Genomic DNA, 463,061 nt, shown 5'->3' on the forward strand with positions numbered 1-463,061 from the left:
TACATGGGTTGCTAAAAGGGGGCACATAACCGATTAAATTAGAATATTGAAATTGCTTGAGCCGCAAAGCGGCATAACATACCAACACGTACAACAACAACAGTTGTGTCTTGCTTATATCTAAGTTGGTAGAACTGTTAATTGCTCTCACCGAGCATCTCCAAAATAACAGTCACTGAATTGTTACTTCTTCTTTACTTCATTCTCCCTTCTCATTTAATAAACAAAAATGACATTCTTCGACATCAACACAACCGGCGACGATGTGCTCAAGCACTTCTACGTGTATGCCGAGGGCAAAACATGTTTGTTATTCTCCTGTAATCATTGTATTTGCCCACAAATATAGCTAATGTCCATAATTAGTTGTCATCACCGGTCCAAGTGAAATGGCATCGGAGCCGAGTCTGCAATCACACTCGCATCTGCAAACCCCAAGAAAATTATTCTCGTTGGCCGAACTGAAAGTAAAGTCATTACAGTGATTGAAGCTATCAAAAAAGTCAACCCAGACATTGAAATTTATTTGTTGAAATCGATCTTCTCAACAACAAGAGCGTTCGACAAGCAGCAGAAAAGATAAAGACGTTGACAGACAAGATCAACATTTTTATCAGTAATGCTGGTGTTATGGCTGTAAAACACTATGCTACATCTGTAGAAGGAGTCGAAAGCCAATTTGCAGCTAACTATCTTGGTCATTTTCTTCTTACCAATCTCTTGGCCAAGGAGATAGTCGCTGCGGCTAGCGAAGGAGCAAGAATAGTGCAGGTTGGTAGTCTGGGATATCAGCTAGGAGAAACTCATATTGAAGACATCAATTTTAAGGTGAGTTGACAACTACAATTTCGTTCTTGTAGAAATGCGTGCTTGATGTGCAAACTAACTTCATTTTCCCAGGATGGAGAGACATACAATCCTTGGATTGCTTACGGACAAGCAAAAACCGCTATGCTACTATTCAATCTCGCTCTTGACAAGCGATTGAAGCAGAAGGGAATTACAGCATTGATCTGTCATCCTGGTGGTACGTCAAGTTCTACGCCGTGTTTGTTCTTTACTAACGAGTTACCAAAGTCACCCTAGAGAGCAAGTTGTTGGTCAACTCAAGTGTAGACAACGACTCATTTGTAGATGCCTACGTTTTGGCAATTAAACGCAACGACGGCAAGTTTTCTCGCTCGCACCTGCTCATTTACGCATACAGCAGACAGCACGGCTAACTGTATATCAGGAAACCCGCTTCCCCCACAAGTCATGGTGACTTTGAAGCAAGCAGCAGGAGTCGTGCTTTTCACGGCTCTGAATCCATCTCTAACAGGTCTGAAACTCCCAATCCCGAAAGTGCGCACCCGCTAACCCTAAATTCCACAGAGGCTGCACCAGCATTCATCGTGGAAAACGAAATTTACACAGAGACCAAGGAGTATGCCCTCAATGAGGAGACAGCCGAGGGGTTGTGGAAGCTTAGTGAGAAGCTTGTGGGAGAGACATTTGTGTACTGAACTAGAGTACGGGATAATGATGCCTAGAGATTGAATCTGCTTGATGGCCTAAAAAGATGGTTTCTTGGATAAATGTATCAGATTTATCATTGAAATGAATCAAATGACAAATTACTATAACTTGACAATACTTCACCTCTTTTGTTTGCCGATTTCTTTTTGGTAGAGTGTACAAACGGGGGCTGCATTGCCTTGGCTTGTCTCTGCTACAATTGCTGCCCTTTCAAGAAGATTGGAATAATCTCAAAACATCTTATATACCTACTTCTATAGCGATATCGAAATCAAGTAGATGAATTTCAATTGCACCAAACTGAACTAGACTGAACCACGAATTCGACCCAATTCCATCAAATCCGACCCACAAAATTCGGAGACTCCCAAAGCACCCAAAGTCCAATAAATATCTGAACCCCATTCGAACATTGATGAACAAGTACAACCTTTATATGGGAACAATACCAATAACAATGATGAGAATAAATGATTTGAATTCCAAGAAAGATGAATCGATTATCGATTGAATTCTAGGTAAATTTCATACCCATCACCCATAATGGACAATTCAAAGAGAAAATGAATATACAAACCCTCAGCGTGGAAAATTTCGTCAAATTGATATCTCTACTCAATCATACACGTACGTATCTAACCCTAATATACCAGTCCCCCCAATTCATTTCGATTCACCCTTCATTCAATTACCCTCACAATCTCTTCATTTATTTACAAATTTATTTCTTGCCTTCAATCACTTCCACCAACTCCGCCTTGATTTTTCTCTTGCCGGTACTCTCCTCCTTGACATCACTAATCCTCACCATCACCTTTCCAAACAATTCAATTCTAACCTCTCTACTTCCCTTCGTTTGTAAAACATAATTCTCTGCATCAAAATCACCCTCTGGTTCTGGTTCCGCCAAATCTCTCAAACGAATAAGTGATTCGATACCAAATCTGGGTACAAAGACTACAAAGCCATTGCTAAAAACCTTCATGACAAAACCTTCTTCTTCGACGATACGACCTTTGAGTGCTTGACCAACATAGTATTCGATGGAGGCACGACCAGCTTGTTGAGCATTGCGATGACGAACATTGATGTTCTTGCAAACACCTTCTAGTTTTCCCTTACTGCGGACACTCGCAGCAAGAGGCTCATAATCGATTGCCGCAGCCAGTTGACGATGCGCGACAAGATCTGCATAACGACGAATGGGAGATGTAAAGTGAGTATAGATCTCAGATGCAAGACCGTAATGGCGGAACTCGGGGTATGCTTGTGTACCAGAACAGAAATATTCTGCAGACATCATGCAACGAGTTGCCATAATACGAACAAGGGTATTGAAGAAAGGTTCGGCGGGGTCAACGCATCCATCAAGGGTGTCGGCAAGTTCTCTCGATGAGCCAACCTTAAGTTCAAGACCACGCTTGACCTTGAGTTGATTGGCAAGTTCTTCGAAGTTTGTCTTGGGAGGAGCGGCGTGACGACGAAGCATGGCTGTTTGAGGGAACGCTGAATAAATCTTTGCTGCTACACTAGTGTTTGCGAGAAGCATAAATTCTTCAACCAATGACATAGTGTCAAGGTGCTTTTTCTGTTTGATATCTATTGGGTCAGAAGTCTCAGATTCCATCTCCACTTTAACTTCTGGTGACGAGAGACTCAAAGCTCCAGCATCCATACGCTTTTGCTTGAATTTCTTAGACAACATCAGGAGAGTACGAATGTTGGTAGTAAGTTCATCTTGAGCCGACGCATCATCAACACGCTTTTGAGCGTCTTCGTAACTAAATGCTTCTCGCGATTTAATGACAGATTTGGTGTACTCTGAATTAACAATCTCGGCATCCGGTGTGATTTCCCATAAACAAGAAAATGCATATCTCTCGACATATGGCTTAAGAGAACACAAATCCGTCCCAAGTAACATCGGTAACATGTCAATTCGCTTATCTACTAGATAAACGGTCGTGCCTCGTATACTCGCTTCTGCATCCATTGCATTATTTGGCTTGACGAAATGTGAGACATCTGCAATATGCACACCCACTTCGTAATTGCCATTGGGCAAAGGTCTCGCATGCAATGCGTCATCAATATCTTGACAGCCTATTGGATCAATACTGCAAATGTTAAGACCTCGAAGGTCGCGTCTGTTTTTCCATCCAGGATCATCCACACTTGGAGGTACAATCCAATCATGCCCTTCTGCAGGTAAGCAGTCTAAGACTGTTTTCGGGAATGGTCTGTATTGTACGTCGTATTCCAAAAGTAAAGCCTCTGTCTCGGCACCTTTTGTTTCTAGTTCGCCGAGCGAACGAACAAAATGACCAACCGGATATCTAGAATCTCTATCCCACGAGTCGATGGTGACTAAAACCCGCTTTCCTAATATCTCACCCGCTTGTCGCGTTCTTACACGAATTTTTGGTATCCTCTTGTCCATGGGAATGAGAAAAACGGTTTGTTGCTTGCGACCCTGCTTCACCGACTGACTAACAGATGATTCGTCCACATGACCGACATATTGTCTCCAATTACGCTTTACGACACCAACTACTCTAGCAGTTGGCTGAGGACGATTCTCCGTACCCTTGCTGTGGGTCTTCTTTACTTCTTCTTGCAGCGCACGTCTTTCCTTCTCGGTAACGACAGCTTCTCCCTCATCAGCATCGGCATTTTCATCCTTGTTCAAGGTTTCTTCCTCGATGATTTTTGTGGAAGGCTCTTTCCATTGGTCTTTCGGTAATACTTCGATAACAACAACGTCACCCTGAACAGATCTATTTATATTCTCTCTGCCAAGAACAAGTAATGATTTGTCGAAAGCGGGGACATTTACAGACCCCTCCAAATAGTTGTATGGTGAAACATTAAAAATACCCTGATGTAACGTGCCGTTCTTGACACCAGTCATCATTTTCGACACTGAATAATATTCCTGGTATAGGTTTCCCGAAGTTCTAGCATCTCGGGCTTCTTTGTCTTCTTGTGCTGCACTGATCATATCCAGTAGTCGATCTGCATCCTCCAACCCACTAACATATTCCCGGAGGGAGCATGCTTGAATGCCATCACGCTTTGCTTTTCTGAGATTCTCCTTATCATCACTAAGCATTACAACGGCGGGTATCTTTTTCGAACGTCCTCCCGAAGCTTTTACTGCTTGTGTAATATGTTCATCGTACCACTTGACCGCGCGTCGAACCGCTCTATCATTTCTATCATTTATGCTTTCTCCAGTCTCCCGAACCACATAAGTCTCCAGACGAAAATCATTGAAGAAAACATGAAATCGTTTGTCCTCGCTCTTCGTAAGCCCGATCAACCGATTGTATAGCGGCAATGATCTATTTCGTAGTTCCTCAAGCACAGTCTGTAAGATGATGACATCGTAGAAGGCCGATGCCTGTTCGAAAAGATCGAGGGCGTTCAATAACGCATTGGTATCGGGTACCAGGTAATGTCCTTGAGGGTATGCTGCTGTTCCCGCAGGGGTGTCCGAAAGAACGAAGGGTGGTACTGCATTCAAGTGAGTCTTCTATCATGCAAAGGTATCATATACATTATCGAGATTAAACTTACCAACACCACTCGCATCTGGTGGCGCAGTCTTGAGGCAGCTGTCGCAAAGTTTGGATGAGCAGGGAATATCTTGTCGAAGATATAATTCACGGACAATCTTCTGAACTTTGCCACTTTTGGTGGATCGTACATAGACTTTGCTCGATATATTGGAGGAGTAGGGATCCGATCCCATAGATCGTTTGAGACTCGTCATATTGGCTGAAATGATAAGATTGTTTTGGAAGGGTTGTTCAACAGCTTGCGACAGCTTGTGTGCAAATTGAGGAAATTTAGACGCGATAGACGCTTGCAGCGGCTACGATAGATCTTATCAGACACCAGGCAGGAGCGATAAGAGCTTATCGTCCACCTGGTGAAACTTGACATATCACATTTCAAACCAGCCGAACCACCTCACAATTTGGAATTCTTTACACGAGAGCAATGTCATATTGTATCCAACGTGTTTCTTTCTCTTGCCCTCAGCGTACATCGAATCGAACGGACATAGCCAAAAACGCACTTTGAGAGATCATAACCTCAAAATCTAACATCACAGGTACATTCACATCCAAGCAAATCCTTTTCAAGGGTTCAAGTGATTTAAATCTAATGTTCATACCCCTCCCTTCGAAATGTCGTGCACACATTCCATTTTCGAAGCTTAAGCGTCACCCCGAAAGAGATACAAAACAAGATATACAAAGAAATGCCTCCCGATAATGCATAATGACCGTTTCATCTGCACTCTCGTACACGTGATGTATATCTGTATAGCATACCTCCCCACCGAGGAATGTATGAATTGCCGGGCAAACGAGCAGCAAAACTATATGTGTCACTTGACTTCCGATATCCTGGAAGCAGGTATCTCGTGGCAAAGGAACGTTCCGATTTGTAACGAGTCACTTTGATGAACCTAGAATTTGAGACTTTGTCTTACTTCTGAGTTTGTCTGCTGTTTAGAGTTGCTTCTAGCCCATCTTCATGCGAAATAGATCCGAAGTGGGAAGGAAACCCAGCTTAGAAAGCTTTAGAGATGGCGAAGAATGCAGCAAATATGCAGTATGATAAGGATATGTCTCAGAAGCTTTGAGTTTGCGCTGAAGCATGAAATGGAAGAAGGTTTGAATTGTTAATCTATTCCATGGGGCATTGGGCTTAGAACTAAGGAATTTAAAAAGGGTCCATCCAAACTCAATATCATAACTATTAGCCTAGCGAGTCGATGTCATGAATGTGGTTGGCTGCTAAAAATCTTGTGCAGGTGGTCCTCTACTCCCGTCACCATATACTCCGTAAAAACTGAACCCCCCAAGACCACCCGCAGTCGAATTGCGGGAGGAAGCTCAGACACACCTCTTTGCTTACAGTAGTGGGCTCGACGGGTAATCCAGGATGAAAAATCGGGAGGGATGCGCCCGTAAGCCTCCACGCACAGCCTGATGTTGTGCATGCTAAGACCAACCAAAGAGAATCATGCTCATGCACTGAGCATACAATGACTGGTTGGCTCTTGATATCTCGTTGCTTGCCGAATAATCAGACCCCTTCGAAATGTGATGTTGACCGGGGAAGAAGACTTGCTAGTGGCTTAGAATTAGGGCGAGGAGCACAGAAAGGTCCGCTAAAAAATGTCTTAGCTTGAATGGACCAGGTTAAAATGATCCTATGACCATTCCTCGCACACATTCAGAATATAGAGAATATGCAAGCGCGGCTCTGCCCGTGTTAATCATGAATCGTAAATAAATCATTGGCAAAGGATAAAAAAGGGAAACTGGGTAGATCTGCCGCGTTCTAGCAAAAAGTGGATTCACAGCTACTTGAGTCATCTGTAACCGCAACTTTTGGCTATAAACTTACACTTTGACCAATCGTATCTCAGAAATATTTTTGTGTAATGTGCTCCGTAGAGTGCGAAGCGATGCTATAATTTTGCGAGTGTCTAGCGCGGTAGATGCAACAAAGAGTCATCTCCACTACCGATTTGATATCAGCGATGTCGATACAGAAACAGGATCAGGCTTGGGGGATATTCTTCGAGAAATGATAGGCGCTATTCACACAAAGGCAGTAATATTTTTCAGCCACGACGGGATACGGAAGGTCGTATTCTCTCGTAGACCTTGTTCAGATGCTAATCACGTCCTGAACCTCCGGTTAGTCATATTTTCTGATGATCTCCACGGCGCAGTATGAAAAGCATGTGAATTGATCATTGAAAGCCAGGCAGTGATAAGGATAGAACAAGGATGAAAATAACTTGGACCTGAGCCGGTCTCAATAGGGCAGACACGGCTCCGAGATCTCCGTTGTATAAAGATGCCGAAACCTCCCCTGACAAAAAGATATGGGGAATTTAGTTTCCGAAGACGTCGCGCCGTAACGTATCTTTTATGTCTTGAGAAAGGCAGGGGCTCCACACTGGCTTTTGCGATGGTGATTCAATGGAGTTACGAATCCATCAATATTAGCCCACATTCAGACCTTGGCCAATTGGGGGCTTTGGAGATATTGGCGACATCATGACTGCAATCCTCCTGACCAATACGACGTGAATATCATTAATGTTCTTCACGAGCTAGAATTCACCTGAAGTTTTGGTATTGAAATATCCTAATACTTTGGACGAATATCAAGTATCCTAATAAAACTAAGTGTGATTCTTGGACATCTGTTGTTGAGGTTTCTCTGAAATGCATTACATCTATGTTAATGTCTTAATGGCTGAGCAGCCTAGCAACCTTGCTGTGATGGTATGAAATTGTTCGGTACATTGGCACTCCGTGCAAAACTGCATTATAATGATTGTAGTGAAATTAATGGAATCTTGTTTCGATTCGTCTGCATTGTCAGCGCTAGAAATAGTTTTAAGGGGCCACTCATATGTACCTCCGTACATTCTGCGTCGGACATGAATCTGCTACATGCTTGCTTCAAAGTTGTGATGTTCAAGCTCGGGTACATCGTGACAACGTGTCAAATTAGCCAGAAAGTGTGCAAAGAGATTGCTCGACACTCTCTTGAGTGCTCAATCCTTGAAAGAAAAGAAAGATTGGGCTAACTTGCTTACACTACGGTCGTTTCCTCCAAATTGGGCGAGAGGCACGTTCAAACCATTGGAGCTGCATATAATACCCCATCAGGCAATTACCAACTTTTGGAGATCCACTAACATCGTGATAATTGTACGGGGGTACTGCAGGCTGATTTCATTGATATGTAATCATATCCTTGAAGAAAAAGCGGGAATCCCTGACATCTTCGGTTTTGCAAGCCTGGCTACTGCAATTCATTCTGTGCAAAAATGGAGGCAGTTATCAAGAAAATCGAATAAGGACAGTAACAATATAACATCGTCATTGATTGTGAGATTTGAGACATCCTATCGCTTCTCCATAAATATATGTGCCAGTGACCATAACTTTCAAGCCCCGCGGCCGGAATACGATTGGAAGCTCGAGACGCGCATCATCTGGAGCTTTGAAGGTTAAGGTCGTGTTTGAAGATCAAAGGAAACTTCCTACATGGCATGCACTGTATGTACTGCGTGTGTGTAACTTATACTCCCACACGTGTGTACGAGGTGGACGGCGTATTCAGCAGTATTCACGCCACATAAATCGTTTGGTGTTCTAGATTGGGATATTGAAGAAGAATGAAATGGTCGTATCATTTTATAACATTGTATGTAACTCTACTGAATTTGATACGCGATTCTGTTTAGCATATCGCGTGACAAGAAATCGAGAACATTGCTAGTAACCAGTTCTAGCTCTTAGCAAGATAGAGAATCGGAACCTACAGGTCATTCATCTCCGATTCTCATCTGCAAACACAACCGAGAAGGTGTGAACGGCTGACTTCTTCCGCAGTAATATTTGGTAAATGGATATGAAAACTTCCAAGGTTGACCCGACCAAAAAGTGGCATAAAAACTAAGGCGAAGCGGCGCTTAGTACTTTCAATACTACATAACTTTGAATTCTCTGACCTCTTACAAGTCTTGTAATCTTATGACCTCTCTTATTCCTTCCAAAAGAGTTTTTGGTCTTAAAAACCCACAGCGTGGCTCGGTCGTCAGCTTGCTTGAAAAAAAAAGTCTTGCTTCATATACTTCCATTCCACAACTTCGTAAGCGATCTTTTCCATTCCTCAACTCCTCAGAGCATATCACTGCAGATTCTTCAACAATCCATATGCAAGCAATCAAGCTCGTGGGGAGCTGTCCGTCATACCCGTTCGCTTGAAGGGAGGATCCTATCAAACTTGCATCCTCTCAATACCCTGGCTGATTTGTTCACAGTCAAGCGAGCAGATCCAACGAATTTATGCCAAAAGATAAACGCATGAACATGAAAGTAGACATATACGCAGTGCAGTAAAGTACAGTAAAGCACAGTATCTTGAGAAGATCGGATTCTTTGATAATAAATTAGCTCGTGTCCAATGAAATAGCAAAAGACAGTTAGAACCACCAAATATCAATCGGATAAAAAGTCTACTTGGATCTTTAGTGTCTGTATCTCGGAGGTTGTCACGAGAAGCACGAGAAGTACCAAAAGTTACCAAAGACGCAGCCAGGATCAAGATACCGTACATGGAGAATACGACCTTGGGACCCCTTCAACCTTGAAGTTTCATTATTAAGACCCATTGCGCTTTTGCCTTGCCAATCGCAAATACCTCCCGATATCAATCAAATCAAGGACACTTAGAAAAGCAACAAACGGTTCAATTAGAAGAAAACGACTTGAATCACAATAGAGAACAACATACAGATATGTCAAGCTTTAGAATCAAGCACCCTTAAATCAGATAGAACCCTCTCCTGCGTTTACCTAGATGATTTCAAACAATCCTGTAATGTAAATTATCTACTTCTCATTTCGGACAATTGAAAGGAACTTTACTCTTCGATTTAATTGGCGGTCTTGAAATCATCTCGCCCCTCGTCAGCTGGATCTTCCAATCACAAAAGTCGAGTCGGAAAAATACCTTGGAACGCCCAGCTTCAAAAGATGCATTTTACCCGTACTGTACCTCTTCCTTGCGTCTGGCGCAGCAAGTCTTGAGTAGCATTTGTCGCAATGGCTACCAGGGTTATAGTGTCCGCAGTCAGGCCCATGTCTGATAACGACATAGCGGAAGACAAGAAAAAAGGGAGAAGCTTTTTTGTCTAGCTTTCTGGATTTCTGGTTAAGTTCCTCCTAGAGTGTCTAGATACTTATGCGGGACTAACTCGGCTTTGATTCTTAGTGTTGACCCCTCTTCCACCTATCATATTGAGTCTTTGATAGATTTGAATACCTACTATGTACCTACTGATAGCCTCTGTCCATTACTTCTAACTATATCTTCCTATTGCATTGAAGAAGAAGAAGAAGAAGAGAGAGACTAAAGCAAAGGCGAAAAGAAAGGCTCGCTTCGAAATTGACTGAACCCCTTCATCTATGCCCACCTAGGTAGTAGTTGACTTGCCTCTACTATCGTATTCAGGGAGAGGGTTTCTGTCTCTTGTTTACTAACATTAGTAACATTGGTATTATTGTTATTGATACAGAGAATATTCAAGCTTTAGTCCCCCCCTCACAGTGCCTCTCATTGAACCTTACCACATCATACATACCTACTACGTACACATTGGCCATCATCTTTTTATATCTCCCACCCACCACTACTACACACACGGCATCTTTCCCACGAGTTCGTTGCGAATCAAAGGCCATCTGTTGATCAATGACATGCTTACCTGATCTCATCTCTCATCGACAAGACCCCAAGACAACAAATCCAAAAAGACCCTCGCACGAAAAGCGACACATACGATTACCATATAACTACCGAGACCGAGACGACTAAGAAAAAGCCATAGGAACATAATAAGACGTACCTGGGAATTAGGAGAGCCATCACACAATCCATCGTATGTCCTCTTGGTCTCCATGGGAAAGCATTTCGATTTAATGTGTATATTTGACTACTGCCTGTTCAGGTATATTATACTGATATGCTTCAATAAGGAGTACTAAGGAATATCGCTGTCTCCTCCTCCCCAAACGCATGCCTGAATATATGCATACTTATTAAAGCGCCGTTCTCCATTCTCTTCGTCTTCTTCTTGTTCTTCTTCTTCTTCTTTCTCCCCCTCTTCCTCTTCCTTTCCCTCTTCACGAACCACGAACCACCAACCACCAACCACCAACCACCAGCCACCAGCCACCATTCAACAAAGGAAACATCGACTTACATATACGCTTCATATTCCCTAGGACTTTGATACATACACTCTTCTGCAGCATCGTATCTCCCCGCAAGAGAAAAAGGACAGAAAGACCCCAAGTTATATATATATATATATATATATACATATATATATGTGTTGATATATCCATCCGTATTGTACAATTTGGGAATTGGTTTCATTGTGCCTCTCATCCTTCACATCCACATCCACATCCACATACCCACACACTTATCATATTACATACACATACACACATACACACATACACACATACACACACACGCGCGCACACATATACCAGACACCTACATGCAACTCCATAGACAAATCCACGCATATCCTTACAGATCCTCCCATATCCCTCCCTCGCGCATTTTCCGGGGATCCAATTAATCGCCATCTCTTTCTTGGCCTTTCGTCCAAGGGTCCTCTTTTCCCTTATCCGCCCGGCCAGGTATCAGCAGCCCTTCACCCTACATATATCTATCCACATTATCCACACAATACACTATTCACTATCCACACCACCTTCCACGACACTGCTATTACGACACTGCTACATAATTAAAATCCCTTGAACAACCAGAACCACCAGCTGCAGGATTCTTCAGTCGCCCGCATGCATGGTGCAGAACAAATCGCTTCGTTAATGCAGCTGAACGGCTTCTGCGCCGCAGTCATCAATCAAATCTTGGAGCTTGCATTCAAACCTCCTACACTTTTTTTTTTCTTTGCGACGATAGCGCAAACGCGCGCCGAACGTGCAAAGTGTGAGGAGTTGGGGTCAGACTCAACATCATATATCTCATCGCCCAGCACACGCTTGGAAAAGTATTTGGGATTTCTTTAGTCCTTTGTACTTCCTCTTTTCTCCGTCCGCTCGTTGCGTTGCGTTCCGTTCCGTTGCGCATTTCGTCATGTACTCGGCCGTGACAAATGGACTTGGAGGGGGTGGGCACGAAGCTCCGTTCCAACCCACAACTATTAATCCTCAAGCTCTGAATCAAGGTAGCTATAATCTCTATTGAAAATCGCTGATGGAACTGGAAACGTCTCATGGAACCTCAGTGTCCTTTCCCACATGGATATGTCTACCTAGTGTGGTTCTTATCGTAAGCAGGAGCTATGAACGTTTGACTGACTGAATCTTGCGATGCGATAGGAGCTCTCAACCCCGCCCAAGCAATTTCACCAAATGTTATTCCTCGGGGCATTAAAAGAAGTCGCTCTCCGGATACATATAATGAAATGCCACAGGTGGATAATCACATAGATGATGGTATGTTATCAGTCCTCACATGTTCGGGTTCCGCTTTGTTCACAATTACCGTAACGATATGTTACATGCGCACTTACTTTACCCCTTCAAGAAATATTGCTAACACTTATGTCTTGTTCTAGGTGACTCAAAACCACGAAAGAGAGGAAGGCCGATGAAGGTGAAGTCGGCCACCAATACCTTGGAAAATTCCAAACAAAGCCAAATGCCACATTCAACTTCAACCTCAAGCCAAAGTGGCCAGCCGCAGACTCCTCATTCGCAGCATGCGGCCTTACCTCATAACCGCACACCAGTCTCAAATTTGACTCAGGCTCCCGTCCCTAAACCAACTCCTAAGCCAGTTAAAGCTTTACCAACCGTGAGAGATCACACTACCGACCAGTTGGGTGCAGAAGGAGATGAGTATATCCCACGAGAATATGATGAGCAGGGTGAGAAAAAGGTCTCAGCTATGGGCCATTTGACGGACGGACGTGAATACAGGTGTCGAACATTCTACGTACCAAACCGAGGAGATAAACTATTCATGTTAGCAACAGAGTGTGCTAGAGTACTAGGATATCGCGACTCATATCTATTGTTCAACAAGAATAGATCTCTCTACAAAATCATCGCCACCCAAGCAGAGAAGGAAGACTTGATCCATCAAGAAATCTTACCCTTCTCTTACCGCTCCCGCCAAATAGCGATTGTTACTGCAAAATCCATGTTCCGGCAATTTGGTAGCAGGGTAATTGTTAATGGGCGACGCGTCAGAGATGATTATTGGGAAACGAAAGCACGCAAGCAAGGATTTACTGAGGATGATCTTGCTGGGGAAAAAAGACCGGGCGCAGCGAAAGCCCGAGATGCCGCCGCCGCCGCCGAAGCTTCTGCTGCTCTCGCTGCAAGTCACCACCACGGAGATATTTATACCGGTGGCCCGGGACATTATGGGTACCCTCAGCCAACAGTCCCATCTGGCATGATGGGTATTCCTAGTGCCACTAACCAACTGCCCATGATAACTACTCTTGCGCCAGAACAAACTGATATGCGTTTGAGAGACTACAGCAGCATTCAACGTCCAAGACAAGAACTCGCCGGGACTGCGTACCAAGATAGGACTCAACCTAGTTCACATGCGGATTTATCAAATCATGTAAATCAAGCAGCTGAATATAGCAAGCAGATCAATCAACAACGGAGTCGTAGTCATGACTATCTAGAACGAAGATGGAGACAACCTCATGAAGTTCCTGGAGGTGGCATTGTGCAAGCTACGGGTAATCATGACGGTCTTCCATCTGCGCAAATTTTGCGTTCGCCACGAGCATCGCAAAGTATTGCACAGCAGCCAATCTTAGCACATCAGAACCAGCAGAACATCTCATACTCGCAGGCTTCTCATCAACCTGGCATTGTTTCACAGCCTCCGATCAGAAGTGCTCCATCAAGACAGGAGCAGGCAGCAGGACGGTCTCCTAGCATACCAATTGCGTCTGCGAGCAATATGAATCAAGGGACAAATTCTTATCAATTTGGGTCTCAGAATCAGATGTGGCCATCAAGTCAACCGCAGCAGTCCCCGCAACAACATGCTTTTAACCCAAGCTACCCATCCCATCCTAGTCAGCAATCGCCACACATACAACAATCCCCTCATCAACCTCCACCTCCGCCACTTCGACAACCAGGAAACAATCCTCAAATGCAACCAGCATTACAATATTCTGGTATGCAAAGCATGGGCCAAAATTACTCAGCACCAAATCGAAATATTTATCAGCCCGATTCAAACAATCAGCAATTTATGCAACCTACGACCTCCGGTTCTCAGCCTAGCTCTCAGGGCTGGGCTCCACAACAACCTACCGGAACTAGCGCTGCCTGGGGATGGACAGGTCAACCACAATAGACACGGGCAGAGACGAATATTGCATAGTCCACAAAGATAATGGAATCACCATGCAGAATCAATACCAGACAACGAGAATGAGATGGAAAACTTGATACATCTCTCGAAGCCACTATGGCCACCTATGCTACTTCTCGATTTAGATGGGTCTATCCTACGGCGTATCTTACATTGAATGTTTGCAGCAATGGTAAAATAGGATGACATCATACAACCTGTTCTATCCCTGTGCTAAATAAAGCATTATCAAATGTCAAGCATACAAATGGCCTCCATTTTTGTATAGCTATGACATGTTTTCTCCTTTAAAGCTCTTGTCATTTTCTTATTCGTTCAACAACTTACACAGTTCTTTGCCTTTACTTTTCTTTTACTTCTCTTTCCCGATGTATTTTTCCTCTTCTTTTTTCAAACATCACAACACTTAATTTCTTCCCGGGTGCCTTTTATTTGAAGATGAAAGGTGCCCTGCCAACTTCGTTCTCATTGTTGCGTTTACTACCTTTGTTTGTTCCTTGTTCCCCTTTACCTCACAACCTTTAAAGTGTGAGGATTCTTTGGTGGAAACGAAATGCATATGAGCTAAGGGTTAGCCTCATTGAGAAGTTTTTTTTTCTTCTACCTAGGCAAGGGTGTGCATTGATGGATTTGTTTGTTTACTTCTTGCTGATTTCGAGAGCATGGGGTATTATGGCTGGCTAGGATATACACTTTTGCATTGCGTGCAAGGCTTTGGCATATGATGGATAGGGATTGATTCAACTGGGTTATACCCGTTATGGAAGCACATACTGGACGTAAGGGTCGAATGAATGATTGTGTGGGTGGGATCGGGGGATGGAGTTTGGATGGGAATACCTTTGCTTTTCCGTTTTTCCATGTGTTTTGAGAATTTGTAAAGTTTTTTATTGTTCATTAGGGGCATATTTATTGAGTCCTGGCTATCTGTCGTCTGTTCTGTGTTGTGTCGTTTATATTGAGTTGAGAATTCCAATTGTTTGTGTGGTGTCGTTGCATTATGGATGGATGGGTGGGTGGGTGAATGGTGGTGTGGTTTCTGTGCTACGTGATGATGATGATGGTCGAAGGGGATACTGAGCTGAATATGAATGTACATTCGGAGGAGTGGATGGATGAGGGTGTGAATGCGAATCTGTGTGGTAGGATTGGGTGAAATAATACATGAGGGGGATATGTGAGAAGTGGGATTAAGAGATAATACATGGGGAGATGAGATGGGATGGGGTGAATGGGATAAGATGGGTATATATATGCATGGATATGGATGAAAATGGACGGAAATGGATATGGAGATTTGGAGATATGGAGGTAACACGCATACTCCGGGGAAAGTGAAATATTCAAATATTAGTAATAATTCTGTTCATGTGTTTTTGTTTCGTGGATTTTTGTGTGTGTGTGTGTTTGTGATGGAATTCTGTTATTGGTGGTGGTGTATGTAGAGGTGATTGTGCTTGGATGGTGGTATGGGGGAATTGGTAGTATTAATCATAATCATAATCATAATATCTAGATCAATTTGGTTTATGAATAAGTATTAATTGGGATTTGGTACTTTTTTCTTGTTCGATTGGGGAGAGCAATCGGATTCGGGGGGAGGGTGGGAAATTTGTCTAAATAGAATTTTGGATTTGGAAAGGGTAGATTGAGAGGGGAAATTGGAGTCGGGGTTGAGTTGTGATGGCTTTTGGGGTTGGGGTTGGGGTTGTATTTTTGGGGGTATCTCTAGGGGTATCTCTAGGGGGGAAGGGTTGGAATGAGGGTGAATGGGATGGGATATAGAGGGTTGGATATGGGATTGGAGATGTGTGATGTTGAATACTAATCTCAATGGCTTGTTGATTTTGAATGGAGATGGAGACGGAGATGGCAATGGGGATGGGTGAAGGGTTGTATGGAAGAGATAATGAGGGGTTGTGAGTGAAAGGTTAGGAGGGGGTTGTTGGAATAGAAGCGAGAGAGATTCGTGGGTTTGAATAGAAAAGGCTTGATGAAGTGTTTTCTTTTGAGTCCCGCAAATTTATGCTTGTATTCTATATATTCTCTACTACTGGAATTCCAATGATTGAGTAACTGTCTATCTATCTATCTGTATATATGCACGCTGAATATCCATCCTTTTCCTGTCTCCACAGATTTAGATCAAAGCATTTGAAATTTCTAACTCAACACCCTCGTCTGTTTTTCCTACAACCTTCACACTTTCCAAATCTTTCACAACCCAGTCGGCGCCGGCTTCGACGACTTGTTCGATGGTGTGTGTGGTTACTACGGCTACTACTTTACACCCGGCTGCTTTGCCAGCGCGGATACCGGCGGGACTGTCTTCGAGGACGAGGAGGGAGCCTTCCGGAGCGGAGGAGAGGTTTAGTTTGGATTTGCCCATGTTGTAGCAGGCTGGAGGGAGGAGTGTTAGTGTGTTTTTGGGGACTGGGGGTTGGGTTTTTCAAAGGATGGGTAGGGAAGAAGGTACGAACCGGGATCAGGCTTTCCGTTTGGAACGTCTTCTGCGACGACGAGATGTTCTGGGATGGGGAGTTGGAGGACGTTGAGCCAGCCGGTTACGAGGGGGGAGGTGCCGGATGTTACGATGGCCCAGGGGTGGGAGGCGGCGGTTAGAGAGGAGAGGAGAGAGCGTGCGCCGGGGATTTCGACGGCGTCGTCGCCGTAGTTTTTGGGGAGGAGTCCTTCCATGTGTTTTATGTCTGCATGGGGTGTTAGGTGGTGGAGAAGAGTTCTGATAGCATGGTAACATGATGGTGTGTGAAACTGAGGGGGTAGAACTATAGCGAGATGCACTTGCGGGCTTGATAGATATATTTTGTATGAGGAGAGCCGAAATTGATTGGCCGCCTAATACGTTTGAATATGGTCGGTAATCTAGCTAGAGTATAGATTCCACTCGGATTGAGAATTGACTAATTCTCCTTTAACCCCGTTACGTCTTCAAAAACAAAAAGACTCAAGAACTAAACTTGATTTTCGATGTATTTTCTTAATACCTCGCTAGTAGGTACCATGAAAATAAGCCAAGCAAAAGACTTCTCGCCGATTCAAGGGAAAATGTAAAAGATGGGAGCAGTAGATGAATAATTGGAAGTTCTGGACTAGGAGTAGACAATAATGGAGCTTACAATCCCAATTTGCTTTCTCTGGAGCAATAATCTTCAAGACATCAATACTTCTCCTTCCATGGCTTGTCTGTAAAATCACATTAGGATCTACTCCTATTTCGTTGCCTAGCCTGGTAGGTTTGTTATTCAAAATCTCTTCTTATCATTTTTGGAAAGAATAATCTCACTGATGCCAATGCTTAACGATAGCATCGGTACTATCAATAATAGTACCATCCATATCGAAAAGTAGCCCCTTGAAGACCACCTTTTGAGGTGGAGCAGAAAACTCTCTTGGAATAGAACCCATGATTTCTTCTTTTACAAAAATAATTAAATCGAATATAATAAGAAGATCGCGGTGATCAAAACACAAGTAACCGTAAGGAAATTGGTGGGGTGGATGTTGAGATGTGTGAATTTGGCGAGAGAGACCCTTTGACCTGTCTAAATCCGACTAAAACTTTGCAATTCTCCTCCTCGACTCAGATATGCAACAAAACTTTTTATGTTGATAGATTCAGACCTCGTGATCGTTAAATCGATGAGTGAATTTTTGGTGAAGTTTCTTGGGGAGTGGCAAGATTAAATAGAGAACGAGGAATGAAGGAAAGTAATAATGTTTGATTCTGACTCAATATGAAGGAAGTTGACGTGGGCGGGGAGCACAAGCAATAAGTAGAAGCGTCTAATAAGGGAGTGTGCTCATCTCCATTGAAGCGGGCGGAATCATGTGACCTTCTTGTCGGAGATGCGCGATTGGGATTAGTGCGAGGAAGCTAGAGGGAAAGTGGCTTAGCGTTGATGGATTAGAAAATAATTTTAGTGCGATAAGGATTTGGAAAATGGAAAAATTCCACTATCGAAAATACTCTGGTTGAGATCAACAACAGCATCTATTTGAGAATTGCACAACAGTACTCAAGATGCCTAAAGTCGGAAGTAAGTGAATGATACTTGTTGTCATTATCCAAAGGATTTAATAACTAATTGATATGCAATTCAGAGCCAAAGAGTAAACGTGTTCCAGTGCGTCTTCGTCACAAGATCGAGAAAGCATCAGTCGCAAAACAGAAGAAAGCTCGTAAAGAGGGGAAGAAAAACCCAGAATGGCGATCGCGACTAAAGAAGGATCCTGGGATTCCAAATCTGTTTCCATACAAAGATAAGATCTTGCAAGAGATCGAGGAAGGAAGAAGGAGGAAGACTGAAGAGGCTGCGAAACGACGAGCTGATGCGAAGGCTACCAAGACTGGAGAACAAGTCGAGAGAGAGGTAGAGGCTAGAATGGAGGGTGTTGACGAGGAAGATATTGAACTTATGGATGAGGACGAAGATATGGACGATGATGATGACGATTCTAATCCTATGGCAGCTTTACTTGCTAGTGCCAAAGCGGCTGCTGCGCAATACGAAGACGACCTTGTTAGTGGAGACGAGATGGACGAAGATGATGACTCCGAATCTGAAGAAGATGATGCATTCGATGGTGTTAAGCTCTCCGGATTACCTACACGAAAAGACGGATCAAGAAAAGCTTTCGACAAGGTTTTCAAGCAGGTTGTTGATCAAGCAGATGTTGTTCTATACGTCCTCGATGCTCGCGACCCTGAAGGTACCCGATCGAAAGAAGTCGAACGTATGGTTATGGCTGCTGCAAGTGGCGGAAAGAGATTGATTCTCATCCTCAACAAAATCGATCTTATTCCTCCTCCAGTCCTCAAAGCATGGCTCATTCACCTCCGAAGATATTTCCCAACCTTACCATTACGAGCTTCTGGACCAGCAGCAAACGCACATACTTTCAATCACAGCCAATTGACTGTGAAGAGTACTTCGCAAACACTTTTCAAAGCTTTGAAATCATTTGCCGCAGCAAAACAACTTAAACGTTCTGTTTCGGTTGGTGTTATTGGATATCCTAACGTTGGAAAATCTTCTGTCATCAATGCCCTCACATCCCGTCTTGGTGGTGCCGGTGCAGCATGCCCAGTCGGTGCCGAAGCCGGTGTTACTACATCCCTCCGATCAGTCAAGATCGATAGCAAATTGACCTTACTTGATTCTCCCGGTATCGTTTTCCCAACCGCCGGTGATAACTCTAAGGCTTCAAAAATTGAAGAGCAAGCCAGACTTGTTCTCCTTAACGCTATTCCCCCCAAGCAAATTGAGGACCCTGTGCCCGCAGTTGCCTTGTTATTGAAGAGATTGAGCGCTTCCCAAGATATGCTCAACAAACTTATGGATGTCTATGGATTACCACCATTGGTTTCCGTTAATGGCGATTCGACTTCCGATTTCCTGATCCAAGTTGCGAGAAAGAGAGGAAGACTTGGAAAGGGTGGTGTACCAAATATCAGCAGTGCTGCTACAACAGTCATTACAGATTGGAGAGATGGAAGAATCCAAGGATGGATGGATGCACCTGTCTTGGCCATCGCACCAGAGAAGATTGCTGGTGCTGCTGTGGGAGAGGATGTCAAGGGTGACCAAAAGGAAATTGTTAAAGAGTGGGCTGAAGAATTCAAGTTGGAGGGATTATGGGGAGATAGCTCTTCAAAGGATGAGGCTATGGAGGAGTAGATTTTGCTGGATGGAAACAGTAAGGAATATCTTGTGCATGATCATCAGTATGTGATTATCAGTATGGTGTTTGGCGTAATGGCTGGGTTCAAAAGTTGGCCAGGTCAGTCGGTTGTAAATATAAATTACAACAAAATAATCAACTACATGATGAGCAATTTCGATTGAGCAACTTTTGTGTTTTGTTTGGCGATACATAGTTATTCAAGTGAAGTGATCTGCTTTGATTTGTGCAGATCGAAGCCTATAACTTGGACTTGCAATGTGACATACACAATGGAGCTAATCGTCTGAAACTGTTTGGGTTGATAGAAAATCAGAAATCGTGTTTTCCAAGGTTGTTCACATGATTAAGCTCCATATGCGCAAGTGTTCGACGTAATCGAGTCCCTATGTTAAAAGGTGCTTGACACTACGGAAAGAAAAATTTCTCAACAGTATGATGCAAACGATATATTGCAAAGCTCTTCTCACATTGAAGATGGTCTCGTTGAATTCTTACGTTGCATTGGGGCTGATACCCACGTGATGCTGACAAGGTGTCATGCGCGAAACATCTCGAGCACCTCAACATGATGACAACTGCGACGAGTGTTTTTGAATGTCCAACTCTAGGATAGTCTACGAGTTCTATGAATGTCCCATATTATTTGAGAAGTTCAACAAGTAGAGTCGCGATAATGGCGTCCGTTCAAGAATCATCAACAGCCTTCATGGCTTTGGCGAATCAGAATGACATTTTATGGAAAGAAGCATACGAAAAACTTAAGCACGAAGATTCAGATTTATGGGAAAGACTACAGTCAATCATAAACAAGGATTCCAATGTCAAAAACAATGTGGGGCAAGAACAGCAGCTTGGAGACTTACTTTTCAGAAAGCGTCGTATAATGGAGGACAAGCAATGGGTATTATATTGGCGCAAGAAAGCAATAAAAATTGGACCGCAGTTTGACAAAATTGTCAAAATTTTCAAATTAATCAAGCCAGTTGGGGACACAGCCGCTGGACTTGACCCCGTTCATGCAGGAATTCCATGGGCCTGCGTATCAATTTTACTGCCGGTAGGTGTGATACTACTCTCTCTCAACCGGAGCTGATTTTCATAGCTCATTTTGAGCCATTCCGAAGAACAGGAGGCGGCATTAAATGGGCTACAAAAAGTTGTAGAGATTGTCCAACAATTTACGTCCTTCAGGTGGGACTATCTCAATCTCTCACAAGGCAAACCGGAGAAGCAACTGAAGGAATCGATTTTGACTCTTTACTGGAAGATACTTCGGTATGAGGCGACTGCCATCAACAATTTCAGCAGACACACAATTGCAAGATACGCTGCATCGATTGTCGGGAAAGATGAGTGGAAAAAGTTGCTCGGCGAGGTCGAAGATTACAAGAATAATTTCATGAGCAATTTACAACTAAATGACTCACAAAACCAAAAACGTTTTGAGAACGAACTACGAGAGCTGATTCTACAACTAGACAGAACTGATGACAAAAATCTTGAAGTCATTCAATGGGTATCTGATAAGCCATACATTTCGCAGCATTACACTGCCCGACAATTACTTTCGCAATACCCACATGCCGGAGAATGGATTATCGAGAAATACAATAAATGGTTGCACCAAAATGAAGCGCCTGCATTTTGGCTGCGAGGGACTATTGGAACTGGAAAAACGTCAATCATGTCTACCATCATTGAATCGTTTTATTCTGATGTAGCTAGACAAGATGATCAGCGAATGATTTATTTCTATTGCATCTCACCAACAACATCAGATGATGTTATCAGAAGTCTAGTATCCCAGCTAGCATGGACTTTAGATGGTAACGCAATAGAAACTAGCATTCTTGCCATGTTTAATGATGCAAAACCACCAAATGCTACTATACCGATAACCGAGGATTGGTCGGCCGCGCTTCTAAAATTGTGTCAACGAGTTAGTAAGGTTATCATCGTTATAGATGCCCTTGACGAATGCTTTGATTTCAGCAAGCTTCTAGCAACATTGAGAAGGCTCCAAATCAAGCAGCTTGATGGTGTCAAGTTTGTTTTCTCGAGTCGATTGAATGTCGATGTGGAAAAAGTCTTCACTGGATCGGAGGGTGTTACTTTAGCCACCGAAGATACTTCAAAGGATATGTCCATCTACATTGAGAATGAAGTGAGATCCAAAGAAGAAGATATTGAATGCTGGGACGAAGCGACTAAGAGACAGTTTATGAATCGGATAGTACTAGTTCTAGCAAATTTCGCCGGTGGAATGTAGGTCGCATGCCTATGCAACGCGCCCAAAGGAACTGACGGAGTCTTAGGTTCAAATGGGTCACCTTGCAACTTGCAATAATGTTTCCGATCGAAACTCAAACATTTCTACCCGAAAATATTGAGATTCAACTATTGAATATCATAAATCGGAACACTTCCTTAGAGCAATCCTTGAACGGTGCATATGAAACGGTATATTCGATGAATACCAAGCCAGGGGCTTACAACACTAGCGTCTTCAAATCAATTTGCAAGTGGCTATTGTGCTGCAAAGCCGCACTGCCCCCAGAAGAGGTCCTTAAAGTGATTGAGCTGTCGCTTGATCATGATCCTAAACTTCAGAGAATAACTCGAAGCCCTTTGAGCACTAAAGTTGTGCTGCATGTAAGATTAGTCTTGGATTCTGGTGTAGCACTATAATAAATACTGATCTGGTGTCAACTAGTGCTGTAGCAACTTCGTTATTCAAAGTTCGGAAGGCAATTTTCGATTCGCTCACTTATCGGTCGAGGAGTATCTTACTGATCATTGCTCTGTGAAACTTGAATTCCAATATGAAGAATGTCACCTTTTCGTGATGAAGATCTGCCTAGCTTTCATGGAGCAAAAAAGAATCGATTCAGTTGCAAAACTATGGCACAAGAAAGCTTTAAAGGCTGCTGTGAGAAGTCGGGTCAGGAGCTTGAAGCTGGAGGTTTTTACTTCCCAAGAATATTCTATCTCTTATTGGGCATATCATGCCGAAAAATCTATCCCGGAAAGAAGATGCAGAGAACCTCTTTATAAAAGTTTTGCCCTTGGCACCAAGCTGAGTCCTTCATTACAGTGGTGGTTCTGTCAAATCGACGCTCATAACTACTCAGGAAGCGTGATGAACCAGATCATGGAGATTGCGGACGAATTGTTGGGCAGCCTTCCGCGATCAGATCAATATCCGTCCAAGAGTCGTCTTAGAATTCTGGGAGCAGCCTTCAATCTTCCTGAGATTCTGGAGAACGGGCTCAAAAACTATAAGGAAGAAATCGATGCGCCGTTACGTACTGGACTCACCCCGCTTCTTGTGGCAATTAGGCATGGCAGCCCTGATTCAGTGAAGTATCTTCTGGATCGCGAAGCTAATCCTACCCTAACATCCGTCGCTCATAGACACCACATAAGATATGGCAATATGGGCAGGCCGATCGCTGATGAAGATATGGTGTACTGGGTGACTGGAAAGGGTGGCAATTCTCAAGAAGAACTTGAAGGGCGTTTGCAGGTAGAAAATGTTCTTTTAAATCACGAGAAGAGTAGAGATCATTTTCTCAATCAACTCGAGAAGCATTTGAGGATCGACGCCCATCCTAATCCATCACGAGCCTTGAAGATTCTTTATAGAGCTTCCAACGAGGTACCAATATCCGCGAGGATTTTCAAGTACAGAATCAAAGCTAGAGGTCTGGGTGAGATGGCTCAATTTCTGGACCTTATGGATGAAGAGACTTTTGATGAAGAAATGGTAGCGGATATTGTTCGTCATGATTCTTGGGAAACCACTAAGAATTTCTTTGAATTTAAACACGTTGACTCGATCACGGAGAAAATAGTTAGGAGTGCCCTGAGAAGCTCCAAGACCCTCGCATACCTTATGAACCAATTCGATCATAGTGTCCTAACACGAGAAATAGTCATTGACGAAAAGCCCCAATGGGCAGGATTGTGGAAAGTGATTCTCGATGTGAAGGGAAATCAATTTGTCAACCAGGAAGTTTTTGACTCATTATTTCAAGAGTCGGCAAGCACCAGAAATCTCACGTTCATCCTGGACTCTTGCGGCACTGAAATGATCAGGAGTTCTCATGTAGAGGTTATAGCCGGTTCACCGTTATATACTCTTGAGGCTTTGAATGCTATTCTTCGCATAAGAGGATCTTTGGATGGCTTGATCACAGAGCAAGCGGTTGTTACCGCTTTGCAAAATGACAACTATGATGTAGCGGTATTTTTGATGGAGAAATCAGAGAACGTTCAGTCGTTGTTGACCAAACGGGTCGAAGAAGCTGCGAGGCATGGCGGGGAAGCTGGGATACTGTTTCTTGAAAAATTTGCCAAGAATACTTATGATTAATGATTCGGTTGGAAGTTCTGCAAATTGTACAAATTGGAGCTGTTCAAAAAAAAACAGGACCACTTTGCTAGTAATTTTATTTATGGAAGGGAGTTGGATGAATTTGAAATTACACACGCTTACAGTTAATATCTCAGCCCTCAAGCAGGAGGTCCGAACAGTTCAAATCTTTGAAAGTTTGGAATTATTTGAAATTCTGAAATTATTACAAATATCGAGATGATTTTGATTGCTCCGGGTTCAAATTGGTTCATGTATGGAATTGACAATAGCACTTCCAGAATCTCAAGGTTACATTCTCAAATTGAACTACAGTCCAGACTATCGGAAACACTTTTCACAAGTTTCTGTGCGTCAATAACTTAGCCCGTTTACATGACACGAGCGTTACTTCCTTTATAATTGAGCATTAGATTGTACGCTACGCCTCTAATTCTGTATTAACACTCTATTAATAAACTTCAAATTATCCAGCACTAGCTTTAGAGAAATCTCTTGAGAAGAATCGTCTGACCCTGTCTTTGTACGGATCAGCTCTTGTAATTAGCACTCTAATCGACGCTGCGCTGTCTGTAACTACAGACAACCTGGCCTGGTCTGTGGTGACCAAGGCGCGCAGAGCCTTGGATACCGTTGTGAGACACGATCGACTCCTAGTTCCAAGCGACGGACCTAGCTTGCCGTATCTTATAGCATCATCGAGGAGATATCCCGTTGGTGATCTGTCAGTTCAGAGGGAGTTCCTCACTTAAGCTAGGAGGAGATCATTACCAATAGATCGATCCTTTTACCTAATGCATGCACCATCTCTCGACAAGAAGCTTTATTTGGCCCGAACCCCAACGATTTCATCACGGATCGCTGGCTCGAGGAGATCGGCAAGACAATCAAAGGCCTCCCCTTGCATGCACTTACGGCTTGATCATGCGGGATCTTCTTTCAAAGCTCTGTTTCACCCATGTGGTTTTTGTTTGCCCAAAGTTTTCGAAAAAAATATGGTGATACCGACAATAAGAATTGTACATCTATTCTCTACCAAATTGAGGCAGAGTATGCAAAGCTCGAGTCGATCATGCTTTCTTTTCTTTCTTTCGTACTAATATATCAATATCGAGCTATTCAGAAAGGTGTAGAATTTGATTTAACAGCAATATGGCCTCGTAAAGGTGTGAATATAGCCAATTTAATAATTTTTGATGACGTTAATAACAAGACCCTTGCTCCCGTCTACAACATTCACAATGCGGCTGAGGTTGAAACAGCTGCACATCGCAATTGATCTAAATGTCAAAATGCATCGTTCGGAGACATCTATCGAGTCTGCCAAAGCCAAATCCGGATCAAATACATCAATACAGTGGGTTGCATTTGAAGGTCTCAGCCTGTTGTTTTCAGTTGGCCCTTTCACAATCCGCGAGTATAGATTACGAACCCCAATCCCATTATATTATGATTGCAATCTACCGCACAAAAATCTGCGGAAAGTATTCACAATGAACATCTCATCCAGTGATCTCGGTATGTTTTCCAAAAACGCCTGGAGGTTGTGCAATGATATGTTGGCATCTTATGGCATTTACTGGGCTCTCGGGATTACTTTTGTCTTCATTTTTCTACGATCAGCGACACCAAAGTATTTCAAGCCTTATGTATGAACCTTTTAAAAATAACCTTTCCTGAAAATTTCCATACTTACATCTTGTAGAGTCCTTCTATCTCTCCTCCCTGCGAGAAAATAATCGAGCAGGCAGAGCGAACAAATCGTTACTATGGACATGAAAACTCCGGCTTCCTGTCTAAAGAGGCAGGGTTCTCTCCCTTGCAGAGAATCAAGGCATTTCCGCTTTCCCATGCAGTGTGGGATCAGCTTGCGACCGAACTTCCCCGGCTGGTCAAAACGCAGACTGTTCGGGAAACTGTCACCAAGATGCCACTTCTTGACGCATCTGCCAAATCTTTGCCAGACATATATCTCCAACGGGCTGCTACGATCCTCGGAATGACAGCCCATGCATTTGTTCGCTTGGAGGGAAGCGAGCCTATTACATTGAAATATGATAGCCACAACGATATACTACCGCCTTCGCTTGTTACTCCGTGGACTATCGTGTGTGAACGCCTTGGGCGATCAATTCCAAATCTTACCATAATTGACATTGTGGTAGCCAATTTCACATCAACTAGCTTGTCATACGGAGACGTGACGCTCAAAAATCTGGATTTACTCATTCTAACAACTGGGACCATGGAAGAGCGCATATTTTTGGGTACGATGATTGAAATGAACACCAAAACAATACCGATTCTTCATCGAGTCATCGAGGCTCAAAGATCTGTCTTGGCTCGAAACTCTTCTTCGTTCAAAGACGCAATACGAAATCTCCATGAACTGATCAAACAGATCACCAAGACCCTAGAAAAGATCCATGCGAATCGATCTCACAAGGATCATATCGATCCTCTTATCTGGACGCTCACTGTAGCGAATTTGGGAATTCCATGGCTGAGAGGTTTGGTCGGGACTGCAGGCACAGCACATCCCTTCTTCCACATAATGGACGAATTTACTGGTCGATCTGAATACAACACGAGTATTGGCAAAGAAACGACGGCGGTTCGGGCTATGTATCCCATCCATTGGCGCCAGTTTCTTGAGGCCGTCAGGGAGGTTTCGGTCGCTGAATACGTTACTGCCTCGAAAGATAGAGAGTTAGTGGATATCTGGAAAGCCTTTATGTCATCATACCAGGGCGACGATGGTCTGCTGGGAATCCACCGGCGAAAAGCTCTCGGGTTCCTTGCTGTTTCGTCCAGAATCGGTCGGAATATAACCAACAATGGCCTAGGCCGTAAGCGCAGAACTGAACCTTGGTTGGAAGCTAATCAGGAATTAGAAAAGACACGTCTAGAACGCAAATCACTTGACACAGACGAGCACTTTTCAAGCGGCGACAGCAGACCTAGTTCAAAAAAAATCTTCGTATCCCAGCTCATAAGAAATAACTCAGAGGAAACTGGTTATTGGTTCTCGGCCCAAGGCAATGTTTACAACGCAAGCAAATTTATGCAGAAGCATCCAGGAGGTGATACCGTGATCGCGTGTAGTAGCGGCCAAGACATCACCGACAGCCTGAACGCAGTCGCCCACTTGACAAACCCTATGATCCGCAATAAACTAGAATCCTATCGCATCGGAACCCTGCAAAAACCCAAGTTCGCTACTTCGAAAGCTGAAGATATCTACCTTGCCGCCGTGGATCTCGGTCAAAAGGCGGCTGAAATGGAAAACGTGCACCGGAGAAACTTCCAATTGTTGGATGGGAAACTGACAGCGCTGGATGAACCTAGTATTCTAACACCTAAGAAGGCACGTCACTTACTTGATGCCAGGAACAGACTTCGGGACGAGCATGTACCGGTACTGGCAATGCTTTTGGATGCCCTACTAAATGCTATCGCGAACTTGACCATGGAAGTTGACCTGAGCGTCATTCGAGCTCAGACCGCTGGTCTTGTTTCACCCAAAAGAAAGATTGGCACTGCAGTCCGGTTCTCATCCTATGAGATGGCGGTAGATTTGTTACTGAAAGAATCAGATCGTTTGACAGATATCAAGAACCTAGTTGCCATAGTTCTTGCGACTTTCGAAGACGTGGACTTTGTATATTCTGAGCAGAGTCAATTTGGATCTGTTATGAGTAATTTAAGTAGTGTATCGAGTCAATTGATATTGCTAGCGGGGGAGTGATAGTCGTCAGCAAAAGTCAGATAGCCAAGCTGGTTAACGTCGCTAGAGAATGACGTCAGACGGCACGCAAAATGCAATATTAATCTAAGTTTTGCTGGTACAGGGACATCTATTAGTCTGATTTACAATCTGATCTGGAGGGTGTTAATATATCCTGAATTTCTAGAACCTCTATGGAATGAGATTGGCCTGTCTCTTTGGCAAAATGAAGGATGGCGCGACAAGAAGATGCTTAATCCTCTTGAAAATTTGGACAGTTTCATTTGGGGAAAGTCTCAGAAACAATCCTGCAGCCTGTTTTTCGGAGCATTGCACGGCAATGGAAACACTTACGTTTCCGGGTGGCTTTACCTTAAAGCCATGTTAGTCGGACAGTATTTCCAACCGTCTTCACTAACATGGATCTCGATGACTATAAAAATGCGTCTATCTTCAATGCCTTTAGATTTACCGGGCTGGAGTTCTCAACAAGGAAAAGAGAAAAAAGTTCATGCATCTGCAGTAAATTAAAACCTTTTTTCGTAAGTTTGTCACTTCCTTCAAAATCCGATGCATGTATGAATTATTATCTGACTCTTGGTTTATAGGCGAGGATATGGAAAACAATCACGCCCAGGAAGTTCCTTCGCAGTTCATCTTGTAAAGCTCGTTTTTGGTCGGCTGATCTTCGAGTATGATATTGGTTGGGCGTCAGAAATTAGACAGCCACCCAAAGGAATGACAATTGAAGGTACGTTTTTGGAAAACATGGATGCAAACGTTGGAGTGCGAAGTCGTCGTGCGAAGTCATTATGATCCTGGAAGCCGAGAAGTATAGAATAATATGATCAATAGCCGGCTCAAATCGTGGTCTAAGATATCATGGCCAAGTCGGGACTCCTGTCAAGAAAATTGGGAGCATAATTTGGTGATTGGAGAGATGAAGCTAAACGGAGTTCGAGCAAAAATAATGTACCAGTGGTCTAAAAAATTATTATGATGACACACAGTATATGTCCTGATTCCCTATAAGCTTCAGCTTGGCAATATTTCTGCTTCCCGCTTGAAGCTCAAGCTATCTCAACACAATTCTCAAACTCCTTGACACCCCATCTAAATCCTTGTTCCCATTCCCATAAGAACTCTCCTCGCTCTCCAGACTCTATCATCCGCTTTTTGATCCAAATTTCCAGAGATCCGAGTTTATCTGCACCGCCTTGTTCTCCCCTCGAACCAAAAAATGCCTTTGCGTCCTCCCATCCAATGTCCCACCCCTTTTCATACAAGTCATGTCGGAACTCTTTTCCAGGATCTTCATGCGTCCAGTAATCTATATGGTCCTTCACCATCTTCTGCATAAGTTCATTCTTCTGCTCCGATGCCTTTCTCGATTTCTCCCTAATCTCTTTAGCGGACCAGCCCATATAAGCTGGAGCAACGATATTCCCCTTCTTAACCTGTTCCACAAACCCCCATCCACCTCCATCCATCCACTCCATTTTCCATGTCCAGAAATAACTTCCCGCACTACACCCCTCAGTCCATTTGTTGCATTGATGTCGTCCGAAGTCTCGAGTCAATTCTTCTTTCATACTAGGTGGAGATTTTGCCCAGCTTTTCTCGTCAAGAACGCAGCTGTATTCGCCAATCACAATTTGCGTTTCTCCACCAGACGAGATATGTGTAGCACTCGGGCTACAATTGGGGAGTTCACCTAGCTCATTGGGGATTTGACGGACCAGCTCTTGGGCGCTTTGTGAGCGATGCTTCTCTGCAAACGTATAGTATTTGTGTGTGTCGATGACGACAGGGTTGCTGGGAACCTTTCCAGATCTCCAGTCTCGTTCTTTGGTCCACTTCAAGGCGGAAGAGAGATCCCATGCATCGCTTATATAGATGGGCACTTCAGAGTCGACTTCGGAGATAGATTGAATGACAGAGGTGTAGAAATCATACATCCCTTTTTTCCCGGCATCCCAGCATGCTTCGTTACAGAGCTGAATACCGATTACCCCATCCAATCCCTTACATTCTTTTGCAATGAACAAAAGCGCCTTTTTCGCGAGCTCGAGATTTTTCTTGGAACTCCAAAGTTCTGCTTTCCCGGTACTAGATCCCGAATGCATGTCTGTGTTTGCACCTCCAGGTAGAGCGTGGAGGTCCACCAGGACTCCCACTCCAAGTGCGCGAGCCCGAGTGATGAATTCTTTGACTATCGTCCAGGAATTTTGATAGACGTCTTTGGCACTCTCAAAAGGTGTACCGACACAGAATTCTGGCCCGAGTGTAAAATACCCGACTGGTAATCGGATACTAGTTCCTTTTGCCGATTTGGCCAACCATCCGAAAGCTTGATCGGTAACCGCATTTTTCCAATGTCCCTCCCATTTTTGACGGGTAGCTTCCACGCCATTATTTTTAACAGAGGAAGTTACAGCATCGAGCTCCGAAGATGCTCCTCCTACAAATTTAGGGAAGAGCCAAGGTTCGAGAACAAAAATGGAACCAAGATTGACACCAAAGTGGTAACGGTAGCGTAGAATTTCACGGAGAGTGGGCTGAGAGATGGTGGAAGGACGAGATTGATGAATATTATGAACGGGGCGAGAAGAATCCAAGGGGGAAGTCTGAGAAGAGGAGGAGCCAGAGCGTATGTGGTCTTTGGCTTTTTGAACGAGTTTCTTCATCTTCAATCGAATCTTTCTTGCGCGAGTGCTAAGTTCGGTCATTTTCGCAAGCCTGAAGAGACATCATCTTTTATCGTCAAGAGAATATATACCTACATCATCAAAAAAGCAAGTTTTGTTGAGATCTACGAGACGATCGACATTGCTTTTATTAGGTATGCAAATTTGAGTCTTTTGCGGCAGTTGTGTCTGTTGGTAGAGTGGAAGCCAATCATTTCGATGATCTGAGACAGGGAGGCTCTACGTGGCCGAAAGAAACAGGCGGTATCTGTTCCTGAATCATAGATTCATTTCAGATAAGATGTCAAATCCCGAAACAAGCAGACAAAGATCCAAAAATTCGCTCTTTCGAAAACAATTTTTGATTATCTTCATCATACAGCGAACCCACAAAATATAAATATAAATTCCGTCTAGAGGCTGGCTGGTCAATTCCCGCCTATCATTTCGGCTAGGTAAGCACGGTAAACACGGTAAACACGGTAAAGTGATCGGAAGTGGGGGTCCGAGCCGGGTGAGTGTCCATCTCGTCTATCCTAGTCTCACAAAGTCACATGCAGTTTTCCTTTCTCAAACCTCGAGATATTTCAATGCACGAATACAACTCAAGCGATGCTGTTGAGAAGAATTCCAGCATCAAGGAGGCTGTTGTCCTCCACATCAACAACAATGACCAAATCCAGGTTTATAAAAGCTAGCGCTTGCCCAATACATACGTCACGTGCGAGGCACCAAACACAACGAAGCTGTTGTCGAAGAAAGATCCAAAAAGTCACTATCTTCCAAGCTAGCTTTTATAGGCCTTTCTGCTACTATGTTTGCTTTCCAGATGGATGCAACGTCTCTTGGAATTGCCCTTCCAGCAAGTCCTTCCAGACCGGGGAGTTCCACTCCCGGTGAGCTTGAGGCTACTCCACACGTGTTCCACGCACAAACCAGCGACCGGTACCGAGCACGTGCCGTTTTACCTAAATCTTAACCTGAGCCCTTTGCTCATCCCACGTTCCGTCAACACGCAATTTCAGTGGTCCGTATAATCTGAGCAACATCAATAAAAGCCTCATAACCAATCGAATGAAGCACGCGACATTTATATCGTCCATGAGGGGCGTGAAATTCGCGATTGATCTTCGATAAAGTTGCGCAAAGATATGAGATGGTTTCCGATATCAGTTCTAGCTGCCGGAAGTGCAAGTCTTTGGACTTATTCAAAAATATAATGTAGGTTATGTTACAACGAGATCAAATACCTTCAGTCTTCCTCTCTTTCCTTCATTATTTTCTCAATCTCTTGATTTCTCCAAAGTTGCGCGAGGCTATTTTGTGTTTCCTGACATTTGACTCCCATCAAGGTCCTCACAAAGCCCCTCCTTCCCAAGAGCTCACATTTTGCCATATTTCAGTCATTTCTCATACTTTTCTTGAAATTATTTACCTCAATTTGAGTCAACAAGGTCAATTTTGTCGTAATACGCGGTAGGACCTTCTCTATTGAGCACAAGACCAAGTCAAGTTACCTAAATACCTCACTTTATAATGCCTCGCCCAACTCATCCTCCCACCCCGGCTTCGTCAACAGAAATCAAGGGGAAAGATGGTTCAAATTACTCTTCATTACAGATGTCATTTGAACTTCCTCCTCCTGCTGTAGCAGGAGTGGAATCTCGCCCAACCAGTTCCTCTACCCAATCATCATCTGCCTCCTCATATCAACCCGCTTCCCCAATCTCCCCGGCCATTCCTGCTAGTGAAGCTGTTAAGCTTCGTCGAAGACCGGCTACACAAACCACTAAAAAAGACTCCTTCGCACTACCGCCTCCGCCTACTCGATCCCGAAAGATTATACAAATGAAACCTCGAGGGCAAAGTGATGAGATAATGAGCATGCCAGCAGAGAATACGAAGTCGGGTGGGAAACCTACCTCAAATACGCCCAAGAAGAAGCAACCCTCCTCAACAAGTGTGGCTGGCCGGAAGATTGCAAGGAAAACTGCACACAGCTTGATTGAGCGTCGTAGGAGATCAAAGATGAATGAGGAATTTGGTGTATTGAAAGACATGATACCAGCTTGCACGGGAGAGATGCATAAGTTAGCAATTTTGCAAGTGAGTAATAGATCAAATATCCATCCCATCGATTTTCATATGCTAACATCTGATAGGCATCTATCGATTACGTGAGATATCTCGAAGATTGTGTTTCCAAGCTGAAGGCCGAGAATTCTCGAGGTAACTTCTCTACAAGCACCGGAGAATTTACATTACCGCCCTCAGCACATCGCGGGAGCTACGATCCATCACGACATGGATATTGCACACGTGAATCAGAAGAAGATATAGAAATGGGTGGCTCAGAAAATTCCTCTACCAATTATCCCACACCTACACCCCCATCTCAGCAAACATCGCCAGCCATGCTCCCGCAAGATTCCCGTCACAGACAGGATTCATATTCCTCGTACTCAGCAGATTCTCGTCACTACAGCATCAGTACCTCGTCGACCACATCTCCAGCTCTAGACGCCTCAGTCTACGATTATGCTCGGAGTATTGCTTCGGTGAGCTCGGCACTCACAAGTCCTGCTCTCATACCGCAAAGAGATCAAAGGGACATCGATGAGGAAGCGAGCGCGGCGTTATTAATGCTCAACTCGGATCGTAGAGGGACGAGTTTTAGTGGAGTTCGAGGAATGAGTGTTAAGGATCTACTAAGTTCTTGAGCGACACGGGATCGGGATGGATTATCACTTCTATTTCTTTTTGTCAAAGGGGAGTTCTGGAGATGGATGACAATAGATTATTGAATCTACAAGGCGGCTGGTTGGGTGTTTGAAAATTCTAATTTTTGGTTGGAGCTTGTGTTGGAATAAAATCAGGCATTATGTATGTTGCTCTGAAATTAGGGTTTCTGTCGGTTTTCAATAGCAACGAAGAAATGGCATAATGAAGCTTTGAAATTGACTGGCAACGGTGTGATGGCAAGATGCCTGTGAAAAGATATGATTTGCTTACTCATCGCTGTTCCACTCGAGGATAAAGAATTTTTCGGAATAATACAAGTGTTGAATCTCTGATTATAATGAAGATATTCAGCTATCCTCGGCTGAAGTATTGAAAGTAATTCTATGAGAGGTTTGTTCCAACAAAATCTCTCTCATAGCTCTTAAAGACTAATATAATGACATGAGTAAAGAATACATTTCCTATGCAAGTGTTTTAAGACCAACTACTTACTTATCTTGGGTCACAATGAAGGCATACATAAGTTGCAACGTTAATCTGAGCACCAGGAGTTGGAGATGGAGATGCAGTTGAAGATGAGTGAAATGTGATACTTCAATCATGCTGTGATGAATAATGAGTGTTATGAGGAGGAAATGAAATGTGTATGGCGATGGAAAGTGGGTGTGTAAACCAATGGGACACTTCTCAACTTGGGAAATTTTCAACAATTTCGATCTTTAATTGTTTGATATCAAAATCTATCTTTTCATTATTTAATCTTTAATCAATTATTGTAAGAATCCAAAAAAATGCACGAATCGATATCTCAAGGGATTTTTCCAGGCCCATTCTTATAGTGTCCCGTCAGTCCGTACAGCCACTGGTGGAACTCACCAAGAAGAATCCAAAACAGATAATCATCAAGCTTGTGAATTAGATATTAAGCAAGGACATATATAAATATCCTTTGTATCTCCATCTAGTATGCTCTTAGAAGATGATATAAAATAGAGTTGTACAACAACGGCAAAGGGTATCTCGTGCTAACTCTGGAATATGAAGCAAAAATCGCCCCCAGAAAAAAAAATGGTATCGTAACTTCGCGCATAAATTCGTCTCGTCATCCTCGATTATCGTCTCCACTCGTCGTTCTTACTCGTCGTCTAGTATACTACTAGCTACTCTTCCAAAAACTGGGACTTCGCATCGGTCTAGAGTATCCGCTGTTTTGGGAAGATTAGAGGTGTAAAGTTGGAAAGGAAGCATGTTTACCGATATAGATAAGACAAAGAGAGAGAGAGAGAGAGAGCTGAGGAGTTAGAGAGGAACATGGAAAAACTTACCATCTAGATATGCTCTCCTGGTTAGCCATACTATCAAACTGATGTCTCCTAGGAGCAATAACCATGACATAGACGGGCCTAAGTCTAACATCAATACCAACGCTCAAACCATAGGGTTTTGATTTATCTATCGAGAAATTCTTGCGTGTCTCAGAACAGACGAGGGAGGACTTACTCCAGGAGAACATCAAATGTACGACAAACATGGCCGTAAACAGTAAAGCAGATTGCCAAGCGTGAAACCTATCACCATTGTTCAGCAGTGTCTCATGCAATCCACCACATTGTCTGTCCATAGGAGATTCGTATCTTATAACTAACCTCACATAATCACTCTTCCTCTCCAGAACCAAGAGCAACACACCCCCAGCAGGCGGCAAAAGCAGATAAGCCAAACAAGCCTCATAATCCAACCTCAATGGAAGACTAGTTTCAAACTCATGTAAACCGTCTCTACTCCCCCCACCATACCCCGCACCTCCACTTACACTTCCCCCAACATTGTATCCCCCTCCAACCCTCCCGCTCTCCACATCCTGATACCCATTTCCAGTATTCACCGTCGGGAAGTATCCATCTCTCTCTCGTTCTCTCTGCGCCCATGGATTCGGAGTGGTACTTGGAGCAAAATTTCCATTTTTCGCCGCTGCATTACTAGTACTCTGCAAGAATGCCGGACTGCGAACTCCGGGGCTAAAGGATCTACGAATAGGTGAGATACTCTGACGAGGGGAAGAGGTCGAGGTACGCGGTGGAGGAGAGAGAGCGCGAGTTTCTTCTGGAGAAGCTTGGTAAGGTGCAAAATCCATCTTGGAACGAAGAATAGGTATGAGGATATGAGTGGGTTGTAGGTAGGGTTTGAGTGTTAGACGGCAGATGTATCTTCGAACGGACTTTATAATCAACAGAACAACAAATCATAAAATCATGAGGAATTCGATTGTTGAAACGAAAAAGTCTCGGTTTTCTTTTTCATAAGGGTTTGTTGAAGAATCCCCATGACATGAGATGTTTGTTTTATCGCGATAAACGCTCTCGACGCTTTACGACATTATTATTATTCGATAGCGGATCATTGACTGTTATCAGTGGAGGCCTGAGGCATATGTGCATATCTAGCGCTGCTCGTAGGAAGAAAAGTAGGCCAGAGTTGACTACTAGTAGATATCCATCACAGTGGCTTCCGTGGCGGAGTCAAAATATCACGCCAGCGGGTCCACCTATTCAGTAATAAGAGCGGAGAATTTTGGAGCCCCGCCCGGAATTATTATTGGAAATTGGAATGGTCTAATTGAGCAGCATCGTCAATTACTCTATTAAGAATTTCCAAACTCATATTACACGACCAACGAAGGCCTAATCTGTGTGCTAAAACTGAAGCTCGACAGTCTATTCGATCATGCACCCATTTTGGACCAGGCCATTTAAATGCATCATCATAAGTTTGAAAGGACAATACCAAGGATCAATGTACACGTTTAGTCCAACAATTGGCTTGACAGATCATATGATAGGTAGATTTCAGATGTTCAAGACTACCAAGCCCAACAGTTGGCCCCGACTGATCATCACCATTTTGATAATCAGTCGAGTCTGACATTTGGCATTGGCATTGGCATTGGCATTGACATTGCAGAATAACCTCTTCAAATTATCATGCTAGTATGCGATGTTTTCCACATGTCGCTTACGATATCGGTATATATCATAATCCAATGCTGCCCGTGACAATGGTAAATCGAGCCTTCAAAATATCCTTCCACTTATATGCACGCACCCTTATATCCAAAATCATATCCTCAATCCCTAACACCATGCTCCGGATACCTGCTCTCTTTTCGTCGTAGGAAATAAACTCTTCTTGATATGTTCAATTGCGCTCGGAGATTCATGAAATGTTGGCTAAATAGTCGGGGTTTCGTGATTCATCTAAACTCCACTGCCTGGAAGCACCCCCTATCCTCGACATGTTTCAACTCTAGTTGTTGAAATCTATCTATCGTATCAGCATCGTGTCCCAGTTCAAAGTTGACAATTTACAACGGCCTTCAAGACTTACTTCTCGCTCTTTGCGTGAAAATATATTCCGCTAACACTCCCCTCAACTTGATTAAAGCAAATATAATAGAATCCTTCAAAACTTGCACCGCTAATTGTCCTAACACGATGATCAGGAACTAGAAAGTGTTCCTTCCATCTCATAAAAATATTCTCTCGTTGTGCTAGATTTGGTATATGGCAGTTTCCTTTCTTCGCAGATTTCTGAAAAGGACGGAAGGATTGAAACTTTGCCCAGTGTGTTAAGTCGACTTTATCTGTAGATCCCCAATCTTCGTGTTGGGTAAAGAATGAATACTTTGATCCAATGATTTCACCCTCGAAATAGGTCGTAAGGGTAGGATGGTCTTCGGTCAGGCCTGTTGATGGAGTATTCGGTTAGTATGAAGATTCTAGTACCATATTGAACACCCGCATACCTTGAATGCGTAAATATCCACATAAAAATGATTCTCTCATGTCGACATGTTTAATTTCGACCTGTACGTCATAGACCTGCCGTTCTGATTGTTGTGTGCCATGAAATTTGCTACCCGGTCGTAATTTGGAAGATGGTGAAGATGGTAACAACTGCATTTTGTCAGTATGTTTGAAGGAATCAGCACGAGGTTAATTGTTCCTACTCTAACGTTCGAAAAGTCGTAACCTAAGGATGGCGACGCAATTCGTGGATTAGTGGCGGTATGCATTTCAGCCTCATCCTGTTTATCTCCTTCCGCACTGACAGGGGATAACATATCGGGTCCATTTGTTTCTTCATCGATATCCATGCTCTTGGTGTTTCGCAGGTGAGTTTGAGAAGTCGGTGTCATGTCAACTCTCCGTAAATCATGCGGTGGAGGTGTAGGTTGTTGTGTAGCTCTTGAATCTAGAATCGGAGAATCGAGTGTATCTTCCATCTCTGGTATGCTCCAAGTAGACCTGTCATCTTCAGGGGGGCACGATGTGTGCGATATCGTAGCTCCAACTCTGGACTCGTTATTTGAAGAAGGGGTGGGCATTGAATCGCGCCGGCAGCAGCCAAGCTTGTCAAAGAGAAATTAATGATACAGTTGAAGTATTAAAACTATAATGCGGTGACGATAAGATTAAATGAATAGAACCGATGTGATTAAATGGAAAAAATGTCTTGAAATTGTTGAGAAGATGAGATGATGAAGAGATGAGAAGACGAAAAGATGTTCACATATGATAAAGGCAATCCAACTCTAGCACGGTCATTGGCGCACAAGGCTAATAAAGGCTCAAATGTGACTTGAGTACTATAGACTATGCCCCATGAGGCTTAGCTTCAGATTTCCGCTTTTCCCCGCAAGTAAATCCCAAAAAAGAACAAAATTGATTAATTACGAGCAATGATGGACTTTACATGTCATTCCCTTGCCATTTTTATCCTGCTGGCGATCCTCTACTTGGTCTTCTGGAGCAGCTGGAGCAACTGGAGCACTTCCATCGACCATCTTATGATTCGGACTTTGGGGCTCGTTACCCAAGGACTTCTTCTATCGCGTTGTCATTGTAGACCTGCCAGTGTCACTCCGGAAAGAAGGAACCTGTCTGATTGAACTCTGCAGAATGCCCACATAGCATTAGCATGTACCGTGGATGAAGTGGTCTCTCATGAATCGGTGATAACTCGGTACCTTCCAATGAAGATGTAGTTCACATGTGTTCGCAAGTATGCACAGCCCAAAGGAGCGAAAAAAGAAGTCAACGGTACCATTAGTGATTCGACAGCACATCTGAAAGTACTAGTTTGGATGATGAATACCGGATTACTTGTACCGGGATTCGACCCAATCCTCAATTCACCCTCCAATACAGGATTCGGGTGCGTGACGAATTGCAGGCGCATGCATCTGATGGGGGTGGGTTTATCTTGCGGGGCTTGCTTCCTAGGTCGCGAGAGAAGTGTTGCTTTGGAGATTGGATGAAGTTGCTTGTCAGGCAAAGACTTCGGCAAAGATGTTCATGCATGCAGTGATGCCAGGAATAGTCAAACTTAATGTATGATACGTCTTGTAATAATTCCGATGCAAGTTAACTTGGCAAATCTGATAAGTAGCATGCAATGTACGGGATGAACAGCATAGTAAACGATATAATTTTGAGTACTATATTGGATCAATTTCAAAGACGCAAACCGACCCTCGGGAGTTCGATCATCTCCCTGGTTTATACCACTCTTCCGCTTCTCGTCCTAGACCTGATAGATGAACAGTCTCCCTGATTTAGAAATTAAAAATGGTGTTCTGGTATGTGATCTGTCGCAGGAGTCGTACATGGCTACCTCATCCAAGTTTAACTTGATGAAGCAGAAGGAATCGTGTGTCGATATCCAACTTGGTCAGTTTTGACTAATCAGGCACAACAGCACTGTCATATCATGATATTTGAGAGTTTGACCAAGACTGAGTCGATTTTTGTATCATTAGCAGTGTAGACAAATAAGTGGCTTTTCCTCTATTGGTATCCATTTGTCTTGCAAATAACTCAACGCCTAACTCCTTCATCCCCTGGATTTTTTCCAGAATCAAATCTTTAAATAGGCTTGATCTTGAAGTGCAATGCTATCAATGAGAATACCAGTGCTTTGAGATCCTGTACAAGATAGTAGAATACCCGAAGGCCTTCAGGGTCTTGAGATTCTGTGACATCAACGAGAGATCCGATTTTGGCAGTCTAGTTTTGATTAGTGACATAATTTCGCGCCCGAGAAACCCATGCATACCTCAAAGGAGATAACCTCGCTGCCTATCTTGATTTCCAATTCTTGACGCCCATCTTTGTTCTTCTGAGGCCATTTGCTATCATCCTCCCTATTTCGATATAAGCTACGCGTGCCACGATATCTGAACTTGAGAAGCTTACTTCATGATCTCACTAGTTTTGATAATCCTCTTGATTTCCTCAACCAGCAAGGAGCTAATGTTCACTATGAACAATAAAGTCAGTTCAAGAGACATCCCTAGAGTATTATGTACCACATACTTTCTTTGCGAATCAAGGAATCGTTTCGATAATTGGAATTGTTGGCATAACGTGCGGATGCGCTTCTCCCGTCTCCTAGGACTCGAAAGTCGAATTCTGGGTCCATTGTTAATACTTGCGCAAATTGTGAGCAACTTCTCAACACTCACCGAGAAATTCGTGTCCATGCCGACCTTGGTGACCAGAACTATTGAGATAAATTAGCAAATTCATGCTGAAGGATTGATAGAAGCTCACTAGTAGCGAATATAAAAGGGTTCGTTGAGGGTAGACATAATGACGGAGACTTTTACTTCTGTCTGTTGTTGATTTGATGGAGAAGGCTGAAGCTTTTGATAGCTTTCTGAGACTCGGTCATGAATTTAGCTTAAGGCTAGAATTTGGCGGGGATATCATTTTGTGCCTGACAATCTAAGGCTGAAACAGGCCACGCTAAGTCTTTCGAACACAGCACCCAGAAAGCTGGACACAGTCGTGATAATATTCCCAAGAACACGCATGTTCGATGCGTAACTCCCAACCCATTATCTTAAATTCCTATTAATTCTACTACCAATTCCTCCTTTCTGAGATTTCTCCAACTCTCAATCTGCCACAAAGCATCGAAAACCCTCGAATCCAGAAATCCACCCTTAATACACAGTCAAGCACGAAATAAACACCTTCCAGCTCTGCAGTTACAAATATAGCCAATATGGCGACCTTCTTAGAACAGTCGTACAGCTTGGTACATCAGGACAATGCAGCAGATGTACCTTCAATGTCAGATTTGAGGACGCAGTTGGAGAAAGGGACAGATGAGAGTAAAGTCGAAACTATGAAGCGCATTCTCACAGTTATGCTGAATGGAGATCCGATGCCTCAATTACTCATGCATATCATTCGATTTGTTATGCCTTCGAAGTATAAGCCATTGAAGAAGCTTCTTTACTTTTACTACGAAATATGCCCAAAGTTGGATGCCAGTGGGAAACTCAAGCAGGAAATGATCTTGGTTTGGTAAGACTAGTTTGAGCTGCGAAGCTTATGATACCTGTATTGACATGTGCCGCAGCAATGGTATAAGAAATGATCTCCAACATCCCAACGAATATATCAGAGGAAACACATTGCGATTCTTGTGTAAGCTCCGCGAATCAGAACTTATCGAACCTTGTCTCGCCCCAACTAAAGCATGCCTTGAGCACCGTCATGCATACGTCCGTAAGAACGCAGTTTTTGCTGTGGCTTCTATCTTCCAACACTCTGAGAGTTTGATCCCAGATGCCCCTGAATTGATAGCCGCATTTCTGGAGACAGAGAGTGATCATACCTGCAAGCGCAATGCTTTCGCTGCATTGGTTAGCATCAGCCACGACAAAGCTTTGGCATATCTCAGTAGTGTCTTTGATGGCATTCCAAATGCAGACGAGCTGCTACAACTTGTGGAGCTGGAGTTCATAAGAAAGGATGCGGTTCAGAATTCACAGAACAAGGTATTTTCCACGACTATGGAACCAAACATTGCTAACATTTATAGGCACGATATTTACGACTCATCTTCGACCTTTTGGAAGCCGGCGCTTCTACCGTCGTTTATGAAGCTGCTTCATCTCTCACAGCATTGACTAATAACCCGGTAGCGGTGAAGGCGGCAGCCTCGAAGTTTATTGAACTTAGTATCAAGGAGGCCGACAACAATGTTAAATTAATTGTGCTCGATAAGGTGGACTTGTTAAGACAGAAGAATGAGGGAGTTCTGGACGATTTAACCATGGAGATTCTGCGCGTTTTATCAAGCACCGACATCGATGTACGAAAGAAGGCTTTGGATCTAGCTTTGGAGATGGTTTCTAGCAAGAATGTCGAGGATGTTGTCCTACTCTTGAAGAAGGAGTTGTCGAAGACTGTCGACCAGGAATACGAGAAGAATGCCGAATACCGACAGCTTCTGATTCACTCCATACATCAATGCGCAATTAAATTCTCAGAAGTCGCTGAAAGCGTTGTTGATCTCCTCATGGACTTCATCGCCGATTTCAATAACACATCAGCCGTTGATGTTATTTCCTTTGTTAAGGAGGTGGTCGAGAAATTCCCCAAACTTCGACCATCCATAGTTGAGCGTTTAGTGTCAACTTTAAGCGAGGTTCGGGCCGGAAAAGTTTACAGGGGAGCTCTCTGGATCGTTGGAGAATACTCTCTAGAGGCCAATGATATTAGAGATGCTTGGAGGCGTATAAGAGCTAGCTTGGGCGAAATTCCTATCTTAGCTTCTGAACAACGTCTCCTCGATGAAGCAACGGATGGGCAAGAGCCAAAAGAGCCAGAACAGACCAACGGACATTCCAAAGCAGCCCCAACAGGCTCAAGGAGAGTCCTTGCAGATGGTACCTATGCCACTGAAAGCGCTCTCACAAGTCAATCTGCTGTTACAGCCAAATTGGAGGCTGTCAAAGCTGCTCAAAAACCACCTCTTCGTCAACTTATCCTCGACGGAGATTATTATCTAGCTTCTGTTCTTTCTTCTACCCTTACAAAACTTGTCATGCGCCACTCTGAAATCTCATCTGATACTGCCAGGACTAATGCCTTACGCGCTGAGGCCATGTTGATCATGATTTCAATCATTCGTGTAGGACAATCGCAATTTGTCAAAGCACCAATTGACGAGGACTCAGTGGACAGAATTATGTCTTGTGTTAGATCACTTGCCGAGGTAGCCCAGAATAAGCAACTCGAAAGCGCGTTCTTACAGGACACCAGAAAAGCATTCCGAGACATGGTTCAAGTAGAGGAGAAGAAGCGAGCAGCTAAGGAAGCAGTAGAGAAAGCTAAATCCGCTGTTCAAGTTGATGATGTAGTCTCCATCAGACAGCTTGCAAAGAAGAACACGATAGATGGTGCAGATGAGATTGAACTAGACCTTGAAAAGGCGACTGGAGGAGATTCCTCAGTGGAAGATCTTTCATCAAAACTTAGCCGAGTCGTGCAACTAACTGGTTTCTCTGATCCGGTCTATGCTGAGGCATACGTTACAGTACATCAATTTGATATCGTTCTAGATGTTCTTCTAGTAAACCAAACAACAGAGACTCTTCAGAATTTGTCTGTCGAATTTGCAACACTTGGAGATCTCAAGGTTGTAGAGAAGCCAACTACTCAAAATCTTGGCCCACACGATTTCCAAAACGTACAAGCTACCATCAAGGTTTCCTCGACAGACACTGGAGTAATCTTTGGAAATGTCATTTATGATGGCGCAAGCTCAACCGAGAATAATGTGGTCATCTTGAACGATGTGCATGTCGATATCATGGATTACATCCAACCTGCTGTATGCACAGAAACTCAATTCCGCACAATGTGGACAGAATTTGAGTGGGAGAACAAGGTCAACATCAATTCGAAGGCCAAGACATTACGTGATTTCTTAGATCAACTCATGGCTTGCACAAATATGAATTGCTTGACTCCTGAGGCTTCATTGAAGGGCGATTGTCAATTTTTGAGTGCCAATCTTTACGCACGAAGTGTTTTCGGTAAGTTCCAAATTTTTTGCCACCAAGTGTGAGCACTTACTAACAACATTCTAGGGGAGGACGCTCTTGCTAATCTCAGCATTGAGAAAGAAGGTGAGGATGGACCAGTCACTGGATTTGTTCGTATCAGAAGCAGGTCTCAAGGTTTAGCACTCAGCTTGGGGTCATTAAAGGGGTTAAATAAGGTTGTAGAGGTCGCATAAGGAGGTGAAAAATGATGACGAAATCTGTATCATCAGTCTATTGCGTCCGGATTAATGGACGTCGGGGAACAATTACAACTGCTAATAAGATGAAGATGAAGATGAAGAGGAAAATAGGAAGGCACTGGAAGGCTGAAGCAGGCTCAACTAAAGGCGTCAATCTAGTTCAAGTCGTGTTGTGTTACATGAAAGCCTGCCTTTTATTTTGGTCGTTGAAATGATGATGATTGGGGAATTTTGCGCAAAAAAAGCACAAACAGGAGTTTTATCTAGAACCAGAGAGGCATTACTCGATTAGCATAAAATATTTTGAATTCTCCCATTATTGAAGCTCCATTACTCGCTTGTACATAATACCTAGCTACTGCCCACCTCTAACATGTGAGACCCGCCTCTATGCTAAGCATCCTCAGCTCCTGTTGGCACGCGAGACGAGAGGCAAACTTAAGACTTTTGGGTTCTGCACCTTGTCAGAACTCAATTTTAGTCTTCGAGGGATTTTTGTACCAATTGAATGGACACACACACAAGAATGCAATTGCAACGATAGCCATTCACGTAACGGGTAGCACCCACATACTCTGTCTGACCAGGTAGATAGAAGCAATATAAAAACCGACCTTATAACGTACCACCCCTCATCCTCATGGTATAACAGAAATTCGAACACTCCGTGCATTGCGAGTACTGAAAAAGGGAACCCATGACTGGGCTGAATGATCGGAACTTTGGAAGTTTGTGTTCCGTGCATCTATCTTGTTTTGAAGCTCGGCATCTCTGGAACTTGTGACGGGCCCCTTGCCTTTGTACTGTGTACCATGTGGAAGAGTACTAACGGTAACCCTAACAAATCTTGGAAACCATCCTCCATTGAACAAAGCAAAGGAAAAAAGTTCGGGAAACTTACTAAACTTAAATTTATCTCTTTTTCTGTCCAAGACACCTTTTGATAGCCACCATCTTTAGTCACTCGTTACAATAACCACCATATTATGATTGGATAGACAGAGACGAGAGGTGTTATACTAAGAGAGAGAGAGTGAGTGAGAGAATGCTTGGGATATCGACGCAGTTTAGGTGACCATGGCTTCTTCTATGGATTCAAATCATCCGTTTATCGATACGATGGGAATTACTAGTGACGAATATGTGCGGGAACAGGCGTTTGTGACTGATGGGACGTTGACGGTAGGAAGGAATGCTTCCTTGACCTTGGGAACGGACTCTTTGATCGTGCTTGGTGAGTTTGGAGGGTCGCCGTTTGAGAGAGTTGAAGTAATTGTACTGATATGATGGCATGAAGATGAGGCTTTTGAAAAGGAGAGCGCAACTTGTTGTGGATTTTGGACTTTTGCTTCAAGTGAGTCGGGCTAAATGTTTCCTGTCCATCTACGTCATGCTCATCTCCTGTGCAGGTTCCGCGAATACTAGACCGATCCCTTTTTACAACGTCCTCTGGGCTGAGATATCAGACACGAAAGAGCTTGCGATTCGATATGCTGCACCTACATCAAAAACGAGGGTACAGGCCACGGAGTTGAAATATGCGATTGAATCAAATTCTACGGAAGAAGTCGAGAAATGGATAGCAAAATTACTAGATCGATCGTACGGCGAATCGCAACAAACAAAACGAGCAAAGGTCCTGGTGAACCCTCATAGTGGCAAAGGAAAGGCGCAGAAATACTATGATCGGGATGTGGAACCCCTTCTGAAGGCAGCGAATTGTAGTATCGACATGGTAAAGACGAAATTTCAGGGAGATGCGGTTACGATTGTCGAGGATATGGATGTCGAAGCTTATGACATGGTGGTTTGCTGTTCCGGAGATGGATTAGCGCATGAGGTGTTTAACGGCCTGGGAAAGAGACATGATGCGAAAAAAGCCCTATCGAAGATTGCAGTGACGCATGTACCATGCGGGAGTGGAAATGCTATGAGTATGAATTTGAACGGAACTGCCAGTGCGAGTTTGGCTACTTTGGCTATCATCAAGGGGATTCCCACGCCGCTGGATCTTATGTCGATCACACAAGGAGAAACACGAACAATTAGTTTCCTATCTCAGTCTGTAGGGATTGTGGCCGAGGCTGATTTAGCTACCGAACATTTGAGATGGATGGGAAGTGCACGATTTACGTATGGATTTCTAGAGAGACTTATTGGACAAGCAATTTATCCTTGTGATATTGCTGTCAAGGTTGCGATAGAAGATAAACCAAGTATAAAAGATTATTATAGAAAGGAGATGAGCAATCGCGAACCGGCAAGCGAGAGGAGAGGATACAAACACCTATTAGACGATGATGCTTCGGCCAGTAGTGGGACGGATGATGGATTGCCTCCGCTGAGATATGGTACTGTAAGCGACAAATTACCGGAGGGCTGGGAAATGGTTCCCTACGATAAATTGGGCAATTTCTACTGTGGAAATGTGAGTTTATCCCCTTGGCTGGAGCAATTCACTACATTCTGTTTGAACATTGAAGAGTTTGTATATCCTGAGGGTTCCTTGGCCTTTGAATACTCTTATCTGCATTTCAGAATCACGCAAATGCTAACGCAAGATCCAGATGGCATACATGGCCTCAGATGCCAATTTCTTCTCCGCCGCCCTTCCAAGTGACGGTTACATGGACCTCGTTTGCATCAACGGCGATATAAGTCGTCTTTCAGCTATCAAGATGATGTTGTCCGTAGAGAGTGGGAAACTGTTTGACATTCCTGATGTATGGTATCGTAAGATCCTAGGATATAGAATCATTCCAAAACAGAAAGGGGATGGATACATTAGCATTGATGGGGAGAGGGTTCCTTTTCAACCATTTCAAGCCGAGGTACATAAGGGATTGGGTACGGTACTCTCGAAAACAGGACATATGTATGAGTGGCATGGTCCTATTTAAGTCTTTTTTTGAACTCGGAGATGAATTCGTTCTCATATTTTCATATTTTTTGTGTGCATTGGGAGGGGAAAGGGGCTTTCGGTAAGATGGGATCTGGGCGAGGCGTTCAATGTTCAAATTCCCTTCAGACATTGTGGCACTTTTATCGTTCAATTTCTTTTCAGACATTGTGGCACTTATAGTCGACCTCAAATGATACCCAAAGATAAGATGGTTTGGTTCGCATCAGCGACTTTATTGATATATATTTTGTCAAAAATTAGAGATCTTTTCTATTCTACCATGAGAAATTCTGAATGTGATGTGACTTTTTACATTGGACATTGATTGTCCTCAAAATAACACCTATACGCCGTGGAAATTCTTCCATAGATCCTCTTTTAACACCGAAAAAAATGTTTTTCCATGTGAATTCAGCTCTTCACCATTTTCAACATTCGACATTCGCCCTTCAATTCTTAACCCTTAATCCTCGATCCCACCCCATCCATCCTCCTCTCCCTCGCTCGCATCACTCATTTCCACATCATCCCCCTCTGCACTCTCCTTCTTCTCATTCCCCGGCAAGCGCTCATCCCCCAGCGCCTCCTTACACTTATTCCTGACCGTCTTATTAATGCTCTCCTTTCCCAATTTCCTCAACGGCTCCAGTAATTTCTCTAATTTCTCAGCGCCCTCTTCACTCTCCTTCGCTGCGTCGATCACACCCAGTTTCTCAAGCTCGTCGATCCAGATATCGATTACGTGGAAGCGCATTCCATTCGGTGTGCGTTGCGCATCGGGGCCCGAACCACAGGGAATGGAAGATAGGACTTCTAATACCTGCTCTCCGGATTCCGAAATCACTTTCTTCGAAGCTTTCGTCTTGTTTTTCTTTCCCGCAGGTGCGGAAGAGCTGGATACCACAACCTCAAAACCAGCTGCCAAATAGCGTCTCACTAGCAGCAGGAATTTCTCCATGCGCAGCACATCAATGCGTTCCCATTCTTTGGACATGATTTCCCAGAATCCGGTGTAGAAAGGTGCTTGGGTGGAGGGGGAGAGGGAGGGCAGGAGAGAGGCGAGAGAGTTGGCGAGAGACTGTTGGGGGAGTGGTCGGTCGCACATCCACATGCTGTAGAAGAGCCCGGAGTGGATTTTCAGATAGTCGAGGGGGGTGAGGGAGCGCGAGGCGGAGAGATAGGTGCGCAGGGAGAGGAGGGCGGCATCGCGGGTTTTTTTGTCTGGGGTGTGTTAGGATGGTTGTGGAATTTGAAGTGGAGGGAGGCAGGGAGGGAGATGCAACATACCATTTGCAGCTAATTCCTTAATTAACTTCGTATCCCTGATATCCGTCGACATTTTGACGTTAGAATTGAATTTGGAGTTGTGGGAATAGGAATGGGAAAATAGATGTATTTGGAATTCCCCGCGCAAAGATATCTTGAGACGATTTGATAGCAGAGTCGAAAATAAAAATATATTCTGCCGCGAGTAAAGATGCTGACCGCTTTTTATGGGGATATTTGATCGGGTAATGAGTGTCGTGTGTTTATAAGGAAGTGGCTACCCGCACCCCTTGCTGAAGAGCAAACGGTACTGAGTGAATTATTATTTGGTTGGGTTGGCAAACAATAATGATTTGGTGATTTGGAAAGATTTTTGAGGAATTGTTTTGAATCTCTATCGGTAGCCGGGTTTCTATGTTGCAGATTATCTATTCAAGTATCTCAAACTCTAGATGAACACAATTTCAAAATGCAACATCAACGGTGTGCTCTTATAAAACCACATCAACTACGTCTATTCTCCGCCAGACAGACAGACTAAGCGAACCAGTCACAATGTAGGAATTGAACGAGCCGAATAAGTCGAGTTTCCATAGTGATTTGAAGAAGTTGAAAGAGGGGAAGAAGTTAAAGGAGGCAGCGCGTATGTTGAATGCTTATTCGATGAGTATCATGGCGCCAACGTATAGAGATCACTATTTTGGTCATGAGATTGTGAGTTGTCTTTTTGCTTTGTGTTTTTCCTGTGGTGCGGTCTGGCTTGAAGGAGTTTGAGTGAGCTTTGAGTGGAGGGTGAAGAGCTCAGTTTTTTTTAAAACAAAAGGGTTGATAGGCAGAAGGAAATGGGAAATCGAGTTTTGATATTATGTTAACGAGGGGGGGGGAGGAGGTACTTATAATATGTGTACTTGTTTCTTTTTATGGGTATAGGTTTATTGTGTGTGAGGTTGGGAGACATGAGTAGACGATATTGTGTTGTTGGAGATTTGAATAATCTTAAGTAAGATATTCTACTTTACAACTCATAATATAGGATGGAGCAAGAGGATATATTAACAAGAACTCTCGAGAATTATCCGAGGCTGAGATGATATTCAGATATTTTTGAGAATTTTGGAGATTATCCCAAACGTCCAATAGATTCAAGGTCTCAATTGTCTGGACTTTAGAACCCTATGATAATTTTCATTTTTTTTTTGAATGTTTTATTTGTTATTTAGTCTCTGAACTTACAATCAAGCAACCACTAACTCATCCCTCTCAGCCATCCCTCAAAGATTGTCATTGGTGTCAAATCCGCAGCTTCTCCAATGCAAACGAATACCCAATCTCCATTGTCTGCAAAGACGAAAGTCTAACTCTCCCTTCCGATTTTACCTTCATCGAAAAGTCTATTCTCAGAGAAGGGGTTTCCCGAGCCGATCCTGAGTTTCGAGTCGGATGTGAATGCAGTCACAGTTGTCATGGAATGACTTGCCACTGCCTCCAAGATTCTGAGGTTGATCTACCAGATCACAATGTATATGCCTATCAAGCAGGGGGTAATAGCGAAGGATGTTTGAAAGAACAGCTTTTGGATAGCAAAGCGCCTATCTATGAGTGTCACGAAGCCTGTGCTTGTGATGAAACTTGTGATAATCGAATTGTTGCAAGAGGACGACGCGTGCCATTACAAGTTTTCCGCACTGAAAATCGTGGTTGGGGTATGTAATCTCTATTGTTGTTCAACGTTAGAATCAACAATCTAACTAATCATAGGTGTTCGAAGCAAAGTTCCCATCAAAGCCGGTGCATTTATCGACTGCTACATTGGCGAGATAATCACCGCTCAGGAAGCCGAAAGACGCCGCGACAATGCAATCATAAGTAGAAGAAAAGATCTTTATCTATTCAGCATTGATAAGTTCACCGATCCAGATAGTCTCAATGAGACTTTACGTGGTGATCCATATGTTATTGACGGAGAATTTTACGCGGGACCTAGTCGTTTCTTTAACCATTCCTGTGAAGCCAATATGAGGATCTTTGCGCGTGTTGGAGATTACTCTGAGAAAAACCTTCATGACTTGGCATTTTTTGCGATTGAGGATATTCGACCAATGACGGAACTTACTTTCGACTATGTGGATGGAAAGGATGATGGAGAGCAAGGAAGTGAGAAATGCTTGTGTGGGGCTAAATCGTGTAGAGGATGGCTTTGGTAATTATGGGCATAAACGATTAATGCATATGAATAGTAGCAGACGCACGATAGGATAATCTGCGAAAATTAATGATACCCTCAGGTCTGATCAAATCTGAATGGATGGAATTTCGTTGGTGTTAGTGGAAGTACCTCGACATATCAATGTATGGAGGTGGTCTAAAGCGAATTGACTTTTTTCCCCTTCTAATATCTTGATGATATGATATGTTTGAGTAATGGAAGACTCTCATATAAACTTATCTCCTTCTGCGAGCAGATTTGGCAAGTATACAACTCGGTATGCTATATTGATGACAAGCTCATCTAGCCAGTTCAATCTCTAAGACACAGAGTCTGGGTAGCGTAGGAGCTACATAATCAGATCCTATTATTTATTTATCTGATAGTTCCAGTACCTGGATGGTTTGAGATAAATTCCACCTATGTTTGGTAGCAGCTGAAGTGAAATTCGACTGTCACTTCTCCTAGAATAAACTCGCTACGTCTATCGAAGCACCTGCAGAGATTCGGGACGTTGACTTAATCGTCTCCCATGCTACTTGAATCAACACCAGGTTTAGAGTACGACGACCAGCGACGAGTTACATTCAATATTCTCTCCGTTTTCAAACAGAACGAATGATATGTTCACAAATTTTTGTTGTAATCAACTGTTAGATGTCGAGCGTTCTGTGAGCCCGCACGTGATGGGAATTGGCCGGAATACTTGATTGGGTTTAGCGCAGTTGACAAACGAGATTTCATACCCAACCCCAAAGTCGCATAGCATAGAGCATCAAGAATATTCCCAGCCAAATGTTGTGTACACCGGTCTTTATTATCAAAGAGATCCAAATTCGATAGCCAGACAAACATATCCTTTACAGTTCAAGCCTTTAAAGAAACATAACTCTTATTCAAATTTGGCAATTAGATAGTCAGCTGCTCGGGCTATGATTAGGTAAGATTACGTTGTCTCTTGGATCACGTTTTACTTTCTTCTGCCCACTTGCTATATTACATGTCATAATGTTATTCACTCATCAACATTGATATAACTAATTTCTATTTGATTAACTCAGAACTTCTCGATTGATATATTGAACAACACTTCGAGATTATTGCAAGTACGAAATATATCTAGTCTTTCGAAGTAAAGAGTTCATTCCAGCTGATCCGAGCTGAACCACCACCACTTTTGGGAAACAGCCATCTTTTCGACAATATCATCATTGTCTAAATCTATCTCAAGGCATCGATATCAGCAACATGGATACTGTAATTAATACGGGTAATGAAATGGCTAGTTTTACTGGTATGCAAAAGTCTACTTCGTTTTCAGAAGCTGTAACCCTTTGAATGTGATGTTCAATGCTCCAAGGACACCAGATACTTAGGGTATCTGACAGTTTCTCAATAACCATTGCACTTTGAAGCTTCCGGGGTATTTTGAATTTCTCTAATCTTTTGAGCGCGCCAGGTACAAGCAATACACCTACACCACATGAGGACGTTTCCTTCCCGTTGTTTTCCACATTTCCATTGGAGATTCGACGTCAAATTTGGAAGCATGCTTTGATAGGTCCTCACATTCATATTATTTCTAGCCACATGGCAACTCGTAGCAGAATTACGGAAATTATGCAAGCATGCAAGGAGGCATATGATGAAGGCATCCAGCTACAGTTTTCACATTTCACATTTTGCAATTACGGTTCGTGGGGGGACGACAATTGCCATGCACAACTTCCAAAACACTACATGAACCCAGACGCCGATATCATGTGGCTTGTTCACAATTCTGAGCCTAAATTCCCTTTCGCTGTGGCATTATATGACGGGCGTCCCTCGTATCGTATGGTAAAAGTCTTTGCCATAAATCATCAGCTATGGCGCGATCCATGTCCGCGATGGGAACGTAACGTAATAAGCTGGACATTCGGAACATTCGCAGATCTACCTTACCAATTTTGTGAGGAAATATACGTCGTTCTAAATAATGTAGCCTTTGACCTAGACCGTGGCGTGACTTTCGTCGAGCCAGTAGACGGTCGTGATGAGCCTCTCTCCTCTCGAAAACTTACTTCACAAGGCCATGAGAAGCCTAACCATGTTTTATTCAAAGAAGCAGAAAGAAGAAAGAAAAACTTTGAAGACTTTAGAGAACAAATCTGCAAAACCGAAGAGGGTAATTGAGTTCTTCCGTTAGAGGCATTTTCCGGAACGAACAGAACTAATCAAATTGTGTTAGGTTATCTAGAACATCTCAATACATATACGTGTCTCGAGTATCTACCTATCATACGCTACGTTATAGCAAAACCAAGCGGGATTCCTTCTTCATTCACGTGTATCAAGGATCAAAAGCAGAAGGTTCTTGGCCACAAATCTCTCACTCCAATCAACACAAATTTATTGCCCGACCATCTCAAATTCTTGATCTCTAACAATGATGATGACAGCTGCTTTCCGGCAGAAAATGATACGGACGTTTATAATAGCGATAACACAGATGAAGAAGTTTATGAAGACAGTTTAGAGTACGATAGCCATGCCGATGATAGGGATGTAGAAGGCGATGAGGAGGAGGAGGACGACAATGAAGAGGACGACAAGGAAGATAATAAGGATGAGAATGCAGCGGAAAGCGAAGATCTGGGTTCTAGCACAAGTTCGAATACGGATTCTGACAATAGAAATTTCCAAACTTTACCTCTCAACCGAGCTGTTGAGGCTCTTGGCTCTCAATATTACGCCGAATTTTCAAATGATGGGGATGGAATGGGACATAATCAAATGCCATTTCCAGACGAAGATGATGAAGATTTATGATGGATATTAATTTTCCCATTTCTGTATAATCATTCGAGGGGTTTAGACATCAACAGGCTTGTGGATATCTAGGTCTTGAAAGTTGATGATTCTTGAAAAATCAAACAGTGTAGACAAGGTTCATATAATAATGAGAATTTTAACCAAGGTAATATTCTGAGAACTGGAGACGTTTCAAGGATTAAATAGTTCGAAATATTAAATCTGCTTTCAATACTCAAAATCCTTGATTTCCGACTTTTGCATTTCAGAGCTCAAATATTTAAGGGCGTGTCGGGGCTTCGTCCTCATGGGTCGTTTTCCAAATTTGTACTCCTTTATCACTCATAATCAATGGCCTCTTCCGCTTCTATTCACTGTTTTCATACGATATACAAGACCTCCATGAAGAGTGCAAGCTTAAATTGACCTTTACTGCGAAACTGTATTAACTTTGTTATGCAAATTCACTTCCAGATCAACATCTCAAGTTCCATAATCGAGCCGTCTGTATATAAACGTACACAAAATTTTCAGAGAAAAGATCTATTACCCTCCCTCACAGGCACTACATAGGATACGATGACATTTCCATCTGCTTTCCCAAGTTCGAACTCCTCTTTTCATCCCTACTCTTCTCGTGTTCTCAAGATGTTTGAGTTTAATTCAAAGGTCATTCCAGCCGATAATAGTGAGAAGTCCAAGATCCTCCGCAAACTGGGTGATAGGTTAGTACACTCACCATTTTACCCTGAAGAAGAAAGCTTGCTAAAAATTACAGGGAAGCTCACCAATTAGCTCTTCATACACTAGGTGGCCATCGCAACAAATCTATCACCTGCCGCTACACAACTCCTCAAAGCTACCTATCTCATCCTAACCGTCTCATACGTATAGTCGAAACCGCTATCATCGAAGCACTTCTTCTGCATCCAATTTTACAAGCTGGGATAATCGAGGCCAACTCTAGAAGTCCAGCGTGGAAACAACTACTTTACCTAAATCTAGATGAGCATCTCACATGGCGCTTCTTACAAATACCTGAGAACTTCGATGATGTTTCCAGAGAGCTCACTCTTTCCGAAATCGATAGCAGTTTTCCTAGAATTGAAGAAAAGCCAGGGTGGAGAATTGTTGTCTTATATCAAGAAAGAGTGAATTTACTAGAAGTACATTTTACTTGGAATCAAGCCTATTGTGATGGAGTCAGCGGGCGAATCTTCCAGGAAGATCTATGTCGACGTCTTAAAACGGCGGCTCAGCAAGGGAAGATAGAAGATAACACCCCGACATGTTCCCTGATTCCACTTTCTTCAACTCCAAACCTGTCTCCTTCAATCGAAGAACTCTGTAGGTCCCCTCATAGTATATCTTTCCTCGCCAAAAGTCTCTGGAAAACATTTACTCCCGCAGCTATATTACGGACAAAGTTAAGTTTAGCTTATTGGGCACCCATTCATCTCATCCCATACTCCACCCAATATCGCTCATTCTCTATCTCAAGAACAACACTCCACGATATCCACCTCGCATGCCACAAGAAGAAAAGTACACTTGTGAGTCTTCTGCACGCACTCATGGCTCCCTCACTAGCGTCGCAATTAGACGAGAAGATAGCGTCTGTATTTCAAAGTTGTACAACACTGAATATGCGACGATTCATACCGTTTATTTTCTCAAGATCTTTATACTCAAAGTCTAATGTAGAGAGAATGATGGGGAATTACGAAACGTCAATTTCGCATAAATTTGATAAGGGACTGGTAGCTCAGCTACGCGAAAAACTTCCAGGAGACGGTAATCAGGATTTACTTCTATCACCTGGACAACTGAGACATATTTGGAAGATCAGCGCATGTATCCATGGAGAAATTGAAGGTAAGATAGCGACAGGTTTCAAAAACGATTCTGCAGGAGCGATGCAACACATAGGAAATTGGCGACAGCGTATAAAAAACGGGTCTAAGAGACCCAAGCGACTCTCATGGTTAATTATAGATGCTGGGATTTTGGATGAGAAATTGAAAATTAACAGTGAGGTATCGTCTGCGAAGGTTAAGCTAGAAGAAGAAAATGCGTGGATACTTCATAGAGCAGGATTTGCATCGAGTGCCGAGACTATGGGCGCGGCTTTTGTGATCTCGCTTATGAGTGTTAAGGGAGAGGGATTACATGTGGGCGTTAGTTGGCAGAATTGTGTCTGTGGCGTTGGGATTGGAGAGCGAGTCGCAGCTGATTTGAAGAAGTGGCTTGAGCAGATTGCAGAAGAAGCGTATCCGTGATTGTTATTTCTTGATTATGTATGTAGCAAGAGCTACTGATTAGTATAGCCGAAATCATACGTCCGATTATTTTATCCCCCCCATTTAACAAATCGGCTTTACAGATTCTGTTGAAGCATCTAATTAAATTGTTCTTGGGCGATAAACTTTCATTGTCATCTTGTATATTGTTACGGTGACATACTAGAGCATATCAAAAGAGGTCAAATTGATTAGGATAAGAAAGCTTAAAAAGAAAAAATTCCTCATGAGATCTTTATTTTTATATGATAAAGTATTACTTAGTTAGCTAGTTTTAAATTAACATCTATGTAATGAGATATTGCTTAAGTATGTGATATTTGTTATATGTATCCTCTTGCTTATCGTTCATGAAAACTGAGTAAGTTTATAGAATGTTAAAATAATATATTAATACAACTATTTAATACTATTATTTTTGAATTAGACTTTTAGAGGTGCAAATTTTAAGAAATCTCAAATTCTAAGCCCCATGCCCCCCCCCCCCCCCCCCTTTTTTTTTATTGACATGATTTAATAAATATTAGATGTGAATAACACCAGAATATAATATGTATTGAATACATTAAAGTATTTCAGGACGTGGAATCATTTGCGGAACACAAAACTCTTGTCATCTTATTACATCCCGAATGATCGCAACGCTAATAATGTTGTGCATTCATATGATAAGCAGGACATCTTATAAAGACATCTTTATAGGGGTCGAGATAGGTCACATCTCTCCCTGCATAATAGTTAAAATCATGATCTTTGTCCGCTTCAGGATAGTCTAGCGGCAATACACCTTGAGTATGACACTTCGCTTCACAGAATCTGAACATAATGACAGGATGAAAACGAGGCATTCCATCAACTATAGCTTGTACCCACGGATGCGATTTGTTGAAGTCGTGCTTGGGAAGCCATATGTTTTCCGGATGGAGACCCGTAACTAATCTTCCTAAACAGTCAAAATCTGGCCCAGTCCACACACTTCGAGGCGAATCAATCTCATCCAGCGTGCCTTCTTTATATTTGGCGATCCATTTATGCCAGAGCCATAAACGTTCAACTTCCTCTTGCCACCTACAGATACGAGCTTCAAAGTCATCGGGAGTCAGAATCATTTCTTCGAATAGCTCTTCGGGCTCGGAATCCTTCAGCTTGACATCGTGGAAAAAAGTCGTAAACCACAGTTCATACATACGACGAATGGTCTCTCTATCCGAGGTTTCGACCAATTGCACCGGTGTCGCCAAACTCCCAAAAAGGCGAGCGTTAACAGCTTGCTTGGCGGTGGCATGAATAGTAATGACCGAGAGACAAACTTTGAAATCATTCAAATTTTCGATGAGTGAGAGATTTTTCCCGAGGTTTTTTGACCAAGGATGGCCGCCAAAATATGTGTATTCCTTCTCAAAAGGCTGCACAAGACCTGCCATGAACGAGCCTCCTCGAGCCACCTTAGCATAGGCAATGAGAATTGGAATCGGGTTATCACAATCGGTTATTTGGCAGAAGTCCGCATGGTCCTCATCCCAATTGAGATGAACGGTATCTTCCTTAGGGCAAAACCATGGATTCTCGAGGACGAATGGGTCATACCAAGTTGGCTCCTGCTCGAATCCTTTTGCTTCCCACAACTTGTATAAGTTCGATAGGTAGCCACCTTCCCAAAGTGCGGCCTCTCGCGCCTCGCGACACGCTAAACTGAATGCTGGTTGCAGTGCGTTTGCATGGGATGACCATCCCATGACACACTGCATGTCGAGAATGCGTCGATTTGGGCAGTCAAGCTCCATCACACGACCTTGCGTGGCACAAAAACCCCAGATCTTGCGCCGTAGCTCTAATGGCAAATCTGGAAATTTAGTAAATTCGGTCGCCATTTCGATTTAGTCTTAGAATTATAATAAAATAATATAGTGAGTGTGTGTTGATTTCGACAAAGGAATTGGAAACTGGACTTGCGGTTTAGAGAATAGAAGTCTTAAGCAGGTGGAATGCAAAAGTTTTAGCATCAGTGCGTAGTCTTTCTTATATAGTAAAATACTTGAGTTGAATGGGATCACACAGGCAGTTCATACGGTGAAATCTGTATTTGAATTACTAATTGTTTACGGTAGGTCTGATAGGTATGTATCTACTTGTTTACGCATAACTTATCATTATTTACATCTAACTACAGCATATTTTGATGGATAAAAAGACCGTACAGCTTCCTGGTGTTGAAATAAGTATTCAATGCAACTCTATCTACTATTCTAGTTTTACTTTGAGCTACATAACTTAACAAGGGGCGTTAAGGTCGCTTTTCTATTGGTCTAGCCTGCTGATAATAGCTGCGTGGTTTCTATTGACCTTTTCTTTAGACAGGGCCCCAATCTCAGCTAAAACTCTATCCACAGCAGTTTTGGCGTCAAATACAGAATTGGTTGAGCCACTTATTGTCATGGCTGTGTCAATATCCAAATAAGTTGTCAAGTCCAATGCCACAACTGTCTTGAAAACTGGTTTGATCCCTTCCTTTGCCAGATTTTCAAACAGTTCACCTAAAATATGCAGGTTTGTGTCCGCCCGACGTGCATCTGAAATTCCGTGAATGGCAGTCTTTAGGTTCGTAAAGTTGGGCTCGGTGTCAAAGAAATTTTGGTCGAGGCCCATCTCATTGGTCATAGAGATGCGAGCCGCGGCTACATGGTTGTTAAGTTTCTGTATCTGATCTGCAAAAGATGGTAAATTCCCAGATCTCATGTTGTCGAACTGCCCCGGAAGTAATTTTTCATGGTCGAAGAGCTGACTCGAATCGTACGCTGAATTCTCAATTCTTTGGACTGTGGTAAGAGGATCTGGTGTCAGGCTATTGCCTATCAGCCCCTTCGGGAACGGGATGTTGTTCTTGTTGGGCTTCCGCGTTAATTCTGCAAACTCGTCAAGAGTGCAACTCCCGTCCACAATGCTTCCCCGAATTTTTGAAGCGATTGGATTTTTTTCAACGCCAAACGCATCGATGCTTATTCGGTAAGCGTAGAAAAAGGCGACAATTTGCCATGCGCCGGCGGCTTTTGATTTCGAGACTGGTGCAATAACCTTCCGAGCAGGAGATATCATGCGAGACCCCGTTATTTCAGTCGAGTTTTCTAGGAGAAACAATGATTTTCAGTAACACTTAAAAAATACAAAAGAAAGTTTGAGAGCTTAAGTTCCACAGTAAGGTATCTGACGTCAATGATAGAATATGATGTGATACGGAGCTACTTTAAGTATCTGAAACTCATGCCAGTTGCTTGTACCATCATGACCGATTTGTCTCATGACTGACTGCTCTGCTTTTCCCTCTGACAAGAAGAACATCGGTCCTCGAGTATGGTCTCTTGATTTGATGACCTTTGTTTGAGTCCAGGTTCAATTGGCATGTACCGGGGCAAATGCATGTATGGTTATTTGAGGGTTCGAAATGACCGTTGCATCAAGTCGCACTGTCACATTATTTCACACCAAATCAATACTCCTGTGCCACATGCTATATTAAGGTCATATGATCTAAGGTGTGTCGTAGTTTGATAGTATCACAACGCATACAAACATTGGATTCAGATGGTTTGAGGGTATCATATGGTCTACATGAAGGCAGGGTGCTTCATATTTGTACGTCATATGATATCACACAGTGTCGAATGATCTGCATATCAAACTTAGAACCCTAAGTTAAATGTATGAAACAAAATAATTGAGAAGTAACTTGTGCACCTGATCCTTAGATGTTTTGTTGAGCCATGTGCAACGAATGTTCACACCTCTACCTTAACACTTCACAAGACACTTGAGGACAAGGAGGTGGTGCAATTCATAGAATATCATGGTCCAAGAGAGGTAAATGGTTGTAATGTTTGAAGCTACAATATATTGATATTCCTCTGTTTGAAGTCTAACACACTGAGATTATTCGCTAAGTCAACCACCCTACTTTCTGGCCACTCCTGTTTTGGGCCACCCTTTTACACCAAAAATCGCTTTTTTTGACTTATTAATATCTCTATCAAAACACAATATAATTTAATAAGGTTTTATATTTTGAGTATGAATCTTTACAGGGTACAACGGGAAGTATAGGATAGAATACTAGCCGTTGGGGAAAAAGAATTTTTCAGACTGTGGATTCATAGTAGCTTTTTTTCTTATTTTTGAGATATATAAAATTTTAATTTTAATTTAATCTTTATGGGGGCCAGCCCCCAAACCCCCGATCCTCGCTACGCTCGAGATTTATTTATCAACTTCGTTAACCTCTCGCTTCTAGCTCATATAAAGGCGCCGGAGACGCAATTAAGCTTTAAAACCTCAAAACCTCAAAACCTTATAAATCTCATAAATCTCTTCTCTAATTCTCTTTCTAATTCTCCTTTCTAATTCTCTTCCTAACTCTCTTCCTAATTCTCTTTCTAATTCTCGCTTACATAACCTAGCAGCTTACTAATCAAGAATACTAAGATTTGACCTCATAGCTTCATCGGCCGGAACAACCCTGCCCTAGTATCAGCATATCACTTATAACCAATCAAAAGGGGTTTTATAAATCTGTAAATATGAAAATGGCCTGCTACGAGGTCATGTTTTTATTGAATGCCGGGCTCGTGCACCTGCCTAAAATACCTCAATAATGAGATCTCGTTTCTATCCTTTAATTCTTAATAATTTAATAATAAATCAATCATTTAATATAAATTATTAAAAAATACTTTATAAGTATAAAAGAAATCGAGGAGTATATATGCGAATATTGAAAACTAATCGAAAAGAGATTCCTAATAGTATTAGATAAATAATTGTGTATATGGATAGGAGAATTATTATTCGAGAGGAGGCAGTGTATTGAGGCAATTAATATTCTGAAAGATTAATAAAAGCGATATAATAGTATATATAAGAACGAGTTAAATTGAATGATATATATGATAGATCTAAAAGAGTATTATTAACTGATATATTGAATGTAGAGAATTCGTTGAATCGAAATTGAAAATTTAAATTCTTTAATATTGAAAAACAAATACTGGTTATTATAGTTAAAGTATTTTGAAGTAGTAAAATATTATTTGTATATCAATATATTTCGAATTGAAATGTTAATTTGAAAAATATAATATCTATATCAACTTTTTGAATAGTTATTGTCGGGATAGGGATCATGTGACCGTGCTAGCGCTTGCGCTAGCGCCTTTCGGCACTACAGCAATACGTTTCGTAGTCCTAGCTTTTAGAACCCTAAGCAATATTACAACAGTGTGAACCATAGTACTATATTGACTTCACCATCCCCATGGTGATACCAACACTGATCAGTGATATCACAGATCAGGAGCCTGGCACCTTAATTTCAAGCGCAACGTGTGTTTGTGACTAAGGTTGGTATTTCTTTGAAGAGACACAAGCTCTTGTATCAATCCATCGTGGTTTGATACCTGCCCTTGTGTGAATAAGAACCGACGGCAACGTGGCGGCAGTTCTTACGCAAGTATTAATCCAACGTGGTTTGATACCTGCACCATCGAGAGAAGTCGGCAACGTGGCGACGACTCTCACACTAACTTTAGTCTACATTCGACTCTTCTTTGCAACGTGTATTGAAGAAGTAGAAACCAGTAGCACCAGCTCGAGCTCAGCAACATCATACACAATATAACTTCGCAAACTTTTCGCGAAGTTGTATCCCAACTACACTCATACCATCGACCTACCTCATCATCACCCGCCTGCTATCCACAAAATGGCAGGAGTTTTCCCAGAATCCCCCCAGACGGAAAGATATGTCCCTGAAAATCCTGCTTCAAGTGCTGGATCGAAAATGGCATCAGTCATTGCAACTGAAGAATATGAGGAGTTGTCACGGAGATGGACAGACCACCCCATTGACATACAAAGTGCAAATGCGAAAGAGATCAGAGATTTTGTCAAATACAAGGCTTATGAATACCAACGTCAGAAATACTACGATCAAGAGATGTGGGCGGACTACAATCTTGCATTCGATGGATTTACACCAGCGCACTTTTCACAAGTTAGCATGCGCATCCTGTATAAGCTCAGGCACGAATTACGCTCGTGCGGAGTGTACGTTGATAAACCAGAAGAATGTACAACCCGACCAGTATATGAAGCTTTGGTTGATACACATCGATCACCTTATAGAGCGTGGACACCCAAGGAGATTATTGAAGCGATTTCCGAAAAGGAATTTGTGTTTCGATCGAGAAGCATACAACAGAGAATCGTGATTGAAAAACTACGTGCACCACTCGGAGACCCCGAGATGTCTCGAGTGAAGGACCTGCACGCCGGTCCTTCAGGGTTCAATACATACGTTCTACCACAATTACCTTCCATATCACAGCGATTGGAAAGAGCTGATAAAGGTAAAGGTGTTGATATTGAACACAAGGTATCGATAGAACCACAGCCAAAGACACCTCCACAACCAAAGACACCCCCCCAACTCCCAAGCTTTGCACCAGGAAGCGGATCAATTGCACGTGAATACTACAGTCCTAGGAAACCACCACCACTTCCGACATTTCAAGGATTCACCGGCCCACCACCAGGACCACCCCGAATCAACCTTGAACAACCCTCGGGAGCATCACCTTTTTACCACAATAATCAACCATCACAACAGTCACCTCAACAATGGGAACAGCACCATGATCAACATGACCCGAATCAGCAGTATATGCATCAGCGTATGCATCGAAGCGGACATCCGGGCGGAGAACCGAGCGGCAGCAATGGCGGTTCCAGTGATGGCGGCAGAGGTAACGGTGGCGGAGGGAACGGAGGAGGATACGACGGAGATAACCCCGAATATAGTGACGGCATTCAGAACGATTTACCCAGAATGCCACAAAGAGTCATCAACGTTGGACAATTATTGGGAAATCTCGCGAAGCTTTACGAGAAAGCCGACAAGTACAGTGGGCAGGACGACAATTTCACTCACAAGTACTCGATATTCATCAATAACTGCCAACGAATCGACTTGCCTGAATACCTACTGCCGAAAGCATTCCCTACGATGCTCGTCGAAGTCGCACTCGACTTCTACCATACGAATTTAGGTAATATACCTGATACGATAGAAGAGATCTGCCGAATGATGGAGACTACATTCGAAGGCCCAGAGCACAAACGCAATCTTATGCGGCGATGGGAGGGCATTACACTCAAGAGCGTTATGGCAGAACCAGATAATGCTGGCAAGTCGATGAGTCACTGTCTACAGTCGATGGTGATGAAGCTTCGTCATCTGCACAAGGGACTCAGCCCGACGATGAGAACTGATGAGTTATTGCACCAGAAGATCGTCAACGCGTGTGCACCAGTATCAGCATGTTCCATTGCTTGCTTTCGCCCTGCGAAAAATATACCAAGTCTTCTTGAAGAGCTACGATCAGCTATAATGACATGGGAGCAATCTCATGCAAACGAAACTACGACATTCTACACCGATCGTAAATATCAACGCGGTCGAGGCGGATACAATCAGAGAGGTTTCGGGCACAACGATCGTCGCCCATTCAAACCACGAACGAAGAAGAAGTGTTTCGTCTGCAGAAAGGAGGACTGTTGGTCGACTCGGCACAGCAAGGAGGAGCGCGACGAATCAAGAAGCAAGTACAAGGAGCAGTTCAAGGATAGAAACAACTTTGACAAGAGCTTTGAGCAATTCCTTGTCGAATACGAAGGACCTAACCAAGACGACGACGAAGACACCGATCCGGATACCGACAGCGAAGTAGCAGCCTACTTTGCGCAATTCGAACTACAAGAATCACCTGCACAAGAACCACACTCAAGTTTCATCACCCATACTGGACCTATAAATGGCAGAGAGACTATGATGAACCTAAACAACAAGATCTTTGAGCATGCTTTGACACGTCGAGTTCGTAAAGAGAGAACGACCTACATCAGCAGGTACGACGCAAGGGAATTCCAAGGCATCATTGTCGACACAGCCGCTGCAGAATGGTCTACGGTTGGCTATGAGCAATACATGGCATATAAGACGACCGTTGAAAATGTATCACTGGACGAAAGCAGAGCGGGAGTCGCCAATGTGGTGTTCGGAATCGGCAGAGCTGAATCAATAGGCTCATTCCATCTCGATTTACCACCGGGAACTGTCGAATTCCATGTAATGAATGCGGAGACACCATTCTTATTATCACTCAAAGATATGGACAAACTCGGCATATACTACAACAATATCATCGATGCAGTAGTGGTGAACAAGACAGGGAGGAGCTTCCCATGCGTTCGCCGAAACAAGCATGCAGTGCTTCTGTGGCGCATAAATGTGCAACAATTCGTGCAACAAACCATTGATGATAATGAGTGCTATCTTACTGATATAGAATTACGTCGTCTGCACCGTCGCTTTGGTCATCCATCAGCCCACAGACTCTTACGAGTGCTGCAACGAGCCGGCCATAGCGATGTCTCGCAACAAGAGATCGACAAACTTACCAAGTTCTGCCAATACTGCCAGAAACACGGTAAATCACCCGGTCGATTCAAGTTCAGTCTAAAGGATGATGTCGATTTCAACCATTCCATCATAGTGGATGTGATGTACATCGACACTAGTCCGATTCTACACGTTATCGACGAAGGTACACGATTTCAAGCAGCACAGTGGTTAACGAACATCAGTGCGAAGCACACATTTGATACACTTAGGAAGTGCTGGATGGACACCTACACCGGTCCACCGGATTACATTATACATGATGCTGGAAAGAATTTCGTCAGCAAGGAGTTTATCCAGTATGCGGCGACCATGTCGACGAAGACAAAAAGTGTCCCAATCGAAGCCCATTGGTCAATCGGTGCAGTCGAACGATACCATGCAGTCATCAAGCGCGCGTACGCCATCATCGCTAGCGAGCTGGAGAGTTCAACAACGAAGGAGATGATGCTACAAATGGCTGTGAAGGCAGTAAACGACACTGCAGGACCAGATGGATTGGTTCCAACACTCCTAGTTTTTGGAGCATATCCTCGAATGGCCGATCTTGACCCACCAGCACCTACAGTTCTGCAACGACAATCTGCGATCAGAAAGGCGATGAACGAGATCAATAAACTACGGGCTACACGACAAGTTTCAGATGCTCTAAGCCAACGCAATGGACCATCCACAATGGCTCTGTACGACCTACCTATCAACTCGAAGGTCTGGGTATGGAGAGAACATAAGGGTTGGACGGGACCACACCATTTACTAGGCATTAGGGATCAGATATGTACTGTGAAGCTGTCAAGTGGACCAACAGAGTTTCGTACCACTCAGGTTAAGCCTCATGTCGAAGAAGAGCAGGATCGACCCCAGGGAGAACCTGAACATATCGAACCTGTGCAACAAGAGGATGGAGGGACTATTTTACAAGAAAACCCTGATGATGTAACTTCGCAAGAAGTTCGCGAAGTTATGCAGCCTCCTCCTAGCACTGAAGAACCCCCTTCAAATGAAACTAATGGCCCACAGGGTCGCAGTCTTTTACAGGTCAGAATTCCACCAATACGATTACTACGAGCCCATGCGAATGCACAAACATTCTTCTCTAGTGAGAGCGAAGAACACGAAACACCACCGAGTTTAGCACTCTACCTTCCGGACGAAGATGAAATTGATGACATCGAATACACTGAATGCTATGCAGCATCTGCCGTACCCCCAACATCTACAATTTTCGTTGAATCAAGACGAAAGGAGGTCAATGGACTAATGGAGAACGGCGTATTTCGACTCGTCAAACTCGTGGACGTACCCGAGAACACAAGAATATTCAACTCACGATTCGTTGATGAGATTAAGAATGAAGGAACCGACAAGGCATTCCCAAAGTCTCGACTAGTCATACAAGCATGGAAGGATCAAGGGAAGAGCGCTGTTTTGACGCAATCACCTACCATACAACGCGTTAGCCAACGTATCATGCTATCCGTGATGGCAATGCTACCCAAGAACGAGGTAACCATGAGCATTCGCGACATCACCCAAGCATATACACAATCGGCATCTAATTTAGTTCGAAAATTTTATGCACGACCACCAGCAGAGATGGACGTCCCTGAGGGCTTTATCCTGCAAGTTGTACGACCATTATATGGCGTCCCGGAAGCGGGCAATCATTGGTTCAGCACCTACCACAAGCACCATACTGACGCTCTCAAAATGGTACAATCGACATATGACCCATGCCTTTTGCACACAACCAAGGACGATACAGCATTTGGCATTGTAGGACTCCAAACGGACGATACTCTCATTGTTGCCAATAAGGAGTTCGCAGATCGCGAGCAAACTGAGCTTAAGAATGCGAAGTTTATGGCAAAAGAACGTGAAACACTGACATCAAGTACACCACTCAAGTTCAACGGAGGTCTAATCACTCAGCACGAGAATGGATCAATCTACCTTAATCAACAGAAGCAATGCGAGAACTTACGACTTGTCAAAACAGAACCTTCTGATATGCATGGAACCCGTGGAAAACTGAGAAAGTCAGCAACGGCAAAGGATCAGTATGTCGCACAACGTGCCCGTGGAGCATATGTCGCAACCATGTGTCAACCAGAAGCAGCTTTCGATCTTTCCTTTGCTGCACAAACAGTTAACCCAAAGGAAGAGGATGCTAACACCCTTAATAAGCGCATTCAATGGCAGATCGACAATTCAGAAAGAGGATTGCAATTCGTACCACTCCATATGGATTCTCTCAAACTGGTTGCATTCACTGATGCTTCTTTTGCTAACAACAAAGATCTGTCCTCCCAGATAGGATACATCATTGTATTAATGGACAAGTACGACAAAGCTAACATCATCCATTGGTCATCAATCAAGTGCAAGAGAGTTACCAGAAGCGTATTGGCTTCAGAACTCTACGGAATGGTCTTAGGATTTGATATCAGTGCAGCAATCAAAGGCACAGTCGACAAGATCTTCCCAGCACGCAAGATACCATTAGTCATATGCATCGATTCTAAGTCACTCTATGACTGTCTCACGAAGCTTGGTACCACTAATGAAAAGAGACTAATGATTGACGTTATGGCGATTCGAGAAGCATATGAGAAACGAGAGATTGTGGAGATCAAGTGGATTGATGGAGAATCTAACCCTGCAGACGCGATGACTAAGTCAAAGCCGTGTCAAGCACTCAAGGACCTGGTCGACAACAACACCATCACGATCAAGGTCACAGAGTGGGTTGACAGAGACTAGAAGGCGTGGCAGGGGGAGTGTAAGACTAGGAAGGAAGGTGGTTACACAAAGGAATTTAAGGAATTAGCTAGAAGGACACGTTACCAGCGACTTTAGAGAGTTGCCAGTGTCGGGATAGGGATCATGTGACCGTGCTAGCGCTTGCGCTAGCGCCTTTCGGCACTACAGCAATACGTTTCGTAGTCCTAGCTTTTAGAACCCTAAGCAATATTACAACAGTGTGAACCATAGTACTATATTGACTTCACCATCCCCATGGTGATACCAACAGTTATATATAAGAATTGGTTTTTTTATATTATATTTATAAAAAAGCTTCAATTGAATATAGAATATTGAGAGAAAAGAATTAAAGGAGTTATAAAACTATTTAATATATTGAAAAAGAATCTTAAAAGAGTAAACTTTATTAATATAATTATAATATACAACTTCAAAAAAGATATCTATAGAATATAATATATATCAAAAAAATACAAATAACATAGTTTATCAGTATATAAGCCATATCAATATATGAGCCATTTGAAAATACACCAAAATTAAAACTTTTTCAATATTCTTATTTTAATAACTAATTATTATTTTCAAAAGAAAAAAGAATACTAAATAATAATAAAAATTCAGCTTTTAAAAAATCTAATTTTTATATAAATATTTCTATTATATTATAAAAAAAAGAAAATTATTACAATTTTCATTATAAAAAAGTTATTTCTTTAATAACTACTTTAATAACTCAAATATCTAATAAAAAATTAGATTTTTATAATAATTATATAATTAAATTTTATAATTTCAGATTTTATAAAATTATATTATTAAATAAAAAAAGTACACAATTACACACAAACAAATTTTATATATAAAATAAGATAGCCCATATACTAATATAACCCATATACTAATAAACTACATTATAAAGATATAAAATAAACTTCTATTTCGAATCTATAATACAATTGTAATTAGTTCTTTAAAAGTATATATCTAAAAAAGCATTCTGGATTATATATTATATATATAATTGAAATAAAGGAGGAGAAAAAGAAGGTTAAAAAGGAATTAAAATAATTAAATCAAAAATACAATTTATTATATATACTAGTATTTATAGATAATCAATAATAAAAGAAAAGAGAATACAATCTACAAGGAAAAAAAAAGTATAAGCCTATTACTAATAATACAATATATAAAAAGAATATTGTATATAAAAGAGGGAATTATAATAAAGGGGGGATTGATTAGTATTGCTTTTATAAAGGATTTTTAAAATCTAAACTTGAACCATGATTACAAAAGCTTAAAGAGAGTAATGATATAAATACTATATTGATATTGGATAATATACTAGCATATAGAGCTTCTTATATTAAGAAGTTCTTAAAAAAGTCGAATATCATAAGCTTCGATTAGCTACCTCAATCTTCTAATATGAATGTTATAGAGTATATGTAGAAGTATATATGTAACGTGATTTATCAGTGTGCGGGTCATATCAGTGTGCGGGTCATTTGAAAATACATCAAAATTAGGCCTTTTTCAATATTCTTATTTTAATAACTAATCATTATTTTAAAAAAAGAAAACAATTTTCAATACCAATAAGAAATTAGCTTCTTATAAATTTTGTTTTTTTATAAATATTTTTATTGTATTTTAAAAAAAGTAGAAATTGTCACGATTTTCGTTACAAAAAAGTTATTTTTATAATAACTATTATAATAATTTGATTTTTTAATAAATAACTAGATTTTTATAATATTTATATAATTAAATTTCAATATTCTCAGATGTTTTTAAATTATATTATTAAATAAAGAAAGTGCACGGTTACGCACAGACAAATTTTGTATATAAAATGAGGTGACCCGCACACTGATATGACCCGCACACTGATAAATCACGTTATACAGATTCGAAAACAACAAAATAAAAGTACTTATCCCTTAAATATTGAAGATATATATAAAACTTGGAAAGAAAAATAATTTAATATATTTCAAGAAATTATTGATAATGCTATTCTATATATTATAAAAGTATATAAATTTATTATTAAAAATTATAATAATAACAACTTTTATAATTAAATAAGATTCTAAGAATAACCTTATTTTAATTTAGATTATGAGATTTATATAATAGAATTTCTTTAATAAATAATATAATACTATATAGATTTATATATAAGGTTGTTATTTTTCGAAGATTGGTATTCTCGCTTATGGAAAACAGCATTCTTCAAAAACACGCCCTCGTATAGGGATATGTGATTACATAATACATACATGGAGTACTTTTCCACTTCATTTGCTTCTACGAATCCATGAATAAATAAACAAATGAATAAACATCAATTTTTAATCCTCGCGATTTGTTTGTTTGTTTATTGGTACTTATATATATTATTCATTACATTTCATCTTTTGTTTAGTTAGTGATTTACTATATGTTTTTACACTTCACACTTCACATAATATTCTATCTCACATCACATCACATCACATCACATCATCTCTATTTCCCTTTCTCTTCTCTCTTTTCGTATTCTCTCTCTTCATCTTCTCATCTTCTTCTCTTCTTTTTTTCTCTTCTCCTCTCAATCTCTAATATTATTCTTATTCTTAGTCTTATTCAAGTGTCTAATTTCAAAAATTCCCCCTATCCTACGTATACACAAGAACAAACTACAATCAACTACACCCAGTGACCTCACTTAATCTTTCCTCTATTTTCTCTATCTCTTCTATTTCATCCCTCTCCCTTTCCATTGTTCCACCACAACCATCCCTGTATCTCTTCAACACCGTCTCTTTCCCTATCTACAACCCTCAAATCATCACCCACTCTATCCACTTCCTCAAATTTCCCAATTAATGAGAACAACCCAAAAAAACGCCATTAGCCAACCAGCCAACCATCCCAACCCATTTCATTCATGCATAAATGCATGCCAATGCTAATTCGAACCATTCGAGACTCATTCCGATCGCTAATCTCCATATAAAGCCGAGAGAAAAAAAATACACCTCCCAATATCTACCATTTCATTTCACTTGTATATCCTGTTATACAGCTTTCTCATCTTCTCATCATCTCATCGTCTCTTCTCCTTGCCCTAACTTCCCACACCTCTATTCACTCCATTCCCATGTTTAATTCCTCGTCCTTCTAGAACGGAAATAATCATAATTCATCGGATCATGATCCACACTACTCCTTCCATCCAAATCCTCCTGTGGTAAATTACCATATCCTCCCGGTCCACCACCCAAGAAACCCGGTGCTCGTTCCTGCACACCCGGTACGGCACTCGCGGGCATATCCTGTGCACCCTGAACCAATCCGATCGTCTCTCCTGAGCTATCCTTCCTCTCTCCATAATACCTCATCCCAGATCCCCCACTCATACCAATATCCCCTTTAATACTATCCGGTGTTCCTGGCCTGAAACTTGGTAATGTTGGTGTTCCCAAACCACCCGAGTGAACAGGTGTACCTGGTCTCGAATCTGGTCCCCAGCGTGAACTACCTGGTGTATCTGACCTAATGATATCTTCAGCTCTTCCATAGATTCCACCCGAACCACCATGTTCTTCGGCGAATTCCGCTCTTCCCTTATAATACGAGAAATCCAGACGATTTTCTGGTACCATTTCAAAACCAGGTACACCTCCCTTTGCAGAACGGCCTGGTTGTCCAGCACGCATAGGATCCATGGAAAACATATCCGAATATCCCGAAACTGACATGTTGTCCCCCGAACCTTGATTATTGGAATCTGTAAGACGACCACCATAAACGGAAGCTAGAATATTTTGAGCTCGGGCGTGGACCATAGGTGTGATGAGCGGTTTGTACAATGCTGGATGACCGAAGCGAGAAGCGAGACGATCGCCTTTGCTACCAAAGGGCTTGGAACGTGAAGCTTCTGGATCTTTGAGCATATTACGGACGCTATAGTAGTGAATCTTATCGTCGAAGGTACGTGCGCAATACCATTTGAAACCAATCACCAAGAATGGAAGAGGAATGACAGCATAAGCTTCCATGTGTGTAGCCTCTCCATGAACCCAAGTGGAAAGAAAAACGACAAGGTTGGCGAGAATTGCTGCGAAAAGTACTCGGTTAAACAACATACGCCAGAACATACCACCAGATTCTGTCTTGGTAATGAAAATATACAGCAAGAGGTATTTCTTCAAGAAAACATCCAGAGAGAAATACATAGCGGCTGCTGGAATAACCAGAGGTTGAATGCATCCAAAGCACAAAGTAACAGTGGTATAGAACAAGAAATAATTATAATAACTTGCATAGTCAAACGCGGGTGGTGCAGTCAATTCGATCATCTCACGGGGCGTGGGACTCGAGAATTTCCGGGCGCAAAAACTCCAAACTAAAGTCCACAATTGAGCCAAGTCGACAGCTGCTCCCAAATTTCGTTGAAGTAACCAAGTAACCCAGAAAGGCGAGATATCGCACAATGAAATAAAGACCAATAATCCCAAATCTGTTTCGTAAATAGCTTCCCAAGTTGTGGTACCATCATTGGTTTTGTTGACGACGGTAGAAACGAAAGTCCAGACAGTGCTGAAAATCGAAAATACAAGCAAATAGTTGAAGACGAAAAAGGTGTATAACTTTCCAGTAACATGTCTTTCTCTGGCAGTTTTCGTACGATCTCCAGCTTTAACCAACATTCGACGGAAAATGATTGGAAGTACTAGATAGACCAAGGATGTAACAGCTGGAGAAGCAACACCTTGAACAATTGACCACCAAACAGTGTGTTGCGCCAACGAAGTTTGAAATGCAGGCCAAACACTACCCAAATTCGGTAAACTGACCAAGAAGATAGAAATCAAAGCGTTCGGTGCCATCCATACAATCGTAAGTAAAGTAACCCAAATGTTGTTCATAATTCTCTTTCTTTTTCGGGTCTGCCTACTCAGAGGCATGTTTTGCCAGATAATATCGTTCGGTCGAGGAGCAAGTACAATCGTAGTTCCTTTAGGATGCTTTTTTCGTGCTGCGAAAGCAATACCGTGTGCTTCATCAATAGCTTCATAACTAGCAAATCCATACGGCAAAGGATTTCGATTGTCCACCGATAGCCGAACTTCCTTAATCTCCATTTCCAATTCCTTTATACGCGCAGTCAGATATTCGATAGCATCGAGCTTTTGCCCTCGGATATATGATCCAAAATTAGGATCATCTTTCGACGGAGTACACTCTGGTCTCTTGGGGGGTAGATTCGCAGGATCCTTAAGGTACCTGGCCAAATAGCCTTCCAAATCGCGGACTGTTTGATCATGCTGTTCAATGAGTTCCGGAAGTTCCTTCACGTTTCTCGCCACGACTGTTCTCGAGAATGAAGATTGCGGCGCCACAACATCAATCACTCTCCCGATTCCCTCGTCCGTGCGTAGCGTCTTCGGAATATCGTTAATCATCAACGTCCGCGCATGTAAACTGGCCTGGTAATCCGCGCTTTCAAAGTACGTTCTCCTCAGATTGAGTACCGCTCTATAATTCAACCACAAGAAGACCATGATAATGAGATCGAATAACCAGGCGCAGATGGTCATACCCCAATTACTCGAACCCCAAACATTGACCGGCGTCACTCGAGATACGAAATCCGTTTTCGAATCAAATTGCCCCTTGGTCATATTGATCGGGATCAAGATTCCACAACCCACCACCGTGATGCATAAAAACATGTTTCGAAACATTCTCAGCACTCTCAAAAATATCGTCGCGTCCAAGCCTATCAGATTAACCAACTCAGTTTCCTTCGTCTTGAGCACCGGTCCCAGCCAAGCCAAAGGACCCTTTCCCATGGGCGGCGGTGCGTGTTTATCATCTGCGATCTTGAGTTTGGGTGCGTACACGACGGAGTTGTACGGACGAAGAAGAGAGAAACCGATGGCGAGTAACAGGGTAAATCCTATCGATGTGCCGAAACTTGCATAGATGGAATTTTGTGACAACTGATGCCCACAATTAGATGTGAGTGTTCTCATGGTTAAACATTGTTGGGGATGAACAAACCTGGGCTCGAAAAGGATTTGCTAACAAATCCAACAATTTCTGTGCTTCCGACACTCTCTTGGTGAGTACCCCCATCGTACTTCCTCCCTCCATCTTGAATTTCTCTGTGCAAGTGTTGTATAAAGCGAGTGGCAGTGACAGGCCCAAGGCCAAACGAAGAAGAAGAGTTGGGATTCGTATGCGCGACGAGCGTGTGATACTACGCAGGGAAAGTAATGGCGATGAGACGTTTGAAATTCTCTTCTCTCCTCTTCGAAAAGAGTGGTGATGGATGATCCCCCGTACGAGCGAGTGAGTGAGGATGGAATGGATGACGATCGAGGGATGTAGCGTGCGTGTATGTATGTATGTATGTATGTATGTATTCGTAGATATGTATTTCAGTATTGGTATGCCGTTCCTTGAATAACCCTTGATAGCGATACGGGGTCTGATTCCACCCCTACAGATTCTTTTTCACCACACCGACCCCTGTTGACCCAGCTGGTGAGCCTATACCGAATGCAATGTTGGACTAGAAACGACTGGGATATTTATGAAAATGACGCTCTTGCAAGGGTTTTCTGTTGCTGAACGTCCCTGGTGGTATTTTCTTGGGGCAAATGAGGAAATGGAGGGATTTTTCGGGAAAATGCTAAAACGAGAGCCACAATCAGAAGTACCGATGGACAGGACAGGAAATTCTACGCAGTATTCGTTTGAAACAGGATGAGCTGAGTACCCATATCAATCAAGTGGACTCGATATAAGATATAATATAAATCTTGAGAATGAGGATAAAACAAACGAATCAACGTAAAAGTCACTCATTTATTTATTGATTCATTCATTCATTCATCCATTCAATATTTACGAAATACTAACAATAAACAAATCCCTATCTATTTCGTTTCCCTAGCCCTTATTTCTAAAGATATCATGAGCCAAGCCACGCCAACAAAGAAACTCAGTATTGAGTTTTGAGTTTTCAGTCTTTGGTCTTTGGTCTTTGGTCTTTGGTCTTCGGTTCTCTTTACACGATCCATCCAGTCAATCTAGTCAATCCAGTCCATCCAATCCAGTCAATCTGGTCAATCTAGTCAATCCAGTACACCCAATCTAATCCATCTAGTCCATCCAGTACACCCAGTCAATCCAGTCCATCCAATCTAATCCATCTATTCCATCTATTCCAACCATCCCAACCATTCCAACCCTCAAATCTAGATTCCCGCCGCCCCAACACAATACACCCATACCGCAAACTAACCATTCTCCTTCTCCTCCCTTTCCATCTCCCTTCTTCTCAAATACTCAAGACAGGTACCCTACTCCATGTGCATCCATGCATCCCCAAACCAACCAACCAACCACAAGCCACAAGCCACCCGCCCATCCACCTAATCCCCTAACTACCCTAACCACCTCTATCGTCATCACACCAACCCCATCCGTCCAAGATCTACCCAATCCAAATCCAAATCCATCTCCCACTTCCCTACCGGAGCTCCCCTCTCATACAGACCTACCATCATACATACCTCTCTCCCTCGTAACCTCCCTCGTAACCTCACCCCGAGAATTTCACTCCTCTCAAACAAACTAATCCCAAATCAACCCACAGTCCCAAGCATTTTTTCCCCCTCCTTCCCTCATCCATTGGCTCGCACCAAGCGGTATCCCGAGCATGATATACCTCATTCGTAACCCGTTCTTGGCATTGGCATTTGCATTTGCATGATGTGGTGTTTGTGGTTGGTGGTGGGATTTATTTATAGATTGGTTGAACAGGTAGGTAGGCATGGTGTTTAAAAGGTGTACATATTATATATGTATCTATAAATCTACAAATCTAATTTGTGTATATCAATCTGTCTCTCAGAATACACAGGATGATTATCTCCTTTAGATTTCTAGGACCTACCGAGTATCTAATTACATCAAAATGGTGGCAGTGTTCCAACATTTTCCATCCAACATCATCATCCTACATGTCATGTCTATCTCAATGCAATCCAATCCAATCCAATCCAATCCAATCCAATCCAATCCAATCCAATCCAACCCACCAAGCTAACCTCCAACATCCCATCAGTCCAGTGCAGTCCAGCAGTCCCATCCAGAGTCCAGACCCTTCTCTTTCCTCTCTCCCGTCCCTTCTCCACCTATTTCACACTGCTCCCTCGTAGTTACTCGTAGGTACACACACACACATATTGGTATAGTAAATACATAAATACATACCTATGATTCCATAATCTATCCCATATATATATTCCCCTACTACCTACCTACTCCTTATGAATATCCATCCCACTTATTACTTTCTTCACAAAACCTACTCCTACTCCACACACCCAAACACACACACACACACACACCGGGGAATATCCATATAGCAACCCTGCATTGTTACCATACTCTATAACTAGATTAGATTATATTATATTACATTAATAAGTGACATTGAAACTTTTTGATTTTCATCATCATCATCATCATCACCAGCCGAATCATCTTTATATCTCAACCATTATTCATCCCCTTACTACAAAGTACACACACACTCTATCGCGTACACTCCATTATATATATATATATATTATATATACTATACACTATTATACCTATATCATTCCCTCTCCCTCCCATTCCATTCTCTCCTATACCATGATTCCCTCCCTCCTCACCCTCCTCACCCATCCGCATAACACCATTAATTCCCCATCCATTCATCCATTCATTAACCTCCTCATCCAAACCCATCAACCCATCAACCCCCCATAAAAACAATCGATCAAACAATCCACCAAACAATAACCATTTATTACTTATTATTAGTATATATAGTACAAAAATGCCTCTCACCTATCCCTCTCACACATACCATATAAAAATATACCACACACCACACACCACACAGGACATAAATCCACAAAAATACCTAATAACACATACAAAAAAAGTTACCTATCCCATATAAAGATAGATACTAATAACCATCCATCCACCCACCCAGCCACCCACTCACTCACTCACTCACTCACCAAATAACCTCCAATAATAAACCTCCAATAATAAACCTCAAACTCAAACCCAAACCCAAACCCAAACCCATCTAATAATTCAACCATTTAATATTCTTATTCTTATTCTTATTATTATTCTTATTACCCATCTACCCATCTAACAACAAACTTATATCACAAACCCATCAATCCACAGACCCGTCAATCCACACGCCAATCTACCCATCATACAAAACCATACCATACACACAATGCAATGTTTCAAACCCAATCAACCAACGTGATTCAAGATTCGATTCAAAGCGAGAGTGTGATGTGATCATTACCCCATCCAACCTCACTTATCACTCATTGTGTCTCACCTCACTCAAAAGTATCACATCACATTACAAACCATATCATGTCACCAACCCCAAATCACAAAGTCCTCGTCTGGTACTCAGCAACTTACAACAAAGATGCCACGGAAAAAAAAATTGCATTTCATATCTGCTAATCATTTCACTCTGCATATTCGTTGGGTTTCCTATTGATAGCTGGCTCCACTTTTGCATTGCATCGCATTTCCTTTCCATCAATTCGTCATTTCCCATCTCCCGTCTCTCATCCCCCGCTCAATCCATATCAAATAATTTCAGTCCAGAGAATGAATAAATCTCTGTAGCTTTCCCTTCCCATGATAATATACAAAGCGCAAAAATGTAAAAACAACAACTAAAACCCACCGCCATAAAGTCTCCGTATAACCTAAAGGATTCGATCTGGTGGATGATTATCCGAAAACGCATCCAAATGTTATATCAGAAATTTCCAATTGAAAGAAATAATGTTCGTCATTCGCTCCACAATAGATTCTCATGGTTTGAAATGTCTTCAATAATTGAGAATTCCATCATCCCCCTAGACAGAGAGAATGTAATTCTTTGAACGACCTAAACAGATTCTTTGCGGGCTTGACTTCTTGTTTTTCGTTGAGCTTGACCAACAGCTGGAATCTTCTTTTCTCTCTTAGCAGGTGTACCATTGGATGCACCCTTTGGTCTACCGGGCTTCTTCTTTGAGTCAGTACCATCAGCATTGCCATTGGAAGTAGCGTTGGTCTTTTGTTTCTTGGTACTGTTCTCTTCTGGGCTCTCTGCTTCGTCATCCAATTCATCCGCTTTGCGCTTGTTGCCGGCTTTTGGTTTGGCTTCGGGTGTATCTTCTTTGTCATTTGAATCTTTCTTCTCGTCCGCCTTGACAGACTTTTCTTCAGACTTTTCTTCAGGCTTCTCCTCGGTGGTCTTTTCTTCGACCTTGTCTTCACCATCCTTCATCTCAACATCCTCTTCTTTCTTATTTTCTTCCTCGGATTCAACCTTTTCGTCTGGAACATTGGTTTCATTCGTCATCTCTTCATCCTTGGATTCACCATTGGTCTCGGCCTTCTCCTCTGCGACCTTTGCTTCGCCGTTGGTCTCGTCCTTTGAATCACCATTGACTTCATCCTTTGAATCGCCATTGGTCTCATCCTTTTTATCTTCATCCTTGGCTTCACCATTGGTTTCATCCATCTTCTCTCCATCCTCAACTTCGCCATTGGTGTCTTCCTTGGTGTCCTCCTTGGTCTCCTTTGATTCATTGGCGTTGTCTTCCTCCTTAGTTTCCTCTTCCTCCTTGGGTTTCTCTCCCTCCTTATTCTCCTCTCCCTCCTTACTCTCCTCTCCTTCCTTACTCTCTTCACCCTTATCTTCCACCTTCAACTCACTAGCCAACTTCACCACATCATTCCCACTTCTCTCAATATGCACTGCTGGATTCTCCTCGTCTCCCGTCTTCTTGATTTCATTTCCGCGATGACTTGTAACTGAGACTTCACCAGCCTTTACTTCTGCAGCGGTTCCATCTGGATTTGCGCCGCCCCAACTCCAGGAAACTGTACGAAGATTTGTTAGTCGTGTGAAATTGAGCCGAGGGAAGTTGAAGAGCGCCATTGTAAAGATAGTGCGAATTGAGAATAATGCGCAAGCTAAGTAATGGGGGAGGAGTGATGTGAAGTGAAGTGGAGTGAGGTTGAGAAAGTAGAAGGAATCTCGGAGCGCAAAGCTTGTGAGAATGGAAATGGTGTTTGTGAGGGGAATGTTTTTGTGTGAATCGAGAAGCGTTCAGATATTGAAATCCAGAGTTCTTCTCTCTATTCGATGGAAAATAAGAGATAGATCTCAACATACCTTTATCACCTTCTTCGATCTTATTATCAGCCATCTTTTCCAAACTTCTCGTGTTTCCGTGCTTTTCGAGAATCTTCAGATTTTCCAATGTAACTCAGTTACCCGAGATGAAAATATCAAACCAAATTCGGCGTTCTCTTCAATCGATTCTCGCGATTCAAATGGAACAATCAAGTAGAAAATATGGTATCAATTGGAGTGTTGCGACAAGAGAAACGGAAAAAATAAGTGAGAGTTGACGTTGAAAAGCAAAGCAAAGTAAATATGTGCAATATGACGCTCCGAGCTTGCAAGCTCTCTCGGGTACTGGTACTACCTACAAGCTTTTGCACGGATTTTCAAGGTTCGTTCCGGGTTACCGTAGAGGCAGAGGTTACCGGAAAGGGCTTAGATGTGCTCTCAACCTTTTGGGAATTACCTAAACTTGCAAATACGTCAAAAGATGCGGATTGGGAGGGACGATCAACGAATCAGACGTCCCGGAATGTGATTACGGCATCGTTTTACCAAGAGGAATTTAATACCCAATCGAGTCACGAGTGTCTGCTGCCTTTTTTTTTTCTTTCTTTTTCTTCTTCTTTTTTCTGCCCTTTCCTCTGTCTCTCGATGTGATTTGATCGGACATGGTCGGCTACGGCTTTTTTCTGGTGTTTTCTGCAGAATCTTCTAGGTGCGTGAGGCGCAATCAATGCAGCCAAAACCCGATCTGAATTGCGGGGAAATGGCAGGGCTTGGATGCATTCCCACATATCTATGTCGCTGCAGAAGGGATTGCAGAAAAGAGAAATGCTGAGGTGCCACTTTGACGATATACAAGACATGCAGAAACAAATGTTGAACCGGTGACGATACATGCATGCACTTCAATTGCCCGATCCTGATACGCAATGCATTTCATGAGGGTTATTATTAATGATGTTTATCATGAAGAGTTGTGTTTGTACCTGATCCCAAGACCTGCAAGGGGAGAGCGTCACGCTAATGCATGGATGGTCCCGCTTATTCACGTGATGCTGGCCAGGAATGAAGAGGGCTATAACGTCATTACGTGTCTTGGATCACCAGATTTCTCCTCCGGTACTGCAGTACATCATACACCGTGCATCCAGCTTTGTCTATCAAATTGCCATGGAGAAGTGGCATGCAGATGAAGGGCAATATGCGATGGACTGTTTGATACACCACACGAGTACACTAATAACAGTTAGCAATGGCATTCTACTATGCTCCGGCTCAAGAGGTCGTTCGCACTGTAATTGAGAGCGATATGAGTTGGAAGAACCATAATAGTAGCCAGAATGCTCCACAAGTCATCAGAGAGAGCTGCTTATATCTACTATGTAGACTTTAAATTTTGGTCTCAGGCTATATCCATTGACGTATCGTTATCGAAATGCATTCCCTATCCCTCCAACCATCAATTGGTCAATGATTCATTAACCAGCCATTAACGCCAATTACATACAAATACACCAGAATGCTCATCATGCAAACTAAAAACCAAGCTACGATTCAAGCTAGACTGAAGGACTCGAGTATTTGAATACTTGATGCCTCATCAACTTCTCCTTTCCGTTCCTGATTGTCTGCTTCGATTCCTAATAATTTAGGATAGTTTGTGCGCAGATACTCCATTACCCAAGTTGCATCATTGACCCGATTCTGCTCAAGTAAGATTTTGGCTGCCATCAGAGATATTGAGACCATCTTCTTCGCCTCATTTTTTTCAAATGGTCGCACAAGATCCTCGCTTTCTGAATCCTTCGAAGAATGTTGTTGTCGAAGGAATTCTAAGAAATAATCTGCGGATCGATGGTATGGGGAATACAAATCTAAAGTGTGCAGATCAACATCGTGGATGCTGAAATTTGGCAGAATTTGTTGGAATATCTTGAAAGCTTCTAATGAAGTGGCTGCTCGCACTTGTCGAGAGGACTCGACGATTAAGTGAAATACATGCTGTCCAGGTTCTGTGAGAAGACTGTGAACCTTTTCGAAGCGCAAGTCTTTGGCCATATTTGTGATTCGAAGCAGAATAGCGATTGAATCATTAAACGATGCTTCGAGCCTGGCCGTAAGTGTAACAATTTTAGATAGGAGTTGAGCCACACCACGAAATTCAAATTCTGCAGCGTTGGTACTATGGATGGCTTTGCTTATCCACTCCCAAAATACTTCTTCATAGCCTTCTGCACGCATGAATTCAAAGAGTAGAATTGCAAATTTTTGATCCTGCAACAAGAACTCAATGTTCTGGTTTATACCACTTGACGTCAACCACTTCAAGATTTTGAGACCGGCGCCTGACTTCTTCATACTTTCTTCCAACGTTTCGTGCGAGGATTGAAGCTGTTTCTTTTTGGCTATCAAAATTGCTTTTGCATAGTTTAGAGTCATCATTCCGCGCCCAACAGCCCTGTCGAATGTATCCATTGGATCCTGTGTAGATCCAGGCTCACCTCTTTGTTGCGTTCGTTGGTTGAAAAGGGGGTTTGTGAGAATGGATTTGATATGTCGATCGGTGTGCTTATGGCCAGCATCTGAGAGACGCCGGGGCCTGCCATTTTGATATTGTTTATTGGATTGGGTTGGTTCGACATTGCTACTCGTGTGCGAAGGGCCATGCTCCGAGTCAAGTTGTTGTCGGAATGATGTTGTGAGAAGTTCGAGTAATTGTGTAGATTCACGTTGAGTCAAAGGCAGGGGTTGATGAAGCTTGAATTTGAGAAGGGCGGGCAGTTGACGAAAGAGACTCGGTGGAGTAGTTCGAAACATTGTGAAGAGGTCCAGCCTGCGAGCAACAATTGATTCAGATGCAGTCCCGAGAGCAGTGTATGCAGCGTATTGTATGGCAATTCGTGGTAAAGGTAGAATGATCGACGTAGTATCGCAAACCCTCTTCTGATTACTTAATTCGCAGTATAACACTCAAAGTATGGGATAGTTGAAAGTGGGTGGAACGGTGAAGGTGGAGTGGGTGAACTCCAGCTCCTTCGGTTTCTGCAGCAGGAACCTTTGCACTGTCAGTATGTGTGTACACCTCATTTACCACATCTGTAACGGGTGGGGAAGAGCAAGGTCGATAGTGTAATTAGAGGATATACCTAAGTCAAATGATAGGATTTGAGGTATGCCAGCAGCAGTGACTAGGTATCTTTGCGATAATGATAATCCGCAGATTTCAAGATGTAGTACCAGCAATCAGCGCATGTTCATAATCATCGCCTCCACCCCACCCGTGCCACCCACCCACCAGTCCTCAGCCTCAGCCACATTCTGCACGCAGGACCTCACTTCTCTTTCGAATTATTGTGCCAATTCAGTCAATCATTATTTCGATGTATGGTCTGGATAGACAAGATCCACGCTTGACGTTCTGTCAGATCGGAAGCTTTACACTGCACTCAACTTATAGAATCGAGTGCTACAGAGTATCATCAATACACACATCAGTGCATTCGAATGTAAGACCGGCCTTAAGTTACTTCCAGCGTACAATTCTTGAGCCACTCTCCCTCCCACTTCCACGCCCACGTCTCCAGGTTACCGTGCTTCTTTCGTGCCGAGCACTTTTCGTCTGCCGTGATCTTGTGGTCTTTCGTGGTTTGCTGTTTTTGCCGCCGCCTGACGCCCTGGCAGGCAGATTCAGCCAATCACAGACGCTGACCCATGGAAATGAGGGCATGGAACCAAGCTATTATCTAATTTCACGTGACTCTTGCGCTAAACCTCGCAGCCAAGGAAACTTTTGAACATTCAATTGTAGTAAAGGAATCGGAATTTCTCACAATTTGAACGTAAAGAAACCAACCATGTCTTACTCTCTGGCGGCCATTTGAATAACTTCAAATAATTATCTCTTCCTTTTTATTGCAGTTTTTTTCATCGTGTAACAAACTCTTTTGTTTTCGCATATTCAAAATCAATTTTGTTCTTTTACTGCAAAAGTAAACCTCGTGGGAAATCCTACAGACCTGACGCGACAAGCCGATTTTATTAAAAGGAGAGCTTAAATCTGTGCCCTGTGCCTTTTTTAACCTACCTCACCTAAAATCCCAAACCTAAAGCGTCATTCCTCCTCTCTCACAATACAACGAAAAACCCTCCACCATCCAACAATCTTCTACATTTCTCTCAACTCTTTTTCTCCTATTACGTTTTCTCTTGCTTACACAAATACACATAACCTCATAAAATGTCAGAGGTACAATCCAGACCAGCGCCTCGTGGTGGCAGAAGTTCAGCTCGTGGTGGTCGTGGAGGTTTTACATCAAGAGCTGGTGGTCGCGGCGGAGCAAGAGGTCATGCAACCAGCGAGAACACATCTACTACTGCATCAATTGAGCAAAATAATAGCGAAGTTGTTCAATTAAAGAAGAAACATGGCAGTAAAGTGAGCACTATCCAAGAATTGTTTCCAGGCTGGACAGACGAGGATGTCGTTATGGCCCTCGAAGAAACCGATGGAGATCTAGAAAGTACCGTAGAGCGCATTTCGGAAGGTAAGAATTTCATTCAACTTTTAACAGCCTTTATCAAGCTTGTTGTATTTTTCAAGTACGTTTGCTAACCTCTCACCATCAAAGGCACCATTTCACAATGGGGAGAAGTTTCAAATAAGAAAGACCGATCTAAGTCCAAAGCTCACGATTCAACTTCATCTGCCCCTCTTAATGAGTCAACCAACACTGGAAGAGTGTCCCGAGGTGGTCGAGGTGGATTCGACGGTACTAGAGGACGCGGTCGCGGTAACGATAGAGGCAGAGGTGGCAGAACTCGTGGAGCTCCAGTTGCGCATACAAATGGTACACGTAACGAAACTGCAGAAGTATCTGTTCCTACAACTGAATCCAACGCTTGGGATACGGCTGCCACTACTGAAAACACCACTAAAGATACCCCTGCCGATGCGGAATCTTCCAAACCTGCTGAGGCTGATAACACTTGGGGTGCTACAGCAACCAACGCTGCTTCTACAACTGCTGCCGCCGCTACAACTGCCGCTTCAACTATTATTCCTGATGGTGTCAAAAAGAGTTGGGCAAGTATGTTTGCACCAGCACCTAAGCCGAAGAAGGCTCCAGAACCTGTGGAAAAGCCTGTAGAGCTCCCCAAGCCAGAGGAACCTGTGGAAGCTCCAGCCGTTTCAGAGCCAGAACCTCCTGTTCCCGAACCAGAAACCGTCGAAATCCCAGAACCTATTGCACCTGTCGAGTCACCTGCTGAGCCCGAAGTTAATGTTAATCTTACCCCATCGAAGGACGAATTGACGGAAACGAATCTCGAACAAGTTCCAGATGAGTCGGTTCCACCCCCAAGTGCGACAGCCGCAAGCACTGCTGCAAGCTCCTGGGACCCAAGAAATGCTCCTGGAAATGCTACTGGAAACTCTACACCTTATTCAGCATTGCCATCTCAAACTACAGCTGCTTCCCGTGCTCCAACTAGTGGTTTCCAAGCTTCTGCATTAAAGGCTACCGGATCATCAGGCCGTACACCAAGCTTTCAACGCCGCGTGCTCGACCAGGAAGAAGCTGTTCGCATGCCAGGAAATCGTGAGGTGGACAGAGCTGCTGTACAGTTCGGCGCATTCAACCTTACAGGCGAAGATGATGTTGATGGTGATCGTGAAGAGCCAGAGACTAGAGCCCAGCCACCTCAGCATTCCCCAGTAGCACCAAGAGCTACTTTGCCTCCCGCCCCTCAACAAGCTGCCCCAGTTTCTGAAACCTTGCCAACCCCAAAGCAAGCTCCAGGACTGCCTGCTGCTACTCATCCCACAGCCGCCCCTGGCCTCCCTTCCCCACAAACTCATCCTTCTTCTCAAAGTAAGTTTCGCGCTCTACATATTCACCTAGCAGCTATTAATTTTTCTACTTCACAGGTGCTCCTCAACAGGGATCTCAAGCTGGCTCTCAATTGGGTCAATATGGCCGATATGGACAACCAGGATCTCAAGAGCAGTCTTCATTGCCACAGAAGCCATACGATGCATTCAGTCAACAAGCACCAAGCTCGCAAAGCCCATTTGAAGGTTACCCAAGTCAATCTCAATCCCAGGCACAGCAACAATCCGGTGCATTCTCTTCTGCACCCAACGATTACTCTTCTTACTACACCTCTGATCCACAAAGACAAAACTATAACAGTTACTATCAGCAACAATACAACTTGCAACAAGGTGGCCAAGGTCAACAAGATGCTTCATCATCTCAAAGATCTTATGGTGGATACAATGGACCCCAAACTGAAACTTCTGGTCAACAATCCCAATCCCGCTATGCAACTGCAGGAGCAGGAGAAGGTCAGAACAGTGGTCACACTACTCCTAACCCGGTAGCTCAAAGCCAACAACAAACTGGTGCTGCTGCTCAAACAACTCAACCTCAACCTAGCCATTCACAACAACCCCAGGGAGCCTATCCATATGGTCATCCTTACTATCAAACCCCATACTACAATGCTTATATGAGTCAGTTCCAACAAGCCGGAGGATACGGTGGTTACGGTGGTTCTCCATATGGCGGTGGAAAGGGAGGCATTCATGGCCAACCATACCAAGGTTACATGTCCCCTGGTGCACCATATGACCACACTTCTACTCCTGCTGCTGGAGGATTTGCTGGATCTTCTCTCCATGGTCGCGATTCCGCAGTCGGAGGAGGTTTGGGCGAGTATGGTCGAGCTGGATCATCTCAATCGTCCCAGACCCCTCAAGCATTAGGTGGAAGTGGTGGATTTGGTGCCGGTTCCCATGATGCATTTAGCCGTGGTGCTTATCCTTCAGGACAACACTACAATGCAACTCAAGGTAGCCAACCAGGAGCTAGTGATGACTTGAAACCATTTGGTGAATCGAAGACAACCAATGGTCCAAGCCCATCTTTGTCCCAAGCTGGACGTCCTGGTTCTGCCACTAATGCCACCCCTGGATCAGTCTTGCCACCACCTCAATCTCAACAAGGTGGATATGGCGGATACCCAAGTCATCTTCAAGGACATGGACTCCATGGTAGCCAAGCTGGTAGCCAATATGGTGGTCTTGGAGGTGTTGGAAGTCACCAGGCTGCTGGCCAAGGCCACCAGAGTAGTGGATATGGAGGCTACCAAGGTTATGGGGGTTACCAGGGTTTCGGTAACAACCAACAACGTGGTGGATGGGGTGGCAACTATGGACATTAATTTATTTGGCCAAAAATAGCTTGCACATCCTTTGGTACCTGTTGTTGATCTTTCTTGCGGGGAAGCATTCGATCTTCATACTAAAAATTAACTGTGTTACTATGACCAAAAATTCATTTTCCTGCTTTTACTATTTTCTTTATTTTCACTGTCTAACGACTTGATGCACAAGCAACAAATCTGGATTGCACATTCAACAAATCTGGATTTATATCAACATTATGGCTGGCTGGCTGGATTTGTTTTCACTCTTCTAAAAGGCACACAAATTCATTGTTTTCAAATAGTTATCTTCACGACTCAAATGATGGTTGGGGGTGGGATGGAATGGAATGGGTTGATAAGGATGCATTGCATGATTGTATGAGACTGGAGGGATGCATGAATTGATTTTGAGAGACATGAGAGTGGATACTGAATCCATCGGAGAGAGTAGTCAAATAACTAGATGATGGATAGTCATGAACATATCAATTCGATAGTTATTTTGACTATTTAGTTTTCTGCTTAATATGTGGAAATATTCCTTCTGCATTGTTTCATGTTATGTTTGTGAAATTCAAGTGTGATTTTTATTTGGTATTGGTAATTGTATTATTGTATGGTGTGTATATTGATGGGAGTGAGTTTTCTAGTCTCCTTCCACATCTTTGTATATTTATATTCTCTCAAGTCTGTCTTTATCGGTTCTTGTCATAAATATGGGACATGACGTATACTCGGTTATTTATCTACTTTGCCAGTAGCAAAGTAGGTAGATGTATAGTTTCAAGTTTTTGAGATACAGAATTCTTTCTTTAAATTAAGAGAACTATAAAAATGGGGAGATTTGTTTATACGTATGTTATTTTATCCATGTTTTTACTTCGTCGTATCCTTTCTCTTTGTCTTCTCGTTCTTTTCTTGCTTTCTTACTTTCTCTGCTGTCTTCAGTGGCACCTAGGGTTGCGAATTGAGAATTGAGAATTGAGAATTGAGCGTCGAGTCAAGTTGTACTATTATATCAATTCATATCTATCGATCCATTCGATTCTCTTATGTTAGTCATCCGTTCGGGTTGTTGGACGAGGGAATGTATATATATTGCTGTTTCTATATAAGAGCACATATCGATGAATAAATAAATCAAGATTTTTGTTCATACTTGTTTGTATTAGGTAATTTGACTATAACTGTGCTTTATTGATAGAATCTTGTAAGCATGTGATTATATGATTTAAGGGTGAGGGTTAGGGTTAGGGTTAGGTTGTCGTTTGGTCTGATTTGGTTATTTTTATTTTTTATTTTTGTTTTTGTTTTTGCTATATAGAATGGGGGATGGGGGGTTAAGATGTGTATATTTAGGGCTAGGGTAGTCTTTGTACTTTTGAGGTGCTCTGGGTTTCTGGATTTCCAGTAGTGGCTTGGAAAGAATTCTGGGGTTGTTTACTTATTTATATACTTATTTTTCTGCGATTGATTGATTATGAATAAACATTCTGTTTTAGACTTGTCATTTGACTCTGTTCTTGGATCGTGGGGGTAGGGTGTCTTTGTTGGTTGGTAAGTTTAGGGTGTTAGATTTATTTCTGTTTGCGTTGCGCTGTTTGGGGAGGGCTGGGTGTGTTGGTCTTAGTTTGATTGTGATTTTTCAAGTGTTGGGGATCTGTATGGTGGAGACTGAGGTGGGGATTTGAGGTCAAGTTTGTTTAATTTTCTTTGGAGTTGAATGAAGGGGAGGGGAGGTGAATGTACTATATGGTTTTGACTTGGCGTGAGATTGCTTGGGGATGGTGGAGGAGATAAATCAAAGTTTTCTGGGGTGGGAGTGCGGACTAGACTCTGGAGGGATGTTGTGGTTGTGTAAGAGGAGGGAAATATAGGTGATGAGAGAGATGGAACAGAAGAGGAGAATGGGTAAAGGGCTTGTGGTCAGGAGAATTGTTGTGTTTGTGTGGATTTGGATTGTATTTGAGTCTTTTGAGAGGTTGAGAGAGTTTGGTACGCTTTGTGTCGATTAACATCGTAGCTTGTGAGGAGATAAGTAGCGAAGAACCAGCTGTGAGAATGCTAAGGTTTTGGGTTATGGTCTTAATCGTTACATCGTCTGGAAAAATGATCACTCAGGTATAGCAGAAATGGGATATCTATTGCTCGTAGTCGAGGATTTTGTGTTTACATCTGGTATTGTAGTACTTGTTTAATTTATGCTTGTTCCTTGCGCCCATAAGACCTCTGGATCGATGCTTCGGCGATGTTGCCTTGTCTGTAGAATATACTGATGTATACAAAAGAGTTGGTGGCGATTTCGGTGGTATTGAGCAGTTTATTTTATCGGCGTTGAGGCGTCAATTCTAAGAATTAAAATTTGTTATCCTGCTGAGCTATATCGTGTTCAATTTCGCTGATATAGAAAAACATATAGGCATTGTAGTGATTGTGGTGGTTGGTGTATTGAATTGTCTTGAGCATTGGTATACATAACTCGGTTGATATCGAACTAAAATCGAGACAACGATAAATAAAAAATCGAGTTTTAAACCTGCTTTTGATTTGAAAATATGTAGCATGAACTTTAGAGAGCCTAATGTATTGAAACTCCTGCAGTGCCCAAATAAGGAGAGGAGGGAGCCAGGCTGTTCGTAATGCATCTTTCGAACTCATTTTGGAATTCTGAGGGGCTAATCTTAAGTTGTGCCAATTGGAAGAGGAAGAGGAAGAGGCGCCCGATTTGGAAGTTTCTGGCCTCCGATTGGCTAATGACAGAAGTCAGTTCTCGGGTTGTTGGCAGTTATATCAGTCGCATTACAGTCACATTACGGGATTATGCTATTCACAACATGACGGTTACTATTATTATGAAACAGAGAAATACATCATACATGAAAATGTCCCATGAAAACAGCTCTAAGAGCCCTCTGGTGTATCTAGTGTATATATAATATAATGCGGGTTCAAATGAATCAAATCAATAACGGTTTATATATTTGGAGAAACTGTGTAGAACAACTCGAGCTAACGCCATATAAAATTAAGCATAAACTTTACAGAAAAGTGATTTTCATGTTAGCGGTCTTATATAGCTTAGCACTGGGAGGAGATGTCAATTTGTTCAAACAATCAATCAAAAACATCCAAATTGACAATCAGGGTGGAGACGTGTGGTGGAGCTTGCTGTCAAGCTACGGTAACTGGGCTAATAGTCAGCAGATCATACGTAGCCCCTCCCCCTGTGACTTTGACTCTCATTTGGACTGTTATCATTGGAAAACTGCGTGGAATCAATCGGCAAGGTTGATCATTGGCCAAGGAGTCTTTCAGCCCCCTCCGGATAATCAAAGGGTTATTTTGGCCACCAAACCAAGCCCCACAGAAACAACAACATGGAAAATAACCAAAAAAGTTCTATCATACTTTCCATATAACTTACGAATATATACATACTGCATACTTGTCTATAGAGAGATGGCTAGCCCATCTTCAACCCCCGCGATGCGGCAGCGCACAGTGGCCGAACATCGATGGCACAAAGCGTGGGAATCACTCAAGAAGGAAGATGCAAATGAGATCAAATTAGACCCCACTCGAACGGATTATTTGGACATTCTTCAAGACATTCACAATCTTGCTACCAAGAAAAAAGAAGTATGCATACAAAAAGCATGTAAATACAAAAAGAATAATGGCACAACGATGATTATCCGAGATCTCTTCGAAAAGATACTTATTTGGGTGAATAAAGTAAAGGATATCGGAGATATAATCGTTAGTTACGATCCTGGCCATGCAGCTCTCCCTTGGGCAGCGGTGCGATTGCTTCTTACGATTGCAGTTGAAGATAGTCATTCGTTTGGGGTTTTAATTGAAGGACTGGAACAAATCTCAAAGCTGATCGCTCAGTGTAAGGTGCTCGAAGATCTGTACTCACAATCTGCTGGTGACGATACAGGCTTTGATGAAGCCTTGCTGGAACTTTATGTGGCAATTTTGACGTTTGAATCGCATGCGATTCAAATATATCGAAAAAGCACGCCAAGTCGATTAATATCAGCAATTAAATTGCCTTCAAATAAATTACAAGATGGTTTGGAAATAGTATGGGTCAAATATCAACGAGTTACAGATTGTACCAAATTGATTGACGCTCAACATATCCGTCAATTCGAGAATATCATTCGAAAATTTGAACAGCCAATCGTGCGAAGCGCAACAATTTTGCAGGACTACCAAGATTCTCTACAGCTCCAAGAGCGCGAGACTTTATTGAGATGGCTCTCAACAATACCGTACCGAAAGCATCACAAATTGAAGCGAAGTGAGCGCCTTGAAGGCTCCTGCGAATGGCTTCTAAACTCGACAGACTATATTCAGTGGAAGCATTCAAGTGCATCGTCTTTGCTGTGGCTCAATGGAATGGCCGGTTGTGGGAAAAGCGTCTTGACGTAGGTAACACCAATTGATATATCAACACAATCAGAGTTTTGACAGCATTTGCAGGTCCGCTGTGATCGAAAGTCTTTGTCAGGAGGCTTCTAGCATGGGAACTGCGGCTCCGGTTGCATATTTCTATTGTTCTCGTAACACTGCAGAGCCTGAAAGAGCCAACCCCGAAGAAGTTCTACGGAGTATTTTAGAGCAAGTGTCATCAAATACCGCTAACCTTCCAATCAGAAAGCCTGTTGTTGAGGTCTACAAGAATTTGAAAAAAGATAACCGAGGACTCCCTCCTCAGGAGCGCTTGAGCTTAGATGAGACTACCGAAGTGCTTCTTGAAATACTTCAAGTAGATCCTTTCTATGTGGTGATCGATGCACTGGATGAATGCAATCCTAATGAGAGATTCAACCTTATTGAATCCTTGAAAACTATCATTGATGAATCTGCCAATGTTGTAAAAGTTTTCATTTCGAGCAGGAGAGACTATGACATAGTCAGTCAACTTGAAGAGTCACCATGCATCTCGATTCAACCTAGCCATATTTCCAAAGATATCGAGGATTACGTCAAGAAGGAAGTTTCCGAAGCAATTGAGAAGAAAAAAATCGTCAAAGGAAAACTCATGCCTAAAGAAAAGAAGGAAATAGAGCAAAAAATAACTCAAGTTCTTATTGAAGGATCTCAGGGAATGTAGGTTTCTCCGCCTTTATTGAAAAATATCTTGTTTACTGATATGATATAACTTTAAAAAGGTTTCGATGGGTAAGCTTGCAAATACAGCAATTGTGTAGGCAGGTTAAGGTCAAAAGAGACATTGATAGTGTTCTCAGAAAGCTCCCAAAATCACTTGAGGAATCTTATCATCTTGTCTATCAAGATATTATGAATTCGGAAGAGCCAAGTCAGAAAGTCGCCATCAGGACATTACAGGTGTTGTTAAGCACGAGGCGAAAACTCAGTCAGGAAGAGATGATCGCTGCAGTCATTGTTGACATCGACACAAACGAAATCCTGGCCTCTACAGTTGAAGAGTTACTAGATGTTTGCTGCAACCTTATAATCTTTGATGAAGGAGAAGGGATTCTACGCTTTGCACATCTTTCGGTTCGAGAATTTCTGGAAAAATGTGCCCCAAGAGATTGTTTCAGCATTCAATCCACAGAATTATTCATGATGAATCGATGTCTCTACGTCTTCTTATACGGATCTCGCCATACCATCATTTTCGGAGAGCAAGCAGACAAGATTACTCGACAGAACATGGAATTTACATCATATGCATATGTCAACTGGCCAGAGCATTGCCAATTAGCGCAGCGCGATGAGGTGACTAGCGAATTTTTGAAGGAGTTTATTGGGAACGATTTGGATGAAGGCTATAGTGCATCATATATGCAGTGGCTCAAAGCCACTGAAGAGCATAGAATGAGAGAGAGATATTTTCAGATCAAATGGTACAATTTTGATAAGAAAACCCCTCCATCTATCCTGAGCATATCCTGTATATACGGATTGATGCCAATTATCATGACTTTGTTGCCATACAAACGTGTCGTTTGGAATGAGCCTATTTCACAAGTTGGTTTTCCTTTTGACTACAGTTCCACCACAACTTACCCATTGGTATGTGCAGCTGAGAGGGGATTCGACATGATTGTCAGGCAATTCCTTAGTAGAGACAATGGTCACTATGCAGAAGGCAGCTCCAGACACGAGATATTAATGAAGAGTATTGAGAGAGCTATCTTTGCCTCCCGTACCAATGTCGTAAAGACTCTGCTTGACTGTGGTATGATAAATGTCAACGATCCCACAACGCTGGAATCTCGAAAAGAATTGCGTTGTGCCTGTCTCCTTCGTATAGCTGTTCGGTACGATCTCGAAGAAATGGTCAAGCTTTTACTGAATTACGGAGCTTCTCGGAAGCGCGAGAAATGGACACCGCATCCCTCCTATAGAAACAGAGGAGAGTTTGATATCCTTGGAGGCGCACGCATCCTAGATGATCAGAATTATTCACTTTTAGAAATTGCTGTATCAAGATGCAATATCACCATTGTAGATGCTCTATGTTCCTATGGCTCAGATATTATGGCGAGAACTCCTTCGGGGGTTACCCTTATACATCGTCTTGTTATGGGCCACCCCGAAAACCGAAACACTGGGGTTCCGCGGCCCTCTACAGAAAAATTTAACAGTACTCTTGAACATCTAATCGGAAAGGGCCTGGATGTAGCGGCGACCGACAATTATCGCTGGACAGCGTTGCATTTTATTACGGTGTATCAGTATGATGCGGCCGATCTGCTATTATTATTCATCAATGCTGGTACGCCTATTAATGCACAGAATATGAAAGGAGATACTGCCTTGAGTCTTGCAGCTGAGTTTGCGTTCGAAATGGATGCGAACGAGTGTGTAAAAATTCTTTTATCACAAGGTGCAGATCCTTCCATTGTGAATAAAAATGGCCTTACTGCATTAGATCAAGCTTGGAAAGCGCACGAAAAACAAGAATTGGAGCATTTGATATTCAATATCGAACTTCTGAATATGGCATTACAAGATCAAATCATGGAAGATATTTGGAGGTTATTTGCCGATGCTTAGATACCCATTAAGCGGTGAGTTATTCACCCATGGTTTCAGATTGAAATGGTCCAAGCCGGCATCGAATACCGAAGGGACTCCCACTATCCAAGAAATAATCATATGCTGAATTCTTTTTAAGTTTTAGGAAGGAATCAAATTTCAAGGTTTCCATACCCCTACCCCATGTGCAAGATGATCAAACTTCACTTTCTTAAAGAATTGAATGAATTCACCCTTTGCAAATGGTGTTTTTTATAAAAGAGACTTGGAGCCATATCATCACTCGATGTTCGGAAATCATAACTATCAATCATTATGTATTGCCGGTTATGCTCATACTTCTGCATTGAATCAAAGAGAAAAATTGACCAGAGATAAAAGATTAATAGCTATCCAAGACCATGAAAGAACTGATGTGTTCGGAATTCATGAAAGAACTCGCATGTGTCATTTCGAAATTTTACATACCAAGAAATTAGAGATTTCCACATGAACTTGCGAAAATTCCAGTTATAGGAGGAATTTTCAATGGTTTATTCTTGAGATGAAGATTTGGCAAGTCAAAGAAAAGGTGTGTATGGCCGATGTCCACATTACTTGGAGCATCGACTTTGTGTTGCACTAACGACCAAGATTTTCCTTAAGATGTGCATTCATAATCACCAGATTCACTTGCGTATAAAGCTATAAGTACTTCCACCCAGATGATATGTTGTGGGAAGTTCACTGAAGTCTTAATTTATCTACCGGAACGTTGAGATAACACCAGTAATTCATTCCAAAGACATAATCATCCATAAATTATGTCTCAAGGCTCCCCAACCTTATGAATTAACTTCTCTCCACTTACCTTGCCCTCTTTCATCTCTCTCATTCATTCTAATATCCCCTTTAAGCCGCCATGTATTATATTTACCGGGTGATTTCTAACAAGCCCATTCTCTAACAATCTTTCCAATAGTATAAAAGCTCTTCTCTCGAGTTCAAAAATTCCAGGTGCAGCTGGCCATATTGCTCCTTCAATCCTATTCTCTTCGCCAGTAACCAAGTATCCAAGAAAGAGAATATTCCTAAAATCATCTCCAGGCATTTCAATCCCCATGAGATTTAGGTACAGATTGTTGCCGAATCTGGAACATGCATTGGCACATATTTGAGGGGTGGATTGGGTGGCTATTATATCGAAGACGTGGTGAAGTTTGTTTTGAGTAAGTGAGATAATTTCGGCTCCGTAGTTGGAATCATGCTGGATGATATTAGAATGCTATCTTGGGTTTCAAAATTTTCAGATATCAATTCAGTCTTCGAACAAAGCTGGGACTTGTTCAAAGAAGTCCACAAATCAAAACCTATCTCCTCTTACATAATCTAAAGCATGATCCGCGTCTAAGCTTTTTAACCGCGCAACGTTTTTCGACACGACGTAGTGATTACTTGCAGCCCAGATCTCTCATAGTATCCGTCAGGTATCAATGAATAGCAATTAGGAATACAGAACTCACAACTTGGCAAATTGAACAGCTAAGGTTCCAGTTGCTGGGCTTCCTCCATAAATCAAGATGGGCAACTTGCGCTCAGAACTTGGCATGGGCAGCGGAAAAGTCAAGAGAGGTAAAGACAAATATTTGTAGAAGCCCAACACAATAGTGGTGATTTTAACACCAAACGATTGAGCTTCTTCGAAACTGAAATTCTCTAGAATGTGAAATGCAATATTGCCTTTGACTAAAATATATTTTGCGAATGTTCCATCTTCAAGCTCGATGTCATTACCTGTGTTGATGTCAGTACTTTCTACAAGTGTTTTTTATCGTTAGAAGAAAAGCAAACCTCCATGGATCATCCCCTCAATTCTATCCCCCTTCTTGCATTCTTTCTTCACATCCTTCCCAATCTCAACCACGATCCCCACAAAATCACATCCCAAGAGCGTAGGCCCCTTAGTTGTTGGACTAGATTGTTCATCTACCGTTTGCCAATCTGTGGGACTTATTGCGGCGGCAATTGTTTTAACAAGAATGTAATCATCCCGAAGTTGTGGGGTTGGAATTGGCTGCAGTCTTGTTTCCCCGACAGCTGTTTTGACAATGCCGTAGTTATCTGGGACGGGCTTCATTCTAAGGCTCAATAACAAGCTGAGAATGAAGATCATAAATTCTAAGATGGATTTTGAGGAACATGACAGCTAGGTCCGTCCTTACAAACCACGACATCACGAACAAGACCTTTGTTGCTGATAACTGAATTTCTCAAAATGTGGGTGGTTCCTATCAACGAAGCGGAATCCAGATAAGGAGTTAATCATTTTCTAGTTGAATGGATAGGACGACAGCAGAGTTGGTGTTCAGAATCAAAATGGTTCATAAGCATGATCTGTCAGTATTTGAACTCCCAATCCAGGTGATTGAGAGCAATATGGCAATGGTGGTCTGTGCTTGGGTCGACTATGAAGGGTTGTGTTTGGTGATCGGCTGTGTTATGCGGATGTGAATCATGGATAATTGCATCAAGACTATGTACAGCAATCTCTTGTACAATACTATTGCTTAAAAGCTCAGAACAGTAACCCTATCCCGATATCCGACTTTCTCTCACATGTATTTGTACTATTATCATTCGATTTCCTAAAATAGCATGTACTAGTCGCTAATGGTATGCATTAAAAAAATCCCTTTACACTTTGACTCGTAGAATCAGAGAAATTTAATATGATGTGTCATTAATTCGAGAGGCTAAACCTAGTTGATGCGGCCTGCACCTACCACATCGCTAAAGCACCCCACATACCACTAAAAACTTAAAATCAAGGTTAGCGAGGATTTGATTCTAGATGGAACTTCATTGACTCGCGACTTCGTCTTCTCATCGCTGCACTCTTCAGAGAGCCATTATAAACAGGCTTGAGCATCTACACTTTACTGTATCGATTAGAGTTAGGTGACTGACTGTGTATTACTGGGCACATCCCTTCACTTGAAGAGTGTCTAGTCTATTGACTAGTGTACATCATTCGCGAAAGCGATTAGCGTGGCTAGTACATGAGCCTATATTCTACGCTTGTACAATAAGGTTATTTAGTTCGATAACCACGCTCAACCACTGCTTCAATCAAACGTTGCCAAAACTCCCGTCATCTTCATCAGGGTTTAATAGCATTCATTAAGCTGCGGCGGATGGAAAAAAAATACTTTTGGCGCTTCCAATTTAAACACAGAATGTTTAATTATTATCTATTGTTCGTTTCAAGTATAATGCCATTACCAACTAGACTTCCGAGCTTCCGAGGAGTCCGCGAAGTGAAGAGAAGGAAAGATGATATAGATTCAGCAACAATACACTTAAGATTGATTTAACAGCTTCAATCGAGCTTAGAACGAGATTTTGAAGATATCAATTGCACATGTTCTACAGAAATCGTTTTCATGAAAACCAGAATCTACTCGAATTGTTCTACTAAAATTCACACAACAGCACAAACCCGAAGGCATAATTTCACGTCGATTTGATTTGTCGTATTACAAATCGGTTGCAGTCTAAATCGACCTTGAATATAGAGTGTGGATGTGCTCGATAACATTCAAGCATGTTTCTAAATATGGAGTAAGAATTGAGAAGGAGACGTTGAGTCGCATGTTGTGATTTCCCTATGAGCATATGCAAAATAAAAGGTCAATTTGAATCTATGTTGACTTTTTTGTTTGTTCAGGGACAATATTTCATTACGATAAGTTACGGAAATGGGATACCAAGCTTGGGCTGATGGTAGGTACACAGGGGCGGCGAGATATGGCATGATTGCACTTTCCTCAATTTTGTGGGAGTGATCACTCAGATTCATCTATCTCTTTGAGAGAGACCACAAATACATAGAAAATTGTCTGTAATTTTCTAGAATACGATAAAATTCTCAAATAAAACTCACTTGTGAAGAAATTTGCTGTTGATTAGCACCTGCATAAAGTCTTGAATCTAGTTCAACTCGTCAAGCAATTGAAGAATTTCAGACTAAGACATTGAGTAAGCCAAGCCATGCATTTTCAACATGCCACACACTTTTCAAAACTTCAAGATTCGAACTAACTTTCCAGACACGACTATTCGAAACACCGCGGGTATTGACACACGATTTTAATTTTTTCGCTGTCTCAAAGATGAAGATCGAAGTGTGTGACAATCAACCCAAGGATTTAAGAACAAAAGAATCTGACTGAATATCATAGAAATACGGAATAGCCTCTGCTACAATTTTGCAGAACCTGACCCACGGTAAGTTATGGGTTCAGGATGTATACCTACTTCATATGTCGCATAATACGAAACTGGCCCAAGACCCCATCCAACAAGACAAAATGGAGAGCACATATCAGACGGAGATATGGTAGCATAATGCAGAAGTAAACAATCATTAGGCAGTAACGACGTGCAAAGTGCTTGGATGCTTCGGTTGAAGGGCCGCTTCAAATAAATCCAGAAGTCGAGAAGAAGATTCAAAATTCTACGACAAAGCATCACTATTACATGTGATGGGCGAAGGGCAAGAAATCTTGAAAGATGAAACTATCATTATTCTATTATGTTTTAGATTCGTTCGGTAAGAAAGGGAGCGAATCCAGAATCATTGAACGAGAAATTTAAATCATAACCTTGCTAAAGCTATGATGAATTCCCATTTACCAGATGGCAAAGCACGATTCATAACAATAAGCACTTGGTAGAATCTCGAGAAATATGTAAAGGAAGATAATAAAAACGCTGTGGAATATGGTGGTGGTCTGAAATTGAGAAGCACTGCAATCTCCGAGGAAAACTTCGTCAAACCGCAGTGACGAATAAAATTCCAAACGAGCGGAAAGTAGTATATGAGAAAAATGACGGGAGACAAGCGATAAAATGGAATTACTTAGAGAGAAAAAGACACAATAACTCGATGATACTACTATTTCATCAAACCCGAATGTTTTGTCAAAAATTTCTAGCATCTACCTCCAAAAGATGCACATATACATCCTTCCTTTTGGTTACTTCGTTTCGCAAACTCAATTTACCCTCGAACTCGGTTACTTTATCTGGATTAAATGAAGAAAATCTTTGATACAAGGCCTCGAATTGTTTTCGCAGATTTTTGTCGTAAAGCGTCTGTGAAAGCGAAAGATTTGTGGGATTTCGATGGGAACTAATAAGGGCCTAACCTGATCGGACTAAACTGAGCGGCAAAACGGAAATACGTTATTCACCTTGAGAAATTCAAGATGATCAAAAGTCTGTGTATGCGAAATATTAGAAATTGTAATTGCACAATCACTTGCCACGTTGTTTGATATCAAACAGTCAGGTATGTGCTGTCGAAGAAAAAGATCTACTCTTCTGGAAAAATCATGGTGAAAAAGCTTGCCCTCCGCTGTGTGCACGCAATTGCTTGCTTGCGTACCTTGAACGAAAAAGGCCATATTTTGGAGAAGGAGCAAGCGGATACACTCGTTAAACCGAAAAAGAAACCGACATAGTGATGTGTTGATTCAAATTGAAAATTACTATGCAAATCGCCGAGAAAGTTATATAGTTGTAGCTTTTAAAATCTTACGTCATATTATAATAGTATGAATTATAGTAGTGTATTATCTTCAATATTCTTATGATGATATCATCAACGTGATAAATATATATTAGAGAATGTAGATGATCAAGTAGAAAATAATAAGATAGATTGCTATTCTAAATTGTATAAAGAAGACCTATGAATACTAATCATTACGTACTCTCGCGCATAATATCTATTTAGTGAGATATTATTCCCAATGTAATGAAATATAATACTCTAAATTTCTTCATCTGCTATATTATAGTAATTCTATCACAATTATTTGGATCAAATTGTAATGCATGACTGCAAACCTTGTTGATATGCTCTGTAGCAGCTACATATGTCTGCGGATCGTATCGATCATCTCAATCTTTACGAATATTGAATTGTTCTTCCTCACTTATGTTAGATCTTCACTTTACCAAGACACAGAAGCCTACCCGTCGATACTGCTGTCCTTCCAAATGTTTTATCATCAAACAGCCTCTTTCTGAACAATTTGTCCTCAATGCTTCCAGGATAGGTGCACAATAGATCTCGTCTCCTAAGGTTATATTGTCATCCTTCAATTCACAATCCAGACAGCATATTTGCGGTTCAATCTCTTCCCTCGTGGTTTTGACACTCCAAGGGTAGTCCCAATTGCGTACCCCTCGGCTATGAACAATCTTGGCAATTTCAAGGCTCACTCCTAACTCAATGTAGCCATTTCGCACCCTCCCAGTTGGGTCGGATGTTTCTAGCTCACACGTAGCATTGTATATTGTACAAGCAGTTTGCTGAGTACAATGAGGGAATATTGGATGATATTCACGTTCTCCTAATGGCCAATGGCCACAGGAGGTTTCTGGAGATGTCTCGATAGATGCCCAAGACCAAGATGGAGCACGATATTGCGTGGATCTATGACCTCTATAAGGTCCGTAGAACCTATCAATTCTTAGATTAAAGTTATGGCAATTATACCAGCATAGATCATGGAGAATTAAATTCCTTCAAAGACCTGTGAGGTAGCTATCGCCCGTTTTTCTGTGATAGATCTGTGCTAGTCCAGAAAGAGCAGGTAGCTTGTAATTTTCGTTGGTTAAGTCTCTAGGCATATAGTAATAGACTATCCTACTCCACCACGCGAGAAAGTTCTCTAGATTTTGGGATGTGACTCTTGTTCTTCGAGAAAAAGCTTCTCTAGAGTGTTTGATATTGTCTAAAATGACATTAGTATGATTAGAATACCCACACTCACAAGAGTTGAGTTGCTGACACCTCCACGTAATATCGGATTCACCATAGTACAGAACTCTATGTGGAAGGGAAGACTCTTGAAAATTCCAGCCTCGTTCTTCGAGGGTTGTTGGTTTGCGGCCATGTTCCAAGTCAGTACTTTGGCCGTAAAGAGTAACATTGTTACTGTTATCGTCGACAACCTGAATCGCGTGATATTTATTCGAAGAAAAGGAAAATATTCCACTATTCATACTGGTGGAAATATCAGCAGATATAGTGAGATAGCTATTCTGATAAATGTTTGCCATTGCTGTGTTCTCTCTTGCAAAATCTTTCTTGGTCTCTGTAACTTGAGCTGCTGTTAAGCCGGGGCACTCTTGTAAAATGCACAATGCATCAATCCATAAGTAGTAGATTTTCAGACGGCGACATATGATAACAGCATTCTGAAACGTTTTGGGAAGCTCGTCCCATAATATGGCTTTCAGATGGGTATGAAGGGTTTTGCTTGTGCTAAGTAGACGCTTTTCTTTATAGCCACCCCAACGGTAAATCAGACAAACATATGGGCTTTCAACCCCTTTAGTTTCAATGACTCGAACTTGGTCACCATGCAGATCAAGTAGCCTTGTCGGCAACTGATAAAAGCTTGTGGTTCCGCATTCGTGGTGTGTGACACATTGATGAAGCCACTGTTCAATATTTTTAAACCCGAGCTTGGCACTTGTTTATGACCCGAAAGCAATAGCTGCAGGGAACCCACAACCCTCTATTGTAAAATTAGAGTTCTCTGCTGAGTCTCTGAGCAATTTCATATCAAAATTTTCGGGAAAAACACGAGCTGGTTCTAGTTCAACGGAGAGGTGCCATGATGGATTCGTCCCATAATTCTCGCCGATTAAGACGATCAAATTTTCGAGTGTCTCAGTACGTTCAGGTTTAGGAATTGGTGTTTGACAAAGTTTTACATCGACGACCATTGCTAGAATAAGTTGCTCGAAAACTCCACACATACGGCACGATTTTGCTGATTTTTGTATTTGGGCAAATGTTCAACGAAGATCTAACAGTCCCGCTTTCGTTTTACAGATGCAAGGAACAAACTTGCTATCTTGCGTCTTTCAGAAATTAGAATCAGTGAACTTGTGCATAGTCTCAGGTAGACTGACCAAGAAGCCTCTCTTGATTGAGAGCCGGGTAGTCATGTCGTTCTTTGTTTTATGGAAGATTAATTACGCAACTCTCTTTTTCATTTCCAAATTCTTTCTAGAATTAATAAGGCACGAATCTTGACTTGATGAATTCGTAGAAATAAATATAAGTAAGTGTTTAAACTCCATTATACAATCTTGAATAAATCTATTTTTAGTGTATTGTCCAAATGATCGTTATCGGCATAGCCGCAGAAACATACGCGTATGCGTCTATCTTGATTTAGCGATAAGAATTCACACACGTGAAGTTCGAGTTACTTAGCTCATCAATTCTATATTTTACACACGATGTAGATTCTGAGCCATATAGAAGGTTCATTATGACCGACAAACATCCCGTGCCCAGATTTGAATATCAACCTCTAGATCTCGACCAACCAACCGCAATTCGAATTCTTATCTTAAGTGGGGGTTCTGGCAATTCTCCCATTGAAAGTTCGATCCTCCACACAGACCTGAAAGATCCCTCGAGTACAATAAAATATGAAGCACTGTCATATGAGTGGAAAGAAGCTAGTAACGACGACCCTATAATTCTGGTGAATAATTGCGAGTTTCGGATTCGAAAGAACCTGTACGATGCCCTCATTCAACTAAGATTTGTGGATAAAGATCGGTTCTTGTGGATCGATGCTCTATGCATTAATCAGTCCAATCATCTGGAGAGAAATCGCCAGGTACGCATCATGCAAACCATTTATAAGAGAGCAAAAAGAGTCATTCTCTGGCTAGGCCCTGCGAAAGATGATAGTGATCTTGCACTAGAGATTTTGGAGATAATAGAAACTACCCGTGGGGGAGAAAGACAAATTCCAGAATCTCAGGACCGAACTCGTAAGTCTTGGCGCGCAGCACTCCTTGCCTTGTGTCAAAGATCATACTGGCACCGAGTCTGGATGATGCAAGAGATATGCCTCGGTCGAGAATACTTAGTATGCTGTGGTAGTAAGAAAATTTCTGGTGATACCTTCGATGAAGCTTTCAAGAATCTGGGGAGATCTAGGGACCATGGAGATGACTGGAACGATACAGTTAAGGAAACTTTGGCGATCCGACATATCACTACGCTCAGATACTGGGCACAAAGAGGGTGGCGCTTTCGGCTAGGCCAATGTATGGATATCTGTCTGGATAGTTTGATTGCTACAGAGCCTCGAGATTTCGTATATGGAATGCGTGGTCTTGTTAGTGACTGTGGGAGGGATGAGCTAGTTCCTGACTATCAAAAGTCTTTGAAAGATGTGTTCTTTGACGCAGTTCCGATTTTAAAACGATCCTCGAATTCATCGGCGCAAGTGATCAGTAAGCTAGCGAAGAAGCTTAACTTGACTGAGGATGAAGATGTGCAACTTTGCTTGTTAGAGATGAAGGATCACAATAATGAGCCCGACAAAGTTCATAGAACAACTCAAATTGAGTATCCTGGGGGAATGAGGAAAAGGCTTCAAATGAGGAACAGAAGAAGTACCGGGAATGGGAAGGGTGGCAAGGGAGACTATGATTGGCAGCTTGACATGGAAGAACCTCAATCCTCAGATTTATGACACAACTAATGGGTTTAAGTGATCTCGAAAGTGAGACTTTAACATCGTGGATTTGAAATTAGTTCAAAATGAAACGGTGATACTTCTGCTCTTCTATCCATGAATTTTTGTTTAGCTACGTTGAAGGATATGTTTCAAGAATTTCTCCAAGACCCACAGACTGTTTGTCAGCCCATTTAGAATATTGTCTTTGAATTGAGTAACTTTCTAATGATTGTTCAAACAAATCGAACATTCTATAAAAGTTCCTTGGAGCTTCCACACATGATCGTCAGAGTGGCAATTCGATCAGCCGATTGTGATCATTTACTACCTCCTTCATGCCTTTATTCATGATAAGCTATCATTGAAACTGGAAGATACATTTTTTCCTCTAATCGTTACAACCATTTGTAACAAAGATCTTGAAATAACGGATCTCACGGGCCGACTATTATTGCCAAAGATGGACAAAGACGAAAAGTGAGTCGACGTGATACAAAAAAACTTACTTACTTCCTGAAAAACATTGAGACGCATCTATACTGAGGGAAAAATCTTGGAGCTGAGGTCAAAAAGCAGGTCAGATACGAGATCCGATAAGAACACCAGTTCTTGCAAGATCATTAGGCTCTTCAACACCCCAGGATTTTCCTTCGTCGTGGAAATAGAGTTATGGAACAAGTTTGGCAATCAATGTGCCATGCTCAATATGTTTGACCGATGATTTGCGTCTCAACTATGATCTGGTTATGCGGTAGGACCATTGACTACCTTTGAAGGGCGGCGTTTCCTGAATGCGTTAGGAGTGGTGAGGCTTCACGGTTCGTGGATCGGTCGCGAAAAGATGGAGACCTAGAGGAACTCGAAGAAGGCTGGGACATGGGGCAGAATGAAGCTTTTCTTTAGGATCTATGCCTTGGCATGCGTGAGGCTGAGGTGAATGTTTATCGAAAACTGGAACACTTGCAGGGCAGGAAAAGGTGGAATCAGGATAAGGCTTGCAAATGCAAGCTAAAAATGATCTCTATAATTCACATGAATCACAAGGCATAATGCGTTACAGTCGAAAATTTTTCTTCCCATGGATACAGCGCCAAAAGACCTAGATCATATCACACAAGCAAGTGAAATCTAGTTCAAGGTAGGAAAAAATGCATGATGCGTTCCGGAGTACCAAAGACTTCTCTAAGAGCCTTAGCAGGATAGTTTCTCCAGAGATCTAAGACATAAGATTCTCTCCATACACATCTGATTTCATAAGATCTAGTACCCCATTGCGCAAACATTGCGAAGGAAGGGTCAGTACAATAGTGATGTAGCATCCAGAACCGAATTTGATCGCACAAAAACTCATCATATTGTTTGACAGGCATCCAAATGAGAGACTAATGCTTACTGGAGAGCTCAATATGACTCATTTAATCAAATTGAGTCAAGTACCGCGGTGATGCCGAATCAAAATCGTCTCATTGTCATAAGATACTAGAATACCATGTGTTGAAGAGCTCCACCACAATAATGGCGTGATTGCCATGCTTAGCAAAATAATGAAATTTAGTGTGACACCGGCATAAACAAACGGGCGCTAATGTTCACTTGAGAGGTCCATTTATTACTAGGTTTAGGGATACCAGTATTCGGACCGTCACACGGATACATGTGACTCCCAAGACGGCGTGGCTGCTGATGCCTAGCTCACGGGAGTCATATTCACTCGATTACGTGGTGCCGGCATGTAGCATATAGGAATAATATCCAATCGGACGAATCAAGGGGAATATAGATCATAATTTGCTGTTTCACAAGCTTTCAAAATGATAAATTCACCCCGCTTATTGTCAAAGGACTGGATTGACGGGATTGCAAACTTAACTACACAATGTAAGAGCACGGGGAGACGCGTGAGAGACTTTCGAGTTTGTTTTGCCGAATAAGTCGAGCCACTTCATGAAGATGGTTTTTGTATGGTTAGAATTAAATTAACAGCCTTGGAAATCGTGACACGTCATCGGATGAGAGAAATGATATCGGGTATTTGCAGTCATCATCCCGCCACGTAGAAATTCGGGCCCAGTTTACGTTACACCCTTTCGTTTGTCTAAACTCAAGGCGATAGTAAAGCCTTACTTTGTCACACCACACCTGTCATCTCGATAAATCTTTGAGCAAGTTTGGAATCAGGATTCTTGATTCATCAACCATAACATCAGGCATATGTACTCAGTTCCCAAAGTTGTCATTTCCTCGCGTTTCACAACAAATTCTCAGTATATCCATGGTCTTTTTAGCTTCATGTGGTTATGCGAGATGGGTAATTACGTGTTGTGCAACGTTACACCAACCAAAGGGTTGAAGTGCATCCTTCCTGTGTAAGGAGGAAAGTGCTGTGGCTACAAACGGCACTTGAAGGCTTAGTGAGAAGTACCCAAGACTTAGATTTATATAATCCCTTTCATCACCTAACTCACAGTCTTTTGTCTTCTGTAATCATTATCGCATTCCATGCAAGAGATGGCATACCAATCTTCAATGATTCCCGGGCAATATTTTTCCACAGAAAGTAACATTTTACTTCAGTCTTTACCCTTGACAACAATAATACTCTTGTATTTTCATTGAGAGCCTGATTTACGTTTCAAAATTCTGCCAACTTCCTTTATCTCGAAGTGGCGATTGATGTAATATTATCTCCTACTGCGAGAGATCCACAGTTTAACGGGACTTATCATATTGAACACATGAGGTTTGTTGTGCCTCGTGTTGTACATTTGGGATTCAAGACTAATTATATTAACAGGTACTACCAGCAGGTCTATTTTCGGTCAAAGGCTGGCTCAATCAGTCGCATGTGAGGTATTGGTCATCTACAACCCCATGCAATTCTATTCAAGGGATATTCACTGCAAGTTTTGGGCTGGAACGTCCTGCCCGGATTTCTGTCAATCGTAACTGGGGCCATCTCTCAGAGCCACATCAATTCCTTCTTGGTTAAAGCATCGGAATATACCATTATTGTGTCAATCTAAACGAAATTTCCAAAGCAGTTCAAAATCTTCGCACTTCAGGATATCGTTGGTCAACGCCTGATCTGGAGATATTTCGTTGTCGAACACGATTCTCATCATTTTGACAGGCTGGCAGAAGCGTCTTCCGGAACTACGACGCTCTATAAGGTCTACTCGGGTCAATATCATGGAGCTTCAACCTCATGGTGGCAGGTCCAGTGTGAATTAATATTCTGGAAGTACGTGTGAACTTATTTGAATGACTTGCAACTCTCATGCATGAGTACTAACCATTCGATAATTACCCATGAACTGAATTTTTAAGCCACCACATCTTGTTGAAATTTCTTGTGATTATATCCACTATGAGTTAGGAGTCTCATGGAGAGTCACATTTTTCAAAATTCGGTCGAGGTGAAGCGGTTCAGACCAGTGTTCTATGACCTCATCATAATCATCTCAATGGACACTAGTCTTCAGGGTTTTACAATCGATACTCCTTATAGTTTCACTGTTCTCCAACCCCAGTGGAACCTCAAACAATAAGTTGGCATCTCTTAAAATTCGACTAAGCATCCTACGGCATCTACTACTACGATATAGCATAGCCATTCAAGAAAGTGGAGCACACTTCTTTTGTCCACCAGCTCATATATCCTGCAACAATATTCCTCGGCGAACAGGAACATCTTCGCATATAGATGTCGTCACAAGTATACTGCAAGGTCATTCTTCAATCAAAGGCCATGGCTATATCACTGAATATTACTCTCTATCCAGCCTCGTCAATAGACTTGAGAGAAAGTCAATGAGGTATATCGACCATATACAGACAGAATGACTTATCACATAGTCTAATCCTCGCGCCCACAGTTCTATCAAACGATGGTAAAGAATCTAACCTTCGATAAATCAAAACACTATATCGAAATCCATAGGTACATCAAATTCAAAGCGTTTTCATCTCGTACATCGTATTCGGCTATATCGGGCACGGTGCCTGACTTCGAAATCATGATGATATATGTCTCGCACTTTACCGAGAGATAAGCGATCGCTTCAAAATTTGTCTTACATATTCTTATCCTGATATATAGAGCCCTTCAATTGTATAATACAGCAATTACAGTGGAGCAGCCGAATCAAAACCCAGTTCTTTGCACTGGCGGGCAACAACTCGCATCTTATTGTCATAATGCTTCGCAAATTCCGGTTTTGGCTATGTTGAGGGAGCCCTATTGAGTTTGTGTGAGAGTTGGGGAGATATGGACTCCACATATAAACGTGTTGTTGATACAGAGTCATAGAATTCTTATCGAAGATTCCTGTGGGGAGTCGCTGTAGTGGGTTGACACATTTTCCGGATTGACGTTCTGTCAAGGGTCACTTTGGGGTAATTTGTTATGATATCGGCAGGATTCTATCAGAAGACATAGTATGATTGGATGAAGGAATGTCCACAACTATGGGACTATCCCAGTCTCGGTTCAGAGAGGGTGTGATCAGCACACTGCTTTAAGGCCGAGGTCATTTGAAAAGAGCATCTGGAAGACGAATTTTCAATGCTTAATGCGCGATGAAGTCCATCTCAAGTATTCAGATAATACCTTCGAATATACAACAGAAATCTGATTGCGATTAGTCGTCATGCGTCAACTCCTGAGTTTACGTCAAACTTGCACTCCGGGAAAAAGAAAACAAAATATTAAAGCTCTTGCTGCACTTGCATTTCTGTTAGCATTGGAAACCAAAGTGGTAGATGCAGAGTAAGCGAGAGAGGAACTACATTATTCGAAGTCTTTCTCGCCTACTGTCAGCTAGCTGAATGCTCGGGACCGAAATTGAGATACAATGATCACCGATACCAAACAGCTCGAAGAGATCGCCAAACTCATTTTCGACAGCACATATTGCAGCGTGTCCTACCCTATCGGCTGTTTGTCAAAGGAATGAAAATTCGAAAGGGAATCTCGCATTTCAGTTACTCTTTCACAGGCCCAGATAGAAAGATCTTACAATACGAAGGTCGCATCCTCCATGGTGAAAGGGATCCAGATGCGCTATCCCATTATAAGCTATCGCCTCTTACTTTTCAGCAAATTCGTGACCACCCAAATTATGGGATCTGGCTTGCCACTCATCTATTTGCCAATCGAAGTTCAAATGCAATCACTTATTGCAATCGCTTGGGTTTGAATAGTAAGATTGCTTACAAGCAATTTATTAATAACCCTACGTTTCCAAAAGCGATAGGGTCTGATTTTCAAACTCAAGGTGATAGTAATCGAATTTACAATGAATTTGGATTACTGAAAGTAGAGTTTAAGCTGAAGGTGGGCAAGCGGCGAAAGCGAATAGGGGTAAAGAAAATGGGGCGCAAGCGACGAAAATGCGGAGGCGAGAGTGAAGGGGGGGACGAGAAGGAAGGGGGAAGCGAGAGGAGTAGAGCAAGTGGGGGTGGAGTTGTGTGATCGGAATTTGGGGGGAAGTCATTGAGTAATCGAATAGATTTCTTAGGGAGTAATGGTGAGGAAGGTGAAGAAAGTGATGGGGGTAAAAATTGCGATGGGGGTGAGGGCGGCAGTCAGGATGATTTGTGGAGTGAGAGCTCGGAAAATGATTCGGATGCGGAAGGTGAAGGAAGGGTAAGGAAGCCACGGGATAAATCGTGGAAAGGGACAAGAAAGGCATTAGGGGGCAAGGGACTAATGAAGTCGCCGATTACATTGGAAGTAGGGCAAGAAAGTGTTGGCTAAGGAGATAGTTTCCGATTACGTTATAGGAATTTTCTTCTTGGCAGAAAGCATTGGGATTATTAAAAAATGGGAGGGCTCCCTATTGCAATGGCCCTTTACCAAAAATATGAAATTACGCAAGGTGCTTCCTCACGTTGGGGAGCCGTTCAATGGCCCAGACGGAAAACCAATATATCATGCAGGGCGCTTACTCTGCGGGCAATCTGGTTTTCGAATTGAGGAAGCGACTTTAAATCAATGGGCCCGATCAGAATTCAATTTGAAATCTATGAAAAAATCGGATGCCTATCAATCAATCATGGTTAAAGCATCACTTGTATGCTGAGAGGGAAAAGGATGATTTGCAATATCGTCGCACCAATACCAATAACTCGAAAAAAAGTTGCGATACGCCCAGGTGCGCGTAAGAGCATTCGATGTCACGAATCAACTTGATGGCGATGGCGCAATATATCCTAAGGCTATCAATGTGAAGGATGGAAAAAAAATTGATGGGGGTAGCGATAAATTGAAGGGCTTTGAGGGCGCTAACGATGTTAAGGAGGGAGGGGGGCTTATAGGGGGATGGATGATATATTAGGGGGCGATTGGCTGGTTGATGAGGGATATGAAGGGAATGCGTATCAAGGGAATCTGTTTCAAGAGGGGGAAAATTCTAGGCAGAGAGGGAAAGGGAGTGGCTCCCTCGCGATATCAGAAAGCCAGAATTTGGGCAATGGAGGCTTAAGAATTGTTGATTTATCAGGGAGAGATTTTCGGGGCCTCACACCTGACTTTAATTTATCGCCAGTCTGGAATCAGCTGTCCAATGCCGAGCTTTCGGAAATATCAATGAGCTCAGCCTCCGATTTAAATCAACAGCAACCTCTCTATCAATTGCAGCCTCCCACAAGCAACTCGATTTCAAATCTCACTAAATTTGGGCTTTCCAATAACTTTACACTAAACCCAAGCTCTTCAAACCCATTTTTGGGCTTTGATAATACAACGCTATTATATAACAATACGCTCCCATCCATAAATTGATTTAATAAATTAATCGATCAAAACAAAACTGAATCGATATTGCAATATATTGAAGATAGAATTTTAATTTTGACTTCTCTGAAAGCAAAGGGGCGATTGATGAAGCGCATGGAGAAGGGAATCTTGGCAGCAGTGAAGAAAGGGCTGCTAATATTCTAAGCGAATCGAGGAGTGAGTTACAAAATGTGTGTAAGTACACTGAAGAAACTTTGGAGTCGGAAAATCGCTTCTTAGTACTTAAAGAGAAGCACGTCGCAAAACAGATTGGCCGAATGGCGACGATGGGACTTGCGCCTATCATGTTCGAAGGAATCCGCAGCTATTACCTCTATCAACTCGCCAATGTACTGGGCCTCAAGGTTGCAAAAGAGGCTTTCTCGCTGAATGAAGAGAGTGGGACTTTGATCCGGAGAGGAACGAGGAGGTGAAGGAGGAGGATTTCGCCGGCCGCTGGCAGGACTAGCACGAGGACGATCAAACCGTACGCATCGAATTCCATGATCTCTCTGTTTGCATTTCCCAGAACTGTCACCAAAATGCCCCTCCACGCGACAATAATCAGGAAAAGGGGTCAATCCCCGACGACGACATTCCCCGCATGATCCCTCGACCAAAATCCCCCGACTTTGTGTCAAAAGACCATTTATGTACGAAGCCGCATCGATCTAATCTGAGCAGGTGTAATCCGATTTCATACGAAAGGCACAGGATTTCCTAGTATAGCTAAGATAGCAAGTTGAAAAGCATTGTAACAATAGAATACAAGCTCTCTTCCACCAATATTGGAAGAACAGGATTTTGATTGACCCAAATCAATGTATTTGCCGCATCGTAAAGTTGAAGAGCTTTATTTCATTTAAAAAATTAGCATGTTACATACAATACCAGTTTGCAGCAAGTGTGAAGTAAATTTCAATACGATCAACTGCTCCCTTTGCAGAGACAGGACATACATTTTCGGGTGTTTGGCAATTTCGATTTTCCACCATGTCAAAGCCGTTGATACAATTCCGAAGTAAGATAGATATATTAGCCGAATCGATCAAACGAAATAGCTATTTCGTCACTGACGAAAATATATATCATAATCGTAATGTATGTAATAAAATTTGCATGGGGATTTATATGGAATTTCTTTTCGTCGAAAATATCAATAACTTTGCCACCACAGGACACTTCGTAGAAAAGAGAAAGTTAAGCCGATGTTACAACACATGACTACCGAAAAACATAATCATATCACGTGTTTTCCCACACACACTCGAAGTGGGATGTAGTCACCTATATAGAAAAGGAACCCCTCTTTATATAAAGAGGGAAGATAGAATAATACTACCTTTATATCCTATATGATTTTTGTATATACGCCTCCTTACGAAGTCTGTCCAACAATTATTCAAATCTTACAAATTATAACTTATAGATTATATCACTAGATCAATCATGCTAATCAATCGACCAGCAATTCATTTATATATTCACTCCTCTATCTCATCCATTATTTATCATTCCTTCCCCCTTCACTTTCTCATTCCTTCCACCCTCCCTATCTCGTTCATTCACCCCCCTAACCCATTTATCATTCCCTTCCCTTCCCACTCAAAACTAAGAAGAACTTGTTATAAAACCCTATTATAGCATCCAAATCACTCACTACATCTTCCCCTCCCATCCCTCATTCCAATCCCTTACACCCCACTGCACCTCAAAACCAATATCCCATATCCCATATCCCATCCCTTCTCATCCCTTCCCTTCCCTCCTTCCCCCCTTCAACAACATCAATCTCCCTCTCCCTCTCCCTCTCCCTCTCCCTCTCCCTCTCCCTCTCCCTCTCCCTCTCCCTCTCCCTCTCCCTCTCCCTCTCCCTCTCCCTCTCCCTCTCCCTCTCCCTCTCCCTCTCCCTCTCCTCTCCCTCTCCCTCTCCCTCTCCCTCTCCCTCTCCCTCTCCCTCTCCCTCTCCCTCTCCCTCTCCCTCTCCCTCTCCCTCTCCCTCTCCCTCTCTTCTTTATACCCACTACCACTATTATTAGCATTACCACTATCATTCATCACTCTTTCCATCACTCTTTCCATCACTTATCCCAATCTCAACATTAATCAATCCTTACAGCTCCTTCAATTTTATCCCCTTGTATCATTTTGCCAAAGATAGATTTCCTCCATTTTTATATTCCTTCCATTCCAAAAAACCATTTCAACTCCTCATTCACATCACCCTATTCCGAATTCTTACAACAGTCAAACATCATTCCATTTACACTCTCCAACTCACCTATCATCCTAAATCCCAAATCCCAAATCCCCTCTAACATTCCATACCTCCCTCATCTTTCACTTTTTCAAAAACAAAGCAAAAAAACAAACAAACAACAACAGTCTCCATTGTTAACCTTCATAATGAACAACATTATATTGATATCGTATTTGCTTGCTTGCAACGCTAAAACTATTTTTCATAACTGACCCTTTTATTTTCAACCCCACATTGCCTTCAGACTAATCTAAGTCTTAACATCTGGTTCGGTTCTACCGATATACTCCTTAAACTTCAACAACTCCACAGCGAAATCTACATTATCCTTCAGGAATACTTGAGCATCTTGACCATAGGTACTCTTATCATCTGTATGTTTCTCAATATACAATCTAATAGTAGCACCCGAAGAACCAGTACCACTGAGACGAACGACGATTCGGGATCCATCAGAGAATTTAACGTAAAGACCTTGGTTGGGTGAAACGCTGCCATCAAGATCAGTGTAGGAGAAATCTCCTGCATCAGAAACTGTACGGTCTGTAAGGTAATATGTAAGCGATTTTGTCATGATACATCAAAACACTGAAAGAGAAAACTTACCACCAATCTTGCTGCCAATGAATGAAGAATCCTCAATCTTGGCATTCAAATCCTTAACAACCTTTGCAGCACCCTCACTGCTAACATCTTCATAATCGTATCTAGTGAAGAAAGTACGTCCATAGATGGTCCAGAAATCATGTTGAATCTTGGCAATACTTGGAGTAACACTTGGATCCTTTTCACCAATAGCGGCGATAATGTTCAACCAAGCAACAACAGCCCAGAGGCCATCCTTTTCACGGATATGGTTTGATCCAGTACCGAAAGATTCCTCACCACAGATGGAAAGCTTATCAGCATCGAACAAAGCACAGAAGAATTTCCATCCGGTAGGAACTTCATAGCAGTTGAGACCTTGAGCTTTAGCAACAAGATCAACAGCTCCAGATGTTGGCATACTGCGGGCAAGACCGTAGACACCTTGCTTCTTGAAGTATGGAATAGATTGGGCGTAGTGAGCAATAATTGCAAGACTGTCACCAGGGGAGACGAACGCATTAGCTCCGTAAATCATGTTACGGTCTCCATCTCCATCACTTGCAGCACCGAAATGAATCTGTCCCTTATCAACAGCCTCAACAAGTGAGTGAGCGTAGGTCAAGTTAGGATCTGGGTGACCTCCATTGAAATCTGGCGAAGGAATACAGTTTTGTGTGCTAGAGCTTGGAAGACCCAATTCAGTCTCAAAGATAGCCTTTCCGTAAGGACCAGTGACACCAGAGAGGGCATCAAACAGAACCTTAAAGTCGGTGTGTGTTTCGAAGAATTTCTTGATGAGAGGGAAATCAAAGATATCCTTCAACATCTCAACATAATCGGCACATGAATCAATAATCTCAACTTCCAATGAACCATATGTTTTTGTGCCAATTGTAGCAATGTCGACTTCTGGGATATCGGCAATCTTGTACTCGGTGAGAGTTTTTGAGGCTTCGAAAATCTTGTTTGTAACCGATTCTGGAGCTGGTCCACCATTGGCGAGGTTGTATTTGATACCAAAATCATTCTTTGGGCCTATTCGTCAATAAAAAATTAGCTATGATCTCTGTTCTCCCATTGCATCATCACTCAGGCAGGTCCATTCGACCTCATCGCCCCATCCCCCCAAATGAAGCAGAATACTCAAACATACCTCCAGCATTGTGACTAGCAGTCAACAAGATACCACCAGTCGCCTTTCTCTTTCTGATAACATGCGACGCCGCGGGGGTACTCAAGATACCATTTTGACCAATCAACAACTTCTTGACACCGTACGCGGCACCGATCTTTGCAATCAATTGCACCACCTCTGGGTTCCAGTATCGTCCATCGCCACCAATAACGAGGAAACTGTCCTTGACACCCTCGGGGATGGAGAGGAGAATGGAGGTAACGAAGGACTCGCTGTAGTGTTCTTGTTGGAAAACAACCACCTTCTTACGGAGACCAGAACTGCATGTTGAGGAGATTAGCAAACTGGACTGGAATGAAATGAAATAAATTTTGATATGCGGTTTCTGGATAAGGATGAAGCAACACTCAATATCCCCATCAAAACCCAACCAGCAGATACCGATAGAACATTTGATCAAGGAGAGGAGAGGAGAGGAGAGGTGAGGTGAGGTGAAGTGGGGTTCCAGCTCCAAACACAAACAAGTACTTACGTTCCTGGCTTCTGATCCGTAAAAGGCTTCAAAGAAACAGTCTTGACACTCATGATTTCTGCTTTGATACGATTCTTCCAACGAAGGATGAAAAAAAGACACGAAGGGATGATGAGAGAAAACAGAGAGGTGAAAAGGGGGCCGAGAGAGGTTTTGATGCCAACAAGACAAGCTCAACCAGCGGTGTTGATATTTGGCTCGTGGGTGGAGAAGGTTCGTTTGGTGGGGCATTCGTTGAGAGGAACACATAGGTACATACTTCGCACATACCTGGAAGGATGCTGGGCTGGATGCATATGAATGGATGTGCGGACCCCACTCTTCGTGATGGGATGAGGGGTGAAGATCCTGGATGATGGATGGATGGATTGATGGATGGATTACCTCATACATACCATACATGCCATGATACCATACATACCATACACACCACACACACCACACATCCCATACATCCCACACACATTAGACATCAGCCTATTCTATTCCCAATTCCTCACGTCGTCCAAGTCTTGGTTAGACACAGTTGTATCATGATCCTCAAGACCACCCACACCCACGTAGATATACATCACAATGGCATGATCCCTCCGATACGATAGTTGCCATGACCCGTAAATATACTTTGGCGCACAAATCCCAGTATCAATATCTGGTGGATGAAATGCGAAAGAGCTCTCAGCCTCATATTATAAACTATCGGACGGCCCCTTGAGCTTAGTCTTCATAGCTCGGAACTTTTTCTCGTTCGGGTTTAGATTGTATACTGAGGAAGTGTGGGAATACGGTCTTCTCATTCAAATTCAATAATTATATAATCATATAATCATATAATTTCGACGTCTCGCAAGCTTCGATGCAAAATCTAGACACATGTAGATCATGATATGCCATACAGTCCCAATCCAGGATTATCGACTGCCTTTCTTTACAACTTTCTGGTGGCAGGGAATATTCAATCATTTCCCTTCCACACCGCATGGATGATTCCTAGCGTAACGCCATCATACGACGAGACGGAAGCTATGATCTACTAGGTAAACTCGTATTATTCATATTAACCATCAAGTACCTAACTACAACAATTCCACTCGCTCTTCTCACAGCGTAGCAATGCAGCCCTCCATTCTCTTCGTTGGGGGTATCACTCTGCAACCAACATCATCACCACAAAGTATCACCATCATCATCCCACTCATCAATGCCACGAAAGAACCTGTTCATGCCCAACAATCTCAGAAATGCAGCATGTGAAGACTCATCCTACCAAACCCTCACTTCGCAACAGGTACTGGTTGAAAAACCCTCTCCTTCCAATATCGTGCCTCATCAATACTCTCCAAGATATCTTCTCTCCCTCGATGTTTCCCCTGTTTCTTTGGTTGATCCACCAAGACTCGTAGATCGCACCAACGCTTGGCAGCTTCTTTAATACTGCTCACGTCCAAGATTCGATAATGCAGATGCTCGATTACTTGTTTGTAGGGTCCTTTGCTCAAGAATGCTTTGTCCGCATGAACACTATTTCCAGCGAGTAATGCGCGACGGGGTTCGGGAACCCATGATTTGATGTACTGGAGGAGAGATTCGGCAGCTTCCGTGGGAGTGGTGGTCGAGGAGAGAACTTCGGAGGTCAAGCCAGTGGAGGCGTGGGTTGTGGTACACCATTCGTCCTGTAGGTTGAGATTGTAAGTATAATGTGAGACCTTCAATGAATGAAAATGAAGATATTATAAGAGAAAAAGAGATGTGCAAGCTTGCAAATCCGAGTTAGAAGAAATGAAGAGGGTACAGACCATTTTATCCATCGTCTCTTGATCCTGATGAATCACAGCATTCCAGCCTTTCTCATCCATCACCTCCAAATTTCCATTTGTAATCACACATGAGATTTCAATAATGACATCGTTTTCAACATCCAGTCCTGTCATCTATATGATGTGCCATTGTTAGCCCGCAAGCTTGAACATATCATATCGCTCAACTTTTGATCCAATGCGGACATTGGAATTGAGATATCAATAGAGGAATGGATGGATAATGGAGGGGTAATAATGAAGAAATAAAATACCTCACAATCAATCCAAACCAATGGATGACTGGTGCTTACTTCCTCCATCTTTATGGACGATACGCAGCTTGAGTGCTTATATCAGAATCCGACACCAAACTCAACAATTGAGAATCACAAGTATCAAGTGCCCGAATTGAATGGAGACAATGTCGATGAATGAACGAACGAATGGAAGAAATCAAAAGAAAACACATCCAACAATCTAATCTCACAAAACCAACCCCAAAATTCTCACATCGTACCTGCTCATCTAATCTCATCCCATGGTGAAAATCCTCGCAAACAACCCCGCTATCAGGCGTCTAACAGTATTGATTGATTCGAGTGATACATACCCTCCAGGTTCTCAGCTTCAGACATGCAACACAAGTTTCCAGATCACGTGAGCTTACTCATCTTGGTGGAATCAGGGTGTCGGTGTGAGCCGATGTTCATCCGAGCGTCGCGATGTTTCTGATGTGCAATATTGTTTGCCGATGGGTATGAACACGTGGATGGGATGATTTGATTGATTTGATTTGTTGAGAAGGAGATTGGATTGGATTGGCTATTCTTGACTCTACTTGACTCGAATCAAAATCTTGATATCAAGATTGATGAAGTATTCAGACATACAACAACGAACAGCTCCATCCAGTCAAACCATATGCCAAGATGTAGGTCTGCTCCATGACACATTCAGTATAAGCATACCATCATCCACTCATCCACATTGGCCTAGATCATCAAGCATGGCACCGTCGCAACATTGATTCATACTGGGTACTTACTCCGAAGAATCACCAGTTCTCGGATTCCTTGCATTCAAAGTTCAGAAAAGGCAATTGTCCCATGTACCAAACAGTTCACCAGGTTCTGCCTATTTCTTAATCTATAATATGTGCATTACATAAGAAACACGGGACCAACAGTTGGACTGGTGGATTGACTAGTTGGACAATATCCTCATGTACTTAGTAGGTACTTGTAAAGGAGCTGTTGGGTATTTCTACGGATATGGCAAGATGATTAAGGGTGAGCGATAGCGCTAGTACTGGCTTCCATCTCCTTATAATGATCTTTTGAAACTTTCTCTTCGGAAACCCTTTTCTGTTATTCACATTATTTTCTGTTCACCCTAGCTCAAAAGCTCAAGATGTCTCTCAAAGGCAAGGAGGTTGAGTTGTCGCGCGAAGTACACTTAATTCTACGCAGAAATCTTCGGATGTCGCCCCAGGATAGAGCATTATACGAGCGTGTTGCAACGTTGAAAGATCCCACATCAATCGCTCGCGCAGAGAAGAATCAGTTAGATGGGCTTCCACCTCCAGATGAAGAAGATAGACTTTGTGTGGAAAAGGTTGGCTTAGCTATGGCGGAGCTGAAGGACAAAGTGGCAGTCAGCCACGTTACCCTTACTCAGGAAGAGGCTGATATCATCTTATTTGGCGCTACGTGGGAACTAGATAATCCAGCCAGTGGCAAAAGATATCTTCTGTGGTCTATGGACCTTGTGGAGGCAGAACGGCAGCTTGTCGAAAAAGTACAGACGTCCTTGGGTAATCCTTATGACAACGCGATCAAGCGCCTTGCCGGAAAACGATGGGATGAACTAAGACAACTCGATCAGCCAGCCAGGGAGCAACGGCGTGAGCAGAAAGCACAGGAAATGCGTGCCGCGTTTGCCGCGCAAAGGGAAGCTGGTCGGCCGAGATGGGTGCAGGAAATGCTTGCCGCGAAGCTAGCTCATTGGGGGTTTGTTATCTTTCGGACAGATTATCGTGAAGGTAAAGATAAGAAATGGCATGTCTTCAAAGGCGTTTACAGAATGACCGCAGCTATTGTGCTACGTGACTGTTGGAACAAAGCAAACACCCTGGTTACGACACAGAAATCTTTTCTTGTTTCTGATCCAAAACTGGACGGGGCGAGCCTGGACACATTACGAGAAAGATTCAAGAGAATGAGGGAAAATGACGAGATTCCTAGTGGGAGAGCAACGGATTGCTTTCTAGTGGTAGATGAGGCGGTTCTTGACCACAATGTGATATCAACGAAGACTCTTTACAAACCTAAAAGTCCCGGGGAAGCGGATCCCTGGGATACTACACTGTCTTTAAGAGCTGTAGATCCGGATTATAACAACACAGATACATTGAATTTCGAAGGATACATTACGATTCCTCTTCCTAAGGTCTTTGACTGGTTGTACTACTGTTTCATGCCCAAAAGTAAGTATTGGAAAACGCGATATCTGATCACTAAGGGAGGTCCTGCGGAGGTGATGGTCTGTACTCCTTTCACATCCCGCACTCTTTGCATTATTAGAAATTATTATACTGTTGTGGTTCATTATGTGCTAACAGCGATATTTAGGACCCTGACGCGCCATATCCAGCCTATCGTTCAGGTATGGAATCACTTTTACCATAAATGAATGGTATGATCGAACGATATCTGTCCATAATTGCAGTCTAGAATTGTAAAGACACATTATAAGAAATTGGTTCTTGCTCATGTTTTTCTTATTTACAATCATGCAAGATAATTCGATTTCTTGCGGCGATTTGTTCATGATGGTCCATATGACCGTGAGTCGTTCCTGAAATTAAACCAGAAGGTATTCAAGTCATTATTCAATTCATAATTTGGATTCATTTCAATTAAAATGCCATTGTAAAGAGCCATTATTAGTACGGTGTACAAGCTGGTGCGATGCCCAGCGGACTAGGAAATAAGAAAATTATATCGGCGAATATAACCGCACATATCATTTTCGAGGGGACAACTATTATAAGTACCCCACAATACTTTACACTCACCGCAAGGTGATATTCCAATACACCCGGCTTAAGGGATCACTTACAAATTCTTTAAGAAGCACACTCGCCGAACGCCGTTTGACAACCCGATCCAACGTCACAATATGTACCGCAAAAGTCGGAAGTGTTACCGCAATATCCACTTTCACTACAGCATTTTGGAGACTCGCAGGTATATCCTGTACCGGTATAGATTAGTAACAGCTTACAGTAATGGTCATGGGTGTGTGAAACACCTAAAATATTCTAGAGAAGGAAAAAGTCTTTTTTAGTTCGCTTACCACTATCACCACCGCATGAGCCATCAGGTGAGAGAGTGACGGTTGGCAATGCCGCAATAGTCGTCGTAGCCGTATCGGACGCAGATGAAAACGTTGCAGACGCACTGTGCAGCTGTCAAATAGTGAATGACACCCCACGCCACAGAAGTCAGTCGTCGAACCACAGTTTCCATATTCCGAGCAGCAATCTCCAAGTGAGCTACCTTCACATGTGTAGTTTGTATTATTGGCACCGCACAAACAATTGGGTAAGATGCCGGAAGTTGCATCCCTATACTAAAGTGCTGTCGCAATGTCCAGTTCCCACTACAGCTCGGAGCCTCAAAGATGTGTCGTGGATTGGCGCAGATCACGTACCGCAGTCCCTATTACATGAACCGTTGAGTGAGAATTTCAGGATTGGCTAACTACAATCTACAATTACAAGCTACATAAATCCTCTAACATGTTTATCTAATCGCCGGCAGTGCCATTCAACTGAGCTGTGCCTTCTCTAATACAATAGCGATAGCCTGGAGCAAACGAACACGAACTGACATTCTTCGGATCCCATGTGAGTGAAGGATTCCACGCGATTAAATCATCTATATTAACTATTTACACCAGAAAATCACGTTAGTAAGACATACATATATGTTGCAATTTCGACGGGGTAGAAATTTACCACCAAGGTGACAATATGAACCGATTCCATCGTGGCTACCACAGGAAAGAAAACAAAACTTACTACCATAAAAATAACATATAAATCCACATTTGTTTATAGTATTCGACTTGCTCTCGAAATGCCGCGCGTATTTTCCACAGGACTCAGAAGTACCAGGGGCGAGTGGAAGATTTTTCACTGATGTATATTTGGGCTTGTACGCGCGAGTTTTTGTAGCAGTGCCGACAGCTGGCCATGTGAATGGCGTAGTGGTTGAATATGTAGTCACGAAACAGCTGGCTGGAGCGAAGAGTTCGGAACAGGGATGTCTTGTTTTGGAGGTTGGGGATGCGGATATAGTGATGGAGTTGGGGTTGGAGAGATATGTGGCTGTGGTTGTGGTTGTGGTTGTGATTGTGGTTGTGATGGTGGTTGTGATGGTAGAACCTATTGGGGGGTTTTGAGGTGGAGATGCGAACATGGAAAGGAGATCTGGGAGGAAAACATAATACTGAGAAGTTTTTTAGTTAACTTAAATCCACTGGATTTCTTAATGTGTAACGATTTTGTATGAGTTCTTATGAAAAACGATAGAAGCTTGAACTCACCCAAATACACAGAAAGCTAATCATGATGAACAAAACAAAGATATCAATGTTTTGTTTGAATGGACTTAAAATAAATAAAAAAAAGCCCGTTCTTTAATAACAAACTTACAAAATCCCAGGAACTTGGGTCGTCCTATTTTGTTTTGAGACTTGTCCGCACAAAACACGCTGTAGCCTTCGGTGACGGCTCAAATCGTGCTTAGACTCGGAGTATGCGATTGCTATTAGCTTAGTGCTCGCTTAGAGCTCTCTGTGCCGCATCTTTACTTCGAAGCTCAGGGGTTTGAGCAATCGCCGACTTTTGCTGAGGTCATAGTGGTAGGATGGGTAGATTTGGTTTGGGATATGTGATGGTGTGATTTTGGTTGGTTGTGGAATGGGGGAGGTGGAGATAATTGGTGAAGTGGGTTTATGAAGGAGTTTATATCCAGGGAACTATTTCTCAAGTAATATTTTGGTGATGAAAGGAATCCCAAGAAGTTTTCGTTGGAGGTTTTTTCTCGCATTCTAAGACTCAATCAAGATACCCAATTCTGGTCCAAATCACATTAGAATATCTACTGAGCGATCTTGCTTAGCTTTTTTGTTATCCATCTTCTTCTTCACCCTCCACTCACTCTTACGAGCTTTTTACTCCTTTTTGTAGAAGTTGACAGTTTCGTCATTACTTTCTGCGCTGCCTGTAGTCAATATTCTGATTTTTTCACTCTTTATGGCGATTTTTTCGCTACAAGAGCTATCATCCTCCCTCTTATTACTCTCCATCATCCCATACCGCTTCTTTGAGCCACTTTATTCCTCTTATTTCACTTCATGTACCTTGCAGTCTAGCTCCCGGAAAAAATCAACATAAATCCAACACACATATACCTCTTACCATCGTATCACATCAAAGAGTTCACCCATGTGGTATCTTTAAAACAAGCAAGAATACATACTACACTCATTCCCCGAAACCCTTTGCTTCTATAGAGCCACGCAACCATGTCAAATAAATAGTACTACCACACAAAGTTTCTGAATCAACGCAGTCATCAAATTAGCTGCATGATTTTCCCTTCACGGTTTTTCAACTTGACGATTCGATTGTGGGTTTGATACTTTAGATCGCGTTGACGTGGTAGCTCAAATAAACTCGTGGGTCTAGCATTCACAATCTTGGGCAGCAATACCTGTGATTGTATTTTCTCTGGGGCTGGAGAGTCGCTCTTCTCTCTATTCTCATCTGGAACTGGAGGCACTCCACACAACCAGAATACTCTGATGCTGAGATCGGACTGAAAATTTTATCGCTAGCTTGTTCAGCGAACCCTGCCTGATCTTGGGATCTTTCTCCCTATCGGTCTCTTGGTATCAATAAGCCTTCTGCGTGGACTCGAGTCCATGTTCATGAATGAGGTAGCAAATTCTAGTTGCTTGTTTGAGAATCAGAGACAGGAAATCCAATGTGTTGTGGAATGCCATTATAACACCTATATAATCGATGAGGTAAAACGAGGCTTGTGACTAGGCAACTTGAGGTCGATACAGAGGACCTTTTATTTCACTCAAGTCCCAGGACTGTGGCTTGTTTAGTGGAAAAATTTGACTTTCTAGTACTCGATCTATCTGGTTTCGATTTATAAATATCAGACCGGATTTTTGACGATTTTTAAGGACTAGATCATGATACCCGAAATAACAACACGACTTAAATATACTTGTAAAGCACAATTAATCGAGGTACAATAACAAGTCAAAGTTATTAGAAGCGCAAAATGCCATTCATTATCAATACTCCTAATTACCGACTATGCCACCCATATACCCATCCATTAAACTACTCCAATATGCATCCTTTACTAATTGCAGTTCCAATCCCGTTCAATTCCCAACTCCACAATGTATTCATAAACCGACCTGCGGTTTTCTATTTTATTTTATTCCCTTTATTTTCCCTCAATATCTCACACCTCTCTTTCCCAATTCCTTCCTCCCCACACCCTCTTCAGGCCAAACCCACCCACGACCCCTCTTAGCCTCTCTCTTCTCCGCCAACTGTGGTTCCGGAATCCAATCATCCTTTGGCAAAATCTTCCTCCTAGTCCCCTCAGCCGGTGCACCAATCTCCGTCTTCCAGGTCACCTGTCCAGGCAACATCTCATCTCTCGCCAACATATGCAAATACCAAAGCGCCATCAACGCCGTCATGTTCTCCAATTTATCATCCTCGACGGAATTCTCCACATCGGAATGAGCAGCAAGCTGAATAGTTTGAACCTCGAGATATCCAAAATGCGGAACAGATTCGGATCCGTTGCGTACCACGACAAGTTCGATTTCCGTCATGATGAATCCATAACGACATCCGTGTTCGCGCATACATTTGTGTAGATGCGCAAGACCGCGGAGATATTCCACTTTGCGATGGTTGCCCTCGACGCGCATGCCGGTATTCCAGCGATCGAAAGATTTGACTAATCCGACGACGCGACCGAGACCTCGCCCGTAAATTAGTTGGGAGTTGTCGTCGGTGTAGTTGGAGATGAAAGATGGATCGCCGGATTTCTGTCCCATGGCTGTTGATGCACGCATCATGAGATGACGGGTCCCTTGGGAAATGGAAAGTGCGTTATTGAGTTTTTTAGCGTAAAATTGGGTGTAGATATTTTGCAATTCGTGTTCATTCTCAGGATTGTTGCAAGCGCGGGATGGCTGTTGGAAAATATCAGATGGGAGACCAAGGTTAAGTAGATCGTGAAATCCGGGAATGGAGGAGATGGTGGTGGTATTGAAGGAGGTCCAGGGTCGGATTTGTCGAATGTCCCACCAGAAATGCTTGGCGTTTGTGTCGCGGACATGGATGTTGAGTTGACGGACTAGTGCTGGAGCGGGATTGGGAGAGGTCAAGTAGGTGGCGAGATTGGAGGTGGAGGAGAAGTGAATCGGGGCAATGTCGTCTATGCTGCTCATTTGAGCAAGGGGAGATGGCTCACGTGCAGGAGTTGGGTATCGCTCATGTGGTTGTGGTGAGTATGATTCCATGACTGACATGTTTGGAGACTGTTGGATGTAGTTTGGCATTTGACGATAAGTTGGGAATCCGTATTTGCCAAGTGTTTGGCCGTCAAGACTGGAGCTTGAGGAACGTCTGTGTTGCTGACTTTCAACTGATTGAACAGCGTGCATTGGCGAGCAAAGAGTAGACATTGGACGAGTATTCGAGGGAAATATATCAGAGCTAAACACGATTGTCTCGGGATTCGTGTAGCTCCTATTATGAGTTGGTTTGAATGCACGACTAGCGGCATTCTTTTTTGATGTTTTGGTTACTCTCATCCCAGCTGAGGGTGAAGCATTGATTTCCTGATCCTGTGGACGGATCTTAGGTAGGAGAAGTGGGCCATGCTGTCTAATTGGTGATCTAGCCGGAGTAGTCATCTGGGTACTTGAAATGCTGATAGAATCGGATGGAGATGAATCGCGAGAATAGATTGACACTTGTGAACCGGCGCGAGAATGTCCCAGTCTAAAAGGAGCACTAATTAAAGGCTCCTCAAATGTAAATTGTGGTGGGGTGGTTGGCTCAAATGAGAACGAAGAATAATCAAATGACATTTCTGCTACCGGACTGTATACATAAAAATGTTAGCTAGTGCTATGGTAATACGATTGTATTGACAATGTCAGGTGCTTGACTTACGCAGAGCTATGAGTAAAGAGGTGGTGAGCGGTAGATGGTCTGTGTCTATTATGACAACACTATATTAAAGTTCTGATGAAGGAGCCGGCTCCAGATATTTTTGATTGCTTCAAGATCAACTGAAGAATATTAAAAAGTGTGATATGATGATATGATGATGAGCACAGCTCTTCTAATTTTTTTGATGACAGAAGAAATGTCTAATGCGAATGAATGAAGAATGAAAGAAAGAGTATGAGATGAGACTGGATAACTAAAAAAGAGATATGAGGTGATAATCAACAGTACTTATCCTTATTGAAATCGAGTAGAAGGGTAGTATCCAATACCTAGATCACGACTTGACATCTGGGCAGGGGTATCCAGAAAAAGATCTAAATAACCCGAAACGCGGAGAAATGTAGTTAGACGAGACTGAAAAAATGCAAAGTGGATATGATACCGTTTCTTGGTCAAGAAGATGAGGCCATGTGGTTCGTTCTTCAGCAGCCGCCGGATAAATATAATCTCAATTGGGTTAAGTCTATGATGCACTACTGCAATGCAATGCAATGTTAAAATGACTCATTTTTAGACTATTTAACCTTGCCCATGAACGCCAATATCTTTGGATGGTGGATCCGGGGAGATCGTATTTTACATGGGAATTTGATAATTCTTACTGGGAAATTAAGAAATAAACCAATCAACATAGATTATCACAAATCGAATCAAAATAGAGGCGCTGGTTGTGAAGTAAGCAAAAAGACGCGTTCGGATAATTACATTTTAGAATATGTACACCATGAACACCAAAAACCACGGAATCGCGTGCAGCTTCGCGAAATTTCTCCAAGCGCTCGTGTTACCGATATCAACAAGACAACATTGCACAACATTAAGTATAGGGCAGGGTATAGGTACTCGTACAGAATAACGGCAACGGCATTGAACGATGATTTCATAGGTATCGATACTTGAAGACGTACCTAAGAATAATTTGTCGCCTTATTGGTCAACCAGCGCGTGCTTAATGAAACTTTTTTTGGCTTTTGCGACATACGACTGGCCAAATTGTCGACCCATCAAAGTTCGGTGAATCGGAATAGATTTTTTCAATAAGCAATAGTTCAACTCAACTGTGGAGTACTAATTGAAACTATGCCCAATTTCGATCATACTATCCAAGTACCGCGGCCGGCAGACGCTTTTACTAACAAGTTTACACAGCCGACCCCCAAGCGCCCAGGTAACATTATGCTTTATTCAAGTGAGACTTCTCAAAGCGAAGAAATGTCACGTTAATCCAAGATCGGGTTTGAAGAAATGGAGACTGGCGGTTACGTGTCAGGGTCGTGTTGACGACATAACCTCTTCTTGAAGATCATTGGTAGAGAAGCACACGCCAATAAGCGAATGATCTACCTAATATCCCAGTTTTCTTCTCGACGCGCCGCATACCTACCTGGGTATGAATAGCATAGTTGTGCATGGGTTGTAGACGAATCAATTGGATCTTGATAGATTGGCTTGAATTATTGGATATCGTTCGATTTTTATATCTTGGAACTTTGATGGGAGCGATGCGATGTATGATTCCGAGAATTAATCAAGATGTTTATCTTGTTTCATGATCTACGTTTCACAGTTTCAAGAAGGAAAACTCTGACTCATTATTATCTGTACAGTCCAGAGAAGCAGGATACATGGATGAGAGATCAGATGGAAGAATCCATAGTCCATATCTGATAAGCACTGGTATGATATCGTCATATCATTTATCAGATGAAACTTTCCCAAAGTGTAGAGGAATCTAGAGGTTCACTAGAATATGACAATGACAAGCCATAAAGCCGGGGGCAAATGACAGTTGTCAAATTGACATTCATGCCTTTAAGCTTCGGCCTCGAAAAGAGGTCTTCCTGAGATTAGCCTTCTTCATACTCCAAATTGAGACGTCTCGCATTTCTCAAGGCAAGAGGTCGAGACAGTACGTACTGCCCGAAATGCCATTATGGGATTTAATATTTCCCATAACTAATTTTGTACGATCAGGTAGTATTTTCTTCTCGGATAGCTCGCCTGAGCTGTCTAAAAATGGACTTCTGGAGTTCGGAAAGTCCCAAAGCGCTTAGACTTTACTGAGGTCCAAGATAGATAGAGCGGGTTCACGATAACGGTCGTAGGATTGGTTATCGTCCTTTCTCGTACCCTTGAAGGGCTGAACGAGGGAACGAGAACGATAGATGTTTCGTGGAGTTTTCTTTTGCTTGACTTTGGAATGATTGATTGGTTAGCTGTTTCGTTTGACTTCGGGACTTTCATCCGACGATTAGAATTTCATTGGAAAGAGTGGATCACGTGCGTAATCTACAATCGCTTGGAGAGACTCCACTTGATTTTCCTCCGGGCGGCTACGAAAATTAAAATATATTGGAAAACTCACGAGCGGAGAATAATGTGGACACTGTCTATGCGGATGGTTGAAGAACTTTAAATTTTCTATCTTGGGATTATTGATCAAGGATTAAATATTGAACTATCTTTGGCTTCAGAGCCCCAGAGTTACATTTCAACAAACGTGTCGTCCACGTGATGAGATTCCGACACAAGTTCGTTTGGTTTTGCGCGTACATGTATCGTGTTCAATGCTTCATTCTCTGCATCTCAATCCACAATTCGCCCGTGTGCTTGAAATCCTTCCGATTCTTTATCCCGATCGTCACTATTACGTTCTTGGCAGACCGACGGCGAATCTCAGCTGCTCGACGACCGCTGCGGATTCGAAAGGCCTCAAACTGGCTTATGCGTTCGGGTGATCTGTCGTGAGATGTCCGCGAAAATGAGCAGTGTTCGAAACTTGGTCCCTACCGCCCTTCAGAATTGCGGCGGTTATGTTTATTGCGCTCAGACTTTGATGGAGTCCGGTAGATGAGGAGGGGAAGACATCGAAGGATTTGATTCGGACTTTTGTCCTTATTCTATGCTTTCACTTTTTCATGTATTATGTGTTGATGTTCAGCACTGAGATGAATTTTCTGACTCTCATAACAAGTTTCAGCTGAAATCACGATTTACTGAAACCCGTCATTGCAAATTGCTTCAGCCGCATGTCACTAATTTCTCAAAGAGAAAAACATCTTTTTGTTGCATATATTCGCCATTTATTACTCCTTTCAATGTTGAATGCAGTTTTGTTGCATATCTCGTCCGCTACTTATTACTCTTCTCAGTGTTGGATGCAGATTCATTCGCGTTTTCGCTTTTTATTTCCAAGAGTTGACTAGTATTGTTGGCCGTGCTGGAGCTTCTTTGTCTGTTTCCGGTATCGTGAATAATCCACAACCTTCTTTCTTAACAAAACATCTCGTGTTTTTTGTCTAGAACTTAATTTTCTATACAAGTTCTCTTGGCAAGTGTAATTTTCAATTTCACAGACCTACAATCAAATCATCCACAATCTTCGGATCAATAGATTCGTGGAATGAACGAATAACATTACATTACTCCAAGGCCATGTGAAAAAGTCCAAGGTTGCAGATTTCACATTGCGGTATGCACTGAGTGTGGAATGTATGCTGGTGGGTTGAAGTATGCCCGTTGATTCTTAGGAAAATACTATCTTTCAGTAGGTCTTAGTCTATCCGACTTATACTATCAGGGGCATGACCAATCGATATGTAAATTGACATTGATAGGTAAAGCCATTCTCTACAACAATTTGCCAACGCTGGTTTTCTAGGGATATGTCGTCAAATATTCGGTGATTGCCTCATTTCACCGCCTTGCACTTCCTCAACTTATGACTACCATTTGGTCTTATATCACATTACTTATGTTCCTCAATTGAGAGGCTTATTTTCAAACATATAGCAATGAGTCAGGAAACAATATTTGGGGAAGCCAATTTAAAGCGCGCCGAATGCAAATCACAGTGTGATCATTGTGAAGTTTCTTCTCGATTGAGTTGATAGGAGTCAACATATGCATTATACCCGAGGTCGGAAAAATTAGTTTTACTTAATGTCAAACTGATGCCGCAAAATCAGTAATATTAGTTTGCACAATTCAGAATGTTGCGCAAGTCAAGGATTGCTAGCGCACCCTACTACTCCAGAGGATTGCTCAATCACGGTACTTAAGTATGGGTATCGAGGGTTAGGTCTCTTGGTTGCCAAAGCGCAAAAGGATGCACGGTTGACGTCAAAGTCAGAGCTCTAGGGCTCGTTTACTGTGACAAATATTGAAGGCGTTTTGTTCTGGACAACTAGTCGCGAATTCAAGAATTCCCAGCAGGAGACGCGTGTATCTTAGGATTCAAACAAATTTGGACACTTATTGATGGAGTAAACCTATGGGACTAGTCTGAGTCTTTTCAAATCGTGTCTTACATCCTTCCAAAGATAAGAAGCTCTTTCGAGAAAACAACTCAACGGTTTGTCTGTGTCTAACAAATAATTCCAGGAAGAAGAATGACAATAGATGGTCCAGTCCAAAGCAAACTATCGGCAAATGATCCTATACCCATTTTTATTCTCGTTGTTGCTCATATGAGAGAGACTAGAAAGATTCAAAGTATGTTATACTCAGTAAATAAATCACAAACTTCTCTGCTGTGAGTTCAAAAGCACGAAACTAACCATGATGACTCCATTTTCAATCATCTCAACCTTTTCATATCTCAATTTATGTTTCTACCTACAGGCCTGTAGACTCACATTGATTAAGCCTCTCCGCGAATGAACACAACTACATGAACCATATCGATTGGGAAACAGCAAGAAGACAGATCCAATGAAGAATATATAACTTGAGGTTATTACCTTCTTTTTTGGCGGATATCCTCAACAGAGACAAAATCAAAGAACCATACCATTCGTTCCTAAGAAATTGATTCCAGAATGTCTACTTCCCAGAAGGCCAATCCCTTGAAAAGGGAATTAAAATACGACAAATATACAGATACTTTGAACATTGACTTTGAACTCCACGGGAGCTGGAGAACTGATGCCAAAGATGCTATCTTCCAAGGTATTCAGAAATACCTAAATACTAAGAGAATCGTTTTCGAGATCCACTTTGAGGATCACAGTACCTTCACTACAAACGAGCAGACTACCATCAGAAATCGCATCGAAGGGATCTCTCGAAACATCAATCTTCTGGAGGTGGGTGCGCGCCAACGAAAGGGATTAAAGGATCAAATTGAACAGGTCGAAGCAATATTCCATATGCCTAACTTCAGCACTCGGCAGCTCAAATGTAGTTCTGGCTTTGGAGGTTTGATACCAGAATTGGTTCTCAAGTACACGTACAAGACTGATAATTATGGGACTTGTTACGGATGTGAGGCGGATAGTGAATGGGTGGACATCGAACGGTATATCAACGACTTCGCAGCTGAGAAGAAACTGCCCAATGATGGATGAAAGGAGTTGGTTGTTACGACGATTATCAACCTGATGGTTGCATAGAACTTCGGTCACATGGTTTTGGAGTGGTATTGAGATAGAAGTGAATAGGGTTAATTTGGGGGGGGGGAGGGTGAATGTCAGTCAACGATGTGTTTTACGCTCTGAATTTGTATCTTCAAGAATAATGATAGAATTACTGGATAATCTATACCACTTCAAGATTCTTTCGCATATCGTAAATCATAGATTATAGAAGTGAACTGCTAGTATTCTGTCACAAAAGAAGAGACTGTAGATCTCTCTGGAAATTTTTGAAGCTTCAATAGCATGAATACATCGTCTCCTTGCACCCTCGTCTTTCATTTCGATTAATTATTTATATTCATCCCCCAGTCTTACCCAAGAATATTCTCTACACATACAATTGAACACAAATGGAAGGACGTTAATTCCTTAGTGAATCTGATTGATTTTATTGGTTTGCGTAAAAAATGTTAAATTGAGAAACAAATCCTCGGTATATTATCTTCAATTTCGAAATAAGCCACAAACTCTCATCTCGGGCCTGTGAAAAATATTATGGTGACTCAAATTCACTTTTGATATTTATATTGCATCTGGAGCATTTTAATTCACTTGCGGTTATAGAATTATGATGGGCAATCTAATTTCCCCAAATTCTATGTTAATACTAGTAATCTATTCAACATGCCGAAAAGCAATGATCTTGTCGGAAAATCGGCCGTGTGATCATAAGAGGGTGTTTTATCAACTAGCGAAGAGCTAGCGCTTTTTTGTAAAGCACTAGCTTCCCGTAGTTTCAATGACCAGGAAAGATTCCAACCACAATAGATCGACAAAAGTACCTCACACTTATTGAGCAAGTGGATATCAACAGTTCTAGATCATTCACGAATATACAACGAGAGCTTAATTCGTGGCAACTCGTCATCCGCATATCCTCACCAAATATAAAATCAAAAGGTCCCATTTTTTGACTGATCTATCCCGCCGACAATGTCTAATCAACAGGCAAACACACAGTCTGCGGCCATAGACTTCTGTCCCGAAGCAAAATATGTTGAAGAGACCAAAACCGTCACCGTCATCTTCAACACGGATCGCGACTGGATACATGGCCCTCAAGATCCCATCATCAAGCAGATATCCCAACATTCCATGAAAATCAAGAAAATGATCCTCATCATTGAGTTTCCCGCCACCACCACCGACCCATTGAGATTGTCGCACATTAAAGAGCGCATCGAGTCGATCGTTGCAGCTATAAATCTGGCTGACCTTCAAACCCCAACAAATGCTGTCGAAGTAACGCAAGCTTTGGTTCACTCGCGTGATTACAAGGTTGAGCAGCTCAACTGCCTGGTTCCTTTGGAGGATTTGTGTATGGATTATACTTTGAAGATTAGCGTGAATGGGGGGGAGTATTTGGATAAGTTCAATACTAAACTGGGTGTGAGATTGGCTAAGCAGTTCAAGAAGTATATTGGGAAGTTTGCAGATGTTTCTCGTGCTGGATAGGAGAAACTGTGGATGATAGGGATCGAAGGATTTTAGTGCCTCACAACCGATCTCATCTCGAGGGTGAGAATGGTCAACGTAGATCAAATTTAGTTGGAGATATAAATATTGATTTATAGGTGTAATTTTTATGCCTTTGCAACTGTGGGAAAAAATGTTAGACAATTCAGAAATGATTCTATAATCTCTTGGCTATTAGATCTCAAAGTGAAATTACCTATGTTGGTTCAACTTCCTCTCGCCCAACCTTGATGTTGTTGCATTAGCTGATTTTGAAACTATCATAATGATACATAAAATTCGACAGAAGATTGCGATACGCAATCAAAATTGATACTTATGTTATAAATTTTTCGGGAAGGACACCATTTTGTGAATCTAAAACTGTTTCCACCCTTGTTCATAGATGTCTTGAATGGATTGAAAGCACTCCTGTGATGGTTTGGATTTCTCATTGGCAAACAGATTGCCTCTATAAATTTGACACTTGATGTTTTTCTTTACGATATGGAAGGCCATCATTGTTTTTTTATTTACTTTACAAATACCTACAACTCCAACAGTCATGATCCATACAGAAAACTATAGCAAGCAATCCATTCACGAATATATCATGACAAATCAGTCCCCCCTCTTTCAACTTTTAATCTGCATCTTTCGCATACACATAACGCAAGTTCTCTCCATATGATCCCTCGTGTTGTTATATAATGGCTAAAACTCAGCCGGCAGAGTTTTCAATAGCATCTAGTCCAACCTCCGCTCCGGAAGCGCGTTTTGATTGCAAAGGCAGCATCATAAGAATCAATTTCAGACCATCTGGCCCCTGGAAAAACAGGGAAGATGATGACAGCGTTACCAAAATTCAGCAACTTGCTTCCATCTCTAAAAAAAGTCATTTTAGAGATTGACTCCTCCCAGCCTGGCACTTCCATTTAGGAGACAAGAAGGCTATTCAGAATCGTATCACAAAGATGCGTGATGCGATCAATTCGGGTCTTGATGGTGGATCAAATAAATATAATCAAATCATGGACGTTCAATTTACGGCTCACATGTCTAAATGGAGTACCAGGACGATGAAATGTTTTTTACTTTTTGAAACTTGGGTCCAAGATGAGATCTCAATTTCATTGAAGGTGGTGGAGCTTCTCGGTTTTGTATAGCAGTAAATTAAAAAAAAAAATGAATAGATTTAGAAAAAGGAATTCAGGACGTTGGTCTGATAAAGAATCAGGGGATCAATTCATAACCATCTATGAACAGTACAGAATGATATTTATGATTGCGATGCTTCGGGTTTTCAATTCGCTAATAATCTCGGTCACATACAATTCTTCGGGGGCGGAAAGAGGATGAAGATGGGTTGGGCTTAACCCAAGGATAGAATGTCGTTGATGTGTGTGCTTTCTGTGTCTTGATACTTTGTAGCTACGATGCTTGTTTGAGATAATTTAAGGATCGTCTAACATCCTCATGCATTGGATTTTGAAACAAAAGTATGCTGCTGCTTTATCTCCTAACCTTATAATGTAACATTTGAATGTGAGCCCATGATATTGCAGGAGTAGCTGATTTGCATTGAGGTGTGAAGGTAGACTGCTACTAATTTCGCGATTAGTTGTTGCATAGTAATTTTTAAATTTGATAGGTAATAGACTGAACGAATTTGAATGCACATGTGAGGAGAGTGCAGAAGAGAGAGCCGCATTTGGAGGCTGAAGAAACGAAACTGACATCCCTTGGCACTAAGCTCGAGTGAATAGAAATAAAGTTTGGGAGAGATACGTGAGTGTTATCGTCGAAAATTAGATTCGCGCAGTGACGAGCTGATGTGGCAAGTCGAACAAGTAGAAGGACATTGAAGTAATTGTACGAGAAATTTGTAGATTTCATATGTTTTTGCAGCAGAAGAATGTCGTGTAGTCGAGCTTCAAGTCGTCGACGTTGCTTGAAGTGGATATTGTAGATATTTTAAACAAACTTCAATATTCACGTTTTAAACACCTTCATTGTGTGATTTAAACAATCTTCAATTGTGTTTTACACATCTTCAAAATATATTTAAAACACTATCTGAGCTATGTTTTAAACGTATTTGAATTTGTGTTTTAAGCGATTTTTAAAAGCGTATAAAACCGCTTCGATAAGCGTTTTAAACAGTTCTTATAGTCGATTTAAGCGTCTTTGCGGTCAAAAGAGATATATACGAGGGGACGTAGTGTATATTAAGAATTGCGCTTTCTCGCCTTATTGTTGCATAGCATACGAAGTATTATTGAACAAATTTTATTAATGTTATTTTTTTGACTATTGCATTTGCGTAGTCCTACCATAATATACCCACAACCTTGATAGATGCCATACATCGTGAGGTATTCATCTAGTCCTAGCCTTAAGATCTCTCAAAGCTTGCGAAGAGAAAGACAATCGCGAACTACATCCTTCAAGATTGAATATTATTTCATCATTTCCGGAAGCTTGGATCTAGCACCACACACTCTCACATCACTATTTGGGTCTTGCGCCTTATAATTCCTTCGACATTATTACTTTCCCAGAAACCATTAAGTATACACGTGATATTATCCGTGAACTGCACACTCTTTTCTCCCTTCCAGTTGTGGATAGGATGCATCTGTACACAGCACGTACCCCTTACTTTCCGCTCTCTTCTCTAATTGTTGTTCTAACAATTGTTTTTCAATTCTCCTTTTTGCAACTAAATCCTCAAGATAGCGACAGGGCAAAGCTGCATCCATGCAATCTTAGGCAAAGACAAAAATTGGAGTTCACCGTCTACCTTCTCTCCCTACTTCATTGTTGTTTGATCAAGTTTTCGTGTGATTGCAGCTTTACGGCTCTCTATTATGCGTTCCGTTGTAGAAAACACCACTCTTCTTGATCCGCTCCCCACACATATTGTCGCAATATAGATGTGTCTTTAGTTCTGGGCTGTGTTCACACCAAGACGTTTTAATCGTCTGATTGATTCTGATGTATTCCAATTCCTTGTTCATATCCTCGATTATATTGCCCGATGTATATGCATTCATTTAGCTCAATAGACGTAAAGATGGATATAATTCCTATCTGCGTTCGTTTTCTTTCAAAGACAACAACTATTTTTGAGAATGTTCAATTTCATCAACTGCGAGTTCAATGAAGTGCTTTCTTGACAAATATTCTTGCGATAAACTTCTCTTGTGTGATGGCCTGGCTTCTCGCTCGTTCTCGTTCATTACAACTTCTTCGAATTTAATAAAAGTCAAATATTCTTTCGATTGTTCGGGTGTCTCTAAATCCGGATTTGTTGCTTTTCCTGTTTCACTGATACTGTTGCATCGATAAACAAAGCTAATGCTCTCCGCTCTTTCATAAGTGCTCTTCTTCCCCTCTTTAATTTCATGGATTGATATAGCCTCAAATTCAATTCTAAAACATGACTGCCCTTGTTTGTCTTACATGAAACCTCGAGTTCTTGTGTATATCTCAAAAAATACTTGAGGTAGATTGTTGAGATTGAGGTTGAACTTGCTGTTCTGGTTCTGCTAACGAAGAACGAGGAAAATGAATATGCAAGAGAACGGTTCCTCTTCATATAGTCAAAATACAGATTTATTTATACCCATTATTACTTGAGCTAGACTCATCAGTGCTGTAAAAATTGTAAGACTTGGCGGGGTACGTAACCGAGGGTCTACTAGTACACGGAGTTGCAACTTTCCTACCTCTTAATTCAACATTACGATCTCTTTATCTCGTTGAACGCTTGAGCGGGATTCATCAATTGATGTATGCTAATGGAATCCCAAACTGTAGTACTCAACCATCTGATCCGCACATTTTCCGCCTCCAAATCATACTGCATGAAAGTAATTTGAGCATGGCTAGTCTCAATGCTTTGATGGCGCGGCAGCCGGTCTTTTTCAAAAGCAGAAAGTACCATGAGACGAAACTCTCCGATATATCCCAAGAATACTGTCGGTAATCTGAGCCTCCATCAGATAAGCTCTCAACATAGCTTTTGCCTCTGCGAACTGGCATATTTTTCGTCCTTCAAGAGCTCTCCTGGTGCAGTAGATGCAAAATTCCAAAAAGAACCGAGATTTATCTCATTGCCATAGCCACAAAATGTCTAGAGAACCATGCCTAGATATAATGACAAGCCTCAAATTGCTAGCAGTCTCTTTGTAATCTCAATCTCGTGAGCTAGAAATCCGACATTAATGTTGTCATGCCGATGTTATTTATCCCGCTGAAGTATATGTCTACTGAAAATCTTCCGTTAGACAACTTATACCACTCTGATCGATCTTTGAGCCTTTTCAAGACTTCAAGGACTACTGTGAACAGATCCACCAGCAGACCAAAGATTGAGCACCCCAGTTCATTTGCCAAACAGTGTAAAAGAAGTGGCGACATGCGAGTAGAATGATGCGTGTATATCTCGTTTCCCCGACCTTCAGTTTCGCAGAATTTCTTGTCGACAACTGGACTTTGGCAGTATCACAAACTGAATTAGACTAACAGGTTTTCCCGTCGCATTTCCTACCTATCGAGCATGATGCGCTATCAAGCTATCGATATATCCGTCTCGCTACCAAAACTTTGCAAATGCTTGACGGTCATCAAGTCACCAAGACAAAGAGCCGTAGCCAAGATCCCGATGAAGGTGACGAGGAAGAATGGCGATAAGAAAGTACTGATGTCGCGATGGTAAATGTTCCAACGCACACCAAACCTCACTTCCCTTCCACAAACAATAACAGATAGTAACCAGTAATCCACCAAGTCAGTCCAAGATACACCACAGCAAGACTTCAAGAATTGCAGATCCAATGCATACATCCAAGCCCAAGAAGGCAAAGAGACGAACAAAAAGAGAAGGAGAGTAACAACCCAAACCCTGATACAGAATTAAACACTCTTGAGTTTTATGTGACAAAGTTAGTTTATACCCATAAGTAGATTTGTTGCAGATTCAACAACAAATATTCATCAATTTTGATGATCTAGGTAGGTAGGTCGATGGGTAAAACAAAAACGATCTCTCACCTCAGACAATGAACAAAGATGATCTGACGCAAGAAACCCAGTAGCAAACTACCGAAGCAAAGCTATGATATATAGAAATGAGACAGAGGAGAGAGCACTTACATAACAATTCCAGACTGAAAATAAACCAAGAAGTTCAAAAGTTATAAGAGTAAAAGATTTCCATCAATAACCTCAAGAAACAAAGAATAAACATCTCCATCTCCATCTCCATCTCTCCCACAGAAGAACACCCAGTAAATCCACCCATCCATAAAATCCAGAAATTTCTACCACCCTCTCCCTCTTCCCTCCCAGCCATGAATGAACCTCGTAACCCTCAACATCCTCCCAAGTCCCAACAAAAACACCAAAAACCACAATCCAAATCCAAACCACAACCAATTTATTATCCATCCAAGGCCATAAAACAACACAAACAGATTTCCAAACAAGTACCAACTTCTAACCAGGCATCTCCCATCCCAATACCTTAACTCAAACCTCCTTGAAAGCGAAACAACAAAGACATCCAAAAAATTCAGGCAGACAATTCGAGCTAAGCGATAAAAAAAGGGTCCGGAATCTTCTCCTCTATTATCTACTTCTTGAACTTTTTCTTCTTCGCTTTTTCTTCTTCACTTCTTCTGTTTTCTTTTTTCTTTTCTTCTACAACTTTTTCCACTACATCATCCACAACCCTTTCAACAATATGGGCTCTTCCGGTATGTAAATATCCTACTCCATTTATTTTTCTCTTTCTATTCTACTAGTTCAAAAGGTTCTTTATCATCATGCGATTGTTCAGATCCAAAACAACAATTGCTTTGATAGATGCCCCAACTTTAACCTATCTGATAGCCGCACTTGCCTTCCATCCTCGAGCCATTGTTCCTACACATAGATAGGTTGTTGGTTGGGCGAACTTCATCAAGTGAAGAGGTTCTTGATCATCGATTCATCTATCCTCGGGATTTGAACAATTGATCGACGACCAAGATCTTTTGAGGCTTACCTGCCTGCTCTTCCATGCTTATTCCCAGCAAAAAAGTATCATATGCTGGAATCGAGCATCCTGAGACTGATGTTTCAGTGTCTGCATTCAAGCCCGATATTGAAATGCCCAGATTTCCGGGATGGTACCTTTCACCTCAAAGCCATATACTAATTCTCCATTCTATAAACAGACGAGGAGAGCGCCACCAGCAAATCAAGCAGCAACGAAAGCTACGCCTCCGGTAAGAAGTCTCACCTGAATCATAACCTCACTACCGCTACATGTTCTAACTCCAGACAATCAGCCAAATCTTGCTTTAATGGATCCATGCGCTCTGTCGACTCGATCAACAACGATGGCAAGTGCATCTCTATTCATCATCATCGTCACCGTCATCATAATGGTCATCTTGCTGACACTGTTCTTTCTACAGACCAGCCCTTTTATCCAGCTTGCTCATCATGTACGTGTCCTACCTCTCGTTGAGCTTTTGATTGTTTGTACTGACAAGAACAATAGTTGCTCCGCCAACTCCTACAGTAATCGAAACTGGTGGTAAGAAATTTTAAACTTCACTATCGTCGCAACTTCACTTTTGACACGGCTCAACGCACACCACTTGGCAGAATAAACATTCACTTTCTCCCATGACAACAAAACACGCTAGTGCGTGCATGTTTACCTATAATCATCCTCTGCTTCGCAGCCTCTTCTTTTAAACAACCTCTTTCCCTGATCTGATTGAAATTTTCTCTACCCACATTTTTTGATTGTTTAAAAGCGATCTTGCTTTCCATCAGCTAATATGAATAATTACGAAGAAGAGGAAACTCCTCCATTTCTGAACCAAATGCTCCGACAAACCGCCAGTGACGGTTTTGGTCCTTCGGCCGAAGTTCCAATTTCTCAAGACAATACAGACAATGGCGCAGACCTTAATCCCTACCGCGCACCCTCAGAGGCCTCTCAGCAATCTCAGCAATCGAGGCAGACTAAGCACGCCATGTCCACCACCGTTCCGCTCACCTACGAAGAAGCATGCCGAGAATTGAAGGCATATTGTGAAGAAAATATTCGAGATGGATGTGGGCTTTCAGAGCGCGAGATTAACGTGATCGCATATGATGAAATCAGCGGCGAAACAAGTCACCACACGATCTTGTTAACTCTCAATCTAGATCTGAAGGATTTAATCTATGGATTGCAGAAGCTTATCGACCACCGCGAGCTTGACCCTAATTCTATCCACAGAGGCAAGGGCAAGTATTTGATTAGGCGTATCGACGTTCGTTGTGGTAAGCGTGATATGGACGGGTTTCTACCAGCTATTGAAGGCGTTGTGACCGATGCAACCTCTCACACTTCGCTCAATATGCCAAATCCATCTGCACAATGGGTAACCTGGAATTGCACCAGTGGTGGTCCAATGAACGACTATTGGGACCTGTATCGCACCGCTATACAGCTTGGCGTTGCAGGAAACATTCCTGTTTTGAGACTTCATACTGTCAAGTGCGGAGACACCTACGATATTAAAGACATCGGCCATATCTTTGATGCTGACGGCTCCAGACACCAAAGAGTCAGACGTTTCTCAGGTGGTAAGCCACCAGGCGGCGGTATCTTCGAAAAGGCAACATCTACAAATGGGGTATCGAGTGGATTGAACCCTATCGCATCTGCGTTCAAGTTTGGTGCAACTTTTGATGAAATTGTCGACGCTTCGAATACTCTATTACCTACAACAGATTACAAGGGCAAGGGCAAGGCAGTCGAGATACAAAGTTCTAACAACAGCGGCCTATTGCATGAAAGCGAATACATAGATGCGAGTAGGAAGGTCACCGTTGATACCACTGCAACAGAGTGGAAGAAAGCTCCTATTCCTGACTGGGATAGCTTGACTCCCGCTATCAATCACAATCCCGGTGGATACCAAGCGAAGCCAACTTCTTGGACATACTGGCAACGAATTGGCGGTGATCCGGAAACACACAAACAGTTCCCTCTAGGCCATATCCCCTACCCCGTGTCATCAGATATTGACCACTGCGATTTTCTTCCAGGAGAGCCAATTGACATGAAATCTTCAATTTCTTCTGCGATGAAAGCAATTGCGAAAAATGAGAAGCCAGTTATGCCAAAACTGAGTGCTCAAGAACAGGCAATTCTCGATGATATCGCAAACCAGACAAGAAAGGAGTTTAATAAAGCCAGAGGTTTTGATCAGGAAGATGATGATCTTTTTATTCCAACTGCCAATCCAAACTGGAATCCCAATGGCTCCAAGGATCAGCTTACGAGGGACAGAGAAGTTGCATCGGGTATGACCAGCATGGCCAGCATTCCCACAAGATATCAAACCCAAGCAGCCATTTCTGAGACTAGGCAAGGACCACCATCTTATGTCGCCGCATACTACAATCGCCCAACACAGCAAAATACAATGGCTGGTAATATGGCTGGTACTTCTCCAAGTACAATGTCTGGTACAGATTCTTCTGCTATATTTGCATCACCACATGCCACCCAGAGCAAATCTACATTCCCATCCGGTGGTCGGGCAAGACCTTTCACACCCAGTCAGATGACGTCGTTTCAAGCATTGAACGCTGGAAGTAGACCTAGCACACCTACCCTTCGGTATGGTGGTAGTACTAGCTCGTTTGCAATGCCAAGCACAAGTATTGGTTTTAATGCCCCTCCTAACACCATCTCTCGCAGCCGACCATCCTCGCCTGCAAATTTGAGTCAGATCACAGACCAGCTGTTCAACTTGAATATGACCAACCCCCAGGGACAATTGCGCAGTCACAACAATCAATTGATTGTTCCCAATTCTCGATCATATGCCGCAGAACTCGGAGCCAATCAAAATACCTCGTCTGCTCAGGGTCTTGGTAATCTTTCACAGAATTCTGAATGGAACTTCACCCAGGAAGGGACCAAGTATCCCTTTGGATACAATTTTGAGTTTGGTGGCAATGGAGGCAATGGAAGCACCGGAGGAATCTGATTAATGGAACAGCGTGGTAAATTTGTAGACTGGATATGTACCGGTCAACTTAGATGAATGGTTGGGATGTTCATATTGATTTCTGGTAATAGTATGGCTCGAAGAGACTTCATTCGGATTTTTCTAGCAGAAAGCGATTTCGGGATCTATCATCGGGCAAGATACTATAGTTTAGTCTTCGGAAACACCAATCGACCAATGGCTGAGATGTAACCGTTGATCCACCATTCAATTCAGCGTTTTTTTTTTTTTTAATTAAATGCTTGCAAATATTCATGTGATCAAGTGCAATTTATGAACAAAGATGCAGATACTGCTGGGATAAAACGCCATATTCCCCGCAGATACCTAACTGCTTTGTATTGACGCGAAGGCAATTATTGGGGAAAGTCTGCTCGAGAACAATCTGTTAATTGCCGAGGACTGGGCCAATCGTATAAACTGCCGGATGAGGTGTGGGATATCTATTTTGTACCGCAAATCATTGATATTTGGTGCAGATCTTAGATCGTTTCGATGACATGCAGCGACGAAATATATTACATATGTCAGGATACCGTGCAATCAGCTGAGGTTATATGGCAATATCTGTAGGATATCAATTTGCCTGGCCACAGATTATGATCTGAATACAAGAAATCAAATTGGCAACAAGCGGGTCGTATCCACGAAGCCGGCCTTGGTGGCTATCCCAATGGCCTGGATTTTAATCTGCTGGCTGGGTCAATAAGCTGGCCCTTGTAAGAAATACACCATTCACCGAAGACGAAAATGTACGAAATTGTAAGTATTGTCACTTCGCATATTGCAAGACCGAATCGAGTCCATCTCGTGTACTGCCGAGGATGCGTACCACTAATATAGCAACATAATTTAACCCATATTGGACTTTGAGTTGTGCCAGAATTGATCGAGGCGGCGGGAGGGCTTGCTGGAGTACGTCAAGATAAGAGACCTGCAAAGGCAGAGGATATGGCATTATTCATGAGAGGAGCAGCATGTGCAACCACAACACTAACGAGTCGTTCGATTGTGTGCCTCCGCAGGTTGTATGCAAGGTTGTATATTTTAGTACCGATCATTGGGAGATATTACTCGTCCCTAATGAATTCTAGTGTGATCCAAATGTTCGACGGCAGCAGCTGCCTGCGTGAAGTGGTGTGAAGACTCTAGGCATTTATGACGACGTTGGACCTTTCGCCCCTCTTTCCTTATTCTTGGGTTCTTTTGTGCATAATGACCATCGCATGGTCGTCATCGGAGAGTCGAAAGTGTTCGTACACTGCAAATGTATACTCAACGGGTTGAGTGGTGATTCGCATGCTCCAATCGATTGATCATAGCTATCTATCGAATGTGCGTCTGCGAAAGGGATCAATTGATTGGATTGGTATGGGATATTAGTCCGGTCCCTTGTTGGACGAAAGCCACGAATGCAAGTTGGAGTGGTGGATGAATTGAAGCTTGACGCTCGCCGCTCGTGTGGAGAGAAATGAAGTGATTGATGATGTGATGAATAAAAGACGGTGGTTGAACGCAACGGTAAACGTGTCGGCTATTGGTTAATTGTGGGCACGCCGCTGAAATGCAAGGATAGATAAGGTTACATACATGCTGTATGTATGGAAGTACCGTCCACTAACTCCAAACCCTTGGAAATTTGGAAATCATCTCAAGACAATTGTAGATGAGAGTGGAAAATGGAAGCGGAAGTGGAGATGGGAACGAGAAAGGAGTCAATATACGATTGTGCACTCGGTTATATCAGCACGCTCAAAGCGTTGAGTACCGTCGATGGTCGAATACAGACCTTTCTCCTGGAATCCAAACCTCAATGATAACTACCCATCCCCCTACATGCTCTCGAAGGACTGCTTCGCCAATCCGAGTAGATGAGCATCTTACCCAGTATGCATCCCCCATACCTATATCCACCCATCACATAACCTTCATGCATGCCCCATCCGAGCCATCGCCGTCCATATTCGTGACTTGAGACTGGCTTTGAGCAAATCATTGTATTGGCACCTCCGATCCATCCTATCAACAGGCACAATGGCCAACGGTATGAGAATTGACGCACAATCCACGGCGGGGGCTTGTATAAGTTGTATTGTATAGTGTCCGATATGCACGTTCGATTTGCTCAGATGCTTTACTCATGTTCAGCGCTAGGCACAACAAGGAAAGAGAAGTGTCCATTCATCATGTACGAAGCACATCTTGTCGGCGAGCAGGCGGCGAATGGAGGGAGCATAATTTCCAGCACAATCATATTCCGTTACCGCTGTTGCCGCTTCCATAAGACCCCGTGAAATGCCACATCCGGAGTACATAGGCGTGGCGTGGAGAACATCCTTCCAAGGGAACGGTCTAGGATCCGACCAGTTCAATATCCCAGACCCGAAGTAGATTGGTTTCGCCCTTATCGTTGAGTGGAAATCTTTCTTCGAACGTGCGTTTCCTCGTGAATCAATACTTAACACGCACCGCAACCTCGCATCTGGTCTGCATTCTTTCTCCAATTGCATTCTACACCGTGGGTGGCGACCAAGACGCAGCTGCCAAATACACACATAGTACGTACTGCGAATCAATTGCACCCCCATACAGCTCGCCGCATCGCGTGGGATGGCTTGGTGGCCGAGTATCAACAGATAACCCCCTACGGATCATACACGAGCCCCAACGAAGCCATGCAATTTGCACTCCCGAGCGATCGCCTCTTGATCTAATCCGGCTGACAGGAACCATTGGAGTGTTAGCTGTAACTACCCACGACGGAGCAGGGCACCAATTGACGCTTACTAATACCGGTGAGTAAGAAATGTTTATATTTGTCCATTCGCCTCCTTTCCCAACACTTGACTCGAAACTTCCTCTGCGATTGGCATTTCAAATCCCAAGCCTCCATGGATGAGTGGATTACAAGCAGCAAGTGAGTAAGAAGTCTTTTACTCACACTCCGTACCAAACGTTATGGTGCCGAGTCACCATCTGGAGTCGTAAGACAATTATTTATACACACACGGCGATGACAGGGGATTTGGTCAACGGATGTCGAGGTTAACTATATTGAAAAAAAATGGTGGTCAACTACCTACCTACATACATCATACATCATACAATAACATAAGACACCACAAGACACTCCCATCTCCCACAGCGTTCAATGAAATTACTTAATGTTTGATAATCGACGCATCTTTGCTTCTTCCAATATTTACGTTTACAATGATTCAAGCATGGTTGTGGGATCGAGGAAAGGTTAATTCCTTCCTGGGTTGGTTCTTGAAAATGTTCATAAAGAAAGCCTCGCGCGCGCTCCATTTCATCGTATATATCTAGGAGAACCACATCGTTCCTCCCACAAACAGATTCCATTCAACGCTTTTAAATATGCCCCGTTCCTCCTGAATCTTTCATTGCATAAAGTCGCAACTGGTACATTTTCTGCTCACACAGCATGCGAAACCACACATGCAGCAACTGATTTGTCATTGTCTCGATAGATTTCGGTTCGCACTTCACGTTACTTGGTGCATCTGGATCCATCAAGCATCATGGAGACATCGTCCACTCCTGTGGCTTCACCAAATGTAAGTCCGATAGTCGATGACATTCCGCGACATTGAAGAAAGCTGGTTACTTCCAAATGTTCAACCGTTCTTGGAGTAATGAGGCTCTTCAGAACCAGCGGCAGATATACCTCGAACAACACAATGATACTCTGCTAATCGTTCAATAGCTCTGGTTTGCTCTGAAGATCCTACGATATACGTACCCGACTCTCGTCTTTTTCTATTTCTTCATCGCCCTTGGTATCACTGTGTGTTACATGCAAGCAGAGAAATCTCAAGTCCAGGATCAGTATGTTCGTCGTGGGCTGATATTGTGCTTCATTGGAGGTCTTACCGGAACATATGTACGTCATTTACACCCCAGTGCGTAATTTTGTTCCTCTAATATATCTTTGATGATAGGCTGTCGAAATAATTGTCGCCATTATCAAGTCGTCGGTGGAAAACTGGAATCCAGGACAAGACCGAGTTGTAAGTGGAATTTTTCTCGCTCCAGGGAGGATTAAGCCACGACGCGATGGTCCAAATGATTTGCGCTGTTCAGATTGACATATTGAGGAAGAAGTTATTGATTGTCAGGAATGAACTTTTGTGAAAATCTCAGTCTGAATGATAATTTAATTGTTAATTCGCACTGGAGATAAAAAGGTGCTCTAGAGTATATAGGCATTTGGGAGACATTTGGCTTCAGCGTGCGACTCACTTCAGGCATCGTGTGGTTGGACTTTCTTCTGATTTTCTATGTTATCGTCTCGATTATGTCTTTTTTACTTTGACTAACCTTCTAGGTTTACCTCATCTCATCAACTCTGGTCTTTCTGGTTGAGATAATTGCCCTCGGAGACACGAAATTTCCTACATGGTATCCATACTATGGAACTTGGGTCATAGGTCTTTGCGTGGAAATCTGCTTAATCACTTTACCAAATGTGTTTTCTCCGCCGCCCAACTCGGCTTTCGATTACATACTCATTACTATACAAGCTATGAGAATCTTCAATCTCATCGCCTTACCTGTTATCTACTTATATATTCGCAACACAGACATAGTACCCGAAACTATCGATGCAGAACGACAATCACTATTAAAGAAGCCCTCGGATCCATCCAGCTCCGAAAGCTCCACCCTAAACGGGAATGGATATGGCACAACGGGTGAGTCTACTACCCAAGATCATGAAGATGTAGGAGACGAGTCGGATACGGCCAGTATAGCTTCGGAAGACTCTTATCTGAAAGATCAGCGCAAATCAAAAGAGGCTATTGCGAAAAGACTTAAGGAAGACGGAAACTGGTGGACTTACCTCAAGGGATTTTCTGTGAGTGCTCGAAATTCAAATCATGATTCCGAACATTTAGACTAATCACCAATTTCAAGATGTTTATTCCTTTTGTTTGGCCAGTGAATCACAAAATGCTCCAGCTCAGGGCTGTTCTTGTTGCAATCACTTTATTGGCAAGCAATGCTTTAAATCTTCTTGTTCCAATACAGTTTGGTATAATGGTGCAAAGCCTAATCAACTATACTGGGGGTGGTAAGTAACGCTTCAGTGGCTATCAAAGGAGCTTCCAATAGTCCAGACTAGCAGGCTAGATTTTATCTTCCATCATTTGAAGGACCTCAATACATTCAAAAATTTGAATATTGCAATTGTCTTAAAATCAACAACCTGCCATTATCGACCTGCAGTCTGGACTATTGGGAACTGAGTTCGTAGGACCTTCTCTAACCTACCTATATAGATCATAGCCATAACATTTGGACGCCTGTCCTTCTATACTCGCTTCTTAGGTACATAAACGGCGGTTCGTGTCTCACAGTAATAAGAACATGGCTCTGGAATCCCTTGGAACAGTACGCATACAAAACACTCAGTTTAGCCGCCCATAGCCATATCATGAACTTGTCTTCCGATTTTCATGACAGCAAATCATCCTCGGACCTGTTTCAGGTAGTACATGGAGGTCGATCGGTCGCAGATTTGATGGAGATGATCTGTTTTCAGGTAGTCCCGATGATTATCGATTTGGTCATCGCGTTCATCTACTTTGGTGCCTTTGGACCTTATATGTTTCTTGTCTTGGTTGTCACATTTGTATCTTATATGTATGCTACGGTAAAACTGATCTCCATGAGAACAAATCAACGCCGGGATTACATAACATTTGCCAGAAAGGAATGGACAACAGGGCAAGAGTCACTGGATGGCTGGACGACTGCCAACGTCAGTATTTATGTCGCAATCTTTTACACAAATGCTAATGAAATACTAGCTTTTCAACATGGTACCCTACGAGAATGAACGCTACTCCGGAGGTAAAATTACCCCCTGACACAGCCTTCAGGATTGATTAATTGACTAACTTGTTGTAGTCATCAAAGAACATATTGACTCTAAATGGGCCTATGAATGGTTCTGGTACATTGCTTCCATGGCAAAAAGCTTGATTATGTGCTTTGGGCTGACAGGCGTACTCTGTCTTGGTGCCTATTCGGTAGTGTATGAAGGTCAGACTGTTGGAAAGTTCACTACCTTGCTTATGTTTTGGGGTCAAATACAAGGTATGACTTTGTTGAGGTCCTCATTATGTGCATGGATACTAAACCTAGCCCAGAACCACTATCATTCCTTGCTTCGGCATATAGAACTATCTCTAGTTCCTTGATAGATGCCGAACGCCTTCTTGAACTACTGAAAACAGAGCCCTCAATCAAAGAAGCTCCTGATGCCAAAGACCTAGAGATTACCAAATGCGAAATTGAGTTCAACGATGTCTGTTTTTCCTATGATGAGCGAAAGCCTATCTTGAAGAATGTTAGTTTCTTTGCTCCAGGTGGAAAGACGATTGCATTTGTCGGTGAGACTGGCGGAGGTAAATCAACAATGTTAAAATTGATGGATCGTTTCTATGACGTCAAATCAGGAAGTATCAAGATTGATGGTCAAGACATTCGAGACATCAAAATGCACAGGTAAGACGAAGATTCAGATACTCAGTACTCTCATTGACATGGAATTATAGTCTGCGCAGCCATGTTGGTGTTGTTCCACAGGACCCTACTCTTTTCAATGATACCGTCATGAATAATATTCGATATGCTCGTTTGGATGCAACCGACGAGGAAGTATACGAAGCCTGTAAAGCTGCCGCCGTTCATGACAAGATTATGAAATTTGCAGATGGTTACAATTCTAAAGTTGGTGATCGTGGCGTAAAACTTTCGGGCGGAGAGAAACAACGTGTTGCGATTGCTCGTGCTATACTAAAGCAGCCAAAAATCATTCTGCTCGATGAAGCTACCAGCGCTGTTGACACAGAGACGGAACAAAAAATTCAGGAAGGATTCAATGCATTGTGCAAAGGTCGAACAACGTTTATTGTTGCGTGAGTTTTGTTCGATACATAAAGCATATTTTCTTCGTACTAACTGTTATTAGTCATCGATTGTCAACTGTGATGAATGCTGATCATATTGTTGTTGTCATGGATGGCCAGATAGTCGAACAAGGATCTCACGATAAGTTGTTTCACTCCAAGGGGCGATACGCAGACCTATGGGCGAAACAAATCTTCGTCAAACCTTCTGACAGGAAATCAAGGTCCAAATCCAGATCAAAGAGCCCTGCAAAAAAGGATGCAGCTCTCCTTAACGATCTCGCTACCGAGGACAAGACGGTCAATCTTGCGACAGCAGCAAAAGATCATGACCACTCACAGGACGATGGAATGGGGGATGATAACGACAAAAGCTCCAGCGTCAAATCAAAAGATGTAAGTGATGGATCAAGCTAAACCTCAAAAGTTTTGAATATATAAACTCGCATACGGGAGGTTATGGGAAAATAGCAAGTTTGCTTTGGTGGCGTTTGAATCTGCACTAAAACATTTATTTAATATATATCCAATTATACTACATATCACTGTGATGAGCCTTGAAACCAACCGCAGTGTGGTGGTATGGAAATCAAATCCTTGTGAAATCTATACATATCTAACAATAACATTTATGTAATGCATAACGAATAGGCAATATCTAGGAGTGGCTTTATCTAACATACTCAGGAATCAAAACGCAAAGCAGGCGAACTTAATCATGCGAGCCTACTCTCAAAGGCAGATTCTTCGAAACTCAAGATTACTAATCTCAGTAAACCCAAGTTCCCCGCAGGTGGCATGGAGGTTCAAACTAAAAAACAGCCTCTTGGGGGAATTCCTCGTCCAACTCCTGCTCATCGGCCTGCTACTACCCCTCAGCCAGCAACTGCCACTGCTCGTCCTACTACTACCAGTTCTCACCCAAGAACCTCTCGTCCTTCCAGTCCTCAACGCAAATTTTTTACGACCCAATCAATTGAACAGACATGTAAGGCACATTCAGCTGAGAGTCCACCTCGTCCACCAATCTTGAGCCAACCAAGATCTCTCTTTTGTACTGGTAATTTGCCCGTTCCGATTCACGCCAAAAATGTTCTTGATCACCCGAATCCGTGGGGAGAGGAACAACCTTGTAGAACTCCTTCTTCTACTCATTCGGCGCTTTCCTCCAAATCAGTTCGAATTAGTGCTGATTTAAAGAATGAGAAGATAGATACCGTATTTAAGGCAGACAACAGTAAGTTGGATAATGGTAAAATCGATGGAAATGTGCAAGATAAGGTAGAGAAATTGGACAAAGGATTGCCTAAAGGACTGCCCAAAGGATTACCCAGAGGTGCAATGTCTATTCAACTACCACAGCATATGACCAACGGACCAGTTGAAGAAAGGCAACGTAAAATCTCCGCTGTGGAAAACCATACAAATTTCACTGCAGTCTCTGAGCTCACTCCATTGCTCGCTTCAAAAGACTCGCCCATCCGGATCGGTCCTAATTTCTCCACTCCCAAAGACATTCTCAAAGCACAGAAGAAACAACTAGCAAAAGAAAGAAGGAAATCAGGTTCTTCTTCACGAACTGTCAGTGAGCCAGTGAATACCGTATCACCAGCTCCCCTTATCGAAGCCTCTCTCGTCCAGTCAGCAACACTGGTTGAAGTACAAACTAAAGAGGCAATTAAGGAACACAGAAAGAGAAATAAGGAAGAACGCAAAGCAGAGTCTTCAAGAAAGAAAGAAGATAGTATCAGAAAAAAGGCGGAAAAGAAATTGAAAAAACATGGTTTTGGCAGTGTTATTGCTGCTGGCAGTGAAGGTGGTATGTTCTTCTTTTTATATTTCTACCTCTGTTCTTCTGCAATCTTCGTGCCTTGAGCTCCAGCTAATTGAATGGTGTGTGGAGTAGAGATTGGTGGTTATAGTACTGCTGCTACAAAAGACTTTGCTACAAGTGAGATGAATACTGATAATAAGGATATTACCTTGGAGGAAACAACTGGATTTTTTGGTTTTACGGACGGAACTGTAGAATCTGAGATAGATATCCCAAATTCTGTTCAGAGTGAGACGACAGATGATATAATGATTCCCACCGCAGCACAATTAGCAGCAGATGCTCATTATCCCCAGAAAGACCGAAGAATACAATCGAAAAGCGAACCAAGAGGCAATAGTGCTAGTCGTGAATCAGATGGTGTGGGTACTGGCTCGCAGGATACAATTGTGATTATGAGGGAAGGAGATGTAGAAAGTAAAAGTGGTACCAATTCTTTAACTAGATATCCGTCGGTAAGCGGAGATGGAGTCGCAATTGAAACCCCCAGGGCAGGAGAGAGAAAAGGTATCTTGAAGAATTTCGCGCAAGAAAAAAGAAGAGCTAGTGCGCCGGCGAGAGAGGGGTTTGGTTATGAGGAGAGGGGAGGGAGAGAGCGCTTGAAGAGGAGGGAAAGAATACCGACACCGATGGCGATGGTGGGGGGGTTGATAGGAACGGGATTAGGGGGTTTAGGGTTTGGTGTACCAGTTATGCCGGAGAGGGAGAGGGAGAGGGGACCGCCGGTTTCGTTGGGGAGGAATATGCATTTGAATGTGGGTATGCAAGGACAGGGACAAGGACAGGCAGAGAATTTCGTGAGTGGAGGCAGAAGAATGTATATAGGAGGGGGATTGATGAGGGGAAAGAAGAGACAGTGGAGGATTAGGAGTCGAGCTATGGAGTCTTCTTGGAAGGGAGAAGGAAGTGTACATGAGGGGATGGACGGAAGTGGAACTGTAATGGAAACTGGTATGGGAAGTGCGGGTGCAAATTTGAGGATAGGAATGGATGGAATGGGGAGTATTGAGGGCGGTGGAAGGGTTAGGGAGGGAAGTGTGAAATTGAGTGAGAAAGAAAGGGGTGGAGTGCAGAGGGTAAGTGAGAACGGAGATGGAGATGGAAATGGAGATGCAAGTGGAGACGGACGGGGAAAGGAGAAGGAAAAGGGAAAGGGAAAGGGAGGTGTAAGGTTTGCTGATGATGTTTAGGACTAGGTTTTTATGTGGGATGAGGATAACGAGGTCATTGTTGATGGTGTTGAGTTTTGCAATCGCTTGTTTTACTTATATCGATTACCTTAATGGTACTGGTATTCGAGCATGTTTTAAAGTAGCTTTACTTTATATGTTGTTAGTTATACCTATAGCAATGTATATAATAGATGAACTAGTATCACATATCGACTTGACGAGGAGAAAAGCACGACGAATAGTGTATGATAAATACATACGCATCTCTAGTTTTTGATCTGCCATGCATTCATTCCAATATACATTCGATTCGATCGTTAATTGTACAATATATGAACAAATTTCTTCCCTTCCTCCTCTCAGTGCGCGGAAGATTTTTTCTTCTAGAATATTCTCCTACCAATCTCCCTTCATCCCTCTTCCTTCGTTTCTTTCTCTCCCTTCCCTTCACTTTCCAATGAAAATCGTAAGAGTGGCGTAAAAGGCTTCGTTGAAGCTTAGTTCAGACGAGGCGAACAAAATAGGTAAGTTTTTTTTTTGAAATCATTAATACACAAGTTTTGACAAGAAAAAAAAAACTTGTCTATTGGTGAAATGTGAGTCCCTCGCTTCCTGGAACTCCTTTTTGATCTGCGGGTGGGTTGGGGGTTTGTGTTGTGATGTAATGTAATGTAATGTAGCGGGAGATGATGTACAAGAGGAGTTGTGGATTTATATGATCGATGGGTTGAATTAAGGACCCGGGTAGAGATATGAAGTGATGACTTGCTTTTATGGAGGAAGACTGGGAGCGCTATGCTACAATATGTTGATGAAATAGACGAGGGAGGATATAAGCTTCTATGAGCCTGACGCCGAGACAATAAGTGGAGAGATAAAGAGGAGATTCTCATATGTAATCCCTTCCACTCTTCTGCAACTCAATGAGTCTCCAACCTCTCGTCTCTGGATTATTAACATCTTCCGCCACTCTTGTAACTCCAATGGCATAGGTGACCAGTTGTACCTTATCTTCCATACCAGCAGCTAATTGGTTCGTCTTTGCGTTTCTATATACGTGAACTTCTTGGGTTCTGCATGTAATGATGAAAACTGGGATATCATTATCTAACATTCTCGCTGAGAGGACTTCAACATGTCGGATATCGAGAATGCGGCCATCAGATTTGAGACCAGCAGTTGTGTATTGTTTTGAGAGAGCATCATAGACGGAAAATTGGGCTGCGGAAAGCCAGAGCTTGAGGGTTTCGGTATCGCCTTTTACGTAGGCATCGAGGACTTCTGGGAGAATGTACTCGCGCATTTCGCGGAGGAAAGGTTCCATTTGGAATGAGGGGTCCATTTCGCGGAATTTCTTAATTACTTGGGCGGTTTCATTTTCGGCGAAGAACCCAGCAACTCGATCAGATATGCTGCGGGCAGTTGAGATCAAGGGATTCTCGGATTCGTTGTAGACGGTTTTCATGGAGAATAAAGATTGCATGACACGATTCGAGTCCCGGAAATCTCTCCAAGCCTCTTTGTATGCTGAGTCTTTGTGCAGGGTAACATTTGTTCCGGCGCTGGTATTGTTAGTCGTGAACGGTAATGTGGTGGAATATGACTTACTTTGGATCTTCTATTGGGACCTCCTTGGTTTTGCCGGTGGTACCCTCTTGCAATTCTCGCAATTCTCTTGCTTTACGTCTCTCCTCCTTCTCAACCCATCCTCCATACCTCGAACTACTTCCATCATCAATCACATTCTTAACATTCTTGTATGCCTCCGTTTGTCGGATTGGTTGTGTCGCCTTGTCAAGCACATTTGCTGTGGCATTGACAGTAGTTCTTACTCCCTTCACTACTGGAGTTTCCCAAGTCCAAGCAGCTCCCTTACCAACTGCGCCTGCAGTAGTCTTTAAAACTTTGCCTGTCGTCGAAGATACTGCTCCAGTAGTAGTTTCGAAAGCTTGTCTAGCACGCTTGACGTTTTCGTTCTCTGTAAATTGATGGGCACCTTCTGCTAATTGCTTTGTGGATTCATTCCATTCTTTTGATGCCTTGAATTCGGTTTGCAGGGTTTCGGTGAAGACTTGCCATGGAGTTTTGTCTCCGTGGGGTGGTGGGGGTGGAGGTGCCTCTTTGGATTCTTCTTTTTTGCCTTCACTGCCCTCTCCTTCTTCCTTAGTCTTACCCTCTCCAGAAGTAGATTCTGAGTCTTTAGCAGAATCCTTTTTGCTAGGCTCTTCTTCTGTAGCTTCTTCCTTTGCAGCTGCGTCCGCTGGATCTACTGGTTTTGCCTTCTTTTCTTTGCCCAATCTCCAGCTTTCATGAAAATGCCGCGAGGATGCTGGGCATGCTACAGATCTAATTTCTTCTGGAAGGAATCGTGATCGCAAAGGCGCAGGATATGAAAGAGTCGCAGGCCTCGAATGTCCCGCTGTAGAAAATTGTAAATTCCGATTTTGTTGAACTGTCTGGCGACGAAGGGTGGAGCCATTGGATGAAGGTCTCGCGATTGAAGACAGAGAAATCTGTTTACTTGTGGGCGTCCTTGTCGCCGCTGTTCGTAGCCCGTTCATATTGACTGAGAACGAGGGTTTAAATTATTAAAAAGCTACTTCAAAAGATATGATGAGAGTTGAAATAAATTTGGTTTCGCAAGGTTATCATTGAAAGGCGGCGATTTTTGAACATTTTCTCCGATCGACAAAATTTCAAGGCTGCAAGGGTTAGTGGAGGAAGCGGAATAACCCAGTCCGAATTCAACTTTCGACTAGATTTTGATATCAAAGCCACCAATACTGCAATATTGAATCCCCGGATCTCGACATCCTTTCAATCATGAGTCGAACTCTTTCACGGCGAGTTCTGGCTCAATCGCCCTTCGCCTCCGTTTCCGAATCTGCGAGTATCACTCGAACATTACCCCTCCAATGTTTGCGACCATTTTCAAGCACGCCAAATCAGAAAGCCGAGGGCGACAAGAATCCTCTTCCCGAATATGTACCTCACAATCACTCAACCTTGAAGACCGGTGGAAGCGCTGGTCTTATAGCTAGAGCTAAGACTGCCAGATCCTCTTCGCTGAATCCAAAGGCTACCAGATCGGCAGCAGCAGGAGGAAATTTAGGCATAACGAGTGTCTTCAAAGACATGATGATGCTAAACAAACAAGAAAGAAAACGACCAGGCTTACTGGATACGACAGTACCTTCGGATGGAAACTTGATTGGGGAACGAATTGTTGAGGAAGAACCACATCACTTTCACGTTTATGCTACAAGACATAATACCCATATCACACTCACAAGACCAAATCGGGAACCGATCATCTCATTATCTTGTGGAAATATTGGATTTAGACATTCGGGAAGGAAACACTATGATTCCGCTTTCCAATTGGCTTCATTGGTGATGACGCAGATACATGAAAGAGCTATTGGTCGTGATATTCACAAGTTGGAGTTGGTTCTGAGAGGATTTGGCGCGGGAAGAGAGGCTGTTACCAAGGCTCTTTTGGGTACGGAAGGTAGATGGTTGAGAGGAAAGGTCGTCAAAGTCACGGATGCTACAAGATTGAAGTTTGGTGGCACGAGAAGTAAGAAACCCAGAAGATTGGGTTAAATGGAATTATGGTGGAAAAAAGACCGCTGTGCATAATTGCAATATGATATGTAAATCTGTACAATAGAAGAATCATAGCATCATAAAATGGTATCATAAAATGAACGCTTAGCGCCGGCCCTTCCTATCCTTCCTTGTCCTTTGCCGAAAACGCCTGTACCCATATATCCTTCCACTCCAAGTGCAATTTATCTCCTGGCCGTAGGTGCCCTCTCTGAAAGGGGGACCACTCTGCCTGACGTGTCTCTGACATCTTTTCCCTTCCCTTTTATGGCCTGAAAGTCCTCGTCACAACTCCATTCTGTCTCATCGCCCAAATCTGGTCGCCCATCATCCATACTGTGTCTTGCGCTGCCCAGCAGAGCCTGCTCATCATGGTATTCATCAACAAGATCCCCATCTGCAGTTTCGTAGTCTGGTGGTGTAATCCATTGTTTGGGAACCATGCAAGGTAATGCGACTCCAATACTGGCAGCTCTATTCAACCATGATGGCCCAGACTGACCAGTAAGTCTCTCGCACATGTATGCTGTAAAGTGATTGCAATTTCTTGTGAGGAGATTATACGATGTTCCTTGGAAGATTAATGAAGCCTCCTTGATAACAGCATCGATTTCAGCTTGAGGGGAAAAGGTGAATCCTTGGACAATCTCGCATCTGAAGGTTCCTCCAGGTGGTTCTAGTCTTGGAGTTTGCCAATACACGCCTGTGTTTCCCTTTTTATCGTGTCCCCCAAATGCGTATTCTCTGCCATTTATAACGATCCCACTGTGAAGTAAGGACGTGCCAAAACTCCAAAGGATTGAAGAAAGTTTGCCTGCCTAATCGCGAAATCCGTGTCAGCAACTATCAAACCGAGAACTCATCGCACGACAACTTACAGGAAGAAGATCGTAAACATTGATGACGATTTCAGTCTTGTGAAGAGAAAGCGTCGATCTGTGGCTTGAAGAGGAAATTCTAGAGCTCTTCTTGCTAGAAGCAGAAGACATAGTTGTTCAGGTTGAAGAAGACGAATGGAATCAAGAAACTTGATGGTTGGAGAAGTCAAGACTCAAGAGATGGTATATGCAGAAGATAAATTGAATTGGCTTTGTGCGACAAGGAATGTAAGTACTTATTCCGTATCCCCTATTTGCTTCCTTGTCTCGAAAATGAATCAGATTTGGATTCAGATTCAGATCAAAATTATGGCATTCATTATCGAGATTAAGTCAAGTTAAAGGTTTACCTGACTGTCGGGGTGACACTTGTATCTACTAGGTATATCATCATAGGTCTAGCCATCCGTTCGCGTAACGATTGGAGAGGCTCCACTATCTGAGTCAAGAGCCAATCAAAAGATCATCTCCGCTGGCTTGCTCCACTTTTGAACGGCGAAATCTGATCCCGATCAATCCACCCAGTCACATGATCACATTCATCCTCACCCCTCATTTATTGGGCAATCTTCCAGAGCGCGCACACACAAGAAACTTCAAACGAAATAATTTTCGAGTAATTCGATTCGTCCCTTCTCCTCCATACAAATTTCCCTTTTCGCGGTCCGCACAAGGCTGGCTGCATTCATCCCACCATCACGACGTCTCTCTTACCTCTTCAACGTATCTCTCTTTCTTATCAACCCACTTTGTTCACCACAGCAGCAAGTCCTGCTTCCACAAACAAGTACAACAAGAGCCTACTTTACTGTACGGTTCTATTCATAAATCAAAAGAGATCTTACGCAAAAAAGAAGAGCAGAATGCCTCCAAAGAAAGTCGTCGAAGAGAAGAAGGCGTTACTAGGTCGACCTGGTAACAACTTGAAGAGTGGAATTGTATTTCTCTCTTCGTTTGAGTTGTCTGAGACATGAACTGATTTTAAAAATAGGTCGGTCTTGCCAATGTCGGCAAGTCAACACTCTTTCAAGCTATTACCAAGTGCTCCCTTGGTAACCCCGCAGTAAGTTTCAGAGCCCCGAGTTGATCATATGTATCAACGCTCACAAAATCAAGAACTTCCCATTCGCAACCATCGATCCTGAAGAATCTCGAGTTATTGTTCCTGATGACAGATACGACTGGCTTTGCGAAAAGTACAACCCTAAGTCCAGAGTGCCAGCACATCTTACAATTTACGATATCGCCGGATTGACTCGAGGTGCATCAAAGGGTGAAGGTCTTGGAAATGCTTTCTTGTCGCATATCCGTGCCGTCGATGCTATCTTTCAAGTTGTTCGTTGTTTCGATGATGCCGAGATTATTCACATTGAGGGAGATGTTGATCCTGTCCGCGATTTGACTATTATCAGTGATGAACTCCGTATCAAGGATATCGAGTTTGTTGAGAAGGCACTCGAGGCTCAGAAGAAATTGACCAGAAGGGGTGGTCAATCACTTGAGATGAAGAAGCTCAGAGAAGAGGAGGCCACTATCGAAAAGGTTTTGGCTATGCTCAATGATGGAAAGGATGTCCGAAAGGGTAACTGGTCACCGAAAGAGGTATGTGCTCAAATTTCTTCTATATTTCCATAAATCCTTAAATGATGACAAAGGGCCATGAGGCCTGAATAATCCCAGCTCGTCGAGTACCTCGCATTAAATGCAGAGTGTGTTCTGAGATAAGAAACCCGTTCTGATCCTTCGATACTCCACCACTATAATGAATGATACATAAAAGTATATACTCACTTCAATTCTTACAGATCGAGTGCATCAACCCTCTCTTTCTTTTGACTGCCAAACCAGTCGTTTACCTCATTAACTTGAGCGAGAAGGACTATATCAGAAAGAAGAACAAGCATTTGGCAAAAGTTATGGAATGGATCAAGGAGCACGCAGCTGGTGATCCAATCATGCCAATCTCCATCTGCCTCGAAGAGAGATTGACTCAATTTGCGACTGAAGAAGAAGCTAAGGAGGAACTCAAGACTTTGGGTGTTGAATCCGCTTTACCTAAGATTATTACCGCCATGAGAAAAGTTTTAGACCTCGGAAGTTTCTTTACTACAGGTACTGATGAAGTCCGTCAGTGGACTATCAGAAATGGTACCAAAGCTCCACAAGCTGCAGGTGTCATTCACGGTGACTTCGAAAAGACTTTCATTCAAGCTATCGTATATAACTTTAACGTCCTTAAGGAATTTAATGGAGATGAAGCTGAGATTAAGGCCAAGGGAAAGGTCATGACTAAAGGCAAAGATTATGTTGTCGAAGATGGAGGTAAGGATACTGGATCCAATTCTGATTTTGAATCATTGCTGACCTTGTGCAGATATCTTATTGATCAAGGCCGGTGCTGCAAAGGGCTAGATATACCATATCAAAATATCAATCCAATGAAGTTATGCCATTTTTTCATTCTAGCCTCCCTTGTTGCAAGCATGTGAAACCATATTGCCTTTCCTCGGCTTCAAAATAGGATAGCTGTGATACTTTACTTGCCACCAGACAATAGCCTGATAATATCACTCAAAACCATGGATCCAAATTGCTATTCGGCCGCGCCATTATTGACAGACTACCTCGCAGAACTTTACGGCACTAGCTTACTACTATTCGTTTCAAAGGTTCATCATGTCGCAAGTAGCGGTATGTTTGCAAAATACAATGAGTGACTCCGCTCGCAGCATAACTTGACCCTTAGAAAATTGTGACAGCTCATCCTTCCTAGACTGGTTGTCGCTATTTCCCTTCAAAAAAAATTTTCCTATTTTTTTTTATTTTTTTTTTATTTTTTTTATTTTTTTGATAGAGCGAACTTACTCTTGCAGCAAATTATAATGAAGATTGATGCATTAGCTGGCCAACATGTTATAGCCTTGAGGTTCGAAGGCTTTCATGAACCATTCTCTTCTTACTAGAGCTATACTTTAAACAGACTTCCGAGCTTCCGAGCCTCCAAGATAATTGCCAGCCGCAAAAGGTCGGTTAGAGGTTTAGTGTGCACCCGACATAGAAGTCTGCAGTCCTGGTCCTTAACAAGACAACAAAGCTTCAGAATGACAGCTCATCTCGTTTCTGTGGCCTGGTCTGCGAGTATGTGTGGCAACGGACGGGTGTAATGGGAACCCGAGAGAATTCGCTGGCTGAGAGCGTCAATCACTGTAGGTTATCTCTAAATACACATACCGTACAATACCAGCTGACTCACTCTGAGCCATACCCAATTGAATAAAAGCAGGGGACGCTTGGCGGTGTGTGATTGTCAGATTTTGCAAAGTTGAAACGGAAAGAGATTTTTGATTCACTTTTTGATGGAAGCGAGAAAAGCTAGATCTAAGTTGGGTTTAGCTAAAAGTGAGCTAGCTTATATTGCACGGTACATTTAGGACACGGTATGTTTAGTGTTATGCGTGATCGTATTAGCCCGTGTGTATGTGATGAGCAGCATCTGATGTAGCTTGATATTCAGCTTGCGCAACGTAACGTGCCACGGCTATCTTGCTTCAGGTTCCTGTCTATCATTTTAGATATTAGGGTTAGGGTTATCTGCAATTACTGCATTCTTTTGCTGTAGGCTAATGAAAGATCCGAAGTCCCTGGAACAAGTCAATAGTGATCTAAAGCCACAGATGCACAACAAATCCATTCTTGCGACTACTTCAATATGTGAACTCTCATGCGCAATGTATTCCATTAGAGATCGGAGAATACCCGGAAATTGACGTAATTAATCAAATATTGAGTGGGGGCTCACACGATTTTAAGGGAGCTGAATATTGCATCACTTCCATCTATCTCAATCACCTCACCCTCTCAGTTCATATCTATTTCTTTGATCATTGTTAAGCGCCCTAAGATATATCTGTAGTCAAATTCTCGTGCTTTCACCTGATGTTCCGCGAAACTCAATCTAGACTTTGGAGCTACAAAAGTGGATCCCGCTCCCCGTCTCGTCGATCACTGCAGGCTTTTCATGTTCAGCTCTTCTTGACAACACGTTAATTTGCTGATCGGTTCCGTCATTAACCTTCGCCTTAAACATTCTATGCGAACCCTAAAGTCAATCTCTAGAGTGTGTCATCAAGAAGATATAGGTTTAAACCTAAGCACAGCCCATGATTCGATAGATAAAATAGCAGGGGGCCTTTTTACGTGGAAGTAGTACCAAAAGATCTTACTTGGGCAACACAAGCACTCTTTATTAAGTTTCATGCCGTCATGTATGTACCGCTTTTATCACCTTATCATTTGCGATTGGGTCGCTGCTTGGCATCTTGACCTTTAGATATTACTTTATCATCGCATTCTACGTAAGCTCCTGCCTCTAGACCTTGCATTTTTACCACATTCTGCATAAGCTCCTGCCTCTAGACCTTGCATTTTCACCACATTCTGCCTAAGCTCCTGTCTCTAGATCTTGCATTATCACCTCATCCTACATAAGCTCTTCTATCTTCTCACAGACCCCTTCTTGAACACTCACCGATTTGCCTGCGTTTTAGCGACTCCAAAAGTCCATATATCAAGGTCTTCTCCTGCTTTTAGACATTGACTTCAAAGCAAACTCTATTTCAAGATGGAAGCGAAACAGATTTCTCCTACCATGATACCCCAAGCTAGGTCAAGCAATATGTCGCTCGAGGAAAGCCCACGCATCATCCTGCAACCAAGGCCTAGCAACGACCCAAATGACCCTCTCGTGAGTTGAAAGCTTAACCCATCTGCTCATTTCAAGTAGCTAATACCGCCACCTCTATAGAACTGGCCACGATGGAGAAAGAACCTGAATTTTATATTGATTTCCTATTATACCTTGATGGTTTTTGCACTGTAGGTAGCCTGTTTTCACAAAGATATGATGCAGAAGCACTAAAGCAAACAGAATCGATATCGCAACTGTGACCTGGGCGCCAGTGAACGCGGAGCTTGGATTTAGCTACGCTTTACTCAATGACGCTTTCGCTGCTGGAAACGGAGCGCTGTGTATTGGCGGATTTATACTCGTTCCGCTGGCATTGAAGTTTGGACGACGACCAGTTTATATCTTTAGCACTGCGGTTCAATGTGGAATGAGTATATGGTACGCCAAGATGCGGACTATACCGGAGCTCATGTTGATCAATCTGTTAAGTTGCACGGTCGGTGCATTAGCAGAAGTGATGGTCCAGATGACAGTGGCTGACATGTTTTACTTTCATGAACGAGGACTCATGAATTCTATTTACTACTGGTTCATGATCACTGGAGCTACTCTATCACCGTTACCTGGTGGATTCATCACTTCAAACCAAGGCTGGCGCTGGGTGTGGTGGTGGCTGGCTATCTTGCTTGGAGCTGGTCTTATTGTATTCCTTTTCTGCTACGAAGAGACAATGTTTACCCGCCCGACCATCGAAATAGAACAAATCGCCAGCCAGCCACAAAACAAAGAGGCAGCCACAAACAATGACCCAGAGGCACCAAAGAACGCTCCTCAAATTAGCGAGGTGATAATTGATTATTCAATTCCCCAAAAGTCTTATTGGGAAAAATTGGCGTTGTGGTCGAACACATCAATGCCTTTAAGTCAACTTTTCAAGCACACTTACCAGCCTTTCTTGGTCATTTTCACTATACCAGCTGTCTTTTTTATGTCACTTCAATATGGAGTTTTGATTTCCTGCATTGTTCTTCCAGTCACCTCCTTGTCGTCATACATGACACTTCCCCCATATGAATTCAATCCCACCCAAATTGGGTTGATGGGCCTTCCACCTTTCATTGGTGCTAGCTTAGGAACCTTGATTGGTGGCTTCTTGAGTGACTACGTTTCTTTATACCTCGCGAAAAGAAATGGCGGTGTCTTTGAGCCCGAGATGCGTCTTTGGGTTTCTGTCGCTTTCGCACCTTTTATCCCAGCAGGCATCTTCATTTTCGGAATCGGTTTAAACAACGGCGCCAATTGGCTTGTGCCGGCCTTTGGTCTGGGAATTGCTTGCTTCGGAGTTCTTCCAACAAGCAGCGCTGCACTTACATACCTGACGGATGCATACACAGATGTGAGTTTCCTTTTTCCAGTCTCGCACAAGCAATTACTGACAGTATGATTTACAGATCATTGCTGACTCAATTTTGGGCGTGACTTTTGTTCGCAATGCCATCTTGACGATGTTTATTTTTGTTCTTCAGCCCTGGACTGATAGTGTTGGATTGACATGGGTCTATGTGACATTTGGGCTCATAACTACTGTGATTCTCGGTGGTAATATTGGGTTCATCTACTTCGGGAAGAAATTCAGGGCCAAGACCGCTGCCAGGTACCAAAGTTTTAGTGATCAAAAATCATAACAGACAGAGGTATTGTGTGGTTAGAAGATTCACGGATTTTATGATAAATTCGTGACTGAACTCTAATCATTTGATGGTTTCAATACTTTTTCACGATACCCTTCTGCACTTCATTAAAGAAAGAAAAAATACAGCGCATTTGGTCGCTTACATGTATGACTTTTTGTTTTTTTGATTCGTGATTCGTGATTCGTGATTCGTGATTCGTGATTCGTGATTCGTGATTCGTGATTCGTGATTCATGATTCGAAATGGTGTCTGTTTAATTTGACAGTGAATGTCAAAAAGAGTGTAAATCATTGACGTCCTGCGTTTTCCCTCCTGCTGGTGGGGGACTTGTTAGAGTTTCGAAAGTTTAAAGTTATAGAGTTTTAAGTCGCCCACCCTAATTCCTGGCCACCCCTGTTTTGGGCCACCTTCATACACCAAAAATCGCTTTTTTGACCTGTTAATATCTCTATCAAAACAGAACATAATCCTATAAAATTAATTAAAAAAATGAATCTTTATATTGATATTAATGATACATCAAAAAATCAGGGGCTTAAAACCTTAATATAAATTTAAAATGATTTTATTTATATATATATATATATATATATAAGTTTTCAATATATCCTATGTACAAATAAGGAAGTTATAAATGTCATTCTTTTGAGGTTTTGGGTGTGAAAGGGTGGCCCAAAACAGGGGTGGCCAGAAATTAGGGTGGCCGACTTAGAGTGTCGGCCCTCGGGAGATGCAAGCTAATGGTAGACGGTGAAAGGGAGTGTGGGAAGAAGAGCAGCTGAATGAGGGGGTAAAGCCAGCCGAATTAGACTGCAGGAGGCGGAAAAAGCTAGCCGAACCACGCTAAAAGTGACGAATCGTTCAGCACGCACTGACTCACGTATACGAGTATGCTTCAATAAAAAACTTTTTATATTGTACTAACTTATAAAGTTGACTGCATACTTTAATTTATAATAAATAGCCTTCGATAGACATCAATTATTTGTTCAATCGGAAAGCTATTCGTAAAGCTTGAAATTGACAGAGTTCCTGAAAAGGTTAATGCGCTACCTGGAGTAAAGAGACCCAATGAATTAAATCTACGCTGTTAGTTTCGTTCATTTTCGAAACTTTTCTCTATTTCTCGCGTGGTGTGAATCGTGATACATACGTGATGTGGGCCTTTTCTAAAGAGCGAATGTGGAGGGTCACCAGGGGTCTTAGAGTTGCTGACCAAGCAAAAGTTCATCAAAATAGTAACCTTACTAGTTAAGATATTTTCGAAGAAAAATGAGCGTATATACCTTATCTCTCCTCGCTGATAACAGGACTCAGGCTAGTAGAATGCATGTATCATTGACCATTTAGATCGGATTGTACCAAATCAGAATCGGAATATAAAGTGAAAGTAATATCTGCACAGCGCAAGCCCACGTGTTACATCTTTCAATACGACATACAAGTTTTTTATAGAAATCTATAGCATTTTAGAACTTCCTAATAAACCAACCAGTCCATCAATGAATTGTTTGGAGAATATATTTGATTTTGAATACAAGTTGAGTAACACTAATCTGTTTTTGAAAGTATTAGAAAGATTGAAATCTATAAATTTACTTCGAGTCAGACATCAATTTTGAGAAATTTTAGAACATCTAATAACTCAACAGGAGAATTTGGAACTCAGATCTATAATACATTATCATTTAGGATTTTTGATTTATATTAAAAATCAAGTGTGTCTAAAGTTATTAAGTATTCAGAAAAGTAAATATGAATCATACTTAGTTTTCAAACATTAACGATTTTGATTAAGTTAATAAAGATTATACTACTCAAAAACTTGATGGGGAAGTAAACTTATGTGTGACATGTTTCTGTCACCCGTGAGCTCCCCCAAAGACCTCATAAATACTTGTCGAAGACATCTCCTCATACTTCGTGGGAGGCATAATTCTTATGATATTGGATTATTGAGGGGCTCATACACTCAAGGTTTTGTAATATATAGATTCTGTCACCCATATATAGCTGATTGATATTTTTTGGTTGAATACATTATGATTCACCTAGCACTAGGGGTGAATTTACTATACCAATCAGGTGAATTTGCAGATATAAGGTGCGCTATTGACCCCTGGTAAAATAAAAATGCTTCAGGTGAATACTGAAGATTTAAATTACCGATCATCGAATTGTTCTGCATAGGTACCCAATGTCGCAGAGTCGTCACACTGCTGCACAAACGATAACATTCAGTGACCGAATTGGAGTTATGCAGGTGCGACGCACCAGAACGGAGGAGAACAACTACGTGGTACATGCACATCACTAAGACAGGTATTTGGCCTGATTCAGGTTGCCATCACACTCATAGTGAGGGCAGTCATAGATACATGTCAGTATACTTAGCAAGGTCACTGACGTATCCCTGATCATGATTGTTGAGACCGGACATAAATAGAGATCTCTTACTCGTCGAAAGAAATCATCATTCATACCATCCATCCTCGTTCAATTCCACCTTCCTAGCCTCTCTATTCAGAATGACTGTCAGTGTCCCAACCCCTTTCCGACGCATTAGTGCCAAGGCACCCGTCGAGGAAATTCTTCAGATGTTTCGCGAAGATGGCGGGATTGTGGTAGAGGATTTCTTCACCCAAGAGCAAATGGCCAACATCAACAAAGAGGTAGACCCTTTACTAGCCAAAATCAAATGTGGCACACACAGAGATGTCGGGGAGGAGGAATGGATTACCCAATTCCACGGTTCCAATACTCGTCGACTCAGCAACCTACCTACCATTAGCAAAACCTTCCGTGAGGAAGTTCTCAACTACGACCTGTTGCACCAAATTTGCGAGGCTATCTTCCGCAAGGAATCTGGCGACTACTGGATGTGCACAGCACAGGTAATCGAAATTGGCCCTCAAAGCAAAGCTCAAGAGTTACATCGTGACACAGCCGAGTTTCCTGGATTGACCAAATTGGGTCCTCGGATGGACGAGATACAAATCAGTTTCTTCACCGCGTTGACTGATTTTACAGCGGAAAATGGCGCTACTCGTGGTATCCCTAAGAGCCACTTGATGGAGGACTATGAGGATTGGGGCCGAGAGGAGGATGCCGTTCCCGCCGTCATGAAGACTGGGGATGTGTTCTTCTTCACAGGCAGGCTTTGCCACGGTGGTGGTGAAAATCGTACCGAGGACTTTTGGCGACGCGGAATTTCCTTATGCTTCCAAGCTAGCTATCTTACGCCAGAGGAATGCTATCCGCTTATGATTCCTCGTGATGTTATAGAGAGCATGACGCCACTGGCGCAGAAAATGTGTGCCTGGCGCTCCCAGTATCCTACACTGGGAGGTGGATTGTGGCAACACAATTACACCGAGGTTGCCGACCAGATTGGATTGAAGTCGAATCAACCATTGAAGCTATGAGGCGGAAGGGTATAAGCGCAACAATAGTTGTAATATTTGATAGGTTATTGGATGCATATTGCATACGTACGGCTGCATGCATATGCATTGTACTGCTTCAAATTCGATCTTGACTACATTGCTGGCCTTTTTCGCTATGAAATGTATTTAACGCAATTAGTAAAATGATACAACTTGTATTAGTTTGAGACCGAATCAACTCCATAGTCTGCATTTGACAATGCAGTTCTTACATCTAAGCCCGCAATCCGTACATAAACGCTAACATCTGTCAATGCGAGTAACCGGTCAGAGATAAATATGTAGCAAGATTCCTCGAAGGCAAGTCAAAAGGCAGAAAAATAAATCCATCTCATTTCACCCCAACTCCACTAGCATTGCACACTGTTATCCTCTATACGAAACATGGCCGTAATCACAAACAAACCACCAGACTATGACATTATCATTGTAGGGGCTGGTTTTGCTGGGGTAACTCTTCTCTATCATCTCCGGAAACAGGGTCACCGATGTCTTGTGTTAGAAGCAGCATCAGATATAGGAGGGACGTGGTTTTGGAACCGATACCCTGGTGCACGAGTCGACACAGAAGCTCCGTTCTATGCTTTATCAATTCCTGAAATCTGGAACAACTGGAAGTGGAGTGAGAAGTTCCCATCGCAGCCCGAACTGCGACGATATTTTGCATACCTTGACAAGGTATTGGGGTTGAAAGAAGACATCCAATTCAACACTCGGGTCACGCACGGCCAGTTTCGGGGGGATAGATGGCATACGACGACTGAAAACGGCAGTCAATTTACCAGTCAATTTTTGATTGCTTGTCCAGGACCCGGAACAGTACCACACATCCCCTCTTTCCCTGGACTTGAGTTGTTTCAAGGGACAGTGGCTCACTCCTACCAGTGGCCAGAGGAGGGGTTTGAACTGAAGGGAAAACGAGCCGCGGTCATCGGCACAGGGGCCTCCGGGTTGCAGATAGTGCAAGACTGGGCTAAACGAGCAGATCATCTTACAGTGTTCCAACGCACCCCCAACACAGCCCTACCTATGCACGGGGAAGGCTGGCTCCAAGATCCAAAAATGACTCACGAAGAATTCTGCCACTATCGCCGTACGCATCTTAGCGGCGTGAACTATCAATTCGCGCCAACCAACACATTTGACACAGTGGATCCGGCTGAGCGACAAGCGTTCCGTGAACATCTATGGAAGACTGGAGGATTTCCTTACGTCTACGGTAACTATAAGGACGTAATGATCAATCGTGCCGCAAACCGGGAGATGTACGACTTTTGGGCTCAAAAGGTTCGTTCACGTATTGAGGATCCACGTAAACGTGATCTCCTGGCTCCTCTTGAGCCTTTCCATCCTATGGGTGCGAAAAGACCTACCTGTGAACTTGACTACTACGACCAATTCAATCGGTCTAATGTTGACCTAGTGGACCTACGATCCACGTCTATCGGCTCCTTCCAGTCGGATGGCCTCACCACCACAGATGGTCAATTCTACCCTCTTGATATCGTTGCCCTGGCCACGGGCTTTGATATGATTACTGGCGGACTCACTCATATGGGGCTTCATAGTGTCGAAGGTAAGTCCTTGAAGGACGAGTGGAAGTCAGGCGTAAAGACGTATCTTGGAATGACCATCAACGGATATCCCAATCTGTTTTTCCTGGCAGGGCCTCAGGGCCCATTATCCTTTTCGAGTGGACCTATCGGAATCGAGGTGCAGTGTGGGCTTATCTGTGATGCAATCAAACAGCTACTGGCACAAGGAAACACTGTTGTTGAGCCCACTGTCGCTGCCCAGGAAACTTGGAGTCAACAAGTAAAGTCTCAATTCGATGGAACGTTGTTCCTCGATTCTCCAGACTCGTGGTTTTTGGGTGGAAATATTCCGGGAAAGAAACGCGAGTTACTTACCTATGCTGCTGGATTACCTCAGTATCAGAAAGACTGTGAGAAGGCATTCAATTGTTGGGATGGATTCGTATGCAAGTAGTCATCGTCACCCGGGCCATACTTAATTGGTTCCGTTGCCTATGCCATCACTAATGTCAATATGTCTTCTTCAAGTACAGGTCAAATAAGATAAAATAAGAACATAAATCCATCCCTTCGTCTTCACTAGAGTGATCCTTATAACCGTCTTTAATCACCCCCTTCTCCTATATCTTTGAGACCATATCTTGTGCCGAATTTGGTGATACTACACTTTTGACTTAATCTTTGTAAATCTCGGTCTGAATGGCGATGCTAAATTTATCTTTTTATCTTTTTGATAACTTCTATCTTGTCATATTCAGACTGAAGGGTATTAGATTGATTCGAAGCTGGCTAGAACCATTCATTGAAAATCCGTCTCGGGGAGGTTGGCGTCCAAACATCTCTTTCGGGATATGACAGCACTTACGTAGAGGAAAGTGATATAGTTACTGAACCAGGCAGTATGATGGCAAATATCATTCCATATTGATTGTAACCAGCAAGCAGAAAGAATCAAGGAAGAAGTAGCCACCACGCGGTGAATTTTAGATCTGGTACTAAACGTAGTACAGACCTCTTTGCTCGAGATTTTCTTTTTAAGATTGGCCAATCAGAGTTCTTGAAGAGACGTAAACGCTCAACAAGACGATATTCGATATCAAATCAAAAAATGGCCACCAAGACTTGGATATTAATGCGAACATCAGAAAGCCCTTGATATCTTACAACTTCGAACTTGTAGCGAGATTGGTTCGAAAACAGACTGCCAATCAGTATCTCAGCGTCTGGTTCTGTGGAAGTGATTTGGTCTACCGTTTTCTCGTTCACTTGGAGGCTAATAAAAAAAGCTGACTAGGCGGTATCTAAATGAATGAGACTGGTATATTGAATTGTGGTCAAAGTCTAACAAAGTCAAGACAAAATCAATCTGCAATAAACAAACTTCATATGAAGAGTCACCGATCAAACGAAATTTGACTAAGAAAATGCCAAGATTCCTTTGAATAAAAGTGGGACACAAACCCTGCCTCCCCCCGAATATCCACAAAGGTCTCAACCTCTCCTCCTAAAGCCCCCAGGGAAGTCTTTACCAGACCAAGTCCTCCCAAGATATCCGAGATCCTGCAAGTATTTCACATTTAGTGCAACGGCGTGAGCCATGACCCGCTCCATCTCTTCCCAATCATTTGCCTCCGTCCATGCGGGAGTCGGACTACTAAGAAGTCCCGGTCCCATCGTCTCAATGACATTTATAACAGGCCAACATGGATGCTCGTCACCAAATTCAGATAGAGATTCATTTAGCTTACCAAGCCAGACAGAATACGACTGGCTGGCTTGCAAAGGTGTATCAAGAGCAGCATTGACCGCCTCCCAAAAAATCCTTACCCGGATCCCATTCAGCATCTTTCTCTGCTTCCTGGTCACCGTGGGGTTAATCAAGGCATCTACAGTCATCTGAGCAACGTCCTCCGCCCTAGAAATATAAATCCACTCCTCGGGCTCGGGGTAGTACTCGCCCACAAGCACACATGCGCTGATGAGTCTCCAGATCAGGTCATCGAGGTTAGCTGCATGACCGTGACTTGGGCCACCGATAATTAAAGCCGGATTCAGGATGCCCAGTCGACTCCCTGAGATTTCTTCTGGTTTTTGAAGTGCTGCCGTCGCTGCCACGACCTGCTCGGCGATCAGTTTTGATTGTCCGTAACCATTTGTCTCGTGCAGCTTTTGCTGGAGTGTGGATGTGGAAAATACGCTATCTTCTTCGGATGGATCCCATTGCGCGCCTCCAGATATATACTCCAAGCGGGCTATGTGCGGATTCTGTGTCACTATTGAGACTAATTGTGTAGTAGAATCTACGTTGGCTGCTCGGAGCTCAGAGTAGCTGTACTGCCAGTGTACGAGAGCACCATTGTGAATGATTCCAGTAATTTGAGAGTCATTAGTGGGTGTGTTACATCCTCTCAGCTGTTCCCATTGGGAGCTATTGAGGCCAAGTTTTGGTTTGGAGAGATCTCCTACCCATACTTTAATTTTGGAAGAATGTAGCGTCTCGTCCCACCAACCGGCTTTGATGGCCGCAGCGCGCACACGCTCGAGTCCAGTGGCTGCATCGTCTGCGCGAACAAGAAGGTAGGCTCTTTGAAGAGAAGAAGTATACAGAAGTCTTTGGAGAATTGCAGTTCCGACATATCCGGTCGCACCTGTCAAAAAGACATTTTGTATAGCGGAGGAAGGCGTGGGGCCAGACGCAAAATGGCATGATACTCCTCTCTGAAGGTCACGGAGCATTGGTTCAATATCTTCAATCTCCATCATTTCTTCTTTGTTTGTATCTTTCCGGAACTGCAATTCTTTCACCGTGATGGCCAACTCAGTAAGCAGCATGGTGCGAGGAATTCGACTTAGTGGTAAGAGAATGCCAAAGGTTCGGTTGATCGCGCGGACAAACGAGACCATGCGAATTGAGTCTAGTCCTGCTGATACCGGAGCGAAATCAGGAGGATTTTGGGGGTCTTCAATAGACCCATCCGGCAGGAGAGGTTCCAGTAGCTCGCTAAGTTGTCGGGCTACAGTGTCAGAAGCTGGAATTGTAGCTGTTGCGATACTTTTTCGCCATGGCGAGAGGTCTTGTTGTTCTATCCAATGTTGAAGTCCCTTGCGATCTGTCTTACCAGTCAGTGATAAAGGGAGACAGTCTGTCAAAAGACATACGGCCGGTACCATGAATGGAGGTAGCATTACAGAAAGTTGCCTCAGGATGACGGCAGATACATCAGGGAGATTTAGTATCTTCATCTCTTGCAAGCTGTTAATGCGGCTGATTTTGCCATCTTGTATACCTTCTGACTGTGATATTAAATCTTTCTTCCACTGAGCAACTAGGACTAGCTCTGCACGACTATTGCTCTTAATTATCATCACAACAGCCTCCTCCAACCCTTCGATTTTTGTGGCAGTAGCTTCAATTTCTCCAAGCTCAATGCGCTGTCCATTCAATTTGACCTGATGATCCTTGCGACCAACAAAAATCACAGAGCCGTCTGGCGCAAACCGAGCCAGATCTCCAGTCAAATAAATTCTTGACGCCCATGGCGGCATATCTTCTGAAAAAGTTTCATAAGGAGATATCTCAACAAATGCTCTTTTCTGGGAATCTGCATTATTCAGATACCCTCTAGTGACGATAGGGCCTTGAATCGCGAGTTCTCCTACAAGCCCCAGTGCCACCAACTGACTGCAATTATCAGGATGCACAATCATCATACGACAACCGACAGGAGAACCAAAATTCAAGGGATTCACTGAAGAATGTAGCGGTGGAGTTAGTGCCGCAGTGACACAACATTCGCTGGGACCATAACTATTGTGGAATTGAAAGTGAGGTATTTTGGTCCATCGCTTCAGCTGCGCCGCAGTTACAGCCTCTCCCCCCAGTCGCAACTCCTTCAAATTCGGCACCTCGAGTGGGTCCAAGATGTTAGCCACTGATGGAGTAATATCAATCACATCCACCTGGAACCGAGAGATAACGCCTGCTAGTGCAGTGAGAACCTCTTCTTCCCGTGGAATACATACTACTCCTCCGACGAACAATGGTCCCAACATGTCCGCAATTGATGGATCGAAACTGTATGTCGCAACTTGCAGCATACGACGATTACGCTGGAACATACCCTGCATGGCCTGTGCATGGAATGCAGTAGCAACTTGGCGGTGTTCTGCTACCACAGCCTTTGGAACTCCCGTGGTGCCAGATGTGAAAACGGCATAGGCTGCATTATCCACCGCAACACCAGAGGAGAATGAGGCATCTCTATGGTTCGTGGACTGCTCCTGTAGCAGCTCTTTCTGCATCAGAGAATCTAGGCACAATATTTGATTGGCCAGACCAGACACTTTGGCTTGAAGAGCTTCAGAGCAGATAATTAGAGGAGCTTCTACCACAGAAATCATAGTCTGCATGCGAGCCACCGGTAGTCCACTATCCAACAGAACAAATGCACCTCCCGCCTGGAGAACTCCGAGTATGCTGATCAGAGTCCAGCAAGACTTCTCGTGAGCTATGGGCACCAGAATCTCTGGACCCACACCGGCAGCACGGAGACGTTGAGCCAACTGCTTCGACACTAAAAGCAATTGACTGTATGAAAATTCACCATCCCATCCACAAACAGCAGGACTATCTTCCCACTTACCCATGACTGAACGCTGCTCAATCAAAGTGTGAATGCATTCCTCGATCAAGTCAATAGGGGTAGAATGCCACTGCTGCATGATCTTAGTATCGGTTGCGGTCCACATGTTTAATTGTGACACAAGCGATGTTTGATTTGATGGCTGGAGGATCCAATTCAGCACATGAATGAATTTTTCGAGGAGTCTTTCTGCTTCCCATTGCCCCATGATGGCTTTGCTGTAGGTTATTACATGGCGAATAGAATTTGATCCGAGGAAACATTCGAGTGATAGAGGATATTCCATGTAATCATCTCGACGTTCAGCCAATATCTCATGGATAGGGCTGTCATCAACTTCGTCAGGCTGTATCACCAAGAGACTTTGAAAGCGGGAGGCTTGGGCTGGCCCGGAATCTCCCAAGGAGGAAATGTGCGCCAAGCCAAGATGTTCGTGAGGTAGGCAATCCCCATATTGCGACTGTGTAGCTGATAAAGACTCTTTTGCAGTGGTGGCTTCGTTCAGTTGCAAACGTAAGGGGATAGTAGCAATCATTGGGCCAATTATACGGGCGACATCTTCACCCTCAATTGCGACGCTTCTTCCCATGCTTACCACCCCGAAAACAACGTCGGAAACTTCATTGTAGCGCGCGAGAACAATACCCCATGCTGTCTGTATAGCCGTTGCGGCGGTGAACCCGAGATGATGCTGACTCTGGCTCCATTCAAAGTTCATCGAAACATGGGCCTGATCTCGCGGTTCGTCTGTTGTCAGCGCCCGAGGAAATGCCTGTCCCTCATATCCGTGCAAATGCTGGCACCAAAAGCCCATAGACTGACTCAAATCCATCTGCGCCAGATGTCCAGCAAAAGATGAGAAGGGAGGGTGAATAACTTCTGGATTGGTTGGATCTTGGTAGGCATCTACCAACGCGTTAAAGATCAACCGCTGCGACCAAGCATCGTAAACAGCATGGTGGACACGCCATTGGAGTCGCCCTGGTTCTATCCAACAATAGAACAGAGGTTGTCCAAACGGGGGGTTGCTACTACCGTCTTTGACCTCTTTATTCATTGTGCCATTTTCTGAGTGAAGCACCACTTGATAGCAGGTTCCATCAGACATCTGTATAATCCGGCTGCGAAGTGCTTCGTTTGCCTCGACCACCCTTTTCCACGCAGCCTCTACTTGGGTAACTGGCCAGTCGCTCGGCAATTTAAAGCTTTGTTGGGCCCAATATAGGTCATGTTGCTGGGCTGTAAGGACTACGAGGCCCATCTGCATCGGCGTACAGGGAAATAGGCGCACTATCTCTGACTCAGAAATGTGACATTGTTGCACCGCTGAGGAGAGAACCTCGTGCTGCGAGGATTCAGGGATTTGAATGAATCGGGTAGGTACTGCGTCATCGGAGCGTTCGATTTGTTTCACTTCTAGAAGTGATTGCTCTAAAACAGCTCTAACCATCTCCGAGAATTGGGGATGACGAAGCATGAGATTCACGTTCAGGGCTATTCCAGCTTGCTGTACCAGCCGCGCTACTTTTAAAGCATCTATAGAGTCCCCACCTAGTGCAAAGAAGTTGGAGTCCGGTTCAACATCTTCATCGTCTAAACTGAGGATCTGGCACCAGGAACCTTTGATGAGGTCATGAGGAGACTGGATTTCAAGCACCGAAGTTTCGCCGATACTTCCCATAGTGAATAACAGTATGCGGACTCAAAGGGAGTTGAAAAGGACATGTAATTTGTGCAAAAAGGTGAAGAGGGAGTGTTTATATATACTTTAAACCGCTCTGATCGGCAATTCATTTTACGTGTCGGGAATTAATAAGCCATTTGTGCACTCCAGTGCTTATTGGCACGAAAACTTCATATTGAATTTATTGACATACAGCTGCAGAACCTCAAAAGCCCACTACGAATAATGTATCTACCTCCTGGGGAATTATTTCCAGTACTCGTAAGCCAGCTCCAGCAACCAATTCTCTCAATTCTTTTTCGGTCCATACACGAAACAAAGCTGTGTCCAGATTCTTCTCGATTAATGTTTCATCCTTCCAGACCTCAATGTCTCTGACCACACGCCAAATATTTCCCTGAACGCCATTTTCTACCACCTTCTCCCGATAAACTACACCTGGAAACTCGACACTGGAATGTTCACTAGGAGGCAACGGATCTGTTATATCCTTATCCAGACCCAACTCTGGGTCTGCAATGAGTTTGCTCACAACCGAGATATGAGCTATTCCTGTTCTCGGAGTCAGGATATGAGCCACCTCTTCTAAAAACTTCTCAGGTTGACCTGGTTGATAGAAGTGCGAAATGCTTCCGAAACCAACCGTGAGAAGGTCAACCTTTTTGCTTTGGAAGGTAGGAAGGGAGGACATATCCAGCGCTGAGCCCAGAAGCCAAATTATGCTTTGACAGCCAGCTTGAACAGGTAGTTTTGAATTAATTTTTTCCGCTCGCGCAATCATATGGGGTTCATTGTCGAGTCCAATGAACTCCACATTGGCGAGTGAAATACCAGGCTGATCTTTCGCATAGCTTGTGATTGCCTGAATCAGACGGCCAGTGCCAGTGCAAGCATCAAGCACAAGAATGTGTGAGGATGGTGCCTTAGAGACCATCTGGACGAGCGCTTTTGAGTTGTAGCTAGTGTCATTGCGTGTGCCTGTCCAAATGTCGTAGTATTCGGCCAGATAGGTCGAATCATAGCAAGTACTTTCCCGTACGGTGGAGCCCATCTTTGTGGAATTGAACAGAGGTGCAAAGATTGTTTGAGAAGCGTGGTTGAGAAAACAGAAAAGGATAGGACAGCTAATGGTACTTCCAATTCTCAATTCATCGCTTTATCAGTGATCAGTGATGAATATGCAGTGGTTACCGGCTGCATATGTAGGTTCCACCACATTCGAGTCATGAATCACATATGGTGGTAGTAGTGACTATGTATCAGTTTTAGGGTATTTTGTGAAACAATTCCTGATCATTGAACATCGTGATATTTATTTAATGTCGTTATTTTTTACGGCAAATTACTCTCATACCCTAAAACTCAGAAATAATTTACTTTTATGCTTTTTAGATTCTATAATAAACAATAATAGGGTAGATTCTATAATAAAGTAATTTGTGATTTTTATATCTTCTTCAAATGTAGAATTTAGTTTCAAAAGGTTATAATCTATTTATTTGATTATAAAATCTATCATAGATTATATTATAAAATCTAAAAGGCATGAGAGTAAATTTTTTTCAAAGATTAGGGTATGAGAGTAATTGAATGACATTCGAGGGGCATGATAGTAATTTTCCGTATTTTTTAATACCGTGTGTTCATACTGAGTTAATGAGGCCTGTAAGTCTCGTAGATTATAATTTTATAGTACAGCTTCTAGTCACTAGTTTAATATGTTATATTATGTAGTTTTATAATTTATTAAATTTACGAGCATTCAAAGATTATGTAATTATAGAAGAAGAGAGAAGTTAAATTTAATATTTAATAATATTGTGAATTAATTAAATAAAATTTTATTTACTAACAAATTATAGATTAATTAATTGTAAATTGAATTTAAAATATCAATTTGAGAAGAAACAAAATTGTGCAAGATGTGGGGACATCGGTTGTAATTCAAGTCGATAGTTTATCGTCTTTACACTGATGGTAGACAGGGGATTTGGGTGTGGGGAAATAGAGGGGAGCTGAGGGGTGCAGAAATCTAGATTAGACAAGGGCAGGCGAATCACCTGACAGGATCTGACTCAAGCATATCATTCTTCAACTTAACATTACATCGCACAGAATGCGACATGTCAATGTAACATAATTATGCGAAGACAATATCAAATTGTTTCAGGGACTTACACAACCCAATTTTCGTGATGGACGGAATCTGCACCTTAGGACGGTATCGCGCAGTAAGTTTGAGAAGCAGAAGAGTAACTAGGCGGCCAGATCATCCTACATTCTTCATTTATGCGTTAAGTAAGTTGAAAGATAGATCGTGCATGATATTGCCACCGACAGCTCTATGCAGGAATGGAACACGCATTGCGTGAGACATGCAATGCAGAGATACTTGAGCTGTGTTTACAAAGAACACGTCATCTGGAGACTTATAGATGAGTTTTGTGGCACCTGCCGTTCGTGATAGTCCATAACAACGTGGCTTCATACTCGTACAGGAAGCCCAAGGTGTTGGATTTCTACTCTCTCGACAGGTTTCAGTTTCCTTCTCAATCAGTCTACTCAAGTAAGAAAAGTGACGATGACTTCGTTTAACCTCCCCCCCAATATCTCACTCAAGGGAAAAGCCGCTATAGTTACTGGTGGTTCCCGTGGAATCGGAGCTGGCATTGCTCTTGAACTCGCTCAGCGCGGTGCCAACGTTGCCATTGTGTACCACTCCGATAAGAGTACCCCGGCAGCTCAGAAAGTCGCAAGCCAAATCCGTGAATTTGGCAGTGTGGCTTCTCTGGTGCAAGTTGACCTTGCGACACTGGACGCTGGACGTCGTGTTATTGACCAGGCTCTGCAAGGACTCAATGTCAAAAAAATTGATATTCTCGTCAACAATGCTGCGTCATATCCTCCATTCTTACCAGTTTTAGAACTGGATGGGAAATTATTTGATCAGTAAGTATCTAGAATGATCCCTTTGAACATATCATTTCGTTTTTGGAACTAACAGTTCTATCAAGTGAATACATGGTCAACGTGCGCGCACCACATCTTCTTGTCCAGGCACTGCTCCCTCATATCGCTGAAAAGGATGGCCGAGTAATCAATATGTTTGTACTTCTGATCCTCTATTTGATGACAAGCGACTTACAGAACGTTGCAGATCATCCGGGCTATCTCGCATAGGTATCAGTAATCTCTCCCTATACGCATCCACCAAAGCTGCCTTGGAATGTCTGGGACGCCAGTGGGCGCATGAGCTCGCCTGTCCCTACAAGATGACGGTCAATAATTTGGCCTTGGGCGAGATTGACACTACTGTCGAGGGGGGAGAAATTCCTGATGAATTCCGAGATGCACAGGTCAATGGGCCGAGTGCGGCAAAACGTCACGGTAGCGTTGGAGAGGTGGCTAATGTTGTAGCCTTCCTAGCTAGCTCTGGCGCCAGTTGGATCAACGGAAATACAGTTTCAGTCAGTGGTGGTCATGTTTACATTTAAACGAGATATGGTGGGAGGAATAGTCTAAGACAACGGGATGACTGGGCTAAGCCCAATTGGGTGAGGCCATCTGTTTATTTTGTGGGTCTACTCGGCTCGGTGATGTTTTTGATGAGCTTCTTGTCAAAATCAAGCAAATCTCATATAGTTTAAAATTCAATGCCAATTCAATTTTACAACATGAGTTCATGAAAAACTTCAATATCGATAATTTCCTAGGTTAAACTTTGATATCATTTTTCAGTTATCATTTATTCAACATATCTACAAAGTTATATGATTAATTCTACTTTCCTTACGGAGTTTTGGTGACTTCGATTACATTGCCGGGCCCACACCAAAAAGCAAGACCGAGTACAGAAAACCAATTGTGATCAACGATAGGTACTTGAAGGGCTCATCTACCAACCGAATGCCCTGTCAGTTAACTAGAGCATGCCATTAATAGGTGGGTTATTCCATGTCTCCACTTCATAAGGATTTAAAAAAAGACGGCTGCAGGCGGGCGCCGCGGGGTTAAACTCTTTCTTGTTTAGTTCGCATAGGCAATTGGGATAGTGCATATTGATCATAGTTGCATATGCAATCTACATAGTGGATATTGGTCATCGAATTTACTACTCTCAAGACTAAAGAACACACAAAGAACACGTAGAGACAGTGATGTCATTGGTTGGACTTCTGTTCCCAGGCTCGAAGTTCATGTCGCTGCACTTTCCCGGTGACAGTTCGAGGTAATTTAGCGCCACGTATGAATTCAATGACTCGGGGACATTTGTAGGGTGCACTGTTGTTCAGACAATGCTGGCGAAGTTCGACCTGCAGCTTTCGGGGGGCTTTAGTCTCATATTCCTGGTTTAAGACAACATAGGCCTTAATAATAGACCCACGTTCTTCATCTGGAATCCCAACCACCGCTGATTCTAGTACCCCCGGATGGCTCTGCAAAACCGCTTCAACTTCACTGGGTCCAATGCGATACCCCGAGCAATTAATAATGTCATCTTTCCGGGCCTTGAACCAGAAGTAGCCCTCCTCATCCTGGTAAGCTCGATCTCCTGTTAGATAATATTCCTTACCCGCTGCACTTCGTACGATGGGCCGAGTAACAACACCTTCTTCATTCATGTAGCCATTGAAGACGTCATATATAGAATCCTTGCAGTCAGAAACACATACTCCGATGGCACCTTCCTCTCCAATCACTACCGGCTCCGCGTCATCGCTTAAGATCTCCAGAGGAATACCTGGGAGAGGTCGCCCCATGGAGCCTGGCCGCTGGCTCTCTATGGTTTCAGTGCAGAGGAAAACTGTCTCTGTCAAACCATAGCCATTCAAAATTGTTGCCCCCCGCGTCATCTCTCCCCAGGCCTTGATCACAGTGCTTTCGATTGTCTCGCCAGCACTGATGCAAATTCTGATCATCTGTGGAGGATGTGAAGCAGCAAACTCCCGACTTTGAGGCGTGACTAATTGCCTATAGGCTGTGGGGGTCGCACAAAAGTTGGTGACAGGATATTCATGCATGATTCGAAGGGTATGAATGGGGTCGAACATCTGGCTGGGCGTTTCGTCAACCAGTAGTGCAGCCCCGTGATTCCATGCGGCAAATACAGCCCATGAGCCTTTTACCCAGCCGACCTCTGAGAGACTCCAGAACAAGCTACCGGGAGAAAGCTGGCACCAGTGTTCTCCGGCGATTTTGCTACTCAGAGCTAGAGAAATTTGGTTGTGCTGAGCGGTTTTGGGTTCCCCAGTCGTGCCGGATGTGAAATAAAGGACGGCAGGGGAGTTTGCCACTGAATTGATCGTAGTGTCCACTAAATTTGCCTGACCTGTTGCCACCAAGACCGAGTAGTCGATTGCATCAGTGATCCTATCATCATATCCGATCTGAATCATGTGCTGTAGCGTAGCGAGACGGGGTTTGATAGGCAAAACCTTTTCCACCTGGACAAGGTCGCCGATGAATGCTTTGGCATGAACTTTCTGAATGCGATGTTCCAGATCTAAGCCAGAGAGTCCACTAGCGACAGGGCAGATAATAATTCCACTGCGGAGGCAGGCACATAGAATCTCATACCAGTCTCTGCACCGTGCTGCTGAAATCACTATGGTGTCACCTGGTCGAATCCCTAGCTCATAAAAGGCCGATGCAACTTGTATAGAGCGCTCACTCAGCTCACGATAAGATACATCTTTGCGCCTTTTCTGTGTGACTAGAACCAATGCGGGAGAGTCTCCACGGCGTTGACTCCATTGATCAACAACTTCGCGCACGAAGTTGAATTGAGGGGGCTTGAGCTCTGAGTGGAGTTGGGTCATTTTTCCCTCGCTTCAATAATAGAGAGACGAAAAGACAATTGTGAGTTAGATGATAATGAGTTCTACTCTGGGTTTTACTGCATCTCCGAGGCTATAAATAATGAAACTGAGTGGCTAGCTGAAGGAGAGTTTCCGTCCCTCAAGCTAAGTTGCAGGATCTGCACTTGCTGATCTAGATCGCTCATTGCTGCTGTCTATTACGGCTGAAAACAGATCTTGGACTTGCGGTGTGTTACTCATGATATATTATCTGCAAGTGATGTCGTTACAAGTCAAGGCAAGCTTTTGCAGGTTGTAGACTCTGCCACGCGTAATGGATGCTAGTCAGGACTATAGTTTGAGCGCGGGAAGTTGATTTACACATGTATACTGCATGCGAATGTTACAGCGCGAAAATATCCTATGGTGAATACTCATTGTAACACATGAAAGTGTTTTCGGGTTGTGAAATACTAGTGTTATGTAGTGTATGGAAAAAGTATCATCTGAATTAATTAATTAATCTATTTTCCATAGAAAGTAAAATTAAATGTAGTATCGATTGTATGTTATTTATAATTATGAATTCCATACATCAGGTTTCGGAGCAGGTACTATCGTGGGTGTCAACCAGAACTCCTAAGTATTTATCAGAAACAAACTTTAATAAAAGACAGTGAGGTATATAGAAAGGCCTCTTGTAAACGAAATAATCCCAAAGCCATTCAGACACACCCAGATCGATTCTTTTCATCACTATGCGATTCCTATGTTTGCACGGCATTGGTACTGGGAAGGCCATTCTCGAAGCCCAATTGTTCATGATCAGACGTCAACTTCCTGGTCATGAATTCGTCTTCTTTCAGGGAGACGTAGAGACTCCGCCCGCGCCAGGTCAGGAACCCCAAACAGGTCATGTATGTACCATAAAACTGACAGCCACAAATAGGAGTCGAAATGTTCTTTCCGGGGCCATATTATTCCTACTTTACTGTTCCCTCACCAGATGCCGTACTAGCAGCGATTGACCGCTTGGAAGACTTTATCGACTTGCAAGGTCCCTTTGATGGAATTCTTGGATTCTCGCAAGGAGCAGCACTTGCAGCCTCATACCTTCTACACGACTCTACACGCCAGCATCCTAGAGATGACTTTCGATGTGCCGTGTTTTTCTGCGCAATTCAATGCTGGGATCTAGACAGCCCAGGATTTACACTATCATATGACGGAAAGTGTCGATCACTTGGAGGACCATCAAGCCCCCCAAAAGTGGTGTGCTCCACAGACGATATTACGAGCGTATTTGGAGCTGCCTATCATCCACTACTGAAGGGCAATTGGGATTCAGAAACGGAGCTACTGTGGCCCTTTGGAAGGTCTCCTTTGCGTTGGAGTCCCTTGGGTCGTATCGATATTCCGTCCTTGCACGTCATTGGCTCCAAAGATATATACAGGGGTGAATCCACTGTTCTGACAACGTTCTGCACAGCGGCCAATGCTCATGTTGTGGAGACAAGTGGCGGACATGAGATTTCCCGTGACCCCGCTATGGTGCGCAATGTGTCAAATTTTCTGCAGACTGCCCCCAGCCTGGTGTAAGAGATTTTGAGAGATTTGCCTTGGGGTCTTGGTTTTCGATGCAGTAGCCACGCAATCCGGTATCCCCGAGATGTGATGCATCTGTGTTCCTGTTTCTTCAGACTGGCATACGGGTACTCGCGTAGTAATAGTGTATGCAACTCCGGACGAGATGCATAGACCACAAGATAGTGAACTGCACGAGAATTAATTTGGTCTTTATAGTGGAGGAATTGCATACTTTCAGCCAGCACGAATATCTGGTACGAGTCAGATCATACCTCTGTTGGTTAAGATCTTAATGAGTGGAAGTGTAAACAATAGTAATTATCATCAACATGTAACGTGCGTGTGTTGTTTGTGGTTACTCTATGCAGTAAAAACTTCCAATTATATCATTTCATGTGTTAATACCTGAAACGTCATTAGTATTCTTCCAAGTAAGACTTGTGGCCCCGGCTCATTGTTCACTACCCTATTTCGTGACAAACCCCCGCAAAAAAATATTGTTTTATTAAATATACAAACTGAAATATTCAAGAATTTAGTCGGTAATTAGAGTCTTTGCTTGAAAATGATAACTTGATTTCTGATAACAAAAATAATAGAAATTCGTTACTTTTTTTCTTTCTATTATTGTAATTAACACACAAGTCTTCGAGGTTGAAATATTTTAAAAATTACAACTTGTAATACTTTGCTCATGTAAATTAATCGATTTTCCAAGGATTTAAGAATGCTACGATTCTAATAAGAAAATAGTAAAACTTATTTAATTCATTTCTATCCTCATATAAATGATTATAACTCATTTACTTCTGATTTTACATATTCCTAATAAGTTGTAATATTAAATACAAAATTTATCAACGTATAGGTTTTCCGATGTGCATTGTAGTGTGAGCTAACCCCCACAGAGCCCGAAACCTATTAAAGAGGGGAACATAGCCTAAAGCTGAGGGGAGGGGTTGCACGTGTTCGTCTTCTTTTAACCCCTTCTCCTGCAGTAGCGAAGGAGTCTAGCTAATTTAAGAAGGACATTTGATTGGTCAAATCAATCAAAATCGGATTCCTCCGCTGTATCGGCCGACACAGTCGGAGAAAAGCGAGCCAATCGCGATCATTCTCAATACTATCTGTTAAGAATGCTTGAGCTTCTGGCACTAGAAAACGCAATGGCAATGGGTTGTCAATTTGAATTTAGTATAGTGCGTATTTTTCTCAAAGCTATGTACAATGGAGTTGACTATGTCAGTCGATTTGATTATCTAATACACTCTTGTATCTCGTACCTCAATACTAGCATAGAGTTTTGGACCAATAATTCTAGTTCGTCATGTTACATACTTGTCGAGGTATCAATACATGAGATTATGCCATTCGGGGTTTTCACCGTAAACCATTTTCGAGATGGGATTATCCCATACTGTGTTTTCTAATTCACCGGGCAGGTTCCAACCATATCATATAACTTCTTTACAGACATTCCTGCATTTGTTCTCATCAATTGATTTCAACATCTTTCCATCTCAGTATGAATGAACCCATTGCCATTATCGGTCGTGGTTGTCGTCTAGCCGGAGGTTGTCAATCTCCCTCTGAACTTTGGAATTTTCTTCAAACTCCTTACGATGTTTCTCAGGAGTTCCCCCCGGATCGAAACTCTGCTTCACGCCATAGTACCTCCACACGGGGATATTTTCTCTCGCAGGATGTACGAGAGTTTGATGCGTCGTTCTTTAGTCTCAGTCCATTGGAAGCACAGGCAATGGATCCCCAGCACCGGCTGTTGCTTGAAACAGTGTACGAAGCTCTAGAGGAAGCGGGAATTCCTGCTGAGACACTGCGTGGCTCTGATACCGCGGTGTACACGGGAGTAATGTTTCACGACTATCTCTCACTCAGCAGCCAGGACCATATGGCAATTCCCAAATATCATATCACCGGCACTGCTCCAAATAAAGCGTCGAATCGAATCTCCTACTTTTTCGACTGGCATGGGCCTTCAGTCACCGTTGATACTGCTTGCTCATCTAGTCTTGTAGCTCTAGACCATGCAGTGCAACAATTACGAAGTGGTTCGTCAACTCTTGCTGTGGCAGCAGGGGCCAACCTGCTCCTTGATGGTCGCCCATTTATCGGGTTTAACAACATGGGAATGCTTTCCCCTACAGGGAGCTGCAAGATGTGGGATACTGAAGCTGATGGCTATGCCAGGGGCGAAGGAATCCTTGCTATGCTGTTAAAACCGCTCCGACTTGCTCTGGCAGATGGTGATAACATACAATGTGTTATTCGAGAGACTGGCGTCAACCATAACGGACGCACCAGTGGAATTACCTTGCCAAGCGCATCTGCTCAGACAAGTCTCATTCGGGATGTTTATCATCGAGCAGGTTTAGATCCCACAAACCCTTCTGATCGACCTCAATATATTGAGGCACACGGCACAGGCACTCAAGCGGGGGATCCTTTGGAAGCCGAAGCACTAGCCGCGGCCTTTTCACTCACATCATCACAACCCGATGAGGCTCATATGTTAGTTGGCAGCATAAAAACTGTCATCGGTCATACTGAAGGAGCAGCCGGACTAGCTGGGGTATTGAAAGCATCTCTGGCCATACAGCACGGGATTATCCCGCCAAACCTTGGATTTCAGCAATTGAATAAAAAAGTAGCACCATATTGTACCAACATGGATGTGGTTACCAGCGTGCAGCCATGGCCCGCGATGGCATCCAATACTCCCCGTCGAGTAAGCATCAATAGCTTTGGTTTCGGGGGAGCCAATGCCCATGTCATCCTGGAGTCCGTGCCACTTCCAGCTAAAAATGGATGTCAAGAGGCATCTCTGTCACCAAGAAGCGACTCTGTGCTCCCATATGTGTTTTCTGCTGCCTCCGAACAATCCTTAATTTCAATGCTTAAACGATATGAAAATTATCTCCAAGAAAACCCATCCATTAATCCTAACGAGTTAACTACCACACTGGCATCCCATCGATCTCTTCTCCCTGTTCGTGTTCGATTTCCCGCTTCTTCCATCGAGTCTCTTCAGCAAGCAATCAACAGTTCATTTGAGTCTGGAGTGATTGGATATCAATCCCCGCTAAAAGAATCGAAAATTCTCGGCATCTTCACCGGTCAAGGTGCGCAGTGGGCCCAGATGGGAGTTGGGCTTTTAGCTGCTCATCCCAGCTTAATTTCCTTTCTTGATGATTTAGACAAGGCTTTACAGTCACTTCCGGAAGGCGATCGCCCGACATGGAGCCTTCGAGAGGAGTTGGAGCGGCCATCCGAGGAATCACGAATTGATACTCCTGAAATATGTCAGCCTATATGCACAGCAATCCAGCTAATGCTCGGTCACCTTTTACAGAAATCTTGTGGTATCTCATTCTCTGCAGTCGTTGGCCATTCATCTGGGGAAATTGCCGCAGCATACTTTGCAGGATTTTTACGCTCAGCTGACGCCATTCGCATTGCGTTTTACCGAGGTCTGCATGTAGCTCGATTCATATCATCATGTAATCAGGAGGGCAGGATGCTGGCTGCAGGCCTGTCCCAGGATGCAGCGGAGGATTTGCTAGCAGCTACCGAATTCAAGGGCCGATTGTCTCTTGCGGCCGTTAATTCTCCATCTAGTGTAACTCTCTCTGGTGATGCAGATGCCATAGAGGAAGCTCAAACTCAGCTAGTCAGCCGTAAAATCTTTAATCGGTTGCTCAATGTTCAAACCGCATATCACTCACATCACATGTCAAAGTGCTCCTCGGCATATCTAGCTTCGCTCGAAGAATGTCAAATTGAAGTATTGCGCCCCTCTAGCGACGCCCCATGTTGGTACTCAAGTGTCCAATCAGGGGAATTAATCTCTTCTGAGGGCGCGGACAAACTGGGTGCGTCCTACTGGGTTGAAAACTTGGTAAATCCAGTCATGTTCCATCATGCCATTCACAATGCGGTATCCCTCCTACCCGATATCAATTTCTGTCTAGAAGTTGGCCCTCATCCCGCTTTGAAGGGTCCCACCATGCAAACGATAACAACTGTGCGGAAGAATCCCCCTCCATACTCTGGCACTCTCAACCGATCCAAGACTGATCTAGTGGCATTTTCGGAGTGCGTCGGGGACTTGTGGGTATATTTGGGAAGTGCGAGAGTTCCACGCTTCGATGCTTTAGAACACGCAAAGCCATCACTCGTTGGCCTCCCAACTTATCCCTGGGACCATCGGCATAGCTTCTGGCTGCCACCACCTTCATTAAGCTCGATGAAAGGAAATTGGAATCAGCAGCCGTCTCAAAATCGAGTGAATAGCCTGCTAGGATACCAGGTTGGCGATTGTGAAATCGGCACAATGTGTCGTTGGTCCAATGATCTGAGAATCGACCAATTGGATTGGCTGAAAGGTCACACACTCGAAGGTCAAATCATTTTTCCCGCCACGGGCTACATTACATTGGCCTTGGAGGCTTGTAGACAGTTCGCTGCCGGGCGATCCATCCAGAGTATTACTCTGAAAGACGTCAAGTTTCTTAAAGCACTTCGTATTGATGAAGCATCAGGGGCCAACATCACTGTCACTATGGATGTGTTCCAAGACGAGGAGTCTGTCATTCAGGCAAAGTTAAATGTGAACATTCCTCCTACGGAAGACGATGGTAAATTCTTCGCTGCTGCCACTATGGACATTATGCTCGAGCTAGGCTCCCCGGTTGATGATCTCTTGCCTGGTAGAGCTGCTTTCTCCTCTTTCATGACGGAGCTTGACCACACAAAAGTATATGACCATCTAGCCAAGTTGGGCTATGAATACACAGGAGATTTTCAACGAGTTCACAGCCTCCGTCGATCTCTTGGACAGGCAGTCGCGGAGATTGGCTGGGATCACACGGCAGACGATGACTATGTGCTTCACCCAGCATTGCTAGACAATGCCATTCAGGTTCTATTCTCTGCCTTCACAGATCATGAGGATGAGAGCATGTGGAATCTTTACATGCCAGTATCTGTTGAGCAGCTGACCTTGAACTTTTCCCTCTCCTACCCTGGGCGTGACGGGCAATTCGGCGTAGACAGCTATCTACGCAAGGCCGACAGCAGCGGTATTTGTGGGGATGTCACCCTTTTCAACTTCTCTGGGCAAGGAATCATCCAGATGGAAGGACTTAACACCATGCCAGTTTCGCCTGCTACCGAGAACAACGACCTAATACTATTTTCTGAGACAGTATGGGGAGTTGCCGAGCCTAATGGCGAGCTAGCCCTAGGTAATCGCCGGGCTTCGCCTGAGATGCTAAGAAAGACTCTCGAATGGGAGAGGGTTTCACTGTATTATCTTCGACAGATTGGCCACATGTTTATCGATCAGAAAACAGGCGAGAGAATTCAAACAATTGAAATTGAACCTCATCATGGGGCCTTCCTAGACTACTGCTCATGGCTCGAAGATACTGTGCGCGTGGGGAAGCACCCTTATGCCTCACCATGTTGGCTATCTGATACAGATAAAGAAATTGAGCAAATTTGTCGTCAATATTCCGCTGAGGACATCGATTTCCGATTGATAAAAATGGCTTTCGAGGTTCTCCCTCCAGTCATCAGAAAAGATACCACTATGCTTCAAAGCTTCATGGCGGATGATGCTTTAAGCGACTGGTACCAGAATAGCATGGTCTGCGCCCCAGCTGAGGAACCTCTAGGAGAAATCATCTCCCAGATTTCGCATCGCCATCGAGGTTTAAATGTACTTGAGATTGGAGCGGGCACGGGTTGTGCTACAAGATCAGTACTTCCAGCATTAGGATCGTCTCTCGCTCGCTACACATTTACTGATGTATCAGTTGGTTTCTTCGAGAAGTCAGCACAGCAATTCTCCACATATGCCGATCGTATGGATTTCAAAACCTTCGATCTAGACCAAGATCCCATGGATCAAGGGTTCATTGAAGGTACCTATGATCTAGTTGTTGCATACGCAGTTCTACATGTAGCATCATCTCTTAGTGATGCTTTAAGGCGAGTCCGACGCCTACTGAAGCCTGGTGGCTTTCTTGTACTTGCCGAGGTCTTGGGAGATGGACCAATGGCTTTGGGCCTGATTTTTGGAGGATTTACTGGCTGGTGGGCAGGTCGAGAGGAAGGAAGACGATATTCGCCAACCGTTTCACTGGAGGCATGGCAGGAGGTCCTAGCCAATACCGGCTTCTCCGGCGTTGACACACACACTCCGCTCAAAGATCCTATCACATGGCCTATCAGTGTCATGGTCTCTCAAGCAGTTGACAATCAGGTTCAATTGCTCCGTGAGCCAGTCTCGTCAGCGGAGCTGGTACTGGAGGAATTGATCATCGTCACCGATCTCAACTTTCCATCCCATGATACCGTGCAACTCCTGAAGAAATTATTAGCTCCTCATACCAGACAACTTACTCACTTCAATTCCCTTGCTGAGATAGATGGCACGCCTTTGCCAGCTAAAGCCACCGTGCTTAATATGGCTCATCTGGAGATTCAACCATCCGAGAAGGCTTGGCGAGGGTTGCAGAACCTTTTAGGCACGGCTTCACATATGCTTTGGGTCACGAATGATTATTCAGGTGGGAATGCCTCATCTGGGTTGTCCATTGGTTTGGCTCGGTCTTTGCTACATGAAATGCCTCATTTGCGTCTGCAGATGGTTGATCTGAGTCAGAAAGCAGAGCCTGACACAGTGGCATCATTAATCGCAAATAATCTTCTGCGCCTGGCAAAAGATCATGCTGATGATGGGTTCTGGACCACGGAGCCTGAAATGGCTATCGATGCAATGAATAGGGTCCTGGTTCCACGTCTACAACCCCTGAGAACGGCCAACCACCGGTTGAACAGCTGGAGAAGGAAGATTATCACCCCAGTTCATGTGGATAAAGAAGAAACTGAATTGAAATGGCAAAATGATAACTTCATGCTGGTTGCGAAGGGTGCTCTACAATCTTATCAAGGCAGTTCTCGTGTCATACGCACCACACGATCGGTACTAGCAGCTCCATCTCCCCATAATGTGCCAGTATATCTTAACCAAGGCGTGGACATCCTTTCGGGAGAAGTGATCATCGCTGCTTCCGACACCTTGTCATCTATTTTGACTGTTCCAACATCTCTTTCAATTCCTGTTGATCTTGAGACCTCCACCCACCCTCAATACCTAGATCTTCTGACTACCGACCTTTTAATCAAGACCGTTGTCGATAAAATCACCACCGGGAATCGTGTTTTGCTTTATGCCGGTGATTTTGCTGCTGCGGCTTACGAAAAGTTCTGGTCATATCACTTGCATGCAAAACAACTTCAGGTACACTATTTGACTGGAACGAAGGAGTTAGCCACCACCGCATTATGGCAATACTGTAATCCACAAGCTCCAAAACGACTTATTACATCAATTCTGCCCAAAGACATTGACGTTTTCATCAATCTCTCAGAAAGAAATTCTGCAGCCAAAATACTAGACTCTCTGCCTCTCCGTTGTCAGCAATTCACATTTTCTTCGGCGATTGCGGCTACATCTTCAATCCCTTCTCTTCAGCCAATACAAGACATGACTGCGCTGCTAACAAGCGCTCATGCTGCTGTTCAAAAGTATATCGAATTAGATTTTACCGTCCAGTTTCCGGAGTATAGCGTCGCGGAGCTACTCAACCACAAGCCGAAGGAGCTCTCCAGCATCCCAATCGTAAATTGGTCGTGTCCGACCCCGCTTCCCGCCAATTATCAATCGGTTGATACATCACAGCATATTCTGCGCCCCGATCGGACATACTGGCTTGTAGGATTGACAGGAGATCTGGGCCAGTCTCTCTGCGATTGGATGGTTGTGCGTGGTGCTCGAACAATTGTTCTTACCAGTCGACAAGTTCGCATGCCCACTGATTGGGTTCACAGACATCGGGACAACGGAGTCAATATTGTTCCTCTAGCAGGGTATGTAAATTCGCCGCTTCTTTCTAAAATTTGATACAAGAGCTAACTGTACTAGTGATGTCACCAAGGCGGCCTCTTTGAAAGAGATACACACCATCATCACAAACGAACATCCCCCTCTTGATGGCATAGCCAGCGGTGCAATGGTGATGCGCGAAAATTTCTTCCAAAAGACGACTGCGGAAGAATTCAGTCAGGTCGTCGAGCCCAAGGTGCGGGGTCTACAGAACCTAGATGATCTAGTTGGCGACCAATCGTTGCTATTTTTTATTGCCTTCTCTTCAGTTCTGGCAACACTAGGTAATCTCGGGCAAAGTGCCTACACCGCAGCCAACGTAGCATCCGAGGCACTAATTGTGCGCCGTCGACAGCGCAAACTGGCGGGCTCAGTGATCCAGATCTCCCGCATGACAGATGTTGGATATGTGAAACGCCAACGATCAACATACTCAACACAGGAAATGGAACGATTGGACGCTTACTGTCTGCCCATGGGTGAGCGACAGCTACACGCCTTATTCGCTGAAGGAATTTTGGCCGGTCAGCTGCAGCAGTGCAACTCCACGCCTGTTATCACAGCAGGAATTCCCAGAATCTCAATTGATAAAGCAGGGAATGCGGCTTGGATGAAGAATATTCGGTTCTCGAGCTATTGGGAGCAGGAACCATTGCACCAGGATGATCGAGTTGAAAAGAAAGCAGGCAATGTTCCGATTCGAATTCAATTATCAGAGTCTAAATCTACTGATGAAGCAGAAGTGATCGTCCGGGGTAAGTGGGCACCGTTTCTTCTGATTAGCAATTGTACTGATTCTTTCCTAGATGGTGTCACCACCAAAATCCGCACATGTCTCCATCTCCCATCTGATCAACCTGTCGCGGAGCATGCAGCTCTGATCGACCTTGGGGTTGATTCGTTAGTTGCGGTTGACATCCGGGCATGGACGATGACCGAGCTGGGGACTGATATACCAGTTTTGAGGCTTCTGTCTGGAATGACTGTGGATGAGATTGTCAGTAATGTCTTGGAGGTTATTCAGACATCATAAAAGGATATAATTAGAAGTTTGGTCGGGCTCCGGGGTCATTGTAACCATCTGGTGTTCTCTAGACAATCATGTCTCTGATTTGTCTGATTTGTGGGCAGAGGCTTTGTAATTGTATCACTATAACTAGTTTAGAAAGACTACAAATGTTCTTTTGATGTTACTTCCCAGTGCTCTTTCAAAACACTGCTCAGAGAAGGCAATGATTTCACAAACATTAACACTTAACACTGTTGTCTTGAATCTTCAGCAGACTATGGTCAAGTTCAAAGCCTCATCGGAGGAGATCATTGAAGCAGCCACTTTTCATGTGTCAGATCAGAATTGAGGGGGTTTAATCAATGAGCATGTAACAAAGTTATTGAGGAAGTAAATGATTGCATAGATAGATTCACTCTGTAATATGGCTGATCGAGTGTTTGATATTTTACAACTGTAAGAAGTTGATTCAGAAGAGACAATACAAATGCATATTAGGTTCGTATACTCACCGTAGTAGCTACTACCCCACCACCTAAATTGATCCATCACCAGAACCTTCCATTGATTGTCTAAATCGACGCAAAGCCTCGAACAATACTCGAACAATAAGCAAACACGTAGTTCTTACAAGTTCGTATCCATAATTACAGACATATTCCTGTAAACTTATACTTGAATCACCCTGTTTCTAACTTTCTTTTCCAGTCTAAAAGAAACTTCAGTTTGCCCATCATGGCAACCACCAAACAACGTCTCGCCCTCTCCATCATTGATTTCCTCTCCACCTCCCTCACCGACGGTACTCTTAATGAAGAAGAACGCGAATCCATCGAAATCGCCCAGAACTGTATTTCCGAGTCCTTCAAAGTCGACCCTACAGATGGCACTCCCAAAGATACGCAAAACCTCCTCCAGATCTACAGTGTCTACGAGAGCTTGAGAAAATCCCAAGCCGCCGCCGCTCCTCCCAAACCTGCCGATGAAAAGCCCACTGGCAAAGAAGCAACCGCAGATGAAAAGAAAGAAGCTGAGGGCTTAAAGAGTCAAGGAAATGCAGCTATGGCCAAGAAAGATTACAAAAAGGCGATCGATTTGTATTCGCAAGCTTTAGCTGTTATCCCCGGCAACCCAATCTTCTTGAGCAATCGCGCAGCTGCCTACTCCGCATCTAAGGATCACGAATCTGCAAAGGCGGATGCCGAGGCCGCCGTTGATGCGGATCCTAAATATACTAAGGCATGGTCGAGGTTGGGACTTGCGAAGTTCGCATTGGGAGATGCAAGAGGTGCAATGGAGGCTTATGAGAATGGTATTGAGTATGAAGGAAATGGAGGATCAGATGCGATGAAGAAGGGATATGAGACTGCGAAGAAGAGAGTTCAGGAATTGGATGCTACGGGAGAAGATGATGAGGTTGCCGAGAGAGGCATGCCCGGTGCTGGTGCCGGTGCTGGTGGAATGCCAGATTTGGCTAGTTTGGCGGGCATGTTCGGTGGCGGAGCTGGAGGTGGTGGAGGTGGAATGCCAGATTTGAGCTCTATCATGAGCAACCCAATGTTTGCGAGCATGGCTCAGAACCTCATGAGTAACCCAGATGCTTTGAACAATCTTATGAGCAACCCTAGAATACGCGAGATGGCCAATCAATTCGGTGCCGGTGGAGGCGGTGGTGCCGGGGGTAATGGAGGTGGAATGCCTGATCTTTCAAGCTTGATGAATGATCCTTCTATTGCTGAGATGTAAGTATTTCCTTCGCAGGCAATCATCCTCTTTTGATCTGACTCTAACATCATCAACAGGGCCAGAAACTTAGGTGGTGCAGGAAGAGGTGCAGGTGCTGGACGCGGTGCTCCTCAATAATCGATATTGCAATTAGTAGTTAACAGATTCCCTTGATGCGCAGTTGATTGTTTTGTCGGTCCCCTCGTTTTACAGCCCACGTGAGGAAATGAGTAGATACACACCACATATTCATTTCAGACAAATTTGACTTAATGAGTATGCAGTTTTTAACAATAAACAAGTGCGTTTCAAACGATGCAAGAGAATATGTGATTCCGTGTATGTTTTTGAATATATCCTATATTTCTAGCCACGTAACCTAGTTTATACACAGGCTTATACCTAAGACTATGCCATCGGTCTTGTCAACAAAATCAATGACAGGGTGCCGATAATCTTCCATGAAAAGCATCAAAAATCAGAACTTGAGAGATAAACGGGATTACGATGGCGAACACCCTTTAGGCACGAGGATCTCTTATACTACGCTGGAGTAATGAGCTGGAATGAATCCAATCCAGCAGATGATGGGTATATGGATAGTTTATGCTGTATAGTAATAGTAAGTAAGTCTTACTGTTTATGAGAGTGATGAGAGTTTATGAAGATTATACGAAAGGGAAGGATTGTAATTTGTAAACATGCTCTAGATAGCGAGAATCGAGCGAATATTTGCAAACGTTCTATGCTATTCTATTTCATTTCATTTCATTCTATTGTATTGTATTGTAGTGTATCTCCTATTTCAACTTTCATATTCGAACTACTATGCAATCTAGAAAGATATCACACCCGAGAAGAAAAGCCAAGTGGATTCGCGGGACTGTGTATCTGAGCTGATGTCCCGTGTGGATTTGATAGATGGGTAATTTGAGATGCGATTTGAAGGGAATAATCTTTGTGTTCACTGTTCTGTATGACGTTTGGACGAGGATGGGTGAGGGAGAATCGGGCGTCTGTGTGTAGGATGTATGCTCGTTACAGGTGTTGGGTAATGTGGCGGGGAGATGAGGATGCTGGGATTTGGATATTGGATGTTGGATGTCGGATATTGGGGGTGGATGGGTAGGTTGGGGTTGTGAGGTCTGATAGAGGGATTGTGGTTATTCGTATGGTGTCTCGAGGTTGTATGTCTTATAATGTGGTGGAGGAAGATGGGATGTGATGTATGTGAATAGTAGGATTAGAGTCTGGAGTGGGTATCTAGATATATGGATATTTTGCAGACGCTTGAGATAGGTAGTTATAGTTATGTTAAGATGATCAAGAGGACTACAATAGGATATCAAAAACATGCAATACAAGTTTGAGATCACAAATGAAATCTGTTGTTCATCCTTGTCCTCCCTTTTACCCCATTGATTCTTATTCACACATCTCCAACGGCCGAGTTATCACTCGTCCATTCAAACACTTTTCCAGAGTATCATCCTATCCGCTACTTAGCTGGCACATCTCTCATACCTAATCAACGCACCATGATCTAATCCCAGTTCCATTTTCAGAGGTCTTCCCACTCCCTCCATTTCATAGCTCATCTAACCACACCTACAATTTCATTCTTCTTCTTCTTCTTCTTCTTCTTCTTCTTCTTCTTCTTCTTCTTCTTCTTCTTCTTCTTCTTCTCCTTATTCTCCTTCTTCCTCTCTCACCTCCCTTCCCCCTTCCCCCATTTTCCATCATGATCGACACTTTCTCCTTTCTCCTCATTCCTCCCAACTTAAAGTTTCAGCAAAGTTCTTTCCTTGATATAAAGCAAGGAATACATGCCGGGAAAACAAGCAAGTCCCACAATAGCTAGGAGAATACTAGCTATGGCACCGATCTTGGGGGAGGTGGGGTACAGGGCGTCTCATTGAATTGTTGTTGTGGAAGTAAGTGGTGATGGGGATGCTAAACTTGATGGAGAGTAGAGGGAAGTAGAAGGATAGGAAGAGAGGACAAAAATAGAAAGAGAGAGTGACAACAATAAAATTTAAGTTGGATTTTGGTGTCTGCTGGACATGACTGCATTGAGAACTTGGAATAAAAGGTCTAATATCCTTTCAAGATTGATCGGTGATGGTGACTCGTTATATGGATTACAGTGGCTGAAATAGTGACTGAAGTATTCTTTGAGTGATTTTGAGCTCAAACTAGGTGGTTGGAGTTGGGGATAGCCAGTCAGATTGCTTGAGATGAAGTTTTGGCAAGAGTGGTCTCAGTCGTCGTAGAAAAACATTTGAAGTCAAGAAAGCAGAGAGATTAACAGAATCCAATATCTGTGTAGCAGATGCCAAACAACATGGAAAACCAAGTACATGTTGTCGTCAGAGTCAGTGAAATGTAATATATACTGTTTAGGGTTACTATTTTATCATCAAGAACATCAATTATATGATTACCTTGAACCGTGTATAGCGGTTTCCTCCTTGATAATTCCCTGAACATCCGACGTGCATTGCCCTGAGCAGTTAAAAGGCGATATAACTGCAATTATTGGGACTACCAATGTTGAACTGGAGTCTTGCTCCATTGTACCCTTAGGGAGAAAAGAAGTTGCCTCAAGGCGACCAAGGAGGCTGAGGTCTAAATCTTTGGGCTTTCCGGTTTACCCTGTAGCGATGTGCTCGTACTTTGACGATACAAGGCTCAACGGATGACTGGAGGAAGTGATCAAGCCGAAGATGGGGTTTCTGCATGGAGACCCGAGATCTAGGACACACGGAAGAATGAATAGCCACGATAATCGAAGTGAAGGTGGATATGACTCTCCATTATCTGTTTTGAAAATTGGTCCCAACAAGCCTGCTCACATTCACCACACCCCACAAGCACGCAGTGTTTTCTCGAAGCTATTTTCCTATGTCAGAAACGCGATGAGCTTCAACCCTTCAGCACTTCTGGGGTATGACAGGATGAACTCCTGGCAGGGCTAGAATTCACAATTGAAGATGGATATTGTGAAGAAATCTACATGGACGCCAGAGAATCCTGCCGGCGCTAAGTTAGTACAATAGAAATTGATTTTTGCGCCACAAAGACTCGGTCAAAGTTCTTCAATCATCATCCACAGACCCTCTCTCAGTAAGCCCGAAGAGAGATGCACAAACCCAATTTTGGTACAATCACGTGATCAAGCAACACAACTTGTAGGATAGGACGACTTCGACATCTACCCCACCTTCTCAACGAGTTCCTAAGAATTTAATAAATAATTTTCCATCAGGGACCTTTACGAGAGACCCTTACGACAAATCCTTTACGATTCATTGCATCCATCCGGCAGAAGAATCTCCCGTAGACTGATGATACATCATCAATTCCCAATAGTCACATAATTTCAGTGATAGCCTTGATATAACCAAAGACTGAACTGAACGTATCCTTGAGGGAAAAAAAAAGTCGTCATTGCATTTCATGGCATTCTACCAATCGTTAATTTAAATATTTTTATCCTGACGCCCAATATGAGACCAGCTCAAATCCCAAATTACTTCTCTTCTGGCCAAACGTTGTAACCGAAGGTATCCTTCATATTAACGAATCTAGTTGCTCTTCCTTCTGCGACCTTGTTGACAGCCGCAAAATCTTCATCACTAAGAGTGATTAATTTTGCGTTGCCGGCAATTCTTCCTGGGTTGCTGCTCTTAGGTAAAACAGCATAACCTCTCTTCAATCCCCATGCGATTAATACCTGTGCCAGCGAAGCACCATTCTTCTCTGCGATGGCATTGAGATCTTTGTTGGTAGAAACCTTTTCACCAGTACCAGGAACTTGGTCTTGGCTTCCCAATGGGGAATATGCAACTGGTACAATATCTTTCGAAAGGCAGTAGTCGATGAGCTTTTGTTGTGGAAGGAAAGGATGGATCTCGATTTGGTTAATTGTTGGCTTAACCTCAGCGAATGACAAAAGCTGCTCAATTCCCTTCTCGGTCCAGTTGGAGACACCGATAGCCTTCGCGAGTCCCTCCTTGTATAACTTCTCCATTGCTCTCCATGTTGGCTCTGGGTTTTCTGTCAAATCTTTCTTGATGACGTACTATTTTAATGTTAGAATCCTGGTCTTGCATTTGGGATTAAATGTAGTGCGGTGCTTACCTTTCCATCAGCACCGATCTTGACTGATCTGTCCTCATTCTTCTCTGCAGCAATTGGCCAGTGTACCAAGAATGCATCAATGTAAGGGGTTTGAAGCTTTTCTAACGAGTTCTTCAAGCTCCACTCGACATCTTCAGGGTCGTGGAGGTGATTCCAGACCTTTGTGACAATGAAAATGTCGGATCTCTTCACACTTGGGTTGGCAGCAAGGAACTCCTTAACGGCTGTTCCGACTTCGTTCTCATTTTGGTAGAACCAAGCACAGTCCAAATGTCTGTATCCTGCGTTCAAAGCTGCTACGACGGCCTTGTGTGTCTCTCCTACGCTACCCTCACTGGCAAATGTGCCGAAACCAAAAGCTGGCATCTGAACTCCATTGTTCAGCTTGATCAAAGGACCCGTAACTGCTGGTGCTGCCATATTGTGAAAATGTGTGTATTATTTTGAGTTGTATTGGAGGGGTAATGAAGCGGGGTATAATTCGAATGTAAAAAAAAAAATCTATATTGTTTTCAGGAAAGGGTGGGATGGATTAATTGTATGTTTTCCTAGGGAAGCTCCGTTAGCATATGTAAGTAAATATAAATCAACAGAAGCTTCTAGTCATGGCACAAACTCTGCATGATTTCCTTTCCTCGGGATCGATGATTTGATTGCATATGATGTCTCGTCTCAACATGACAGAAAATGACGTATCATGCGGATTCATGCTGCTCCATGCCCCTCATAGAGTTTCTTTCCGAATTGTGCTAAGTCATGTAAAACCCACTTGAGTCAGGGTCCTGCGAGTGGATGTCCTGGTGGTGGGCAAATTGTGGGGAGGAAGGGCAGACCGACAAATAGACGTTGAGGAAACAGCCCGAGTGGAATTGGAATTATCAATGATGAAGGAGTATACGTAACAAGAGGGTTGTAACTGCTGCTGTTATTCGGGCTGCTTGGCAATAGTAATAAATGCGCAGTGGAAGTTGTAGCAAATGTGGTAAAAGGGCCGTAGATCGATCGATGCCGATATGGATTCGAAGGAAACCCGATGGATAAATTTCCTTTTTCCTTCTTGCAGTGTTCCGTTCCTATCTGAGAGACGGCGACATGTGAGAGAGCATTTGTCGGCTTCAAAGGGCTACCACGTGGCTACCAAGGCTGCACAGCATTGAAAGCGTCGGGGGAGCACAACACCATAGCTAGACAACACCTAGATATGCAAATTGAACCACGATCCTATTGCATTTTTCCTTCATTTGCGTGGGAGCTCAGATGAGATGTCGCTTACTAAGCCGAAGTAAGGTTTATCCGAGCTTAAGCCAAGACACTGGTAAACCTTATTTCTGCCCCTTCATCAATGGAACCAGCGCCCGGGACCAAGAAATATATCCTCGCCCTCCCGTCCAATGTGTACAATGTCATCTGAAGCCTACCTAGTACTATCATGGACTGGATACCAGCATACTGCTTCAAATGCTCTATCCAGGGAAGACAGCAAACAAATGAAGAACAACAGTAAGAGCCAACGCATCAGTCCATTTGAAAGACCTTTCCTACCAAATCTTCAAGAGGTATCCTTCAATATTGATCGGCATCGCATGGGTACGTTATGGTAACAGTTACAGAAGCACACAGAAAAAATATGGATCAATCCCTTACCGTTTTAGAAAGCTCCCGTCGTGTATGTATAAATAATCAACTAATCGGGCATACTACGGTGTGTCTATTTTCACTTCACATTCTTTAATGTGGTCCCTCAGACGTCATGCTGGATCCCTTTCCCTTGACAACTTATCCACCCAAACGCATTCATGAATCCAAACTTTCGCAGCCTTCTCTCTGCTAGGTTATCCGATGAACCCACATTATTGCCTTATCTGAAGCACAAATTTTCGAAATTGGAAAACTAGCTGACTTCATTCGCAGACGTAACTCCACCCCCAACAAGGACAACCCGGGCAAGGACAACGGGATCCGCTTTTGATACAAAACTTTTCCGCGCCGGCCAAGGCGGCTTTGAAGATACATGCGAAGTACAGGTATTCATGTTTCAATATACTTTGACGGATCATGATTGTGGATCTTGGTGCATTCTCTTCGGTAAGTTGAAGACGATATTTCATTGCAAATACGGATCCAATCATGCAGTGCTATGAGCTCACTTCCTTCGGCGTCGGCATCAATACAAGGTCAGTTCATAACAAGTTATTCCTACTCATTCTCTAGCTTGGTTTCAAGAACCTGAATTTCAGATATATACGCTGTGCCCCCGCACTCTGCTTGTCTTCTCAACTTCATACTTCTGATTCTTCCTCGTTCCCGTCACCTTATACAGACAATCTTCTTTTCTACACCAAAATCTTATACGTATAACTTCCAAACTTATATTTCACCATGCCTGGTTTCGATGAAAGCGATTTGGCTGCTCAAGCCCAGCCTGCCTCCAATGGAACCTCCACATCCCAAGCAGAACGCAAAACCTCAACAGCTCCAGGTTTCAACCACAGCTTGGTGGTCCCAGGTGATGATGATGATTCTGGACCAATCGAGGTTCCAGCTTCAAGATCCTCCGTCGCTGAGACCCAATCGCTCATGCATTCATTGAATCTTGAAAACAAAACCAATGGACGTAGAGGTTCAAGAAACAGCTTTGGTGCTGCTCTCCCAATTCCCCGCTCAAAGCGTCAATCTCGTCTCTCCTCTGTTGTCACCCAGGATAGACCTTCAAGACCTGGAATGCCAGCCATTCAACCAACCCGCGAGATCCTTTCTTCGCAAGTACAAGACATGTCCAAGATCAAGACTGAAGCTGCAAAGAACATGGCATTTGCTTTCGATATTGACGGTGTCCTCGTCCACGGTGATCGTTTGATCCCAGAAGGAAAGAGAGCATTGGAGATCTTGAACGGCGATAACGAGCTTGGTATCAAGATCCCACACATCTTCTTGACCAACGGTTCCGGAAAGGTTGAGCCAACTCGTTGTGCTCAGCTCTCCAAGATTCTCGGAAATCCTGTTGCAACCGAACAATTCATTCAATCCCACACTCCTATGTCCGCTTTGGCTGAATATTACGACACTGTCTTGGTTGTTGGTGGTGAGAACTACCAATGCCGAGAGGTCGCCAAGTTGTACGGATTCAAGGATATCATCGTACCAAACGATATCGTAGCCTCCATCCCTACCATCTCCCCACTCAAAGAGTTCTTCACTGCTGAGCAACGTGCTACATCTACCCCAAGAGATTTCAGCAAGGTCAAGATTGATGCTATCCTTGTCTTCTCTGATTCCCGCGATTATGCAACAGATCTCCAAATCATCATGGATCTTCTTCAATCCGAGGATGGTGTTCTCGGTACTCGTGCCAAGGACCCAGTCTCCCAGCGTATTCCAATCTACTTCTCTCAGGGAGATCTCTTGTGCCCTAGCGAGCATCCAACTCCTCGTATGTCTCAAGGTACTTTCCGTATCGCTCTCGAGGCTATTTACAAATCCATCACTGGAGTTGAACTCGAGCGTGTTGTTTACGGAAAGCCTGAATTGGCCACCTACAAGTATGCCGATGAGATCATGGCATCATGGATGGAGACTATTCACGGAGAGGAGAAGTTGCCAGAGAACATTTACATGATCGGTGATAACCCAGCATCTGATATTATCGGTGGTAACAACTACGGCTGGAACACCTGTTTGGTCCGCACTGGTGTGTTCCAAGGTGGTGAGAACGATGAGGAGAACCCAGCCAACTTTGGTGTCTTCAATAATGTTTTGGAGGCTGTCCAGACTGCTTTGAGAAAGCAATTGGGTGACGATTTCAGAATGAACTGGAGCGATTCCATGAACCCAGTCGTTGGCGATTCTTCTGCTAGCGCCATCGAGTAGGGTATATTTACGAAGACAACGAATTTTCTTAACATTCAATTATCGCAATTGCGAGCCTCTTGCGGTATTTCCAGTTCGTTCCATTTAGGAACAAGTATGGAATTCACGATTGATGGATTTGGGACACAATTTTCAGCATAGGTGCTTATTGTGGTGATGGGAAGGAAAAAGGCGTTTCATAGTTTATAAGATTTCATCGCTCGAAAGGGCTGTGTGTTTAACAATATTATTATTTCATGTTACTACTTTCAACATTCGACCTTCTAGTTGCGGATATGTATATGTGAATTATTATTAATTTGCTGACTGAAGTATCGTGATTGTCTTAGCTATGGTCTCTGGTCCATATCTTCACATGACATGCCAATTCCGCGTGCCTCGGACGACATTTTCCAAATGCCGTGGAGCTCACCAAAAATCTTTTCTCTATCCCAAGTGGTGATGGGACGGAAGCCTTCCATGCTATTCTACCTTGTAGAAATACTATTTGCAAACCTCCGCAACTTTGAGACAGGACGAGAGAGCGCAGTATCCTCTCACGAAAGGAGAAAGTTGCCCATATTAGATTTCATGGTGAGCAACACATGTAATATGGATCAATTAACGATGAGCGAGTGAATTCAATATATTGGAATCGAAGAAATAAAGTCAGAGGCACAAAGAATAATCAAGGATTTTAGCAAGAGAGCTATGGGTGGTTGTTGAGTTTGGGTGGAACAGTCAGAGGAGTAGCAACGGCGTCAATCATAGAATGCCAGTAGATTCGCTTGTACTCCCCTCCATTGGTTATACATATACTGGTTGCTTAAACTTATAGATCCATACTCAGAAAAGGTTGCTGGCCATCTTCCATGCCCTCTCTCGCCAGGAACAAGGCTGTTTGTGTCTGATGTCAGCTGACCAGTGCTTTTGTGTCTTGGTCATTGACAGAAAATCATAATATCACCACGTCAAAGGTCTCTCCAATAACAAGCTTCCAAGCTCTATGCGCATTTCAGCACATTCAATCAACTGCAAGCATTCATGATTTACTTCAAAGTGATAGATATGAGGTATTCTGTGTCCACAAACATGATTCTGACCTTTGTGGCTTTTATGATTATCAGACTTAAGTGGTAGCATCTCAACTTTCTCGCTGTTATTGTCCATCTGGGTGCTCGCTTCGATATCCAATGGAAGATGTCAGCGATTTCTTCTGGTATTTCAATTGTTTTGATTTCAATATATCATGTAGTCTTCTCGATCTACCTTCGTTTCTTCCACCACAAATTCCCATCACCAGCTTCATCACTCGAGACAGCTACCATATACTCTGAATTGCCAGTCAACTTCTCTCCTCGTCCCAATACTCTACATTTCAATGAAAGCTTAATATACTTGACAACCTTTCAATACCCAATATGCAATTCGAAAGTGGGAGCAACCTTGACCGTAAATCACTGTTCTTCCGAACTTCCATGGTTGTCTTGTCTACTATAACTGGCATTTTCTTCATTTACATCATCGTTGCTCTCAGCAGAAGATAGACAGATTTGTACGTTTGGATCGCCCACCGCGTTCCGAGTTCAAGGACTGACCAAGACTTTAGGAAATACAAGCCCGAGAAAGTGTATGTTCATCTTGTGTCTTCACTTTTGACACCACCACCACTACTTTCTTCATGCCAAACATTGTCACTGAAAGGGAAGGGTTCTTTTACTGATGATTCAATGGACTTTAGATATACTCTTTCAACCAATGAGATAGAGAACTATACAGGAGATTGAGAGTTTGTTGTTGGGACAATTGAACACGTGCAGCTCGCAATTAACATCATATACTGCACAATCACTTGCATTGCATTTACTTTTACTACAAGGTTTGTACATTCAATGGCCAATTGCTATGTCTTCATCGATCATTCCCTTCAATTCACAAGACTTTGTGTCAGTTACATTACTGATACAGTTGATGCGGAACAGAACCAACTCATTTTCATTCGCAGTCGACTTCAATCCGAACAATCACCACGTCAACCTTGATAGCTTGCACATTCACCATGGATCCGGACAATGGACCAACCGAAGAAGAAAGTCTTCCTTCAACAAAGTTGCTTCAATTAAATGATATCAAAGAATTCCCTGCACTTTCATCCAACCCAAAACTTTCCACACAAAACCCCATCGCCACCACACCTAATTGGGGATCATTATTTGCTTCGCAAGTACCACAACCATCTTGCGGCATAAACCATTCTACACTTCCATCTCTTCCTGTTACCCCAACCAAAGAAATGTCATCCCCCAAAGGTGATTCAGTCAGCGAAAAAGAAAATCTAGTTTTATCGCCCAACACGACAGCATGTATGAGTATTCTATCTACCGAAACTGGCGACACAGCCGTTGAGGGAGAAGATGCAAATACTCTTTGGGATTCACCGACTCAAAATGGAGAAGACGATACTACTATGTTGAAGGACGGAGAATTTGACAATGGGCCCACCGTGCTTTTTCCGGATTTCGGTGCAACAGAAACATCAAGCCCTTCACAAAAAGAACTTCTTCCTCCATTTCAATTTCCAGCTGTGGCAGCAGAGTCAAAAGGTGATATTTACAGTGCTTCACCAGAACTCACAAAGACCAAAAATATGGAAGTTGAAGAACTATGCGAGGCAGAACGCCATGATACTCCCTCTTACATTAAAGGAGGTTTGCCTTTATGGGACGTTGTTGTAAATGATCCACATAGAGTTATTCACGCCATCAAGCATATGATGCATGGTATTGTTGTTATGCAGAAAGCAAAGGGTGCACCACCCGCAGAAATCGAAGAAATTGTGAACAGTCATCTAAGCACTTTGAGGCAGATTGAGATTCTAACGGAGAAGGAAAGGCTTGCGAGATCAGCACTTGAGATGAAGCAGGCAGCAGACAGAGGGGCACGACTGGCTTTTGAGAAGGAACGTGCTATCACTGCCAAGGGGATGGAGCCTTTAAAGTCGGCTACCAAGTTCAATCCTGATGCGGTAAGTTTTGATCTACTGGAGTCTGCCGAGGAGAAAATCTGCTAATCGTGTCTTGCAGAAGCCTTTTGCCCCGTCGAGATTTGTGACATCAGATTTCAGACCTTCTGCGCCTCCGTTTGTATTGGCTCCTGCTATACAGAACCCATCTCCATTGAAATATTCCGTTATTCAACAACCAGGGTTTATGGTAGAACAAAGTCGTGCTCAACCTGCACAAGGTAACTTTCATCCATTGCTCAACAGATCCAGAACCTGGTCTACACATCGCCCTAAAAACATTCCAATTGGTCCGTACGGCCCCTTCAATGCATACAACCAGAAGCCACCAACACCAATGTTCCTTCAGCATACACCACCGCCCCCCTCTGTGGCTTCACCTCAGCTCTCATCTCATTATCTGATTTATTCGGATATTCAACAGGAAAACATCACCCAGGATCCTCTCTATTCGCAAGCTCCAGTGGAATATCAAGATGAAACTGGCGGAGATGATGATATATTGCTGGCAGATAGACCGACACTGCGAATACCTGTTCCAGGAAAGACAGATCATAAGTCTACTCCTACTTCACCGACTAAACAATTGTCTGCAAACACTTCGCTCAAAGCTACAAGCACAAACACTAGTCCTCGAAGAAGAACCTTTGATGTTCAAGCGACTTATCAACAACCACAAGCCTACTCACAAAAGCTATCGTTGAAAAATCTTATTCCTGCCACAACCACCGCAGATGAAATCAAGAAAGTTGCATTGCAACTTCCGCGAACCCACCGCCATATATGTCCTTCTTCTTTGACTTCTCCCGACTTTCAATGCCCAATGCCAAATTGCATACTCCAGCGAATCTGCCCGGATTTCACAAGTGACAATGGCTGCTCATTTCGACCACCTCCTCTCAGCGACTGGCCCTGGAACTATCCGCCCAGAGAACCCCCGATTAATCAATCCCGACAGTGTCCATACGTACATATTCCAGGTACCTGCCTCCATTCCCTCTCTTTTTACCGTATCCACTCAGCATCCGAACCGGCATCCAATCCTGAAGTATCAAACCACTATTGTCCCGTCTCCAATTGCACTATGACTCGCTTTCACTCTTGGGGGTGTGCTAAAGATTGGAAAACAGGATTCGCAATCAATGGCATCACACCATGCGCTCCAAACCACAATCAATTTTCTCCTGCAGAGATTAACACGGAATGGCGATGGAGAGTTTCGATGGAAGGTCTACGATTTGCGCATGAGAGAGGAGAATACGGATGTCAGGGTGGAACTATGCCGGCCAATGCGTTGTTTCCAGAAGACCACAAGGGTGCGGATTCGAGGAATTGGGGGCCGGATATTCCTACTGAGAAGCCCAAGGCGGATTGCAAAAAGGCGCATGTGAGAGAGAAGGAGAGAGGCCGCTTGAGAGGTGGTAGCAGAAAGGGAGGAAGTAGAGGACGTGGTGATAGAGGCGGTTCTTCTGACACGAGAAGAGAATTTGCGAGGGAGAAATCGACGAGATCAGCTTGAACTAGGGGCGCTTTCTGGACTATGGAAAAGGGGATTTTGATCTTGGGTGCTATAGGCTAGGAAGGACTGGAAATTATACATTGGGGAGTTGGATGAAGATACTGTTTGATATGGTTTTGTAAAGATACCCTGGACGTGCGAATTCGCGTTTTGCTTATGTTTTTCTTTTCTTCTTAATTTTCTTTTTTGATTTACCGTCTTTCTCTTTAGCTATTCTTGTATCTAAGAACTCAGCCAGATCAGCTGATACTCCGCAATTCTTTTTTGTGGTTGTTGAATATAATGAATGGAATACATGTTAGAAAATTGAAAATGATAAATCTTTCTAAAACCTTGAATATCCAACCATCATTTCGATCTATATAAACTCCCCCTGTAAATCTATAACCTCCGTAATCCCCTCACCTCATCCATCAAATCAATCACATCGACCATATCTCTACACTCCATCAACCTCATCCGCTCCTCCTTTCCTAACAATCCATTATTCCCCCCATTCTGCGACCGATCCGTGCCGCACATTTCGCTCAAATGATGCACTACGAGTTTAAACGGTATAGGTTGTTTGAGCACCTGGTTCATGAAAACGTCTACGCATTCCCAGGGGGTCGATGCGTAACCTGCGAAGAGGGCGGGATTTTCGAGGAGTCCGCGAGCGGACATGACGCCCGAAACACCAGTGTGGGAGGTATGATGGAAGGCGTCGGAGAGGGTGAAGATATCACCGTTCGAGAGGGTAGGAACGGTGGTGTGCGTGGTGAGCAGTTTTATAGCTTCGAGATTTACAGGGTGCGACGAGGGAGTCGAGCGCATGCGTCCGTGGATGGTGATGAAGTCTACGCCGGCGTCTTGCACGGTGTTGATGAAATCTATCGTCTCTCTGACCTGGGTATTAGCTATGATTTCCTCTTTTCTTATCTCTCCATCGCGAAATGAAAATATATCGATACCTTAAGTCCCGATGGATTCTAATCTTAACACTAACTGTTTTCTTTCCCTCAAATCCATCTCTCTTCAGTGCACTTTTTGCTTCCTTGACCATTTCCGCAACGAGTTCTCGTTTGTGCATTAGTGCGGCGCCGATGGAACAGGCACATGCCCATGATTGTGGACATCCGCAATTGATATCCACGCCATTTACGTAGGGGGCGAGGAGGGTGGTTGAGCGGGAGATTTCGAGGGGAGAACAGACGCCGAATTGGGCGATGGTTGGGCCGGAGGTGGGGGAGGTTGTGAAGTCTAGAAGATAAGTTAGTTCATGATGAGTGTTGAAGGACACCGAAATGCGATTGCGGAAACGAATTTGCGACTGGCTGGGAGGTGTCGCGGGTCAATGTAGAGCAGGAGGGATGCTTTCGTGTTGCTGGAAAATATGCAACTGCGCATACTAGCCCATCTCGATGAGGCTTTTCAACGCAATCGAATTCATGAAGCTTCTATGCACTATGATCGCAATGGATGCTACCAACGAGAGTTCCATATGGTATCGCGGATATGAACAAAGACTTCTCTGTTACCGCAGGCTGATCCTCACCAATCCCGACTCAAACCCAATCAAAAAGATACACCTAGACACCTCAACCTCGAAAATGACGTTTCACCTTCCGCCCTCTAAATCACAAGCCACTAGACTCTACCCAAAAGACACCACTCAAATCGCAACTTCAAAAAAAACCAAAAAAAAACCACGTGCTCACCAGAATCACGTGCAAAAACACTGCGATTAAATTCTTTTGCCAAAATCTGCTCTCATCTCAGCACACATCTCATTTTTGCACATCCTGCACGCATGCCTATGCATCCAGACCAAGACATACCATCGGGGTCCAGCAAAGATCCACTCCATACTGCGCAACGGTTTCTCGAAAAGCAAGCTATGTTTTCATTAGCCGCGATCTGGTATTGAGAGAGGAATCGCATACATACTTTGCTGTAGCGTACCATGGGCGCGCAGGTATAGAGGGGTCTTTTTTCTTTCTTCGCGATTTCGAAGAGGGTGAGGGGACTGGGAGAGGATTAGTTAGTCGTGCTATTTATTCAACGAGGGAGGGATGGATGGATGGATGGGTAGATAGATAGATAGATGATCGACGGACTTTATATCCAAGGCGGGGTTTGCGGCGACGCCATTGTGCTCGGTGGTACGTATCATCTCTTTCTTTTTAATATCTCGAGGTGATGGAGCATTTTATTTTGTAGAAATATCTGAAGAATATATCACGTTTCGGTATCACGGATTCCTTGGGTAGGGGATGGGATCGCCAGGGAATGTGAGGTGGTGGCAATTTAGTGCGTTCGGTAAAAATTTCTAGGGTGTTTTTGGGCTTTGGGATTCTGCGATGGTGGTTTCGAGAGGATGCCAATTCGGTGTGGATTTTATCAGTAATTTTAAGTGTCAAGTCATTTCGATCAAATATCTTCACGGCAATTTGCACAATTGGGAGTTTCAGCAAACATGATAGCTGTATTTGTGTCAACTGGGACATTAGTGTTGTCTTTCCTGCGATATGTTTGTTCGTCTCACGATGCAGCCAAGATTCATAATGTTCAATGGGTGCCAAAATTGATTATTCAAAGGAGTGAAATAGGAAGCCATTGATCGCTTCCGGTAGTGCTAGAATTGCACCTCTTTTCGTTGTGATGAATATCTCCATTGGTGGTAGTGTGGCGAGCATAGTCGCTGCCATATCAAGACGAGTCTTCATTTTCTGTCCTTTTAATATCTTAATGTCATTATCCTAATTAATCCGCATGATACGCTAAAACCCCATTGTCCATCAAACCACATTGCTCCTTCATCTCAAAGAATACCTATCTCTAGCCAGGCTAATTCTGAACCTCATTGGTGATATAATCGTCGGCCATGTTTGTCCAGCCGTCTGCGAGACTTGCCCATCTTGTGGCGGTATACAGCCTCGATTCTCTCCATGAATTTCAAACATGGCAGCTAAACATGAATTAGATATTGTGGCATTATTCGAAGAATCTCGTGCTTTTTTCATACGAAAAGCACTCCATGGCAATATCCGTCTGACGCCCCCTTTGCGCCGGTCAAATTGAGAGTTGAACATCTTCTGTCTAGAACTGAAGAAGATTTGTTCTTCTACCAGACATCCCCAGGGATAGATGGCCTCGAAATACACTTCGAACTTATCCTCATCATTTCCTGTATCGACCGCCAAAAACTTCAAGCCATTATCAATAAATTTCTGGGCAAGATCGTATGCAGAACTCCGGTCACAATCATGAAGTTTCAGGACGGGACCTGTCTCTACATTCCCATCATAAGAGTGAATCCGACTATTGGCCCAAAAATCTTCGACGTCGTTTATGACAATCCTGTCAACATCCCAGTTTATGTACGTTAACGAGTCGCAATTTTCCCTTCAAAAATTTCGGAACCCATTCCAACAGCTTGTAATGCTTCAATCCTTCAGTACGAGCTTGCATGCAAGTACGAAGGACTGCCGGTACAGTGCTTGTGCACTTATATCCAAACTCTTCACACCATGGTGGGTGGCCTGCCTGTCTCACGAAAATCGGATATTTCCCAATACTGATATTTCTGGGGTCTTGGAAACTCGCTAGCTCCCAGATCATTGACCGAAGCTCTGGGACAAGCTTCAAAAACAAGGTGAAGGTGGTAAGAGACGTCGACTTTCGTGGCCGACTTGCTCGGGGTTTCTTTAATTTGGCCATTTTTGTCTTTGTAAAAATGCAATTAGTGCTGAAAGGTAGAGGTTGTCTTTGGTCTTCTGATGTTTGCAAGGCTATAAGTAAAGTTGTATTTATTTATCGCTCCACATAGCAAAAGCAACCGCAAATACTGGAGTATTTCCGCACCAGCAACGAGGGACTAAAATCGTAATTCAAACAGAATTGACAGTGATGAATGGCCTGGAAATGTAGCAAAGTACAAGATGCCGCAGAGCTCTAATGATGGTTGTTTGTGGATGAACTCGCGATGCTCAGCCAATAATCAATATTTATGGTGACTCGGACGATGAGGAGACCAAAAAGGGAAAGAGGGAAGTAAGAATGCTATAGGAAGGAGGAACCCAGCAAAACCTCTAGCATGCTGACGGTCGCAAAGCCCTGAGTATTTTAGTCCTGATTGTACCTACCCATCCTATTTCTACAGTCGGCGCTGCCTCAGAAGTGTCCTTGAAAGCCAGCCGATGGAAAGATTGGAAAAGGAAGGAAATATCTACAAACACATTACTCGCCCCCCTCCCCCCAGGAGGCCAAACACGACTGCAGAATATAGGATTTCGAAATGACCGTGAGATCAAGTTACACTATTATATAATTTGTATTATATAACTTCATTTCGGGATCCCTATATCACCGGTTATATTGAGATTGGTATGTGGTAGTAATAGAACGATATCAATTACATAATCCAAAATGTCCCATGAAGGAATGTATGTTAATATGTTAAATGAGAACATTATGTGGCCAATATGATGGTAAGTCCTTCGTATCTGTACATGTATGCGATATGGTTTCATACGGTATCAGTGGAAATGATCGCTATATCAAGTTTGGACTCTAAAAGATAGTAATAAGTTTCTCATCCCCCCCGTGCGTGTGCATCAAGTCATGGCATATACACCACGTGACTTCATGGGGCAATTGATTTTACTGTCATGACCAAGAAGGATCGAACGTGAGCTTTAAGTATCATCCGAAATTCCCTCGTTCTCGTCTTCAAGAACATACTTGAATTTAGCCCAAGACTCAAAATAGATCAAAGTACATTGTTGACACGTGATCCGATGTTCTTCAGCTTCGAAGCCAACATTGCGTTCTGCTCCTTGAGCTGAACGAGTTGTGTATTCGGGGCTGATCATGAGTTCTGTTCGGCTCGATCTTCCCAAGTCAGCGTTGTACCCGAAAGCGCATTATCGACAAATACATGCAGGCCGTGACTCGGGATCTATGCGGGAAGTAAAAATATGAAACTTTAATGATCGGAAAGATTGCCAGTTTGATCTTCAACCCTCCTGTTGTGCACGCTGGGGCGCTAACTCATGCCGTCTAAACTGTCTGCATAATTGGCAGAACTTTAGCCAAATAATGTGATGCTTTGGCATGTGTCGACACTGCACACCCGCTGCAACACAGCAGCTCGAAGAAGCAGATCTCATTTTTCATTGGAGTGATGGATGGGCTAGGTCTAGTGAAAACTCAATGTACCTTGGGGTCGCCGTGGCTCACATGAGAATTCTTCTCCAATAAATTGAGAGATGTCTCCCACACTGTCGGAATCCTTCAATCGATGAGACATGATTCCCAATCAGGTGAATCCAGCTTCCATTTAGATGATGTGAGAGATGGGCCACGCGGGTCTTGAGATGACGACGATGTTGTGACTACGGATGGTATTGAGGAAATGTATATAAGAAGAAGCCGAGAGACACGATGATGCTCATGTCTACTTCGAGTTCCTGCTGTTATGGGGTAGATTTAGATCCCCGGATTTTATATTACTTAATTGTTGAACAGGCCAATATATGGTCCCTTGCCTATCGAGGAACTGGTGATATTGAGACATTTGCAAGGTCTTGCAGAGGTCCACCATCATCCATACATGCTACGTCTGCGTTCCCCACCTATTACTGGAGCCCGTAAATCGTACGAAGATAACGAATTGATTCATCCATTGTCTCTGATGAAGATGAATGCAAATCCGAGGTATGAAAAACCAAGAGTTGTTCAATTGCTCTATTTCTTTACACTTTGGCTAGATGAAAGATTCCATCTCGCAATTTCTTCCATCCCGAGCCTACCGTTTTTCCTATTTTGAAAAGGCTCAAACTTCGGGTTGCAGTGTTCATCTCACTCCTGCTCCGAGTTCCGAACTCAAAGGGCAACATAACAGTTGGGCCTTGGAAGTAGCACTTGGTGGATGAATCGAATGGTACATCAAGATCAGGAGGACATAGCCGAGCCTCATGGCACTGTGCAGTGTTCCCAGTCGGACTTGACAGAAACATTCATTAGGTCCAAGATGCGTTTATTACAGATCGGTAGTAGCACTTGATCTTGGTGTGCTATTTTTTCATCCGCCATTAATTGCAAGAGAGAGAGAAGGAGGAGCTTACATCGTACTTGGAACTTGGAGGCAATAAAGGCGGCTGTGCCTTAAAATAGTATGATTCCTCTTTGCTCTATCAGTGGTTCGTTTGTGTCCAATGGGGAATTCTACGTCCGTCCCTCCACTGTTTCTGCGCTTTAGCCATTTTCTGGGATCGCCTCCCTGTACATAAACGCTCCACCCTAATCTTATTCTGCATCTTCTACTACCTAGGCGCGCGATCAGTACTCTATTACGGCGTCGAAATGGGGTAGGGAGGACGGAAACGGAAAAGCCTCAAGCACATCAGGGTCGTGTTCTTGGGTTTATCATTTGCAACGATATGGCTAGTTATGGCTGACACTACATTTTCTCCTTTAGAAACACGACTTTTTCTTCATCCCCTTCCTCTTCCTCTTCCTCTCCATCTCCCACAACACCTACACATTCATTTAATTGTGTGCGAAAGGATCAAACACCACATTCATTAAGTCGTCTGCGAAAGGATCAGACATCTCACATTAAGGTTAGAAACAGCCGAAAGGATCGAGACATCTTAAAGAAGCGGCGAAGATCCAGCCAACACGATACAACCTCAATCTCTCATCCTACATATAATACTCTCAAACTTCCTGAAAACGACCTTATCATCTGGGAAGGAATTACATGGGAAATGCAATCACCACGACGAACTACTCGACCGGGATCGGCAGGCAGTACGAGCACCTTTGATTCAAGACCTCGAAGTCCATTGAGCACCAGTGCCTCAATTGACGACTTATCCAGCCTAGCCAGTGATACATCGTTGGTGTCGAACAATTACTCAATCAAATCGGCATCAAGAAGCTCGAATCATGTAGGACCCACAAGGTCCCAGACAGATCCAATCTGCAATCGATATGAAGTTGAGCCCAGACCACCAGTTCAAACAACCCTCCTCGAGCCTCAACGGTTGATGCAGGAACCTGTATCTTGGACAAATTTTGTTTCGCAGCCATCTTTAGGAGAGGGTTTGCTTAAACTTCCCGAAGAAATACTTTTGGTCATTTTGCGAGAGCTCAAGAAATCACATCTGAAAGCGGGGAGCCTAAGTTGTGCAACATGTTGGATGAGAGATCTGCACAGTCTTGGATTGAGCAACAAAAAATGGTGGAGTGCTGCAAGAGTCGTTTTGTATGAAGACATACAACTTGTCGGAAGCGATTCGAGTCTGCATATGAAGAAAAAGTACAAGTCGAAATATGGAACCAGACTGAGACTCCTTCGTCGAACTCTTCGAAGCCAACCAGAACTCGCCAAATATGTCAAATCATTGAAAGTTCCTTCAATGCCAGAATCGGCCAAAACGAAACAAGATCAGGATGAATACATGGATTTGGTGGCTTCAATAGTAATGGCATGTCCCAACTTGGAACGCGTGCCAGGAATCTATCAGCCATACGACCATGAATTTACAAAATTCTTCCATGCACTGGGGACGCGATCGAAACTCGTCGAGAAAGTTTGGATTATCGAACCAAGTCCAATACGCCGTCTTTACAATGCATCTGATGAAATCGAAAACCCGGTGATTGTACCAGGCCCCTTACGCTCTGAACAATATCTCGATTTCTTGGGTCTTAATTCGAATTGGCCACATTTGCAAACACTCGTTCTTCATTGTAGCCCTGGTGGTATGATTGACTCGCCTTTGTTTACCGAGATATTTCAACGTCTTCCATCGCTTCAGGATTTATACATCTCGAACTTCCCACGTACATCTTTCAATGATGAAAATTTACTTTCTCTTCCAGCTCTCAAAAAACTTCGACTCGATTCACTTCCAGGCATAACCTCGAATGGATTAGCAGCCTATGCATCATTACCTACTTCCGCTAATCTTACATCGTTGTCTTTAATATCATTACCACTACGATCACTCGCCATCCTCGCTCGATTTTTTACTCACCTGAAGAGCCTCAAATCATTCTCTTTATCTCAGGGTCCTTCCCCTATGCTCAATGACCAGAATGATATCTTTTTACACCCATATCTTGCCTCGTCTACCCTCCAACACCTCCACTGGGAAATTACGAATCCTGATGACGACAAAGCTTCTGAGATTCTTGCCAAATCCATAATTTTTTCCGGGTTTCCCAATCTCAGGTCTATCCGTGCCCCAACTGACTTTAATGGCATGCTCCAAAGACTGTGTAAACCAAGATCAAGAATCGAGTTACCAGGAGACAAGTATCGACATATGGGAGTTGGCAACCCTCAGAATCGAGCGTCAACTATGCCTGCCACTATACCCGTCATACCTCCACCTAATCGACAATCGTTATTTTCTCGACAGAGCGAGCGTCGCGATAGTGTAATGACTGGAAAGTCTTCCAATTCGTCTTCGCTATCTCTTGCATATGAAACCCATATAGACGGGAGCGGCAAACATGAGATGATGAGTTTATTGAGTGCTCGACATGCTGCTCAACTTCGAATTGATACTGCGACAACACCACAGTTTGATATAATAATTTGGGACGATGATGGACAGTTCCTCGAGAGGTTCAAGTTAGGAACTTTTATTGGCAAAGTGGAGAGTAAGATTGTGTACAATTTGAAGCCAGATATTGAAGGCAGTGATGAATCTATCATGAGTGTCGAAACACTTTTAGAGAAAGGAGTCGAGTCGAGATCTAATGATGGTTGCACGGGAAGTTGGAACATAGATCTAGACTCGAAATCAAAAGATAGGAAGAAGAGAGACTGGTGGTGGCATACTGAGAGGGAGAGATGGAGAGAGATAAATTTGGCTACTTTCTTTTAATGTTGTTTATTATGATACCCAGGGTATGGTGTTTATGTTGAAAAGTTTTATGTCTATCATATCTTGGAAGTTGGGAACTTACTATTGGGTTTTATATAATATATATTGTAAATTTAATATTAATTATTGTTTTTCAATACATCTCTTTGATATCTTATTTGAGTGATCTATTAGATTTTACATTTCTTTCCGTCTTCAATTTTCCTATTCAATTTCCCCATCAGACATTTTTGGCCTAAGCAGCATCATGGAATTGACATGAATAATGAACATCCCTCAACTCTCATCTGAACGACATCTCTTTCTTTTGATATTCACTTTCATGTCTCGGCCCCCTCACCACCTGACCCGAACTACCTAGTAAGCAGTCTGATTTTGAAAAAGTTTTCCAACGTCTTTTCTATTCTACTGTCTTCTTTCTCGCGTTCCGAGTTTCCTTCAATAAATACACAACCCACCGAACCAAAATTCAAATTGTACATTGCAAGACAACAATATTTAAAGTCCTGGCTCCCACCAGTCTTCCATTCTTTCTCTTGCAGTTTTTCATTTGATTTATAAGATACGAAGTCTTACAGATATCTTGTCTTGTTATTCCTTGCTGCTTGCCAAGTCGTCGCAGTGAATTCTATCTGCACATTTACAAACAGACAAACAAACAAACCAACCAGACCAGATCCAACTTCGAACAAGAAGAAACTACAGAAAGTCACTCTTTAACAATTCCAAGCCATCAACCGTCTCACATCCTCGACCTTCGATCTACGATTTACACACGGATCTCTCACATAACTTTCATGACCAAAGCAAAGATGCCTCTCCAATTCATCCCAAAGCGCGGTCTCAACCGTCGTGAAGTCATCGCTCTCCTCGTCATGGTCGGATCCCAACTCATCATCGGCGTCATGATGCTCCGAATCATGGTTATCAATCAAGGCGTAACCAGTGTTGGTATAGCCGATGTTCTTCCTACCATGCAAGCACCATTCGAAGATGCGCATCGCGAAACTCAGATGAAGAAGATGAATGGCGGAGAATCCGATGGAGAGAATGGAAAACTCTCAGGTACAAATATCGACTGTGGAATCTTTGGAAAGGATGCCAAGATGCTGGACTTCAAGATGGGTTTAGGCGTTGATGTTTCTGAGTATTTGCTTAGGACTAGATTCGTCATTGGTAATCGTATCACATGTCATCGAAGCTTTATGGCCGAGAAGAAAACTTGTTTGGTCAAAGGTCTTTGGGAAGTCATCGAGGGGATCTCCGAACTGGAAGAGATGACTTCAGATTCAAAGGCAGAATCAGGATCTGCCGACCCAGCAAATACGAGCGATTCTAGCGCGCAACAACTTCTTCGCGACGGTGCTACGGATGCCGGCAAGACAGATTGGGAGGTCATCAAATTCTCGCAGAATCCTGCGGAGAACAATCAATTCCGCGCCGAGGTTTCGTATATGCAAGATCGAGTTTCTGGATTCCGCAAGGAGGTCGAGGAGAAAATGGAGAGGAATGATGTGGAGGGTGTGTTGAACATGGTGAAGCAGAGTCTCAAGGGACTAGGACCCAATGCGCAATTCACACCAGGCGAGAAGAGCGATGGAGAGTCTGATGCGCAAAGCGCAGAGAAGATGAAGAGTGCCCAGAAGAGCAAAGACAAAGTTGATCGCGCACTCGCGGTCTTGCAGGAGATTTTTCAGGAGATAAATGAGGAGATAAAGGATACGGAGCGTTGGTTGAAGGATACAGAGGCGGTATTGGAGGGCGCTGTGAATGAGTTTAAGATGGTTTGGAAACTCTGAGAGGAAGACGATGACGACGTTATGTTGTTGGGTTTCATACGATATGATGTGGTACCCGCGCAGCGCAGGACGTCCAAGGACATTTGATCGATTACTTGCTTGCATACAACTAGATTGGTTTACGATTATTTCATTTCATTTCATTTCATTTTTTCTTCTTCTTCGGATTTCGGTTTCGTCTTGCTCTTTCGACCTCTTTCTTCTGCGCTTGCGTCGATCGTTCGCTTCTTAGGCTGTTTGACAAGATGTTCGGTAATACAATACAATACAATACGACACGGCACGACGACGGAGTGGAGGAAAGAAGGAAAGAAGGAAAGAAGGAATCAAGAAGACTTTTGTACAATACAATACTCCTCACGAACCACACATGACAAGACGATATAAAACACTGCGAATCTATCCCAATGGAAGATTTGAGGAGGAAAAAAGAAAGGAACCAGATACTTTTTGTAGTTGTCTTTGGTACATATCGTTTCTCGCTTCGTACACGAGGTAGATAGATAGTTCTTTGGTTTACTAGAAATACCATAAATGATAATTGTATCATATTCTCACTGATCTATATGTATGCGTGTATTTAGAGATACTTCACTTCTAACAGTAATCACGACTGGATAATCCCATCCTCCAAATCCCATCTCCTCCCTCCATCCAACCCAATCCAACAAAACGATTAACCCCTTCCCGCTCCTCAAACCCCCTCCAACTCCAACTCTCTTTGATTTCCTCAACCCCTCCCATCCCATCCCATCCCATCCCATCTTCTACCTACCCCAACCTACCTCACAGAACACTCCTCCCCCCCACCCGAATGCAAATAATCAAAGCTCTGAACCAAGCCCGCAAAATGCGCCAGCGCCGCAAGGACCACCATGCAATGCAGGATTTGATGGCTATTCCCATAGATATCGAAACGGCCTGGGAAGTATTTTTCCGGGATCTGTTGTGTGTTCGTTCGTTCGTTAGTCTCTGTTTCTCTTCTTTTCTGTTTGTTTTTACTTATTCTTCTCTCGTGCTTGAAGTGTGAGTTGAATGAACAATCTCAAACCTGATGAGCTAACTGACTGACTAACTTCTCCATATCCCCTCCTCCAGATTTCGCAAGATTCATCTTCATCACAAAGATCTCGAACCGAGAATAACACAACAAAAAACAAAAAAAAAAAAAAAAAAAGAACTCACTCTTAAACTATAAGCCAACGCCCCCAGAAAATTAAGTCCCGCCATGCCCGCGATCCAACCCAAGCTCAATCGTTTATATTGCAACGCAACCCCATACAGAATAATCGAATGAACGATGAAGATTACAGCCGAGAGACCCAGGGCTGCATACATGAGGGTGCGATAGGGACGGAAAAAGGGGGTGCGGAAGGGTGGGAGTAGTGTAAAGAGGGTTAGGGCGAGAGAGAGGATTGTGATCTGTGGGTTGGGTGGGGTTAGCGAGGGGGAGAGGAAACATGAAGGGAGGAGGGGGGAAGGAAGGGAAGAATATGTACCATGGACCAGTAAATTCTCTGCAGTTTAACATCACATGTAAAACCGTGATAAATCGTCGCCACAGTACTTCCCCACATCAAAGCCACGATGCCGAGATAATCGAGCTCGATCCAGAAAGATGCGATTTTGTGGCTGTGGTTATTGAGGGTATGGTATCTGCATGTGTGAGGGGGAGATTAGTAAAAGATTGGAGGAAGAGTTGGGGATGTGATGGATGTTATGTGATGTGATGTGATGTGTGATGTGTGACGTGGTGGACAATGTGAAGATATCAAGATATCCGACGATAGAATGGAGGGAAGGGGAGGAACAAGAGAGATGAGAAGAAGATACAAGAGATGAAAATGATAAAAAAGAAACCACGAGAACAAAAACAACAAGAAACATGCAAGAGGAAAAAAAGAAAACCTACAAAAAGCTCAAAGCAAAACACCCCGCCACCCCCGCAAAAAACAGCGCAAACACCACTCGATCCGCCATCGTCGCATCACGATATCGCGGGACCAACATCTGATACACATAAAGCGGTAGGAGAGCAAAGAGTACCGCGCCCAGGAGATGGGAGTGTATATTTACTAATTGAATTGTGAGTTAGTTTGGGAAGAGGAAAGGAAGGGAGGGAGATTACTTGTTTCGTTGTGGAGATGGAATATACTGAGGAGGGAGCGCAGTGAGGATTTGGTTTCGGGTCTAGAGGGGGGTGGGGGTTAGTTTTATGAGGAGGGAAATGAGAAGTAAGAGGATATACATACCGATAACCAGTAAGGATGAATTCATTATCTTGTCTCCATTCCGCTTTGAAAAAGGAAAAAAAAGAAAAATCATCAGCATGAGTACTTGAACCACCTCCCCCTATTCCCCCATGAATCTTCGCAAACAAGTTCGTACCATCACAATGAATCCCCACCACACGAATCCCTTCGAGAAAAACAGAAGAATAAAAAACTCACCAACTTCATCCCACCTCAAAACCTTTCCGATTCTCTCCCCCTCCCCCTCTCCAGCTTCCTCCACCCCATTCGCATCCCCAAATCTCCCCACAGCCACATCTCCCCCCTCTGACCCAACACCTCCAATATCCTCATCTCGAACCAAAACCTCCAACCCACCCATCGACAAACCCGACGTATTCCTCTGCAACCCCAAACCCAACCCCGACTCCGCATTATTATTCTTCTCCCCCCTCACATCTCCATCCCCATTCACATCCACATCTCGCTTCCCACTCCTCCCAATAATCAACACCTTCTCCGGAACTTTCACCTTATCCCGCTCATCCTCCTCCTCCTCTCTCGTCACAATTAACGTGGTAGCCGAAGAAATCTGTCTTACATGTTGTCTTGGTCTACCCATCTGATTTCCATTCCCACTCCCATTCCCACTCCCATCCGCACCCCCATCCACATCCCCATCGAACCCCCTCTCACTCTCCAAATCCGCCACGAAAAAAGGATACGCCCCTGCATATCCATAAATCCCCTCATCGTCACCCGATGAAAAATTCGACATAGCGCTTTCCGTACCCAAAGACGATATGAAAATGCAAAGCAGAGAAAGAAAGGAAAGCGAAGAAAGAAACAACGTAAAAAGAGACAGTGACAGAGACAGAGAGAAAAAATTTCAATCCTTCAACTTGACAAAAAAAGAAGCACCACCTATTTTCAAAAGTTCAATCATCAATTTCCGTTAATACTTATGTTCCTGAATTTGATTCTTTCGGGGCTTCGCCGTACAAAGTGAAACGAGAGTAAGGAGGTGAATTTAGGTTTAATAAATGGCAAGAAGAGGACGGAAATGTAGTATATTTGGAGTCTGGACTTCGTCAAGAGATTGAATGTGTATGTAGATGTTGATATTGCTGGACTAAAACTAATTTTTTGCAGAGAAGAAAAGAACAGATAGGTTGGCTCACTAGTTGGTGAGAAAAATCCCAGGTCAGGACAAAGCCAAGTGTGGTCCATGGGTCATTAAGTATAATCATTCCTCTATCTGTTGTAAACTCTCTATCCTTCTATCCCAACAGCCCAAGCCTGCGAGCACCATTTTACTCCGCCAAACCGTATGATGGGCCTCAAAAATAGAAGTTAACCATTCTGTGGTCCTGCGAAGACATGTAAGCAGGCAGATCCTACCAAATTAGAGATTTAAGAAGAAGTAAATTCTCATATTACTTAAGTAAATTGTGCATTTAGCGACAAGATGAAATCTGCATGCTAAGCACGAGTATCTGATATCGTGCATGAAAAAGGGAGCGAAAGCATGCTAGAATATATTTGCATGATCGTGATGCTCGCCACGCAGACGATTGTTGGAACTTGCGTAAGGCAAAAGTACATTATCAAAGACTGATCTGACCAATGATATAAGAAATGAAACTAACTTTTTGAGGCAAGAGTGGGTGCTCGATTAATCTGCCACCTGTTGGTGTCCCAGACCAGGCGCTTAAAGTGACAATTGCGACGAAACCATCTATACTTCTGTCATCACCTGACTAGATGGCAGCTGTACCTAGTTAAAGATGATCCTTCTTGGTTTGAAGGTCCCAGTATTTGTGTTGATCATGTCCCAAGTTCATGTAACGGAACGGTGAATCTCAAGTTAGAGATTAATATGTCTCCAATCAGCATTTGAAAATTGGGCAAAGTAAATTCTGCTGTCCCTAGATAGAAGAGTCATAAATAAAGCAATAATTATTTCGAAGTGCAGTATCAACATCCCCATACCGGTGATATGTGGTCTCATATAATCGTGATTGGGAGGCTCCGGCTTATCGTCAGCCTATTCAGGTACCAACTGGAGGATCGACAATTGCGCCAGAGATTGGATCGGCAGTCAAGCCAGTGCCTCTTTCCACTTCTCTTGTAAGTAATGCCATGCCTCTGTCGGCAACGCTGACTATGTTTTGCAATTCCCTCAATGCCCGTTCATTGTTATTGCAAAAGATGCCATCAATGGATTTTTTGTAGTTCGATGTTGAGTTGTAAATCTTTTGATATGCTTCAGCATCGTAAGTACTCGGGTCAACTTCAGCATCGGTTACGTTTCCATGTGGAATCTCCATGTCAGAAGATGTATCGAATGCCAACTCGAGGGGCAGCGTGGCTTTTGTACCCATGACAGCTTCCACAAACCTTTGATCAAAAGATTGATTGTGTCCAGTAGGGTCGTCAAGATCATAATTGGGGGTTTCTGAATCAAGGTCTGGACTGTAATCATCATAACCAAGTTTACTAACTCGGAGGACCTTGAGATTGAGACCTTCAATGTCTCGGATAGCTGGAGCAACCCATGTACATTCGTCAGGCTTCTGAATATTCTGGTAACCTATCCATAGACTGGTATTCTCTCGATCCGTCGAACCGTTAACTTTCAGACCAATATCATTCAAGTATAATTCTATCAAAGAATGCCTGGTTTCCTTGATCAAAAGAAGCAGCATCAGAGGGTCTAGATCCATCCGTTTTAATTCCAGACATTTCAACTTGCTAAGGACAAGTCTTTTGCTAGGATAGTATGGGAGGCACCGCATAGTCCACTGTTCGTTTGTCATCCTAGACGCGACCCTTCTATTTCTTATACGTTTGGTAGTTTGCGCCACGTTCCATCCAATGAGGCACAAGGTTTCCAAGTCCTGGGCTTTCCCAATTAACAACCAGAAATTTCGAGCAAAAACTGTTTGTAGTGATGTCCTGCTTTCTTGTCTTTTGAATGATATCACTAAGCTTTTGAGATTTTGAAATACTTTGAAAGCATTCTCGACATCGATGTGCACGTTGCATAGGCTATTAATCGTGACGTCAGTGATGTGATCTAGAACCAATGTATCTATTTTTCGATGTTCCTCTGGTCGATTCGCCGCACATGCTAGGGTGTTGGCGAATAATCTTGTAGATGTCATGAAAGCATTGCTGACAACCTGGAAGGGTAGATTAATCTTCAGTCGGGATATATCTGGACCACCCTGCATGATTCTGCAAACTAGACCACTGTAATCCTCCTCTGTGAATGTTGTCTCGTTGAGGCAATAAGATCGAAGGGAGTCAATCAAGTCTGCCATTTCAGGAACGGCATCGTAGATAGCGTTGAAGGTCTCTTTAAGTTGATCAATTTCATCTAACAAATGTGTTAGCTTTGAGATACCTCACTGATGGTTCAAATGATATAGCGCGAACAGTAAGTAGGCTGGTTAATGTGCGTATAAAAGGCTGTGATGCAATTGAGAGATGAAGGAAAAGTATTAACGCATACCGGTATCTCTAGTTATCATCATATCAATGTAGACGCAGGATGATAACGAAACTACGTCTCGGAGCGTTTTCAATTGATCTGGATTGTCATCGATATTTTTGAATCGGGCGAATCGCGAGAATTCCAACGAGGTCGTCTTGAAGATTGACGATTTTAAGCCTTGATCAAACGCTTTACATACTAATCGCAAACCCAAAAGTTGGGCTTTGTGATCGCGGGACATCTCGATGTTCTTCTGAAGAATTGAGTCAAGAATCTCAGGTGGGAGTCGATTCATGATGTCGTTGGATGTTCGTTAGCGTTATACCGAATATGATGGATAGAGTATTGAGATGACGTTTATTCTGAATTCTGCAAATGATGCTATGATTCAAATCTCAGTGGTTATGAGGAGGAAAGATCGGGTGTGATGTAGTCGTATTTTGACCGGTAAATGGATTATTGTCGGTGGCAGAGTAACAGTTGTAGATGGCGTTGGAGTTGATGGTGTGGTGTTCTTGCAGTGGTTTCGTAGTCTGATTGGAAGCTCGACAACCAAATAATTTTGTGGGGAGAGGCGAACAATCACAGCCGTGCATGCAAGGCTGACGGATTAATAAATGATGATTCTGCTAACGTTAGAAGTTCGAGCCCACCTACCTAGTAATATTATATTAGCTAAGTAGTTCGTTCGTGGTGGTCCTACGAATGAATTCCAACCAACTCACCTGTGGACACTCTTTTCCCAATACTCGTACTTAACATATCTGGGACATTTATATATATCCAGTGATATCAGGGAACCAGTACCCAATCTTCACGGGGAGTTAAGACTAGGTGCTATCTACGTGTTTTCATCTGTTGATCTCGAGCTCGTGAAACTCGATAGAAGATAGCCATACCACTCGAACCATCAGCGGAGAATATTTGACCAATAGTGAGCTTAACCGCCAGCCACATCTGAAAGCCAAGACGGCTTTTCTGATAAGGCTGTGTGTATTCTGTGTGTGCTTTATGTGTATTCTGTGTGTGCTCTATGTCTATTCTGTGCGGGCTCTATGTGTACTCGATGTGTACTCTGCGTGTATCTTGTGTGAGAACCACGAAGAACGTGTATCCTATACCTCTGCCACTTTGAGCACTACATCAAACGAGGAAGGTAGACCATTTGCTGTCGACGGATAAGGTCTCGGGACACGGAACTCTCCAATTCCGGTATATTTCTACATGGTTACATTCCAACACTGTCCCATTCGCTGATTGTGTTCTTTTTACCGGGTTCGAAAGAGCAGGATATGCATCTTGAGTAATCTCAGGAAAAGACAACGAATGATTGCATGAAGGAGACCAAGCAGTTATATCCACGTTCCTTTTCCAACAAGCATTGCAGTTTTTGACATGCAGACAGGAAGTTAGGCACTGCACAGGCACAATCTGGTGGTGGCTTCTAAAGCATACGACGTAAGACATGCGAGTTTTGGGATACCTCGAGCTTATATACGGAGCCCTCTTGCTGCTCTTACGACATCATGGTATGCAAGAGCTCCTTTTTGGAGAAGGCTTAGCAGGCTCAGCAGGTTGGAAGAAGGACAGTACTTCGTAGATGATGTATTTTCATTCCACAACTCACGACTCCACAGCCCCTTATTCTTAAATTTTGAGTAAGACCTCGGAAAATTATTTTATTTCACTGATTGGCAATTTCCAAAAAAAAAACACCATTGTAAAAATCCGAGAGATGCTAATAAGCATTGCTTATATTATATCAGGATACATCCATTTCCACAACATCATCATTTCTTCAACATCTTTCGATATCTTGGCATCAAATCTCGGATATGAGACTTCCCCTGCTGAGATCTACGAAACAGTGTTGCATCCAACCAGCATAGATGTCTCCACCAGGCCACATAGCTACCCACATGCTATCTCAACAAGCGCGGAACATTCGTAATGATCTCTGTCGGTTATGACAACATTCAAGGATTTTCAGGATTTTCGAAATTCGAATCTCGGTGAGATTTCTGTTCGGTTATAACTTGTAAGTGATCAATCCGACAGACCCGAAGAGGGACAACATGTACCCACAAAAGGAACGATTATGTGAAGGAAAGCATTCGAAAGTATCCCAGAGTATCCTTCGTAAAGGTTTCAAGCTGGAAATTTCTCAGAAACACGAGCGGAAAGCAAAGACGTTTTATGGGCGATAAAGGCATTGCGAAGAGGGGAACCGACAGACCCATGCTCTTTCTCATGCCCAAGGGATGTTTAATAAGGGGGCAAATAGAAGGCTTGGGAGAGCACAACTTATTCTCGCGTTGACTAGGGATTTCGTTGCAAGCTGTGCTCTTGCACAATTATCGCCCACTTTCTATTTGACTGGCCTGCATTGCCTGCATATAACACATGCAACATGTCAGAATCGGAGAGGGAACAAGGTAGTGAAGGGGAAAGTAATACGTACGGCATGTGTAGCTATAAATAGAACGTTGTTGGTTAATTGGATGCTTGGTATCAATCCATTGCGAGGCCTTGATAAGGGGAGGGGAAGGGAGGGCACGGGGGGGCTGATGAATGAGAGGAAGGCTGTGCCGGTACAGACAGTCTTGTGGATGCATGGATATATGCACACATACATGTATATAATCTATCGTACAGGATGTCCAATGAAGTGGTGAAGGGACGTGTGGTGGAGATGGATGGGTAATAGCACTGAGGACAGGTACTCTGTAGTGAGCATATGGTGTTGTGTATATATCAGGTATTCAAACATACCTCCACGGCCAGTAGATCCCTCCTCTGCTCTATCCAGCCCTTTCCTTCCCATCAATACCAAATGGCGTGCGTGCTTGGACTTCTTCTGAGTCTAAAGTGCCGGCCGGTATGAATGGCGGACTTTCTTTAGTATCTTTGATGCATGCACGTTCGTTCGTTTGGACCCTGGATATTGGATATTGGGTATTGGAAGCTGCCGATGTCTGGGTCCGGAACATATCCTTTCCCTATGTGCTTGTTGCTCCTCGGATGTTGACGATCGCTTTTTGGATGTATATACATGTGTGTATATATATGTATGTATGTATACATACTACTGTGCACTTTGTATGGCACCGACACAATATAATATACGTGGTATTGAGTTGTATTGTATTGTATTGAGTTGTGCTGTGTTGAGTTGTGTCGTATTGAGTGTGCTCTCTTGTATTGTGTTGCATCGCCCTCATCCCTATCTTTTTGTGCATTCCCATGCATCGATTGGGAATGCCATTGATCCCCCCGACAGACAAGATAGAAGAGTCTAGATATTGCCATCATCTCCCTCCTCGTCAGTAGATATCAAAGCAGAAAGACCAACGACACATGTCCAATAGAACGATCCTTTCCCATCAATTAATCCTAGATCCAGCCTCATTGAGTTAAACTCAGGGTCAACGACTAACCTGACGCTCGCTCACTCAATCGTCACCCATCCCGTCACTCACCCATCACGCCTCGCTATCAAAATCCACGTTTTTAATTGATTGAACCATGTTGATTTTATCGTGATTTGGTCTTTTAATTTCTAAATTTCTTTTTCTCTTGTTCTCTTGTCTGCTCCTCCTTCTCGTCCGCTCTCCTCACTTTCTTCTTTCTGTCTCGTGCATCTTTATCTCACCAGCACCACCATCGTCGTCGTACATCCTCTGCCTCTCTCCTCTTTTTCTGCCCCATCAAAAATACTCCTCGTAACGGAAACCGCGACATAAATTCGACAATCGTTTGTGCATACACCCATACACCCATACATCCATACATATTTACTTACTTCCATACGATACTTTCCATACAACGTCCGACATCCTTTGCCATTCCACTTTCTCCCAGCAGATACGACATTTTTATATCGTGCTTAATTAACTTGCGACAATCCCGGAAGTGCCTATCGTAACCTTACCACGACCACCACCACGACCACCCACCACTACCACCACCCACCACTTTCATATTCACATTCGCTTTCACGTCAACTACGCGGATTTGCAAAAAGAAACACCAACCCAACCCAATCAATACCTCCTACTTCTTGGGACATTCGCCTCGATTCGTTGCAATCCAGTTCAACCTCTATCCAATTACTTCCTTTTCTATAATTCTGGTCTCCCGCCAGAAAGAAGAGGGCAAAAAGTATCCACAATCGTTTAAATTCGAGAAATTGTGAAACGGAAGATTCGGGCTTCGTCCTCCAACAACCTTCCTTAACCTACCACCCTAGCTTTGGGAAAACATATCCGATTCCAGAAGGAATTCAATCTTGCATATTTACTCAGCCTCATCAAGTCAGTCAACATCTCTGCAGGTCAGAGAACGCGCGACTAATCTGTCACTCGTTTGTTTGTGTGTTCGTTTGTTTGAATCCTCATTTGTAGAAAGAAAAAAAAAAGAATGGCAATGTTCATCTAAATTCTGCTACATTTCTCTGCTCTACGCAGTCTGTTGCGGCCATGCATGGTTCTACCTTGACAATGCCTCCGGTCTTCGAATCGAAGACCACTTTCCCTCGTTCTCACTCTTCTTCCAATATTCCCGATTTAGTTAATGTTGAGTACAAGAGGTCTTCCGTTCACAGCGATACCGAACTTCCACGATCTGCGAGTTTTAGCACCCTCCCAACTATTGAAGATGCGAGTACCGACTATAATGAAGGGGAACTACATAGACTGAACTCTGCCGCGAGCACCCCATCTTTTCCATTCCCACAAACAGAAGCACCGTCACCAAAATCAAATTCCATCCAAGAAGGAAAATCGACCAATCGACTCAGGAAGGAAGACAAGTCAAAGAATGAGAGAGTTGGGAGGAGACAATCATTGGTGGCACGCCCAAAGTCTTGGATTCAAAAGGTGAAGGGGTCTCCCGAGAGAAACCCCGCTCCTGAATATCCCAATTCAACGCCAGATGAAGTACCCCCAGTGCCGCAGATTTCCAAGGCTTCCAGAGACAAGACGAAATCTGTATCAGAATCTTTTGCTACGTTTGCACGAAAGTCTTGGATTTCGTCATCATCAAGATCGCCATCCCCAAGTAATCGAAAAGCGGGAAAACAAATTGAGGACGATGGGAGACATGAAGGGCCATCAAAAATGGCGACCACGATCCTTGCCCCTCCGGCAGTCGTCCCCGCGAAATTCGACCACACAGTTGAGGATACCGATAGTCTGTCAAAACCACCTCCTGTGAAGAGGAATTCAACTCTTCGAAAGATCAGGCAAAGGCCGACGAGCATACTGGGTATCGGGAGCTTCGGTTCCGTCAATTCATCCACTAGCAGTCTACCAGGTAGCTCAATAGACAACAGATCTACTCCGAGGACTTCAATTGACAAAGTGCCTCCGCTACCCAAAAATTTCTCCACGGAAAAGCTGCTAAGTGTTGAGACACCACGAAAACGAGATGAACTTTGGCAGGCTTTCCGAGGGCTAGAGAACGATTACTCTAAATTTCAATCTAAATCACTTTCGTTAAAAACCAACGTCGTTCGCTCTACATTATTACCATTCCTTCGAAATAACATCAACCACCCATCCAATAGATCTCTTCGCCCGGAAGATATCGATAGAAGAATAAACATCTTTAATAAATGGTGGCTTGGGCTTCTAGAAGTACTAGATGGGCGTGCAAATCAAATAGTATCTGGTGTAGATCGCCCTGTACTACTTGAAGCCATCGTGATGATCATGACACGGCCAGAATGGAGACTCGGACCATCGCAATTCTCGCCCCTATCCGAAAGATCTCCTAACCGATCACCTGAGCGCACTGAGCGCATGTCTATACGTGGGAGAAAATCTTCCAGCTCCTTGAACTCATCAGGGTCACAATTTTTAGCCGAGTCCGTCTATCACAATGTCAGGAATTTGTTTATTCAAAACTTAACATCGCAGATGCACTTTGTGGTTGCTAAAATGTCACTGAGACATGCTCCTGCAAGTTTGGTCACATTTTGTGGAAAGGCTGCTGCTTATGCTTTCTTTTTTGTGCCTGGCATTGCAGAAATACTGGTTCGAATATGGAAAATACCGGCTGAGACTTTAAAACGTGTTGCTGAGGAGTTGGGTTTACCAAAACGACCCAATAAAGCAGAAACTGAAGAAGTTACTGCCACATTTCCGCCGAATGTTCGAGTGCTGGGTTGGACGTCAGTAATGACAATGTCTAACCAGCTCCGGAAAAATCCTACATTGTCAATTCTCGTTTCCAAGATACCATGGTACGGTCCGTGGGTTGCTAGATGGTGCGGACGAGATAGTGATCTTTTCTATGTCTTTTCGAAACATTATCATATCTTGGCCGAGCAATTTATGCCTTCAGATCTTCCGTTTGCAAGCAAAGCACGCGCGCCAGGATTTGTTTTGGTGCAAGCACAAATTCTGACTGCTCTAGATGCTACAATTCATCGTCAACCAGCAGTTGAAGCACTTCCAATTACCTTTGACGATGTACTTGCAGGTGCCGATGCATCTGCTGCTGCTTTACCTCTCCCCTCTACGAATTCAGCCAGGCTAATGGCCGAAAATCGCTTAATTATGTTACTTCGAGATTTCCTTTCTGAGAGACCTGCCGACTTCGAACCTGCTCGAATGACTTTTGCCCAGGCTTTTAGCAAAATGATGCAAGCTGCAGCACAAAGGACGTCTTTGTATGATCATAATGCATGTTTCGTTTTGTGCGACTTTATGGATGAAGCACTTTCACTATTTGTTCGATTTCATCATGCTCATGAATTTGAAGACGATTTCATCGAATGGCACTTTTGGCTGGATGTTTGCAGAAAGATTCTAGAGAGCCAGAACAGCATGTCTGAAATTCGTCTATTCGCATTCCTCTATTCTGCCTGGAATCTCGTCACAAACAATGAGACTCGAAAGGAGATTCTGTGTTTGGAGTGGTTGCTTACCGAGGAGACATTTGACAAATTCTTCAATCATTGGTGTCCCATGGTCCGAGCATATTACATGCGCTTGCTATGTTGGAGATTGTGCCGCGAGGATGGGGAAGCTACTGATCTTGATACGTGAGTCACATTCTATTCACCTTTCGTGAGGCACATTGACTAATCAAACCACAGAAAAATCTTCGGTATTGTTTCCTCGCGGATCAAGGGTACCTGGGCAAATTATCTTTTCCTCAAACAAACTGCTGAGACTTCCGACCTTCTTCCTCCATCTACGACACCTTGTTTTCCAGCACCTGGCCGACGACTTCTTATCATCCGTAATGATACACAAATGCCTGCGCCAAGTCTTTTTCTAGGGTTCGATGGCTTAATGGCAACTAATAACGCTTCAAATCTACCTCGAAAACCGTCTAGTGCATACAAAAGACAGTCACTTTTAGGAGATCTGACACAACTAGAAAACAAAGAAAACGAAAATGAACCTCCCAAACCTGCTAGCGAAACGCCCACTACTCCAAGCAAGAGGAGATGGACGTTTATGGGGAAAATTATCCCATCTCTATCATCTTCATCTGAAGCAGCTGCTTCTCCTTCCACATCCGTCAAGCCTGCAACAGAAAAGAAAGCACTGGAGGAAGCAAGAAAAGCTACATCTGTGGCAAGAACTAGACCAGCCCTTCGTTCCAAGAATTCAAGTGACAGCGAAACCCCTCCAGCTACCGCATCTCATCGTGCCTATAGCTTTAAATTTTCCTTGGAATGGGCTCAAAATTTCGAAAAAGCGCATTCAATCCTTCAAAATGGTGCAGCTGGTTCTAATGTTTCAAATGAAAGAAAACTTACACCGCCTCGTCTTCCTGCCCCAGCTCATGCATGGCTTGGTGCTCGAGTTCCAGGAGTGAGTAAGGAAGTAGCACCTCAGGATCCAAAACTTGCGGGAAGAGATAGATTTGCAAGATCGAAATACGCGGGTAGGGCGTTGGCGGAATGGATGCTGATTGTTGGGGAGTGCAATAATTTTGTTGAGAGGAGAAGATCGGAGGGAGTACCAGCCCTGAAATGGGTGGAGGTTCCTACTTTGGGTGTAGAGGGATTTAGGAAATTTACTGCATAAGAAATGATGCAGTGATGATGAAGCACGATCTGTCTAACTTTGACTAGAATGGACGGATCAGAAGATCATGGGAGGGGTATTCTTTTGTACAGGGGATGAAAGTAGTGGAACTGGATATAACTGCACTGTTGATCCGAAAGGAGTGAAGTGGTAATTATTGAGTGGGATGAAAAAGTATGAGATGGTTGGATAATGAGTACTGTCATAGATACTCCACTGCTTTTTTTTTGGTTCGAGCAATAGGAACTTTTGATTGATTGATTGGACATGGATTGGAGGATTGGAATGGATACACTCCTTCTTAGCGTATATGAAATACATATTAGATACCTGCATAGCAAATGGTGTTGGGCATTTTCTTCTTACCTTTTACGGCTCTTGGGTGGTGTGGTTGCATTGCATTGCGTTTCTTTTCTTTATCCATATTTCATAGAAGACTTTTTGTTTTTTTCTTTTTTTTTCTTTTTTTTATAGCTAGCTCGTTTGCATATATGTGAGTGTTTGGTTTCTTTTGTTGGATATGGTATGATGTGGGAATAGAAGTGGAAGGGAGACTGGGAGATGGGAGGGTATTGGAAGGATGATTATAGATGGGGATGGGGATTGTGGAATAAGGTTGTTTGAGGGAAGAAGATGAGGAAGGAATGGTGAAAATGAGTGATGGAAGAGAAGGATGGAAAAGAGGGTTATTTAAGATGGATATGGAGGGGATAGGTGATGGGGTATATGGTATTGAATATCATAGATTCGGATAGGATACGATAGGATAGTATAGTTGGAGTGCAATATATGGGATGGCATGGCATGGGATAGGTGCATGGATACATCTGATAGGTGGATTTTTGAGAATCGAATGAATGGACTTGAGTCTGCTATTTGCTTTTTTAGTGGTTGATTTTCACTCTTTGTGTTTTTTTTTTTCGTGGGTATTGTGTATGTGTGTTTGTGTGTGTGGTGTATGTATGTTTGTGTGTGTGTGTGCGTGTATTGAAAGTGTGATGTGATATACATGAATGAAACTATATATGTGTATGTTTGTATTCATGCTATAGTTATGTAAAATTTAAAAAAATACAATCATTGAGATTAATAAATAGTTTTTGAGGAAAGAAAACAGAAGGGGGAAAAAAGGATATGTGGGTATGTGGGCATATTAGTATGGTAGCATGTTATGTTACCTTCTTGTCTGTATGGTGTATATATAGTGTATGGTGGAATGAACAAGTAAATGAATAGTTAAATTTGGAGAGGAAGAGAGAGAGAGAGAGAGTAACTATCTTTCATAAAAGAGGAGGAGGAGAAGAAGAAGAAAAAGAAAAATTCAATTCATGATCAGTTTACTGGCTCCACAGCCGCTTGTTCAAGATGTAGAAGGAGATGAAGGAGATGAAACACATCATATATCGCGTGGCAAGATTGGATGGATGATGGTCGGGAGGTCATGAACGAACCTCAATTTCGATTTCAATATCGATTTCAATCTCAATTTCCATCTCTCCACCTCTCCATCTCACATTGATATTGATATCAATAGTCCTGAAATTCTAATTCACTAATGGAATATGAAATAGTAGACTATGACTAGGTAGGTACTTTACTCTACTCTGCGCCGCTCTGCTGTATCTGCATCTGTGTCCGTATCTGATTTCCAATATAATTGATTCTTCAACTTCACAATTCAAATGGACGTCGTGCTTTGAGAAGTCTATATTCGGATTCCTGAGATTTCTTGTCCTGATGTGCGATCTTTTTGGGGTTTTATTCCATTCCATTCCATCAAGTAGATAAATCCGCAGCTCTCCTACCCTATCCTCACCTCTCCAAGCGAATTTTCCTCCCCTTCCTCTTTCCCTCGCCTCCACTCCACGTTCTCCATATCCAATTTTCTGCCTCCCCATCTTCCCCTTCCCCATCCCGTTCATCCTCTCCCAACAACACACGATCAATAATCACATCGTCCCTCAATAGCGGATCAACCTCCTCTCCTTTCCCCTGGCTCCCTACCGCCATAAAAATCCTCTTCTCCCAATCCTCCATATCTATTTTCTTCCGTCCCTTGCGCGCGCGTCTCTCGGTCTTCTCTGCCAATTCCGCATACGCTTTAGGGGTTCCTTGTAAATGGAGTTTGTGCGCATATCGTCTATCTCTAATTTTTTGCAGGTCGGATATTCTTTTTGCTTCTTCGGTATCTTCATCATCTTCTTTATGGTGATGTTCTCTCCCGTCTTGTCCCAATCCGATTTCTTCCAAGCTGGGGAACTCCTTCAGGCTGATTTTCGAATGACTGTATCTGGGTTTCGTTTTTAGGGTCGGGAATTTGGTGCCGGTTGTCGGGTCTACGGCATTGAGCATTTTGTTGAAGGGTGGGGGGAGAGGTTTGTTGTTATCTTTTTCGGGGTATGCTTTGATGAAGTCTGGACGGCCGGGAGGTTCGAGGAAGTTTTCTGGGAGAGGCCCGAGCTGGCGACGATGTTTGGTTTTCGGTTTGGGTTTTGGAGGAATATCGAAGTTGAGGATGAGAGGAGCGGAAGCTTTGCCCCGCCAGCCGGGAACTTGGTCTTCGGGAACGGATTTGAGGATGGAGGGGGTGTAGAGGGGAAGGATGGGTCGCCAGGGACTAGAGGGGGAGAAGATATCGTATTCGCGTTTTGCGTTCGTGGGGGGTGGGGAGACGGATTGTTGTTTCCAACCCGGAACTTGATCGGGGGCAACTTCTTTGAAGATTTCTGGGGAGGTAGGTGGAAGGAGGGGTATCCAGGGACTGTCGGGGGCCTTGACATCGTATTCGCGTTTCGTTCTATCAGATCTTGAAACAATAGCTTGTTGTTTCCAGCCCGGAACTTGATCAGGAGCGACTTCTTTGAGAATTTCTGGAGAAGTCAAGGGGAGAAGAGGAAACCAGGGACTATCTGGTGCGTTTATATCATATTCACGAGACTTGAGCTTTTTGTGTTTAGCTATGGCGTGTTGATCCCATCCTGGAACTTGACCGGGAAGAACTTCCTTGAGGATCTCTGGAGAGGTTAGGGGAAGCAGAGGAAGCCATGGACTATCTGGTGCGGTGATATCATACTCGCGCTTGAATTTTTGAGAGGGGGACGTTGCTGTAGAGATGGGTTGAAGAGTAGTAGTTGGCTCCACATAACCTGGAACTGCGCCAGAAGGTACTTGTGTCCAGAATTCAGGCTCCTCAAGTGTTAGAGATGCCCAAGGATTAGGGTTAGCTGTGGTTGAAGCTCTACTTGGGTAAGCAAAGGTACCCGATGGTAGAATGTAACTTTCTGTGCCAGTAGGGCCGGCAATAGGAATAGTTGGAGGGTCAGGAGGCAAGCCGAACGATTGAGTGAGAGTTGGTAGTTCACTTGGGTAGGCGAAAGTACCAGGTGGTAAAACGTAACTTTCGGTACCAGTAGGACCCACAATAGGAGGAATTGTTGGAGGGTCGGGAGGTAAACCAAATGATTTGGTGGTGGTTGATGATTCGATAATTGTTGAAAGAGAGATGATTGGTATCTTGCTCGTTGTAGAGAATCCAGGAACTGACGAAATACTAGAAGTGAAGCGAGTTGAGCTAGAAGATGTCGATTTAGAAATTGACGAAGATTTTTGACTGCTCGTTTGCGTCGTCAAACTCAAGAGTTTAGATGAAGATGTAGTCCCCGACTGTGAGGCCGAGATAGATGACTTAACAGAAGACTTCAATGAAGAAGTAAATGTCGTTTTCGCAGATGTCGTCGACGTAGGATTCATCTTTTTCAACTCATATATCTGCATATGAAGTACTCCGCCCACAATACCCCCACAATATTTGCCATAATTAGACGGGCAGGTCGATTGACAAAATGAAGCGGTTTTAACGGAAAGTATTGAGATGTAATTGGAACACCAGCAAAATCCAGGCTCTATGCCGGCATAGCGGTAGGGTATTCCATTTTGCCCCGAGATAGAACATGCATTCACACAACTCCGAATCGTGTCCGCGGCAGGCCCAGTCAAATTGAGCAGTGGAGAGCCCAAAGGTTTTCCCCGAGTACCATCTTCAAAGCATCCGAAATTATCATATGTACCAACGTTGGTTGTTACTGATAATACACTTCCCGTATTAAAAAAGCCTCCATCGCGAGGTAATGTTTCTCCACGCTTGACAGGCTCATCAACCAGGCCGAGATGTGACAATTCAGGCAGTGGAACTTCTTTCTCAAATTGATGAAGCACCTCGTAACAAGATTTGAATAACTGGTTGTCAGATGGGTCGGTGCCCAAACACGGTGATGCAAATGAAGGAATAGGGATAGTGCTAGAGACTAGAAATTGTATGCAAAAGTCTTTGGCGTTGTTGGGCTCTGATGAGAGTGCATCTAGACAAACATTGATGGCACTGAATGATTGAGACGAAGTGACTGAAATAATGCCTAGAGAAGCTATAAACAGATTTGATAGAATCATAATGTTGGATATTGAAGACCTGCTACTGATTCTACATGACAGCAATAGATGTATGATATCTATGAGGGCAACCTGATTATAACTAAGACGCATATCTTGGGGCTTAGCGCTATGAAGAGTTGGAATGCTCAAGTAGAAATGCAGTTCACATCTGGAAAGAATGTTTCATATCGCGGCACTTCCGCTATGAGCTACTAGAATTCATCCCTAGGACAAAATTCCACAAAGTATTACACTCTGCAATGTTAACGAGAAATCAACTTACTCAAAATCTTGTGCTAATGCCAAAGATTGTCCACTTGGGCCTCGTTATGAGTTTCTACTTCGACAACATCACTTGATTGAGTTAAATAACACAACCATAATTGGCGTTGGAGTGACGTGGCGACATGGTCGTCCATGTGCTGATTCCTGAAGAATGTTGATTTAAAGACACGCGCTCACCACCATACTTCCGGAATGTATCCATTCACTCGGTTTATATTTGACTGTAAGCCGAGTTCAAGATATTATAGCTGATACGAGGTTACTCCATACTGCACCATGCTTCTACGGTAGACAAGAAACGGTTTAGCTGTTAATTAAGGCGCGATAGACTCCTGACGCGTATTCACGCAGTCACGTGCACTCCAGGAATGACGCTAAGATATGACTAGCTCGATTCAAGCTATCGCGATTTTGATTTCAATTGTTCTTGTCGTTTGGTGTTGTGACATGAATTTCATCGATAATGAATTTCAACGATAGCACCATTGGATTTGTACATGTTTTCACCACCAGACTTTAAAAAAGGCCATTGTAAACTTGCTTAAAGTTGACAGCCCACCAATAGACGAAGCAAGGTTTTACGTCTACGACAGCTTCGCGATCGTAAATCAAATTCTATCACTCCTCTCCATTCCTATGACCGCCGCAGGTCCACATCCTACTGCAGAATTCGAATTTCCGGATGACCATTCAAATCACACTCGACCTCCATCTTCTTGCGCCTCAACTATAACTGAAAAGTACATACCGCCGGCGGTCCCTTCGCCTCCGCGATTGTCAAATCATCACCTACCTCCCGAACAACCTTTCCGTCAAACAAAACACGCATTGATAACAGAAATGTCGACTAAAGTTCCCGATCAATGGCTCTTCACAGAGGCAGAGCTTAAAGCCACTCCATCTATCCTCGAAGGTCTCTCGCCCGAGGAAGAGCGTATTCGCAGAGCAAAAGGCGTTTCTTTCATGTCATCAATCGGAAATATGCTACATATCCCTATGACCACTGTGAGCGTCGCAAGTCTTTACTTTCACCGTTTCTATATGCGCAGAAGCATGGTTTTAGACAAAAAGGGTTGCACCGGAATTCATCACTATGTAAGTATCTTCTTTATTATCTAATTCTTAGGGTTTCAGTGAATCATCATCCTTTTATATCACATTTCCGACGCAGACTTCACCTACTTGAATTGGAATGGCAAAGCCATATGCTAAGTTTTTGGTTGTTTGAGTTTTGCTTGCCCAGCTCTGTTTTACGTTTTCCGGCGCAATCAATACTGACTAATTTTATCAGGAAATTGCAGCGACAGCTTTATTCCTCGCGACAAAGACCGAAGAGACTATACGAGGAACCAAACAATTCATCTTCTCCTGTATCAAGATAGCTCAGAAGAATCCGAAGCTCGAAGTTGATGCTAGCTCGAAAGAATATTGGCGATGGCGTGATAGCATTCTAATGTATGAGGAGCTTATGTTGGAGCTATTATGTTTCGACCTCTCTGCGACATCTCCGTTAAAATACCTTGTGGGTTTCTTTGAAGAATTTACAAAGGTTGGTGTTGAGTCTGCGATAATCAAAGAACTCAGGAATTATACATGGGCATTGATCTGCGACACACACCATTCAACTTTAGGGCTCTTAACAAGCCCTCGGATTATTGCAATCACAACTCTTCTATTCGCCGCGACTGCTAAAAAATGCGAAATTCCCCAGATAGATGGTAAAGATTGGTGGGAGCATCTTGAGGGCACTGAGCCTCAAATCGTTGAAGCTGGACTAATATTGCATAAATTCCTAAGCAACAGTCCTTTTCAGATTACGGACCAAGATCAACCCGGAAACGCGGCTGCCAAATATCTTCATGCTTCAAGTGGGAAAGAAGATCGAAATGGTGCTGATAATGCTGTAAAGTCTGAGCATACTCCAAATAAAAATGGCAACGGTCATGTCCATGGGAATGGAACAGATGTTTCGGAGCAAAATTCCCAGTCAGACCCTGAGCCTCGTGATAGCCAGCCCAAAGAAAAGCTTGAAAATAGTCAGCCAGATAGCAAGTCACACACCTCAATGAATGATGAATCTCGACCTTCGCCTACCTCTGGGACAGATGATGCTCCATTAAAAGCAGCCGCCAATGATCTTTCAAGCCATAAACAGACCACATCTGCAAATGATGTTTCGTCAAATATCGATCCTGGCACAATAGTCAGCCCAAAACGCAAGGCAGATGAACAAATAGAAGAAGTGCCGTTAGCAAAGCGAGCAAGAAGAGAAAATACTAGCTCTGAAACTCTTGCAGCTTTGAACGATGAGAGCACACTACCGGACGAGAGTCAAGATACTGTACAAAATGACAAAGACGATGCACCCAAAGACAAGGAACTTGACTCCGAGCTTGAATCTAAAACCGCTGTTGTGGCAACTGAGACCGACGCCGGTACAGAAGATCAGCAAGAAGAAGGAGAGGTAGAGCAATAACAATTATAATCACGTTACTCGGCTCGACCATGGTGTTTTTGGGTCATTTCATGTACTATTGGATTAGGGAAAGATATGGAGTTCATGGGATATACAATTTTTATCGAGAGAAAAGCCTCTCGTGGAGTTTGGTTCAGACATGTGACGGGCAAATATGAGGTGTACAAATATTGGGCGGGTGGAGGAACATTACGCGAACAATATGAAAACACGAATAGCAAAGCCTGTCAGGAAATATTTCTTACTAGTGCGTTAATCATATGGCTCTGTACATTGAGTTATCATATAGACATACTACATTATTGAAATTATTGAAAGGCTCTGTCCATATTCGTAGTACCCCTCAATATTCCAGTTCAAATTCGACAATCAAATCCCCCTTCGAATTCAAATCGTGTCGCGATCCCCCTTGTCCAAGTGACACCTTGATAATCGGCTCCTAATTAAGCGAACTCCTCCTCTCCGTAGACACTTGATAGGAGGCACAGAACTTGTCCAATCGGGCCCGACATCATGAGTATACGGGGGATAGGGATCACCTTCGTTCTTCCGTCGAATGTGTTCCCCATTTCGACGCATTCCTAGAGCCAACCTCCAGTTAAAAGCGCGTACTAACTCCTCCACTATACATGCAACAATTGCATAGCGGATCGGGTCAGAATTTTTCGGATTTGGTATTGAACTTAAAGACCATTTCTCCGTCGACTGATACCAAAAATATTCCGTCTCGCTACCCAACGGAACATAATCAACCATCATCAGGATCTCATACATGCGGTAAACGCTGCGGAGTGGAGTATCACGAGCCTCCTAGACGCGGACGTTGCGGAGAGTTGTATGATGCTTGTTACGGGTTTCGTATAATTTCTCGTTGTGGGCGATGGCTGAAGGGGCAACAGGTTCAGGCAGTGGAAAACTCCACGATGGAAACGGTACGAAAAGGCGAAAAAGGGTCAATTATGGATGCGGATCGATATGTCGAAGACGGATGATGCTTCCACGAAGCTCAAAGCGGGTACTGAACAATTTACTGAACCATTTTTTGATACGATACTTTTTCTGCATCCACCAAGTAATTTTGAAACGAGGTTGACGACGACGCAGTGCACCCATGGTAGAGTACAGCTGATGGTTGCGCAGTTTACTGGATACTTCGCGCAGTTGTGGAAGTTGCGGGAGTTGAGAATAAATACTAGCAATTCCTATCTAGCGTGAGGATATGGAGCTATGTAGTGGCTGATAGCTCCCATGCCATGATATTGAGACACCATACCAAAACCTTACCTATATTCGACATCCCACCCAGTGATGATGGGATAGGTATCAGGAAAGGAGTAGGAATAGAAATTACCCAAAGCTATCCAGTAGCTCTTTCTGGTTCTGTTAGTTATGCTCTTCCTCAAATCAGAACATCTAATTGAAAAAGAAGTTCTGAACCTAAATGTGAATTAACATTCTGATATGAACACATTAATCTTCAAGTTTCTTTCGATTTATTGAGGAATGGATATCTCAGTTCAAGAAACTGTCTCACTTTTTCGCGTTTAGTCTGCGGGTCGGGACTCCGCATCAAGTTTGTCCATGATCATCGCCCACAGTTTGATCCTATGCACGTTGTGGTAACAAGCTAAGATAAGATATTTTTGCTTTCGCTCATAGTCAACATCTCTTTCTACCAGTTCATGAGACTCCCATAAAAGGCATTGATAGCAAGCTTCACTAGCCCATTGCAAGATCTCTACCATTGCCAAATGTTGAAACCAGTGAAATATCCCGTATATTACTCCACATGATATGGATTTGTAACTCGCTGGATTATTCCCCCCTTGAATCTGAATAAAACAAGGCTCGGCTTGTTCTTCATACTATATTTCAAACCACTAGCCCAATCATCAATATCATACCCTTCTACGTTGCAGATGCCTAACTTATTCACAATACCAAGTTGCATAGGACAACGAGTCGCATCACGGGATGTATGATATATTGCTTGGTCAGATGCCTCGTTATCAGTTGTAATATTCGGAGGTTGGGAAGAGTTTCTGGTGTTTCTGCGCCATTTTACCTAACATGTATATGTCGCCGAGTCTCAATCGCTCAGTTGGTCGTGCTACTTGCTTTCACAAAGCCAAAGTTTTAAAATTTCCCGAATATAGATTCTTGATTATATTTTCTTTGTAGTGCTAGTAGCTATCTGTTACACAATCCTGAGGGTACTTTGAAGATATTAGCATCGCCATCCATATCTAAGATGTTGTTGAAGATAGGGGTTACAATAGTTCAGGCTGCAAATCAGCAATTAGAAGCTTTCAATCCCGAGAAAAAGAAAAACTTCAGATCATCCTGGGGACTTAATCTTGATCGCCTGTGAGTGCTGTATTCTGAATCTTAAGCCCTGAGGTGTAATCTTTCAATCTGAACTTTTGGGGACCACGGCTTGGAAATGAATATCCCTACTGATGATTCCTAGCCATTGAAGCGCCACCTTTGATTTGCCGGATAAAGCTTTTTGTAACTTTGCAAATGTTGGCCTGCTGGGTAGTCTTTGGATTTATCTCGAGCTTTGTAGCTCTTAGGGTGGCCTGCCGCCCAGAGTGCCTCTCCAAAATACATCCACTCTCGCTCAAGACCTTCCCAATCTTCAGTAAAACAAGAAGGAGCTGTTCTTCGTATCAATGCATAATCGATTTCAGGTTGCTTCCATGTATTATAATCAGGATCCCCGTGAACTTTCTTGCCGGAAATGGACCTCAATTTATTCATTTCGTTTTGAATACAATCCTTTAAAAAGTAGTAATCGTTCTCGTAATCGTCAGGGCCCCACCAGTAGGCATTTTCGATCTTCTCAAATTTTATTAATGCCGTTCCACAGCTTCCGCCATGGTGGTGATTGTATTGATCAAAATGATCAGGTCTGTATGATCCCGGACTTTCGCCAATTTCCACATGACTGTCGTCATAACATCTCCACTTATCAACGCTCTCGGGCAAAGCTTTTTGGATATCAATTCCTTTGTAGTAATTTTCCAATATCCACTCTTCGTGTTTCTCCTCCTCAGATTCCACGAGATCATCAAAGTTTGCTTTCATACCATCTTCGACTATATCAAAGTTTCTCCACATATCGTGAAAATGGCCAGGATGTTGCACCTCGAATTCAGTACCATCTCGCCAAGCACCCGAAGCGTGAGCAAACACCAGTTTTTGGAGTCTCGGTAATCGTGAAATCATCGCAGCTGGGGTACATTCCGTTCTTCGTCTGCAGGGAAATAGTTGAGATTTTTCCCAGCATTCGATATCAATTGCAAGATATTTCAACTTCTCGCGACAATTCTGCACTTCCAATGCGTGAAGAAACCCAGTGTTGTGCAAGTGACCGACTCTACTGCCGATAAATATGATGTCCTTGTCCCAGTCCACCCATTGTCCGAAACATTTTGATCTCCTTTTCAAGGCAACATTTCTGGATTCGTGATTCACTCGCGCAAGGGGAGGCTCAAAACATCTCTTTTTGCAACCGCATGGTACCGCATGCCATTCAAAAGAAGTGGGGCGACCAGTAATGGTGTAATGGTTTGGTATGTTGTAAACTTCGATGAGACGACCGGACCGTGAGTCCTCAGCAAAGTTCCAAACCGTGGTCCTCAATTCGATTGGAAGAAAGCGAAAGGAATGAAAAGTCGAAGGTGGTTGAGAAGCTGCGCTAGCCTCTTTTGCCATTCTCCTTGTTAAAACCATGATTTGTTATTATTCAGAGCATTGACTAGGGATTTGAGTCTTTGGGCAGTTCGAGGTGTTTGAACAATCAAATCATTCAGTATATTGAAAACTGTTGTAATTTAATGGAGGTTGAGGTAGGTAGGCAGTTATATAGATGGGGACAATGAATAATGATTAGTCAGCATTTTCATAGTTTAGAGAGGAATGACCAATCAGAAGCGTGCCCGCCAGACTCTGTGACCTTCTAGTCACGCACTAGTCTCCTAGTCAGCTAGAGAAATTACGTTGACAATGATGGAAGATTCTTTATTAATAACAAGTCTAATAGTCGGGCAGCCGGCTATTGTTGCGTATCATTCTAAAAGCTATGCTCAATATAGTTGACTATCGATGGTTCTGATTACCTAGTACACCTAATGCCAATGCCTAGACTCTACTTGTTATTCGAGATCCAATCAAGCAAGCAAGCGTTTTTCTAGATCAAAGTTCAATCAGAATAATCACATTTTTCCGTTGTCTAATTAACCAGTGCTGTTCTAAATCACATGAAGATCTTGATTGTCAATAATTTCATTTTCTGTCATGCCAAGAGGTGTCGATTATTCATCAGATTTCAAGTATTTTCTGCACCACCTTTTTCGTCCGGGTGAGTAAGATACCCATCCTTCCCACTACTAGCCTCGAGGATCGCAAGGCCCTACATACGCTCATTGATGTTCTAAATACATAAATATATTGACGTGTGTAGTTTCTATGATACATATTCCAAGCATCTATTCAATATCCAATTCGCTAAATCGAAGATTCATCAAGAGCACATTGACCCTTTTACCACGTAAAGATGCTCGTTTGCTATCGCTTAAAAACTTCGGCATACATAGAAAAGACTCAAGTCAAAAACATTCCACACAAGTTCAATGATTTTCTAGGCTTGTATGCCACTGAGTGATTATGTATTCATCTCATTATTATTATTCCACATTCTGTTCTTTCATAGCTACCTAAGGTTGGTGAAGAAAAATTCCGCCCCACTTGATGTCGATATAAACTTCGAGATCGTCAAGGAAATTATCTAGGTAGCTTCGTTAGTGTTGAACACAACTCTTCATAAGTCATTTGACATGAATTCCTACGGAACCATAAGAACCGTAAAATACAGCAATGAGCTACAGTCACAATGGCCATATTTAAACTGTAAAAGTCTCAATATTTCATTAATCAATGTAGTATATCACCTTGTATGTATTGTATAAGACCTCAGTTATATGATTTATTGTATTATCTTGTTAACTAAACAGATTCACTTTCTTCTGATCGAATCTTTTATCTATTCTTTGATTCTATTATCAGTTTTTCGTGGTTATTGTCACTAATATTGTATGTGAAAATCACGTGATAAGAATATTTAGTATCTATAGTTCCTTCTTCTGTAGACTAAAGAATGCATCGATTTTACCCCTTTCTACTTTGACTCTACGTTGCGTGTTGCATCCTAAATGCATCCTCGCACCTCGTTGTCTCTATGTAGTGATTCACCCCCATTCACTAGGCATAGCCGTTAGGTTGACTATGGTATATGCGAAGGCTTTTCTTGTGTGATCTCTACCACCTTCTACTCTTTTACAATATTATTATTATTATTATTGTTAGAATTAGAGATAAACTATGTAAATCAATTAGAATATTGGATAACATAAAGAGTGAAAGAAGAAGAAGAGTGAATAAAAAAATTAAAAAGGATTTGAAAAGTTTATCCTCAATTGAGTTACGTACTTTGATGAAATTAATGAAATTAATGAAATTAATGAAATTGATAAGTTGATAAATTGAATTCACTTTTAATAAATTTATTTGTGAATAACTTTGAGTGAAGGAGTGAAGAAGTGGAAGTGGAAATGAGAGGTCTAATTATAAGTTAAGTGGTTAGAATCTTAACATCAACAATTTACAATAGGTCTTTCTAGTTTTGTAAATCTCTATATGTCAAATTTCCGGGTACAGTTCGATACGGTTTCCCAACTAATGCCGTATTTTACGGTGAATGTGCTTTTTTAGAGAATGTAGTGTCATCGTCTAGGTGTTCAAAGCCTAACAAGCTTCTCTGTATTACGATTCTGACTTTATACATAACATTTTCCATAACATGAATCCTGACACCGAGGTCCACCCCAAAATTGAGTATGCATATGATGGTAAGGATTAGTTTTCTAATAACGTTTGTGATTCAACTACCAACAACAACCATATGAACCAACATTGGACACTCCCACCAGAAAGCCGAACAGTCAAGTACAACATCACGAGAAGACTCGAATGAGAAAATGGAGTCCTCTACGAAGTCAGCCGCAAAGGGAATTCCACATGCAATATCAGAAGTACCAAGATCGCTCGCAAAATCTGAAGCCGAACCGAGATCCGGCGACGCATCACTACCCGCTTCCTCCAGTATTGCCAGTCTTGTAAAAGCCTCGCATACGGAAAGACATCTAGAAATAGAGGATAAAGCTAAAAGTCCTTTACACACAACATCTATCACAGTTCGAGAACCTCAAGGTCCACTCCGTGGTGCTAGAAATATGGTTGGAGATCTCACCAATTCGAATCATCTCGACAGGTTGCCCACGGAGATTCAATTGATGATAATTCAAGAATGTATCCCGGAATGCGATGCTTCTCGTGGATTCTCAGTCAGCCTGGATTGCAATAATAAAATATTGCTTGAAGAGGGACAGGAAACACAACATACGTCAATTTATTTTGTCTCGAGGACATTTCGCAAGCTTTATTTAAAGCATTTGCCAATCATGCTACCATCTTCTGACAAGAACAGTCCAATATGTATTCATCAAGATACGACTGTCGCTCTCAAGATGGAACAACTAGATCTTCGTGACACTATGGTATGGGGCCAAGTGCAAATTCCATCATGTTTCAGTGAGATTCGACATCTTGCTGTTCCCGTCAAAGTGAGAACGCATAACATTGGTTTCATGTGCAAAATGATTTTTGCCTGTCCCAATTTGCGCTCTCTCATTTCTACCTGTACATATGCAATTCAGAGAGTGTGCCTTCCCAACTTGGGTAGTGGTACCGATCTTTTAAATAAATTTTACCTTTTACTACACAAGGACCTCAGAATTCTTGCCAATTTTTCTAATCTCCAACTATTATGACCGATTATCGAAGCAAGGAGCTAGTATACTATATGGCCCTCGAGAGCAGTGAAGGAGAGAATTTGAACATCATTCAGAATACTATTGGCAATAGTGAGCGTCTCGAGATTAATACAATAAATGTCACCAAAATCTTCTTCTTCGAGATAGAGTCTTTTATCAACAAATACTGTTGCGAAGAACCTCATTTGGCCGAACTGCCGAAGCAACTCATTTGTGGAATAGACCCAGATGTAGTTCGAGGAATTCTTCGCAGATTATTGACTCGGAAGATGAATGAACTCTTCAATCCCAGCAGGGCTATTGCAGATACCGAAGAAACCCAACAGCTTCTAGAGGTTGTTAAAAATGTATTTGAGCAGCACAAGAGATCTAATCCAGATGATGGTAACTCAATTAAGACATCAACATCAAACACATCACCGGTTGTCGAATATTGAAGAATTCTTAGCGTACAGCCTTTCGACATACGAATCTTTCGACACCCAGGTGTTCCTGGGCCAGACTTTCGGTCATCAGCTGTGGCTGCCTCTGGGATTCTCAATCTCTCGATAATCACTAAGATATACATGTATCTGTTAAGATCTAAAAGTGATAAGATAGGTGCAAATTTTTGGGAAGTTTACTACTAGGATGTATGTATTCAAAGGGTGTGTTATTCTAAGTTATTAGCCTCATAGTTTTCAACAAATGATAAGAGCACTTTTCATCATTTAGCTGTGATTTCGGTGATATTATAGTAATGTGTATTCGTGCTCCTATGACCCTAATCTTCCATCACAACTCGACTGATTATGTAACAGATATTATCAAGAGAGACATCCGAAGAGACTTACAGACCATTTGAACAGTTTCAATATTTGTTCGTTCACTGCTCTGATACGTGTATATTCGCAGCTGAAGGACATTCATAATCGAAAATGGATCTCATGGTGGGTAAAGATCGCATAGTCGTCCGCATCACTTTGCTATATCGCTGTCTACATTCGTCATACAACGTATCAATTCATCCAAAAAGAGCAAAGATCACTAGAAAAACACGCCAACGCAGATAAAATCTGATGGAAGCGTGACGATGCTTATTGGTCGTTTTCACAAAGGGGGTAAATGAACTAAACTTCTCGATGTTGATATCGGAAACCTAACCCAGAGCTAACACTACCTATTAGTCAGTTACGCACTATTGAAATATCCCACACAAATTAATTTTCAATTCTTCATCCATCTTTTCTCGGCTTTGAATATATCATAGTTCTATACATGCATTCTTAATACTTTAATATCTTCTCTTCTCATCACACTTATTGGTACTGATCTCTAACAATTTCCCATTCTTCTTTTCTACATTTGCCTTTCACATCTCTCATTCACATTCGTCTGCCATACTTCTTATAGAATAGCAATCCTTTCGAATCTCGAACATTCTCACCTAACAATTATCTCAAACACCTTCTTCACACACGCAAACATGAGCTCCCTCAAGGCCACATACAAGGTTCGCAACTCGAAAGTTGACTTCTCGCCAGAGAAAAGCGAGTCTAAATTCAGTATCAAATCAAAGAAAATCATGTCGAAGATCAGCCCCTCAAAATTGTTATCAAAAATCAAGTCATCTGTAAAGAGGAAAAGGAGACTTTTTGGACCAAGGATCTGGATGCACAACTGGAAAGATAATATTCCTGTCATATCGGCTTCCAAGGAGTTTTATGGACTTCCACTCGATGTTGCCATACTGTTGTGGACTTATGTCATTGAAAACGACGAGAAGCAAGATTATCATATTCAACCGAGTCTTGTGGATAATGTATATCATTATGACTCAAGTAAAGACAAATCAGATGAAGGAGTTAAGGTTAAGATTTCCGGAGCTCATACTCTGCTGCGAGTCAATAGCCTCTCTCGTTTGCTTGCACTAAAGAAGTTTTCCGGAACCCTTCCTATTTTCAATGTGCAATTTGATCATTACGGAATCCTTCGTTTTGATCCAAAAAGAGACTTTATTCACATTCACGATTTCCACTACCTCGCTTCCCAAATGACCCTAACCTTATCAAAGCGTTACATGCTCAATGTTGAGTGGGAACATTTTGGTGAGAGCACTGCCAGGGAAATGTTGAGATCTTATCCAAATTTAAATTATGTCAGAGATCTCGAGTGGATGGAACGGCGAACGGAATGTATTTCCTCCCCTGAACAACGCAAAAGGATTTTAGAAGCCCTAAAAATTGCTGGAATCGGGGACCAAATATATAGAAATCACCAATTGCCTGGCTGGACGTGGAATCGTTCGAAATCGATACAGAATCTTGTCATTGACTACACCTCTCTATGCACATCTATGATGGTCATCCACCTCTTTATGAAGGATTTACAGAGAATGAGCGACATTCCGATGCCTCAATTTACAGCTGAATTTGGACCTGTATCAACCTTCTTCAATTTTTTGCGCAGGTTTGATAATGTCCAAAATCTTCGTATTGGAGACGATGAATGGCACAAACTTTCTGACGAAAAGCTTTTCAATGAGATGCTGAAGGGCGAAAGAACTCTGCTTGGCTTATAAAGACGCACCGGTTGGGATATGTATTGGCATGCTTCACCAATGGAATCTACACTGGTTCATGTCAAAGCGACAGTCAGCCATGACTAATGGTAGCAAAGAGGCTTATTGTAATGGAGGCAAGTGAGGTTAATCCTTCAGATTAAATTTGCGTCAATTTGGGCGGGATACACAACTGAATGGTGAAGACGTAGAAGGACGGATAGGAGAGAACAATGATAGGAAAGAGCAGAGATGGGTAAGAGTGATGGGGGAAGGGCGAAGGGATACGGACAGGGAAAGGAGTTTACGAGACGGAAAATGGACAATGGAAAATGTGGCAAATAGACGTATTGGCTACAGCGTTATGGATATGGCGCCCAAAAACTTTAAATCTCCACTCAAAATCTTGTTTCAGATATCGGAAGGGAGTGAGATATCCTCGACTTCGCATAACAAGGAGGGAATCTTGGAGTTTAATTTTTTCCGGATCACAGGGCCGGCTATGTGACCACGCAAAGTCTGATGATTACTTTACTAGAAGGAACGCTAGGAACATGCAAGTCATATATGTGTTCATATATACACACTTCGCTTGACAAAAAAGCAGAGCCTTTTATTATTGCTGTGCCATGCATTTACCTCGTCCATCAATTCTAAAATTTACAATCCGCATTGCAAAGATATGCATACACATATATGAGTGGAGACCAAGCGCCATTCCTCCTAGATGACTTCCCATACCACGATAAATCAAATCAAGCCACAGACCGATCCGAAATCAGCCAACGCAATAAACACTTCTCTCCCTCCAAGCCTAGACACCATTCATTACCCTCTCCATCCACCCCACCCCTCACTCCCACCCAAACCCCCTCGGATCCAACCTCTCAGTCCCCCTCCTCCACTCCCTCAACTCCCACTCCGGCGCCTCCACCCTATTATAAATCATCGTCCCCTGCGCCGCCCACACACTCCTTAAATACCACGGCCACTGCGCGGGAAAAAAGCCCTGCAGATCCACCCATTGCAGCCCGCGAAACCTGCCTATCGCCCATATAAACCCGAGACATTCACCCACCCCGCGTCGATACCCGTGAGTGTCGCGACCGCTCGTATCGGCTGCGAAAATTATGGTGAGCGATCGTAGGGTCGAGGTGGAGGGGTGGTGGGAGAGTCGCTGCAGGAGAGTCACCCAGGAGTGGAGTTCCGCGAAGGTGCTGGCGTCGCCGAGGGAATCGCCCAGTGTGTCGTTGAGGCGTGGGAGAGAGGAGATGCGGCCGAGGTGTGGGGAGGGCGCGAGGGTTAGGTGGGTTATTGCTGAGGGGTTCTCTGGGGGGGTCGAGTCGAGCCAGCGGGTGAAGGTTAGGGGGTTTGTGATGGTGTAGTGGGTTGTTTGGGTTGGGGGCGAGGAGTCGGGGGTGGTGGATGCGGCGGGATTCATGATCGTGATTGAGGATGTGGATGGTTGTGGTTGTGGCTGTGGTTGTGGTTGTGGGTGGAAGGTTTGGATAGAGAGTTTGGAGATGGTGGCGGAGAGGGTTTGATCTGGAGAAGATGGGGACGCCATGGCTCCTCTTGTTTTGAGGCGGAGTAGAGGTCTTTGTTTGGTGTCGAGGAAGATGGTAGTAACGAATCGTCTGTAATCTCAATACCGCTGTTTTCCAGGTGGAGGCGCAGAGTGAATATATTCTTCTTTGATCAATTTGAAAGAGGGGAGATTCGGTGGAGGGTTTTGTTGAAAATTCTGGAGAATTCTAGATACTTGGGACAGAACTCTAGTCAGGGTCTATTTTGTTCCATGCTTCGAAGTAAAGTATTGAAGATTGTTGTGATGAAGTCTTAAAACCTGAAAATGCATTAATAAGAGGAAACTACAGCTCGACCATAGTACAAACCAAAAGTCGCAGGTATGTGTTGTTGAGATGGTCGAGAGTGCGTGTCTTGTCTTGTCTTCGGCTAAGAAGCCCCCATTTGTTCCGACCTCAAATTCACTTTTAAATCCTTTCATGTGCATGTTCTACAAATAATCAAAGAGATATTCGATTATTTGTTTCAATAATCCTATGCAATAATAGCTCCAGATGACTTTTATTATGTCCATTGACAACAAAGGTTTAGGAATTTGCCAAAGTATTCACCCAATCTTAAAGAAGAGCTTTGATGACTTGTTCTCAAATCTTTCTCTATATCTAGTGTGTTCTATATTGCAACCTTTTTAGCACAGCATTGTATTGACATACCATACCATGCTTATCTTCTGACTTGATCGAAACTGTTTGTTACTTGGCCATAGTCATGACTGGCATTTGTTCAGCCTGTGTGTTCAAAGTTCAATATCTGAAGCTCATAACTAAGAACCCTATATGAATGGATGTTTCTCTTGAAACAAGATGGAAAGTGAAAGACTGATTGGCCAAATATGGAGTAGGAATCTAGCCTTGGATCCGACGACAGTCAAACAGGGGAGTAACTTTGGCAATCAAGATTCAGAACTTGAGACACCTGCAGCGTATTCTCTATCTTTTAACCCATACTAGGTAGAAGGAAAGATTGTAAACTCTATTGACACCAGTTCTTATTTGCAGACTTCAATAAGATCATCTCCATGTATACATATGGAATACTTGTACTAATAGATACCCGCACAGCCGAAAATAAGATGCTTAGTGTTGGTGCCTACTCCAGGAAGTCTCAGTACCTTATTTAGAAGCCTCAGATTGGTCCTAAGAAGGTCGCTCATACTTGTTGGCTGACTGTAAGCAATGCTTATTTTGTATACAGAAATGGAAGATTTGCTATAGCTAGTAGCTTAGTGATAGACGCGGTCTTTGCAAATAAGTAGATGATTGATCACAATCCTTAATTTGACTGTAGGTATTATACTCCCTTCTTCAGGGTACGGTGTTCGTTGCAGATATCATCTTCACACGAGCGGCAGAGTCGTTGGTACTAGAGGCGTAGGAATCTTCCTCAGTGTTGCGATTGTTGATATGATTGCTCTTATGACTGATACTGTCAGAGATTTACTGTCGGTAAGTCACCAAGTATGTATCGGTGTTGTCTTGATAGGCCCTCTAGAGTCTTCGAGGAATAAGTTCTCCACTGTAGTTTCACCGGACTTACGCTCCTCGCGGTTGTTCTAATTCTGATAGGAAGGTCAGCCGTAACTTGACTGTGGAGATAATGTCCATACTCATTCTTGATGATTCGTCTCCTCGGGCTCGATCTTTGAGCATTCGGCATAGACTGATTCACGGTCTTCATTGCGTAATTCCACAAACTCTTGCAACCCTATAACTTCAACGCGGCAGATAGTGGTACTGAGGCAGCTACTTCTTTGCCAGAGGTACAACTACGATGGGAGACATTTGCCTTGGTCGGATGAGGGAGGAGAGCTAGACTGGTGATGTTATTTGTGAACTCTTTTTCGTTCCGACAAATGTGGAGAGGTGCTGCAAGAAGGCTACCGTTGAAACATAGCCCTTTATCACTTCTTGATTATGCAAGTCTCAGCGAAAGATAATCAAAAGCCTTTAAATGCCCAATTATTTCGTTACCAATACTACGTATGTCTCTTGATATATTTGATTCAATATTGACTGTCTCGAGACTGTGTCGGAAAGGTGTGGGGATGTTACCCCACAGCCCCACCAGTTTACCCATTGTCCACACCTGAAAATCTAGTATATATAGTTTCACAATACGGTCTACGTCATCACAGTTGGCACTTTGGCGGAGTGGTTAACGCGATGCCCTGCTATTGTATCCATACAAAGTCAGGCATTTCCCTCGGGAGCGAGTGTTCGAATCACTCAGGTGTCGTTTCGTTTTTGTTTTTTTTTGGACTTTTCAAGAGCGAATCTTGCATCATCTCCATCAATTATGAAGGGAGGGAGATATGCATTTTATCACATTACATTCATTGACTTTTGCTTTGGATAGTAATAGATTTAATATTTTTCTTACTAAAAACACACCTTCTACGCCAAAAAAGTAATCATGCAGACGTGTGTGTCTAGGTTCACGCCCTCTAAATAACTCATTGTTTTGATGTCTTCAAGAATCTCGGAGGAGTATATTCCACTGGTGTTCTCATCTAAGAAATATTTCTCAGCACTCAAGAAATTCAGTTCTTTATTCTCGTCGTTAAGAAATTGATTCATCTATACCATTTATCATATACATTCTACTCCCTCTCAAAAGGATGAACTCCATATAGGGGGAGGACCTTAGTTCTGTACGCCCGCTCCTTGGGTTTTGTACTCACTCCCCAAGGCTTCCAGAAACGCTTCAGCTCACACTGACAGTCAGTCTCACACAGATCATCACACGACACGTATGTTGCAACCAAACAAGACTTGAAAATTAATCGAATATACCGGCCGCTTCGTTGACGATCTGACATCAGGGTTTCTTTTCGCCAATGCTTTGCGAACGTGGTATTTCTATGATACAGTCTCGGATACGGTCTCGCATACACTCTTCATGAGGTCCGAATCTGACAGGTTCAGCTGACAGAATCGATGTCATGTGTCGTTGGCCGTCACTCGGTTTTCTCTCTTGCGATACTTCGTTATCGTTGGGTTTCCTAGCAGCGTCTCCTCCCCCACAACCATTCCACCGTTTTTGTCGACAAGTTGCTCGTGGACGTCATGTATTGTATATCTTGTTTATCCCAGGGCGAATCATGACTAGAGCCCAGCTAGGTGAATTGACATGGGGTTGATATGTCAAGAATGAAGCTAGCCAAAGTGTTTCACGTACACAATGTAATAATTCTCCGGCAAATGGGGAACCCACGGACATCCTCGATACGGACATCCTCAATACGGACAACCTCAATACGAACAAAATTTGGATGAAACGTTCTTGTCGCGTTGTCCCGTGTCTTATACCGACATATGCAAACCTTAATTTTACGATCCCTTACTACCCTAGTGCTGTGTACTTCCGTGTCAAAGCAATGATATCGACAAGGTGTTGAGGTTTCGACTTCTTATCTTTATCGCATCTTCACACTCGTCTTCCCGTCAAAAGTGGGCGATTAGAGGAACGAACTGCCACAATAGGACATCAGATACAAGCCCGCCAGAACAGATGTCAAATCTCTGCTGAAGTATAAAGGATTCGTCTCTCTGGACGCAACATTGATCGGCAATCTCATTTCCAAGGGATACGAGTGAGAGCACTTTCAAAAACTCTATTTCTCGGAAATTATCGGTCTTAGAATTCCACACGCGACATTACTATCTCAGAGAGCTTAAGTTGGTGACAGCTCTGAGAGGGTTGACTATCGTGAAGCCTTGTGACATCATTTCTCATACAAGATCTGGCATCTGTTGGACGAACACCGGATTCCAAAACGATACTATGGATATCCCAAAGCTTGACGATGTTTCGTCACCCAATGTCACCATCTACGAGCCAGATCTTATCCCCAACGCAAGAACGAGTCAAGATAGTGGTGCAAATCACGATATGCGACGTAAATTCACTCTCTGGTCAATACTGGGAGAAGGGTTCTCTCTCACAAATTCATGGTTTGGAATTTCAAGTGCTTTAATCACAGGCATAGATTCTGGCGGTCCTGCCCTGTTTGTGTATGGAATACCTCTTGTTGCATTCGTGAGTGTTTTTGTAGGATGCTCGTTATCAGAATTGGCAAGTGCGATGCCAAATGCTGCAGGACAGCATTTTTGGGTTATGGAATTAGCTCCCAAGAGATATGCCAGGCCTTTGTCATTTGTGACTGGATACTGTGCATGGGCTGGATCCTTGTTTGCATCAGCGAGTGTATCATTGGCGGTCGCATCAGCAGCAGTTGGATGCTGGCAATTGAATCACTCTGATTTGTGAGTTATCAAAGTACAGGTTGTCTCCGGGTCACAGTCATAGATTAACTCATTGACAGTATCATCCATGAAGTGCATATTTTTGTTGCATACCAAATAGTCAATCTATTTACTTTTCTATTCAATTGCTACGGTAGAATTTTACCTACACTTGGGACTATTACTCTTTACATGTCTTTGATTTCCTTTGGAATCATTCTTCTTTTTGTGCCATCACAAGCCCCAACGCATCAAGACGTTAAATTTGTCTTCGCAACCTTCATTAACAATACTGGCTGGTCAAACAATGGTATTGCTTTCATTGTCGGTCTTGTAAACGCAAACTGGGCATTTTCTTGTCTTGATAGCGCTGTGCACCTAGCAGAAGAAGCTCATCAACCAGAAGTAGTCATTCCAATCTCAATCATGGCTACGATTGCGATTGGATTTACGACTGCGTGGTTCTTCGTTATTGCGATGTTCTTCAGTCTCAACAACTTTGATGCTGTTGTCGGAACGTTTACAAAAGTACCGATTCTGGAATTGTTTTATCAGTCAGTCGGAAATCGATACGCTGCAATTTTCCTCGAGTCTCTTATCATGGCGACTGGAATTGGTTGTCTTGTAGCATGTCATACGTTGCAATCGCGGTTGTGCTGGACCTTTGCTCGAGATGGAGGTGTTCCATTCCACCGATCTTTTGCCAAGATTAATGCTACTTTAGATGTCCCGTTTCGAGCACACGTCATGAGCGCAACAGTTGTTGCTATACTTGGATGTCTATATCTACTATCAACAACTGCTTTCAATAGGCGAGTCTACACGATCCCGTGCATAAGTAGTGCTCAGTTCTAACATGTCCCACAGCATGGTCATTGGTTGTATTGTCCTCCCGTATATATCTTACAGCATTCCTCTTCTATGCTTGCTTCATAAGGGTCGCGATAAAATCTCACATGGGCCCTTCTGGCTTGGTAAGTTTGGCTATTTTGCCAACATAGTGACAATCGTTTGGACACTATTTGCACTCATTATGTAAGTCATTCATGTCATCTTATTTGGAAAATATTAACATTCTATCTTGCAGGTTCTCATTTCCAATAAATCTTCCGGTGACTGCATCCAGTAAGTATTCATAACAGCTTCATGATGATTCGAGCTCATAATCATAGATATGAATTACATCAGTGTCATTTACTGTATCTTTGCTTGCATAATTGGCATTGATTGGATTTCTCGAGGTCGATTACAATATCGATATAAACTCTACGAAGAGTTGCAAACGGACTACGAGAGTGGGGAGTCATTGGTGAGATATTTCCACGGCAGTGTTATTATTTTTTACATTCTTGCTAATAATGATTAGTTACACAATCATTCCTCATGAAAATTGATAGATTGCAAACATCAATGCCCCAAGAGCCTTGAGATTTGGACTTTGTCGTAAACGAGAAGTGAAACCAGCATCCAGTGCCTCTTAACACATAATCTGTGTTATTAGGGGGTCTTTCGGCATCATCCAAACTTCAATTAAGATTCCCAGGTGGTCAACTGTCACTCAAGGTATGTAAAAATGCAACAGCACAATAAAATTCCTTAGACTATGTCTAACTCATCATACTATAGCTGCGCCATCATCTACTCCTATGCAACCTTCCATGCTACCAATTTTCGCCCGCCCATATTCCTACTCTCAACCTTCACTACATCATCATCTCCATATTTACAAGCTAGTCCAGAGGTTGGAGTTGATGTAAGTAACATAGTTACCAACTCTAGCGTAGACACCAGCGTAACCAGCCTCAGCACAACCTTGACCCCAGGAAACAGTACCCTCCAAAACACCAGTGGCAGTATCGATGATTGGTCCACCAGAGTCACCAGAGCAGGAATCCTTGCCACCTGCAGCATATCCTGCACACCACATGTTGGTGGTAACAGCGGATGTACCGTACTCAGCTTGGCAGGAAGCACGGGAGATGACTGGAACCGAGACCTTTCTCAAAGTTGATGGCAATGTGGATCCGTTCTCAGTCAAAAGACCCCTATTTACAATTAGCGCTTTTTCTTCAAACAAAATTTGCTGAAGCATCGGAAATACATACCATCCTGCAACAGTGGTGGTAGAACCAACAACAGGGTCCGAGCCTTGAACGGGCAACTTAGCGTAGCCGATGGTGGAGCTGGCTGGGAGAGCAGTCGACAAATGCCAGAGTGCAATGTCGTTGTTGGTGGTGGAGGAACTGTAGGATGGGTGGACTACAACCTTGCTAACACCAACTTGGGTTCCGCCAGATGCCCAGGTCTATACAAAAGTCAGTTTGCATGCACTTTAAAGTACCAAATGTGGATGATCGAGCAATCGGAATAGATGCTCTTCTAAATCTTGTGTTTGATGAAGTACACATGAAAGATGAGAACATACCAAAGTTCCAGCGCGAACTTTAACTGAGGAAGCTGAGTAGCTGACAGAGCAATGAGCTGCAGTAAGAACGGTGTAGGCGTTGAGCAAGACACCACCACAGAAGTGAGAGCCGCTGTAGGACAAGCTGACAATGTAGGGGAATTCACCAAGAGCAGCGGTGGTTCCTCCGACAATATCTGGAGTTCCTCCGAGAGTGGTAGCACGGTTTTCGAGCTCAGCTCCGGTTGGAAGAGCAGCCGCCAACGAAAGGATGGGCATCGCAAGAGCGAGCGCGAAGTTGAGAATTGGTGCCATTGTGAAGGTGCGGTGGTACAGAGTCGTACAGTGTTAGAAGGATACTGGAGATCGAGGAGTGGATTGGAACTGCTGATGAGGTTGAAGATGTGGTGATGGCTTCAGATTTATATTCATGAGAAGCTCGATTTGTGGATCCTCAAATTCAAAGAACTGAGAATTATCACTTTCCTTTTTTGGGGTTCTCAATAGCTTCATGGTATCAGATGAAAAAGACAGCTTATCTCCTTCTTAATTCATGAGGTGGGTTGGCTCGGCGAGGAGGAGATTGATATCGTGGTTCAACTCAGTACCACATCGCACCACCCCAAAGAAGAAGGCGATGGAATTTAGAAAATCTTCATGCTCGACTCCCGATGTAGCCTTGTGAAGAGCGCGTAAGCTTTAGCCTATAGAATTATAGAAACGGGGATGAAGACACTTGTAATAAGGTTATCTACAGGAAGGGAATAAAATCACTGGTTTGCTATTCTTAGATGTACTTACATCTCTGTCCTACACCCCAGAACCCAAACAAACCCCCTCTCAACCTATCTCCCATCCAATCAGCCAGAAAATAAACCCCGTTACCATTATTTCAACTAACATTCCACCCCAATCACATGCACAAACAGTGTCAAACACACCATCACATGCATTCCCTACTTTCTCCTCTCTACCCTCTGTCCTCTCTCCTCCCCCAAAAGCCCATCACTCAATTCAATTAACCACAAACCCATTCCAACCATCCAACCATCCATCCACCCACCTTCCCTCTCACCTCTCACCTCTCACCTCTCACCTCTCACCTCTCACCTCCCCATCCTCCCTTCAACCCCCAACCAATCCTCCCTCCCTACCACCCTACCCCTCCAACCCACCATCCAAACCCCCAAGCCATTTCTTTATCTCTCACCTATCTCCTCTATCTCTGCACCACCACCGCCGCCACCTCTTGGACATCTCCTCTCGCATCCCCCAAATCCACACATTAAGCCCATACCAAATACCAAGCCCGTCCACGTACCGCTCAAGAAATACCAAGAGAAATACCAAGGCCTGGTCGTGTAGTTGATTGTTTGGGAATTGCCGCTTTGGGAAGGAGCACACGGTCGTGTGTATTTAGCCGGGTTGGCAAGCGCTTGGCGCGCCGGCAGTGGAAGGTAGGCTGAGAGAGATGAGATGGAAGGGAAGGGAAGGGGATGGGAGGGGAGATTGGAGGGGAGCGTGTGTTTTGTATGTTGGAATTTGGGGCGCGGGTATTGGGTGGGTGTGGGTGGGTATTTGTGTGGGTTTCGTGATCGTGATCGTCGTTGTGGTTGTGGTTGTGCTTGTGCTTGTGCTTGATGAAGAGAAGAATAGAATGAAGAATGGAGAATGAGGTGGAGTAATTTGATTTGATTTGATTTGATCTGATTAGATAGATAAATAGATAACTAGATAACTAGATGAATGATTACCACAGTGCTCCAGCTACCCTACCCTACCTACAAATCATCCCCCCCTCCTCTCCCCTCCTGCTCCCTCCTGCTCCCTCCTCCAACATCTCCAGACACCCCTTTCCCAATCCCCAAAATCAATCCCGCACAGAATCAGAATAAAGATAGTTATTACCTTTAAAGTCGTACAAACACATAATTACAAGATATCTATACCTAGGTATCTATATATATGTTAAAATCTCCTTCCCACCCTCCACCCTCCCTGCCTCCCTACCAAACCACCCAACCCAACCATCAATCAATTAATCAATCAACCACTCACAAAAATCACCAAAAAAGAAAAAAAAAAACATCTTTCTCCATCCAAGCAAGCATCATCTTACCAAACAAACCATAGGTACTCTTCTATAATTTCTCAAGGCGCGTGGATATTGCTTGGGTGAGTGAGGCTTAATTGAACGAAGAATGGTTCGGATCGATGTTGAAATACATGCGTGGTGGTGGAAGAGGTGATCAATTAATCAATCAACCTACCTAGGTAGGTACTATCTAATGACCTATTATACACTACCTACACTATCAAATACAATCCATCCATCCATCCATCCATCCATCCAATAAAAACTCCTGTAATGTTCTCGAAAATCAACATCCAGTAATTTCATCGTATTAACTAACTAAGTAATCATCATCATCATCTTCTTCTTCTGCATCTTCATCAAAATACGATATTTAAAGCCACGATCTTGTAGGCCAAGGACATCATCAACTATCGTATTGTATTTTATCGAATCGCATCGAGTCGCATCAAAACTGTTTTGAAAAAAAGAAAAAGGGAAAAAAGCAGACCGAGGTATTTAGAATACAATACGTTTCTTGACACTTCTCCCATCTATCCATTTCTGTAATGTAGATTCCAATAAGTCTCCTATCTCGCTGTTTCTTTTCCTTTGCTTGGTCTCCGAATGAAGAAAGAAAAAAAAAAGCTTGTGTGACAAAAACAGGTATAAAAGAAAAGGCAAGTAGCCTTGAATGAAAATGAAAATCCATGCTTCCATCGAACAAATGTATGATCTCTTCAGGATCTCACTGCCCCTCCCAGGAGTCTATTTTCCTCCTCCACTGGGTCTCCTAATTCCACGCTCACTCGAACTATCATCACTAATCAAATCGACCACATTCCTAACTCCCTCGTGCATTGGCTCCTTACCTTTACCACCCATAACCAACTTTCCACCCTCAGCCCGTCCATTTGCTTTCTCATTCCCGTCCACACTACTCATTAATACATTCCCCGCCTTATTTTCAACCTCCGACTTCCTACCCGGCCCCTTGCCATTCAACGCTTCCCATTGCCTCTGCAACGCACCAACTGGCACCCTCTTTCGCACAGTACTTGAGCCTGCAGAGTTTGGTCTACTCTCACCTTCAATCATAGCACCATTTGCTCCTGCAGAAACAGATCTTTGATTTTCCACAGAGAGCATTCCCGCACCGTTATAAGCCTGAGTTCTTCCCCCTGAAACCCTTGTCTCATTCACACCCATTGGAGTCGAATCAGCTGATGCAAAATGCCTACTTCTTTCTTCATCTGATCGTGACAGTCCTGCACTTGATCCACGCTTGAGTCTTTTGTTTGCGTGATCTTCTGGTCCTCTGTATGCTTGCTCCGGAGCTCCTTGATACCCAAGGGGGCTCATTTGGTGGTCCTGGCTAGGTCGTTGCTGCGACAGAAGTTGTGATACAGGCGGAATACTTTGTTGGAAACCTTGAGCTTGAGGTGGACCTGAATATTGCATTGGGTGGTGACCTGGTGGTGCTTGCGGATATTGCTGGTGTTGCTGATGTTGCTGGTGTTGCTGGTTTTGCGGCGGGGCATTGATTGGCGAGAATCCTGTAGCAGGTCTCACATCCACCATCTCCATTCTTATGCTGGCCGGTGTTTGATTCGGTTGCATTTGCTGCTGAGGATTTACTGGATAGCCAGCAACCGTTGGTGAATTACGGTATTCAGCTCGGTTCATGCCAGTAGGCACCATTGGAGAGTTAGCTCCCAAAACCTCGCGAATCTTCTTTGCCTCTTTATCTCTGTCGCGCATACGAAGAGTAACACCAAATTGTTTGCGGATTTGAGATTTGCGGGATGCGTTTCCATTCTTGAGAGAGATAAGACGTGCTTCTCGTCTTTCGGGAGTCCAGTCCTCGGGAATCTTGCTTTGATCCTCGAGATATTTCTCTTCGATTTTCTGAAGAGCATCTTCTAAAGCAGCACGTTTCTCGGGTGGCAATTCAGATGGTGAATGACGAGCCTCGCCGTCCCAGGGAGATGAAGCAATAATCGCCTCGATATGTTTGGAACGCGATGCTGGAGTGTGGAGAGGTGGGCGAGGGATATTGCCAAATGATGTAGTCTGTGGGTGATCAGGGTGCTGTCCGTATTGAGCATTTGGCGAATTCGAAACAACGTCTCGGTAGTCTTGATAAATGGTTTCGTCGTCTGCACTTCCTTCTTCCCCAAGACAAACACGCTTCTTTTCATGCTTTGGCAAGTCAGCGAAATTCGCAAGTCACATAGATCAAACATACATATAGCATTCCTTGCTTGGTCGTAAAGCCTTGAGCACAATTACCACAATAGAACTTTAATCCCGGAGGCTGAGTTCTAGTACAGATATTCTTCTGTCGATGCTATATGACTGTTAGCTCTAGAATAAAATCATGATGATTCTGAACTCACGAAATTATGACCTCTAACGGTATCAAACTTATAGGTGCATGTGGGGCATCTTAACTCGCGTGGAGGATTTGCTTGGGCATCGTTTTGAGACTTTTGCAGGGCGCTGATTCGTTCCTGTTCAGCAACAAGTGGATCCAAAGAAGGGGCTTCCAATTTCTTTTGTCCATCATCTATCATTTCTGTATCATTATCATCACCATCATCAGCGTCATGACTTTGCGCCCTACTCGGTATGTTTGGTACGACAGTCTCATCGCTCTCATCCAGGATGTCATCAAGACTGTAACCAAGTCTGTCAGCCTCAGCTAGCCATCGTATGAGCGTTTTTGCTGGAACACTCTTTAACCGTTCAGATAACGCCTGATCCAGAACTTTACTGGGCACAAGATCTGCAAGTTGATTTGCAGATGCACTCTTGAGAACCCTAGCGACAACGGGCTGTTTAGAGGTGATAGTCTCCAAGAAGGCATCTTTCATGACACCAGAGTCGTTGTAGATTCGTCCAAGAACATTAGGAGTAGCATTCTTCAATCCAGCTCGAAGAATGAATGTGATGTGTGACTCTTTTGCATTCGTGAAAAGAAAGTTTCTCCACTGCTCCTTCAATATTTCTTGAGTCGCTTCAGTTGACACATGCAATAAAACTTCCCTTAAATGAGCAGTTTCTTCTTGGATCTTGGCATTGGATGGTGATTCGTGGTGGCGGATGGACTGACGTTCAGAGGTCGCTATGGAAGGTTGTCTTAGCGTTGGCGTAACAAGATCTGAACGACGAAGCTGTCTGTGTGCTGTGGGACTCGTGGAAGCATTATTAGGAGAGTCACTTGGAAATGATTTTCTCTTCAGGGTATTCGGTGGTTGTTCGGATGGATTATTTCCAGACTCCCGTTCGGTGGATAACAATAACTTCTTGCCTCGACGTCCCGAATTTTGTATGGTCAATCGAGTATGTTTGGGAGACTCAGATTCCGCCTTTACACTATTTCGTGGATCGCCTTTGTCATGGAACAGTGGCCGGGTGGCAAGACCAATCATTCCACCATCTTCTTCTGGGTTTGATGATGCTGCAATGGTCTGAGATCTAGGAGGAGACACATTCCTATTCATCTCATCGTGTCCAGGTAAGCCTGTGGCAGTTGGAATTACTGTAGATCCTGGGGTATCCGAGAGAGCTACACTGGCGATCTCAGCTACGTCAACGTCCGAAAGCTCAGAGTCGTCGTCACTCTCGTCAAGACGTATTGGAGGCATTCGATCTATGGCCCACGTGAAGTGCACGTGTTTAAAAAAGAACAATGATTGATTTGTTTGATCAGAGTAACCACAAACCCTCCAAGATTTGTGTTATCGAGAGGATTGTTTTCGAACGGATGGAAATCAATTCGGGCCTAATAGTAAAGCGCGGAAAGGTGAATTTCGTCAACCTTATAATAAAGACACTATCAATTATTATTATAAGTATCATGTGACCAAAGTACACCAGAGTCGTTTAATTGGTCGAGCGTCGGAAGGGAGTGAATCAAGGAAAGGAAACGGTACCTAGATATGCAGAGAGTAATGCGAAGACTTTAGAGATCCATATCGTAGGGTCAATAGGGGTTCAGAAGAAAAGTAAGATGTCGCAAGTCTGCAACAAGCGTTCCTCGAGTGGAATAATCGATCTATATTCAGACGGACTTATTATTAGTACCCAGGCATTTCTAATCCCAAGATTATGCAAAACGGATGTTATGAAGGGATTGCCGAGAGTCTGAGACGTATTCTCGTATCAAGCGTATCAGAGGAACAGAGGAAAAGAGGAAAAGAGATTGCCTAGGTAGGGGACTCACAGCGAACCGTATTAATCAGAGAGCCACCATTATGAACCTAAAGTGGTTTGTTTGTTGAAAAGATCACGAAAAGGGATTAAAGGCGATGGAGTGAGGGAGTGTATAAGAAGGATGAATAAAACGAAGAGAGAAGTAAATGTTGATGATGAAGAAATCAGAAGAAAGTTAATAAAAGCTAAACTATACGAAGCTAAAATTTGCTAGCGTTGGGGCCCTTGCCTATTTGCTCCAAATATAGTGAGTAATATGATAGGTAATAAAAGAATTAGGAAAAGTAGCAAATGAATCGTGAGGAATGTCTTTATTAGTGAATGAAATCGAACAAGACAAAAGAACATACATTGTCTAGCAGACGCTCTTTTCTTTCTTCCCTTCCCTTTCTCCAGGATGATTACAATTTCCGAAGAGTTCAATACACCACTTATTATTATTATTACGATACTCACATCACACGAGAAGGGAGTGTCCTCGGTAGAAAGGCGTCGTTAGTATTTGAGTTGGCCATTGTTCGATCAAATAGATGCTCAATCATCCATTTATTAGTCCGCTATGGCTTTTTATTTATTAGTATTCATTTGGTTACTCATCAGGAGGGAGGCAGTGTGCTCGCTATAATAACTTAATTATCGATATTAGCTGACTTTGTGACATAAGATACCGAATAATCAGCTAGGGGTTCTATTATTACCTACCCAAGTGGGATAGGTAGGATTGATCACAGGTAGACGGTCGGGTAATAGTATGGAATTAATATGTCCCTAGTATTGCTCTATAATAGTAGAGTGAAAACTCGGCGAGCAAGCATTTTAATTCGGGACTCTCTAGATACCAGATATCTTTGTGTCTGTCTATCTGTCTATCTGTCTATCTACCCATCTATCCATCGACAATAAACCACACCTAGATCCTTCGCACGCGGGCGATCTGTGGAAGAGCATATACAGAGTCGAGTAGAACACCCCCATGTCTTCACTTTAAGTTTCATTTACAGAGACCTACTTACCTGTCTTGTCTTGTCTTGTCTTGTCTTATTATCCGTATGTATGTGTGTGTGTGTGTGTGTATGTGTATATGAACAGTGGATCCATCTCTAGCTACCGAAATTGTGGTACGCCCATACATGTATTATGTAGCTATCTATGTACAAGATGTGATTCCGGCCCAAACCCTACAAGTACCTAGTACCTACCTACCTACCTACCTACCTACCTACCTATCTACCTACTACACTAATCAATTTATTATCAATCTTTACCCACACCACCAATCATTCGCAAGACAAGTCGCTGAAACAGCCGAATGAAACTCTGATGATGTTACGGTAGAGTATATACAGTATAGTTTTACATACCCATTCAGTAATCATTCGAGTAGATTAATATGATCCAATGCTCGTATTTACTTTATTTTTCACAAGATCGTAATTATTATTATTCATAACAATTCATCCGCATTCACACCTAAGACACTAATGATTGTTGACGATTTATCGTATGATACGATACAGTTTGTTTTTTTTTTTTCATCCTCTTTTCATCCTTTCTTCGAATGGCGGGGGTGGTTAATTGCTAGCGTACATACTTGTGGTCAAGCCAAGTATAACAGGTAACACAAACAAAACATTGTACACACCGAAACTCATTGGAAATCAAATTGAGGTATATTCGCGAAATAATCAAAACAAATTCGTGGTAAACATGGTCCTGGTATCATCTCACCGATTCCATCCCAAATAAACGCCGCATAACTGAAAGTACTACCTATAGCGATTGCTCGCTGATGGAGATCCCCAATTAACCCACCAATCCCTCTATCCCATGGCCTTTCCTTTCCTTTCCTTTCCTTTCCTTTCCTTTCCTTTCCTTTCCTTTCCTTTCCTTTCCTTTCCTTTCCTTTCCTTTCCTTTCCTTTCCTTTCCTTTCCTTTCCTTTCAATCCCAAATCCCAAATCCCAAAATTGTCAGGCCGACAGGCCATACCCCCAAACACATCATACATAATCATTACCTAAATGAAACCAGAGCCATCTTGATGCAAATGATCTAGAACCATGTATAACCAGGTTGAACCAAATTACTGCACTCGACGCATTTCACCATCAGCTTCTCATAATAACCACTTGTATCCGCAGAAATTCTGGATGCCAAAGATCGTCCGTAGGCATGCTGATATGCACCCTTGACTTGATCCATATGTTTGGGATCCCAATGGCATCGGACGACTCGAGCAACAAGTAATTTGTCTTTTGTGCCAAAACCTTTCATTGAATCCTCCATGAGGTTTGCATCACGCATGGCTTTATCTGAAGCTGTGCGAAGTTGGAAGAGGAGGGCATCCTCCATGTGGCCACTGAACTTCTTGTCCAAGGAGTCAGTGAGGTTTCTTAATATATCTGCAATGAATTTTACTCACCTTTTTGATAACCCATTCCAATGGCTTTCCATGTTGTTGCTGGTATGTATGATTGATTGCTCGTAGTTGCGCATCACTTCGTTTCGTGAATATCTCGCAAACGGTCTTTGCGTCATGCCCACGTATGGCCTCTGTCGCATTCCATATAGCTGCCACGTCTCGGTCAACATCGCGAGGGATTACTGGCGCACTCTCCTCGTTTCTATTGGCCTCTAATACCATCAAGAAATGATCCTCCGTCTTCATACTCAAATCACCCTTGAGATCGCCTGCCAGACTTCTCTTGTATCGGCGTTGATACATTGACTTGATCGCATTGATATCGGCATTTGACCTACCCATCAACACTTCGGTCAGGTATTTCTCTTTTGTACCTATCCCGTCCATGGCGGAATAAAGCAAATGACAATCTTGTATCAAGGGACCCCGAATAATCGCAGCGAGACCTTCCCTAAAATACGAGCTTGTCTCACTCTCCACATCTGCCAATAATTTCCTCTTGAAAGTATCAGAGAAAGCTTGTCGTAAAACTTCTATTTGCAAAGGTCCCTTGTTGTGTAATACCTCGATAAGAGTCGCTTCATCGGTACCGAAACCTTTCATGGCTTTGCGCAACGCCTGCGCATCTGCGCGTCCGTCGTAGGGTATGCGAGGAGGGCTTGGTAAGTTCAGGTCATATCCAACTGAAGGTGGAGTGGGTTGTCCATAGCCCATTGGCGCGCCGTATTGAGGTTGTGCGCCTGGGGGTGGAGCGCCATATGGTGGTTGAGAATATCCGCTTTGCGACGGAGGGTAATGCGATGATTGTGGCGGGGGAAAATGCCCCGGCGGACCTGGCGGAGGTGCGCCATATGGTTGCTGTTGTGGGTAGGAACCTTGTTGGGGAGGGTGTTGTTGGTATGGCTGTTGCTGCGGTGGATATGGAGGTTGTTGTGGATGAGCACCATATGAATTTTGAGGATATGGACTTTGGGCTGGCGGGTATTGCTGATATGGCTGGGGAGAATCTATTTGAAAGTCAGCAGGTGCTGCTGCATTGTCGCAAACATAAATTCACATACGACGAGGTGGTATTTGTGGAGGGTATCCAGACTGCGGGGCAACTGTGCTCAAGTTAAGATTTTGTCGCAAACAACAATGTAGACTTTACTCACGTCCAGCCGGCGGTGCGCCATATGGTGGATAGTTATGATATGACATTCTTGCGTTGTGATTGCTCTGTGAGAAATATATGCCTGCAAATGTGAGTTTACTCAAAGTGTGGTGGTAAGGCTGTCAAAGTAGGTAGAGCAGAAGGACGCAGCTGTTATTTATCATGAAGCTGCGCAGTAGGCAAACCTTAACATCAAGAATCCTCGCGGGGCTATGGCAACGGTCAAATGAGGGATGGCCAGTCACATAGCGCTTAGAATTCAATCATCACACAAATCAAGCCTACCATTTTGCGTAGAGGCGCAGTCATGACGACTTTGTCCTTCTTTTGCCCAATTAAATGGTATGGCAAAGACAATTGTGAGATGGTGACCACGGATGACTTTCTTGATCATTCCTTTCTTCCCTGGTAAATCCCCGCAGAGACGAGGATTGGCGAAGATAGCGAGGATGCCATGCTTCGAAGTGGAATGAATGGATTAATTCTCGAAATCCACGGAACGATCGGAACCAGACACCGAGAAAATTGGCATAAATCGTGTTGAAGATATTCCTTCGTCGGAATGTTTTCAACTCCTCTTTAATTATCATGTAAACATCATGTAAAGAACATCGCCATTTTTGACATCGTACGGTACGAGAAAAAGGGAGAATTGTAGTTGGAGCTTCTCCTTCCGGTTCCCATCCTGATTTCCTTTTATGGGTTTGCTTCTCTTTCTCTAGGTTTGCACATTTCCCTTCCATCACAATCCATATCATGTTTGCACAGCACAATGCTTGTCGTCGTTTGGTGTGGCTTATAGAATCTGCATATGAACCTTGTACCTCCAATACTTAATCTTTCGTTCTTTCCCACTGCACTTTCTTGAAATAATGGGGGGCCACGCGTTTTCTTCCCATGTCCCACCCATCGAGACGCCTCGTATGACTCAAGAAGTCTACGACAACGCTCTCAAACAGAATCAAGCAGTTCTACGCAAATTTTACTCCAAAGTTGAGAGTGCTATTGAAGGGCCTGGCAAGACTACTTATGGGGATGTTGACATCCTTGTTGCACTACCTTTGGAGGGCGCGTTTTCTTCTAAAGATCAAGTCGGGGATGTGCTCAAGAAAGCTTTGAATGCTAAGGCCTTGTTGCAAGACAAAGGCAGCCCTACCATCAACTTTGTGGTTCCTTGGCCAGGAGATAATATCGCTGGTGCTAAGGGTGGAGAGAATCTGGCTGAATCTACAGATACTTCGTCGGCGAGTTGGTACGTTCAAGTAGATGTCCATATATGTAAAAGCGAGCATGAATTCGACTGGGAGCTATTTCATTCTGCTCATGGCGACCTATGGAACATAATTGGCACCACGATCAGAGGTTTTGGGCTTACTATCAACAACCACGCGTTCTTCATACGAATCCCCGAAATTGAGTTGGCAGATAGGAAGAAGAGTATGGTATTTCTGACTGACAATCCGGCCGAGATACTGGACTTCTTGGGGCTTGATCAAGAAAAGTGGTGGAAACGTTTCAGTACTCAACAGGAAATGTTTGAATATGCCGCTACTTGTCGAATGTTCTGGGTCAGAGGTGTGGCCGAGAATGAAGCGGATGGAGATGCTACTGGTGTTATTGCCGAGAGGGGCCAAGAGGGCGGAGCAGAGGGGAAGAAAAAGCTAAAGCACAATGATCGTCAACGTCTGGTAAAACGACCCATTTTTAGAGCCTGGGTTGATGAATTTATACCCATGTGTCACGAAGAAGGAAAGTATAGCGATACTAAAATCACGAGGGAACAAATTCGAGATGAAGTTTTCGAAAGATTTGGTATCAAGGATGAATACGAAACTAGGCGACACGACTGGAATCTTGCAAGACATCTAGTGGAAGTGATGAATGACGGTATCAAAGCTAATATTCCTCTGGATGGAGGTGATAATCAAATGAGGTCGGCAGCTACAAAGGTTCTGAAGGGTGTCATTATGGAGGGAGAACTATACGAGGGGGCTATCCCAGAAGCTGCGATCAAGGATGAGGACGGATTTTACAACATTCGTCTGGTCAAACTCTTTGTGGTTGAAAACTGGAGGAACGCAATGAAGATTGGAATGGCAAGGCAACAAGCCAAAGCCAGGGAAGCCATGAAGGCGAAAGCTGAGAAAAAGGCACGGGCAGAGCGAGATTCTAGTTTGTGCGATGTAGTGTGATGTGGAAAAGACTGATGGACAATACTGATTAATGAATGAGTGCCTCGAAGAAGGATCAAAGTACTAATGGTGTTGGTCAGGATCTGATGCCAAGGCAGCGGCTGTGGCCGAGGGTTTTGAGGCCGAGGGTTTTGATGGCCATGAGGCGGAAGACCGGTGACCATGATCATCCGCAATGATACACCCTCTAATTTTTTATATCTTCGTATATGAAATGGGGAAGAGATGCGGAGTTTTCAAATGCTTTAAAATTCATCACACCAGCACAGTCGGCGAAGGCTTTCATGGGCTTGTAAGCGGCGAAGTTGTAGCCATCTTTGGTAGTTTATAATAGAAACACTTTCACATTTGAAACACGGCTGCATTTATCAGTAACTTCTGGATCAATATAGATTTTCCAGAATATGCCTAAGCATATTGAATAGATTACTCCGTCGTGGTAAATGGTTCCCCATGTTCAGCTCAAAGCCTTATCACACATGTCTGATAATCCTCCATCAAACCCATACGCCGTATTATCCACGCCTGTTCTCAAATATCTCGTAAACTCAATAACCCATCGCGCATCGAATTGAACCTCATCTATTTCTTTCCCTTTCCACCGCTGCCGGAAATGCCGTGCGACTTGGTCTTCAAGGGGCCCTTCTGTCCACCGATCTCCTTGGCTAATTTTGCTTGGTTTGCCTTGTCTGAAGTAGTGATTGTCAATGAGGTGTAGTGCTAGATAGTGTGAACACAAAGTCACTTACCCTCCTTCTGCTTCAGCTTGAATGCGATCGTCTCTTCATCATCCTCAACCTTGACCTTCTTCTTCACTTTGTTGTGGATAGGGTTTGTGCCGTCTGCGTGTTTTGGTCAGTATCATGTGGCCTGCGAAGGATGAACAGGATTATACGGACTTCCTCCCATTTTGAATTAAATTTGTCGTAGTTTTGGGTGACCTTTTGAAATAATTGATCGTCTTTTTTGGTGGAAGAAATGCGGAATTATTCTGGACTTCTCGAGGCACTTTTTGGTGGGGGAAGGGGACTTTTGCGGGTTTTCTTTAAAGAATGCTGACAAGTGGATGCAAAATCAACCTAGCCCAATTCAGATTAGTCTGTTTATCGATATGGTAGCTGCAACTGACCGTCATGCAAGATGTTGAATTTATCAGTTTCAGTTGTACAACTACATACACAGCAACAACTTGGCAGTCAAACCCATAATTGACACTTCACTCTCTTATACTTCTATCTGTTATATTGAGACTCATCCTTCACTATCACACTGCCCAAGCAAGCCAAAGCAAAGAAGAAAATTATGCGCTGAGAGATAACCGGTTGGGCTCTTCTCACTTTGGGATCTTGTTTGTGATCTTTGGCTGACACACATTTATCCAAATCTAAGGCAGGGGGCGCTTTCGTCCTTACAATCATAACAAGGAATATGACGGCATCATCAGCAAGCTCCGATGAGGGCGAGATTCGCGATGGAGTAGTGGAGAAGAAGGCAACTACGTCGCAGCGTACACTCGGTAGCACTTCCGTTGACCGTCAAGACAGAACCCGTTCTAGTACGACTTCTTTATCACCACGCTCCTCCGAGCAATCATATAGATCTAGAGATCAGAGAAGCCGTTCCCCTTATTCTGACCGACACTCTCGAGGTTCGAAGAGACCTAGAGATGACGACTACTCAGACCGTAGCAGAAACGATCCAAGACGATTCAAGGTTCATTACGAAGATTATTCTCAAGACCATAGACGCCGCCCACGGATTTCATACGAAGACATAGACAAAGGGCCAATGAACTCATCCGAACTACGATATGACGACAATGATCATCGAGATAGGCATTCCGAAAAACGTCCTCGAACCAGGAGTCGTTCGCCTTACCGAGCTAATCGTGAAGGAGATAGAGGTGGAAGAAATGGACAGTCAGTAAATAATGGCAGCCGGTATAGTGATTATACAGATAGAAACAAGCCTTATGGGTATGGAGGTTCATACCGAAGTTCAAGAGACCAGTCAGTGAGCAATCGGGGAAAGGGCCCGCTGCCTACTGATAATTCGAGACATGAGGCTAAAACTACTCAAGGGCAATTGCAACAGCATAAACATCAACGTGATGGGAGTGAGATGGATATGTATGCTATTGATCAATCCCTCTATGCTGGGCATTTACTGATGCAACCTAGATCTACTCCTGCTGAGGAAGCTTCGAATGAAGCTCCTGAAGAAGAGCCAATTGATGAGGCTACACTCATAGAGCAGAGACGCAAGCGTCGTGAGGCAATAAAAGCTAAGTATAGAGGTTCTGGTACACCCTTGTTAGTACAAGCTCTGCACTTAGGGGACAGATCCGGAGGATCCACACCTGGACAAGGTGAAGATGATAGCCCTTCAGGCCCAACCGGTAAGCAGATTACACCGTATTGCAATTTCCTCACTGATTCGTCAGTCTCAGCTTCACCAACCGTCTCGACTCCCGGAACTCCTATGGATCCAGGATCCCCTTCCGCTTTCGCAATCACGGATGATCAGGATCTTGCCAACTCACATGGAGTTCCAACAGCAGATGAGGAGGATGGACCTTCAGCCGCAGATTATGATCCAACTATGGATATGAGAGAAGATAGACAGCGCGACGGCCAACGACATTTTGATGAGATATCCTCTGGGGCATACAACGAAACGAAGCCCACGTCTGAACAAGACGTCCTTCTTCCTGCCGAGATTGCCCCCGCTGAAGTCAAAGCTCCAAAATCGAAGGACGAATTTGATATGTTTGCAGACGATGACGATGACGACATGTTTGCCGAAGATTCAGTCGCGGATGATAAGCCTCAAGCTATCACGAATGGCGACGTTGCCAAAGCGGTGCCTATTCCACAAGCTAAAGAGCTCGACATAGGCATGCTCGACAATTGGGATGATCTTGAGGGTTACTACAAGATTATCCTTGGTGAACTCTTGAATGGTAGATATCATGTCCAAGCAAATCTTGGAAAGGGTATGTTCTCGGGTGTGGTTCGAGCTATGGACATTACTACCAAAAAGTTGGTCGCAATCAAGCTTATTCGGAACAATGAGACTATGTAAGTGGATCTATACCCATCCTAAACCTCATGTACTAACAGTATCATAGGAGGAAGGCTGGAATGAAAGAGATTGAGATTCTAGAAAAGATCAAAGATGCGGATCCCGAGGACAAAAAACATATGATACGTCTAGAACGATATTTTGAACACAAAGGTCATTTGTGTATGGTTTTCGAACATTTGAGTATCAATTTGCGCGAGGTTCTGAAAAAATTCGGAAACAATGTTGGTATCAATCTCAAGGCCGTGCGAGCATATGCTCATCAGATGTTCCTCGGTCTCAGCTTGATGAAGAAGGCCAATATCTTGCACGCGGATCTGAAACCTGATAATATTTTGGTAAGTTTTACTTCAGCTCACAAATCTCCTTTGCTAACTCGTCGCTTAGGTCAATGAAACTCGCAACATGCTCAAAATTTGTGATTTGGGATCCGCTTCGGACGCAACGGATAACGAGATCACTCCTTATCTTGTTTCTCGTTTCTATCGTGCACCAGAAATCATTCTTGGTATGAAATACGACTTCGCCATTGATATTTGGTCTATTGGATGTACCCTATACGAATTATATACCGGTAAAATTCTATTTACTGGTAGATCCAATAATCAAATGTTACGCTCCATCATGGATTGCCGCGGAAAGTTTTCAGTTAAGATGTTGAAAAAAGCCGATTTTGCCGGAGTACATTTTGATGATATGTTGAATTTCAGAAGCGTTGAACCCGACAAATTGACTGGCAAGGATGTCGTTAAGACAATGGCGTTTGCAAAGCCAAGCAGAGATCTCCGAACTCGTCTAATCTCGGCATCAAAGGGATTAACAGAGGTTGAGCAGAAGGAGTTGACATTGTTTGGGGACTTACTGGAAAGATGTTTGGCGCTCAACCCAGAGAAACGAATAACGCCCACGGAAGCATTGAAGCACCCTTTCATCGCAAAGTTGATGAAATAAATTGCAAGGCTTGAGAAGCGTGCTGGGTAGATATTTTGGTATGGTTTAATGGGGTTGGGTTGCTACAATTGAGAGAATAGGAGCGAGTAGGAGCGAGATGAATAAAGCTACATAAATACTTCGAGTATTGCTGGTGTTAATCATTAGAGCATTATATTAGTATAATACACTGTGCTCGTCGCTTACCAATATCTCCTCTCAGAGTACAAGAGGAGGATGTTAGTAGAAACTTGGCGTCGAATCAGGTCAATGATAGCTTCTCCAAAATTTGCATTGGCTATCGTCTGGTGCTTGTAGTTTACCTTGTTGACATGCACTGGATTCCCTTCCATTGAATGCCTTAAACGAGTGAATCTCGACTGGCTCTATACTTTCGAGTAAGTATATTCGAGTCTTCTAATCGCATTTAACAATTACATGAACGATTGAGAATATACTAGCTGAAATCAAAAACTTCCCGTTTCTGTTACTATGTAAATTTCCTCTCTAGTTCTCTTATTTACTTCAGCATCTACGGTGTTATTTTGGTCATGTTATAAACCGTTGGTGTCTTCTTATCTTCAATTTACTTGTTCCTTCTTCAGTTTTATTCATGAATTATTCCCCATTTCCTATCACTGCAAATGGATCTCCCTCAGTTGGTAATGAGGAATATCAGCCATCCAGATTGTTTCATAGCTTGTTTGCAATAATACCCATACACATCTTTCTGACAGTCTTTTGCATTCGCAGTAATGCTGTTGTCATAACTCGTAACTCTACGATTCCGTAAAATGGCTATAAAAAAATTTAAATTTCTTTTTAATTCTGTTTACTTTTTATTTGTTTTTATATACTATTTTTGTCTTGTAAGTAAATGTTATTGTCGATCTCCCATTCAATTCTCTCACGATTGATTGATCGATCGGATCACTTATTCCTATCCTATTAAAAGGTTCTCAGAGAAGGAGCTGCATCATACTTATTCCTTCATCAAGTACATTCTGGACAAGAATATAGAAAATAGAATTGAATGGCTATATACATACATACATACATACATACATACATACATACATACATACATACATACATCTACGATTTCCCTCGGATGAGGAACGTACCTACCTGCCAGAATCTAACATTGAGGTTTCGATCTGGAAGGTACGAGAAATCGATACTATTTAGGTCTATCTAACTATCGATGCTGTTTGAATCTATTACTATATTTCATTCTTTCCTTCCCTTCCTTCCTCCATCCTCACTCCCGACCAAAACACGTGTTCATTCCAACATGGCCATATTCCAAAATCCCAATTCCTTACCCTCTCTCTCACTTCTTTTTTTTCATTTTCTTTTCTTTTCTTTTCGATTGAGAATTCTGCCATTCTGATTTTTTCGTTGAGTTGTTGGCATTATGCTGGTACTTGAAGAAGAATCCTGGGTCGTTTTACTCGAAGTTATTGGCATTTGGCTGGCACTCTATGTAAGATGCATATTTTTTGTGCGAGTAGAAATAAAAATTGCATCATGGAAGGTAAAGTATAGTTTACATTTCTAAGAAATTTTAAGTGACAGTATGTATATTTCGAAATTTTAATTAGTGTATACTTAGCTTCTTCCGCGTGCGCTCCGAACTTCTCCGGATTGATGTGTCGAGTCGAGTGACAGCGATACACATGCAGTGATACACGTTTTCTTTTGCGTATTTGAGTTGTATTTGTCTTTCGGTTGGCTTGTCGCGAGGAATTCTGTTGTCGATCTGTGCCGAGATTTGTGGCGATGGAGTCGTGGTACCTGGGCTTTCTGCTTTCTTAACGCTTCTCCCAGGTTTAACCCAACAGGCCTTGCCCCGAGAGCGTACCTATCGGGCGATCTCTTATGAGGTTTGGCGATGGATGTGATTTGTAGATGTTGATGTAGATGTAATAAGATATGATATAAATAACGAGATAGCTAATAAAATATAGTTGTAGTATATTTGTTGAAGAAGATGCTTTGTTGTAGATGTAGATGTAGATATAGTATATTTATGAGGTTAATAGTGAGATGTATAGTAAGATGCATAGTGAGAATGATAAAATATATAAGAGATATAGTGAGATAGAGATAGAGATAGATATTGATATAGATATTGATATAGATATTGATATAGATGGCGACAGGGTGGTGGAACTAGAGCTTTCTTATTGCTTCTCCCTAGTCTACCTTAAAGGTCTAGCCGAAGGTATACCTAATAGGCGATCTCTTATGAGGTTTCATGTCTAGATGGCGAGGATGCTGTAGCGACAGCTATAATATACGGCTGGTTGGTGAGTGGCATTGATTGTTGAAGTCGGTTCTAGAATTCTATGCTGATAAAGATTCATCGTATATGGTGAATTGCCGAGTCTTACATGCTCTCTGTAGTAAGATAACTGTCATTATAAGTAACTTATTTTTAAAGGGATTGTATTTATCGGTAAGTATGGGGCGCGGCAGACCGTAAGCGAGTGACTGCATTAACGACTGCACAGGCACTCGCAAGTGAACGAATTTATTGAAAGGTTTCTTGCAGTACTGACCGTATCGTGTTCAATATTGGCCCAAAGACTAGCGTCTTTAAAGAGCCTGCTGGGAAGGCTTGAATATAATTGATGGATGACAAAGTACTTGTAACCAAGAAGATAAATTGCCAAGGGGCATTCGCTATGGATATAAACCCTGAGACTTGGTGTCTGGAAGAAGAAAAGATGGATGAAGATACAAGAAAGATCCCAGTAAGACTGGGATATTCGAGCCTTTTATACAAATTTTCTGATCGTTAGGTCACATCACGAAATACTAGTCTTACACTGATATTTACCTCATGATGTAGGATTTTACTCGAGCCTTAACGCTACTGAGCCAATCGCATCGCAGTCATTACGAGATTGACACCTGTCATTTGCAATTTTCCAGTCAAGATCTGGTATCAACTGAGCCCGTCAGTTTCTAATACTGGATTTTCAAAAGTCAGCGCGTCATCAACTCGGAGTATGAAGCTTATCAGCCAGTCACAAGTCATTTTCGCCGATAATGAAATGTGCCAAGAGACAATCACTGTCTAGCAGCGACTATTGATGTCAGTACATAAGGAGTGCTGGAACTAATGAGTGGGGTGAGTCATTGATGACAGAATTGTGCTTGTAGTATGAAAAGTTCACATGTATTATGCCATGAGGTGGAGCTATGTATTCCTAGAGTCACACCTACTATATTAATCCCTAACATTGAGGAGGGGGTCATTCTGAAACTCATAAGCCCAGTAGGATTTACTGCCACCAGGTCCCATTGATCTGGAGAATTGTTAAACTTCAGTTGAAGCCTTACCTTCTCCTCCATGAAATGAATCTTCTGTTGGTCTTCATCCCATGTTTAAAATTCCGTTTTTGGCATTGCTGTGGTTTAGTTTCACAATTTCTGAGGGTATGGAAGAAGGACGCTCGCCAAGAATGGGGATGGTAGCACAAGGATGCAGAGGGTATGCAAACCAGTTGTAAGCGAACATTAGGTTCACTCAGCTCTAGAAGATGAAGACAGAAAACCAGTGCGCGGAAATTATGACAATGTCGAATGGTATGTCGTAGTTTTACTCCTTTCTGTCCACACAGGATGCGTCTCATAAGAAAGACTAATGGCTAGCTTAGTTTATTCTTGTCTTGAATCCCAACAGCAAGCTGCGAGATCACATGTTGTATCATTATAAAATTGGTGGAATGCTGCGGGTCATACGTTTCGGTAAGGTACGCGAACCCATGCCTGATATTGTTGGATGTTCTTTGGGTCATTGCCCACGTTTCTTTCTCCCAGGAATACAGTATGGCGTAAAAAACTTCAGGGCCCTCTGAATTTTGATGGGGGATACATGAGGAGAAAGTGTTTCTGTTTGTACAAGAAGGATACAGGAGACGTAGCACCCACGATATGTAGGTCCTAATTGTCTAATTGTATTCTGTCTAAAGAGCTAGCTATGTACAAGAGGTAGTAGGCCTTATATAGACCTACTGAAAGAGCTAGTCTCTTCTTTATTTACTTAAGGCTTTGTTACAGTAGCCTTACTATACTAGTAATTGAATTGAAGTCATTCACTTTGTTCACACAGTTTCGAATGACGTAGACGAGATGAGTAGGAAGTGTATTTGAGAAGTTCAGAAACAATAGAAGAAACTCCGAGAAAATATCAAACTGGATCCGAACATCTTGTGAAGATAAGTTAAGAATGCTGTGTTGAAATTGAAGAGTTGATTGCAATGAAGATTATTTAAAAGAGGGAGGGAGAGGAATGTGCTTTATAGATACCGTATTCATTCGAAAAATTCGCCCAAAGCTAGCAAGGATTATTACTTTAAGGTTGTTTTAGAACCAGTTGGCTTCCCTCTAAATGCTTCAAAATAGAACTATTCAATAGAAATATAAGGCATTCGATGAATAATCCATTGACATAACGAATCAAACAGCTCTGGTGTTTTCCACAACCCTAACCCACGATGAGCTTAAATAATCAATCCTTGCTAGCTTTGGGCCAATTTTTCGAATGAATACGGTATGGTAAATGCATATTGAGAAGTCTAGAATAGAGAATGTCAACTTTCCATCCAAATTGTTGACGCAGCCAAGTATTTTCATCAACTGCCTAGATATTACATGATCTCCGTCTGGCCCAGACTTTAGCTTCCATTATAACTTTTAAAAAAAATCTAAACTAGCCGCTTCCGAATGACAACGGCTTCAAAATAAGACTGATTATCATGAGATTGTACAAGGCATGAAAGAATATCGCGGTCATGGCATTTTTTAATTTTGAAATCATTAATGCCAATGTCGGGATGATGGAATGAATTGACAATTAGAGGCATACAGTCAAAATTATCAAATAGGTATTATTCGAGTTGGATGGCCTAACTTAGACTAAGACACAATCAAGAAATATTTTGTCATGAGTACGTAGGTTTTTGTGATGAGTCCGAATTACTTGAAATAATACTTGTCCAGTGAGCTATCTAATCCGAAGATTATTTGTTGCAACGAATTCAGAAAACACAGTGTTCTTGACCAATACAGGATTTCCGCGAGCATTTAAACGAGAAGCTTATATTTTTTTAATCCAACCAACCTTTTACTTCTTTCAAATATCGAGAGGCTATATCCAGTCTACCAGTCCTGAAAAAAAGATAATGCACAGAAACCAAACCGAAACATGGCTGTTGAATCTACAGTAGTCCAAGTCCACTAGATCTAGTTTTGAATATAGTTTAGAAGCCTAGCTGAGATCATCATCTCATATCATCTCAATCATTTAGATCTTTCTATAAGAACAACTATTCTTGGAAGTGGAGAAAGTGTATAAATATGCCATAAAGGGTGGATGGAGACTGTACCAAGCTAAAGCTGAGAAGTGCTGATTATGTGGAGGGGCCGGGACCACACAACCAACGAAATACCAATCCAAGTGAGTATGTAACTTAAGACGACAAACGTCCAAGATTGCAATACACATTTGCTCCAAAAAAAGAATCAAGCGAATATATCACCTTGTTGCTATTCGGCATTGGCTACTGGAAGTACGTAGCGAACATAGTACAGTGCTATAAACCCTACAGAGGTCTGAAATTCTTGGCACTGCGATGGTCAGGGTGGGGGGAAGAATGAGGAATATAATTAACAAACACTAAACAAGGCAGAAGGAGCAGATGAACTATGCCTGCTTTAGCCTTAACCTAGAAACCATGCAACAACTTCAACAGTCGATGAGTAGATTGCACTTATGACGGGACATGCTTACACAACATATGGCAATGTTTTAATATACTCTGGCCTTCTAGAACAGCAGCATTGCGGGGTAAATCATCTAGGCTATTACTTCGTGGCCAGTTCACCGATATGTTCCATCCTTTCAGAAGTAGAATAGTAGATTCACCACCAATACATCTTAACTGATGTGGAACTTTGTCGAGACACCACCAGATTTTTTGGCTATGTTGTATGGACCATTCTAGTCGCTTAATTCATTGCCATCATATCTAATTCAGAACATGATATCTATGCTGATGACAGATCTAGGTTGATATGAATCATATCACAAAAATGCTAGATATAGAGTCGAGCACAGAACAAGCTCATGCCTCTCGAAAGGTTGTCTGGTCAGACTATCTCCGAGTCACAGGAATCATATCTGATGCTGGTAAGAACCAAGAGCTATTCTCATCCCACCAACATATTTACTTCGGAGCATCTCCTTCGCCAGTTATGAATAGATCAAGCATCATGCAAAAGTTTTATCATATACTCTGTGATAAGATCTAAATATAATCAGCCACACATGACAGAAAGGATTCCTTCCGTGCGGCACAGCACTGGCTGCAGCTGTTATCCCAACCAAGATGTTGCCTTTGTCTTGGGGTCAAAATTTATGTCATCTGAATCATGCGTATCGTAATCATATGAACTGTAAATACTTAGATACTGTTTGTATGTATTTTTAAATGGACCCATCTTGTTGAGACTTTCCTCCTACAGGTGCCATGCTATTTAGGCTGTGGATCTAATTATCCTATTCTTGTACCAATATATCTGGTGGAGTCCAATATTCGCACTTAATACCCGCTCGAGGAAAGGGCATGATCACAAAAAAAAGCAATGATGGCAAGGACAGGTACCAGTCTACAAGATGCAGATACGAAAAAGGCAATTCACTTGATTCAATACAAATCGACATGGATTCCACACTTGTGGCCACAAACGGCGAGAAATGGATGATGATGTATTGAGTTGATTATAGATGAAAATCACACAAGAGCATGTTTCTTTTAGCGCCTTCGCCTTGCGATCTGTAGGTCTTCATAGCGGTCGATATGTTCCCACGATTGATATAGGACCCAGAAAGGACCACTTCTTTATTCCGTGCGGGTACGTGCTGAGAATAGTACACTTTACAGATCTGGAGATGACGTGCATTTAGCAGTCCATGGGAAGTATTGAGGTTTGCACTCAAACGTCACACACGGCGGTTATGATACATTTTGGGTGGTTGGTGTTAGATTGTGGTGGGAGAGGGGAGAGGGGGTCCAAACACGTGCATATTTCGTAACGCTTAGGAAAGATGCCGGCGTTTCTGTTAATAGCCAAATGATGATGAGAGATGCGGAGTGATTTATTACTTGCTTGTTAACTATTGATTTTACTTGATTAAACATATGGAATTTCGCTCAATGCAGAAGGTTAGTTTGGCCTTGACAAACAGCGACATTAAGCTAAAATGGAAACTTTGACCATGGATAAGTAGCAGGTATCCAATTGAAAATGATGGGATTTGATTCCTCCACAATCCAACGGTCACACCGACCAGGAATTTTGAATCGGTATTCCCGAATTCACGTACATGACTTGTTACCCTCCGATACGACTGATCTCATAAAAATTTCCCTCGAATATCTGGTATGGATGGTAAGAGGGCTCAGTAGAGATTCATAATGAGCTCACTAGGCTTGAATTGTGTCACTGAAATGGTGCACCATCAAATGAATATCATTCGATCAGTTACATCCGGCTGCTTCTCCATTGTCGACCATTCTGTTATCGTCTCGTAGAGTTGTGGGTTTGTCATATCTCAACTTTGGTGGACCCGAGTGTCTACATTTGACGGGAAGGAATGAGGCTGGGATGCGAGACTCCGGTTGGCGTCTTCGTACATCGTCATTATTTGGATCGGCCAGGAAGAGAAGGAATAGCAGGACTATACGGCTGGTCCTGTGAGAGATGGGGCGGAGAGGAATGTCAGGACAGGACTTCCTATAGCTGAGATAGCTGAGGGTAGAAAGCAAGATCAACAATGATGTACATCTCATGATCACGACAATCGCATCCATTTGAAAATCGCTTTCATTCCTGCGACCTAAGACGATGGCGAACTATCTCCGCTTTGTACTCTATAGTCAGGGTACAGTAACAGGGTTACCTCGAGAATTGAAGAACACTGCAGTAAGACGGCGAATTTTATCTACGCCTTACACACCATTTTCTTCTTCCACTCACGTATCTTTATTTCCTCCACATCTGGCCACCATCTGACGTGCGCCTTCCTTTCATTCACACCTCTTGCGAATCGGCTATATTGTCGGCGTGCATTCACTGGATGGTTGGATAATGGCTGCTTAGATTGGGGGGAGGGGGGATGTATTGTAACCACACGTACAAAAAAGCGTGAGATTGCCTGTTTTCCTGCCTTGTCATCCATCCATTTCCGTTACGTGGAGCTGGGGTTAAAAGACCTTAAGGTTGTACAGCGTTGCCCGTGGGGGTATGGGTTATTGAAGGGATTCGGATGGTGGTCAGAGTGCTATTACGGATACACAACGGCTTGCAACCAAAGACCACAGACCACATATTATTGTATGGAGTAATGGATGTTCAATCTATTGAATTTTGCCTAGCATATTGAGCACATCAGATCCTAATCCTTCCTGCCTGAAATTAGCAGTTCGGGCGCTGGCGTAAATCAGGTAATGTTACTTGTTGAGAATATGAGATGCCGGTACATCAAACTATTAATGAAGGAGATTTCGGTTTCGAGATAATTTCACTCATTTACTTGCTGCGTTCGGGAGTTCCAAAGTTCGGAGTGGACATTAGCACTGGGTAGCGGTGAGTTTCAGGGGTTGACGAAGGTTAAACGGTGCCCAGCTAGTAGTTTGCCAGGACCATCTGTTCGATATTGCAAGGAGATGGCTAATTGGTGATTATCACTATCACTAGGTATGACCTTCAATTTTGTTTTCTCGGGCGGATAATGGCGGTGTTGGCGGTAAGAGAGAAGTTGTTTTGGAGAGGCAGCTGTAGCCTATGTAATCTTGTGCAATCATAATAGGAGGGCTTGACTATATGGGTTTGATTGGAAGTGATTGTGTGTAGCATTTGTAGCAACTGTCAGTCTAGGTACAACCTGCCATATGAAGTGCGTCGGGTCCTGTACGAAAGCTGACTGAGTGACTAGCTCAACCATTGGGTGAGATGGAGTCTCGGGGCGTTTGACTAAGGCGGATTTTCATCGGAAAGGCTTAATATGTATGAAGTAGCGATGAGTTCAACTATCGATGAGTCTGTAGACAATCTTCATTGGCAGGCTATGATATCCATGCTCTGACTAGGTAACTCGGAGATGTCCAGCCTCTATTTTGGCATCTCGCCCTCCTTCGCCCAGTTACTACATGCCGGCTTTATCCATTCTTGTGCATAATTGGAGTATTCCGTAAGTGAGCAAGATGTGCAGCTTGTGCAAAGAGGCTGTGGGGAAAAATGTGAGTCTGTCACCAAAATCGATGCCGTTTAGATGAGCCAATGAATTTGTGTGGATGAGATTCTGCCAACAAATATGTATTATTGTGGATCATTTGTCAAGTCATTAGTGAGTAGGCCTGTCTATCGAATATCAAGGTCAATTCACGATTTAAGGTATCAAATTTGGGGTCAATCCTTGGTGGGGACGGTAGATAGACTAACGTGTATTAGCTTCACAGTTCTGTTCTTGTATAAATTAAAAATTCTGTTTACAAACATCACCACCAGCTTCCAAGTTATACAAACCCAGGAATATCAACGCCCCAGCGTTTCTCTTTTACTCATGAGCAAATCAGTTCAGTACGATCTTAACCACAAACATCAGTCATTTCCGTAGCTGCAGCCTCACTATCGTCGTTTCCACTTTATGCCGCTCAGATCACTCATTGGGTGATGTTTTACTGGGCTGGGCTCGTATGCGTGGCAAGGGCGCAGCAATGTTGCATGAATTGACGATTTTTAACTGGAGATCGTCAGGGATTGCGGCCGATGCTAATATTGAATAATTGAAGTCTTCACCAGCATGACCAGCAAAAAGAACCCAGACAGAAAGAATAAGAAGGAAAGGGAGCAAGGGAGTATCTCGGTTTTGTTCCATGACCAAAAACCGAGGGTACCCCAATGGAACCTCGAAGCCCTATCGAACAATCAGATATAATTATAATCCTGGGTACGTGGCATAATGATGAGCTCCATATATTACTCCAAGAGGCAATCCATGGGCTCAACAGAATAATCCTTTATTTTTGGAGGACGATGCACAGAATGGCTGCTACTGGCGTGGCTACTTGACGGGGTCGCCTATTATTCTTGTGTGTCGAAAACAAAATAGCGGCAGAATCATAATGTCCTAGAAAGTGTACATCGAGGTGTACATGCATTCAAACTAGTCATAAAAATAATAAGCCTCGAAAGATCACCCACGAGGCGATTTTGAGGCAAGAGAAAGTGTCTCAGATCCTTTTTTTTTGGTGTTAGAAGTTAGAACAGCCTTGCTTTTAGTTCTCTTGGGCTTGCACCTCCACCTACTGTTACTTGATTAGGTTTAGATTAATTACATTGTTAATTGTCGAGATTAAGAGAAGCAAGCTAGTATTTTGGATATATACATACAACCGGTTCCTCCTCATTGTGATCATCAAGATACTCATCATTGATTTCACTTCATTTCTTCAATATACTTGTCGTCGCCCAGCTCCTTCCTTTCCCAAGACGACATGCGTAATTACATATAAACTTAGCCATAACGCAAAGAAACCATTTGGAACCGGAAGTTGCGCCCCGGATCCCTTTTCCTTTACAACTGTTCATCTGTCCCAATTTTTGGTCCATTGGAGTAGGAGCCCATTGATATCCAGGTCGTTTCCTTTTTCCTTCTTCACTTTCTGCCATGTTGGATTATAATAGGGAGTTACCACCATGTTTCCCACCAACCAAAGTTGCTTTTCAAGGCAATCCTCATCACCAATATCCACCATCTCAGGTCCACCCATATCATACACCATTTTCATCTCACCATACATATCCAACCCCACCTCCATCACCACTATCATTTGCGATGCCTCAGGATCATAGGATAGGTACAATACTTGGAGAAACTCTATTATTGTCTCGAGTCTTAGGCTCAGGAGCCTACGGAACTGTTTATTATGCTCAGGATTTGTCCACTGGAAAAGAGTATGCTGTAAAGGCGCTCAACAAAAGAAATGCCTACGGGCAGCCCTTGGACGCAAGACAACGAGCCTATCAATCAAGAGAGATAGCCCTGCACTGGAGTGCTTCCGCGCATCCTAACATAGTTTCGATGTACAAGATTCTCGATGACCCGGACTGCACCTATGTTATTCTGGACTACTACCAGGAAGGAGATCTTTTTTCAAATATTACCGAGGGTGGTAGATATGTAGGTCATGATGCCCTGATCCGGAGCATCTTCCTCCAAATTTTGGATGCCACGGAACATTGCCACCGCCTTGGAATATACCATAGGGATCTCAAGCCTGAGAACATTCTGGTCGCCAATTCCGGTCATACCGTTTGCCTAGCAGACTTTGGATTGGCCACCCAGGAGCCAACATCTCGCGATCACGCATGCGGATCTACATTCTACATGTCTCCAGGTAGGCACTATTCATTCTACTTCCCGATCCCCCAACACCCTTCACATACTAACTGGTTCCACTGTCAGAGTGTCTAGAACAATCATATAAGCCATACAGATGTGCCCCAAACGATGTCTGGTCTCTCGGAGTGATCTTGGTCAACCTTACCTTTGGAAGAAATCCTTGGAGACAAGCCTCATGGGACGATGCTACATACAATGCTTTTCTCAAGAACCCAGATTTCTTGAAAACTATTTTGAACCCATCGGACGAGCTCAATGTCATTTTACAAATGATCTTTCAACAGGACCCAGATCTCCGTATCACCGTTCCAGAGCTGAGGTTAAGAATACAACAATTGCCAGGTTTCTACGCTTCCCCTTCCCAAGGATCTTGCCGTACACCCGCACCAATTGTCGGTAATTTGACCAATGACTCTGGGTACTCTACCTCATCTCCATGTGTCGCAAGTCCATTTCGATCCTCAACCTCGTCTCGCGACTCTGCTATTTATACCGATGATGGGTGTACCAGCACACTAAATGGAATCACTAATTCGACTCGATCGTCACGCAGCACCGGCAATTCTTTAATAGATTCAAACAACCGTGATAACGCAAATCGCGATGTGCTTGCCCATAGGCATGCTTACTTTAATGGACTACCAACACCTTCTGGCTCTCAAGGATCTTGCCAGTCATCTTCAATTTATACAAAAGTTGGAACACCTTTCCCACGGAAGTTTTGAATAAACCGGCTGTGGAATGTGCAGAATTCACGAGGAATTCTCTTTTTCAGAAAAAGTTTCACTTATTTTTTTATTGACCTTAATTTTGGAATTCATTGTATAGTTTTTTTTTTGGACCGGGCTGCTTAAAAGGGGTGCAGAATCCGGTTATTGCATGATTAAAACGAAGAAACGTTGGGATTTTGACCTTGGGTCTTTGGTGCAGGAATCAACCAGGCGTTTAGGGCAGATAGGACAAGCATGGCGGCGGCAGCATGTCGTCTACTGGGAGTTGTGGTGCTTTTTATCATGATACATTTTTTGGAGTTACCGGATTTTCTTTTAAGCCATATGGTAATTTCGCTTTATACCCTTTGGGCGGAACTTTTCCAACGCATAGGACGGTAGAAGGATGGAATTTTCATGCTTGTCTGGCTAGACAAGCTTCCATGGCAATAAAATACGTTACAGACCACTTGTAAATAAGCGGTCGGGTTTAAGGGATAAGATGGTGTTGGGAAGAAGAATAGGTATAATGTACATGTACATCGAAATAGCATCTCATGCATCGAACGGAGTCATCGCTCTACCAGCAGTTAGAATAGTACAGCAATCTCTGACAAACAGATTCTTTGTTGCTTGCATATATGATTGATTCTGACAATGCATTTTGCACCTGTGCTCTCGAAATAAAAACGGACATTCGATACGCTCGGCATTACTATCAGAAGTGGAAAATGCAACACTCTCAAATGCTTGTCTTGAGAGCCAGATTTACCCGTCCCGCCTGCTAATTCACGAACCACGATGGAAATGACTATCACCTACGAAAGAGACGGGAGCACATGCATGAGGCTAGATTAAGTGTCTGGGCATGGATATGCGGTGACTGGGATCACGATAGTGTGTGGTGATTCATTTCAAGCCACCGTTCGCCTTGATTTCTTCGAGGTGCACGCTTCTGCGCCCGGGAGGGTCAGATGATGCTTAGATGACCGACCAATAATATACGAGAATGGTGTTTGTGGCGAGGACTATCACGTAAGTTCACTTGGCCACTCACTGCCGCTTGCTGATCTGGCGACTATCCCCAAAATGCACGTGCTGTCCATGCCCCTTTCTCAGTGAAGCGAAGCCGCTAAATTCCCCGCATTGCATCTGTGCTCTGCTCGAATATTTAGTCCTTGGTCCTATCTATAACAAAAGATGAGTTATTCAGTTAAATAGTGCTTAGATGTTATTGTAGCATATCTGACGCTTGGTAGACCTCTTGATCTGACCGTCTTGCATTACCATCATCGGTCCGGACGTTTTGATCCATCACGATCTTTTGTCCCTGAAGTATGGAAGGAAAGCTAAAACAGGTACATAAGGAGGATAATAAGACGATCCATGTAGAGGCAATAAGTAGTGAGATAAGACGATTGTTGACTGAATGTTCTCAGCGTAGACGATGACGCGAGACTGGTACTAGCTAATCATCCGTTGTATGGCCGGACTACGACTGATTAGATGTATATTCTATATAAAGTCTTGTCAATGAATGCAGTTTATCGAACCGAAAAATCGAACTCAATCTCTCGTGTACTGAGGAGTAAGATCGGGAGATAATTGCATTTAAATGCCAAGCCGCTCCAAGCAACTAGTGGGTAGGCTCACGTGACTGCACTCTATCTTTGTTGCATATCTTGGATTGGACATGGTGAATGTCATGAATGTCTCTCGGCTTTGCAAAAGACATGATGAACATAAAAAGTTAATAAATGCGGTCTGCCAGTATGGCACCAATCCGAGCCCGGATTATTCTGTCGATCATCTCTCTAACAGTATTGAGGAATGATATTCTCATCGTGGCCAAACTTAATAAGCGAGAAGTAATAACAATATGATTGGATCGCATGACCGACTAGCTCTCGAAATTTGGATCTGGAGCTAGCTACTTCTCATTCTTAGGGATTTGCTAGTTCCTTGGGTTTCATGCCCGTCATATCTGCGACGCCACCTCCGGATGAATAGCAGTGATATAGGCTTAATCCACAACTCATCAAGAGTCAACTTGATGGAAATATATAAACCCCTCAAGGTCTGGTTTCATTAATGGGTTTTATCAACGAGTTTCACCTCTTCAGCTAATATTTTGAAAATTTGAGGATATACCGGAACGTTTCCAACAGGCATGCTAAGGCTCCATAAAAATCGGTATTTTAACCCTCACTATCATGTGGATCTGCGCTTTCAAAATTCAATAGCTTCATGAATCTGCAAGCTGTGCAGGTTCCCATTTCAAATATTTCTCTTAAGCCAAGAGCTGAAGGTTTCTACTTCAGGCGCGGTTGGCTGATGGATGAGCTCGTGATGTTATCTAAATAGGCTTGAAATTCAAATAGACCTTCAAGGGGGAACATAGTTGGTTATGACAACAAGAAAGACTAGACATGTCCCGGGTGAAGGAAACAATTATAGAATTAAAGTTTGGGGACACACAGACTATCTTTGGGGGCTGATCATATTGGAATCGTGGAAGAAGTTCATTTTGTCGTCTCGGTGTAAGTGAAATAGCATGGCTATGGTGTATAGAGCTGGAAAAGAATCGTTTCTAGAATGGAATAATTATTGCCATAGTCACAGGTGACCAAAAAATACTGACGTTCAGACAGATTTATCTTCGCCCAAGAGAAAACTTGACCGAGCACATGTCTTGGCTGAAGTCATAAAACCCTAAATTTCTTTTACACTTTCTCAACATACTATGAGCAAGCTTCCTACTATAAAACTTGCTGATTGGCTATTGAAGATGATACGAATCATAACACGGCCCAACCTTGGAATCAACTCTTCGTAATTCGATTTGAGACATTTGAAGACGTGCAACAAAATCTATCTTTTCTAAATTTTGCAACCTACAATTGGTCAAGTCTATATAATACTCCGTCAACAAGCAAATGCCTTAACCCTTTCCACAAAAATACGTACATTGCGTGCAACCTCATCCGATTCCAAATTCTAGAGCACACTCTAGAATAATTCATCTGCTTTTATAATGAATTAATGCCAAGCCAGCCAGTTTGATAGATTCTTGAATCCCAGATTGCTTTGACTTAATAGCAATGCTATTATAATACTACGTTTACCGAAGCGATTTTACTCCTATGGACACCGGTGAAGAACACACAAGACTGTGTTCTATAGTATGTGTATAATATACCTTGAGTTGCCTTCAGTCTGAGCATTGTACCATCTAGTGTTGGCAAATATACTGGATTTTGATCTGTGACCTGGAATATACATTTTTACCATTCGTATTCTCCATAATATTGAAGTATCTGATTTTCCAGTAGTATGGATGTCGCACTCTGTGTGTCTGCCATACTATTGCCCCATCGAGCATGCGTCTACAGACATATCATTGCCGAATGTAAAAGCGCACCGAACGCAATCACAGCCTCTTTCCGCACGCTTCTCTGCAGATTTAGTTTGATACTACATGTCGATCTTGTGGATATGAGAAGTTAAACTTGCCATTATTGATCCGTCCATTTCATATTTGGTCACTGTTCGTAACATCATGAAGTGTAGTGCACATCATATAGGTCCTTTTAAGTGCTCAGATCGCCCTTTCTACTAATATCCAGGGAGGATGCATCCCTACTGGGGGGCGGATAAATTTGTCACAATAGGAAATTGAATCTGATGATAATGATCTGCACTGCCAATGAGCCAGGCCATGCCTCAAGGGCTTGAAACTTGATTTAATCATACATGATATGCTTTTTCAGTTCAGCACCTTCCTCTTTAACCAACCGGGTAGCAAAAACTAAATTTACTACTGGGTCGGATGAAATGGGGCAAGAGTCCAAGATTTGTACATAGTCGTCTCGAATTCAGTTTTTACACTTTCTGAGGATGCCTCAGGCCTTGTGTAACAAGCACGTTGAGAAATGTAGGCAAACCAATCTCGTTCCCTCCGTCACACATAAATCTCACGCTCTCAGCGTGTCTAGCTCCTACATATTCGAGACTGGTTCACGGCATTGCTAGTTGAACCGAAACCCCAATAGTGCAAAGACCATCGCACGAACCTTTCTTCACACAGCAGCTTTGTCCGAGAACTCAAAACTCTACAATGACATTAAAATGATGTAAAATATAGGTCAAAGCAGTCCATTTCTCCGGAGCCATCACAGTTCGGACGGAGGTTACCGCTGCCAATGAACATGGCCTATATCTGAACCTCCAATTCAACAAATACTTGTTCTCAGGTCAGTTCGTATGGAAATTTTTGAGATGTGCAACAAAACGAGGTGATGATAATTTGAATAACTTGGTTGGCTCTCAGTCTCTCCAACTAACCTCAAGAGCGATTCCCGCAGTGGAGAGGCTGATCAGTTGAGCCGTTTCTCACTTTAAGCATATCTCTCCGACATCCCCTAGATTATCGACCGGGGCATTTGTAAAAAGTCAGACATGCATGAGCTTTTCCAATAGAGGAAGGATTAAGAGGTACCAGCATGCAGGATATGCATGTTATTTGCGTCTTAAATTATAAAAGCCCTATTAAAAGCATGGGGGATATGACTAGTTATTTCCATGGCCATAAGACTATCCAAGAAACGGGTCATAAATGATATGAGCCCAACTTCAACTCTGCAAATCAAAGAACACCATGTGTTCAGGACTCAAAACTTTACCCCAAGAAGCAAGAAAAGGCTTGAATATTGAAAAGCCGAGATCGGGAAACTTAGAATAAAGAGAGTATGTGAAGAACACTTTATAAAAGATTCCACTCAATATCTCCAGTTCCACTTGATTATTTGGTGTTCAAAGGGCCTGGATCACAAACGTCCCACATAAGAATATTCTTTAACCTAGCACTCGAAAAGCCAGCGGACTGGGCTTTAAAGGGCAGCTATCTCTTGAATAAGCCGCAAGAATGCATAATTTATACCTAGAAGCAAGTATAGCCTATCTTTTTTGAGCGTACTGCATATAAATATACTTCTCAAAATTTTCGAAATTCTCAAAAGTGCCAAAAACTTCTTTGTAAACCACCCTTTTGAAGATATTCTGACGGAGAACATGATGACTATGACCACCACGCAATCAAAGATACACTTGTCTTGTATATCGAGGAAATTAAGCTCCTAAGCTCGCCAGTTCTCATATCATGGTTCAAACAACAGGATGGAACTGGTAGTTCTTCTGCTTAAATCGCTGAAATCGTGACCCTTTCAAAAATGTCTTCATCTTGGGAATCGACAGTAATCTCAAATAATATTATCAAGATGATAAATCTTGAATATACTATTCATTACAAGCTAACGAATTTGTGTATCCAGAGTCGATTTGTTCCAGAATTTTAAAAGCAGGGTAAATTTTGGCGTATCCATCTTAGGCTCTGATGAAGCCAGTTCTGCGATTCGAACTGCGAATTCATCTTCACCGCATTTTCGAAAGTACACGTGCGCAAACACGGTATCTTAGTCTGCTACGAGGCAGGCAAATGATGCAAGATCCGCACCAGTCTGTTCTTTTGGTATCCGAGCCCATTTGTGGGCTTCAAACTTAAGCTATGCCGACTTGCCAGAACTGACAATCTAGATTCAACAGAGACGCACGCATCAGGCTGAAAACCGGTGTGGTTGTGGAATAACGTGAGATGCTGCAAGCTGGACTTGCATCCTACATCTTACATTGACTCACATCTGACCATTTTGGAAATGCTTGTCAAAACGTACAGCATCCCACAGTAGCGGACGCCGGGACTCCCGTGGAGAATTACCATCGAATCGCTAGTGTCGTAGATACAGTGCGCACTATGGCTGACTGGTGGAAATGCAAGCATATCATGCAACCATGAAAGGAGGATGAAGTGTTCTTGCAGAAAAGATGGAGGTGCGGTGTGTGGTGTGTGGTGTATCGTGTATGTGTGGTGGGTGGATGGCTGATGGTCAAGGGTGCTGGGATTTTTTGATGTGGTAGCCGCTCACGGCTCTCTATGTGGTCAAAGCGCGACGAAACGTGACGAAACGCGAAACGTTGGTATCGATAATGAAAACAAAAATCCAGCCGACGAACACTGGCTCGCCATCAATTAATCGATGGCTGTCAATTCTGCATTGCTTTCCGCATTCGATCATCCGTGAATCGCGAGGGCATGAAGAGGCATGAGCATTGTGGAGAGTGTGCAAACGGAAGCATTGCCGAGAATTCCTGTCCATACAATGCTCGTACAACGTGGAGTGTCCGCATACTGGCGCTGCAATAGACAATTGTTTTATCGACGCGTTGTGCTGCGTCGTGCAGGCTAAAGGTGTATGGTGCAGCCACAGCATTGGCTTCTCGAGGCACTGGTACTCGATGTCGTTCACTCTCGCAAGGTTGTCAATAATGCCGTTGATCCATGCAGAACGGAATGGGATCAAAACAAAACATTCGTCGCGTCCCATCTACCCATGAATACTCCATACCGCGACAACAATAAGCTTATTGCCGTCACTACATCGAACCATTCACACCCTGAACAATTAATGACCGATGATGAGCTGACGAAGTACCCGACCCATTCTCTGTTCACACTGCATAAGTTCGGCTTTGTTACCCGAAGCAATGACTGGGGAACAACGTCTTCATGCTTCCTGCAGTCGGCGCATAACTGAAGACTCGTCTTCCGCTCCGACTTGAGAACTATCCCGTTGCAAGTGGATGGGGCTATGTACGGATTGCTCGCATGAATTTGAGAGCATGTGATTTAGCCCCAGTGGGAAAGCGTCGCAATTCTTTTTATGTTATGTTTTTTCCGAGTCGACCGTGGTAATTTAGGCGTGCCTGTCGTCTCAAATCAGTTGAACAACCGTTGAGAACTAGGTGCAGCTGTTCAAGTCTATACACGTTTGATTAAGAATGTATATGACTGCCAAATGCTTGACAGGGCTGGGTGCTCGATATACTCACATAACTTTCTTCATCTTCCCCCTTTGTCATTAGCGACTTGAAAAGTCCATGAACTCTCCCTCTTCAAAAAAAAGGGGGGTATCGGTATCGTCGCAATGACTGATGGCTTCTTTCCGTGTCTTTGTAGACTTCATTGCGCAGCGTCCGGCGGTTATTTGACCGAAGGGCATGGAAGCTCCTGCCTTGCCGATGATAATTCTTAGAAACTTTGTCGTCAAAGTAAATCGTGTCTATCTGTCCTATTTATAAGGGTTGTCTCAATGACTGATGACTTCGTTCTCTGTTCTGGATGATTTAGTTGCATTGCATCCTATGGCCAAATGGTCAAGAGATCAGGAAAACTCTCACCTTGCCCGTGTAATATTTATTAAACTTCCTGGGCACCATGAAATGCCCATATTCCAAACCGTATTAGCATCACGACTTAAATGCTCTTTCTGCCGCTATTGTTGACGGACGTCGTAATGGGTGCCCGTGTTTAATTATTGGTAGAAAATGAAAATAATCAATTGTGTGGAAAGAGGGAGAGTGCAGCTCTCTTATACAAAAGTTTTATCTAGCTCGTGTCCTATATCTACTACTCTTAAACCTCGTTGGCTTATTAAACTATCGTCATTGTTTGCTTGTTGAAGGTCGTCACTGATCTGACTTTTCAATAGATCACTAAATTATACAAGGCAATAATTCAGGTTTTCACCCGCCATCCGTTGTGCTATACACAGCGTTGAATAAAATGGCCACGATAGAGACAAAGTACCCCTGTATTCATTTTAAACATGCAATATATCGATTCTTGATTTTTGAAATGAATTTCATTGCAGTGTGAATGAGGCATCAAGGCCAGTATCGCTAATGCATGCCCCATACCCCAACTCTTGGCGAAGAAGAATACTCACTCTTTTCAACATTCAATATCGAACAAGAACATCAAGAATTCGGTATTTCAAACCGATTCTTTGCCAGAATTTGTTACAAGCTCCTGGGGTATTGAACATCGTATAGAAAATTATTCTTTCAATAATTTTAATGCTGTTAACAACAAAAACTGCCGTCTTTAATTTATGATCCTCTTCGAATTGTTGGGCATACCACTCTTTGTTCTATTTGAAGCCCAAGTGTTTTGCCGCTTAAGATAATGATGGTGATGATGATGATGATATAGATGAATGTCTGCCAAGATTTCCGATGAAGAGACTCTTAGCACTTTGGAAAACATAGAGGGCCTTTAATGAACTACACTCGTTCATCATATGGTACCTCTGCAGTTTTTTGATTATCCATTTTGTGTATAGAGTACTATAGTAATTATATCAAATATGCTTTTCATCTAATCGTAAGTACATTGCAAATCCACAATACATATTTTGTGTGCTATCTCCTTATAGCTCCACATCGTGATCTACTCCTTCGTGACCGTAACCCATCCAATCTCCCCGTCTTACTATGTATGATTAGGGAAAATCCAACTGACCTCTAGAATGTGAATATACTTGATTGTCTCCGAGGTTCGCCAAATTTTCCCAAAATCCCAAGGGCAATATTGAACTTGGCAGATATAAGCTTAAGGTATTCTCCGGTTCATTGTTAGCGCAGCGCACACTACAAAACCCGATTTCCAGAAATCTCCCACCTCACACAACAATAATCACAGAAAACTATTCTCTCAGCATCAAACTCTTCATTCCACTGAAAATTCGCAGGAACATTTTTGGATATCAGATCATACACCAGGACGACAGCGAGGAATTTACCTCAATCACATCTGGTACATATCTGTACAACATCATTCTAGTTGATACCACCAACTTAGAATACCACTTCTACTCCATTGCACTTAAAAATTCTTCACATCTCACTTCACTCATCCCCATCTACACACATCACCAGAACACAAACAGCACACGATTTACCATTTAACGATTTCCGAACCACAATCTATACATATTACCGGAACACAAGCAGCACACGGTTTACCATCTAACGGTTTCCGAACCACAATCTACACACATCACCAGAACACAAGCGGCACACGGTTTACCATCTTACGGTTTCAGGACCACAATCTATCCGCAAGTTGTGTTTCTATTCAGAAGTATACATGTGGTTGCTTTATTTGATTGTCAGATAGATCACCGCCACCCTTTGTTTTTACCGATACGATACATAACCGACTCCACCGCCATAAGTTAGCCAAGAACGACAACACAACTAAAAATGGCATAACGACTACGAATAGCATAGCGACTGTAGATAATACAACAAGCCCAAGTAATATACCAACTACGAATATCGCCGCTACCCTTTATTTTTACCAATACGATACAGAACCGACTCCATCGCCATAAATTAGCCAGAAACGATAACACAATTACAAATGGTATAACGACTACGAATAGCATAGCGACTGCAGATAATACAACAAGCCCAAGTAATATACCAACTACGAATAATCGAAAAACAAATAACACTTGTCAATTATACTACCAATTCTCCCCGTCTCACAGCATTATAAGATGTCGTCACCGCTTTCCTCCCCAGGCGTCTCTCCAGGTTCAGCTGCAGACTCCACCAGAGGAGACTCCGAGTCTATCGAGTCGCCAGTCTTCAATTCGTCCAACCGAGCTACAAGCAAGAAGACTACCGCTAAGAAGACTACCGTTAAGAACACTACCGCTAAGAAGACTACCGTTAAGAACAATACCGCTAAGAAGACTATCTCTAAGAAGACTACCGTTAAGAAGACTACCGCTAAGAAGAAGACTATCTCTAAGAAAACTACCAATGAAAAGATTCCATCAGAGATGACTGCGGCTGAGGAGGCTAGCAATGAAAATATTCCATCAGAGATGACTGCGGCTGAGGAGGCTATAGCAGTGCAATCTCCCAATGAGACAAATAAGCGTGACTACAGTGTTGCATTCAAACCTCAGCAGTATAACGCTCATAAATTGAATCTCTATCATATATTCATAGAGAAGAGGATCAAAGTTTGGCGTGAGTTTGGCAAGAAGGAGAAGATTAGGGTTCCACTTGGCGATGCCCAGTATATATGGGTGCAGACCCAACCAAAAGAAATAAGGGACAAAGTCTCAGTGCCGGATAGAGAAGGAACTACCCACTTATTTGGAACTTATTTAGAAAGAGAGAGAAAAGTTCTACACAATGGGGTTTTGGTTGAGGATTCTACGCCTGTCCATTACCTGTCTCAATTTATCGAAGACCACCACACTCCCATCCCTGAACACGAGCGAAATCGAAAGCGTTTGCCTAACACTTTCACTTTCAGAACTTACTTTCCTGAATCGGCCACTGTTCTGTGTGCTCTCCACTTTCAGTATGACAGTTCCCAAATGAATGTGCAGTGCATCGAGACTGTGCTCGAGACCAAGTCGAAGGAGAGTTTCGAGTTGAAGGCTAGGATAAAGGAAGAAATTGAGCGTCGCAAACGGAGAAGAGCAGAGGCAGCAGAGGAGGAAAGATTAGCTAAGGCAGCTATGGGATTCACTGTTCCTCCTCAGAAAGATCTCCGTGTAGGACTAGAGTGTCGTATGCTATCGGACGATGGACTTCTAATGGAGTAGTTATCAGAACCGAGAGATCAAATTTTCGATTTCTGAAAGCTATCATTGCAACAGAAGGATCATTATAATCGGATTACACCAATAATGTTTAATGTATACTATTAATGTATATAAGTTACACGATAAGACCTATAAGGGACAACGTGTAATTGATCCTGAATTTCAAGGAAATAGTCAATATGATTACTCACAACAAATCTCTTATCTTGTGTTGATAGTGTATGGACGTGAATCTAATTGACTGAATAAAAGTGGTATATTCAACACCGATATCCATTCGACTAAATTACATGACTAAATTACAATAAACTCGCACTATTCACTCCTCATATATCGTCCTCGACCCCGACAATCTTTAGTGAATCTCTCCACAATCGCCCTTCATCTTCCGGGTTATATGTCTGCTTTACCCATCCATTTCCAAAAGGCTGATAGTCATCCTTTCCCCGTTCCGCTTCGCTACAATTCTCCAAGTACTTTCCTCCCTTTCCCTCCCACTCTTTCCCAACTGCCGCAATAACAGTTGTTGCAGCTCCTTGCTCTGCACTTTTTAGAACCTTGCGAACTTTCTCATTACCCATAACTTGAGCCACCCATTCCCTACCCAAATGCCTATTAATATTCGTGTCGATAGGGCCCGGGTGAAGACTTGTTGCATGTAGTCCCTGTTGACCATAGCGACGATCTATCTCATTGGCCATGTATATATTTGCGAGTTTTGAATTGGCGTATGCAGTTCCGAAATTGTAACCTCCCTTTTGGAAATCATAGTTATCGCTGTCAGGAAGATCGCATATTCGGTGGCTGGAGGAGGAAACATTCACCACGCGGGAATGAAAATCTCCACTGGAGCTAAGGAGTAAGGCAGGTTTCAGAAGTTGAAATAGAAGGAAATGACTAAGATGATTGGTGGCGAAGGTAATCTCGTGCCCGTCTTCAGTTAACTGAAGGTCTTGAATGCCCATAACACCAGCGTTGTTGATGAGTATATTGACCCGATGTTTCGATTTCTCGAGGATAACCTCCGCAGCAGTTCTGATACTAGCAAAGGAAGTACTATCCATCTCCACAAGTGTAACACGATCGGGCTCTAAGATTCCGTCGAGAGAAGTTTTGGCTTTCTGTATGTCACGGGCAGTGAGGAATAAAGTAGCACTTGTGGCAGACAACGCTCTCGCCGTTTCGAGACCAATACCGGAGGCTGAACCTGTGAGAACGATCACTTTTCCAGCCAGTTTACCGATCAATGATTCGTCCTGGACAATCTGAAGCGCGGTTGGTCGAGCATCTCCAGGGCCTTGGGGGTTGATATGAGATGCAGCGTATAGATTCATGATGAAATGTGTGTAGGATCTGAAAATGTGGTTGATGGAAGAGGAGTAAGGAAGGGTAAACACAATGGGATGAGAGAAAACACATGCTCAATAGTTCCTTACTTATATGTAAATTTCACGGTTACATTTACACGATGGAGCCCCTGAGTCTCGCTCTTGCTGATTGGGTTCGTTAAGACGCAGGCGGGATGGCATGCATAAGCGGCGTCTTATTAGCGGCGCACAGGCGCCGCCAACCGAACGCTCCTTCACCAAAATTATGGATCAACAATGGCGGCGCACCCAATCCACACTTTACTCCCCTTTACGTCGCCTTGGGTTATTGAAACATTGTTCTCTTCATTCACACCTCATTTGTACCCTGAAATCATTGCAGAATACTGGTTTCATTGTAATATCCTCCCCACCATGCAAACACCAAGTGATGGATTGAGCGCCGACCAATTACCGACGTCGGAGCAAGTCTGCATTTCATGCAGGATACGGAAGAAGAAATGCGATAGATTACTTCCACAATGTTCGGGATGCTCGAGGTAAATCACTTCTCTGTTTCCTGATTGGTTTTTATTACGATTAACAGTAGATTATCAGGAGAGATATAATATGCGAATACTCGACGCCAGAGCAGACCCATAATTTTATATCTACATCTACCTTAACCTCTACGCAACTATGGCATAATATTCAGATACCAGTAAATTATGACCATGTTGATACTCAATCGATCAATTTCTCCGCGATGATGTTTCTAGATCCATATGTCTTACAGCAAGGGCAGATTGACATACCTCAGCCTGGTAATTCTATCCCAGCACATATTCTTCATCTGCTAGGAGACATCGATTCTATCCACTCTTATGCTACCGAGTTCTTCTCTCACGATCACACATTGATGTCTTTTATTTCCAAGCCCCGTTTCTACAGCTACCATCTAAATTCTCAATCCTGCATCCCTAACCGTCCAGAAACCATTCTCCTTCTCCTCTCTCTTAAACTAATCACCACATTACCTCCCACAAATCCACGGAATCCCCAAACTGCATTGTACCAAGCCATAAAGCATTATTGCCTTGAAGTAGAAACCTCAAATGTTCCTTCTCTTCCCATTCTCCAAGCGGAAATCCTGATCGCTTTGTATGAGATGGGTCATGGCATTTATCCTGCTGCGTATCTTACCATTGGTGCATGTGCAAGGTATGCGTATGCTCTGGGGATAAACTGTAATAAGCGTCTAAATGTAAGGAGGGTTCTTACAATGGTGGAGATGGAGGAGAGGTTAGTATTATTGATTCATTCATCGTGCTTTGCACTCGACAACGCTCAACTTTGCTTGGGCATTTTGTTTTATCTCTGCCCTAGATCTACCTGTTATAACAACAACCATCTTTTCGTTTTGCTCCGTATATTTTCCCAAGTAGAACATTACTGACATTCGGGTGCTTTAGAAGAAGAGTTTGGTGGGCGATTGTAATTCTGGATCGGTTAGTGACCCCCGCCCACGATTTCGTTTTCAACATACACAAACCCATTCGTATTCGTCGAAATTATTTTGGATCAAAGTTAACCATCATTACAGTTTCGTTAGCATAGGATCCCCGGGGAGACCCTTTGCAACCTCAGATCCAAACATAGACGATACATTACCATGCGACGACGAAGCGTGGAATCAAGGTGTAAGTCATCTATTCTCAAACGCAATTATCAACCATATTAACCTGCTCATCACCGCTCTATCAGATCATCAATTCCTCCAGCTACTCTACTTTATCCTCGCCAACCACAGGCCACATGAGTAAATTTGCTCTGCTATGCCAAGCTGCTAGATTATTGGGTCAAGTGCTCAACCATGTTTCTGGTGATTCATCTCATGACATTGAGTTATGGATACAATTAGATCGGACGGTATACTCTATGCTTGAGGCTTCGGTGAATGTGGAAAATCCGGATTGCGATCGCATTGCATTTATCTACAGGTATTCTCATTTCAGTTGTCCATCCCTTTACACTGCCCCAGCCATAATGTCCGACTAATTCTCCACTTAGCACCCTTCTAGCCCTACACACATCATCTCTCTCTCCGCATCCATCAAACCCTCCATCCCCTCTAGATCAGCACCGCACTGAACGTAAAGCCCAACTCCTCCAACGCATAACCCAAAGAATCATAGCAAACATGTCCACTCCCCGTTCTCTCCTAGGTCGCGATCCCAACAGCATATCCCCATGGGCATTGTTTTTCGGTTACCATATGTGTGTTGAGCAAATAAGATCTAAAGATCCATCTTCCCACGATATTGTGGTTCTCGTGAGGAAAGGATTTGAGGAGGCGGATGTGAGATGGAATGTTGCTGGTATGTTTTCCCCCTTCTGATGATTGCTATCGCATTCGGGTGATGTCGTGGAATTTTTGTTGATGGATTTGTCTTAGGTGTTTATCTTCGGTTACTTGAGGCGCATGAGGTGATGGATGGATATTGAGATACATTAGGGGTGCAGATAGAGAATTTGGAATAGAGAATCTCTAATTGAGGATTCTGTGAATCATGAGGATAATGCGATTGCTTAAGTGGGCGATCCACTCGTCTTGGAACGAAAAGCCCCCTAATTAGCAAACACCCAATAACTACCATTTCTGGTAGCAGATGAAATGGCAAATTAGATGGCATGAGTATGATATGGATTGAACAATGCCTCCATTTGTATTTGACATCCAACCATATCCATTCGTTGGACATAATTCCAATAGTCATAAAATTACACTTTGAACAGCCTCAATGTGTTCTTGTGCGAGGAGATAGGGTCTTTCATATCCACAATGTTCCGTCCTCGATTGGAAAGTATCCCCCACTATGCTCCCTCAACACCATCTCCATACATTACTCTCCCCTGGTTTTCACGCAGCCTTTCCCTTCCCTTTGCCTCCAAATTCCAGGACTTTTTTCTTCCCAAAGTTCCTCGCTTTCTTCCACTTACAATACAACACGACCACGTCTTTCAAAACGACGAATAGGCATCCTCCTACTAGACTTCTCGCCCATTTTTGTTGTAATAACCCTGGCTTTCCTCCCCATCTCGCTTTCACCCATATCGATGGCAATGCGTATTTGAGTGCATCGCCCATTATGCTTGATATTGCGGGAAACAGCACTGCACCCATAAACTGGAATGACAAGCTGTGTGTACTAATGTTTCGACGGACTCCCATATTATTTTGATTACCGTTTTCGCCTTGTCGGCCACCTTGGTTGCCATTTTGATTTTGGTTGCGATCACCCATAGCTGCATCATCTTGGGGGATTAAATTTCCGTCTTCGTCCATCACTTCATCAATGATTTCCATTTCCATTTCTAATGCTAAGAATCCATCGCCTTCTCCTCCTCTGCGTTGTTCTGCAGCAATTTGTTCTGCAGTTTCGCCTTCTCGTGGTTTACGCTGAACAGCTAAATCCCATTTCTTTTCCAGGTCGGAAAACATGTGATGGTAGAGGGTATTGTATGCCAATCTGACATAGGGAACAAGTACGAACGCGCGACCCGGGGATGGAGGCCAGGAGGTGATACTTTTGCTATCGGGGCTAAAGAGAAAATACTTGAGCCATGTTAGCAAACAGAGACTCCAATCATACTTTGCTCACTAGGTGCAACTAGGAATTCTCAACCTACAGTGACAGGTACTATACTGAAAATCGAATCCGCAATTCTTGTTCGTGATAATAGGAGTGTTGGCGCAATTAACGGTAGCCCTACTGTCGCCCTCCAACTTGGTACAGCCATGAACCCGCCTCCGAGAAATGGAAATAAATATTTGGTCAACATCTGCCTAATGGGTAGGTGTATACTACTACCAAGAACAGGACGATCTATGAAGTCGTCATAATGCGTCAAAATCATTCCGCGGGCCTCGTCCGCGCCAAATACCAACGCCAGGCTGTTGACACCAAAAAGAAGAGATCCAGAGTAAAAGCAACTGAATAATGCGCCGGCGGCCGTGGGAAGTACCATTGTCTCCGCCATGCGTCGCATTTTGTCAACCATCAAGACGAGGTAATCTTTAGGCTGGTCTATTTTGAGTTGATACTTGCAGACTGGGCAAACAATCTTGGGTGCCATCTCCTTGTCTGCAGATACCGCAATCCATTCCATTAAACACGATTCGTGTGCTCGCAAAGAACAAGGACACGGTGATCGCCACGGTGAAGCTTGAGGCCCATCGTCAGTATCATCCATTTGGCATATCCAACAGGTCTGTATTTCCCTCTCCGGAGAAGGTACTTTATCTTCTTGTGCATCCCTGGACTGGGTAGAGTTGTTAGTTTGAGGTTGATTTAAAATATGAGCTTCATTTGATCCTTCGGCTGTAGGCATGGGCGTTTCCGCGGAACTGCTAGCGGTCGTTGGAACTGCCAAAGAGTCCTGGCTCGATTGCTCAGGATATTCATCATTTCTATCTTGCGCTTTTTGGAGACCGGGGTTGGGGTATGCTGATTCCATCTTGGACATTCGGGATTAGTTACTGATCGCAGTTAATAGAGAGAGTAGGCGGGTATTATCGCATTGCTGGGACAAGAAATGAACGGAAAATGCTTAAGAATATTATCAACGTAGGTGCCGGTATTGAGGAAAGAAGTTTGTGTGACAATGAGGGAAATTAGGTAGCCTTCCCGTTGCATGAAGATGCATCCTCGGCTTGCTGATGACGCCACACATATTGAATGAATTTTACCAGCCACAGTAGATTCTCAGCCTTGTCGCTTCAGACTAATAATAATTTAAAAGATAAGAAGACTAGACTCCTTCCTTCCCTTCCTGTAATATGATGTCTCTCGGAGGTTTAAAAGCCGAGGAATCTCACCCGGCACATTCTCTACGGATCCGGAGTATATATACCAGGTGGGAATCTCGTATTCAACTTCACCTTTTCTTCTCTACAATCTTACCTTCTTTCATTCTTCTTACGTCGAATTTCACAGTCACCAATACAACATTTGACACTGTTTATATCTTCTTTCTTACTTCTATGCATAATATGGTTCATCAGAGAGAACAGGGGAGGCTCACTCTAGAGGATCGCTTAGATCTTATTGATTATAGCTCCAACGCTACTAGGTAGGCATTTCCAAATTTCACGGTGGATCTTTAATCAATGCGGACCAGTCAAGACCTTTTTCGCGGTATGTATATGAATCTGGTAATACCGGTATCGCCAATGTGAAATGAAAGCAAGGCAGGCTCTCAGGGTTACCTCGAATCGAGATCTTTTCAAGTGAAATGTACCAGTCGGTATACTATGATCTGTTGATGTCGAAAACATTCCGCCGTGTTTATGTGCTACCGTCAACCGGTAGCATTTTCTTCCAGTGTTATGGCGCACATGATACTGTTACCAGTTATTTGGAAACAAGCCAGAAGCACATGAGATCATAGACTATCTCAAACTATTTTAATAAGTAGGGGATCAGCTGGAAATCTCTTGTATGGACGACGCCACTACCACGCCTCTCGAGATCTTTTTTCCTTATCTGCCCCAAATGTATTGTTGATAAGGTTGCAAGTCCATCTACTATTGTTTTAGTGGAGATTTTAGCTTTTGTCTAACTTAATACTTGATTCTCATTTATCTCTTGCCCACTCTTTCTTTTTGTTATTTTGTTCTCCCTCGCTCTGGGGCTTTTTGTTACTCTCTTTGCACCTGTTCTCAGTCAATCGAGCCATGAAATCCAGGAAAACTATCCGTTTGGCTATTCTTTTGGCTACGTCTTCGATAATCGTTCCCTCGATAATACTGTTTGCTCGCCATGGCACACTTAATGTGACATCATATTTTGGATCACAAGCAATACTTGGAGATGGGTTTGGATACGAATTGGCCGAAGAAGATTGGACAGGTGTTTTACCCGGAATTGATTTGTCATCTGATTGTAATGTCACAGAAAACTTCGAGTGGTTGGGAAGGTACAACTTATCATACCCTTTGAAAGTTGCGCAGCGAGATATTATCGCGAAACCTAATCATGGAGAAAGACCGTCAGTCACCATAATGAAAGCATCTTTGTTCGACAGCCCTGAAATGTTCGAGCACGCAGAGCTTTCTATTGATAGAACCGTCGACCATTGTTCTCCACTCACTCTTGAAGTCCCTTATCCTCCAATTCGGAAAATCGACGCTTCGCATATGATATTTGGTCTGCAGACCACAATACAGCGTCTTCGGGACACAAAGATGCACCTAGCACGATGGCTGCCCAACAGTGGAGCTCGTTTGATCGCAATAGTAAAAGAAAGCGAAGAGACATTGGCATCTAAATCTGAAATGGCACGACTCCAGAAAGAATATCGCAAGGCAGGCATGGATATCACAATAGTATCACCTGTCAAGAAAGAGGACTTCTTCAATCAACGATATTTCTCCCTGATAGATCTGATGTACAAGGCCCGCAACAAGAAAACAAAATGGACTGTGGTTATGGACGACGACACATTTTTCCCTTCTATGCGTGGGCTACTAGATGAGCTTGCTCTTTACGACCATACGCAGCCTCAATACATTGGTGGGTTATCCGAGAATTGGGCAGCCGTGAGAATGTACGGACTAATGGCATTTGGAGGGGCTGGCGTCTTTCTCTCCACGCCACTGGCCAAAATTATCCATGACAACAACGAGGAGTGTAAAAACAACATGCGATTTACTTCCGGGGATACACTGGTGATGGACTGTGTATATCAACATTCTAAAGCCCAACTTATAACAGTAGCTGGACTTTCGCAAATCGATTTCATGGGAGATCATTCTGGATTCTATGAGAATGGAAGAAAGGTATTATCTTTACATCACTGGAAAGCAGGATCGGCGACCAAATATCCCTATGAGATGGATAAGATGCATCTAGTATCAGATGTGTGTGACGAATGCTTTCTACAACGTTGGCAGTTTGATAACGATATCGTCCTTACCAATGGGTTTAGCATCGCGAAATACCCCAAGGGGTCGTTAGAGCGAGGGGCAAAGAGCGACTTAAGTAACTCAACAATCGTTGATGGAAGTGTCGACTTGAGGAGAACAGAAGTGACTTGGGATGACAAGAATCTCGATGTTGAACATAGCCTGTCACCAACACGTCCAGAATTGAATGAGGGTCAGAAAATTAGCTGGAAATTTCTGGATAGCTTTTTGGTCGATGGACATGTGGTTCGACAAATTTATTTGAAAATGGGACTTGAAGGAGGGGGCGATGAAGTGCTGATTTTGAATTGGAGACAAGCGAGAAGAAGCCACAGTGCAGGAGGAACTGAAATCAGACATTAATTTAATCGAGAGGTAGGAGTCAAGGCTTCCATTTTTTTTTACTAAATGATATACCCTCAATAATCGGGAGGCATAAAATAGGTGTCGATAGGCGTTTGGGATGACAGGTCAACTGCGATTGGAATTCCGCAAGGAAAAATGTATATCATGCGAACGACGATTTAGGATATCATAATGTATATGTAAATAGTACTTCACCAATATGGACATAAACAGATCAAGAAAGAATGCAGGATACCTTTTGGATACCTAGAAAACAGGAAGCGGAGACTGAAGCATAAATTTTTACATATGGCTTTTCACGTAAACAGAAATAGATCTCGATATAATAATAATATTACTTGCTGCATTTGAATTTCCCATCCACGAAAGAATCTCGGAGCCCTTTGAATACTCTTCAACCAGGGAAGTAATCAGCCAATCCCCAAAATAGATGTTTGCCATGCAAAGCAACCTCAAAATCCAAATAAAATTACATTTCCGTTTTTTTGTTGCACATCTATAAATGCCGAAGTTATCCGCTCCTACGAAGATCGCTCGTTTTTGGTTGAAAGGGCCATTGTGGCGATGCCATATTGGTGGTGCGTTGGCTGGAGTGATGCTTTGGAATCCGGCAGAATATTAAGAGATCGAATAAGGTCACCTATCCTCAGATTTGTTAGCGACCGGATGGATACGTTTTCACGAGTTCACTATCTGAAGATTAGGTTATATGCGCGCAAATGCTTTGGACAGATACGAATTCACTGATCGAATAGTCTTTGGCCGTTTCATGTGAGCGTGTTTTCTTTTCTCCAAATCACGAAAGTATGAAAATATTGGGGGAGATGGAGGTTCGGAGAGTATGGTCGGATTTGTCTGGGGAATTCGGATGGTTTGGCTGGCTCGGCTGGCTGGGGAATTGGGACATGGGAAATGGGAAATGAGAGATGGAGTGGTGGGGGTTAGTGGGGTGAATGAGAATTTGAGGAGGGAAAGATGGGGTGGGATGATTTTAATGAAGGAGATGATACGGAGAGATTCATGATATATGGTTTGATATAGTCAGTGTGATACATTTGGTGATTGTACCGCATTTCTTTTGAACAATCGGGTAAGCCCCTTCATCAGCTCACCATAGTCTAGTCGTCTAGTCGTCTACTCGCCTGGACAGATGAACATGATTAGCCATAACGGGCCACACCGGCCACCGTACATATATCCCCAGCGAGCCCCAGATCCCAGCATCAATATAAATGTTTCTTCACCCGCTCAACCATGGCAACATATCTACTTCGTCCTCAACTATCAACCTCTTCTCCTCGGTCCCAGCCGAATGTGCGGCTTAAAGTAAGGTTATAATTTCACTCAGATTGATGTTCCACTATAAAGCTTGCTTTTATTCACATATACGAGTGAAATCTGGCAAGTTTTTCCGTCTCTAAATGAATAGTGGACGACGGAACGAGGCGCACCAATAATCTGGAGAAGGTTTCGGGGCACAGCGGGGAATTTGGCGGGGTCCTTCCTCTTGTACCTAGGTATTGCCCTAAATGGTACTAGATATGTGATGGTGAATGTTATGATCTCGTGCCCCTCTATGACCCTACAGATGGTTCGTGGTTGTGCTTTTCTACAACTCGATTTTTTTCTTGTTTGAGCATTTATCTTTGTTTTGCCCTTGCAGATTTACTACCTGACTATACCGTCGCAGACTTCCAAGCTCGTAAATTCGCAGCAATTGATACCGACAGCTATCCTACCCGCACACTCCCTGCTTCCGGATATCTTTCATTCATAATGGCTGGCGTTGTACCTGTCGCAAAGTCTCTCAAAGACATCTACACCGAAGATGCCTTGGCCGCACAAACCAAGAGATGGGATAACCTTCTAAAGCAATTTAAGAGCAACTATGGACACGATGCGCAGTTCGTTTCACGATCTCCAGGACGTGTCAACATCATCGGCGAGCACATTGACTATTCTTTGTACTCTGTCTTGCCTATGGCCATAACTGCAGATGCATTACTCGCAGTTTCCACCAAAATCGACGAATCCGCTTCGACTAGTACAACATTCAAGGTGCGAGTTTCGAACGTGCAAGGGGATAAATTCCCCGCACACGAATTTGACATACCATTCGATGCAGTGGAGATCGATTCCAAGGTACATGAGTGGACAAATTACTTGAAGTCTGGACTCCGGGGAGCGTTGGAAATATTGAGAAAGAAGCATGGAGACGGCTTCAGACCCAAGAGTATGGAAGTTTTGATGGATGGAACCGTACCTGCTGGTGGTGGATTGAGTAGTTCTGCTGCTTTTACTACAGCTTCTGCTCTTGCAGTTATGTTTGCCAATGGTGAGCAATCTGTTGACAAGACGCAACTCACAGAATTGGCGATTGTCAGTGAAAGAGCAGTAGGTGTCAACTCGGGAGGAATGGATCAATCTGCATCGGTCTTCTCCATTCGTGGCTCAGCATTATACGTCTCTTTCAACCCAACCTTGACTGCAAAGCCCGTTCACTTCCCAAAAACAAACCCCGAACTCACATTCGTTATTGCACAATCATTTGTTGCAGCAGATAAGCATGTCACTGGTCCAGTGTGCTACAACTTGAGAGTTGTAGAGTGCAGTCTTGCCGCCGCCTATCTCCACGCAGCTATCAACAAATCCAAAGACCCCCTTCCTTCTGACTCTGGACCATTGGGTGTTTCGCTCCACGGATTCCATAGCAAATATCTTGGAGATTCCACTGCACCACTCGAAGAACAACTTTCAGAACTTATTGAACTCACAAAGAAAACATTCACAAAAGAAGAGGGATATACTAGAGAAGAAATTGCATCTGTCATAAATATGACAGTCCCTGAGTTGAACGAGCGCTTCACTTCCACTTTCCCCGTCCGCGCTGAACATTTCAAGCTTCGACAAAGAACCCTCCACGTTTTCACCGAAGCCCTTCGAGTGCTTAAGTTTATGAAAGTTCTCGAACATCCCGAATCCTATCTCAATGCCGATGGTGGTAATTCTACTGAGACTTTCAACCGAAAACTTGGTGATCTGATGAACGAAACCCAAACTAGCTGCAGAGAAGATTTTGATTGTAGTTGCCCCGAACTAGACGAACTTTGTGAAATCGCAAAGAAAGCAGGTAGTTATGGAAGCAGATTGACAGGTGCCGGATGGGGTGGATGCAGTGTGCATTTGGTACCAGCGGATAAGGTCGACGCGGTTAAAGAGGCTTGGGAGAAGGAGTATTATTCAAAGAAGGACTTGTCAAAGGAGCAGAAGGAAGCGGCAATCGTGGTTAGCAAACCGGGCAGCGGAAGTGCGGTATTCGTTGTTGAAGGTGGAAATGTTGCTTAGATAACAGTTTGCTCTTAGAGATGATAAAAGCCTTGCGGTACCAATACCCTTCATAGAATGTATTCCCAATTTTCTTATAGATTCTATTTTCGATAGCCATTTTGTAATGAATGGATAATTCTCACAAGAATGAAATCATAGAACCATTGAAAATCTGTAAAATCGAATTCGTTATGCGTGAAGTGGCATAGGTTCTTGTCCAATACTCATGGGTGTATAATGGTTCCGGAAGTAATACAGCTTTCTAGGAGTTCATTTTGTACCAACAATGCGTCTAGAGCAGCAGAAGAAGTAAAATAGAAATACAAATAGTTTGCAGGTTAAGTTAATAAATCATAGAAATTACACAGCAATAAGTGAGAGGATGAGGTCCTGTTCCAAAGTCGGCGATAGAAAAAAAGAGGGGCAAGGGGGCTTTAAAACTATCCCTTGCCTCAATTGATCATGAAATGCCTAAATCTAGAACATACATTGATTGATTCGTCCATCATCCCTCGTATCTGATATCATCGAAGCAGATCAAAAAATGGAAGGCACTTCATCAAACGGGTCGGGAGGGAAAAAACATGTTAGGCAAGCTTCTTCGGGGAGAGGTAAGATTTCTTCTTTGTCGTAATGCAACGAGTCGGTGTTTGAAGCAACCGGCACCTCTACCTCCACCTCCACCTCCATCTCCACCATGAGGATGCCCCGAGAGTTAGAGTCAGTAGTTCGGATGAGATGATGTGGTTCTGCCTAGGAGGATCCAGAGATAGTTGGAGAGCTGTTTTTCTATCTTTGGTTTTCTTGAAAGTCACACGAGTGCGCGACTTTCATGATTACGGCAGAGGCTCCTTGGCACGGCTCCCATGAAAGGTGCTTGTTCAAAGGGTATCGGTGTCTTCGATCAAACACCTTCACTCTTTTATCCATATTCGCAAAATAACAACGGAATTATGGATCGAAGCAAGCAGCGCTTGACTAATCGCATAACAGCTTTGCCCAGACGACCGACAAGAGGTCCGTTAGATATCAACGAGTGCGTCTCCCTCCAATGCATAGGAACACCAAGTACTAAGTCTGGATAGTTCACCTCTAAATAGCCCCTTATCGCCTACAAATTACATTAATGCCACACAAACACGAACACTTTCGCCAGGTGGCCCGGCGCCCAGAAGTCGAACACCTAGGCTTCCATCACCGATTCCCGGTTCGAATCTGTCAGCCAACACTTTCATGACAGCTCCCACATCGCTCTCGCCATCACAAAACACATCGTTTCAATCAACAGTCTCAACACTTCAAAAAGACTTCACTTATCTATTACGCCCCGAAATCTATCATCCTCTACCCGTTCTTGAAATTCCACCGCCATTTCGTTCTTCCCCAGCTTCATCACTCCCACCTAACCCTGATGTCAATACTCTTTCGTCACTCCTGGCAGCGGGCTATTTTCGAGCTGCGGCTATTCTGAGTGCTACGCTATTAACATCCAGTCCTGGACCCTCGTCACATGATGAGATTTTCAACCTCTTCTATATCCGTCTCGCATGTCTTACGCTCTGTGACCAGACACAGCTCGCGGCTCAAGAAGTCAAAGCTCTCGAGGATCTTAATGCTGCTTACTATCGAGATGATGAAACGGATACTCATATGGTAGGATGGGAGCTGAGGGTTTTGGCAGTTCGATTGCAAGGCATGGGATTAGGGGATGCGAGAAGAGGTGTTATGGGGTACTATGATTTAGCTCGAGATGCTAGAAGTATGTTGACAAAGTTGAAGAAACGAAAGGCAGCTGGCGATGACTTAGATGGTGAGATCGAGTTATGGGAAAAGAGATTGGCGGATTTGGGTATCAGAGTTGCGAGTGCGCTGATCGAGATGGAAGATTTAGTGGGTGCTGGGATGCATTTGAAGACTTTGAAGGTTAGTGAAGAGGGCGATGAGGAATTGAGGGCCAAGAAAGCATTACTGTGGCTGTGTTTGGGGGATATTGATGCTGCAAGGGAGTGTCTGAAGAAGGCAAATGGGGGAGGATTTAAGGCCAGTGAAATGGATGGAACCATCAGAGCCCTTGCTTTTGTTGCTGAGGGGAAGTATGAAGAAGCTGTTGTCATTTGGGAAGAGCTTATTGCAAACGAGGAAACCGTGGCTGGAAAAGGAGAGAAGGCTATGTGGAGACAAAACCTTGGTGTCACATTGTTGTACTTGGGTCGTGGTGATGAGGTATGTATCATTTCCTGCTACGATTATCACTTTTCTCTTCCACTATGAAGCCCGCTACATTCTACATACTCACATTTCAACCAATAGGCAAGAACTATTCTTGAATCACTCGTTGCAGAAGACAATTCTTTCCATGCTTTAACATTCAACTTGAGTACGATCTATGAATTATGCACGGAGAGATCAAGAACATTGAAGGTTGCGTTGGCCGAGAAGGTTGCTGGGATGGTGGATATTGGGGAGAACGAGGGGGTAGTACGAGGATGGGAGAAAGTCAATGGGGACTTCAAATTGTGATTGGGGTCTAGTATCCTTATTGATTTCATGGGATCGCGTTGGACAAGGCGAATGCAGACTTCCAAGTTCCAACATTGATTCACACATTTTGTCACTTGTCACCCCTACAGAGCAAAGTAAGCCGCGTTGACCAAAACAACCGTTGCAATATGTGTGCAGAGCAGAGTAGACTAGACTCTCATTTACGATGCATTGACATCATATCATTCCTTGGATTTATCCATCCAATCTAGAACATTGACAGGCATAAAAAACCATAAAACAGTAAAAGACGATTGTTGATTGGAGTGCCTCTTTATGCACAGTTTATGCAGTCTTCACTTCCCCAGCCAATCAGATTGACTGAAAGACTAAAAAGAACTTTCCACTCGCTACCCCACATTTTGCCCCCGATACCGCTAGAAAATTGGGAAAAGGGCGGATTGATGGTTCAAATAAATATTGTTGGAGGTATGAATCACATCTCTAGAGTCATATTTTCCCAACTTTCCTACAACCTCTTTTCTTTCTCCTAAAGCTTTTGCGACAATTACCTCTCTTCCTCTGAGCAAGATTCAATTGAGAAATACTCAATTTCTTCTTCCGGATTTAGTTGAGCCATTGTAATTACTTTCATTTCTTCTCTTTATTCGTTTGCCTCTCGAGGTTCGATATCGGAACACATCTACAGAGACTCCGCTCTGAATTGAACAAAAGTCAAGATGCTTCGTTCAATACCCGCCAGGCGTGCTATTCGCACAATTGGTAGCAACGCGAAATGGATGGATGTCGCTGGTGCAAGGGGCTTGTCGAATCGTGTGAAGGCGGCGGGCGGTATCATGGTAGAGAAGAAAGGTACGAGGGCGCAAGCTACTGCTGCTCCTCAGGCTGCTAGGTATGACTTTCTCTCTTGTTTGCATCGACGGATATTCTCTGCGGGTTCAAATTTCACTCTCCATCCAGAAATTGGGGGTGAGTCACTTTGGGACGAAAGAAAGTGGACTGACATGTGAACATAGTCAAGTTAGAGAAAGTCCAAGTCCAGCATTCAATACCACACCTTCGAAAAATGATTCAGGCAAGGAATTGGCGGGACAGGGACAAAAGTACTCGGAGATGGATGAGTCGTATGTTATACCCATTTCCCGCGAGATGACACGAGAAGGTCCTAATTCTGGCATAGATTTATCGGCATGACCGGTGGAGAGATCTTCCATGAAATGATGTTACGGGAAAATGTCAAGCATATCTGTGAGTTTCGTACTCTACCTCATCAAGGACTTGAGCTAACGGCGAAATAGTTGGTTATGCAGGAGGAGCGATCTTACCAGTTTTCGATGCGATTTACAACTCAAAACATTTCGAATTTATCTTGCCAAAACATGAACAAGGTGCTGGACATATGGCGGAAGGATATGCCAGAGCTTGTGGTAAACCTGGTGTTGTTCTCGTTACATCTGGACCTGGTGCTACCAACGTTATTACTCCAATGCAGGACGCTTTATCTGATGGAACACCAATGGTTGTTTTCACCGGACAAGTCGTTACAACTGCCATTGGAAGTGATGCTTTCCAAGAGGCTGACGTCATTGGTATCTCGAGAGCTTGCACAAAATGGAACGTTATGGTTAAGAACATTGCTGAGCTTCCAAGAAGAATCAAGGAGGCTTTCGAAATCGCTACTTCTGGAAGACCTGGACCAGTTTTGGTAGATTTGCCAAAGGATGTTACAGCTGGTATTCTACGAAAGGCTATTCCTAGCCACCACATTATGCCATCTTTACCTAGTCAAGCCTCAAGAGCGGCCCAAGCTGTTCAAAAGAAACAGCTCGCAAGCTCAATTGAACGTGTTGCAAAATTGATCAACATCGCCAAGAAGCCAATCATTTACGCTGGTCAGGGTGTTATCTCTACTCCAGAAGGTCCCAAATTGCTTAAGGAGCTCGCTGAGAAGGCATCTATCCCTGTCACAACAACTCTTCAAGGTCTCGGTGGATTCGACGAGCTTGATGAGAAGTCTTTACATATGCTTGGTATGCACGGTTCTGCATACGCTAACCTCTCCATGCAAGAAGCCGATCTCATTATTGCTCTCGGAGCACGTTTCGATGATCGTGTAACTGGAAGCATTCCAAAGTTTGCTCCAGCAGCAAAGGCAGCAGCAGCTGAAGGTCGTGGCGGCATTGTTCACTTTGAAATTATGCCAAAGAACATCAACAAGGTTGTTCAGGCTACCGAGGCTGTTGAAGGTGATGTTATTACCAACCTTGCTCAACTTCTTCCAGCCGTCGACAAAAAGACTATGGATGAACGCAAAGAATGGTTCGACCAAATCAGATTCTGGAAGGAGAAGTTCCCTCTTTCTCATTATGAGAAGGCCGAAAGAGATGGTCTTATCAAGCCACAAACTTTGATCGAGGAACTTTCAAATTTAACCGCTGATAGAAAACACGAGACTATCATCGCTACGGGTGTTGGTCAACATCAAATGTGGACTGCACAACATTTCAGATGGAGACATCCAAGAACTATGATCACATCTGGCGGTCTCGGTACCATGGGTTACGGTCTTCCAGCAGCTATCGGTGCCAAGGTTGCCAAACCTGATGCGCTTGTCATCGATATCGATGGAGATGCATCGTTCAACATGACACTTACTGAGCTCTCCACTGCAGCTCAATTCAACATCGGCGTCAAGGTCATTGTCCTTAACAACGAGGAGCAGGGAATGGTTACTCAATGGCAAAATATCTTCTACCAGGACAGATACGCTCACACTCACAGTGTCAACCCTGATTTCATGAAATTGGCCGATGCAATGGGTGTTCAACACAGAAGATGTATCAAGCCAGATGACGTAAGAGATTCTTTGAAATGGTTGATTGAGAGTGACGGACCAGCACTCTTGGAGGTTGTTACCGATAAGAAGGTTCCAGTCTTACCAATGGTACCAGCCGGAAATGCTTTACATGACTTCTTAGTCTACGATCCAGGTTTGTACTCCATATTTACCCTAACTTCCCCACTGATCTTGTTACAAAATTGGGCCTATGCTAACAATATCAACAGTGAAAGACAAAGAAAGAAGAAAGATGATAAAAGAGAGAACATGTGGTTTACATGGATAAATACCCAGTTTCTCTTCGTGTAACTTTTCTCTTTACAAAAATAACTTTTTACTACAACTTTTTACATAAATGATGGCATCTCATAGTTGATATCTGGGCGTCTTTTTTTCCTGCTGGCATCATGGGCGGAAAGCGGAACAATTCAAAAGTCTTTTTGTTTTCGTTGAATTAGGTGGTTCTGGTTTTAGCCTGGCTTTCAAAATTTCTGATTGGAAATTGCTTGAAGGATGAAAATATGGGGAGGGAATATTGGTCAGAGGCGATATTTGAAAGCAATGAATGGGGGAAGTGAGGAATGGATTGAGGATGAAGAGATAAATAAAAGGGAGGAAGTAACTAGTGAAAGATTAGTGTATGTATATAGGAAGGATAGTAATGGATGAACCAACGGGCGGTTGGAAGGGATGGATGGACATGAATTGATGGTTATGAATATTTCAATTGCGAACTTTGAATGTCTGGCTACTGGAGTGATTGAATGGCGATGTGATACTCACTGGAGCTTTATTATGGTAGGTGGTAGCGTATCGTGCATTTTTAGGTCGATGGAATGTGTTAAAGATGTATTCATATACATACAGTTCGAGAAGATAGTTATTATAATACTAGGCAAAACATGAAGGTCCTCGTTCCAAAGACGATCATATGGCTATTAGAAGAAAGGCAAAAGGAGGGGGCAGCACCTAGATGGTTAGATTTCTTCAGAATTAGAATGATTAGATGGGGTGCATGAATGGTATGAATTGGGCTGGTGGATAGGGACAGGCAAGGTATGATGCTTCACCCAATGCCAAGTAGATAGGAAGGACAAAAGTCGGTAGAATCAGAGTCGAATCTTCGAGAAGTTTCGTGCATAAGTCTCAAAATAACCGTTGCAAATATGCTACGAGATCTTCTCAGCAAAAGCTAGGTCGCATGGGGAATTTAATGGCCATAGCAACTCTACTACTGTCTTGAGAGGTTAGAATGTTTGATTTTGACGAAGTTTGGCTAGGCGATGCTAACATAAGGGTCGTGGTGACGCTGCTGGCTTCTATCTTTCTGGGGGGGGAGGGTCCGGGGCTTTTGAAACGGTTGGGTGAGGTTAAGGTTAGGAGAAGAAGATGGGGTAGTAGTATTCTGGGGAAGAGGGCGGGGAGATTGAGAAAGAAGTGTGGGATACCTACTAGGTTCTGAGGATAAAATTCCGAAAAAGGAGGAAGGATCCGATGGGAACTTAACGATTGTATAAGCAGGGCCGGTTATCGGTTAATTCTTTTGCCTACTATTATCTAGTTCCAATCTAGGCATCGAACTCTATGACGCCAATGTAGTTTCTTAGCAGGTCACGCGACCGATCACGTTATAATGTTGATGTTGATCAAGCGTGGACTATTTGGGAGTCGAGAGTCATGCTTTTGGTAGTCTGCAAACCATGTGGTGTTTTTAAAGATCCCGATTGGTCCGAAGTACTGATATGACATAAATTGGAAACTTCTTGCAGAGATTGACCACTCAACTGGTAGGCCAAGTAAACTCCAAGATATAGTGCTATATTACCATGTTCTAGGCAGTTTTTAGTAGGCTCAACTTGTTGCTCTTAGTCAGCAATAAGCGACGCCTGCAAGATCGTTGGACTTTATTTCAACCTCGAATAGTAGACCTCGTCAACAACGTGAAGTGCCACATCGAATCTCGATTGATTGTAAGGTTGCTTTCAAAAGCCGAGTCTTGGTATCTTTTTCTCGGGTGATTTTTATTGTCTATCGAGTGAATGGCAATAAACAGCGGCTTGTTCTTTCCTCTTGCCATCTTGGCCTTTCTTCTTGTTGCTTGGCTCCAAGACATAGAACATTTTATCGATGCTCTAGTGGCGGAGCCATTCGTTGCTTAGTTCGGTGCCATTTGATAAGAATATACAAAGTGCCATACCATGGTAGCATTTCATTCATAGTCGCGGGGTATCATGTATATAAACTTTGTGCTTCCAAGATATAGCCTCTTGGTCATTGTAGTCTATAGATAAGTATGGGTTCGTATCCGTGCCAATTGTGGTACATTTCTACTATATATAAAGGACATATTTCCCCGAATGTGAAAGTTTTAATATATTCAATAGACATATAATCCGGTCCTTCTAACCATATTTCTATATATCTTTCAGGTCAATTTTGCCCTGTATGATCTCATATTCCTATCGACACATCCTATCATTACTCCATCACATAATACGACATGGCTAAAGGCGACATCATTGAAGAAGTTTCAGGGCAGTCAAATAAGCCTTTGTCTAAGCCGGCTCATGCATTAGAGTACGTGCAGGTTGCACATGAATTGGAAGCAAACCTTGAGGATGGTCTCACAGAAGTTGAAGCAGCAAGACGTCTTGAACTATATGGTAACAATGAACTTGATGAAGGACCGGGTGTTCAACCAGTACAGATTCTTATTCATCAAATTTGCAATGCAATGATCTTGGTTTGTTTACTCCTATCTATATACTCAATTTCTCTTACTCACCCAGGTGTATTTATAGGTCCTCATATTGGCCATGGCCGTGAGTTTCGGTATCGGCTCATATATTGAAGGCGGCGTCATCTCGGCAGTCATATTTCTGAATATTGTAATCGGCTTTTACAATGAGTTCAAGGCGGAAAAGACTATGGATTCTTTACGATCCTTGAGCTCACCTACGGCACATGCTGTGAGAGGAGGGGAAATTCGATCGGTATCTACCGTCACAATTACTATTGGTGACATGGTTGAGGTCAAAACCGGTGACACAATTCCAGGAGATATGCGGTACTTGCTCAGAACACCCCCTTCGTCCTTAGTATATGCTAACAGACGGTATATAGATTAGTTGAAAGTATGAACTTTGAGACCGATGAGATGATATTAACAGGAGAATCGCTACCCATTGAAAAGAATGCAAATGCAGTTTTTCCTGAGAATGCCAGCGCGGGTGATCGTCTTAATGTTGCTTTCAGCTCCACTACTGTCACTAAAGGTCGAGCACGCGGTATTATATTTGCAGTGGGTATGAAATCACAGGTTGGATCAATTGCCGTGAGTCTTCGACAGCAAAGACGTAAAGTCCGAGAGGTCAAACGTAACGAGGATGGCAAAGCTTTGCCACACCGATATGCACAGGCTGGCCTCCTTACCATGTTTGATTATGTCGGCAATTTTCTTGGCACAAATGTTGGTACTCCATTACAAAAGAAGCTGGCTCAACTTGCCTGTGGGCTATTCATCGTCGCCGTTATCTGTGCAATTATTGTGTTGGCTGCGAACGGATTTTCCAATAACCAGGAAGTCATCATTTACGCGGTAGCCACAGGACTTTCGATGATTCCGGCTTCACTAATAGTAGTCTTAACTATTACCATGGCCGCTGGAGCTAACGTAATGCACCATAGACATGTGGTTGTTCGCAAAATGAATGCACTGGAAGCACTAGGTGCTGTTACTGGTAAGATGCCTTTCTTTTCTCGCAATAATATTCGATGGTTAACTAAGCTTTGGCAGATATTTGCTCGGATAAAACTGGAACCCTTACCCAGGGCAAGATGATAGCGAAAAAGGTATGGTTGCCCGCCAGGGGAACCTACTCAGTTGGTGATTCTGATCACGCGATCAACCCTGAACATGGAGATTTGTTTCATAGCGAAAAGTCTCCGTACCAAGCCCGCAACGAAAAGGATGAAGAAAAAATGGACTCCTTCTCAAATTTTCTACAAGACAACCCCGAGCTTCAAGCGTTCCTTAATATTGCGTCAATGGCAAATCTTGCCCATGTCCATAAGAGCGATGACGAATGGAAAGCAAGAGGTGACCCAACTGAGATCGCAATTCAAGTCTTTGCTTCCAGATTCAATTGGAACAGGGAACGATGGACATCCGGAGATGCCCCTCAATGGAAACAAATTGCCGAATTCCCTTTCGATTCGGATGTCAAGAAAATGTCGGTTATCTTCAAACATGAACAATCCGATAGCGCAGAGGTTTTCACAAAGGGCGCAGTCGAGCGGATTCTTTCATCGTGCTCACAAATGAGAATGCGAGACGGAGAGGTCGTAACGATAGACGAAGGAATTCGCGATGATATTCTCAACAATATGGAGGCCATTGCTGCCGATGGTCTCCGCGTGTTAGCTTTGGCTGGTAAACCATGGGAACATTATACCGGAATCAATGCTAAGCATGAACGTGCAGACGTGGAGAAGGATTTGATATTCCATGGACTGGTTGGCATTTATGACCCTCCGCGCGTAGAATCTTTAGATTCGGTGCAAAAATGCCACCAGGCTGGTATCAAGGTTCATATGCTCACTGGTGACCACCCAGAAACAGCTCGTGCTATTGCAGGACAGGTAGGAATCTTACCCCAGGATTCTTCTACAATAGGACAAGCTGTTATGAACGCGATGGTTATGAAAGCAAGCGACTTCGACAAGCTCAGCGATGGAGAAATCGATGCTCTCCCAATGTTACCTTTGGTAATAGCACGTTGCTCACCACAGACAAAAGTTAGAATGATCGAGGCTCTTCACAGAAAGGGAAAGTTTGCCGCTATGACAGGTGATGGTGTCAACGATTCTCCTTCACTGAAGAGAGCAGATGTCGGTATCGCAATGGGTGAAGCAGGGTCAGATGTAGCTAAGGATGCATCAGATATCATCCTTACGGATGACAATTTTGCTTCGATCCTCAATGCTGTGGAGGAAGGGAGAAGAATGTTCGACAACATTCAAAAATTCATCTTACATTTGCTGGCGCAGAACATTGCTCAAGCCTGCACACTTCTCATCGGTCTCGCTTTCAAAGATAATATGGGAACTTCAGTCTTTCCACTGGCGCCTGTGGAGATTCTATGGGTGATCATGATCACATCGGGTAAGTTTTTTTGCTGAAATTGTATATAAACCACCGTTTGCTAACACAATAAAATTCAGGTATGCCAGATATGGGTCTTGGTTTTGAGGCCGCCGCACCGGATATCATGAATCGACCACCTCAGAACGGTATATTCACCATAGAAATAATGGTCGATATGTTAGTCTATGGCCTCTGGATGGCAGCTCTCTGTCTGTCCGCGTTCTCCCTCGTTCTTTTCGGTTGGGGCAATGGTGATCTCGGTTTTGAATGTAACGATCGTTATTCCGATCAATGCGATACCGTTTTCCGAGCTCGAGCAACTACATTCGTCTGTTTAACTTGGTTCTCCCTCTTCCTCGCTTGGGAAATGATCAATATGCGAAGATCCTTCTTCCGCATGCAACCCGGAAGTAAAAAGTACTTTACTCAATGGATCCACGACATCTGGGCAAACAAACTTTTGTTCTGGGCTGTCGTTGCTGGATTTGTAACTGTATTTCCCACACTCTATATCCCTGTTATCAACCGAAAGGTGTTTAAACATGAGGGTATTAGCTGGGAATGGGGGATCGTGTTTGTCGAGTCTTTCCTGTTCTTTTTGGGCATAGAGTCTTGGAAGTGGGTTAAGAGGGTTTATTTCAGGATCCGAGCAAAGAAGACAGTCGGTGAGACAAGCAACGAGGATAATGAAGACCCCGGAATGGCGATCATGGAGATTTTGAAGGCGCAGAGTACACATATTACTAGAAAGGGGACGAAGGCTCATCTTGAGTATTCTGAGAAGGATGGAGATTTGGAGAGTGGCAATGGTAGTATTTAGAGGGTTTATTTGTGTTGCTAGGGCGTTCGGTGTATTAGAAGATGAGGCATGTGCAAAGGATCCAAAAGGCTTCTTCTTCTTCTTCTTCTTCGGAGGTGGACGGAATTTTCGTAGAGGTTTGGTATACGGCTTTAGATATTAATACGCGCGCGAGTGCAAAGTACATGTAAAATTGTAATTTATCAATTCAATTATAAGTTATCCATATCTACTCGAATGTAATAGATGTCTTTGATTTCTTTTCTGCTTGCTTTTCTCACAAATCAACGTATGAGAGATTGTTTTAGAATTGATGTCTAACAAATCTGGCAATTATGATAGTCCGTGTTAATGATAAACCATGCGAGATTGTGTTCTTGAAGTTTTATTCTTTGGTGAAATACGAACTCTTTATACCTTCTGTGAAGCTTCTGGATTGTGGGGGCGAGTTATTGCTAATTTTGACGGAATACTCGGCTCCCTTTCATCCCTTTTATAAGATGATGCGGTCTCACTATGTCACCCACCCTCTTTAGAACCTCAAATAAATAAATTGGTGGAGTAACGTACTTTTAATTGATTTGGGATAAGATATGACCGAGTGAGTGAGTAATTAATATAAGCAGAGAAGATTACACCCGGTGAGAGGTAGAAAAGCCAATGATGTTTTGCCAAAAAAAAAAAACGAACGTTTCCCTGGCGTCCTGCGAAGTACAAGGGGTTGACACTCTGCTTAGCGGCGTAGAATCCTGAATGTCGCAATGGGATGCTGACATGTATAAGCTGCATAAGCCTAAAGAGGCGTGGTAACCCGTTAGTCTTTGTTAAGACTCGATGTCACTTCTTGGGGTTGTAAGAGTCAGATTGCACTGTCGTCGGACACTATTGGATACGGTCATAAAAGTGTGAATCATTAAAAAGTTGCTATACTGTTTTGCATAAATTGAAATCCTTCATATCATCCAAGGAGCCCAATATTCTGCTTCCCATGACGAGCAATATCATCATGCCAATGTCGGATATCGAAACTTTGGTAACAGGTCCGGCTGCACCGTATTTTTCATGTCCTTTCCGAAACGACACGCCGTGAACGCCGTGAAAAAAAAAACCCCCAGACTTCCTGTCCCGTCTACTGCACGTGGTGTTGTATAGGGCCTATGTAGTCATAGACCAGTCTAGCTGTTGCAATCTCATATCCCTTCCGAACAAGAATGTGTCGTGCCAATCTCCGCTCGCCTTTGATTTTTTCAAATCCCCATACCTGTGATAAGTCAAGTCAGTCATGATACAGCTTATCAAGCAAGGAAATGGCGTGAAATACTGTAACACTTGTCCAAGAACCAGTCGAGGATTCAGTCTTGTCCTGTATACAATCCCCCGAAACCGTCTCTTCTAACCATCCCGATTGCAAGAACTTCTCGCCTTCTTCTATATTCGCAGTGGGAATATATCTGCTTCGCCTCCGTATGTTGCCCCATATGCAATCTTTGTGTTCTCGCGTATCCCAATTTAATCGTCTTATCTCGGTCGTAACCGCAAGTCCCACGCCCGCCACATTATCCATCATGATAGTCACCAGCCCGTTTTCATCTTTTGATTGAGTGGCATGGATAGTCACATCTGCAAAGGATATCGCGCGCCGTACAAGCCAATTTACACTCTGGAGTCGGAGAACATGTTTAAGTGGGTCCGAGAGGCGTTTGTTCTAAGAAAGTGCCAAGAAATACTTAGTCAGCACAAGCGTGCAACTTTTGAAGTCAGTGTTTAACTTATCGTTTACTTACAAGAAACCAAGATCCATTGATATCATGAATATGTTTTTCTTGGGGAGCGGCCATTTTTCCTCGATCAGATTGTGAATAAGTTTCGATTTCTTTGGTAATATGAAGACATTGTGTACATTTATAATTCGACTCTGCAATACTTGGGCAAGACGTTGTTAAAGAATCTCATATTTGTGCCAAGTGCATGTAAGCGCTGGCGACAAGCCCTGTCACAATGCTACTTTTAACGCCATTGGCATGGGGGTGTCTATTAATTTATGGTAAGAGGAGGGTAGTATTCCGTGCTCGTCGGCCCAAGATTTCGAATCCTTCGAGTCTGATTACCATATTCGTTCTTGTGCTCCGTATTTTAGTTCGAACTCTATGTACCTATGTACTCGTCACCTCGTTCGTTCATTCCTCAACTTACGAGCAATGGTATTGGTCTTTCAGTATCAGGTCTGAGATTAGTCTAGACATGGATTTCAGTTTGACTCCACATAGCACCTACGTTTTTAGAGTCCATGATGGCTTCTTTGGATGTAAGTAATATGTGTCTTACCGGAGTTGCTCCTGTAGCACTGAGCAATATGAATTCCTGCAATCTTGGCTTCTTTTATAAGTTCTGTGTGCTTTGGAACTGCACACACACACACACACACACACACACACTCTCTCTCTCTCTCTCTCTCTCTCTCTCTCTCTCTCTGATTTTACAGTCACAGATAATAAAGAACAGACTCCACCTCAGTCCTATACCCCAACGCCGGAATGCGAGATTACACGTCTGGGAAGTTCAGAACACTGTGGAATAATTGTCAGCAAATCCAAGGTCTCTACATACCGATAATATGTAAGCCAGGATATTACTACCACAATGGGGGCCAAGAGCAGATTCTATGTCCTCCGGGTAACCACTGACTTGTTGGATCTTTCGGGCCCACCCAATGCGATGTGCTCTCTTTATGACATCCAGGTAGTTCACGAAAATTTCCATTCCTTTGAATATTTATAGTGATCGTTGTTGATATTCCCCTGGCTGTCATTGTTATACTTGGATAGTCTGACCGGCCGCGGAAAAGTATTCACAAACCTACGAGGGAAAATCTAGCACTTACAAGCTCTGAAAAATTAGGGTTGATGATGGAGAACACTCTATATGAGCAGCTGGACGAAATGAAAGCAGGAAATGTTGACGTCGATTTCGAGCCCTATCATGCAAGCATACAAAACTTCATTGCATCCCTCGAACGATGTTTTAGTAAAGGCGCCTTGAGTATTTCGATTGCCTTCGATTATCTAGGACTACGTTTGAAAAGCGAAAAGACAATATTGCAGGTGTGTCTAGAAAAGTAGAATTGGGCTCAACGTTGGCCGTAAAGGGTCCTTCTGGGGCTGGAAAGTGCGAGTGTTTTGCTGTTGAGGTATTCTATCCCTTGATACTAAATATTCTAGCTCGTTTCATCCGATCAGTGATGAGGAACTCAAAACCATCCCGGGCAAAACTCATGTGAATGGCGATGCCAGGAGTATGTCGGAGTATGTGTGCTGCATGCAGTACTCTGAAATTCAGTGCTGACCAGGCTAGATTCAAGAAGATTATTGGTTATCTTCTACAAGATGATGCTATTCTTCCTGAACTTACAGTGAGGAGAGCATTCTTTATTCTGTGAGGATACACCTGCCTTGAACATTGACAGAGAATGAAGTTAGAAGTCATGTCGATGATCTTCTCTCTTGTCTTGGGCTTAGCCACATTAAAGATACCCTGGTGGGTGGTCCAGGCAAACCCGTAATATTAGGGGGCCAGCTAAAGCGTATAAGTATCGGAATCGCACTTGCCGCAGCCCCATTAGCCCTCAAACTCGATAAACCTATATCTGGACTGGACGCCACAGTCGTCTTGTCTATCACTGGACTACTAAAAACTTTGTATATGCTTGGTGTTGCTGTTATATTTATTCTACATCAACTTCTTTCAGTATGTCATCTCTACTAATTCTTGACAGCATCTGTCTCTTGATGTGAGTCGATCTCAGGGCATAGTCATTCTGTATATTTCATTGGAAAGACTTTGTCAACCATATTTTGGCTGGCATTATCTGCTTTACACTTCACATTGTTGCATAGGGTTCTAGCAACACTGAGAAACTCATTCAGGATCTTATTGGCCCTTTATACTCTTCAATTCTACTATTCAAACTTCCGAGCATTCTACACTATATATGATGGCTGCTTATATAGGTATTCATGGCCTTGCTTTATGTGTCTCCGTGGTCACACACCAAGAAAAAAGGTCTCTAATGGCAATGACTATTGGTTTGATCATCGAGGTTTTCGGGGGTTATGGTCCTCCTCCTCTGTCTACGATCAAATTATGGCACCTTGAATGGTTATGGAGACTGTGTCCCGGGGTGATAACTACTTCATTTGCTTAAGCTTTTACCAACCTTGATCGAGACATGGCTTTCGGAAGCTTATTTTTATTCTTATAACACCCCATTGAAGTATCTTTATGATGTTTATTCTGCTGCTTTGTGGACTGGATATACGATTAATCGACTTCGGCTCGAAGTGAGGTAGATTATTCAAGCCCTTTTTACATCTTAACCCAGACTAAAACTCCATAGCATGCTGCTCATTATCGGAACAGCTCACCAGCTAATAGTATTCATCGGTCTAATTGACACAAATCGATACATGCAAGTATGATCAAAGTGATAAGGGAGATTTTAGATCGTTGAAAACTGTATCACAAAAGCTAGTCTACACTCACTATTCCGGTTCGAAAATATATTTTTGTCAGCCCTGCAAACTCTAAAGAAATTCCGTGCCACATGATTCTATTCGCTAGCCTAATCATTTTGAGTCCCGGTACTTTATTAACCTTCCCGGATACACGTCGAATTGTATATATGGATGTTTAAAGAAATTCGCGACCTGTTCCAACGGATATTGAATGTGACTGAGCGTCTATTAACCGATAAGTGGATTGATGCACGTCAGCGCACATATTGTTCTCCGCTGGGCCCCGTGTGTACCCATTTCCGTGTGGTGCGCGATTGTGACTAGGGATCCTAGGATTACATGGCTGGCTCGCAAAGGAGAAATCTCGTGACGGAATTTGGAGATGCACGCGGGGGTTTGTGTGATTCCCGACTAGCTTGTCCCAAAATAAAAGCTGTGAGTAATTTTGAAGAGCAACAAGAGGTGATGATGATGATCATACAAAGTAGTAGATTTGTGTACGACATGAGGATTTTGATTATTGTTGGCCCATTCAAAAGAAACAAAAATTGTTCATAAGCGAAAAAAAGAATTTCCCCTTCATTTTCCTGCCATGAAAAAACAAAAGAATTAAATGACCAGACTGGGGCACGATCCCAGGACCTTTCCCGATTTCAAGTACATCTCTAAGAGACACATTGTAAAGGGAATGTGATAACCAACTACACCATCCGGCCTCTTATGAGTTTGTGTTTGAGTTGATCATTTTTTATATTATATTTGTAATAAAATGGGATGCAGTGGATGATTTGACAGCCCCGCAGTGAGATCCGGTCCGCTGGAGAGTGGATCCCACAGTCTCTGACTACTCCGTAATGGTGGCAGCTGCTGTGTGCACCTCATAGTCTTTGGAAAATTCAATCAGCCCACGGTTGAAAGACAGGTAGACAATGATAGAACGATGGGTTTGCAGCAGTAAATGCGGTCAGATATTGTCTATCAGTTCCTGAACAAGAGTCCTAGGAATTCATTACCCTAGTTCTACATCTGTAAAGTCGCCGATTCACTCTGGTACCAAGTTGGTAGTGCTGTCCGGATTTGTTTTCCAACTTATTACATGTACATGCAGCCTCAATGTTTGATGACGTACAGATAGTCTGTTATTACTGCGTTGGTTTTCATCTGGGTGTTCATTTTATCCAATCCTACCTTTTGACTTCATCATTCTATTTCCACACGCACCGCGTTACTTATCCACCACATGGTCTTCCGGGGTTTCATATGTGATTCCTAAAAAGCTTTACACTACGCTGAAAAGTTCAGACTTTATAGATCTAATGAAACCGGATGTATAGTGCCTGGTTCCAGTACAACATGGTTCTCTTATAGTTTATCTATACTATGGCATATACTTGGGCCTCAGCCCTCAGCCCTCATACTTTTGTTTGACTATACTCATCCAACTCGTCTCATCCTAGTAATCTCTATATCCATTCACTTACTTGAGTCAGCCATTCAAGACTTATCACCGCCCATATATATTGGCCATGAATCACTAGCTCAGTGAAAGCGTGTTCAAAGAATGGGGTAAGAAACGGCTACTAGGCTCGCATCTGCAATAGTCTAGCCTAGAACAGAGTACGCAAGAGCTCTCATCTACGCGTTTGAGAAGATGCAATCCTTGAGAACCTCTCAACCTCTCAACCTCTGAATAGTCTCAATCTTTTAATCAAGTTCAAGTCAGAACCTCAAATTATTGCAATGCGCTCTGGACTACTGAACACTCTGATCACACCCTTCGGCTCCAGATGAAATAAGGTTCCAAATTTCCAGGTCTAGATATCACGAAGGCATTCTCCAGCCCATCGACTAGAGTAGTTGCCAAAACCAGATCGCTCAAATGTTACATCACTAGCGCGCAATCACATCTATCGACATCGAATGTCCGAAGAAAGGGAGAGGGGAGAAGTATAACACAGGGCTTATTGAAATTTTACTCTCAACGGAAATCCCGCTATGATTCCATCGAGTCTATAACAAGTTCCCCAATCTGTGAGTAGGCAACCAAAAAAGTCCAGCCTTCTGCTCTCCTCTCATTTCCGCAAGAACAACGGCAATATATATCACTCCAGGAGTTTCCGGCAATGTGATTTGCAGAGTATGTATGTTCAAGAATCGTCAATAAAACGGAGCAAGATTTGGATTCACTGCACACAGCCCAGGTTTATACATCTACATTTGTGCACAATAAATTCCCGAAAACTTGAAGAGATCATTTCGTTCGACTTACGTCTATCGATCGATTCAAACAACGTCCATACAAATCGAATCAAACCTGTTGCATATCACAACACAGATGAAGCATCGACTTCTTTTGACCTTGCACCAGAAAATGCGCATATACCAGCCTCGTCCGTCACAACAAAATACCTCGCGAGCACATTTCGAAAGCTAGCTTCTCTGATCCTAAAGACGACAGCAAAAAAAGAGGAAGATTTTCACTCTTCAATATGATATTGTTTTGTCCAAAGCTATGTTTTAGCTCTAATGCAGATATCTGTAGATAAGCCATAAACTTATGTGTCAAAGCTAGAATTTATCCGTAGGGGGTACGCAGTGCGGCACAGCACTATCAATATGTGATGAACATATGACAATATGATGACATCGATTTGTAAGTCTTACCAAGTCTCCTACTTCAGATAAGAAGGATCTCCAATCCTTAGAACCAAATCGTAAGCAATCGTAATCACTAGCGAATCCCAAGTCGTTGATTTCAACAACCCTTCGTACCACAGAAAATGCCTCTTCCAGAAACCTCTCTGTCAGTTCGCGGCGGCTGCAACTGCCGAGCCATTCGCTATGAAATCCAAATTCCATCGCTCGATCAAAGACCGTTCCACCCCTACTCGGACACAATGAAACCAGGAGAACATGTCCACTTACCTATGATTGCTATCGATCATTGCAACGACTGTCGCCGCGCCACAGGCGCCGTACTTCCGCTTTGGCTCTGCTCGCCAATTGATTATATCAGCATCTCGCTTCTTCGTCGATCTGCGACATCTCAGCCCTCGTCTATCAAGACTGCAGGAGAGGGCGACAAAATAAGTCTTGCAAGTAGAGAAACTTGGAGTTCTGCTGAAGAGACATTTCGACCCGGGCTATCGGTTGATGGTTCATTCTTGACAGCTTATATATCATCTGAGGCTCGCACTCGGTATTTCTGCGGTCGTTGCGGGACCAATATTGGATATCGTGTCAGTCCGATGCCAGAGGGATGGCCTGAAATGTTGGATGTTGTGATGGGAACTATCGATAGGGAAGATCTGGAGTCGGATGCTATGATACCTGAGAGAGCTCTGTGGGTGGACCATGGAATTGGCTGGGTGAAAAAACTAGCCACGGAGGGACTTGGGACAATTCCACAGCATTCTCGTACGAACGTAAGTTTACGGACATCAGAATAGTTGAGACGATTGGTTTGTTGGCGTGTATGATCGATTGAAGAACCAAGCTTTGTACTTTCTAAGCATGGCGTGTAGCCAGCCTAGTGTACTGGTGCATACCTTACGAGACCACTTGCTCCATCTCCAGAGCTATACTTATACCAGAGCTCTATCCACACTAGTCGCGACCACTTTCCCTTTCCCAGACCGAAAGACTTTCATAATTCACAACTCATATTCATATTCACAATTCATATTCCCCACCTACCCACCTACCTACCTGCTCAGGCACCCAAATAACAATAATCATCCAACAATATCCAACTACAGCAAGAGGAAATAAAACAACGCCAGCCAGACTTTAATGACAAGAGATAGTATATATCAACATCACAAACCCACGCCTAATAGAACATCAATCCATTATCCCCTCCCAAAACGATATACATACATTGCATTACACAGTAGCTTTAAAACCCACAACTTGAAGCCCGTAACTTGAAACAATACCTCCAACAGGATAATATTTCATTTATGTATTGATTCCGCTATCATTTCTAACCCTACCGAACTATCATCTCATCTATGATCAACTTAGTAAAAAGTTCTCGATTCGTTAGTCTTGATAGTATAAAAAGTATGCCTCCCCTCCCTTCCTAATTCTATGACGAAGCACAAGCACGTCCTCACCCTCCATTGTATCATCCAAAAGAACCACAGCAACACATATACCAATTCTCAATTCGAGTCATTCATTCCACCATCAATCCAATCCCTATTACGCCATTATTCACCCCTCATAATATCTCGAAATTTGTCGCAATAGCTTGACCCATCACAACTGCTCTCCCTCTACCAAATACTGTGATCAAACAATCGGGGCTTGTACATTAACTTGTTGAGGCTGTAGAGCTTGTTCTGATTTGAGATATTGAGCCGCTTTGGCCTCATCAAATCTCCAAATTCCACCAGTTTTATCCTCATCAGCTGTTAATTGGATGCAGGGAGCCAATTGTTGTAGGATGGGACAATTATCCATCTTGGTGAAATATCTTCTCTCCCAAAGTCTTCCCTCATTCTTTTCCTTTAATCTAAGTTCTCGTTGAGAAACTTCGATTTTGGTCTTCTCATTACCGGTTGCATCCATGTCACCAACTGCGATACCAGCTGCGACCTTGGACCACGCACGCCGCGATTCTAATGGATCTTGTTCCTCGATTGGTGCAACGATGAGTGGAGTGGTAGGGGTTGCATCCGCATCATAAGAATCTATCAGACCACTCTTCTTTCCACCTTCTTTGATCTCAAATTGCTTGGTCCATTGTCCAGTTACGGTGTATAAAACGTCCTTTTCTTTACCAGTGGGGTATAATGTAGCGGTGAAACTATTCTTCTTGCCAGATAGCCATCCTTTGCCACTATAGTCAATCTTGGCAGTAAATCCTGAACTACTTGTAATGTATGATTTGGCTTCGAGTTCGACGAATGGGGAGCCAAAGATCAAACCTTCAATATGAAGGTTTGGGAGAGTGATGAGGTAGGTTTCGTTGTAAGCGGGAATACTGAAGACTGCATGCCCAATTTGTTTAACGTTGATGGTTCGAGAGAATGATGCCTTTTGAGCATTGTATCCCTGCAGGTATACGCCATGTTTCTTGTTGGAAATTTGGTATGCGGTAACAGGTGGGTGATGGCTAGGGGCAATGTTAGAGATGGCACATTAAACATATCAAGAAACACATTACCTGACTTGCTCAGAAATAAGTTCAGTAGTTCCACAAGCATCTTCCCACTTTCCAAGGAACAACTCTCCTAAGAAGGGGTTCAATGGTTTCTTCTCATTTCCATATTTATCACTTCGACTGGCGTATTGTTGTTTCAATGTACTCAAGAACCATTTCAAGACCAAAAGTGCTCGTTTCTGAGGGTCCTTCTCTGCAGCAGGTGCGACGAATATGTTGGGATGTTCTGCCCAATATGAAGAGAACTCGGTCAATGATGTCGACGATAGAATGAATGGTGGAGCTGTCAACGATGATAGATCTCCATTGAATGAAGCGATGGATTTCAAAAAAGCACTCCAAGACCCTTTATTCTGCGCAGATACACCTGCTCCTTCAGCTTCGTTTGCGGACATGTTTGATAGTATGTGTTGTTGTTTGTGGAGGAGATTATTGATTTGAAGGTGTGGAAATCTGGAGATTGTGGAGGAATTTGAGTTGCACTGACTGATTCAGTTGTGTGTGAGATGTGAGGATTTGTTTAATGAATAGTGCTTTGAAATCGACGATTAATATGTATGGAAAACAAAAGGTATTCAACGAATAACAATTGTGGAAGAATGACAAGAAACAAGAATATTCAAGAGGCAGAAGGGGAGGGAGAGAGAAAAGGAAGGATTGTCCTTGTGATATTAATACCAACGAGGTTTATGATGGATGAGGAGATGAATACCTGGTATGGATCTTTCTCAGGGTGTTGGGTATTTGGTAAGGAGGGAGCACATCTTAATTGACAGGGTATTTTGCAAAAGCTTGGCATTTGCCCCTCGAATTCATCTTTTGTCCCGTTCGCTTGTGGAGAACGTCATCTACACCAACAGCACAGCCCGTTTTTCGGTGGGAGGGGAGGGGAGGGGATGGGGTGGGATGGGATTGTCGGAAGGAATTTCTCCCCAGCTCAGGTTGCTGGTCTCGAGCTGGTCTCGCAGATGGGAGAGATTGTTCTACTGGCCAAACTAGTTTGGCCTCTGTCTGACCAGACCAAACCCTCTGCATTCTGTCTGATGGGTGGATTGGATTGAGAGATTGTACCTGCAGATTCGGAGAGAGGGAAGCAAAATAAGAACACGCATAAGCACGCAGGCTACTCGGTCGAAAACGGCCATTCGAACTACTGTTGCTATCTAGCTGTGGAGAGGTGCGTCTGTGAATGCAATCTTCCACAGTCTGTGTATCAAGTACTGCAAATAAAACACAATATATATCGTCCATGTCGAAACATCCTTCAATATCTCGGCGTCCGTACCACCCATGCCACCCACACCATCCCTATATACGAAGTGGAGAGCGAAAGCAAACCCAATCAACCAAACTGCCATCCTTCTTCATGATAGTTAAGTTGGTACTCACGTCTCCACTTACTGCCACGAATCATCATCTCCTACTCTAAATATTATATGATTGCTGCAAAACATCTTCAAAACATACCTACACAGTATCTACAACCAACAATTCGTATTGATACGAGTACTATAGGCATTCAGGAAAAACAGGCCGCGTTTCGTAGGTGGCTTATCCTTTTAGCCAACTTGAATGCGAGAGTCTAACGGCCAAACGGGTCAGTTAGCAGATTTAACTATTTAACCTGATAAGTCCGCTTAGTAAGACATAAAACTCTTTCTATTCGTTCTTGGTGTTCTTGTTCTCTTTTCTAAAATTCACATCATTGCCATCTTGAAAAAGGTCTCACAATAGCATCACACTTCACCGGCGAAATTAATAATAGAAATTGTTTCAATCATGATAAAAAGTTTTTCATGTCAATTCGTTGCATTTATAGGTTTGACCAAAACTCCACCACCCCAACCACCATTTCTCCGCACTTCGCTATGGATTTCATAACAATGTCCTAAACCGTGTAAATTTTGAAACGCAATCTGAATATTCGCTAGTCATTATAAATTTATAGCTGTCCTGCAGTGTTGAAATCCTTAAGACCCTCGGTAAGACGTTGGGACATGGTTTTCTCTCCCTCACGAACCCAGACACGGGGACTATTTTAGCGTTAGTATACATTATTGTCAAGTATTTAAAGATTGAAGAATACTTACTCGAACTTCTTCTTGTTTGGCTTGTCTGCTCCATCTGGGTTACCAACTGGGGTCATGAGGTAATCCTTGTTCTTGAGGACGTAGTCACGGATACCAGTGAGATAAGCGAATTGCATATCGGTATCAAGGTTGACCTTGACAACACCGTAGGAGATGGCATCCAAGAACTCTTGCTTGGAAGATCCGGATCCACCGTGGAAGACCAAGAAGACTGGCTTGTCGTCCTTGGCTCCAATAGCTTGCTTGACATGGGCTTGGTGCTTGCCGAGGAGCTCTGGGCGGAGCTTGACGTTACCTGGCTTGTAGACACCGTGAACGTTACCGAAACCAGCGGCAATCGAGAAGTATGGGGAGATTGGGGAAAGAGCTTGGTAGATAGCAAGGATATCCTCTGGTTGAGTGTAAAGGGAGTTGTTGTCAACATCCTCGTTGTCGACACCGTCCTCCTCACCACCGGTGATACCAATCTCCTGTAGAATTAATTAGTGGATGACAATCTCAAATTTCTCAAATTGCTCGACGTACCATCTCAAGCCATTGCTTCATTGGTGCAGCTCTCTTCAAGTATGCGGCAGTAGTCTTGATGTTGTATTCAACCTCCTCCTCGCTCAAATCGATCATGTGGGAGGAGAACAAAGGCTCGTTGTGCTCCTTGAAGTATTTCTCATCAGCGTCGAGAAGACCATCCAACCATGGCAAGAGCTTCTTGGCGCAGTGATCAGTGTGGAGGACAACTGGGATACCGTATGCTGGTGCAAGAGCACGGATATAGTGAGCACCGGCGATACCACCAGCGATGGAGGCCTCTTGGTTACCGTTGGAAACACCCTATGAGATGATTAGATACTGCAAGTTCTGAGGGAGCAAGATTATTTTCTAACCTTTCCGGCGAAGTAAGCGGCACCACCTTGGGACATTTGAAGGATAATTGGGGAGTTAGCATCGCGAGCAGCCTCGAGGGATGCTACGACAGTGGAGGAAGAGGTAACGTTCTGCCACGGTTAGCTGATGTCCATACGCACATTCTTTCGACGGTGTCATGACATACGATGGCTGGAATGGCAAAGTTGTGCTCTTGGGCGTATTTGAAAAGATTGAGGACATCATCGCCAACGATGACTCCGGACTTTCGGCTGAGAACGTCTGTGCAACCCATCTTGTCGATTGTATGTGAATGTGTGTTTGTAGTTTGAGGTTGGTAGTTTGCAACTTGTAGTTTGTGTTTTCAAAAAGGGGTATCTGAGATTTGGAGAAGAAAAGAATCAATAAATGGTCAAGATAGATGAACAAGACGGAAAAGGTTTTCTTTAGTAGAAGGTCATAGAGAGGGGTGGAGTATTTTGGATTTTCAGGACCGATACCGTCACTTGGTAAATGACGCTAATGGTGGGGGGCTGTTTCCAAATGGAATCCTCAACATATCAATTTGTTGGCATTCATTGGTCTTGAAGCCAAAAGATATGGAACCCCGAGTTGAACCTCAGTGAATGTGACGTACCTTTTTCACTCCTGTCTTTCCAATGAATTCTGAGTCTTTGCTTTTTCGATGGGTAGATCCAATATTTACGATTCGAGCTGGCAGTCGTGAAGAGGTACAGGTGGAGGGGGAGGGGCGGCACTAGAGAGGCAGGCAACTTTCATGCTTTTGAAGTAAAATCGATGAAGTGTTTACAAGTGGGGTTCCGGCGAAATTGACCTCATAGCCATGGCAATAAACCATCAGTGTAGCATTACCGAAGAAACTACGGCGAGATCCTCCGATTCATCATGCGTCGTCTTTGTTTGAACATGCTCCCCTCGGGCTTATTATTCGCTATCCTGGGCATGCAGCCAGAGGAAGCGAGCGAACTCTATTCCGGTCATAGCAGAAAGATGGATAGAGTAAGGTTGTGGTTATGCTCGAAGGTCTCCAGAGCAAATGGGCATATTCAGAAGAAGCCAGCCGCAGATTCAAGAGGACGACGGGGTGACACGAGTGGAAGTTGTATTATGTATGTGTAGAATAAAATTGATGGATGAACCGGCGTTTTACGACCAATGAACTTCTTTCTATAACTGCATATCGAATGTTTGCGGCTGCACTTCTTACGCGAAACAGTCCTGTCTTCCCAACGGCCTCCAACCCCCTCACTTCATGAATGAATGACAAATAATTAGTACATTTATTTGAGATTTACAATTTCTCAGCAATTTAATCAAATCTGATGATGCATGTATATCTAGGTATCACTCAAGTCCTCATCGATGTCTTTTGATTCATCTTCAAACTCTAATCTTGAGCATTGATTTTGATCGACCTTCGAACAGCCTCAGGAGCTCCCCTGAGTTGTATGTCGACCTCATAAATACCCAAATGTTTGACACGGTCTGTCTCTTCCGTCTCCTGAACAAATTTGATATCTTCCGGTCCAAACACAACCCGCTTTCCTTCCGAGTCCTGACCTAAGATGGTCTTCATCTTTGCGGCTATATCCGCAGTTGATACCGATCCATAGATGGGTACCTTTTCTGATTTCCCTGTACTATTCTTTGAAGCTGCAGCGGATATTGAAGAAGATGACGCTAGGGATGGTGAGACCTTCTTTACCGGTACAGGAGCAACAGTAATGGCCGTTTCGAAGAAGTCTATATAGGGTGGTATCAAATCGGATAAGATAGCTGTGGAGCGTTCGGGCTATTCACAACCAGTCAGCATTTCTTGTCTTTTAATTTGTGGAAAAATTGAAGGTAGACGTACGCTCAGCAATTCAAGCTCAACCACCTTCTTGAGGTTCAGTCGACGCTCTCCGCTGAGGAATTTCAATGCCTTCTTCTGATCTTGCACCGGCTCTATTCTGATGGCTTTGCGCTTTCCAAAAGTACTATCAGGGAGAGATACATTTTTCCTCGAACCAGCTTGTTCGGACTCTGTAGGTGTCACATATACAGCAAATCCTCTGCCATACAGCTTATTTCGCATCAATCCAGGAGGAACTTGAACAATTCTTCCTATAACAAAATTAGTCACTGGAGTTTTTCATGGCCTTCAGGTACATGCAAACTTGCCCTTTCTGCCAATTCCTATGACAGGTTTCAGTAACTGAATTGTAACATTATGATCCTTTTCTTTCGCAAGCTTCTTCTTCCCTCTGACCTGCTGGCTACTTGAGAATAGCAGTCCATCACCGAAACTACCTGTTGTCCGGCGTAGGCATGCTAGGCATGAAGGTACCCGCGATTGTAATAATGAAGCCATTGAAAGACAATGAGTTGAAGAGATCTCCAAATAATCGTTGCGAGTTCAAATCGCCAAAAATATTTGGGTTTGCTTACTTGACACCTCTGTTTAATTCATTCACCCCTCCACTAGCGTCGGAATATCGGTATGAACAAACACTGGGGTAACGACAAAATGAAGTCTGTATTGCCAATATTTGGTTCTGTTGACCTTGATAAGAGATTTCGGAATACCTTCTTTCCAAAAGTATTTTCCTCAGATCGTTCATGACAGTCGAGCATTTTGCACTGTCTGCGGAGGAGAGTTTTCAAGGAGTTGACATACAATTCATTGTTTCTACTTGGGGTCCGGAACAACTTTGGCAGCGGGGACCTGATCTTACCATACAGAACTTATAGGCTTCAACTCCTTATTTTCTTGAACGCAGAAAGAAGTCGCCCGAACGGTTAAATTCGAAGGTGTGTTTTGTGATGGAACAGTGATTATTGAATCTTCTTCCTCAACCTTTCAACATTGCCTCTTCTCCTCATCATCTCTTCTCCTCAACCTCGTCGTTGATTCAACTCGCCCATCATCTTATCCGACCTCCCCCCGAAATTTCCGACGATCTTGAGTTTGACGAAAGTATGCCAGATAAACAATTCACAACTTTAACATATGCCGCGGGCGCCTCTCTAGCTGCAATCACACTCGTCTATGTATTTGCGCCAACCTTCCTAATGGACGAACAAAACTCGTCATCCAATACGAGGAAGAAAGGAGTGGTAGGATTGGTCAATACTGCCAATGATTGTTTTATAAACTCAGTACTCCAGGCCCTCGCTGGTTTAGGAGACCTACGCATATATCTGATCAGGGAAACACATAGAAGGGACTTGGATAGCTCAGAGGTATACAGTCGGATTGTGGAGGACCCGGCGCGGCAGGGTTTACCAGCATGGAAGATAGAAGGTCTACAAAAGGGCTTAGTTACCACGGGACTGAAAGACATTCTGGACGCATTGAACGAAAGACCTCTGTACAAAAAAACGATATCTGCTGGGCCATTTGTAACTGCACTAGAAGCTGCTTTCAAGCAGAGGATTAGCCGGCAACAACAGGACGCGCAGGAGTTTTTGCAAGTAGTGGCTGAGAGATTAAACGATGAGTACCATGCAGGTCACAGGGCAAGAAATCACGCAAGGGATTTAGAAGCTGCCACTGCAGAATTGAACACTTCAAATAAAGGGACTGTGAATGAAGAGCTGGGCCAGCTTAATTTGAATGATAGCGATACGCCCGAGACCAGCTCTCCTGCGACAAAAGCGCCATCGGATTCTTCTCATAACTCAGAAAACGCAAGCTCAACTCTGTCAAGGTCGCCTCAGCAAGGCGGAGAGCCTGATAGTGACATTGATAAGGAAGATGGGTTCCCATTCGAAGGTGGTTCCGAGTCACAAATTGAATGTTTAACCTGTGGTTTTAAACCAAGGCCTACACAGACAACATTCTGTTCTCTTACATTGACTGTTCCTCAGGCCACATCTACCACATTAAATGCATGCTTTGATGGAATGTTTAAAACAGAATATATTGAGGATTTCAAATGCGAGAAGTGTAGATTATTACATGCCTTGGAAACCTTCGAAGAGGAATACTCTCGATCAAATTCTCAAAAATTCAAGGAGAAGACTCAAATATCAATCGACAAACTGAAGGCTGCTATAGAGACAAACCCCGAAGAGGAGCTTCTCGACGTTGAACTACCAGATTCGAGATTTGCTCCCAAGCGAAAAATTGCCAAACATGTCCGTATTACCAAATTCCCAAAAGTCATGGCGATTCATCTGTCAAGGTCAATCTTCGACTCCAGATCAACGACGATGAAGAATTCTGCCAAAGTGGCATTCCCCGAACAGCTCCCACTTGGAGGTTTATTGGACCGACGAAAGTACAAACTTCTTAGTCTAGTCTGTCACAAGGGGAGTCACCATAGTGGACACTATGAATCTTTCCGGAGACAAAATATTGTCGCTCCATTTTCAACCCCAAATACTTTCCAGCCATCAGTGGCGTATGCCAGATCTTCAACCCATACCCCTTCATTACCTTCGACCCCTCAAACAAGTGCTACTCCAAGGGATGATGGTGATAACACGACACTCTCATCGACTCCAGAATTATTGTCCTCAAAGACGGCCTCTACCACATCTCTTTCAAATACAAACGGGCGCCATTCATTAGACTCTTCACTCAACAATAAACATCTCTCTGGTGTCAATCCAACATCAGCCAGTTCCATTGCGTCGTCATCTAAAACAGCGGGTCCCACATCAGCTCCCCATGACTCTGATACTGGTAGCATCCGCTCCTTAGGACGTTCGGCTCGGAAAACTCTGTCTAAAGTTTCCAGTACAATTAGTCGATCATCCCCTGCTTCATCTTCGCCCAACCTGTCTCCGTCCAATCCAGAAATCAGCCGGGCATCATTGACAGAAACAGTTCGCACTAGGCGGAAAAAGAAGGTGGTTGAAAGATGGTGGAGAATCAGCGACGAAAAGATAAAAGAGAGCAAGACTAGTGAGGTTTTGGGCATGCAAAAGGAGGTTTATATGTTGTTTTACGAGCTGGAGCGGGGAGAGGAAGATCCATAAAAGCATTTTGGGGAGACGCGTTGCATAAGAATATAGGATTTGGGCTATATTTTGTATATTGATTGAACATGTATTTGATACCGGAAGCTGGTTTGAACTAAATAGATGGACATTAGGTAGTCCCAGCGAGGAATTTTCACTATAAAGCGCTGGGAGATTACACTATTTATTCTGAGTAATAAGATTTTTTGCATTATAAAAGTACTTGACTATGTCATATGTAGCTACCCGCCAAACTCAGGTAGGTGTCAGTTGTCGAGAAGAAGTGACAATAGCATATTATTATAGTCGTCTAAAAAGAGTTCGTGATTGTCATTCGTCTAAATGGAGTAGTTACCGAACATCGAAATCTTTGGATTCACCGCCCTCAGATCTACCAAACCCACCATCGAATAACCAAGCAATAAATCACTTGCTCAATAAAATCGATTACTTATACATTCCGCGTGAATCGATTTTTTACAGTTCCAAAGTCCCGTACTAACGTACAAATACAATACAAACACAGCTACGGGTCATAAGGATTACCCGAGTCCACGCGCTCGCCCCTCCAAGCTCTAGAAAACGCGCTCTTCGCGTTAGCATTCTACGAAATTCAAAATTCACCAAACCGCGATCAATACAACACAATCGCATTGCAACACGTCTCATGAACATGCGCGCAAATGGCTCCTAGCAAACAACCTCGATATGACAGCTCGCCTTCGCCGCGCACGAGAGGAACTTTTCGTGCGAATGATAATGATAACGGGGCTGATATATGGGGCAACAGGGCGAGGGGAGGGCCCGGAGATACTTGGATAAAGAAGATAATGGAAGACGATGAAAACAATGGGGAAGATGCGAGTGTAGATATCGAGGGTGTTACGAGAGATATTGGGAAAATGAGAGAGGAGGAAGCTAATGGGACGGGTAGAGGATGGGACACAGAACTTGAGTTTACGGCTCGGAGTGTGGATGTTAATCGTAGCCCACGACTGAAAACAAATGGTATACCGAGCAGAATTGAGGAGATTATGGAGCAGGAGAGGAGTTTTGTTGAGGATGAGGAGGAGGAAGAGGAACATGGAGAGGCAAATTATGTGAAGGTTCAAGAGAGGCCGGCGAGGAGAGGAAATTCCGTTGATAATCCTGCAAGTCGACAAATTTCGCGGCCAGTAGAGGATGAGAATGCGCAAAAGGAGACAATGCGCGTAAAATCAGAAGAACGGAGAGAGCGTGTGCAAAGAGAATTGGAAAAACGGCGTGCGGAACGGAGACCAATTACTTCGTATGAGAGTGAAGATAATAAAGTTCCCCAGGAAAGGCAGGAAGGAGCATTGCGGAATAGGTTGTCCCGGGAACGAAGATCAAAAAGCGGCGACTTCTCGAAAAGCAATTCATTCCATGTCGACAATCATGTACGCAGCATGCGTAATGATAAAGAAAATGTTATGCCGCAGGAAGATAAGCCATTATCCCGACTAGAAAGAAGGTTTCAAGGGTACGATGGCTTGAAAGCAATACAGAGGGCCCGTGGAAGCAGATTAAGAACCGATTACGACCAGAGAGTTCCAGAAATAACTGAACCACCGGCGAATTCTGAATCCAGCCATAGAATTCTAGAAAATGCTGAACCACGGACTAAGACCGAATATAACCATAGAGCACTAGAAAATATTGAGCCGCGATTTTTGGATCGACTTAAAGCCAACGATGAAACGGACAAGATGCACGAAAAAACAACACTTGAGAAAGAAGGGGAAAGGATACGTGGAAGGCCTATTACAGTATTTGCCGAAAATGAGAGACGTCTAAATGGAGCAGCGTCTAAACAAAAAGATTCCCTTCAGATCTTAAGGAATCTTTCTAAAGCCATTACGGGTACAAGTGGAAGCGGGAGAGATAGTCCCGGTGGGTTAGATAATAACACTGAAGCTCCGGCATTACAAGAAAGATCTCCCTATGAGCTTGAACAGGTCTCCGAGAAGCTTCCAAATTCTGCGCCAACTCCACCTCCAGCAGCGCCTATCAATCCTCTCCTATTGCCCACTCCAAAAGTTACAGGCGGGTGGATCGAGACCCCTGCACCACCGCGAATGCGCACCAATGGTAGAACACCCAAAGAACAGCCTCATATCAAAGAGGAACCCTCCTCGCCCCGCAGCCACGGTGAGCCTTCCAAACCTTCCCAGTCACGTTCGCGATCCCGTCCAACTCCAATAAACAGTGCCCCTACCGTCTCCGCCGCTGCCGACCTCAAACGTATAGAAAAGGAAGCTCGGATTGATGATTCTACTACCATCGATCGAGACTTTTCCTTATTTATAAAGAATCAACCTAAATCTCCAGATTCTGAAACTGTAGAAATCAATCTCGATTTCGATGAAAATGGCCAACCACTTTCTCACGAAGAGAAAGAAAAAAGGTTGGAGGAACTTGCGTTCCTTCGTATGAATCGGAGTTTAATACACACTACGAGTAGTATACGAGATGCTAGGCATGGCATTGAAAGATTGGAACAACAAGTGTCATCAGGTCCACAATCGCACTCACCCAAAGAACTTGGAATCGCAACCCCCAAAACATCATCTCGTCCTTTTTTCCTTGATGCTCCTCTAAATCCTGCCTTGAACCCAAATGTTCACTACCTCATGATACCCCTTCCCCGCCTCCGTTACCCTGGAACTGGAAAACTTACCTGGTTTGGATTACTATTTACTATCTTTATATCATGGTTTGTAGCTGAATGGGCAATGTGTGAAACGTATTGTCATCCTAAATACTCAAACAAAGATGTTTGGCACCCTTCCGATCCGTTTTGGCCCTGGGCTATTCCAACAAAAATGGATCAGTGGACGGGGAAAGTAGTTAGTAGGGGGATAGGAGATGCGTGGGACTGGTGGGAGGGGTATGATGAGGAGATCAGAATTTGGAAGGAGAAGGTGAAGAGAGAAGAAGTGACGACACCTAAGGTTGTGGGACTCGGTGATGATGAAGTCGTGGAAGATCATGCGTCTAAAGATGATGGGAGGAAAGGGGGCAGCAGCTGGTGGAGCTGGGATAATGATGAAGTTCTGTAGCAATGCATCAGTATAGTATAGCTTGCAAAGTGTTCTTGGATAAGTTGATAGACATTTAGTGTTTAAAAAGATGGACAAATTCATGATGGCGTTCGAGGAAAGTTTTATTCCAGGATTGGACATGCAATGTTGCATTGTTGGGATGGATACCTGAACTGGAATTCTCCTGGTTGGATAGAGTCAGATGGCGTATGGCGCAGTGTTTAAGCTCGGTCAAATTAGCGAGCTGGATGCCTTTTGGGACAACCGAATGGAATGGAGTGTATATAAATTCCTTGCCATAGTTTTCACGGGAGATCTTAGATTGAAGTGAAGGGTGAAAAGTGAAATGCATTAGAGGTGGGCAGAAAGGCGAGTGATGTCAAAACCACAGTATTTTTGATACCTAGGTAGTTCTAGGGTACGCATGAAACCTTTTTATATGAAAAATCTTTAATCTCTATCAAAAGTACCATTTCAATGAAAAATTCCTTGTGTCACCCAAAGTATATGGGACTTGGATGGTTTCCGGGATTCCGTCGGTCTGGGGCGGTAGAAATAATTCTTTGATTGATTGAAACCCCTTGCTGGACTTCAACTTGCCCAGATTTAGGACCCCGGCGAGACTGGCGAGTACAGGCAGTGCGAACTTGTGTCTCGGTGTAGTCTTGTCAATATTTGCTTTCAAATTATACTTTACTGGTAAAATTGGCATAGAGATCATTTCAATCTCGATTTCTTATTTGAAAACATTTCCTATGTTTAATTGGCGTTGTTACCATACGCACTTCCGTTTGAAGTTTAGATGACCAGTTGGATAGATATGATTCCGAAAGGGATTTGTTTCCACATCTCGCGGGACTCCCATTTCAACGGCAAAGAGGTTCGGCCGGCAACGCTCATGGGTTCAAATGAAGGTAAACAGGTGCCTGCATTTGTCGTTCTCGCTTCTGATGGTGATATTTTTCTGGCTAGCCTTCACTGGTACTTTCATGAGGTATAGACAGACTATTGTTCATGTTATTAGACGCATCTACCAAGGCCGAAATTCTAATCGCAATTGGGGGAGTGAAGCCACAGATTCCGGAAGCAATAACATCAATGATATGATAGTTAAATTGCTAGCTGAGAGTATTTGCTCCGTCCTGCAAGTAATATAGTTACTCCCAATCTCAACCCACTGTTGCTACTTCCTGAGCGCCAGCACGTTGTCCATCTGAACGAAACTACTCGGTTCATCGTTGTTGAGACAAATCACGTGCCTAATATTGTGTTTTTGCAAGAATGCAATACCCTTTGCGTTGATGAATTGAGAAGGGTCGCCTAGTGGGGAAATGCAGTTTGGGGAGAAAGAACGATGAACGATGAAGGGTGTAGGGACCGGGATATGCAGTCACGGATTTCCAGCGGTGGAAACCGACCTTTTCGGCCTCGCTTGCGATGTTTTGGGTGATGACATTGCTTTCTGTGTAGGCTTTGAGGTAGGTGGTAGGGATCATGTTTACTGCTTTAGGATTGGGAAGGGGAACAAAGTACATGATATTGTGGTATTCAGTTTTGGGGGTGAGGGGTCAGTGTCTCTATATACTTTAATCAAGGGCGGCACAAAGGGTAGAGAGAACATGAAAGGCAGAAAGAACACGAACAAAGATTATGGGTATAGGGACAGCGATAAGAAGAGAAGAAGTGAAAAGAACATAAAGACTGAGGAAACTTAAATTTTGGAGAGTAGAGAGAATGTAAACGGTAAAGGGGGCAAAGGAATCAAAGCACTTGTTATCAAAAAGGTTCAAAGTTAATTACCATTCAAGAAGTCTATTGAAATTCTTCAAAATTGGCATAGCAGAACAAAAAACGTTTACACTTTTCATCAAGAGCTAGAATATGTGGTATAGCACGCGAGGAACCCTGGTTTCACATCCGTTCTTTTACGGGTTGCAAAATTTAGTGGCTTATTGATGATACCATCTGTATCACCTGGCTTTCCGCATTCAGAAAGAAAAAGCGGTGCACTAGAAAGCCTGATCTAGAAGTGTCGGTTGTTCTCTTACCATCAGAACAGATGCACACAAGCCACTCATGACATCTATCGGTAACAATCGTCTTCAGGCCTATTACCATACGAATGTCCTCTACTTCAGAAAACCCACCCTGGCAGAAACTAGAATTAAATAATGTGATTGAGATTTTTAAATAACATGTAATGGATATAGATGTGTAGTGTCAGTAGTTGATAACTGAGTATAACCTCAATGTACTGTCACATTGGCTTCTCTTTAAACGGACGATCATAGCAAACAGGAATTAGATTGACAATTAACCGAGTCGCCCCTATTCGTCAGAGAAAAGCATATGATAAGGTGCGCAGTGTTGTCATTGTGTCTTGCGTTCAAGTCTTTTTCTCCTATGGCTCTAAACTATTAATCTGTTCAAAATGTTGCCTGTAGTAACAGTAGGTAATTAGGAATAAGGTCGGATTGGATGGGCTTTTGTTGGTGTCGACGTTTTCACTATGTCAACTATATTACCTGGATAAGATCATATTCCTTACTAAAATGGAATGCATCTTGAACTTGCAGCTATGGCCGCATATGGCTCGGGACGATTCATAGTAGTGTAACAGATATTGTTCACGAGAGCCCAAACCGTGTACACCAGACCCCAGGCAACTTGCCAAAATTACGTCTCAGTCTCATAGGAGCCTTCAATCTTCTAACGCACATAACTTGTCCGATAAAAGAAGAAGAGCCACGCTTCTGTGCATAACAATCAAGGTTAGAATGGAGACTTCCGCTACCTGTACATCGGACAGCTTGTTAGTCAAAGGGCAGTCAAGGTATTGGAGGACATGATTTGAATTAGATATCATATTGACAGAATGACCCTGGAACCTTTAAATGCGCCAGAAAAATTTATACATCAAGGCATTGGCAATGTGTGAGTACAACTCATACTCAACCACCAGCAATTTCCTCTTCCTCATCTTCCCATTCTCCTCTTTCTTCCATCTCCTCATTTAGCTCCATTTCTCCATCCCCTTCTAGACCTTCACTATCCCACTCATCGACATCCATTTCGTCATCCTCACCATCGTCGCCACCTTTTTTGTTACCAGCCTTGGCCTTCTTCTTTCTCTCGACATTCTCCTTCTGGATCTTCTTACGGACTGCCTTTTCTTGTCTCCTCTTCTCCCAGACCTTGTCCATTTCTTTGATTTCTTCCTTCGATTTTTGAATGTGTTCGTGCCACATAATCTTTCCGTCACACACGCCTTCCTCGACCTTTGTCATTCTTAGCTTCATCCTTGGTCCTAGTTCCACCAATTTGATAGCCCGCTTTTCAGCGCCGCTTCTGGCACCCTTGACTTGTCCATCCCGAGTCTTTTCCTTTTGGCGTTTGTTAAGAATCTTGCGAGTGCGCGTCTCAACCACTTCAACTTCTGCGTCAGTGTCAACCTCACTTCCGCTTGTGTTATCTGTCATATATCCAGCTCCATCTTCTCCAATCATGTAATCGGCGATATCTTCCAACTTTCCGAGGTTTGGTATACCTTTCCTTGGATTTTTTGAATGTAGATATTGTTCAGCAGCGTTCAATCTTCGCAATGGTTTCGAAAGACCAATTCGTTTGGTTGTGATTGCGTAATGACGAAGGTTAATGGTGTATGTGCCATCATCTTCACCTTTAGTCGGCTCTCGATTGAGAAGCATGACTCTGCGAATAGATGTTAAAGGTGTGACATTAGGAGAGATTGGTGGGAAAAGAGATTGGAAAATGGTGGTTGTGAGAGATTCGAGGTGCTTGGGTATCTTGTTTTCGGAGCTCGATTCTGACGCAGGAGATATGAAATTATTCATCACAAGCTGATTTGGTCAGTTATTACCCAATTGATCAATATAAGAGACTGTAAACGTACCAATGGAGGAGTTGTATATTCTTTTCCACCACCTTTAGGATGCTTCAATGCCTTTCTCACATCTTTACATAGAGAGTATTTCTCTACATTGAAATGTAATGTTGGACCTCTTGGTGTAAGAGCAAGTCGCATGTTTGTATTTCCGGCCTCTGATCTTGAGAACAGCATGAGATGACTGACACCTAAAGGACCTGCCATTGTGAGATAATCTCTCAGTTTGTTTCCTCTTCTCTCCTTCAATCTTGAGGCCGTATCTGGTTCCATCATCCTTCTAACATCCTTCACCAATTGACTAACACTTGGTCCAACTTCTCCTGCACCAGCTCGAATTACCATGCTTTTCGGGGATCGTGAAGCTTGAGAAGCAGGAGTTCCCTTTGCTCCAGCTGGATTGTTGGCACCAACATGGGTGCGCTTCTTGGTACGTCTTCTCGCCATTTTTGTTGTTCTGGATTGTATGATGTTATTTTTTTAGGACTTTCTCCTAACATTTTCTTAAAGGTAGAAACTTTTTTGCGCGGCCAATTAGATAAGCGCATCCGATAAGCCGATAAAAATTATTTTCTTTAGCCTTCCTAGCTCTTAGCATTCAATATATGGTCGCATCATTGAAAAGACTGCGCCAACCTCGACATTCGTATTAATTGAAGAGATTGATTCAACATACTTCTGCGCATCAGCATCAGCATCTAGTTTGACGAGATAATAATCATGTCTTCCGTGAAGCGAAGGAAGACCGATAAAAATCCATCTTTGGAGGGATTGAAGTCGAAGAAGACAAAAGAGTCGAAAAAAGAATCGCACACACCTTCCCCAGAGCCAATTGAGGATACTGAAGATAACAGAGTTATCGAAGAGACTGAGGAAGCTGAGGAAGATGATGCTCCAAAGTCTTTTAAAGATTTGGTCCGTAATTACTTGTCTATCGCAATATCTTTTACTTACAATTCCAGGGTATCGTCGACTCATTATGTGAAGCATGCGACACTTTAGGATACAAGGCCCCAACCCCCATTCAAAGGGAATCCATACCACTCGCACTCCAAGGAAGAGATTTGATCGGTCTGGCAGAAACCGGTAGTGGAAAAACTGCCGCATTTGCTTTACCAATCCTTCAAGCTCTACTCGATAAACCACAACCCCTCTTTGGATTAGTGTTGGCACCAACTCGCGAACTTGCTTATCAGATTTCCCAGCAATTCGAGGCTCTTGGGTCTGTTATAAGAGTAAAATGTGCTGTCATAGTTGGAGGAATGGATATGGTACCGCAATCAATCGCTTTGGGTAAAAAACCTCACATTATAGTTGCTACTCCTGGTCGTCTTCTTGACCATCTAGAAAATACAAAAGGCTTTTCATTACGGTCGCTCAAGTACTTGGTTATGGACGAAGCCGATCGACTACTTGACCTTGATTTCGGGCCTATTCTCGACAAAATCCTGAAAGTTTTACCCCGAGAGCGACGAACATATCTCTTTTCCGCAACTATCAGTTCTAAAGTCGAAAGTCTTCAACGAGCAAGTTTGAAGGACCCATTACGAGTAAGCATCAGCAGCAACAAATACCAGACTGTATCGACTCTTATTCAAAACTACATCTTCATACCATTAATTCATAAGGATACATACTTGATCTATCTTTTGAACGAGTTTGCAGGTCAATCTGCCATCATTTTCACACGGACGGTCAACGAGACGCAGAGAATAGCAATTTTGTTACGAACGCTTGGATTCGGAGCCATTCCACTACATGGACAACTTTCACAATCTTCTCGCTTGGGTGCTTTAAATAAGTTCCGTGCAGGCTCAAGAGAAATCCTTGTCGCAACAGATGTCGCCGCTCGTGGTTTGGATATCCCCTCTGTTGATGTTGTGTTGAACTACGACGTGCCACAGGACAGTAAAACATACATTCATAGAGTTGGACGTACTGCTCGTGCAGGAAAATCCGGACACGCAATTAGTGTTGTGACTCAATATGATTTGGAGATTTTTATGCGTATTGAGGCAGCATTAGGAAAGAAGCAAGTCGAATACCCGACGGTGAAGGATGAAGTTATGGTCTTCAAACCTAGGGTAGAAGAAGCTCAAAGACATGCTAGGAATGAGATGAAGAATTTGCACGAAGACAGAGGTAAGAAGGGGGCAGTATTGAAAGGAAGAAGACCTGCCAATGGTGCTAAAAGAGGTCGTGATGAAATGGATAGAGAAGAAGGCTAGACATGCACATATATGTGATTATTGGGGAATAAAAAGTCCAATACTTAATATAATATTCAGTGTATTTCATATTCCTCGGCTATCTTTTGAAGTATTTGCCATCCATTGTTCATATATATTGCTTTGCTCTACAATGTCTCGAGAAAGTGAAGCCCCTGTAAGCCGATATCTCGGTAATTGCGTTCGCCGAGCCGAGATGCGCCAAAAATCTGGGGTAGCGGGGCAATAATAACAGTAAACATCACTCATAATCAAGCTCTGATCATCCTCCAGTGTACACTGATTGTTATTATGGCCGCTTCGCTTTGTTCACGGTCGCTCCTTAGAGCTTCCCGTATATTATGGCGTTCCAATGGCTTCACTTCAGGAACTAGGCATATCAGGCGCAGAGGATTGGCAGATGCTTCTACGAATGATATGACACTGCCTCTGAAAGGGTACAAAGTATTGGATATGACTCGGGTGCTTGCAGGTGTAAGTTAAAAAAAGAAAAAGTTACATAAGACTTTCCTGACCTTTAACAGCCATACTGCACACAAATATTAGGAGATCTTGGGTATGCTTTACTATTCCTTATGTCGTTGTCTAAACTCATAAATGTAGTGCCGAAGTAATAAAAGTCGAGCATCCGACGAAGGGCGATGATACTAGACATTGGGGACCTCCCTATGCGAAATACTTAGATGGATCAGGGAAAGAAGGGCCTGGAGAAAGTGCATACTTCTTTGCTGTAGCTTGGCCTCATATTCCAACTCACCGCAAGTTTCACGGCTCACCAATTATCAGGTTAATCGGAACAAAAAATCCCTCGGACTGTCATTTAAACATCCATCAGCAGTTAAAATCCTTCATAAACTCGCTGCAGAAAGTGATATTCTCGTTGAGAACTATCTACCAGGCTCACTGAAGAAATATGGGATGGACTACGAAACACTGCGAGAGATAAACCCTCGATTGATATACGCTTCTATCACCGGCTATGGTCAAACTGGTCCATATAGAAACCGAGCCGGATACGACGTCATGGTTGAAGCGGAGATGGGATTGATGCACATCACTGGAAGTAGGGACGGACCTCCCGTGAAAGTGGGGGTTGCCGTAACGGATTTGACGACTGGCTTGTATACTAGTAACAGTATTATGGCTGCTTTACTGGCAAGAGGAAGAACAGGACGGGGGCAGCATATTGATGTTGCTCTATCAGATTGCCAAGTTGCCACACTATCGAATCTGGCGAGTTCGTGTCTGATAAGTGGGGAGAAGGATGAAGGGAGATGGGGAACTGCTCATCGTAAGTGATTCCAGATCTTTGTGAGAATGTTATCTAACAATAACACTAGCATCTATCGTACCATATCGTTCATACAAGACAAAAGATGGTGATATTTTGTTCGGTGGAGGAAACGATAGATTATTCGGACTCTTATGCAATGGGCTTGGACGCTCAGAGTGGAAAGAGGATCCAAGATTTGTCGTTAACACAGCAAGAGTTGCCCATCGAGCAGAATTAGACAGCTCTATAGAGAAAATCACTCAAGACAAGACTACCAAAGAATGGCTGGATATTTTTGAAGGATCCGGGCTACCTTATGCAGCTATCAATGATGTCCAAGGAACATTGAATCATGAGCACGTGTTGGCAAGGGATATGGTAAAGGAGATGGATCACGAATATTGTGGTCCAATTAAGATGGTCAACACACCGGTGAAATACAGTGAGAGCAAGCCAAGTATACGAACAGTGCCTCCTATGCTAGGGCAACATACAGATGAGATTCTTAGAGATATTTTAGGGATGGACGAATCTGATATTGAAGCATTGAAGGCCGAAGGAGCTGTAAGATAGAATTATATAGATATCTTGGACATTCAGATACTACAATTGCCCCCTACAGATGTCGTTGGGCCATGTTGCTCTTCCACACGCAAGGCATTAGGCTAATTTGCAAGGAGTTCAATGCGATTTTGTCTCATCACATGATTTTTAAACATGTGATTGCCAGTTTATTCATCACCAGACCACTTTTTGTACTCTCTTATAACGACATCAACAAGTACTTCCCAGAGCATCAACTCCTACACTTTTCGACAGGCTGAAGCTGTATGTTCAGAAGCCCCGTCATAATTACATTCTGCTGGGATCTATCAGTGCGCGTGCCGACACGTCCAGTACATCAATTGTTTTTGGCCCTTGGCATAAAGAATATCACGGCTTGCAATAAGTCAATTGACTTCGGTCAATCGATACTTTACTCTTTCAATCTAGCTCATTAATTCTAGATATTCACCACGCTTGCTGCGCCACGGTAGCTTTGTTGATTCTCGCCGGCGCAAATATCATTGCCTCCGCTGAATATCAAGCAACCACGACAGACATGGACGCGCCAAATAATGCCCCAGCTTCTGCAAATGGATCAAATGAATCAAATGATACCGCCATGGGCGAATCGTCACCTCCTAAATATGTCCCTCAATTCTCTGCCGCGACCGAAATGATTCTTCAACGCATGAGAGCAGGAATATCTGGTGGGCTATCCAGTATTGGCATTACAGGAACACCACCGGGCTATGAAGAAATGCGCAGGAACGTCATGTCAGGGATGAAAACTACGCAGAATATGCAAATAACTACACCACCACCAAGATATCAAACTAGCAAGAAGTCGACGCCCAAACCCAGTGCCACGCCTAAAACACCCAAAGTTGAGTCTCCGACAGTATCATCAAATAGTGCAGGAGCCAAAAAGAAGCGAAAAGGTCTCAAGACAGGACAAAAGCGCAAAAGAGCCAAGGATGACAGTGAAAGTGCGGACGAATCTGAAGCTTTGAGTGGTCTAGGCGGGGATTCGGACTCGGACGATTCAAGCAGTGCGATGGAAATGCCAAAGATTACACAAAGCGGAAGACAAATAGTGAAGCCAACTCAATTCGTACCTACCTTACCTGAGACGAGCTCGCGGAAACGATCCTCTGCGTCAACAAATAAACGAACTCAAAATCAAGAGCAAGCATTGTGCAAGAGATGCGGTAGGGGCAACAGTCCTCAGAACAATATGATAGTTTTTTGTGATGGGTGTAATTTGGGGTGGCATCAAATGTGCCATGACCCTATAGTTTCAGAAGAGGAGGTGAAGGATGAACAGGCACCATGGTACTGTAATGATTGCGCAAGAAAGAGGGGCATTAAACCGGCACCGTCTAAGACTGACGGTGTTAGCTGGGCCGGCAAAACACTCGACCAGGTATTTGTTTAACTTTACTTTCATGCTCTAAACTCACCAGCTAACAATCTTTGCAGAGAAGGACATACCTAGCCTTACTGCCTCATCCCCAGCTAGTGGAGCTTCTCATTAAAGCTTCCATTTTGTACCCAGATATGCCTATATTCCCCGCCAATACTCCGCCCCTCCAGTCCCGCCAATCACAGAATTCATCTCGCCCCACAACCAATCACATCACGCAACCATTTCCTCCCTCCGCCACCTCCACCGCGGGCCTTTTTTCTCGTGCAGAATCAAACCCCAACGCACCAATGAACTTTATTCGCAAAGTAGCTCCCAATTCCGCAACCTCTAATATCACTCCTTCACCGATGTTTACCTCATCATTCCCCCCAGCACCAGCTTTCACTCATGCTTCTTCCGCCCCGCCAACACTACCTCCACAGGCTTCATCAAACATGGAGTCAAATGGAAATATAAATGGGATGGACAATGGGCAGGAGGTGTCTCAGGAAAGCAGAGAGTCCACGCCAAATAGTCCACCATATCCCAAAGCTGGAACAGGGCTTATGAGTAAATTGGGCCCGGATGATGAGGATATAGAGTGGTTGGTTGATAATGAAGATTACGAGGCTTTTAGTCATACGGTCTATGATGATCACGGAGAAAGAGATTCTGGGGTTATATGAAGAGTGATTGTGTATAATCGATAGAGGCCGAAGCTGAAAAGCATAATAAAGAAGAGAGGAGTAAACAATAAATTTTCCTGAAGATCCATAGGTCTTCGTGGGAAAAGCTCTCGTGGATAGATAGGCATATCCTGAGCTGGCTTGGTCAGTAGCTTGTGCTGCATTTATCACTCGCGTCTGAAACGCGTGTACATCGTATCCTCGATTGGGCATTGCTAACAGTGTACATATATACATTTGTTATTACGTATTTGGGCAACAAAAGAGAAACTGCTTCAAACGGTGATCGCTTAGGTGCTTTGACTATTCATGATTAGTTCAGTATTCGGGATAGATGATTTGTATTTGGTGATATAATGTTCATGGGCTGATTTATATCTACTAAATGCAAGTCATTGTTCTCTTGATTTATCTGGATGCTTCTGGCGTCCTATCTTCATGATGGGATGTGTTGCTACGAGTTGGCACGGAGCTGGATACATGGACTTGATCTTCAGATGAGTTCAGTCATCTTGGAAGTTTAGAGGGTAGGCTCTTGACTCACTTGCTATTCATATTCCGAGGATGTAGAGATGAGATACAATGCTGCGACAGTGACTCAACTAACTCGGGGAGGGGATAGATAGGGATTATGAGGAGAAGGAACAGTGGTGGACGGGGTTGAAAGAGCATTCCAGTTCGGATAAAAAAAGGAGGAGAGAAAGCCAGATGCTTCAATGTGTATTATTACTCGCGTAAGAAAGAAAATATGAAAAGTTTGAATCGCTGATAAATGTCGTCCTGTGATTAGTAAGCATGAAACCCCAACTTCCCTTGTCTATCTAGACATTCACTACCCATTCTCCGCTCAAGCTTACTGCTTCAACATGCTGGAGTCGAATCCTCTGTGGATGATCTGCCTGTTAAATTGACGGAAGTATGATGGTGCAACCTTCTGTCGTCAATAAAATCCGCTCCCTCTTCACCAAACAGCAGTCTGCCCCTACTTTCCAGATTCTGTCTGATCTACATTTGGAAGTGTGCTCACAATATCATACATTTGCGATACCACCTGTGGCACCCTATCTCATTTTAGCGGGAGATATTGGGCGTCTTATTGATTATGAGGGTTACCTAGCATTTCTTGCAAAGCAAACCGTGCAATTCGAAAAGATCTTCCTAGTTCTTGGAAATCACGAGTTTTACCACCTCTCACACACCGTCGCTTTGGAACAAGCCCAAAGACTCGAGAATGAAGCAGCTTTAAACGGCAAACTAGTTTTATGTCATCAGAAACGATTGGATATTGAGCTTGGAGATTCACACACCACGATCCTGGGTTGTACGCTTTGGTCTAAAATTGACGATAGCGCGAGAGAGGCAGTACAAACAAGAATAAAGGATCTCGAAAAGATAGACAATTGGTCGATCGATGATCATATCGCTGCACATATATCTGATCTTACATGGCTTTCCAACCAAGTTACGGAAATTCGGAACCAAAACAAATCTAGAGCCGAGGGGGAACCTGAAAGGAAGATATTGGTGATCACACATCATGCGCCGACGATAGTTGGTACATCTAGCCCGAAAAACTCTAATAATCCTTGGGGTTCAGCCTTTGCTACGGAACTCCTTGGGGATCCAAGTACGAACTGGGTTGATGTCAAAGCATGGGTTTTTGGACATACACATTTTACAACGGACTTTGAAAAAAATGGTGTACGAGTCTTGAGCAACCAGAGAGGTTATGTACTTCCAGCAAGTAGGGAAAAGAAAGATGAGAAATTCGAGGGAATTTCCTTTGATCCGAAGAGAGTATTCGGTATCTGATTACATTCTTAATTCCACTGGGACTGATACACTATCCGCAATGGATATCGAACGAGAGATAACTAAAAAGATCGTCTTTGGAACCCGTGTTGGATTTTTTCTATAGTACATTCAATGATTTCTCTCGATAGCCCTCAAGATCTTCAATCTCGACCTCAATCACGGGTTGGAGACACAAATATCAAAAAAAAAACAATTATTGGATTTCTCGACTTTCTGTCATTCATTCGTAGAATCATTCCCGCATTTTGTCAAGCTTTCCATGGGTCTTCTCCTTGCCAGACAAAACATATATTATGACGTCACCCCATCATTCTGTAAGCCAAGAAGAGCGGCTATATTAGGTTTGTCGCAGACTTCAAAAAGCACAGCCAGTTCACGAGCATTAAACTTGCCGTCAATTATCCCCCCGGTTGACGTGCCGAAAATAGTATCCAGACGCTACCCAAAAGGGTGACACGGCGAGCTCTGTCCAATTCAGATTGCCCGTGGAGAATTTTTGGTTCTGAGCTGCACACTCTCGAGCCATTAAATAAAGTCAACCGTTAAAAGAGATTGTGTCCTCTAGCATTCGTGCAGCTTCGTTGGGAACGGTTGTAGAAAACCAGTAGCCTTTCATACGATGGTGGTATTTCAGCCAAATTAGGAATAATAATTTCAAGGTCTCATCTCAAGGATGTCATTGTGACTATCGACTTCACGCAAAGGTGTTTAGTGTAGAGAAGCGAAAAAGGAGGCGTTAGCGTCGAATAGGGCTCGGATTTTGCTGTTATCTGAGCGTTTTAATACACACCTACATGCACTTTTATGAATTTTAAACAACAATCCAGAAAATATAAGCATTAATCATTTTCATTAACTTTATTTAACTATTTAATATATCAAGTAACCACCGTCTCCATGGTATCAAAGTATGCATACAACACCCTTATACACACAAAAGCAGACCACCATCCACCCCGCTGAAATGCATAATTATCCAAACACCTCCCAATGCCCATAGTATCCCAAAAAAAAAACGCCCAATATACTTAATACACTTATACACAACCTAGAAAATCTCTAGCTTTTTAAAATGCCGCCCTCTCTCTAATATCTTCTAGACCCATGTCATCATAGAGACGGCCGATCGTAATACACATCAAACTCCTGTTTGACCCGAATCCCATCTCTCGCATGGCCCCCTTGACGCTCTTTATCTTCCTCGGGGCTCATCTGCATGTGCCCCACATGCATATTAGCTATGTGCACACGCTCCGGCGCCCGAAATTGTTGTTTGGAAACGGGAGCTTTGAAGATCCGCTCGTGAGACGAGGAACGGAGTTTTGAGAGACCGAGGCCGAAGCGGCCTTCGGCTTGCTCTAAAAATTGACGGTCCGGATCGCGATCTTGGGGTTGGGGGGAGGGAGAGGGAGCCGAGGAAGATTGTGAGTGAGGGTAAGATTGAGATGGCGAAGGAGGAGAAACGTCTCTTCGTCCGAGAAATAAACCGGCGTCCGATCCTAGTCGCTTGAATCGACCCTGCATTCCTCGGAATCCGTCGCCGATCCCATGGTAGCGTCCTCCTGCACTTCCGTTTCCGTTTTCGCTACCACTGCTTGTATCGCTGTTTTGCTGGAGCTCGATATCGTCGTGTAAAGTTCGGGCTTGGTCGTCGGGAGAATTAAGACCGTCTTTTTGATCTTGTGGTAAGTTTCGCGATGGGTGGAGTATTATGTTGAAGAGGGGTCGACAGGCGGGGAGACAAGCTGCAATTATGTACATGCTCGTTTCGATAATAGTGTATAAGGCGAGATCGACGGCTGCGCGGGGAGTATCTGGGAATAATGATTGACTCGCGAAAGAGACGAAACGAAGGATAGATGTGGCGAGACCGCTTGGAGAATGTTAGTTTAGTTTTCGAGAAGGGAAAAGAGAATCATGTACCTTGATCCGGTGAGTAGGGTGACACCCAACCCGATCTTCACCTTCCTCGTCATGTTGAGTCTGAAAATGAAGGGTAATGGTAACAGTAACATAACGACATCGGTAATAATATTCGGCAAACTAGCATATAAAAATAGCTTTTCGATATCAAAATGACACTTTCCTCCCACGATCGTTTTGTCCCAGAAATAGTCAACGGGTGTGCATTGGAAGAGCATCATCATAAATAAAATAGTGGATGATATGACGAGGATGTAGATCACAAAGTAGGTTATCATGCGGTAAAATGGGACCGTAAAGATACGGAGATACATGGCGAGGATGGAGAGTTTGGGAAAGGTGACGGCGATGGCGTAGGTTGCGGGGAAGAACATCAGGAGTTTGTAGAGGGAGAGGAGCTTTGAGGGGGCGCTCAGCTCAATAGCTTCAATATGGCGGCCTACTCCGCAGTAATTTATTCCGACTATAAAATGTGGTTGTTAGACACAAATGCCGTCAAGTGTGCAGATGGTTGAGACACAAAATTATACACGTACCTAGACCCTGAGCAGCGAGCAGCACGGAAAATATTAAGGCTGGCACCATAAGAAAATCATCCCAACCCCGCGGTGTGTTATGAAGCCACCTAGAAATAAATCTCGCAAAGACGAAGAATATATCCAATACAATACAAGCGATGCAAGTAACGACGAGTTTGTGCCCGCTATAATTTTCCAGATATCCGGGTGGAAATTGTGCCGCGGCAGCTTGTGCGTCCATCGTGTGTCTATTATTTATATATCTCCGAATTCTTCTGAGGGATTCCCTATTATGTACAACCGTTTGCTGAATACCCTCTGACTGAAAGGAGCCGAGGAAATAATCAAAATTGAACGGATGGGTGCTTCTTTTCGTTCATCAGTCGATTCGATCACTAGATTTCGCTCGGTCTGCTCAATTTCACCTGCCCACTGTTGAAGATATTATTCGAAGCATTTCTGAATCAAGCAACAACAAACAATTAAATATAGAAAAGAATGCAGCGAGATACTTTGCAAAAGCGTAAAAGAAGAGCACAAAAAAAAAAGAGTAGCATCAGGAAATATCGAGATAGATATGAATCTTCTCCAACACGTATGTAGACCGCAATTCCCAACCGGAAGGACCGAGAGAAAACAAGCAGACCCTCAAAAACGCTCTAACTTCGCCCGAGCAAATCGAACTGGTCTGATCCTCCAAATTTCAAATGGCACAACAGGTATCTGCATCTCCATAATCTTGCGTGTATACCATTGGTTCGACTAACCCTGGCGTGTCCCCCCCCCCCCCCCCCCCCATGTCATCCTCATAGCTCCCATACTACACCACTACGGAAGCTTCCCACGCTCAACTTCCCCATTTTCCCTACTACCACTCTCCACTATTCCATTCTGAACAAGGAAGCTCTGAACAAGCGCATAGCGTAAGCTGGAAGCTATATTGCCAGGGCAAGTGGCTAGTGCCTACGGGTCTGTCTTGTAAGCGATGTCACATATGCGCCGCAGGGTCGCAGCCTTGCAGGAATACGGTTGTGGTTGCGTTTGCATGGGCAATGAGGGCAAACAGCGTTTAGATTGGTTGGTTGGTTTGTGCAAATTCTTGGTAGATAATGCAATTGTGTGGCGATGCTGTTGAAGAAAGTTGGCTTTGAAGAAATGATCTGGGAGCTGAAAATGAATGGCGTAATTGTGTTAAATAGGGGGCCCAGATCAAAATGCAAATGTCAATGCCATAAACTTAAATCTTTGACCATCTATGATTTGCAAACCCCTTGACCAAATCGGATCAATGGTTTCTTCTTCGCATACGGGACGGAAACCTTGAGAACGGAATAAGCAATGAGTTCTTCACTAATCCCACAGCCTGACGATTCCCAAAATGAGACGAGATCCTTTCCCTGGTACTAATCAGTGATCATTCTGCAGCTCTGCTCTACGATTTGCTATGATTCATCTATCTGCTCCGGTTGAATAATTTACAATCCCAGCACCACACGTGGATGTATGGTTACATGCATAGCTGACCGTCATGGAGTCCTGGCCAAATGCCTGCATGCAGTTTAGCACACCCGATTCGGTGACCTGTCCGACAGGACCTCGAATCCTTTCAAGTCTGTACCTCCGAGGTGGAAGACGGGAAGTTAGGAAATCAGGAAATCAGGAAATCAGAAACGAAAGATGCAATAGTTCAGAAGCTATGCTTGCTCGGTAGGAAGGAATAGTCAATAGTTGGCATCTATAGTATTCGTGCGCTCGGTGTCGATATAATGTCTTCATGACTTCCTTTTCCCAAAGTCTCCCATGGCAAATTCGTTATCTAGATCTTCTTCATCCAAGGGGGGGGATAGAGAAACGTGCAAAGATACGGCCGTACGTTCTGAGGTTTGGACGATTACATCGTCCACCCACCGTTGTCATCCGTATCCGTTCCAATTTTAGCAGCTCAATTGAATCCAATTCTTCAATGTTTGCAATCCCATCGAACCACTGTCAAAGACAATGTAATACCCAGAATTGTATCCACTGTAAGAAATGCTATCTATCCTCTTAATTTCCTAGCAACCGCCGTGTTGGTAAGGAATATCACTCGCGCAACTTTTACGGAGCCAACAGCACTTGCCCGCTTCTTTCTTATCCGTCAAATCTCGTGGCCTCGGTTCGGGATCGACAACCTTGTTCGCCAAATGTTGATAGGCAACCGTTTTGGGTGATCATTCATAAATCAGGATTCAACAGTGACAATAATCACGATTTTCTAGAAGCTTTTTACGAAGTCGCCGCCTTTTTCGAAGGATGTGAAGCGGAGATAAGGTTATTCAGCACGTGGTATTCGACTCCTGATGTCTTGGAGACAAGCTCAGTCAGAACCTCTCCACAATTGTTTTCGGGTTAAGATTGGATTTCTGTGATGGAAAGGCATTGCTTTGTCGTCTAAGTATTGAGCACCAAAGGATTCGAATCGTCAGAGGAAATACGATCTCACCGGACCTTTTTTAGATACTGAACACCGGTCAATGGGCAAGGTCAGTAAGGCCAGCAGCAGAAATCCTGATGGCCGTTCGGCGTTTGCCTCTGCACCTCGAGGGACAACAGCACTGATATCAGGAAGCCCAGTGATCAGTCCTTATATTCCTAGACGAACCCTCGTCACAGGAAAGTCCTGGTACTGATTTGATCGGCGATAAGTAGCAATCGACGAACCCTTCCCTGGATAACACGCATGTTCGGAAGCACGAGGATGCCACCAACTCTTCCGCCATATCAATCATCAAGTTCCCGTCCCGTATGCGAACTATCCAAGCCATTCCACTGATCACCAATAGTCCATTCCAACCCGAAGCGCGCGACCCAAAGACAGACCCACCATACGGCACGCATTGTCCAGACTCCACCCCCATCCACCCCCACATTATCCATAAAAGTCACCTGCAGGTGATGTGAATCAATGTGAATCATTTTTTGCTTGCCTATATTTCTTTCCCTTCCATTTCCATCTCAATATCCATCTCCCATTCCACAATTTTGTTCCGTCCACGCACGTCAAGATTCTCGTGTCACCGCAGCCGTACATCCCAGTCCCACTCATAATCTTGCAAATCTTGCATATCTCAACCGCAGCCATGATCACAACCCAAAGCTCGAGCCTCAATATATATCATGGATCCCAAATTAAATCTATACAAGCGCTAACATTCTATTTTCTTGCCCCTCGTTCCTTTCGTGACCTTATCAATAGTAAGCGCCCATCTATGTGCTTTCGTACAAATAAGTATTTATTTTGGAGCGAGAAAAGAATTACGTGAAAGAGGATGAAAAGACTGCCTGGGGCTTAGTATGTTGATAGTGCAGGTGACAAGTAATGGGCAAAAAAGTAATTGCGATGGCAATGATTGAATTCCAAATAATTTTGAAGACGATGCTAATCGTGAAATTGTGTAGTTCCATATATCGTTCGACTTCTAAATACAAATCAATTGCGTAGGAATGGGGATATATAGGAGTATGGTTTCGAACCGAGAACAGTAGGCGAGGTGGTGAGGTGAATGGTGGCGAGTCATCAAAGTATGTACTGGCAAGAGTCGGCCACTAATGAGAGCTGACTGTTAATTGATTGATATATTGCATGAATTGATTGTATCGACCCATATTACAAATTCAATGTGAGTACCTGACATAAATGCATGCTGGTGTATGCACCTAGGTAGGTACCCAACTTTCGTCAAACTTTTGGTGGAAGAATAGTGCTAAATCCCACCATTAAGCTCTGTGTTCAAAATTAGCAAGATGCATTTACCTAATGAACAAACAATGTCAAAGTGCAAACATAGTAGTGACTCTCGATTTCCACACAGCTAGCTACTCGACACTAAAATGGATATATCGAGTAAGTTTATCAGGTTTCACTCAAGTCAAAAAAACAGTAAATACAGCAGGATAAAAAGGCATGCGGTAGAACACTAGAATAATATTGGTATTCGATCTTCACCTCTGCTTTGCGAAGCGGGCGAAGATAAGTCAGCGTAAGAACGCCAGTGAGTATTGATTGATTCCTCCTCAATCAAGGGAGACCAGACCAGCCCGAACGGCGCATTAATAAATAAAAAATGAAGAACTGCAAGCGATATCATAAACAGCACCTCATTTGGCTTTTTGTTTGATCGATGCTCGTCTATGCAAATCTTACATCACCACGAAAAGAAACACACCACTGACACACAGATAAGCTCTAAAATACCAAATTTGTGATGCTCGAATTATGAGAATTGGGTAGCGAAAAGAAGCTAGGTAGATTAGATATAGCCTTTAAAATCCACCGATGGGAGCTCGGCCAGGAGGCCCTAGATTTCTAGATGCCCCTCCACTGATAGGGCTTCCGATCTCGCCTGGCGCACCGGCAGAACGGAAGTCATGGGACATTGAGTCGCTGACAAAATGGATCTGTGACTTGCCGTCGGAGGAACGGATCTCAAATGTGCCACCGCCATTCATTGGATTTCCTTCAGTGTCACAAATATCCAGTAGTTCCCGTTCAGAAAGCGGCTCCTCCCTAACAGTAGTACTAAGAGCAATCTCATTCTTAATAGCATCGATATCTAACCATCCGTCTTGAGTAGAATTCTGAAGGTTCTGACAAGCCCCACAAATCCTTAATCTCACGGCCACGGAACGCGGTTGGGAGTGATAGTAATTTGTCATTCCGAAAGAACCATTCATGTTGAGACTTGTATTCCAGCCTCCTCCAAAACCGTTAGATCCAGGCAAAGAAGAAGATCCAAATGGGTTTGGGGGTGCACCCCATGTGTTAAAAGAGCTCATCATACTTGCTGGATCAGAGCGGTCCATACCAAATGGAGGCGGTAAGAAGTTCTGTCTGCCGGGGTTACCAGGAGCTGCACTAGAGCGTCGTGCGCCAACTCCAATATTGATAGGCTCATCGGTGTCATCTAGTAAAGCGCTACTTCCAAGATGTTTGCTTGTTTCATCAGATTCACCACTATTAAAATTATCACTATGACGAGTGCCATGAACAATACTAGATGGCCGTCCAATTGGCGTTGGTCTCGCGATAGGCTGAGCTTGTGTTGCCGATGATAATCCATCAAACGAGCCGGACTGATTGCGGGAATGAGTTTGCGAAGGAGGTGTTTCTTTTGGGGCACCAAAAAGCTGGCCAATACTGCCCATACCGTTCGGAGAATGTTGTGGAAACCCTGGTGGTCCATGCATAGGAAATCCTCTGCCTTGTGGCATATGATGTATATTGAATCCAGGTTGAAATGGGGGGATTCCACCATTGGGAATCTGTAAAGGTCGAAATTGACTACCTATTCCCTGCTGAAGTCCAAACATTGGATCATGATGTGGTCGACCGAAACCTGGAGGTACCATTGGCATTCCTGGTTGGAATCCTCCCGGCATGGGTTGCATACCAGCGTACGGACTCTGAGGGATGCCTGGAGGACCCTTCAGCGCAGAGTGTATTGGAGAAGTGGCTTGTGGGTGTTGTAAGAGAGGATGCTGTATCGGCGTTTTTCCAGGCGGACCTATTGGGCCTGGACTATTTGGTAGAGGGGTTACAGAATTGGGTGATATACTCTGATATTTACTAGAAGGAGTTCTAGGTATTGAGTAATTGTCTTGCTGAGAATTTGTCCGAAGCTTGATAGGAGTCGGTGCTTTGGGTACAGCTGGAATAGCGACTGGAATATGAGGTGAAGCTAAGGCATGACTCAATTTAGGTGTAGGTACTTGGTTTGCGCGTCTCGAGACATGCGCAGCAGATTGAGCAGCTTGAACTGCAGCTTGCTGAGCACTAAGCTCTTCGCGTTTCTGTAACTCTCTCGCTTCTTTGTCAGCCTTCACTTTCGCTTCCTTTTCTCGCTTTTCTCGCTCGTGCTTCTCTTTTCGTTCCTTAGCCTCCTTTTCTTTAATTTCCTTCGCTTCCAGTGCTTGGCGCCTTAGCTCCTCTTTCTCCTTTCTTTCTCGCTCTTTGGCCTCGCGCTGTTTTCGTTCTTGCTCGGCCTGTCGTTCTCGTTGCTCTTGAAGCCGGCGTTGCTTTTCGGATTCTTTACGCACGCGCTCTTCTTCATCAGCCTTTTTTTGTGCCTCTTTCTTCTTTCGATTTTCCTCTCGTTTTAATCTTTGGGCCTCTGCTTTCTTTTCCTCAATTTCCCTAAGAGAAGCTTCTTCAGCTGCCTTCTCGGCGTCTTTCCGAGCCTTTTCTTCGGCCATGGCGCGCTTCTTCTCAAGCAACTTTTCTTTTTTCTTCTGTGCATCTTTGGCCCTCTTGGCTTTCTTTTGCGAATCTGCTCGACTCTCTTCCTCAAGTTCCTCAAGAAGCTTCTGCTGCCGCTCTTTCGCAACTTTTTCCTTGTAAGCTGTCAGAACTCTCTGCTCAAACATCCGAGCAGCGAATATCTGGAACATCCGTCTTCCTTCTTCCATTCGCTGTTCTTCAGTCATGCTATCCTGTGCCATGTTAGTACGTACGGGATGGTGAATAACGATACCCTCCACGTACCATTTCTTCTTCATCGTAATCCTCTTCCTGGCTATCATATTCGTCTTCATCATCCTCTTCGTCGTCATACTCGTCTTCTTCTGGCGGCGGTGGGTGATTATGGACATGTCCGTGGGAATGAGGATGCATAGAACCATTTGAAGGATGTCCGTAATTCGCATTAGCATACTGTTCTTTCGCATCTTCCTCTCGAGCCATGCGGCGCTCGGCTAGTTGCTCCATCATTTCAATGAATTTCTTTCCGTCATTTTTGAGTAAATCATCTGCTACAGTAAGAATTCCCCCTTGTACTGTAAGACTATTACCGAAATTAAAAAAATCTGTGGCGTGACTTCTTGGAATTTCTTCCGGCTCTTCTTCACTGAAATCGTCTTCGTCTCCATCGTCTTCACTGTATTCCTCATCTCCTTCTTCGTCCTCATCATCGCCCAGTTGCTCTACTATCCTGCCCCTTGAAGGTTGCTGTCCATTGAAAACGGGAGGTAGACGATTGGGAGGTTGCAGGCCACTCATGGCGCCAAATCGACGTGGGGGTGGCATCATTGGTGGAGGACCATCACCTCCTTGATGGTTTGCATATTGCTCGAGCTCTTCATAGTATGCATCGTAAAGTACTTCCAGTTCCTCTTCGATGGCAGTGCGTTTGCGACCGCATACCGTGCAACTACAGGAATGTTTTTGTTGCTCTTTCATTTTCTTGAGTACAGCATCCTTTTCCACCTTGACTAAAGATTTGCGCTCATCTTCCCCAAGAGATAACCAAAATTCCTTTATCCGCTCGCGTTCTTCTTGTGACGATGTATTCCAGATTTTCTCCTTCGAAATACCCGGCCCTCTTTGCATGCTCGGAGGAGACTGTAAAGGAAGAGGCAGCGATACGTGATTATGCGATGAGCCATTCGGACCGTGATTTGCGTGATTTGAATGGTCCGACTGCGAAGATTTCGACTTCTTTTTCTTTTTCTGTTTCTTACTGGAGTTCGTTGTAGGGATCGCATAACCGTTTGTCGAGGAGCCGTCGTGACCATATGAACCGGAGTATGCATCGCCCTCTTCGTCACTATAATACGCATTCTCGTCCGCAGGATCGAATTGTTCATCGTCGTCATATTGTTCATCTAGCCCTGTTTCGCGAAAGCGTGCTTCCAGTTCCTGCATTTGTCTCTTCACATCTCCAGAGGTTGGTCCACCACTCATTTGAGAGCCCTGTGCTTGTTCCGCAGCAGCTCTGGCAGCCTGTTTCGCCCTTCTTTTCTGCTTCTTGCGGTTTACTGTAGGGGCGCCATTGTTTGTGGGAGGGGTGGGCAATTGGCCATTTGATTTCGTGGTAGTTTGTGCCATGGTGGGAGATGTCTCAGATGAATCGCTCGTACTAGATTTCTTCGGTGTAGTTACGATCTTTCCAGCATTCTTTGTCAACGGGGTCGCAATGTTTCTAGGAGTCTGCAAGTATGATGACTGGCTTGTATTCTTTCGTTGGTTTGCGGGCATTCCGATGGGGTATAGAGGTGAGAGGGGACCGGGTAGCGACGACCGTGGCTAGTGATTGCTTAGATCTGGTTCAACCAAGGAAATTCCACGACGGGCCGTATTTGTTGAATTATTTTGAAATATCACTTGCAGACTTACTCAAAAGTTGTAGGATTAGTTCTCGCGACTGCCCCACCACAGGTGATTGTTTGCTTCGGGATGAACAATTATGATTTGTGTGGGGGGGGGGGGGGGGATGAGGGCTGGTCTATTCAGAGAGTGCGCGTGGAATTATTTTTGGGAGTAGGAGAAGTTATTGGCTATGGAGATTTTGGACAAGTCGTTATTATTGAGAGGGCACCGTGAAATCCAGAAGGGGGTTTGGGAAGGGCTTGGAGTTTAAATTGTGGTACGGGTACCTTTGCAGGTTGTGTTATTGAATCTCAAGTGAGGCTGCTGAGTCATCATACCTCAGGCACGTTGTAGTGCAGGTCTGTCTATGGAAGGACCGACCTTCGTCGAGCTCCTCCAGGTCTATGCATGGGACGTCAATGACACCACAATACTGATGTTTGCTCTCATGGTGAAAGGGTTTTGCGGAAGGATCAGTAGATTCCAAGCGTCTTGACCGTGCTGTTCGATTTCAAGCACCAATTCTTAACAGCTTGATTTGATATCAAATACTGACAATGATGATGAACTTTGGGGGTGAGGTATATCTCGTTCATGTGCACGCCTGCATCCATTTGAACGGCCGACTATTATATTGGAGTATGGAGTATGAAACACGGAGGATGAAGCGAAACGCAACTGGCTATATCGTCGCTACCTACTAGGTATTCATTCTATCACTCGTGGTCTTCGCCCACAGCAATCAAACCCTGGATATTGTCAGTGATCTTGGATGTTTGAATGCGGGTCAGCATGTTTAGCTGAAACCACTTTTATTCTCATTGAAGTTGAAGTGATAAGTGGCTCTCTTTTACGAGCGAGTATAGCCAGGTGCCAGGCCAGACTGGTTTCCGGTCGCATCCTAAGCTGATCCCTATCAAAACACACTCCGTACGTCTGTACAAGGGCGGGACATTTGCATTTCCCGATTACTTCTAGCTGGTTTTTTGGATGGCCCGATAATTATTAAGCGGTCTCCACGGTGGTCCTCCGAGCCCTCCGAGCCCCCGACTGTATGCGGTTTCTATCGCTTTGCTTTGGTGCCGAATGGAATGGCCATTATTCGAACCGCCGTTGAACTGGCCGAGTACTTGTCTGGTGACTACACTGTTTTGCGATAAAAGGGGGGGCTCGCTTTCCTCAAGGACGAGGGAGCAGTAGATAGAACATCAACCTAGATACAAATTTCTCTGTGTAGCCTTACACGTGCAGAAGTGGTTTGCTGCCGCCCCAACCTCTATTAATTCCAGGATCCAGCCCTCCCACATTCTCACATATAGCTTATGGTGCTCAAAGACCTTTTGTATCGTGTGCATATCAGAGCATTGGTTTTTATGGGAGCAAGCCCCCAAACCCCCATTAGCTCGCTGCGCTCGAGGTCGGGAGGCACAGTACAAGTTGCTTAAAAGCTTTCTAGTTCTCTTCGAGTAATACCTACGTACATCGCCAGATCCGTTAAGTGGATTGATTACATAGCATTGCAATGGCCTACTTAAGCACTTCATGTACGCCAAAGTTCTAGAACTGATTGGAACCTCAAAACTTTCATCGTCTACGTGCATTACACATGCATATATAAAACAGTTCGTGAAAAGCAAGTGTCGTAAAGGGAGTTGCAAGTTGTCGGAGTTACTTCTTCTACAATCTCGCTTCCATTTGGCCTGCACTCCATCTACATCTTCTCCTTGGGTTGTCACAGAGGACCAGGCTCCTAGGATATCCATCCCTCGACTTCTTACTCTCGTCTTGTTCATCTTATCTCCCTCCCCGCCTGTGCCTCTTCAATCTCCATCCAGACCAGACCGTACACACAGAGAGAGAGCAAAAGAGGACTGGGGAATCCACTAATCCATCTGCATTAAGGTTAATCATCATCATACCTGGGGGCATCGTTCACATGCATGGATTCTTAGAAGGTTTGTGAATTGCTTTTTCCCTCTCCAGCCCGCCTTCCACCACCTCTGCATCTCCATCGCCCGTTCATGTGGGCTTCGCGCGATAACGTGCAAAGACTGGGAGCCGTTTCTTCTTCCTCTGCTCGTCGTCCTCCTCGTCCGTCTTCTGCCTCCACGACACGCCCTCCCATCTCAAACGCACATTGATCAATCGCGCCCTCGATCCTCGTGTAGATCTTTACAGATTCTCCTAAACCTAATCCAGAGCTCTAAAAAAAGGTGCACGGTTCGACGACTCAGCCTTCTCTTCGCACGCTTCGGATATCTCCACCCCAGAGCCCAGTTCTTCTTTAAACTTTACCTGCAACAATTAAAAAGGAGATACCAACTCAAGACCTCGTATAACTTCAATTCTCCTCTGGATTCTCTTCACCTCCCTTCTTCTCATACTCATTGTGTTTCTTCAAGTTGTTCCGACACAATTATTAAGGGTTCATTCACGCCCTGGCTACATGGCCATTGTCTAACCTCATTTCAAACAATTGGTCCACTCATCATACGGCAAAGCCACTTATATCCGACCACCTCCAAATTGAATGCTTTGAGAATTTCGATTTCTGGACAATCCCTCGTATCGATAATATTTCTTCGAATCCACTCCAAAATCCGCACGAAATTGCCTTCGACCCCTTTGGCGATTGTTTCTTCCCCTCATAATTGCATGGTCTTCTCTTGACATTATCTGCGCGACATCCTTTTCTCTATAGACAGCAACAATCCGATACCGACAATCCCATCCGATCGATCCAGCGACAATGACTCAACAGCCGGCACAAAATGTGATGCGAAGGTACGTTGGAGCTTTCCGTGTCTTAATTAAAATTTGCGATTTTATCTGCAGTTAAGTTCGCATTTGGCGACTCGTTTTCCTACTCAGCCTCGTTATCTCTTGGGATTACCACCAGAACAACGAATCTCTCTTAGTCGTTTTTAGCGTCGTCTCGATAGCGTTTGTTGTGACGAAGTCGCAGGCCGTTAAAAGACTTGATATTGACATTCGTGCAGGAAATTGGTAATAATTGGAGATGGTGCTTGCGGGAAAACGTCATTACTTAGTGTATTTACACTTGGTTATTTTCCAACAGTAAGTCGTCCCCAGAGGCTGACGGTTTTCCAATGATAACTAACAATATTTCTAGCACTATGTACGTTTTTTGGCAGCAACTTCGCGCATTTGCCTCTGTCAATTGTGCTGACATCTCATCTAATTTTAGGTACCAACAGTTTTCGAAAATTATGTGACGGATTGCAGAGTCGATGGAAAATCTGTGCAATTGGCATTATGGGATACAGCAGGGCAAGAAGACTACGAGAGATTGCGCCCTCTGGCATATTCAAAAGCCCACGTTATTCTAATAGGATTTTCAATCGACACTCCGGATTCATTAGATAACGTCAAACACAAAGTAGGATTGCAATTTCTAGAGATAATTGATACGAAGTACTAATGTCTTGGCTAGTGGGTCGAAGAAGCAAACGAGCGGTGTCCAGGGGTTCCGATAATACTTGTTGGGCTGAAGAAGGACTTACGAGAGGATCCTGTCGCCAAAGAGGAAATGCGAAAGAAGTCTCTTGAATTTGTGGGAACGAAAGAAGCAGATGATATTGCAAAGGCCATCGGTGCAAGGAAATACTTGGAGTGTTCATCGTTGACCGGCGACGGAGTGGATGATGTCTTCGAAGCAGCCACCAGAGCCGCACTTTTGACGTTCGAAAAAGGGGAAAGTAATGGATGTTGCGTTATACTATAAGGGAAGATGAACGGAGTTTGGTGGGGGGAGGGTATGTGGAACTAAGACGAAAGAATCGAAAGAGGGTATATCTGGCTGGAACGCGTCGAAACCGGCAACATCTCCACAACCATTACTAATGTACGAACGAGTACGAAGTTACCTACTCCGTAGCAACATCACGGACACTTGTATCTACGATACCTGGAAATTTCAACGGAACTGAAAACCTAACGGACGATTGTATATTTGTCATGAAGGACAAACCAAGCTGATAACGAAATGTTCGGAGTGATGAGGCTGGATAGGGCTATTTAGTAATGACTGATCGGAAAAATATGGTCTGACTTGCAGTTGCGCCTTTTGTCGAAAATAGCTTGAGGATTTCCAGTCTGATTTCCATTAGCTTTGTACCTGTTTCAGTTCACTATTTACCCTTTACTAATTGGGATTTCATTTTACATATCCCTGGAAGCCATCCGGAGAGGCTTGGAAAGGGGTCGGAGGGAGGTTGACTTGAAATTCGGATTGGAAGGAAAAGCAGAAGAGATAATGAATCCTATAGTGATGTGGACGGGGATGCGTTGGTGCACTTGCTTGTATTGCAGATTAGCGTTGGGTTTTAATGGTTATAGTTAAGGGGGTTATGGTTATGGACGGATTTTACATGGATACTGATTAAATGGAGACTCGATGCATATTTGAGAAATGGAGAGATGGAGATGGAGAAAGACATCGACATTGTACATAAAATTACATATCAAGTACCGTCTGATGCGGACTCGTGGGGTATGACCCGATTACTATTTGAATTGACCTTCTTTCCGTAACTTTGTACAGAATTTATAGACGGCGTCTTGCTCCGTCTTTCGCGGCGTTTATTTTGCCTAATCCTGCATCGTCTAATCTAGTCCCACAGCTCCAGTCCCTTGGGACGGAGGGTCTGGGGAATGTTCGGGGTCTATATTCCGAATCATATTTCATCCCATGTCATCAAAGTTGACCGTCATAAATATACAAGTAACACATGTTTACTTCATGGTATTCATCTTTCAATATTCTCTTGTACCGTGGTACATCACCCTATTAAATGGTTAGTCAGGTGCTTCACTCCTAATTCCGAAACACATTGGTAGAAAAAAGAGAAATCAGACAGCAGTTGGTACTTTTTTTGTCCACATAGAAGATTACAGAACAGGTCTGTGAATAAGGTATATCATCATATTACTCTCCACCAGAACAAAAACAAACAGAAAGTGGGTGTTCGCATTCTTACCATTGCATTCATCGTATAGTAGTTTTATCAGTAGTCCATCCATGATTCCATGGTTCTCTTGCTGGTGTATCGGTTTGTGCTCTCGCGTACTCAATTGGGATTCCGTCTTTTCCGAAAATTCCTTTCTTCTCGAGAGCGACGCGATATAATCTACCGGCTTCTTTCTGACCGGAACCGTCGAGAAGACGAAGGTCTTCCATTGCGCTGTGCATTGATTGGTGAAGTCTGAGGGGATGGATGTCAGTTTCTTGGAGAGAAGAGGGGGGAAAGATGTGTATGTTGAAGACAGGCCTTAAAAGGCTTGAAAGGTAAATAGACAATCAGAAGGAAGGCAACGGAAATCTCCACATGGGTTTTGCGCTCTCGGAGTATAATGTGTTTAACATCCGGAATATTTCATCATATTGAATAAAGTTTTAAATTTTCGAATTTGAAAAAGAAAACAGGAATTGAGATGGAGAAGATTCTCATAAGGAACCAAAGGTGAGGCAGAAGCGGGAAAACAAACCTGTATAATTCGCTCTCCTCCTCAATCCTCTGCTTTCGCCTTAATATCATCCATGCACGATGGATAGTCCAATGCCTCAGCGCACGCGTTCGTGAGAAGCGCAGTGGGCGAGGTGTCTTGGGATGTTGAAGATGGTAGCGAATGAGGGTTACTCGTGGATCGGTTTTGCTATTAGGGTTCTTTTTGTGCATAGTTGGGGTGCTGGTGAAGGTTCTGAGGGGTGCTGTTGAGGTTGTGGAGGGGAAGGTAGATCTGAAAGATTGTAGGAGAGGAGTCAGGAGACGGAAGAGAGGTGATGGGGTTGGAAGATGAGGTGACATTTTGAAGGTTGTAATTATGAGAGAGCTTGCGGGGATGAATTGTGGTAAAAAAGCTTGTTGTTGCAAATTGAATAGAGAGAAAGAGGTTGTGAAGATGAAATAAATTTCGTCCTAGTAAAGTTATACCCCTGTAAGTGCGGTTCACGTGATAGTAGGGTTGACGTCAAGGCAGTAGTGCGCAGTCCATTTCGACCATCCGGTTTGAGCTGGCCGGTGTCAACTACCTACCTAGTAAGCACCTAACTAATAGTTATATTTTTTTAATAAAGGGGCACAGGAAAGTTTTACTGTCTTACAATCACTATTTTTGCGGAGTTTGATTCTTTTTGATACCCCCAAAGGCAAAATCAATACAAGAGTATATTTACATCAGAATGCCTTTCACAGTCCCAGCGCAGAGGCAAGGCGTCACACATTTATTTGTATGTACCCGAACGTTTCATTCTGATACATATAAGAATCACTACTTTAGTTCTAAGGGCCATTGCTAGCTTGTGTCAAAACATTAGACTTCCTCGTAATAATGCTTTTACTGATTGATAGTATGTAGACGCCTAAACTGACTGCTTTCGAACACGCACCCAAAGCTTCGAACATAGCACCACCAAACATCATCATCTTTATTGGTGGTCTATCAGACGGCTTACTCACCGTGCCATACCCGTCATCGATCGCAGATGCATTACCAGGAGATTGGTGTCTTGCTCAAGTTCTACTAAGTTCTTCATACATCGGGTGGGGTGTCTCCTCCCTCAAAAAAGATGCCCAGGAATTATCTAAATGTGTTGCCTATTTCCGAACAATCAAATCAGGCAAGATTATTTTGATGGGTCACTCCACTGGTTGTCAAGATGTCGTGGAATACCTAACAGGACCCGGACATGAAGCAAATGCTCCAATTGATGGAGGAATCATCCAAGCTCCCGTAAGCGATCGTGAGGCCTTGGGACAAGAACTCGATGCAGCTGTCTTGAAGAATGGCATCGCTATGGCACAGAAGATGGTTGAAGCTGGAGATGGCGAAGAAATCTTACCCTCTAGTGCCACGGAAGGGTTCTTTGGGTCACCTGTGTGTGCAAGGAGATGGCTCTCGCTAGCAAGTCCAAATCATGATGGAGATGATGATTATTTCAGCTCTGATCTCACAGACGATCAACTAAAGAAGACTTTTGGAGGCTTGCCCGCTAGAAGTCCGTTGTTAATCTTATCTTCTGGCAACGATGAATATGTTCCGGCGTATGTCGACAAAGAGGCACTAGTAAAACGATGGATTGATTTTGTGAAGAAAGGAGATGGAGAGGTCGATGAGGAGAATTCAGCCGTTATCCCTGGTGCTTCACATAACTTGACTAAGAGTCCTGAGGCTGTACCAGAGTTGGTAAACAGAGTTTTGGGGTACGTGAAGGGTTTGTCATCGCAAACCCATTTATGATGCAAGTCAGGAATGAAAGACAGGCACCTGTTAGGATCTCAAGTCACATGCTCGTATAATTTCGATCATTCATTAGAAAAGCTTCTTGGGACAATGGCCAAAAGAGGGCAATGGTTGTTGATATATGATCCCTAACCAGAAGGTCCAATAGAGAAATTAGACACATTCTACTTCTATCATACAGTCAAATCTTCCGGGGTTGGTCAAAACCAGTGTCCGAGTACATTCCACGTATGTCTCGTTGAATCTGTGTACTAAACAATGCCCCTCTTGATACTATCCAATCCTTTGATAAACATACAATCTTAATGGTCGAGTGGTTAGCTAGCTGACCTTAATTGATGTTAAATGTCACGTGGTATCATGCGCTCAGATCACTCAATGGAGTAATAAGTCCTCATCTCTTCGATTTCACATCACTGATTCAGACCTGGTGAACCTCATTCATAGACCTAACACTGCCATAGCAGGTGAAAGGATTTGCAGAAATACAGTCCCCCGAGATTTTACGTCACAAGCCTCATCTATTTGACAAAAGCAGGAGGTACATAACTCTGGGAAAGGCACACTGGGTACATGGAATAAATCATGAAGCTCCCGATCAAGTCAAGACATCTTCTTGCCTCGAACTTTCTGCCCCATCAACCACTTCTAACTTTTTTATATCCCCGCTCTCAAGATTTAATCATAAATTCACGACACTTTCACTCCACTCATTCGGCGTCTTCCATTTTACCCATGAAGCCGGACGCTGCTTTATTGGCATTGAATGATGTTCAAGAACAAAAAGAACCCTCTCAATCTCCCCAACAAAAAGTACTCGTTCTATGGGACCTGGACAACAAGCCGCCGTTTGACTCAATTAACCCGTACGAGGCAGCGCAAAATCTCCGTGCATTGTCTCCCGTTTTGGCAATGTCATCAATATCGCCGCCTTCGCCAATCGAAGGGGAATGTCCTTTGTCCCTCCTTCGGTTATAGAATCGCGTAAAGAAGTAAAAGAGTATTACGCGCTGGAGGATAAATTGCACAGAAAGTGCAAGATCAAACCCGCTGAGCCTTATGTATGTGGTATTTGTGGCAATAAAAAGAAAACCCAAGTGGAATTGGTGAAACATTTCAAGATCCATGAAAAGGAAAGAAGAAAGAAATTAAATGGAGCAGCCCAGCTGAAGGGTAGGAAAAGAGCTCGGTTTGTGGCGAGAGAATTATCTAAGGAGAAGAACGCTAAGTATCATGAGGCGGCTGTGGGAATTACCAGGCCTGATGATCGGTATAAACTCGATACTGAGCTTCGGCGCGCAGGAGTCGTGGTAAATCTCGTTAATTCAAGTTCGCAGGCTGCGGATAAAGCAATTATAGCATATGCAAATGCGATGCGGCACAGGAAGGAAACTTTGTACGATTGGTTGGTACTGATATCGGATGATACAGATTTTGGGGATTTGGTGAAACGCCTTTCTCGAAAGGGAGTCAGAACGATTGTGGTGGGAAGTAAGCCGAGCAGAAATCTGGTGAGGGCAACGTGTGCGTGGGTGCCGTGGAATTTGGTTGAGACAGGGTGTATAGACAAGAATGCCATTAAGGAATCATTTACAGATAAGGTACTGACTGAGAAGAAAGAGGAAAAAATAAAGCAGATAAAGGAGATTTATGGTGTAGGTGATGAGGATGGAATTTTGTAATCATATTCGAGACAGTCCTCTGATGAGAACGATCAGGATATGTTAGACCAAAACATCTCAAATCAACACGCATCAAACCTTTCTAGGACGTCCATCCCAAACTCAGACTCGAGTCTAGATCCAGAGCGCCCTTTATCACCAGATACGCCGCTAGATGCCTCTTTCGTCGAAGAAATTCTTCACGATATTACCTCCGCCAGTTCTTTAGATTCTTCGACCAGATCGAATTCTATATCCGGGCCTAAAAAAAAAAGGCGAAAGGGACTCTAATAGCATCCAGAACTAGCACAGATTCATTTGATGTTTTCCAGACAGTTCGAAGAGTCATTGCCTTTTAACGCCCACTCTAGTAATGTTCCCATTCAAGATTTTGCTACATACGCTCGTGGGAATCTATAGTCGAAGCGTTAATAGTTGGATGCATTCCCATACTCTTGGACTGACATGTAAACTTTGGGGGCGAATATAATGTAATAAAGTTGCATGCTTTCGAGACATGAATCGGTTACTTTAGTACATTCACTGGAGGCTTCACACCATAACAACGGATATGGTGAGACGACACCTACTAGTCAGACTTGCCCACCCCATATTTACTGAGAAGTAAAGTTAGACATTGACAATAGTCAAATTTCTCAGAAAATTCATCTGGACCAAACTCATGGCAGGTGAAACTCATGTTTTCCAGCTTCGCCAATAGCATTCCAGTTTCACCCACTATCCGCCATTATATCAATTCTGCGCGCTTCTTGAAAATTGCTGGTGAGCCAACTGAACAGTGGAAGTACTTGTGATCATTTCATCCACAAGCGATATTTGCTGTCTTTCAGGCTTCTACGAGACAACTTTATTTCGCTATTCGTATCTTTATGTCTGTCTACCTCTCATCACTACCACGATAATTTAAGCTTTACCCATTCACAAATTAAAATGCTAGCAAGTATATGCAAAGATGTTTCAATTCCCTACATGAGTCCCTTGAAGGACTCTAGTACCAATGCTCGCATCATGCGGAGTGAATTATGAGCCCCGCTCAAAATATTCTTCGTTTCCACGTTATTTCTAGCAGACCTTGTGCCATTTCCCCATGCTCCGATGTTTTTCTATCTCTTTATATGATCGCTTACAGGCCACGACGTCTATGTTATCGCTCTGGTTAGGACTTCGGTAATTTGAATCGGCAAGAGTGCTTGTTTCAATAAGATTGGAAGGGAGGAGATTTGATAAGATCGTAGAAGTCTGAAAGTTCGAATTCGGCAAAAACGGCGAGAGTTCTTAGGCGAGAGTGATGTTGACAGCGCTAGTCATTAAAAAGTAGGGGAAACTCGAAATATTGACAACGTAGCCCTCCAACGGTGTATACTCCTTTCTCGTTCTACGCCACAAGCATAATACAAAACTACCCTCCTCGTAATCTATAGGATGTCGTCTTATCAAATCCAGCTCTTTGGTCATTTAGCTTTCGTTTTCTCGTTTTTTCTCTTTTGCCTCGTTCTTTTATTTCATGAAGCAGCTTACGTAACATCTCTTTCTCATACTTGGTCTACGAGTAAAACTTAGCTTTTTTAATGCATGATTTAAAGAGTTGTTTCTCAGAACACCTGTCCATGCTCAGCTGCATTTTGTTTTCTTTTCCAAGTATACCTACTTACAGATACTCAAGGTGGCTCACGAATTGTGCATAGATCAGAGAAAGACATTGGGTATTCTATTAAACGTTCTACCTTTCGAATTGTCACCCACTCTAGTAATGTAAAACTGACTCAGTAGACTGGGGATCATCTGGTGCATATTATGCTAAAACTCAACCGATTGAATTTTCTTCACGTCCTCTTCAAGTCATCAGTTTCACAGATTCTTGATATGATTCTATAAACTGTCGATAAACTTCGCATAATATCATCTTTGCAGCTCAGAAAGCTGCAATTGATATATCTCAAATGGTCGGAGCTGGTGAAACAGGCAAAAATGGAATAACATGCCGATCAGAGTGCAAGAGCGCACCCGATGAAGAAACAATTGCTTGCAGTTTTGAGGAAGAATCGTAGTGATTCCTTAGTGAGGAAAGATGACAATCATGGATTTTGACACATTTAGTCAAGGGATAACAACAAAAATTAAGCGACAATGCTCGGGCAAGAATTGACAGTATATCAATTGAGAATCGATGAGCGAATTCTTCACCTTTTCGGGCAATATGGCAGATATCTGGTCTCTTTCATGCCGTGAACAAAGTGGGTAAAGACAAATTGCTTTGATGTACCTGCACATGTTAAAAAGTAGACTCTTCGAGGTACATTCGCAAATTAGTTTTATGCTGCTGCAAAAGACAAGATTAAAAAAAATGGCAGTCTTCCAGATCATCTCAACTATTCTAACGTAAACTATCCACCTGTTCCGCGAGCCCGAAAGCCGCATGCTCAGCCCTTCTTCCATAATCTCCATCACTATAATCGCCATTCTCTCCATGGAGACGTTTTAATTTACCCAGTCTAAGTTTGTGATTCTTCATAACATCCGCATCCGCACTACTTAGAGAATGACCTCTTGCAATTTCGTCCAGGAATGGATTTCTCGTCGTAACAAGTATCTGAGAAAAGATATCTCCAGTACGAATGCCAGTTTGTATAAGCACAAAAACGCCTGCTAGAAATGAAACAATACCAAGACAAAAGGCGATAGAATAAGGAATCAACAGCAGATTCGGGTTGTAATAATACACTAGCGTTTCTTCCGAAGATAAACAGCTCGTACTTGTGCTTTCGGGGCTAAATGCAAGTGTCGAGATGGTTAAATTGGTGAGAAGCTCTGGAATTCCAGTAAGAAGGTCTCTGTTAACGAACCAGAGAGATGAGATCGCTCCGCTGTTGGCATTGATAGTATTTCCAACAAGTATCGTGTTTCCTATGTTTGTATCAGGTGTTGAATACTGTGTCGTGGGTGACTGTGCCCATGTACCATTAAGATGCTTGTCGTAAACTTCGCGAACTAGAGTTGCAGAGTTGGAGTGCCATGGGTAATCTCCTGGGGAAACATACTCTGTCATATTTAAGTTTTGGAGCGGCTCGTGATATGTGAGAATTGGTGAAAACTTTGGCGATCCATTTGTGTAGTTGACAGAAAGTTCATATGTTGCATTATAGGCTGTGCAAAGAATGGATACATAGTTTAAATCGCTTTGCACTTCAGCCTTCGTGTTGTTTCTGTACGTGACTGACAATTCAATGAGCGAATCCTCACTCTCACTGAAAGTTGTCAAGTCTGTGGCGTTATAGTAAAGGTAGCTAGCCACTTGCTCGTTTAGATATGACGGGTTGGAGGTGTTTACACACTGTAGGGCAGGGCCATAGAAGGAATGTTGAAATGAACAATTATTTCCACAAGGCGATTCAAGATTCAAGATGATTCCTTGCGCAAAGATCTGGCTTGCTAATTTTTGAATGCCAGTGTTGGGCCCCTGAATACCGGAGCCATGGGGGATCATCTGATAGAAGCTTATATTAGGTGAAGATGCGGCGAAAGTCGGCACGGTACAGATGTTCTCGTTGAAAGTAACCATTGGTCCTACGACTAAACTACCGGTAGATAGTATAGCAGATATCGGGATAGTCCAGGCAAAAGCAGCTAAAGCAGTTGCTAGCGGTGCATTAACAAATGCACTAGGGACGAAGCTGAAGGGGTTGCTTGAAAGAGTGAATAATTTGTCTAGTAAAGATATTTTGATATCTCTTCTGCGGAAACTGAACCAAAGTACTTCTTGCAGGGCTAATAAGATTGTAAGTGTGAAGGAAGTCTTCACCAAAAAAGCTGCGGCGGAACCAAGATTGTGTGCCCAGGATTGAGAGAACACAGTTTGCGGTTGTTGATCAAGACTTTGGTATGCAAAGTGATGTCCAAGACCAACTGAAGAGCCTAGAAGCAACCACATAACCATCAGAGCAATTGGTCTCCACCAATGATGACTCTTATGGTTCTCCAACTCGAAGGCTCCATGTGAGTCATGGGAGGGCCTCTGCTGAATTATTGCAGATGATTTTTCGGGTTGCAGTGGTTTAGCGGTATCCAGAAAGTATTGTGCTTCGCTATCATTATCATGATTTGGATGAGGGGTGATATTTTGATATTCCTCAGTACGTTGGAATGAAGAAGGAGCCGGATGGCTGTGAAATGGAGTTTGTACATCCATGATCACTGTAGACGAAAAATTTTTTCTGAGAAAGGACTGGAGATCTAGTAGTCAAGTAAGGTACCGCATGCTAATAAAAATCGATTAGAGCCTCATTTCGAGAGAAGGGCTACATAATCAAAGAACCAGTCACAATGCCACCACAGTGCGGCTGAGCCGTGTCCAGATTCTCAGCCTATAAACTTAATTTTTGCTCTTGGCTCCCCAAAGAGTGGAAAAGACATGTTAGGTCATGTTATACAGTTGTGATTGGAATAACTTACGATCTTATGCACCTAATTATTTTCAGATGAGCTGTCACATAGGCATGAAATTTAATGTGGTGGTGAGTCTTGTCCACCTTAGCTTTAATCCACATTGTATTATGGTAGCATCATATGCATCTGATTGATGACAACTCGTGTACAAGGTTGAAATTTATTGACTTGATCTATAAACATATTTATATGTACAATTTTTGATCCATTATTGTTCTATAATCAAAGATATACATGAGGACGAATAGTAACCTAGGATCCTTAGTGGTTTAGTACCTAATGATCTCATGAAAAGCCATTTCTTGGCACTTTGATTTAACCAATTATCGGAACCTATCATTCCGTTCCAGCTGAACACTAATTCAGAATTTGTATTTCTGTCATTTTCGTGTCCTTTTCGCCTGTTCCAGGCATGTAATTCCCTACTATGTCGGCCCTATCGCGTCACAATCATATTTTCCCAAGAATCAACTCTCGCTTCCCTAGGTTGAGGAATGCCCGCAAGATGATTGCGATTAAAAGTTTCAAGAGATGAATCTACTCAGGATCTCGACTATTCTGGACTAGGAGACAAGGATTGGTTTCTTGAATCTTTTGAAGATTCTAATGACATTTAAAAATCGAAAGCTATTGATTGGCGAGCTGCGATTCGTGCTATTAGGAATCTTGGCTTTACTGTGATGTTGGCATCAATAACATTATCGGCATGTACTATTTTGCTGTTGTCGTACTGTAAAACTCTATGTTTCTACTTCGTCCAAGAAGTGCCCTTATTTTATACTTATCGGGTTTGCGACTGGCTTCCATGTTGACAGCCAGAATCAGATCCTGCCTAGATGTATTTTTTGAACTCCGAATTTCCTCTTTCGGTTTCGAGCGGGGAGGATCACGCCTTTTACCTCTATCGTCTCTTTGAGGAGTTTCACGTCCCTCAATCTTGATATCTCCACGAGAAAAATCATATTTCTCGCTCTCACCATTATTACCAGTAGTATCACGTTTCTTACGTTCTTTCCCACGTTCACTGCCCCTAGGAGGATCAGGCATCTCTTGCTCCTTCTTACGATCGTCACTCTCGCCAGTAAAATGCTATCTACTAATCGGATAAGCCATAGTCTTTATAATGCTTTCTTGCGAGGCGTGTTGGCTCCTAGTTTATTTCTAGTTCTGCTGGCCTTCTCTCTGTGCTCAAATCGATGCGATGTGTACATTGCCAATGATATAAGCGACAAAGAATTACAAGCAAGACGATTAGAAATCACCTCTCAAAAAATGTCTTATCTTACCAGGAGTGAACTATAATCCGAATGGCGGTAAGAATATCAACAGCGAACAGCTGTAACAAAAACGGTATTGATAGTATCAAGAAACTCCCAACACTGAATATACTTAGCTGCAGGGTGTTCGGCAAAGTAAACTCAAGAAAAAGTTGCTCACCACTTCATGTAGTTATAAGAAATACGTAAAACCGATGATAATAATGCACATGGCCATAGAAACCATACCTGTATAGTAGCCCAGCCTGTCAATAAGCGAATTCTTGCAGGACACGTGATCAAACACCACCCCCTCACACATAGTGAGTTAGGTCGACGATCTTTAGGATTCTTCTTAACACTTTAGGAAACTCTACATTGCAGTTTCCCCAGTTAAATCTCTCCAAGCCCATAAGCCAGATATTCGCGTTAGTGAAAGCAAAGATACGAGATGTGAATATATGCAAGGAGACAATACTATCGTGAATATAAGTCAACAATGAATCTCAAAGTTGGTCCTCTGTCTCTTTCATAATTTTCTCCACATGCTCTCTAGACCAAAAGTACGCAAAAAAAATCAGCAATCAACCATCAACCATTAAAATTCATCAACAACAACAACAACAAAAACAACAAAACAGTTATAGATTCATGAATATGAGATCGATGCACACAATAATCTTCATCCCATATGGATTTTGAAGGCCCGATTCACACGGGTAGCAAGCCTCTTGGCTCATCATTATATTCTGATGTGTTGGTTTGGAAACTTTGGCAAAAATAACAGCGAAAGTAAGTATGATGAGAGGAACCCCATGGTCTCCGTCTCGCCTGACAGTAGATATATAGAATTGAAAAGACAACAGACAGAAATCCAGACTTCATCGCCTCTGGGCTACTTAATTCAATATCAAACGAAGTATAAAACGAGACTTGGTCCGATATTGCAAGAGCTCTACATATAAAACCATTAGTACTTCCAATGTATATAACACTAGACTCGTTCAAAATCAGTATTAGTCTTCTACGTCAAGACCACAAATCTGACTATGTGAGATAGAATACTCTGGATACATTTGACTTCAAAGAGAGAAAGATGACTTGAGCACTAGCCTCCCAATTTATAATCTGGCCTGACCCACATCGTGTCAATTAGCAGTTGGCCATCATCAAGTGAACTGATTGTGATTACGTTCTATTCCAAATCAAACCAAATCAAATGAGGATTCCGCATTTCCGCCTCGAAACCAAACACTATATTATGGAATATTATTTCGAAATTTCAAAAATAGCAAAAGTAGGAGGCACAATTATCACTCAAGTATACATAAAAGATACTCCTTAGACAAGGCAAATCATCAAAATAAGGGTATAGTATATATCAACGCCCGAAGCAAATAAAATACAGATCTTTAAGTCCGATCCATATCAAACTTCCCAAACTCCATTCCCATGCGCCCTCGTCTAATCCCATTGCTCAGCGCTTTTGTGTCGGAATCAAGTTCCCATTTAAGCGTTGCGGTGCGTTTCATTAGAATAAGCTTGCTCGTGGCTAGGCTCCGAGATCAAAGGTAAATCAGCCTCAGAATGTCCAAAAGCATCTGGTTGTCGGACCGACTTGGATCTTTTTTGGTTATATGATGCCATTGCCTCTTTGCTTTCTGCATCCAGTTGTGCCAAACGCGCAGCTTTAAGTTGATTGGCAGCTTGACGATCTTTGTATCCAATTACTATAAGTCCAATAACGAAAGCACTAATTCCGACTGCGAAAAATATTGTGACTGCCAAACCGGACGTGGTAAGACTATTGTCAATCTCCATGCAGACATCTTCTCCAGATGCTGCAGTTGTACACAGTACTCCTGCTGCACAAGTTGACGACGCGGCAGAGGTAGTGGCACATCCAAGGGTGACACCAGTGGATGCACCTGTCCCATAAGAGCACACACTCGTGGAATAATAAGAAGTTGTGGAACAGGCTAGGGTGCTTGAAGAAGTTCCGGTTCCACTACTTGTCGCGCTGGTAGTTGTACCGGATGTCGAGGAAGAAGTTGTACTTGCGGTGGTAGAAGTGGTAGTGGCGCTTGCGCTTGTAGCAGTCGTGGATGAAGCCGCAGAGCTCGAAGAGGCTGAAGTTGAAGCGGTTGCAGATGTGGAGGTTGTGGTTGTGGCAGCGGTTGTGCTGGCAGAACTCGAACCCGAACTCGAACTCGAGGATGAAGCTGTTGTTGTAGTGGATTCAGTCGTACTTTCAGCAGTTGAACTTGTCTCAGTGGCTCTCTTCCTTAAATCCTCCTTCATAACCTCTTCAACCGGTCCTTGACGATCATTACATTCGTATGAAAACCACACTGCCGAAACAGCAGAATCGATCGCGTCGCATCCACCAGCTATGAAGCATTGTTCAATTTGATCCAAGTGTCTTAAATCAACATCTTCTGCAAGACATTTGACAATTGATAAATCATCTCCACAGGAGTTCCTGATTACAAGATCACGGAAATTCCCTTGTATACATCCATCTGACATCAGAGATTGATAGGCGGAGACGATGGCTGTTGAAGATGCCAATAAGGAAAGTAGAATTGGACGCATGTTTGAATCTTATCGAAAGGTGATAGAAGAACTTCACGAGGTAACTGTGAGGGAAAATGTTGGAGTTTTCTCGAGTGATATTGAGTAATAATAAAGATGGAAGAATCAAGGAATGAATAAGAATGTTCTCAGAATAAGCTACACGAGTGAATATAGTAGAGATGGTGGGGGATATAAGCACTAGATAAGTGTAAAAAAAAAATGCTTGTCAAGGGGTTTCAAAGCTGGGCAGTGAAGAATTTCCCTATAATTATTGTGAACTTATTTTAAGCTCCCAGGCGACGAGGCGTAGCTCTGAAGCTTCAGCTCGTTTATGGCTGGCCTGATAATATGAGGCGTAGCATCAATTCCCTTGTCAATTAGACTTACGTTGAACAATCAAACGTCAATATGGGGGGAATTAAAGGGTTAGCCTTGTAAGTAAGCATTCGGAGCTACCCATGAGGGACCATGAATGTTTAAGGTTCTTCAACATCTCTCCGAGATAACGTCAAAAGCAGTATCTGGATGGCTTGCGCAAAGTGTTACAGCAGCAACAATTAACCCATCATCAAGAGCCTGGCATGGGGTATTGAAAGGATTTTGCTGCTGACAATAATGCGCTGTCCCTTTTTTCCCCTTGTACATACATACAATGGTACAACTGTACCGGATAACTGCGCAATGGATACATAACGGTGCACTTGTGATAAAAGCAAACAAATCGAGCTAACACTTATTATTACTCGTTGTACGGGTAATATTTCGGGATGTAAAGATTCTTCGTTTTTTTACAGGAAAAACGGATGAAGATTGGGGAGGACGCGTAGAGGATAGCGTAATTGATGTGAAAAGTTAGTTAAAGTTAGTTTATATAGTGGATATAAATTCGCTCCACTAGTCGCAGTCCCCAAGTCACTGCGCATTTGGTGACGAGTCAACGAGTAGAAGTAAATCAGATTTATCATACGGATCCAGTCGGGCCTGTCGGACATTTAGAAATTGGGAGCAACTAAGGACTTCCAATGCGTTTTAGGTGATGGGTAAAGTAATAATGGTTGTAAGCTGGCCCTCACTCCTGAATTCTCAGAGTCAAGTCCCTGGTACCGTCGGGTCGAAGCGTTAATTAGGTCCACAATCGAAATGTACCGGACTGACTATTGAAGCCAAATTATAGGACCATTGCCGTGGCAGTACATCCATATAACCGTTATGGTTCCTAAGATTGCAATGAGAAATGAATTATTATGCACAGTAACAATTGGGATGCAACCTTGCGGGACCGAAAAGCTTATGGAGAAAGTTAATAGAGTTAATTCAGAGCAAAAGGCAAAAAGTATAAATGAAAATGGAATGGGTCCATTATAAGAATGGATTCTCCCCCTGGGTGAAAAAATGGACGAAGAAATGGAAACCAAAAGGGTGGATGGATGAATCAAGAGATGGATGAATGGTCGAAGAACGCGACAAGATGAAGGGGAAGTTCGCGAAAGTTCGCAAACTAATCTTTGGTTGAATGCATCAAGTCACGTGTAAATAAAATCACATGATCGCTTGGCTATGACGTATCCATCTGAATTCAGCAGGTGAGATGAAGCGCCGCAGCCTTGTTTAGGGAATGTGTTACAAGAAGAAGGCTTGGTTGGAAAGTCATCGAGCATAAAGACCCTCTCCTTCCGCTGTTCGTGTTCTATTCATGATCTTTATCAAACACGTTCAATCTCACACAAGAAGAAACCTTCACGTAATATTACCACTATCAAAAATCAACCCCTTTTCATCCAAACCATATTCCAAGATGCCTCTCGTCGATCCAGTTACCAACAGTGCTGCCGGTGGCGATGACAAGAACCAGGTGTGGATGAGCAAATTGGCTGGAAAGAAGATTGGTGAAACCAGCGATGAGACTGTATGTTGGCCGTTCAATAGTCTAACGTTAACCATGCGTGTCTTCTGCCCTACTAACATTTCGTTCCCCAATAGACATTCGCAAAGCAAGATCTTCCTGAAGAGCACAGAATCATCGAGCCTGGTTCGATGGTCACCAAGGATTTCAAGGAGAACAGGTCAGCACTCGCAACCAGTGTTTTACTCCCCAGAATGCTCATCACTAACTCAACATGCAGACTCAATATCCATTTGAATGAAGATGGAACTGTTTCCCATGTCAACCACCAGTAGGAAGATGGAGGGAAGACCCAAGGTTAATGATTTGGGGAGGAGCTTCTCGAGCGTTTCGAGTTTTAAAGATGATTTGACGACCTTTAATGTGCTTTTATGAGAATACGTAAATATGTTATACAATGCTACGTTTGACTACGACACCTGCTTGACTTGCGTGCTTGATGTCCGAATAACCTCATGCTGTGATCGTCTGATCATCGTAGGTATCATGTAATTCGTAGACCCCTCTTCAGCCTCCAATTTACCCCTCCTCTTTAGTCCGTGCGTTTTAGGTCTCAACTGATTGCCGTATCGCGGGGCACATTCTCCACATGCACGTCTTAAACAATTCTCCCCCTCGTCACAAACATCACAATACTACCAGAATCATATCCAAGATGTTTAAGAAAGAGTAAGATATATTGATCCTATCTACGCAAATCCAGCGATCTACAGATGCTGATTATAGTGTCTGCACAGTATATCCCCCGGCTCCAAAAGCAAGGTCAAGTCCTCTGTCCAACGCGCTATCAGAACTCAACTGGTCACCACATATCCGTTATTAGCCCCTCATATTGATGAGATAATACCGAAGAAAGAGCAGCTGGATGCTATGAAAATGTGCGCCCCTGTTACTCTCCTTGCTCTTTACCTTCCCTGCGGCCTATCTCTTCATCGCACGACGCTTCAACAAGAAATCTAAAACTAACATTGGGGATATAGTCCAGATAGAGTAACTCTCTACTTGATTGGCACCACACCTCTATTCTTTCAACACATGACCGATGCTCTCCTACCCCATCTCAAACTCGTTCATCGATTCCCTACCTGCTTCCCAAGTCTACGTATCGATCGCGGCGCCATTCGATTCGTTCTTTCGGGAGCTACCCTAATGGCTCCAGGTCTCACATCTACAGGTGGCAGATTGCCCAATGGAAATAAGGAAGAAGAGGGTGTATATGGAGAGACTGGAGAGGGAGAAGGATGGTACGGAGGAAGAGAATTGGAAACTGGTGAACCGGTAGTTATCTGTGCAGAAGGCAAAGAGGAGGCTTGTGCGGTGGGACTTTTGAGTATGGGAACGAAGGATGTCAAGGAGAAGGGAAAGGGACCCGTGGTAGAAGATGCACATTACTTGGGAGATGGATTATGGAGATTAAGTACCGATTGAATTGTTGGAGTAAATTGATCGCTATATAAAACGACTTTTTTGATCTAGTTGCGGATTCTACGAAATATCATACCAAGGTTGAATTGGGTGGCGATTTGACTAATAGAATATACCTTTGCATTTCTATATGAGTATCTCCCTCTATATAGTTACTATCGGGTCTGGAGATGTTTGATACCGCAGCCAAGATGCATTATGACAAATATTCATCTCGATATCTTCTCTACCCATTGATGTTCGAGTATTGGCCTTTCTTACCTGAATCATGTTGTTTCCATCCATTCATCTTATTTTATACCCTCGCAGCAGCTACAATTTGTCAAATGAATGCTCTATTTTCGCAATGACATCATCAATGTTCCAAGCGGGTCATCGAGCTATCCAGCAGTTCGAAATGAATGCGTCAGCTACTGAGTCGTTGAATTATCACTGAGAACTTTTCTCAGATAGGAGATTTGAATAATATCTCTCGTTTAACTTATAAGGGTGTTCTCATAGCTGTGTATTTTATCTTCCATAGCTTTCACAAGGCAGGATTCAAGGAGCAGATGTAGTAGATGCGTAGATAGAAAAAAAAAAGATGACAAGATGTAAGTTGTACGATGTAAGATATAAGATAAAAACACATGCAACAAGAATCACACGGTTCTTGCTCTTTGAATCTCGTGAGGATAGGACGTCACCAAACAAGGAGAGTAAAAATCATCACCGAGCCTCGGGCTATCTTCTCTCGGATTTCAAATCTTTGGTTGAGATTATTCATGTGGGATATTTCAAGAGTGATGTCTGTGGCTTTCTTCGAGTTTCCTAGCAGTGTATTGATTCGCATCACAGATGAGAAGAATGCAGGGGGGTGCATGGGGGCGACTTGTTGTGGGTTGATGTACTGTGTTTTGGGTTTCTCTGATTAGGGGTTTATTTATTCAATTCAGGTGAAGTGGAAATTGTTCGATGATAATGCTAGTATGATTGACAATACCCGGTTTTGCTATCTATATTTCCCATTTCTTTAATTATCGCCTCGAATCTTGTACAGAAGTGACTTTGCATTCATTGGGTGATTCCTACATCGACTGGATCATGGCTAAGACGAAGCACTTGCATCTGGTTTTTCCTAGTCTGTGAAAAAATTTATGAGCTGTAGACAGTTCCCCTAAACTAGATTTTGATCAGCTTGCTTTCTTACAGGAATTAGTTAGAGGTCTTGGGGATAGCCAAGATTTATGTAGTGCGATATCACAACCACTTTTTGCGGACGATGTTCACTCAACTACCCCCACTCGCAGAATTACTTGAGTGCAAGATTGTTTGCGCTTTTAATGGGATATATCAAAGGCTGAAATCTACTTAGAAGCTGTAGAATATCTTCATTTTACCTATTCGCAGATAGGATTTGTGTTTTGTTGTCGGTTGTGGTTGTGGTTGTGGTTGCGGTTGTGGGTTGGAAATGGTATCTTATACGTACGAAGATTTGTCAGTGCAAATTGGTGAAGATACTTTCGCCTACTGCCGTCGCAATTGTTATTGTCGTTTGAAACTATTGCTGTCCCTTGATTCACATTTGTATTGCCATATTAGCGAGGCTTGTATTGTATTAAGAATGTGACATAATGATCTGAGATTTGGGGGGACAAGCTCAAATATACGTGCTATTGAGATTACTTATTCCACACTAACTTTTTCGCGCATCTTCTTTCAGTAATTCTCTCTGATGTTAGCCATTGACTTCCAAGTAGAGAGTACTTTAAGCAAGCATATCAATGCAGACACGTTATCACCCAGCGAAGATGTTCCAACTTAGAAAGATACCGGTAGCAGCACAGATACATCATTATCGACACTCATGACCAACATTAGTGAAACTCAGAGCTGGTTCTCGCGCAACCTGTTTATTACAGACCCAGGATTTCCTCACAAACCGAATTCCCAAAACCTCCAATACGCTCTCTAGAGTTCAAAAGTTGCAAATATCTATGCCTTCAATTTATGGCACTCTGGAAACTCTCACATTTGATGAGACGTCATGTAAATTATCATCACAAAACCTGCAGACTTGGGAGTGATGATTTACTTGCCAGCTTTGGATGATATGAGGGGAGGCAAGAAATAGAGACTTACTCCTTGGCGTTTTGAAGTATAACTTGAAGAACTATGGGGATACTGCGAAGGAAAGAGAAGCTGAAGAATAGTTCAATGATTTGATTTACAGATGGTTCCGGCACACTACACATTGAAATCGAGTATATTGAGTTTAGAAAAATCAAGCCACTAACGATCACGGATTTTGACCTCAAAGTCGGTTATGAGAACCCAAATCATTATAGACCGCAAGTCATTAGACTGGCAAAGGACACGGATACCTCAATCGTCTATATCCATAAAAGAACAAGCAAGATTGTGAGCCTCAATCCATCAGACCTACGTCAGGGAGTTGTTGAATAATCTAGTCCCATCGCCACACTTGAGCGACACGATGAGAATTGAGATTGAGGTCGATCGTGTCCCGAAAGAATAGAAGATTATACAGATCTTTTGCTGCCTTCAAAGCCTCAGTACTTTGTCCCTCCAAGGGATGCAAGCTATCGTGAATGAAAACCAGCATCGTAGCGAATCTGGTTCCGGCCATTGAAAATGATCTCCAAATCGACATTTTAAATTCCGGAATGCAAGAGATTCTGATCCAGCTCTAGGGTTACCAGCACTCATTGCTGCAGTGTGATACGTACTCCTGGATGTACGCCCCATCGGCGCTGACAAAACTTGTCCGATGTTATCGCCCAATGGTGAGGTAAGAACATTAATCACGAATCCCCTCAAACACACCATGTTCAATTCGCGATCAAAATGTGTCATCACCGGAAGCGGTAATATGCCTTTGAGTTTCTCCATAGATCTCGATTTCAACGGAAGTATGGTTCAAAGTGACGTGATAGCCGTGTAGCAGTGTACTGATCGTGATGATAAGATCTTGATACTGCGTTCCGAGAAGGATGTTGATCGATTCCATTATGGTAATATATGGTTCAAATATGCTGCATCCGTTGATGAGTACTTCTCGTAGGCCAAAGGTTCGATTTGAAGTCCACGAGAAGAATGAGTCTTGCCAGGAGAAGCAGCGTAAACTACTCGGTAGGTACATCAAATTTGGCAGATTGTTTCTTCGACCAGCTGAAATTGATACTTACGACTTGTACCTACCTTTGATGAGAGACTTTCGAACTGCTGGTAGAGAAATACAAATATTCGCTCCTTGTGTATAGTAAGTAAGTTGACATCGCTGAGGTCGTGACAGCTTGAAATCAAAAGATTCGAGAGCTTTCTTCAATTAGATAAGGTTGTATCGAATCTCAATCGCATATTTCTCTGCACCGTTACCTTTGCTAGAAATGACATTCACAATTCAATGTTCTTAAACCTTAAACACCGGCAAGGAATATTATGGTCATGTGACTTTACTCTGATTGGTCAACCAAAATTTTGAAAATTCAGTTTGTGGGCTCGGTAAACCCTAACTTTTGTTTCTACGGCCTCTGCAGCAACTTCGATATTTTCACGACGACGAGACGCCCGACAACCACAATCGACAACCACCCGACCCTTACTCAAAATGGTATGCGACAAACTCTTTGGGGAGACGTTGACGTTTGAATTTATGGAAGAAAGATGGCTAACGGATCATCGCGATTAGTCGTCCGGAAAAGTAAAGACTGGCCAACTTTGGTCCAAGAACAAGGCGGACCTCGCAAAGCAACTCGGAGAGTTGAAGACTGAGCTCGGTCAATTGAGAACTCAGAAGATTGCCGGAGGATCTGCTGCTAAGCTCACCAAGATGTGCGTACTTTAATTATAATCGTTACTCTTTCGACCTGCCGAAATTTGGATGAGAATTGACGAGACACAATATCACTGAGATGGATACTAATGGAATCTTCCTTATAGCCACGACGTCCGAAAGTCAATTGCCAAGGTCCTCACAGTCATTAACGCCAACCAACGCGCACAACTCCGTCTCTTCTACAAGGGAAAGAAATACCTTCCTCTCGATCTCCGATCCAAGCAAACCCGTGCCATCCGTAGACGTCTCAGCAAGCACGAGAAGGAGTTGCAGTTGGAGAAGACCAAGAAGAGATCGATGCACTTCCCACAAAGAAAGTTCGCTGTCAAGGTATGCGATTCCGCTGGCCCTGAGTCAATATCTTTTTCGAAAGCTTGTAGATAGTGGAGGGATATTGATGAAAGATTTTTGGATTATGATGCTAACTTTCCAATAGGCGGAGGCTTAGATTTTCTGGACGTAGGTGTTTATGATTGTGAGGATGGCTGGCATGGTGCCTTTTGCCTGGTTTGTTTTCGCACGGGTCACGGTGTATCATCGAAAATAGCATGGCTAGTAAAAAAGCCTTTTCCAATAAATCAAACGACTTGAGCAAAACAACAAATGGGTCCTTTGGATTTGGTGTGATATTTTGTGCGAGCGATTACGCATGGTTCCGAAATCGAAGGAGGGTTCGAAACTTCTATGGCCATTACACCCAGGAACTTGCGAATGTCGATATTGGGAAGAGCTACGAACGATTGCAGCAGTGATTTCGAACAAGCTGTTATATCTCACAATATGCTGTGGCTCGTGCTTGAAATTATGGTGTTGGTTGGTACATTCCACCGCAACCTGAAAATCCCCATGAAGAAGCCAATGGACACGATTATGCCGTTCTATGTTGATTTTCCCATGTACCATTTGCCAGATTATGTCGTCATAATGAAACTGATATCATTTCATTCTTACCCTTGCACTCAACTCCAGCATCTACCCATTGATTCACCCATGTCTAAATGTACTACCTGAATTTCCACATATCACAATGTTCCAGACCACCCGTTTCCATCTCAACATCCTTAATCTCATTGGCGGCTCATTTTTCAGCCTCAGATATACATGCATTGCCCATCACTAAAATGCTCATTATTCTCTCCAACATTTTCAGTGACCAGAAAGCTCCTTTTGTTGCTACTCCGATTTCCCTGTTTCTTACCCCTGTCACTCATCTGCATTCTCTTCTTGTACTTACAGATATATCCCAAGGTCAAACGATGTGAAATAAATTCTCATTCGCTATTCTCTCTCTACCGCATCCTTCCTAACTTCTCGAGAACAAACCCTCTGCATCCTCAAGATACCTCCTTCTTTCGTGTACCCCGTTTTTCATCATCAAGCCATTCGCTTTTTGTTGGCCAATCACTCGGATGGGATTATTTCCTCCCCTTCTCTCCTCTCCTCTCCTCATCCTCATCCTCAACCTCAACCCATAAACTCTCGACCCTCCCCTCCTCATATCATGGTTTTGAAGACTTTTTCTACTTTTCTATAGTGTTTATATTATTCTCTCTCTCTCTCTCCATTTTCATTCTCAGATATCTCTTCATCCTCATTCTCAAGTGTCTTCATTCTCTCTTTCCTTTTTGCTTTTTCCTTTTTGGAATTCTAATATCTCATATCTTCTATTTCGTATCTCCTATTCCTATATCTATTCCTATATCTATTCCTGTATTCTATTCCTGTATTCTATTCCTGTATATTCATTCCTGTATTCTATTCCTATATCTATTCCATATCTCCTATTCCATATATTCTATTCCTACATCCTAAATCTCCATTCCCATTCTCCATTCCGATATACGTACACATTATTCCACGACCACTCCACAGTTGCAGTCGTAGTTGCAGTTACTATAATAATCAAAGCAGTCGTTGCAATTCCCGTCGTCATCACAGTCACAGTGCCGAATATACATATACACGTATACATATACATATACACACAAAACAAATTTTCCCTCGCCTGTGATATGAAGCTGTGAGTGTTAAGATGCAGCTCGTCGAGTCGAGCTGCGAAAGCGACGAGGAGAGCTACGCATGGTGCACAGGGGTGTGGGCGGCTGGACGAGTAGACGAGTGGCATTGTGGCACTGTGGTACTGATAATTTAATATTGGATATTGGATATTGGATACTTAATAAACAAACAATACACATATTCCCATTCCTATTCTCATTCCCATTATTAGTAATAAGCGATGTTATTTTTCGATATTGTTAGTTTGCATATATATATATATATACATATATACATAACTATGATAAATGATTTCACTGAATTGTAAAGAATGAGATGTTAATGATGATAGATAGATATATCAATGAAAGTAAGTTGATTGAGTAGACGGCTCTAGCTAAACTCTATAAATAGATAGGTAGATAAATACCTAGGTAGGTAGGATAACTAACTAACTTATTAACTAGGTAAGTCAAAATGAAAGAAAGAAAGAAAGAAAGAAAGAAAGAAAGAAAGAAAGAAAGAAAGAAAGAAAGAAAAAAAAGTCAGATTATATCAAAGTGAGATATTTGTGATTGTGAGTAATAAATTGTATGTATTGTGTATTGTGTATTATCAACCATCACACGGATGGCAGTTGGTAGATGATAGTTAGTAAATGGTGGATTATTACATAATACATGAACGGATGGTGAGTGAATAATAAATGGATGGATGAATAAATGAATAAATAAACGCAAAGAGAAAGGATGAAACCAATAAAAATGGGTTAGGATAGAAGAGAATAAAACGGAATTTTTACTACAATTTTCCATATCATAGAAAACCTAATCAATAATCACTCATAGAATCTCAGAGCACAGACGGACACCCCCCCCCCCCCTATTATTCGCTATATCAAAGTTAATTTCGTCAAGATATCTTCCGCAATTTCACATGCACAGTGTATCTATCCTCTCCCTTTCTCCCTCCAACTAAAACTTCACAAATCATCAATCTCGATTCGTAATAACATTCATCATTAAAATTTCAATAAGGTATCAATCACTAACTACCAGCCTGTTGGGTAGGCATCTACTTATTTACTAAAGACTTTTTGATATCCCCTCCCATACTTGATTCCCAATATCCATTCCCTAATTCATCCCGTTCCTCTCTCCCACCCACTGTCCCGCGCTGCCATTCATATAATCCATCCACCCATCCATCCGTGTAAGCCCTTGATTTTCCTCAATTTCCAGCCACCCATTCGCATTTATGTACTAGGTATGTTCAAACTCTGATATCCACCCATATCTACTTCGCAAACTATGCATCGCTGGCATGATAATCCATCGCACCACCTCGCTCGCCAGTATCCATTTGTACCCTGCTCAATGCTCCATGATTCATGATTCGTAAATCATAATCTTTGTTCTTCGTAAAATCATTACAGTAATCACCACAAAAGCTCCATTCCCCATGACCCATTCCCCACCATCCTCATCCGCTCATACCATCCCTAATCCTAATCATCTTGCTCCATATCCCTACTACTACGCCCATCAAAACTATCCCCCGCCAAACTCTCTGTAACTTCACTCTTTCCCTCCTCCCCCTCCCTACCGCCTCCACTACTTCCCTCTCCAGCCTTCTTCTTCTTTCTCTCATGCATCTCCGCATGTCTCTTCAACTGATCCAACCGATGGAAAGTCTTGGGACAATCTGGACATTCATAATGACCTCTCTCCCCATGTGTCTTTCTGTGTTTCGCCAAATTGGATGATTCGCTAAAAGTCTTTTTGCAAATAGAACATTCGAGTGGTTTTTCATGGGTATGTATACGCTCGTGGACTGTGCATGCGCTTTGTTGAGGAAATGATTTAGGGCAATATCTACATTTCCAAGGCTTTTCACCAGTGTGAAGACGGTAGTGTTGTTTTAAGGATTGTGCTGCAGCAAATGTTTTTCCGCATCCTGGAAAGTCGCACGTACATTCTTTGACTATTTTGATTTGGTCAGTATTCTACAGTTATGAAAGGGAGGAAGGATTAACGTACATCCTGTGTGACTCGCCATGTGTCTTTCAAGTTTTCCTCTCTGAGAGAATCCTTCCTTATCACCCATTTTTGCTTTTCGAGAACAACCTTGCCATTTACAAAAGTAACCGGAAGTCTTGTTCAAGATAGATAAGTGAGCTTCCTTGACATGAGTTTGAAGATCATTTTCTGAAGTAAACACTTGACCGCAAATATGACCATCAGCTGCCCACTTGCAGGATAAATGATTAGTTAATTCTGGTTCATTGTTCTTTGCTACCGAAGCAATCTCTTCTTTCATCTTTTCTTCCGCTTTTGCCTCTACTGACACAGGTATACTTGAAAGATCAATCTCTTCGACAGGGGTCATTGGAATAGGTAAATTGTGATCATGGTTCAAATGATTGAAGAATTGATTTGGATCTTGATACAAAGTGTTGCAAGAATCAACTTGACACTGAAGTTGTCCTTGTAAGGGTATGGCGTGCATTTGATCAATATGATTGTGAAGCATTGAAGGATCGCAGTACATCTCTTCGGTAGGACATCCTGGAGCAGGACATTGAAACCCGTTGATAGTCTCCTCGAATGTAAAGCCATGATTTATTTGTAAGTGATCTAAAGGATTCGAATTGAGTGGTGCTTGACAAGATGTAGAAGGCATCGGACAATTGAATGTAAATTGCGGATCAATGTGTTCCTGGTGAAAATGCCTATGCCATTCAAATTGATCATGCATTGGCTGCCCACAGTCCAACCAGTTACAACTGAACATCTCCAACCCATCACCGAAACGCATTCCAGTACCATTGAGCGAGGAACCAGACATATTGTCTGTCAGCTGCTGCATAGGAAGTCCAGGTGTTTGTAAGGATGTTATATCTGAGTAAGGCGTTTCCATATTCATGACTAGAGATGGTGTAGTTGGTACAGGAGAAGGTGATATATCTTGTGGAGCTTGGTTGTTTCGCAATGTCGACGGCGCAAGAGATTGAATTCTGGAGGGTCGTTGCTGCTCTGTTGGCATGATTGCAGGAAAGTTATCCCAATTTTGATACATTCTATCAGAAGGTACATTATCTTCAACAACTGAACATCTTCTGCTAAGAGCGCCATCTTTAGTGCACGGCTCTGTATAGACAGGCTGTTCACACTCTGGGGAAGTGCAGACGGGCTGTTCGCACTCCTGAGAGGTGCAAGCAACAACAACATCATTTTCACCACAGTCTGACTCGGCACACAACGAACCACTTGGGCAAGAACTGCAACATTCGCTAGTTGTATCGACTTCAGGTGCTTTTGATATCGAATGCACGAACTGGTTTGTAGTAGGCACTTCACTAACTCTCTGGCGCTTTCTGGGCGACTGCTCTGTGTAATTTGGAAGTGAGTGGGCGCCGGATCTCAAATTCGAATATCCTTGATTGATATTCTGCAGAGTAGAGAATTGATGCGACAGATCCATTGTTTGATGGTAAATGTAAGGTTGGTATGATTGCGATGGTAAATTTAACTGCTGCGCAAAGTCTTGAGTTTTCCAAACCTCATCTTGAGCCATCCCACCATGATTATATGATTGAGCAGGAGTTGACATCGGGACGGCGTAATGCGGATTCAGAGGAAAGTTCATCGCACCAGGTTGCTGCATAGGGAAATATTGTTGGCTGTACTCGTTGTACGGCATGTTTTGGAATTGCTTGAGGGTAGGCTCTTGATCCGGAGGAGATCGGTCCATGGTTGCAAGCTTCACGGATACCTGCTTTGCATGCGACTTGTATGGTGGTAGAGTGCGCACGACGAAGGCAAGAAGGAAAGAGGAAAGAAGGAAAGAAGAGTCGAGGTATTGCCCCAAGAGCGAAAAGTAGATAGATCTAGAGAATATGATTGGAGTCTCGGAGTGCCGTTTGAGCCAACCTGCGATCTTTGTTTCTATCCAACCGTTTGACCAAAGCGGACCTTAACAGGGTAAATGGAAAGATTTACCGTGGGGTCAAACGTAGATTGTAGTTTGTGGTGCGGTGTGAGAGGTGTGAGAGGTGTGAGAGGTGTGAGGGACGAGGGGTGATGTATGAGGTATGAGGTATGAGGTATGAGGTATGAGGTATGAGGTATGAGGTATGAGGTATGAGGTATGAGGTATGAGGTATGAGGTATCGGATGAAGAGAGAGAATTTGGCTTGGGTTGAAGCAAAGCAAATCAAACGAGGGTAATGTGGGTGTGGGTGTGAGTATGAGTATGCGTGTGTGTATGTATGTGTATGTGTATGTGTATGTGTGTGTGTATGTGCGTGGTGTTATAGCTCGTAAGTAAATAGAAGGCAGAGGTGAGGGTGAAAAAAAGTATCCAACAAGGTGTTTTTGGAAAGATCTTCCTCACCTCAACCATCTGAATGCACTTTATTAATAAGTTGGTATATTGTTTATATGATTTACATGATTTATGGGTAATTACTCGTAAATCAAACATGTGATTAACGGATGAAAGAAAAAGGAAGAATGATTACTAGGTCGAGAGACCTCCAGTCCCCAGAGTTTGGTTAGCTATTTTGATGTCAATCATCTTTCCTCTTGATTTCCTCTTTGTCCGTTTTTTCCACGACCACCTGGTGGACCATGTCCGTAAAGATGACTCGATGACTAATGATAAATGATAAATCGTGATTGGATCAACTTTCCCCGCCTTATGCTTCGATGGTCCTTATCGATAAGGCTTTCTTATGTAAGCCAGCCCATTCCCGCTTGCCTCCTCACCCACGTGCGCCCTCGAAACGTGCAGAGAAGTGTCGTGAATGCACGAGAGACATCTGCTTCAAGACCGAGACGTACATGCGGATCATAGATGTAGATGTAGACCTCAGTGCAGACCTCAATGTAGACCTAGATAGAACACTCATGCACATTAGGAATCGTCTCGAACATCATCATCCATCGACATGGCATAACATGATTGATACTCATATTCCCTTGTCTCGAACAATTCAATAACCACTCACTCTTCTCTTCTGCTCAATTCCCAAAACCACTGAACGACGACATCCTTGTCAATCCCTCGGCCCTGACCACCCACCCCATCTCATCCAATGACAACACAGCCTCACTCTTGGCCCCCGTGGTACTATATCATCACCTTGGAACTTCACCTCTTCAACCACACTCCGCGATTCAACTTTCTCCAATACCACCTCCCGCTCCTCCACACCATACCCTCACAACCAATACGCCCACCCGTCCACGATCCTCCCTCTGCCAAAATCACTTCGCGCAAACTTATTTCAACTACTACCATTTTCCCATCGCCAGATCACACCGTGGAGATTGCTACCGACACGGTCTTGGAATGCGACGGGGATTGTTATCCTGATTGGGAGAGTGCAAGAAACCAAGGATCGTCTTCACCCTCATCAGACTACAGCTACGAGAAACCTTGGTACGAATCCAAATCCAAATCCAAATCCGAATCCCATTCTTTCCAAAATCTATCGCAGTCTTCCGGTCCTTACCAGACATCAGAATTGTTAGATTATTTGCAACATCCTCTTTTTGGCCGACCTCTGCTTCCTCCTCCTTTTCATCGCAATCCCTATCGCTATCGTAATCTCGCGCATTCACACCCTCTACTGCAACCCCCCAAGTTCTACAATTACGGAGCTATTGTACACGATTCCAATCGCGACACGATTTGCGAAGATCCCGATGAAATAGTACATTGTCCAGTGTACCCTCTCACCCATCCACCTCCACTACCTCGCAATCGCAATCACCATCGAGAATATCCACACCCTCTTCGATACTTGTAGATCATTCACGCACTCCTCCATTCGCACTTCGATCCTACCCACCAAACAATTAAACCCCTCATCCACAGAACTATAGCACCCCCGCTTCCCCATCTCTACACCCCATCCCCACCAAAATGGGCAATTGCTGCAGTACCTCTTCAGACCCCTCCCCCTTCGACCAACCCGGCCGCACTCTCTCCTCCGCACCCCCCAAACCCGCCCCCTCGAAATCTACACTCCCCCCCTCTGTCTCCACTTCCGCTTCCGCATCCACCGTTCCCCGCACCTATACCGTCGGTGGTCCCGCGCGAACTCTCGGTTCTGGATCATCAGGCGCACAAGAAGATGCCAGGAGGAAAGCCGCTGAAGCTGCAGAGGTAAGTTTCCCACTCCCCCAATTCCAATCAATCCGCGCCCAGCTAACCGAAACCCCCTTATCCTTGAAATAGGCACGTCTCTCATCCAAAAAACCCAAAGGCGCCCTAGGAAAGAAACTTCAAGAAGAACAGTCCCAAACCATGAAGACAACACGTGAAAATGCAAGTGAGGCAGAAATACGAGCTAGGGAAGCAGATGCCGCCGCCCAAGCTCGAGCCTACAATTAAACAATCGAGCAACTAAACAACACGGCGCGGTACCGGATCATATGACGCGAGAGAAAGAGGGGAAATGGAATGGAATGGATGGCCAGGGAGAAGTGAGATGCAGGACTGTTTTTATTCGGAGATGTGGAGTTATTTACTTTTATTTTTAAAAGGGTTTGGGTAGAGGTGTTTGGTTAGCAGATAAGTACCCCTATGCTATGTAGATATCCCATTTCTTCATGTTTCTTTTCGGGCTCCATCATATTGGATAGATCAGGAGTCCTGTGTAATTATTTGGATACATAATTCTGAACTTCACGACCATTACGAATAGAGGAGTTAATTCTAGGAAGAAGATTCCAGTAAGAAGAAGATTCTAGAAAGAAGAAGGAAAAGAGAATGATCAGGCAGTAGAAGCGGCAGACATCTTGAAATATGATATTAGGTGACACGAAGATAGAAAAAAAAAATTAAGCACTTCAGCCATGTATCAATATTGAAATTAAGCACAAAGAAACATAGGTATATACTGATAGAATGGCTGTTGAATTTGTATTACAGCCAAGTGACTACCCCTCCCAATCCACATATATAAACATTTCCATCCCACCCATTTTTCCATCCCAGGCTCCGCCTAAGTAACAGTATATCTTCCACCAACCGGTGCTCTGCCCTCTGCATCCGCCGCCGCCATGGTACCCTCCTTCAACAATCTCATCAACTCCCTCATGGCATTTGTAACCACCACCTCGGTATCTCCCTCAACCAAAATATACAATTTGGGATCCGCCTGAACCTCTTTTCCAGCCGGATAGAAGCTTCCCTTGGTTGTAATACTAGTACCAGTCGCTTCCAAAATCTTCGCCACATTAGTTCGATTCGTAACTGCCCATCTAGCTTTCTGTGGGAAATCATTAATTTCCAATGTTGCATGGAAAGCGCCTGCGTCAGGTCCTTTATTATCGATTGGGACGCCGGAACGAAGTTGTCCTGTTTTATTAAGACGTGCATTAATGGCATCGATAGCTGATGTGACTTTATCAAGTTTGGAGCCGGTGGTTGCTGCTGGTTCAGTGCGGTGAACTTTGATATCACCGTCGAGATCGATACCTTTAGGCACACCAAGCAATTTTGGTGGAGCAGTACTGGCAGCAGGCTGAACAACTGATGCAGCCTTGAGAAGAACATCATCATCCTTCTCTTCTTTCTCTTCCTCATCATCATCTCCACCAATTTTGTGTATCTTACGTTCACGTGCTTTAGTTGCTTCGCGCTCAGCATCGAAACGTTCCAGACCTTTTCCACCGAATCCTGAACTCTCCTTCTTAGCACCACTTTTGACTTTATCCTTGTATGATTTCCTCATCTCATTAAGCCTGTCGGGTACCTCTTGTCCAGATTGTTCAAGAGCTTTCGCGATACCTACCGAATACTGTTCTTGCTCCTCTGTTATAAAAGTGACGGCAGTTCCAGTATTACCAGCTCTACCAGTTCGGCCAGCTCTGTGGACATAGTCTTCTAAATGATTGGGGGCATCAAAATTGACAACGAGCTTAAGCTGCTTGACGTCAAGACCGCGAGCAGCTACTGATGTAGCAATCATAATAGGAACCACACCGGCTTTGAAATCATCAATTGTAGAATCGCGATCAACTTGATCCTTTCCACCGTGAATAGACATACATGGATACCCTTTTCTCATCAGGTCCTTCAACAAGTCATCAGCTTTCTCTTGTCGATCAACAAAGATCAATGTTCGAGCATCTTCATCTGTATTGTAAAGTTCTCCAAGAAGTTCTAAGAGTCTGTGAAACTTCTCTTTCTCTTCTCGCACTTCGACAATTTGTGTGATTTCAGGTGCGACAACACTTCTTCCACCAACAACAATCTCTACTGGCGACTGGAGTGTCTTCTTAGCCAGTGCATCCATAATTCGAGGCATAGTAGCCGAAAAAAGGATGGTTTGTCTATTAGGGCGAATATTGTTAAAAACTTTCATAACTTGCGGTTCAAATCCCATATCAAACATACGGTCAGCTTCATCTAGAACAACATATGTGACACGTTGCAGATTCGTGACTCTACCGGAATTTGCCGCCAACAGTTCGATCATTCTTCCAGGGGTGCAAACAATTATTTCCGCGCCCCTTTTGAGATCAGCGATTTGGTCTTTGATAATAGCACCTCCGTACGCGCAAACCGCACGAAGCCCCATTGCTTTTAGGAAAGGTTTACATTCTTTATGAATTTGTGTTGCCAATTCTCGCGTAGGAGTCATGATCAAACCAATAGGACCATCAGAACCTTTCAAAGGTCGTTGATCTCGAATATGACGAAACATGGGTAGCAAGAAAGCAATGGTTTTACCCGATCCTGTCTTGGCCACTCCAATAACATCTCGGCCAGACATGATTGCAGGAATAGCTTGCATTTGAATAGATGTAGGTCTTTCATAGCCTAGTTTTGTTATAACGTCCAGAGACTTCACGTCAAGACCGCATTGAGACCACTTTTGTACAGGCTTGGGAACATCCTTACCAGCTACTTTGATACCGTCGAGTTCGAGTCGCAAGTCAGCAATTTCAGCTTCCGTCATCTCTGCAAGCTCCGTTGGTTCGGTGTAAAAGTTTTTTCGGAATGGTGGAAGATCCAAAGCACTATAATTGATAGTTGGAATGTCCTTCTTCTTCCTTGCTTTATTTGCAATTGCAAGAATTTCATCAGGATCCGCATCCAAGGCTTTTAGGTCCACATCATCGTCTCCGAATAAAGGTTCCGGTTCTTGTGGTTGACTCTTGATATTATCTTTGATAAAAGTTGCATTGTTCTTTGGCAATGAGAAAGGATCTCCCATTTCTTCCATAAAAGCATCCAATGGATCAATCTCTTCGTCTTCGTCCATAGCGGTAGAATCGGGTTGAGGGGCATCTTCCATTTGGACATCGCCATTTGTATGTGGTTGAGCTTCGGCTTCTTGTAATCTTTCCTCGCGCTTTTCTGCCGCAGCTCTAGCAGCTGCCGCCGCCTCTTCTTCCGTGCCGGCAGCTTCCAAGTCAGCATCATCGTCATCATCTTGTTCCTCAACACCGTTAGCGAGCGCAGCATCATCTTCTTCGGTGTTTGCCATTGGTAGGGATGGTAGCTTTTCTAATTTCTTTCTTGACCCTTCATCCTCATCAAAATCCAAGGCACGTTTCTGAGATGTCTTTTCATTATCGGTAACTTTTGCTCCGAGTCCAAAAACACTGAGGTTTCCTCTTGTCTTAGGTAACGCAGATACTATAATCGAATCAATTAGCTGAATGACCATGTAGATATATTATATTTGCTTACCTTTTGAGGTGCTGCTGAAAGCTGTTGGCTTTTTGTCAGCTTGTAATCCTTTGACCGTAGAAGTTAAGGTGGCGGACGCTTTAGACAATTCCTTTAATGGTAAATCTTTCCCAAGAGTATGCGCGCTGCTCGAGCTAGCCACTGCCTTTTTAGCTATTGCCTTCGGATCAAATTTCCCAGCATAATTCGTTGGAGGTGCGAGATCGCCTGGTGTCGCAGGAGTTGCGGGAGTTGTGGGAGAGTTTGGCGAAGTGAGGGATGGAGATCCATTGGCTTTTTGATCTATAGCATCAAGTAACTTTCGAGTCCCACCCGCTGCCAACTCTTTCTCCTTACGCTCTTTGTCTTCGGCCATCTTCTTCTTCCATGCTTCCAATTTTGCTAGACGTTCTGCTTTCTTTTGTTCCTCGGTTTGGACTGCGGGTGTTGACACTTTTGGAGCCTGTGACGCTAAATGAGTAATTGGACTTTTTTATAACAGAGATCAGAATAACTCACATCATTAACTTTTGCACCGGCATCTGATCTGGGAGTTTGTCCGCGGGTTTCGTCTCCTCTGCTACGGGACCATGAGTCAGTAGAATCCTCGCGGCGTCTTCGAGCCCTATCATCATAAGAATCGTCTCGCCTGTCACGGTAATCTCGTTCCCGACTTCTACGACGTCTCCTATCCGGTGATCGTTCCCTATCGGCATAGCTTCTGCGATCTCGAGATCTCTCACGGCGACCTGATCTATGGTAATCATCATTCAATCTCCCTACTGAGCGATCTCTTCTACGATTCATATCTCGATCACGTTCGCGACGCTGATGTTCGTTAGTATTTTGTGACTGAGGAGCGGGTCTAAAGGTAAGAGGTCTCACGTCAGGACTTCGAGAACGCCTCTGTCCCCTAACATCATCTCTTCTGTCTCGATCGCGTCGGCCATTGTCATCTCTTCGGTTTCGTCTCGACGAGTGGTGGCTTCCTGTTGGCGATGGTGAGCGAGAATCCCTGTGCCGAGCCATTCTTTGCCCAAGTAATAGATGGTATTTCGATGGGAAGAAATACTTTTAGGCAACGATGAAATGGTAGGAAATAGATTTATTCCGTCCAAGTTTCAATCTATATCTTCAGACTGAATAGATCAAGAAGAGTTGGAGTTGATAATACTTGACGTTTATTTGTTGTAGAATGGTCGTGATTACTTTTTCCACGCATCTAGGTACTCCGTATTTGACGTCGTTGACAACCTGCCCTTGCCAAAAGATATTTAAGGATCTTTTGGTCTTTTCAGTCTGCCGTATCCTTGACGCGCACGGGCTTTTGAGGCTCTATTGACCCTAGCGTGTTTAGACGAATAGAGGGAAGGAGCTGGCTGGATGACTTCAATAGCAATATTTCTTTTGTACCGCTATCATCAAAATCTCTACTCCGTACATTCCAATCACCTCACTCCTGAGACATCTGGTCACTGAACAAGGCATCATGTTGTCCAACGTGGGCCGCGCAGCTATTAAAAGAATCGGCGGATCTAACCTATCAACAAATCTACTTCTTGCTACCGTTTGCCAGTTACAGCGCGTTGAAGGTCAACAAAATGTCGAATCTACCTTGAAGGCTTCCTCGACTTCTTTCCTGGCGCGCCGATTGTATGCTACTGCGACTAAAACTACCCAAACCGAAACTGTCGTAGAGAAGAAGCCAGTTGCAAAAAAGGCGCCTGCGAAGAAATCTACCACTGCTGCTAAGCCTCCCGTCAAAAAGTCTACCAAGACGACCACCAAAAAAACTGCGAAGCCAGTTAAAAAGCCAGTAAAGAAAATTAAATCGGCAAAGGAAACGGTTGCAAAAAAGCGAGGACCAAAGCCCAAGAAGCAATTGACAGACGCACAAAAGTTAAAATTGAAGTTGAAGGAATTGAAGGCTATTGCGTTCCTCAAAGAAGCTCCAAAACAAATTCCGGATACTGCCTATAGCCTAATGTTTATGGATTTGGTTAAGAAAGGAACCTCTGTCATCGATGCGGCCAAGCAGGCATCAGAGAAATACAAATCGGCATCGACAGCAGAATTGGAGGTAAACAGTTTATGATTTCTCTGGGTAAAGCGACGCTAATCATATTATAGCGACTTGAACAGACTGCGAAGGAGAACAAGGCTGTCAATGCACGCAACTACAAGAATTGGGTCCAGAGTCATACTCCAGCGGAGATTCGCACGGCGAATTATGCACGTCATCACATTCGAAGATTGACCAACAAATCTGCTACCCCGAGAATCATTAAAGATGATCGACTAGTAAAGAAAGTTACTTCGTCTTTATTCTTATTCATGAAAGAGAGATATCAATCAGGTGAATTTGCTGGTCTCGGTATTCCTGAATCCTCAAAGCAGATTGTACAAGAGTACAAGTCTATGTCGCCTGAGCAACGCAAGGTAAGCTGCAATATCCATCTCCACTCATTGTAAATTGTACCCCTAACACTTTAACAGCCCTTTGAGGATGCTTCTTTGGCAGATCAGGAGCGATATATTCAAGAGTACAGAACAGTTTACGGAGAGGAACCCAAGGTTGCTCTCAAGGCTCAAGTTCAAGCATAGATACCCTCTAGATTTTCAGACTCGATCTTCTCTCTTTCTTTGACTTCGGCTCTTGACCTTGAACCATGGCTAAAACCATCCGCTATGAAACGGTCATCTGCAGAAGCTTGAGTCAAAATTATGGAGTCGATACTTTCTTGTACCAAATATGAATGCGAAAGTCGAGGTGTTCATGCTTAAGAATGATGTTTGTACCTCGCTTCATTGTTTTTGTCTTTAGATACCCCCTGCCTTGAACGCTAGTGATGAAAAGAATACGATTTTACTATTTTAAAGGTATTCGGTGGGAGTATGACGAGTTTGTGATGAGGATCAGATACTCATTTCACTTTATTAGGGTTCTTCTATTTGATTACTATTTGTATATTTCACTACTAATACATGAATGAGAACCATGATCATACACCTTCAAATATTCCATTTCATTTCTTCCCTCCAAGAGTCCAGCAGACCCACTTACCCCTCCATATTAAGCCTCAGACCCCTCATCCCACTCATCTCGTCTGATCACCCCCGCATTCTAAGCGAAAACGGAGCTCTCATGCATAAGTCCCTTGCATCTCCTGAATCTACGTCGCGATATCTTCCTCTACGCTTTAACCTTTACCACCTCAGCACTACATCTTATTCATGTAAGATGACCAGTTCCCCTTCTACTCTTATTATGCGTCATCCATCTTCTCCCTCCGAATCCTCGTCACCATACTAGCATTTCGCAATGTTCCTCGCCTGGCCGCTGCCCATTTCTCGAATCATCATGCTCGATTGCATTGCAATACACTGTATTCCGTGACTCATGTCCCAGTTCAGTTCATCACTTCTTCCTCTCCATTCCAATAACTCAACACAATCTCGAACTCGAAACTCGAAACTCAAACTTGCAAGTTCGGTGACAAACTCCTACTCGAGTGGAATACTTCCCTCCCTTTCCCATATCTCCCTCTCTTCTCCGCAAAATCATCTCCATTCCCCGCCTCGCAAACTCAACAAAATCTCGCAATAGAGTTCCTTTTCTCTTCCTTACTTTACTCTTGCCTTCTATTCACTACCGCACCGTCATTCCTTCTTTAAAACATATATCTCCGATAATATAATCAGCAACAAGGGATCAGCAACAAAAGCAATCCCAGTATCGTCCTACATACTACCCAACAATTCTTCATTCTCTCATACTGAATAGGCATTTTATTTACTTTCTTTGATGTTATGCAGTGGAAGTTTAATTTGATTGGGTCTGGGGAAGTGAGTAGAGGTGGAGAGATGAAGTATAATATACAAAATCTCACAATATGCCTCGTTTCAAAGCTAATCATTAGAATATCATATTTGCATTACTATATTTCCTCTTCAAAGGAAGTCGTCGGTCCTACTATATATCAAAGCACAGAAGCAAAACCAGTATGTATCCATCGGTTTCTAAAACTCCCAAACTCCCCCACCGGTTTTCCCCAAAATGCATGTATGCGCACATACTATATCTTCCACATCAATAACATCCATCTCTATCATATCCCCATGCCACACCATATCTATCCAACCACCATCAATCCCAACAACATCTATTGAACAAAAACAGACCCCATCTTTATCCCCATATCGAGTTGTATCCTCCATCTATCACTTAAATGCCATTACTAGCACAAGTAAACGCACCCCCAAATGTTCCAGCATTATACCCATCCACAATACTCTGGACACTCGTATAAGTTCCTGCAGTCAAGAACAACAACCCAATTAATATGATCAATATATTGAAACCCAATCCAACCTTACTCGTCTTGCTAATCCATCCTGCTCCATGATCTACACGTCTCATTCTAATATATGCTGCACCCCAGAAAATAAATCCGAAAAAGGAATCGAAGAGGGAAGACATCAAAGATAGAAGATCGGAGAAGAAAGGAATAACCTCGGCAATAATGAATGCACCAATCCAAGTTGCAGCCAAGATTGCAATCCAGACTACCCAGCCTTTCGTGGTATTTTCATGAAGATGTCTCTTGTTGTTATGGAAGACGCGGTTAATGATGAAGCGGCCGGAGACGGAAGCATAGAGAACACCAAGGAAAATAAGTGTTGGAATCATGAAAGAGAAGGAAATATCGACGTATAATTTCTTTCCTAAAGATCCAAAGGCTGGGGCTGACATGTATTGGTTTCCGGTAAAAGCGTAAATGATTGAACCGACTAAACTGAAAACAATGATTTCGGCAATGGTGACAGCCCAAAGAGCTTTAGGGAAATCGGCAGGGTTTTTCATCTCGGCCATAAAGGAAGGAATGGTAATTTGACCAATGAATGTGTAGGAGATGTTGAGGAAGGCATTGAAACCATTTACAAATGTGGTACCCTTAAGCATTACTGCAGTAACGGTAGGGGCGCCTCCATGAAGACCAGTGGCTGCGATGATGGAGTTAGGATCTGGGTTGTAGCCGAGGGGATGAGGTTCAATTCCAGCAAAAATGGTAGCGAGCATAACGGAGATGAAGGTGAAAATTGCGGATAATGTGGCCAACCAAGACAGAGCACTGAAGGTTCTTGGAACGGAACAAACCCAACAGATTACAGCTGCAACAACGGCAAATATTACTGTGCATTGACTGTGATTGGTGATAGTGTTCAAGTATTTTGCAGTAGTCAAAACATGAAGACCCTGATTATGTTAGAAAGTGTAAGAGAGTGCTTGTGATTATTCTTACCTGAATAAAGGTGTTATTCAAAAGAAACATGATAGCAGTAGCATGCCATGCCCATCTTCCACCAAAAAGCATTTGTCCAACATCACAAACATCTCTAAGTTCAGGATGACGCATACAGAATTCCCACAAAACGAGAGATGTGTAGAGAACCAAGAATGCGACAACCGCAGTCAAGATGAGACCTGGTACGAGTCCTAAAACCGAGTAAGACCATGGGAAGGACATAATTGCCAAACAGATATATTCTGAGAAAAGAAGAGCCGCAGTCTATTACGTGTTAGCACTCATATGGAGAATGAAACCGAAAATATTGCCTATTACCTTTTGCCAACTGCAACTACGATATTTAATAGCAGAACCTGCTTCGGCTTCAATCTGCTGGCTCAAAAGGTCCTTTCCACTGTCCCCGCTGAGACTTGATGCATCGGCATCTAGACGAAGATGTGGCAAAACTGGACCGATTCTTGGGCCAATGGTTACGGGACCAAACCCCCATGTACTGCGCCAACTGACTTTTTTATATTCCGTGGTAGGAGTTTGATCCTCGCTAATGTATTCTGCTCTAGATTTGTCGTTGACATCGTTATTTGAATTGTTTCCTGAAGACATGACTGGGGATTGTGGGTTCATCGCCATTTTCTCGATGGGAAACTATTTAATGAAGTTAGAACCATATTCCTTTAAATTCGCGCCAGAAAATCCACAAAGGAGAGTTGATGGCGCAATAGTTGTACACTTTCGCGAGTATTATGCCACGATGAGGAATGAGTACTTACTGAACTATTGGTGAATAGTGAATTGGGTGAAGTGTAATGATCCGCGCAAACCACATTAATGGCGGTATTGGTTGATCTTGATTGTAGTGATCAGATTGGGAGCACGCCAGCGAAGTGCTATCTCTTGTATATGGAGTGTTGTGTATTTGAAGTTCTTGGGTGTGTGAGATGTAGAAGAGAGGAATGGAAATTTATATGATGAATGAACAGGAAAAAATGGACAGCCCTTTCGAATCCTCCACATCAATGTGCGAAAAACTAAGAAGACGGTTCCTTATAGCTCGAGGCTAGAGGGGAGTTTTCTACTTAGATAAAGGCTTATCGAACTACAAGCATCCCCAGAGGACACTAATTTAGTGTGCAACGAAAAGACATATCTAATAGCTCAAAGTATCCACAGGACCTTGAAATGGGATGGATGGGGATTGGATGAAGGGAAGAGTGAAATTTGAATATCTGACTTGCATACTAATCCTTCCCTTTATTCCTTGTTATGAGTTGAGACGGGTGGAGATGTTGTACGAATAGTTTCCTTAGCACTGTTTCTTCAAATTGAAATAATTCTAAATCACCGTAGTCACTGACATCTGCAAGTCATTATAATCATGTTCAAACGTTAGGTCTCGTTTGCGTAGCATGCTTTCATTGGCAACATGAAGTTTCAGACGTATCCGGTAGCTAGCTTTGCTGTAGAAGAGGAATCTATCTTCATATGGAGCTCATATGGAGTTCATATACTGCACGGTGCAATGCGGCACGATATGCGGTACGATATCATTTGCCCATTGGCCATTGCCCATTCCCCATTGGCAATGAGCAATTGCCCATGGCTCAGGCTCGCTGCCCCGCATTAGCCTCCAAAATCAAAAATAAGATAAGCTCCGATGGCTTTCCTAGGCATACCTAGAACTATCACCTCCCTCACAAACAAGAGACATTGGCAGTTCTTATATCGCATTTCCAAGAATCTCTCCTGCAATCATGACAACCTCTTTCTGTCTATCAATCATACCTCGGATCTCAACGTGGAATCTCCCATAAATCCTCGTTACGGTCGTAGAATACACAGACGGGGAACAGTATATGAAAGCCCCCCATCTTTCCGGAGTAATCCAATCAATCAGTCAATCCTATCGTAATTGTAATTGTAAAGCCCGGCTCGGCTCAAAATCATGGTTGGCCGATGACTTATGAAAAGAGGGAAAGAAGGAAGAGAGGACGATGGATGATCCACTCTACATAAATGTCGAGATAAAGTGTGGCTATTTCGTCATCGTTTTCACGTGATTCACGCCTCTTTTCCACATTAAGCTTAGCAATATCGGTGGCTCCGAACACCGTTGTGAAATCTTGTTCGCCTTCACTTCACTTGGTCTTCACTACGGGCGACGGGCAAAACTAAGGATTTGCTTGTTGGAACACACCAATTATTGAATTTTGATAAGAACACAGTATGTTCAAAGTAAGAACTGATTAATTGGAGAATTGAGGCGACGGACGGTTGAGAAGCCCTTGTCTAGCGCTTTCATGTTCTAGCCACTGGTGCGAGGCATACTCTACAGCAGATTGTTTTTCAAATCATTCCGGATAGATACAGCAGTGCAGTATACTGAACTTTCAGTACTCAATCTATCTATCCATCCTCCCTGATGCACCTTCTGCTCTCTCTTTTGCTACTCCTCAATATCACTTGATATTGTTGCATCATTGATATTTGTTGCCACCAGCTAGTGCTTTCCAGAAATCTATTCCGTTGCTCAAGCAAGCGTTCAGATGTTTCACGATACCTCAGTAATTTACGATCAGCCAAAAGCACCGTGTGAAAGCTCACTTGAACTATTCGTTTGCTATTCGGAGTTCTGCATGGTCAGAAAGTTGGAGTTTATCAATTGGTTCTACCAATTTTCCCTATCAATCATCTCGCGAGGAATGTGGAACTGATTTGGCGCACCTCTAGTGAGGCTATAATTGCGAGGATGATGGCGCTTTTCGCCTTGAAAAATATGGCAGTATACTTTCTGATACAACAATGCGCTCTCTAGATCATTGGTGGAAATCTATCAATTTAAAGAACGACGGGTGGTGGTCTGTTGCTGGTTGTTGTTACTGGTTGTTGTTACTATGTGTGTTCGTTACATCGATCCCTAGAAAATTTCCAGTTCCCCTTGTGATCAAATTTTTGTGCGAGCCTCAGGATCATAATGCCATTAATTTGGCAGTGCCGGCGCATCATCGCTTAGCCAATATAACCTCAACTGCTGCCATTTCTCTCGTCAAATGGTGGTATTGACAAATCGACAATCTAGCTTAACGGTTAGACACAACAACTCGAGGTGCGCGCGGTATCTTTGTAGGGAGCATTCGATCCCTTCGGAGTCATTGATGCCGCTTAAAAGGTCGACAGAGATTAGCGCGCCACTGGGCGCGTGAACTCTTTTGCTATTTTGTTCCTTTGGCATATTTTTTCCATCAATAATTGGCGGAGCTGTCTGTGTCGGCAATGAGAAGGAAGTATCAATTGTTTAGCCAGGAGATATTCACTCGCCTCGATGAAATCAAAAGCCCCACTCTAAAAATATAATATTGAGATGGTGCGCCAGCCGACCGCTTTCAGTTATATGTAAGTTCGATATAATTGGCAAAAGGCAGATCAAGATATGTGGCAGGCAAGAAGATCAGAGAATCACCTTTTGCATGAAGATTTGGTCGGAAAGAAAATCGTCAAAAGCCGCACACTCTCCACACGCCATGTTTGAAGATCATGTGTGTAATCCATTATTGTAACGACAGGGACTATACAACAGTGCGATAATGAACTGCCAAAATAGACAACAACAATACAATTGATGCGTGATATTCTGAGATCGGCGTTTTCGAGTAGATTATTAAATTGGGCTGGAACTTCTTGTATGCAAGGATATTATGGTACGTTTATGTAAGTTAGGGTTAAGCAATAGAACCGAAATTTCATAGTACGAGAAATGTCAGCGAAAGTAAATGGGTTGCGCTCTTCTTCATAAACAATGATGCTGTCTTGTTCATATTCGCCGCCGCTCTTTTTCCTCTAGGGGGCATGTTTTTCTCCCTGCCTTTGTAGCTGAAAGTTGACGACATTCCGGTTCGCGAGAATCGTAATGTAAAGTGATCATTTTAGTTGTTTTATGAGTTTTATTTAAATTCATGGTGGGTGATAGTGCGATTGTCTATCATGTTGTTAAACTATTATTATTACTGTTACCGTAACCTTGAAGCCCATGATTGCTAATTTACGCACTGGGTTGACAATGAAAGTACTGTTATTTGTTTGCTAGATACTCTCAACAAGTTTATTCTTATATAGCTTAATCCCTTTTGTGTTCTGATGTTGAGCTGAATGAGATTGAGAGGGAGAGGGGAGGGGAAACGTGGGAGGGGTATAAGTTATTTGATGGTGAGGATTCTAAGCATAATAGATGAATGACATATTTATGACAAAGATGAAATTACTAAATCAATCTAGATAGTAATATGACGGCAATATGATTCAATTTTCTTTGATATAAGTTCTCACATATGATATATTAAAATTCCCACACAAGGTTTTTAGTCGATTAAGTTGTTCAATAAGAAAATAAAGACCATTCTCATGAATCCTATAGATCTAGTTTCAGCCAAGTATTTAAAGTTAAATAGTGAGCTTTTCTATTAGTTAATAGTATTTAGGGACTAAATTAAATGCTCAAAACCGATAATGAAAATCATAATAAATACTGTCAGCAAAACCTCACATTCGGCGATGCTAACGATGGTGAGGTTTCTTCATCCCCACTTACTTTCCTATGAATCCTCTTCAAAATGAAAGAAGGATTACTCCTTGTGTGATATTTCCTGAACTCGCTTCTACATGCGTTGTCTCTTCAAAAGTGTAGGTTGACAGATCTGATTAACAACAAGACTGTACAAGAACACAACTCTTATAGCTTCCTAGACAAAGGGTTATTCCAGATAGTAGGTGAAGAGGACATTTCACCCCACTCACTTAATCTTCCCCCCCTTCGCAATCATCACTTATCAAACTCCCGTATATCAAGATTAGTCCAACCCACTGAAATATAAAATACCGCATCTTCACCCTCAAAATATTCCTCTCCTTCCCTAGATACTACTTTTGAGACACACAGGAACGATCGAATGGTGGACGAGTTCAATTTCCGTCACAATAAAATACAAGCCTTTTTCGTGCAATATTTGTACCGAGAAGTTAGGGATCCGAGAGTATACCTATGTGAATTTTTGCAATTAGAGAAAGTGTCCAAGAATTCGTGATAATCAAGTTGGGGAGCAAACGACGATGGGAGATTTGGGCAAGAATAATAAGAGTAAATAAGAAGTGACGATATAAATTGTCTACTAATATCTCGCCAACGAAGGCAGAGATAAGTAGATGGGTGAAAGACACACTTAATCTGAAGTCTGGGATGTGATTTGAGATTGGTGCTCTAAACCGGTGGGAATGACATGTGCAGCGGAATTTCTTAACGCATATTAGAGGAATCATGTAATATTTATACTAAGTTTGTATTACAGAAAATACGGCAATGGTGGGGCTTTAAGGCTGTAGAAGTGAGAAAGAAGATTTGGTTTGATGTTGTTTCTCTCAGCAGAGTAAAGATAGAATAGAGAATCCAAAAATCGTTCATCTTCGAGGACTGTAGATCTCGTCTTCTATGCGAGTATTATTCCCCAGGTGACTGCGAAGGAGGGGTAGATTCACATTGGCGAGCCTGTGGTGATTTGAGAAATATACAGACTATGAAAATCCTAACAACGAAGATAGTAAAGTAATATCAATGACGACAATGATTCAAACATTGATAACGTGGTAGAAAAGCATCATCACTATCAGCCAGTATCCAACATTGCATATCATCCCTCACCATCTTCTCCTCAATTCTCTATCTCCATCGCCCATCCCGCTGAATCCATCAAGACATAAATGAGAGATCTTCCATACCATTTCCATGCCGCTTAATTGCAGCCCCGTCTCCTTATCAGTAAATTTTTCTCCACAAACACAAGAATGACGCAAAAAAAGGTGACATCCAGATGATCTGAGAATCTATTTATACATCTCCTCTCGAAATTTTACACACATCTGAGATTAATCATACACAATCAATCTCATATTCACCCACTAACCCACCCACCCACCAAGAAACCATCCCTACAGCACCCACAGAAACAACATCAAGAATACACCAACCCAAATTTCCCCTAATTATTATCAAGTATCCTCACCCCTCGTTCACTAACGCTCCAAGCTTTCCCTACCCGTGTTTTCCACATACATACAAAGATCAGATATACATCCCTATCCCACACAAAACCAGCACCATACACAGGAACCAGCAGCAGCAACAGTAGCAAGCGAAAGCAAAGATGATAACACCGATAAAAAAGTCCAATTACTGAGCGACCATCCGCCCAGCCTTTTTTTTTTGTTCGTTCGCATAAGAAAGAAATATGTGATGTAGAATAGAAGTTTCACTATTAACCAAAGGAGGTAGAATATTCCTCCTGATAGAAACTTCTCTAGTGATTTCTCAGTCACTGCCTCCGAACTTTCTGGACTTCGTATCTTGCAAATTCAAGGTTTATCTATCATCTATCATGTTAGCCACGGTGGGCGAGTTTGGGATTACAGATTTAGATTGTAGAAGAAGAAGAAGAAGAAGAAGAAGAATATTTTTAATCCCATAAATGAGATTAATTAACAAAATTTCCTCCCAAGCCCGCCCCCAATTATCCTTATCCCATCCTCCTACTTACAAGCAAGCAAGTCAGCAAGTCAGCGCCGCATCAAACATATCCCCTAACCCCCAATGCAAAACCCTCCCAGATTCCCCAACCACAACATGATCAATTAAACACAGATAGATACATACTCATCAAGATATGATATCAGAAAAGAAATTCCCCTCGCCAACTGCACACGTGAGCACACAAGCTACCGATCTTCGTAAAATAAAATCTCGAGCTGTGGATTGGAGTGGATTGGAGTGGAGTGGAGTGGAGTGGAGAGGAGGCGTGAAGGATAGATTGTGGATGGAATGGAATGGGAGAGTGAAGAAGAAGTAAAAAAAGTGAAGACTATGCGATGCGATATTAATACTCATATATATACCTCAAAATCTAATTTTACAACAAAAAAAAACTCAAAAACTCAAAAACTCAAAAAAAAACCAAGAACAATTACTCGACTCGCCTCGATTCGAAAGAAAATACTGACTGACTCTCCCTTCCTTCCCTCAAGATACCCCAATAGAATTACAGCTTTATTTAGTCTTTAGATATTTAATCAGTAGTAGCATAGTTTACTCAGCAGTTGAATGAGTAAGTATATCGATCTTCGACGATGAATCATGAAATTTACATGTTAGAGTTAGAGAGCATTCGTATACATATTCCAAAACACACACAACTACACACATATTATTTCTTCATTTAAATCACTCCCAAGCATAGAAAATCAAGATGGAATCATGGAATGATGAAATGTACTGAAAGAATCAAGAATGACCATGCACGCAACAACCGACCTCGCGAGAGGACTGACGATGAGGATGAAGAGTTCCCTTCTCTTCCGTTGGATCTTGATATCTATATATATCTATATAGTCTGAGAGAGCATGATTTAGCATCCCTTCTATCATCCAAAAAATTGTATCCGACGAATCAATCCCAGCCAACCAATTATTAAATACCAAACTCAATAAAGATAAAAAGTCTAGATTCTCAAGTTCTCGACAAAACAAAACAAAACACATCTATCCATCCCATTAAGATAAAATAAGAAAAACGCATCACAAACTCAAAACCACAATGCAGAATAGTTACAGGAGGTTAGGACCCAGAAGCACTCGATCCAGCCTCCCACCATCCGAGACTCGCTAATCTCGCCTCTCAAACAACCCCCCTTCATTCCTTCCAGCCCCGCCAATTTTATTCAACTCACCATTGTATGTTAGTCGTCACGAATTTTAGCTCGCGCCGTCTGCGCAATTGATCAAAAACGAATAAGTTAATTGAAGAGCTATTCTCAAAATAAAATAAATAGTTTGCTCGTATTTGTCTCTAGCCACAAAGCCACATCATAAAAGTCCTGCAATGCAATTCTGGAACAACTGTCTAGGTGGGCGGGGCAACAACAACCCCAGGTTTTTTTTATATATCGACATGCAGGAAGACGAATTAGATATGGATAGTGTAAGCCCAAAATGGGATTGAAGGATTGGATTGCACTAGTTTTTTTTTTCTTCTTCGGAAATTGAGAACTCTTTTTTTTTTCTTCACCACCCAATTACCATCTTATGCAGTATCATTTGTCTCAACAACTTTTTTTCTTCCATCAGATGCGAATTTGATCAGAATGTGACTCTTCAATTCCAAATTCGCATCAGAATTTCCAATATTCGGTACCCTCAATGCAACCTATCGGCTCGGCAATCAAACATATTCCAAAGCCCGTAACCGAATCAGGAGGGGTTGCAGTTGCAGAACGCATGAGCCTTGCGGTTATGCACATGAAATGATGGATTTTCTGTTATTAAAATTGTGTGTATGTATTTGTATATGCAGTTTGGAAAGCTGAAGAAAAGTAATATCATGCATGAAATTTTCTTTCGGGAAGGAGAGAAAACTGATAACTTTCATCATAAAAATTTCCCCTCCAACAGAAAAAAAAACCAGACTCGACGCAATATCGCATGATAAAAAAGCTCAGATTCCCATGTGCACACCGTTAATGTGGAGGTTGAGCCTTGTCCATCCTGCATCACACCAGCCAGCGCGCAACCCAAACACCAAACCAGCAGCAAAGAAAAATCAGAGCTTCGCGAGCTTACCGCGCCTTACCGCTCTTTGCCCACTTACTGCTTTGAGATGATTACAGGCTTTTTGATAGGATTTCGACAGGGCTAGCTGGATGGTACAGGGCTAGCTATACACTTGTACAAGCCCAGTTACAGGCTGACAGGGCTAGAAAGAGCAGAAAGTGATCCACGCCTCATGGCCACATTTTAACGGTACACTTACTGGCTTTTACTTTGTCTATTTTTTTCTTTCTCCAAACAATCCAGTGAAGTTTCCCCTCGTTTCGAATTTGCCATTATGCAATTCGACATCTGCGCGAAGGACAAGAACCCTAAGAATGCATAGGTAAAAGTTAAATGTGTAATGCAGAGAAGATGTAAAAGACGTTACCGTATCTGAATCATGCTGCAGGACAGTGAGTCGTAAGTGCAGATTTCGAACTCCTTTCATATATCGTACAGAAATGGAGTTGCCAATGCCAAATAGGAAAATATGAAAGGGGATTGTACAACGAGTGGTGCGTGGGTAGATGCATGTATCGCACATCAAAGCCGTAATTTGTGTACTTGTTCGGCGATGGATCTGGGCAAATAATGAATACGAAAGCATACGAGTTAGGAGAATAAAATGTGATGAAAACACAGATACAAGCAGATATGAGTACGGTGCAGACTGTACAGACTGTACAGTCTGGTCTGTACATTGGTGAACAAGAATTTCGAGAGGAGAAAACAAGATTCAGCCCCCAATATATTCTGCCCCCAAGCATCTTCAAGCGGTGAAGACGACACAATTGTGAATGATGATGATTGGTTCAAAAGAAGAGCATGTACGAAGTAGTAAGCGTTGCAAGAATCAGTTGGATAAATGCTGGCATGCAAGAAATATGCAGTATATATCATATTATGCATGCATCTACTCCCCAGTGCATCCTACCCGGGTGCTTTTTCCCTTGTGAAATCCTTGGGTGTGGGTTCAGATAGGGTTGTCAGATTGACTTTGGATTTCTATTTGCTGACAGCGAAGACTGGAGAATGCCTGGAAACTTAAAACCGATTTCAGGGGGACGATTCACTGCGTTAACAGAAATGATTATCGGCGGAGGGTTGAAGACCGTTTTTTCTCTCGTTTTCTTTCGCAAAGCGTGATGCCATGTCGAGGATGTGTGGCAAGTCAACAACGCAATCATAACAAAGATGGGGAGACGATCGATGGGACGGGGACGGGGACGGGGACGAGGATGAGGATGAGGATAAATGTTGATCTGTGAGATATAGATGGAAATGATGTAGATGATGAGATCAGAGCCCCCCTTCCCCTCCAAAAAGCTTGGGATTCAAGAAGATAATGATGGAGGGCCCGGCTCGCGATGATGTGGATGAAAACCATGGAATTCCTTCGATCCCCCAGATCCAGATCCAGGTTCAAGCTCAGGTTCAGGTTCAGGACTCCCAGGTCAAGGCTCCCTCCAGTCAAAATGATACGATGATGGCCCGAAGGATTCCAATGAGTTCTTGTTCAAACGATAAGATGCAACAGGATAATAAGATTTGCTCGACAATCAACGCCAGCAAATGTAGCCGCATGGGCATCCTCACATTCCACATCTCCCATCAGCAATCAATCAATTTCATGTACAATAAGAATGACGCGTAACAGATCCGAACCAGTGGGAGAACAAACTTTGAGTCAGTTCGCTAGGTTCGTGAATGAAGGATTAGCTATCTTGTCGTCCCAACCATTTGTCTTGTTCTCGCGGGGAAAGGCTACTGGCTACTGGGTATGTTACCATGTTCCAGGGAGAGATGTCGAGATTGAGAAGACGACTGATCGGATTGGACACTGGGCAGTGAGTAAATCAATCAGTCATGGTTTTTACTTTACGCCCAGAGTGAGAAGAAATGCACAATGACAGCCTCGTCCAAGCGTAACTTTTTTTCTTGCCAGCCGCCAAATCCCAGTGTCTCTTGTATTGGTCGATCTTTTGGAAATGGTATTGCCAAAAAAGAGGGTGGTGGTGGGTGGTGTGGGGAATTATGCATGTAAAGCTGTGTCACTATACAGATTAATATGGTGCAGCTCGATCTATCTTGGTTCTTGAATGCTGTAATAGATGATGGACGTTGATAGGTATGATTGTGCGAATGCACGATGTATAGTCTGATTGTTGGATGCAACTGCACATTTTCTCGCCTGACACATTACTCGTGTTGGCCAATAATTGCCGAATTTTGATGATGGGCGGGAAGAGATGAATATGGATGCCACATGGGATGGTAATCTCTTACTGACTGGCCATCTCGAACAAGGGGAGGTTGGAAAGGTTGTCGTCTCATCCAAATCTGACGATTCTTTTGGGGGAAAGGGAGATACACCGTAATCATTCATTTGAATCGGGAAACATCCGAGTCCAAACCGAGAAAATGGATTCTCGTGAATAATAGATTGAATATAAGAGGATACTTGAGGACCCCGAAATTTGAATATCAATAATTCAATCTTTCAAGCGTATCCTTGAACGATATCAAATCTCCGTTTCCTCCTCCTTTCTCTTTCCCTTTCCCATTCCCATTCCCATTTCTACTTCCATTTTCATTTCTCTCTCCTCCTTCCTCCTTCTTCCTTCCTCCTTCCTCACTTCGCAAAATTCTAGAAGCCAAATTAATCAATGTTAGCTGCACCTAGAGACGGTATACTGGGATAATGTAGTACCGTAGAACCGCAGCACGCCTGAAAAAAGTTGTGGACCATTCGGAACCGTTCGTGATGAAACTAATCATAAGCTAAACCGAAATCAAAGTTTGAAGATTTTTTTGGCAAAGCATGTGGATGTTCATTGGCTTGTTTGAAGATGGTGGATTGAGAATTGGAGAGTTTCAAGGTTGACGAGACGACGAGACGACCACTCGACGAATGATGATCGAGTAGTTTCGGGCTTTAAAAAGAAACCTTGTCGCGAACATGGATCTAGCTTTCTATTATGGAGCTTGACGTTATGGAAATATCATTTGTGGTATGTGGTAGCATGTACCTTTGTGCGAATCTTTTCAAGTGAGTCTCAGAGTGAAGTAGTGATTTTGGAATGGTTTGATCGGACGTGTTTTGAATCCTCCTTTCACATGTTACTATCTTGGATGCGGCAGTTCAAATGAAACCACGCATTGCTTATGGCAACTCTTTTCTCGATACAGTTCATACATAGTTCTCACTCAAGCCAAGTCAACAGAAACAGAAACAGAATCTAGATACGTAGATAGATAGATAGCTCAGGAGCTACATCATAATCTAGCCACCTAGTCAATTTGTGATGATCTAAAAAAGAAAGGCTCAATGTTTGTTGATACTGCACGGAGGTACCTCGTACTCAGATACCTAGGTCATACCGGTAATAATTATATAACACTGACCTTTGCATATTAATAAAAAGAGACTTTGCTATTAGTCTTTGGTCTTAGTTAGTTTCGGTAAGAGAGCCAAAGTGATCAACCTCTTCTCAAAAGTTAAAAAGACCAGTCTCATTGAAGTTTGAACTTGCGGGGCAAATCATCCAGACCCTCTTTTTCTCTCTCAAGGAAAATCCCCTCTGGCCCCTCCAACATCATCTAAACTGACCACCTAGCCACGAGCCAAGTATCCATAAATAATATACAGGCTCGACAGGATTCGAAAGACTCGACAGATTTCATAGATGAGTCTATGGATTCAGATAGAACTCGCGACTCATGTGGATATGGACTAACAGTTCAACCACTCATACCTTCTCCTTTGGTACTTCATTGAGGTTATTTCGAGAATTCCACTCGCTCCACCAGACCCTGCATTGAAAAAAATTCGGTAAGAAACTCGTTTAGTGAAGCGTCATCCTTGATAAATGATGGAACTTTTCGGCATATCTTTCTATCCCAGGTTTTCCCAACAGATGAAGTTATCAATCCATCTTGTTCTACCGGTGATTCCGCAATAGTACGAAATATTGATTGACACTTGAGAGTTGAAGGATAAGGTAGCCGAGTTTTGACTCTATTGAAAGGTTTATTAGTTGTGATTGAAAGGCTCTCCTCTTTTGGTAGAGTTAGATCTGAACTTAAATAATCGAGCATCTCTCGAGTCCCAATACCTAGGTATTCTATGATTCTACACGCAGTCGCGACGGGCAAGAAGTATTTACTCCTTGTCTGATGAATTGGCTTTGAATTTTGAGATATGATATCGGTTTCGCCATTTCTGACCCCCTTAGACTTCCTAGATTGGAAAAACAGTTAATAGTTTGGGATTTGATTCATTGAATGCCTATCTAGATGTGAATTAAATGTTACAAACTAGGTTTATGTTAAACAAGAAGATGGATAATCTCTAAACTTTCTACTTCCGGTCTACTTTTGGTCTACTTGGGTAGATTCTCTTGTCTAAATCATACCTAGGCAATGATGATATCTTCATAATCGGGAAAGCGCCGGGGAAAGAACACTTACGTCTCTTATGTGTTGTAGGGAATGCATAGTTTATGTCCCCTCTATTCTAAGATTTAGAACAACTCATCCATCGATACTCGTACTTGTTGTACATCCATTGATACATCCATTGACACATCCATTATATATATCCCTTATTCATCATAAATACCATCACCATCACCACTACCAGCAACAATCGTCCTGTTTTGAAACAACCCTCGGACTTTTCCATTTATCCATTAGGGGAATATCATTATCGAATTTCGACCAAAATATCCCCGTTGTTGAAGTAACGACACACCAACCACATCGACTTCTATTTATTCCACGTGAAGTTCGGTAGGGAAGACGACGTTCTGTAACGGCAACGTATATTTTATACATCACCCATCTATCAGCTGCCGTCTTCTCACAAGAGACCTATCTATCTATTCATACCTATTCATCTGCCCATCCACCGCCCTCACTCACACTCACACTCAGCCTACCTGCCCACCCATCGACCTCCCAACCTACAGAATATCTATCTGGTATACGATAATAGGACGATTCATCACCCCTGGTCCATACCAATCGCCTCCCTTGCCGCCATCAAGAGACCCGTTTCTCTGCACCCACGCAGGAACCAATCAATCCAGCCCTCACGTCCCAAAAAGTGGGCAGGAGAAGAAAAGAAAGAAAAAAAGATTAAAAAAAATAAAAAACCCAAGAATTAATACCAACTTGGAATCCCCCAGTCTTTCCTAGGCGTGAGAATCATACAGAAATCACACATCCACGCCATCTGCTACATTCCGAAGGACCTTGTGCCCAATTAAAAACGATATAATCAATTAACCCGTTGTTACGAAGATCATATTGCAGGAACAACAAACCTTAGACCCCTTCTTCGTCAGATTTCCCGCGTCGCAAGACTAATTTGTTCCTCCCACCCTCCATCTGCTGCTGCTCAGCACTCAACCAACGCAACGCAACGCAACTACCGACTAGAGCATCATACAAACAACAATTCCTCACATTTCTCTCTCGTCTTGTTCTGCACACTCCATAAACTCTCTCTTCATAACAATAACAGTAACTTCTTGAAAACGTCTCTTCATTTTATAAATCATTAATCATGGGCTACGAAACTCGCGGAAAACAATTGAATTGGGGAGTGATCGGTATAAATTTACCACAAACTCACGCTGAGAAAGCGGCCGCTCGACTTTCACCGCCTTCCATAGCGACGTCGACATCAGAACAGCAACTTTCGAAGAAACGTTCACGTCGAAGTTCATTCTCACTGTCGCCTCCACCAAAACGAAAGAATTACACAATTCCTGAAGATATTAACACGCCGCCACTTTCACCACCAGCCGATGATGGCCCATTCGAAATTCACAACGTCCGAATAAAAGAGGAGGCGAAAGAGAAGAAAATAGCCATTGATGACATTAAGCTCGAGGAGGGTACAGAGAGTAAATCAACGGCTGGAGCGGATGAGGAGAAGGAAGAAATCAAAGAAATCGACTTGACTGAAGTAAAGGACGAAATTGTCGAAGGAGTTATTGTTCAATTACAAAAAACTCGCAATAGACCTCATTTAGTCAAGGAACTTGCAGCTATTTTGTCTCCGACCGTCAAAATCGTGGAACAGTAAGTTTACAACCATTCCGATCCATTCCGTTATCTCTCGAAATCATGAAACTAACAAAAATCTAGGTCTGCCAATCCATGTGCAATCATTTCCTCTCGACTATCCAACTATCTCAAACGACCATGGACCGCATCATCACCTTGTCCAGTAGGAAAAGAATTGGAAACTGTACACCCGAGAAGAACATACTTTTACTTGACCACTTACTCGCATCAACCATTTCCTGATCCTGCACAATTAGCTCAACGTTCGATTATCACTCCATCTATCTCAAGCGCAGATTCGATAGATGAACCAGAACGAACGCGTGATGATTCGCCTGAAGTCGATTTATCCTCCGAGGAATACGACGATGACGATTCAGTTACACCACCAACTCCAACTGGTTCCTTTGCCGGTCGTTTCGAACGCCCCGTGAGAAACAATCGTGCTGCATCGGTTGGTCTTGAGAAAGATGAGAAAGAATTCACACAAACCGCTCGTGGAATGCAAAAGCGAAGATTCAGTGGCGAGCCACCATCATCATCTTTGGCGAAACCATCTGATATGAACGATATGCCTTCAAATATTTCAGATACCCCGATGAAATCTGTGGAATCTGACCCATTTTTTGGAGAAAGCCGAGGTGGTTTGAATGCCTCGTTGTTAAATACGCCAGGTTTTATGAATAGCCCCGCTATGAAACCTGTTTTTGCGTCGAAAAAATCATGGGATGCAACTGTGGAAACTTCTCAAGCGAATTGGGCGCCAGCGAAGATTGACACATTAGATTGGGATACGAGAAGTCCGGAAAACATCGAGTTGGATGAATTAGATGGCATGCTTGATGGATTTTAGATTCTCAATCTTTTCCTTTTTTTTTTATGATTATACGCACACGAAAGATTCTACCAGTGTTGGATCAGGAATCATTGATTCCATTGTATAAATATTTTTTACTTGCTACTTGAGATTTCTGTTGGGAGAGTTGTACGATTTTTTTATTAGAAGAGATGGAAAGATGGGGGTGAATGGACTGGAAAATGCGAATACAAAAGGAAAGACAAAACAAAACCGGTCCTGGGGATTATTAGGATATTTTGGAGGCACTCTCGTTTTTTTCTGCATGAGATACTATTTGTTTGAAGTCGGGTTTTTCTGCGATGGCGCTCAGGATGGTGGATTTTTTTTTTCGGAGTGCGTTATGTCTTAGCCTCTTCTCTTTTTTGTAAACAATAACTTTCATGACCGAGATGATTGGAGATGGATGGATTTGGGATATGATATGGTCATGTAGTCGTAAGACCATTGGGTTAGGAAAAGGAGGGAGATTTGGGAATGGAGGATGTGAAATGATCGTTACATCAAGTTGAGCGGTCGGGTCATAAAAGCGTATGAATCAGATGAACATGGGGGAATACGAATTTCGACGGATATACACATTTTAGGATGAAATCAATTTCCTTGCAAAGAGAAAATAAGTCGGGATGGAAAAAAGATAATAGGATATATATAAACATACTTGAGCACATATATATATACATATAGATGAAGAATATGAAACATCTCTCCACCTAGATTTTGGTTTTTTTGTATATGGATAGGTGACTGTTAGGCTGTGACGAATTTTTTATGAGTTTTGGAATATTATATTGTTTATTGTATTCATTCATTGTGAGAGGAGAGTTTAAAGATGGAGGAAGAAGTGGTGGTGGAAATTGGAGATTTGGAGATGATGGTCTTGTTTGTGGTTTGGGTGGGAGGGAAACATTGATTTCTTATTTCTTATTTCTCTTTTAATTTTATACTTTTTTTTCAATTTTCAATTTTGAATATCATACATGTGTGTCTATATGTTTCACACTTTCACAATTCTAATTGTATTTTCTCGATTTCATTTTCACTTGGGGGGGCTTGTGATGTTGTGGGGAGACGGCATGTGTCTGTTTGTTGATGTTGTTCTTGGAATTTGGATATCCACTTACTGTTGGCTGTTCGTTCTGCTTTGGGCGGCGAGGGGGGTTTGAGGGGGGTTCAATGGGAGGATGAAGGATGGAGGATAGAAGATGAAGGGAAGGGAGTTACTTGTTTTGGATGAATGGTTAGATGGATGAGTTGGGCTCCGGATCTCCGGATCTCCTTGTGGATTTTGGGGTTTGTAATTTTTGATTTTGTGGTAGGAGAAGGGGAGGCAGGGGGGAGGAGAGAGGTTGAGGGATCTTGGAGGGGTGGACGGAGATAGATGGATGGATGGATGGATGGATGGATGGATGAGTACAGTGCATTGCATCGCAATGCAGGGCAGGGAAGTTAGGTTAGAGCTATTTCTCGCGGATACTGTTTAGATAGATGAATATGCATATGCATATGGAGATGAAGGAGAAGGTGCTCAGTTGATGAGAATTGGGTTAGTGGGTAAAGCATGAATGATTAATGAGTCTTGGGTTGGGGGTGGCGAGAAAGGTGGCGATGGGAAGTGAAGGGGTGAGGGAGAAGGGCGAGGAGAGGGGTAGGGGATAGAGGGTTTGGGTGAGACTGCTGGATAGATGGGGTGGAGCCTTGGTGTTTGATATGGAGGGTAGGAGGGTTGCAAGAGAAAGTGGCGAGGGGAGTGTAGAGATAGGGGAGAGTTTGGATAGATGGGGTAGAATCTTGGTGTGCGATCTGGAGGACGTGAGGTTTTATATGTGCGGTTTTGCGAGGGTGGAAAGTTGGGAAAGAAGGAAGAGAAAGAAAGAAAGGGTTTGGATGGAGTAAGAGGAGGCGTTGGGGCTATGAGGGTTGATTGATTGATTGTGCGAGGTTGTGGGGTAGAGGTGGTGGGAGATGGAGAATGGGAATGGGAATGTGGTTGAGATGTGAGAGGTCTGAGACTGGGTGGATAGTGGATAGTAGGTAGTGCAAGCTGTGGGTGGGAGAGTTTAGAGTTGAGGTTAGGGTTGGGTGGGAAGGAAGTAAATTTGTTGGTTTTGATATTGGCAATACGAGTTGCGTCTAAGGGTTGTCTTGTCGATGATAAGTGTTGTCGATAGTGGTGCCCTGGTGTACATGTTCTGGTTAGTAAATACCTTCCATTTTATTATTCGGATTGCCATTTTGTCGTTTTTGTTACTTTTATCGTTGCTGTCGAATACTCCGCTGCCAGACTGGTGAAGAAATGTGTTGATTTTAAAGAGAGGTCTTATGGAATCGGGATATAGCGTTTTGCTTGTTTGGTTGGGGATGTACCGGGTGGAATCTCCCTTTTCAATTTATTCCTCCCGACTACTCTTTCTTTGAGGAAATTGGATAATGGGGAGGGAGTTACTTATATGAATGTACGAGGTTGTTGAGTGGGAAAAGTGGGGATTGGAGGTAAGGGAATAGCTGCGAATCATGCAAGCTAAATGACTGACATAACGCGAGAAGCAGAGTTCTCTTCTAGATTTAGGAGTGTAAATGTCTGGCCATTGTCAGAAGATGGTTGGTATGAATATGTAAGTGCGAATTCCCAGAGGAGGGCGGAGAGAAGAATGAGATGGTAGGCTATGATTGCACTTTCATTCTACTCGTACATTGCTCTGGTATATCTTGCTAGAAGTGTCATATTGATGTAGCGGAGGTAGTAGAGTGGTGTTTCATGCGAGCTAGATGTTTAACTTATTGTCAAAACTCTGAATAGTTTGGCTAGGTATTGGGGTGAACAAGTGGAGGAGATGGATGGGCGATGTCATTGTTTTTTACTTTGTCTGTTCATTACCGATGATATTTTATCATCACCTCTGTCATTATAATTATCATTATTATCTTTTTCCTCAACTTCTTCCTAGTTTTTCCCAGTCCTTTTCCTGTATCCTCTTGCCCAAGTTCATCCTTCCATGCCCTTGAGCTTAAAAACTCGATCTCATGTCAGAATCCAATATTCTAGTCTCGAGTTTGAGTTGAAGACTAGCCATTTCATTCGACATAGTTTGTGTTTCTTTGCGGGGGCATTGTACATCTTCCTCTTGATCCAGATAGACTTTTTCGCGTTGCTTGAGAAATTGAAGCTCCTTGGCATCGTTGATTCATACGTTCTTTTCCAGTTCGAGCTACTTTTTGACTGGAATACATGACTTGACCGCCTCCAACTCCTCTTCCAACCTTTGATTTCCTTTGGTTGAATCGCAAATCTTCTTGGAAATATCAGTCTGATTGGCATCAGATGTAATTTTGTAAGCTTTGAGTAACCCAAGTTCATCGGAATTTGTTTTTCTTGCAAGCTCTCCTTCTTTCCAAGTCTTCCAAAATTCTCGGAGCTCTTCCAACTCAACCCTTGTCAGAAGTCCTGATTTCAGAGTCATTATCCCAAATGGGTTTGAAAGTTCGCAACCCAGTTAGCTCTCGACCCAGTCTATTCCATTTGGTTTTACAGCTCCATAGGTCTTGTAACTCCGTTTCCAGCCGAGTCCTAGTATCAAGCGTGGAATCTCAACTACTCTTGAACGAAATAAGCGACTCGAGATCTTTGTACTTTTGAATCCATAACTGTTCCAACTGTTGAAACTTCTCAAGTTGGTTGTTCTGTTCCCGAGAATGATTTTCGAGAGCCTCCAACTTCGATTTAATACTTGACAGGTCTGTAAGAATCAACACTTGGTCTAGGGATCTTGGAATAGGCTTCTTCAATCTTGCGTTTCAACTGGTCCTGTTTCTCCATAAGAAGGGCATTTTAATCTGATACACATCGCAAGATTTTGATAGTAGACGCTTTATCCCGAATGGCTTTATCTAGTTGTTGTTCGGTGACTTGATTGGATTCAACATTAGCCCGTATCTCTACCCATTTGTTTTCCAAAGATTTATTAGTCTCCTGACAGAAAACTCTCCTGACCTCCAAGTTCCTTCAAAACTGTAGCCGTTGAGCAGCCTTAATCCTATCAGCACGCTGTGTTGAGGCCGCCGGAGATGAGTCGGCAGCTGGTATATCCATGTTGAGGTTTGACATGATGGAAGAGTTGCATGTAAATTCATTATTGTGATGTTTTGAGATGATAGTGAAGTGACAAGAATGAGGAGGAAGTGCATTCACATTCACATTACTAATCATACGGTGTATCACAAGAATCTAAAATAAAACATCGACTGCGAGCAAATGATTGAATTAATAAATGGAAGAGAGAAGCAAGCTCAAAAGGGAATGATGAATAGGATTAACATTTTCATGAACAAATGACAAGTGCGCCACTACTCACTGGAGATGGGTGTACTAAAGCTCACAGTTCCATGTTTCATATCACCCCTGAGTCTCCCTCTCCCAAATTCATGATCACAAACTTTTGGCTTGACGTATACATGTCGGAATGTATGGTTTTATAATCACGTACATAGTGTTTGTTTCTATGCAATAGGCATTAGTGCTATTGATACTTGATCCATAGGAATGTAAAGTGTGCAAACTTTGCATTATCGTGGATCCAGGCAACATCTCAAATTCTTCAATCTTCCTATATCCCGCTCATTCTACACTCTTAGATCCCCGCAGGACCGAAGCATCCAGCTCTAATAGCCCGCAATTCTAGTATTCAATGTTCCTCCAACCCAACTTTATGGATTCAGCACAGCTCATCCAGTCCAATCTTCAGTTACCATCGTATTAGCCTGATCACCTATCCGCCTAACCATTGATAAGGAAACGTAAAGATTTGTCACAAATACATCAATAAGGGGCGAAGTTGACTATCCTTATACAGAAGCGATGATCAGAATGCATGGCCTGGACACAAACAACTGTATTAGAAACTTTTGCTTGTTGTACGCAGGCTTGCAACTTTTAGGGACATCGATGGGCTTCCTATCCATTGTCTCCATACTTTTACTTGCAACTGACTTGATGCACTTCCATCCAGGCTTGCCAGTATTCTCTTGGTTCGTGAATCGGCGCCAATTGTTGAATCCTGTATTATATAAGATATCAAAGATCTCTTGCATCATCCATGCACAGTCTGTCTCTTCAACTGGTATTAAATCGTATAAGGAGTCGATGACCTGGGATAAGAAATTGACAATTGGTGTCTCATGAATGACCTCATGATATTCTCTCCTCCTCGTTTGAGTGTAGGTAATATAAAGACTTCTTGATGCTAGCCAGTTTCTCCTTGGCATTATCCCGCTCATGCTCCAGCCTCTTGTTATCGATTTTCATTTTAGATAGCTGTGAATTTGTAAATTTGATCTTCTTAGACATTTTCTTAATTTCTTGTATAGTGGATCTATTCTCCTTTTCCAATGTGCCATTCTTTTCTTCGAGTGTAAGAGCCCGATCGTAAAGAGTTTTGCTGTTAATCCTGATAAGTTGGACACTTTCGGAAGCTAGAACCTTATATTCACTCAAATTCTGAATGTTCAATTTCTCTATCTGGGACGTGTTAGATATTACGGAGAAACAAGATCAAAGAAATACGTACTCACGTCAATACTTCCCCCTGTTTTGTGTATTTAGAGTTTTCGGCTTTGGTGTCTAGCTCCTGCCTCGTATCTAGCAAGCTTTCCTTTTTCCGCGTGGTAGTGAATTTTCGGATTCCGATAAACTGGTGTTGTTCAAGATATAGTTGTATACGGACTCTTTTCCTGTCGGACCTAAAGACTCGTTGATTTCTCAGAGGCTTTTGCTTCCATGATGGAGACTAATTCTCTAAGTGATACGCCATTAACTACCATCTTTGAAGAATCTTTGAAAAAGACTCACTGCAAACAAAGCAACCATAATAACTAGTCTAGGCGGCATAATTGGCTTAGACATAGATTTGAGGAGTTTTTCGAAAAGGTCGGGGATCTATGGCATATGTTTTTTCCTATGCACACCTCTTAATAGTTGATAAGTATTACGACGAAGTGACGCGGTTTTTTCCCCCCACGTCTGCAAGGTTGTTAACTTCATGAGCAAATAAGAATTTCTCAGCCATATTGTCTCTGATTAGCATGATAGTTGGAACCCATAAGAGCCAATCCGCCCACCACCGGAGTACCCATCCTCGATGACCAAGTAGAAGTTGTAGTTGTGGGTCTGAGTGTACTCGAAGGTGTCGCTTCATTACTCCCTTCTCCATCTAGCACTGCCAAACCCATAGCCCCATTATTCAAATCATGGTCTGAACATTTCACTGAAAGAAAGCTTGTCCCATGACCCAAAGAAAAGGTTCAGCGTCTTAATCTGAACCCGAGATGGCAGATGTATAACTATTTCCGTTCTGGCCAATAGAAAGTGCTGAGCTCTCGATGTAAATAGTTGTGGAAGTGTTTCAGGCGGCAGAGGAAGCGAGGGTTGATTTCGAGGGGAGACTCCACCCAATAGTTTGGGGAGATAAATAGTGGTAATAGCCTACTAATTTATCACTGAATGCCGAGGGAATGAGTACGGTCTAAATATTTTTGAGGTTGAATAGGGTTTCCAGAGTAGAGATAGGTCCAACAATTCCAGTACTTCCACTGTCGAATTCTAAAGGTTCATCCTGCCGTCAATAGCGACATCGCCAGAAGTAGAAAATCCCTCAATGATCGGAATTTTTGCTAGTAAAGTTTCGTTAACCAAATCGGTATTGATGGTGTCGAGAGCTAGATAACCAAGATATCTTATGGAGAGAGCGAGTCCAAAGCGACACTCTGGGACTGGACTTTTACCACAGAGGTTGTGAAAATAAAGTGTGAAATTGCTATCACTGAGCGAAGGTCCCCGAACCCGATGATGCCATTGTGCCGGTAGATAGCAGTGGAAGTGGTATTAGAAGTAGATAGAATGATGCCAATGGTTTGATTGGAAAGATTGTTTCATTGGAAGAGGATTGCATCGTTGTAGAGGGAGCCGGTTATCTGGAAGAGTTGACAAATCTATATTATCTGGTTTCCAATGGACCATCGAGATGACATAAAATTTCGCTTTAACTCCCGGAAGATGAATCATTAGTGTGTGTTCCATGAGTGACATTGAATGACTTCTATAAGCCTGAAGATGCTGAACTAGGGTTGTATAGTCTTGAGTTGAGAGCTAAATCGACGAAACTAGTGCCAATGAGGTTTTAATTGAATCTTCTGGGGCTCCGATCATTAAGTTTGCAAACCAGAATCCTTGAGAAACGTTAATTATACAGCGACCGAAAGAAACCTAAAATTTTGTAGCATCAATCTCGTCATAAGACGCAGGCCCAGTAATCTGTGTTTGTCTCCTATGCAAGGGGCTCTCAAAGACCTTTTGTTGGAAGCTTGGACGGAGTAGATGAGTACTAAAGCATTAAGAAAGGCTTCTATTAATGATTTGGTAGTTGAAGTATGTATGATAAGAATATTGATAAACCTGATGACAAAAGAAATGAAAAAGAACAGCTGGGAAAGTAGTAAAGATGCCATAGTGAGCAGAATAAAACATCAACATGCAACAGACAACAGTCTATAAGCATCCCATCCAAGATACCAAATTGATTCCCCCCATCCCTCAGAATGGAGAATTAAGTGTGGACAATTAAGCTAACCTGATGGGATGGAAGTCCCCATACTGATGAATGGATCTCGGCTGACTTGATTGGCCCCTTCGTTTGGACGTTCATATATATCCATCTCCAAGGCCAGTAACTCTCGGCATCGGGAAGGCCCAGAAGGCTCAAACACATCCTCTAGAAGCAGATGCGATCTATGTATAGCATGTGGCTTAAATAATGATCATCGAGTAAACTCTTCATCTGAGGGCTTTGTGGTTTAGTAGGGTTAATTTGAATTTTGTGGTATGAGTAAGGGTTAACAGAAGCCCTTTTTCAAATTCCACATCAAGTGGTTGAAAATGTTAATGGTGTATGCATTTACAGATTTCATATAGTGTGAAATGCTCTGATGGCGTATTGGTTCTCGATACAAGTTCCATGCCGAATTTGAATGAGTGGATGGGTAGGCAGAGGAAGCGAAGATGAGGGGCAGGGGTTTTCTCGTAGCCCACTAACCGCTTTCAGTCAGGCTAACCCCATTCCCGTTATACCCTTAATTTCAGATGAAAAGTGGGGGCGACGTCTTTATGTCAACATTTCTGGATGAAACAACGATAATTGGTGTTTTCAGTCCTAAAAGGTGGGTATTATCGACAACGACGGCTCGACGGTGTTTACCCACGCCACGTCTTGTAATTGTCTTGTTAACCGTGTACGAAAAAAGGAAAATGGGCTCCAGTATTATACGATTCCGATATGGTGGCAGTAAAGTCCGATCAGGTTGCATTACATGCAAGTAGGTAGTATTCTGGGCAGAAATCCTACGGAGAATTGTTTTCATTAAGCTTATTTTGGAATAGGGCGCGACGGGTGAAATGCGACGAAGGCAAGCCTACATGTCAACGATGTCTCAAGGCCAAACGAACTTGCGAAGGATATGCACCTCCGCCATCCATGTCAGCCACCTGTAGCCGGCCACTCAAATTCGTTGTATATTCTGCTTCCTCGCCCGTTGACGCATTAAGTCTCCTACCCGGTATCACACCAAGAGAGCAAAGGTTCTTTGATTTCTTTCGACTTCGAACAGCGGTAGAGTTAACGGGACCTTTCGAAGCGGATCTTTGGTCTTCTGTTTTATTACAAACGGCTCATGCAGAATCGGCTATTTTTAATGCGGTTGTTGCATTGGGGGCTCTCCACGAGAATTTTGGGCATTCAAGAGATGTTCAAGCGGTGGATTCGAATTATGCCTTGATTCATTATCAGAAGGCTATTCAACGGATAGTCAATCCAAAGGCTTTGAATATTGATATAGTTCTTATGATGTGCCTAGTTTTCTCCGCGTTTGATAACCTAAGGAACAATTATGAGGCTTCCTTAACCCACATCGCTGGTGGTATAAAGATTCTTATCGAGGAAGATAAGAAACTTGGGGGACTCAAAGATGGTTCTTTGCAAAAGGATGTTTTTCTTCCTATGTTTGCTCGGTTAGAAAATCAAATTACAGAATGCGGACAAACGGCTACTGCGGCAAATACTACACGCCTCCTTCAACTGCCTACCCTCAACATACCTCATACTTTCACGACAGTAGAGGAAGCGCAAAACGCATTCGATTTATACCTTTCTTATCTGTGGAATATGATGGAACAAATGGGAGAAGCCAACAAACATCGCATACCGCCTCCTCCGCTGCTTCAGCGCCACCATAGGTATGACGGTCTTTCAAGATGGTTAGATCCTTTGGATCCACTACGCAAACATGTCGATTTTTCCACATGTCAAACTCCACCAATTCATGGAGCAAATATGCGATACGGATTTTCATCTTGGTGCGCGGCGTTCGATGCCTCCGACTTTCCACCATTCCATCCAGCAGTTCTCTTGTTACAAATGAGTCGTACGATAGTTTCAATCCTCCTCAATATCGATATAGTGATAGGTGAAATAGCTTGGGATTCTTACCTCCCCCAATTTAAAATGATACTTGATTATGCCGAGATGACCTCCCCGAATAAATACATGATTAGTCCTAACCAGGGAGGAACGCCACCAACCTTTCATTACCATCGCGGCTTCCTTACACCTATCTATATGGTTTCAACTAGATGTCGAGATCCGTTAATGCGTCGTCGAGCTTTGCGTATTCTTGAAAATTGTAACCGAAAGGAAGGAATCATAGATAGTATGATATACACTAGAATTGCCAAGAACATGATGGAAATCGAAGAAGGAGCCGCGATTGAAGAAATGAGGAAAAAGGACACAAGCCAAAATCTTGATGATTGTGTTATAGAAAAGGCGGAGCAGATACCGGAAAAATGCAGGATTAGAGAGTCTATCGCCAAATTTGTGCCAGGAGGAGGAGGATTGGTCGGATATAAAAGAGAAGGAATTTGGCACACGGTAGATGATGAAGAACCAGTATCGGTTGATTGGCAAAAGTAATAGTACTTATGGAGGGGCCAAGGTTGTCCTTGTGAATAGAAGTGATGAAGCTGGCAGTGCTGTGCACATGAAAAAATACTTAATTAAGACACTATAATCGCGGATAGATACATGAATGTATAATTTTCTCCAAAAATTTAAGTGCCACCAAAGCTTCAGACATTATTGGAGGGCCAAATTTAAACCACGAGGAGTGATGAAGGCCCTTCCTATCCTGAAAGTCGAGCATGTTTTGAAGCCGCAACACATTGCGCTCAAGGTGTGCAATAGCACGCAATATATGATAATACAAGGACTGTTTAAAGTACATGAAGCTCAATTTGCACGAAAAATTCCTAGCTAAGCAAGAGAATACGGGAAATAGCTGAGCCGGTAGATCGTATGACAACAAACGAAAATCTGTTTGATGCAAGCGAGTATGACCGACGACAAAACAAATGCTAGGGCTGTGGAACAGTCGTTTGGGACGAGAACAATCGATCGGTTGTAATTACCCGTTATCAAGAAGATTTACACCAATTGATGTTTTGGCGTGGATAAAAACGGAGAATGATCCGAGAAATGAATGACCGAATTATCAGGCCAGTTTTGCAGCAGTCATCCGGATGAGAATTCCCCCGCAAAATTACTTCGGCTGAAAAGTGTTCCGGAAGACGTGCAACAAAAAGTATTTAGAAAACGGAAAAAGTGAAGCTCGAACCGATAATCATGAAGCCAGTTATCAAGTAAGTTGATTCCTGTACTAAGCTTGCGCTTGCAAAGCATGGCAAAGGAGTGTGGTTGTACAGGAGCCTAGTAGTACCCAAAGCAAGCGGTTGACTATTGATTCTTGGCTCGCTTCCTCAGGATCTCTCGCAGCCGCTGATATATACCCCGCTGCCACCGACTGTGTCCGGATAGTTCTGCGGAGGACATGCTACAACACCCCCGCCCAGACACATATCTGCTATACCAGCCTGAAAGTTTTGGGCCTGTTTATCGGCGAGATCTGTGGCATCTGCAAGAAGAGTGGCGGTGGCGTGGAGACTGAACGGGATGCACAGAGTATTGGATTGCTCGTGGAACGAAAAGGAGGGAGGCTGGCAGAGTTTGATCCAAAATCCCGCGGATGTGAGGGAGAAGATGCTTGATGGGGAAGCCATAGTGTTTGAAAGCCTAGAGGATTAACGGATGCAAAATGGAGGGGCAAGAACTCATAACATCGGCCAAGTTTAGGAAGAATAATAGGCAGAGTTACAAGCCCCTCATTACCATTCTAAGGTAGGCTACTATTGATCCATAGTACATAGTATATAGTACATAGTACATGCCTCTTCAGATGTATTTGAATCCAGATCTGGAATTTCGAGGTGAAAGCACAACAAGATAATATTGAGCCGCAACATCCGATTAATGCCGTTAAACTCAAGCGGACCGTGCCTAAAAGGATCCCTCCTTCGAATCTGTGGAACTCGTAGAACTCGCAGAACTCGCAAAACTCCTAAAACTCGTAGAACTCGTAGAACTGAAAAGAGTCTCTCTATCCATCTAGGGAATAAACTATCTTAGTTGTTATGAATCTCTTGATGATGCTGTTTCTAGGGTCGTTCCATGATCAGTGCAATGTCCCTAGCGTAGTGGTAATTCTGATACCCCGCCATACCTTGGCAAAAAGCTTGATTCCTCGTGTCCCTTCGAACTCCCGAAACTTCAAATCGCAGTTCACGACATGGAAGACTTTTTTGGATGTAGTACTATGCGAAGTCTTTGGGTTCATCTGGCATGGCTGCTTTTCAACATAATCTTTAGTTTCTAGAAAGTCTGTTGACTTTGATTTGTCTACACCGTACCAAATCGTTTTTGAGAAACCATGGAGAACATATTTGCTAAGAATGAGATGTTTTGTTGCTGGGAAAGTTCTCAATAGATGCACTTGCCATTTGAGGATCTAGAGGATCTATATTCATTGTGGCTCATGTTCACATGCAGAGTTCAGATTCTGCTTCGGGTGTGCTTTAGATCTCACAGACGCCAATGCAGATAGCCTTCTGCAATGGAAGTTACGAAGACATGGCCGGCGCTTTGCGTTCTTGCCTATTCCTGTTTGCATGGCTCGCTCCTTCTCTAGTTCTGGAAATTGCCCTCTATCTCTCATTATCTCGTTCTTGAGCGGGGATGGTCAAATTCGGCCAGGTTAGTCAGGTTTGCCCCCCGCATTACCTGTCTTTCACATTTTCAAGGAATAATCCACACTTACTTCTGCAATATTATGATCGGAAGAAGAGTCTGAATTATAAATTTCTCTACTTGATTCCATTATATCATGGTTCGCCAATCTCTGGATGTCATCATTTCATGCTATTGCACATTTTCTTTCGCATGAACCAAATCCTTTCGATTCTCGTCGTATATCCTAAATCTCTCAAGAAGTCCCATCAACATGGTATTGCCTTCTTCTTGTATTATCGTACTTCTTACGGTGATCTTGAATGTTGTCCTAATCCAAGGTCTTTCATTTACCGACGAATATAGAGATGCAGATTTTCAGCAAACTGGATATTTGTAAGTAGTTTTCCTCCCATATACAAGAGGAGGATGCTGAACAATAATTAGGACTAATCATAACATGGACCCGGGAATTATTGATAGTTCATCATTTGGCCAGCTGTGGAAAGTCGCTTTCAATTACCAAGAACAGGTTAGTAATGCCATCATTGTTCCATTCAGATCTCAAGATTGAAGGTCAAGATATTCTACGAGAAACACGGACAGACCAACTGTCTAAGAGCTCTTGAAGCGTTGAGTTCTACATGATTTGGATCACTGCATTTGTGATTTGAAAATGCCTTCTCCGGGCATCGGATGATTTCGAGAAGTGCATGAACAACTGCTGACGAAGATAGTTCTATGCTAAACCATTGACTTATACACCACTTACAGGCGGCCCTCAACTGCTATTTCTTGCATCTAACCAAAATTATATCAGAACTCTTAATGCTGAGACAGGAGTTCTCATAAGCTCAAGACAGGTTCACACTCCTTTCTTACAATCTGAAATAGGATGTACAGGCAAGTCTGAATGTGAAATAATGATTGGATTCCACCAAGCTGACGTGTTTCAAGATATTCCCAATTACATCGGTATCATAGGTAGATAAGAGTTATGTCTTTGCCATGTTCCACCACTAATTAAGTTACAGGCACACCAACCATCGACCCCGCCACTGATATAGCATATTTCTTTTCCAAAACTTATATACCAAACTATAGAGTTCCAGGAAAGTAGGTATAAATGGTTTACCAATGTCAATATATCTATTGTCTAATTCCGTTCCCCAATTTCACGTTCTATTTTTTTGTATCATTCTATTTATTATTTTCCCTTCTCCTTATAGTATCAATTCATCATTCTCCTCATTTGGCTTCGGATACCTTTGACAAACGATACTGACTCTATGATCTTGCAGTACTGGAACAGCAAATGGTGTTTATTACTTTCATGCAGTCAATATCAGTACTTTACTTGATGTGGATTCTTACCCCATACTTATCGACGGCGCAATCGCAGACAATGCCCCCCAAAAGTATTTTATAGGAGGTGTTATTCTACAACGCCCTTCATTGACACAAGTTGGAAGTGTGGTATATGGCTCCTTTGGGGGCCATTGTGATCTATTCAATTACACCGGTCTTGTAATGGGCATCGATGTGAGCAAAGCCAAGATTATCACAAACTGGGCGGTTGAAAGTGGACCACTAGTTCCTCAAACAAATGTTTTGCTTCAGGGAGGTGGGGGTGGAGAAGGTGGTATATGGATGAGTGGAATGGGATTAGCAACCGATGGAGCTAGGATTTTCCTTGTATCTGGCAATGGTGGCGTAAGTATGCCATGTTGACCAGAAGTTACTAAATGCCAAATGATAACTGACGGTATTCCCTAGGCTCATCAAAACCAAGGGACACCAGCTTCAGGTTCGAGCGGTTGTCAAACACTCGGAGAAGCAACTATCAACCTAGCGTTGGATACCGCGGGGTTAATATCCGTATCGGATTACTTCCAGCCTTACGACTATCAGAACATGGATGCTGGTGATCAAGATTTTGGCAGTGGAGGCATTGTTCTACTTGATCCGACGGTATTCAAAGGTACAGGTGTAGACAAAATGGCCGTTACTGCTGGTAAAAATGGAAAAATATATATCCTCAATGCAAATAACCTTGGTGGATATAAGCTAGGACCTGGACAAACAGATAATATCTTGCAAACAATCGTCACGAGTGCTGCCGTATTTGGTGCATGCGGCTCTTATCCCCTTGAGGGGGGCTTCATCTATTGTACTCCAGTTGGTTTGGCAACATCAGTCTATCAGCTCACATTCACATCTAGTGGTCTTCCCCAATTTTCGAAAGTTGGTCAAACGAATGAGATCTCCGCAGGTCGTGTTGGAGTTGGAATCCCAACTATTACCAGCTTTAATAACCAAATCGGTACAGCGATTCTTTGGATGACAGACCCTGATGCTGGCCTCCGTGCGTGGTATGCAGTACCTCAGAATGGCGTTTTACAGGAAATAAAGTTACCGCAAATAGGAGGCGCAAACAAATTCCAGCGTCCAGCTTTCGGAAATGGTCGAGTATATACAACAGATTCAAACGGCGTTCTTTATTGTCTCGGAGCTCCTGTTAATCTTCCTCGTGGGTCTTGCTCTTTTCTTGAATAACTCTTCTGTCTGGTTATTTAAAATGAAACAGTACTGTATGCTAATCGTTGTTTAGTAAATTGTACTTCTCCAATTGATTTTGGCATCGTTGCGCTTGGGAATAAGTCTGTCCAGACTGTCAATTGTACTGCAATTATTGCTATCACTTCAATAGATGGTGCAACCGTTGGGAATGGGTATTTCTCCGTCGACAATTCAACGTTGCCATCAGGTCCCTTGAAAGCCGGGGCCACATTCACATTTCCTGTCACCTGGGACTTGTCCAATGTTCAAATTGGAGCTACGGCGAATACATCCTTTGGAAATGTATCTCCGGGAATAAAAAGCACACCGCTGACGATTTTAACGACAAATGCTGTCGCCGGCTTCGCTACTCTTTATCCAATAAGTTTGACTGGTACAGAGGTGTCCTCGAAGCCTTTTCTAGCTATTGCACCGACTACAGTGGATTATGGCGGAATTATCATCACAAATGGAAGTGATATAAATCCCCAATCAGCTATCTTTACAATATCAAACAAAGGGTTGATGCCTATGACAATCATGGGGTATGCATATACTGCGGACGAGTTGGATGATAGTCCAACCTTCATTAACAGCACCGTGATGGGTGGGACATGGGATTTGGGGTTTGGTTACTTCAGTGCAGTAGGTCTTCCGGAAATTGGAAGTCAAATCGCCCCTAGCTCTCAGATATCTATACAATCTTCCTTTAAACCAACTAATGGAACCGGATCATATAATTCCTATTGGCAAGTCTGGTCAGATGGAGGTACAGTTAACATTATTCTTGAGGGTATTGCTTCAACGGCTCCAATAACCAATTTTTCGATTAGCAATGGCGAAGGTGGATGGCTTCCCCAAGCCAACCTTATTATGGACTTTGGTAAAGTAGCACCTGGAAGCTCATCTTCCCAGCAGATACGAATTTGTAATGTTGGGGGCTCATCATTAGAGATCAGTAAGAGTAAACCACCAAATGGCGTCTTTCACATAAGTGACCCCACGGAATTGCACGAATCACAGCAGATAGCTGTCAATGATTGTGCGTATGGAACCGTCATTTTCTCAGCGAATGTGGTGCAATACAATAAGCCAGACCTTTTGCTTAACAATACTTGGACTTTAAATACAGACGATGTCAACTGGGGAGTTCACGTTGTTGAAATCACTGGAACTGTCATCTCGAAGAAGGTTGGCCCTGTAAATTCTACTACTGGTCAAACAATCTACAACTATCTTGGATGTTTTCGAGAATCTACTATTGGACCACGCCTATTCCCCAATCAAGGGTATACACCTAACGTCACTGCAAATAGTAATAATATGTGCCAAGAAGCATGTTATGGACTCGCACAATACAGCTTTGCTGGTACAGAATATACTAGCCAATGTTGGTGCGGCAAGTAAGTTTCAAAGACTCACTCACTCCTTCAGTCTGCCTACATTTGCTATCCTTCATCTTTGTATTTTATTCTGTATACTCGATCCGTTTCTTTATGTAGCATTCACGTTTCGATTTCTTCATGTGCTTCATTTTCCTTTGAAATCTGCCCTTGAAGTAATCTTAATGACAAAAATCTTCGCGTTCTGTCAAATCCCCTCAAATGCTATCTGCGAGCTCTAAGTAGCACCTGGACATTGTTTGAATGATCCTCGAGGATCGAGATTGGGTTTAGCGTGTTCATAAGCGAGAGCGCTAGATCAAATCATGGCCCTTTAGGGGATCACCTACGAGAAGTCCCCTCAAGTCAAACACTAGAGGATCTTCCAAGGATCTTCAAAATTCAGATTGTTCTAGTATGAAATGCTGACTTCTCAATCTTGCAGTACTCCACCACCGTTGGCCTCACAGGATCTTACTAATGCACTGTGTAATTTTGCTTGCCCGGGTGACCCGACCGATGGATGCGGGGGAACTGGCTATATTTCCGTTTTCTATAACCCTGCAGAATATGTGGCTGGATCTGATCCAGCATTGTATGGACCGAAGACAGTCAGTAGCGTTAGTAATTACAATTACTTGGGATGTTATAGTGAAGCCACAACTGGTCGTGCTTTGGGTGGTTTGAGCCCTCAAGCACCATCTACAGGATTTACAATTGAATTTTGTGAGACCGCTTGCAAAGGATTTTCATACTTTGGTATGGAGTATTCGAATGAGTGCTATTGCGGAAAGTGAGTATTATTCCAGTTTGCCTTCAAAATCTGCCATGGAAATACTGACTTGTCGATCTTCTAGTGTATTGGGCGTCGGCTCGATCAACCAGACTAGCAGCACTCCAAGTAACAATGGATGCTCCATGCTTTGTAAGGGTAATAATAAAGAATACTGCGGTGGACCAGGAAAAATTGATGTGTATATGCTGAGCACAGCAACTTCTTCTTCGCAATCTATGATTTCGACTAGTACAAGCTTAAGTGGTACTCCTTCAAATTTTACGACGCAGAGCACTACATCAATTTCCACATCAACTTTGTCGTCCTCGACATCTCCAACAACGTCAACATCCTTAACAATATCAACAACTTCAGCGAATTCAACAACACCAGCAATTCCTACACCCACAGGGCCCATCACGGTAACGAGTCTTCCCGGCTATAACTATCTAGGATGTTACAGTGAAGCGACCACAGGTCGTGCTCTCTCTAGTCTGCGGCCCGCAATTCCTATCGGAGGATTCACAATAGAGTCCTGCCAATCGAGCTGCTCGGCTTTTGAATATTTCGGAATGGAGTATTCTAATGAGTTAGCCTGCTCTGTTACTCATTCCCTGCAAATCCTAGCTAAATCTTTGTAGATGCTACTGTGGTGCGACCATCAATGCCGGTTCGGTTCTCCAAGAAAGTACCATCCCGAGTGTTAATGGATGTGATATGTTGTGCGCTGGAGATTCTGGTGAATACTGTGGAGGTTATATTACCATATTTTCCATCAAATTCCCTCTACAGAAACATATCCACTAATACATACACAATAGGTGGCTCTAGACTCAACATATACCAATTCAACGGTACTATCCCAGTACCAACACCAGCTCCATCGGAAACAATCACAGTTATGAATTTAAAGGGCTGGAATTATTTAGGGTGCTATAATGAATCCACAACGGGTCGCGCTTTAAGTGGTTTGGAAAATCCAATTCCGGGGATGAATAACAGTATTGAGGCATGTTCTATGGCCTGTGAGGGATGGACTTACTTTGGAGTTGAATATGGTGAGTATATCTTATCTTGGTTGTAGGATAGGAACGCGTTGTTTCTGTTGTTATAGTACGACTAGGTTAGAGTGAGTGCTAATGTCCACCATGAAATTTAGGAGACGAATGCTATTGCGGGTCATATATCAACGCAGGCGCAACACTTCAATCAGGCACATTACCAAGCACTACAGGGTGTGATATGGTCTGTTCAGGTAATGAGACGGAAGCTTGCGGAGGAAGTTTGAGGTTGAATTTATATCAGGTTATGTGAGGGAGGGATCTATGATGAGCGAAGAGCTTTAGAGGTATATTCATGGGTGACCCGAAATCTACAAGGGTGCATTTATTTGTACTTGATTTCAAGCCTCCGCTTTTGACGAAAGAATTTTATCGGAGCGAGGAGATGATAGATCGTGGGAATGGAGAGAGTGGAGAGGTGGGACTTGATTTGCATCGACACTATTTCATCGTTGCGGTGGCTTTACGTGAATTTGTCAATAAAATCGGCGTTTCTTGGAAGTTGGGCTTGATTTATTGAGATTTCTAGTCCTCAGAATTGAGCATGAAGGAGCGATTATGATTTGTGATGAATAATGAAATCTTCCATCGATTGATAAGAATCATCTTCCATATTTGAAAAGCGTAGTCCAGGGTGGGGTCGAAAGCATCTCAACACCACATAGTGAGCCATATGGTGTTTTGATCTTTCACCAGCATTTGCGACTTTGAGTCATGAACAATGATTCTTAGACATGATTCGATGGACGGAATTTGAATACAGAAATCCACTCACTACTTTGACTACTTTGCGTCTTCACCTTTTTAGATTCTTCCCACTGTCCATTACAATGTTGGTACCACACTCACCACACATAAACTGCCAACTTGTAAATCGAATACGTATGCGAAGAAGGAGCCTGAGTACATTAGCCAGGTTCCACCTTATGGATATCAATAACAATCAATCTAAAGAGGCAGAATCTATTGAAATATTTATACTAGCAATTGCTGACTGGTATTTAGAATATTCTGACGAGGCAATTGAGACAGCTTCGTTTAGTCTTATGCCATACTTTTCAGGGTGCTCTTCTGGATTATCATATCAAGTTTTATACTTGTAAACTTAGTTGAATTGAAGACGGAAGTCGGGAGATTGAAAAGAATCGATAATTATGGTTGTATTTGGGAGTCTTAGATAAAATACCGTCTAAAAGCAAATAAATTTTTGCCGGTCACATGATATATATTGCATATCATAGATGGGAATCGAACTTATGTTACTTTGAGAATATTCATATAGTACTTTACTACGTGGTGTATATAAATTAATACAAGATTTGCATTGAAATTAGAGAGTAGGATAGAAGTGAGCAAGCATAGCTTGTGAGAGGAAAGATATGATGGTGTAGTAAAGAGACAATGCTGGAAGGAAAGATTTGAAGGAAGACGGGGTTACAAACGAATGTATATTCAAAGTTAAGATGTGATAATATTGCAGAGTGATAGAGGGCAAATTGTTCTTGCAACGGTATTAATTTATATTTAGCCTCGATTGCGGAAGTGTGCATAACAGAATCATTGGGGCAACAGGGGGATGTAACTTGTACCCTTTCTGTATCTCCTCATCTAGTGGCTATAGCCCTCAACTGCATGGAATTGTTTTCTCAACGTTTAAATTCGTTGTCACGATTTTGTGCAAAGGGAAGATTGATGGAAAGCGGCAGCATTGTTAAGAAATTGGGGGGTTGAATTTGCGTGGCCCAATCAACTATCTCAAACTCATGTCACGAAAGAAGTAAATCCAATTCGGCAACCTACTAACCTAATGTTAATCTTTCTAAAGCAGGGTTGAGAATTATTTGGAGAAGTCATGAATGAGTATTATACTTGGAAATTCCGGAAAAGGAGACGAAGTCCTTAACGAAGTGTATTTAGTTGAATATGAGATGTGAGAATAGAACATCTGGCAAGCCAATATTTCGCGTGCGAGGTGCATAATTAATAAGAGATGAGTGAGATCTATCAAATTTGATGTCGAGTGAGGTTTGAGTAGGGTAAGCACGGACCTCAATGTGACTGTGAACTTCAACATCATTCATGTTTATGATTGATCATCCGATTGCACTCGTCTCATCATGTTTTGCACTCATATCATCTCGTTCTGTGAATACACTGTGAATATAGTTCTGTGAACATCTTCATGAATTCAGAATGCTTTTCCGCTTGTTAATCCAAAGGTACTTGGGCACAATGAGGCAGCTACTAACTTCGTCTCGAAATTCTCATGGTCTTTTGGGTATATTGATGTATTGGAGTGAAGTGGCGGGTGCATCTGCTCTCTTACCATGATACGATGGAGCTCTCGAGACGCTCTTGCTTAAGGGTAAATGACTTTACCATGATGTCATTTGGTTGCTGGGCTGGTGTGGAAACCAAGCGAATAGTTATGCACACCTGCGAATTGAAGTTGGAAGTTCAGATTCGAGGTCTGCGTCCCAATTCCTGCCCAAAAACGCATATTCATGATCACACCCCCGATCTTCAGGAAGAGCCTCTTGCTTTCACTGCGGCTGTTGTGAATGCGAAGATAATTACTCACTATCCATACTGTGCGTGAACAAAACAAAATATCTCGAGAGCAGCTACACTGAGGAGAGTTTAGAGTATTTTCACTTCACTTTTGATTTTCGAAGGACGATATTCGCTTTCTGATATCTGCCGCCTCGATTTAGGAGACTAGTGTTATCTTCTCGAGTCCTCTTCAATCTCCAAATCTATAAACCTTCAATCTATCAACTTTCGATCTCACTTCTTACCTACAATCCAACCTCCACTCTATCTTACAAAAAGAGAACTTCCATCAACTCAGCGAATGAGAAAAACAGATTACTCAGATCGAAACCTCTCTGAGCTTGAAAGAACAGATTCCTCTGGTCTTCTATCTCTATATCACACTTTTTCTATCCCGATCTTTTCAATTATCACTGTATAACCTCGTGTTTTCAGCCGCACTCGAAATTGTTCCTCGAAAAACTCCTACGATCACTGATCTATTCATCGTTGTAACCTTTGTCGTCATCTTTGTGCGCAATTAGGCACATTAAAATCATGGACGAAATCCAGTCAGAGGGCAGGTATGCCACAGCACCTGCAACTCCATCTGATCCCGAGAATATGGCAGGCTCTGAGCCTTTTGCAAAATCTGCAACAATGTCCCCGAGAACACCAAAGACAGTCTCTGCCAGAGAGAAAATTTTGGAAACACCAACCAAGGCTGAAGAGGATGATTTGAGGGAAAGCGATGCAGCCGCATGGTCTGCATCCCGCGCAGGCTCTACACCTCGGACACCTTGGAAGCGACCACGGCCTTATTATGGGAGTTTGGAGGATGAAGAAGAAGACAAGTTCGATGTTCCACCTAAGCATGAAGCTTCTGGTTCGGACGAATTTCCGTCGGCAAATGACATTTGCAGTCCTTCAAAGCGCCACAAATATGTACAAGACAACCGCCAGGCTTCTCGTGGCCAGCCCAATCTCTCTAGACCACAAATGAATAAAAATTCAGTAGAATTTCCTTCCAACGATGGAAATGATTTCGAAGAATCAGAAGAGTGTGGATCCAGTGACAATGATAACAATGAAGACAGCTTTTTTGTAGCTGCGCAAGTCTCAACATCTCGAAACAAGACAAAGGCAACGAAGATCCTTCGTCAGAAACCAGCCAGAAATTCAGAGGAATGGTTCAATCGCCCAAAAAATACAAAACTCAAATCAACCAAGTCACAAAGTCGCCGGACCTTTGCACAAGATGGAGCTGAGGACAAAATACAAAGCATGATGAATCACGATCCTCTTGCGGGGAAGAATTCCGAGCGTGATAGAGCACCAACTCAATTTCTTGATGTATCCAACAAGAGCGAATGGTTCAAGTTATTATCCAACCTCAATTTATCCGGAGATTGTCGAGGAGATCCCAATTCACTGAAAGTTGCGAGTGAAAGCTTTGGACTTGGTAAGATCAAGCTTATACATCTTGAGAATGACAAAAGTCTTCACAAAACAACATGGCTGCTTAAAGGCATGAAAACTCGTGAGTGGCGTAACGTTTCTGTTTCACACACATGTTAGCTAACTTTAGAGTGCAGCTTTATGGCATCACCAGCTCATCGGTGTTCACTGGATGATGAGTCGGGAGTTTTCCAAAGAGGAACCCAAAGGGGGAATTGTCGCAGACGCCATGGGACTGGGTAAAACCATTGAAGTGCTAGCGGTAAGTCAAGAATATCGATATATACTTGTCAAACGCTAAAGTTCATGTAAGGCAATTGTCGCGAATCCGAGACCTAAAGGTGCTGTCAAAAAGAAGATTGGACCTACTCTGATCGTTTGTCCTGCTTGCATTGTGAGTCTTGATCCATGCTGCATGAAAGTTTTGGCATGTTCTAACTCGAATCAGATCGATCAATGGCAATCTGAGATCGGGAAACATTTGGAGGAAGACAAGTACCAGAATGTTGTTGCTTATAAAGCAGGCTCAGGTCCCACAAAGGCGAACTTAATGGGTGCAGACATCGTACTCGCTTCCTATACCCAGTTGAGAATCAGTTGCCCTTGGCCACCAGAGACGATTTTGCGAAGATTGAGAAAAGAAGCCACGAGCAAGGGTAACAAAGCACCGATGAATCCAAAAGCGGTTGAAGACTGGGTAGATAAACACCGCGAGAAGCAAGGTGGACTTTTGCATAAGATTTCCTGGTATCGAGTAGGTTCATGTGCCGGAATACACTTTTATTACATTGGTTGACATAGCCTACAGGTGGTTCTTGATGAAGCAGTATGTACTTCATGATCGCTTCGAACAATAGTCATTACGCAGCTGACATGCGCAGCAAAACATAAAAAATGAGGCTGTCCGCACAAGCCATGCAGCAAATGCTTTATTAGGTCAACATAGATGGGCCATGAGCGGAGTAAGATACTTCACCTTCGACCCAAGAGGTTTTAACATACTAACGTTATAGACACCAATGATGAACCGACGAGAAGGTGATGTTCTTCCTTCTGTCTCTATACTCCAATGATTGATTTGAGAGCAGAATTGTACCCCTACTTTAGGTTCTTAAAAGATCCGACAATCACAGACCTCTCCATGCAAGTCAAGTCGCTCGGTGGTAGACATTATGACACTAGAACTAACAACTGTACAGGTTCACACGCGAGTTCTGCGAAGAAAACAATGTTTGTCACCCCTCTTTGTTTCTATTTACCTTCTAATAAATACAATAGAAAAGATGTGACGAGAGAATTAATGAAGTTCTAGGCCGCATCATCCTAAGGTGAGCAAAATTTAATTAAGGAGTCTTTTAAACTTAGATATTATTCATGACTAACTTCACAATAGACGAACAATGACCGATAAAATACTTGGGAGAGAAATTGTGGAACTTCCTCCTTTCACGAAGAAAAATGACTTGATATTGTTTAACCAGGCAACTGAAATACTTTATCAAGCAGTTGAGCAGCGATTCCGCGAACTCGTGACTGAAGCATTCAAAAATGATGATCCGCGGAAAAAGATGCAGTATTCTATTGTTGCTCTTCTTCGGCTCCGACAGTAAGCTTCGAATTGTACTCTTGAAGCTTTTCACTGACCTGACATTAAGATTTACTGCGCATCCCCTGATCATTGAACCGCAAATGAAGGTTATTCTCCCTGTGATTATTATCAACACAAAAGATATTCTAAACTTACACCTAATAGATTATGTTCCATATCAAGGAGCTCAAGGAAATCCAAAAGAAAATGAATGGTGCAGATCCCCAGTTACACCATCGTAAGTATTCCCTTCATACGCTTTTACCTTTCATTTCTAATGATTCCCAGGAATTGATCTGTGGATCAGAGATCTGGAATGTGGGCGCGAGAGTCCCAAATCTTTCAAGTTTCAAGATACAGATGCATGTGGCATTTGCGATGAGATAGAAATTGATGATGCGCAGCAAGTTCGTACTTGCAAGAATCGTCATATCTTCTGCAGATTGTGCATTGATAATTATTGTACCACCCAAGCTGCCACAGAACAGGTTGATGTAAGTTCAATTGCAAAATTATTCCCGCCCTTCAAATTACTTATCATGATAAGGATGGTAAAATGAAATGCCCAGCGGCCTTATGCGAAGGAACATTCGAATTCGACCGTCTCAAAAATGTCAGCGGCACCCCAAAAGAAAGATCATCTAAACAGAAAAAAGGGAGAGACGTATTGAGGTATGTACCTCCTCTAGGAGCTCGATCGGAATGGTTAGAAGATGTAGATGCTGGAAAATCTGCCTTACCACAAAGTACAAAGTTAGCATCTATTCGAAAACTGCTTCTGGAGTGGAGAAAAGGAACAAGATTGGATAAAACTATTATCTTTGTTCAGTGGAAGGCTATGATCCTTCTCATTGGCATGATGCTCGAAGAAGACAACTTTCATTTCGTATATTACACTGGTGATATGAGCAAGAGAAATCGTGCAAATGCTCTGGATTCGTTCGAGAACATGAAAGAAGTCACCGTTATGATTATGGGCTTGAAGGTTGGAGGTGTTGGGCTTAATATAACTTGTGCTAACAGAGCAATCATGGTTGACCTATGGTGGAACCAGGCAATAGAAATGCAGGCGAACGCTCGAATCTATCGGATCGGGCAACCAAAAGAGACGCATTTTCGGAGAGAAGTCGTGAGACGCAGCGCTGACATACGTCTTGCATTGACGCAATTGAAAAAGAATGCTTTGATTGTAGGAACTAGCAAGGTTCTTGGTGATCATGGTCAAATGTCGGCATTGGGGCGTGTTATTGAGGATGAGAATGGCAATCCTATTGACATCGTTGCGGATTACAGAGCCCTCGATACACCGGAAATTCTGGCCCTACTTGAGGAAAGTGATGTCAATATGGCAGGATCGGGGGTGTATCATAATCCAGGACAGGAAGAATACGCAGAAGAGGGTGGTGCAGATGAACCGATGGAAACTGACAAGGCGGGCCCAGAGCCAAACGCATCCGAAATAGATTCCGACGACGCGGCTCTTTTTGAGGCTCTCAGCAATGAGTAAAGAGGTATAAATGGAACTGCCGACAACGATTATGAATTTTCGTAATTCTAATGTGGACATGATCCTTGCTATTATTCTAACGACCATCGCGTAGCAGTTTTGCAAAGAAATCCACTATGACTGCACTCCTCGATTATATTCTCACAATGATCACGAGATTACTGCTGGATTCATCGCCGAATACATGGAGGATCTGGACCTCCCACAAAACACCGATTCCACATCATCCTCGCAGCATCTCAGCAAATGCTTCTTTTTGTCCCCAGCACTTTTTCTCATCAGCATTTCCGTCAACTATACCTAAGAAATTCAAATTTCGGATCTAATTGGCTTCTATCGACACATTCGTTGCAGAGATTTCAGTCCATTCCCGAGAACTTTCGAACAAAATTGCAAATTTAATATATTCAAACGCTCCCCACCAAAAGTTTTATCCCCTTGCTTTCATCAAAATTCACCTCGCGTCACCATATCCCAAGATCCACCTCCATCGCATCAACTACTCGGCATTTTCGCTGTATTAGCAACAATTTTTGCTCCATGCTAAGAACAGCTGCTATTATCAACGACGTTTATCGACCTTTGCTCGAAGCCCTTGCTTTCATCTCGACATCTGATATTCCGCACCGAGAATGTCACTTATATTCAACGACACAAGACAACTTCTCAGCTAGGATGGACGAATACATGGATGGAAATCTGGAATCCCCCTTTCACATCAAGATCACAAATAGCACCATCTCATTATCATGACCCCAGTTATCTTTTCTTACAGCAAAATTTTATCATGATCAATATTAGTATTCATTTTATTTCCTTGGACGATGACAAGGACGCAAGCGAAAAGTAGCTAGTTTCATACCTATCATACCAGTATCAGGATATGAAGAAGAAAATGGCCATTCCTTTTCAATCAACAATGCAATTGATACTGCGTGATATATGTGAACCTGATAGTGAAGTGGAAATGTATTTGTCGAATTCGTCAGCGTATGAGATCTTTCCCAATACCACAGGTGTCTCTTTTAGGAACTATATGTGAGAAGTATCTCACTACTAATGATGCCTTCTGCGCCCTAAACTGGGAAATGTTCAATCTTGTACGATGCTATGTGCGCTCGGCTATGTGATACTCCACCTAAGCGCCGTAGCGAATTGCATTTTCTGTCCCCTTTCATCTTCCCATTCTCCATTCTCCATTCTCCATTCTCCATTCTCCATTCTCCATTCTCCATGATCTTCCCCCTTCCCCCTTCCTCCCACCCCCTCCTCTTCATCCCCAAGATCCCCTCAGCACCCCTCTCATATCTATACCCATCCACCTCCACTCTAATAGTCCAACCGCCTCCCCCGTTTCCCACAACCTAACTAACCCTCAAACCTACTTCTCAACCCACTGCCTACTCTAGACATTAGAAACCCCCAGCTTTTTTCAACAAAAAAGACAAAAACAAATAAAAAAAAACAATGCAAGTATACTCCAAACATACCTTCAACCCCACAAGTGACGAAAGAAAGAAAAAGAAAGAAAGTAAAAAAAAAAGGCAAGTAAGTAATAAATGCGAATATGATACTCACTGAACTATATTATAACCAACAGTAGCTATCTAACACCCTTCTAGCACTTTCTCTCGCCCCCTCTTCTTAGATCTTCTCCCTCATCTTGTGATCAAATTCCTTCAAATATCCCACTCAAATAGTTCCTTCATAATTCCCCCATCACTCCACTCCAGAAACCCCAACAGAACACATCTCAACACCCAAATCAAAGCGTATCAAAACGAGACAAATCAAAAACACCGCAGGTAAAGCAGACGAAACAAGTTCGACAGGCAATATGCACGAAATCAAAATGGTATCATTACTGCTTTAATAAATGTCCCTTTAAGCACCCACAGTACCACCCACATATCCACCAATCCATCCATCTCCCTCCATTTCATTCCTTTCCATTCCATTTGCTTTATCATCCAATTCCCTCGGAAAAAAAAAGAGTAACCCCCCAATCTCAAAAGAAACAAATGTAACTCAGTGTAAAGGAAAAAAAAATGTACTTGATATCCATTCACTCCCATCCCATGCCATCTCGGCCTAGCAGATCCTATCCCATTCCAACATATCTCGCATCCCCCAAACAAAATCTTCGACTTCATCTGCACAAGTACACACCAAGAGAACAAAATGAAAGTCTTTTTTCACATTTCCTATTTCGTACGTGCCACTTTCCATTCACAACAGACCAAATACCCCGCGTACATGCCATCTCAAGTACCACGAGGATTCATCATCAAATTCCGAAACCCCTCTCAAAACAAAGGTAAAAATTCGAGAACGGGCCTTCCCAGCTTTCTCGTAACTGATCTTCAGATTCGGCTTAAAAGGGGAACCTGATTTGATCCGTTGATTCATCGTATTAAGTAGATTATTGAAGTATTATCTTCAAGTCCAGTGAATATGTCGTTAATGATCGATCATGAGTAGGCTTGTCATCCACTCATCCCCGAAATTTCATGGCAAATCAACTTCTCGCCAGGAAGAATTGTTTTGCGGATGAAATTCTCATCTGTCTCTTCCCAACATACCCTTCATTAACCTCTGCCTCATTTCCTCGCCCCCATCAAAACCACCTGCACTACCACCTGCCCCGTAACTTCCACTTCCTGCCCTATTATTCCTTAATAAATCATTCGCGCCCCCATCAAATGCGTTGCCCAATCCAGAGCTCGTACCATAAATACTGTTTGTATTTGCATTACTTCTCGAACTGCCACCACCTAAACTATTCATGTTCGTTTGACCATAAGCAGACGCGGATGTATGACCCAAGGTAGGAAGGTCGAGAGTGGGAAGATCAATGTAAGAAGGATCTGCGTATTGGTTATAAGATTGTTGTTGATGAGTGGTTGGGGTTGCACGAGTATAGGAGGAGGTTTGATTCAAAGCGGAAGGTTTGTAATCAGGTTGGGAGTAGGATGGAGTTGCAGTAGCAATAGAAGTTGTGCGAGGGTTATAAGATGCTTCGGGTTGCGAATAAGTTGGTGAAGGATTAGCGATGGAAGATGAAGTTCGATATGACGTATCAGGTTGAGAGAAAGAAGGTGATGATTGAGCTATGGTGTGAGGACTAGCTGTCCGGTAAGAATTTTCGGCATGTGCAAATTGTGGCGAGGCTTGGGTCATGGTAGCAGCTCGGTAGCTGTTGCCCATCTGAGGCGATGGTTGGTGAGCGCTATATCGTTGGTTTGCTTGCGGATTTGAGGAATATTGTGAGACATAATTAGTACCACCATGATTGGGGAAATAACTATTCGAAGCGTTTCTCGGAACATTTTGTGTCATTTTTTGAGTCTGATCATCGCGTGGATGGCCTTGCTGTGAGGTTTGATGTTGCATTTGAACTTGCTGAGGCTGTTGAGGAGTTTGCTGGGTCATTTGTTGTGGTGTTGATTGTGGAATCGATGCAGATTTTTGATGTTGACGTCCCTGAGGTGTGATTGTTGAAGTTGTAGGAGTAATACTGCGCCCATTTTGTTGTCCAAGGTCTTGTTGAAATCGAGCATAATGAGCTTCCAATCCATCGGCAGGTCGAGTTACAGGTGTATTTTGTTGCGTCTGTTGAATGCTTTGTACTGAAGTAGCCGGGGAATCTGGGATAGAACTTGGTGGGATAGGAGGTGTAGCATTACTAACAACCGATGAACCGGGTTTTTTGCCAGTGGAAGGACCATTGGTTCCAGGAACCTTTGGCTTTCGCTGCCGTTTAGGAGGTGGTGGGACAAGAGTTTCAACCATTGGAGGTACGGATTCCCATTGCACAGTGGAGGTATCTTTTTGCACGACGGGAATTTCAGCAGGCGCGGGTAGAGGACTGATGTTCTTTGAAGTATGACTAGTTTGTGATTGCGATCCTGACATGTTTTGAGATGCAGTCATTGGAACAGTTTTAGGCTTATTGGGACCACGCTTTCGTTTTGTGCCGCCAGTTGTGGGGGTGCCGTTGTTTACAGGTGTTCCTTGGGTCGAATTGAAACCAGTAGGGCCTTCTGCAGGTGTTTGAAATGCTTCGATAACGGCACGTTCCTCGGGGCTATATTGATCTGGTGGGAGAATTGAAGAAGTATGATTATGGTTATTATTCGAGTCTGGGTTCCAATGTTCTGCCGAGTATGTGAGTTGTGGCTGGCCATTTTTATTGTTTGCGTCTGTCACTGGGACAATTGGTGATTCCTTCGTAGAAACGGGCTTATCAGCTACCATCTTTGCAACTGCTGCGGGTTTTTGCTGGACATTTTGTTCCGATGGTGCTGGATCTGCTATAGTAGTATCGACATTATTCGATCCCCCAGGATTCTCAATCCCCGCTGGTACTTCCTTTCCCTTGTTTCTTGAGCCTTTAGGTCTACCTCTTCTTCGCTTGCTTGTAGATTCGGTATCAGGAGCATGATTATCGATTTTTCCCTTGAGGGGAGTGGCTGGTCGATCTGACTCTGCCTGAATTGGTCGACTAAAGCTTGGACTCGCCATTGCCGCTGATGGAAGTGGTGCCGCTGCTGCTGTTACCGGTATTGGTGGAGCTGCCATCGGGGGTGCAGTATTAACTAGAGCTACGGATTGAGGCAATCCCCAAGTTGGAGCTTGAACAGCAGGGCCGAATCCAAAACCGTTTGCGGGACCAGGCGCTTCGGATGTGCCATTCTCTGGACCTTTCGAATCTCTCGGTGGTCTTCCACGACCCCTCTTTCCCTTGGCAGATGGTGGTTCTTGTGGCCTTGGTATTGGTGGTGGTTCAGGGTTGGCCGAAAGATCGGGAAATATTTCTGCCAGCCATCCTATAAATAATGCTCCAGTCTCTCTAGTATTCGCACTTTCAGGAAAGATACCATCTTCTGGTGGTGGTGCACCAGGTATACCCCCAAAATATGCCACTGCTTTACAAACCTGATCGACAACAGTAACTGGATTGATGCTTCTTAATAATGTCAACAATCGCGCTTGCTCGTATTTAGTCTCATCCGGAGTTAGCGGCCTCGCACGTTGTTTGTGATCATCTCGTGAAGCAAACGGCGACGCGCGATTCCCACCTTCATTTTTCGCCGCCTCGAGTCCCCTCTTCTTCGGAGGAGCATATTTTTCATTGGCAGCAGCTTTCGCTCGTGACGCGGTATTCTCGCTCGTCCTTCTTGCTGCAGCATCACGTTCAGCTGAAGCATCCTTCCCTGGTGCCTCTTTCTTTCCTGGCGTACTAGCTCCCATATGCATCACACCGAAGTTGCCCTTTTTATTATCGGTCTTGCCTTTTAGCTTGGATGGGACGGGATTCCGAACCCTGCCGTCTTTATTGGGACCTAGAACTCCATCGGTAGCCTGGTTCGAATTCAATTCCACCAACTCCAATGGCAACGCGCCGAAACCGCCCCTCGGCGAGGACGTTGACTGATCTTTCTGTATTGTTTTACCAGGAGCAACTGTAGGTGTGAGATCCGTGGTATTCTGACCCGACGCAGGGCGCGATGATTGTGCCATCGAATTCTTCGTGGTGGATGTGATGTCGAGAGCGAATTTACTAACTTGATTCGCGTTGGGTGGTTGTATTTTAGAATGGAGCTCGGTCGCATTAACGATATCGGTGTCAACAAATCGATTGATGTGAAAATGACCAAAATTACCTTGACCTGCTACAACTGAAGATAAACTAGATGACACTGTTGACATGATCGAGATTGAATGTAAGATGTTGTCGCCATCCTAATTTCTATTTTGTTGTACAAGGGAATTAGGTAGTTTTAGGGTAAGAGCTACTTTGGTTTAGGTTAATTGTTAGCCACGGGATCGCGTTTAACTGAATAAGCTATGGCCCCCAACATGCGAGGGAAGACGGGGCGATGGTTACGAGGGAAGAGGGAGACGGACGGGGAGAAGGGGAGGAGGGGAGGAGGGGTGGAGGGGAGGAGAGGAGAGGGGAGAGGTCTTGGAGTGATAATACTACGGAGGAGGGAAAAGGTTGGATTGCGATGGCGGAAGAGGGAGTGAATGATGCAAAGGGCATCGATGTCATTCATTCGTCTTTACCCCAGAATTGGAACGATTTATAAGTTACTGAGGTATTGTGGATCGTGGAGTGAGAGAAGGATAGTAGTAACCTTGTATATATAAATATAGTTGAAATACAGTTGAAATACAGTTGAAATACAGTTGAAATACAAGTAATATACATTTAAAACACAGTTATTAATAAAACACAGATAAAAAGTACTACTTACTCACCACTGTTTCCCCTCTCCCTCTTTCCATCTCTCAGCCTCCTATGCCTCAGCTTGCATACAAACACACATACATACATCTACGACCTGCGATATCACTGCCTCGATCTCTCCCTCTTCCCTCGGCCACCTCACCATGTGATCGTGATAGGTAGGTACATAGATCTCACGCACAAACTATAACCAGCATCTATCTATCCCTCTACCAGCCAACACAACACAACACTACACTACACTACCACTATCACTACCACTACCACAAGTACCCACCACCAAGTTCCCTTTCTCCTCTTCCCACATTACCACCTACATCACTACATCACTACATCACTACACTCATCTCACCTCATCTCATCTCATCTCAGCCCAACCAACCCAAAATAAAAACACAACCCATATTTGCGCAGCCCTCCCAATTCCCAACTCAATGCAACAAAACCCCCATACCATCCATACTTTACCTTACCTTACCTTACCTTACCTTACCTACCAAACCACAACCACAACCACAACCCACAACCACAACCCACAACCAAACCACCCGCCAAACCCAAATCAGCCATTCCCCATCCTTCCAAGACTACATAAACTACGCTATACGAACGATTCTACGCATCCGATAGGTCAAGAAACGCAGAAGCAATACACCAGTACTTGATAGATTGCCAATACCTTGACACGAAACGTTGGACCAACTGTTAGTTTTGTTTGTTTTGTTTTGTTTCTCAGTACGAGATCCAATCAAGTCCCTACCCGAGCATCTATCAAATGCTGCGATAGGAAACATAAATGCTTGGTAATATCAAGATAAACATAAATAAATGAATCGATTTGTGAACACCTACTTTGTAAATACCTAGTATAGTATTCATATTGTACACACCAACCATTATAATTTGCAAGTCATCCTTTCTCCCAATTTTAAATCCCGTCGACCATTTACTCTCATCTCAACAATGGTAGGTTGATATGAAGCCATTAAATATCAATCGCAACAGGGGTGCCCGCCTAGCCTTCTATCCCACCCAATCCATCCTGATGTCAATCAACCTCCCATTTCAACTCTCATAATAGAGACCTAATGAGAGTCTTTACCCCCAAACCATATATTATCATATCATACAAATATCTATGGCTTCACGTTCCACAAATCCGTCGTCCACCCTCTTTCCTTCATTTTCTTGCTATTTTTCGATGTCGTGCTTCTCTTGCTCTTGCTTGACATGACGAGAAGTTCTTTGCTTGATGAGGCGAGAGCATTCACAAGCTCTGGCATTCTTCCCGTTTTTGAGAAGAGCTCCAATAGATCGGAATCTTCAGCAGCAATAATCGTAGCTAAATCCATAGAGACCATCAAGTATTCACGTGTCAACATAGGTCCGGCCATCTGTAATGTTGCGATCCAAGCCAAAATGGTCTCAGGAAGATATGTTTCTCGTAATTTTGCAAATTCAGGTTGATCTATGGAGAATTGTTAATATTTTTTTGGTATCGATTAACGAGATCTGCTTACCTTGTAGACTTGTTGTCAGCCATCCATTGAGCAACGGGTCTGCACAAAGCTTAGTGGTTGGAAGACTTTGGCTTAAGGCCCGCTTGAAGTTTTTGATTTCTTCAACATCATTGGCCCTGTTGCAAGAATGTTAGCAATAGAATTGGTCTTAGATACCAAGTAACTCACTCTTGCATGAGATAATATAGACCCCATACGCTCTCTATCCGATCCAAAGTCAAGGCCAATGTTTCGAGTTCTCGAAAGCTCTTTGCTTGCTCTACCATATACTTTTTAAGGTATCTCTTTTTGTCTGCTGAGCCATCGAGGACTTCAGTCAGATCTTCGTTGTCTTCCGAATCCAGACCTTGGAAATCGAGGCTCTCGCCCAATAATGCTCGAGTTTTACTCAATGCGATTTCAGAACTTGAAATTCTTTGGGATAACGTGAAGGCGGCAGAAAGATGCATATTTTCTAACAAATCAGTATTGTATGAGAAACCTAAATGTGAAAACTTACTATAAAACCGTTGATATAGCATCCGGCCAACCATGAATGTCTCAGACCAAAGCCCGTCCACAAGTAGATACCACTCTAAACTTCTAATAAGCAGAAGGTCAATCCTATCGAGTGTCTCGGAATCCTGTCCCATAAAGTCCTTCTCTATTGTCTTGTTTCCTTTGCCATCATCTGTCAACAACTGGAACTCCTTAGGTGAAGGATAATCCTTAGCTCCATCAGGATGGTCTGAGAGAAGGAATCTTGACTGGTAATTCACGAATTGTTGAACATCCAATCCAAGCTCTCTCATCAATCTGATTTGGGTGACTCGTTGTTCATGATCTGTAATATCAATCAAAGTGCGACTAAGTGTGGCGTATCTTCTTGCTCCGGAGAGTTGAGAACAGTATAGAGGTATGAGTTCCCCTTTATTAGCAAGACGCAAGAAACTAATGTACGCAACGATCACGTTCTCAATGACTGACTCCTTAAGTACACCACCCAAGTCTAGCCCGAGGCCTCTGAAAATGAGGATAGCGTGAGTGAATACTCGTAAACTGTCGTGGTCGCCCAAATCGACATAATTGGTAATGTCCTGGTCTTTAGGTTGTTCATTCGTTCGAGGTATTAAGTTTGAGGTGGTCTCGGCGTTCGCAAATTTTGATAGTGCCAGACCTTGTTGATAAATGAAGTCCGCAAATTGCTCTCCAATCAGCACACCTTGAAGCAATTTCATTGGCTGTGAGCTTTCCCCTGCAGTTCGAGAATCTTTCTTCAAGCTTTCTACCAGTCGCTTCCCAGCAACCGCGTTATCTCCATGAAGTACAACAGCGTCAAGTGCTCCAAAGCCCAAAGTTCCATTCATCAATACCTGTGGCCCCGATTGAATGTACTTATCGAATTGTGTTCTCAACAAGGCATTGTAATGTGTGAAGATTAAGTCATCCCATGATTGACACACAGGTTCAACACTCGAGATATCGCCAGAGAGAATGCCATATACTGCCCGCTCGTACTCATCATTACCGCCCTTTTGTGCAAGTGCGAAACACATGCGTCGCCAAAGAGCACCCGATGCGATGTCCTCTTCTTCGTCATCTTCCAATGACTTTTCATCCGGTAGTCCAGACATGCTGACTGCTCTCCATACTTCGGTTCGGTCCATGCACCACTCTCTGATTTCAGCTGGACTCCTGCCTCGGCGCAACATTTCATAACACCCCAACCAAATGGCGCGCTCGAAATATTCGTCTTGTACCTCCAACTTTCGGCCTTGACGGGTTACTGAATCAGGATCCAGCTGGGTGACTAGGGGCTCAGTTTTGGATGCATTCCACATCATTTTCTGGGTTTCATGGGAATTGAGGTCGACAGTTCGAGGCCAGGAGTGTTGATTTTTCTGGAGCTTGATAGCTGCCCTTGTGTGTAGCCAACCATGCGCAATAATATCTCCCCTCTCCGCGTTTTGCTGTAAATCCTGCACTAAAACATCAATTTCTTCTCCTGATTCCTCAGCCGTATCCTGAAGCCATCGAAGCACAGTCTTTCGTTCCAGTGCTAGATTATCTGTTTGTAGAAAACGATCCCAAGCTTCCCGTTCACTCGAATACTGATTTAAAGGCGTTTGTTGAGGCTCGAATTCTTTCCCGTTATCTGGTCCGGGAAATCGCAAGTGTGCCAATCTTCTCAAAAGGTCCCAAGTTTGCGCCTCCTGCTCCCATCTAATCAAATCCTTCACTGTCGTTCTGGAATTTGTTATAAACTCTTCCTCCTCATCCGAGTTCTCCATATCCACTTCATCATTATCTTGCGTGATTTTGAAACCTCTCATCTTCTTCCTCCAACTCAAACCTTCCATTCTTCGGCGTTCGGATTCATGGCGATCTCGTAAACGGTCTAATGTATCGAGAGCAGTTTTATGATAAAGCTCAATCAAATCGAATGCCATCTCTCGTCTCTCATCCCCATCTGTCACCCTTAAAGGATTGTAGCCATCGAGAAATTCCGCAAACTTCTCCACCTCATTTCCGACTCGATTCGCAGCATCTTGAAGGGGGTATAAGACGGCCTCTGTTTCTCCAGGACTTTCTATCATAGCTGGTTTTTCATATTCAACTATAGCTGTCAATCAGAGAAGTTAGGAGATGCAAGGCGCATAAACATCATTGAAATTCACAAGAGTTACTGACCTTGCTCTTGCTCCTGCTCTTCTCCATAGCGCGACATTCCATCATAAGAAGAAGGGTCTTCAGAAAGTTCTCTTTCAAATCTTGATTCCGTCTGCGCGTAAGGATTAGCATTCTTGAACATTCTGGATTACATTCCTAAGAAGCTTACAGCTATCATTTGCCAACTTCCTTCGCGATGGTTCTAGAAAGGGAAACTTCAAGTCAGCTTCATCTCCTGTGTAATTCAAGCTATTAATATTAATATTTACCTGAGACCTGGGTACATTCAATCCATTTGTATGATTGTTCATTGTAGAATTGCGCGTTGACATGGGCGCCATATTTTACAATGTGATATGTGGAAACGGAAAGAGATAAGAAGAAGTAGAGTACAAGTTGTTGAATGTTGATATTGTACTGTGTTGTATGAACGGAGCAAATCCTCAAATCCTCGCATCAACAAATTGAAGCTTCGGCCTTGGAACAATTTGGTCGCGTCCTGAAATGTCAGGGATTATTAATTTTTAGCTGCAATCTTGACTCTTGAGTACTAGGCAAAGTTTAGCGCGATGTGCAATTTGACGCTAAGGAAATCTTCTATTTAAGAGATTTCTTGCTTGCAAATTTGGACATTTTCTCTTTACAATGTTTTTACCGCCCTTCTAATTAGAGTCTCGAATCAAGCCTTCAATGTTTGGTTAGGTCCATTGGGATCTCTTTGCGCGCTCATGATCGGCCATATTAAAGACTCTTCCTGTTTCCGTTACCTGACCTTTTCGGAGGTGTGAAGGATGGCAGTAAATTTGGAGAGTTACATCTTTTCGTAAGAGACTCGGCTGTAATATCAAAGTGTTGAAGAAAGTGATTTGTGATGCCGGTGCTCTATGTTGTATATCTATCTATGGTGGCATACTACGAGAGTATGTTATGGGAGTGTACCATGAGTGTGTACTATGTATGAGTGTATACTATGAGACGTGAGGGATCAATGAAAGGATATCAAAAGCCTTCATGGCCATTTCGTATCTAGGGCGCGCACACATCTTCATGCCTGCCTCTCTTCTGATCTCTGCTTCATCTTCAACCGTAGCAAATGTGCCTTGGGACAGGAGACACTCGTTGCATCATCACCATTCTTCTCATAGAATGCATTGCAGCAATCATACAGTGCATCGACCTGTGATCTACACTTCTCTTCACTGTAATTATTCTTTGCCAGACAATCTAACATGGAAATCATCAGTTGGCTTCCCAAATAGCTGTGAGAGAAAGATGGCGCTGACCTTGGATAGCACACTATCCAGTTCAGTATTGTCAGCCAGCTATTTGCAAAAGCCAATATCAATTGGTGGATGTAACATACAGCTTTAGAATGGCAAGGTTGCTCTGTAGCTATGTCATTTTTGAGTGGCTAAAAGTCCATAATCGTTAGTATCAATGAATTTCAGAAAAAGCAATCTGGCGTGAGGGAAGAAAAAGGCATCACCATATTCAACCTGGGTTCGCAGCAAATGAACCTCCAGATATTTTCCTTTTGAATGAATGTATGTAACTGTGACAGCCTGGATACCTCGATACTGCAGTGGCCTTTGATCCCCAATGCGACGGGTGCAATCGATGCCTTTTGAAAAGGTGTTCAATGCCAGATGGAAGTCGGAAGTCTGAAGTTACTGTGAATTCTTGTTCATTCATTCTTTGGTTCCTCAAGCATCTTTTTATATCCGGCTGAAAGACGACCGTCAGTCACTACACAGACTCCAGCAAGCCACAGCACACCAATCAGAACCCTCCACCCACACCACTCCTCTTTCCCTTCTGTGGTACTAAAGCCTAGCGTCATCAGCCACAAGCGTGAATTTGACTTCCTCATAATTCCTTACCACTCGACTTCCTCTTGATCTTCAACCCGACACGACTGATAATCTTTACGGACACTACTAATAAAAGTAGGTCGATTTCCTAAATTCAAATCTACTCCTGCATTGTAAGTTCACATGTTAAATCATAATCCTACTTATTTCACAAACTAATCAATTCACTACCTTCTACAGCATCGAATTCAGAAACACCCACCCCACGAATTTCATCTACCTATTTTCCGAACTTCAAAATCATAATGTCCGACAACGAGCGCAGTCCAGGTGGCGCGGAACCCATAGAACCTGTTTCCGAGCACTTGAACATCAAGGTTACCGACAACAATAATGAAGTCTTCTTCAAGATCAAGCGTTCCACTCAGTTGAAGAAGTTGATGGATGCTTTCTGCGAAAGACAAGGCAAAGCACCAAACTCCGTTCGCTTCCTCTTCGACGGCAGCCGTGTTCAAGCTACAGATAGTCCAGATAAGGTATGTATTTTATTATTATATTTGGTGAAAGATCTGGTTTCGTCTTCATCGAGGGATATTTCTGTGTCGCCGTGTCACATCACTTTTAACTAACGCATTCTACCTCAGTTGGATATGCAAGATGGTGACACCCTTGAAGTCCATCAAGAGCAAATTGGTGGCCAATAAGCCATCCCTTTCTTTCTCATCCATTCCACTACACGACGATACGATACCATAACAACTCGGCATGCGCATGATGGGGAGGGGCGAAATGGTTCCAGGACTTAGGATAGCTCTGGTTGGAGATGACTGATAGCTCAGACTGGAAGAGAAGAATGTGCATCGTTGCGTTGGCAGTTAACATTTAACATCTTGCAAAGCGAAAACAATCTTCTGATCTGGGCTACTTTTTCCTTGTGTTTGGGGGACGACTCGTCAGTTTTACATCGCGGTATTGGCGTGTTCTAGGGAGGCGTCAACAGTGTTTCTTCATACTTCAGGGCATATTTTCTGGCTGCAGCCACGAAAGACAGAATTTAGATGCTTGTTTTCCTTGGGTGGAAGAAAATAAAGATGTTCTCAAATTGGGTCAGGATCTTTCAGTGTCTCGTCTGGTGTGTGTGCACTTTGGTTGTGTTGTGATATTTGTTTGCTGTGTTTCTAACATAGGTTCTGCTGTTACATTGAAAGTGCATACACTGTGAAGTCTTTTTCTCTGCCTTCATTTATAAGTTAGTCTCTCATTACATTGTAACTTTGTGCAGAAGTTGTCCTACAATCAACCCCAAATACTCAATATGAGTATCTAGTGTGGACTTCTATCTTAATGAAGAATATAATTCTTGGTTGTTACAAAACTGGTGGCCTAAATTAACATGGCCTCGCTGCTCTGTAGACGTGACTTATGCATCTATATATGCACACATTCGATGGATGTTGCACCTCGGCGTAGATTGCCTGAGGGGGTAAGATATGTGTGCATAATCCACCTCTTACTTCTAAGCTCTATATTTCGTGCTTATAACTCCCAAATCAGAGCCGTCTTATCCCCCAGCCCTTCTTCTATCATTCTCCTCCGTACTTCTCTCGTGCATTTCCCAATGAACCAAACTAATCATCCCACACGCCTTTCTTTATTTTCTCTGCCTCTTCCCTCCTCCTTTCTTCCTCCTCTCTCTCTTCCTTCCTCCTCTTCATCTCCTTTTCCTTTTGTACCCGTTCATATTCCCTCTGTTCCTCAGTTTTCTTCGGTGCGCGAACACCTAATGCACCTGCTATGAGTCGTCGAGCTACCGCGTCAGTTTTTTCCTGTCTGCGTTCTGGGCCCCGCGCAGAGTTGGGAGAGGAGGATGACGGGCCCGGGTAGCCATATGGATTCTCGAATTCTTGTGCAGAAGAGGAAGAGGAAGATGGAGGAGGCGGAAAGTGTTCGTTGGGTGGAGGGGGAGAAATAGGGGTAGGTGGTGGTGCGGACGGGAATGAAGAGGAGGTGGGGGATAGTGGGTTTTCTGTTGATGAGGGCTGAGCCGTGTCGGTTTCGGTTTCGGTGTCGGAGCCCGAGGAGGCGTCGTCTTCCCAGGAATCGGCGAGGGTTGTGGGTTTTTTGGCTTTGGAGGTGGGTTTGATGGTGAGGTTGCTGAGGGTGCTGGAGAGGTCTGGGAGAGGGGTCAGCTGCGGGGTTCGTGAGGGGAAAGTGGAAAGTGGATCGAGAAATTAATATACCTTTTGGTTCAACTGTCATGGCTGCGATTGAAGTGGAGTGATGATGATGAATTTGTGCTTGCTCGATGTTCCAGAGTAGGTAGAAGAATAGAATTAAAATGCGTTCAATGGTCCAGAGCAGGTAGTGTCGTGTGCGGATCGCAAACAATCCACCACCACTTCTGTGTTTCTTGACAGTGTGATCTCGAGTTATAAAACAGATGCAAGACGTTGTATGGTACGGTAGATGCAGATATTAAATAAGTATCATGTGCGTCAACAAAGTACGAATTGGGATGTACGTAGTAGCTTCCTAATAGTAACTCAAGCCATCCCTCCCTCGTAGAGTCGCGTAGCGCATTCTGAAGCTCGGGACATCCACGGCTAACCCAAAACGATTTCTCCGCATCGTGGATTGGTCGGAAGCTCTCTAGCTCGTCTCTAGCTCCCAATTAATTATTGCTTGGATGGACGAACGGACGACTCGAGACACCGAGTAGATACATATTGGGTGACGGGAGCGGGAATCTCCCTTGGGTTCTATTGTGTGGAACGAGTTGTGCATCGTTTCTCCCCGTCTTTTGGTGTGCGAGGTTGGGAAGCGGAAAAGAGGGTGGAGGAGTGCCGTGCTAGTGGAGGTCCAGAATTCCCAAGACCTTTTCAATGCAAGAGATCGTGCGCACTCTGTACGTACCTGCTACGTAGTTTGCTTTCCCCACACACACGTGAAGACTGGGTTTGACCTTAGCTCATCGGCCGTTTATTCCCGGTGGACGTCTCTTCGGGGAAGAAAAAAGCTGCCGGAGATAATGACGTGCACACCACCAAAATAATACGTATTTTGAGGCACTCAACTTCGGCCTGCGGTTTCTTCGCCGAAGAGGACGTTTCCGAGGTTCGAGGTTTATATATATAAGCTTTGAGGTAAATCTTTCCATTCCTTCGTGAGCATCTATATTGAACGTTACGACGGCGAGGTTCTTCTATGATTCTTTTGTGTCTAGCAGTTTGTCCGTTTTGTGCTGTACATCCTTGGTATTTTCTTTTCACCTCCGGACACATAAAATGATCCGTTCAAAAGCTCTCACGCGGGGTAGATTTGGGCACTCCAGCACGAGAACTTTGAAGCATTTTGTACGTAGGGAGGATGGTAAACATACGCACGAGGATAGATATGGAGAAACAATCAAGAATTTGAAGATTGGAAGTCATACTAGAGTTATCTTTCAGGGATTCACGGGTACGATGTGCAATTGTCTGTTTTCGAATACGTATCATGACTGACCCGCTACAGGGAGACAGGTGACATCCCAAAGTTTAGAATCATTTATGATTCCCATGCTGATCTTCATATTCGATTAAGGCCACAGCCAATGCAAGAGAATCAATAGAATGGGGAACTAACATAGTTGGTGGTGTGACACCGGGAAAGAGCGGCGAGCATTTGGGATTACCAGTTCTGCCCACTGTAAAGGAGGCAAGTACATCACAGTTATGAAATTCAATCATGCTAACGACCTAAAATAGGCAATGGAACAACTTAAACCAGATGCAACTGGAATATATGTAGCAGCTCATCAAGCACCAGGCGCAATTGAAGAAGCCATTGAAGCAGAAGTTCCTCTGATTGTTGCTGTTGCTGAACACATCCCTATTCATGATATGTTAAGGGTATGATTCTATGAATTTGCAATAAAACAGAGCTGATAGTTTCAAGATACATAATATACTGGACACTCAATCAAAAAGTCGATTGGTTGGTGCCAATGCTCCAGGGATCATTTCAGCGATTGGAAAATGTCGAATTGGTTTCCAACCCCTTTCTTGCTTCACACCAGGTCGTATAGGCATTGTCGCTAAATCAGGAACTTTAAGTTATGAAGGTAAGATAGTAGGTGAAGCAGACGGTCTTGAATAATACTAATGTTAATAGCTGTTGCATCAACGACTAGGGCTGGACTTGGTCAGAGTCTGTGCATTGGAATGGGTGGTGATGTATTGGCTGGCACTAATTTTGTGGATGCTTTGAAGATTTTTGAACATGATGACGATACTGATGGAATCATCATTATTGGTGAAATTGGTGGTGAAGCAGAACTTGAGGCTGCAGATTGGATCAAGGAATATAAAAAACGCTCCCCAAATCCCAAGTACGTTTCCTGCAGGCCTTTTGAGTTATACTAACCTTTCATAGGCCTATTACGGCACTAGTAGCTGGTGTTCATGCAGCTCCTGGTAAAGTCATGGGTCATGCTGGGGCTTTCACTTTACCAGGAGAGCCTGATGCGTTGACGAAAATCAAAGCTTTCGAAAATGTAGGAGTCACTATGGTCAACCATCCAGCCAAATTTGGTACTGCTATGAAGACACTATTAGAGAGCTCCGGCCGATCGAGTAATGGTGTGGCTACAGGTAGTCTTTCTCAAAAACGAGGTATACACACAATGAGGATCCGACCAACACCTAGGATTTCACAGATGGACATGACGCAAAGAAGAACTTTATATCTCAAAGAGGGAGATGCGTTTAAATTACTCGACGAAAAGAAAATCATTAGAAGCCCAGCTGGAAACACTTACCACCTGACTGTTGGCATTGATCGAAGTAATCGATGCCCATGTTTAATAATACAGGAGCAGGGTAAAGAGAACGAGCCTCCTACGAAATCAATAAAGCTTCCATTCTCATACGATGCAACCAGAATGTCTAATGTACTCAGTAAGTGCAGCTCTTATCTGGGATTAAAACCTCAAAGCAGGTTGTTGAAATCACTCGTTTCCGACTTGTATGAACTCTTCAAAGAAAAAGAAGCATTTCTCCTCGAATGCGTCGTAAAAAGTCAAAAGGCAACCAAATTAGAAGCTCACCAGAGAATGGTGGTTGTGAATGCACGTTTCGGTTTTGACGATGCCGCCTTTAAAAGTTCGAATCGTCAAGCAGAGATCCATTCTCTCCCTCGCGCGGATATTCAAGATCCTGCCGAAAAAGATGCCGAAAAAGACGGCATAGTATACATTAAGCTTGCCGGTGATGGTAATATTGGGACATTGGTCAATGGTGCAGGATTGGCCATGAATACTGTAGATGCGTTAGCAGATGCAGGGGGTAAAGCTGCCAATTTTTTGGATACGGGGGGGAAAGCGACGGCAGAAACGGTGAAGAAGAGCTTTGAGGTGATATTGAGAGATGGGAGGGTGAAGGTGGTTTTTGTCAATATTTTTGGGGGTTTGACTTTAGGAGATATGATTGCCGAGGGGATACTTTTGGCTTTTAAGGAGTTGGGAGTTAAGGTGCCGGTGGTTGTTAGAATTAGAGGAACGAATGAGAAGGAGGGGCAGAGGATTGTAAGTTATCTCTTTCTTGCGAGTTTGGTCAATCTATCGGTTTGAGATGTTTTGAGGACTGTTTGTGTTTACTGACTTTTCTTTTAAAATTCTAGATTGCTGAAAGTGGATTGCCACTATATGCATATGATGACTTTGATGAAGCGGCGGCCAAGGTAATAGAATTAGCGAACTCCAGTAGAGCTTGATACTACTTTTTAGATTAAGTGGTATATATTTATCAAAATGTCTTCGGCTTTTTAGTGCTTCATCTGCAGAATAGAAACACTTCTGAAGAGATTCGAAGGTGACGAAATCTGCCAAGAATTTAGGAACGTTTGCATGAATGATAGTTCTCCGAAAATGCATTTCTTCGACTCCAGCAAGAAATTCTTAGGCGTACTTCAGACCAAACTTTGTGTTTATGGACGGCGTTTCACGAACACTAAAATCTTGGTCTATTAGCAACTTCTCCAAGGGCTTTTTGCACCCATCAAGACTGCTTCAGTTGGCTGCCGGCCCATTCGAGCGGATCCGGAGATCTTCATAGTCAATATAGTTCACTTATTCCATCAAATTATACACCTCAAAGTTTACAGTACAACCAGCAAACTAGGGAATACATTGAAGGTCCTTCAATCGATGTGCGATCTGCTTTTGGATCTAACGGCTTGCAGTTATCACTTCTTTCCCATGAAGAAAGCCAAGATCTACTCAGCGTCAACAACCAAGTTCCACACGCTGAAACTCGACCTGGTCGCATGATGATTTGCCTCGATATCTTTAGTCAATACTCTGCTAGAATATTCCTAGCTTCAATACGCGAACACAATCCAAATTCTTTTACTTCAGATCGAATGGGAACTTTTCGACGTCTGGCTTTCACAAAACTTCAATCCAGCCCTCGAATGAATATACCTTTATCAATGAAAAGGAGAACAATTTCCGTTTCGCAAGTTGTTATATCAACATCCGGTAGACCCATGAAGTTTAAGTTTTCCTCCTCAATATTTGGGGAAGAAAAACTGTCAAGACTTTTATTTTTCAATCCAATGGCTCGAATAGCTACTTGAGTTCTTTTTCTAAACCATTTGAGTGTGTTGGGGATGTTGTCTTATCTGAGTATGAATTGCCACTACAATGTGACCACGAACAAGTAGTACTGGTATTCGGAACTCGGCAACGAAATTCATACACCTGGTGCGCTTGAGCTGAAAGTCCCAAGCCCCTTTCGGACTCAAAACTCAGACGTCTGTATGCCGAGAAGGATGCTTTCGACTCTCGTATAGATGATGATTCAGGGGTCTGTCTAGGTAATTGCATACATGCATGGTGCGCGTGTCGTCAGTTTACAAAATGTAAATGATATCTACATATATATATATATATATATATTTGAGATTGAATCGTGTGTAAATATCTAAAGTCCAATGATTAAACAGATGACCAATCCAAAAAGCATCAAAAAAATGAGAAATTAATGTGACATAAATTCATCCGAGGAAAGATATCAATTACATCATTATTGCCCATTAGACGTTGAGCACAGTGTCATCGGTACCATCTGATGCCTCCTCAAACAAAAATCTCCAGTAGTATCAGTAATATCATTCTATCTTGATCTCAACCACATGCATAATGTTGTTGGGCTTATGTTGACATTACTAAAACATGCATCAGCTAACTTACTAAGAGTTTTTAATGCTATACATACTACTATATATCAGACGATTGCAGAAATGAATTCCTCCGAGTTGTTCAACCGAAGATGCGGCAATGGGTAACGTATGTACGCTTCGTTGAAAAGTGTGATCCAATATCCCACATCAGCGGGAGTATTCGTTCTCTCAATCCATTTTTTTGAAATTTCCTGAACGCCTCCAAAACTTCGCGCTCATCTCAAAAGTTTGTGAGCAATTGCACAATGCTTTCCAATCGCAATGCCCCCGGATGTGATATTGATTGCAAGTCGCTGTACATAGAGTCTATACATGTCACAAGATAAAACATTCCTATAGCAAGTCAAGCATTAGATTTAAAAAGCGTGCACATTTTCATTCACGGATATTCCCCATTCCACCCCCCCCCCCCTTCCAACTCAACTATTTCTGTACATATTATAAAAGCAGAGAATCGTACGTCATCATTAGACTTAGACTATACCATACCAAGCATGAAATCTTCTCCTTGCTCGAAATCATGCTCCTGCAGAATTGACGAGATATTCTTCTCCAGAAGTCAACCATATATAGGGCAATTTTAATCATATCGCCTAGGTAGTCTATTCGAATCTTCGATTGCGTAACTAACTATACTAAGAGCTGTGAAATGATCATCTATTACTGCTATCATCTGATGTTTTGCATAGACAGAAAGTGTTCCTGCTAGTTGTCAAACTTTGGAGATTTAATAATTTATATCTATCCATATAACCTTGCTTCGGTATCTAGTCTGTGCAAGAACAATGGGATCCACTCGAAATCCAAATATCTGGTTCTTGTCTGGAGCTCGCGCAAAAATTCTGTGTGTGAGAAGTACCTCCTCCCTTCTGGCTCTACGCGGATTATTTACACACACATTAAGAAAGACGAAGGAGACTAACTGACTTAGGAGTTGCGGGAATTAGGTTGATATTAGCACATCATTATTTTCACCCCATGTGAGTGAATCTATCTTCTGATTCCAAGTTTCCCCTCACGCAGAGCTCTCAATTTTCGAATAAAAAGTATCTACTTAAATTGAAGTCATTACAACGGAACTGAGCTTCAGCATTAATGAAGAAGCGAAGACTTTGCAATAATTAGGTCATTATTGCGTCACACTTTGGCCCTGGGTGATATTGGGGTTTGCTTAGACAGGTAGCTCTTTATTATACAGAGCCATCAAGTATATGAGTATCTTGTTGACCATCTAGAGTCTTGAGCGTTGTCGCTAGACTAGACATATCAACGAAGTGTGAAAACAAAAGTATTCCTTCCACATCGCCCCTGCATTCACATTAGTAACTAACTGCAGGCCAGAACGACATATTTTTCGGGACGGTATAATTTAAGAACACGAGAGAAGTAGTAGGTCGAAATAAGCAAGTCCCACGGCTTTTCAGTCATTTGCAACACTGCCTTTAATGCAGTATCCTAATTGAGTGGGATTTTTGCGGGCCCTAGTAGTGGATAGAGATATTCATTAGGTGAGTGAATTGAATAGCACCCTCAATATCTAGTATCCCTTTATAAAAGACATATCTCCAACCATGACAGCCTGGGAAAGATAATCGATGCAAATGAGCAGACAAGGGCGATCCGATTGTAGGCTCTAGGTATGTGTAATATTTATTGTTATTTATTCAAGCAGAAACATTAGGATATTTTGTTACGCTTCTCAGATTGTGAGCAGAGTGGTGTCAGAGAGGTTTGTGAGTAACCGAAACAGGGGATAGTGAGTCAAATTATGAGATGATGATAACAGATTTTTGCTAACAACAGAACATTACTATTTATTGTCCTAGAAGTGTTTTGCCCTCTTGTTGTTATTTCAACGCAAATCGACACGCAATAGAACCCCCATCCTAACAACAATGCAAGGAATTTCTGACAGAAAACTTACGGGCGATTAATTCCATACCCGCGCATTTCAGGACTGATCCAAATTTTAACTGTAGAAGAAAACTCACCACAATTTCTTCCCGTTCAAGGATATCAACTATCAATACTTTCTAGCCTGATTTAATTCATGAGTAGCTATGGAGTTCCCATCCATCTTGGGGATTAGTTCTCAAACCTACCGTTAATCAGAACAGTGAATTGCGTTATGTGGTAGAGAAGCATAAATCAAATGTATGTATGCATGCTGCTTTTGCTCTCAATGCTATATGAACTCTTCATCACCCGTTCTCAATAGGATAAGCCCGCATTTCCTGTCTATTATTCAGAAGCTACATTGCCAATAACGTATTTCTGTTACAAGAATAAGTTGCGAAATGGAGATGAATCCTAACAAGTCTTTCTGATGATTCACCACTTTTGATTCACTGCCACCTTTACTCCATTTAATCAAGCGCCAATCAAGTTCACTTTTTACATATCGACTGGCCACTCTTCCATACCATACCCAGCCAGATGCAATAAATTTTCATCGCGCTAAATGGAACGCAAGAGAAATTATCAATAAATGCAAAAAAATAAATTTTTTAGTCCTGTTCGGGAGAGCGCCGCACGATTTGATTGAAACCAGGCCAACTGATTTACCAGCAAACAAAGTCTTCGGCTGTGAAGCAGTGATCCTGTTTGAGAGGATGTGAAAACCAAGTGCGCCACCACTGAGCCAACTGGATTTTGTTTGTTGTGGAATAAAGCTTGTTGTTTTTGGATTTAACAAGTGCCGAAAAGGTACTGATGTTGCTGATGATTGTTGTTTGAATGAGAATCGAGCTTTTCGCAACGTTGGTGGCACCATTGTGATTTATGGAAGTGTGCTAGAACTGTAACCATTGAGTCATTCTGCGTAATGAGATTTTTTGACATGATAGTTTTGAGTTTGGTTGAAAGTTCCAAACGTCCGATGAACTTGCACAATTCATTTGAATTTCAAGAACTGTACTGGGTACTTGAATTATTCATAGTAATCTTCAAATACTAAGGAGCTGCTATTGGTTCGGATGACTGTGAATCCATTTCCCTCGTGATGGTATTCTATACAGCAGACCTTGAAATTTGAATACTGGCTCAACTTTGAGAGGAATCCATCTGATTCTGCTCGCAAATGTGCAAGTCTCTTCAGGAAGTAAGACATATAGCCAAGCCGTCTTCACGTCTGAGCAATTAAGAGCGTCTAGTTCCAAGGCTTTTCGTATAGACATTATGATCTAGAGAACTTCAAATTCATCCAAGAAATAATCATACGTCATGTGCAAATGTGTAAATGTGTAAAGATGTAGCCAAGCCGCCAGTGACGTTGGCCCTTTCCAGATCTTCAGCTCTCGGGCATTTGAAATTTGAAGCCCTTCATCTTAAAGAGCCCCCAACTTTCACCATTAACTGCAAGAAAAGACAAGAAGTGCACCTCGTCCCAAAAGCTCCTACACGTGGTGGAACTATGTCTTTGAAATTCCCGTTGAATTCTGCCGAAGGATGAAAATTCTTCATCACGACTCACGACTCACGACTCCCAATTCACATTCGTCAGCCGTCGCATACAACCCCATGAAGTTAATATCCAAAGTTTCAAAAGGAAGAAAAAAGAGCCTTGCTCTTTTCGATACCCCATACGATTGATATATGGTTATCATGTCATGTCAGTCAAATAGTGGATCAGATCATGACAATCAAACATGACATCCATGATAGTGAGATGAGTCCTTTCCGATGATCTGCCACGAAACAAACGGTGAAGGATCACTAGTAGTATAAGTGCGGGAATATGTATTACTTGAATAGAAAGATCTCCATAGCATCTCGGTAATGGCATCACTCTCGGCAATATGGCCGATTTGACCCTCCTTGGAATATGGATACTGTGTCGGAATATTTTTGTTCCCATGACTATGGGAGCTTGCATGCTTGGGTTGAGGAACATGGTAATCTGCATGCACGGCAATGGAGATTTGAGAGACAATGGGTTATTAGGTGTGGATCAGGAGGAGGGATATGAGAGTCTGTGAAGTGAGGAGCTGTGAATGTAGAAGTCCCTCGTTCCTTGTTCCACTATCGAACATCTTCATTCTCAAGAATTGCCGCAATAGGTAGCTCAAATCCACATATGGGCAAGCCTGGGAAGGAAGTGTGTGTTGCCTATGATATATGTGATTGTGCTTTGATGCTGGGCCAAGAATTTAAAGAATATTGGCAAGAAAAATTCTCCGATGATTGGAATTTGGATTGAACATTAGAATATTGGAGGGTTGGAGGGTTGGAGGGTTGGCATGTTGGAATGTTGGAATATCGTCGGAACCAGCGGGGCAAGGGATTAATTAATTAACTTGATACATCTTGCATTTTCTTATCGATATCGCAAACTGCAAGTATGTACTCCGTCCAGATAAGCCCCGCTACAACGGGAGAGATTATCACGTTGGAGCTTGGTGTCGAGTTGGATACTGGGGTCAAAAGGAGAGGGTGTTGGATCAAATACGCCGGTAGACGTACGGACGCAATGGCAATGCTATTAAAAGGCACAAAATCAATAGATCCATCCGTTACTTTGCTTTTTCCGTCACATGAAGATATACTTCGCATCGCAGAACCAATTCCGCCATAGCTTCGGCGCGTAAATGGGTAGATGCGGAAGTGCTAGTTGGTATTGAGATGCGGGATGGGTGGTCTTAGATCTCTTGCAGATTTTAACCAACTTGGAAGCTTGCTTGAATTCGAGCCCGATTCAGAGATCCGACAATCGGAAACGATCTTTGGGGGGACCAGAGATGTTTCCATGATTCTAGAAGATGTTCTGGGACCCTGGAGAGGATATATGCAAACAAACGTGTAGATACAGACGTGTATGTCGTATGGGTCATTAGCTACCCTTCATGGAAATGGAAGTCTGTGGAGGGATTGGAAGAAAGGCCACTGGATGAGAGACCGCTGGCCTATTCTGCGACCGCAAAGCTACTCTATTTTCATGTATACTTCTAAAATGAGGATCGCTGTGAGGTGGGTGCAGTAGGACAGAGGTCTCTTTGAAATTCTCTTGATTGGTTATGTTTACATCGTTTAAGCGGTGAACAGCGAAAAAGGAAGAGGCGAATATGCAATGGTTAAGTGCTTGCAGCTTGCATATGCAAGGGCCGTCTTTTTTTCCCTCACTGCCAGTACCTTTTGGTAAGAAAAATTTGTTGTGCCGTTGCATCGCAGAACATCATGTACCTAACAGAGGAGGCTCGTGTTCTGCATGTGTGCTTAAGGATATATTTCAAATGTAAGTAAGTACGTGCAGGATTTGGGTAATACGACTAGCAAGTCATGCTGGGACGCGTGAATGGCACATTGGCCCAGGCTGTGTGCATTCAATATGCGATTGCATGATGTTGTTCACAAACAGGGCAAGTAGACGTGACAAGAACGCGTCTCAATAATCCTTCAACATACGAGACCAAGAGTGGCTTTTCTGACGTATCATTTTTGGAGCAGATTT

At 43.1% G+C, this 463,061-nt stretch overlaps 125 protein-coding genes across 141 annotated transcripts; 69 read left to right on the forward strand and 56 right to left on the reverse strand.

Annotated features, from left to right (window-relative positions):
- Positions 1–229: 229 nt before the first annotated feature.
- Positions 230–1,505, forward strand: BCIN_11g02210 (hypothetical protein; the record flags this gene model as incomplete). The annotated part of the gene is made up of 6 exons (XM_024698312.1): positions 230–305; positions 367–467; positions 556–828; positions 901–1,027; positions 1,078–1,171; positions 1,235–1,505. The coding sequence occupies 6 exons, from the start codon at positions 230–232 to the stop codon at positions 1,503–1,505; spliced, it is 942 nt and encodes a 313-aa protein (XP_024551681.1).
- Positions 1,506–2,121: 616 nt separating this feature from the next.
- Bcdis3 lies at positions 2,122–5,332 on the reverse strand. The gene is made up of 2 exons (XM_024695881.1): positions 5,098–5,332; positions 2,122–5,034 (listed from the first exon to the last, which is right to left on the reverse strand). Exons 1-2 carry the CDS (start codon positions 5,291–5,293, stop codon positions 2,240–2,242), a joined length of 2,991 nt encoding a protein of 996 aa, XP_024551682.1. The 5' UTR covers positions 5,294–5,332; the 3' UTR covers positions 2,122–2,239.
- Positions 5,333–11,256: 5,924 nt separating this feature from the next.
- Positions 11,257–15,843, forward strand: Bcswp82. Its single transcript, XM_024695882.1, has 3 exons — positions 11,257–12,337; positions 12,492–12,608; positions 12,731–15,843. The coding sequence occupies exons 1-3, from the start codon at positions 12,247–12,249 to the stop codon at positions 14,506–14,508; spliced, it is 1,986 nt and encodes a 661-aa protein (XP_024551683.1). The 5' UTR covers positions 11,257–12,246; the 3' UTR covers positions 14,509–15,843.
- A 709-nt stretch (positions 15,844–16,552) lies between these two features.
- On the reverse strand, positions 16,553–18,211 carry BCIN_11g02240 (hypothetical protein). Of its 2 annotated transcripts, XM_024695883.1 has the most exons (4): positions 17,831–18,211; positions 17,664–17,773; positions 17,007–17,234; positions 16,553–16,926 (listed from the first exon to the last, which is right to left on the reverse strand). In XM_024695883.1, the coding sequence occupies exons 1-4, from the start codon at positions 17,950–17,952 to the stop codon at positions 16,667–16,669; spliced, it is 720 nt and encodes a 239-aa protein (XP_024551685.1). In that variant the 5' UTR covers positions 17,953–18,211; the 3' UTR covers positions 16,553–16,666. The 2 variants fall into 2 exon arrangements, with proteins under 2 accessions (XP_024551685.1, XP_024551684.1); XM_024695884.1 differs by having other exon boundaries at positions 17,007–17,773.
- Positions 18,212–18,521: 310 nt separating this feature from the next.
- Bcnug1 lies at positions 18,522–20,367 on the forward strand. Its single transcript, XM_001550353.2, has 2 exons — positions 18,522–18,584; positions 18,649–20,367. Exons 1-2 carry the CDS (start codon positions 18,569–18,571, stop codon positions 20,223–20,225), a joined length of 1,593 nt encoding a protein of 530 aa, XP_001550403.1. The 5' UTR covers positions 18,522–18,568; the 3' UTR covers positions 20,226–20,367.
- Positions 20,368–20,859: 492 nt separating this feature from the next.
- BCIN_11g02260 (hypothetical protein) lies at positions 20,860–25,071 on the forward strand. 2 transcript variants are annotated; one of them, XM_024695885.1, is made up of 4 exons: positions 20,860–21,289; positions 21,335–22,497; positions 22,548–22,884; positions 22,946–25,071. In XM_024695885.1, the coding sequence occupies exons 1-4, from the start codon at positions 20,906–20,908 to the stop codon at positions 24,605–24,607; spliced, it is 3,546 nt and encodes a 1,181-aa protein (XP_024551686.1). In that variant the 5' UTR covers positions 20,860–20,905; the 3' UTR covers positions 24,608–25,071. The 2 variants fall into 2 exon arrangements, with proteins under 2 accessions (XP_024551686.1, XP_024551687.1); XM_024695886.1 differs by having other exon boundaries at positions 21,335–22,884.
- Positions 25,072–25,899: 828 nt separating this feature from the next.
- BCIN_11g02270 (hypothetical protein) lies at positions 25,900–28,355 on the forward strand (the record flags this gene model as incomplete). Its single annotated transcript, XM_024698313.1, has 2 exons — positions 25,900–26,256; positions 26,313–28,355. The coding sequence occupies 2 exons, from the start codon at positions 25,900–25,902 to the stop codon at positions 28,353–28,355; spliced, it is 2,400 nt and encodes a 799-aa protein (XP_024551688.1).
- Positions 28,356–28,510: 155 nt separating this feature from the next.
- Positions 28,511–31,397, reverse strand: BCIN_11g02280 (hypothetical protein). The gene has a single exon (XM_001550357.2). It carries the CDS (start codon positions 31,061–31,063, stop codon positions 29,405–29,407), a length of 1,659 nt encoding a protein of 552 aa, XP_001550407.1. The 5' UTR covers positions 31,064–31,397; the 3' UTR covers positions 28,511–29,404.
- Positions 31,398–32,314: 917 nt separating this feature from the next.
- On the forward strand, positions 32,315–33,988 carry BCIN_11g02290 (hypothetical protein). The gene is made up of 2 exons (XM_001550358.2): positions 32,315–33,127; positions 33,184–33,988. Exons 1-2 carry the CDS (start codon positions 32,558–32,560, stop codon positions 33,739–33,741), a joined length of 1,128 nt encoding a protein of 375 aa, XP_001550408.1. The 5' UTR covers positions 32,315–32,557; the 3' UTR covers positions 33,742–33,988.
- Positions 33,989–34,629: 641 nt separating this feature from the next.
- On the reverse strand, positions 34,630–36,086 carry BCIN_11g02300 (hypothetical protein). Of its 4 annotated transcripts, XM_024695887.1 has the most exons (4): positions 35,410–36,086; positions 35,264–35,331; positions 35,089–35,166; positions 34,630–34,968 (listed from the first exon to the last, which is right to left on the reverse strand). In XM_024695887.1, exons 1-4 carry the CDS (start codon positions 35,895–35,897, stop codon positions 34,898–34,900), a joined length of 705 nt encoding a protein of 234 aa, XP_024551690.1. In that variant the 5' UTR covers positions 35,898–36,086; the 3' UTR covers positions 34,630–34,897. The 4 variants fall into 4 exon arrangements, with proteins under 4 accessions (XP_024551690.1, XP_024551691.1, XP_024551689.1 ...); XM_024695890.1 differs by having other exon boundaries at positions 34,630–35,166; XM_024695889.1 differs by having other exon boundaries at positions 35,089–35,331.
- A 659-nt stretch (positions 36,087–36,745) lies between these two features.
- Positions 36,746–38,116, reverse strand: BCIN_11g02310 (hypothetical protein). Its single transcript, XM_001550360.2, has 4 exons — positions 37,770–38,116; positions 37,566–37,716; positions 37,148–37,505; positions 36,746–37,080 (listed from the first exon to the last, which is right to left on the reverse strand). The coding sequence occupies exons 1-4, from the start codon at positions 38,043–38,045 to the stop codon at positions 37,014–37,016; spliced, it is 852 nt and encodes a 283-aa protein (XP_001550410.1). The 5' UTR covers positions 38,046–38,116; the 3' UTR covers positions 36,746–37,013.
- Positions 38,117–39,500: 1,384 nt separating this feature from the next.
- On the reverse strand, positions 39,501–40,433 carry BCIN_11g02320 (hypothetical protein). Its single transcript, XM_024695891.1, has 6 exons — positions 40,375–40,433; positions 40,287–40,324; positions 40,138–40,233; positions 40,018–40,081; positions 39,878–39,965; positions 39,501–39,828 (listed from the first exon to the last, which is right to left on the reverse strand). Exons 1-6 carry the CDS (start codon positions 40,410–40,412, stop codon positions 39,688–39,690), a joined length of 465 nt encoding a protein of 154 aa, XP_024551693.1. The 5' UTR covers positions 40,413–40,433; the 3' UTR covers positions 39,501–39,687.
- Positions 40,434–40,707: 274 nt separating this feature from the next.
- On the forward strand, positions 40,708–44,161 carry Bcsec26. Its single transcript, XM_024695892.1, has 4 exons — positions 40,708–41,136; positions 41,192–41,612; positions 41,657–43,658; positions 43,713–44,161. The coding sequence occupies exons 1-4, from the start codon at positions 40,832–40,834 to the stop codon at positions 43,859–43,861; spliced, it is 2,877 nt and encodes a 958-aa protein (XP_024551694.1). The 5' UTR covers positions 40,708–40,831; the 3' UTR covers positions 43,862–44,161.
- A 563-nt stretch (positions 44,162–44,724) lies between these two features.
- BCIN_11g02340 (hypothetical protein) lies at positions 44,725–46,767 on the forward strand (the record flags this gene model as incomplete). Its single annotated transcript, XM_024695893.1, has 4 exons — positions 44,725–45,101; positions 45,165–45,221; positions 45,277–46,295; positions 46,435–46,767. Exons 1-4 carry the CDS (start codon positions 44,945–44,947, stop codon positions 46,765–46,767), a joined length of 1,566 nt encoding a protein of 521 aa, XP_024551695.1. The 5' UTR covers positions 44,725–44,944.
- A 465-nt stretch (positions 46,768–47,232) lies between these two features.
- Bcrrp1 lies at positions 47,233–48,170 on the reverse strand (the record flags this gene model as incomplete). Its single annotated transcript, XM_001550365.2, has 2 exons — positions 48,057–48,170; positions 47,233–47,990 (listed from the first exon to the last, which is right to left on the reverse strand). The coding sequence occupies exons 1-2, from the start codon at positions 48,106–48,108 to the stop codon at positions 47,233–47,235; spliced, it is 810 nt and encodes a 269-aa protein (XP_001550415.1). The 5' UTR covers positions 48,109–48,170.
- Positions 48,171–48,594: 424 nt separating this feature from the next.
- Positions 48,595–50,377, forward strand: BcDIM5. The gene is made up of 3 exons (XM_001550366.2): positions 48,595–48,749; positions 49,300–49,738; positions 49,794–50,377. Exons 1-3 carry the CDS (start codon positions 48,681–48,683, stop codon positions 50,237–50,239), a joined length of 954 nt encoding a protein of 317 aa, XP_001550416.2. The 5' UTR covers positions 48,595–48,680; the 3' UTR covers positions 50,240–50,377.
- Positions 50,378–51,291: 914 nt separating this feature from the next.
- Positions 51,292–53,198, forward strand: BCIN_11g02370 (hypothetical protein). The gene is made up of 3 exons (XM_024695894.1): positions 51,292–51,535; positions 51,701–52,408; positions 52,472–53,198. Exons 1-3 carry the CDS (start codon positions 51,490–51,492, stop codon positions 53,050–53,052), a joined length of 1,335 nt encoding a protein of 444 aa, XP_024551696.1. The 5' UTR covers positions 51,292–51,489; the 3' UTR covers positions 53,053–53,198.
- Positions 53,199–53,642: 444 nt separating this feature from the next.
- BCIN_11g02380 (hypothetical protein) lies at positions 53,643–55,370 on the forward strand. Its single transcript, XM_024695895.1, has 2 exons — positions 53,643–53,759; positions 53,813–55,370. Exons 1-2 carry the CDS (start codon positions 53,683–53,685, stop codon positions 55,311–55,313), a joined length of 1,578 nt encoding a protein of 525 aa, XP_024551697.1. The 5' UTR covers positions 53,643–53,682; the 3' UTR covers positions 55,314–55,370.
- Positions 55,371–55,978: 608 nt separating this feature from the next.
- Positions 55,979–57,597, reverse strand: BCIN_11g02390 (hypothetical protein; the record flags this gene model as incomplete). The annotated part of the gene is made up of 1 exon (XM_001550369.2): positions 55,979–57,597. Exon 1 carries the CDS (start codon positions 57,203–57,205, stop codon positions 55,979–55,981), a length of 1,227 nt encoding a protein of 408 aa, XP_001550419.1. The 5' UTR covers positions 57,206–57,597.
- Positions 57,542–58,427, reverse strand: BCIN_11g02400 (hypothetical protein; the record flags this gene model as incomplete). Its single annotated transcript, XM_001550370.2, has 1 exon — positions 57,542–58,427. One exon carries the CDS (start codon positions 58,425–58,427, stop codon positions 57,633–57,635), a length of 795 nt encoding a protein of 264 aa, XP_001550420.2. The 3' UTR covers positions 57,542–57,632.
- Positions 58,428–69,222: 10,795 nt separating this feature from the next.
- BCIN_11g02410 (hypothetical protein) lies at positions 69,223–73,433 on the reverse strand. Its single transcript, XM_024695896.1, has 2 exons — positions 72,670–73,433; positions 69,223–72,608 (listed from the first exon to the last, which is right to left on the reverse strand). Exons 1-2 carry the CDS (start codon positions 72,760–72,762, stop codon positions 69,765–69,767), a joined length of 2,937 nt encoding a protein of 978 aa, XP_024551698.1. The 5' UTR covers positions 72,763–73,433; the 3' UTR covers positions 69,223–69,764.
- A 2,734-nt stretch (positions 73,434–76,167) lies between these two features.
- On the reverse strand, positions 76,168–78,078 carry BCIN_11g02420 (hypothetical protein). The gene is made up of 2 exons (XM_001556675.2): positions 77,888–78,078; positions 76,168–77,592 (listed from the first exon to the last, which is right to left on the reverse strand). The coding sequence occupies exons 1-2, from the start codon at positions 77,919–77,921 to the stop codon at positions 76,610–76,612; spliced, it is 1,017 nt and encodes a 338-aa protein (XP_001556725.1). The 5' UTR covers positions 77,922–78,078; the 3' UTR covers positions 76,168–76,609.
- Positions 78,079–79,211: 1,133 nt separating this feature from the next.
- Positions 79,212–80,895, reverse strand: BCIN_11g02430 (hypothetical protein). The gene has a single exon (XM_001556676.2). It carries the CDS (start codon positions 80,660–80,662, stop codon positions 79,400–79,402), a length of 1,263 nt encoding a protein of 420 aa, XP_001556726.1. The 5' UTR covers positions 80,663–80,895; the 3' UTR covers positions 79,212–79,399.
- Positions 80,896–81,690: 795 nt separating this feature from the next.
- BCIN_11g02440 (hypothetical protein) lies at positions 81,691–85,508 on the forward strand. The gene is made up of 3 exons (XM_001556678.2): positions 81,691–82,389; positions 82,474–83,715; positions 83,772–85,508. Exons 1-3 carry the CDS (start codon positions 82,083–82,085, stop codon positions 85,067–85,069), a joined length of 2,847 nt encoding a protein of 948 aa, XP_001556728.2. The 5' UTR covers positions 81,691–82,082; the 3' UTR covers positions 85,070–85,508.
- Positions 85,509–88,378: 2,870 nt separating this feature from the next.
- BCIN_11g02450 (hypothetical protein) lies at positions 88,379–92,847 on the forward strand. The gene is made up of 3 exons (XM_024695897.1): positions 88,379–89,490; positions 89,546–90,175; positions 90,238–92,847. Exons 1-3 carry the CDS (start codon positions 88,514–88,516, stop codon positions 92,093–92,095), a joined length of 3,465 nt encoding a protein of 1,154 aa, XP_024551699.1. The 5' UTR covers positions 88,379–88,513; the 3' UTR covers positions 92,096–92,847.
- Positions 92,848–93,575: 728 nt separating this feature from the next.
- BCIN_11g02460 (hypothetical protein) lies at positions 93,576–94,193 on the reverse strand (the record flags this gene model as incomplete). The annotated part of the gene is made up of 2 exons (XM_001556681.1): positions 93,576–93,850; positions 93,908–94,193. 2 exons carry the CDS (start codon positions 94,191–94,193, stop codon positions 93,576–93,578), a joined length of 561 nt encoding a protein of 186 aa, XP_001556731.1.
- Positions 94,194–98,467: 4,274 nt separating this feature from the next.
- Positions 98,468–99,602, reverse strand: BCIN_11g02470 (hypothetical protein). The gene has a single exon (XM_024695898.1). The coding sequence runs from the start codon at positions 99,188–99,190 to the stop codon at positions 98,654–98,656; it is 537 nt and encodes a 178-aa protein (XP_024551700.1). The 5' UTR covers positions 99,191–99,602; the 3' UTR covers positions 98,468–98,653.
- Positions 99,603–100,383: 781 nt separating this feature from the next.
- Positions 100,384–101,706, forward strand: BCIN_11g02480 (hypothetical protein). The gene has a single exon (XM_001556686.2). It carries the CDS (start codon positions 100,417–100,419, stop codon positions 101,638–101,640), a length of 1,224 nt encoding a protein of 407 aa, XP_001556736.1. The 5' UTR covers positions 100,384–100,416; the 3' UTR covers positions 101,641–101,706.
- A 9,139-nt stretch (positions 101,707–110,845) lies between these two features.
- Positions 110,846–112,996, reverse strand: BCIN_11g02490 (hypothetical protein). Its single transcript, XM_001556691.2, has 4 exons — positions 112,919–112,996; positions 112,405–112,706; positions 111,270–112,286; positions 110,846–111,206 (listed from the first exon to the last, which is right to left on the reverse strand). Exons 1-4 carry the CDS (start codon positions 112,969–112,971, stop codon positions 110,914–110,916), a joined length of 1,665 nt encoding a protein of 554 aa, XP_001556741.2. The 5' UTR covers positions 112,972–112,996; the 3' UTR covers positions 110,846–110,913.
- A 1,036-nt stretch (positions 112,997–114,032) lies between these two features.
- Positions 114,033–115,172, reverse strand: Bcrex2. The gene is made up of 3 exons (XM_024695899.1): positions 114,990–115,172; positions 114,715–114,849; positions 114,033–114,591 (listed from the first exon to the last, which is right to left on the reverse strand). Exons 1-3 carry the CDS (start codon positions 115,035–115,037, stop codon positions 114,193–114,195), a joined length of 582 nt encoding a protein of 193 aa, XP_024551701.1. The 5' UTR covers positions 115,038–115,172; the 3' UTR covers positions 114,033–114,192.
- Positions 115,173–115,493: 321 nt separating this feature from the next.
- BCIN_11g02510 (hypothetical protein) lies at positions 115,494–117,737 on the forward strand. The gene is made up of 2 exons (XM_024695900.1): positions 115,494–117,258; positions 117,348–117,737. The coding sequence occupies exons 1-2, from the start codon at positions 116,128–116,130 to the stop codon at positions 117,402–117,404; spliced, it is 1,188 nt and encodes a 395-aa protein (XP_024551702.1). The 5' UTR covers positions 115,494–116,127; the 3' UTR covers positions 117,405–117,737.
- A 3,384-nt stretch (positions 117,738–121,121) lies between these two features.
- Positions 121,122–123,211, reverse strand: BCIN_11g02520 (hypothetical protein). Its single transcript, XM_001556696.2, has one exon. It carries the CDS (start codon positions 122,923–122,925, stop codon positions 121,267–121,269), a length of 1,659 nt encoding a protein of 552 aa, XP_001556746.2. The 5' UTR covers positions 122,926–123,211; the 3' UTR covers positions 121,122–121,266.
- Positions 123,212–127,569: 4,358 nt separating this feature from the next.
- BCIN_11g02530 (hypothetical protein) lies at positions 127,570–128,543 on the forward strand. The gene has a single exon (XM_001556698.2). It carries the CDS (start codon positions 127,891–127,893, stop codon positions 128,416–128,418), a length of 528 nt encoding a protein of 175 aa, XP_001556748.1. The 5' UTR covers positions 127,570–127,890; the 3' UTR covers positions 128,419–128,543.
- Positions 128,544–129,258: 715 nt separating this feature from the next.
- Positions 129,259–130,046, forward strand: BCIN_11g02540 (hypothetical protein). Its single transcript, XM_001556699.2, has one exon. The coding sequence runs from the start codon at positions 129,421–129,423 to the stop codon at positions 129,940–129,942; it is 522 nt and encodes a 173-aa protein (XP_001556749.2). The 5' UTR covers positions 129,259–129,420; the 3' UTR covers positions 129,943–130,046.
- A 5,645-nt stretch (positions 130,047–135,691) lies between these two features.
- BCIN_11g02550 (hypothetical protein) lies at positions 135,692–136,545 on the forward strand (the record flags this gene model as incomplete). Its single annotated transcript, XM_024695901.1, has 4 exons — positions 135,692–135,704; positions 136,167–136,217; positions 136,281–136,439; positions 136,496–136,545. 4 exons carry the CDS (start codon positions 135,692–135,694, stop codon positions 136,543–136,545), a joined length of 273 nt encoding a protein of 90 aa, XP_024551703.1.
- Positions 136,546–136,781: 236 nt separating this feature from the next.
- BCIN_11g02560 (hypothetical protein) lies at positions 136,782–138,992 on the forward strand (the record flags this gene model as incomplete). The annotated part of the gene is made up of 1 exon (XM_024695902.1): positions 136,782–138,992. The coding sequence occupies one exon, from the start codon at positions 136,782–136,784 to the stop codon at positions 138,990–138,992; it is 2,211 nt and encodes a 736-aa protein (XP_024551704.1).
- A 3,470-nt stretch (positions 138,993–142,462) lies between these two features.
- BCIN_11g02570 (hypothetical protein) lies at positions 142,463–149,125 on the forward strand. The gene is made up of 13 exons (XM_024695903.1): positions 142,463–142,591; positions 142,741–142,917; positions 142,976–143,044; positions 143,362–143,892; positions 143,952–144,108; positions 144,317–144,798; positions 144,848–144,890; positions 144,948–145,136; positions 145,190–145,547; positions 145,598–145,960; positions 146,014–146,347; positions 146,639–147,770; positions 147,858–149,125. Exons 1-13 carry the CDS (start codon positions 142,556–142,558, stop codon positions 148,973–148,975), a joined length of 4,989 nt encoding a protein of 1,662 aa, XP_024551705.1. The 5' UTR covers positions 142,463–142,555; the 3' UTR covers positions 148,976–149,125.
- Positions 149,126–149,249: 124 nt separating this feature from the next.
- Positions 149,250–151,603, reverse strand: Bctim44. Its single transcript, XM_001556707.2, has 2 exons — positions 150,566–151,603; positions 149,250–150,519 (listed from the first exon to the last, which is right to left on the reverse strand). Exons 1-2 carry the CDS (start codon positions 151,516–151,518, stop codon positions 149,847–149,849), a joined length of 1,626 nt encoding a protein of 541 aa, XP_001556757.1. The 5' UTR covers positions 151,519–151,603; the 3' UTR covers positions 149,250–149,846.
- Positions 151,604–151,715: 112 nt separating this feature from the next.
- Positions 151,716–152,638, forward strand: BCIN_11g02590 (hypothetical protein). Its single transcript, XM_001556708.2, has one exon. The coding sequence runs from the start codon at positions 151,781–151,783 to the stop codon at positions 152,561–152,563; it is 783 nt and encodes a 260-aa protein (XP_001556758.1). The 5' UTR covers positions 151,716–151,780; the 3' UTR covers positions 152,564–152,638.
- A 113-nt stretch (positions 152,639–152,751) lies between these two features.
- BCIN_11g02600 (hypothetical protein) lies at positions 152,752–153,801 on the reverse strand (the record flags this gene model as incomplete). The annotated part of the gene is made up of 2 exons (XM_024695904.1): positions 153,445–153,801; positions 152,752–153,384 (listed from the first exon to the last, which is right to left on the reverse strand). The coding sequence occupies exons 1-2, from the start codon at positions 153,553–153,555 to the stop codon at positions 152,752–152,754; spliced, it is 744 nt and encodes a 247-aa protein (XP_024551706.1). The 5' UTR covers positions 153,556–153,801.
- Positions 153,802–154,106: 305 nt separating this feature from the next.
- Positions 154,107–155,896, forward strand: BCIN_11g02610 (hypothetical protein). Its single transcript, XM_024695905.1, has 5 exons — positions 154,107–154,382; positions 154,436–154,507; positions 154,561–155,046; positions 155,250–155,766; positions 155,819–155,896. The coding sequence occupies exons 1-5, from the start codon at positions 154,308–154,310 to the stop codon at positions 155,854–155,856; spliced, it is 1,188 nt and encodes a 395-aa protein (XP_024551707.1). The 5' UTR covers positions 154,107–154,307; the 3' UTR covers positions 155,857–155,896.
- A 2,077-nt stretch (positions 155,897–157,973) lies between these two features.
- Bchol1 lies at positions 157,974–159,924 on the forward strand. The gene is made up of 4 exons (XM_001556711.2): positions 157,974–158,188; positions 158,249–158,319; positions 158,372–159,527; positions 159,583–159,924. Exons 1-4 carry the CDS (start codon positions 158,066–158,068, stop codon positions 159,814–159,816), a joined length of 1,584 nt encoding a protein of 527 aa, XP_001556761.2. The 5' UTR covers positions 157,974–158,065; the 3' UTR covers positions 159,817–159,924.
- Positions 159,925–162,253: 2,329 nt separating this feature from the next.
- Positions 162,254–163,496, forward strand: BCIN_11g02630 (hypothetical protein). The gene has a single exon (XM_001556712.2). The coding sequence runs from the start codon at positions 162,354–162,356 to the stop codon at positions 163,248–163,250; it is 897 nt and encodes a 298-aa protein (XP_001556762.1). The 5' UTR covers positions 162,254–162,353; the 3' UTR covers positions 163,251–163,496.
- Positions 163,497–163,586: 90 nt separating this feature from the next.
- Positions 163,587–165,371, forward strand: BCIN_11g02640 (hypothetical protein). Its single transcript, XM_001556713.2, has one exon. The coding sequence runs from the start codon at positions 163,656–163,658 to the stop codon at positions 165,258–165,260; it is 1,605 nt and encodes a 534-aa protein (XP_001556763.1). The 5' UTR covers positions 163,587–163,655; the 3' UTR covers positions 165,261–165,371.
- A 741-nt stretch (positions 165,372–166,112) lies between these two features.
- Bcnrps8 lies at positions 166,113–171,153 on the reverse strand. Its single transcript, XM_024695906.1, has one exon. It carries the CDS (start codon positions 171,128–171,130, stop codon positions 166,298–166,300), a length of 4,833 nt encoding a protein of 1,610 aa, XP_024551708.1. The 5' UTR covers positions 171,131–171,153; the 3' UTR covers positions 166,113–166,297.
- Positions 171,154–171,249: 96 nt separating this feature from the next.
- On the reverse strand, positions 171,250–172,232 carry BCIN_11g02660 (hypothetical protein). The gene has a single exon (XM_024695907.1). It carries the CDS (start codon positions 172,182–172,184, stop codon positions 171,339–171,341), a length of 846 nt encoding a protein of 281 aa, XP_024551709.1. The 5' UTR covers positions 172,185–172,232; the 3' UTR covers positions 171,250–171,338.
- Positions 172,233–173,640: 1,408 nt separating this feature from the next.
- BCIN_11g02670 (hypothetical protein) lies at positions 173,641–174,808 on the forward strand. Its single transcript, XM_024695908.1, has 3 exons — positions 173,641–174,082; positions 174,148–174,237; positions 174,291–174,808. The coding sequence occupies exons 1-3, from the start codon at positions 173,715–173,717 to the stop codon at positions 174,625–174,627; spliced, it is 795 nt and encodes a 264-aa protein (XP_024551710.1). The 5' UTR covers positions 173,641–173,714; the 3' UTR covers positions 174,628–174,808.
- Positions 174,809–175,208: 400 nt separating this feature from the next.
- Positions 175,209–177,015, reverse strand: BCIN_11g02680 (hypothetical protein). The gene has a single exon (XM_001556716.2). It carries the CDS (start codon positions 176,950–176,952, stop codon positions 175,294–175,296), a length of 1,659 nt encoding a protein of 552 aa, XP_001556766.1. The 5' UTR covers positions 176,953–177,015; the 3' UTR covers positions 175,209–175,293.
- Positions 177,016–177,558: 543 nt separating this feature from the next.
- On the forward strand, positions 177,559–178,848 carry BCIN_11g02690 (hypothetical protein). The gene is made up of 2 exons (XM_024695909.1): positions 177,559–177,825; positions 177,881–178,848. The coding sequence occupies exons 1-2, from the start codon at positions 177,690–177,692 to the stop codon at positions 178,528–178,530; spliced, it is 786 nt and encodes a 261-aa protein (XP_024551711.1). The 5' UTR covers positions 177,559–177,689; the 3' UTR covers positions 178,531–178,848.
- An 844-nt stretch (positions 178,849–179,692) lies between these two features.
- On the forward strand, positions 179,693–187,997 carry Bcpks4. The gene is made up of 3 exons (XM_024695910.1): positions 179,693–186,474; positions 186,530–187,245; positions 187,297–187,997. Exons 1-3 carry the CDS (start codon positions 180,044–180,046, stop codon positions 187,521–187,523), a joined length of 7,374 nt encoding a protein of 2,457 aa, XP_024551712.1. The 5' UTR covers positions 179,693–180,043; the 3' UTR covers positions 187,524–187,997.
- A 94-nt stretch (positions 187,998–188,091) lies between these two features.
- Bcsgt2 lies at positions 188,092–189,535 on the forward strand. Its single transcript, XM_001556719.2, has 2 exons — positions 188,092–189,241; positions 189,302–189,535. Exons 1-2 carry the CDS (start codon positions 188,235–188,237, stop codon positions 189,360–189,362), a joined length of 1,068 nt encoding a protein of 355 aa, XP_001556769.1. The 5' UTR covers positions 188,092–188,234; the 3' UTR covers positions 189,363–189,535.
- Positions 189,536–192,675: 3,140 nt separating this feature from the next.
- BCIN_11g02720 (hypothetical protein) lies at positions 192,676–193,850 on the reverse strand. Its single transcript, XM_001556720.2, has 2 exons — positions 193,368–193,850; positions 192,676–193,308 (listed from the first exon to the last, which is right to left on the reverse strand). Exons 1-2 carry the CDS (start codon positions 193,785–193,787, stop codon positions 192,757–192,759), a joined length of 972 nt encoding a protein of 323 aa, XP_001556770.1. The 5' UTR covers positions 193,788–193,850; the 3' UTR covers positions 192,676–192,756.
- Positions 193,851–195,686: 1,836 nt separating this feature from the next.
- On the forward strand, positions 195,687–197,485 carry BcPIO5. The gene has a single exon (XM_001556722.2). The coding sequence runs from the start codon at positions 195,747–195,749 to the stop codon at positions 197,232–197,234; it is 1,488 nt and encodes a 495-aa protein (XP_001556772.1). The 5' UTR covers positions 195,687–195,746; the 3' UTR covers positions 197,235–197,485.
- Positions 197,486–199,194: 1,709 nt separating this feature from the next.
- On the forward strand, positions 199,195–201,834 carry BCIN_11g02740 (hypothetical protein). Its single transcript, XM_001556723.2, has 2 exons — positions 199,195–200,238; positions 200,297–201,834. The coding sequence occupies exons 1-2, from the start codon at positions 199,273–199,275 to the stop codon at positions 201,752–201,754; spliced, it is 2,424 nt and encodes an 807-aa protein (XP_001556773.1). The 5' UTR covers positions 199,195–199,272; the 3' UTR covers positions 201,755–201,834.
- A 107-nt stretch (positions 201,835–201,941) lies between these two features.
- On the reverse strand, positions 201,942–203,995 carry Bcdus4. Its single transcript, XM_024695911.1, has 6 exons — positions 203,851–203,995; positions 203,681–203,759; positions 203,572–203,628; positions 203,452–203,497; positions 202,705–202,993; positions 201,942–202,634 (listed from the first exon to the last, which is right to left on the reverse strand). Exons 1-6 carry the CDS (start codon positions 203,904–203,906, stop codon positions 202,136–202,138), a joined length of 1,026 nt encoding a protein of 341 aa, XP_024551713.1. The 5' UTR covers positions 203,907–203,995; the 3' UTR covers positions 201,942–202,135.
- A 325-nt stretch (positions 203,996–204,320) lies between these two features.
- Positions 204,321–205,697, reverse strand: BCIN_11g02760 (hypothetical protein). The gene has a single exon (XM_024695912.1). It carries the CDS (start codon positions 205,451–205,453, stop codon positions 205,097–205,099), a length of 357 nt encoding a protein of 118 aa, XP_024551714.1. The 5' UTR covers positions 205,454–205,697; the 3' UTR covers positions 204,321–205,096.
- A 2,399-nt stretch (positions 205,698–208,096) lies between these two features.
- Positions 208,097–210,698, forward strand: BCIN_11g02770 (hypothetical protein). The gene has a single exon (XM_024695913.1). The coding sequence runs from the start codon at positions 208,507–208,509 to the stop codon at positions 210,637–210,639; it is 2,133 nt and encodes a 710-aa protein (XP_024551715.1). The 5' UTR covers positions 208,097–208,506; the 3' UTR covers positions 210,640–210,698.
- Positions 210,699–211,084: 386 nt separating this feature from the next.
- Positions 211,085–212,898, forward strand: BCIN_11g02780 (hypothetical protein). The gene has a single exon (XM_001556727.2). The coding sequence runs from the start codon at positions 211,437–211,439 to the stop codon at positions 212,436–212,438; it is 1,002 nt and encodes a 333-aa protein (XP_001556777.2). The 5' UTR covers positions 211,085–211,436; the 3' UTR covers positions 212,439–212,898.
- A 262-nt stretch (positions 212,899–213,160) lies between these two features.
- On the reverse strand, positions 213,161–215,462 carry BCIN_11g02790 (hypothetical protein). Its single transcript, XM_024695914.1, has 7 exons — positions 214,889–215,462; positions 214,691–214,733; positions 214,567–214,628; positions 214,351–214,513; positions 213,938–214,094; positions 213,624–213,860; positions 213,161–213,381 (listed from the first exon to the last, which is right to left on the reverse strand). The coding sequence occupies exons 1-7, from the start codon at positions 215,445–215,447 to the stop codon at positions 213,220–213,222; spliced, it is 1,383 nt and encodes a 460-aa protein (XP_024551716.1). The 5' UTR covers positions 215,448–215,462; the 3' UTR covers positions 213,161–213,219.
- A 1,111-nt stretch (positions 215,463–216,573) lies between these two features.
- On the reverse strand, positions 216,574–218,837 carry BCIN_11g02800 (hypothetical protein). Its single transcript, XM_024695915.1, has 2 exons — positions 218,187–218,837; positions 216,574–218,051 (listed from the first exon to the last, which is right to left on the reverse strand). The coding sequence occupies exons 1-2, from the start codon at positions 218,461–218,463 to the stop codon at positions 216,721–216,723; spliced, it is 1,608 nt and encodes a 535-aa protein (XP_024551717.1). The 5' UTR covers positions 218,464–218,837; the 3' UTR covers positions 216,574–216,720.
- A 1,412-nt stretch (positions 218,838–220,249) lies between these two features.
- On the reverse strand, positions 220,250–221,980 carry BCIN_11g02810 (hypothetical protein). The gene is made up of 3 exons (XM_024695916.1): positions 220,941–221,980; positions 220,630–220,877; positions 220,250–220,558 (listed from the first exon to the last, which is right to left on the reverse strand). The coding sequence occupies exon 1, from the start codon at positions 221,478–221,480 to the stop codon at positions 221,067–221,069; it is 414 nt and encodes a 137-aa protein (XP_024551718.1). The 5' UTR covers positions 221,481–221,980; the 3' UTR covers positions 220,250–220,558; positions 220,630–220,877; positions 220,941–221,066.
- A 687-nt stretch (positions 221,981–222,667) lies between these two features.
- On the forward strand, positions 222,668–227,039 carry BCIN_11g02820 (hypothetical protein; the record flags this gene model as incomplete). The annotated part of the gene is made up of 2 exons (XM_024695917.1): positions 222,668–225,216; positions 225,271–227,039. 2 exons carry the CDS (start codon positions 222,668–222,670, stop codon positions 226,211–226,213), a joined length of 3,492 nt encoding a protein of 1,163 aa, XP_024551719.1. The 3' UTR covers positions 226,214–227,039.
- A 616-nt stretch (positions 227,040–227,655) lies between these two features.
- BCIN_11g02830 (hypothetical protein) lies at positions 227,656–230,743 on the reverse strand. The gene has a single exon (XM_001556732.2). It carries the CDS (start codon positions 230,657–230,659, stop codon positions 228,026–228,028), a length of 2,634 nt encoding a protein of 877 aa, XP_001556782.2. The 5' UTR covers positions 230,660–230,743; the 3' UTR covers positions 227,656–228,025.
- A 664-nt stretch (positions 230,744–231,407) lies between these two features.
- Positions 231,408–234,028, forward strand: BCIN_11g02840 (hypothetical protein). The gene is made up of 2 exons (XM_024695918.1): positions 231,408–232,021; positions 232,218–234,028. Exons 1-2 carry the CDS (start codon positions 231,563–231,565, stop codon positions 233,400–233,402), a joined length of 1,644 nt encoding a protein of 547 aa, XP_024551720.1. The 5' UTR covers positions 231,408–231,562; the 3' UTR covers positions 233,403–234,028.
- Positions 234,029–235,610: 1,582 nt separating this feature from the next.
- Positions 235,611–237,214, reverse strand: BCIN_11g02850 (hypothetical protein). The gene has a single exon (XM_001556736.2). It carries the CDS (start codon positions 237,138–237,140, stop codon positions 235,869–235,871), a length of 1,272 nt encoding a protein of 423 aa, XP_001556786.1. The 5' UTR covers positions 237,141–237,214; the 3' UTR covers positions 235,611–235,868.
- Positions 237,215–239,366: 2,152 nt separating this feature from the next.
- On the forward strand, positions 239,367–240,783 carry BCIN_11g02860 (hypothetical protein). The gene is made up of 2 exons (XM_024695919.1): positions 239,367–240,088; positions 240,313–240,783. The coding sequence occupies exons 1-2, from the start codon at positions 239,444–239,446 to the stop codon at positions 240,733–240,735; spliced, it is 1,068 nt and encodes a 355-aa protein (XP_024551721.1). The 5' UTR covers positions 239,367–239,443; the 3' UTR covers positions 240,736–240,783.
- An 824-nt stretch (positions 240,784–241,607) lies between these two features.
- Positions 241,608–242,858, forward strand: BCIN_11g02870 (hypothetical protein; the record flags this gene model as incomplete). The annotated part of the gene is made up of 1 exon (XM_001556738.2): positions 241,608–242,858. Exon 1 carries the CDS (start codon positions 241,764–241,766, stop codon positions 242,856–242,858), a length of 1,095 nt encoding a protein of 364 aa, XP_001556788.1. The 5' UTR covers positions 241,608–241,763.
- Positions 242,859–243,690: 832 nt separating this feature from the next.
- On the reverse strand, positions 243,691–244,527 carry BCIN_11g02880 (hypothetical protein; the record flags this gene model as incomplete). The annotated part of the gene is made up of 1 exon (XM_024695920.1): positions 243,691–244,527. The coding sequence occupies exon 1, from the start codon at positions 244,402–244,404 to the stop codon at positions 243,691–243,693; it is 714 nt and encodes a 237-aa protein (XP_024551722.1). The 5' UTR covers positions 244,405–244,527.
- Positions 244,528–246,661: 2,134 nt separating this feature from the next.
- Positions 246,662–250,104, forward strand: Bchnm1. Its single transcript, XM_024695921.1, has 6 exons — positions 246,662–248,689; positions 248,749–249,480; positions 249,536–249,703; positions 249,756–249,793; positions 249,841–249,977; positions 250,035–250,104. Exons 1-6 carry the CDS (start codon positions 248,208–248,210, stop codon positions 250,053–250,055), a joined length of 1,578 nt encoding a protein of 525 aa, XP_024551723.1. The 5' UTR covers positions 246,662–248,207; the 3' UTR covers positions 250,056–250,104.
- Positions 250,105–250,327: 223 nt separating this feature from the next.
- BCIN_11g02900 (hypothetical protein) lies at positions 250,328–251,488 on the reverse strand. 2 transcript variants are annotated; one of them, XM_001556742.2, is made up of 3 exons: positions 251,094–251,488; positions 250,774–250,973; positions 250,328–250,713 (listed from the first exon to the last, which is right to left on the reverse strand). In XM_001556742.2, the coding sequence occupies exons 1-3, from the start codon at positions 251,385–251,387 to the stop codon at positions 250,392–250,394; spliced, it is 816 nt and encodes a 271-aa protein (XP_001556792.1). In that variant the 5' UTR covers positions 251,388–251,488; the 3' UTR covers positions 250,328–250,391. The 2 variants fall into 2 exon arrangements, with proteins under 2 accessions (XP_001556792.1, XP_024551724.1); XM_024695922.1 differs by having other exon boundaries at positions 250,328–250,973.
- Positions 251,489–253,306: 1,818 nt separating this feature from the next.
- Positions 253,307–257,439, reverse strand: BCIN_11g02910 (hypothetical protein). The gene is made up of 5 exons (XM_024695923.1): positions 257,375–257,439; positions 257,085–257,206; positions 255,546–256,984; positions 255,395–255,496; positions 253,307–255,348 (listed from the first exon to the last, which is right to left on the reverse strand). Exons 3-5 carry the CDS (start codon positions 256,794–256,796, stop codon positions 253,915–253,917), a joined length of 2,787 nt encoding a protein of 928 aa, XP_024551725.1. The 5' UTR covers positions 256,797–256,984; positions 257,085–257,206; positions 257,375–257,439; the 3' UTR covers positions 253,307–253,914.
- A 1,501-nt stretch (positions 257,440–258,940) lies between these two features.
- BCIN_11g02920 (hypothetical protein) lies at positions 258,941–261,169 on the reverse strand. Its single transcript, XM_024695924.1, has 4 exons — positions 260,940–261,169; positions 260,847–260,888; positions 259,786–260,792; positions 258,941–259,730 (listed from the first exon to the last, which is right to left on the reverse strand). The coding sequence occupies exons 1-4, from the start codon at positions 260,983–260,985 to the stop codon at positions 259,416–259,418; spliced, it is 1,410 nt and encodes a 469-aa protein (XP_024551726.1). The 5' UTR covers positions 260,986–261,169; the 3' UTR covers positions 258,941–259,415.
- A 375-nt stretch (positions 261,170–261,544) lies between these two features.
- BCIN_11g02930 (hypothetical protein) lies at positions 261,545–263,290 on the forward strand. Its single transcript, XM_001556745.2, has one exon. It carries the CDS (start codon positions 261,811–261,813, stop codon positions 263,128–263,130), a length of 1,320 nt encoding a protein of 439 aa, XP_001556795.2. The 5' UTR covers positions 261,545–261,810; the 3' UTR covers positions 263,131–263,290.
- A 277-nt stretch (positions 263,291–263,567) lies between these two features.
- On the reverse strand, positions 263,568–264,122 carry BCIN_11g02940 (hypothetical protein). The gene is made up of 3 exons (XM_001556746.2): positions 264,030–264,122; positions 263,880–263,972; positions 263,568–263,819 (listed from the first exon to the last, which is right to left on the reverse strand). Exons 1-3 carry the CDS (start codon positions 264,037–264,039, stop codon positions 263,713–263,715), a joined length of 210 nt encoding a protein of 69 aa, XP_001556796.1. The 5' UTR covers positions 264,040–264,122; the 3' UTR covers positions 263,568–263,712.
- A 199-nt stretch (positions 264,123–264,321) lies between these two features.
- Positions 264,322–267,289, forward strand: BCIN_11g02950 (hypothetical protein). 2 transcript variants are annotated; one of them, XM_024695925.1, is made up of 5 exons: positions 264,322–265,259; positions 265,311–265,528; positions 265,574–266,210; positions 266,261–266,552; positions 266,602–267,289. In XM_024695925.1, exons 1-5 carry the CDS (start codon positions 264,559–264,561, stop codon positions 267,163–267,165), a joined length of 2,412 nt encoding a protein of 803 aa, XP_024551727.1. In that variant the 5' UTR covers positions 264,322–264,558; the 3' UTR covers positions 267,166–267,289. The 2 variants fall into 2 exon arrangements, with proteins under 2 accessions (XP_024551727.1, XP_001556797.1); XM_001556747.2 differs by having other exon boundaries at positions 265,580–266,210.
- Positions 267,290–277,653: 10,364 nt separating this feature from the next.
- On the forward strand, positions 277,654–279,939 carry Bpk4. Its single transcript, XM_001556751.2, has 2 exons — positions 277,654–278,618; positions 278,687–279,939. Exons 1-2 carry the CDS (start codon positions 277,889–277,891, stop codon positions 279,346–279,348), a joined length of 1,392 nt encoding a protein of 463 aa, XP_001556801.2. The 5' UTR covers positions 277,654–277,888; the 3' UTR covers positions 279,349–279,939.
- Positions 279,940–287,966: 8,027 nt separating this feature from the next.
- Positions 287,967–290,058, forward strand: BCIN_11g02970 (hypothetical protein). Its single transcript, XM_001556753.2, has one exon. It carries the CDS (start codon positions 288,792–288,794, stop codon positions 289,857–289,859), a length of 1,068 nt encoding a protein of 355 aa, XP_001556803.1. The 5' UTR covers positions 287,967–288,791; the 3' UTR covers positions 289,860–290,058.
- Positions 290,059–290,110: 52 nt separating this feature from the next.
- BCIN_11g02980 (hypothetical protein) lies at positions 290,111–291,214 on the reverse strand. The gene has a single exon (XM_001556754.2). It carries the CDS (start codon positions 291,191–291,193, stop codon positions 290,186–290,188), a length of 1,008 nt encoding a protein of 335 aa, XP_001556804.1. The 5' UTR covers positions 291,194–291,214; the 3' UTR covers positions 290,111–290,185.
- A 249-nt stretch (positions 291,215–291,463) lies between these two features.
- Positions 291,464–293,748, forward strand: BCIN_11g02990 (hypothetical protein; the record flags this gene model as incomplete). Its single annotated transcript, XM_024695926.1, has 7 exons — positions 291,464–291,726; positions 291,785–292,468; positions 292,639–292,674; positions 292,770–292,866; positions 292,931–293,166; positions 293,237–293,544; positions 293,622–293,748. 7 exons carry the CDS (start codon positions 291,464–291,466, stop codon positions 293,669–293,671), a joined length of 1,674 nt encoding a protein of 557 aa, XP_024551728.1. The 3' UTR covers positions 293,672–293,748.
- A 133-nt stretch (positions 293,749–293,881) lies between these two features.
- Positions 293,882–295,803, reverse strand: BCIN_11g03000 (hypothetical protein). The gene is made up of 2 exons (XM_024695927.1): positions 294,857–295,803; positions 293,882–294,782 (listed from the first exon to the last, which is right to left on the reverse strand). The coding sequence occupies exons 1-2, from the start codon at positions 295,691–295,693 to the stop codon at positions 294,087–294,089; spliced, it is 1,533 nt and encodes a 510-aa protein (XP_024551729.1). The 5' UTR covers positions 295,694–295,803; the 3' UTR covers positions 293,882–294,086.
- A 349-nt stretch (positions 295,804–296,152) lies between these two features.
- BCIN_11g03010 (hypothetical protein) lies at positions 296,153–298,798 on the forward strand. Its single transcript, XM_001556758.2, has one exon. The coding sequence runs from the start codon at positions 296,904–296,906 to the stop codon at positions 298,494–298,496; it is 1,593 nt and encodes a 530-aa protein (XP_001556808.2). The 5' UTR covers positions 296,153–296,903; the 3' UTR covers positions 298,497–298,798.
- Positions 298,799–299,799: 1,001 nt separating this feature from the next.
- BCIN_11g03020 (hypothetical protein) lies at positions 299,800–301,943 on the forward strand. The gene has a single exon (XM_001556759.2). The coding sequence runs from the start codon at positions 300,276–300,278 to the stop codon at positions 301,842–301,844; it is 1,569 nt and encodes a 522-aa protein (XP_001556809.1). The 5' UTR covers positions 299,800–300,275; the 3' UTR covers positions 301,845–301,943.
- Positions 301,944–302,284: 341 nt separating this feature from the next.
- BCIN_11g03030 (hypothetical protein) lies at positions 302,285–304,603 on the forward strand. The gene is made up of 4 exons (XM_024695928.1): positions 302,285–302,437; positions 302,820–302,862; positions 302,912–304,049; positions 304,137–304,603. Exons 1-4 carry the CDS (start codon positions 302,371–302,373, stop codon positions 304,344–304,346), a joined length of 1,458 nt encoding a protein of 485 aa, XP_024551730.1. The 5' UTR covers positions 302,285–302,370; the 3' UTR covers positions 304,347–304,603.
- A 70-nt stretch (positions 304,604–304,673) lies between these two features.
- Positions 304,674–307,893, forward strand: BCIN_11g03040 (hypothetical protein). The gene is made up of 5 exons (XM_001556761.2): positions 304,674–305,220; positions 305,345–305,452; positions 305,509–305,576; positions 305,627–307,318; positions 307,395–307,893. The coding sequence occupies exons 1-5, from the start codon at positions 305,048–305,050 to the stop codon at positions 307,451–307,453; spliced, it is 2,100 nt and encodes a 699-aa protein (XP_001556811.1). The 5' UTR covers positions 304,674–305,047; the 3' UTR covers positions 307,454–307,893.
- A 1,638-nt stretch (positions 307,894–309,531) lies between these two features.
- On the forward strand, positions 309,532–313,338 carry BCIN_11g03050 (hypothetical protein). The gene is made up of 5 exons (XM_001556762.2): positions 309,532–309,910; positions 309,969–310,234; positions 310,291–310,907; positions 310,964–312,331; positions 312,391–313,338. The coding sequence occupies exons 1-5, from the start codon at positions 309,668–309,670 to the stop codon at positions 313,131–313,133; spliced, it is 3,237 nt and encodes a 1,078-aa protein (XP_001556812.2). The 5' UTR covers positions 309,532–309,667; the 3' UTR covers positions 313,134–313,338.
- A 660-nt stretch (positions 313,339–313,998) lies between these two features.
- Positions 313,999–315,028, reverse strand: BCIN_11g03060 (hypothetical protein). Of its 2 annotated transcripts, XM_001556763.2 has the most exons (3): positions 314,897–315,028; positions 314,434–314,817; positions 313,999–314,373 (listed from the first exon to the last, which is right to left on the reverse strand). In XM_001556763.2, exons 1-3 carry the CDS (start codon positions 314,948–314,950, stop codon positions 314,242–314,244), a joined length of 570 nt encoding a protein of 189 aa, XP_001556813.1. In that variant the 5' UTR covers positions 314,951–315,028; the 3' UTR covers positions 313,999–314,241. The 2 variants fall into 2 exon arrangements, with proteins under 2 accessions (XP_001556813.1, XP_024551731.1); XM_024695929.1 differs by lacking the exon at positions 314,897–315,028 and having other exon boundaries at positions 314,434–314,818.
- Positions 315,029–320,327: 5,299 nt separating this feature from the next.
- BCIN_11g03070 (hypothetical protein) lies at positions 320,328–321,293 on the forward strand. The gene has a single exon (XM_024695930.1). It carries the CDS (start codon positions 320,404–320,406, stop codon positions 321,070–321,072), a length of 669 nt encoding a protein of 222 aa, XP_024551732.1. The 5' UTR covers positions 320,328–320,403; the 3' UTR covers positions 321,073–321,293.
- Positions 321,294–321,504: 211 nt separating this feature from the next.
- On the reverse strand, positions 321,505–323,472 carry BCIN_11g03080 (hypothetical protein). The gene is made up of 2 exons (XM_001556767.2): positions 322,797–323,472; positions 321,505–322,745 (listed from the first exon to the last, which is right to left on the reverse strand). Exons 1-2 carry the CDS (start codon positions 323,186–323,188, stop codon positions 321,920–321,922), a joined length of 1,218 nt encoding a protein of 405 aa, XP_001556817.1. The 5' UTR covers positions 323,189–323,472; the 3' UTR covers positions 321,505–321,919.
- Positions 323,473–324,590: 1,118 nt separating this feature from the next.
- On the reverse strand, positions 324,591–326,123 carry Bcfba1. The gene is made up of 5 exons (XM_001556768.2): positions 325,932–326,123; positions 325,765–325,875; positions 325,409–325,711; positions 324,884–325,353; positions 324,591–324,826 (listed from the first exon to the last, which is right to left on the reverse strand). The coding sequence occupies exons 1-5, from the start codon at positions 326,037–326,039 to the stop codon at positions 324,736–324,738; spliced, it is 1,083 nt and encodes a 360-aa protein (XP_001556818.1). The 5' UTR covers positions 326,040–326,123; the 3' UTR covers positions 324,591–324,735.
- Positions 326,124–326,850: 727 nt separating this feature from the next.
- Positions 326,851–328,173, reverse strand: BCIN_11g03100 (hypothetical protein). The gene is made up of 3 exons (XM_001556769.2): positions 327,929–328,173; positions 327,621–327,871; positions 326,851–327,557 (listed from the first exon to the last, which is right to left on the reverse strand). The coding sequence occupies exons 1-3, from the start codon at positions 328,116–328,118 to the stop codon at positions 327,153–327,155; spliced, it is 846 nt and encodes a 281-aa protein (XP_001556819.1). The 5' UTR covers positions 328,119–328,173; the 3' UTR covers positions 326,851–327,152.
- A 173-nt stretch (positions 328,174–328,346) lies between these two features.
- Bcubp16 lies at positions 328,347–330,895 on the forward strand. Its single transcript, XM_001556770.2, has one exon. The coding sequence runs from the start codon at positions 328,727–328,729 to the stop codon at positions 330,731–330,733; it is 2,007 nt and encodes a 668-aa protein (XP_001556820.2). The 5' UTR covers positions 328,347–328,726; the 3' UTR covers positions 330,734–330,895.
- Positions 330,896–331,181: 286 nt separating this feature from the next.
- BCIN_11g03120 (hypothetical protein) lies at positions 331,182–334,141 on the forward strand. Its single transcript, XM_001556771.2, has one exon. The coding sequence runs from the start codon at positions 331,399–331,401 to the stop codon at positions 333,793–333,795; it is 2,397 nt and encodes a 798-aa protein (XP_001556821.1). The 5' UTR covers positions 331,182–331,398; the 3' UTR covers positions 333,796–334,141.
- A 2,487-nt stretch (positions 334,142–336,628) lies between these two features.
- BCIN_11g03130 (hypothetical protein) lies at positions 336,629–338,139 on the reverse strand. Its single transcript, XM_024695931.1, has 2 exons — positions 337,691–338,139; positions 336,629–337,637 (listed from the first exon to the last, which is right to left on the reverse strand). The coding sequence occupies exons 1-2, from the start codon at positions 338,126–338,128 to the stop codon at positions 336,729–336,731; spliced, it is 1,347 nt and encodes a 448-aa protein (XP_024551733.1). The 5' UTR covers positions 338,129–338,139; the 3' UTR covers positions 336,629–336,728.
- A 149-nt stretch (positions 338,140–338,288) lies between these two features.
- On the forward strand, positions 338,289–339,978 carry Bcrrp3. Its single transcript, XM_001556775.2, has 2 exons — positions 338,289–338,596; positions 338,644–339,978. The coding sequence occupies exons 1-2, from the start codon at positions 338,402–338,404 to the stop codon at positions 339,907–339,909; spliced, it is 1,461 nt and encodes a 486-aa protein (XP_001556825.1). The 5' UTR covers positions 338,289–338,401; the 3' UTR covers positions 339,910–339,978.
- Positions 339,979–340,190: 212 nt separating this feature from the next.
- BCIN_11g03150 (hypothetical protein) lies at positions 340,191–341,866 on the forward strand. Of its 2 annotated transcripts, XM_024695932.1 has the most exons (5): positions 340,191–340,383; positions 340,434–340,465; positions 340,513–340,639; positions 340,696–341,200; positions 341,250–341,866. In XM_024695932.1, the coding sequence occupies exons 1-5, from the start codon at positions 340,201–340,203 to the stop codon at positions 341,753–341,755; spliced, it is 1,353 nt and encodes a 450-aa protein (XP_024551734.1). In that variant the 5' UTR covers positions 340,191–340,200; the 3' UTR covers positions 341,756–341,866. The 2 variants fall into 2 exon arrangements, with proteins under 2 accessions (XP_024551734.1, XP_024551735.1); XM_024695933.1 differs by having other exon boundaries at positions 340,434–341,200.
- A 107-nt stretch (positions 341,867–341,973) lies between these two features.
- BCIN_11g03160 (hypothetical protein) lies at positions 341,974–344,420 on the forward strand. The gene is made up of 2 exons (XM_024695934.1): positions 341,974–343,151; positions 343,208–344,420. The coding sequence occupies exons 1-2, from the start codon at positions 342,285–342,287 to the stop codon at positions 343,817–343,819; spliced, it is 1,479 nt and encodes a 492-aa protein (XP_024551736.1). The 5' UTR covers positions 341,974–342,284; the 3' UTR covers positions 343,820–344,420.
- Positions 344,421–344,643: 223 nt separating this feature from the next.
- BCIN_11g03170 (hypothetical protein) lies at positions 344,644–345,793 on the forward strand. Its single transcript, XM_024695935.1, has one exon. The coding sequence runs from the start codon at positions 344,738–344,740 to the stop codon at positions 345,629–345,631; it is 894 nt and encodes a 297-aa protein (XP_024551737.1). The 5' UTR covers positions 344,644–344,737; the 3' UTR covers positions 345,632–345,793.
- Positions 345,794–346,439: 646 nt separating this feature from the next.
- On the reverse strand, positions 346,440–348,703 carry BCIN_11g03180 (hypothetical protein). Its single transcript, XM_024695936.1, has 3 exons — positions 348,094–348,703; positions 347,558–348,020; positions 346,440–347,507 (listed from the first exon to the last, which is right to left on the reverse strand). The coding sequence occupies exons 1-3, from the start codon at positions 348,314–348,316 to the stop codon at positions 346,745–346,747; spliced, it is 1,449 nt and encodes a 482-aa protein (XP_024551738.1). The 5' UTR covers positions 348,317–348,703; the 3' UTR covers positions 346,440–346,744.
- A 3,316-nt stretch (positions 348,704–352,019) lies between these two features.
- Positions 352,020–356,436, reverse strand: Bcnst1. Its single transcript, XM_001556781.2, has 2 exons — positions 354,596–356,436; positions 352,020–354,543 (listed from the first exon to the last, which is right to left on the reverse strand). The coding sequence occupies exons 1-2, from the start codon at positions 356,084–356,086 to the stop codon at positions 352,378–352,380; spliced, it is 3,657 nt and encodes a 1,218-aa protein (XP_001556831.2). The 5' UTR covers positions 356,087–356,436; the 3' UTR covers positions 352,020–352,377.
- Positions 356,437–357,766: 1,330 nt separating this feature from the next.
- On the forward strand, positions 357,767–360,137 carry Bcrho2. The gene is made up of 5 exons (XM_024695937.1): positions 357,767–358,981; positions 359,197–359,275; positions 359,331–359,336; positions 359,406–359,597; positions 359,652–360,137. The coding sequence occupies exons 1-5, from the start codon at positions 358,947–358,949 to the stop codon at positions 359,940–359,942; spliced, it is 603 nt and encodes a 200-aa protein (XP_024551739.1). The 5' UTR covers positions 357,767–358,946; the 3' UTR covers positions 359,943–360,137.
- A 735-nt stretch (positions 360,138–360,872) lies between these two features.
- On the reverse strand, positions 360,873–362,089 carry BCIN_11g03210 (hypothetical protein). 2 transcript variants are annotated; one of them, XM_024695938.1, is made up of 3 exons: positions 361,706–362,089; positions 361,198–361,422; positions 360,873–361,004 (listed from the first exon to the last, which is right to left on the reverse strand). In XM_024695938.1, exons 1-2 carry the CDS (start codon positions 362,023–362,025, stop codon positions 361,206–361,208), a joined length of 537 nt encoding a protein of 178 aa, XP_024551741.1. In that variant the 5' UTR covers positions 362,026–362,089; the 3' UTR covers positions 360,873–361,004; positions 361,198–361,205. The 2 variants fall into 2 exon arrangements, with proteins under 2 accessions (XP_024551741.1, XP_024551740.1); XM_024695939.1 differs by having other exon boundaries at positions 361,198–362,089.
- A 264-nt stretch (positions 362,090–362,353) lies between these two features.
- BCIN_11g03220 (hypothetical protein) lies at positions 362,354–363,636 on the forward strand. Its single transcript, XM_024695940.1, has 2 exons — positions 362,354–362,447; positions 362,576–363,636. The coding sequence occupies exons 1-2, from the start codon at positions 362,400–362,402 to the stop codon at positions 363,455–363,457; spliced, it is 930 nt and encodes a 309-aa protein (XP_024551742.1). The 5' UTR covers positions 362,354–362,399; the 3' UTR covers positions 363,458–363,636.
- A 3,741-nt stretch (positions 363,637–367,377) lies between these two features.
- On the reverse strand, positions 367,378–369,455 carry BCIN_11g03230 (hypothetical protein). Its single transcript, XM_024695941.1, has one exon. The coding sequence runs from the start codon at positions 369,326–369,328 to the stop codon at positions 367,517–367,519; it is 1,812 nt and encodes a 603-aa protein (XP_024551743.1). The 5' UTR covers positions 369,329–369,455; the 3' UTR covers positions 367,378–367,516.
- Positions 369,456–370,171: 716 nt separating this feature from the next.
- Positions 370,172–370,687, reverse strand: BCIN_11g03240 (hypothetical protein). The gene is made up of 2 exons (XM_024695942.1): positions 370,317–370,687; positions 370,172–370,260 (listed from the first exon to the last, which is right to left on the reverse strand). The coding sequence occupies exons 1-2, from the start codon at positions 370,630–370,632 to the stop codon at positions 370,199–370,201; spliced, it is 378 nt and encodes a 125-aa protein (XP_024551744.1). The 5' UTR covers positions 370,633–370,687; the 3' UTR covers positions 370,172–370,198.
- A 1,416-nt stretch (positions 370,688–372,103) lies between these two features.
- BCIN_11g03250 (hypothetical protein) lies at positions 372,104–373,655 on the reverse strand. Its single transcript, XM_001556789.2, has one exon. It carries the CDS (start codon positions 373,434–373,436, stop codon positions 372,351–372,353), a length of 1,086 nt encoding a protein of 361 aa, XP_001556839.1. The 5' UTR covers positions 373,437–373,655; the 3' UTR covers positions 372,104–372,350.
- A 1,458-nt stretch (positions 373,656–375,113) lies between these two features.
- Bcpio9 lies at positions 375,114–375,739 on the forward strand. The gene is made up of 3 exons (XM_001556790.2): positions 375,114–375,324; positions 375,399–375,481; positions 375,542–375,739. The coding sequence occupies exons 1-3, from the start codon at positions 375,214–375,216 to the stop codon at positions 375,594–375,596; spliced, it is 249 nt and encodes an 82-aa protein (XP_001556840.1). The 5' UTR covers positions 375,114–375,213; the 3' UTR covers positions 375,597–375,739.
- A 199-nt stretch (positions 375,740–375,938) lies between these two features.
- Positions 375,939–376,979, forward strand: BCIN_11g03270 (hypothetical protein). The gene is made up of 3 exons (XM_001556791.2): positions 375,939–375,990; positions 376,059–376,199; positions 376,302–376,979. Exons 1-3 carry the CDS (start codon positions 375,977–375,979, stop codon positions 376,747–376,749), a joined length of 603 nt encoding a protein of 200 aa, XP_001556841.1. The 5' UTR covers positions 375,939–375,976; the 3' UTR covers positions 376,750–376,979.
- Positions 376,980–380,292: 3,313 nt separating this feature from the next.
- Positions 380,293–381,178, forward strand: BCIN_11g03280 (hypothetical protein). Its single transcript, XM_001556793.2, has 4 exons — positions 380,293–380,359; positions 380,438–380,580; positions 380,689–380,914; positions 381,021–381,178. Exons 1-4 carry the CDS (start codon positions 380,357–380,359, stop codon positions 381,030–381,032), a joined length of 384 nt encoding a protein of 127 aa, XP_001556843.1. The 5' UTR covers positions 380,293–380,356; the 3' UTR covers positions 381,033–381,178.
- Positions 381,179–383,645: 2,467 nt separating this feature from the next.
- BCIN_11g03290 (hypothetical protein) lies at positions 383,646–386,903 on the reverse strand. The gene is made up of 2 exons (XM_001556795.2): positions 384,622–386,903; positions 383,646–384,565 (listed from the first exon to the last, which is right to left on the reverse strand). Exons 1-2 carry the CDS (start codon positions 386,333–386,335, stop codon positions 384,090–384,092), a joined length of 2,190 nt encoding a protein of 729 aa, XP_001556845.1. The 5' UTR covers positions 386,336–386,903; the 3' UTR covers positions 383,646–384,089.
- A 556-nt stretch (positions 386,904–387,459) lies between these two features.
- BCIN_11g03300 (hypothetical protein) lies at positions 387,460–389,440 on the forward strand. The gene is made up of 2 exons (XM_001556797.2): positions 387,460–388,756; positions 388,829–389,440. Exons 1-2 carry the CDS (start codon positions 388,514–388,516, stop codon positions 388,982–388,984), a joined length of 399 nt encoding a protein of 132 aa, XP_001556847.1. The 5' UTR covers positions 387,460–388,513; the 3' UTR covers positions 388,985–389,440.
- Positions 389,441–389,493: 53 nt separating this feature from the next.
- Positions 389,494–393,530, reverse strand: Bcprp5. 2 transcript variants are annotated; one of them, XM_024695944.1, is made up of 5 exons: positions 393,348–393,530; positions 393,161–393,264; positions 392,795–393,103; positions 392,297–392,738; positions 389,494–392,242 (listed from the first exon to the last, which is right to left on the reverse strand). In XM_024695944.1, exons 3-5 carry the CDS (start codon positions 393,080–393,082, stop codon positions 389,598–389,600), a joined length of 3,375 nt encoding a protein of 1,124 aa, XP_024551746.1. In that variant the 5' UTR covers positions 393,083–393,103; positions 393,161–393,264; positions 393,348–393,530; the 3' UTR covers positions 389,494–389,597. The 2 variants fall into 2 exon arrangements, with proteins under 2 accessions (XP_024551746.1, XP_024551745.1); XM_024695943.1 differs by having other exon boundaries at positions 393,161–393,530.
- A 159-nt stretch (positions 393,531–393,689) lies between these two features.
- On the forward strand, positions 393,690–395,274 carry BCIN_11g03320 (hypothetical protein). The gene is made up of 3 exons (XM_001556799.2): positions 393,690–394,355; positions 394,406–394,714; positions 394,772–395,274. Exons 1-3 carry the CDS (start codon positions 393,765–393,767, stop codon positions 394,877–394,879), a joined length of 1,008 nt encoding a protein of 335 aa, XP_001556849.1. The 5' UTR covers positions 393,690–393,764; the 3' UTR covers positions 394,880–395,274.
- Positions 395,275–396,206: 932 nt separating this feature from the next.
- On the reverse strand, positions 396,207–398,694 carry BCIN_11g03330 (hypothetical protein). The gene is made up of 4 exons (XM_024695945.1): positions 398,355–398,694; positions 397,900–398,229; positions 397,579–397,845; positions 396,207–397,532 (listed from the first exon to the last, which is right to left on the reverse strand). Exons 2-4 carry the CDS (start codon positions 398,212–398,214, stop codon positions 396,501–396,503), a joined length of 1,614 nt encoding a protein of 537 aa, XP_024551747.1. The 5' UTR covers positions 398,215–398,229; positions 398,355–398,694; the 3' UTR covers positions 396,207–396,500.
- Positions 398,695–398,764: 70 nt separating this feature from the next.
- BCIN_11g03340 (hypothetical protein) lies at positions 398,765–399,536 on the reverse strand. 2 transcript variants are annotated; one of them, XM_001556801.2, is made up of 2 exons: positions 399,258–399,536; positions 398,765–399,194 (listed from the first exon to the last, which is right to left on the reverse strand). In XM_001556801.2, the coding sequence occupies exons 1-2, from the start codon at positions 399,310–399,312 to the stop codon at positions 399,085–399,087; spliced, it is 165 nt and encodes a 54-aa protein (XP_001556851.2). In that variant the 5' UTR covers positions 399,313–399,536; the 3' UTR covers positions 398,765–399,084. The 2 variants fall into 2 exon arrangements, with proteins under 2 accessions (XP_001556851.2, XP_024551748.1); XM_024695946.1 differs by having other exon boundaries at positions 398,765–399,536.
- Positions 399,537–407,161: 7,625 nt separating this feature from the next.
- Positions 407,162–408,885, forward strand: BCIN_11g03350 (hypothetical protein). The gene has a single exon (XM_024695947.1). It carries the CDS (start codon positions 407,553–407,555, stop codon positions 407,859–407,861), a length of 309 nt encoding a protein of 102 aa, XP_024551749.1. The 5' UTR covers positions 407,162–407,552; the 3' UTR covers positions 407,862–408,885.
- Positions 408,886–410,727: 1,842 nt separating this feature from the next.
- Positions 410,728–413,796, forward strand: BCIN_11g03360 (hypothetical protein). The gene is made up of 2 exons (XM_001556807.2): positions 410,728–412,297; positions 412,364–413,796. Exons 1-2 carry the CDS (start codon positions 411,777–411,779, stop codon positions 413,133–413,135), a joined length of 1,293 nt encoding a protein of 430 aa, XP_001556857.1. The 5' UTR covers positions 410,728–411,776; the 3' UTR covers positions 413,136–413,796.
- Positions 413,797–420,730: 6,934 nt separating this feature from the next.
- Positions 420,731–423,245, forward strand: BCIN_11g03370 (hypothetical protein). Its single transcript, XM_024695948.1, has 2 exons — positions 420,731–421,502; positions 421,567–423,245. Exons 1-2 carry the CDS (start codon positions 421,270–421,272, stop codon positions 423,152–423,154), a joined length of 1,821 nt encoding a protein of 606 aa, XP_024551750.1. The 5' UTR covers positions 420,731–421,269; the 3' UTR covers positions 423,155–423,245.
- Positions 423,246–425,473: 2,228 nt separating this feature from the next.
- On the forward strand, positions 425,474–431,664 carry BCIN_11g03380 (hypothetical protein). Of its 3 annotated transcripts, XM_024695949.1 has the most exons (13): positions 425,474–425,695; positions 425,747–425,831; positions 426,037–426,202; positions 426,257–426,283; positions 426,334–426,415; positions 426,601–427,012; positions 427,076–427,829; positions 427,911–429,261; positions 429,686–430,033; positions 430,098–430,604; positions 430,657–430,769; positions 430,837–431,073; positions 431,175–431,664. In XM_024695949.1, exons 1-13 carry the CDS (start codon positions 425,574–425,576, stop codon positions 431,327–431,329), a joined length of 4,359 nt encoding a protein of 1,452 aa, XP_024551751.1. In that variant the 5' UTR covers positions 425,474–425,573; the 3' UTR covers positions 431,330–431,664. The 3 variants fall into 3 exon arrangements, with proteins under 3 accessions (XP_024551751.1, XP_024551752.1, XP_024551753.1); XM_024695950.1 differs by having other exon boundaries at positions 430,098–430,769; XM_024695951.1 differs by having other exon boundaries at positions 430,657–431,073.
- A 1,741-nt stretch (positions 431,665–433,405) lies between these two features.
- On the forward strand, positions 433,406–438,334 carry BCIN_11g03390 (hypothetical protein). Of its 2 annotated transcripts, XM_024695952.1 has the most exons (15): positions 433,406–435,148; positions 435,204–435,328; positions 435,380–435,460; positions 435,515–435,820; positions 435,875–435,892; positions 435,948–436,028; positions 436,080–436,104; positions 436,155–436,209; positions 436,266–436,296; positions 436,345–436,394; positions 436,460–436,672; positions 436,722–436,761; positions 436,820–436,892; positions 436,943–437,148; positions 437,202–438,334. In XM_024695952.1, exons 1-15 carry the CDS (start codon positions 434,167–434,169, stop codon positions 438,159–438,161), a joined length of 3,246 nt encoding a protein of 1,081 aa, XP_024551755.1. In that variant the 5' UTR covers positions 433,406–434,166; the 3' UTR covers positions 438,162–438,334. The 2 variants fall into 2 exon arrangements, with proteins under 2 accessions (XP_024551755.1, XP_024551754.1); XM_024695953.1 differs by having other exon boundaries at positions 436,080–436,209.
- Positions 438,335–439,729: 1,395 nt separating this feature from the next.
- Positions 439,730–444,274, reverse strand: BCIN_11g03400 (hypothetical protein). Its single transcript, XM_001556818.2, has one exon. The coding sequence runs from the start codon at positions 443,871–443,873 to the stop codon at positions 440,721–440,723; it is 3,153 nt and encodes a 1,050-aa protein (XP_001556868.2). The 5' UTR covers positions 443,874–444,274; the 3' UTR covers positions 439,730–440,720.
- Positions 444,275–445,295: 1,021 nt separating this feature from the next.
- Positions 445,296–449,041, reverse strand: BCIN_11g03410 (hypothetical protein). The gene is made up of 7 exons (XM_024695954.1): positions 448,853–449,041; positions 448,753–448,785; positions 448,605–448,695; positions 446,434–448,530; positions 446,103–446,388; positions 445,935–446,050; positions 445,296–445,882 (listed from the first exon to the last, which is right to left on the reverse strand). Exons 1-7 carry the CDS (start codon positions 448,922–448,924, stop codon positions 445,551–445,553), a joined length of 3,027 nt encoding a protein of 1,008 aa, XP_024551756.1. The 5' UTR covers positions 448,925–449,041; the 3' UTR covers positions 445,296–445,550.
- A 219-nt stretch (positions 449,042–449,260) lies between these two features.
- On the reverse strand, positions 449,261–450,238 carry Bccmc4. Its single transcript, XM_024695955.1, has 4 exons — positions 450,070–450,238; positions 449,947–449,994; positions 449,867–449,879; positions 449,261–449,807 (listed from the first exon to the last, which is right to left on the reverse strand). Exons 1-4 carry the CDS (start codon positions 450,070–450,072, stop codon positions 449,629–449,631), a joined length of 243 nt encoding a protein of 80 aa, XP_024551757.1. The 5' UTR covers positions 450,073–450,238; the 3' UTR covers positions 449,261–449,628.
- A 241-nt stretch (positions 450,239–450,479) lies between these two features.
- Positions 450,480–451,504, forward strand: Bcsmt3. The gene is made up of 3 exons (XM_024695956.1): positions 450,480–450,567; positions 450,635–450,930; positions 451,039–451,504. Exons 2-3 carry the CDS (start codon positions 450,700–450,702, stop codon positions 451,096–451,098), a joined length of 291 nt encoding a protein of 96 aa, XP_024551758.1. The 5' UTR covers positions 450,480–450,567; positions 450,635–450,699; the 3' UTR covers positions 451,099–451,504.
- Positions 451,505–451,739: 235 nt separating this feature from the next.
- BCIN_11g03440 (hypothetical protein) lies at positions 451,740–452,891 on the reverse strand. The gene is made up of 2 exons (XM_001556820.2): positions 452,635–452,891; positions 451,740–452,567 (listed from the first exon to the last, which is right to left on the reverse strand). Exons 1-2 carry the CDS (start codon positions 452,651–452,653, stop codon positions 452,023–452,025), a joined length of 564 nt encoding a protein of 187 aa, XP_001556870.1. The 5' UTR covers positions 452,654–452,891; the 3' UTR covers positions 451,740–452,022.
- A 599-nt stretch (positions 452,892–453,490) lies between these two features.
- Bclsc1 lies at positions 453,491–456,574 on the forward strand. 2 transcript variants are annotated; one of them, XM_024695957.1, is made up of 8 exons: positions 453,491–453,853; positions 453,908–453,915; positions 453,977–454,090; positions 454,141–454,284; positions 454,331–454,496; positions 454,547–454,763; positions 454,808–455,957; positions 456,053–456,574. In XM_024695957.1, the coding sequence occupies exons 1-8, from the start codon at positions 453,679–453,681 to the stop codon at positions 456,143–456,145; spliced, it is 2,067 nt and encodes a 688-aa protein (XP_024551759.1). In that variant the 5' UTR covers positions 453,491–453,678; the 3' UTR covers positions 456,146–456,574. The 2 variants fall into 2 exon arrangements, with proteins under 2 accessions (XP_024551759.1, XP_024551760.1); XM_024695958.1 differs by having other exon boundaries at positions 453,908–454,090.
- Positions 456,575–463,061: the final 6,487 nt, after the last annotated feature.

Source organism: Botrytis cinerea, chromosome 11, assembly GCF_000143535.2.
Source record: "Botrytis cinerea B05.10 chromosome 11, complete sequence".
Lineage (NCBI taxonomy): Eukaryota > Fungi > Ascomycota > Leotiomycetes > Helotiales > Sclerotiniaceae > Botrytis > Botrytis cinerea.

Excerpts from the sequence above, each read along its gene's own strand:
- Bcdis3 (XM_024695881.1), bottom strand. The coding sequence starts at position 5,293 with ATGACGAGTCTCAAACGATCTATGGGATCGGATCCCTACTCCTCCAAT. Across the intron at positions 5,035-5,097 it reads ACCAGATGCGAGTGGTGTTG|TACCACCCTTCGTTCTTTCG; the intron begins GTAAGTTTAATC and ends ACTTGAATGCAG.
- Bcswp82 (XM_024695882.1), top strand. The coding sequence starts at position 12,247 with ATGTACTCGGCCGTGACAAATGGACTTGGAGGGGGTGGGCACGAAGCT. Across the intron at positions 12,338-12,491 it reads TCCTCAAGCTCTGAATCAAG|GAGCTCTCAACCCCGCCCAA; the intron begins GTAGCTATAATC and ends GCGATGCGATAG. Across the intron at positions 12,609-12,730 it reads GGATAATCACATAGATGATG|GTGACTCAAAACCACGAAAG; the intron begins GTATGTTATCAG and ends GTCTTGTTCTAG.
- BCIN_11g02240 (XM_024695883.1), bottom strand. The coding sequence starts at position 17,952 with ATGGGTTCTATTCCAAGAGAGTTTTCTGCTCCACCTCAAAAGGTGGTC. Across the intron at positions 17,235-17,663 it reads AGAGAAAGCAAATTGGGATT|ACATAAAACACATGGAAGGA; the intron begins GTAAGCTCCATT and ends CACCCCATGCAG. Across the intron at positions 16,927-17,006 it reads AAACGGAAAGCCTGATCCCG|CCTGCTACAACATGGGCAAA; the intron begins GTTCGTACCTTC and ends TCCTCCCTCCAG.
- BCIN_11g02260 (XM_024695885.1), top strand. The coding sequence starts at position 20,906 with ATGGCGTCCGTTCAAGAATCATCAACAGCCTTCATGGCTTTGGCGAAT. Across the intron at positions 22,498-22,547 it reads GCAAATTTCGCCGGTGGAAT|GTTCAAATGGGTCACCTTGC; the intron begins GTAGGTCGCATG and ends ACGGAGTCTTAG. Across the intron at positions 22,885-22,945 it reads GCACTAAAGTTGTGCTGCAT|TGCTGTAGCAACTTCGTTAT; the intron begins GTAAGATTAGTC and ends GGTGTCAACTAG.
- BCIN_11g02280 (XM_001550357.2), bottom strand. The coding sequence starts at position 31,063 with ATGACCGAACTTAGCACTCGCGCAAGAAAGATTCGATTGAAGATGAAG.
- BCIN_11g02290 (XM_001550358.2), top strand. The coding sequence starts at position 32,558 with ATGCCTCGCCCAACTCATCCTCCCACCCCGGCTTCGTCAACAGAAATC. Across the intron at positions 33,128-33,183 it reads ATAAGTTAGCAATTTTGCAA|GCATCTATCGATTACGTGAG; the intron begins GTGAGTAATAGA and ends AACATCTGATAG.
- BCIN_11g02300 (XM_024695888.1), bottom strand. The coding sequence starts at position 35,897 with ATGGATTTTGCACCTTACCAAGCTTCTCCAGAAGAAACTCGCGCTCTC. Across the intron at positions 35,167-35,263 it reads ACATTTGATGTTCTCCTGGA|GCCCGTCTATGTCATGGTTA; the intron begins GTAAGTCCTCCC and ends TGTTAGACTTAG. Across the intron at positions 34,969-35,088 it reads CAGGAGAGCATATCTAGATG|CGGATACTCTAGACCGATGC; the intron begins GTAAGTTTTTCC and ends TTCCCAAAACAG.
- BCIN_11g02310 (XM_001550360.2), bottom strand. The coding sequence starts at position 38,045 with ATGGAAGATACACTCGATTCTCCGATTCTAGATTCAAGAGCTACACAA. Across the intron at positions 37,506-37,565 it reads TGGATATTTACGCATTCAAG|GCCTGACCGAAGACCATCCT; the intron begins GTATGCGGGTGT and ends CTCCATCAACAG. Across the intron at positions 37,081-37,147 it reads TTTCACGCAAAGAGCGAGAA|ATTTCAACAACTAGAGTTGA; the intron begins GTAAGTCTTGAA and ends TACGATAGATAG.
- BCIN_11g02320 (XM_024695891.1), bottom strand. The coding sequence starts at position 40,412 with ATGTCTACCCTCAACGAACCCTTTTATATTCGCTACTA. Across the intron at positions 40,234-40,286 it reads GCATGGACACGAATTTCTCG|AATTCGACTTTCGAGTCCTA; the intron begins GTGAGTGTTGAG and ends CAATGGACCCAG. Across the intron at positions 39,829-39,877 it reads GCGAGGTTATCTCCTTTGAG|ACTGCCAAAATCGGATCTCT; the intron begins GTATGCATGGGT and ends AATCAAAACTAG.
- Bcsec26 (XM_024695892.1), top strand. The coding sequence starts at position 40,832 with ATGGCGACCTTCTTAGAACAGTCGTACAGCTTGGTACATCAGGACAAT. Across the intron at positions 41,613-41,656 it reads TTCAGAATTCACAGAACAAG|GCACGATATTTACGACTCAT; the intron begins GTATTTTCCACG and ends TAACATTTATAG. Across the intron at positions 43,659-43,712 it reads TTACGCACGAAGTGTTTTCG|GGGAGGACGCTCTTGCTAAT; the intron begins GTAAGTTCCAAA and ends ACAACATTCTAG.
- BcDIM5 (XM_001550366.2), top strand. The coding sequence starts at position 48,681 with ATGTTGAATGCTTATTCGATGAGTATCATGGCGCCAACGTATAGAGAT. Across the intron at positions 48,750-49,299 it reads ACTATTTTGGTCATGAGATT|CCATCCCTCAAAGATTGTCA; the intron begins GTGAGTTGTCTT and ends CATCCCTCTCAG. Across the intron at positions 49,739-49,793 it reads CACTGAAAATCGTGGTTGGG|GTGTTCGAAGCAAAGTTCCC; the intron begins GTATGTAATCTC and ends AACTAATCATAG.
- BCIN_11g02370 (XM_024695894.1), top strand. The coding sequence starts at position 51,490 with ATGGATACTGTAATTAATACGGGTAATGAAATGGCTAGTTTTACTG. Across the intron at positions 51,536-51,700 it reads TGAAATGGCTAGTTTTACTG|GTACAAGCAATACACCTACA; the intron begins GTATGCAAAAGT and ends TGAGCGCGCCAG. Across the intron at positions 52,409-52,471 it reads AATCTGCAAAACCGAAGAGG|GTTATCTAGAACATCTCAAT; the intron begins GTAATTGAGTTC and ends AAATTGTGTTAG.
- BCIN_11g02380 (XM_024695895.1), top strand. The coding sequence starts at position 53,683 with ATGTTTGAGTTTAATTCAAAGGTCATTCCAGCCGATAATAGTGAGAAG. Across the intron at positions 53,760-53,812 it reads CTCCGCAAACTGGGTGATAG|GGAAGCTCACCAATTAGCTC; the intron begins GTTAGTACACTC and ends TAAAAATTACAG.
- BCIN_11g02410 (XM_024695896.1), bottom strand. The coding sequence starts at position 72,762 with ATGGAGGGAGGAAGTACGATGGGGGTACTCACCAAGAGAGTGTCGGAA. Across the intron at positions 72,609-72,669 it reads CAAATCCTTTTCGAGCCCAG|TTGTCACAAAATTCCATCTA; the intron begins GTTTGTTCATCC and ends TGTGGGCATCAG.
- BCIN_11g02420 (XM_001556675.2), bottom strand. The coding sequence starts at position 77,921 with ATGGCTGATAATAAGATCGAAGAAGGTGATAAAG. Across the intron at positions 77,593-77,887 it reads GATCGAAGAAGGTGATAAAG|TTTCCTGGAGTTGGGGCGGC; the intron begins GTATGTTGAGAT and ends ATCTTCGTACAG.
- BCIN_11g02430 (XM_001556676.2), bottom strand. The coding sequence starts at position 80,662 with ATGTTTCGAACTACTCCACCGAGTCTCTTTCGTCAACTGCCCGCCCTT.
- BCIN_11g02440 (XM_001556678.2), top strand. The coding sequence starts at position 82,083 with ATGTCAGAGGTACAATCCAGACCAGCGCCTCGTGGTGGCAGAAGTTCA. Across the intron at positions 82,390-82,473 it reads CGTAGAGCGCATTTCGGAAG|GCACCATTTCACAATGGGGA; the intron begins GTAAGAATTTCA and ends TCACCATCAAAG. Across the intron at positions 83,716-83,771 it reads AACTCATCCTTCTTCTCAAA|GTGCTCCTCAACAGGGATCT; the intron begins GTAAGTTTCGCG and ends TCTACTTCACAG.
- BCIN_11g02450 (XM_024695897.1), top strand. The coding sequence starts at position 88,514 with ATGGCTAGCCCATCTTCAACCCCCGCGATGCGGCAGCGCACAGTGGCC. Across the intron at positions 89,491-89,545 it reads TGTGGGAAAAGCGTCTTGAC|GTCCGCTGTGATCGAAAGTC; the intron begins GTAGGTAACACC and ends CAGCATTTGCAG. Across the intron at positions 90,176-90,237 it reads ATTGAAGGATCTCAGGGAAT|GTTTCGATGGGTAAGCTTGC; the intron begins GTAGGTTTCTCC and ends AACTTTAAAAAG.
- BCIN_11g02470 (XM_024695898.1), bottom strand. The coding sequence starts at position 99,190 with ATGGCAAACATTTATCAGAATAGCTATCTCACTATATCTGCTGATATT.
- BCIN_11g02480 (XM_001556686.2), top strand. The coding sequence starts at position 100,417 with ATGACCGACAAACATCCCGTGCCCAGATTTGAATATCAACCTCTAGAT.
- BCIN_11g02490 (XM_001556691.2), bottom strand. The coding sequence starts at position 112,971 with ATGAGTGTCAAGACTGTTTCTTTGAAGCCTTTTACGGATCAGAAGCCA. Across the intron at positions 112,707-112,918 it reads ACGGATCAGAAGCCAGGAAC|TTCTGGTCTCCGTAAGAAGG; the intron begins GTAAGTACTTGT and ends CTCAACATGCAG. Across the intron at positions 112,287-112,404 it reads TGCTAGTCACAATGCTGGAG|GCCCAAAGAATGATTTTGGT; the intron begins GTATGTTTGAGT and ends ATTGACGAATAG.
- Bcrex2 (XM_024695899.1), bottom strand. The coding sequence starts at position 115,037 with ATGGAGGAAGTAAGCACCAGTCATCCATTGGTTTGGATTGATTGTGAG. Across the intron at positions 114,850-114,989 it reads TGGTTTGGATTGATTGTGAG|ATGACAGGACTGGATGTTGA; the intron begins GTATTTTATTTC and ends CACATCATATAG. Across the intron at positions 114,592-114,714 it reads AAGAGACGATGGATAAAATG|GACGAATGGTGTACCACAAC; the intron begins GTCTGTACCCTC and ends CTCAACCTACAG.
- BCIN_11g02510 (XM_024695900.1), top strand. The coding sequence starts at position 116,128 with ATGTCTCTCAAAGGCAAGGAGGTTGAGTTGTCGCGCGAAGTACACTTA. Across the intron at positions 117,259-117,347 it reads GAGGTCCTGCGGAGGTGATG|GACCCTGACGCGCCATATCC; the intron begins GTCTGTACTCCT and ends AGCGATATTTAG.
- BCIN_11g02520 (XM_001556696.2), bottom strand. The coding sequence starts at position 122,925 with ATGTCATTTGATTATTCTTCGTTCTCATTTGAGCCAACCACCCCACCA.
- BCIN_11g02530 (XM_001556698.2), top strand. The coding sequence starts at position 127,891 with ATGTCTACTTCCCAGAAGGCCAATCCCTTGAAAAGGGAATTAAAATAC.
- BCIN_11g02540 (XM_001556699.2), top strand. The coding sequence starts at position 129,421 with ATGTCTAATCAACAGGCAAACACACAGTCTGCGGCCATAGACTTCTGT.
- BCIN_11g02570 (XM_024695903.1), top strand. The coding sequence starts at position 142,556 with ATGGAGACATCGTCCACTCCTGTGGCTTCACCAAAT. Across the intron at positions 143,045-143,361 it reads ATCCAGGACAAGACCGAGTT|GTTTACCTCATCTCATCAAC; the intron begins GTAAGTGGAATT and ends CTAACCTTCTAG. Across the intron at positions 145,137-145,189 it reads GTTTTGGGGTCAAATACAAG|AACCACTATCATTCCTTGCT; the intron begins GTATGACTTTGT and ends AACCTAGCCCAG.
- Bctim44 (XM_001556707.2), bottom strand. The coding sequence starts at position 151,518 with ATGAACGGGCTACGAACAGCGGCGACAAGGACGCCCACAAGTAAACAG. Across the intron at positions 150,520-150,565 it reads GTCCCAATAGAAGATCCAAA|CGCCGGAACAAATGTTACCC; the intron begins GTAAGTCATATT and ends TAACAATACCAG.
- BCIN_11g02590 (XM_001556708.2), top strand. The coding sequence starts at position 151,781 with ATGAGTCGAACTCTTTCACGGCGAGTTCTGGCTCAATCGCCCTTCGCC.
- BCIN_11g02610 (XM_024695905.1), top strand. The coding sequence starts at position 154,308 with ATGCCTCCAAAGAAAGTCGTCGAAGAGAAGAAGGCGTTACTAGGTCGA. Across the intron at positions 154,508-154,560 it reads GCTCCCTTGGTAACCCCGCA|AACTTCCCATTCGCAACCAT; the intron begins GTAAGTTTCAGA and ends CACAAAATCAAG. Across the intron at positions 155,047-155,249 it reads GTAACTGGTCACCGAAAGAG|ATCGAGTGCATCAACCCTCT; the intron begins GTATGTGCTCAA and ends CAATTCTTACAG.
- Bchol1 (XM_001556711.2), top strand. The coding sequence starts at position 158,066 with ATGGAAGCGAAACAGATTTCTCCTACCATGATACCCCAAGCTAGGTCA. Across the intron at positions 158,189-158,248 it reads ACGACCCAAATGACCCTCTC|AACTGGCCACGATGGAGAAA; the intron begins GTGAGTTGAAAG and ends CCACCTCTATAG. Across the intron at positions 158,320-158,371 it reads ACCTTGATGGTTTTTGCACT|AATCGATATCGCAACTGTGA; the intron begins GTAGGTAGCCTG and ends TAAAGCAAACAG.
- BCIN_11g02630 (XM_001556712.2), top strand. The coding sequence starts at position 162,354 with ATGACTGTCAGTGTCCCAACCCCTTTCCGACGCATTAGTGCCAAGGCA.
- BCIN_11g02640 (XM_001556713.2), top strand. The coding sequence starts at position 163,656 with ATGGCCGTAATCACAAACAAACCACCAGACTATGACATTATCATTGTA.
- Bcnrps8 (XM_024695906.1), bottom strand. The coding sequence starts at position 171,130 with ATGGGAAGTATCGGCGAAACTTCGGTGCTTGAAATCCAGTCTCCTCAT.
- BCIN_11g02660 (XM_024695907.1), bottom strand. The coding sequence starts at position 172,184 with ATGGGCTCCACCGTACGGGAAAGTACTTGCTATGATTCGACCTATCTG.
- BCIN_11g02670 (XM_024695908.1), top strand. The coding sequence starts at position 173,715 with ATGACTTCGTTTAACCTCCCCCCCAATATCTCACTCAAGGGAAAAGCC. Across the intron at positions 174,083-174,147 it reads GATGGGAAATTATTTGATCA|TGAATACATGGTCAACGTGC; the intron begins GTAAGTATCTAG and ends AGTTCTATCAAG. Across the intron at positions 174,238-174,290 it reads GATGGCCGAGTAATCAATAT|ATCATCCGGGCTATCTCGCA; the intron begins GTTTGTACTTCT and ends AGAACGTTGCAG.
- BCIN_11g02680 (XM_001556716.2), bottom strand. The coding sequence starts at position 176,952 with ATGACCCAACTCCACTCAGAGCTCAAGCCCCCTCAATTCAACTTCGTG.
- BCIN_11g02690 (XM_024695909.1), top strand. The coding sequence starts at position 177,690 with ATGCGATTCCTATGTTTGCACGGCATTGGTACTGGGAAGGCCATTCTC. Across the intron at positions 177,826-177,880 it reads AGAGACTCCGCCCGCGCCAG|GAGTCGAAATGTTCTTTCCG; the intron begins GTCAGGAACCCC and ends AGCCACAAATAG.
- Bcpks4 (XM_024695910.1), top strand. The coding sequence starts at position 180,044 with ATGAATGAACCCATTGCCATTATCGGTCGTGGTTGTCGTCTAGCCGGA. Across the intron at positions 186,475-186,529 it reads AATATTGTTCCTCTAGCAGG|TGATGTCACCAAGGCGGCCT; the intron begins GTATGTAAATTC and ends TAACTGTACTAG. Across the intron at positions 187,246-187,296 it reads AGCAGAAGTGATCGTCCGGG|ATGGTGTCACCACCAAAATC; the intron begins GTAAGTGGGCAC and ends ATTCTTTCCTAG.
- Bcsgt2 (XM_001556719.2), top strand. The coding sequence starts at position 188,235 with ATGGCAACCACCAAACAACGTCTCGCCCTCTCCATCATTGATTTCCTC. Across the intron at positions 189,242-189,301 it reads GATCCTTCTATTGCTGAGAT|GGCCAGAAACTTAGGTGGTG; the intron begins GTAAGTATTTCC and ends CATCATCAACAG.
- BCIN_11g02720 (XM_001556720.2), bottom strand. The coding sequence starts at position 193,787 with ATGGCAGCACCAGCAGTTACGGGTCCTTTGATCAAGCTGAACAATGGA. Across the intron at positions 193,309-193,367 it reads AGATCGGTGCTGATGGAAAG|TACGTCATCAAGAAAGATTT; the intron begins GTAAGCACCGCA and ends ACATTAAAATAG.
- BcPIO5 (XM_001556722.2), top strand. The coding sequence starts at position 195,747 with ATGCCTGGTTTCGATGAAAGCGATTTGGCTGCTCAAGCCCAGCCTGCC.
- BCIN_11g02740 (XM_001556723.2), top strand. The coding sequence starts at position 199,273 with ATGGATCCGGACAATGGACCAACCGAAGAAGAAAGTCTTCCTTCAACA. Across the intron at positions 200,239-200,296 it reads CCAAGTTCAATCCTGATGCG|AAGCCTTTTGCCCCGTCGAG; the intron begins GTAAGTTTTGAT and ends CGTGTCTTGCAG.
- Bcdus4 (XM_024695911.1), bottom strand. The coding sequence starts at position 203,906 with ATGATACGTACCACCGAGCACAATGGCGTCGCCGCAAACCCCGCCTTG. Across the intron at positions 203,760-203,850 it reads AACCCCGCCTTGGATATAAA|TCCCCTCACCCTCTTCGAAA; the intron begins GTCCGTCGATCA and ends ATCCTCTCCCAG. Across the intron at positions 203,498-203,571 it reads ATCTTTGCTGGACCCCGATG|ATTTTGGCAAAAGAATTTAA; the intron begins GTATGTCTTGGT and ends AGATGAGAGCAG.
- BCIN_11g02760 (XM_024695912.1), bottom strand. The coding sequence starts at position 205,453 with ATGGCCAAATTAAAGAAACCCCGAGCAAGTCGGCCACGAAAGTCGACG.
- BCIN_11g02770 (XM_024695913.1), top strand. The coding sequence starts at position 208,507 with ATGCAATCACCACGACGAACTACTCGACCGGGATCGGCAGGCAGTACG.
- BCIN_11g02780 (XM_001556727.2), top strand. The coding sequence starts at position 211,437 with ATGACCAAAGCAAAGATGCCTCTCCAATTCATCCCAAAGCGCGGTCTC.
- BCIN_11g02790 (XM_024695914.1), bottom strand. The coding sequence starts at position 215,447 with ATGTCGAATTTTTCATCGGGTGACGATGAGGGGATTTATGGATATGCA. Across the intron at positions 214,734-214,888 it reads TTTGAGGTGGGATGAAGTTG|CGGAATGGAGACAAGATAAT; the intron begins GTGAGTTTTTTA and ends CCTTTTTCAAAG. Across the intron at positions 213,861-213,937 it reads AGAGAATTTACTGGTCCATG|ATCACAATCCTCTCTCTCGC; the intron begins GTACATATTCTT and ends CCCAACCCACAG.
- BCIN_11g02800 (XM_024695915.1), bottom strand. The coding sequence starts at position 218,463 with ATGAATCGACTCCCACCTGAGATTCTTGACTCAATTCTTCAGAAGAAC. Across the intron at positions 218,052-218,186 it reads GATGATAACTAGAGATACCG|ATGAAATTGATCAACTTAAA; the intron begins GTATGCGTTAAT and ends CACATTTGTTAG.
- BCIN_11g02810 (XM_024695916.1), bottom strand. The coding sequence starts at position 221,480 with ATGATGGCAATATCTAGACTCTTCTATCTTGTCTGTCGGGGGGATCAA.
- BCIN_11g02830 (XM_001556732.2), bottom strand. The coding sequence starts at position 230,659 with ATGATTCTATCAAATCTGTTTATAGCTTCTCTAGGCATTATTTCAGTC.
- BCIN_11g02840 (XM_024695918.1), top strand. The coding sequence starts at position 231,563 with ATGACCGCCGCAGGTCCACATCCTACTGCAGAATTCGAATTTCCGGAT. Across the intron at positions 232,022-232,217 it reads GCACCGGAATTCATCACTAT|GAAATTGCAGCGACAGCTTT; the intron begins GTAAGTATCTTC and ends TAATTTTATCAG.
- BCIN_11g02850 (XM_001556736.2), bottom strand. The coding sequence starts at position 237,140 with ATGGTTTTAACAAGGAGAATGGCAAAAGAGGCTAGCGCAGCTTCTCAA.
- BCIN_11g02860 (XM_024695919.1), top strand. The coding sequence starts at position 239,444 with ATGGAGTCCTCTACGAAGTCAGCCGCAAAGGGAATTCCACATGCAATA. Across the intron at positions 240,089-240,312 it reads ATCTTGCTGTTCCCGTCAAA|GAGCTAGTATACTATATGGC; the intron begins GTGAGAACGCAT and ends TATCGAAGCAAG.
- Bchnm1 (XM_024695921.1), top strand. The coding sequence starts at position 248,208 with ATGGATATCCCAAAGCTTGACGATGTTTCGTCACCCAATGTCACCATC. Across the intron at positions 248,690-248,748 it reads CAATTGAATCACTCTGATTT|TATCATCCATGAAGTGCATA; the intron begins GTGAGTTATCAA and ends ACTCATTGACAG. Across the intron at positions 249,794-249,840 it reads TCTTCCGGTGACTGCATCCA|ATATGAATTACATCAGTGTC; the intron begins GTAAGTATTCAT and ends TCATAATCATAG.
- BCIN_11g02900 (XM_024695922.1), bottom strand. The coding sequence starts at position 251,387 with ATGGCACCAATTCTCAACTTCGCGCTCGCTCTTGCGATGCCCATCCTT. Across the intron at positions 250,974-251,093 it reads AAGTTCGCGCTGGAACTTTG|ACCTGGGCATCTGGCGGAAC; the intron begins GTATGTTCTCAT and ends ACTTTTGTATAG.
- BCIN_11g02910 (XM_024695923.1), bottom strand. The coding sequence starts at position 256,796 with ATGCCTCCAATACGTCTTGACGAGAGTGACGACGACTCTGAGCTTTCG. Across the intron at positions 255,497-255,545 it reads CCGTTAGAGGTCATAATTTC|CATCGACAGAAGAATATCTG; the intron begins GTGAGTTCAGAA and ends ACAGTCATATAG. Across the intron at positions 255,349-255,394 it reads CCAAGCAAGGAATGCTATAT|CATGAAAAGAAGCGTGTTTG; the intron begins GTATGTTTGATC and ends GACTTGCCAAAG.
- BCIN_11g02920 (XM_024695924.1), bottom strand. The coding sequence starts at position 260,985 with ATGTCATATCATAACTATCCACCATATGGCGCACCGCCGGCTGGAC. Across the intron at positions 260,889-260,939 it reads TGGCGCACCGCCGGCTGGAC|TTGCCCCGCAGTCTGGATAC; the intron begins GTGAGTAAAGTC and ends ACTTGAGCACAG. Across the intron at positions 259,731-259,785 it reads TGGAATGGGTTATCAAAAAG|AAGTTCAGTGGCCACATGGA; the intron begins GTGAGTAAAATT and ends TCCTTGGACAAG.
- BCIN_11g02930 (XM_001556745.2), top strand. The coding sequence starts at position 261,811 with ATGGGGGGCCACGCGTTTTCTTCCCATGTCCCACCCATCGAGACGCCT.
- BCIN_11g02940 (XM_001556746.2), bottom strand. Across the intron at positions 263,820-263,879 it reads CAAGCTGAAGCAGAAGGAGG|ACAAGGCAAACCAAGCAAAA; the intron begins GTAAGTGACTTT and ends TCACTACTTCAG.
- BCIN_11g02950 (XM_024695925.1), top strand. The coding sequence starts at position 264,559 with ATGACGGCATCATCAGCAAGCTCCGATGAGGGCGAGATTCGCGATGGA. Across the intron at positions 266,211-266,260 it reads ATTCGGAACAATGAGACTAT|GAGGAAGGCTGGAATGAAAG; the intron begins GTAAGTGGATCT and ends ACAGTATCATAG. Across the intron at positions 266,553-266,601 it reads TGAAACCTGATAATATTTTG|GTCAATGAAACTCGCAACAT; the intron begins GTAAGTTTTACT and ends CTCGTCGCTTAG.
- Bpk4 (XM_001556751.2), top strand. The coding sequence starts at position 277,889 with ATGTTGGATTATAATAGGGAGTTACCACCATGTTTCCCACCAACCAAA. Across the intron at positions 278,619-278,686 it reads TACATTCTACATGTCTCCAG|AGTGTCTAGAACAATCATAT; the intron begins GTAGGCACTATT and ends TTCCACTGTCAG.
- BCIN_11g02970 (XM_001556753.2), top strand. The coding sequence starts at position 288,792 with ATGTCGTCACCGCTTTCCTCCCCAGGCGTCTCTCCAGGTTCAGCTGCA.
- BCIN_11g02980 (XM_001556754.2), bottom strand. The coding sequence starts at position 291,193 with ATGAATCTATACGCTGCATCTCATATCAACCCCCAAGGCCCTGGAGAT.
- BCIN_11g03000 (XM_024695927.1), bottom strand. The coding sequence starts at position 295,693 with ATGTCCAAGATGGAATCAGCATACCCCAACCCCGGTCTCCAAAAAGCG. Across the intron at positions 294,783-294,856 it reads TCAGTATAGTACCTGTCACT|TATTTTCTCTTTAGCCCCGA; the intron begins GTAGGTTGAGAA and ends ACATGGCTCAAG.
- BCIN_11g03010 (XM_001556758.2), top strand. The coding sequence starts at position 296,904 with ATGAAATCCAGGAAAACTATCCGTTTGGCTATTCTTTTGGCTACGTCT.
- BCIN_11g03020 (XM_001556759.2), top strand. The coding sequence starts at position 300,276 with ATGGCTGGCGTTGTACCTGTCGCAAAGTCTCTCAAAGACATCTACACC.
- BCIN_11g03030 (XM_024695928.1), top strand. The coding sequence starts at position 302,371 with ATGGAAGGCACTTCATCAAACGGGTCGGGAGGGAAAAAACATGTTAGG. Across the intron at positions 302,863-302,911 it reads GGTCCGTTAGATATCAACGA|TTCACCTCTAAATAGCCCCT; the intron begins GTGCGTCTCCCT and ends AAGTCTGGATAG. Across the intron at positions 304,050-304,136 it reads ACTTGGGTCGTGGTGATGAG|GCAAGAACTATTCTTGAATC; the intron begins GTATGTATCATT and ends TTCAACCAATAG.
- BCIN_11g03040 (XM_001556761.2), top strand. The coding sequence starts at position 305,048 with ATGCTTCGTTCAATACCCGCCAGGCGTGCTATTCGCACAATTGGTAGC. Across the intron at positions 305,577-305,626 it reads GGAAAATGTCAAGCATATCT|TTGGTTATGCAGGAGGAGCG; the intron begins GTGAGTTTCGTA and ends ACGGCGAAATAG. Across the intron at positions 307,319-307,394 it reads CTTCTTAGTCTACGATCCAG|TGAAAGACAAAGAAAGAAGA; the intron begins GTTTGTACTCCA and ends CAATATCAACAG.
- BCIN_11g03050 (XM_001556762.2), top strand. The coding sequence starts at position 309,668 with ATGGCTAAAGGCGACATCATTGAAGAAGTTTCAGGGCAGTCAAATAAG. Across the intron at positions 310,908-310,963 it reads AGCACTAGGTGCTGTTACTG|ATATTTGCTCGGATAAAACT; the intron begins GTAAGATGCCTT and ends AAGCTTTGGCAG. Across the intron at positions 312,332-312,390 it reads GGTGATCATGATCACATCGG|GTATGCCAGATATGGGTCTT; the intron begins GTAAGTTTTTTT and ends AATAAAATTCAG.
- BCIN_11g03060 (XM_001556763.2), bottom strand. The coding sequence starts at position 314,950 with ATGGCCGCTCCCCAAGAAAAACATATTCATGATATCAATGGATCTTGG. Across the intron at positions 314,818-314,896 it reads TCAATGGATCTTGGTTTCTT|AACAAACGCCTCTCGGACCC; the intron begins GTAAGTAAACGA and ends GCACTTTCTTAG. Across the intron at positions 314,374-314,433 it reads GTTCTTGGACAAGTGTTACA|GTATGGGGATTTGAAAAAAT; the intron begins GTATTTCACGCC and ends GACTTATCACAG.
- BCIN_11g03070 (XM_024695930.1), top strand. The coding sequence starts at position 320,404 with ATGCCTCTTCCAGAAACCTCTCTGTCAGTTCGCGGCGGCTGCAACTGC.
- BCIN_11g03080 (XM_001556767.2), bottom strand. The coding sequence starts at position 323,188 with ATGTCCGCAAACGAAGCTGAAGGAGCAGGTGTATCTGCGCAGAATAAA. Across the intron at positions 322,746-322,796 it reads CTTATTTCTGAGCAAGTCAG|CCATCACCCACCTGTTACCG; the intron begins GTAATGTGTTTC and ends CATTGCCCCTAG.
- Bcfba1 (XM_001556768.2), bottom strand. The coding sequence starts at position 326,039 with ATGGGTTGCACAGACGTTCTCAGCCGAAAGTCCGGAGTCATCGTTGGC. Across the intron at positions 325,712-325,764 it reads CCGCTTACTTCGCCGGAAAG|GGTGTTTCCAACGGTAACCA; the intron begins GTTAGAAAATAA and ends ATCATCTCATAG. Across the intron at positions 325,354-325,408 it reads TGAAGCAATGGCTTGAGATG|GAGATTGGTATCACCGGTGG; the intron begins GTACGTCGAGCA and ends TTAATTCTACAG.
- BCIN_11g03100 (XM_001556769.2), bottom strand. The coding sequence starts at position 328,118 with ATGGCTTCATTATTACAATCGCGGGTACCTTCATGCCTAGCATGCCTA. Across the intron at positions 327,872-327,928 it reads CATAGGAATTGGCAGAAAGG|GAAGAATTGTTCAAGTTCCT; the intron begins GCAAGTTTGCAT and ends ATTTTGTTATAG. Across the intron at positions 327,558-327,620 it reads TTGAGCTTGAATTGCTGAGC|CCCGAACGCTCCACAGCTAT; the intron begins GTACGTCTACCT and ends GGTTGTGAATAG.
- Bcubp16 (XM_001556770.2), top strand. The coding sequence starts at position 328,727 with ATGCCAGATAAACAATTCACAACTTTAACATATGCCGCGGGCGCCTCT.
- BCIN_11g03120 (XM_001556771.2), top strand. The coding sequence starts at position 331,399 with ATGGCTCCTAGCAAACAACCTCGATATGACAGCTCGCCTTCGCCGCGC.
- BCIN_11g03130 (XM_024695931.1), bottom strand. The coding sequence starts at position 338,128 with ATGGCGAGAAGACGTACCAAGAAGCGCACCCATGTTGGTGCCAACAAT. Across the intron at positions 337,638-337,690 it reads AATATACAACTCCTCCATTG|CTTGTGATGAATAATTTCAT; the intron begins GTACGTTTACAG and ends TGACCAAATCAG.
- Bcrrp3 (XM_001556775.2), top strand. The coding sequence starts at position 338,402 with ATGTCTTCCGTGAAGCGAAGGAAGACCGATAAAAATCCATCTTTGGAG. Across the intron at positions 338,597-338,643 it reads CAAAGTCTTTTAAAGATTTG|GGTATCGTCGACTCATTATG; the intron begins GTCCGTAATTAC and ends TTACAATTCCAG.
- BCIN_11g03150 (XM_024695932.1), top strand. The coding sequence starts at position 340,201 with ATGGCCGCTTCGCTTTGTTCACGGTCGCTCCTTAGAGCTTCCCGTATA. Across the intron at positions 340,640-340,695 it reads AAAGTGCATACTTCTTTGCT|GTTAATCGGAACAAAAAATC; the intron begins GTAGCTTGGCCT and ends ACCAATTATCAG. Across the intron at positions 341,201-341,249 it reads GAGATGGGGAACTGCTCATC|CATCTATCGTACCATATCGT; the intron begins GTAAGTGATTCC and ends CAATAACACTAG.
- BCIN_11g03160 (XM_024695934.1), top strand. The coding sequence starts at position 342,285 with ATGGACGCGCCAAATAATGCCCCAGCTTCTGCAAATGGATCAAATGAA. Across the intron at positions 343,152-343,207 it reads CCGGCAAAACACTCGACCAG|AGAAGGACATACCTAGCCTT; the intron begins GTATTTGTTTAA and ends CAATCTTTGCAG.
- BCIN_11g03170 (XM_024695935.1), top strand. The coding sequence starts at position 344,738 with ATGATGGTGCAACCTTCTGTCGTCAATAAAATCCGCTCCCTCTTCACC.
- BCIN_11g03180 (XM_024695936.1), bottom strand. The coding sequence starts at position 348,316 with ATGGACGCACAAGCTGCCGCGGCACAATTTCCACCCGGATATCTGGAA. Across the intron at positions 348,021-348,093 it reads GCTCGCTGCTCAGGGTCTAG|TCGGAATAAATTACTGCGGA; the intron begins GTACGTGTATAA and ends CACATTTTATAG. Across the intron at positions 347,508-347,557 it reads ACCCTACTCACCGGATCAAG|CGGTCTCGCCACATCTATCC; the intron begins GTACATGATTCT and ends ACATTCTCCAAG.
- Bcnst1 (XM_001556781.2), bottom strand. The coding sequence starts at position 356,086 with ATGCCCGCAAACCAACGAAAGAATACAAGCCAGTCATCATACTTGCAG. Across the intron at positions 354,544-354,595 it reads ATTACGATGAAGAAGAAATG|GATAGCATGACTGAAGAACA; the intron begins GTACGTGGAGGG and ends AACATGGCACAG.
- Bcrho2 (XM_024695937.1), top strand. The coding sequence starts at position 358,947 with ATGACTCAACAGCCGGCACAAAATGTGATGCGAAG. Across the intron at positions 358,982-359,196 it reads GCACAAAATGTGATGCGAAG|GAAATTGGTAATAATTGGAG; the intron begins GTACGTTGGAGC and ends ACATTCGTGCAG. Across the intron at positions 359,598-359,651 it reads TAGATAACGTCAAACACAAA|TGGGTCGAAGAAGCAAACGA; the intron begins GTAGGATTGCAA and ends TGTCTTGGCTAG.
- BCIN_11g03210 (XM_024695938.1), bottom strand. The coding sequence starts at position 362,025 with ATGTCACCTCATCTTCCAACCCCATCACCTCTCTTCCGTCTCCTGACT. Across the intron at positions 361,423-361,705 it reads GAGGAGAGCGAATTATACAG|ACTTCACCAATCAATGCACA; the intron begins GTTTGTTTTCCC and ends CCATCCCCTCAG.
- BCIN_11g03220 (XM_024695940.1), top strand. The coding sequence starts at position 362,400 with ATGCCTTTCACAGTCCCAGCGCAGAGGCAAGGCGTCACACATTTATTT. Across the intron at positions 362,448-362,575 it reads AAGGCGTCACACATTTATTT|ACGCCTAAACTGACTGCTTT; the intron begins GTATGTACCCGA and ends GATAGTATGTAG.
- BCIN_11g03230 (XM_024695941.1), bottom strand. The coding sequence starts at position 369,328 with ATGGATGTACAAACTCCATTTCACAGCCATCCGGCTCCTTCTTCATTC.
- BCIN_11g03240 (XM_024695942.1), bottom strand. The coding sequence starts at position 370,632 with ATGCCTGATCCTCCTAGGGGCAGTGAACGTGGGAAAGAACGTAAGAAA. Across the intron at positions 370,261-370,316 it reads TAGAAACATAGAGTTTTACA|TAAAGCCAAGATTCCTAATA; the intron begins GTACGACAACAG and ends CCAACATCACAG.
- BCIN_11g03250 (XM_001556789.2), bottom strand. The coding sequence starts at position 373,436 with ATGCGTCCAATTCTACTTTCCTTATTGGCATCTTCAACAGCCATCGTC.
- Bcpio9 (XM_001556790.2), top strand. The coding sequence starts at position 375,214 with ATGCCTCTCGTCGATCCAGTTACCAACAGTGCTGCCGGTGGCGATGAC. Across the intron at positions 375,325-375,398 it reads GTGAAACCAGCGATGAGACT|ACATTCGCAAAGCAAGATCT; the intron begins GTATGTTGGCCG and ends GTTCCCCAATAG. Across the intron at positions 375,482-375,541 it reads AAGGATTTCAAGGAGAACAG|ACTCAATATCCATTTGAATG; the intron begins GTCAGCACTCGC and ends CTCAACATGCAG.
- BCIN_11g03270 (XM_001556791.2), top strand. Across the intron at positions 376,200-376,301 it reads CAGCTGGATGCTATGAAAAT|TCCAGATAGAGTAACTCTCT; the intron begins GTGCGCCCCTGT and ends TTGGGGATATAG.
- BCIN_11g03280 (XM_001556793.2), top strand. Across the intron at positions 380,581-380,688 it reads GCTGCTAAGCTCACCAAGAT|CCACGACGTCCGAAAGTCAA; the intron begins GTGCGTACTTTA and ends TCTTCCTTATAG.
- BCIN_11g03290 (XM_001556795.2), bottom strand. The coding sequence starts at position 386,335 with ATGGACCGATCTCCTCCGGATCAAGAGCCTACCCTCAAGCAATTCCAA. Across the intron at positions 384,566-384,621 it reads CATGGCGAGTCACACAGGAT|TCAAAGAATGTACGTGCGAC; the intron begins GTACGTTAATCC and ends AAATCAAAATAG.
- BCIN_11g03300 (XM_001556797.2), top strand. The coding sequence starts at position 388,514 with ATGGGCAATTGCTGCAGTACCTCTTCAGACCCCTCCCCCTTCGACCAA. Across the intron at positions 388,757-388,828 it reads AAGCCGCTGAAGCTGCAGAG|GCACGTCTCTCATCCAAAAA; the intron begins GTAAGTTTCCCA and ends TCCTTGAAATAG.
- Bcprp5 (XM_024695943.1), bottom strand. The coding sequence starts at position 393,304 with ATGGCTCGGCACAGGGATTCTCGCTCACCATCGCCAACAGGAAGCCAC. Across the intron at positions 393,104-393,160 it reads GGCGTTCTCGAAGTCCTGAC|CGTCGCGAACGTGATCGAGA; the intron begins GTGAGACCTCTT and ends AACGAACATCAG. Across the intron at positions 392,739-392,794 it reads CCGGTGCAAAAGTTAATGAT|GCTCCAAAAGTGTCAACACC; the intron begins GTGAGTTATTCT and ends TTAGCGTCACAG.
- BCIN_11g03320 (XM_001556799.2), top strand. The coding sequence starts at position 393,765 with ATGTTGTCCAACGTGGGCCGCGCAGCTATTAAAAGAATCGGCGGATCT. Across the intron at positions 394,356-394,405 it reads CATCGACAGCAGAATTGGAG|CGACTTGAACAGACTGCGAA; the intron begins GTAAACAGTTTA and ends ATCATATTATAG. Across the intron at positions 394,715-394,771 it reads TGTCGCCTGAGCAACGCAAG|CCCTTTGAGGATGCTTCTTT; the intron begins GTAAGCTGCAAT and ends ACACTTTAACAG.
- BCIN_11g03330 (XM_024695945.1), bottom strand. The coding sequence starts at position 398,214 with ATGGCGATGAACCCACAATCCCCAGTCATGTCTTCAGGAAACAATTCA. Across the intron at positions 397,846-397,899 it reads GTAGTTGCAGTTGGCAAAAG|ACTGCGGCTCTTCTTTTCTC; the intron begins GTAATAGGCAAT and ends AACACGTAATAG. Across the intron at positions 397,533-397,578 it reads TGAATAACACCTTTATTCAG|GGTCTTCATGTTTTGACTAC; the intron begins GTAAGAATAATC and ends TAACATAATCAG.
- BCIN_11g03340 (XM_001556801.2), bottom strand. The coding sequence starts at position 399,312 with ATGCGATATAAGAACTGCCAATGTCTCTTGTTTGTGAGGGAGGTGATA. Across the intron at positions 399,195-399,257 it reads GAGGGAGGTGATAGTTCTAG|CGAGCCTGAGCCATGGGCAA; the intron begins GTATGCCTAGGA and ends AATGCGGGGCAG.
- BCIN_11g03350 (XM_024695947.1), top strand. The coding sequence starts at position 407,553 with ATGATGGAGGGCCCGGCTCGCGATGATGTGGATGAAAACCATGGAATT.
- BCIN_11g03360 (XM_001556807.2), top strand. The coding sequence starts at position 411,777 with ATGGGCTACGAAACTCGCGGAAAACAATTGAATTGGGGAGTGATCGGT. Across the intron at positions 412,298-412,363 it reads ACCGTCAAAATCGTGGAACA|GTCTGCCAATCCATGTGCAA; the intron begins GTAAGTTTACAA and ends ACAAAAATCTAG.
- BCIN_11g03370 (XM_024695948.1), top strand. The coding sequence starts at position 421,270 with ATGAAAAGTGGGGGCGACGTCTTTATGTCAACATTTCTGGATGAAACA. Across the intron at positions 421,503-421,566 it reads TCAGGTTGCATTACATGCAA|GGCGCGACGGGTGAAATGCG; the intron begins GTAGGTAGTATT and ends ATTTTGGAATAG.
- BCIN_11g03380 (XM_024695949.1), top strand. The coding sequence starts at position 425,574 with ATGGTATTGCCTTCTTCTTGTATTATCGTACTTCTTACGGTGATCTTG. Across the intron at positions 426,416-426,600 it reads AACTATAGAGTTCCAGGAAA|TACTGGAACAGCAAATGGTG; the intron begins GTAGGTATAAAT and ends ATGATCTTGCAG. Across the intron at positions 430,770-430,836 it reads TTCTGGTGAATACTGTGGAG|GTGGCTCTAGACTCAACATA; the intron begins GTTATATTACCA and ends CATACACAATAG.
- BCIN_11g03390 (XM_024695952.1), top strand. The coding sequence starts at position 434,167 with ATGGACGAAATCCAGTCAGAGGGCAGGTATGCCACAGCACCTGCAACT. Across the intron at positions 436,210-436,265 it reads ACAATCACAGACCTCTCCAT|GTTCACACGCGAGTTCTGCG; the intron begins GCAAGTCAAGTC and ends ACAACTGTACAG. Across the intron at positions 436,893-436,942 it reads AGATCCCCAGTTACACCATC|GAATTGATCTGTGGATCAGA; the intron begins GTAAGTATTCCC and ends AATGATTCCCAG.
- BCIN_11g03400 (XM_001556818.2), bottom strand. The coding sequence starts at position 443,873 with ATGTCAACAGTGTCATCTAGTTTATCTTCAGTTGTAGCAGGTCAAGGT.
- BCIN_11g03410 (XM_024695954.1), bottom strand. The coding sequence starts at position 448,924 with ATGGCGCCCATGTCAACGCGCAATTCTACAATGAACAATCATACAAAT. Across the intron at positions 448,531-448,604 it reads AGAGCAGGAGCAAGAGCAAG|TTGAATATGAAAAACCAGCT; the intron begins GTCAGTAACTCT and ends TGACAGCTATAG. Across the intron at positions 445,883-445,934 it reads GCTGACAACAAGTCTACAAG|ATCAACCTGAATTTGCAAAA; the intron begins GTAAGCAGATCT and ends AATTCTCCATAG.
- Bcsmt3 (XM_024695956.1), top strand. The coding sequence starts at position 450,700 with ATGTCCGACAACGAGCGCAGTCCAGGTGGCGCGGAACCCATAGAACCT. Across the intron at positions 450,931-451,038 it reads CTACAGATAGTCCAGATAAG|TTGGATATGCAAGATGGTGA; the intron begins GTATGTATTTTA and ends ATTCTACCTCAG.
- Bclsc1 (XM_024695957.1), top strand. The coding sequence starts at position 453,679 with ATGATCCGTTCAAAAGCTCTCACGCGGGGTAGATTTGGGCACTCCAGC. Across the intron at positions 454,285-454,330 it reads CTATTCATGATATGTTAAGG|ATACATAATATACTGGACAC; the intron begins GTATGATTCTAT and ends GATAGTTTCAAG. Across the intron at positions 454,764-454,807 it reads AAACGCTCCCCAAATCCCAA|GCCTATTACGGCACTAGTAG; the intron begins GTACGTTTCCTG and ends AACCTTTCATAG.